Below are 562,006 nucleotides of genomic sequence, written 5' to 3'. Positions count from 1 at the left end.
GTTTGAAAATATATTCTATTAGATTGAAGCAGAGTTTGAAGAGCAAAGCGTGCACGAATACAATTTTGGTGCAAAGTTCTTAATTAGGAGATAGGATTTAAATGGCCCTGAAGGATTTTGACAGAGAGAATAAATTCATGCCCTTATTGGAATGGAAATTCTACTCAAATTTAATTAAAACACGTCCCCGTCAGTTTTTTTCCTATCCGAGGGGAAATGTCCCATTTCTATCTCATCCTTCAGTGGGAAGCCAAGGACCTGAGCAGAGTGGCCCTCGGCCAGAGGAGGGATCAAGGTGGCTCCTGAAGGATTCTCAGATGATTCATACCAAGGATGCCAAGTTTAGGGCAGGAGCGGGAATCGGCAACCTGTCCCTGCTCTTTCCAAATTCTCACTCTATCTTCTAATAGCTGGATGTCTGAGCAAGTTACCTAACTTCCCTGGACTTCTGTTTCTGCGTCTGTAAAAATTAGTTCAAACCTCTCAGGACTGCAGTGGACACTCCTCGAAGGATAAAGTTTATTATGTAACACATCTTTGTTGTTCTTATTTTATAATATTTGAGAAATTAAAAATAAAGTCATTTCTGAGGATATGCATCCCTACTCATCTTATTCTCCATGTAATTGCCTCGTCGATGATGCCTTCTATGTTTCTACTACCAATTTCATTTCTCATCGTTTCAGAGAAATGAACTTCCTAATCAATGCTAGACTTCTATTTTGAAAACCTCACATTTTTGGATGGAGTTTCCGAGTGTGAAAAAGTCAAATTACATCTGTAGTCCTGACTTTTCTCTGAATTTCCATGTTTCTTGCAATGAGAAGAATAATAGTGCCTGAATTCCTTGTCATCAATGCAAACTAAGTAGACAACTGCATCATCTCTAGCTTTGCTATTTTCCGTCCGCCTTCTGCCTTTAGACAATTTGAACGAGCTGTGAGTTCTTTGGGAACAGGGACTGCTGCTTGCATCTCTGTTCGTACAACCTGAGCAGAGTGGTAGGTGGTCAATAAATCGTTGTCAAGTAAGGGAGTGAATGAACAATTGAAGAATGAAGAGCTTTTCTAGTTGAAAAGGATAAGGACCACGGAAACAGACGGGAAACAAAACTAATAATAAAACGTATTACCAATCGTTCCCTCTTTAGCTAAAAATATTGTTTGGGGCTGGGGAACTGTGATGGAGAATGCCAAGTTTTCAATTCTGTTAATAATTAACTTACCTCTAGTACCCATTTCTCAATCTGTGAAATAGTTATTCTTCAAATATTTTATATCATCACAAGGGCTTCTTGAGATAACCTCAAGAAGTAGAAATAAAGGGTTTACCTATTTCAAAAATTTCAGACTCAAATAAGCTAGCAAAACAGTATGCAGAATAGAGCTTTGTATCTGTCTTATGGTGCCGTGGCCTCTTTTGTTCCTATTCACCTTCAAAATTGCCAGCTGAGACATTTGAATACTAAATACTATTTAAATACTGACGCAGTTCTAGAAGATAACATGCTTAGACAGTAAAAAGTCCTTGTTGAGTATATAGTGTTTGCTCCAGACCTAGAACTAAAACATGAAAGTCCCTGTCTAGATAGACCTTGTACCACCCACAGCCCACCACTGTATACCATGCTGAAGATGAATTTATGTATTTCTAATATTTATAGTTTAAAGCAATTATATAATATCTATATAGCACTGAATCATTTCCAACATACTTCAGTTCAGTTCAGTTCAGTCGCTCAGTTGTGTCTGACTCTTTGCGACCCCGTGAATTGCAGCACGCCAGGCCTCCCTGTCCATCACCAACTCCCAGAGTTCACTCAGACTCACGTCCATCGAGTCAGTGATGCCATCCAGCCATCTCATTCTCTGTCGTTCCCTTCTCCTCCTGCCCCCAACCCCTCCCAGCATCAGGGTCTTTTCCAATGAGTCAACTCTTCGCATGAGGTGGCCAAAGTACTGGAGTTTCAGCTTTAGCATCATTCCTTCCAAAGAACACCCAGAACTGATCTCCTTCAGAATGGACTGGTTGGATGTCCTTGCAGTCCAAGGGACTCTCAAGAGTCTTCTCCAACACCACAGTTCAAAAGCATCAATTCTTTGGCTGAAGATGAATTTATGTATTTCTAATATTTATAGTTTAAAGCAATTATATAATATCTATATAGCACTGAATCATTTCCAACATATTTAGACTTTAGTAATCTTTATTTTTTGAAAAAATACAACATTTAAATATTCTCACATCTTACGAACTTGCAATTCATTTTATAACCTTACAAATCACCATCATTAATTTCTACTCAAGAGATGATAAATTTCAAGTTCAGCAACACATAAAATGGAAACAATGCATGTGCCCACAACACAGCAAAGAGGCACAAAACCAAGATCAACAAGTACAATGACAGCTAAAAACGTTTCGAAAAGGGCAAGAGTATATGAAACCTACTCCATTTCAATTATGAAATTAAAAGCCCAGAGGACCATGATCAAACACAGTGATGATCATTAACACCAAGAGACAGGGGTCCAGAAGAATGCAGTGTATCTCCTGAGGATGTTTGTGTCTGGTCTATGTGAGTGACAGCCCCCTGGCTTGCAGGCACTCCACCCCAAGTGCTTCAATCACTCACATGCTGTAAAACTCATTCTTAAAAACTTCTTAAGAGGATCCATTTTCCCTGTATTATTGTCAAATCCACATTCAAAACAGAAAGCAGAAAAACTTTGAAATATGTAATGGCAATTGCATTCACATCTCAGGGGTGTTATTTCTTACAATGGGTAGTAATATGTTCTACCTTGCCATCTTCAAAGTCTTTAAAATGCCATCTCCTGTCATTCTGAAGGAGATATTCTAAAATAATCTAAAAAAGAAAGTCTATCCCCATAAGTTTTCTAAAATTCTGGGCACTTGCTATCAGAAAAAATTACTTTAAATGAGGTTGTTGTATTGATATTGCTCTTGGTTTTTAGGCACATTTAAGTCATTATTGTGTGTCAGTCACCATACTAGCCTTGGGGAAAAGTGGCCCCACTCCTATACACGAAGGAGAAGGACAATTAACCCCTCTGTTTAAGAGCTCTAGTAAAGGTGGCAATGGTGACCATAACAAGGATCCTTCTTAACTGGGGTTAAAGGAGATCCAGGAGGGCTTCCTGGATGAAGTGACATCTAGCTTAAGATCAGAAGGATGAGAAATCAACAAAATGAAGAGGAAAGAGAAGACCATTTCAAGCAGAGAAAACAACTTATGGTAGGACTTAGAGGTAAGAAAGATCATGGGACTGTTTGAGTGTTTTGTTTTGTTGTTTTATTGAGCCATGTGGCAGATAGGATCAGAATTTCCCAACTAGTGATGGAATCTGTACCCACTGCTGTGAAAGCTCAAAGTCTTAACCCCTCGACTGCCAGGGAAGTCTCTCTGGCCCAAGATCTGCTTCTGCTTCCTCCTCCCTGTTAGTATCTGTGATTTCACCTTTCAGGTTTGGGTGTTGTTAACACCTCAACTGCTGCTGGATTCCTTGTGCTGATGGGAACATCTGTGGTTCTGTAAACCCCGCTACACTCTGGTAATTATTTCCTTTGTAAATTAAAAGTTTCCTTAAAATATTCTAACCTGTGGGTGCCATCTCTTTCCCCTTAGGGTCGATCCTGACTGATCCAAATGTCGAACTTTTATATCCTAATGTTTAAAAAGGAACTTAGACTCACAGACATAGAAAAACAGACTTGTGGTTACTAAGGGGTAAGGCAAATATTTTTTTTTAACAAAAGGAGCTTAAAGCACAACATTCTCATTAAAGAGGTTAGCTTGTTATATTGTTTTGTGGAGTTTTTGCTTTGTATTTTTTTTTTCTATCTTGCCTAGAAAATCCCATGGACAGAGGATCCTGAAGGGCTACAGTCCATGGAGTCACAAAGAATGGATGTATGATCCCCTGGAGAAGGGAAAGGCTACCCAATCCAGTATTCTGGCCTGGAGAATTCCATGGACTGCATAGGTTATGGGGTCGCAAAGAGTTGGACGTGACTGAGCGACTTTCACTTTCACTTTGGTGACTAAAAAGGAAAAAAAAGCATTTTTACTTATTTTTAAAATTTATTTTATTCAAATATAGTTGATTTACAATGTTGTATTTATTTCTGCTTACAGCACAGTGACTCAGTTATACATTATATGTGTGTATATATATATAATGTTTATTTTTTTCATATTCTTTTCCATTATGGTTTATGTGTTGTTTTGTTTGTAAGGCAGTATTTGAGACAGCCAAATCCTTCAAAATGGCAGACCTAGACCCTGGTGGCTCAGATGGTAAAGAGTCAGGCTGCAGTGCGGGAGACCCGGGTTTGATCCCTGGTTCAGGGAGATCCCCTGGAGAAAGAATGCAACTCGCTACAGTGTTCTTGCCTGGAAAATCTCATGGATGGAGGAGCCTGGCAGGCTGCAGTCTATGGGGTTACAAACAGTTGGACACAACTGAGCAACTTCACTTTAGACAACTGGAAACTATACATTGTTTATCTGCCATTCTATTTGTCTGAATATCATCCATCCATCCCAAAGTTATGTTTGAGATTTCTAGGGCTCTTTGTAAAGTTAAGTGAATCAGATGTTTCACTCATAAAGTCAATGGAAAGGAAAACCATAGGGCAATTATCTTTCATTACTGTTGAAAACTAAGTAATGGCTGCACACTGATTTTAAATATCAATTCACCTTTTATTCTGAATAGCTTTTGTTACTTTTTTTTTTCCCCAAAGTACTTCCTGAGAAATTAATATGTATCTGTAAGGGCATTGTTCTACATCATTCATACCACCTAGCATGCTGCGAGGTAAAGAGCAAGTGATTAATAACTCCCGACTGATTAATCTGTTCACATAATTAATTGTTTGTGCAATTGACAGTTCTATAGTTATGTATGCAGGCAGGTCATCTTTACCTTTATTAACTCTGAAAAATGTGACCTTTTTGCATTGCCTCATTAGATAGATTAAAATAACACTCAGTGAGGGACTACGTGGTAAATACCACTTATAGGAAAGGTCTTTCTTCACCCTTTTCCCACCCCCATATTCAATTCATGCATTTAAATATCTGAAGACTTAGAAATGATTTTCTGAGACTTAATCCAAAAATATCAGTTTAGATAGGAATGAAAGGTTGCTGGTGCAAGCTATGTGCTATGCCGAGATTTGTGTCCTCTGGAGGAGAGGGATTCGATCTGGGGATCAGAGACGAGGCCTGACCACTTGGAGCTTTTGTGTAGCAAAGTTTTATTAAAGTATAATAGAGACAGTGGAAGCTTCTGACACAGACATCAGAAGGGGACAGAAAGAGTGCCTGCTTGCTAGTCTTTAGCAAGGCATTTTATGTCTGTTAGCAAGCTGCTACTCAGGTAAGAGAGCCACCTCAAGGCTAAGAAAGTTTCCCCAAGCCCCTCTCCCGAAGTCTGTATTTTTGAGACAGGATGGCACCAGGTGCGTCATCCCTTGGCCATAAAACAATTGACATGAACACTGGTTTGTTGAGCCGTTATCAGCCCAAGGTTTGAGCAAAGAAACAGAGTTAGTCTTAGGTAGAATCATTTTGAAGAAAGGCAGATTCCAAATCAAATACACTTTCATTAACATAGCTTAAGAAAACGTTTCCATAAGAAAAACGGTATTGGTTAGCTCAAGGCAGAAGCAGGTGTAGCCAACACAGAATTAAAAGAAGGGCCTTTTGATTTTGTGTAGAAAAGGAAAAAACATCTGCCACTTGCAGTTTTTTTCCGCCTGCCACCTGGGGACCTCTGGCCTTCCTACCTGTTACCCTCTCAGGAGATATGTTTCAAACTAAAAAGTCCTTATTAAGCTGACAAGAGTTTTTCTGAACATACAACTGTAAAGTTAATTTATGTGTTTCTAATATTCATTAAAAATCATTGTAATATCCATTCTTTTGTTGTTGTTGTTCAATCTGCTAATTTTGGGGAAAGTTTTTAATGCAACAAAACCTAAATGAGGTATTCCACCTCTAACTGGCATATAGGAACATGGGAAAGACCCTCACTCCTAAAAATACAACCACAAGTCACTAGGCAAACAATCTATACAGTAGAACCTTGTTGTGTAGCCATCCTGTACATAATAGTTCACATCTGCTAATCTCAAACTCCCAGTCCTCCCCGCCCCCAACCTCCTCCCTTTGGAAACCACAAATCTGTTCTCTCACTTTTGTAGATAGACTCATTTGTGCCATAGTTTAGATTGCACATATAGGTCATATCATTTGGTATTTGTCTTTCTGACTTACTTCACTTATGAAAATCCATGTTGTTGCAAATGACATTGTTTTGTTTTTAATTGTAATATCCATTCTTAACAGACTTATCTGTATTGTTAAGTTGAATACTTTGGAAAACTATTCTAATTTTTTAAATTATCATTTATGACCTGAGCCCATATGGCATTTAATAATCCTAAAAATTGTCATCAGCAATTAGGATTCAACAGATGATAAGCTTGACAGCTTTCGGAGTTGTTACAGAGCAACAAATGTAGTGGAAATAACATACATGCTCATGTAAAGTAACAGACATCCCCGCATACATGCGCCCACACACAAAAGGAACCTTAAAAATAATGCCATAGGGCGGAGCCCCTGAAGCTCCCTGGACCACTGCGCCTGGTGGTCCAGCCTCCTCGTCCTCACTCCCACCCTCTCTTCCTAGCAGTGGGAAGCCCACCAGAGATGCCAGAAATATGCTTACAAAAATGGCAGCATTCTTGGCTGCATTGTTTAACCTCCCTCTCTGGATCAGCAATCAGATTTGTGTGTGTGTGTGTGTTTTCTCAGTATTTAATATTTTGTTGGAAAAACAAGGTGACTGACATCCAGCCTAATATTCTGAATTCCCCTTCTCCAGGGGATCTTCCCAACCCAGGGAGTGAACCCAGGTCTTCCACACTGTAGGCAGATTCTTTACCATCTGAGACACCAGGGAAGCCCCAATATTCTGAATAATTATCTTCATTCTAGACATTCAGATAATACTGAGCAGAACTACCTAGAAGGGCAGATGAAGTCAAAACCAGGTGCTAGCCATCATAAATAACGAGACCACAAATGCTGTTGAAAACCTTTATAAGAAGGTGAAAATTCTTTACTGGGTTATGACAGGACCTTAAAATCTAGAGAAAAGGGCCAAATACATCAGAACAACATGAACTCAACCTTGTAATAAAGCGATGTTTATGAGCTCAGAAGAAAATAAAGACTTCCTTACTGTGGGATTAAACACCAAAGAAGGGAGAGACCAACTATACTGAAAACAGTTAAATCCTCTCAGGATGTTCATGACAATTATCTGGAGTGTGCAGGTCAGTTTATGAAAGCAGGTGATGACACATAAGTCACACTAGACAGCTTGAGATGGCTGCTTGTAAACTATGACCCTGAAGACCCCATTTACTTGGGAGAAGATTTAAGAATGATGTAAACCAGGGCTAGTGGGTAGAGGAACAGGGTGGTATTGAGCCAAGAAACTGTGAGGGTTTATTACTATTATTACTATTATTTTTCTTTATTTATTTACTTATTTTTATTCAAGGATAATTGCTTTACAATGCTGTGCTGGTCTCTGACATACAACAGTGCAAATCAGTCATAATTTCCAACAAAGTCCTTTCCTCTTGAGCCTCCCCACCTCCATCCCACCCCTGTAGGTCATCCCAGGGCTCCAAGCTGCCTTCCTTGTGCTATACAGCAGCTTCCCGCCAATTATCTATTTTACACATGGTAGTGTACAGATGTCAGTGCTACTTCCTCAGTTTGTCCCACCCTCTCCTTCTCCTGATGTGTCCATAAGCCCATTCTCTACATCTGTATCTCTGTTTTTTCCCTTTAAATAGGTTCATCAGTTCTATTTTTCTAGATTCCATATATATATATACATTAGCATATGATATCTGTTTTTTCTGGAGAAAAATGTAGGCACATACATATATATATATGACATTACTATATATATATAATCAAGAATACATTCTAATATTCTTCATGACTGCTGCCAAAGCCTCAGTTTACAGTCATCTCTATGAAAGAGATATATGATATCTGATATATGATATCTGTTTTCCTCTTTCTGACTTACTTCAGTCTGTATAACAGGCTCTAGGTTCATCCATGTCACTACAACTGACTCAAATTCACTCCTTTTTAATGGCTGAGTAATATTCCATTGTATATTTTTGTGTGTATATATACATATATGCCACATCTTCTTTATACATTCATCTGTCGATAGATATCTAGGTTGCGGAAGACTTCTGGTTTATGGATGCGTTTAAAATGTACACCTGTAGTCTTCTATGCCTGAAGTCTTAGTGCTGGGAGATGCCTGGAAACTCTAACTGAAGAAGAAAAAGATTCCAGACATGCCAACACAAAAGGGACTTTCAATCCCCTTCCTTCCGCAGCCTCCCCCTCCACCAAAAAAAAACACCACTTGATCTAAGATTCTCTACCCAGAATCCCTTGGAACTGAAAATGTATCTATTCCACCCCCCTGTGAAGGATTTGGGTTGCTGTTCTGATTTTGCAGTCTCCTTTCCCTATGCTAAAGCTACAACTTGTTTATCATCTCCATCCATATGGTTATGTACACAGATACCAACCTGATTGACCTGAGAATCTACTAAAGAAAACAAGCAAAGTGAACAAAAATAAAGATCCACAAACAAACTTAAAAAATCTGTGGACACCCATGAAAGAACAAGTATCTAACATGGCACTGAGAACGGATTGCTTCATCTCCAAAAAGAGCCCTGGGGTGGGTCCCAGTGACTGAGTCTTTCTAGGTGAACATTCCAAATTAGAAATCTTTCATAGAGGTGACTGTAAACTGAGGCTTTGGCAGGAGTCATGAAGAATGTTAGAATGCATTCTTGATATATTAATGTTAGATATATACAGTAATGTCATATATATATATAATGTCATATATATATATATATATATACACACACACATACATTTTTCTCCAGAAGAAAAAAATTTTTTTTCTGGAAAAAAAGGATTTTTAAACAGTGATCAGAGTGAGAAATATTGTTGTCTATTTCTGATCAGATACTCATGGTCCATCACTGGGAAGATAAAGCGGTTGAATTTACTAAAAGTTAAATTAAAAAGTTGCATTTTAAACAGATTGGCTTAATGAAAATTCTGGAGGAAATATTGATTGTCAGGTGTTTCAAGATGTGTATTTAAATTGTAATATGACATAAATAACCTGCATCGTCCCTGCATATACCATTTCTGTCTAATAATAATTCCACTTGATTATTTGTAATTACCAGTATTTCTTGTAGAAGAGGGTAGAATAAAAACACTGCTTGTCCTAATATTCACTAGTAAAATCACATTTTGAAAGTATCTTGACTCTTGACTATGTTATTTATATACATAGTTCTGATTAAAGATTGTTTTTTAACCAAAATGAGCAATTTTCACTTAGCCCTTGCTCTCTCTTTTCTAAATATATTTAACACTTCTTGAGGTCTATTCTTCACAATTAATATTTATTTACATGAGTATTAACAGTGTTCTATAAACATGCCTTTTAAAATGCTCTACAAATTTGCTCATTGTTAGGTATGACTATCCACTAAATAATACATTAATGATTATTAAATGATTCTTACATTAGTATCATTTTAATGCTTTTTTAAATTCATACCACCTAGTTTAGGGCCACTCTTAGAAATTTCTAAATGACATTTATACCTAATAAAACTCTTTCAACCACATAATTATAGTTCTTCTTATTCTCATCCTGTTGAGAGGTGAGAACTTTTTTGTGTGTTTCATGACTTGCATGAAGCAGTTTTAAAATCATTTCTTTTTAGCCTGATGTAGCCATGATTATACTGACAAAATAATTTGAATACAAGGTTTTGATAAAATTAATTGAACACATTAGAAAGTGTTGAATGCTTAATTAAACTTTCAAGTCAGAAATTAAAAGGCCAAATAATTTATGAATGAATGGTTTATGACTGAAGTGTGCTGCTTCTTACTATCTTTAATGTTAAATTTTGCTAGTGGATAATAACAAAATCATATACTCAACCAAAACTGTTTCCCAAAGCACATTCACAAATGTTTCATTCTAATTTTACTGACTCTCCCTTCTGTTTAAAGTTTCTGGAAAAAACAAATTTAATTTCATTTTTCACTTGATTTAGCGAGAATATCCAAGTACATCATAATCTATAGCCTTTCAATAAGCTTATTTTAAAGTTACAAATGATGAATCTCTCATGTTTATCTTGTTGCTAATTTTAATTTTAGCCCAGCTAAAATTAAGCTGGGCTCTCTGTGCACACATGGCAAGTCCTGGCAGACAATAAAGATGAGTGTCTCGTTTACCCATTTGCAGTGAAATAAATTCTTGAAGACTGTAGGTTTTAGGTTTTATATTCCAACAGAACCAGAATGTAAGACAGAAAGCAAAGTTTGAAACATGTAATAACAACTTCATTCACATCTATCTGACATATTTCTTAGTATTTGATGATAAAATCTAGCTAAAAAAATTTAGTGTGTGAAAAGTCATTATAATGCTATCTCATGTAATTCTGTAGGGAAAGCGGTTAAAACAATCTGCAAAGTCTGATAGCACATACCAGCTTCCTGAAATTCTAGGGAAAGAAAGCTGGATGCTCTAGACTTGTACAAATGTGAGAAGACAAAAACATTTACAAACGTGTTTATACGTTAGACATATTTTTAAGCCAATCACTGTGCCAGGTTTTGCGGAAAGCAGTTACGAGCAAGGTAGACCGAGCCCCAACCCCTCTACAGAAGGGGCAGGACAATTAAACATACCCTCTGATGAAGAGCTCCAGGGCAATGAATGCATACGTACAGGTGCAGAGTTATACTATGTTCCTCAGAAATCACCCTGGAAATGGACTTTAGTGCTCTGCTGTCGTTGTTCAGTCACTAAGTTGTGTCCAACTCTTTGAGACCCCATGGACTGTAGCCCACCAGGCTCCTTTGTCCATGGAATTCTCCAGGCAAGAATACTGGAGTGGGTAGCCATTCCCTTATCCAGGGAATCTTCCCAATCCAGGGATCAAACCCAGGTCTCCTGCATTGCAGCCAGATTCTTTACCGTGTGAGTCACACGTTAGAAACTAAGTACTTAGAACTAGCCATGAAGTAGAAAACACTGGGAGTATTTGCAACAGAGGAAATCCATCACATAGAAAGAGTTACATAAGGAATGACAGAATCTGGTAAACAAAATGAGAGGGAAGGAACCCAGACATTAGCTACCCAGAAAGAGCAGGAAGCCACTACCACCCTTGGGTGGGAGGGACTCAGTGCCAGGGTCCTGGGCCCCAGAGCAGGAACACTTGACCTAAACTGGGGGAAAGAGTGGGGATCTCAGGAGGGCTTCCTGAGGGAAGTGATATCTAGACTGAGACCTGAAGGATGAGTAGAAGTTAGCAATGTGAAGATGAGAGAGACTGTCTGAAGCAGAGGAAATAGCTTATGTGAAGATTCAGAGGTGAGAAAGAGCATGAGATCCTAAAGAAATAAAAGTTCAGCAGAGATGGAACCCAGACCCTTAGATTGTTGAGAGATGAGAAATGAACCTGAAAATGTAGATAGAAGGTAAGTGCAGACTCCATAATGTTAAAGAATATTTATATAAGGACAACAAAAAGCCTTTGAGAGATGTGTTTTACAGGGATTACCTTCTCAAGAATATGCTGGAGGGTTGCAGGAGCAGTAGAAAGATGGCTTAGCGAACCTGTGGCAGTGGAGGTGGGATCACGCAGAGGAGGTTAAAGTGCATTTAGACATAGAATTGTCGAGTCCTGATGGGAGACCTGGTGTAAATAGTGAACAGTAAGAGCGAGAGAGGGAATGAGGATTCCAGCTTTCTGATGAAGACATCTGGATGCATGGTGATGTCATTCACTGAGAAAGGAAACACCAAGGGAGAGCAGTTTGGGTATGGCTCATGATAAGTGCGGGGCATGTTGAGTTGGAAATACCTGTAAATTTTCCAAGGACAGAGATCCCATTAGACCTGGCTCCCTGGAGGTGGAGATCCAGGAATCATCAGATTACATCTTATCATTTTATACATATAAAATGGTTTGTTACATAACAGAAATTTTGACAGTAGATGATGTCTCCCTGGTAGAATGGAACTTGTGACAAGACAAAGGACCCAGCGGGAACCCTGGGGAGAAGAAAGATAGTCCCATGTCCTAGCCCAGGTCCCCAAGAAGCAGAGCCAAAGCCATTCCCCACTCTGTTGGAGGGTGTGGGGCACCATAGCAGGGCAGGAAGTATAAGAGAAAAGTAGGAGTAAAGTAGGAAAGGCAAGGGATGTTCCTGGTGGTCAAGTGTCTAAGACTTCGCCTTCCAGCGCAAGAGGTACAGTTTTGATCCCAGGTCGGGGAGCTAACATCCCACAAGCATCTCAGCCAAAAAGCCAAAACATAAAACAGAAGCAGTATGGTAACAAATTCAATACAGAGCTTTAAAATTTTTTGGAAAGGCAGGAAAGCAAACACAGTGGCGTATTACCTGGCTGGTCCCAGCCCCACAAGAAAATCCAGCCCAGTGCTGAGTCATGAGATTCCCACAGACGGCAGACCCCGCCTCTGAAAGCTTCTGTCTGTCAGGTTCATAATTTCATCAAATGTCTGAGCCCAGGTTAAAAGAGAGCTATTGAAGGGCCCTGTAACTACAGATCATGTATGCTTTGTTTATAGCGCTTATGATAAGTGACCTTTTATTATAATTAGTTGTAAGTGGGATTTTCCTGGGTATCCCATGGTTAGGACTGACTTCTTGCTTGCACTGCAGGGGGCTGGTGGGAGAACTAAGATCCCTCATGCCATGCAGCCAAAAAAAAAAAAGAAAGAAAGAAAATTTCTTGAACTGAACAAAAATGAAAATACAACATATCAACTTAAAAAATTATTAACAAATAACTAAATATAATGATTGGTTATAAGTATTTGTGTCTTTCTGTTTATCTGTCAGTCTTTCATTTAAAAAATAGTAAATTTTTTTAACTTGGAGGATGAATTAGTGGGCTTCAACTCACAAATAAGGCCAGAGGCAGTTAAACAGAGATTGGTTTCTCTAAATGCTGGCAAATGTCAGGTAGATGTTGAGTTCCAAATTAGCTGTCAGAAGTGTGGCTGGAGCCCTAATATTATTTTGCTTATTATTTTATTTCATGAACCTGGTCAAGAGGGAACAGTATCAGTCTTGATCTGAGATTTTTAATAAATGTAATATCTTTGTATTTAGATAATGAAAAATTAGCAAGCACATAAGTAACAGTGATGATTGTCTAAAAACAACATTCTCTTTAAATAAAAATTCCTTTTTGCCACGTCTTTCTGCTTTGTATGTTTGTGGGATCTTCACTGAGACCTTATACTCCTCTTTAAATTCACAGAATATCTATGGTAAACAAGGAGATATATATGCTTAAAATTAAAATTCATTTTAAAGTATTTTCTGATTTCCCATCTGTTTCAGCAAAAAATAAATTCTTTTCTGAAAGGAAAAGGGAATGTTTTTGCAAGGTTAATTTCCTCAGAGAAAAGTGGAGTTTTCAGAACAATTTTAATGTTTTTTATTTTTCTCTAATTTATAACTTACGATTGAATTTTATTCATATTTTATATTCATGTTTGCATGATAAAGAGATGCTCTGTCATTTTTAAACACCTCTTTATCACCTGAATTGTTGGAGGAAGAGCACCAGGGGAAAATGTAGAGTAAGGTTCGATGCAGGATACAGGAAGCTTGGGGCTGGTGCACTGAGATGACCCAGAGGGATGGTATGGGGAGGGAGGTGGGAGGGGGGTTCAGGATGGGGAACACATGTACACCTGTGGCGGATGCATGTTGATGTATGGCAAAACCAATACAATATTGTAAAGTAAAAAAAAATAAATAATAATAATAAAATAATAAAATCTCATATTGGATCAACTTCCCTAATTCTCCCATAGTGGAAGTGTTCATTGCTCAGTTGTGTCCAACTCTGCGACCCCATGGACTGTAGCCCTCAGGCTCCTCTATTCACAGACTTCCCCAGGCCAGAATACTGGAGTGGGTAGCCATTCCCTTCTCCAGGGCATATTCAGCACTTATTAGCAGTGGGAGACAACCATCTTCCTTGTGGAAGGTTTGGAATGAATACTTTATCACAATTTTCAGCTTTTCGTGGGACCTCAAGAATGTCATCTCATGCTTTTTTTTTTTAGTGGGATCACCTCTGTAATGAAAGTTTATGCCTTCAATGATAAGAAAAATCATGTGAATTTTCTCATAACAGAGTCAGCATTAGCTTGGCTGACAGGTGACCCAAACCCTGTCTTCTCACTTTGGATCCAGCAGCTTAGTCGAAAGCACTGTCAGGCATATGCTGAGTCACTGTCATTGCTTCATAAATGGTAGGACAAAACCACCTTTTTTTTTTTTCTTTTCAGTCTATCTATTTGCAAAATATTTCTGAGGATGTTTTAAAAATCCTCATTTGGATTTTCTTTTCAATTCCTTTTAGGTTTTTAAATTTACTTACGTCTGTGATCCATTTTTTAGTTAATCTTTTGTATATGGTGCAAAGTACAACCAGTTGTTTTGCTCTTTTGTTTTGTGCAGAGGTACACAAATTTTTTCTAGGCCACACAGCATGTGGGATCTTAGTTCCCCTCACCAGGAATCGAACCCACACCGCCTGCATTGGAAGGTGAAGTCTTAACTACTGGGCCACCTGGGAAATCCCTCTGAGGATGCTTTAAAGAGGGTCATTGCGTGGGGTAATGAGGAGTGGCTGGTAGCTGCCAATCCCCATTTCCCATTTCTAAAATTGCCGATAGAAGACAGGAAGTGTGGGGCATTACACTACCATTCTAGGGGCCAATTCCTACATACCAGACCCTTGTCAAGCACCACATACATGTTACCTTCCTATGTTATTCTACATAGCACATGGAGAAAGGTAGGATTATTATTGTACCATTTTCTCAAGAGAATGAAACTGAGTCACAGGTTCTTAAGAGAGTCAGGTCAAATCCAAAACATCAACATGTAGAATCTCTTTAGATTTCTCAACAGTGGAAGACAGAGGACAGTGAAGGGATGCCTTCAAAATTAAGCAGGAAAAATATTTCTAACTTAGATTATACACCAAGGCAAACTATGAATCAAGCAAGAGCAGAACAAAGACATTTTCAAGCAAAAATAGTCTCAAAGCAAAACACCATTTCTTAAGAAGTTGTGGCTAACAAAAGTGTAACGGTAAAATGGAAAAGAAAAGGGAAACTCACGGGCTATAGGAGATGAAAAATGACAGAGAAGTGCTTTCTCTACTCATCTTATATCTACACTGGACTGTAACTGACTTAGGACAATGGAACAGCAGCAAAAGTGACGCCAACAGAAACAAAAGAAAGTTCTTGTGTATTAGAGCCCCCTCGTTATGCTCCTGGCACCCTGTGCCATATCCTTGGTGAGAAAGTTTGAGCCTGCCTGACAAATGATGAAGAACACTTTCCAGTCAGGCCCCTAGTTCAGGTGCCCAGCTGGCTAACCCCAGAAGCAGAGGCCCCTAACTCAATGCCCTTCCGACCTTGGAGTGACCACCACTGAGACACGGGACGGAGCCCAGTCCAAACTGCTGACCCACAAAAATTAGAAGTCATATAAAAGGTAGTTGTTCTAAAAACAACTGAGTTTGGGGTGGTTTTTATGCTGTAAAACATACTGATGATGCAGTTGGAAGCTAGATGTGGGGTGTTGCCCAAAGAAACATAGAGAAAGGTAGGATTATTGTACCATTGTTTTAAGAGAATGAAACAGTCACGGATTCTTAAGAGAGTCAGGTCAAATTCAAAACATCGACATGTAACATCTCTTTAGATTTCTCAACAGTGAAAGACAATGGACAGTGGAGGGCTGCAGAAAGAAATGGTTAAAATATATGACCTTGGCTTTAAGACTAAGCAGAAGCTAGAAAAACAGTGAAGGAGCTGATGGCAAAACTGTAAAAGTGGCAACCTGAGTTAGAGATAGGACAGCAGTGGACAAAACTGACACCTGCAACAACTTGGAAAAGGGGAAATACGTGATGGGCTTTGGGATTTGCTGAGGAGACAATCTTCCAAGTGACATTTCATTCCTTTTTCATAGATGTGGGAGGAGGGAGATGAATTAAGGAAAAATTTAGTTTTTATTGTTGTTGTTATTGCAAAGTTTTTTTGATTTTTGTTTTTTATTGAAGGATAATTGCTTTACAGAATTTTGTTGTTTTCTATCAAACCTCATGATTGGATGGCATCACCGACTCAATGGACATGAGTTTGAGTAAACTCTGGGAGTTGGTGATGGACAGGAAGGCCTGGCGTGCTGCAGTCCATGGGATCGCAAAGAGTCAGACACGACTGAGGGACTGAACTGAACTGACTGATCAAACCTCAACATGAATCAGCCATAGGTATACATCCCTCCCTTTTGAACCTCCCTCCCATCTCCCTCCCCATCGCACCCCTCTAGGTTGATACAGAGACCCTGTTTGAGTTTCCTGAGCCATACAGCAAATTCCTGTTGGCTATATATTTTACATACGGTAATGTAAGTTTCCATGTTACTCTTTCCATACATCTCACCCTCTCCTCCCTTCTCTCCATGTCCGTAAGTCTATTCTCTATGTCTGTTTCTCCCTTGCTGCCCTGTAAATAAGTTCTTCAGTACCATTTTTCTATATTCTGTATATGTGCATTAGAATATGATATTTATCTTTCTCTTTCTGACTCACTTCACTCTGTATAATAGGTTCTAGATTCATCCACCTCATTAGAACTGACTCATTCATTTGTTTTTATGGCTGAGTAATATTCCACTGTGTATATGTACCACAACTTCTTTATCCATTCATCTGTTGATGGACATCTAGGTTGCTTCCATGTTCTAGCTGTCGTAAATAGTGCTGCAATGAACAATGGGATACATGTGTCTTCTTCAACACTGGTTTCCTCAGCGTATATGCCTAGGAATGGGATCACTGGGTCATATGGTGGTTTTATTCCTCGTTTTTTAAGGAAGGTACATACCATCTTCCATAGTGGCTGTATCAATTTATATTCCCACCAACAGTGCAAGAGCATTCCCTTTTCTCCACACTCTCTAGATTATTAACTGTTTGTAGATTTTTTGATGATGGCCCTTCTGCCCAGTGTGAGGTGATATCTCACTGTAGTTTTGATTTACATTTCTCTAATAATGAGTGACATTGAGCATCTTTTCATGTGTTTGTTAGCCATCTGAATGTCTTCTTTGGAGAAATGTCTGTTTAGGTCTTTTTCCCACTTTTTGATTGTATTGTTTGTTTTTCTAGCAAAGAGTTGTAGGAGCTTCTTGTATATTTTGGAAATTAACCCTTTGTCTGTTGTTTCATTTGCTATTATTTTCTTCCATTCTTAGGGTTGTCTCTTCACCTTGCTTATAGTTTCCTTTGCTATGCAAAAGCTTTTAAGCTTAATCAGGTACCACTTATTTACTTTTGTTTTTATTTCCCTTACTCTAGGAGGTGGGTCATAGAGGATCTTGCTTTGATTTATGTCAAGTGTTCTGCCTATGTTTCCCTCCAAGAGTTTTACAGTTTCTGGTCTTATATTTAGGTCTTTAATCCACTCTGAGTTTATCTTTATGTATGGTATTAGGAAGTGTTCTAATTTCGTTCTTTTACATGTAGCTGTCCAGTTTTCCCAGCACCATGTATTAGAGAGGCTGTCTTGCCCCATTGTATACTGTTGCTTCCTTTGTCAAAAATAAGGTACCCATGGGTGCATGGGTTTATTTCTGGGCTTTCTATCTTGTTCCATTGGTCTATATTTCTGTTTTTGTGCCAGTACCATATTGTCTTGATGACTGTACCTTTGTAGTCTAATCTGAAGTCAGGAAGCTTGATTCCTCCAGTTCCATTCTTCTTTCTCAAGACTGCTTTGGCTATTCAGGGTCTTTTGTGTTTTGATATGAATTGTGAAATTTTCTGTTCTAGTTCTATGGAAAATGCCATTGGTAATTTGATAGGGAATGCATTGAATCTGTAGATTGCATTTGGTAGTATAGTCATTTTCACAATATTGATTCTTCCTACCCAAGAATATGGAATATCTCTCCATCTGTTTACGTCATCCTTGATTTCTTTCATCAGTATCCTATAATTTTCTGAGTACAGTTCTTTTGTCTCCATGCTGCTGCTGCTGCTAAGTTGCATCAGTCATGTCTGACTCTGTGCAACCCCATAGACGGCAGCCCACCAGGCTCCCCCGTCCCTGGGATTCTCCAGGCAAGAACACTGGAGTGGATTGCCATTTCCTTCTCCAATGCATGAAAGTGAAAAGTGAAAGTGAAGTCGCTCAGTCGTATCTGACTCTTCGCAACCCCATGGACTGCAGCCCACCAGGCTCCTCCATCCATTGGATTTTCCAAGCAAGAGTACTGGAGTGGGGTGCCATTGCCTTCCCCATTTGTCTCCTTAGGTAAGTTTATTCCTAGATATTTGATTCTTTTTGTTGCAATGGTGAATGGGATTGATTCCTTCCTTTCTCTTTCTGATTTTTCATTGTTAGTATATAGAAATACAAGTGATTTATGTGTATTGATTTTGTATCCTGCAACCTTGCTAAATTCACCGATTAGCTCTAATAATTTTCTGATACTGTCTTTAGGGTTTTCTATGTACAGTATCATGTCATCTGCAAACAGTAAGAGTTTACTTCTTCTTTTCTGATCTGGATTCCTTTTATTTCTTTTTCTTCTCTGACTGTTGTAGCTAGGACTTCCAGAACTATGTTGAATAACAGTGGTGAAAGTGGACACCCTTGTCTTCTTCCTGATCTTAGGGGGAATGCTTTCAACTTTTCACTATTGAGAAAAATGTTTGCTTAGGCTTATCATATTTGGCCTTTACTATGTTGAGGTAGGTTCCTTCTATGCCCATTTTTTGAAGAGTTTTAACCATAAAAGGGTGCTGAATTTTGTCAAAGGCTTTTTCTGCATCTATTGAGATTATCATATGATTTTTATCTTTCAATTTGTTAATATGGTGCATCACATTGATTTGTGTATATTGAAGAATCCTTGCATTCATGGAATAAACTCAAGTTGATCATAGTGTATGAGCTTTATGATGTGTTGCTGAATTCTGTTTGCTAAAATTTTGTTGAGGATTTTTGCATCTATATTCATCAGTGATATTGGCCAGTAGTTTCCTGTTTTTGTGTTGTCTTTGTCTGGTTTGGTATCAGGGTGATGGTGGCCTCGTAGAATGAGTTTGGAAGTGTTCCTTCCTCTGCAATTTTTTGAAAGAGTTTAGAAGGGTAGGCCAGAGAAGGCGATGGCACCCCACTCCAGTACTCTTGCCTGGAAAATCCCATGGATGGAGGAGCCTGGTGGGCTGCAGTCCATGGGGTCGCTAGGAGTCGGGCACTACTGAGCGACTTCACTTTCACTTTTCACTTACATGCATCGGAGAAGGAAATGGCAACCCACTCCAGTGTTCTTGCCTGGAGAATCCCAGGGATGGGGGAGCCTGGTGGGCTGCAGTCTACGGAGTCACACAGAGTCGGACACGACTGAAGGGACTTAGCAGCAGCAGCAGCAGCAACAGAAGGGTAGGCATTAGCTCTTCTCTAAATGTCTGATAGAATTCTCCTGTGAAGCCATCTGATCCTGGGTTTTGTTCTTTGGGAGATTTTTATCACAGCTTCAATTTCAGTGCTTGTAATTGGGTTGTTCATAATTTCTGTTTCTTCCCAGTTCAGTCTTGGAAGATTGAACATTTCTAAGAATCTGTCCATTTCTTCCAGGTTATCCATTTTCTTGCCATAGAGTTGCTCATAATAGTCTCTTATAATCCTTTGTATTCTGCATTGTCTGTTGTAAGCTCTCCTTTTTCATTTCTAATTTTGTTGATTTGATTCTTCTCTCTTTTTTTCTTGATGATTCTGGCTAAAGGCTTGTCAATTTTATTTATCTTCTTAAAGAACCAGCTTTTAGTTTTATTAATCTTTACTATTGTTTCTTTCATTTCTTTTTCAATTATTTCTGCTGGGATCATTATGATTTCTTTCCTTCTACTAATCTTGGGGTTTTTGTTGTTGTTGTTGTTCTTCTTTTTCCAGTTGTTTTAGGTGTAAAGTTATGTTGTCTATTCAATGTTTTTCTTGTTTCTTGAGGTAGGATTGTTTTGCTATAAACTTCCCTCTTAGAACTGCTTTTGCTGCATCCCATAGGTTTTGAACTGTGGTGTTGAAGAAGACTCTTGAGAGTCCCTTGGACTGCAAGGAGATCCAGCCAGTCCATTCTAAAGGAGATCAGTCCTGGGTGTTCATTGGAAGGACTGATGCTAAAGCTGAAGCTCCAATATTTTGGCCACCTCATGCAAAGAGTTGACTCATTGGAAAAGACCCTGATGCTGGGAGGGATTGAGGGCAGGAGGAGAAGGTGACGACAGAGGATGAGATGGCTGGATGGAATCACCGACTCGATGGACACAAGTGTGAGTGAACTCCGGGAGTTGGTGATGGACAGGGAGGCCTGGCGTGCTGCAATTCATGGGGTTGCAAAGAGTCAGACACGACTGAGTGACTGAACTGAAACTGAACTGAACTGATAGGTTTTGAGTTGTCATGTTTTCACTGTCATTTGTTTCTAGAAGTTTTTTGATTTCCCTTTTGATTTCTTTAGTAACCTGTTGGTTATTTAGAAACATGCTGTTTAATCTCCATGTGTTTTGTTTCTTACAGTTTTTTTCTTGTAATTGATATCTAGTCTCATAGCATTGTGGTCAGAGAAGATACTTGATATGATTTCAATTTTTTTAAATTTACTTAATTTTTTTTGTGACCCAAGGTGTGGTCTATCCTGGACAATGTTTCATGTGCACTTGAGAAGGTGTATTCTTCTGCATTTGATGGAATGTCCTGAAGATATCAACGAGATCCATCTCATCCAATGTATCATTTAAGAATTGTGTTTCCTTATTAATTTTCTGTTTTGGTGATCTGTCCATTGGTGTGGGTGGAGTGTTAAAGTCTCCTACTATTATTGTGTTACTGTCAATTTCTCCTTTTATGTCAGTTAGTGTTTGTCCTGTGTATTTCGGTGCTCCTATGTTGGCTGCATAGATATTTACAATTGCTATATCTTCCTCTTGGATTGATCCCTTGATCATTATATAGTGTCCTTCCTTATTTCTTGTAGTCTTCTTTATTTTAAGGTCTATTCTATCTGATATGAGGATTGCTACTCCAGCTTTCTTTTGCTTCTCATTTTCATGGGATATATTTTTTAATCCTCTCACTTTCATTCTATATGCAACTTGATCTGAAGTGGGTTTCTCGTAGACAGCATATATATGGGTCTTGGAGAAGACTTTTGAGAGTCCCTTGGACTGCAAGAAGATCCAACCAGTCCATCCTAATGGAGATCAGTCCTGGGTGTTCATTGGAAGGACTGATGTTGAAGCTGAAACTCCAATACTTTGGCCACCTCACAAGAAGAGTTGACTCATTGGAAAAGACCCTAACACTGGAAAGGATTGGGGGCAGGAGGAGAAGGGGACAACAGAGGATGAGATGGCTGAATGGCATGACCGACTCAGTGGACATGGGTTTGGGTAGACTCCTGGAGTTGGTGATGGATAGGGAGGCCTGGCGTGCTGCAATTCATGGGGTCACAGAGAGTTGGACACGACTGAGTGACTGAACTTATGCTTTTGTATCCATTCAGCCAGTCTGTGTCTTTTGGTTGGAGCATGTAACCCATTTACATTTAAAGTAATTATTGATATATTTGTTCCTATTGCCATTTTCTTAATTGTGTGGGGTTGATTTTGTAGATTTTTTTTCTTCTCTTGTATTTCTTGACTATATAAGTCTTTTTAACATTTGTTGTAAAGCTGGTCTGATGGTACTGAATTCTCTTAACTTTTGCTTGTCTGAAAAGCTTTTGATTTCTCCACCAATTATGAATGAGATCCTTGTCGGGTACAGTAACTTTGGTTGTAGATTTTTCCCTTTCAGTACTTGAAATATATCCTGCCATTCCCTTCTGGCCTGCAGAGTTTCTGCTGAAACATCATCTGTTAAGCAATGGGGTTTCCCTTGTATGTTAGTTGTTGCTTCTCCCTTGCTGCTTTTAATGTTCTTTCTTTGTGTTTAGTCTTTGTTAGTTTGGTTAATATGTATCTTGGCATCTTTCTCCTCGGGTTTATCCTGTATGGGACTCTGTGCCTCTTGGACTTGATTGACTATTTCCTTTTCTATGTTGGGAAAATTTTCAACTATGGTCTCTTCAAAAATTTTCTCTTACCCTTTGTTTTTCTTTTCTTCTTCTTCTTCTGCTGCTGCTGCTAAGCTGCTTCAGTCGTGTCTGACTCTGTGCGACCCCACAGACAGCAGCCCACCAGACTCCGCCGTCCCTGGGATTCTCCAGGCAAGAACACTGGAGTGGGTTGCCATTTCCTTCTCCAATGCAGGAAAGTAAAAAGTGAAAGTGAAGTCGCTCAGTCGTGTCCAACTCTTCAAGGCCCCATGGACTGCAGCCTACCAGGCTCCTCCGTCCATGGGATTTTCCAGGCAAGAGTACTGGAGTGGTGCTTCTTCTTCTGGGACCTCTATAATTCGAATGTTGGTGCATTTGATATTGTCCCAGAGGTCTCTGAGACTATCCTCAGTTCTTTTCTTTCTTTCTTTTTTTACTTTATTCTGCTCTTCAGAAGTTATTTCTACCATTCTATCTTCCAGCTCACTGATTCATTCTTCTGCTTCAGATATTCTGCTATTAATTTCATTAATTGTGTTGTATGTATGTTTATTCTTTTTTTTTTTTTTCTCTAATTTTATTTTATTTTTTAAACTTTACATAATTGTATTAGTTTTGCCAAATATCAAAATGATTCATTTTGATATTTGTATGTTTATTCTTTAATTCTTCTAGGTCTTTGTTAATCGATTCTTGCATTTTCTCCATTTTGCTTTCAAGGTTTTTGATCATCTTTACTATCATTATTTTGAATTTTTGGGGGGTAGTTTGTCTATTTCCTCTTCATTTATTTGGACTTCTGTGTTTACAGTTTGCTCCTTCATTTGTGTAGCACTTCTCTGCTTTTTCATTATTTATTTTTTAACTTATTGTTTGAGGTCTCCTATTCCCAGGCTCCAAAAAGAAGAATTCTTTCTTCCTTTTGATTTCTGCCCACCTAAGGTTGGTCCAGTGGTTTGTGTAAGCTTCTTATAGGGTGAGATTTGTGCTGAGTTTTTGTTTGTTTGTTTGTTTTTCCTCTGGTGAGCCAGGCTGAGTGAGGTGGTAATCCTGTCTGCTGATGATTGGGTTTGTATTTTTGTTTTGTTTGTTGTTTAGATGAGGTGCCCTGCACAGGGTGCTACTGGTGGCTGGGTGATGCTGGGTCCTGTATGCCAGTGGTTTCATTTGTGTGAGTTCTCACTATTTGATACTCCCTAGGGTAAGCTTTCTGGTAGTCTAGGGTCTTGGAGTCAGTGCTCCCACTCCAAAGGCTCAGGGCTTGATCTCTGGTCAGGAACGAAGATTCCAGTTATTGTGGCATTAAGTGAGATTTGAAAAAGGAAAGCTCCACAGAACTGCAAAGGCCCAGCATAGAAGGAGAGGTTTATAACAACAATAAAATGTGTGACTGAATATACACATATACAGTTCAGTTCAATTCAGTTCAGTCGCTCAGTTGTGTCCGACTCTTTGTGACCCCATGAGTCGCAGCAGACCAGGCCTCCCTGTCCATCACCAACTCCCAGAGTCCACCCAGACCCACGTCCATTGAGTCAGTGATGCCACCCAACCATCTCATCCTCTGTTGTCCCCTTCTCCTTCTGCCCCCAATCTTTCCCAGAATCAGGGTCTTTTCAAATGAGTCAGCACTTCCCATCAGGTGGCCAAAGTATTGGAGTTTCAGCTTCAACATCAGTCCTTCCAATGAACATCCAGGACTGATCTCCTTCAGAATAGACTGGTTGGATCTCCTTGCAGTCTAAGGGACTCTCAAGAGTCTTCTCCAACACCACATTTCAAAAGCACCAATTCTTCGGTGCTCAGCTTTCTTTATAGTCCAACTCTCACATCCATACATGACCACTGGAAAAATCATAGCCTTGACTAGACGGACCTTTGTTGACAAAGTAACGTCTCTGCTTTTTAATATGCTGTCTAGGTTGGTCATAACTTTCCTTCCAAGGAGTAAGCATCTTTTAATTTCATGGCTGTAATCACCATCTATAGTGATTTTGGAGCCCAGAAAAATAAATTCAGCCACGGTTTCCACTCTTTCCCCATCTATTTGCCATAAAATAATGGGACCAGATTTCATGATCTTAGTTTTCTGAATGTTGAGCTTTAAGACAACTTTTTCACTCTCCTCCTACACTTTAATCAAGAGGCTCTTTAATTCTTCTTCGCTTTCTGCCATAAGGGTGGTATCATATGCATATCTGAGGTTATTGATATTTCACCCAGCAATCTTGATTCCAGCTTGTGCTTCCTCCAGCCCAGCATTTCTCATGATGTACTCTGCATATAAGTTAAATAAGCAGGGTGACAATATACAGCCTTGACATACTCCTTTTCCTATTTGGAACCAGTCTGTTGTTCCATGTCCAGTTCTAACTGTTGCTTCCTGACCTGCATACAGATTTCTCAAGAGGCAGGTCAGGTGGTCTGGTATTCCCATCTCTTTCAGAATTTTCCACAGTTTATTGTGATCCACACAGTCATAGGCATTGGCACAGTCAATAAAGCAGAAATAGATATTTTTCCGGATCTCTCTTGCTTTTTCAATGATCCAGCGGATGTTGACAATCTGATCTCTGGTTCCTCTGCCTTTCCTAAAACCAGCTTTAACATCTGGAAGCTCACAGTTCACGTATTGCTGAAGCCTGGCTTGGAGAATTTTGAGCATTACTTTACTAGCATGTGAAATGAATTCAATTGTGTGGTAGTTTGAGCATTCTTTGGCATCGCCTTTCTTTGGGATTGGAATGAAAACTGACCTTTTCTAGTCCTGTGGCCACTGCTGAGTTTTCCAAATTTGCTGGCATAGTGAGTGCAGCACTTTCACAGCATCATCTTCCAGGATTTGAAATAGCCCAACTGGAATTCCATCTCCTCCACAAGCTTTGTTCATAGTGATGCTTCCTAAGGCCCACTTTACTTCACATTCCAGGATATCTGGCTCTAGGTGAGTGATCACACTATCATTATACACCCATAAGCAAAATAAAAGCATTCCAACAAAAATAAAGTACAATATATTGACCTGGTGAACAAAGGGAACCAAAAATTATGTCTATCAGAACAAAACTAACTATAGCACAAACTGGAAAGCAAAACTAATGCAAGATGCCAATTGAGGAATAAAGCAACGACAAGAAAACTAACAAATATGTTGAGGCTAAAGGAAAGAAAGAGATGAAAGAAAGAATAGATATACAAAGTTAAAGAGAGGTATATAAAGAAGATTTTTATATATCAAAGATTAACTGCAAGGGTAAAAGAACAGTAGGAAAAGCAAAGGAATAAATGTAGAAAAAATAATAATAGGTTTGAAAAATTAAAATTAAAAAAGAGAAAATAAAAAATAAAAAAACTCCCCAGAACTGCAAAAGCCCAACATAGAGGCAGAAGTTTATAATAACAATAAAAAATGTGACTGAGAAAAAAAAGAAAAAAAAACTCAAAAGCTTAATTAGATTTCATAGTGCCAATAAAATCGATAACTACAATGGGGCGGGGGGAGGAAAACAAACAAACAAACAAAAAGCAAAAGAATCTACAGAACAAGTCAAAACATAAGAATAATGAATGTTTTTCTTGTGTCACTGCTATCAGAGTCCTTTCCCTCGCTGGGAGTCACAGTCCACCTCACCTTCCTAGGATGCCCTCCAACACTGTGCTGACCTGGGGGCAGCTCAGATTCTTTTTTTCTTTTTTTCAAAGGCAATTAATTTAATGGAGAAACAATAGTCTTTTCAACAATGTCCAAATACTAAAAGATGATCCTATTTTTTTAATATAAATTTATGTATTTTAGTTGGAGGCTAATTACTTTACAATATTGTATTGGTTTTGCCATACATCCACATGAATCTGCCACGGGTGTACACGTGTTCCCCATCCTGAACCCCCCTCCCACCTCCCTCCCCATACCATCCCTCTGGGTCATCCCAGTGCACCAGCCCCGAGCATCCTGTATCATGCATCGAACCTGGACTGGTGATTCATTTCACATATGATATTATACATGTTTCAATGCCATTCTCCCAAATCATCCCACCCTCGCCCTCTCCCTCAGAGTCCAAAAGACTGTTCTATATATCTGTGTCTCTTTTGCTGTCTCGCATACAGGATTATCAATACCATCTTGCTTATATATACCAATTCCATATATATGCATTAGTATACTATATTGGTGTTTTTCTTTCTGGCTTACTTCACTCTGTATAATAGGCTCCAGTTTCATCCACCTCATTAGAACTGATTCAAATATATTCTTTTTAATGGCTGAATAATACTCTATTGTGTATATGTACCACAGCTTTCTTATCCATTTGTGTGCTGATGGACATCTAGGTTGCTTCCATGTCCTGGCTATTATAAACAGTGGGCAGCTCAGATTCTAATCTGTTCTTACTCCTCTGTTCTTGCCTCCAATGTCCACAGCTATCAGAACTAGTACATTTTCTTTTGTGGGAGCTCTCAGTGACCTTATCTGTTCCACAGACACAGAGTCTGCCTAGTTGATCATGTGGATTTAATCTGCAGCTTGTACAGCTAGTGGGAGGGTTTTGGGTTTTCTTCCTTAGTCACACTGCCCCTGGATTTCAATTGCAGTTTTATTTCCATCTCTGCATGTGGGTTGTCCACTGGGGTTTGCTCCTGAGGTTGCCCTGGAGGACTGGGTTTGCCTCTGTGAGGGCCAGGTGTGGAGGTGGTACAGATGCTTGGGTCGCAGGGGTTCTGGCAGCACCAGGTACTCAGGGGAGTTGGTGGCTAGGGCAGCAGGAAACATAGTGTTCTAGAAGGATATGGCAACTAGTATTGACCCATACGCTCCAGTATTCTTGCCTGGAGAACCCCCCTCCCTGACAGAGAAGCCTGGCAGGCCACAGTCCACAGGGTCACAAAGAGTCGGACACTACCAAGCAACCCTGAGCTTGCCCATAGGCACAAGACTTTTTTTGCCTGTGGCAGCTCTGCCCCAGTGAGAGTTGAGCGTGAAGGTGGCGCAGCTGCTTGGCTTGTGGGGACCCTGGCCGTATGCAGGGACACGGACTGCCTCTGCTGCAGGAGTTATGGCCCTATCAGAGTCTTTTTTCGAGCCTCTTGTAGCTGGCAATCAGAAGGCCTCTTTGGCCAGTCTTTCTCCATAGCTCCCCCCATTCAGTCACTTAGAGGGCTTCCTGGCCTGGCGTCCTTCTCTGTTGTTCAGCACATCAGGCACATAGAGGGCCCCTGCAGCTCCCCCCCGGGGTCCTACTCTGTAGATCGGCATGTCAAGCAGTTAAAGGGGCACCCTGGGTGGGTGAACTACTCTGTAGTTCAGTGCATCAGGTGTTTAATGGTCCAGCCTCTCTATTGTTCAGTTGCCCATGCTGGAGTGTGGAGAGAGAGAGAGGCTATGGTGATGGCTCCACTCCCTTTGCATGACTCATTAGTATCACGTTGCTTCCATGGCTGCTGGGTTTTCCACCACAGGCATTTCCCACCACGATCTCCTTCCTCACATCCCCTTGATCCTTCTCTCTGCAGTCAACAGCAGCCCTCACCAGGGATTGCTCCACAATCCCTAAACTTCAGCTCCCAGCCACTGTGCAGTTAGGGTATGTATGGCTGCAGCTTGGACCATCTGATTCTCATTCCATTTAGGCTGCCACAGATCTGCTGTTTCACTCTCAGCCTTAAATGTTTCTCCTCTGACTCAGACAATGGCCCCGACATGGGAATCAGACCCCTGCTTCAGTTCCCTCACCCACCGAGGGCAGGTCTAGTCTACTAACATTCCTGTTTTTCTCCTTAGTTTCTTCATCCTACCGAGTTTTGCATGGGTCTGTATATTCCTTTCTGCTGGTCAGGTACTCCTGTCTGCTCTCAGCTGGTGTTCTTCATGCACTTCTGTGTCTGAAGGTATGTTCCTGATGTATCTGTGGAAAGAGATGTACTCCACGTTCACCTACTCCTCTGCCATCTTGTTCTCTATTCAAGATTTAGTTTTAAAGCAGAATTTAGAGGGAATTTAAAAGCCTCAGTACCAACTGAGAAAATAAAACTTTCTCACATCCCACTTCACCATGCAGTAAAATTCTTAATGGTGATGACCAAATCAAAAACATGGCTATAAAAAAAATTAAGATCTACAAACGATTTAGAGTAGTGTCGAGAAATGCCTTTCGACTAGGTAAAAGGGCTTCTAAGAAATTTAAGTAAATGTTTTACCCAAGCATAAAAGCCACCAGCTTCCATTTAGAGGCACTAACATTGTTCAGATTGCATGAGGACATTTAGACTCTCAAAATTTCACTAGCAGAAAGCAAATTGAGATAGCCACTCACCTACAACAATGGCCTTTTTTTTTTCTTTTCTGAAGTGAGGGGCATTTCAGAGAAGGAATCAAAAGCCCAAGAAATAGAACCAATAGCTCTAAAGAGCAATGGATCAGGAAGCCTGTGATTCACTGGGAGTAGCTACTATGGTGTGATGTATCTATATATAGCACGGTACAGTGCAGTACGGTACTATGTAATCTATTTAGCGATGCTGCTGTCTGGCCTGAGGGTGAGGACAGAGTGGCCCCTATGGTGGGCTACATGCTCTCTGTCTGGCCGAGTACCTCAGGGGAGGTCCGCCTGCTTCAGCTGAACTGGCACCACCACAGGGTCTGCGGACAACACGGTTTCCTGATAGAGCACAGAAGCAGGGATCACGTGACCTGGCCTTTAGGTAAGGTTTCAGTGCTAATTGGGTGATTGACCTTGGACAAACCACTTTCCTTCTCTTCTTTCTATTAAAGCAAAAGAATTGATCTTCTGGCCAAACTTCACAAAGATGTAGTGAAATTTAATGGAGACTATCTGGAGCAATTTCAGAGGGAAACACCATAGAGATTATAGTTAGTTTTACAATCTATAATTAAGTCTATAAATAGTGAGGAGGTATCCACACCTGAATTACACATTTTAAAATGGTGCTTCACTTAAAAAAAAAAAAAAATCTCTCTAAAGAAAAAGAAGACCAATTACTGGGTCATATTTGTAGAGATGATAAGCTGGAAAATACAAAGGTCATGGCCTTGGATGCAGCATTAACCTTGGGTTCTCCAGTGAGATAACAAAGCTGCTGGTGAAGGATAATCTACATAGAAGATGCTCTGGACTAAAGGCAAAAGAGACTTAAACTGTAACTTACAAAGAAAAGGTATGAAGGGTATTTCCAGACTAAAGGATTTGGGGCTTAATACAATTCTGGATAGGGGGATTTCATGAGAAAATATTAAATGATGAGAGCCCTTGAGAAATTTTGGGGAACCCCTTTCCTTGAACATCCTCTTACATTTTTCCAGTCCATGTTCCTCAATCTAGGCAGAATAAGATGGTTGGGAGCACAGCTAGGGCAGAAGTTCAGTTCAGTCACTCAGTCGTGTCCGACTCTTTGAGACCCCATGAATTGCAGCACGCCAGGCCTCCCTGTCCATCACCAACTCCCGCAGTTCACTCAGACTCACGTCCATCAAGTCAGTGATGCCATCCAGCCATCTCATCCTCTGTCATCCCCTTCTCCTCCTGCCCCTAATCCCTCCCAGCATCAGAGTCTTTTCCAATGAGTCAACTCTTCGCATGAGGGGGCCAAAGTACTGGAGTTTCAGCTTCAGCATCATTCCCTCCAAAGAAATCCCAGGGCTGATCTCCTTCAGAATGGACTGGTTGGATCTCCTTGCAGTTCAAGGGACTCTCAAAAGTCTTCTCCAACACCACAGTTCAAAAGCATCAATTCTTCGGCACTCAGCCTTCTTCACAGTCCAACTCTCACATCCATACATGACCACAGGAAAAACCATAGCCTTGACTAGATGGACCTTTGTTGGCAAAGTAATGTCTCTGTTTTTGAATATGCTATCTAGGTTGGTCATAACTTTCCTTCCAAGGAGTAAGCGTCTCTTAATTTCATGGCTGCAGTCACCATCTGCAGTGATTTTGGAGCCCAAAAAAATAAAGTCTGACACTGTTTCCACTGTTTCCCCATCTATTTACCATGAAGTGATGGGACCGGATGCCATGATCTTCGTTTTCTGAATGTTGAGCTTTAGGCCAACTTTTTCACTCTCCTCTTTCACCTTCATCAAGAGGCTTTTTAGTTCCTCTTTACTTTCTGCCATCAGGGTGGTATCATCTGCATATTTGAGGTTATTGATATTTCTCCCGGCAATCTTGATTCCAGCTTGTGTTTCTTCCAGCCTAGCGTTTCTCATGATGTACTCTGCATATAAGTTAAATAAGCAGGGTGACAATATACAGCCTTGACATACTCCTTTTCCTATTTGGAACCAGTCTGTTGTTCCATGTCCAGTTCTAACTGTTGCTTCCTGACCTGCATACAGATTTCTCAAGAGGCAGGTCAGGTGGTCTGGTATTCCCATCTCTTTCAGAATTTTCCACAGTTTATTGTGATCCACACAGTCAAAGGCTTTGGCATAGTCAATAAAGCAGAAATAGATGTTTTTCTGGAACTCTCTTGCTTTTTCAATGATCCAGCGGATGTTGGCAATTTGATCTCTGGTTCCTCTGCCTTTTCTAAAACCAGCTTGAACATCAGGAAGTTCACGGTTCATGTATTGCTGAAGCCTGGCTTGGAGAATTTTGAGCATTACTTTACTAGCATGTGAGATGAGTGCAGTTGTGCTGTAGTTTGAGCATTCTTTGGCATTGCCTTTCTTTGGGATTGGAATGAAAAATAGACCATTCAGGTATGACCTAAATCAAATCCCTTATGATTATACAGTGGAAGTGAGAAATAGATTTAAGGGCCTAGATCTGACAGATAGAGTGCCTGATGAACTATGGAATGAGGTTTGTGACATTATACAGGAGACAGGGATCAAGACCATCCCCATGGAAAAGAAATGCAAAATAGCAAAATGGCTGTCTGGGGAGGCCTTACAAATAGCTGTGAAAAGAAGAGAAGCAAAATGCAAAGGAGAAAAGGAAAGATATAAGCATCTGAATGCAGAGTTCCAAAGAATAGCAAGAAGAGATAAGAAAGCCTTCCTTGGTGATCAATGCAAAGAAATGGAGGAAAACAACAGAATGGGAAAGACTAGAGATCTCTTCAAGAAAATTAGAGATACCAAGGGAACATTTCATGCAAAGATGGGCTCAATAAAGGACAGAAATGGTATGGACCTAACAGAAGCAGAAGATATTAAGAAGAGGTGGCAAGAATACACAGAATTGTACAAAAAAGATCTTCATGACCCAGATAATCACGATGGTGTGATCACTGACCTAGAGCCAGACATTCTGGAATGTGAAGTCAAGTGGGCCTTAGAAAGCATCACTACAAACAAAGCTAATGGAGGTGATGGAATTCCAGTTGAGCTATTTCAAATCCTGAAAGATGATACTGTAAAAGTGCTGCAGTCAATATGCCAGCAAATTTGGAAAGGGCAGAAGAGGGTGGAACAAATTGGGAGAGTAGTATTGACATATACTGGCTCAGTAAAGAATCCGCCTGCAACACAGGAGACATGGGTTAGATCCCTGGATCATGAAGATCCTCTGGAGAAGGGAATGGCAACCTACTCCAGTCTTCTTGCCCGGAGAATCGCATAAACAGAAGTACAGTCCAAGGGGTCACAAAGCATTGGACACGACTGAGTTACTAACACTTTCACGTGTAAAATGCATAGCTAATTGGGAAGCTGCTGTATGACACAGGGAGCTCAGCTCCTGTGAGCTGCATAACAGCTCACAGTTATACAGCTGCAACAGCTGTATAACAGCTGTATAGTGTAACTGTGTGACAGTTATACAGCTCCTCACAGCTGTATAACACAGGTCATCTCAGCTAGCTGTGATGACCTAGAGGGGTGGGATGGAAGGGGATATGTGTATACATATAGATGATTCACGTTGTAGCACAGCAGAAATCAACACAACATTGTAAAGCAATTATCTTCTAATTCAAAACCAACAGAAAAAAAAAAATAAAAGATGCTGTGAAACTGTGGGATTAACGAGGGCATCCGCACAGCAGTCCAGAGCCTATTCAGTCATTGCCTTCTCAAGACACTTTCACACTGTAATCCTCTGAGCCTTGGAATTTTTCTTTTTTGGTCTTTCCCATTCAGTTCCTCCAATCGAACTCTACTGAGAACAGTAGAGTGGAGCACATTTGAGTGTCAAATGTGTGTTTAATGTTACTAGCTTTTTAGGGACTTCCAAATCCTCAATAGAGGCAATTTAGATAAGACAGAGCTCCATAGATTAGAGTAATTGCAGAACACACTTATATTACCCAGCAAGTTGACAGCAGATTAGAAGCACGGGTACCATCTTCTGGGTCGGTCAGCTTCCCTCTCTGGTCAGGGGCTCCTGCTGTGAGCTGGGCCTTCCCCTGTTTCCCTCCTCTACCCCTGCCCAGTCAGGCTTCACCACCTTGAGCTGTTATGACTACTGAGGATAGTTGTGCTCTTTTCTGTCTGAGTCTCAGGCTACCACTTGGTTTCTGTCTAAAGCTGCTCTTCTCATGGCCCCAGGACCTCAAAGAGGATAGTTTGCAGTGTTAACATACCGGGTTCATAAAAACAAATGAATGACACCTTTTATTTTCTCTTGTCATCTGCTCCTCACCAGCCTCCACTTCCCTGGGCAAGGCCGAGGAGGTGGGGCAGAGGCAAACTTGGTGGCCACTCAGTGTATTGCAGTCCAGGTCATCACTGTGGGTACATGCCCACTGGTGCTGCTTCACCCTACAGACCTGTTCCTCCCCACCCACTGCCGCTCCTCCCCCAGGTGGCTGCTGTCTGAAGGAGCAGTGGCCAGTCCTCCTGATGTGCAGATGGTAGGGGAGGGCCCCTGGCCTGGCCCAAGGTGCTGGCTGGTCCCCTGCACTGGCCCCCAGTCCTGACTGTCCTCTGGCTGGTCTCTACTGAGATGGGTGCATCTGTCTTAACCAGAGAGTCCTGCCTGTGTTCCTGCTCAGGTCCTGCTGGTGTAACTCCCTGTGTGTTTGCTCAGCCAGGCCCAGCACCTGGGAGCCCAGCACCCGCCACTGCTGAGCAGGCCCCTCTCCAGCTCTGACTAGTGCAATTCAAGGTCAAGGTCATTTGTGTGAATCCTGAGGGGCCTGTCCATCAGCCCTTGGATTCAGGGTCACTTAGCTCATGCTAAAATGAGCCCACCTGAGGCTCCCAGCTCACCCAGCTCCCCTCCCCCTATAGGAAACTGAAATTTCTGGTGTCTTCTGTGCTACACAGGAGCCCAGGCTGGCTGAGGAGCATTAAGTCAGCCCCTCCCTGTCCACACACTCTGAGCTGCCATTTCCTTGAAATAAGTATTTTTTCTAGTGTGTGCTGCTGCTGCTACTGCTGCTAAGTCACTTCAGTCATGTCCAACTCTGTGTGACCCCATAGACAGCAGCCCACCAGGCTCCCCCACTCCTGGGATTCTCCAGGCAAGAACACTGGAGTGGGTGCCGTCGCCTTCTCCAACTGTGTGCTAAGTTGCTTCAATTATGTCCAACTCTGTGCGACCCTATGGACTGTAGCCCACCAGTCTCCTCCATCCATGGGATTTTCCAGGCAAGAATACTGGAGTGGGTTGCCATGCCCTTCTCCAGAGAATCTTCCCCACATCTCCTGCATCTCTTGCATTGGCAGCAAGGTTCTTTACCACTAGCACCACCTGGGAAGCCATATCAGTAATTCCTAAAGTAGTTGTAACTGAGTCCATGTTCCTATCTTTATATTCCCTTTCTTTTTGTAAAAGTTAAAAAATAGAAACCTTAATTAAAATAGGAATGGTTCCAAATTGGGAAAGGAGTAGGTCAAGGCTGTATATTGTCACCTTGCTTATTTAACTTATATGCAGAGTACTTCATGTGCAATGCTGGGTTGGATGAAGCACAAGCTGGAATCAAGATTGCAGGGAGAAATATCAATACCCTCAGATATGCAGATGACACTACCCTTACCACCCTTATGGCAGAAAGTGAGAGAAACTAAAAAGCCTCTTCATGAAAATGAAAAAGGAGAATGAAAAAGCTGACTTAAAACTCAACTTAGAAAGCTAAGATCATGGCATCCAGTCCCATCACTTCATGGCAAATAGATGGGGAAACAGTGGAAACAGTGACAGACTTTATTTTCTTGAGCTCCAAAATCACTGCAGATGGTGACTGCAGCCATGAAATTAAAAGATGCTTACTCCTTGGAAGAAAAGCTATGACAAACCTAAACAGCATATTGAAAAGCAGAAACATTACTTTGCCAACAAAGGTTCGTCTAGTCAAAGCTATGGTTTTTCCAGTAGTCATGTAAGCATGTGAGAGTTGGACCATAAAGAAAGCTGAGCACTGAAGAACTGATACTTTTGAACTGTGGTGTTGGAGAAGACTCTTGAGAGCCCCTTGGACTGCAAGGAGATCAAACGAGTCAATCCTGAAGGAAATCAGTCCTGAAGATTCATTGGAAGGACTAATGCTGAAGCTGAAACTCCAATACTTTGGCCACCTGATGTGAAGAACTCACTCATTGGAAAAGACCCTGATGCTGGAAAAGACTGAGGGCAGGAGGAGAAGTGGATGACAGAGGATGAGATGGTTGGATGGCATCACCCCAACTCAATGGACATGAGTTTAAGCAAGCTCTGGGAGTTGGTGATGGACAAGGAAGCCTGGTGTGCTGCAGTCCATTGGGTCGCAAAGAGTAGGACACGACTAAGTGACTGAACTGAACTGAACTGAATCAAATAGAGTCAGGAGGCCAAAAGAGGGTGCTATCGTTACACATGACCAAGGCAGGGTCCAACAGGGAGTAGAAGGACTTTCTCATCTCACCTGGAAAGACTTCAACCAATGGGGGCTGCCACAACTCAGCCAATGAAAACCCACTCTGCTTTCAGCTCTCATTTCCTCCAGTGGTCTCTTTGTTTACCACGGCCTTCCCAGATTCCCTTTGCTCTGTGCCTTGTTTTGCAGGAACTTGTATGTTGTTCCCTGTAATTGCAGACTCTGAATCACAACTCTTTGCTGATCCCAAATAAACCCATTTTGCTAGAGAAATAATTGGCAGTCTATTTGTATAAGGTCAACACCTTAACAATGCTCTTGCTTTATCACTTCCATCACAGGAGTCATCTCTTCCTCCTACCTTCAGAGGGACTGAATTTGCTACACAATAATCCTCTACACATATCCAGGCTTTAGATTCAACCATAACATTAGCACATAACTAATATTTAATGAATTGGGCTGTCTTCTTCATGTTGGGAATAGAGCAGTTCATAAAACAGTCAAAGTTCCTGCCCTCATAGGGTGTAACTTCAGTAATGACCAAGCATTCTTTGCTTTATTTTTATTAATTAAATAATAAACTCAATGTTCCTGCATTTATGCAAAATTCATTGGGTTCTTATAACATGCAAAGCAGGTTGAAAGATATTGTATATACGAGTGTTTTTGAAGGAATGCTCATTAACAAATAATCAAAAAATTAGACTTCTTACTAAGTCAACACCTGATCATACTAAATATTGATATATACACAGTGCAAATTATTTCAAAATGAATATAAGGAAAGAAAGGGAGAGAATGGGGACTTTCAGTTTATTTTTTATTTTTAAATTTTATATATATAATTGAATATATTTTTTTGAATTGAATATAAGGTGAATATATCCATAGTATTGATACCTGCTTTGCATTGGATCTATAAATATTTTCCTTAGTGTGTATATAAATGTCTACATTTTTAAAATTAATTTTTATTGGAGTATGGTTTAGTTGCTTTACAATGTTGTATTTGTAGTCTTCATTTTTGTGGAACTATTGCATAAAAGAAAAATATTAGAGAAGATGCTGTAACTGAATCTTACTTTTATACTCTACCTGCCTACAAATTTTGTACTGTGCTTCTCGATAGCAATAAAGAAAAAGACAAAGTGAAAAGGTGATACTTCTTTTTTAACCTTAATTTCTAACTAACCCTGCCTAGGTCATAACAGAATCTAAATCAATTTTACTATAACTAGAGTCTTTTCTTGGAGAAGCCAATGGCACCCCACTCCAGTACTCTTGCCTGGAAAATCCCGTGGATGGAGGAGCCTGGTGGGCTACAGACCATGGGGTCACGAAGAGTCGGACACGACTGAGCGACTTCACTTTCACTTTTCCCTTTCATGCATTGGAGAAGGAAATGGCAACCCACTCCAGTGTTGTCGCCTGGAGAATCCCAGGGACGGGGGAGCCTGGTGGGCCGCCGTCTATGGGGTTGCACAGAGTCAGACACGACTGAAGCGACTTAGCAGCAGCAGAGTCTTTTCTAGATATGGACTTTTTTCTATTTTAGAGAAATGAGTTTTGTTGTATAAATGCATGTGAAGTGTGCAATTGTGCTGGGTGGTGCACACATGCAACAAAAGATAGAGGGAAAAGACACATTTTGCAAAGCTATATCCAAGTGGCACATCATATATATAGTTTTTTCCCTGGGTTCTTCTATTTGGCTAGTTGAATGTCATTTTGCCTCTATTCCTCTGAGGCAGCGACATGGTGAGGGTGCATTGTAATGGATAGGACTGTCAAACCCTCTGAGTATTTAGATATGGCACCAGTGAATTACACTGACAAAGGGCTGCTTATAGGAAAGTGTGATTGCTTTTTTCTATTACTATTCTTTTGAGTGTAAAGGAAATGGGTTGGTAGTTAAAGAACAATGATGCGTTTTTCCCCTTCCTCCCTGCAACCATCTCTTCTTGTGTGTTGCTTAGCTACAATTGACACAGACCTCAAGGCTTTTGTTCACAGGCTTTCAGTCTAAGGATGAACTCTCTTCTTCAGTTAGCTTTAAATAATCCAATATGGCAAAGATAAGGTGCTTGGAAAATAGGCTCATCATGCAGATTCTATAGATGAGAATAACCACATTTGCTTACTAGAAACCTAGAGGACAAAGACTTGAAATAAAAATGTTACCTTGTTGTCTTGCTCAGTGTGATATTTCCAATAAAAGCATTTTTCACGAATTTACTGACTTACTTGCTATCTTCTCCTTAAAGGTGAATTTGAGAAGTCAGCCCTTCTCCCTTAGGAAGCCTGCTTTTTTTATTTGCAAGGGATCTGGGCTTCCCTGGTAGCTCAGATGGTAAAGAATCTGTCTGCAATGCAGGTGACCTGGGTTCAATCCCTGGGTCAGGAAGGTCCAGCATTCTTGCTTGGGAAACCCCACGGACAGAGAGAGCCTTGTGGGCTACAGTCCATGGGGTTGCAAAGAGTCAGCCACAGCTGAGCAACTAACACTCATTTCTTTCATTGTAAGGGAGCCAGTCTCTTTAAGCAACAGAAAATAGCTTGCAGGCTTACAGTCTCGAACTTTTTCCTCTTACAATGTTTCGGAGTCACACAGCATCATCACAAATATCATCTCCAAGTAGTTCCCACTCCAAACTTGCCCTACCACGTGATAGCACGTTACCTTTGAGATGTATATTTCTAGAACCTTTTCAATTTTCTGAGCAGCTTAAAACAGCAAAACAAAATGACGGTAATCATGCTGTTTACTCCTTTAGTATCCTGGCTTTCTGAGGAGTTAACAGTCACTTTGGATTCCTGTTCTCTAGGTACTGCAGTTGCCAGATTCAACCATTTTGTCTGGATAGAACCCATAATAGTACTCAGATTTATTTGGGGAGAGTAAATCCAAGTGTCCGCTTCTCCTTGCAGAAATACCAGTCAAAGAGACTTTCTTTCCCTGCATCTGACCACATGATGAATATCTCCTGGGAATCTGCATCTCGACTAAATGATGGAGAGGGAATGATGGAGGTATGTCATTTCTCGTGTAGTAGGTGGAGATCTCCTCCCAGGCTGTGTCCTGTTGTATATAGGTATGTGTTTGGTTTATTTCTCCCTTGGTTTCTTCCTGTTTCCAAGCCTACTATGCTACCTTGTATCAATTCTATGAGGCTCTACTCATAGGGCTCCACACACACCCTAAGATCCATCCTCACACACAAATGCCTTTTGTTCAAGTTAGAATTAATTTCTGTTCATGACAGAGAACTCTGAGTCTGAATTTTCTAGAAAAGGAAATAACCAAAATCCTAGGGGGCGGTGTGCTTGACCCAGTCGTCAAAATTTGAACATTCACAGTTAAGCTAATGAATAATTCAAGTGTGGTATGACCAATGATGTAGAGTGAAAAAAGTTCACACAGTGTCTTCAGTTCAGTTCAGTTCAGTTCAGTCGCTCGTAGTTATGTTTTCATGGACACTTTTACCTTCACGTAAAATTGTTCATGTGCTGCCTTCATTCTCAGGAAATTTGAAATGTTAAATCTATGTGGGACTGGTAGAAAGAGCTCAACCAAATTTGCATAATGCCAAATGCCCTTGGGCTTCCTGGCATCCTACTTCACCTGGTGAACAGGAGTTTTTTATTTTGGTTTTTCTTTCTTTCTTTTTTTCTTTCTTTCTTTTTCTTTTTTCTTTTTTGGAGAGCTTATCTGGCAGCTAGGTACTCTTAAGAAATCTTTCTATGCCCAACAGTATTCCATTCTTTCCTTCAGCTGTTCTTCACGGTGGTTTAACATTGCTGTTGTTCAGTCACTCAGTCCTGTCTGACTCTTTGTGATCCCAGGGACTCCTGCACGCCAGGCTTCCCTGTCCTTCACTATCTCCTGGAGCTTGCTCAAACCCATGTCCACTGAGTCAGTGATGCCATCCAACCATCTCTTCCTCTGTCATCCCCTTTTCCTGCCTTCAAACTTTCCCAGCATCGGGGTCTTTTCCAATGAGTTGGTTCTTTGCATCAGGTGGCCAAAATATTAACATTAAATTGCGTAAAACTATGTAAAATGGAAGTTTTAGCACCAAGATTATATTGATTTGATAGTACAGATAAATAAGATTGTGATACTAGAAGCCTGTTTAGAATCTTTTCTAAAAATATTGCTTACAGTGACATTGTAACACTAAATATGAATATGAGCTTGGAAATTTCTACTCATTTCTGAATGAGTTTATTAAAAAGGATTTTTAAAAAATAGGTATCTACTCAAATAAAACACCAGGAAGTACAGGATATAGCATGTTTCTGCATTGTTGCTGCTGCTGCTAAGTCGCTTCAGTCATGTCCAACTCTGTGCGACCCCATAGATGGCAGCCCACCAGGCTCGCCCGTCCCTGGGATTCTCAAGACAAGAACACTGGAGTGGGTTGCCATTTCCTTCTCCAATGCATGAAAGTGAAAAGTGAAAGTGAAGTCACTCAGTTATGTCAGACTCCTAGCAACCCCATGGACTGTAGCCCACTAGGCTCCTCCATTCATGGGATTTTCCAAGCAGTTTCTGCATTACCATATTGAAAAAAAAAAAAAAAAACTCTTCTGACCTAAGCAGTAAATAAGAATATATTTGCTTATATAACTGAGATGTGCATATATGGATCCATCATTAGACACCTACAGCTTGATCCCTAGGGTTATGATGTCATTGGGGATTTCTCTCTGTCTTTCTAATTCTCTTGTGCTTCCTTTCTTTCTGCTGGTATTACTAGAAGTCCAATGTGCTATACATGTTGCAACATGGTGCAGGATATTAAATTAAAAAAATAAAGTCATAGGACTTCCCTGGTGGCTCAGTGGTAGAGAATCTGCCTGCCAATGCAGGAGATGCCAGTTCGATCCCTGATCCAGGAGACCCCACATGCCGAGGAGCAACTAAGCCCATGGGCCACAACTACTGAGCCTGTGCGCTAAAGCCCTGCTCCACAAAAGAAGCCACCGCAATGAGAAGCTGGCACTCTGAAACTAGAGAATAGCCCATACTCGCTGCAGCAAGAGAAAAGCCCTCACAGCTGCAAGAGCACAGCACAACCCCTCCAAAAAGTTATATTAATCAATTAAAAAATAAATAAGGTCATAAAACTCAGAGCTTCGTGTAAAGGTGCTTTCGGCCTGTCAGGTGGTGGTCACTTACAACACTACAAGTAGGATACACAACAGGGAGTGAGCCATGCTGTAAACAGATGGCGTGGAGAAGAAAGCCTGGTGTTCATCTCTTCTCTGGGCCTTTTTGAGTAAATGTCACAGCCACCGTCCTTCTCCCAGGGGCTGGGAAAATTCGAGTGTTGAGACGAGTTCACAACATGGATGCAGGTAATTAGGCTCTCACTGTAGTCCATTTGGTATTGGATGACTCTGTTCGCGATGCCTCCGAGGGCTGTGAGCCTCAACACGCACTAATGTGAAAAAGCCTCCTGCCATCTGAAGAAAAGTGCTCAAATGAGCCCATTTTGTGGTAATGCATTTCCCGTGTCTCCCAGGTCCCCAGTGCAGCCTCGGTGATGCTAATGGTAGCTTTTATCCCCTTTTCCACATACACGCATTTCCTTGACAGGTGGTAACGACGACCACATTTTGTTTTCCCTGTAGTTACATTCAGATGTACATCTGGGCCTTGTTATTTTGGATTTGTTTTTAAATTAGAGAGGAGACAATTTGTTTGAATTTTTTCCTCTTGCTTTCAATAATAGCTTTAGTTGCTTTAAAGCACCCACACAGAAAAAAGTACTTTTTCCTGCTGCTCAGTGGAAATTATACTCTGAAAAAGAGTCCCAGGAAACCGAGGAGTTTCTCAGGTATCCACATGGGGACAGAAGCAGGAGTGCACATTTATTAATTGCCTCTTTCATGCCAGCCTCAGTACAGTAAGTCCTCTACACTGTTGTTCAGTCGCTATATCCAACTCTTTGTGATCCCATGGACTGCACCGCACCAGGCTTTCTTGCCCTTCACCACCTTCCAAAGTTTGCTCAAACTCATGTCCATTGAGTCGGTAATGCCATCCAACCATCTCGCTCCTTCTCTGTTGCCCCCTTCTCCTCTTGCCCTCAATCTTTCCCAGCATCAGGGTCTTTTCAGTCTTTGCATCAGGTGGCCAAAGTATTGGAGCTTCACCTTCAGCATCAGTCCTTCCAGTGAATATTCAGGACTGATTTCCTTTAGGCTTGACTGGTTTGATCTCCTTGCTGTCCAAGGAACTCTCAAGAGTCTTCTCCAGTACCACAGTTCAAAAGCATCAATTCATTGAGTCCTCTACATATGAACCTTCAAGTTTAGAACTTTCAAAGATGCGCACGTGTGTTCCTTCAAGGCCAGGCGTGAGTGACATTGCAGCTTGCCTTCCATCTCCTACTGCTGGCGATTCTTCAGCTCTGTCTTCTCCACCTTCCCTCCCTCCTCCAGTCCTTCTTGCCTGCTCACTCAGTGCCTGCTCCTGTGTGCCAGCTGTTGTATTGTACTACTGTACTTCACAAGGTACTGAACTGTAAGATTTAAAATGCTTTCTTTATTTTTTGCATTTAATTTTTAGATATTACTTGTGCAAAAAGTATAAACCACTATAGTACAGTACTATATAGCTGGTTATTGGAGAAGGAAATGGCAACCCACTCCAGTGATCTTGCCTAGAGAATCCCAGGGACGGCGGAGCCTGGTGGGCTGCCATCTACGGAGTCGCACAGAGTTGGACACGATTGAAGCGACTTAGCAGCAGCAGCAGCATATAGCTGGTTGTGTTAATTGGATAGCCAGTCTAACTTGCACTTATGAACAAATTGGACTTAGGAACACACTCTCAGAATGCAAGGCATTCGTATGTAGGGGACTTAGTGTACTAATGGCCCTGGTCCTTTCGTTCTTAATCTTCTGCCTACCAGTCTTCTGGACTGGGGTCCTAAAACCTGCTGAACAGATTCTCCCCAACTGAATGGCCCACAGTGCTTGCCTGAGTCTCCCTGAAAGCTGCACTGGGTCTTCCATTTCCCTGACTCTCTCTATGCCAGTCTCCACCTGTCCCATCACATTCTTGGCCACCGTCCCTCAAAAGCTAACCTGATCTAGCCAAGCTACACATTTGCAAATAAAGCTGCACAATCTCATGCCCTTAAGCTGACTTTTATCAGCAAGACTGCAACCAAAAGTGGAGTCTGGTTGCTCTCCTCTCAAAAGCCAATAGAAAGGTAAGGTTGATGGAAAGGAAAGTTTGCTTTATTTTGGATGCTGGAGGGAAGGTGATCACTTGTCCAAAGTCCAACTGCCACCCCCACCCCACCCCCTGTGATGATCAGGGGGCAAGAGCTCTTACAGACAGTGAGGGGGCTACATGCAGAAACAGCACAGTCAGCTCTGACAGTCATCTTCAAGTTGCTGATTGGTGGTCTGACCAACATCAACTTGACTGTTTTAGGTACAGTCAGTCTTCAGTTCCAGAGTCGGTTTGTTCCCATTTCCTCGAGGCTGATTACCAGAATTGTGGCAGGTTAAGTCATGATTACAGTCTGGTCATCATATAATTACTTCTTCCACCGGATGGGGGTTTCAGTATCTTTGAGACAGCTCAGATTATCTACAGCCCTTGAGGAGAAACTGAAGTCCTCAGTTTGCTTCATGACTAAACTACTAGTCTTGTTGGACTGTTCTGCTTTGCTTTTGCATTTTCTCACTTTTCTTATTTAACTTACTCTTTGGCTGAATTTTTTTTCACAGGCAAAAGGCAAGCTGAAGGTATTAGAGGGGGAAAGACCATAGGGTCCTGCTCCATCTCAATACCACTAGTGATTCCGTGAACGTGAGATTGATATTTCAAGTAGAAAAAAATATGAAAGAGTCAAATATTTGTTAGTGTCATAGGTCACGTCCCATAGAAACAAGACACTGAGGTAGAGATTTGCTGCCTGAAGTTGATTGGGAAATGTTTTCAGAATCAACATGCCTGAGGGATGAAGGAAGCAAAATTGATCAGACAGAATGTGTTGGATTTTTATTGCTGCCATGACAAACTGCCTTTAAAATAAATATATTCTTGCTTTTAAAATATAATATGTAAGATATAAGTTATCTACCTGGGACCTCGGAAATAATTGTTGTTGGATAAATTACAGCTATTATAAGACATACTGTGGTATAATCCCAATTGTTCACTTGGCTCTTCTGCTAAATGACTGTAAATTAAGAACAGGATACTGTCTCATGGGCTTCCTTGGTGGCTCAAATTGTTAAAAAAAACAAAAACAAAAAACAATCTGCCTGCAGTTCAGGAGACCCGGGTTCAATCCCTGGAGCAGGAAGATCCTCTGGAGGAGGGAAGGCCAACCCACTCCGGTATTCTTGCTTGGAGAATCCTATGGACAGAGCAGCCTGGTGGGCTACAGTCCATGGAGTTGCAAAGAGTTGTATTCGACTGAGCAACTAACACTTTCATTTTTTTTCACACTGTCTCATCCATCATTTCATATTTAGCTCTCAGAACAGTACCTGGCATGAAAGAGTCTGTTTAAGGTTTGTTGATTGGGTAGTTGGTTGATCAAGTGGCTCTGAATACATGAATGAATGATGTCATTTCCATTCTTAAATCCTTACTGAAGTTGCCTCTTTTATATATATATATATATAATTTTATTTATTTATTTATTTTTGGTTATGCTGGGTCTTCGTCGCTACTCGAGCTTTTCTCTACTTGAGGTGAGTGACGGCTACTCTCCAGTTACTGTGTGTGGTTGGAGTACTCTCTAGTTGGGGTACTCTCTTTGCAGTGACTTCCCTTGTTGCAGAGCAAGGGCTCTAGGCACACGGGCTTTGGTAGTTGCAGCTCGCAGGCTCTGGAGCACAGGCTCAGCAGTTACAGTGCATGAGCTTACCTGCTCCAAGGATGTGGACTCTTCCCTGAACAGGGATCAAACCTATGTCTCCTGCAATGGCAGGCAGATTCTTTACCACTGAGCCATTAGGGAAGACCATAAGTCTCCTCTTACAAATCTTCTATGATATCTTCTCAACAGGACTCTCAAAACTTACCTGCCCAGTACAAGTTCCCCATTTCAACTAGACTGATCTCCTTATTTCCTCCAATCTAAAAATACTGAATACTATAATTTAATCTCACCCCACACCTCGTTTTATGCCTTCCCTCCCCATCCAAATCCAGCCCAGAAATCAAGAGCCAGGTTGAGTCCCACCCGCCCATGAAGACTTCCCACCTCATTCCTCTGCCAGATGTTTGTCAATTTTGAATTCTCATTTTGCTGCACATCTGTAACACTTATTCTGCACTCTGATTTAATAACTTCTGCTGTTGTTTGTGTTTTATCTTGTTAATCATAATGAGATCAGATGTTTCTAAGCTCTTTAAAGGTAGAAAGTACATGTCATATCCTCTTTCATCTTTTCTGAGTTTTTCCCCTCATTTCAACAACTCTGCAATCAGAATGCATTTTACAATAAATGGAGGTTCAATCATCTTAGGATTGAGTGGCAGTGTGTTCTTGTAGAGAGTGTTTGAGTCTGCTTCTGTCAGATATTACCAATCTGGAACTACTTTGTGTGTGTTTGTGTGTTAGTCTTGTCTAACTCTTTACGACCCCATGGACTGGAGCCCTCCAGGCTCTTCTGTCCATGGGATTTCCCAGTCAAGAATGCTGGAGTGGGTAGCAATTTCCTCCTCGAGGGGAACTTCCTGACCCAGGGATTGAACCCAGGTCTCCTGCATTTCAGGCAGATTCTTTACAACCTGAGTCACCAGGGAAGCCCCAAAATACTTTAGATTAAACCTATAGTGTATATTCAAACCACATAGATGAGTGAAGACCAAGCTTACCTTTTCAAGTGAGATTTATTTTCTTCCCTTGCCCAGTGGTAAGATTGAGACATGTAACTTCCCCTGTGCTTTTCTGTCAGGCTTATTTCTTCTTTACTCTTATACCAAGTTTATAACATTCGTCTCAACTTTAAGCAGGGTCTCCCACTACTCTCAGCACTCTTTTCCTTAATTGAAAATAAACTAATACACATCACAAATGGTGGCATGTTAGAGTCAATTAAATATCATATTACTTTCTATGCCCCAAGTGCTTGACATAGTATTATTAGATTAATGTGTACATGCTGAATTGAATTACAGTCACTGAATGCTCTTTTTCTTTTTATTCCACAATCTACCTCTGTCAAATCCACTTCCTTTTGTTTATTTAACACTTCCCTTTGCTTACTATCTGGATTTTAGGTAATAAGCTTGAGTTAGTGTAGACTAGCACAGGTTGCTTTCCTTTTTTTAAAGTTTATTTATTTATTTATTTGGCAGCCTCAGGTCTTAGTTGCTGCACATGGGGTCTTTGTTGCATCTTGCAGGATTTTTCACTGGGGCACAGACCCTCTAGTTGCGGGGCTCCGGCTCAACAGTTTCCGAGTTCAGACTTAGTTGCTCCATGGCATGTGGGATCTTAGTTCCCTGACCAGGGATAGAACCCGTGACCCCTGCACTGCCAGGCAGATTCTTAACCACTGGACCACCAGGGACGTCCCTAGCACAGGTTACCTCTGCATCTTGGGTTTTCATCTTGGCCCTTCTTTTGCTTTCTACCTCTCATACCTCAGATGTGTAACTTAACCTCTTTAAACTTCAGTTTGCTCATTTGCAAAATGCAGGTGACTGTGGTACTGCCAAAGAATGATGTGAGAATTAATTTAGAAACTCACATAAAGTCTTCAACCTAGTTTCAGATTCAGTGTAACGCTGGTTGATCCTTAGTATGTTTTTAGTCAAGTAATACATAAAAGTCCTCCATGCATACCAACAAAAATAATAATGCATATGAGGTTCTCATTATGTCTCAGTCAGTCATCTTGCCTCGGTTTCTGCTTCTGAGAGTAGGGGTGACAGTAGTTCTGATTTTCTAGGCTGTTGTGAGGATGAAGTGGGATAATACATTGAAAACGCTTAACCGTCCTGTGAGGCATGAGTTGCTGGTACCTCCATCATGATCTCACTTCTTCTCCATCACAGCTCTTCAATATTGGTGCTACGGTTGCCTACATTTATAGACCAGAGTTGGCAGATGTTGTTCCAGTGCACTCAGGGCTGTCTGGGCCAGGATTCCAGCCCAGGCCTGGCTGGCATTAGAGTCTGAAACTCCACCACTTCCAGCTACCAGTGGACTGTAACTGTCAAGTGCGTCCTTCAAGCCATTCCGGCTCGGCACAGACCAAACTCTTGATCAAATATGAACATAAAAAGAGGCATCGAAAGGGATGTGGAGTCATGTCTATAACTTGGAAACAGGCGAGGTTAAAAGTATGGTTGTAGTTTAAGCTGAGAACGAATGGATATGATATAAATGTGAATTTAGCAAGTTGAAGAAAATAAGCATGCAATAAAGGGAAATTTTTAAGTAGGAACTTCTGTATTTCCACACTTTTATATAATAAGTGGCCAGAAATCTCTTTACTTTGTCATCTCTAAAGACATGTCAATTGTGCTGGATGTCAGTTGTTTGCCTTTCTCTATTTAAAGTGTCTTTTTATATTTTGAGAGTCTTGATAAAAGTCTCTAGCAGCCCTTTTTCAGTAAATGGGTACTTTTCTTGCATGATTAAATGGTTCCTTTATCTGCCTAGTACCTTCTAACCAAACCAGAGAAGAATAATTGCCTGGAAATTTCTTGTCCATCATGTCTTATCCTTAAGTATATTAGAGCATATTGTTAATTACTCTGTTAGAATTTATCAGGCACTAGGAAGCATTAGTAGATAATTATCAAGTTCTTTAATCTCCTGAGCTTAAGCATCAGTACAAAGCCTTTTAAAATGCCCTTATTTTATAATTATTAATCTTGAAGAATGCTATCTCTTTTTATAGAAATTTGATATTTATATTTGAAGAATTAGTGACTTTGAATTTGCATAATATCCCCCACATAATTGGGCTTCCCAGTGGTGTGAGTGGTAAAAAAAAAATCCACCTGCCAATGCAGGAGACTTAAGGGCTACAGGTTCAATCTCTGGGTCAGGAAGATCCCCTGGAGGAGAAAATGGCATACCATCCCAGTATTCTTGCCTGGAAAATTCCATAGGCAGAGGAGTCTGGTGGGCTACCATACATGGAGCCGCAAAGAGTCAGACACGACCAAGCACCCCATATAATTATTTAGGAACTTCTAAGAAGACCAGCTCACAGATAATTTGGGACTCTCATTTATCAAAGTTATTAGTAAACATCAGACAAAGTTGTTTTAGTGTAGGAAGGCACTAGCCATTATGTCCTGAAAATACAGGTTTAGGATTTCTTTCATTCACTCAATTATTGACTCACTTAACATATTTTGTTTGAGCACTTAGGAAGTGCTAGGCAGTGGGACATAGCAGAGAAAAAGACAGATAAAATTACTACTCAAATGATGTCTATATTCTACATTTTCTCATCAGCTACCTTATTTTACTAGGGTACCAATGATTTTCTAGCCAAAATATCATTTTCTGATATATATGATGAAACTACTTTTAATGTTCAGTTGCCACACTGAAACATTTCCCCATAAATCCACATTTAAGATCTTGTTTTTGAGGAAGTGGCATTTTGACAGTGGATGAGAAATCTCTGGAATAAAGAGACCAGGTCCTCAGTTCCTTAGAGATGAATGTCAGCATGTTCGAATAGTTCAAAACCAAATGTTGCTTCATTTTTAATTTGATAATTAATACTAAGAAATTATTTCAGCAGGTAGAATATCAAAGAAAACTGGAAAGGGTATTTTATCTTGACATAAAGTTGGCTTTGAACTCTCAAGAAGCAGATTGTACAGAGTTTATTCACACTGATGTTCAGCAGGGAGCCTGGAGGAAAAGCTCCCGTAGGGTGGCTTCTGGGGTAACCAACACGATGCTTGCCTGTGTCTTGAAGGACTTTCAGCTCCAAATAAATAAAACACTTGAGTTGAAGGGACATTATATGCCAACTACTCTAATCTCCATAGCTGATATTCAGAAGAACTGGTCCAAAGGGCAAGTACTCCTATACCATGCATTATGAACTATATTTCTTATAATCCCAATTTAAATTATTTTTTATCATGCTCTAAGTTGATTCAGTCCACGTAAAGGTTTGGCCATGAAGAAATATATATTAATTTGTCATTTAATAAAGAAATTAGTAAACCTCCCCTCATGGAAATCAGTCTGAAGAAATTCAATGGATCTACATATTTTCAATATTATTTAAATAAAAGCAGGGGAGATATGTAAAGGTGTAAACAATAGACCATAAGTGAAAGTGTTAATTGCTCAGTTGTGTCCAACTCTTTGTAACCCTATGGACTGTAGCCCTCAAGACTCCTGTCCATGGGATTCTCCAGGCAAGAATATTGGAGTGGGTTGCCATTTCATTCTCCAGGGGATCTTCCTGACCCAGGGTCCAAATCCAGGTCTCCCACATTTCAGGCAGATTCTTTACCATTTGAGCCACCTGAGAAGCCCCAATTGACCATAAGAAATTAATTAAATAAATAATGATGCATCTCCCTGAAGGATTATTGTCTTCTATAACTTCACTTTTAAAAAGATGATTATTTTTAAATATTGTAAAATGCAGAGAATACTAATGACATCGTGGGAAGTTAGAAAAGCAGAATGCAACACTTCCATATTGGGAGTCAATATTGCGTTGGTCAGAAGGGGTTATCATATAGTGGGCAGCAACAACCTAACATCTCAATGGTTTAGGACAATAAAAGTTTGTTACTCTTCACAACTGGTCTATTGCATGTTCTGTGGCCACTGCTCCATGGGCTGTCCATGATCCTTTTTGTTGTTCAGTCTCTAAGCCATGTCCAACTCTTTGTGACCCTATGGACTGCAGCATGCCAGGCCTCCCTGTCCCTCACTATCTTCCAGAGTTTGACCAGGTTCATGGCCATTGAGTCAATGATGCTTTCCACTCATCTCATCCTCTGCTGCCCTCTTGTCCTTCCGCCCTCAATCTTTCCCAGCATCAGGGTCTTTTCCAATGAGTCAGTTCTTCCAAATAGGTGGACAATATACTGGAGCTTCAGCATCAGTACTTCCATTGAATATTCAGAGTTGACTTACTTTAGGATTGATTGGTTTGATCTCCTTGCTGTCCAAGGATTCTCAAGAGTCTTTTCTAGCACAATTTGAAAGCAATTTTTCGGTGGTCAGCCTTCTCTATGGTCCACCTCTCACATCCATACGTGAGTACCAGAAGACCATCAGATCAGATCAGATCAGTCGCTCAGTCGTGTCCGACTCTTTGTGACCCCATGAATCGCAGCACGCCAGGCCTCCCTGTCCATCACCAACTCCCACAGTTCACTGAGACTCACATCCATCGAGTCAGTGATGCCATCCAGCCATCTCATCCTCTGTCGTCACCTTCTCCTCTTGCCCCCAGTCCCTCCCAGCATCAGAATCTTTTCCAATGAGTCAACTCTTTGCATGAGGTGGCCAAAGTACTGGAGTTTCAACTTTAGCATCATTCCTTCCAAAGAAATCCCAGGGCTGATCTCCTTCAGAATGGACTGGTTGGATCTCCTTACAGTCCAAGGGACTCTCAAGAGTCTTCTCCAACACCACAGTTCAAAAGCATCAATTCTTCAGCGCTCAGCCTTCTTCACAGTCCAACTCTCATATCCATACATGACCACAGGAAAAACCATAGCCTTGACTAAACGAACCTTTGTTGGCAAAGTATAGACCACCATCCTTTATCCCATCTTATTCTCCACCTTTGATGGAGTAGAAATGAATGACATCGTTCCCTGAACCACCAGGCAATTCAGTCTAGTTTCTGCCTGTTCTGTAAACATTTGACTATCCACTATCAGAAATCATCAGATGTGTCAAGGTCAAATATCAGGCAAACTAGCATCTAGAGAATAAGCAGACAAAAGAAGGTCTTGCTCTGGAAATGACTTACAGGAGTACGTGGGTGGGGGAGCTTGGCTGAGCCTGGGTATGTCTGCTGGGACTCAGAGTACTTGCTAAGATGAGCTTAAAATTGCTGTCTGTTTGCCTGACCCATCACCCTGCCAGTGTGTCTGACTCCAGGTCATAGTTTATATTGTATTGTCAGTTTCAGTCCTATTGCTAATATTACTTATGCAAGTCCAAGAGGGTTGCATCTCAGATCATGTGATGTAAATTGTCCAGCTTACTGCCGCATAGACACTTTATGGAGTTGGGGGCACTTGACTGAAAATCTCTTGCTCCGGCCCAGAAAAGTAATATTTTCAGTTTGTTTCACATAGACAGCACTTCTTCAGATCCTATGTGGATGTCTGTTTTGTTAGAAAAAGTAATTTATTCCAGTTACTTAGGATTGAAACTCAAAATCTATGCACCACTGGTAATTTAACATGATATAACAAAACTTTTCTGAGAATCTTATGGATTATTAAACACAGGGCTTCTGAAGACAATCGTAGGATCTCTCCATGCCAAGTTCTTTGGTTCTCTGTGGAGTCAGGGGAACTGAATATAGTTGCTTCTCAAGGTGCTTCCCAGGCCTGTGATTTTAAGATAGGAACCATAAATCAATATGCTAAGTTGAGGAAAATGACATCATATCAGTTGTGAAGAAAAGTCTACAGTGTTCTAGATCAGCATTTATCATGCACTGAGCAAATGTGCTTCCTTAGCAAAGACCCAGGTTCTTTGATTATAAAGATTGCAAAAATGCAGCACACTTGAAAAAAAAGTTTAAGTACATGGAGCATTTAGTACATTAAATGTGGCAAAGATGGGGAAAGTCTTTCCTTAAAGGAAATCATTGCAAATTCGAAGTGTAATTCTAATTAAATCCTTGTTTAACTGCAAAATTATAGTTTAAAAAATCATTCAAAGGGTTAGAGCAAAAAAAAAAAAAAAAAAAACTATGATGAAGTATAGCTGAGCACTGAAGAATTAATGCTTTCAAATTGTGGTGCTAGGGAAGACTCTTCAGAGTCCCTTGGACAGCAAGGAAATCAAACCAGTCCTAAAGGAAAACAACCCTGAAATATTCATTGGAAGGACCAATGCTGAAGCTGAAGCTCCAGTACTTTGGCCACCTGATACGAAGGGCTGACTCACTGGAAAAGACCCTGATGCTGGGAAAGATTGAGGGCAGAAGGAGAAGGGGGAGACAGAGGATGAGATGGTTGGATGACATCACAGGCTCAATGGACATGAATTTGAGCAAGCTCTGGGAGATGGTGAAAGACAGGGAATCCTTGCGTGCTACAGTCCACAGGGTCACAAAGAGTCAGACACAACTTAGTGACTGAACAACAATTCCTGAGTGTACAGTTAGCCTTCCTTGCCTACTTTTGGGCACACTGACAAAGAAAAGACTTCTCATATTCACCCATCGTCTTTTAAATCTTTTAAAGAATTTCTATTGATGATGCAACTCTGTCCATCTTGAAAACGTTGCTTTTTTAATAAAATGCTCATTGAGTAAGTTTTGTCCTGTGTCTGAAATCATGTGGAATTTACCTATTATAAGAGTTTAAAAGGTAAATATCTTTACTGTGTTGCCATTGACATCAAGAGCATTATTTTTTTTAATTCTCCACTCATTCCCAGACTTCAAGAACGAACTTATGGTTGCTGGAGGGAAGGATGGGGAGAACGGATAGTTAGGGAGTTTGGGATTGACATGTACACGTCGCTATATTTCAAATGGATAACAAACAAGGACATATTGTATAACACAGGGAACTCCACCCAGTGTTATGTGGCAGCCTGGATGGGAGGGGAGTTTGGGGGAAAATAGGAACATGTATATATATGACTGAGTCCTTTTGCTGCTCACCTGAATCTATCACAACACTGCTAATGGGCCATGTGGGTATGTGCTCAGTTAGGTCCAACTCTTTGCAACCCTATGGACTGTAACCCACCAGGTTCCTTTGTCCATAGGATTTTCCAGGCAAGAATACTGGTAATGGGTTGCCATTCCCTTCTTGAGGGGTTTTTCAGATGCAGAGATTGAACCTGGGTCTCCCACATTGCAGACATATTTTTTACCTACTGACCCACCAGGGAAGCCCATAATCGGCTATACTCCAGGAAAAAAAAATTTTAAATATTCTTCCAGTCTTTGAGTTGGCCTCAGTGGTTCACTTTGTGCTTTCCACTCTCTGCTCCGAGACACCGCCCTTTAGAACACTTCATCCCACTGCTGAAACAAGCATAGCTTGTTTGTGCTAAATGATAAAAAAGAACCCTGTGGGACCCATCTGCCATGTGTTCCCAGCTCCCTAAGCCAGTATTTCTGCTGTTACATTTCCCACTTAATGCTACATTTACAACTAAGCAAGAATAACTTTTGCTCTGGTCTAGTGGAGCTTTCTCACAATGATCAGGTCACTGTATTTTTCAAAACTGTGATATTCTCATCGATTTTAGTTAAATGAAGTCAAGTGACTTCATCTTTAAAAAAAATCATGTCTAAATATCCACAGCACACATGATTTGGCTGAGTTTAGAATCTTTACACCAGGAAGGTCAATGACAACTGAAGTTTGAACTCAGCTGGAAAAATACAGCTATTCTTTGTCTGACCCCTACTGTTTGCCACAAGTAAGTGTAAGCATTGAAAAAGACAAAAGAAAAAACTCGGCAGTTTCTTTTTCAAAATGGTGTTTTGTTTCATTCAAAACAAGAACAAAAAACATGTTCAAGAATAATAATTTGCCTTCATTAAACGATATATTAAGCACACAAACATACAAGGAACCTTATATATTTTCAAATTCAGCCTTTAAATCTGATGGAAGGGAAATTTAAGAAAGAATCTGCAGGGTCCACTTCTTTTTCCCTCACGCCAGTGGTCTCTAGTTTGTTCTACAGAAGCAGGAAGATAATCTGGATTTTCAGATCCGCCCACCATTACCCAGTCAGCACCCCGAAGAACATCACCGTCATCACCAGGACAAGCAATAGCATCCACCAGGACCACGTCCCTTCTTGAGAAACAGGTGCTGTCTCTTCCCTGAAGCCTTGAGGACAGAAGCTACTGAAGCGAAGTGAAAGACAGAGAGAGGCTCAGAATCCTGTTTTAGTCCAACCCCAGTGCACAATTTTTTGCTTTCCTTATGTCAAACTGAAGTTGCTGCTTGGTCATTGTCCATCCCAACCACAATTTATATGGCCCTCCTTTCTGAAGTAGTGGTTGTTGTTGTTTGAGATCCCATGGACTCTAGTCTACCAGACTCCTCTGTCCATGGGATTTTCCAGATGAGAATACTGGAGTGGGTTCCCATTTCCTTCTCCAGGGAATCTTCCCATCCCAGGGATCAAATCTCCATCTCCTGCACTGACAGGCAAATTCTTTACCACTGAGCCACCAGGAGCGTCTTACAATTCAAGCAGTTATGTTTTCTTTGCCATTATCTCTGCTTGGGGATAATCTCTTCTTGTAGTTGGAAGTTTTCTAATGATTTGCATGGAATGTTACACTGTGAAATTATCAACCAGTGGCTTATATTTTTCTCCATTGTCTTCAAAAACTAAAGGGAACAAACATTTCACTGCTTTTGCTGGTTTGTGGTTCACTGGATTTCTTTCCCATATGACATGCAGCATCCATTACTTTTGGTCTCTTTGACCCTTCACTCTTCATACTATGCCCAATTTAATTTTTCACATCTGCTTTCTTAAAACACTTTATTCAAATATGCTTCACACAAGGCTGAACTCAGCCAGTTCATAGATGTTTTCCCAAAGGTGTGTGTCTAGTTTTAGATCTCCAAATAACTCAATTTCATTTCCAAATTAATAAGAACATTTGTCCTAATTAATTTCTCTAATTCTAAACCAGGAAATCGCCTCTCAGGTGTTCTAAGATACTTTCAACAAGACATGACCTTTCAGATAGCTAGTTTAGCAGAAGTCTACAGAGCTGGTGGCCCAATTACACTCAGTTCTTTCACTGGGAATACTGCAAAGTGGCTCAAAGAAGGTCATGTGTGAAAGTAGAATAATTATTAATGTCTGTTCTCTTGTGTCTCTATCTACAAAATTGAATATTTGGAATAGAAAGACTTTTTAGAAATAATGGGAAGTATTTTTATTAAAATTCTTCAAATGCTTTGCAGGATATATATGCATTTAAAATTGTTTGCTGTGTTTTGAAGTCTGTCAGAATCAAAAGCAGTAAATAGATGCTAGTGTATATGTGCATGCTCAGTCATGTCCAACTCTTTTGAGGCCCATGGACTGTAGCCCACCAGGCTCCTCTGTGCATGGGATTTCCCAGGCGAGAATACTGGAGTGGGTTGCCATTTCCTTCTCCAGGGGATCTTCCAGACCCAGGGATCCAATCCGAGTCTCCTGCATTGGCAGGCAGATTCTTTAACACTGGTGCCACCTGGGAAGCCAAATAGATGCTGGAAGTAATCATACCTAATAATATTGGCAGACACATATAGCACATTTTATGCCAGGCACTGCTCAAAGTGCTTAACATACATTATTTTGCTTAGCCTTCTACCAACTCTATGAGGTCATCACTAGTATTTTACATTTTACAGATGAAGAAACTAAAATGAAGAAGTTGACAGAAATCAAACCAACATTGTAAAATAATAATCAATTAAAAATAAATAAATATAATTTTTAAAAAAAGAAGTTGAGTGACTTGCAATGTCACACAGGTACTTCATAGCCAAGCTAGGTTTTAAACCCAGGTAGTATGGCTTCCAAGTCTGTGCACCTAACCTCTGTGTTCACAGTCTCTCTGCTATTGAGAAATGTAATCTTCACCACAGGCTTTTCAGGCGGCTCAGAGGTAAAGAATTTTGCTGCCAAGCAGGAGATGGGGGTTTGATCCCTGGGCCGTTAAGATCCCCTGGAGAAAGAATCAGTAACCCACTACAGTGTTCTTGCCTGGAGAATTGCATGGACAGAGGAGCCTGGTGGGCTACAATCCATGGGGTCTCATGGAGTCTCAGATATGACTGAGAGACTAAACAACAACAGCTTTCACCAAAAAAATACATTGAATAAGGGGACTGGAAAAAGGGAAGTACATCAGTATTCACTCTAAGGCATTTTCCTACAAATTTGTCACATCATTTAATAAGTTATGGGATTGGAGAAATTAACTAACTTCTTTTTCTTGGCTAGAAAAATTTCTCAGTGGTATTTGCTAATCATGCTGGGATTATTAATGTCATCATAATCAACTGAAAAACTAAAGAAAAATAAACCACAAACCACTTGGTTTTTTAAATAAAGTTAAGCAACTATTTTTTTTTTCCTGCTTAAATAACCATCTAGTTTGAGTGTTATTAAGTTGTGGTCTACTTTGATAATGGCATAAAGCCTGATCCAAAAACAAATGTTAATATGTGACTGTTGGTTTCATGCTTTATTTCTGAGGAAGCAAGGTGCCAGTCCTATGACTGAACTTCTCTTGTTTTAGATCTCTCTGGATCCAAGCACTGTACAGCCTCTATAGATTTCATATAAACCACACTGTCCATTGGGGCTTCCCTGGTAGCTCAGATGGTAAAGAATCTGCCTGAATGCAAGAGATGCTGGTTCCATCCTTGGGTTGGGAAGATCCCTTGAAGAAGGAAATGGCAATCCAGTATTCTTGCCTGGAGAATCCCGTGGACAGAGGAGCCTGGCAGCCTACATAGGGTCACACAGAGTCGGACACAACTGAAGCAACTTAGCAGGAACACACTGCGTGATATAGAAGTTCTGTGAAATTTTAATTCTGGAAGACTTTAAATGAGTGGAGAATATTTACAGAATTCAGATTTATTTTCATGATATTTCCACTAAAACAGGGTTGAATATTTCTGCCACTGATTTAAATGAAATGTTTAGTTTCTCGGCATTATATATATTTGTGTGTTCATTTTCCATCAATTCAACAACTGGACTCAAAATTAACATTCAAATATATCAGCACCAAAGAAAGTACATTTTCTCATAGTTTTCCATAATGACGAAAATCTCTCATGCAAATATAAAGCTAGATTCTCCCTGAAGTTAAATTAGTCATTTGTTTAAAAAAAGTATAAAACCTTACTTACCACTTTTCTGAGGTTGATTCACAGGCTAATGTGTAAGTTCTTTTATGTCCTTCATGAATATAATAGAAATGCAAGTTTTGAATTAGAAAGTAAATACGGGGATTAAAAAAAGATTATCTGAAAAATCCATTCATTTCATTGGAAGAGCATCATTAAATGGCTTCCCAGGTGGCTCAGTGCTAAAGAATCCATCTGCCAATGCAAGAGATGCTACTTTGATCCCTGGGTTGGGGGATCCCTGAAGTAGAAAATGGCAACCAAACAGTATCCTTGCCTGCAAAATTCCATGGACAGAGGAGTCTGGTGGGCTACAGTCCATAGAGTTGCAAAGAGTCAGACACGACTGAGCACAGCACAGCACATAATAAATATATATTACTATTTTCCACACAAGGGTTTTTTCTGTTTGAATAATGACAAAGCATAAAGTACAAATTTCAAAACACTTTCAACTAAAAGCATGATGCATAGGCTTGGCAGAGGAACAAGAGAAATTTTGTACACTAGATTACTGACAGATTAGTTCCATAAACATGTTAATTCTCTGACAGTTGAAGAGTCCCAGTTTAGAGCTGAGATACTCAGAGCTGACCAGAAAACAATTTCTTCCAAAATACACAGAAATACCTTGTGAAAACGATGGATGGTAAAATGTAAGAACTGACATGGAATATGTCAGTAGCAGTTAGGAGCATCACATACACTATTGTATATTTTAGCTTTGATTTTTCAAATATAGGACTGACAAAAGCTGTTTTTCCCTCATTGCAGTTACCACCAATCATGAAAGGATGAAAATGTCTAGGCATTTCTTAAAGAAGCAATCATTCATCTGATCTCCTTAAAGAAATTTTCTGTCATCAAATTTGCCCCTGTGTATTTGTTGAGTGAACAGCTATTTGTCAGCCACTGTGCTAGCTGATTATAGACAGAATGGTAAATAAGATATGGTACCTGACCTTACAGACAAAAGCTAATATTTATAGGATGTAGTCGAAGGCAATGGCACCCGACTCCAGTACTCTTGCCTGGAAAATCCCATGGACAGCAGAGCCTGGTAGGCTGCAGTCCATGGGGTCGCTGAGGGTCAGACACGACTGAGCAACTTCACTTTTGCTTTTCACTTTCATGCACTGGAGAAGGAAATGGCAACCCACTCCAGTGTTCTTGCCAGGGACGGGGGAGCCTGGAGGGCTGCAGTCTATGGGGTCACACAGAGTCGGACACGACTGAAGCGACTTAGCTTAGTCATATATACATGCAAAGTATGATTAAATGTGTCTATAAAACAACCACACATTATTGGAATGACTTATGTCTGGGGAAAAAAATCCAAAAAATGTTATTTTACATTTTTTATTACAGAGAAATTATTTTAAAATCATGGCTTAAAAAGGTAAGATTGAAAAGAAGTGAGCCAAAAAACACTAAAAAATGTTTTGAGAATGAAATGTCTGCAGATTCTTTGAAAATTTCTGACATGGAAATCTAGAAAGCCATGGTTTAGTTGCTAAGTCGTGTCCAACTCTTGCAACCCTATGGACTAGGAACCTACCAGGCTCCTCTGTCCACAGGATTCTCCAGGCAAGAATATTGGATTGGGTAGCCATTTCCTTCTCCAGGGTGATCTTCTCAACTCAGGAATCAAACCCAGGCCTCTTGCATTGCAGGCAAATTCTTTACTGACTGAACTGCAAGGGAAGCCCAAGAAAGCCATGTGCATGTGTAAGTCTGTGAGCCCGTCAAGGAAAGACATGAGAAAGCTCTAGTATGGGCTTTGAAATTGTTTGAAAGCCAGAGCAAAAGCTAAGGCACAGTTGGAAACTGCCATTTAAAGCATGAAATCATGCCCTAACATACATGCAAAGCCCCTTAGCAAAGGACAGGAAATGTATTGGTTCAAAGAATTTAAGGAAGTTTTTGATCAGTCATTAGCTGACCACTAAGTTAAGCAATCCATCTAGTCAAAGCTATGGTTTTTCCAATGGTCATGCATGGATGTGAGACTTGAACCATAAAGAAAGCTGAACGCCGAAGAATTGATACTTTTAAACTATGGTGTTGGTGAAGACTCTTGAGAGTCCCTTGGACTGCAAGGAGATCAAACCAGTCAATCCTAAAGAAAATCAGTCCTGAATATTCATTGGAAGGACTGATGCTGAAGCTGAAACTCCAATACTTTGGCCATCTGATGCAAAGAACTGACTCATTGGAAAAGACCCTGATGCTGGGAAAGATTGAAGGCAGGAGGAGAAGGGGATGACAGCATGAGATGGTTGGATGGCATCACCAACTCAATGGACATGCATTTGAGCAAGCTCTGGGAGTTGGTGATAGACAGGAAAGCCTGGCATGCTGCAGTCCATGGGGTCACAAAGAGTCAGACACAACTAAGCGATTGAAATGAAGTTAACCGAGCAGAGATGTCAGTGGTTGCACATAACAAAGGTTATGTATTTTACAGAATTAGCTAATTAAGTCATTAAACAAAGACCAACAACAAAAACTGATGGTAAAGCAGGGGTATAATTTCCAGAAAATACAATGTATAGTGAATTTCAACAATATATCTATGTTAATGCCTTGGGGATGAAGAGGAAGTTTTTGAAATCCTGAAGTGTATACTTTTCTATCCCCCAGCACCATCAAGGAACTAAAGCCATTATGCCTGTTTTTCCTCCTTGCCAGTCATGACTGGAAGCCCACTCTTGCTCTCCCTCTCTTTTCTCCAAAATTTTCTGGCTTTGAAGACCATGTGATAAAAATGATACTGCTTGTAAATCCTCATTTTTTCTGTCCTCTGTGGATCCCAGATCATCATCCTACATTTCTCAATGACTTTAGCTCATGGATCAATATTCTCCCATAGGATTGAGATTTCCTTCTTAAAACAAAAAAACAAACAAACAAAAAAAACTTTATTTTGTATTGGAGTATAGCCTATTACCAATGTTCTGATAGTTTCAGATGGACAGCAAAGGGACTCAGCCATACATGTACATGCATCCATTCTCCCCCAAACCCCCCTCCCATCCAGACTGCCACATAACAATGAGCTGAGCTCCCTGTGCTATACAGTAGGGCTTTGTTGGTTATCCATTTTAAATATAGCAGAGTGTACATGTCCATCCCAAACTCCCTAATTATCCCATACCCTCATTCTTCCCCCATGGCAACCATAAGTTTGTTCTTTAAAGCTGTTTCTGTTTTCTAAGTTAATTTGTATCATTTCTTTTCAGATTCCACATATAAGGGATGTCTTATAAGATTTCTTCTTCTCTGTCTGACTTACTTCACTCAGTATGGCAGCAGTCCATGGGGCCGCAAAGAGTTGGACATGACTGAGCGACTTCACTTTCACTTTTCACGTTCATGCATTGGAGAAGGAAATGGCAACCCACTCCATTGTTCTTGCCTGGAGAATCCCAGGGACGGGGGAGCCTGGTGGGCTGCTGTCTATGGGGTTGCACAGAGTCGGACACGACTGAAGCGACTTAGCAGCAGCAGCAGGTCTATTCATGTTGCAGCAAATGGCATTATTTCCTTCTTTTTAAGGCTGAATAATATTCCATTGCATATATGTACCACATCTTCTTGATCCATTCCTCCATTGACAGACATTTAGGTTGCTTCCATGTTGTCCCTGGGCTTCCCCAGTGGCGTAAAGAATCTGCCTGCAATGCAGGAGACCAGGGTTCGATCCCTGGGTTAAGAAGATCCCCTGGAGGAGGGCATGGCAACCCACTCCAGCATTCTTGCCTGGAGAATCCCGTGGACAAAGGAGCCTGGCAGGCTACAGTCCATAGGGTCGCAAAGAGTCAGACACAACTGAAGCGACTGAGCACCCAGGCATGTGTGTTGTCATTATTGCAAACAGCACTGTAATGAACACTGGGGTGCATGCATTCTTTTGGGCCACCATTTTCTCTCTGCTCAGTGCTCAGCCTGCAGCCACGATCATCAACAAAAGCCCTGACTGTAATGCCTGGAAATAAACAGCCAGAGACTTGGAGACATTCATCTGACCAAAGCTGCTGCTTCTACTTGAAAAATGAAAGATGAAAGGTCTTTTTGTTCTATAATGGAGAGGCCCACTGAAGATGAGCATCAGTGCCTACTTGTATTATTTAGACCCTTGCTCTCTTAATAAACGAAATGCATTGACTATATGGTACCCACTCACATTCCCCACAATGTCTTGTAAATAAACCAACCAACCAACAAATATAAATAAGCCAAAGGAGTGGGAGGTCCCAGGGTAAACAAACAAAAAATTGCAGCTCCCCCAATAGAGTCAACTCTGGTCCATAGCAATTCAGATTTACTTTTTGTGAACTGTCTCCAGGAGATGGACTTCATGTGCTACCCTAAGGTAGCATTGTGTGATTTTTCTAGCTTAGTTTAATTTCAGTTCTGAATACAGGTCATTATCAAAATGCACAGGACTGAGTTTGCCCTAGCAGAAGAGCACTATTCACTAATTACAGGTTTAATGTTAAATTAGGTCCTGTTTCTCTGCAGCAGTGAAGTAATCAGAGGAGAGTCCCATGCCTCTATTAAACATTTACATTAGAGCTGCCTAATTACTCCAGGATTTGTTTGGGTAGCACTGGCAGATGTTATGAAAGGCTGTGGAAAAATGCAACTGCTGTTTAGTAAGAGATGGGCACCTTGATATCAGAGCGGGGGACACGAGTGCACATGTAGATCAAAAAACTCACCAGGTCTTTTTTAATATAATTCAGTAGAGTGGATCATCTGAGCACCTGTGATGAAGCTATTTGTCATTCATCTGCCTCAGGAAAATATTGTAAAGGTTCATGAAGGAAGTCCAGTAAACTTGAAAACTTCCACAATTGAATGTTATGGAAACAGAAGGTTATGTAAATTATCATCATCAGAGTTTTTAAATCTCATTTTTAAAAAGGAATGAACCCACTTGAATCTCCATCGTGCCAACTGACAGTACATTTCCCAGGCCTTCTTCATACAACATAAGGCATGAGATTTGAGAGACTATGAGACTGTGCTTGTTTTAAGCCCTGGTGGTTTGGAGTTGAGTGGGTGGCACCCTGCCAACTATGTCTACAGAACAAAGGAATGAACAGAGCCGGCTCTGTTTTCTGTTTTTCCTCCCACACTGGGGTACTTGGGGGGCAGGGTGGTAAACTATGGGCCAGACAAGTGACAGATGGTATGTTTACTCCAATGAGAATTGCCAGTCAGGAGGCTCTTCCCGCCCCTCATGCTCCGGAGCTGCCCTGGCTCCACATCCTCCCAACACTGCTCTAGGAAGGCTTGCCTGAATGGCCGACCTTGGCACTAACCCTGAATCTGGCAGATGGCCTTGCTTGACTTACTGTAGCTCTGGGTTAACATCGGATATTTCCTCTCTCTAGGAGGTATTCCAGGACATTAAAACTACTTCCCAGCAGTACTAAGTAGTTCTTAGACTCCCAGCACGGACCTTCCCTTTCTTTGAAGTCAGATTACTCCTGAAAAAAGACAAATTATGTTTACGGCTGGGAGAATAAAATTCTCCCTTATAGGCAATTTTGGGAAAAATCCAATGATGTGATTCCACTTCCCTTCCAGCCTACCTTCCCATGTTGCTGGCTTCCTACTGCTAACCTTCCTGCCATGCTCTTGTCATTATCCCCCTTCCTACCCCATTCAGAGCTTGTTCCTCTGATTTTATAGATACGAAAGAGAAAATTCCTTGAAGACAGTGGCTGATCTGTTCCCAGCCTCTAGCACTATGCCAGAATATAATAGGAATGTAATAAATGCTTATTGAATAAGTTTTGAAAGGGCTATATGAGATCGAGAAAATAAGGAGAAAGAATCAGGACTGTATGTGTAACATAGTGTATATTCCCAAAGGCAGCAACAGAGATGCAGACATAGAGAACAGAATTACAGACACGGGGGTTTGGGGAGTAGGAAGGAGAGGATGGGATGAATGGAGACAGTAGCATGGAAACATACACTACCATATGTAAAATAGATAGCCAGTGGAAATTTGCTGTATGCCTCGGGGAACTCAAACTGGGGCTCTGTGACAACCTAGAGGGGTGGGATGGGGTGGGAGGTGGGAAGGAGGCTCAAGAGGGAGGGGACATATGTATACCTATGACTGAGCCATGTTGGTACATGGCAGAAACCAACACAATATTGTAATTATCCTTCAATTAAAAATAAATAATTAAGAAAAAATACAACAACAAAAAAATACAAGAGCTCCAGATATTAAATGTCTACACTCCTCTTCAATGTGTTGCTGCTGTTTCCATCAAAAGGTAGAGCCTATCTCTTGATCCGCCTGGAATCTGGACTGACTCTGTAGGTGTCTTTGGCCCATTGAACTTAAGCTAAGGTACATCCTCTCCATTACAAAGCCTCGTCCTAAAAAGATTCTGCAGATTCAGCTCTTTCTCTCTTGAAAACCTGAAGCCAGTGCATTCTGAAAAAGCTAGGTATAGCTTCCTGATGGTGTTGGTTTAGTCACTAAGTCGTGTCCGACTCTTGCAACCCCATGGACTGTGGTCTGCCAGGCTCCTCTGTCCATGGGATTCTCCAGGCAAGAATCCTGAAGTGGGCTGCCATTTCCTTCTCCAAGGGATCTTCTCAACCCAGGGATCAAACCCAGGTCTACCTGCATTGCAGACAGATTCTTTACCATCTGAGCCACCCTTATTCCACAGACAATTTGAAGCTAAGATGAGTTGAACTACTGAATGCCACACAGCTAGACATTGGTAGAATCAGGATTCAAATCCAAGCAATTAACACATTTTATTCATGTTTTTCAAATTTTTTTTCAGCAATGAATGCCTTTTATAGAAACAATACCCAGATCCCTAATACATTAAATTGACAAACCCAACTACTGTGATTTGACTGGTGTGTGGATGCTGAGAAACCCCCACAGAGCCCTGGGATCTGGGGACTAAGCAAAGATTACTCACTCACTAAGATATCCTACGTGGTGTGCATGGAATGACTCAGCAGTATCAAGGGCACAGAGCTCTTAGGAAAAACATAAGTGACTGAAATGGAAGAGCTGCACAGCTGGGAGCCCCTAGAAGATTTTTCATTGTCAGTTCATCCAAAGCAAGCTCCTCCCACTTCCACTGAACCATTTATAATGCAAGCAGAAGGCCCCTTCCCCCAGCTTCCTAAGACAAAAGAAAGTGTTGGTCATCCACTCTCCAGCCAGGTTGGCTACTAGAGAAGACATGTGAGAAAGAGGATCAGCAGCAAGAAATTGCCCCAAAGAGATGTTTTGAAATAGGCTGTGTATATACATAGACACACACACACACACACACACAGGACTCCTCCAGGGGTTTGATCCGATAGCACCACCACCTTGGGGAATGAGGCTGTGTACCCAGCCCCTCACCTGGATGACTGAAGGTCTGAAGGTGTAGCACTACCTGGTTTGTTGTTCAGTTGCTCAGTTGTGTCCGACTCTGCAACCCCATGGAAGGCAGAACACCAGGCTTCCCTGTCCTCCACTATCTACCAGAACTTGTTAAAGTTCATGTCCATTGAGTCGGTGTTACCATCTAACCACCTTATCCTCTGCAACCCTCTTCTCCTTTTGCCTTCAATCTTTCCCAGCATCAAGCCTTTTTCCAATGAGTTGGCTCTCCACATCAGGTAGCCAAAGTATTGGAGCTTCAGCATCAGTCCTTCCAGTGAATATTCAGGGTTGATTTCCTTTAGGATTGACTGGTTGGATCTCCTTGCTGTCCAAGGGACTCTCCAAGAGTCTTCCCCAACACCACAGTTCAAAAGCATCAATTCTTCGGCTTTCAGCTTTCTTTATAGTCCAACTCTCACATTCATACATGACTACTGGAACACCCATAGCTTTGATTAGACAGACCTTTCTCAGCAAAGTAATGTCTCTGCTTTTTAATGTGCTGCTTAGGTTTGTCATAGCTTTTCTTCCAGCAGCACTAACCTTCAGTTCAGTTTAGTTGCTTAGTTGTGTCTGATTCTTTGCAACCCCATGAACCGCAGCACAGCAGCCTCCCTGTCCGTCACCAACTCCCGGAGTTTGCCCAAACTCATGTCCATTGAGTCGGTGATGCCATCAAATCATCTCCTCCTCTGTCGTCCCCTTCTCTTCCTGCCCTCAATCTTTCCCAGCATCAGGGTCTTTTCAAATGAGTCAGCTATCCGCAGAGGTGGCCAAAGTATTGGAGTTTCAGCTTCAACATCAGTCCTAACAATGAACACCCAGGACTGACCTCCTTTAGGATGGACTGGTTGGATCTCCTTGCAGTCCAAGGGACTCTTAAGAGTCTTCTCTAACACCACAGTTCAAAAGCATCAATTCTTTGGCACTCAGCTTTCTTTATAGTCTAGCTCTCACATCCATACATGACTACTGGAAAAACCATAGCCTTGACTAGAGGGACCTTTTTTGACAAGGTAATGTCTCTGCTTTTTAATATGCTGTCTAGGTTGGTCATAACTTTTCTTCCAAGGAGTAAGCATCTTTTAATTTCATAGCTGCAAACACCACCTGCAGTGATTTTGGAGCCCTAAAATATTAAGTCTCTCACTGTTTCCATTGATTCTCCATCTATTTGCCATGAAGTGATGGGACTGGATGCTATGGTCTTGGTTTTCTGAATGTTGAGTAATAAGCCAACTTTTTCACTCTCCTCTTCCACATTCATCAAGAAGCCTTTTAGTTCTTCCTCACTTTCTGCCATAAGGGTGGTGTCATCTGCATATCTGAGGTTATTGATATTTCTCCCGGCAATCTTGATTCCAGCGTTTCTCTTGATGTACTCTGCATATAAGTTAATTAAGCAGGGTGACAATATACAACCTTGAAGTACTCCTTCTCCTACTTGGAAACAGTCTATTGTTCAATGTCCAACTGTTGCTTCCTGACCTGCATACAAGTTTCTCAAGAGGCAGGTCAGATAGTTTGGTATTCCCATCTCTTTCAGAATTTTCCACAGTTTATTGTGATCCATATAGTCAAATGCTTTGGCATAGTCAACAAAGCAGTAGTAGACGTTTTTCTGAAACTCTCTTGCTTTTTCGATGATCCAATGCATGTTGGCAATTTGATCTCTGGTTCCTCTGCCTTTTCTAAATCCAGCTTGAACATCTGGAAGTTCACGGTTAGCGTACTGTTGAGTCTGGCTTGGAGAATTTTGAGCCTTATTTTGCTAGCGTGTGAGGTGAGTGCAATTGTGTGGTAGTTTGAGCATTCTTTGGCATTGCCTTTCCTAGGGATTGGAATGAAAACTGAGCTTTTCCAGTCCCATGGCCACGGCTGAGTTTTCCAAATTTGCTGGCATATTGAGTGCAGCACTTTCACAGCATCATCTTTTAGGATTTGAAATAGCTCAACTGGAATCCCATCACCTCCACTAGCTTTGTTCATAGTGATTCTTCCTAAGGCCCACTTGACTTCACATTCCAGGATGTCTGGCTCTAGGTGAGTGATCACACCATGTGATTATCTGAGTTCTGAAGATCTTTTTGTACAGTTCTTTTAATATCTTCTTAATGTCCTTGCCACCTCTTCTTAATATCTTCTGCTTCTGTTAGGTCCATACCACTTCTGTCCTTTATTGAGCCTATCTTTGTGTGAAATGTTCCCTTGGTATCTCTAATTCTCTTGAAGAGATCTCTAGTCTTTCCTATTCTATTGTTTTCCTCTATTTATTTGCACTGATCACTGAGGAAGGCTTTCTTATATCTCCTTGCTATTCTTTGGAACTCTGCATTCAAATAGGTATATCTTTCCTTTTCTCCTTTGCTTTTCACTTCTCTTCTTTTCACAGGTATTTGTAAGGCCTCCTCAGACAAACATTTTTCTTTTTTGCATTTCTTTTTCTTGGGGATGGTCTTGTTCCCTTCTCCTGTACAGTGTCACAAACCTCTGTCCATAGTTCATTAGGCACTCTGTCTATCAGATCTAGTCCCTTAAATGTATTTCTCACTTCCACTGTATAATCATAAGGGATTTGATTTAGGTCATACTTGAATGGTCTAGTGGTTTTCCCCACTTTCTTAAATTTAAGTCTGAATTTAGCAATAAGGAGTTCATGATCTGAGCCATAGTCAGCTCCCGGTCTTGTTTTTGCTGATTGTATAGAGCTTCTCCATCTTCAGCTGCAAAGAATATAATCAGTCTTACTTCGGTGTTGGCCATCTGGTGACATCCATGTGTAGAGTCTTCACCTGAAGACTCTTGTTGGAAGATCTTTTGTTGGAAGAGGGTGTTTGCTATGACCAGTGTGTTCTCTTGGCAAAACTCTATTGGCCTTTGCCCTGCCTCATTCAGTATTCCAAGACCAAATTTGCCTGTTACTCCAGGTGTTTCTTGACTTCCTACTTTTGCATTCCAGTCCACTATAATGAAAAAGACATCTTTTTTGGGTGTTAGTTCTAAAAGATCTTGTAAGTCTTCATAGAACTGTTTGACTTCAGCTTCTTCAGTGTTACTGGTCAGGGTATAGACTTGGATTACCATGATATTGAATGGTTTTCCCTGGAAATGAACAGAGATCATTCTGTTGTTTTGGAAGATAACCTTACACTGCCTTTATTCAGGGCATCCTACTTGGGTGTTGCAAACTTTTTACTTGACATTGCTATTATCTTTGGGTCTCAGTGGTCTATGTCAACCTCTGTTTCCATTTTCATTGCCTTTCTCAACTTCAGCCATTCTGATGTTCAATGATGGAAATGGTCATTTTCTTGGAAACTGGAATTTTCAGATTACATTTGAGAGCTGTCATTTTACTGAAAGAGGCTTTGCCGCTCAATGAGGGCTCAGAGAATTTAGCTGGGTTTCTTTGATGCACGTATGAAAATGGTCATCCCTTTGGCCGTAATTAGATGTTTTTGGTGATTACTTTCTAGATCGGTGTTGGTGCTCATAGTTCTCAGGAAGGGAAGCTGCTGACCCTCCATCCTGTACTCTGAATGACAGAGTTTGGCAAGTAGTGCTTCTCAGGTGGCTCAGTGGTTAAGAATCCGCCTGCCAATGCAGGAGATGCGGGTTCAATCCCTGGGTCAGGGAGATGCCCTGTAGAAGCGGGTGGCAACCCACACCAGTATTCTTGCCTAGAAAATCCCATAGACAGAGCAGCCTGGCAGGCTACAGTCCAGGGGGTCACAAAGAGTCAGACATGACTGAGAGACTGAGCACATACAGTGCAAGACCCAGTAGTCCATATGCACAATTTTTATATTTTTTTCTGTAATCATTTACTAAGGTGAGCCCCACAAATCAGAGGTAAAGATATACAATTTTGTTGAGAAAGAAATGTAAAATGAGTTCATAATATGAGATATGCATTGTAACTTCCTTTTTGAGATTCAGTTTCCAAACATTCCTGAAACCAGTAACAGTCAATATTCCAGATTTATTAAAGCTGGGAGATGTAGAGGGGAAACATGTGCATACATGAAGTGCACAAATTTTTAAATTCTACTTCTTCATCAATGTATACACTTCTAAAATAGGCCATATAACATATATTTGATCCATTACTAAAGTGCTTTACTTCACTTTGAAGCAACATCTCTTGGGAAATGTCACAGCTTCTTTAAAAATATTTTTCATGTACCGTAGCTGGGAATCCTTCCAAACTGCTCTGCTCACCTATAATCCACACCTGTTCTGTAAACAACTATGACAGTTTGCTTGGAACATAAGCATCAACTTGAATTCTAAAGTGACCTCAGGTGATTTCTTCATCAGAAAGGGAAAATATCAAACCTATTACAATAGTAATAGAACTTATACAAAGTTATTTTACTTATGGAAGAGAAAAACACTGCCTTAGATTAAAAAATTTCTTTTAGTGGCAAATAAATTTAGTTTAAGACTTTTTAATAGAATCCTAAAGTAAGAATTCAGAGTTAATTATTCCTATCACTGTGCAGTTCACTGAAGATTCTTGCCATAATTTAATAGGTGCAGCTCCTATCAAACTTAAAATATTACTTAAGATATAAAACTGAAGATAAGATAGAATTCCATCTACATGAACTCTAGAAAGAATAAATATGAATAAATCTGATCTATGGTGAAGCACTGTCAAGCACATCAGTGGTTGTCTGGCTTTGAGAATAGATGTATAGGGAATAATTGCTTGAATCTATTCGCCACTTCCACTGTATAATCATAAGGGATTTGACTTAGGTCATACCTGAGTGGTCTAATGGCTTTCCCTACTTTCTTCAATTTAAGTCTGAATAAGGCATTCATAAGCTGAGCCACAGTCAGCTCCCAGTCTTATTTTTGCTGACTAAATAGAGTGTCTCCATCTTTGGCTGCAAAGAATATAATCAATCTGATTTCAGTATTGACCATCTGGTGATGTCCATGTGTAGAGTCTTCTTCTGTGTTGTTGGAAGAGGGTGTTTGCTATGAGCAGTTGCATTCTCTTGGCAGAACTCTATTAGCCTTTGTCCTGCTTCATTCTGTACTCCAAGGCCAAATTTGCCTGTTACTCAGGTATTTCTTGACTTCCTACTGTTGCATTCCAGTCCCCTATAATGAAACGGACATCTTTTTTGGGTGTTAGTTCTAGAAGGTCTTCATAGAACCATTCAGCTTCAGCTTCTTCAGCATTAGTGGTCAGGGCATAGACTTGGATTACTGTGATATTGAATGGTTTGCCTTGGAGATGAACAGAGATCATTCTGTTGCTTTTGAGATTTGCATCCAAGTACTGCATTTCGGACTCTTTTGTTGACTATGATGGCTACTCCATTTCTTCTAAGGGATTCTTGCCCACGGTAGTAGATATAATGGTCATCTGAGTTAAATTCACCCATTTTAGTGCATTTTAGTTTGCTGATTCCTAAAATGTCAATGTTCATTCTTGACATCTCCTGTCTGTTCACATCCAATTTGCCTTCATTCATGGATCTTGATTCATGCCTGGGATCTTTTGAGGGAGGTCACCATTATCTTCATTACTCCACCATAGTTTGGCCCCAGGTAAATAGCAGGGAGGGAACACATCCCAACCCATCAACAGAAAATTGATTTAAAGATTTACAGAGCATGGCCCTGCCCATCAGAACAAGACCCAGTATCCCTTTCAGTCAGTCTATCCCATCAGGAAGCTTTCATAAGCCTCTTATCCTTCTCCATCAGAGGGCAGACGGACTGAAAACCACAATCACAGAAAACTAACCAATCTGATCACATGGACCACAGCCTTGTCTAACTCAAAGAAACTATATGACATGCTGCATAGGGCCACCCAAGACGGACAGGTCATGGTGGAGACTTCTAACAAAATGTGGTCCACTGGAGAAGAGAATGGCAAACCACTTCGGTAATCCTGCCTTGAGAACCCCATAAACAGTATGAAAAGGCAAAAAGATAAGACACTTAAAGAAGAACTCCCCAGGTTGGTAGGTGCCTAATATTCTACTGGAGATCAGAGGAGAAATAACTCCAGAAAGAATTAAGAGATGGAGCCAAAGCAAAAACAACACCCAGTTGTGGATGTGACTGGTGATGGAAGTAAGGTCTGATGCTGTAAAGAGCAATATTGCATAGGAACCTGGAATGTTAGGTCCATGAGTCAAGGGAAATTGGAAGTGATCAAACAGGAGATGGCAAGAGTGAACATTGACATTTTAGGAATCAGTGAACTAAAATGCACTAAAATGGGTGAATTTAACTCAGATGACCATTATATCTACTACTGTGGGCAAGAATCCCTTAGAAGAAATGGAGTAGCCATCATAGTCAACAAAAGAGTCCGAAATGCAGTACTTGGATGCAATCTCAAAAGCAACAGAATGATCTCTGTTCATCTCCAAGGCAAGCCATTCAATATCACAGTAATCCAAGTCTATGCCCTGACCACTAATGCTGAAGCTGAAGTTGAACGGTTCTATGAAGACCTTCTAGAACCAACACCCAAAAAAGATGTCCGTTTCATTATAGGGGACTGGAATGCAACAGTAGAAAGTCAAGAAATACCTGAGTAACAGGCAAATTTGGCCTTGGAGTACAGAATGAAGCAGGACAAAGGCTAATAGAGTTCTGCCAAGAGAATGCAACTGCTCATAGCAAACACCCTCTTCCAACAACACAGAAGAAGACTCTACACATGGACAGCACCAGATGTCAATACTGAAATCAGATTGATTATATTCTTTGCAGCCAAAGATGGAGAAGCTCTATATAGTCAGCAAAAACAAGACTGGGAGCTGACTGTGGCTCAGATCATGAATGCCTTATTGCCAAATTCAGACTTAAATTGAAGAAAGTAGGGAAAACCACTAGACCGGTCATTCAGGTATGACTTAAATCAAATCCCTAACAATTATACAGTGGAAGTGAGAAATATATTTAAGGGACTAGATCTGATAGACAGAGTGCCTGATGAACTATGGATGGAGGTTTGCGACACTGCACAGGAGAAGGGAGCAAGACATTTCCCAAGAAAAAGAAGTGCAAAAAAGAAAAATGTTTGTCTGAGGAGGCCTTACAAATACCTGTGAAAAGAAGAGAAGTGAAAAGCAAAGGAGAAAAGGAAAGATATAAGCATCTGAATGCACAGTTCCAAAGAATAGCAAGAAGATATAAGAAAGCCTTCCTCAGTGATCAGTGCAAAGAAATAGAGGAAAACAATAGAATAGGAAAGACTAGAGATCTCTTCAAGAAAATTAGAGATACCAAGAGAACATTTCATGCAAAGATAGGCTCAATAAAGGACAGAAGTGGTATGGACCTAACAGAAGCAGAAGATATTAAGAAGAGGTGGCAAGAATACACAGAAGAACTGTACAGAAAAGATCTTCATGACCCAGATAATCACGATGGTGTGATCACTGACCTAGAGCCAGACATCCTGGAATGTGAAGTCAAGTGGGCCTTAGGAAGAATCACTATGAACAAAGTTAGTGGAGGTGATGGGATTCCAGTTGAGCTATTTCAAATCCTAAAAGATGATGCTGTGAAAGTGCTGCACTCAATATGCCAGCAAATTTGGAAAACTCAGCCGTGGCCATGGGACTGGAAAAGCTCAGTTTTCATTCCAATCCCTAGGAACGGCAATGCCAAAGAATGCTCAAACTACCGCACAATTGCACTCACCTCACACGCTAGCAAAATAAGGCTCAAAATTCTCCAAGCCAGACTCAACAGTACGCTAACCGTGAACTTCCAGATGTTCAAGCTGGATTTAGAAAAGGCAGAGGAACCAGAGATCAAATTGCCAACATGCACTGTATCATCGAAAAAACAAGAGAGTTTCAGAAAAACATCTGCTGCTCCTGCTAAGTCACTTCAGTCGTGTCCAACTCTGTCTACTTCTGCTTTATTGACTATGCCAAAGCCTTTGACTATATGGATCACAGCAAACTGTGGAAAATTCTTAAAGAGATGGGAATACCAGACCACTTGACTTGCCTCCTGAGAAATCTGCATGTAGGACAAGAAGCAACAGTTAGAACTGGACATGGAACAACAGACTGATTCCAAATTGGAAAGGGACTATGTATATTGTCACCCTGCTTATTTAACTTATATGCAGAATACATCATAAGAAATACTGGGCTGGATGAAGAACATGCTGTGATCAATTTTGTTAGGAGAAATATCAATAACCTCAGATATGCAAATGACACCACCCTTATGGCAGAAAGCAAAGAGGAACTAAAGCCTCTTGATGAAAGTGAAAAAGGAGAGTGAAGAAGTTGGCTTAAAACTTAACATTCAGAAAACGAAGATCATGGCATCTTGTTCCATTGCTTTGTGGCAAATAGATGGGGAAACAGTGAGAGACTTTATTTTTTAGGGCTCCAAAATCACTGCAGACGATGACTGCAGCCATGAAATTAAAAGACGCTTACTCCTTGGAAGAAAAGTTATGACCAACCTAGACAGAGCATATTTAAAAGCAGAGGCATTACTTTGCTAACAAATTTCCATCTAGACAAAGCTTTGGTTTTTCCAGTAGTCATGTATGGATGTGAGAGCTGGATTATTAAGAAAGCTGAGCATCGAAGAATTGATGCTTTTGAACTGTGGTGTTAAGAAGACTCTTGAGAGTCCCTTGGCCTGCAAGGAGATTCAACCAGTCCATCCTAAAGAAAATCAGTCCTGAATATTCATTGGAAGGACTGATGCTGAAGCTGAAGCTCCAGTACTTTGGCCACCTGATGTGAAGAACTAACTCATTGGAAAAGATCCTGATGCTGGGAAAGATTGAGGGCAGGAGGAGAAGGGGACAACAGAGGATGAGATGGTTGGATGGCATCACCAACTCAATGTACATGAGCTTGAATAAGCTCTGGGAGTTGGTGATGGACAAGGAAACCTGGCATGCTGCAGTCCATGGGGTCACAAAGAGTCAGACACAACTGAGCAACTAAACTGAACTGAACTGTAAGAAATAATGGGGAGGGGCCCAAGTGAACTGTTGGGGGTGATAAAAAGAAGTGTTCTGTATCTTCACTGCAGTGACAGTTCCATAAGTGCATACATTTGTCAAAATCCACTGAATATTAGAAGGGGTACATTTTATTAAATCTGAATTAGGCTTCATAAAAATAACCGTCCCTCCAAAGAACAAAACAAAGATATACACAATATTAAACCAAGATATATCTCTGACTTAATTTTGAGAATCATACATGAAATCTTTAATATCTCCCCAAATTCTCCATATTTATTATTTTTATTTCTCTTTTCTGCCATGCTCCATTACTGACCTCTACTGAGCATTAAGTAGATTTTACAAAAAAATTTAGAAGTCTTTTCTTAATAGATTTCCTTCCTACTAATTAGCCATTCCCTTTCCTGGTGATCTTCTCTACCCAGGGATCAAACCCAGGTCTCCTGCATTGCAGGCAGATTCTTTACTTGTCTGAGTAATCAGGGAAGCCCCTACTCATTACTATTTCTTCACAAATATATGTGCTTATTAAAACTATTTTATCTAACTAATATGGTTCTATTAGAATCTCTAGTAGAGCAACTTGCAAGGTCAGGGTAACCATGTGTCCACTGGAAGTACCTAGTGGATTTCAAACTTATTTGCCTTGGGGTGGAGTCTATCCAAATCATTCTCATCTCTTCCCAAAGAGCTTTACTTTTTTATTATATTTTTAAAATATATTTCCTGTCTTCAAAAACACTAGATCTGTATTAGTTTCCAAGTATGGTTTTAGCAAGTTACCACAAAGTCAATGGGTCAACACAAGACAAATTTATAACTTTACAGTCCTGGAGGTCAGAGGTCAGAAAGGAATTTTGCTGTGTTAAAGTCCACATGTTAGCAGGGCCATATTTATTCATGGCAGCTCTAGGGCAGAATCTGGATTTTTGCCTTCTCTGGTTTCTAGAGTCCCCCTGGCTTGTGGCCCCTTCTTGCATATTCAAAGAGTATTACTCTAAGGAATTCCCTGATGGTCCAGTGTTTAGGACTCTGCACTTATACTGCTGAGGGCCTGGGTTCAATCCCTAGTTGGGGAAGTAAGACCCTGCAAGTCACACAGTGTAGCAAAAAAAAAAAAAAAGTCATCAGTCCAACCTTCACTTCCATCATAACATGTCCTTCTCCTGCTCCAATCTCTGTGATTACTCTGGTACCCTCCAAATGACGCAGGATATTCATCCTATCTCGACATCCTTTACTTACTCACATCTGCAAAGTGCCTTCCTTTGTATAAGGTATCATACTCGTAGGTTTGGAGGGTTAGGGCATGAACAACTTTGGGAGACGATTTCACTTCCCACAGTATCCAGAAGCAATTGGTTATAAATTGCCCTCTTAAAAACCAAAAGAACTCAAAAACAAACAGCCCAACCTAGTCTGCAGTGGAGGAACTCAGGCATGAACTTTGGCTCTGGTCCTGTTAGTGGAAGACCAGCTGGCCTTATTATAACCACTTCCTTACTTGCTCAGGTGTGTGAAGAGCATGTACGGTAAAAAAAATTTCTATTTTCTCAAAATTAGATTTTAAAAATAGACTTAGTTCAAATAGTGTTTTTTTTTTTTAACCAAAGCCTGAAGAATCTCCCATAATTTTTTAACTTGATGCCAAGATCAACAAGGCATCTCTTTGTAGCAATCACTGCTATCCTTTCATATTTTGTAAGGCTTTCTACTGGAATGTTAGTATACCTTTCCTCTCTGATGATCAAATGAATAAAAGCTGTTTTGTAGCAAAAAAGAAAAAAAAAAATTTAATAGTGGGTCAAAAGTTTGACTAGACATGTCTCCATGTAAGATATGCAACTGACCAACAAGCTTATGAAAAGATGCTCATCATCATTCAGTTCAGTTCTGTTCAGTCGCTCAGTCGTGTCCTACTCTTTTCAACCCATGGACTGCAGCACGCCAGGCTTCCCTGTCCATCACCAACTCCAAGAGCTTGCTCACACTCATATCCATCGAGTTGGTGATGACATCCAACCATCTCATCCTCTATCACCCCCTTCTCCTCCCGCCTTCAATCTTTCCCAGCCTCAGTGTCTTTTCCAATGAGTCAGTTCTTTGCATCAGGTGGCCAAAGTATTGGAGCTTCAGCTTCAGCATCAGTCCTTCCAGTGAATGTTCATGACTGATTTCATCATCATTAGCTATAGGGAAACACAAATCAAATCCACAACAAGACCATTTCACACCTACTACCAGGACTTCTGTTTTCCCATTTTTTGGCCAGGGCTTGTGGCATATGGAATCTAAGTTCCCCAACCAGGAATCAAAGCCACATTCCCTGCATTGGCAGGGAGGAGTCCTAACCACTGGACTATCAGAGAAGTCAATGGGAATATCAATGGTTGTTTGAAGAAATGGAAAATAATAAGTATCACCAATAATGTGGAGAAATTGTAACCCTCATGCTTTGCTGAAGGGAATGTAAAATGATGCAGCCTCTGTGAAAAGCAGATTGATGATTCTTCAACAAGTTAAATACAGAATTACCCAATGACTTAGCAATTCTACTCCTACATATAAAGCCAGGAAAACTGAAAATAGTTGTTCAAACAAAACTTGCATATTATTCACAGCAGCACTATTCACAATAGCCAGAAGATTGAAGAAATCAAAATGTTCATTAATGGATGAATGGATAAAAAAATATATCCTTAAAATAGAATACTGTTGAGTCGTAAAATGGAGTGAAATATTGATACATGTTACAAGGTGAATGGATGAAACTTGAAAACATGCTAAGTGAAAGAAGCTGGACACAAAATGCCACATATGACTGCACATAATTACATGTCTTCAAAATACTCAGAATAAGCAAATCCAAGAAAATAGAAAGAAGCTCAGGGGTTGTCAGGGGCCTGAGGGAGTCAGGATGGAGAGTGACTAATAAATGGGTAAGTGATTTCTGTTTGAGGTGACAAAAAACTCTGAAGCTGGACAGTGGTGATGGTTGTACAACACTGAGAAGGTACTTGATGCCACTGAACTATACATGTTAAAATGATAAATTTTAGCGTGTGCTAAGTCACTTCAGTCTTGTCAGACTCTTTGCAACCCTATAGACTGTAGTTCACTGGGCTCCTCTGTCCATGGGATTCTCCAGGCAAGAATATTGCAGTGGGTTGCCATGCCCTCCTCCAGGGGATCTTCCAGACCCAGGAATCAAACCCACGTCTATTACATCTAACCAGGAGTGGTAGAAGGGTTCTTTACCACTAATGCCACCTGGGAAGCCCTCCAATGCAGGGGACACAGGTTCAATCCCTAGTCGGGCAACGAAGCCCACGTACCACAGACTTGAGAGAAGCCCATGTGCAACAACTAGAGAAAGTCCACACGCCGCATCTAAGCCAAATTACAGCCAAATTAATTAATTAATTAAAAGAATAAGATAAAGGAGTCCCTAAATGTCTAAATGTTTCAAAGGTCCTGTGTCCTTGGAAAAAAAAAGAGAGATGGTATAAGAGACAGGAAGTTGCAGAGACCCCGCTATGGAGGGGGAAGACTAGGACAGGAAGTGTTAGTCCCTCAGTCATGTCTGACTCTTTTGTGATCCTATGGACTGTAGCCCAGCAGGCTCCTCTGTCCATGGGATTTCCCAGGCAAGAATACTGGAAATGGTTGCCATTTCCTTCTCCAGGGTATCTTCCACACCCAGGGATTGAATCTGTATCTCCTGCAATTGCAGGTGGACTCTTTACCATCTGAGCCACCAGGAAAGGACAGGAAGGAATTAGTAAAAAAGTAAAGCTGTGTGTGTGTGTGTGTGTGTTTGGCTTCAATAGCCACACCAGGGATGGTTTGAGGAGGAAGAGCTGACCCAAGGGGGAAGCAGCACCTGGGCTGAGACTGCCGTGGTTGAAAGAGAAAGGACATCACAGCCCCTTTCAGGAGGGAAGGCGGATGAATCTGGCCATGCTGTCACCATAATCTGTGTTCCCCAGGTATGATCAAAAAGACCACTGTACGCACTGGAGGGAGTTTAGCTAGTCCTGAAAGAATGTCTTTTTCACTGTAATGACTGTATAGATTTCTTGCATTTGCATTTCCTTGTGTTCTAAATATATACATAGTGTCAAACACTCAGTATCACAACTTTGTTGCGACAAGGAGGAGGACAGAATAAGCTACATTGTTACCACCAGACTCACACTGCATGGACCATAGGCATGCCCTGGAGCTACTACATGGATCTGTGTGAGCTGGTGAAGACTTTAGGTGAATGTTGGAGATTAGAGAAATACTGTTTATGATGGTTCTGCAAGAAATTGGCCTTGGCTTTTCTCAAACTTTGCAGGACCTTGTGATACAAATTCTTACAACATTACAAAACCTAACTTTGGGGGCAAGGAACTTGTCTGCTGGTACATCTAGCGAGGAGAGCATGCATGCGTGCTCAATCATGTCCGACTCTTTGAGATTCCGTGGACTGTAGCCCACCAGGCTCTTCTGTCTATGGAATTTCCGAGGCAAGAGGACTGGAGTGGGTTGCCATTTCCTCCTCCAGAATCTTCCTGACTTAGGGATCGAACTGGCATCTCCTGTATCTCCTACATTGGCAAGTGGATTCTTTACCACTGTACCACCTGGGAAGCCTCCAGATAGAAGAGCAGTTTCTTCAAAAAATGTGAAGGGAGAAAGGTTAACATTTCATGCCCAGACAAGCACAGGCTAGAGCTCCCCAGATGCAAGAGGAAAGAAGAGTCCATAGGATTATGTAGTAGAAGTATCAGGCTTCTGTATATTATGAATACCTAGCGTGGCACAGGTCTAATACAAAACTTTCTTTAATCATAGATTGTATCCTTTTAGGCCCGGGCTTTCCTTTTACGACAAGAAAAAAAGAGTTTGCTTTTGATAGAGTAAGTTTATCCTTCTAAAGGAAGAATAATACCATATGTAAAGTAGATAACCAGTGCAAGTTCAATGCATGAAGCAGGGCACTCAGAGTCCATGCTCTGGGACAACCCAGAGGGATAGGGTGGGGAGGGAAGTGTGGTTCAGGCTGGCGGGGACACATGTACATCCATGGCTGATTCATGTCAATGTATGGCAAAAACCACCACAATATTGTAAAGCAATTATCCTTCAATTAAAATAAATTAATTAATTTAAAAAATAAAGGAAGAATAATATCTTTATCATTTTCTTCCCTAAAGTATGTGTTTCAGAAAAAATTTTAAAAGAGTAATATTTTCTATTATTATTTTCCCACACTGAGTTTCAGCAATTTTCAAAGTATTTCCTGTTTTTAGTCTTGTAATCCACTTACACCCTCCTCAGGGAAAAAGATGATCAAGAGATATTTCTTGGCAAATGCTCTGAATTTATTCCAGGTTTGTTTTGTAAAAAAAAAAAAAAAAAAGGCATTCTGGAACATATTCGTTGGTAGAAATGAAGCAGAGATGGTAGAAACAAGCTTTTTTAACGAGACCCAATTCCACAAGTAGACCATATTGAAATGCTACTAAGACAGGAAATCAAAACAGAACTGAGTGTTAAGAATTATTAAGAACACTGTGTGTGTACGTGTGTGTGTGTAGAAAAAGAGAGCTATCCTTACTCAATTTTTTTTAATGTACATTTTCTTTTGGAACTGGAAAGCAGTATTGATTTGTTCGATCCCTGGGTTGGGAATATTCCCTAGAGGAGGGCATGACAACCCACTCCAGTATTCTTGCCTGGAGAATCCCATGGACAGAGGAGCCTGGTGGTCTATAGTCCATAGGGTCACGAAGAGTCAGACACAACCGAATCGACTGAGCACCCACACACATTTTTATTTACCCCGGAATTGTTTTCCCCAAGGAGCAGGAAACAATGCAATAGAAGATTTGTTGATATTAATCACTCTTGAATTAATAAACTACTTATAAACTCATGTAGCTATGGATACAAGTGTGATAAATACTTATTTTTATTTATTTGTGTATTTGTCTGTGCCAGGTCTTAGTTGCAGCATGAGCGATCTTTAGTTGCAGCTTGTGGACTCTTAGTTGTGGCATGTGGGATCTAGTTCCCCAACCAGGGATAGAATCTGGGCCCACTGCATTGGGAGCACCGAGTCTTAGCCACTGGACCACCAGGGAAGTCCCAAGTGTGGTTTATTAAACATAAAGATATCCTAACAGTGTCCCCAACTTCAAATCCAAATGCTGGTGAAAACTAAAAGCAACAGCTATCCGTAATGTTTAGTCTAACTTCAGAATTCATTCAAGAATTGGGCGCAAGCATAAATGAAAGTCATGAAACGTGATTGGACATCATTGCCAGTACAAGGCATGTAAAGGAGACATCAGACCACAGGGTTAAACATTGTTGCTTCTAAAATGGGATCATAAATGAAGGGGGCTAGGAGGTGAGAAGACAAAGATCACTGGGCCAAAGGGCCATTGAGAAGGCTTCATGGAGTGGCAGTTGATGCTGACCCTGAGAAGTAAATATTTAGAGATAAGTAGGAATGAAAGAGGGCTTCCCTGGTGGCTCAGACTGCAAAGAATCTGCCTGCAATGTCGGAGATCTGGGTGGGATCCATGGGTTGGGTAGATCCCCTAGAGGAGGGCATGGCAACCCACTCCAGTATTCTCACCTGGAGAATCCCTGTGGACAAAGGAGCTTGGTGAGCTACAATTCACGGGGTCACAAAGAGTTGGATATGACTGAGCAACTAAGTACAGCTCAGGAATGAGAGAAAGAAATTCTAGACAGAGGAAGCAGAATATACAAAGGGACAAAGAGAGAAAAACATGGAATGTGCAGCCTTTGGGAAAAAGGTACCAGTTTGGAAAAAGCCAGTGTTATGTGAAGGAAATTACTCATAGCAGGTAAAATATGGCTGAAACTGTTTCATTTTATATATAGTATGTCATTTAATCCTCACCACAATCGTCTGAAGTGGTTACTATTTTATCATGATACTGAAATGAGGAAATTAGAGCACAGGGGATTAAAGATTTTGTTTGACCATCTGTTTGTAGTTAAACATGTATGCAGAGTGAGTGTAGACCCTACTAACTTACAGTATTGGAGTTGTTCAGTGATTAGTCAGCAATTTAAGTACTTGCAGTGAGATGTTTTTTGATCAATTCATTCCTTATTTTCACTTAAAATGTTTATTATTAATGAAGGCGTTGCACAGCTTGATTTAAAAAAAATAATAAATTTGAGGTTCTCCAGGTGGGAGGGTATAAAGCTGACATTCAAACACAGGAAGTACAATTCAGCACCTATATGCTTGGTAGCAGCATCATATTTTACCTCAAGCTGAACTCGGCACCTTCTGCCTTAAGGTGTGCTTCTCCTTCTTCGATCTCAGTTTTTTAAGCTGCATCCATCCACCCAGGCTCTTTCCTGGTGACATAGTGGTAAAGAACCTGCCTGCCAATGCAGGAGAGTTGGGTTCCATCCCTGGGTCAGAAAGATCCCCTGGAGAAAGAAATGGAAACCCACTTCAGTATTCTTGCCCGGAGAATCCCATGGACAGAGGAGCCTGGCGGACTATAGTCCGTGGGGTTGCAAAGAATTGAACATGACTGAGTGACTCAACAACAACAATCCAAAGAGGGGTTGACACCAGAAATTAGGCACCATCTTGGCTCCTTCCTCCCATTATTTCCACATCCCATCAATGGCTTAATCTGGGCTTGTCCAGCTCTGCACAGCTCTCAAGACCTTGCACTTCTCTCCATCACTGCACTCTCCTATAGTCCAGGTCACTCATCACAGCTTACCTTATAGATAGCCTCCAGCCTCCAGTCTTGCTTCCCTCTGAGCAGTGGTTCTCAAATGTGGAGCTTAAACATCTCCTGGGAGCTTGTCAAAAATGTAGATTCTTAGGCTCTTCCCAGATCTACTTGGAGGTGTGATTCAGCAAAGGGTGTTCTAACAAGCTCTCCAAAAGATGCTAGTACACACTAAACCTTGAGGACCACTCTCTCAAGTCATCTTTCTACACTGCAACCTGTGCACACCTTCCAACTGCAAATTAGATCAAGCTCTTTTCATTTTTTTTAATTTTTTATTTAAATTTATTTATTTTAATTGGAGGCTAATTACTTTACAATATTGTATTGGTTTTGCCATACATCCACATGAATCTGCCACAGGTATACACGTGTTCCCCATCCTGAACCCCGCTCCCACCTCCCTCCCCGTACCATCCCTCTGGGTCATCCCAGTGCACCAGCTCCAAGCATCCTGTATCCTGCATCAAACCTGGACTGGCGATTCATTTCTTATATGATATTATACATGTTTCAGTGCCATTCTCCCTCTCCCTCCCTCCCACCCTTTCCCTCTCCCACAGGGTCCAAAAGACTGTTCTATACATCTGTGTCTCTTTTGCTGTCTCGCATACAGGGTTATCATTACTATCTTTCTAAATTCCATATATATGCATAGTTTACTGTATTGGTGTTTTTCTTTCTGGCTTACTTCACTCTGTATAATAGGCTCCAATTTCATCCACCTCATTAGAACTGATTCAAATGTATTCTTTTTAATGGCTGAGTAATACTCCATTGTGTATATGTACCACTGCTTTCTTATCCATTCATCTGATGATGGACATCTAGGTTGCTTCCATGTCCTGGCTATTATAAACAGTGCTGCAATGAACATTGGGCTACACGTGTCTCTTTCAATTCTGGTTTCCTCAGTGTGTATGCCCAGCAGTGGGATTGCTGGGTCAAAAGGCAGTTCTATGTTCAGTTTTTTAAGGAATCTCCACACAGTTCTCCATAGTGGCTATACTAGTTTGCATTCCCACCAACAGTGTAAGAGGGTCCCCTTTTCTCCACACCCTCTCCAGCATTTATTGCTTGTAGAGTTTTGGATTGCAGCCATTCTGACTGGCGTGAGATGGTACCTCATTGTGAATTTGACTTGCAATTTTCTGATAATGAGTGATGTTGAGCATCTTTTCATGTGTTTGTTAGCCATCTGTATGTCTTCTTTGGAGAAATGTCTATTTAGTTCTTTGGCCCAATTTTTTTTTTTTTTTTTTTTGACCTGGGGAAATGAAATCCAACAATTTTTATTTTAATGAGCTGTATTTTCTAAATTTTGTGTATACAGGGTTATCGTTACCATCTTTCTAAATTCCATATATACGCGTTAGTATACTGTATTGGTGTTTTTCCTTCTGGCTTATTTCACTCTGTCATTTATTTTTCTGGAATTGAGCTGCAGGATTTGCTTGTATATTTTTGAGATTAGTTGTTTGTCAGTTGCTTCATTTGCTATTATTTTCTCCCATTCTGAAGGCTGTCTTTTCACCTTGCTTATAGTTTCCTTTGTTGTGCAGAAGCTTTTAATTTTAATTAGGTCCCATTTGTTTATTTTTGCTTTTATTTCCAATATTCTGGGCGGTGGGTCATAGAGGATCCTGCTGTGGTTTATGTCGGAGAGTGTTTTGCCTATGTTTTCCTCTAGGAGTTCTATAGTTTCTGGCCTTATGTTTAGATCTTTAATCCATTTTGAGTTTATTTTTGTGTATGGTGTGAGAAAGTGTTCTAGTTTCATTCTTTTACAAGTGGTTGACCAGTCTTCCCAGCACCACTTGTTGAAGAGATTGTCTTTTCTCCATTGTATATTCTTGCCTCCTTTGTCAAAGATAAGGTGTCCATAGGTGTGTGGATTTATCTCTGGGCTTTCTATTTTGTTCCATTGATCTATATTTCTGTCTTTGTGCCAGTACCATACTGTCTTGATGACTGTGGCTTTGTAGTAGAGCCTGAAGCCAGGCAGCTTGATTCCTCCAGTTCCATTCTTCTTTCTCAAGATTGCTTTGGCTATTTGAGGTTTTTTGTATTTCCATACAAATTGTGAAATTATTTGTTCTAGCTTTGTGAAAAATACCATTGGTAGCTTGATAGGGATTGCATTGAATCTATACATTGCTTTGGGTAGTATACTCATTTTCACTACACTGATTCTTGCAATCCATGAACATGGTATATTTCTCCATCTATTAGTGTCCTCTTTGATTTCTTTCACCAGTGTTTTATAGTTTTCTATATATAGGTCTTTAGTTTCTTTAGGTAGATATATTCCTAAGCATTTTATTCTTTTCGTTGCAATGGTGAATGGAATTGTTTCCTTAATTTCTCTTTCTATTCTCTCATTATTAGTGTATAGGAATGCAAGGGGTTTCTGTGTGTTGATTTTACATCCTGAAACTTTACTATATTCATTGATTAGTTCTAGTAATTTTCTGGTGGAGTCTTTAGGGTTTTCTATGTAGAGGATCATGTCATCTGCAAAAAGTGAGAGTTTTACTTCTTCTTTTCCAATTTGGATTCCTTTTATTTCTTTTTCTGCTGTGATTGCTGTGGCCAAAACTTCCAAAACTATGTTGAATAGTAGTGGTGAAAGTGGGCACCCTTGTCTTGTTCCTGACTTTAGGGGAAATGCTTTCAATTTTTCAGCATTGAGGATAATGTTTGCTGTGGGTTTGTCATATATAGCTTTTATTATTTTGAGGTATGTTCCTTCTATTCCTGCTTTCTGGAGAGTTTTTTTTTTTTTTTTTTATCATAAATGGATGTTGAATTTTGTCAAAGGCTTTCTCTGCATCTATTGAGATAATCATATGGCTTTTATTTTTCAATTTGTTAATGTGGTGTATTACATTGATTGATTTGTGGATATTGAAGCTCTTTCTTGTGCTGATTAATTTTTAAACATTTCAACTTCAGTGTTGTTTCTTCACCCTACTCAGTAAGAGATCCTTGTGCATTCACTTTCCACCCCCACACTTCCCTATCAGAGGACTGATCACATTTGACGGGATTGCTTATCTATCTGTCTTTTAGCTGCACGCTCTAGAAAAGCAGGTGTGGAGTTTGTCCCGCACATCACATATCCCTAGCACCTCATCACTCATGAAGGATAAGGAGAAAGAAAAGAATGGATGACATGACAGCTAGGGTTGTATCTTAGAAAATGTGAATGTCAGATTAGAAAGTTAGAAGTTCAGTAGAATGGGGAGTCATTGGACAGTATCTGTGCTGGCAGCCAGGAGGGGAGTAGTGGTCAAAAAGCTCAAACCACCAGCAGAGGATGACTCGTGAGCTGTGGTATGGAGGTCAGATTGGGCAGAATGAGGGAGGCAGAGAACAGAGAATGCTCAAAATGGAAAGCAAGTGAAGACCTGAAATACAGAACGAGTTTGATGGAAAAAGGGACAGAATTGGTCCAGCATTACTTGACTTTGGATTATCTGACCAGAGCAACCCAGAGGTGATACAACCTGAAAGATACTGCTGATTCAAATCCAAGTGAATCAAAAGATGGTGATGCTATAAGCAAAATAATAATAATAAGTGTTGAGGTAAACTAAGTTCTGACAGAAGGATTTATAAGCTTAGATGTGTTGCATTCAAGGTAACCATTAGTTACCTAGATAGAAGGTTCAGTATAGGGATTTCCCTGGTGGTTCAATGGTTAACACTCCAGGCTCCCAATGCAGTGGGGCCGGGGTTCGATCCTTGGTCAGGGAACTGGATCCCACATGCCGCAACTAAGACCTGCATAGCCAAAAAAACAAAAAGTGGGCTTCTTGGACCTAACCTTAAAAAAAACTTTCAGTGTAAAGGTTCAGTGAGGGGAGGTGTCTCAGGAGAAAGAGTGGGCAAAAGAAGCAGGCTTGGAAGGCATCTGTGGAGAGTTCAGGGGTGAAGCCACAGGGAGTCTGGCGTTGGTTGATAGCTAGTGATAGAAGGAACGTGAAGGAAAGACCAGCTACTTTTTTAAGAATGAAGAGGGACAGACTTAAGAATCATAATTAGCACACATAAAAGTAAAAAAATAAAAATTGTAAACCCAGCAATTGAAACATTAAGAGTAAGCAATGTTTCTTAATTTCGTCCCATTCCACAAAGAAAATAACACCAAAATGCTTACCAGGCACCCCACCACCAGACTTTCCCTTTGCTTATTCATACAGAGTCAAAGGCTCCCCTAGGGGTCCACTCCCATCTCAGAAATCCACACCCTTCCAATTCATTCTCTAGGCACATTTAAAACATACTAGAGGGAAAATGGATTTCTGATCTCAGAAGCATACAAACCCACAATTATAATTGTATAGAGGGAAACATAAAACATTCATGCACTGAATTTACAGGGCTAAAGTACCTTATTAAAATGCAGCATTTTTAATCCATACACTCAAATATTCAAATGTCAGTTTTTAATGGAGGAATATAATTATAAGCATTATATTAATTAAGCTTTCACAGACTTCAGATTGTTGATTTGATATGCAATTTGGGTTACTTTACTTTCCTATAAATATTAAGAACAAAAAATAATTGTACTGAGGAGTCTATAAAAGCTTTTATGAACTTAGCCTGTCCAGTGGTAGGAGAGTTGTAAGTATCCAGTAAGGACACTTGGATCATTAGAGAAGACCCCACTCTAACAATTGGGAGAATTGCCTGATAAATCAGCTCTTTGAACCATATACAGAAAGGAGATAAAAAACTTTTTTGACTCATTCTGATTGAGTCTCTGAATCTTTGTAGTCACCATATTGTATCCACTGAAATGTGTGTGTGTATATGCTCAGTCGCTCAGTTGTGCCCAACTCTTTGCGACCCCATGGACTTTAGCCCTCCAGGCTCCTTTGTCCATGGAATTCTCCAGGCAAGAATCCTGAAGTGGGTTGCCATGACCTCCTCCAGGGGATCTTCCCGACCCAGAGATCAACCCTGTGTCTCTTATGTCTCCTGCATTGGCATGCAAGTTCTTTTCCACTAGTGCCACCTGGGGAGCCCCTTTGTAGGGCAGCTTCCCCAAAATCATTTTCAAAACTGTAAGGTCAGACACTTCACATTTTTTAAGCATCTGGCCAAGGATCTCATTTATTTTTCCACTTTACCATGAGCAGACTATCTCAGTTATGAAGATATTTAAAATACTAAAATTTTCCTTACAGAGAGCAAAAGGTGGGTTAAATTTCATATTTACCATATCTACTTTAGGAAGATAAGAATGTTCCTATGTTGATTATACTGAAACTAGCTTGGTGAAAACTTTCCTAAATAATCTGAGCTACTTTTATATAAATGCTATTTTAAAAGTATATGACCATTTACAAAGCACTCTTAAATATATTTTCTGAACAATCATGGGAGAAAATAGGAAATCCCATTTAACAGATTAGAAAATTGAGGCTCAGAAGAATTTAATAACATATTTAAAGTTACAGAACTTGAAGAAGAGCAACAGATATATGAATTTTGATACATCTGCTTCTTTCAGAGGAAAAAAATTAATTTTTGATTGTTAGTATTTAATTCATTAGCCAAGGCAAGCATCTTGCCATTAGCTCTCATCTTCCTATCTCTCACTAGATTATTATACAAAACACTAGCTCTGTAGAACTGGATTGAATTCTCACAGGAGAGATTCATGGATGTGGTTAAAAACTACACAAACCATCAACACTTCTGCTTCAGTCACCTACGCATATAAGTCTTTTCTGTGTGTTTTAGAATGCACAGTTGTCAAACTGCTCCATTCACTTTATTTGTCTGGAAATTAATATTTGTGTATCTTTCCATCGCTAATGCATCCCCGTGATCGTCTACACTGAAGCTGCCTTTAGAGGAGACAAACTATAAATGTAAGTCATAGTATTCAAAGGCAAGAAAAGGCCATAAGCCATCATTTGAGAACACACAATAAAAAGTAGCAGTTGATGATTCTTAGAAAGCTAACATTTTTCAAACCTGAGGAGTTTTTTTTTTTTTTAATGATCAAGAGTGTGGCAACAAGTTCAGAGTATTTGAATACTTTGAGTAAAAAGAGTCTGTGTTATCTGGGCAAAAAATGGTTTTGATTTTAGTTGCTAAATCGTGTCCCAATCTTTATGACCCCATAGACTGCAGCTCACCAGGCTCCTCCGTCCATGGGATTTTCCAGGCAAGAGTACTGGAGTGGGGTCCCATTGCAGTGAGTCATAATTCTTTTTTCTTTCCCTCTCCACTCACTTATGGTCACTTCCCTTTCCTCCTCCTTACTTCCCCACGCTTGTCAAAGTCAAACCAAACTTAGCTGAAATGGCTTTTTATTCTGAATCATCTGCGCTGGATCAATAGCATTCAAAGGAACAAAAATGTTTTCTTCCTCCTCAAAACCTCATTCTGCTTTTATTCCTATACTCATTGCTTTGCTAAGAAAACAATCTCATTTTAAGATTAAATTTACTTGCAGATATTCAAAACAGCCAAGTGTGATTAGTTCTCAAAACCAACACCAATTCGGCATTTCCAGGAATGAACGAAAGCAATATTACCAATTCTGTAGCAGCTAATGCATGCGTGCTCAGTCGTGTCCAACTCTTTGCGACCCCATGGACTGTAGCCCTCCAGGCTCCTCTGTCCGTGGATTCTCCAGGAAAGAATACTGGAGCAGGTTGCCATTCCCTCCTTCAGAGGATCTTCCTGAACCCACATCTCCTGAGTGTCCTATTTTGGCAGGTGGATTCTTCACCACTGCGCCTCCTGGGCAGCTAATAGTCTTTAACTTTAAAAAAAAGTAAAATAAAATACAGACATTATATACAATATAGAACTGTCAAAAGTTCAGGTTTGAACCCTGACCTGCCACCATTAGCTCTTTAACATTGAGCAAATCACTTAACCTCTCTGAGTGTCAGTTATCCTAGCTATAAAATGAGGATAATAATGGGTTTCCTTATAGCTATTGTGAAGATTAAATGAAATTAATTACCTTGAAATACTTACCTCAGAGGCTGGTCTTATGAAACACTAACCAATAATTTTAAGTCAAACGCTTTTTACTTTAAACTGTCACTTCCAAACACTTTGAACTTTGGAAAGTACCAAAGCTTTTCCAAAGATCAATTCCATAGCTGTGTGTATAAGTATACAACATAGTTAGTTTGTTCTAAACTATTTCACATGAAACAGTCTCTCTTGTTTGTGTATATGACTCAGTTAATCTGGAAGCTGGTGTGTCCATGAACTAGGACGAGGGTTTTGAGCCCTATTATCATGCATGACCAAAAAGAGATCAAAGCAGCCTTTATTTTCCTCTCTGAAATGTAATACAAACCGACGGACCATAAGCAGCCATTTCTGCCTTCTGTGCCAGTTCCAAGGAACACACCACGCCTCCTGGCCTTCCCCTGACCCCAGTTCTCAGATGGTCCCTCTAGGCAATGATGGAAATTTACTCCCCAGCTCACAATGCTTCGGTCTCTTCGATTTTCCTCCAAGATCTGCTAAGTGAGAAGTGTCAAACTTCCAGGTTCCTTTCAAAACGTTGAACACTACTTGTTTAAAAAAGAAAACAGAAAGCTACCTCAGATTCCTGCCTCTGAGAATCAGCTGTTAGGCCCACCACACAGTGTCGAATGGGGTACACCTCTCAGGGAAAGGGACAGCTGAAGATGACTCCAGATTTGGTTGGGGTGAGTGGACCCCTAAGACATATCTGATTTTTTTCAGTGTCAGGCGGCTTCTGAGCTCATCATGGCGAGGAGTTACTTTCAATTCAGTCTTGGATAAGCTTTTTGGAAATTACATTGTCTTGGGCAAATTGTATATGATAGGCAGTAGTGGGGAGAGGACCTGCTCTCATCTAATAATAATGTTTGTAAAAAATCCTTTGGGGACTTAACAAAAAGATTTCTTATTTTTTTCAAAATTCAGAATAGTAAAGACAGTGAGATCAAACGATGAATGTTCAGTATCTCCTGATTTGCTCTAAGAGTTGCCTCTTTGGTGTTAAATTCATGGATGAATCTAGCATTTCCACTGTAACTCTGAATTCAGTCTGGAGTTAAGCATCACTGATGTTTTGTGTGTGCAGAAGCTGAGCAACTTACCCGAAAATTTCTAAAAGCCAGTTATTCTTTTATTATTATTATTATTTGAAGAATAATTCGAGTAGGGTTGCCAGACTTAGCAAATAAAAACACAGAACTCCTGTATTCTGCAGTTCAAATTTAATCAAGTGTCCTATATTTTATATGTAAGCCTAAGTTAGAAAAAAAATTTTAAATGAAACAAAAAACTAAGAATCGTAATGATCACTTAAACCTAGGCTGGGCAGGGGCTGGTGTCAGATTCATTGACATTAAGAGATTTTTCAATAAGGCAGGCACAGAGGTACTGGATCCTAATTCTGCAGATAAAAGATACCCAAATAGAACCAAAGAAACTCATTTTAATACAGGCACCTATCTATAATGAACATGAAGTGCTTAAAATTTTACAAGAAAATACCAGTATTTTCTTGTAATAATACATAATAATAATTATGTATTAGAGACATAATAATATTAGGTATTAGAAAACCTGAAAAGTGTTATGAAACCAAGTTAACCAAGTCCAAATGGCTAAGAAACGTGAAATAAATAGGAAAATGCAAAAAAGTAACTGATATATTGTTATTTCCCTCAAGATGACACGGCAAGTGCCCAACTGGAAAAGTGATGGCATTTTACTCCATTTAAAATGGCTTTCAATGGGGTCATGGGGATCTAGACACAGCCTAAGAATGTGTTGAAGGTTATTTGAGAACAGGATCTTCCTGACATATTTTTAACATCCTTTACCTTCAACCTTTGTATCCAATATGCTTAGGCGTGTCTTCTGTAAAACAGCACCTGTCAATATTTGTTTTTAATTGGCATGTTTAGTTTATTTGCTTTATGTAATTACTGACACATATTTCTTTCTACTACCTGTATCTATTTCTGCAGTTTGTCCCTTACTTTTTTGGTGTTTCATCTTAATCAGCTTCCAAACAAGAATTTTAGGGTCATAGCAATCTGTAAAGATGACCAACAGCATCAAATCATTTGATCATCTTTTCTTTAGTGTATCTCTTGCAACACTGTCTCCTGGGTTTATTTTTAAATGCTCCATGCAAAATTCTTCTCAGTGAGGAGTTTTGCATGGCAAAAAAAGATCAAAGCCTTACATGCCTGAGAATATTTATTTCATGTCTTGAGATTTAAATTACAGTTGCTTCAATATAAAATTCATATGTTTTCTAAGATTTTTTTTCTTCAGTGCTTTTGAGACACTTCTCCACTCTCCATAAAAATCTGGTTTTTGTTCTTCTGTATCCGTCTCTCTCTATGTGTAGGTTTTAGAATTTCCTTTGTCTTGTAGTGACTATAAGATGTGGATGTGTTTTCTTATCTCTTCCCTTTGGTACTCTATATGTCTTTACAATCTAAGGCTTATTTGGTTTCTTTAAAAAATTAATTCTGCAAATTTTATTTTTTTATAATTTATAAATATAGGGACAAAATGAGAAATGAAAATGTATTTACTTGTATTTCTTCTTTAAATATTTCCTCCTCTCCATTTTTAATTTCTATCTCTTTCTGGGACAACATTTTAATGAGATATTCTTCTATCCTCCATAAGAATTTTTAAAAATAATTTTTATTTCTTTGCCCTTTCTTCCCTTTTGGGAGATTTTTCCAAGTCTCGTGTTCCAATTGACTAATTCATTCCTTGGCCATGTCCATTCCATTACTCTTCACACTAATGTATGCTTTATTAAAAGTACATTTAGGGAGATAGCTTGTTTCTCATTGTCCTTTTCTTATTGCTAATAAGTTTCCTGAGCTTATTTTTCATGCTTATGAGGCTATGTTTAAATTATTGGTCCATCCATTCTGGGAGTTCTGCCTCTTATAGAAACTGTAACAGTTTTTCTTTGAAATATTCCTCCATAGTCTTATTACATTGTTGGCTGAGCTCCTGTTGGCCTTGACCCTATAGGGCAGTGTGTCAGACAAGACCCCAGAGAACAGTGACCTCGGTGAGCTCAGAGGAGTGGAGGGGCCCTGGGTGGAGCACCCCAACCACTAACCCACATCCGTCAACCAGCCCTCCTGCCTCAAAACAGCCCCTCAGCTCAGCTTCTTCATTCTCACAGCCCCGCCCACTCCATCCACCCCACCCCAGCCATCCCACCCACTCTGCCCACTCCCAGCGGTGGGGCCTGGGAAGGAAGGTCTCTAAAAGATCCTTCTCCACCAGGTGGTTTGGAGGGACAGAGGCAGGGAAAGAGAGCACTGACCATAGTCAGTCCCTACTTGTTTTTCTCAATTCTTTTTTTAAAAAATTCATTTATTTATTCATTTATTTTTGGCTGTGCTGGGTCTTGGTTGCCTCTCCAAGTTTCTCTAGTTGCAGTGAACAGGAGCTTCTCACTGTGGTGGCTTCTCTCATGCAGTGTACGGGCTCTAGGGCATGCTTCCGTAGTTGCCAACTCCCTGATCCTAGAGCACAAGCTCAGTAGTTGTGGCGCGCGGGCTCAGTTGCCGCCCTGCAAATTAGAACTTTGTAGAAACTGGAAACTATTCACTCTAGTTACTTAATACATTCAAATGAATGTGTACACATACTTTTGTACACAAGCACAGTGTAACATCCTCCCCTGAGTTGTCTAGGGCCAGCAGAAGAAGGCAGGACAGATTGGGGAGAGAACACCCCCCACCCCCATCCCCACCCCCCAGTCATTCTCAGCCCAGGATTCAGCATGGGAGGGCAATGATACTCTTTCGTTATGAGATTATGAACTTCAAGGAGCTGTTTGAGGTGGAGTGCTGAGAACATGCATTTGAAAATAATGTTTGCCCAGCAACATTTTAGGCACCTGGCATTTTGTTGAGATTTACTGGGTGCACTTCCTTATTTTAGGAGGATATAGAAAAAAACAAAGCAGATTTTTTTCTTTTTAAGTGATTCAGGTGTTCAGAAGGCTTCCCAGGTGGCGCTAGTAGTAAAGAATCTGCTTGCCAAATGCAGGACATATAAGATACACAGGTTCGATCCCTGGGTTGGGAAGATCCCCCGGAGTAGGAAATGCCAAGCCACTGCAGTATTCTTGCCTGGAGAATCCCATGAACAGAGGAGCCTGGTGGATAACAGTCCATGGGAACCCAAAGAGTCGGAACATGACTTGAGCGCACACAGCAGTAGCAGCTGGTGTTCAGAAGGCATTTGGTTCCATGGATCTGCAGCTTTGGGGGTGTTTGGGCCACACTTCAGTTTACCAAGGACAGTGGGAGCCATGGCAACAGACGGAATTCTTGAGAGAAGACACCAGAGTAAGAGGAAGAGAAGATGGAGGCTAGAACAGTGGAGGGGCCCACCATCAAAAAGCAGATGGGGAGGTACATGCTACATGCTAAGTCACTCAGTCGTGCCCAACTCTTTGTGGTCCCATGGACTCTAGCCTGCCAGGCTCCTCTGTCCATGGGTTTCTGGACAAGGCAAGAATACTGAGTGGGTTGCCATTTCCTTCTCTGGGGGATCTTCCCGACCCAGAGATCGAACCCACATAATTGGAGAGCAGCAAGAGGGAACAGGAAACCATGAGCCAGGGGCTTTGTGGAGCCAGGGAAATGAAGGGGTTTACAAAGAACAGCCACAAGCATCTAATACCCTGGTCAGGTCAAGTACAACCAGGGATGAAGTGTCCTTGATTTTTATGAACAAGGAGGTTATGGAATTCAAAATGTTAGAAGCAGAAAGCAAATTTCTGCCGGGAGCCGGTGAGGCATTCCACTCGTGACAAAGGTCATGAGGAAGGAGGCTCGGCATACACAAAGGCGGGATCAAGCCTCAGGAGTCCCCCCGGATATTCTCGAGCATCTACCCCCAAAAAACCAGAGTCTGCCTACTTTACTGCTTTGTGCTCTCACCTCTGACTTTACTGGGGGCTGTCCCCCACCATCATCTCACTCTCTCTGTCAAAGAGTTAACTTACAGCTCCAATTAATAAAGTTCTTGGGCAACTAGGAGTGTTTAAATCCAAACCCCTCAGATGGCTCTCTAACTCGCCTGACAAGTTTACCCGGACTCCTACAGCTATGCATACGATTGTTTACTGTCTCCCAGAGACTAAAAGTTTAGAGCCTCTCAGAGAGTTAGAAACTGTCAGAATAAAACTAGTAAAAGATTTCATTGATGAGCCAATGCTTGTTGCCAAGTTTTCACATCCCCTGAATTGTATCCTTGAATGTGTATTAATTAATATAGTTGGTATGTAGAAAAAATAAGTAGTGGCCTTGGTGTTAGTAACTTTAGACCCTTAAGGTAATAAATTCTTTCCTTTGTTGTAAACCCATTACACATCCGCCCTATAGGAATACAATTTTATCTTCAGAAGATGGCGCCAAACCTTAAGATAATTACTCTTAGAGAAAATAAGTCTTACGGTTGATAAGTCTTTGTCAAGAGTCATAAAATGTTAATAAGCCTTCTGGCCAGAAAATGATGTAGATCACCTAAACCATTTGTATACGATAAATTTGCAGGAAAGAAACCCTGGTTTTTGATAAGGATCAAAAACTGCTGACTTTGCATCCCCTATTATCCTCTATGTGTAACTTAGGGTATAAAAACCCCTGTTGAAAATAAAGCTACGGGCCTTGCTCACCAACGCTTGGTCTCCCCATGTCATTCTTCCCCTTAACTTCCAGCCGAGTCTCCATCTGGAGCGCGGATATCCTCTGCGACCATTTATTTGCCTGGGCTTCTAAGACCCACTCAAGAAGGTGTCCAAGGTGGGGCACCTTCCGCTATTCGAGAGGGCGCCTGCGGCCTCTGTGGTCAGAGCTAACCTGGTGTCACGGGTTATATTGATTTTCCGCGTAAACCAAGCTACTCAGCTTCTTTTCTCCACTGAATTTTCCTACTGAGCTATCCTCATTCTATTACTCTTTATATCTTTGATAAATAAATAAATAAATAATCGCCGAAGCCGTCTCTCCTTTGAATACCCTGGATCAGCCGGGGCTGGACCCCGGCAAATTTCAACTAGGGGTAACCTGACAGTAAAGGAGACAGCAAGTATGAACAACCGTTCCAAGATATTTGGCTGTAAAGTGGAGGAGATAGAAAGGAAATGAAGGGGTTTTGTACATTAAAGAACTGAGATTGTTCAAATGACTCAGGCAGCAGATCTCAAACATAGCCACCTGGGAAGCTTTAAAACAGACCTGTGAACAGGACATGCTCACAGATATGGTGGCTCAGGTGTTAGTACATTTTTGAAAGCTCCCTTAGGCAAGTCTAATGCAGCCTGATTTGGAGTTCCTGGTCTGAGGGAAGGACCCAGGTGAGAAGGAAAGAGAGAAAATATGAGAGAAAAAAGATAGAATCCCCTGTCGGTCCAGTGGTTAGAACTTGGTGCTTTAACTTTGAGGGCCCAGGTTTAATCCCTGGTTACCTACTCAGTGGGAGAAGGCAATGGCACCCCACTCCAGTACTGTTGCCCGGAAAATCCCATGAATGGAGGAGCCTGGTAGGCTGCAGTCCATGGGGTCACTAAGAGTCAGACACGAGTAAGCAACTTCACTTTCACTTTCCACTTTCATGCAATGGAGAAGGAAATGGCAACCCACTCCAGTGTTCTTGCCTGGAGAATGCCGTGGACGGAGAAGCCTGGTGGGCTGCAGTCCCTGGGGTCGCACAGAGTTGGACACGACTGAAGTGATTTAGGTAGTACCTACTCGGTGGGTAAAGAATGGGCCTGCAAAGAAGGAGACACAAGAGACACAGGTTCTTTCCCTGGTATGGGAAGATTCCTTAGAGAAGGAAATGGCAACCCACTCCAGTATTCTTGCCTGGAGAATTCCATAGACAGAAGGATCCTGGCAGGCTATAGTCCACAGGGTCGCAAAGAGTTGGACACAACTGTAGAGACTGAGCACAGCACAGTACACCCTTATATAATATATAAATATACTTATGTACTATAACTATAGCTTGCTTGTACAACATACATTTGAAAACATAAAAGGGAGGAAAAAAGGGGGAAAATGTATGTACAGTTTAAAAGGACTAAATGAAAATAAATAAAAATGTTAACAGTGAGATGGTGGTTCATTTTTTCCTTTTATTTTATCAAAAAGTCAAATATTTCTGTAATTATAAAAGGCAGTGAAAGTAAAAGTGAAAGTGAAGTTGCTCAGTCGTGTCCGACTCTTTGCGACCCCGTGGACTGTAGCCCACCAGGCTGTTCCGTCCATGGGATTGTCCAGGCAAGAACACTGGAGTGGGTTGCCATTTCCTTCTCCAATTTAAAAGAAAATAGTTTCCTCTAAATGAACTTTGCGCCTTCAAGATGGATTAGTCTAGAAGGGAAGTAATATTCTGAACTACAGAACATATTGGCCATGTATCAGTACAAGGCACATAATGCAAACAGCAACTCCAATGAGTCACTTTCTTTCTGGCTTGTTTTAAACTGTGAGATAGCTATCAGGCCTAATTATGTGAATTTATAAATATTTACTCTCAAGACAAGTTCCTTATGTTGATAATGTTGACTCTGTAAATGCAAGTTGACATTGATATATTACAAGACTTCCTTTTTGAAAGGGTTAGGTATCATATTGAAAGAGCTTCATGCAAAAGAGCAATAAGAAAGCAAGCAAGAAGAGCTTCTCTGACTACCCAGGTTTAACTTACAACGTCTCCACACACACACATTTTCTGTCTCCCCTTCCACCTTATTTCCCTCTATAGCACTTGTTGACATAGTATCTGTACCACTGGAATGTGTGAAACCCGATACACACACATATACACAGGTATTCATGTGTCTTTGGTATAGATTAATTCAGAAATTCTGATTTACCTGGTCTGTGGTAGGATGTGGGTGTTGCTATTTTTTGAAGCTCCCAAAATGACTCTTACCAACAGCCAGGATTCCACATCATCAACTCAGTTAAGCCCAAATGGAATTTTGGGAGCCTTGCCCCTCGTTCCATGAATATTAAGACATTCTCTGGCTGTTGACATTCCTGCCACTGCTGGCCCCAGCCATCCTGAATACCTGATTGTTTAATTTCCTGACACGTCTGTTTTCAGCGTCTGCCTTTTTGTGTCCCTTTGGGGAAATTTAACTGTACTAGCCAAGTGAAATGGAGAAGGCAATGGCACCCCACTCCAGAACTCTTGTCTGGAAAATCCCATGGACAGAGGAGCCTGGTAGGCTGCAGTCCATGGGGTCGCTAAGAGTTGGACACAACTGAGCGGCTTCACTTTCCCTTTTTACTTTCATGCATTGGAGAAGGGAATGGCAACCCACTCCAGTGTTCTTGCCTGGAGAATCCCAGGGACGGCGGAGCCTGGTAGGCTGCTGTCTATGGGGTCACACAGAGTCAGACACGACTGAAGTGACTTAGCAGCAGCAGCAGCAGCCAAGTGAAAATGAAAAAAATAGGTGCCTATGGTCCTTTGAAAAATAATAAAGGTCAAATCACCTCTCTTAGGTACTTCAAAAAGGGAAAATTAAGGAAAATACCTTTGGTGGAAAAGTTACACCTGTAAGAATTTGTCAAGGGCTGCTTGAAAATATTGAATGGTGAGTCCAGGGGTGCAGTTGGCAAGAGCACCATAATGAGGCTGACCAGAAACCCAGGAGCTGCAGCTGGCCGAGTTCATGCAGGGCTGCTGTGGGATTGTTCCTCAGGGATTATGAAGCAGCAGGTAGCAGGGCTACAGGTGAAATAAACCCAGATGACATAAACTTTACACAAAAAATCACTTTCTCAACCAGCATCATTTTTTGTCAAGTTTTGTTTTTGAAATAATTATGGACTTAAAGGAAACTGCAGAGATAATAGAGAGGGCCCACATATCTTTTATTCGGTTGCCATGGGTGATTGCATCTTGTCTAACTTCAGTCTAATATCAAACCCAGTAAACCCACTGGTACAGTGTGGGCGTCCAGTTCTATGCTGTTTTTTTGTCACCTGTGTAGACTCATGTACCATCACTGCAACTGAGGTGTAGAAATACCCCATCGTTTTCATTTCTCTGGGATAAATGCCCAGGAGTATGATTGCTAGGTGTTCCTGATGGATTGACCTTTCTATCCTTATGGTCCTCTCTGTACCTGGTAATTCTCTTTGCTCTCAAGTAAGCTTTATTGATTTTTTTGGACTAATGTTTGCATGCTATATCTTTTTCTACTCTTTTACTTGTTATGGTTGAACTAAATGTATTATAGACAGGATATAATTCTCCCATCTTTTGAAACAAAGAAAAATTAATAGATTTATATTTTTAGAGGTTTTATTTTAATAGGAAAATCTTGCAGTGAGTAGAGAATTCCCATATACCCTCTCTCTTCGCATTCTCCCCCTCCCCTGCCCCAATTCTCCTATTATTAACATTTTGCTCTAGTTTGGAACACTTGTTACAATTGATAAACCAATACTGATACATTATTATTAACAAAATTTCATCCCTTACATGAAGGTTCTCTTATGTGTTATACATTCTATGGTTTTGACAAATGCATCATGTTATGTCCCTGCCATTCCAGTGTCATGAAAAATAGTTTCACTGCCTGAAAAATATCCTTTGCTCCACTTCTCATTCCTACCCCACCCCATGCTCATTGATCACTGATCATTTTATTGTCTCTATAGCTGTGTCTTTTTCAGGATGTCCTGTAGTTGGAATCATACAGTATGTAGCCTTTTCAGATTGGCTGTCTCTAATTAACAATATGCATTTACTATTCCTATGTGACTTTTTATGGCTTTGGTAGTTTGTTATTTTAAACATTGAAGAGTTACAATTCCATCATATGGATGTATCACAGTTTGTTTATTCATTCATGTTAAAGGACATCTTGGTTGCTTCCAAGTTTTGGTAATTATGAACAAAACTTCTATACATGTTTGTATGTAGTTTTTCATGTATACATATGTTTTCAACTCATTTAGGTTAATACCAAGGAAAATTACATCTAGTCCATCCTCCAGGAAGGAGAAATCTGCTGGTCAGCCCTATCTGAGAGGAGGAAGTCAATGTATTGCTAATCTGTAGCTACTGATTTTTTTTTTTTTTACCATGATCATAATTTCTTTCAAGCTACTAAAGTGGGCTTCCCTGGTAGCTCAGTTGGTAAAGAATCTGCCTGCAATGCGGGAGATTCGATCCCTGGGTTGGGAGGATCCCCTGGAGAAGGAAATGGCAACCCACTCCAGTATTCTTGCCTGGAGAATCTCACGGACGGAGGATCCTGGCAGGTTACAGTCCATAGGATGGCAAAGAGTCGGACATGACTGAGTGACTAACACTTAATTTCTTTTAATTATCATATGAATGCATCAACTGTGTTTTCTTTAGCCAAACAATGAAGATGGGGTTAGCCTGGAAAGACAGAGTATCTTTTTCATATTATCAGTCATCTAACATTAACTGAACTATTATAGGATCAAGAGTGATAAACTAAATTTAGTTTTAAAGCTAAAGATAATCTCTGTACAAGAGATTTAAAACAAGTAAGTAGATCCTATCACTCAACACACATTTCTCCATCACATTGCCACATAACTGCCCTCATATTTTGGTGATAGGAATGAAGAGACTTTTTAAAGTATAACTCGACTCTCTTAAAGAATCATAAACTGTATAACTGTAAAAGAAAATTGAGAAAATTAAATGAAATTAACAGAAAAATGGGCTTCCCAGGTGGCACAGTGGTAAAGAATCTGCCTGCCAATGCAGGAGATGCAAGAGATGCAGGTTAGATTTCTGAGTCAGGAAGATCCCCTGAAGGAGGAAATGGCAAAATTCCGTAGACAGAGATACCTGGTGGCTGCAGTCCATAGTGACTGAGCACATAGACACACAGCTGAAAAATAGCTTTCAAATGAGATCAAATTTCAATAAGTAACATAAATATAGCAAATTATTAGTTCTGATTAGATTTTTAAAGTGTAACTCTATTTTAAACTCTTGCATTTGATATAAGCAGTTTGGCCTAAGGTTAGTATTTTTCTTTAGCTGTCAGTAGTCAGTTTGTTAAATTACAGATAGGCAATAGAAATTCCAAATATGAAGACAGAGTATATTCATTGGTTTCTAAGTTGTTAATGTTTATACTAGCTTTATCTCAGGAAAAGGTGACTTTGTTACCTCTTGCATAATTTAAGTCTGTGCCATTTTCGGCGTATTTTGTACAACTGAAAGTAAAATATGTTTTTCATTGCTTAGAGTAAACAATGGCAATATAAATATTGTAGATTCATCATGAAAGTGATCTAAACTTTAATAGAAAGGAAAGTCTTCAGGAATACTAAAAAGTGCTGACTTGTATTAATATAACACAATGCAAAAGTCATTCGGGGAAATATGCAAATTTCACCCATCAGTCTCAACAATCCCAGCCTTTTACGTTATTAATAGCATTTGAAGTCTGCTCTGAATCTGCTTTGTGAAAGTGAAGTCAACGTGTTAGTTTTCTCAGTCTTGTGTGAGTCATTTCGAGCCCATGGATGGTAGCCCACTAGGCTCCTCTGTCCATGGAATTCTCCAGGCAAGAATACTGCAGTGGGTTGCCATTCCCTTCTCCAGGGGAATCTCCTGACCCAGGAATCAAATCCGGGTCTCCTGCATTGCAGGTGGATTCTTTACAGTCTGAGCCACCAGGGAACCTGCTTCGTACCCCATTTCAATTCTCCCCACACCTTCCCCTTCTCAGCCATTCACATGAACTGCCCCATCAGGATTAACCCCATGTCCTAGAGGCTAATGCCCTGCATGTCATGTCTTGTACTTCCAAGGGGCAGGACAGCCTCCGGTTGACCCAGTACAAGAAATGGGACTGGCATCTCTAGCCGAGCTCACCAGGGTCTTCCACTGATGCTTCCTCCTTTCCAGTGCCTGCTTATTCTAAATAACCAAGAAAGACAGAAAACACATTCCCTAGAGGATCATTTATTTATTCCATAAACATTTGAGTACCTACTATGTGAGGCAAGTAGAGGAACTTCAAGAATCCCCCAAATTTTTAAATACCACCCTAACCTATGGTTTTTCCCTTAAAACACAGTATAGTGGCCTTTTCCTTTTTCTCCCTTGAAGATCTCTCTAAAGTCCTAAGAAAAATTTCGAAGAAAATAAATATTTCTAAGACTGTATTTTTAATGGAAATTTGTGAGATGCACCCCAGTAAAATTACCTTTCCAAATTTTGAAAATAATAAAGTTGATAGTTAGATATTAAAACAATTCTTATGTTAATTGTAGCTATTTGTCCACTGCCTAAGATAAATTAGTCAAAGTTTAAATGAAATCATTTGTTACATAATCATCAAAAACAGATTGAAAACAGTTATGGCTGAGGTCAGAGAAATCTCTTGAAATGACATCATAAATGTCCTTTTCTTGTTGCTCCATTAGACGACAGAATGTTCCCATCCAGGACGTGAATGTTCTACACAAAAATTTCACCTTGCACTCTAGTTTATACAGAACTTTCCATTTTTAGCTAAGGGTTTTTTTTTTTTTTTCTTTTTAGGCATTTCACTTCCATCATCAGCATTAGCAGTAATTTTCTTTCTTGGCTACTTTTCAAAATGAAATAGAATTGATTTTGCCTCATGAGTGTTTCTGAATATGGGACAATGACTCAGCGTAAGAAGCTAAGTCATGACAAGATTGCTAAATGAGCTAGGAGCATCGTTCAGGAGCTGAGTAGCTCATTCAGGAATATCAGCCTGCCTGTACCTAAAATATTCAACTGTATGCGTCAGTCAAATCTGAAATTCTTTCAAGTTATAGACCAGGGAGCCTTCAGTTCAGTTCAGTTCAGTCTCAGTCATGTCCAACTCTTTGCAACCCCATGGACGGCAGTAGGCCAGGCTTCCCTGTCCATCACCAACTCCCAGAGTTTACTCAAACTCGTGTCCATTGACTTGGTGATGCCATCCAACCATCTCATCCCCTGCCATCCCCTTTTCCTCCCGCCTTCAATCATTCCCAGCATCAGGTCTTTTCAAATGAGTCAGTTCTTCGCATCAGGTGGCCAGAGTATTGGAGTTTCAGCTTCAGCATCAGTTCCTCCAATGAATATTCAGGACTTATTTCCTTCAGGATTCACTGGTTTGATCTCCTTGCTGACCAGGGGACTCTCAAGAGTCTTCTCCAACACCACAGTTCAAAAGCATCAATTCTTTGGTGCTCAGCTTTCTTCATAGTCCAACTCTCACACCCATACATGACTACTGGAAAAACCATAGCTTTGACTAGGTGGACCTTTGTTGGCAAAGTAATGTCTCTGCTTTTAAATATGCTGTCTAGGTTGGTCACCACTTTTTTTCCAAGGAGAAAGCGTCTTTTAATTTCATGGCTGCAGTCACCATCTGCAGTGATTTTGGAGTCCAAGAAAATAAAGTCTCAGGGAGCCTTATGAATGGTTAAAACCATGAATTTTAAATCCAAGAATGTATACATTGATCATATCCAATTTCTGCTAATTTGATTTACATCCTTTATGCTCTCCATGAAGTTGTATGATCTAAGACTCCTCCCCTTATGCCCTAGGGTAATACAAAGCTTCCCCTACCTACTTTTGTTTTTAAAGTATTCATTTATTTATGTATTAATTTGGCTGCACTGGTTCTTCGTTGCAGCACTCAGGCTCAGTAGTTGCGGTGCACAGGCTTATTTGCTCCATGTCATGTCATGTCCCCTGCATTGCAAGGTGGATTCTTAACCACTGGTACCACCGGGAAAGGCCCCCTGCCTACTTTTAAGAATTTGTAGATAAAAAAAAAAAAAAAAGAATTTGTAGGACCTCAGTAAAGTTTTAGATGTCTCAAAGAGGACATGTTTGAATAAAAACAGAAAGAACTGGGTTCAAGTCTTGGCCATTTACAATCTGTGTGACTTCTGGAAAGTTGCTTAGCTTCTCTGAGCATGTATCCCCCTTTCAGTGGGGATGAGGGCACTTCCTTTGTGAGATGTTTGAAAATGACCCAGAGTAAGTGCCTGTGGAGATGGTCATGGAGATGCCCCACACAGACTGCCCTTCAAGAGATGCTGCTAGGAGGAGCTCAGTGTACCAACCACTCTGATGGCCACATATTTGGCTTTGCTGTGGCGTTTACATGAAGGTCATTCCTTCCAGCCCAAGACAGAACAAGGCAGGGGTGTTAGAGCTGGGCCGTTTGATGTCTAAAGGTCAAACTCCGCTGGATTTTCATTGGCCTGGCTGAGATTTTTCTCAGAGCTGCTTTAAACAACCTGTGACTATTTCTACCCAATCATCTTTCCTTTTCTCTCTCTATGCACAGCAGTCAGACCTCATCACAGCCTGAAGGGGCTCCCTTCTCCTCAGCTATCTAACCCTTCATCCTGCACACGTGTTTCCCTCAATATACCTCCCACATGTCTGACTGTGGCTTCACATCTGCCTCTCACAGGACTCTGACATGCTGCCTTTAATGAAGACGAATAGGACCTTATACAAGAGTCCTGAGTGGCCTAGTATTTCTTGTCACTAGGACATAGACCACATGGCAGCTTCTCCCTAACTTTACTTGTGAGTAGCTGGTTCAACATAAGCCATGCTTGAAAATTTCTGGTCCATAGCTGCTCTTAGCTTTTGACCTCCAAAGCACATATACAAACTGCCCAGCATGGTTTTGTCTGTCCTCGTCAACATTCTTCACTCCACACTTGTGTCAGGTTCTTTATGACCCTACCACACCCCACCCCATCACTATTTCAGCTCCCGAAACTTTCCAGGCTCCTGGAAATACATGTACAGATGACCTCAGGAACTATAATCTCCCTACACTAGCACTACCAAGGAAACAAGAACTCAGCTGTGCAACTGCCCGGACTGCCTCCAAGTTTGTGTCACAATCACCAGCATAGTGTGGAGGGAAACGCTTGTACTCTAGACTCAGACTGCCAGGTTCAGACCGTGAACCTGCCACTTATGAGACATGTGGTCTTGACTATGAGAGTGTGACTTGGAGTCGCTGGTACCTCAATTCCTTTGTTTTGTAAAAATAAGACAACAGACACTTGGTGTTCATTGCTCATTAATGTTTACTATGATAAGTATAACCATAAAATATTTTTCCAATAAACTAGGATGCTTTTATGAATTTTTGTTTTTAAATATGGATGTGGTTTTACAGAATAAAGTTAAGGGAGTGTGTTTCCTACATCTGTTCATTTACATAAGTTTCACAGTATTAGTAAAGCCATATCAGAGGGTATACTGTCTGAATATAAGTAATTCAGTAGCAACATATTAACCAACTCATAACAGTTAGATGGAAAAAAAATAAAGAGTTAAAGAAAAAATAGAGAAGAAATGGGAAGAAAGAAAATTAGACAAAATAATATTCAGGACAAGGATAAAGATAAGGTGTTAATATAGAAGGATGTTTATTACTGAATTTGTTATGTAATATAGCAGAAAAAAAACAGTAATCTGGCTATAAGGAAGTGCTTCTCAACATTTTTAAAACAGGTTTATTGAAGTATAACTGACATGTTAAAACCTGTATTTATTTAATATATACAATTTGATGAGTTTGGATTCATATTCATGAAACCACCACAGTGAAGTCAACTTGTTAAAACAATGATGGTCCCCTACTCTGTGAGAAGCCTTTTTAGATATTTCTTTTTCTGTACTCATCCGCCCATCCCATGAAAATGTAATACAACAGATATGTATTTAAGCAGTTTGGCCATTTGGAGATGACTGTTGTGTAGCCATTTGATGTGAAGAGCTGACTCATTGGAAAAGACTCTGATGCTGGGAAAGACTGAAGGCAAAAGAAGAGTGTGGCAGAGGATGAGATGGTTGGATGGATCATCAATTTAATGGACTTGAGTTTGAGCAAACTCTGGGAGACAGTGAAGGACAGGGAAGCTTTGCATGCTGTAGTCCACAGTCACAAAGAGTCAGACAGGACTTAGTGACTGAACAGTAACAACAAATTGTAAGATCTAAATTTTTTTACCCCCCAAAACCAATTTCCTTTCATTGGAGGCAACCTTGCCCTTGCTGAGAAGGCATCTGGTAAGGCACCTTGAGTTCTAGTACTGGGTTAACTGATTAATCAACCTTTGCAAGTCACTCTCGCTCTCTGAGATTTCTCATTTATAAAATGAAGAGGTTGAACAACACACTCTAGAAGACATCAGCAGTTCTGGATTCCTGACTTGTCTGTGGTTCACAAGAACCCCCAGAGACTGACTCATCCTGACCTCCCCACTTTCTCATCCACCCACCTTTGCAGGCTGAAGAAGAAGGCAACACACTCTGTTACCATTGTTAGTATGGGTGTCAGTCTCCCTCCAAAATGACATGAGCTCCTGGAAGACCAAGTTCACTGCATTTGGTAGAGTAGCTGCCAGGAAAGGGCACTTGGTTGATTCTGTAGAATGGACTACACAGTGCATGTACAGGTGGAAGCAGATGAAGTTGCCGACATTAGCCCTTTTTGACATCAAAATACAGGCTAACTCAGGCACTATGGAATTAAATGACACCTGCCTTGTACTGCAGCTCATGGGCTAGTATCCGGCATTTCAAGAGATCAAGTAACATATAAAGAACGAAGAAAAGTTGACAATAAGAGAGGGGGAAATAAAGATGTCATTCTGTTACCAGTTTTATATTTCTTCAACAGAGCTTAGAGTAGATTGATCTCCCCTAAATCCAGCAAGTTAGTTAATGAGCTTGGCTCAGATTGGGCATATAGGAATATTGCCATTGAAAAATCTTATGCTCTTTATAGTATAAATCTGTCATTAACAAATAAAAAGGAAACAGTTGCTCACATTTGAAGAGCACTTCCTAATTTCCAAGGGACTTTCTCCTTGAGTATTCCATCGCAGGCTCCAGCAAATTTTCATCTAGTGTCAAAGGCAGTCAAACTAAATCAACTGAAGCAGTAATAGCATCATTCCATTGTCAACCACATTTTTATCTTGTGTAGATATCTTAAGTTTTATCCTCACAGACTAGTTGAGAGTATTCAAAGTTGCCATGGATATAAGATAGCCATAGAACCCATTTGTCATTTCTCATCTTCAGCCACTAACCCTGTGAATAGACTAAGAAAATGTAAGAAACCGGTGCCACTAGCAATGCCCAAGGCTTAATGCAAGAAGTAGAGGGAACTGGATCTCCCTGTGCAGACGTTCTTAACCGTAGGTATGCGAACACCTAAAATTGACTAAAAAACTATGGCTATGATAATGTTTCTCATGCCATTCCGTAGCTTTCATCAGATGATGAAGGCAGACAGGCTTCATGATTATAGCCCACCATTTACATATAGATAATGGAGTCTGGAGAGGCCAAGGGAACGTCTTGGGGTTCCACAGTACTAGTAAAGGCAGAATTGGACTTGTGGCACTTCTAGTTAAATATTCTTTTCCCTTGTCACTCAAATGTCTTCAGGAGGGACTTCTCTGGTGGCTAGGCACTCCCAATGCAGGAGGCCCGGGTTCTATCCCTGGTCAGGGAACTAGATCACACGTGACAGAACTGAATTTGCCTGCTTCCAGGAAAATCCTGCATGCCACGACCAGGACTTGGTGCAGCTAAATAAATAAATACATGTATTTTTTAAAAAAGCCTTCAGGAGCCATACATTTTTTAACTTCAATCAGGGAATAGTCATATCTGTGTGTTTCTGAATTAGAATATGAAAGACTCTTGCATATGCCTGTCTCATATATCCTAAGGTTCTAGTGTTTCATTGCAATGAGTTAGCATTATCTTAATTATACAATCTCAGCAGTGAAGTGCACAGAAAATGAGTCATTTCAGCAGGAGAAAATCTGGTGGGTGCACATTAAAATTTTGAAAAGAATTGTTAATGCTCCATGATTACAGATTAGTATGTACATTCGGTTTCCTAGGAAATGGTTAGGGCAGATGCCATTATTGAAGAATTAAGAAACCGGGAACAAACCTCATTTGTAACCTGAAGAGCCTTAATGCATACAGAAAGCAGCAATGAAGATGCTGGAAAAGCTTATTCAGGTAAATGTCAAGGACAAAATTTTAAAAGGCCAGAATCCCAGAGTTACAAGTAAGAAATAGGAAATGTTAGTAGAATTTGGGAAATAAGATTCCCCTTAGTTTTTGTATGTGGGAATTTGCTCAAATGATCTGAAAAGTACTTTTAAAATAATATATAGTTATCAATATCTTTAAAAGTACTTAATTAGTACCTAAAAATATAGTTATAAAAGACATAGTTATCTTATCAAAACACAAGCAATTAATTGATTGTCTAACTTACATAAGACTAGGGAAACTGGTTTAAAAAAATAGCATTTTACACCTTATCTGTTTTTAACCCTTCATCTTGGTTCCTTCCTCACACAAATCTTCAGATGCCATATCTTTTTCTCACATCAAAATTAGCTTTCAAGAAAAAGGTCACAATACTAAAAGACAAAGCCTTGACAATTTTGTCATGTTTTCATGGCAAACTGCTAAAATCTCAAAGATTACAGGGAAATAAAACCCCTAAAACATAGGTTGTTGTTTAATCACTAAGTCATGCCTGACTCTTTGCAACCCCATGGACTGTAGCCCTCCAGGCTCCTTTGTCCATGGGATTCTCCAGGCAAAAATACTGGAATGGATTTCCATTTCCTTCTCCAGGGGATCTTCCTGACCCAGGGATCGAACCTATGTCTCCTGCGTGGCGGGGAGATTCTTTACCTCTGAGCCACCTGGGAAGGCCCAAAGCACAGGTTACCCTATTAGCCAATGTCCAAAACAAGTAGGATGTGGATTCAAAGAAAAGGAAGCACCAGCTTCAAAACGGAGGACACAATGAGTGCATTTTCTGGTTACCAGGCAGCTAAGTTTCTCCACGTGTTGTAGGAGGCCCTGCTCCCCAATCTTCCAAAGCCTTCCTGGTCACCCTGGAGGGGACCACACAGAGAGGAAGGCCTTGGATGACAAGATTGCCCATCTTAGAGAGGGCACTGGCAGATGCTGAGGTTGAGCATGAGCACTGGCCCTTGGACTCCGGTGGCTTGCTCCCTAGAAGAAAAGAAAAGGCCTGATCATGGCTGTGGCCGGAAATCCACAGATGGGAAGACATGGACCTCTGGAAACCTTTTTTGAAAAAACTTTTTGGCCACGCCAGAGGCATGTGGGAATCTTAGTTCCCTGAAGAGGGACTGAACCCGTACCCCCTGCATTTAAAGTGTGAAGTGTTAACCACTGGACCACCAGGGAAGGCTCTGGAAGGAAGCCTTCCTTACAGCTCTTTTAACTCTACTGGGACACTGTGAGTGGGACGAATTGGAGATGAGGAAGTAAGTAGATGGGGGGAGGAAAGGTCAGACACCACATGGGGAAATCATCCCTTAGTCATCATCCCTGGATCAATTCCGCAAAAGTGGGGGAGACACCACTTCCTGCTCTAGGTTCTGACTCCAGCTCTTGGCCGTCTAGGACACAACTGAAGCAAAACAACTGCAGAATTATGGCCTTGGGTACCGGGGAGCCTTTTGGATCTTGGAATCTTAGAGAAGGTATCACAAAATGTTCTATTGGCCACCATTGACCTGCCCCGCCCGGCCAGCCTACCTTGTGTAGGCTGTGGTTGTGTTGAGATGGAAACAGATCTAATTACAACCTGCTTATAGTTAGGACTGAAAGAAACCCCCTCTAGCAGTTATCCTGCTAGAATAACTGAGAAGAGGGGCACACCAACTGGAGGGAGGGCTTTCTGAATGAGGAGAGTAGTGGGCCCCAGAGGTGGATAGCATCAGTCATGCTTCCCTGGCTCTGTGGAGGGTTGGTAGGACCTTCCCTCCCCCAACTCCCAATAGAACATTTTTGGCCAGTCTCTCTGGCAAGGGGCCTTATTTATTTGCAGAGTTGTTATTCTGCAAGATCTGAGCCAGAAGCAGGCCAGGATTTTTTTTTGCCAGTCATGCTGAATCTGCCTTTCTTCCACCCTTCCACCTTGTATTTTTACTGTGAGTCCCCAAGTGTGGGGCTAGGATGAAGCGGGGCTTTCTATTACTCCATGGAGATTCTTCCTAATAACTCCAGGCCTTTTCACCTCCTTTCTAAGCCTCAGCCATGGAAGGCATTTTATCTCTGTGTTCCATGGAAGGCATTTTATCTCTGAGTTCACAGCATCTCACAGGTTGAAAATCTCTCAGCTGGTTGTATTAATGGGCCGGGGAGAAAAGGCCAAGGGATAAGGGACCAGTAGGCACCCACACTCTGCACACTCGCCTTTTCCTGTGTGCCAACAGGGGCACCTAGATGGAACAGGGTTACTATCACACCATCATGGACAGCTTTGAAGGGGGAAGGTCACTGGAGATTAACAGAAGGAGTGGGGCATCTTTCTTCGATGCCTTGAGGCAAAGGCTGGTAAGAGACTGGGGAGCCTATGACAGTGCTTGGTGATGGTCACCCCCCTCTACAACTGCCTGCATGCACAGCAGAAATTAGACTGGAAAAAGCATAATTCAGTCTGAGTTGCTGCTTATACGGATCTGCTGCTTCTGAGAATCTGAATTTGAGTCTAATGAGTCCTGTGATAGATCTTTAATACTGGAAGTTGCTCCTTCTCACTTGAAACTTGACTTTCTTTTCTTTTTTTTTTTTTAATTAATTTTTTTGGAGTACAGTTACTTTATGAAGTTGTATTAGTTTCTGCTGTACAGCTAAGTGACTCAGCTGTATGTTTACCACATATCCCTTCTTTTTTAGATTTCCTTCCCATTTAGGTCACCACAGAGCACTGAGGGTAGGGTTCCCTGTGCTCTAACATTAGGTTCTAATTAGTCATCTATTTTATTCATAGTTTCAATAGTATATGGGCTTCCCAGGTGACACAAGTGTTAAAGAAACCACCTGCCAATGAGGGAGACATAAGAGACACAAGTTTGATCCCTGGGTGGGGAAGATCCCCTGGACGAGGGCATGGCAACCAACTCCAGTATTCTTGCCTGGAGAATCCCATGGACAGAGGAGCCTGGCGGGCTACAGTCCATGGGGTCGCAAAAAGTCGGACACGACTAAAGCAACTTAGCACTCATACACACGTGTATACTATCAAGCTTTTGACATTTGATTTCAGTTTTCTCAAGTTTAAGAAAATAAAAAAACACTCTTTTGGTCAAAATATCTACACTTAGTCTTTTACACAATTGCTTCTAGGATAACTTTTGATAGCTTCACTCCTAGATTCTTTTGCACTGGAGCTAAAAAATTACATGCAAAGAGGATACCATCGGGGGCTTCCCTGGTGGCTCAGACAGTAAAGAATCTGCCTGCAATGTGGGAGACCCAGTTTCGATCCCTGGGTTGGGAAGATCCCCTGGAGATGGGAATGACAACATACTCCTACTAGTACTCTCGCCTGGAGAATACGATAGACAGAGGAGCCTGGAGAATTAACTACAGTCCATGGGGCCGCAAAGCGTCAGACACAGCTGAGCGGCTGACACACACACAAGGATGCCATCAACAAGCAAAGAAAATAGAATCCCGTAATTTGACACAGCTTCTTGGAAAGGATTTCACTGTTTTACTAGATATATGTGCTTTCTGGTACTGGGAGGAGTAGCTGTAGTGAACATCTAGAATATTGGTGTCTCTGTCTCTAACTCAAAGGGATTTGCCAAGAGAAATGAATTCATCAAGTGATGAAGTCAGCGCTGAAGCTGTTCCATGAAGAATTAAGAGAATCCTCAGCTCTACTAGTGTACAGTCATCATATAATGATAAACAATCACTTTTAAAAGCAATGGATATCATACTTCTTAAAATAAATACTGTAGAATTTCAAATATATTACAGTGGCCTTTAGGTGAATAAAATCTTGTTGCATTGGTACAAAGAGACACTCCCTGTTTTCCATGCTAGCACGTTTTTGGCAAAGTCTCTTAGGGTTTAATTTTTGGTACAGGCTCAGTAATGTTTATCATGTGCTTATGAAATTGCAGGATAGGTTCAAGTCAGAATGATGACAGTATAAAGAGGGCTGGGCCAATAACAATTTTATGTAAAATATGCATGATTTTCCATCAGGTGTCAAGAATTCAGGGCTTCCCTGGTGGCTCAGTGGTAAAGACTCTCCCTGTCAACTCAGGAGATGCAGGTTCGACCTCTGGGTTGAGAGGATCCCCAGAAAGAAAGGGCTACCTACTCCAGTATTCTTGCCTTGGAAATCCCATGGACAGAACAGCCTGGCAGGCTACAGTCCATAGGGTCGCAAAGTCATACACGACTCAGTGACTAAACAACAGCATCAAGAATTTAAGTTGGCTAATTGATTCCAGTTGCATGTCGTAATAACACTATTTATTGTAAGGCAAATACATCTGCTTTATGTATCCAGACTTGATGAAATTGGAGGATCCCAGAAACTAGCTTCAGGATACTTTTCTTTGGATAAGGAACCCATTTCTACGTCCTTATGGCCACTATAGTTTAAGTAAAATTATCTTGAAAATAAACTGAATCTTTGGAACCCTTCCACTCCCTTTTTCTTTTTCTTGATTTCTCTAATACTTTCTAAAGACTCCTAAATCACACAAATATTTCTTTTTATATACCATACAATCACCAGGCCTATAATCAGTAGGTATTCTCTAATTATTTGACTTCTCTCCATGTTTAAGTTCCTTTCTGGTCTTAATTTTTAGATGTAAGTAGAATCAATTAATTCTATTACTTCCTTAGACTAGGAGACTTAAGACCTAGATGATAGATTACTTATAGATGATAGATTACTTATAGAGAATAGATGCTATTTTTTTTATTTTTTAGGAAGAGAATTTGGCACGAAACACCACAAATTCTGAAGGAAAATGTAAAGAATTGAAATGAAAAATAAACTATAGGTTTCTTAGCTAGTATGTTTTCAGATTATTTTTCCATATCACAACGCAGTATTTCCAATTCTGATCTATTTTTGACTAGATTTAAAATGCCTTCTTATAGAAATACATTCCATGTATTTATAAGATAGACACTAGCCAGGTTCATTTTTCTATAGTAATAAAAAGACAAGTTGTTTGATGAAAATGACAGTACATTTACTTTTTGAGATATAACTCATATGGGAATAATTGCTTTGAGAACACTTTGAGTACAGAATGCCTTAAAAGTGTTCTTGTATTTACAGACATGTCCTTCATTGCAACACATTCTACTAATGCAAAATGAAAACACACAACTGAATCATCATGATACGTTGACATTCATTTTTTTTCACTTGAGCAGAATTTACTATGATAAATAATGATAGAGAAATACTTATTTTTAGTTTGCAATAATAGAATTTTATATTAGCAAGACTGCATGTAAATCAGAGCCACTTTCTAGTAAGCAGGTAAAATGCAACTTTAAAACACTAGGTTTTCATAAGTCCAGAAATATTTAATTTGGAAAGCATTTAACTAGAGACTGTGAAGGGTCAACATGAGGGAAAAACAACTAGGACAAATCTTGCCCTCAAGTTCTCACTTGCAAATCCCAGTGGTGAAACCAATGGGAAGTTTATGAAAATACCTGAAAGGCACATTTGGCCTAGTTCAAAAGCTCTATTAAGTTAGTATTTTAATACATTGTCCTAGTTAAGTCTTGTCTTTATGGTCCTTTTAACATTGCTTCATCCAGGGTTCATTCATAGCTGACTCAGAAATCACAGAAAGGAGAATAGGCTCCTGTTAAGGAGAGCTGCAACCCTTAGTTTCAAAGGTACCTTGACTTCCTAACCTTCTTCACCTCGATGCTGAGAAAAGGATTTCTGTAAAGAAATTCATGGGTCCAAGGTAAGCTTTGTGTTTTTTAATACTCATAATAGGTAAGTATATACAGCTGTAAATATATATAACTGACATTATTTGTATGTGTTTGTGTGTGTTGTTGCTCAGTCATGTCCAATTTTTTGTAGCCTGCCAGACTTTTCTGTCCATGGGATCTCCCAGGCAAGAATATTGGAGTGGGTTGCCGTTTCTTTCCCCAGGGGATTTTCCCAACCCAGGGATCAAACCCACATCTCCTGGGTCTCCTGCATTGCAGGTGAATTCTTCACCTACTGCACCATCAGGGAATGCCATGAATATTATTATAAGTTTTATTTTATAATAGTGAGCATATAAATATCATTGTAGCTGCTTCTTACATTACATGAAGGAAGTCAGGAAATCTCTAACTTCCCCTGATCTCTGTTTACAAAGCCTCTATTTTGGTCTGGTACTGGCTAAGATAACCAGCTATGTATCTTATCAGTGGTACCAGGTTTCTGGAAATACAGGAAAATGGTTTCACTGTATTCTGAAATATAATGATGGTTTCTGGAAAACATCATTCCATGACATCTTGGAGTCTGTTATCAGAGAACGTTGATTTCTTCAAAGAAGTGGACCTTGCTAAGTAACCACCATCAAGTTTTTTCAGACCTATCTTTGCAGTTGGGCCAAGGAGGCTTTCAGGAGACATCTGCTAAGAGAAGAAGGAGCCAGTGAGACATTCTCTGCTCAAAACTGAACCTTGTCCTTGGAAGGAGAATTCTGACCATAGACTCTGGAGCCAGATGGAACCATATCGCATCCCTGCTCCATCACTTACTAGCTCTGTTACCTACTTAATTTAACCTCTCTGGGCCTGATTTAACTCACACTCAAGAAACAGACACCACAAGGATTTTTGTCAGAATTTAAGAGTTCAAGTATCTTCAGCATTGTCTGCTCAGCTCATTTCTCATAATAATTTTATATTAAGCTCTTTCACTTAGATTTGTCTCTTAGTCCAGCTCTCCACCCTCCTCCACCCAATGAAATAACGATTAAGGGATTTGGATGAGAAAGGGATTAAGGGATTTGGTTAACAGATTTGGATGAGAAAAAGGGAGGGTGAAGGCAGAAGGAGATGCCATGAGATAAAAACTGAACAAGCTGCTTCAGTACAAACCCTGTGAGCTCTGCTGCCCTGCTCTGTCTTGATAACTATCTAACATAATTTCACAAAAAGGAGAGAGAAGCCGTCTCATTATGCAGTGCGACCCTCCCCTGGGCTTCTGTGAATCCAGAAGAGGCCGGTGAGGCCAAGGACCTGACAGTGCACAGTGGCAGAACTGGAGAAGAAGGATAAAAGCAGGTGCCACTCTGCAACCTTGGCTCTGGTTCCTTGGCGCTCTTAAGACACTCCCAGGCGGTGCTCTGAAACACGGTCAAGAATTGGGGGAGAGTGTTAAGTTATCAGAAATGTATCAAATCACTGAACAGGTCTGGCTTGTCTGTTGCATCAGGCATTGTGTTGGCGACTGGCGACACAAAGATGATGACAGACGATGTGACTGATCTCAAGCTCCTATCTGGCTCGTCTAGGGATCCAGATATTATTAAGACCACGTGTGGTCAGAAGCAGCTGAAGGCCTAGGCTACTTGCCCCTGCACGGGGTGGGTGGGTGGGTGGGGGGACCCACGGTGGGGACATCAAGGGAGAGGAATGAAGACGTCAGCGCTGCAGAGAGAGATTGCAGATAGAGGCTGCGGAGCAGGGCAAGGAAACGAACTTTTTGCTTTACATTTGCACCTCTTAACTAAGATCTGAAAACGCTGATGGCACAAAAGAAGTAACGTCCTGCTTTAAAACCAACTGCGTATGGCTTAAGCATTTAGTTAGTTCTAACATTACCATTTCAGAAATGTCGTAATATTAATACTGACAAATACAGTTTTTTCGCAAGAAGGGACGTTGCCTCACTTGGCTTTCTGTGTGCACAGGAAGTGGGACACGAACAAAATTCCCGGTGAAAAGCCAGGAGAGGGTGAGCTCTAATCCAGACGCTGCACACGTGTCGCCCGCCCCGCCCCATCCCCATTGTACAGGGTCCGCCAAAGCTCGCGAGAGTTCTCTTGCCTTCCACGTCTGCCACGTTCCAAAGGACCAGGACAGACTGGAAAGTCGAAAGCTGCTGGCTCTCACAGGCCGCAGCGTCGCGCCAGAGCAGCCCTAAGCCTGCAGCGGGGCGGGGAAACGCGGCACGAATCCGCCCCCTCATAGAGGCCCTTGTGACTGGCTGTATATCCCGTCACTCAGCCTTCTGTGGGCGGGGAGGGGTGGGGCTCGCCGGACGGGGGCGTGGCCTCAGGGCGGGTGAGCGGCGCGCTCTCGCGCCGGGAGGGCAGTCACCAGCCCCGAGCAGGCGAGGATCGAGCGCGCGCCGGAGGCACGCGGGCGACAAGTCCTCGGAGGCGCTGCGGGCGGTGCCGAGACACCCGTGCAGCTTCAGGAGCTGCGGCCCTCACCCGCTGCAGCGCCCGCGCACCCCACGCCCGGAGGGAGCCCCCGACCCTTGCCTGCTCCAGCGGTGCGCGCGATGGCCCCGCGCAAGAATGCCAAGGGCGGCGGCGGCAACAGCAGCAGCAGCAGCTCTGGCAGTCCGACCGGCTGCACCAGCGGCGGCAGCAGCAGCCCCGGGGCCCGGAGAGGTCAGACGCGCTCCAGAGCCGGGGTCCGGGTGGCCCGGAGGATGGGACTCCGTTGGGGGTGGGGGGCGTGGGCGCTGCGAGTCCACCTCCCCAGATGCCGCCGAGCGCCTCCTCCATCCTCCTCCGGGCACGGGGCGGAGGCCGTGCTCGGTGGGCCTGGCGGGTGGGCTGGAGGGGCCGGGCAGAGCAGGGAGCCCCTTCCCGGCCGCTCCCTCACCTGCAGTGCGCAGCCGAGATGGAGGTGGTGTCGATCCACTCCTTCTTGGCTCGCTGTGGAATTGATGATAGGCGTAAGAGAAACAGTTTACCTTGGCCGTGCGTATTTTGGAGAGTTTGGAAATGAGCCAAAGTCAGAAAATAAGTTCTTGCCAAACCAGCAGCTTTTAAGTGCAGCCCAAAGGAGAATAAGGCTGCTGGGATGTGTGTGTGGGGCGGGGGAGAGGGGAGTGATTTGAATATTCTTGAAGATTATTTTAAATATTTTTGCCTTTATGTAGCTTTCTTATCTTGCGTTGTAGTTGCCTTTAAATATAACAGAATACCATAAGTACTGGGCAAGCTTCTCTATTTTTTTCCCTTTGTCTTCTCTCTAAAAAAAAAAAGATATTCACCTTTCTCCTTCTGTGCTTATCCAGCAAAGAGAGAGAGAACAGATGTTGTAAATCTGTTTCATCTCATATTTCAGTGGTTCTCGTTTCTTTTATACCTCCTTTGACTCATATTTAGAATATTAAAACTGCAATCCACATGTGTATTGAATCTGAGCTATAAACTTTCCCTTTTAAAATGATTCTAGATTCTTTGTTTCCTGAGGTCTGCAAGGAATGTTATTTACTTGTATCAAAAAAGTAAATCAGAACACTATAGTCATCCTTTAAAGAGCTGTTGTTTAAATAGCACTTACCACTCTCTGAGATTATTTGTTTTCATGTGTATTGCCTTCATGTCTCACACATTCCCTCTGGTTGATTCCTTTTCCCAACTCTTTGAGTCTGGCCATTAATAGATGCTCAATAAAAAATTATTTGATGAGTGAATGAATCTGGCCATTAATAGATGCTCAATAAAAAATTATTTGATGAGTGAATGAATTTAAATAGTTAAATTTAAATGATGAAAATAGTGCAGTTGAGATCATTGAATAAATTTACACTCTGAGAACTAATATTTTGTATTGTAGAGAAAAAAGATAGTTTGAATTCCACAGAAAACATATTAATTCACCTTTGACATAAGTAAACTTTGTATTCCTTTGTCACTTGACCTTAATGCCAGTCAGTTGACTTAAACAGGCAGAAGGGTAGATGAAGGGCGGGCTCTGGCTACACTTTTTAAAATATCTAAATGAGAAGAACTCATGCAACTTCAGCTCCAAGTAGAGAAAGCTGATGAATGACACTTTAATGTTGTTTTCAAAAGTTTTTGTAGCCATTTACAAGCAAAGCACATCATCTTTGTTCCACTTTGCCTTTTGCAATTCTGGGTAGAGAGGTTTGACTATATCTGAAGCAGTTGTTTTATTAAATGCCCTGTTGTTGGTGAGAATTAGCATCGACTTTGCCTTTTGCAATTCTGGGTAGAGAGGTTTGACTATATCTGAAGCAGTTGTTTTATTAAATGCCCTGTTGTTGGTGAGAATTAGCATCGACAGTGTGTATTGATTGTATCCCCATCCCCAGTGGTTCAAGATCTGAATCAGTTTTAACAGGTAGGTGATACATTTAGGAAATGTTAGGACCAAAATGAACACATTCGAACTTTGATATTCCAGCATTTTAGAGCAAGTTCTATCCTATTTGAGGATCTACAGCCTTTTAAGCATTTTACACATTGATCCTGTAATTGTTGTGAAACAGACATAGTATATAAAAGAGAATGTGGAAATGAGAGAGGTACCTGTGTTACCAGCAAAATATCCACAGACAGTTGACATTGGAGTCTCGCTTGTTACATAACGAGCATTCTTTTTCCGCAGCTATTTTTTTTTTTTTCAGTCAGTGATGAGTTCTGACTGTGTGCCACGTGGAAGGCACAGGAGATGAAAGGAGGTTTCTTTCTGTTGTAAGCAGTTGCATTGCAGTGGAACGTGTGATCCGATACCGGAAAGATGGAGCCACTTCTATTTGTTTGCTGTATCTGTCTGTCATTGATGTGTACACATTGATGCCCAAGTCAATACCACATGCTGGGGAAATCACAGAAACTGGAATCTTGGCTGCGGCCTTACCACGAAGCCTGGAAAGATTGTCTGAATCCTTAAAGGTTATATACTTCTTAGAAACCCAACTGATTATTGGATGATCCAAGACTAAAACCAGGTTTTCTCTTATTCATTTGACCATTGTACTGGATTTTTGTTGTGCTGTGGCTAAGTTGTGTCTGACTCTTTGCGACCCCATGGACTGCAGCACACCAGGCCTTGCTGCCCCTCACCATCTCCTGGATTTTAGGTTCTCTAATTTGTAAGATTTTATGGGAATCTTGGAGTCAAAGTTGATTATCTTTTCTTTCTAGCTCTCTATGGCATATTACACCTGTTTGTTTTTTTTTAAAGAAAAATATGCTTCCTATGGTATCACCAGTTAACTTTTGACTACAGTTGTATTTGAAACAGCATGTTTGAAAATCTTAGTTTGAGAAGAAGTACATGGGCTCAGCTAATGTTTTTTGAGTTGTTTTACATTGAGATTCTGAAGGACATGATGACACTAGTCACATTAAACGTTATTATTTCTAACATTTGTATGTGAAAGTAGAGTGGAAGAGGACCCAGTCCTTTGAAACATTCATTTTAGGGAAAATATGATTATCTGGACTTTTGTTGATCTTGGTGGTCATTTTTTTCAAACGTGGTGTTTTGAAACTGAAACTTGGAGGTTTATGTAAAAGTTAGATTTTTAAAGCAGGTGTCTGCTTTTTATTTAAGCCTTCAGCTTAAATTGAAAACTGATAAAATGCTTAGCTTTTTGCAGAGCTCAAGTTTGCCTTTTCCAGTTTTATTCTTTAAAATATGAAAGAAACGAGTAAATTGAACATATTACCTTTGTGTGTGTTTGTGCTCAGTCATGTCTGACTCTTTGCGGCCCTGTAGATGGTGGCCTGGCAGGTTCCTCTGTCCATGGAATTTTCCAGGCAAGAATACTGGAGTGGGTTGCCATTTCCTACTCCAGGGATCTTCCCGAACAAGGGATCAAACCCATGATTCCCCTGAGCCTCCTGCATTGCAGGCAGATTATTTACCACTGCACCTCCTGGGAAGTATTTACCTTTACTGCTAAGTCGCTTCAGTCGTGTCCGACTCTGTGCGACCCCATAGATGGCAGCCCACCAGGCTCCCCCGTCCCTGGAATTCTCCAGGCAAGAACACTGGAGTGGGTTGCCATTTCCTTCTCCAGTGCATGAAAGTGAAAAGTGAAAGTGAAGTCGCTCAGTTGTGTCCGACTCTCAGCGACCCCATGGACTGCAGCCTACCAGGCTCCTCCGTCCATGGGATCTTCCAGGCAAGAGTACTGGAGTGGGGTGCCATTGCCTTCTCCATTTACCTTTAACTCACACATAAGAAAAACTGACTTGCTTGACCAACTGAGGCCAAGGGAAACCTCTTTTAGATTTATTGATTTGAAGATCTTTGATCAACAGGGATCATGATGTGCTTTTATACTTATTTTGTAGTTACAGACCCTGGTATATATAATGCTTTTGTTTAGAGTTTCCCTTTGCAATGTCATTCAGTCTTTCCCTGTAGCTTCTAACTTGCTAGGGGATGTAAACATCTATTTCCTTTGTCTAATAGTGTTGTGCCACCACATCACACTTCACCAGTAGGTGTCACTGTAGAACACTTTTTCCACTTTCAAGTTTCAGATGTATCATCTACTTGTTTTTTAAATTTAAGAGCCCTGTACATACTCAGAGGGCTTCCCTGGTGGTTCAGAGGGTAAAGCGTCTGCCTGCAATGCGGGAGACAGGGGTTCGATCCCTGGGTCGGGAAGATCCCCTGGAGAAGGAAATGAACCATTGATGGACAACTAATTTAAAATGCTCAGCCACTGCTATTTAATTCTGTCACAGTCTCTAACAGCAGGTTTTGAAATTTAGTAGTAATAGTCAGGCCCTAGCAGTCTTATTTCAGAGAAGGCAATGGCACCCCACTCCAGTACTCTTGCCTGGAAAATCCCATGGACAGCAGAGCCTGGTAGGCTGCAGTCCATGGGGTCTCTAAGAGTCGGACACAACTGAGCGACTTCCCTTTCACTTTTCACTTTCACGCATTGGAGAAGGAAATGGCAGCCCACTCCAGTGTTCTTGCCTGGAGAATCCCAGGGACGGGGGAGTCTGGTGGGTTTCCGTCTATGGGGTCACACAGAGTCAGACATGACTGGAGTGACTTAGCAGCAGCGGCAGCAGTCTTATTTATTTAGGCTGATTGTATTTAGAATTAAATGCATTGATGAAGTATCTGTAAAATTATACATTTGAAGATGTTTGATTTTGATGCATGTTAATCATTTAGAATTTTTTTCTTCCTTATTGCTTTCAATATATCTTAGACTGCTTAGTAATTAACAGACACAATACATTTCTGTTTGCCCTCTGACTCCATTGAACGAGGAGGCCTTGGTGAAATTCCTTTCCTTTAATCATTTTGTGCCAGTTAATCGTTTGTGAGTCAGTCTAGAATGAAAAGATAGGAAGGCCATAATTCTTCCACCAGAGGAACTGTGTGCTGTTTTGTGTTCATTTGAACAGCAGTTTCAACTGGCCAGATTGTATGAAAAATGAGTGTTAGTCGCTCAGTTGTGTCCGACTCTGAGGCCCCATGGTGGGTCTCCTCTGTCCCTGGAATTCTCCAGGCAAGAACACTGGCGTGGGTAGTCATTCCCTTGTCCAGGGGATCTTCCCAACCCAGGGATCGAACTCTCGGCTCCTATGTTGGCAGGTGGATTCTTTACTGTCTAAGCCACAGGGCAGCTCAGATTGTATGGAACCAAGTGCTAAAAAGTATTGGGAGGGAATTCTTGAACACATAATTATTATTTTTTAACATAGTTACCTTTTTTAAAAAGTCTTTATTGAATTTGTTATAGTATTGTTTCTTTTCTTTCTTGTCTTTTTAAAAAATGTTTTAGTTTTTTGGCCACAAGGCACGTGGGATGTTATCTCCCCGACAAGGGATCAAACCTGCAACCCCTCTACTGGAACGTGAAGTCTTAACCACTGGACCGCTAGGGAAGTCCTTTGCACACAATTTTAAAATGACCAAACATTAACCTGGGTTCGGAAGTAAAAGGAGAGATCTATACTTTAGCTTTACTTTAAAATCATGTGTCTCAGAGAGATTACTAGACAATGAGAGATTCTCATTTTCAGCTGATTGGCAACAGAGTAGCTTGGATTAAGAATCATGTGAGCTTTCCACTCTATTTTTAGTTACTATTGAAAATTTAACCTCTGAGTTCTTTGGTCCCAGTAGAATATCTGCCCCGCCCCCCACCCCACCCCTCACCCCCCGCCCATTTTTTTTTATTCTCCAGAAGGACATTGTAGTTTGGGAAAATCTGATGACCTGGATTCATAGCCATTTAAGAACTGTGTAGCAAGTCACTCAAAATTTTTAAACCTGGTCTCAAATGGAAAGAATTATTCAGGGTTGTGACAGCCCTAAAATCAATTCTATATGCCTTTCTGTTGCTCAGGTTTTTCATCAAAGTACCCGTAATGGTAAAGGTGCCTATGAAACTTTGGAGAATATATAAGGCTGTAGAACTAAGCAGGCTATTGCATGCTTGAAACATTTTTTATGATTTAGGAAATGAATTTTTGTCATACAGGGTAGCATCTGTTTGAGTCAAGTGGATGTCCTAGAAGTCATGTTCATAGCGGGTTCTGAGTACCCTTTGACACATTTCTGGCTGCCTCTGGGGTGCACGTCAGCTTTCAAGTTTAGGATTTACCCTCAGATCCCTTCTGGAGCTGCACTGTTTTCTCTTACTAGAGCTCAGATCTATTTCAGTCTTTTGATGTTACTCCAGCATACTGCTTTAATATTCTGAAAATACACAAGTTAGTTCGTGTCTGGGGGTATTTCTGCATCTCCTGTGTGGTTTCATTTCATTCTGTCCTAAGATAAACAGAACATTTTAAAATTAGCTTCCCTTTAATAAATTCTGTATGTACAGAGAACCCATCTACGGTTTACCCAGATCCCTGGGAAAGCCTCAGCCATCTGTTGGGAGAGGTGGGGGTGCTCAGGCTCCTCCTGTGCTCCAGTATCCACTGCTCAAGCATCTGTGCAGCTCTGAATATAAATCTTGGTGGATACGTGTCTGGTGTTTAGTCCTGCAGATCTGGCCATTTCTACTAGAGGACCAGAGATTAGGATGTTCATTTCTTCCTTCTCTTCATCTCTACGTGCCACTGTAGGGGCCTTGTTCTGAAGTCCATTGCTTTAGCGGTTTCTTCTGCTAGTGCTAGGAGCCAAGGTAGTATTTCCTCATTAGTCATTATTGTTTTTTAATGAGAGTGCTTCAGGCATTTGCTCTGCATTTAACATTTGCTTTTCAAGGGTGTGTCTTGGTTACCTTTGGCTGATGTGGATATCTTTTAAGGGCAGATCACTGAGTCTAACTTAGTTCTGATCAGGTTGATGACGCCTGAGGACAAATTTGCTGTAGATAACCTATTAGAATCAAACGAAATTTGTTTTAAAAAATAATTTTTTAAAATTTTGTGTTGGGGTATAGTCAATTGGGGCTTCCCAGGTGGCGATAGTGGTTAAGAACCTGCCTGGCAATGCAGGTAGACTAAGAGATGCGAGTTTGATCCCTGGGTCAGGAAGATCCCCTGGAGGAGGGCCTGGTGACCCACTCCAGTATTCTTGCCTGGAGAACCCCACAGACACTGGAGCCTGGTGGGCCGCAGTTCATAGAGTTGCATAGAGTTGGACACAACTGAAGTGACTTAGCACGCACACATAGCTGATTAACAAACAATATTGTGGTAGTTTTCAGGTGAACAGGAAAGGATTCAGCCCTGCATACGCAGCTATCTTTTCTCCCTCATGCTCCCCTTCCCTCCAGGCCACCACATAACACTGGGCAGAGTTCCCTGTGCTATACAGGAGGTCCTTGTTGGTTATCCATTTTAAATACAGCAGTGTGCACATGTCCATCCCAAACTCCCTAACTATCCCTTCCCCCCATCCTTTCCCCTGGGAACCATAAGTTCCTTTAGACTCAGAGGAAATGTTGAGGCTACTTGGTGAGTAAGTCTTTAGAAAATATACTTACACAAGATCTTCTGAAGGCTTGGGGCTGGTCTCTGGCCCCCTTGGAAATCCAGGTGTCTCGCCTGGTCGATCTGGCTGTAGCGTGGCCTTCCTCATCTGCCATGGATGCTCTCCATGCTCTTAACGCGGACTGGGCCTGGGGGTGGTGGTGGGGGGTGTTTAGTTAGTGCAGAGTGGAAACGACTGTTGCTGTGCTTGGAAAGACGCCAGCCTTTCTTTCCTGCATGTGTTCCTACAGATTTAACCCCGTGACTCATTCTGCATGGGAGCCAGCAAGCATCAGTCTTAATTTTGAGTGAGAAAATATGACTGGAGAAAATAATGTTGTTCCGTCACCAGTACTATATAACTGTTATTTCTCATAGCTTGTCTAGGTTTGACAGCCTTTGCTGTCATGACCTAGTGCAGACTCAGGGCTGTTTTGTTCTCTCCTGTCTCTCACTTTGATTCTTGTTTATTATATTGCTATTGTACAGTTTCTCACAGTCTTTCACACTCTGTTTTTAATTCAGTTTTCCTGAATTGGTCTACTGGAAAGTCTGTTTGGTCTAGATTCACAGGTAAATTTTATTTAGAAGTTAATTTTTTTCCCCTTACATGAAAATAAAAATCTGTGTTGTGTTTATTGAAAGAATACCTGCATTTAACTTTTCCATTTTTTGAGTTAAATCAATTTGAATAAGATGCTTGTCAGTTACTGAATTTTATATTTACAAATTATTTCACGCATTTTGCCTTTTGATGGAGAGCCATCTCTCTTTTAGAATGTAAATATTTCTATGTGTTTCTCTTTAAAACTATCTATTTGTAATATTATATATTAAGATGTTTACATAGATATAAATAATGCAGTGACTTACATGTAGCCACCATACAGATGAGAAAGTAAAATATTACCAAATTCTTGGTTTCTCCTCTCCTGTGTTATCCCTTTACAATTTTAAACATTTTGTGATAATCATTGTCATACATCGCTTTATAATATATATTATATAATATATAGCTTCCCTCGTGGCTCAGTCAGTGAAGAATCTGCCTGCAATGCAGGAGACCCAGGTTCAGTCCCTGGGTTGGAAAGATTCCCTGGAGAAGGAAATGGCAACCCACTCCAGTATCCTTGCCTGGAAAATCCCATGGACAGAGGAGCCTGGTGGGTTACAGTCCTTGGGGTTGCAGAGTCAGGCAAGACTGAGTGACTACCATATAATATAGATAGTAATATATTAGATAACATAATGTTATGCTGCAAATATGATATATATAGTGTAATAGTCATATATAACTTAATATAATATTCTGTTGCATATTGTATACTATATATCCATTTGTATAAAATATATTATTAAATTTTCTATTTATGAAAATTGCTCAGGAAATATATCTATATCCCTATGTATAGAAATATGTGTGTATGTATAGATACATATACATTTGTTTGTTGTTGGTGTTGTTTAGTTACTAAATTTAGTTACTAAATTTACGATTTACTAAATTTACTAAAAACTAACGATTTAGTTACTAAATCGTTTCCAACTGTTTTGTGACCCCATGGACTATAGCCCACCAGGCTTCTCTGTCCATGGGATTTTCCAGACAAGAATATGGATCAGATCAGATCAGATCAGTCGCTCAGTCGTGTCCGACTCTTTGAGACCCCATGAACCGCAGCACGCCAGGCCTCCCTGTCCATCACCAACTCCCGGAGTTCACTCAGACTCAACGTCCATCGAGTCAATGTTGCCATCCAGCCATCTCATCCTCTGTCATCCCCTTCTCCTCCTGCCCCCAATCCCTCCCAGCATCAGTCTTTTCCAATGAGTCAACTCTTCGCATGAGGTGGCCAAAGGACTGGAGTTTCAGCTTTAGCATCATTCCTTCCAAAGAAATCCCAGGGCTGATCTCCTTCAGAACGGACTGGTTGGATCTCCTTGCAGTCCAAGGGACTCTCAAGAGTCTTCTCCAACACCACAGTTCAAAAGCATCAATTCTTCGGCACTCAGTCTTCTTCACAGTCCAACTCTCACATCCGTACATGGCCACAGGAAAAACCATAGCCTTGACTAGACGAACCTTTGTTGGCAAAGTAACGTCTCTGCTTTTGAATATGCTATCTAGGTTGGTCATAACTTTCCTTCCAAGGAGTAAGCGTCTTTTAATTTCATGGCTGCAGTCACCATCTGTAGTGATTTTGGAGCCCAGAAAAATAAAGTCTGGCACTGTTTCCACTGTTTCCCCATCTATTTCCCATGAAGTGATGGGACAGGATGCCATGATCTTTGTTTTTTGAATGTTGAGCTTTAAGCCAACTTTTTCACTCTCCACTTTCACTTTCATCAAGAGGCTTTTGAGTTCCTCTTCACTTTCTGCCATAAGGGTAGTGTCATCTGCATAACTGAGGTTATTGATATTTCTCCCGGTAATCTTGATTCCAGCTTGTGTTAGAATATGGAAGTGGGTTGCAATTTGCTCCTCCAGGGGATCTTCCCAACCCAGGGATCGACCCCACATCTTCTGCATTGCAGGTGGATTCTTTTACCACTGAGCCACCAGGGAAGCCCATACGTTTGTTTAGTGCATGTCAAAAGTTTTATAAATAGGCTCATACTTGTCAACTATTGGACACTATTTGCTTAAGACTCTACCAAACTGGCTCTATGTTTTCATATATATAGCTCTTCATTATATGAATGTGCTTTTTCTTTAGCCATCCTGGAGTCCAGGACGACTTTGTTTGTTTTCATTGCTTTCTTTCAAACACTGCTCCCTGAACCCTCTTGGAGTTGTCTATTACCTTGTATAAATGTCTAAGTCCTTTCCTAGAGCATAATTTAGGATTGGAATTGTTGGGTCATAGCAAATACACATATTAAACTTCATCAAGTATCACCTTTTTTTCCCCAACCTCGAAGTGCTTGTATCACTTTACACTCCCACCCACCATGAAAACAGCTACCTGTGTGCAGCAACCACATTACCAACACTTGGTAACCTTTAATATTGCAAGTTTAGTAAGTTTAGTGCATGTGAAGTAGTGTTTGTGTTTTAAACTTGCATTTTTCTCATCACCAATGAGGTTACTAGTGAGAATAGCTATTCGAGTTTCCTTTCCTGTGAATTTTTTTTAATATATATACATATATATATATATAACCTATTTGTCTAGGTTTTTAAATTCTGTATAATTTACATTTTTGATTTGTTGAATTTCTTTATCTTGAACCTTTTGATTGTGTGATAAAGGGCTTCTCCCAGTCTATGATTATTCATGTTGTCATTTTCTGTAGTATAATTTGTTGAATAGAATTTTTAGATTTTTGATCCATTGATAATAGCATTTTTCTATTTTCTTCTTTATGGTTTGTGCTTTATTTAGGACATCTTTTCTAACAGAGATCATAAAACATTTTCTTTTTTTCTATAAACTACTGAATTTTGCCTTTTACATTTAGATGTCTAAACGATGGGGTGTGCTTTTTATTGTATATATTGTTGGGTAGGGATCTGATATTTTTAAAGATGAATAATGAAAATGTCCTGCACCATTAGTTGAAGTGTCTTCTTTCTACACTAATCTGCTGTATCACCTATTGTGTCTAGATACCTGTGACTGTTTTATTCCTGGTATGTGGAATTAGGCAGGTCCTTCTATCCTGTCTTTTTCATCATTGTCCTCACTGTTTGGGGACCTTTCTTTGCCTGTGTCTTTTTAGAATCTGCACATCAAGTTAAGTTTCATGAAGAATATTTCAGGATTTTGACTGGGATTGTATTTAATTTATAGAACAGTTTGGGACAAATATGTGTGTGTGTGTTTAGTCACTAAGTCATGTCTGACTCTTTGCAACCCCATGGACTGCTGCATGCCAGGCTTCTCTGTCTTTCACTATCTCCTGGAGTTTGCACAAAATGGGACAAGAGCACACATATAATAATGAGTATTTCTGTACATAAACATGGTGCAACTTCCTATATATTTGTCTTACAGTGACTTTTTATAATTTTATCCCAAAGTGGTATGCCTCTTTGATTAGATTTAGCCTAAGTGCTTTACTGTTGTTGTTGTTCAGTTGCTCAGTCACACCCAACTCTTTGTGACTCCATAGCCTGTAGCCCGCCAGGCTCCTCTGCTTATGGGATTTTCCAGGCAAGAATACTGGACTTGTTTGCCATGTCCTCCTCCAGGGGATCTTCCTAACCCAGGGATCAAACCCGTGTCTCCTGCACTGCAGGTGATCTCTTGCATCACAGGCATATCTATACTTCTGAGCCACTAGGGGAGCCCTTAGATGACTCATCAGTCAGTTCAGTTCAGTTCAGTCGCTCAGTCGTGTCCTACTCTTTGCGACCCCATGAATTGCAGCACGCCAGGCTTCCCTGTCCATCACCAACTCTCGGAGTTCACTCAAACTCACGTCCATCCAGTCAGTGATGCCATCCAGCCATCTCATCCTCTGTCGTCCCCTTCTCCTGCTCCCAACCCCTCACAGCATCAGAGTCTTTTCCAATGAGTCAACTCTTCGCATGAGGTGGCCAAAGTACTGGAGTTTCAGCTTTAACATCATTCCTTCCAAAGAAATCCCAGGGCTGATCTCCTTCAGAACGGACTGGTTGGATCTCCTTGCAGTCCAAGGGACTCTCAAGAGTCTTCTCCAACACCACAGTTCAAAAGCATCAATTCTTCGGCGCTCAGCTTTCTTCACAGTCCAACTCTCACATCCATACATGACCACTGGAAAAACCATAGCCTTGACTAGATGGACCTTTGTTGGCAAAGTAATGTCTCTGCTTTTGAATATGCTGTCTAGGTTGGTCATAACTTTCCTTCCAAGGAGTAATGAGTTAGATGACTCATAACTGGTCCTATTTCATCCTTCAGGCATTGTCATCTTCATAAAGTGTAAGTTCGATCATGTCGCTTATTTGAAAACCTTGCCTAGTCTTCCTGGTCCTCAAGGTGTAGTTTAGATTCCTTAGCACCATCTAGCAGGTTCCTCATGATCTTGCCCCTCTTACGATCTCTACTGCTGCTGCTAAGTCACTTCAGTCATGTCCGACTCTGTGCGACCCCATAGACGGCAGCCCACCAAGCCCCACCGTCCCTGGGATTCTCCAGCCAAGAACACTGGAGTGGGTTGCCATTTCCTTTTCAAATGCAGGAAAGGGAAAAGTGAAAGTGAAGTTGCTCCATCATGTCCGACTCTTCAAGACCGCATGGACTGCAGCCCACCAGGCTCCTCCATCCATGGGATTTTCCAGGCAAGAGTACAGGAGTGGGGTGCCATTGCCTTCTCCGCTTACCCTCTCTGGCCAATCTTAAACTGCTCTCTTTATATTAATTCACCCACGTCAGGTCACTCTCTGAGGTCTCTGCATTTGTCCTTGCTGTTTCTTCTGTGACAGCCCCACACTTGCTCTTTCCCTGTGTGGCTCCTGTGTGTCTGTTAAGATGCAGGTACCCCATCAGTTCTACCTTCCTGTTGATCATCTTTCCGGTGGGTTTTGCAACCCTCCTCCCCCCACCCCCAGCATGAGCGTCTGTAGCGCCCTCTGCAGGTACTGTCTTAGCATCCTCATTGATCCACGGGTTCCTCTATGCTGTGCAATGCTAAGTCACTTCAGTTGTGTCTGACTCTGTGCGACCCCATAGAGGGCAGCCCACCAGGCTCCCCCGTCCCTGGGATTCTCCAGGCAAAAACACTGGATCGGGTTGCCATTTCCTTCTCCAATGCATGAAAGTGAAAAGTGAAAGTGAAGTCGCTCAGTTGTGTCCGACTCTTAGCGACCCCATGGATTGCAGCTTAACAGGCTCCTCCATCCATGGGATTTTCCAAGCAAGAGTCCTGGAGTGGGGTGCCATTGCCTTCTAGCAGATGAGAAAAGTGTGACAACACAGTATTAGACTGCACTGGACCCGAGGACTAGCTCTGCCACTCGTTTTTGACCTTTTAGTAAGTCAACAAACCTCTCTCAGCATCTTGAAATATTTCTTCATCTCTCAAATGGAGATAACTCACACTTATGCAAACTGATGCATAGTAAGCGTTTCTTAACAACTGCAGTTGTGGTACATGGTGATGGTGATACCCCCTTGAACAGAACAGATGTTTAGTTTTGTACTGTGATCATCTGCTGTCTTTCGTTCTTGCTTGATCATAAAGGCAAAAACTTTATGATCTGTGTTAGGAACAGACACCAGACGCAGACCCCCGTAAACAGTTAGGAATTGATTTCATTAAGAAAGATGTGGTGTGCTCGTACCAGCTGTGGTAGGATCAGTGGTTCAGGAAGTCCTCAGAGCACATGACTTCTCGGTGTCGGTGTCTGTCATCCTGAGGTTGGCTCCTCTGGGACTCAAGATGGCAGCTGGCAGCCTTGGGGTTTCTTGCTTCCCTGTTCACACTCGGCTGGAGAAGGAGGCTTTTTCTCTTTTGCATAGAACAGGGCTCCTTGGCTCCACACTGCCTGTCTCACCACCGGTGGTTGGTAATGGGTTACCCGGATTGTTCTGATCAGAGGTCGGCATGGTGATCACATGATCTCCCTGGAAACAACTATCATTTTCTTTTTTTTTCCCTAATTTTTTAAATTGGAGGATAACTACTTTATAGTGTCATGTTGGTTTCTGCTGTACAACAGTGTGAGTCAGTCGCTAACATTTTTTTTTATGTTACTACATTTTTCTCTTGATTTCTTTTCAACTGATTTAAAAAGCCAAAACCATTCTTAGGCCCTGGTTCATACAAAAACGGGAGGTGGGTCGAAGCTCACTCACCCTGGTCAAGAGTACTTGCTAGAGCTGGGAGAATTACTCCTAGGGTTTGGTGTAGGTAAACACCATGTTCCATTTTCTTTTCATCTCCAGTACTTAAATGATGGTCTGTGCATAGTAGGCACTCAGTAAATATGGTGTGAACAAATTTACAGGGAAAAGTCTTACTTCCCTCTCACAGATCAAAAGGGTGCTGATGGTGTAAGCTGTGTTTTTTGTGTTTCTTCCACACTGCCTTGAATGTAAAAGGTGCTCCAGAATTATGTGTTACATGCATGGATTTTTTTTTTTTTAACATTTATGTTATGGGCCATAAGACAGACTGAAAAATCCTCTTGATGTTTATAAATGTTGGAGTTAAAGAAATAAAAATTATTAAGATGTGGAGAATTATTTAAAATGAGCAAGTCCTTTCTGGTAGTTTCGACATACAAGTACTTAGGCCAGTAGGAAGCATTCGTATTTCATTCATTCTGATTAGGAGGAACGTTTGGGCAGAAGCAGGCATTTATTTGTTCTGCAGCATTTTGATTTTCCCTCACTTTAGCCTTAAATGTGACTCATTGATAGGCTAAAATTATGTGAATACTGAAATACTGCTAAATTTTTGTTCCCTTTAGTTTTTGGTTTTGGCTTTTAAAATTCATTTGTAAGAGTTATGGAGATTTCCTTCTTAAGACTAAAGTTTGACAATCCTGATTAAAAAATATAGAAACCTATAAGTGAAAGTGAAAGTTGCTCAGTCGAGTCTGGCTCTTGGCGACCCCATGGACTATACAGTCCATGGAATTCTCCAGGCCAGAATACAGGAGTGGATAGCCTTTTCCTTCTCCAGGGAATCTTCCCAACCTAGGGATTGAACCTAGGTCTCCCACATTGTAGGCGGATTCTTTACTAGCTGAGCCACAAGGGAATCCCAATGCTATTAATAACATTTATAAAGAGGATTGTACTTCAAAGTGCTGTATCTTTAAAGTTCAAGAGAATGGTTCTTCCCAAGTGATTGTCTTATATCCACATTGTCCCGTATACTCCTTTAGCCTAATGTTGTTTAGTCACTGAGTTATATCCGACTCTTTGTGTTCCCAATGGACTAGAGCCCACCCATCTTCTCTGTCCATAGAATTTCCCAGGCAAGAATACTGGAGTGGGTAGCCATTTCCTCCTCTAGGGGATCTTCTCGACCCTAGGTTTGAACCTGCATCTCCTGCATTGATCATCCATCCTAAATACCCTAATATTAGTACTCACCAAAATGAACTTTTATTTTATTTCTGTTTTACTCCTCCACTGGACTGTAAGCAAAGTGGCTTCTCTGTTCATTGTACAGCAGGGATTTCAAGAGTTATTAGTCAAAGGAATGAATATTCAGGTGCATGGAGAAAATGGTGAAAACCTTTTAAAAAGTTACCATCCTGTGATTCTGATAACTTTGTGTCTTAAAATCTTTATTAGATTATAGAGCTGAAAGCACCTTGTTCTGCTGATCTGAATTATTTGTTGAGCTGAATTTGTTTAATCTGAGTTATTTATTTGAAATGTTCTATTTAGGGCAAGACTTTTATCCAAGATGGTATTACAGACATTTAGCCAGTCCTGGGAAGATACTGTACCCTGTCAGGACAGCACCTGTTAAATATACCTGTGCTTTCTGCCCAAACATTAGCTTCTCAGTAACTGGCATAAAGCTTTGCAACTTCAGCCTTTTCAGCTGGTCAGATTTTGTTGGGTCATACTCCTAGGAACCTTTGGCAGCAGACTAGCTGGCTTTTTCTGGAACACAGCCAAGAGACCAGTGCTTGCGACAGTTTATGCAGTGGAACCTGAGTGCAGGCTGGTGAGCCGGGTGCCTGGTGAATTTTATTCCAGGTGACCTCAGCCGGGTGCGTGGGGGCCAGTCTGTTTGGTGAAGGTGGAGCTGAGGGAGGTGTTGGATATGGAAGTTAGGGCAAAATGAGTCAGTGAGAGTTGAGTTAGGGGACACCTGAGCATGTGGTGACATTGACTGTCACTTTGGCTTTTGAACTGGGGCAGGATAGGGAGGAAAGGGACAGACTTGGAGTATGAGGTTGAGGCAGCTGAGTGGATGAAGCCCGTGGGGTCCTGGCTGGACCTGTCCTGGTCATTCCTGTCCCTCACCCAGAAGCAGCCTGTGGTCTGGTTTTGTTTTCAGAATGCCGCTGCTACTGCTGCTAAGTCGCTTCAGTCATGCCGGACTCTTTGCTACCCAGTAGACTCCAACCTGCCAGACCTCTCTGTCCATGGGATTCTCCAGGCAAGAATACTGGAGTGGGTTCCTCCTTCGGGGAATCTTCCTGACCCAGGGATTGAACCTGCATTTCATGAATCCTGCATTGGCAGACAGGTTCTTTCCACTAGTGCCACCTGGGAGTGTGTTAGATTTGTTTTACCATCTGTTGTTGTTCACTCGCTCAGTCATGTCTGACTCTGTGGTCCCATGGATTACAGCACACTATGCTCCCCAGTCCTTCACCGTCTCCTGGAGCTTGCCTAAACTTGTGTCCATTGAGTCAGTGATGCCATCCAACCTGCCTTCTCATCCTCTATCATCCCCTTCTCCTCCTGCCCTTAATCTTTCCCAGCTCAGGGTCTTTTCCAATGAGTCGGCTCTTCATATCAGGTGGCCAAAGTATTGGAGCTTCAGCATCAGTCCTTACAGTAAATATTCAGGGTTGATTTCTTTAAGGATTGACTGGTTTGATCTCCTTGCTGTCCAAGGGACTCTTTAAGAGTCTGTTCCAGCACCACAGTTTGAAAGCATCAGTTCAATTTTTACCATCTAGATGGCATGAAAACATTTATATTTACATTGTTGTGTGTGTGTGTGTGAATCATCCAGTGAAGTTCATGGGGTTTACTCTGTCCAGGTGCTGTGCTCTGCAAGGAGCAGATTTAACATCAGCCCCTGGCAAGGTCACTGTCCTTTGGGCCACAGAGCAGTAAATACTTGTTGGATGGATGAAGTGTGCGTGTGGTCAGAGAGTAGGGAAAGGAAGACTAAAATACGAACTAGCTGAGGCTTTTCAGGACTCTCAAAACCGCAGTCCCAGCTAACATTTTCTGGGCAGTTATACTCTGGGGAGTCCTGCAAATTAGAAGAGGTGACAGGGAAACTCAAGGGACCAATGGCCTGTTTTTATTAAAGGAAAGAAAAGTAGATTCAGGCCAGCTCTAAACTGATGTCTCATGACAATCCCAGGCAAATTCTAGAATTAAAAATCATTTTTCAGTGGATAGAGAAGAAAGCCGTGGACAGTGGGAGACACTGCAGGTATACAGGTTCAACGTCTCATTGTGCATTTTGATGAGTTTTGTAGACAAGTGGTCAGGATACAATCTCGTTATTTTTCCTGACTCCACCAAGGGTTTAACACCATCTCTGAGAATCACCGTGTGTCTCAGATGGCAAAGCATCGCTCCTGTGATAGAGTGTGGGTCACAACTGGCGACTGCACTGCGTTTGTTTGCACATTACCGATTTCATGGGTCGATGTCAATTTCAAGAGCACAGAGGGGAGGGCAGTTAGTCCTGGAAGGGAAAGGGACATTATAGGGACAGCCTGGCTTGGAGGGTGGACAGAGTTGCACACTTTTGCAGAGTCGGCTCATTGTTGAGGATAAGCTGGGACAGGCTTGAAGCAGTAGGTGTATTTTCGAGAAGGCCTAATGTTTTGTTTTGTTTGGGTTGGGTTTTTTTAATTGCTTGTGGTCTCAGAGGGTGCTGCCTGCTTGATGGGTCTGATTAGGAATCTCCTTGTGTGTTAGTGTAATTGGGGACCAGAGTGAGGGAGGGGACCGTCCCACTCTGCATAGGTTGGGTTGCATCCAGAATTTGAGGGAGTACCTATTCAGTGGGGGAGTGGTGGAGATGACTGGTGGGAGGAAGTGCCTTTCGGGTGAGATCTTGGGGTGAGTGTGGGGTAGGAGCAAGAACCCAGGGGATGCTGGCTCAGATGGAGCCGCCCCCCCCCCCTACTCCCCATCCAGGAGGTGGCAGAGTAGTTAGGCTTATAATCCCAGATGAATCAGAGGTGAAACCCAGGGCATCCAGTGGAAATGGCCAGTGAGCAGGTGGAGATCTGTTGGTAGAACCTGCATGAAGGAGACGTGGAGTGGGGAGCATTCTCCCTTTGGTTTCTCCTAAATCGGAGGCCAGACATGGAATTGGTGTTCTTTCCATTACTGTTGGGTTTAGGACTTGATCCTTGACTTCACTTATTCTTTCATTCATTCCTTCCTTCCGTTTATTTTTAAATCAATTCAATTTTGTTTTTATTTTTATATTTATCTAACCTTTTGTTTTGAAACTTTCAAACCTATTTGACAGCAAAAAGTTCAGACCATTGAAAGGCTTGTATGCTCTTCACCTGGACTTGCCAACTGTTGGCGGTTGGCCACGTTTGCTCTCTTTGTGTATTGATCTTCCTTCCCTTCTCATCTCTCTGTCTGTCTGTCTGTCTCTGGGACCTCTTTGAAGGTAACATCATGACAGTTTAATTGGCTTAACTGCTTCCTACCCTGAGCCCTCCTAAGGACATGGTGAAAGTGAAAGTGTTAGTGACTCAGCGGAGTGACCCCATGGACGGTAGCCCACAGACTCCTCTGTCCATGGGATTCTCCAGGCAAGAATACTGGAGTGGGTAGCCATTCCCTTCTCCAGGAGATCTTCCTGACCCAGGGATCAAACCTGTGTCTCCTGCATTACAGGCAGATTGGCAGGTTCTTTACCGTCTGAGTCATCAGAAAGGCAGCACTGATGCAGTATTACCTAAATGCACTTTCTAATCAGATTTCTTTGAGGGTCTCCAGAAGCATCCTTAAAACTTGAAGTTTTAAAATTTTTCAATTTTTTTTACTTATCCAGAACCCAATCATGAATTAGCCTGGGAGGAGACTTTTCACATTCTTAACCCTTATCTGGAATACCTTATCTGGAATATCTGATTCTTCAGGAGTAGAAATGGGCCTGGAAATCTGGATTTTCCCAACTTTTTAGTGTGAAAAAATTCAGACCTTCAAGATAGTTAATAAGAAAAGTTTGTTTAGGTTCACTAGTTGTTTTGATGGCTTTGCATTTTCTATAGGTCACTCTAGATACATACACACCATTTTTGCCTTTGAACTGTTTAATTAAATCATGATACGTTATTCCTGAATTTTTCAGCACGTTTCCTCTAAAAACAAGGATATGTGCCTACGTAATCACAATATAATTATCACACTCAGAAAGTTTAACACTACTTACAGCACTGTTAACTGATTTAAGTCTATATTCAAACCTTCCTAGTTTATTGCAATAAGTATCCTTCAAACAGCCCACTCCACCTTTGAATTGTTGATGTCTTTTTTATTTAAAAGATTAAGATAGATTTTATTCCACAAAGTCTCATGGGTAAACTACATGCCTTTCCCCTAAAATATGTTGCTTTTTGTGATATTCTGTAGCACTTAGGAGGTGGATAAGGTGAAAAATCACAGTAAAGAGAAGCTGATTTCTTCCTTCACAACAGATGGGTAATTTAAATGTGGAGTCATGAGCAGTTTGGGGAAAACACGTAGATAAAAACACAAGTACACTAGTTTTTGAAAGAAGAGGTCAGTCTTGGCAGGGCTGTTGGGTGGTAGAGGAATTAGATTTAATCCATCCCGTCAAATTTAAGGGAAAAACAACTAGCTTGGAAACTTTCTGTGACTCATTGGAGCTAATGAAAATATTCCTTAAAATGATCAAAGTGCTCTTGCTTTACCTCTGTGATGTCGGTGGCTAGCAGACATTTAATTGACATTCCCGGACTTTGATTTCTGGACTGTCCTTCTCACGGGCACGGACTTTGAGCCGGTAACGTGGCTTCTGTGAATGTTTGTGTTACACACACAGTGCTTGTGTAAAAGTGCTGAAATCAGTCACATTTCAGAACGTAAGGCATGGAAACCCTGTCAAGGTTTAAGTAACATTTTCCGATTTCGTAATATATTTAAAATACATAGAAAATTAATTCATTAACTTTATTAATGTATTAACGAGTTAAGACATCAGAATGGGAAACTTTTACCCATTAAAAGATGCTTTAAGATAAGGAATAGGTCAATCACAGCCTGGGAGAAAATTTTGTAACACATGTTGTCTGTTAAAGGGCCATTATCCAGGCAATACAAAGATGTCCTACAGTTCAACTTAGGAAAACATTTTAAAAAATAGGCAAATGTTCAGAAGATTTGAGTAGACAGTTCACAGAAAAGAAATAAATAGCTAGTGAGCCCAGGAGAAAAGTGCTGGAACATTGGCCCTCGGGGGAATGCAAATTAAACCAACAGATACCACTGCATACTCATCAGAGTGGCTAAAATTAAAAAGACTGACCACAGCAAATGTTGACAACATCTTAGAACAAAAGAACTGTTACACATTTTTCGTGTGTATATAACATGGTGGAACCACTGGAGTAAAAGATCTGGCAGTTTCTTGCCGTAGTGAGTGTGCCTGAGCCCTGTGACCCAGCAGTTCCACTCCTAGGTATTTATTTCCCAGGAGAAGCGCAAGCTTTTATTTCTAATATGGAGGCAATGTTCTTGCACAAGAATATTCCCAGCAGCTCTATTTGTAACACTCAAGGCCTGCCAACAGTTCAGACTTCTACCAGTAGGAGAATACTCTGGTATACTCAGGTGAATTTGTCCAGCGGAATACTTCCCAGCAACAGGGAGCCATGCAGTACCCCTGCCTATAACAGACATGGCCCCTCAGAATGTAAAGCTCAGGGAGACAGGCCTCACAGCAGCAAGCATATACCAGGTACGCCATTTTTAATGACATTTCAAGAACAGGCAACACTAACCTCCAGTGGAAAAAAAAAGCGAAACAATGGGGCTGTCCCTGGGCTTGGGGTTGCTGTGGAATTTGGCTGGTAAGGGTGTCCGTGTTCTGTGTCTTGATAAGAGATTTGGGTTACATGGTGTATATTTTTGTGAAAACTCAGGGAGTGTACGCTTTAAATTAGGGCATTTCATTTTATGTAAATTGTATGTGAAATGATAAATATTGGACTGTGGTTTATGATGTAGAAGCTGAAATACTTGGGGCAGTGTGCTCGTGTCTACAGGTTTAATTTGAAATGTGTTAGACATGTAAAATGGATTCATGAATGAATATTGAGGAATGAATAGACATAACGTAAGCAAGATAATAAAATGTTAATCATCGCAACTGAGTGATATGCATATGAATATTCTACGTAAAATTCTTTCAGCTTCGTTGTGTGTTGGGAAATTTTTGTAATAAAATACTTTTCAAATATTCATGTATTGTTTGTTCGAATCCTATGAAATAGCCATTTTTGTGGGCCCCAAATAGTCAAATCCTGGCAGCTTTTTGTGTGTCGGCCTAACATGCAGCCACGTTTATAGCTGCTCTCTTTAGTAGGCTTTGTCTGGCCGGGTGTTACCATGAAGCTTCATTTTCCTCCAGTCACTGTGGTTAGTTGGACTAGATTAATCTCTGGGTAGCAGAGGCTCTTGACCATCTCTGGGGTGGATTCCTTAGCACCCCAGTCACTCTGCATTTCTGGAAGTCTGTCTGCTTTAAGTATGACCTCATTTTCAGTGCAGAATTTCTCCTCTCCTGTTGGCAGGAAGGCAGAAGGGCCTGCAGTGGGAGAAGTGATGTTTGCATTCTCTCCGTGTGGTCTGCTTTGGGGCAGTGTCCTTGTCTCTTCCAGGCTCTAGTTTGTTGGGAGTGAAAGGAGTGCTGGGGATGGGAGACGGAGAGAGGGGAAGAGAGGGAAAGCCGTCTTCTATCGTCTCATTGGTCCCTGTCAGTCTCTTGCTGGTTGATAAGACCAACTGTCCATGGTTGACAGTAGGTGGAGGTGAAAGTGGCTCAGTCCTGTTTTGACTCGTTGAGACCCCATGGACTATACAGTGACAGGCAGCCAAACACTTCCCCTGTGAGTTCTTTGGAAGGTCTGGTGGGACCTTCCAGCCCTCTGGGACATCCACTCCTGGCAGAGCCCCCTACCCTCTCTTGCTCCTTCGAATCCCTTGCTTGGCAGTCAGCCTTTTTGAGTGAGATGCTGGCATGATGGTATATACCCTGGTTCTCTCTTCCTGCCCTCCTCAGGCGAAGGAAGCTAGGACACCTTGCAGGAAGCGGAAGGAGGCGGGGGTGGTGTGTGGGGTAGGGGAGTGCACACTGCTTGGTAATTGCTGCCTTTTCTCTGTAGCTGCCCTTCCTGCTTTTCTGTGTTTCTGCTCAGGTTGGCTGAGGGTGGGCCAGTCCCCAGGACTGCTGTTACTTCAGACCAGCTGGCCACTAGAAGGCCAGCCTAGGAGGTCCCCACAGCCACTCTCAGGCTTGATAGTTTGTGGGAATAACTCAGAACTGGGTAACTTTCCTCTTTTGTGCTCTGTTCACCATTGCAATTGAATGGCAGTGGAAGGCTGCAGATTAGAACTAGCCAAAGGACGAGACTCAAGGCAAAGTGGGGAAGGTTCTGAACACAAAGCTCCCATTTTCCTCAAGGACATCAGTTTCCAGTATATGTAGAGTATTGCCAATGAGAGGAGCTCATCCGAGCCTTTGGTACCCAGAGTTTTTACTGGGCCTTCATCACTTACTGGGCTTCCCTGGTACTCAGGGGTAAAGAATCTGCCTGCCAACATAGGAGACGTGGGTTCGATCCCTGGGTCAGCAAGATCCCCTGGAGAAGGAAATGGCAACCCATTCCAGTATTCTTGCCTGGAAGATCCCATGGACGGAAGAGCCTGGCAGGCTACAGTTTATAGGATTGCAAAAGTGTTGGACATGGCTGCCCTTAACTGATATATATAGTCATACAGTCTGCAAATCACACTGTTAGACTGTCCACTGGCCAGAGCACCCAAGGAAACCAATCAGTCCTATTGGGTAGGACATGTCAGGGACCTCCAAATAGACAAGGGCAAAAGCCAGACCTCTGTTTGGGTAAAGTTAACTCTTTACTATGCAATTTACAATTACAGGCTTTCTTGCCTTAGTTTATTATGTTTTATCAGCTTCATTATTATTAACTTATTTAGTAAAAGGTTGAAGCTTGTCCCCAGAATATATTGTGATACATAATTGCATCAACTGCTTTTTTTCTTGTAATTTTTAAAATGCATATGTTTTGTAATTTATCACGTGAGTTTTCTATATGTGAAGGTGTTAGTCGCTCAGTCATGTCCAGCTCTTTGCAACCTCATGGACTGTAGCCTGCCAGGCTCCTCTGTCCATGGAATTCTCCAAGTAAGAATACTGGCGTGGGTCACCATTCCCTCCTCCAGGGGATCTTCCTGACCCAGGTGATCGAACCCAGATCTCCTGTATCACGGGCAGATTCTTGACCTTCTCAGCCACCAGGGAAGCCTGAGCTTTCCTTATAGTTTTTGCTAATGCTTTTCTTTACTTCCTTCTTGCATCTCTTGGGCACTTTATTGTAAATGCTGAATTCTTTCACCCTAGAAAGTGTGGGCTCTTGGGAAGGATGGCTGCAGATCTTTTGCTGTCTAAATGGATTAAGGTCAAAAAGTCCTCAGGGACACAGCTGTAAATCGGTGGTGGTCACGCATGATGGCTTTGTGACCTAGTCTCATTGCCTCGGATTTAGAGCTACATAAGTAAGTAGGGTTATGCTTTTCTGTCGTTTTTAGTTTTGAAAAACAACAACAACAACAACTTTTTTTTGTTATTTTTTTGAAACAACTTCCATCATCTCAGAGTTTCTGAATGGACACCACCACTTTTTTAAAAGTACCTTTTACCACTCTAGATTCAGCAGGAGACCGAATTTCAGTACCATACTAATAGCTGTTACCTACACAAGATAAATGATTGACAAGCTGGGGGTGTTTTTTGTTTCTAAGTCTTCTCTCTTTATTAAATTCTCTGTAGAAAGAACTAATGACACTTTAGGAACTTGCTCATTAGGCCTGGCATGAGCATTTGGGGCTTAGCTCCCATTTGTGTTGTATTTTTAGCTTCTTACTAGTGGAGTTCTGGTCTACCACAGAGTCATTAGGTGGGGTTGATGGGCCTGTGCTCTGATACAGTTGTTCTCTCTGCAGTGAATCAGCAGTAATCCAGACAGAAGTATACGTTGGGGCAGTGGTTCCCAACTTGGGGTCCAAAGATTAATAAAGTTTCCAAAAATTGTTTGGGAGCTGATTTAGATAGTTATTGCTAATTGTTTCTCTTTTCCTCATTTATCCTGATGCAAATGGAAATGGCTTTCTTCATTTTGTTTTACTGAATTCTAAAACCCATGGCAGCCCCTTGTCACTCCTCCAGTCTTTTATGCCTTTTCCCAGGGTCAGTGGGGAGAGGTGTCGGGGGTGCCTTAGGTGTTAGGTGCTTCAGGCGTCTGGCCAGTGGGCTGACGAATGGACTGCACAGGTCCTTCATGCTCAGGTCTTCTTGTGCTCAAGCTGGGTGTCACGAAGCCAGGATTGATCAGTGAGGACTTTGTCTGACATAGAGCAATGAGCTCGTGGTCCTAGACCATTTGGGGTTCCTCACCATTGTTTGGGAACTACTGGACTTTTTCCCTGATTTCTCTCTTTCTTAATAATTTATAGATCTTTTCCACTTATGAATGAATTTTAGGATCATTAAATTCCTGGAGATGAGGAAGCTTGAAGTGACCTGACATTTATCGGAATATTTATTGGGTCCCTTTTCTCCCTTATTTCTGAAGTGTTAGCAGGAAGAAGTTTGATTACTCTGTAACAGCAAGGATTCGAGAAAGAATTTACCTACTTATTTAACAAATAGGTGCAAGGCAGATGTACATTAATGAACAAGACAGATTCAGTTCCTTGTTCCAGACCCGAGCACTAGGGATGCAGTGATTCTCTTTTTCTGTGGTCCCTGGACCACCATCAGATCACCTTGTTATCAATAGAAATGCATAATCTTGGGCTCCACTCCAGACCTACAGAACCGAAACTGTGAGGTGGGCCCAGCAATCTGTGTTGATGGGTCCTCCAGGTGACTCTGGTTTGAGCAGCACCACTGTAAGTGATAGCTGATTGGGTAAGCCATCAGGAGGATGGCTTGGAGGAAGTCATCACTCTTGCCCTGTGAGAATCCTGATGGGTTTTCACCTGGTCAGTTTTAGAAGAGGAAGAGCACTGGACTCCATGGACATAGGTCTTGGCTCTTGTGGTCTCCAGTGATGTCAGGCTGACAGTAATAATCTCAGAGCACACTGTAGAAGTTTAATCTTTGCTTGAACCTAGGAGTTTGCTATTAGTTCCAGCAGCTGTTACAAGGAATAGTTAATATTACTTCATTTCTCTTTGCTAGGGTCATAAAGATATGATTTGCTATATGCAAATTTTATTGATTTAAAAGACTTTATAAATTGAATTATTATTGTAAGAGGTCAAACCAGTCATCCTAAAGAAAACCAACTCCAAATATTCACTGGAAGAACTGATGCCAAAGCTCCAATACTTTGGCCACCTGATGCAAAGAGCCGACTCATTGGAAAAGACCCTGATGCTGGGAAAGATTGAAGACAAAAGGAGAAGGGCAGTAGAGGATGAAATGGTTAGATAGTACCATTGACTCAACGGACATGAATTTGAGCGTACTCTAGGAGATAGTGAAGGACAGAGGAGCCTGGTGTGCTACAGTCTATGGGTTTGCAGAGTTGGCCACAACTTAGCAATCAAGCAACAATTATAAGAGATAGTTACTTGGAATTCAGGTTTTCTTTTTCCTTAAGCAATGTTATTTTAGAGAGATTTCATCCTAATGGCCCTATCTAGAGTAACAGGTCTGCCATTATTGTGAAACTGAGGAGGTAAGATATTTTACTGCAATACCTGTAAAATTGTTGCAAGAAACAAGGAGAAGGTTAACTCTAGGGTGTGTAAATATATGTGATAAAGATTTGTGGAGAAGAATTATTTGGAGCTGTATGGAAGGATCCTCGGGGTGAGGTGTACCCATACTCAGTAGCTGTGATTCTTGTCTCGGTTTGACGTTTGGCCCCACACCTGGAATTAGGGCCTTGCTCAGGCCCATAAAGGGAGAGAGGAAGCCCTCGTGGCCTCTGCAGGCTTGTTGGCAGGCCAGGGCCATGAAAAGAGCTGTAAATTGGGGCTGAGCAGACCTGTGCATGAGTCCAGATGGCTCCAATCACAATGTGCCGTATGCATGACTTCAGCAAATATTTGCAGGCCTCCTTCGTGCCAAGACACTTTTCTTCCCCCTAAACTTTAAACTTTTTATTCTGTATTGGGGGATCACCAGTTAACAATGTTGTGGCAGTTTCAGGTGAACAACTCAGGGACTCAGCAATGCATATGCATGTATCCATTCTCCCCCAAACCCTGCTCCCATCCAGGCTGCCACATGACATTAAGCAGAGTTCCCTGTGCTATACAGTAGGTCCTTGTTGGTTATCCATTTTAAATACAGCAGTGTGTACATGTCCATTCCAAAGTCTATAACTATCCCTTCTCCCGGCCTCATTAAGTTCATTTATTTGCATCTTCATAGATGGACCTAGAGAGTGTCATACTGAGTGAAGTAAATCAGACTGAGGAGGAGAAATATCATATGACATCTGTTATATGTGGAATCTAGAAAAAGATGATACTAGTGAACTTACAAAACAGAAATTCTCCAAGACACTTTTTATGGGCAAGGAAACGGAGGCCCAGATGTTTGATGACTACCCTCAAATCAAAGGTTTTGAAACTTGAATTGAGGTCTCTTGAGTCTGAAATGGGCTACGCACTTGTAAGTATGATGGCTTGGTTTCCAGTGTTCCCAAGAAGGGCCTCCAGTCACTCTCACTTCCTCTCTGAAAACAACAAAAGAAGCTTCTGAAATATTTGTCTAGGAAATCTGTATGATGGTTGGTGATCTATCTTAAACCCCTATCAACAGATGATTCTTTATCATTCAACATTTTAGTCAGTACTGACTTCAGCAGGACAGATCCTTGAAGGGAGGAATGACTCTTGGTCAGGGCACCTAAGACCCTGGTCAGTTTTGCTTAGGTGTCCCTGCTGCTCTGTTCACTCTGTCCAGGCTCTGGGCCATTGAATATTGGCATCATAGGTGCTGACTCCTTTTCAGGACATTTATCTGTTTCATTTGTGTGTGAAGTATTCAGTTTGACTGAAAAAATTCAAGACTCATAAACAACTTTTAAAGGTTGCTGCCTCGCTCTAGATACAGTGTGTGCTAAATTAATTTAGTGTATTGATCAGAGCTCTGATGAAGTCTGTGAGCTGCTAAACTGGGAAAGATTGAAAGCAGTATGACAAGGGGGTGGCAGAGGATGAGGTGGTTAGATAGCATCACAGACTCAGTGGACATGTGCGTGCTAAGTTGCTTCAGTCGTGTCCAACTCTGAGACCCTGTGGACCATAGTCCACCTGGCTCCTCTGTCCATGGGGTTCTCCAGGCAAGAATACTGGAGTGGATTGCCATGCCCTCCTCCTGGGGATCTTCCTGACCCAGGAATCAAACCTGCGTCTCTTACATCTCCTGCACTGGCAGATGGGTTCTTTACCACTAGCGCATGGATTTGAGCAAACTCCAGGAGACAGTGGAGAACAGAGAAGGCTGGTGTACTGCAGTCCATGGGGTCACAGAGTCAGACATGACTTAGCAACTGAAAAACAACAACAAATCTTAAATCAGTGAATAAACTGGGCTGGTTTTATTTCCCAGAAGAGAATATTTGGAGAGGGGGGTAGGGAGAAGATGAAAACAAATCAGAATACAGTTATGCAATCTCTTTCCAGTTTCCTGAGATGATTTATCTAGTGTTTCCTAGATGATTTTCTTACTGGTGAAGAGTTCCTTCTTTCCCTGTCTACTCCCGTGCCCACCATGTCTTCCTCCCCAGCTCTCTCTCCCTCCTTCTCTAGGAAACAATTTTTTATTGTCACTTTACTTTTGCTGTTGAGGGAATTAGTCTTGGGAAGGTATTGTCTGTGATTCAGAATTCTAGAGCATTGATTCATTTCTTACTTTTTAGGGCTCTGTTTCATTAGGACAAACTAAATAATGGACTTTTCACATAGGCATTGGATTAGATTCCCAAGGGTCAATTCAAGCTGTTGCTGGGCATGGGGCTACATTTTATAGCAAGACTTATTTCAGTTTTGAATGATTTGGTATTTGGCTAAAAGCACTGAAGACTGATTTCAGAAAACCCGAACTGGCAGCACGTTTTTTCCTCTTTTTTATTTTTTAAGCATGCTTGATTTTTTTTTTTTTTAGATTTTGGAGTTGGGGAATAGGATCAACTCAGAAAGGGATCCCAGAAGTGGGAGAAAGGCTGTCATACTCTTAGCAGAGCATTTCAGCCCAAGTGATTAGCAGTATTTGGCCCTGAGGAAGAGGCCTCTAAAAATAACTGGTGAGCAGAGTTTGCAATCAGGTCCAATTTCAGCTCTAGAGGCCTTGCCCAAGGAACTGCTGGCCTGTCCACAGCGCCAGTAGGTAGCAAAGGGCCTGTGTCGTGCCTGATACCTGCTCACAGGGCTTTGGTTTTTTTTTCCTTCCATATATATTATTCATGGATTGAAGAAATCAAAATGGCAGAAGGTAAAGTTATATTTTTGTTCTTTGGGTTAAAAGTGGTTTGGAAACAAGACGGCAGTTTTTACCTTGATTTTCAGTTGTGCGCTGTTCAGATATTTTTGGCTAAGTGCTTTGACTGCATCTTCTATGTTTTCCATTTCAAACTCCTGGAGATCTCAGTGTTTCAAGTAGTTTAATTTTTCATGGACCAATCTGTCTTTAATATTAATGTTAAGTTTTAGAGTCTTAACCTAGAATATCTTTTATTGTATTGTAATATCAGGGACAACATTTTACAAACTTCAGATAAATGAACAAGTGGTTTGTCTTGGTCTTAGAATTTAATTACAGTGATTTTAAAGAATTGTGTGCATTTAGATTTCATATAAAATTTTAGGAAATTTAAGGGCTTTATGATTCCTGTCTGGTATTAATGAACATACTTAGTTGGCTGAAGCAGAGCCTTATATGTGGAAATGGACCTAATTTTTGTGAAGCAGACGACAAATGCAAAGAAAGGACTTAGGGATTTTATTTTGTTTTTTCAAATTGAATCATTAACCTTCAACTGTTCTTTAATGGTGTGTTGATTTACATTTTTGTATGTGTTTGTTTTTGCTTTTCTTTGTGAATTAAGATAGTCTTTTTAATGGAAGGCAAGTTGTATTGGCTCATTATGTCAAAAATGTGTTTAAGAAACATAAAATAGACATGTTGGAACTGCTTCCAGTTCTCAGCTACCTAAGCAGTCACTGGAAGGATTCTATTATTAGTGTGGAGAATATGAGTCTCTCTGCTTTGAACACTGTTTTAAATAAATGGTGAAAATGGATCACTTGACCATCCTAATAAAGAAGAATATGAGATCTGTTTCTGATTTTTAGTTCTTTTTTAAGGCACTTCTCCCCTTCTCCATGGATTGCTTAATCTACAGAGTGAAGCAAAGTCAGCTGTTACTTCTGACCCACTTTTATAACAGTTCTTGGCTCCAAGGGTGTGATATTCTGTAATGCAAAAAAGTAATCAGTTTGATGAATTGCTTTTATGGTTTTTTAAAACTTTAAATGTATATACAGTCTTGGAGTATAAATATGACATCCCTAAAATAATGCTTACCAAAGCTCATTAAATGGTTGATTTGTAATTCACTTATAGTTCGAGTTATGTAATTGATCAGATGCTGGAGTACATCTTCTATTTTGCCTTTCCTTCATCACATAAAATTCTGCTTGTCCCTAGCCCCATCTTCATCTTATCTTAGAAAAGAAGGACAAACTACTAGATGTTTTTCCAGAATATGTTTGGAGCAGAGTACTAGTTTCACATATGCTTGGGAAGTTTTAAACTCTCTAGAAGGGTTTATCTTACTATGGTCTGTTTAGTTTGGTTGGACAGAAACCGATCTGCCCTTTGGGACTAAGCACACCATATTTACAAAGTGACGTATGAAGAATGTGTTATTTGGTGTCGGTTTAAAAGTTCCACTAAAAAGATGGTTCAGAAAAGACACCTTTCTGTAATTTACTGTTTTGTTCCTTCATGAATTAGTAAATAATAACAGTAAAAAGATTGATGCTACTGGAGTAATACCTAATTTATTTGACATTATGAAGGGATGGATAAAATAATGCTAATCATTTCATGTTCTAGCTAAGTAACATTTACCCTTTCTTTGACATTTACCTTTTAAGCAATAAATCCATTTAATAAAAAAAAATTTGAATAAAAATCTTTCCAAAATTTTTTATACATTTTTTGCACTGTTAAACAGTTTGAAACAATGGATTAATGGCAGAATTAACTTGAATGTCATTATTACTTTGTACTAAAAGATTATTTTAATAGTTAAGGACTATAAGTTTTATAGTTAAGGTCTGGTCACCAATAAGCATCAATCATAAATGGCTTCCTGCCATTCTTTTCAAGTTCTTGTGTCTACTTTTGCTAGATTCAAATATTTTCTAGGCACTTTCTTCCATCAGCACGTTACTGCTTTAACTCCTTTGGGTTAGGCTGTCTTTAATGTCTATTTAATTTTGTTCAATGAGTTAGGAAACTTTTTTTTTTTTTTAATTTTATTGGAGTCTAGTTGATTTGCAATGTTGTGTTGGTTTCAGGTATACAGCATAGTGCAATTATGCATATACATATATTCATTCTTTTTTAGGTTCTTTTCTCGTACAGTTTATCACAGAATATTGAGTAGAGTCCCCTGTGCTATACAGTAGGTCCTTATTGGTTGTCTATCTTATATATAGTAGTATGTGTGTGTTCATCTCAAGCTCCTGTTTTATCCCCCGCCCTCCAACCCTGTAAGTTAGGAAACTTGATTGAAGTTGTTAGAATCCTCTAAAATGAATATTGGTGAAGGAAATGGCAACCAACTCCAGTATTCTTGCCAGGGAAGTGCCATGGACAGAGGGGCCTGGTGGGCTAGAGTTCATGGGGTTGCAAAGAGTTGGACGGAACTTAGGGACTGAACAACAACATAAAATATATTAAATGTATCAAATGTGATACCTGACTGTTCTGGTGAGCAGGACCTTACAAAGGTGTTTCTGCATCGAGACTGATTTGAAAACCTTCCCCTGTGTCTGTGGGTCCCAGTGGATCCTCTGTAGAAGGAGCACTGAACTGCACTGCTTGGCTTCTCTTCTTCCCTGACCTCTATTTCCTATAAATAGTTTCCTTCCTTCTGTGCTCTCTGCCTAAGAATATGGAGCATTTTGAGGAAAGCTTTTTTCTATGGCAGTTAGAGTATTCCAGATTCTACAGAAACTAAATGGAGCAGGAAAAAAGGGTTTGGCTACCTCTGTGGTCTTATTAAGCTGTTGATAGACTCTGAACTTTGAAGGAGGTTCTATTTAGGTTGTTTGGATACAGAACTTGGAACACACATAGCAATTTTTATTTTAAAAATAGTCATTAGTAGTTTATTTCTTTCATTACTTCAACATTAGGGTCTTAGGTATGTGGTTTTGTGTCAAACCATAAGTCTTTTTCATTTTCAGAATCTTTGTGTAACATGATTTAAGAATTTAAACGACAACTAACTTTGAAGTGATTTAGCATTGTAAGCACTATCAAATTCCTGGAGAAATATTTCAGTGAAAAGAGGTTCAATAAAACTTTTTCTTCTTATATAATGACATTTTCCCTCTTTTATTTTTTAACAGAGACGAAACAGGGAGGACTCAAGAATGGGAGGAAAGGAGGACTTTCTGGAAGTTCATTTTTCACATGGTTTATGGTCATTGCACTGCTCGGAGTCTGGACATCAGTAGCTGTGGTCTGGTTTGATCTTGTTGATTATGAAGAAGTGTTAGGTAAGGGTCTTCATGTTGTTTCTTTTTAGTACTGTTAATTTCTGTAGCCTTCCAGTGGTTCTCAGAAGGGAAGGAAGAAAAGGGGACGTTAGCAGGGTTAGCTTGGAGTGATGGCTTCAACTTCTTTCAACTTCTTTGAACATGATCTGTTGAAGTAAAAATAGACTTACACTGTTTGCACAGAAAAATTGTATCAAACAGTATACACTCCCATGACATGGAATAGTCTATCATTTCTATTCCATTTTGTTATATTATGAATTTTTAAAATAGGTCATAAGCCACTGAATTTATTCAAGGACCTGTGAATGGATCATAAACACAACTGGCAAGACCCTGACTTAAAGAAAGCATTTCAAAGCATACCTTCTGTGTCCTCATTGAAATTGTGGGAGGACACGTCTGTGTGTGAGTTCATGTGTAGGTGTGCCCTGTACGCTGTTTGGAGGAGGTTGTCGTGTGACTTCTGAGAGTTGTCTTCCTTCCTTCTCTTTTCCCCTTTCTCTCCCCATAATCACTGCAGTTTTTCATGATTTTTTTTACTTTGATGATTCTTTGGTTTCACTTGATCAAGTCTTTTTTTTTTTGTAATTGAGGTAAAATTCACCTGACATAAAATTCAACATTGTAAATATGTAAAAACATAGAGGTCACTGTTTTTTAACTTTTTGTGCTGTCATCATTATTAATTTCAGAATATTTAAACGCAAGTAACAATTTTGTGTTTTTACATGCATGCAGCCAAAGCAAAGGACTTCCGTTATAACTTGTCAGAGGTACTTCAAGGTAGGCTCTTGGAGTTGAATTTTAAGTCTACTTGTGTTAGTCTCTAAAACTGCACCCTTAGGCTACTATTTTAGTTATCACTTGCATTAAAGAATGTAAGTGATAGGACCAATTTTCCTTTTTAAATTTCTCAGAAAGTATAGTTTCTGGTTTCTTTTTAATGTTATTTGAACTGTACTATATGTAGCCTAAACTGCAGACCAGTGCTTTTCATTTATATTTTCTTAGATATAGAAATGATAACTTCCTTATCTCTCTCACTATTATCATTTTCAATATATGTGTGCTTTGTAAACCAGACTTCTACATAGCAAGTTAAATATTTTCCTAAGTAGGACATAGCAAGTTAAATGTTTTCTTAAGGGCCCTGGGAGGGTCCAGGTTGGTCATACCTATTCTACTCCCAAAGTTCTTCATGCTGTTATGCAATGTGTTAATTTACTTTTTAATAAGAAATGGCAGCAGTGTTGCCAACTAGTGTTTTAGTACTGATACTGTATTTGTGAATGTGGTTTAAAATATTGTTTAAAAATGTGAAATTAATAAACCTCTTCACATCCGTTGTCCAGTGATGAATTATAAATCATGTCGATTTTTGGATGTTTTTAGGAAATTGAATGTATTTGACTCACATTTGAAATGCTGAACATAACAGTGCTGAGATGATAAAACTTTATTATGCCTTAAAATTCATACTTACTGTTTTTGAAGGAGGAACTCTCTGCTTGTATTGGCTTTTCAGCTTGTCTGTTTTAAGTCTTTTTGTTTTTCCTTAGTAGTAGGTGACTGGTGCTAATTATGTTTTTAAGTAAGATAACTGTAAGTGTTCTTTGTAATTTCAAAAGGCCAGTTTTACATACTTTATTTCCAGAACAGTCTTTTTTTAAAGGTTGATTCATGATGCTTGTCATAGTCCTTATTATTAAAGATAATCTATCCTTTTATTTTTAGTACTTGTACTTGATGTGAATTACATATAGTCTTTGAGACTCTGTGGGTATTTAGTTTTGAATATTGATAATATGAGGACCTTCTATACTATAGAAACATTAAATTTCATGTAACTATTAGAAGTGGATCCATATTGTTCCTTATATATGTTGAAAATTTTATCTAAAATATTTTTAGCAATAAAATTTAAAAATATTATTCTGAAATGATTAAATATCAGGGTATTGTTAAGCCCTGAAAGAAAATATTATCTCAGTTATTTCTTATATTTGTTAGGTGAATGTTTCCTTAATCTCTAAGTGAACTGTCTTCATTTTTAAGTGAGATTATCATTTAGCACAACTTTTCTTAATGAAAGGAGCAAAGAGTTGCCTTGCTTGGTAGCATTAATAACTAATATGCAGGACTGTAAGGAGTAGTAACACCTTATTAAATTTGGCTTCCCTTTTGTTCCCATATCCTTCTCTGCTTCTCCTCTTGTAGGAAAACTTGGAATCTATGATGCTGATGGTGATGGAGATTTTGATGTGGATGATGCCAAAGTTTTATTAGGCAAGTACACATTTTTTTTAAAGTTAGTGGTGCTGAAATATTGGAAGCAAAATAATATTTAAGTTTTAATAATGTCTGTGTTAATCATTAACATTTTATGGAAGATGTTTTCCCATACTATATATTCTTGTTAGGATGAAATGAATAGCATAATTATTTTTCCATAAACTCTCACATTTCAAGTTACTTTTGCAAATAAATAAGTATACAGCTCCTGCACAGATGTTCTTAATTGGTAATATCATTTCATGTGTGTTTTTAGATTTAAAGCACTTTATATTTTGAACGTAGCATTTGAAAATTTAATGTCCTAGTCTGTTTTCAGATATGGTAATTACAGCCATTCTTTAGCATCATTTGACATATTTCATGTCCATTTGAAAGCATGAATTTCTAAAAGCTTACATAAATTCATTTTGAAATAAAGTAGTGGTAGTAAACATCTCAAAATGTCCTATGAATGTTTGGAAGGTAACATTAAAATATAAACTAGTAATCTTTGGCCAGATTTCTTGATTTTTTTTTTTAAGTCTTGACCTTCTTTTTTATCACCAGAAATGCCTGTCTTAATCATTGAGATGTTGTTTTGTGATAAAGAGGTGATATTTTTTTCATTTATTTTAACATGCTGTTATGCTATAAAAGATGGTGCTGATTTTAATATACAAATTTTATATAATCTGGCCTGATGAGATATGTATTTCTGCTTGTTAAACAGCTTCTTTTCCTTTGTTAGTATATAGCATAGTGTGTATCAAAATACTTTACACTGAAGTCTTTAGAAAAATAGCAAATATGGTAAGGTATTACATACTAAGCTTAATAGGATAATAGCACAAAGAAATTCTTGCACAATTTTGTATATATTTTATGGATATGAAAAAATGGGAGATACTACATCTGTAACTAATGAAATATAATAAAAGTTTTTAATTTTGACTTTACTGTATGTCATCTTGTTACTGCTCAGTGAGAATTATATTTGCTACTTAACAGTGAAAGCTTTCAGTACCCATGGAATTTCTTTTCCTGTCTTAACCATAATAGAATTTTCTATATAATTTTGTCATTACATATCTAAATTTGGGTTTCTATAAATACAGTAAGTCCTCAGAAGACTATAATCTTGGCATGTGAAAGAAAGAAAATCATATAAAACTTAGAACAGTGCTGATTTGCTTGCCTTTAAGTGGTTAATTACTCTATTTTATTACTTTTCTGTAAATGACAAATTCTGAATAGCAGGGCTTTTTATTTTAAAAATAGCTTCATATGGGCCAAGTTTCCTTGTTTTAGAAATAATATTACCTACTACATTTGGTTGTTTTTTTGTTTTTATTTTTTTTTAAGATGCTTAAAATCAGCTATCGTCTATTAGGAAACACCAACTATTAAAAATTAAAATGATATATCTTCTATAGCACATATTATTTCTACTGCAAATTCACATTAATAAGTTGATTTTTAGAATTTTAGATTTCAAAAATTTTTTCCCCTTAGTATTTTTAAGCAGCCATTAAGAGTTTAACTGTAATTTAGAACAGTCTCATTTGCGGGTAGCCACGTATGTGGAATGGGCAAATGGTAACCTGATCTTTTTATAAGAACCATATACTGGGAGTAGAACCCCGTTGGTTAACATGAAGGTTCATTTGGTAATTTGACGATTACATGCAAAAAGGCTATGACACACTATTTTACTGTATTATGTGTACTAATTCACAGTTGGATTGTGGCTTTGGTAAAGATGAAGGACACGAATATGAACTGTTTGTCCTCTAACCTTATTCTATAGCATTTGAATTCTCTGCGTGAAATACGACCTTGATGGGAATTGAATTTTATGACTAAAGTTCTTTTCTACGTTGTGAGGTTGTTGTCGCTGAGTTGTGCCTCTGTTACTGGAGGGTGATTGCAAGAACCAGGTGAATTTTGGGGGTCTCAGGCGCTGCTGGGCTCTGTATGCTCAGGGAGAGATTATGGGGGAGCAGATTGTGTACCCCAAAAAGAGCTAGACCTTAGGATATGCTCTGCTTGGAGAAGCTGAAGTTCTAGTGTAAAAGCTTTGGATTAAGGCAGAGGGAATGCCCAAGAGGGATGAGAGGAGGAAGTCAGAGCTTAGGTGAGAGCTTGGCAGGGCAGGTGTGATAATATTCCTAGTTATGCTGAACTTCCATAGGTTTGGCATTTATTTCATTAGTATTTCTTCCTGGAGTCTTAAATTTGCATGTATTTAAATTTGACCCATTTCAGGAAATGTATACATTCATATTTAGATTTCTTTCGCATTTCAAAGTTTGGCTTTTCTTTTAAAATATAAAGAGAAAATGAAATACATGAGTATATCAAGATCAGTAGCTGTCATTCATTTTATTATTTATTTCTGGCCATGGCCCTTATGGTATACTTTGAAAATGTTCTAAACCTGGTCTTGTTTATATGGCTTCCTAGTTTTGTGGCCACATTATCTAAAATAAATGTCTTTGATTTAGGTTTGGATGATTGAAAGTTATACTGTCCCAAAATGTATTCTTTGAAAATATGTTTCCCAAATGAAATCAATAGGAAAGAGGAATAAATACTGAGTAACATTTTCTTAGAGTAACATTGCTTCAGGAGTAACATTGTCTTAGAGTAACATGACACATGGTTATCCTTTTGTCCTGCGACTGGTACTCAGCTGGCATCAGGTATGGCTAGAGAACAAAAGGAAAGGTAACTCTTAGAGCCTTGACAAATATTTGTAGATTGACAGGTGCATGAGTGTGCAGAAGGGAAGGCTGGCTGTTGCCCAGTCAGAGGCACTCACACCCTGCTCCTTGGTTCAGGCCTTCTCTTCGAGAGCAAGAATTGTGTACCCAGAACATGTTTTCTTTTTCTCTTAGGACTAGTTCTTTTGTCTTAAGAACCACAGAAAGGTTGCATAGTTGAGTAATTAGTTTTTTTCAAATGTTTCTGCCCATTTGTCACATACTTCAGCCTGTCATACTGGGGGGTAGTAAAGTTTTATATTTTATATTCAATACTTGAAATTACTTATACTGGAAAATGGAGAACAAGAAATATATTTATTCTAAATATGTGATAGTCACTCAGTTGTGTCTAACTCTTTGTAACCCCATGGACTGTAACCTGCCAGGCTCCTCCGTCCATGGGATTTTCCAGACAAGAATATTAGAGTGGGTTGCCATTTCCTTGCCCAGGGATTGAACCCAGGTCTCCCGCATTGCAGGCAGACTCTTTCCACTTGAGCCACAGGGGATGCACATTTATTCTAAATACACAGCTTCTATGTGTAGCTTCTTTTTGAACAAGAAGAAACAATGTTATTTCCATAGAGTCTTGACTGGGAAGACAGATCTCTGTTCAAAGCTTTTGTTAACTCTTCAATTCAGTGAAGAGACATTCTGGGTTGATCAAAAAGTTATTTAAATATCAACTATAGTTTGTGCCCCCCACCCCACCCCAAATACATGAAGAATGGCACAGTGTAGTTCTTCTGTGGACTAATACAGAGAAACTATAACCTTTAATATTAGACTAGTTGTCTTATTATTATCCCTTACCTGCCAATCTCGATTGCCAGTAGTTATGCTTTGTGGACAGATTTTGTATTGCCAAAGCCAGGAATACCGAATTAGGTGGTTCTAACCTGGAAAGCTCTACAGTCATGGATGTTCACATTTCTTACAGCCAGAACCCTCCAGCCTGATTTTTTTTTTTTTTTCCACCCTGTCAAAATTATAGAGATTGACAGTGTTTGTGGACTTTGAGACCTGCTGGAGGCAAGAGACTAGTCATACTCAAAGCCAATTCTTCACAGGAAGACAGCAAATGATAAAAACAATATATATGTTGCTTTCTTTCCATCATGGGGGTCTGATGGGGGCCAAGACTTAAAAATAGCAGGCATCAGGGGTCTTTGCAGTAGAAGCTAACTTCAGGAGCTGATAAGTGGAGAACTCTGGAATGTTCCCCGTGCAGGTGACTGATCACGTTTCATATTGGTAGGCTGAACGAATCATTATTAATTCTGGCTGACTCTTATTATTTGTCAGAATTATAGGACCATGAGTCAAGTAATCACAGCATAATAAAGCTGACATCTTACAGTGTTAAAATTTAAGTTGATTATCTGGTAGAATTGGAGCGCACTGATACCCATTTATTGAAGCTGAACAGTAAGCCTGCTAATCATGTTAATTCCAGAGTTTCCTAAATTAACTCCAGCTCCTAAAGGGAAAAAAATTGATGAAACAAATGTTTCTATTTTCAGTGAATATTTATTGGTGTATGTAAATATTTGTATAATCAACTCTCGATATTATCTGGGTGCTAAATGAGGCGAGGTGGGGCTTGTCAGAAGTGTCTTTTTATCCTCATATTATTTTTACTCACTTTTCCCGTTGAAGTGGGTGAGTCAGTTTTGGCTGATGCAATTTTGTGATTTTCGGGTTCTCGATTCTCTGATGAGAAACCCGGTGAGGGACTGGTAGGAAGGCTGAAGATTGATCCCACCGCCTCTCCTTTAGTCCTTATGATTGAGAGTTGATTGTAAGATGTGCATCTTTACCCATTTCTTTATTTTCCAAAATGTCTTTTCTGTAAATGTCTTTGACCATGATGCACATCCTTTGTTGAGATCACTCTTCCAACGCTTCTTTTTTCCACTTAACTGCTCTCATTTTCTCTTTCTCTCTTCCTTTATCCTTATGTAGGCCTGACCAAAGATGGCAGTAATGAAAATATTGATTCTCTTGAGGAAGTCCTTAATATTTTAGCAGAGGAAAGTTCAGATTGGTTTTATGGTTTCCTCTCATTTCTCTATGATATAATGACTCCTTTTGAAATGCTAGAAGAAGAAGAAGAAGAAAGTGAGACCGCAGATGGCGTTGATGGAACGTCACAGAATGAAGGGGTTCAGGGCAAGACTTGCGTCATCTTGGATTTACATAACCAATAACTTTGATGCAGGGGCTGAAGTCACTGGCTTATGAACCCCCGAAGCAGTCTCCTTTTTCTTTCTTTCCTTCGCTCACCCAGGGCTTAACATGCAGTGGGGCAGCGTGATGGGACAATACAAGGCAACCATGTGGTCTTCCCCCAGTACAGCGCCTAACTAGTCCCTTGCTTGACTTTCCCACTTGAGGAAAGCAGCATTCTCCTCCTAGTGGTTCACAAAGTGCATTGAGAATGATGTTCTTGGTAGTATAATTGGTTTCTGTATCATTTTGTTTCAACTCATGTGCTCACTGAACTAAATTCAGAAACTTAATAGATTGTTTTGTGATTAACCCTTGCTGCCTGTCCTTCTAACATGCTGTTCATTAAGATGATTACAGTGGGATTGATTATAAAAATACTGCTAGCATGATTCATGCTTTCAATGCTTCTCTGTTGATCCTTAACATGATTGATGTGTAAAATGATGGCTCTTTAAAAAGCTATTTTTTATTGTAATTTGTTTAGGTTGATTTGTCAGATGGATTAATAACAGATTTCAGTGTCACATTCTGTATTCATGGTGCTTTGAAAATAACCCCATGTTGTTGCCTTAGGGTAGTTCAATTGCTGTATTCAGATAGTAGTGTGTCTGAATCTTTCTCTCTATGAAAGCAAAATTTATTTTTAATTTCATTTCCAAATATACATCCAGAGAAAGTAATTTGTATTTTTCTTAAAGGAGGCTTATTACACAGGAAGGAAAATGTGAATATGTATCTTAAATAATGTTGTACATATTAAAATTATTCATCCTAAATTACGGTCTTTTTCCATTTTTTCCTATACTACCTTATTAATTGGCCATCAACTTTGGCTTAGGTATAATATGGTTTTTAAAATTAAATTCATTGAAGTGGTAATTCTTTTTTTGAAAATCTATTTTTGTGATTAGAAAACCTTAAAAACACCTTTGAATTAATTCATTTAAAATGAGTTTGCTTCAGTGATAGCAAGAGCAATGGTATTATTAGACATAGGTAACATGCATTTCTTAAAATTAGATTTCATTCATTCCCCACCTCAAATAAAGCTCTTACAGCCTAAGAGCGATAAGACCCAAGACTCCTATTTCTTTTTCCCTTTTTGAGAGTGGTGGTTCATGTTTTTACATCTTTTTGAGCCTCTGTGAAACTTAGCTTAGCTTTGGTTCTTTATAGAGCTTAACATTGGAAAATATTTGTGTTTTTTAACATTTTATTTAACTGTAACTTCTACTTTTCAAATATTTATTCTTATTTTTTCCCTTTTAATCAAGTTGCTTTCAGAAAGTGGATTATTCACCATTTTTTTCAGAAGGGAATATGACCAATTTAGTTTCTTTTTTAGAAGTCTCTCTTGCAGGCTGTCAAAACAAGAGCCTTCAAGTAAAAGTTTCAAATCAGAACCCTAGAACCTATCAACTTCCCCTTGACTTAATATTTACATGTGTTGGGGAAAACTGTCTAGTTTGCTAATCTTACTTTTAAAAGCATTATTCATAACTCCTTTTGGAAACAGATACATGTGTTATACATTGGGGCCTTCCCAGGTGGCGCTAGTAGTAAGTAACCCACCTGCCAATTCAGGAGACATAAGAGATGTTTGTTTGATCCCTGAGTTGGAAAGATCCTCTGGAGAAGGAAATGGCAACCCTCTCCAATATTCTTGCCTGGAGAATCCCATGGACAGAGGAACCTGGTAGGCTACAGTCTGTGGGGTTGAAAAGAGTCAGACAGGACTGTGAGACTTACCACACACGTACATTATACATTGGACAATGATCTCCTAACGCTTAAATGATTATTATAACCCTAGTTTGTCTTTTCCTAATTATTCAAGGAATATGCTTCATTCTGTTAATGTTTCTGACAATCAAAAGCTTCTAATTTTGGAATGTTAATATTTTGAAGCAAACGAGTAGGATTTAATAATGTTCTTTCTGAAAGTTTATTCTGTCTTTGTCCATATTTATAATGTTTTTTCACTTTGAATTTGAGTTCTGTGACAGATCAGAGTTTGTTAGGTTTAAGTTCAAAGGGAGTCTTAAGCCTCAGAGAAATTCCTTTAGTCCAGTGTCTGAGATGTATTTTTTAAGGCAGTCTTGTTTCTTAATGCTTCATTGCTACTAACTCTAGAAGATGTTTGATCAGTTTATGAGAAATAATGAAATTTGTGTGTTAAAAATGTTCAGAATCATTAATTTTTCATCAGACTGCTTTTTTGTCACAATACTAATGTACACTTTATGTACAGAAATTAATTATGCTGTATTTTTGTAAATGAAAAATAAGGATGTAGGATCCTTTGCCATTTTTTTGGTACCCCTGCTGATCAGCCCTTTGAAAAGCCTCTGATGATGATAAAATCCAGGTAACTGGTGAACCCCTGACTTCTGTGACAGCCTTCAACTTCTTCCCACAGCTTGCTTTGGTGAGAAAATAAAGGTATTTGCCAAACTGGTATAAAGTACTTTGAAGCTGATCAAAGTGGTCTCGTTTACATTTTATTTACTATATATGTTATAGTTCTTAATCTTCTAAGGATTTATTGTGTCATTTTCTGTTTGAGCATAGAAATACTTTACTAGCTTGTGTCTTTTAAGCTTAGGAACAAAAAAAAAATGTAATTGTTAGTTTGAGTATTTATAGTTCTTAAGGAATTTTACATTGTTCTATATTTTTGGTAAAGAACCTGCCTGCCTATGCAGGTGACATAAGAGATGCTGGTTTGATCCCTGGGTTGGGAAGATCCGCTAGAGAAGGGAATGGCAACCCATTCCAGTATTATTACCTGGGGAATCCCATGGACAGAGGATCCTGGCAGGCTAAGGTCCATAGGGTTGCAAAGAGTCATTTGCAACTGAAGCAACCTAGCACTCACATACTTAACTCTGTGTTTCCAGTTTGGAACAACCGAAAGCACTTCTGAGTTCACATGGCCTTGTCTGTTCCGAGCTGCCCTTCCTCAGATGGAACTGCTGTTTGTCCAATTGAAAAGGCACTGAGTTCTCTGGAATTTGGTGCAAAAGCAAGGAGGTGGCACTCAGAGGACTTCATTTTTGCACTTCAGTTTCTTTCAGCCCTTATTTCCCCTGGGATGTGAGGGGTGCGATGTAAGTCAGTTGGAGAGGCATCTCCTGGGTACTGATGCTTGATGTCCAGCTGCCAGATTGCTGTATGTTGCAGATGACTTGGACATGATGGAATGCTGGGTGATTCCTGCTGTTTCGGGCTTCCCAGGTGCCTCAGGCCATTGCCGGAGACATGGGTTTGATCCCTGGGTTGGGAAGATCCCCTGGAGAAGGAAATGGCAATCCACTCTAGTATTCTTGCCTGGGAAATCCTGCTGGGCTACAGTCCATGGGATTGCAAAAGAGTCAGATACAACTAAGCAACTGAACATCAACAATCCTGCTTTTTCATCTTGCACTTGATTCTTTATTCTAGAAATTACCGCCCTGTTGTATAGAGCTGAATGCAAACATGTAAGAAAAATTGTTTTCTCTGCTTGAATTCTGGTTATTCTCATTTAGCAGCAGATGGAACAAAATGTTTCCTTGTCTGTCCTGATGTTTGTAATTTTGGAGAATTAGCAAAAGCAGATAGAAGTAGAGACAGATATGAATTTGAACACCCACAGTTACACCTTTTGGGGACTGACACTCAGTTCAGTTCAGTTCGGTCGCTTAGTCGTGTCCGACTCTTTGCTACACCATGAATCGCAGCACGCCAGGCCTCCCTGTCCATCACCATCTCTCGGAGTTCACTCAGACTCACATCCATCCAGTCGGTGATGCCATCCAGCCATCTCATCCTCTGTCGTCCCCTTGTCCTCCTGCCCCCAATCCCTCCCAGCGTCAGAGTCTTTTCCTTTGAGTCAACTCTTCACATGAGGTGGCCAAAGTACTGGAGTTTCAGCTTTAGCATCATTCCTTCCAAAGAACACCCAGGGCTGATCTCCTTTAGAATGGACTGTTTGGATCTCCTTGCAGTCCAAGGGACTCTCAAGAGTCTTCTCCAACACCACCGTTCAAAAGCATCAATTCTTCGGCGCTCAGCTTTCTTCACAGTCCAACTCTCACATCCATACATGACCACTGGAAAAACCATAGACCCATCTTAAATCAGATCCTGCTCTATGAAACAAGTCATTTTCTGCATTTTGGGGCTTTGGAAATTTCTCTGATCACCATGGATGTGCACACTTTTTATAAAATTCAATGATGCAGACTTTATTATCACAAGCTGATTGATTGATGAAACAGTATACTGAGTTCTCTGCCTTGGTTATTTGTTGAGATGACCATGTGACACACAGGAGTAGATATGAACTAAATTTTGAACTCCTTAAAGTTGGGAGCGAGGTTAGCCTGGTTTTGACTCCTCTTCAAAGCTGAGCCCAACACGGTATTTATTAAATATTTGCTGGGGTTGGTCCTGGTGATGAGAACTTTAGGAATTACTCATTGTATAATAAAACACTGATTTAAAAAAAAAAAAGCTTAAATTAGTGAAAACATTATTGGGTATATATTTTTTTTTCAAGAGAAGTGATTGACACTTTGAAGTTTAAATACAGTGACCTGACCTATGCTAGTAAAGGTCTTCAGGTGATTTTTCTGCTATGTCATTTGTATTTGAGTCTGCATTTTATCTTTGTTCATGCTCTCACTCTCTGGATGTAATTCCTTTGTAGATTTTTAGTCTTTCAATTCTCCGATGTTCTGATCTTCCCTTATCCTTGAGGGGTGTAAGGTTTGTAGCTTCCTTTTTTCGAAAATGTCCATGATAATATTGTTATGCCATCTATTTAAAAATAAAAAGAGAATTGGTGTAGTGTTTTTTGGTTTGTTTTAAACTTTACTGCCATAGTATTATTTATACATTTAAAAATGTATTTCTTTAGTTATGCCTCATTTTTTGTGTGTTTTGCAACTAGATCTTTTATTTTTTTTAATTGGCGTATGGTTGCTTTACAATATTGTGTTAGTTTCTGCCGTTCAGCGATGTGAGTCAGCCTCCCATTGAGGTCACCGCAGAGCACTGAGTGAGTTCCCGGTACTGTAGGCTCTCATCAGGTTTCTGTTTTGGTGTATAAAGTCCTCGCTTGTATTTTACAAAGACTAGACTCACGTTCTAGAGTGACAGGCTAACTCACAGGATCTTCTCTTAGGCATCTGGAGCTCATCGGTAATCGGCGTTGAAATATATCATGATGCTTTGATAGGCAGGAGGAAGATACAAAACAGGCTCGGGGTGACTCACTGGTCTCACCAGGGACAGTGGGAGTGACTGGGATGACCTAAATATGACATGATACCCAGCCAACCGATTCTGTGACCAACTCCCTGAAAGCCTACTTGGGTTTCTGTAATGGAGCCAGTCTTCTAAAATTGTGGTGGAACCGCAGGTCCAACCATTGGCTTCATGATTCAGCATTTTAATTTCTTCCGTAGCATTTCACTTGGAAAATGTATCTGATGTAGTGTCTCTGAGGCAGTTGCCACAGTAACATTAATTACTTTTAGGCAACTGTCTCAGGTTCTAAGAGAAAAATATAAGACCTGCTTTAAAAAAAATTTTTTTCCCCTAATTTTCAGTATAAGAATTCCCAAAGCATCAACTGAGCTATTAATAATAATCATTTTAAAACCATCAAAGTAAACTTACAGGGCAAAAAAGAAGCAAACATGATGATGCTTTTTTTTCCTTTTTTTTTTTTTTTTTGCCATTCTTTTTGCCCATAGCCACAAGGTAATGCTTGTCTGGTCATTGCCTTCAATTAGAACATATTCTATCAATAAAAACAACTTTCATCCAAATAAAAGAGTACCAAGATGCTTCTGTTTTAAACTCCAATTGATACATCTTTCTCCATAGTATTTAGAAATTATTTTTAAGGAATTATTGTATTATCATGAATTATATTGTTTGATGGAATTGTTATTTTTTTTTTTTTTTGCCCTCCTGCACATTGGCTATAGTCATAAAGAGAGAAAAGAAGAAAAAGAGGGTACGTTGTTGATTTTGCACAGTATTACAGGGAGAGTCCACACTAGCCATTGATATGAATGATAATTTAATTCTGTCTAATTAGGAATATATAAAAGCAAAGTTTTAAATCACATATTTTCTTTTCTAATCAACTAATCTGATGTCGATTTAATATATTGGCTTATTTATGACAAAAATTAACTCTAGCCTTTTCACCAGTTTTGAGTACATCATAATATTGAAGGGGATAGTCGGATTCCCACCACTCTGCTTTGTAAGGGAGTATCTAGGCCTGCCAGTCAAGAATGTGTAGAGATGAATGCAGGGGTGGGGGCCAGTAGCATCGTTAAAAGTGTTTTTTCATGCTTTATATTAATTTTTTTGGCACATTGGGTAGTACTCATGAATTTTAAAGTTGTCATTAAAATAATGAGTTTTATATTTTATCTAAACAAACTTTATTGGGGAGTGGTCCAAGATAGCATTCAGTATTACCAGGTGGTGTGCTGTTCTTGATAGAATTTAGGAAACAGTTGGGCTTTGTCTGTGAAAGATAGTAGTCAGACATACACACTGGTTTTGGTTATGTATGTATATCAAATAACCAGACAGATAGAGATAGCCACATGGAACAGTTAATTCACATTTCTGTTTTTAATGTAGTCAGTGGTAAGATATAGTATTACTTTATTTTCTCCAGAATGACAGTGGTGATATCTCAACCAAAATAAATGACCATTCTCATATGAACTATCACATTTGATGGAAACAAATTTCCATGAAGAGAAAGGGGAAGGGATTTAGGAATGGAGGAGGACTCAGAGTATAACAGGAGTAAAAATATCTCATATTTGAAGTGGGAGTGTGGTCATAGTTTTGAGAAACGTAGAGGGGGGTTCCATGGTTTCCAGCAGGAGTGCAGTAAGTCTTCTACATACAGACGTTCAAGTTGAGAACTTTCAAAGATGTAAACATGTGCTCCATCAGTGTCAGGCGTGAGTGACATTGCAGCTTCCATCTCCTATTGCTGACTGTCATTCAGCTCTACAATCTCCCACCTCCTCTCCCTCTTCCAGTCCTTCTTGCCTGTTCACTTAATGCCAGCCCTTGTATATACCAGCTGTTGTACTGTACTACTGTAATTTTCAAGGTACTGTAAGGTTAAAAATGTTTTATCTTTGTGTGTTTGTCTTTTTATGTGTTATTTGTGTGAAAACTATTATAAACCTATTACAGTGCAGTACTATATACCTGATTGTGTTAGTTTGGTACCTAGGCTAACTTTGTTGGACTAATGAACAAATTAGACTTACGAATGCTCTCTCAGAACGGAACTTGTTCATATGTAGAGGACTTACTGTATGTGTAAAAGGGTGTAGGGGTTTTCTTGGGACAACACTCGAGACCTTCACTATAGAGGACAGGTTGTACATGGTGCTGCGTCCACAAGGGATGAGCAGGAGTCACTAGATTTCCCATCCTGGTGTACCCAGGAAATGGATTGGCAACCTGGAATGCCACTTTGGAAAGTTTGCTGATGCATGAGTGTAAGAAAACATTTATGTGAACAGAAGATAGAACTGGGAGCATCAGCTGGCTGGGAATGAAATTGTAGGGAGGTGGCGTTGACGTTTGTTGTTTTTATTGTTTGGTCGCTAAGTCTTGTTCGAACTCTTTGTGACTCCATCGACTATAACCCGCCAGGCTCCTCATCCTCCACTGTCTCCCGGAGTTTGCTCAGATTCATGTCCACTGAGCTGGGGATGCTGTCTAACCATTTCAGATCTTCTGCTGCCCCCTTTTCCTTTTGCCCTCAATCTTTCCCAGCATCAGGGTCCTTTCCAATGAGTTGGCTCTTTGCATCAGGTGGCCAAAGTGTTGGAGCTTCAGTTTCAGCATCAGTCCTTCCAATGAATATTCAGGGTTGATTTCCTTTAGGATTGACTGGTTTGATTTCCTTGCAGTCTACGGGACCCTTAAGAGTCTTTAGCATTAGTAGCAGCACCACAACTCAAAAGCATCAGTTCTTTGGCACTCAGCTTTCATTATGGTCCAACTCACTGACATTTGTTAGAAGGTTAAAAAATAAATGCATTATCAGAACTTTCATTTGCCTAGAGAGGAAATAGAAAGCCTTTGCAAAGTTTTTAGATGAGTCAGTATATCCCTCTATAACTATATAATTCTTACTTATGTAGTTTTTTATAGAAAAAATTTGAAGCTCTGGGGGTAAAGCCGTGATAATTTAGACAATAAAAAGTAAAATTCTATATAAATGTGCTGTCCTGTTTTTGAGAGGCAGTGATGACTGAGTGGGGTCCCCAGGTCCTTTCAACTCTGGTGCCTGTAATTAATCATCCGTGTCTAAGCAGAAGTCCACTGGCGTCCGGGAACCAGTGAGAGGGAAATGTCATTCCCAGTAGTAATTAGACATTTCTAAAGCCAACAGTTCTTTCAGATCTAAAGCAGGTTGTGAAGTTAATTAAATCAAAAATAATTTTTTTTGAAAAAAAAAAACAAAAAACGTAGTTTTTGGTTATAGATAGAGTAAGGTTCTAAAATGACATACAAATGATAGATATTTTTGTATGTTGGAGGAGTGTATTTTTTAAATGGTGAATTAAATCTGTTAGTCAATGCATCTGTTTAACTATTTTATAGACAGTTTTTTAATTATCTATTTTCTGTTTATAACCTATTTTCATCTTGTAAACACCAACAGAAGGACCTGGTGGGTTAGCCAAGAGAAAAACCAAGGCTAAAGGTATTTTCTGTTTTTCAAATTAGCCTTGAGTGAATCAAGTTTAATGCTTGAATATGCATGAAAGTTTATAGATGTGTTTTGTAGACGCAGCTACTAATGCTAAATGTTACCGCTTTTTGGTTTTGGGTGCACCTTTGGTCATAAGTAGTTTTCTCAAGATTTCATTAAAGAAATTTCTGCCTCAGGCTTTTAAGTAATTTCCTTTTCAAATTATCAAAACCTTGTAATAGTCTTTAAATTACACAGACTAAGTTTGCAGTATACACGTCCTACTTTTCTTCTAAAACATTTCTTAGTCTAAATTTTTTAGTTAAGTTGGAAATAGAGATGAATTCATCAGTGATTGATTTCCTTTCTCCAAAAGCTGTTGATGCTGCCTTAGAGCACAATTAAAGCTAGTGTGATCAAACTTGTAATTTTCAGTAAAGTGAAAACTTACAATCTGGAGCACTGCATTATGCCAGCATATAATTTGCTGTATTTGATATTTTAATTCACTGAAAATCATTACACTTGTTAAGCATTCTATATGGTCTAACACTTATTATTGCAGGCTTATTTTATATCCCCATGGTTTTTCTTGTTCACTTGAAACACTTGTAAATATTTCTGTCCTTTAGGGAGAGGGGCATGGGGAAAGTGCATGCTTTTTATACATATATATAAACTTATAGTATTTTTTTGTGTTCAGTGCTTGGCACATTGTAGTTTGATTTTGGTGAAACATTAACAGGTCAGACTTTTACTGTGTGGTTTATAGGGTTTGTGATTTGTGCTTTAATTTTAAGATGAAGAACTTTTAATGTTTTAACTTTAGTATCCCACCTGAATAATTCCTGGGAAGAAAACAGAATTTTTACCATTTTATTCTTATGTAAATAACTATGAAATAAATGGCCAATAAAGTATAATTTTGCCCCTTGATCTAGAGAGGCAAATTCAACATTAAAGATTTAATATTTTAAAACTGTGTGCAGAGTAAGACCTGCCAGCTTTGTACTTGCATTCTGCCTTTGCCAGCGACCTTTTCTGTGTTACTCTGGATGGTGCTGAAGGAAAATGAGGACTCTGAGGATGGTTGGTGATTTATGAATTCTATTGTGTATCTTTAGGAGGTTTTAATAAAATTGGGAGGAAGAATTGAGTAACATTTTGTACTGCATAAGTTTTACATGATTCTGATGTGCAGAAACATCCTCCATATTTTATTAAAGAAATCTCTTTTTTGTTTCTGCTTACATGCTACACTATACAGTGAACACCTGGCTTCTCTTATGATTTCTTAATGAGAGAAGCAAGAAGCTGAAAATTCAAAGGTTTTGCAGTCAGGACTGTTAAACTTTATTTAAAGCAAGTTGAAAGCAGCACCTGTTGCGAGATTTGGAATCACCAGTAGATTCCATTCAATTGTTGTCTCTCCTGTGAGCATGGACAGCACAGGTGTTAGCTTGGAGTGGCGCTACATAAAATAGCAGAAAATATACTTAAAGGAATACTGATTCCATGATGTTGAATAAGAATAGAAAAGAAGTTCTCTTTGTCATTTTAGATACTATAGATAACAACCTTAAAATTTCACATTCATGGAAATTGTATTTTTCTAAACTCAGAAAATTAAATGGTATTTAACTTTTCATTGGTGCAATATATTTGTTTCCAAGGAATGCAAATGCAAATACTTTAAGGACATAATTTTTTGTTAGAGCTAAAGATTTTAAAATTATCTTTGTGCAAATACTTGCAAGTTATGGAAAATTTGTTCTTACATTGCCAGTGTTCCTTTAATTATGTTGTTAATAGCTGTGAAATGTGAGTTGTTAACACTTTGAGTAAAGTGCTGCCTTTGTGGATGGGCTCATTTTATTAATCTTGCATGTTAACCTTGTTTTGAGACAAACACACAATATTGCAAGCTAGAAAAATATGAGTCTAGCATTTCTTTTATAGCTGATACCTCATAGAGGTTTGCATCTGTTGTTGTTAGCCAATTTAAAACTAGTGGATGAAAGTCACTTTTTGAATGATCATCTCGCGTATGGGGAGTTAGAAAAAAAGGTAATTCTTTTGCACTAAGTTGCTGTCTATGAATTGAGATGCCTTCAATAAACATTCTTTCCTTTAATTGGAAAACCTGGAAGTTAAAGAACTCACTAAAGAAGAGCTCAAGAAGGAAAAAGACAAGCTGGAGTCAAAGAAAGAAAGCAAGCATGAAGAGAGAAAAAGGGGGAAGAGAGAAAAAGAGGATGACCGGAAGGATAAGAAGATTGCAGATTCAGATGCTTCCAAGAAAGAGGCTCCTAGGGGTAAAAAAGACAGAGAAAAGGAGAAAGTGGGACTGGAGAAAGGTACTAAAGCCAAGGAAAACAGGAGGAAATCCACGAATATCAAGGATGTTCCTGGTAAAGTGGCACCCAGAGACAAAGATGAGCGAAGGGAAGAGAGAAGCTCTGCCAAACACGCACACTTAGCCAAGGGAAATAACCAGAAAAGGAAGAGCTAAAGCTGGAGCAGCAGCATCTCAGGAAATGGTAATAATCTTCATCGTGATTTGCTGCTAAAGGGCATAGAAAGCTTAGTATTGCTCTAGTTGGGGAAGATGTGTCATGTAGCCAATGAATATATTTATTGGTGCTCAGCAAATAAATTCTTTGAAATTGAGGTACCTGTCTCATGCTCCTACGTTTAAAAGATGAAGTTTTTAAAAAATACGTAATACAAATGTGATGTAATAAGGTCTGTTTTTATTAATTTATTGATCATATATCCAGATAAATGTATATGTAATCTGAATTGTAATGAATTTATTAAAATAGAATATCTTCATTGGAGTGAAGTAAGAATTTTAAACTTTTAAATAGTATTTATACGCAGAGTGATTTGTAAGTTTTAGGAATGAGAAATAGGGAGTTAGGAAGTTACCTTCTTTTTCTGTTGGCTGTTTTTCTTCCCTCCTCCTCTTTCCTGCGTTCCCTTTCTTCTTCACCTACTCTTTTCTTTCTCCACTCCCTTTCTCGTTCCCCTTTTCCTTCCTGTCTTTCTCTTCCTGCACCGCCCCCCTACCCCCAAGCTCTTCTGAGGGCATCTCCTCAGGATGTCACCTGCATGTCTCACTCCCATGGCCCAGCCAGCTCCCCCAATTCTCTGGGACTGCCCCTTCCTGAGGCTCTTCCCCACTCAGCTCCACCTTCTACATCTCCTTTCATTCTCTCCTGCCTGGCCTTGTACAGTCTGCTTTGCCTCCCTTTTCACCCCTCCTTGCCGCCTCACTCCTCACCCCTCCTCAGTATCTCTCCCTTTCCAACCATCTGTCTCCCACCTTCTCCTGTCCCCCAGTAAACACTGGGTATTCACTGTGTTTTGAGAATTCTAGAACCAGCCTTGGATAAAAGAGAATTTTATGTAGAAGAACAATGTTAGAACACTTGTTTATGATATCTTTACAGACTCAGAATCATTATAGAAGGTTTTAATTATTTCAAATTATAATGTACTTTCATTTTGTATCACGATTTTTCAGTTCTGTTGTTGGAATGGTACGTATTTTTCATATTTGATTGTATCATAGTTGTTTACCATTTCTAAGGAGTTGCCAATCTGAGATCTAACTAGAGATCAAAATTGAATTCAGAAAACATTTAATAAAATGAAATTTCAGTAAGAAGTACTTTCTGACAAATAGTCTGTGCTGTTCTGCATGAAGTCTTAAGTCTTTAATGGTGACTGCTGGCAAAATTCAGTTACTGAATTTGAGGGGAGCACCCTGGTTTGTTGTAACAAAATTGTAAGTGCTACCACAAAAATTTTATTTTTTTAAAAAAATAATTCTTCAGCTTTTTCTATGAAGAGCTTTTAAAAGCAGAGATTTTGGCCCAATTAAAGATATTTCAAGTCAGAAATGAGAAAGCATTAAGTGTAAAATTTTCTAGAAGTCTTGTGCATGTTTTATAATATTGTGGCAGCTTTTCCTGCTTAAAACCAAGCACATGCATTCATTTAGTTGACAGGAATTCCAACTGATATAATAAAATTACACAGCATGGGGGCCTAGAGAATATCCGGTCTAATATCTGTAACCCAGTCCTATGACTTTATTGTTTAAAAACTGAGGCCCAAAGAAATTGTCACATGTGTTAATTTGGGGTTTTATGTGCTGATCAGTCTGAATTATGTTGTTCTTATAGATCAATTCTAGGAGCACAGTAAACCACAGAGAATTTTATGGCTCATTTGATTGGTAAATGTAGGGCTTGAAGTGAGTATCAATAGATCTCAAGTACACACCTGTAATCAGAGCTGATTCTTCCTTGCTCTGTCCTCAAATCTTAGTTCTATTGATCTATATTTTACTTTATTCTCCATGGAGGTTCTACCACTTGATGAGGGTGGTAGCCTTCCACAGGTCCTGGAAACAATCTTTCTAGTTTAGCCATCCTTGTGCAAAGATGCAGTTTTCTGGGCTGGCTCTGGGAAAGAAGTCGTAGGAGTCCAGCTGTCCTGGTTGGGTCTGGAAGCATCTGTGGCCAATTCTATAGTTGGGGTTGGGTCCGTCTTCCCAGGCAGGCTCCTATACATAAATCTTTGGGGGTGGAGGGTGGTGTCCCTTTCAAACCATGTGACATTTCCTGCAGAACAGAGTTTCTGGGAAAAGAAGAGGGAGGCTCTGATAACTGAACAGAATGAAAAGCAGAACTATATCCAGCAACCATATAAAATTATAACCTTTAAAAAACATATCCTGACGTTTGATCTTGCCAAGATAAATGGATTGAGTTTTTAAATTTATGTACCAAATTTTCGTGTTAATTTCTGTACAGATGATTTTTTTTCCCCTCCCTTGCAGAGGAGGGCAGAGAATTATAATTACCTTTAGTGAGTGCATTCTGGTAATTTTTACCCTGGTTTTTGAAGGACGGTTAATCCTACAGGGCATAATGTACATAAATGCTAAACTTTAAGAAATTGGTGATAAAAATTTAGAAAAATTAATCAGTGTAAGCAAATAAACATGTTTTGTTGTTGTTATTGTTCTGTTGTTTAGTCACCTAGTCATATCTGACTCTAGGACCTCACGAACTAGCCCACCAGGCTCCTCTCTCCATGGGATTTCCCAGGCAAGAATACTGGAGTGTTGCTATTTAGCAAAGCACTTGAAAATATTTTTGTTCTATCATTGAATTTTCCTTTGAATCATAGCTCAAGAATCAAATTGAATTCAAACTTCTCTATTAAACATCAGAAACATTTCAAGAGCTCTTATGAACTGGGAATTGGCTTATATTCTTTCCTTCTATTTTCTTCAGTAAATAAAGCTGTCAACTGAATTTTATTGAAGTTGACATAACACTTTACCCAGCTGCATTGACACTATTCACCTGAAAAACTTAGGGCAAGATACGCTTTTGGTCATGATAAATGGGTTAAGATTATGCTTGCTTCCTTAGTTTTACTTGCTTTTTTACTACATACATAATTATTTCTGTATTCTGCTGCTTCATACTGGTTAGTTTAGACTAACTAAAAACCAAAAGGTTACCCTTTGGAAACGTCAACTAAAAATAGGGACAAAATTTCATAATTTACAGTAGTTGGGAGTTAGAATAAGTCCTGAAAAGTGAAAGTTAAGTACTAAGAGTATAAAGTATAAGTATATATCTTATATCACTAACAGACTTCTCAAGTTGCACTAAGAGATGATGCATAGAATTCTAAAAAGTGATATTGTTGGCATAATTTTCCTTAAACTTTGTATGACAATACTTTCCATATGAGAAGTAGTCATAGTATAGATGGTCAGATTTTCAAAAATATTTGAGAGCCTATCAGTGTTTCCAGGAATCTTTTATCTTTTAGTGTTCAAAATACTTTCTTTGGAAGCACTTTATCATCATTGATTTTTTCCCCCTTCAGTTGTGATGTGTAACTTCTGTGTTTCATTGGTTAATAGCTTGATGTGTTATTTCTACCATTGCTTGTAATCATTTAAAATCTTATTTTTTTAACAAAATTTTTGGTTTCACTTTATGGATTTGCATTGTGTACAGAGTCCTGCAACATTTCAAAATGAGGGAGAAGCTAGTAAAGAAATTGACGTATATCCATCAGCGTGAAAGTTTGAGTGAATCCCAGGGAATTAATTCTACAAACAGTTGGCTTATAGAGTATTTTGTAGTGTTATGGCCATACAACTTTGTAACTTCAGAGGTCTCATAATGATTAGTTGGGTGATAAGGACTTCCTGTGTATACTTCTATTATAAAACAAAGAAAGGTAATAAACAAGTATGATTTTAAATGTTAATGTTCTAAGTTAATGGTAAATGTCATTTTCCATGAAATGAGTCTGATGATTTAAACTGTGTCCTCTGACTTTAATTCCTTTCTCGTGTATCCACCACTGTTTCTTCTGTTAATGTCCATTGATAACAGTTCTCCAAATTGATTACTCAGTTAATTCACTATAAAATGTATCTTGGAAATGCTGGTTTTTCCTCTCCTTTCCCTCAAGGTGGTTGTGGGAACAGCTGGCATTACCTGTGTGTGAGTGGCTGGTATGTTGTCAACACTCACGTTTCCCTTTTTTGGGCAGAATAGTGGTAATTATTCTACCAAGTTGTTTCAGTTAGTCATTAAAAATTTGGAAGCATTGGGGCTACGATTCCCTCTCCCCCTTTTTATCAACAGATGGTAGGACACATGCTTAAGTCCTTTATCCTTTGCAACTAATGTATTTTTGTGAAATGGGTGTACTGGGTCCTACTTTACTGAGATCTTTGAGGGGGACATATAAAAGTAATTCTTTTATATTGTTACATGTGTATAAATCCACAAGAATGCCTAGTTAAAAGATACTGCTTAAACAGAAGATGTGAAATGTCAAGCCTAGAAAAAAGTAATGAAGAAATAAAATGTAGTCTTAAGTATATGGTATAATTGAGAAATTTCATACCTAATCTAATCATGAAAAACTTACTTATAAGTTTGCTTTGTACTCAGAACACATTTTTCCATAGAAGCAATTTTATGGTCTTCAGAGATTTTGTACGCCAGTCCACAAAAACCTATTCAATTCTTAGTTTCCAGTTTTGCAAGTCTCATTGTAACTGCGTTTCTATGGAAAAGGCATTTGTCATTCTTCCTCAGAATATTAGGAACACATTTGGTTTTACTTCTAAGTATATTCCAGAATTCTTTTGATTGCATGTGGGAATCTATTCAAATTGGCTTATGTGGACAAAAAAGCATTGATGCACTCACTTAACTGTAAAGTCCAAGGGTATTTTTAGGTTTTGGCCTATGGTTATGCTAGGTCTGGGGGCTTGGAGAGTGGTCTGGATCTCTCTCTCCGTCTTTGGACTCTCTCAGGAGGTGGTCTTCCTTCTCAGGTAACCTGGAGTCCCCTGTGGCTCATTTTTACTCCTTATCCATACAGAGTGGGGGATGGGATCGCAAAACTATGACTACAAGACCATGGGCCTGTGAGTACCACCCTTAAAACTGTGGGGTGATGGGAAGACCAGTCCCTCAATGCAAATTAGTGTGCTTTTACCAGAAGAATTAGAACTCAGTGCAGGGTAGGCCACACCGTGAATATTTGTACCCTGTACTTCATCTGAACCAAAGGCAGCAGTTCATGGAACTGTTTCCCCCTCTTTCCTCTTCTCTCTGTGCCTCCTGCTGCTGCTGCTGAGTCACGTCAGTCGTGTCTGACTCTCTGCGACCCCATAGACGGCAGCCCACCAGGCTCCCCCGTCCCTGGGATTCTCCAGGCAGGAACGCTGGAGTGGGTTGCCATTTTCTTCTCCAATGCATGAAAGTGAAAAGTGAAAGTGAAGTCGCTCAGTCGTGTCCGACTCTTTGTGACCCCATGGACTGCAGCCTACCAGGCTCCTCCATCCATGGGATTTTCCAGGCAAGAGTACTGGAGTGGGGTGCCATCGCCCTCTCCGTGCCTCCTGCTGCTTTTGCCCAAATAGGAAGGGTTGAATGGGATGAGCCCGAATGGGTATCTCAGAGTTAGAATGGTAGGAATAGAGAGAACTTATCCCAGTTGTTGGTGAGCAGTACCTTTAGGTGATTAGAGGAATGTAAGAGAACTTTGTTATTTGATAAATACTGGTGAATTGGGTTTATTTTGTTGTTAAGCTCTTTACATTTTACCCTGGTTCTATCTAGAGAGAAAGTTTTTGTTCTTAGGGTGAGTATTATGTAGCAGACCAAGACAGCTTATTCTCATGAAAATATTATTTGGAGTACTTGGAAAAAATCCTTAGTAACAATCTTCCATGTCATACCCTGCCTCCTCTACTTGCTTGAGTATAAAAACACATAAATTAGATGTTTATTACCAATTTTGGTTGTCATTTTTACGTAGAAATCAATTCCTGTAAAAACTTCCATTTGTAAGCCCTGCAGAGCAGAAAATCATCTATTTTTCTTTGTTTTCATTTGATTTCACTTTGTATATGTGTTTATTACTCTTTGTTACCATCTATACATCATAGAAGGCTGTCTGTCACTTCTTCCTTGCCTCAGTCATTACTTCTCTTGTATCCTAAGAGGTTAGCAGAAGGTATCTACTTAAAGTTTCTGTGTTGCTTTTGATAATGAATTAAAACCCCACATGCTGTGTCATCTCTCTTTCCCATGTATTGATTCACGGGAGATATAGTCAGTCTCTGCAATGTACTAGGAGCTGTTCTAGGCCCTGGTGAGAATAGTCCCTGCCATGAAATGCTCTGATATAAACGGGATGGAGAGAAAAGTAAACTGGACTGCTGCTTGCAGTGCCCACCTCCCCCTACCTCCAGTGTGCTCCCACACTTAAATCCACTTGCAGGATCCAGCTGAGTCATGTCTGTACTCCCTTTCTCTGATCCTCCCGGGTGGTCGGACTGTGTACCTTTCAATTATCGTGCTCATCATTTTGCTTCATTCCTGAACTTTGTTATTAGACTATGATTTAAGTCCCATGCCTAAGTAAAGTTACATATCGTAGTAACTGACAGTAACAGGGATGCAGTGTATGTGTATTGAAAGGAGAACCCGGGTCTCCTGCATTGCAGGCAGACTCTACCATCTGAGCCGCTGGTGAAGCCCATTGAAAGGTAAACATACAAAATAGATAATTAAAATATATTTTAGGTCTGTATACACTGTTAATAATATTAGAAAGCTGAAAAAAAATTAAAGAAAAACCCAGAAGCTTCAATAATTGTTTTTTACCACCTTGTCAAAAGGAGGAGGGTCAGGGGTTAAGTTTGTTTCTTTAGAAGAAATGAAAACAGTAACTGATGGGAAAAAGTGTATATTTGCTGGATTTAAATTATTTCATGTAATTCTTAAAAGCCTTGTAAGGAGGTACTATTTTACCTGCTTTCTGTATTTGTGGAGACCAAAGTTGTAGCAGTGGTTATGCGTCCAAGATGGGATTCAAATGGAATTCAGATGGAATTCTTGGTTCATATTCCTGAGCGCCTACACATGACCTCATGTTGTGAGATGTTAAACTGAGTCTACTCCATTCCAGTCTTTGTGGAATCCTTTCATTGGTCCTGAAACCAGGCTCTTAAGTGATCTTTGGAGCAGTGTTTAATTCTTCTGACTTGTCATCCTCTTCCTGGAATCTGTCTGTCCATCTTGGGTTGTGTGAAGTTGATTTGAGTCTGGAATGGCTCTTACTGTATGTCAAGGGAAGCTCTTAGAGTTCGAGGCAATAGGACCGTTTTTGGGGTGCCTGCCAAGATTGTATCTGCTGAGTATATAAGCCAGGAACAACAGCGAGGATTAGCATGGCCAATTAGTATGAGTGCCTTTCTGCTGTATCGATTTCCCAGAATGTTTCTCAAATTTCGTGTACCTGTTAGAATTGTTCTTGGGCTGTATTGATTTACGCTGTTAGACTGCTCACATGTGAAGCAGTAGCAGTCCTGAGTACTTCCCACATGAACCACAGCAGCCGGAGTAACCTGGATGGATAAGATCAGTTTTTTTTAATCTGTACACCATTGAATTAGTGAAGATTCATATAAAAGATTGAGGAACTACATTTTTAAAATATCTTTGCTTTTATGTGCTAAGTGTGTGATATCCTATGAAGCATCATATTATGTATAATCCTTATTTTCCCAGATTTTGGTGAGGAAGCAGTTTGTGTGTAATTCTTGTAAAAAGTCGATCCTTCACTCTTAGAGTAAGAGCCGGGTTTTAGGGAGCTTTCTGATGCTCAGGGCTAGGCCTGTGCTGTTCGCCTGTGTTGCCACCTGGTCCTTCCTCACTCCCAGCACCTTCCCTGCTGAAGAATTTTGTACTTGCTGCTCCAAAGCTTTACCTGGAGACTCTTGTCTAGTATAACTCATAAGGCCAGGTCCCTGATGTCCTCCTGTAATCTGTTTCAGTCTTAATCAGTAAGTCCTTTCCTCATCTGTTTGTTGTGAATAGTCCCACCCTCTTTCCGAAAGGGTCTCGTATACTCTAAAGAGTTCATGTTTCTTATCTTTTTACTGTTCCCTTCCTGTGGGTCATAGGGGTTTTGTGTGTTGGTTTTCTATAGAACAGCACTTTGAGTTGAGCTTGTCTTGTTTAGTTGCTAAGTTGTGTCTGACTCTTTTTGTGACGCCATGGACTGTAGACCACCAGGCTCCTCTGTGCACTTGATTTTCCAGACAATAATACTGGGGTGGGTTGCCATTTCCATCTCCAGGAGATCTTCCCAACCCAGGGATCGAACCTGTATCTCCTTTATTGACAGGTGGATTCTTTACTTCTGAACCACTAGAAAAGCCCACCTTGAGTTAGTAGGTGCTGAATATTTGTTGTATGAATGAATGCAATATGCAATTTAGTAACTTTTAAAATGTTCTGTATTTCTGGAAGGAAAATCCATTTATTCTTTCCCATGGTAGTCTGGTATAGTTGGGTAGTATTGAATAAAGTAAGTTGATACTGGACTAGGATAATTGTGTCAGGTAATTAAACTTGCTGTGAACAGTTGATTTAAAGTACTCATTTCATTACTTTTTATAACTTCTTCCATTTTGAATTAAATTGGAGGCAAAATTACACAGTTATTAAATATAAACTTTTTAAAAATTTATTTATTTATTTTAATTGGAGGCTAATTCCTTTACAGTATTGTGGTGGTTTTTGCCATACAGCGACATGACTCAGCCGTGGGTGTACACGTGTTCCCCCGCATCCTGAATCCCCCCTCCCACCTCCGTCCTCATCCCATCCCTCGGGGTTGTCCCGGAGCACCAGCTTTAGGTGCCCTACCTCATGCATCGAACTTGCCCTGGTCATCTATTTTACACATGGTAATATACATGTTTCAGTGCTATTCTCTCATATTGTCCCAGCCTCGCCTTCAGTTTTTTTTTTTCCTGATTTATCTTATGCACACAAAGACCTAAACACAAGGTATGTTTTTAAGAGAATTCGATGATCTTCCAAATCATACAGGAGCTGTTGTGGTTGGCTTGCAACGATCACTCAACCCTAGGTAATCACCATCAGGCAGTTGTGGTCACTCTGCTGCTCTTACCAGTGGAGGAATGGAAGTGGGTTCTGGTTTTGACTATTAAAATGGGAAGAATGGTGAGAACTTGCAGGAAAAATTTCTTCAAGCCTAAGAAAGAAGTGGAAGAAGAGGTGGTTCTTTGCTTCCGGACGAAGTCTTGTCTCAAAGAGGACCTTGCTGCCCGGGAGACCTGATTACCACCCTGAGGATGAAGCCAGTGCTGAGAGCCAGCCAACCTGCTGTTAAATAATAAATTTCCTTCTTGTTCAAGCCAGTGTGAGTTGGTGTCTTGTTATTTGCAGCCCCAGCAACGTCAAAAGCAATACATTCATTTCATAACCTGACTAAATATTTATTTCAATGCTACATCCTTGCCATGTGTACCTCACAATAAATCCAGTTTGAAAACCTTTCCTTTGCCTTACACGTGTTTATTTTTCTTGTTTAGTTTTTGATTACTTTTTGCCTAAACTCTTGTACAAGACATGGATTTACCACTGTTTTCTGGGGAACACTTATTCATGGATTCATGGGCTAAAATGGACTTGGGTAAGAAAAAAAAAAAATGGAAACGCCAGAGTAAAAGCTTTCATATGGGTTATCAAATCAATAAGAATTATTCTAGAATGCGTTTTCATTAAATGTTAGCACCTTTATCAGAGTCTAGGGAAGGAAAGATGTTAATAAGAACTTCAGCTTCTTTGAAGTTTACAAAATAGTTTATTTTTGCCCTGATTTCACCTCTGGAAAATCACCATGACTAGGTGTCAGTAAATTTACAATTCACCTGCCACTTTGGACAGAAAAGAAAACGGCTCAGTATTTTCTCTCGTTATGGGCTTCCTCCTGTTGTGTTTCATGTTTTACAATTTCAACTTTAGAGACAACTCCCAGCTGGTTATTAGAGTCAGTGTGGGTCTGGATATTGATGTGTAGTAGTAGTTTTCAGGCACTTTTGCCTCAGATTTTTTTTCAAATGAAAGTTTTCTCTAAATCCAATATGAATGGGATTTTCAGGCAGCTTAAATCTTTCTTGTTTGATGGGGACATATTTTACTGCTTATTGAACCCATGGAGCACAGTTTGAAAGCCTGCTACAGACAGGCTTAGTAGAATGACCTTGTAATTTTTCATCCAACCTGAGATACTTTTGAGAGTGAAATAATTATACCAGGACAACAGACAAACTGGAAGTGTTTGGGCAAATTAGGCTTGTGGTACTGAAATGGTGGATGATGCTAGAACTCAGATGGGCATCTCTTTGGTAAATAGTAGCAGGGAAATTGATGAGTCCCCGTTCCCTCCTCTACAGCCCTAAGCCACTCTGGTACAGCTAGAGCCGGGACCCTGTAAAGTCTGCAGCCATTTAAAAAGCAAAGCAGCCCTTCGCTGGGTGCACCCCGTCCTTGGGCACCTGCTATGTACCAGGTGCTTTCTGCAGTGCTGAAAGTGCAAAGATGAATCTCTTGATTCAGAAGATGAAAAGTTTACCCTATTAATTCAGCAAAACTTGGCCATGGAGAGGTCCATACCTGTCCCAGTAACAGTTGAGAGCTCGTAAGCATAGGTTATTTAAGCGGAAAAGTGCATGGGGGAGTTTTCAGCCTTGAATTTGGATCTTGAAATGTGATGTGTTTTACTAAAGGCTTTCATCTCTTACCCCCACCCCCTGAAAGTAAACTATAATTAGGATCTGTGCCTATTTGTGTATGCCCTCTCTGGAATCTATAGTTAGGAGCAGGACACGATTGTATGCGTTGGTGTTTGTTTTCTAATGTTAGATTTTTGCGTAAGTAGTGTCAGAAATGAGTTCCTAGAGGAAATATCAGTGATGAGGTGGGGTCCTGTGAACTCTGTTTCAGTCTTTTTTAGGATTTGGGAGATGGGGTAGGAGTATGTTTTTGTTAATGAAAGAAAAATAAAGTGCTATAAAAGAGGGAATAGTCAGGAAAAACACAAAGAACCAGAGCAGGAGAGTAAATGAGGATCTCCCAGATTACAGCAGTATACCTACATTGAGTTAAAGGTGCTTAAAATTAGAAAAGGCCTCTCTGCTCTGTCCTGACCTTTTCACTCCAGCTGTTGACATGCAGGCACATGCCCTTTAATATCTGCTCCTGGTACAAGACTCTCAGTGGGGTAACAGAGAGCCCAGGGTTTGGTAAATGGAATTGTCAGGCTCATGACAGTCTAATTTAGTTTTCAAAATTGTTGTATTTAGGATGCATTTTAATGTGCTACATACAAAATCTCAAAGAATTAGCAATATATAAGATTTTAGAGCAGCATTGACTTTAAAATCATCTTTTGTGTTAATATATCCTGATGTCTTATTTTCCTTAAGATAAGAAAAGCAAAAGAACTTTTTTTTCCATATTTTTTATGGAATTTTTAATGGAATTGCATGTGTTAACTTTAGAAGGGTGTACATAGTGAGTTATGTTTTTTTTCCTTATATTTAACTATAGTTTTCAAGAAGAGTAATTAATTATATATAAATCAAAGAAAGGCATGCAGGCAATAAGAGTAGAAAGTTCCAGTACCATCTTAGTTGTCTTATTGCTGAATTTGGAGTTCAAAACTTAGAAGTTCCTTATTCACTTATGAACACGAGAGGAGATTGAACCCATACTGAACTTCTTTTGCCAAGTTCAGGCATGACTTGTTATATTTTATTTTACTTATTTTTTTGTGACTTGATCTTTTAGAGATTTGTGAATATTCAAATAATGATTTATTATTTTTTAAATGAAAGGTTAATTTAGGTAAAGAGTTGTTAAAGGCCCGGTGAATTCAAAGAAGGAACTATTTTCCAACTTTATTTTTTTATAAGTATATCAATATTCTCATGTAATAGAAACTGGAAATCTTTGAATAACTGACAATATTGATGAAGTGTTGGGAAATATTATTTTACTTGGTTTAATGTGTCAAAAAATTTTTAAAAAGGAAAAAAAAAAAAAAAACTTTAAGTTAATTTTGTGAATAAAAATGCAGGCCTTAAAGAAAAACCTGCTCCAAAGCCAACAGTGCCACCAGAAGAGGCAGACATGTACCCTTGGCTGGAAGATCAGGTTCTGGAGAGCCCAGGTAAGCTTTCCTCTGATTCTGACCAAACATACCTAGTTGCATCCCAGGTACCCAAAGGTAGCAGCTTCCAGAGTCCTGTCTTATCCATGATTTTGTTTTGCAGTGATCGCAGAATAATGAAATAACTGGGTTAGCCAAAAAACTTGTTCCATTTTCCCATTAGATGTTACAGAAAAACCTGAACAGACTTTCAGGGGTTTGGTGGGCCAACCCAAACCTTTTTCTTCTTGTCTTCTGAAATTTTATAGTAAACTCTCTTTCTCTCTTTCTTTTTTTTTCTCCTAGAAAAAATCCACACGGGATCATTTTAATTTTTGAGATTAAGAGTCCAGACACAGAAGGCTTCTCCTTGTCTGAGACCATATTTGAAACATCATGAACTAAGTGCTGTGTTTCTTGATTCCAAGTCCAGGATATCTGTGCCATATTATATTGAAAGTAAAATTAGACAGGTCTTGGACATTTAGTTTTGCCCTCTTCTGTCATATTATTTAATGAAGTAGGTCTATTGGGCTCCCAGTCTTTTTAAAATGAGTTTCCTGTCTACAATGAAATTCTTCCCAGGACTCCTTGGGATCATCTGTGAAGCCTGTTTATATCTACATAAATTCACACATGAATTCAAGTATTTCCTCAGTCACTCAAGGACCAGTGACCCATATGATAAAAACTCCTGAAATCTCTTAATAAATTGGTAAATGAAGTCTGATTCCATTACTCTCATTTCCTATTGATGCTTTGGTTTTTATTACGAAGTACTATTTCTGCACATTTTCTTTTACTCTAGTTCTCAAAAGATTTGGTTTCATTTTGCCACCTATTGGAAATGTTAGGTATGACACTGCATTTTTACCAGTGATTTAGCCACTGAATCCAGATGGTAGTTGTGTGGATTTTATCACTATATATTGGTAGTTTGGTTTGGTTTACCTTTCTTCCTTTTAGTAAAGATCAAAATGTTGCTGTCAGTTTTTGTTGTTCAAATAATCCCAGGAGAAGTTCCTGTCTCTCACATTCCTGTACAATTGCCGTAATCATGCCTTGACTTCGCAGCAAGAGTGATTATTTTTTTCCTTTTTTTTTTTTTCAGAATTTAAATGCGTATTTGAATTTAGCACCTTAAATTTTACTTTGTACTAATTTAATTTTTAAAAACCTTGTTTTTCAAAGCTGGTACTTACTTTGAAATGTACCATTTGCTTTCCCTCTTCCTTTTTTTATTCTTTGTTAATATTACTCTTTGCATATTACTGATAACCTGTCCCAAACTTCCAAACCCTTCAGTTTGTTATCAGCTCATATCCTTTTCAACTTCTTGGTGATATTTAATTTGGTTTAAATGTTACCTTCCCAACTTTCCTCTTATTTGAGTCTCTACCTTCTGTCTTCTCTAACTACCTAGTCTATAACAGAGGTACATACCTCTCATTAAAAACACAATAAAATAGCTGCCCTCCTTGACCCCTACTCATCAATCGAGGAACCTGGTGGGCTGCAGTTCATGGGGTCGCAAAGGGTTGGACACAACTGAGTGACCAACACTTAACTTAGTTATGTTTTAATTATTTTAGGACGTCAGGATATTGAAGATGAAGTATATGAACAAGTTCAGTCACTTGATGAAACAGTATACTCAGAACCTGGTATGAATTAAAATATGTTTCATGTATTACTAAAATGATGGTTAACTGCATAAAACGACTTGGATATTATTTTAAAATTTAAGTATTAATTGAGTGGGCTTTTAAAAGTTATTAGAGGACAAGTGTTTTTAAAATAACACAGCACTAGTTTTATTTTGCCCCATTTTATTGTTAAGAGAATAAACAAATGGAGACCAATGATAGCGTGACCAATGATACATCAAGAACAAATAACATTAGCAACAGGAGGAGGGAAATAGAAGAGAACCAGGTAAACTATAACAAGCTCTCTGGGAACTGTTTTCAACCCTCAAATTATATTGACTGCTTGTGTGGCCACCAGAGCAAAAAGAAACTTTTAATTACGTAGAGCAGACTCAAACATGCAGTTTACTTAGAGAATGTAAAGCATTTCCCTAGCTCTTACATCTAAAAAGTTTAAGTTCTGTATGGAGAATATTAAATGGTACTCTAGAAACCAATGTTTTCAGATTTGCTAAGACTGTTTCTTGACTCATCCATTGATAAAAACACAGAACTCCCCAAAGGGTTTCCCAGGTGGCTCTAATGGTAAAGACCCCACCTGCCAATGCAGGAGACTTAAGAGCTGCAGGTTTCATCCCTGGGTAGGGAAGACCCCTGGAGGAGTGCATGGCAACCCACTCCAGTATTCTTGCCTGGAGAATCCCACAGACAGAGGAGCCTGGGGGCTACAGTCCATGGGGTCTCAAAGAGTCAGACACGACTGAAGCGACTTTGCACACATGCACCACACCAAAATGTAACAGGAGGGTTTTGAAGAGAGCAGAACACGTGGTGTCCTGATACTTTTAGTGTGTTGGCGTGAGCTGAAGGTGGCCCTACAGTAAAAAAATTATGTTTCTTAAAAACAAACAATTTCCCATCATTTAAATTGGGCTTTTGAAGGCCGGCTAAAGTATCTTAGTCCATCTTGGGTATTTTGAGGTTAAGTATAAAAGCATCCATCAGGCTCCATCTGTGCTCCACTGGGGAGACCAGCTCTGTCTGAGTTTGAGGGTTTTGCCCTTGGCTAGTAGGGGTCTAGGAGCCTGTGTCCTTTTAGTACCATTTCTTCTCAGCTAGAGAAGCTACTTCACCTGCCCATGTGATCAAACACAGGCTTTCCTTTCCTACATCTTTTTTTTTTTAATTTCAACTTTAACCTAAGCCAAGGATGATACAATCTCAGCACATGGTTGATTTCAATATGATGAGGTAAGTGCTGTGATGGTGAAATACATGATGCTGTGTGGGACTTACTCAGACTTTGGGGTCACCAGGGGCTTCCTGGAGGAAATGACATTTTGATTTAGGAGCTGGAGGATGGTACAATGCTTTGCCAGTCAAAGGTTGTCAGCAAAGTTTTAAGTAGAGGGCATGGCATGTCTGAAAGTCCAGGGACCAAAAAGGTCTGAACGCAGGTGGAGAGATAGGGGAAGGAATGTTTTTACTTGATCCTAAGAGAAGTTGGAAACATTGGAGGGTGTGAAGGAGTGTTGTGTATTCTGTCTGCAGTGGAAAATGAGGTGGAGGAATTGTCAGTAGGAAGATGGGACACGGAGATTGTACTGGGGATCTGAGTGAGTCGAGATGGTTGATCAAAGTAAGTTTCAGCCAAGGTTGGAGGAGAAGGAAGTCGTGGGCATGGTGGACCTCTGGACATGCAGGAAGCCAGACACTGGAGGAAGGAAGCCAGGCTAGCACCTGGATTCCCTGAATCTGTTCTTTGTCAAGACTTTCTCCTCAGGAAACCACAGACCGTGGCTTTAAATACTACTGAATATATATCTGCAGCCCTGATCTCTCATCTAAGCTCCTGGACTTACCTAATTGAATAACTGACTAACTAGAGATAACTATTCTTATCTCTATATGCATGTTTTATGGATATCTTAGACTCAAAGTGTTCCTAAAACTGAATTCTTGATTCCTCTCCATCTCACAGCTCCACCGAAAAAAAAATGTTTTATTCCAGTTTTATATTTTACATAAATGTTTTACATTCTAGTTAGTGGTCTCTTTATCCATTCAGTTGCCGAAGCTAAAATTCTGGGGGTTTTCCTTGATTTCTTTCTCCTCTTCCCCTCACATGCATCATCCATCAGCAAATCCCTTCAGCTTTGCCTCCAAAATGTATTCTGACTTCTGCAGTGTCAGTACCACCATCCCCTCTTCCATCCCCTTGGGTCTTTGCTTCAATCTTTGCTCCTCTGCACCCAATGTTTGATGTGGCCAGGCCTACTGTGGGCTGATCTCTCTCCCCTTGATCACTTTTCTCGAGCCTAGTTGGCCTCTCTTTTCTCTGTAATCGCCAGGCCTGTCTCTGCCCTAAGACCTTTGACTTGTTCTGTCTTCTGTTAGTATGTTTGTGTGTGTGTTCCAGTCTTCACATCTTATCAGGTCACGCTTGCCTCCTTGACGCTGTCTCTAACGTAGACTCTCTGTCCCCATCCTTCTGTGTTTCACCGTCGCATTCTGGTCCTGCAGTTACTTTTATTAGCTGTGTGGCTTTAACACAGTTCCTCAAGCCCTTCACCCTTCAAAGTTGGATAATTGCTCCCTCATAGTGTTGGGGCGGCAGTTGCAGAGGGCACTGGCCATGCCTCTGATGAGGTCTCGTGAGCTCTCAGGAGACAGTTTTCCTCATGGCGGGCTGTCCCTGGGTCATGGAGACACTCAGACGGTGTGTGGTGCTTCTGCTGAAAACAGGCGCTTCTGTTGAATAGATGGGTGAGAGAGCTCAGCTCTGCCCACGTAAACCCTGTGAAATTACACTGAATAAATAAATAAGGAACATGACTAGAAGAAAAAAAGAGTCGTACAGTTAGTGACAGGAAAAATTGATCGGTGTGCTGAGAAGCAGAAGATCTGAAGTGAGAAACAAGATGGGAGGCTGTGATGAGAAGACCGAAAACAAGCAGTGTCAACGTAAAAGGGACTAATGGCTCTCTCGCAGCACTGGGCCGCACCAGGTGCCTAAAGTGACTAGGAACTCATCGAGTAAAGTGACCAAGAACACCGTGCTGCACTTCGGGAGGAAAGTTCAGTAGCAGTGGAATTGTATCATTGTTACCACTGTGGTGACGATGATGGTAAATATTAACAGCAGCCGCACAGCAACAATAAAATGTACTTATTATAGTGAAAGTGAAAGTTGTTCAGTCGTGTCAGACTCTTTTTATGTAGTCCATGGAATTCTCCAGGCCAGAATACTGGAGAGAGTAGCCTTTCCCTTCTCCAGGGGATCTTCCCAACCCAGGGATTGAACCCAGGTCTCCTGCATTGCAGGCAGGTCTTTACCAGCCAAGCCACCAAGGAAGCCCAAGAATACTGGAGTGGGTAGCCTATCCCTTCTCCAGTGGATCTTCCCAACCCAGGAATTGAACTGGGGTCTCTTGGTTTGTAGGCAGATTCTTTACCAACTGAGCTACCAGGGAAGCCCTTATTTATTATGGGCCAGGCATTTTTCTCAGAGAAGGCAACGGCACCCCACTCCAGTACTTTTGCCTAGAAAATCCCATGGACGGAGGAGCCTGGTAGGCTGCAGTCCATGGGGTTGCGAAGAGTCGGACACGACTGAGCAACTTCACTTTCACTTTTCACTTTCATGCATTGGAGAAGGAAATGGCAACCCACTCCAGTGTTCTTGCCTAGAGAATCCCAGGGGCGGGGAAGCCTGATGGGCTGCCGTCTATGGGGTCGCACAGAGTCGGACACGACTGAAGCGACTTAGCAGTAGCAGCAGGCATTTTTCTAAGCCCTTCAGTCCTCATAACAATGCTATGAGTAGGTACTCTTATTCCTTTTTTTCAGAAGAGAAATCTTAGGCCCAAAGCAGTTAAGTAACTGGCCCAGGGTCACGCACAGCCGGTACAGGTGGACCTAGATGGTCTGATTCCTAGAGTGGTACTGCACTGCACACCGTCGTCGGGCTCACTTAAGTTCTCTGGTTAGAATGATATATGTGGGAAATCCTCTGCATGAGGCCATGTCAAGTTACTACTGGGAGGATGTCTCAGACCACAGTGACCAGCGAACCCACGCTGCAGTGGAGTCACACAGCATGTCCAACATCTACACAAGGCAAGAGAAATGGTTACGTATATCATGCCAGTCTCACAACAGAAAATGAGCATCTTGACATAACTTAAAGGCTAAACACAGAAACCTTTGGAAGCAAAGAGTAATGCATCTGACCTAATGCTGATGACCTCACATGTGGTTTAGCTGGCGGTCGGCTGTTCTTTGCAGTAGAACATTTACATAGAGTTGTCTAAAACTGTTACGTGGAATTTTATGTCAGTTCTCAGTGGAAGATCACAAGGTGATCTTTGATCTACTGATCATTGAAGAGGCAAATGTAGTAAGAATTCTGAATGTATTTATTCACTTATGAAATATGGATTGAGAACTTCTCATGGCTAATCATAGCCCCAGGTGCTGGGCAGACAGAGCCACTAAAATAAGTGAGGTCCCATCCTTGGTGTTGTAGTGAAAGAAGACCTGTTGCCCCCTCAGGTGAACTAGTCTTTGGCCAGAGAGAGGACAGAGCTTTGGCGTGTGCAGTGGCCCGGAGGAGGGGCAGGGTGTGCCCAGCAGCTGCAGCGGGTACGTGCAGCCTTGCAGACGGGCCGTTGGTGTTTGTGCTGGCTGCTGCCAGGGGCCCTTGGCGTAGACCTGTGTCACTTTGTTCATTACTGTTGTTCAAGGAGAGAACCTGCCCCAAGAACCAGAAGGACCAGCAGAAGAGCTGCAGCCCGACGACCATGTCTTTGTAGGAAGTGATGCAGATGACAGATACGAACCCATGGGAACTGGAGCCGTTCATGAAGGTAGAACACTTTTGTTTTTGGTTTCTGAATAAAGCACAATGAGTCATTGGTAATTAGGATTGTTGAAGTTTTTTAAAACCAATATTTAACTTTTATCTAAAGTTTTTTTTCTTTCACTTGAAGCTAAAAACCAATAAAATGAGTCTTTTCCCTAAAATAAATAGATGTCCCAGTTTTTAAATTCAAAGCACAGTAGGAATTCTGAGAATTTATGCATTTTTTATAGGATATAAATGAAATCCTTCAGTACAATTACTGGACTCTCCATCCTGGAATACCCTTTGTTATAAGATACTCAAGCAACTGATGAAATACTGACCTTAATAATCTACCAAAGGTCTTGATCTAAAATGAACTCTGTGACTACAGTGGGTAGAATACAATTTGTAACCTAGGCATTGGCAAACCTTTCTTTTTCGTAAATGGCCAGCTGGTCATTATTTTAGGCTTTGCAGACCGTAAAACCTCTATCGCAACTTCTCAGTTCTGTTGCCATGGGGCAGAAGCAGCCCTGGACAATGCCCAGTTGAGTAAGTGTGTCTGTGTTCCAGTAAAATTTTATTTGGAAAATCAGGAGGCAGGCCCCATGTAGTCTACATATGGACCAAACTTCGTGTTGATTGGTTTGCATGTATCAATATTTTAAATTAAATGCTAGCTATTTAAGTGTCATTTGAGTCATTTACTTTGTACTGTTTGCATTAGGCCAGTTAGAATGGTAGCTATTCACTACTGACGTATGGAAAACTTTTCATTCATATACTTATTGCTCTGTTCTGTTTTAATATGAGGCTGCCATGGTCATTTAGAACCCTGCTAAATTAAGTCCACATGCTTTGTTCTTTTGGAGTCTGTTCTCTGTACTCTTCTTAAAGTAGTCCTTTGAGACATTAATGAATTCTTAAATGATTTTAAGCCACATGTTTGTACTCTGGTTTTTGTTATTTGAAAATATTCAAATTGTATATCATATTATACTTAAAATGAGTATGAAGCAAACATTGTTTTTTAAGAGAGATGTTTCATCTCTAAAGAGTGATGCAAGAGGGACTTCCTGGTGGTTCAGTGGTTAAGAATACACCTGCCAATGTTGGAGACACAGGTTCAGTCCCTGGATTGGGAAGATCCCACATGCTCCAGAGCAACTAAGTTCATGGGCCACAATTACTGAAGCCTGCGCTCTGGAGCCCGAGAGCTGCAACTGCAGAAGCCCATGTGCCCTGGAGCCTGTGCTCTGCAACCGGAGAAGCCACCGCAATGGGAAGCCCGTGCGGCACAGCTAGAGAGTAGAGCTCATGGGACTTGTCCAGGCCATACAAGAACTGAGTGAATAGGTAGCCTCCAGACAATGCTGTTGGTAAATGGTTGCAGGGACTATTTTAAAGCATAAACCTTACGAGGAATTAAATAGATCTACTTCTCACAATGTTTAACATATTGGGGAACTTACTTGAGAAGCAAACAGCTCCTAATTTATGAATAAATGTATTTCCAAAAGCTTGTGTTCATGCCTGTTGTTGAGCAGATAATACACTTTTCCACAGAAATAACACCGTAAGTGATGATTTGGTTTCCATACCAACCTACAGAATTGTATCAGATGCATAATTTGGGAGGAAAATTTAAGTTCAAAATGCTTTTCAACATGTGTATGATCTCACTTGTGTTGTGCATTGAAAATACACATTTACAGACTAGCTTTTGAGCTTCAGACCTTCTGATATCATAAATATCATGATTTCTATGGGAAAACATTTCTGAGTAGGAATGCTGATGAAATGATTTCATCATTTCCCAGGAATGTCTTGCTCCTTCCCATCTTTGGCCAGAATAACTAAGTAAGATTGACAGTTGATATTCTAGATGATGCTTATACAACAAGTTTGAATCAAGACACTCAAATAATCAGAAACATAAGGAATTTGATATTTTTGAGGTTAGGAGGTATAGATCAAGAGTGGGCAGAAACACTTGTAAAAAATTTATAAATTGAAGAAACTTTATTTTCTGACCTAATTTTTAATTGGGACATAGATTCAGTTTGAACGTAAAAGTTGCTTGTTATGAGTCTTCAGAAATTAAAAATACTTATGTCCATATAGCTGTTAAATTAACAGAGGTCATGTGAGTGGCAGCACTTGGCCATCAGAGGTATGTAGATGAAAGTATCAACACATTGACCTTTCAGCTCCCCAAACATCTATAGTCCCTTGGTTCTGCCTTTGTGTTTCCATATAGAGACTGTACTTTTGCTTCTGAAAATGGCAGGACATGTCTAGAAAATAGATTGGCCAAGGGGCTTGAGATGTGGACACAGCCTTTGTCACTGTGTTGTGAGAACAGTCGTGTCCAACTCTTTATGGCCCCATGGACTATAGTCCACCAGGCTCCTCTGTCCATGGAATTTTCCAGGCAAGAATACTGGAGTGGATTGCCATTTCCTATTTCAGAGGATCTTCCTGATCCAGAGATTGAACTCTCCATCTCTTGCATCTCCTGCATTGGCAGGCAGATTCTTTACCATGGTCACCACGTGGGAAGCCCGTCTTTACTCTGACTAAATCACCCTCCCTTTTTAGCTCAAGTTACGGTGTTTGTCATCTTTGTGGGGTTGTTAAGTGGATCCTCTAAGAAAAATATGTGAGGCATTTCTAAATGTAGTTCTGGTGAAAGATATTTAGCAGATGTTTATTGATATTTTCATGGTTTGTTTTAGTACCTATTTGCTTTCAAAATAAAATCAATGATAAACATTCATCCAGAATATACATATAAAATACATAAATGTACTATTTATTAAGGTAGTAATCTTTATTTAATGTTATTATTTTCAGAAACTGAAGATAGCTACCATATAGAAGAGACAGGTAAGATTTTAATTTGGTACTATTCTGTTTTAATTAATGTTTTCCTATAAAAGAAAGAGATAAAATGATTATTATGTATTAACTATCATACTTTATATCAAATATCACATAATACATAATAAATTATTATTATATAATACGTTATACCACAATTATATATATTTGTATGTACACATATATATAGATATATGTATATATCTACATATAGATACATGTATATATGAATATAATTTTGTGCTTTTGAAGTCTACTTCCTGAAGATAAATTCCCAGGAGTGGAATTATTAAGTCAAAAGGTACTGTGGGAGTTTGGGATTAGCAGATATGAGCTGCTGTGTATAGAATGGATGAACAACAGGTCCTGCTGTATAGCTCAGGGGACTATATTTAATACCCTGTGATAAACCATAGTGGGAAATATATAAACAAGAATATATATTTATATATATATGCATACTGAATCACTTTGCTGTATAGCAGAAATTAACACAACATTATAAACCTACTATACCTCAATAAAAATAAATAGAAAAAAAAATTTTTAAGAAGATAATTGGAAAAAAAGATGCTGTAGAATTACATGTTTTGTAGTCCTAAATTCCTGAGTCAGAACAGTCAGAGTTTTGTCTTGTCTCATATCATGTGTCCCCAGAAAGTATGGCCACACTGGAGATGAACGTACCGTCTTCCAGTAAGCCTGTGTCGGCCAGTTTTTCTCCCAGGGTTGGAATAGACCCCTCTTTCTGTGGGACTACGTCATATTGTTGGCTGGCATTTAGGACGTATGTCGTTTCAACAATAGGTGTCTATAAACATGAGAATTGTGGTGTAGTCGGGGGGTGCTCAGGTGCTGAGTCCAAGTGAGGGGCTAGGAATGTGGGTCCTCACTCAGGCTCTCTTGTGCGGGTGCCTGCTGTGTGCCTGGGAGGAGGGTTCACCTGCACTCCTCTGTGTCTCTGCCTCATTTTTTGTTCTGTGAATGTCATTGAATTTTCATTAAATGAGAATATAGCTCCATGATTTTGTGGTTCAGTTACATTGATGATGGAAACTTTCTTATTCATCTTTGTATTTGGCATTTAGCACAAGTTAGTACCTGTTTGTTTCATGAATGAATGTAAGTTTGAGCATCATTTCGATTTGATTTCTGTCTCCACTAGAAATTGTGCTTTTCCTGTTTTAAATATCAAGCATAATCCTTTTCTGAGACATATTTGTCATTTCCTAATTGTTTCCTGATTTATAGCTTCACCAGCCTACAGTCAAGATATGGAAGACATGATGTATGAGCAGGAAAATCCAGGTCTGTAATGTATGTTTCTGTTTCAGGCAGTGACCAAGGTTGTTTCCACCCAGGGTTAATGATTCACTCTGATTCAAATAGAGATCTCTTTATAATACTTGAGTCATTTTTGGCTGCCCAGGTATTATACAAATATCTGAATATAGTTTAATATTACATGGAGAAATGGGGAAAAAGGAGATTTTTTCAGATCACTGTTGGGATTTTGTAAATATTAATAGAATACTGGCAAGAATGTTTGGGAATGAATGAGGCAATGTGATATAGTGGAGCCAGATTTGGTGAAAATTCTATTCTGCTCCTTCCTATCCTTGTGACTTGAGAGGAAATTATGGCCTATTATTCAGCTTAAATTTTATTAAATAATGATAATAATATCTATCTTACACAATTGTTAGAATTAGAGTTAATTTGTAAATAGTTTAGAGTAGTGTCTAGCAATGTGCATGTTTTTTCATGTTTGGCAAAGGTGTATGTTTTTTCTTTCTAGATTCCAGTGAACCAGTAGTAGTAGATGATGCTGAAAGAACATACCAAGAAACAGGTACCTGATGAATGTTTTCATTAGATTTTAAACCTTACTTCCGGCTCTATGGTTGCAATGCTCTGTTAACATGATGATTTTTCTTTTCATGGGTCAAAGATAATTTTAACGCCTAATACAGGATTTTTTGCATAGATTGTTCAAAAAGACTTTCAGGCTTTCATATTTCATCTCATCTACCCCCACCTCATAATAAAACAAGATATTAATTCCTAATGTTTCTTCTGCATGTCTTGCTTTATGCCAATTTGAGAAATTTTTATGAAAATAATTTATCTGTCCTTTCCTATCATTGTTTTTGGGCAGAGGCCTTTCTCACTGATTGTACGGTCATTAAATGTTTAAAGGAACAGAAATCTGTATTGGAGATTTAGTTGTGCTTTTTCACTAAAATGACTAAAAAGTAATGACTCAAGTAATACTTATTTTGGTTTTATTCTCTTTTTTGCAGATGATGTCACCTACCGAGACTATGATGAACAAGGTTTGAAAATGCTTTTTAACATTAAGCTACCTACTTGTTTTTAAAATCTACTCAGAGTTAGACTGTAAAGTATGGAGAGTGATACTTTTAGCTACAAATACCATAACTTAAAGGAGCCAATCAATGGGTAGTTTTCAGAGTTTACTTCGGGAGATGGTTTATCCATTCCAGTGATTCTGCCATTGCTTTAGGAAGCAGTTACAAATTTTTCAGGAAAATTTAATCTCATTGCTTTATAGTTGTGGCTGTTTTTAAATTAAATATAAGTCCTGTGCTTGAAGACTACTTTGAAGTGAAGTGAAAGTTGCTCAGTCGCGTCCAACTCTTTGCAACCACATGGACTGTACCCATGAATTCTTTACATAAGAATACTGGAGTGGGTAGCCTTTCCCTTCTCCAGGGGATCTTCCCAGCCCAGGGATCGAACCCAAGTCTCCTGCATTGCAGATGGTTCTTTACCAGCTGAGCCCAAGAATACTGGAGTGGGTAGCCTATCCCTTCTCCAGAGGATCTTTCTGACCCAGGAATTGAACCAGAGTCTCCTGCATTGCAGGAGGATTGTTTACTAACTGAGCTCTCAGAGAAGTGAAGACTACTTTAGTCAGAGTTTAACTACTCTAGTTGCTTCTGCAAATTAATTTCATTAAATAAAGATGACTGCTGTCCATGGAGAAAGGTATGGAAGAACTCCATTCTGGACTTAAAGCGGCATAGAGAAAATAGTTCTGGCATCAGATTCTGATTTAGGCAATTGCAGCTGCTCTTGTTGCCCCAGCACTTCCCATGCTGTTTTCATTAAACTTCCTGAAGTAGGTTATGTTTTCACTACTCCCCAGATGAAAGAAGTAAGGTTCAGAGAATGTAAGTAATTTTGCATATGTTCATTTGACTAAGAAATGATAGAGCCAACAGTGGATCCTTCTTATTTCAATATCCTCAAAGATGACTCCATAGAAGGAAAGAAGCCATTTGAGAATAACTTTCTGTGAAACAAGAAGGATGAAGAGATGTGTAGGTCTTGAGTCGGACGTGGAGGACTTCCCGTGTGCTGGATGATTTTAGGGCTTGACACTCAAATATGAATAATATGAAGTCTCTACTTTCAAAAAAAACTTGTGGTCTTATGTTAGCTGGTGAATTTCAAGTGAAGAAAATTGGAAGAGCTATGTGTAGATCTAGTATGCTAATTTATTAAACATGTGATTTTAAGATTTGAGCCTACCAAGATCACCATCCACAGGTCCTAATGGGATGTGAAGGATGCCATCAGAAGAATCCTACTAGGGACTAATATTTTTTTTTAATAAATTAAATAACTTGGCCACTATGAATGCATTTAGGTTTTCTTTTTGATTTTGAATTTAAAGGAGAAAAGAGGAATTTGGAATTTAAAAATTGCACGCAGAGGTAGGATTTGAGATAGTGTTCTAATTTCTGCCAGTCATTATTGTGTTTTTCCAAATATGCTCGTAAGAACATGTTCCAAATGCAAGTTGCAGACTAGATATAGAGAACTCTAAAATCAAATTTAAAAGAAGTATAAAACTAGATAAATGTTAAGTTAGATGTTGTGAAAGTAAAGATATATTCATAGGCAGAATATTGTAATAAATATAATTTAAAATGTTAACAAGGTATAAATATGACCACTTTTGTGCTCATGTGCCTGGTGGATGGAGTGCTTTTTTGTAAGACAGATGGACTGGAAAACGGGCTTGGGGCCAAAAGGTCATGAGCAGTCTGCCCATGCGGGTAGTGCCTACTGAGCCATCCAAGGGGAGATATCAGATTAGCCGATGGATGGTATTTGGATCATAGAAGAGAAGTCTATTCCCGACTGAGTCTGAGAATTTTCGGAATATGCATCATGATTGAATCCAAAGACTGAAGTAGTTTAAGAGAGGGGAGAGAGCTAGATGAGAGGAGTTGCTGTGTCTGCACTCTGATGAAAGGCAACCTTTAATGCCTGCTAAGAAAAAGGTGAAATGATGAAGATCGATGAGAAAGGAGAGAATCAAAGGAGAGGATGGTTGCCCTGGAGTCCAAGGATGAGAGCATTTGTTAGGGAAGGAGCTGCCAGGAGATCTGATTCAATAAAGGCAGGAAGTGTCCACTGGGTTAAATGAGGGCTCGTGGGTAGTCTTAGAGGAGTCTTTTCAGGGATGTGGTCAGCACTGGAAGACAGACTGGAGTGGGTTGAGGAGAGGAAGTGAGAAGACAGCATGTGCAAATGACTCTGAAGAAATTAGATTGTGAAATGGAGGAGAGAGAGGACAAGGACAATCTTAATGGAAGAGAATAAAAAATATATATATATATATATATGTAAAATATATATACACTCACAAACACACATATATATGTATAACTGAATGACTTTGCTATCCAACTGAGCCATTGTAAATCAACTATACTTCAATAAAAAAGAAAAACATACAAAATGAACAAACTAATAAAATAAAAATGACACCAGCAACAAAAAGAAAAGGCTTGTTTGTTTTTCAGTTGATAGAAGAGCATATTAAAATGGGACACAGTTCAGGGTGACAGAGGGAGCAAGTATTCACTGTGTCTTTGTCTTCCACCAGCAGGATAGAAAAGCATTTATTAAAAACTGTCCCTCACTCTACCCAGGCACTGGGAATAATATCTAAAAGATAGTAAATGCTTGATATTTTTCTTTATTAAATGATCAAGGGGAATACATTTGTAACTGTGCTAGGACTATAACACAGTTTGCTCTTAGGGTACGAGGACATTTGAGGCATTTTGGAAGATGGGAAAAGCAGGAATCAGGCTGACTAGGGAAGCTATGGACTAGCCGGACACGAGGGGAGATGGTGGCAGAGACAAGAGCCTAAGCAGTGGAGCAGAGAGAGGTGAGCCCTGGGCTGTGGTTAAGGTAGTGGATTAAGACCTGCCCGCTGAACCCTCATCTCGGGTTGGAGGCAGGGCCGTTTGCCCCAGGTGGAACATCTGAGCATCGCTTACTCTGCGAAGTAGAGAATCTGCCAGGTCTGGGATCCAGAGTGTAGAGCAGACAGAGCTGTGGGTAACTCAGAACCTCCACTACAGTCACAAAGGATAAAAGAGAAATTCAGCACCACCCAGGGGTAAACAAAGTATGGGACCCTGTTAACAAGTGATTGGGGAGGAACTTTAATTTTCCCCATTTGGCAAGAAGGAAGCATATATAATTGTTCCTCTGGCTAGAAGAGGCTACTCTGCAATTTGAATCTAGGCCTGTTTCGCCCCAGAACCAAACTCTTCCCCACTGTACTCTGTAAACTGCCATTTACTAGTAATGAAGTCACAGGGGTTCAAGAATAAACTAGACTTTGAACTGTATGGCTGCTCTTGTGTTCTAATGAGATACTGGGCTACAGGAGTATTTTTTCTGTGTATTTTGTAGTGTACGAGCCATTGCAAAATGAAGGGACAGAAAGTTCAGGTAAGGTATTGAGCTTCCTGCAAGTCAGCTCCCCTTGAATTTGTGAAAACGAGTATAACTTGTGGAACAAAGATGTAGTCAGAAATACAAGACATTCTTAAGTCACTAAGGAATTGGATCATGTTGATATATTTATCCTGTTTATGGTGCAAGGTTTATGTCCGCAGAGATAATGCCAACCTATTTTTAAAATCAATTGACTTTTACATATTTATTTATGTTTTGACTGCACCAGGTCTTAGTTGCAGCGTGTGGGATCTAGTTCCCTGACCAGGGATTGAACCCTGGGCCCCCCTGTGTTGGGAGCGCAGAGCCTTAGACACTGGACCACTAAAGACATCCCAGCCTATTGATGTATTCTTTGACTATAATTTAGAAATTAAAGTTGATATTCTAATGAATCTCTCTATAAGAAACCCCAATCTAAAAAGAGTCAAATTTAGGTCTCCAAATGAATATATTAAAGAACTTGTGAAAGTATGTAAGATGTGCTTAATGTAAGATGTGCTTTAATTTTTTTTTTTTTTTAGATCATGCTGTAGATAATTCAAACACAATTTTAGAAGGTAAGTTAATTTAATAGAAATCTGTTTACTTTTTATAAAAAGTTATATTCATTTCTTCAACAAGCATTTATCACACACTTACTATTTGCTGTCTTGACATTGCTCAGGGGCTCGGAGGATGAGAGTGAATAAGAGAGTAGAATTCTGTTTTCACTGGGGGCTGGCACTCTAGTGACCAATGAGATGATAAAGTAAAGATTATGAGAAAGGCAGTGATGGAGATGAAATCAGGATTGTATAGTACAAAGTATCATATTAGGGTGAGGAGGGCTGCTCTAAGTAGGAGGAGGTGGTGTCATGAGAACGAGTTATCCATGGGCTGAAGTGGATTGAAAGTTATGTCCTTTCAGTTGGAGAAAATATGTATGAGGCTTCTTTTTCCTTTTATCTAAAATATTTCCAACTGTTTTGAGCATTCTCACAAGTAGAAGCAAATTAATGCAAGAAGAAAAATGATTAAAATAGCTGCGTAAATATTTTGAGTTTTAGAAAACGCTAATAAAATATTCTCTTTTCGACCAAAGCCTGTTACACAAAATCTTGAACAAAAGGAAAGATAACAATTTTATTTCTTGATAGTGTCTCAGTTAAGGTACTTCCTGCCCACCCACTGTGTTGTTAGGGATGAAGATACTAACATGTGATGTAATTTTATAGAGCCAATCAGATAAATATATCATTATACCATTGGGTCGTGAGGCTTACAGTTTCTTTAGTTGTAAGTGGGTTGATGTCTACAAAAAAAGGCTGGATGTTATAATTCATATCCATATTCTTGGCTAGTTTTAGAATAAGTTACCTTGAGTATTATTTTTCAAAAACAAGCTTATTAAGGATAGTGATACATTTTAAAGATTCTATTTGAATTTAATTTTTTGTATTGTTAACAAGAAACAAGATGCTTTAAATATCTTTCAACAGCTTTCCTATCAAGTCTGGTGCAAAATTGTGGTGAAAACTTGGGCTTTGGTTCATATCTCCTTTGCCAGACAGTAAGTTTTGAGGTTAGTCAGTTAGGCAGATAATGTTCTAAAGCCTGTGGTTCAGGAAAGTTGAGAAATATACAAACTTTTACAAAGTTGTAGCTCATTTTTCTTTATTGTGTTGGTGCAAAAACCTAATGCTTTATGATAAATTGCAATCAAACCCCCAAACAGTCTGTAAAAATAATCATGCCAACTGAAAGATCTGTAGTCTTGAAACGCTGGACAGCAATCTGTAATGGAGTGTTTTTTTATTTATTTTATTATTTATTTATAATTTCAGAACCGCACATGCCCCCTGCAGAGGAACAGCAAGAAGTACCACCAGGTATGGCATTTCGTTACAAGTATTTCCTTTTTCTTTTTTGTTTAATGTAAAAGATGCTGTATGAAGAAAATTCTATGGAGAGTAGAATTCGTGAGAGAAGAGGATTAATTATACCTATCCTAAATTTAAAAGGAAAATTTTGTGTGTTTAGGTCAGTTGAGCCAAAGTAACGGGGAATACGCATCAGACAGAGTCTAGTACTTATTGGTTGAGCTAGAATTTGAGGAGTGTTCATGATCAAAACACTGTATGATTTTTGCTATCATAGATGGTGATAGTAGTAGAAGTTAGGTTGTGGGGTTTTTCCCTTGTTTTGATTGACAGGCTATCTGATGGAGGATGTGGAGTCAGACTTGCCTTCAGATGAAAATTGAACAGTACATATATTAGTGACATTGGTCCTCCCCACTGACCCGCACTGCCCATCTTCCCTAAAAGCATCCTTGCACCCCACATGGTCCAGGCTATCTGGGACTTGTGAGTGAGTGCCCTGGAGTCCTTCCTACCAGCCCACTGTGTTACATCCATCACTCTGCTTTTCCCTCCCTTCCCCAACACATCCCTCTCATCATCATCGAGTTTAAAGAATAGGGACAGCATTTCAATCAAAGCCTATGCTTTCAAATGCCTTTTAGAGAAGACATTAACTATTCCTGTAATCAGAAATTAACATATAAACCTCTTATTCTCTAAGTGGGAAAAAATATTTTATTAAGTGAGGATTCGTCAACATCTCTTTCTCAAATGTATTTCCTCTTGTTTCTGTGTTTTATTTCCTTTTTTTTTTTGTTTCCGTTTTATGTATTGGTTCAATTTTTACTCATATTTTTCATTTTATGCTTCATGTGAATTTTGTAGCGATGATGTGCACTAGGAGTATTGATTTTGGTAGAAATAATTGTGCCTGCCAAAATTGGTCGAAATACTCAATTTCAAGGGGAAAAAGCCTTTTCTAATCAAGGACTATTTTTAGTTATACCACCGCTCATATTTACTTATTTAATGGTTGGGTAGTTCTAAGTTTTGATAGTTGTTGTACGTTGTACATTTATAGTATGTATGACTCCTGAAGGAACTGCGTTGTTGGCATCATAACGTGAATGAGAAACAAAATCCATGGAGAAACTGACTTTTGACATGATAACTTCTGGGCATATGCGTATATTTTGTGTTTAGGAAAGATGCGGAGTCAGGACAGTTGGTGTCTCTGTCCTGCGTTTGTAGCTTCCTTTGTATTGCCGAGCAGTAGCTTCCTCTGTATTGCCGAGCAGTAGCTTCCTCTGTATTGCCGAGCAGTAGCTTCCTCTGTATTGCTGAGCAGTACATCAGTGTGCCTTGTTTCTCACCTGAGAATGCAGAGCAGGTTACTGAATTTGCATTTTGCTTACTCTGCATTCCTTTAAAGAAAGTTGTTTTATAAGTTTTCCTAAAAATAACGAGTGTCTACAGCACTTCTTCCTAGTTATGGTTGATATTTTTTTAATATCGACCTGACTTTAATGAAGGTATGAAATATAATATTATTTTCTGACCTAAAAGCTCTGTGCTTCTGTTTTGGTGTTTTATAAATGAGCCCCCAAATTTCCTTGGAACATAATTATAAAATACTAAGGAGTGGTTGTAGGGGTGAAGGGACTGGGGGCTGGAATAAGGTGCTGTTTTTTTTGATGAGATATTTAACAGCTGAAGCAAATGAAAATGAAGATTTGATTCATATGCATCCTTTCTGAGGATAGAATGAGATCCCAGTGAATGGTGGCTGTGGCTGTTACTATTTACTAATTAATTAGGTTGATATTGGGGCTTCCCTGGTGGCTTAGCCGGTAAAAAAATCTGCCTGCAATGCAGGAGACCTGGGTTCAATCCCTGGGTTGGAAAGGTCCCCTTGAGAAAGGGAAAGGCTACCCACTCCAGTATTCTAGCCTGGAGAATTCCATGGACTGAATAGCCCATGGGGTCGCAAAGAGTCGGACACAACTGAGCGACTTTCACTTTCACTTTCTTTCACTTTAGGTTGATATTTGAGGTGCATCAAGAGAAGCTGAATTCTGACAGACCTGCTCCAGAAGTTGTCACTTGTCATTTGGTGTCATAAAAATTTGAGTGATGCACTGCACGCTATAAGTTTGTCCTTTACCAAGGAGGATGTGAGGCGGAGAGTTAGCAGTAGTTACTTGTAATGATTGTACTGGGTTTGCTTATTTCCTGATATTTTCTTAGTCTTACTTTATGTTGCATCATTTAATTATTCAATCTTATGAAGGAATAATATTCATGAATTAGTTGCTGTTTTGTACAGTAAGGTGACTGCTTTTGCAGTAGTGTTGAATGACATATGTGATGCAGAAACTGTGGCAACAATTGTTGTGGGGCCTGTTACCTTACTACCTTTTAATCTTTAAAATTCTTTAATCCGTGGAAAACTCAGATTGAGGCTCTCTGCACAATGCTGGATATCAGTTCACTTTTTCCTGGCCCTCAGAATCCAATTGATGATTACTATGCTTTCTCTGATCTTTCTAAGACTAGGTTACGCAGTCCTAGAATAGCAAATTAAATTTCAAAACAATATTGATGGGACATAATAATCCCATGGGGCAGGAATTGTCTTGATTTACTATTGTATCCGGCTTCCCCCCAGGGGATAGAGAGTGCTGACTTTGGTTAAGCATCATGTGTGTCATGCACTTCTTGACACACACATGAATTAACTCCCTTAGTATTGTCAGTGGCCCCAGAGGTGAAATGCTCATATCTGCATTTTACAGATGAGAAAACTGAGGCATAGCAAGGCAGAGGAACCTGCCTGAAATCACAGAGCTGATAAATGCTAGAACTGAGTTTGATTCTTGTGTTCTGGCTCCAAGAGTTCACACTCTCAGCTTCTGTGCTCTAGAGGATTTCATAGAAATGAAGACCCAAGAACAGATGAGTTATGAGAGCTGGTTTGATGTGATAGAGATAGTGTATCCTTAGGCATCTTTCAGAGAAGGCACTGGCACCCCACTCCAGTACTCTTGCCTGGAAAATCCCATGGATGGAGGAGCCTGGTAGGCTGCAGTCCATGGGGTTGCAAAGAGTCAGACACGACTGAGCGGCTTCACTTTCACTTTTCACTTTCATGCATTGGAGAAAGAAATGGCAACCCACTCCAGTGTTCTTGCCTGGAAAATCCAATCCCAGGGATGGGGGAGCCTGGTGGGCTGCCATCTGTGGGGTTACACAGAGTCGGACACGACTGACGCGACTTAGCAGTAGGCATGTTTGTCTTAGTATGCATTAGCCTTTCACTTAAGACTCAGAAATGTTGAAGATTAATTATGATTCATTGTGGAAAAGTAAGCTGTCCAATAGCTTAAATTTTTCCATCTTTTGTTTATATTGATAAATCCATAAGTGCTTTGCTGGCATCCTTTTGGAAAGGAAGTAAAAAGTCAATCTGAAAAATTGATCATGCTCATGTTAGAAGTCAGTCATTTTTAATATCACATTAAAAAAAATTGATTTTGGAACCTGTGCTCCCTTAGTGGGTTTTCACCTTGTCCTCAAAGTCATATTTTTACTTGATGTCACACAGCCTATTTCTAGCAATCTGATAGCATAACTATACATAGCGTGGGGACTTCCATGGTGGTCCAGTGCTTAAGACTTCACCTTCCAATGCAGAGGGTGTGGGTTTGTTACCTGGTTGGGGAGCTAAGATCTCACATACATCAGAGCCAAAAAACAAGAATATAAAACAAAAACAATATTGTAACAGAATTCAATAAAGACTTTTAAAATGATCCACATAAAGAAAAAAATAAAAAAAAAAACTATACATAGCACAAATTGAATGACTTAAGAACAAATCAGTTAGGAAGTTCACCAGCATAATACTCCCTGCCTTACAATACTTTAAGACCATTTGACTAATTTGTTCCTTTAACAATTTTTCTGTCATGCCATGGAAAAGACCATGATGCTGGAAAAGCTGGAGGGCAGAAGGTGAAGGGGGCAACAGGATGAGATGGTTGGTTGGCATCACTGACTCAATGGACATGAGTTTGAGCAAATTCTGGGAGATGGTGAAGGACAGGGAAGCCTGGCGTGCTGCAGTCCATGGGGCCACAATGAGTCAGACACAGCTGCATAACTGAACAACAATGCCGGGAAAAATGTTTATCTTACGTTTTGTGATGATAATTGTGCTATCTGAAATGAAGATGTGTGAACATCAATGTTTCTGGCTGAATCTGCTGCTCTTTTCTCTCTGAAGATGGAGATGACATTTGTAACTCATCCACATTTGAATATTCTCTCAGGGGGGCTGATTTCACTGTTGCCTCTGTCCAGAGCTGTTACTCATGCCCACCTTGTCATCAAGCATTTTCTAATTGGATCAATAAGACCCACAACCAGCTTTAGGCTGGCAGCTCTAAAGGTCTTAGCTTATGGTAATAAGAACCTAATATGCATATTATTGTTAGTGATTTGATCTTTCATTTATTCAAGAAATATATATTAAATAGCTCCTATGGTACAGGCTCAGGCCTTCCAGGTGACTCAGTGGGTAAAGAATCCATCTGCCTGAGACACAGAAGACTTAGGTTCAATCTCCTGGTTGGGAAGATCCCCTGGAGGAGGGCACAGCAACCCACTCCAGTATTCTTGCCTGGAGAATCCCCATGGACAGCGGAGTCTGGCAGGCTACAGTCCATAGGGTCACAAAAGAGTCGGACATGACTGAAGCACACACACCTGCATGCATGCTACAGCTCTGCCCCAGACACACAGTGAAGAATGCAATCTCTGTCTGGTATCGATTCACAGACCTGTGGATGTGCCGCTGAGGACAGCAGCCAATATAGCATTAACCTCTCAGAGTGATACCCAGGCCAGCACCCAGAGGAGGGGGAACCAACCCAACTGTGGGGGCCAGGGGAGCAGAGCAGGAGGTCATGCTGGAGCTGAGCCTGGAGGAGCTGCTCAAAGTGAAGGAGCCAGCATGTGGAGGGGAGAGGGCACAAGTGCTTGAGACACAAGGACCAAGTCGGTGTGCCATGTACCGGCTAAGAAGACACAGTGGACAGGCAGGCAGCATTTCTCAGAGTGTCCCATAAATGATGTTTAAGAATTTGAATGTGGGCTTAGGGCTTCCCTGGTGGCTCAGACAGTAAAGAATCTGCCTGCAATACAGGAGGCCCGAGTTCAATCCCTGGGTGGGGAAGATCCCCTGGAGAAGGGAATGACTACCCACTCCAGTATTCTTGCCTGGAGAAGTCCATGGATAGAGGAGCCTGGCGGGCTACAGTCCGTGGGGTTGCAAAGAGTCGGACATGACTGAGCAACTTTCACTAAAAATGCAAGAAAGTTGCTGAAAAACTTCAAGCTTAGGCGTTGCATGATCCGATCCATATTTGAACAGAGCAGTCCCACAGGGAGGTGGAGACCAGTCAGGGGACAGATATGTTCATCTAAGCACAAGTGGTGGGATCTGGGAATCGTGGCAGAGGTGCAGAGCAGGATGGATTCAAGGACCTTGGGGGTGCAGGTGATTGGTGGGAGACGGGCTGGTTAACGGGAAAAGTCTAGCTTGATTCCTTTGCTTCTGGCTTGAATGGATGAATGATGGAACTTTAGTGGAGATAAGGAAGGTGGGAGGAATGGAGAGGTGCAGAGATGACTGGCCTCTGGAGGTGCTGGGTTTGCAACTTGGGCAACTACTACTTCTGGGGGGAAACCTGATTCAGATACTTCGGGGCATAGATTTGAGTCTTTCAAAATCGTGATTAAGCTTTTAGTTTATTTGCCTTTTTATCAGTGCTCATGTACTTTAAACAAGTTCCCATAGTCTCCAGGATTTTTGATTGCACAGGTTATAGAAATGCATATTCCTAACAGTCCAGCTAATGTTTAAACTCTAAGAGAACTCTTTTTTAAACTCTTTCTGGTGCGGTGTAATTTATACACAGGGAAGTACTCACCTGTTGATGATATAGTTTGATGAACTTGTACATGTCATATATTCTTACACCCATAACACAGAGTTCTTCCAGCCCCTGGAAAATCTTTCCCTCTTCTGCCCTCAGTAATGACCCCACCAAAGATGACTACTGTTCTGATTTTGTCATCATAGATGGATTTGTCTGCCTTTGAATTTGATTAAACAGAACCACAAGTCAACACATGCAAATATATATACACTTTTTTGGTGACTGCTTTCCATTGCTCACCATCATGGCTGTTTCATCCACATTGCTATGAAGAGTCATTGGTCTTATTATTATTATTGACTGTAAATGTATTCCATTTAAAAATTCTATCCTACATTGATGGCTGTAGTGAATGTTTCTAGTTTTGGTCTATTATGAAGAAATTTGCCATGAACATTCTTACACATTATACATGTCTTTTGGTGGAAAGATTCATTTCTTTTGGATATATAAAAGTATACCTATAATTTCCGGTTGCTTCTCATTAGCACCAAATAATTCTGCTTATGTAAAATTTTCTGGTTATACATACATGCACATATGTAGATAAATAGATAGGGAAGGAAGGAGGGAGAGAAGGAAGGCCTATAATACAGTTTTAGAAATCACATCAAAATTTGGTTGGGTCTTCATGTGCACAATCTCCTTTCTAACTTTAATTGTAACATAGATCATAACATAACATAGCTATAATAGTAAAATAAATTTGATACTAAAGTTTGGAATAAGAAAATGTTTGTTGAAAGTAGGAATGAATTTTACTTCTTTTAAAATAGTATATACATTTTTATCAACCATTTATATCATCCATAACATGAAAAATTGATATAAGATTATAAGTAATGCATTTTAACTACAGCTTACAGTATCTTGTTGCTCCTTGAAAAATCCTCCCTATATTCGTGTTTCAAATACAATACTAGATTTTTCCCCCTCTGTTGCATTTCTTTTTAATACAGTGAAAACATTAATGGGAGAAAGAAATTGAATGTATTTCTCAAAAGACTGACATTCTTAAATTCAACTGTAATTCTCAGATGCTTGAAAGAACCTCAGGTTTTTATCAGCTTTGCAAGTAACCCTCCCAAGAACTACTCTAAGTAGTGAGTCATTCTTACCCAGTTGCCATTAAAAACAACAATACAAACGAAAATAGAACATTTACTTTCCATTGGTGGTTTTTTATAAGTAGAGTAAAAATGAAGCAGTTTCGCAATCTGTGTCTAGTTGGTCCTTTAATTTAGATTTCCCCTTATTTTTGCAGATACTTAAAGCTTCAGAAAGACTGCCCCTACTACCTACCACAAGAGGACCAGCTTAACCATACGCTCCAAAAGATGGCTGGGATAGATCTTGTGAAGTAATTTCTGAGCAGACCAAGATCTTTGGGAATGAACACTAAAGATGTTTTGAATGAACCATAGTCCACTGGCATTTTAGTGTTTTTCTTTTTTTTTTTTTAAGAAACAAAAATCACACGTATTGTTACATTCCTGCATGTCCTTTTCTGATAGCCTTAGTGGGTCCACTGGATTTTTCTTTTCCCTTTTGTGATGCAGCTTTTAGTCTTACCTGCATATATGTGTTTTTCAGACAGTAATTAATAACCATTGATGAGATAGCAGCACTTGTCATGGCGGGATTTTAATATATCTTATCAGTAATTAACACTATGTCAGCTGACTTGTGTACACTGCATGAAACATGAATTAAAGCCACTAAGAGTGCCTTGTCTTAGGGCTCTGAAAAACACTGATGGGATCATCATTAGCTGTGAAGATTTGAGTTGTATATATCTGCACTGATACCTTTATTAAAAAAATTGCTATATTCGAGTATTCAGGGTAAAACTCAGCATTTGAGATTCCTGCAGCTTTTAGCTTGTTAATTAGAAAAAATTTAATATTTCAAAAAAAGTTTAAATTATCGTGGGTAATTTATTTTTCAGAAAAAAAGGGGGGACATTAAAATACTTGTTAGAATGTAGAGGAAAGGAACAGCCTGTTATATCATGCAAAAACGCTTTTCAGCACATTGGGGTGATTGTAGAATAGCTATAATCCTCTTGGTATTTGTTTAAATCTTAGAAAATAACAGTTAGTGGTGCCTCATGTAAAAGTTGTTCTTCCTTTGGCTGGTAAAGTAACATGTACAACACTGATTCCTGCTCTGTGTATCAAGGAGACATTGCCTCTGGCTGAATGAAGCAGGGTTTGTGAAAAGTGCTCAGAAACCAGAAGTTCCCTGTGCTTTCACAGCTTTTGAGGCTTTTCCTTTTCACACTGGAGACTTTCTTCTGTTTTTAATGTGGCTAGTGTGTGGCTCAGAAATGGCTGCTGTGATGAAAATGCTCATTTGTTAGGAAAAAGAGGTAGCTACATTCTCATTTTGAAAGGACCATGAGCTATTTAAAAAAAAAACCTAAGATGTGGTTTTATTTACATGTCAGGGGAGCTCTTGATCATGTTCACATTGTTTTAAGATAAAGCGATTTTTTTTTTCCTGCTTTTAGGGTTAAAATCAAAGAAATTTTATATTTTTATCATTAGAGGTCACTATAGTGTAGTAAGGTATGCTGAACCGTAGTGTTAGTGAAGCCCAAAGTAATACATAGTAAAAGAGCAATAATTTTCTGAAGCTGTGATCTGGGTAATACAGAGTTGCTACTCAAAAATCTAATAAAGCTCTTACTTCGTATTGTAAATTATAGAACACTACTTTTTAATAAAGCCATATTTTTTTAGAGAAACAGGAGTGACATAGAATTGATAAATGCATAAGATAAATTTCGCTGGATTTTTGTATATAATCATCTCTAGAACTCTGAACACTGAGAATTCATTATGCTGTGGTCATATTCAGATACTTTCTAATTCCAAATATCTTGATGGATGAGCCTTGTCTTTACAAATATATGCCAAGCTGGGAAACATCAATGGATTTTCTAGAAATAATGTAAACATCTTCTGTTTAATGTTATTTGAGTGCAATAAAATACAGAAGAATTCTTCTCTGTATTGTCATTATTTTAGAGTATATATTTTTTTGTTTTGTTCCATAACAACATCAGTTCATTTTATACTTTCTAATATTTCAGGGTATTCTAGCACTTTTGGTGACTAAAATCATGAAGGAGTACATTCAACCTCTTTCTTTACTTATTTCTAGTAGGTAGTGTTTATTTCGTTTAATATTCACTACGATGCTACAATCTGAGGGGCAGAATTCGGATGAAATAGTCCCTGCATCATGCTGTGTTGGTTTTTGTCCTGCACCTAGAAGTTCTGATAAGTCCCTGGCGAGGTCACTCATTCACCTGCACACTCTGGTCCTCTGTGACTATCACTTGGTGAGGATTAGCCTTCAGCCTGTTTGAGAGAACCTAGGAGTTTGAGTGACTGGAAGGGTAGCAAAAGGTACCGAAGATTCTCTTCTGATCTTCATTCTCTGGGCAGTCAAGGAGAATGAGACACAAAGGGACGAAGCTTCTGGGATTCTAGAAAGTGTTGTTTTTTCCTCCAAGGCCCTCAGAAGAAACAGAAAAATCCTTTATGGTTAAGCAGGCCCGTTTTGCTGCACTGGCGATGCTAAGTGCTGAGTTAGGGAGTCGGGGCTCCAGGCACCTGGGTGTTATTACTGTGCTTACAGATGAAGAGACTGAGGGTCAGAGAGGCTGCAAGGCCTGCCAGTCAAGGTCATTCACAGCCTAGAGTCCAGAGTCTACAGGTGGGCACCTAGTGGAAGGTGGAAACAATTAGGAGGCGACCAAGAGCAAGCAGAGAGAGGGCAGTCAGGTAATGGAGGAGTAAGAATCCAGGTGATGTCGTGATAGGATCTGACTGGGGAAGTGCTAGTGGAGAGAGGACAGGGGCCTTGTGACTTAGGACCTGGTCAGGGAGAGGCAGAGCCCCATGGCTGGGTCTTGGAGCAGGGAGAATAGATGCCAGTGTGACTAGGAGCTCAGGACACACAGACCTGGGTGGAGACTAGCTGTGCCCACAAGAATTGGCCGGTAGGCAAATTAGCACAGTAGCTGGAATGATAGGGTTCAAAATAACTGAATATACAAAAATGATTTTTTCTTAATGGTTGTATGACAGTTTTTAAAAGATGAAGATCCTGTTCTCTTTAGTAAGGTTTTCTTTAATAAAATAATGTTGAAAGAGTTAGCACCATTAGAAAACGTGTAGTTTATGTTTCTTTGGGGCTGTGTATTAAGACTTAAATCTGAGTTACTGGTAAGCTTGTACTTCTGTCATTTTCTGGGTTGGACTAAGCGTAGAGTATGGACCACCCACTATTGGAATATGCAAAGTGTGCTATTGTAGAGTGTGGCCTTCTGAATAGTTCTTAACTGTTCTGCAACTCTTGGCAATATTCCGTAGCCTCTCTAAGCCATTTTTCTTATCTATGGAATTAAAACTACTTTTCAGAGTTAAATGGGATAATCTTCATTAAGTGTTGAGAGCAATGCCTGGCATCTAGTTAAGTGTTATCAATCATTTTCCTTTTTGGCACGCTGAGGGCCATTTGAATTTTCCCTGGGAAGCCCCAGGTACAGAATGTTGCTGCTGCTACTGCTAAGTCACTTCAGTCGTGTCCGACTCTGTGACCCCATAGACAGCAGCCCACCAGGCTCCCCCGTCCCTGGGATTCTCCAGGCAAGAACACTGGAGTGGGTTGCCATTTCCTTCTCCAATGCATGAAAGTGAAAAGTGAAAGTGAAGTCGCTCGGTCGTGTCCGACCCTCAGCGACCCCATGGACTGCAGCCCACCAGGCTCCTCCATCCATGGGATTTTCCAGGCAAGAGTACTGGAGTGGGTTGCCATTGCCTTCTCCAATGCATGAAAGTGAAAAGTGAAAGTGAAGTCGCTCGGTCGTGTCCGACCCTCAGCGACCCCATGGACTGCAGCCCACCAGGCTCCTCCATCCATGGGATTTTCCAGGCAAGAGTACTGGAGTGGGGTGCCATTGCCTTCTCCGGTACAAAGACTAAAGAATAGCAAAGTCATACTGTATTATATTGTGCAGAATGCTAGTGAGGTAAGCTGAAGCTCTTTGAGAACTTTACCTAAGTTAAATTTAAGCACTGAAAACCCCAGAGGTGAAAATCCCCTACTCTGTGTATTTTCCACACCCAAGCTCCTGGCTCAGATCTCAACTTGCTGAAGCAGTGGTATTAGAAGGGGACAGAACCTAGGGCTTTTGCCCTGGGATTGGAACATCTGGGCTAGGCCTTCTTAGTTCACCTCTTGTCATCCTAGGTAACTGCAGACAGGAGGAAAAAAGATGATGACCCTGGTTCCAGGGCGCACACCTGGCCAGGGGCCTCCCACACCTTTTTAAATGGTGATCAGTTCTGAACTTCCCCAGTGGTCCAGTGGTTAAGACTTTGCCTTCCAATGAAGGGGTATTTGTTCAATATCTGGTCAGGGCGCTGAGGTCCCACATGCTTCTTAGCCAAAAAGCCAAATAAAACAAAAGCAATATTGTAACAATTTCAATAAAGACTTTAAAAATGGTCCATGTCAAAAAACAAACAAACAAACCTAAAAAAAGATGACCAATTCAATCCACTCTTCCTTCCTTGGTTTCCCTGGGGGCGGGAAGATTTGTGGACAGCTCTAAAATCTTCATGACCAGCACCCACTAGTTTTCTGTAGTCAACTGAGAAACTTGCATTTTATGCTTGATTTGTCTAAATTACACTAGCCATATGCCAGGTAACAGATTATTGGAGGGGTGGACACTCCCAGCCTTCCTGCACACATTGCTGGTGCCACAGAAAGAGATATCCTTGGAAATTGAGATTTTTTGATACTTCTCTTCTATCTTGTATCCCTGATACCTACAAGAGTTGTTCAGTCACATCTGACTCTGCAACCCCATGGACTGTAGCCTGTCAAGCTTCCCTGTCCTTCACTATCTCCCGGAGTTTACTCAAACTCAAGAGTACATCCTACTAAATGATGCACTGCCTAACCTTATGATGGTGGTGATTTTGTCACTAAGTCGTGTCTGACTCTTTCAACCCTATGGGCTGTAGCCCACCAGGCTCCTCTGTCCATGGGATTTCCTGGGCAAGAATACTGGAGTGGGTTGCCATTTCCTTCCCCAGGGGATCTTCCAGACCCTGGTTCTTCCAGACCCCTGATCTTCCAGACCAGGGGATCTGGGCAAGAATACTGGAGTGGGTTGCCCTTTCCTTCCCCAGGGGATCTTCCAGACCCAGGGATCAAACCCCGGTCTCCTGCATTGAAGGCAGATTCTTTACTGAGCCACCAGGGAAGCCCTTTATGACAAGGGTACAGTTAATAAGGTCAGAAATTCTAGAATGTTCAACAGAGATTAGCACTGACCAGGAAATGTGTGGCAGCCAACATTTTTTTTTAAGATATTTTTGATGTGGACCATTTTTTAAAAGCCTTTATTGAATTTGTTGCAGTATTGATTCTGTTTAGTGTATTTTATGGTTTTTTGGCTGTGAGGCATGTGGGATCTTAGCCTGCCCACCAAGGATCAAACCCGCACTTCCTACACTGGTAGGTGAAGCCTTGACCACTGGATCACTAGCCAACTTTTTAAAACCCTCCCTTTGCAAAGTCAAGACCTGTACTTCTTTTTCCCTTTCAACAAAATTAGAGACTGGCATGGGGAAAAGAATGTCTATTTTGGAGTCAAATACACCACTGACCTTGATTACTTAGACCCCTACCTTGTCAAGCTTCAGCCTCCTCCTCTGCATGAAGAAGGAGCTCAGAACTACTGCAGAGGGTTGTTTAGTTGCTCAGTCCTATCTGACACTTTTGTGACCCCACAGACTGTAGCCCGCCAGGCTCCTCTGTCCATGGGATTTCCTGGGCAAGAATACTGGAGTGGGTTGCCATTTCTTTGCCCATCTGCAGAGGATGTTAGGAGGCAAAAGATATGTCTTGTGCTTGGCACCAAGCCTGGCACACTTTGGGTCGGTTTGCTTCCTCTCCTCTGGGGGTCTCAAAGGAGAAACACGTGATTGATACAAAGTCCTCTCCTTGCATCAGGAGCCTTGGATTTACCTCTTGCCTCCAAAAATTGAAATGTTTTCTATGAATGAATATGGGAAACTAGGGATCAAGAAATTGAATGATGTTGCCTGCACCCCTGAACCCAACCTGCACAGTACCCACACTCTCTCACGTCTACTTTGGGGAAAGAATGGAATCTAATTTTTTTCATCAGACTACTAAACTCTGCCCCATCCCCACTGCAACTCAACCGTACACATGTGTACCTAGAAATTCTCAAAGACTAGGTAAATACCTACGGGGACTGAAATTGACTGGTCTACCTCTAACTGTGCTGTGTCACACCTGGGCTCAGTGTGGGCACCCCTGTGGGTCACCTGTGGATATAGGAAGTCCTTGAGGAGTCAGGTTAGTGTTCTCAGTAGGATGGCATGCTACAGTTCTTTAAAGCACACAGTCCCTGTTATAAAGCAGTGTAGGCTTTAAGAGACAATAAAGCTATTGAATCAGCTTTGAGTGAGTCTTCTCTGTACTCAGTTTGTACCCACAGAGGCACTTATTATTGGTGGAGATGGCCCCCATCACCCCTTATGTAGACCAGGAACACAGCCTGGCACCCAAAACCTGCTTACTGCTTGGTGATTTTTATAAGTAATTCAAATTCTTAATATTTTATAATAAATTACATACGTAAAGAATTTAAGATTTAGGAAAATTGAATTGTTAGCCCAGAATTTTTTAAATTGAAGTATAATTAATTTATAATATTGCGTTAGTTTCAGTGATGTATCTCTTATCAGTGACTCTATCACTTATCACAAAGTGATAGAGTCATATGTATATACTCAGTCATATATATATAATTCTTTTCTATTGTACATTATTACAAGATACTGAATATAGTTCCCTGTGCTATACAGTAGGTCCTTATTGTTTGTCTATTTTATATATAATAGTGTGTATCTCTTAATCCCAGAAATATTATGAATTGAACTCATTTGAAGATAGTCCTATAATTTGAGACTTTGAATTGTGACTCTCACAATATTTATTTTGTTTTGTCTTTACCTTTCAGAAACAAATAAGAAAGCAGATGAGCCAGGAAAAAAAGGAAAAGGTGAGATTGTTAAAATCAACAGCCTTTCAAATACACATAAGGAGAAGTTATACTATCCGTGAATAATGTGATCTTATTTTCTACACTAGTCAAAATAAATTGCCAGTGTGTTTATTATTTCAGTGGTTTTATCAACAGACATTAACGTTCTACATAAACATTAAGAGCTAAAGCTCTGGAAAGACATTAGCATCTAATGCTAGTTTTGCTGTTCATTCTATATACATCTTGAGAATTACCCAACCTCTGTGCTTCAGTTTCTTCTTCTGTAATATAGGAATCATAAGAACAGTACCAACTTCCAGAAACCATGAGACTGTTGTTCCCACAATAGTAATTAAGTGAAAATATATGTAAAGTGCTTAAAGCAGAGTCTAGCACAGGGAAAGCACAAAGGAAATGTTAATTATTACTGTCACCTTTGTTGACAGCTGTTCTAAGTACAAAGATTATTCGAATATATTCTTTTTTCACGGGACTTTGAACTGTTTGAAAGAAAGTCATGCAAATGTTTACATCTGTAAAGAAAATATCATCTCTGCCTTCCAAGAGCTTATTATAGAGGCACTCTAATAAATTTAAGGAACCAGTAGAATTTTAATTCAAAGTTCACAAAGGTTGCTAAACATAGAGTGAGGAGCTATTTTTTAAAGTTAAATTTATAAACATTATATGGATGGTCACAGAGTAGCAGTTATATTTTTAGTATCATTTGGTAAAATCATCAATGATTAAACATTATTGGAGTTTCAGAAATGGCTTTAACTCTTAGTGATAAAAGCAGTGTTTACATTTAAAAGATACAGTTCACGTAAGAGCCAAGATCTTACTTACTCAGTAGGTAAACAGTACTTGACTGTATGAAGTTGCTGGCTTTTGGCCATTATTTCATAGCCCTTAGGCATTTATTTTGCCTGGATAATCCCAGGGATGGGGGAGCCTGGTGGACTGCTGTCTGTGGAATCGCACAGAGTCGGACATGACTGAAGCGACTTAGCAGCAGCAGCAGGCATTTATTTAGCTCGTGCATTTTTTTCTGACTGTTTTTAATTTTTTATTAAAGTAATATACAGATCTAAATTTTAAATTAAAATATAGTTTATTTACAATGTGTTCATTTCTGCTGCACAGCAAAGTAATTCAATTATACATACATATACATTGCTTTTTTAAAAAATATTTTTTTCCATTATGGTGTATCATAGGTTATTGAATATAGTTCTTTGTGCTACACAGTTAGTACCTTATTGTTTATCCATTCTATTTATAAAAACTTACATCTACTAACCACAGCGTCTCACTCCATCCCTTCCCCACCCCACGTCCCCTTGGCAACCGCAAGTCTGTTCTCTGTGGCCGTGAGTCTGTTTCTGTTCCATAGATAGTTTCGTTTGTGTCATATTTTAAATTCCACATATGAGTGATATCAAATGTTATTTGATAACAACATTTTCAACAATAAATTTAAGAAGCCAGTAGCATTTTAATTCAGCGTTCACAAAGGTTGCTAAACGTAGAGTGGGGAGTACAAAGATTATTCAAACATGTTCTTTTTTCACTTTTACATTTCTTTACAGATGTAAATATTTGCATGTCTTTCTTTCTAACAATCCAGAGTCCTGTGAAAAAGGCTGGATAGTACTCAATTGTATACATGCACCACATCTTCTTTATCCATTTATCTGTCAATGGACATTTCCCCCTACGCGTTTCTAAATAATGTCTGAATTCTGCAGTTTTCTCCTCTATGTTGGAAACTGTTGGCTGCCTTTTCTATGTAGATGACTGGGCTTCTATTCACACAAGCTCTCCACACTGCCTTACCTCCCAATCTTGTACTATGTCCATGACTTACTTACTCTGTCTACTGTTTGCTGTTGCCCAGCCTCCTTAGGTAGTTGCCCCTGTTTCCCTGACCATCCTGCATTGAAGGTCCTAAAATCAGTCCTCAGAGCATTTCTCCATCTACACACACTCCCTTGATGATTCCACCGGATCTCGCGGCTTTAAATGTCTTTATGCCAAAGGCAACTGCTTTAACTGTAGCCCAGGTCCCTACCTTAACTCTCAACAAGTATGTCCACCTGTCTACCTGATGGAGACCTGATGGCTACCTGATGCCGTTGGTGGATATCTAATAATCGCATCAAACTTAGTAAGTGTAAAATGGAACTCCTGACCTTCCCCTGAAAACACACTGCTCCTACAAATCTCTCTTTCCTGCCTCCCTGTCATTCCATCAGCAAACCCTATCCATTCTGTCTTCTGAGCTTCTTCCTGCCACCTTCTCTCTCTACCATCTCTTGCCTGATGACTCCACTTACCTCCTAACTGATCTTCCTTTGTCTCTATCCTCTTTCTCAATTCAGTAGCCACGGTGACCCTTTTAAACATTCTTTGCATGCTAAGTCGCTTCAGTCGTGTCCAACTCTTTGCGACCTTATAGACTGTAGCCCACCAGGTTCCCCTGTCCATGGGATTCTTCAGTCAAGAATACTGGAGTGAGTTGCCATTCCCTTCTCCCGGGGATCTTCCCAACCCAGGCATGGAAGCCACATCTCTTAAGTCTCCTGCATTGGGTAGAGGGTTCTTTACCACTAGCGCCACCTGGGAAGCCCTTAAACTTTCTTTCAGAATTTTATTTATCTTTTGTTTATTTATTTTTGCATGCACTGGGTCTTTGTTGCTGTCTTGGGCTTTCTCTAGTTGCAATGAGCAGGGGCTACTCTCCAGTTGTGGTATGTGGGCTTCTCACTGCAGTGGCTTTTCTTGTTCAGAACATAGGCTCTGGGGCTGGGTTCAGTAGTTGCGGCGTGTAGGCTTAGTTGCTCTGAGACATGTGGAATCTTCCCAGAGCAGGGATTGAACCCCTGTGCCTGCATTGGCAGGTGGATTCTTAACCACTGGACACGAAGGAAGTCCACGGTGACCCTTTTAAAACCTAAGTGGTACCCTGTTGCTCAGATGCCTCCACCATCTTCACATCTTGCTCAGAGTAAAAACAAAGTCATCTGTGATGGTTTACAGGCCTCGCATATCGGGGTCTCACTCTCAGAAGGTCTCTGGGGTTAGTGACGTGCTCAAGGCAACTGTGGCTAAGTGCGCTCTGAATAGCAAACAGTCTGCAAAGGTCCTGAGGCAGCAGGGAAGGACCTGAGAAACCAGAGCCCACGAACAAAGCCAGAGCGTGTGCTGTGCAGTTGGAGGGGAAGTCAGGGGCCAGACCATGGCGGAGTCAAGCTGCCTTTGTTCATGCAGTGGGCCTCCACACCCAGCCCATGCAGGTGTCTGTGCAGGTCAGAGACTTTCCAGTTCACACACCGACTGGTTTGCTTCCAGGAAGTACACCCTGGCACTTTCTGACAAAGGTAGAGACGGGAGGGTGAGTGCTGGGTGTGGCTTACTGCAGATATAAACAGGTGCAAGCCCTGCTCCAGATGCTATGCTTAGCATTTCTCACTCTCCAGGGCTGCATTTCCTTCCTTCTGCACTGTACTTCCCTCTAGTACCCTCTGCACCGCTTTCTCCTCCCGGGATTCTGAGCCCTTAGGCAGCTTTCCAGTGGCGTGGGAGGTGGGCTCCCTGGCTATTTCTTCATAGAACTTGTGGAGAGAATCTGCAACAACTTCACCTGATTGGCTCTTCTACTCTCCATCATGTAGAGCTGGCCTTATATCCACACCAACTGAAGGAGGTTGGCAATTGAAGTCTTTTATTGATTGTGACATACAGGGAGAATCTTAGGATTAAGAGATGTAATGAGTCAGTGTTGCCCCAAATTCACTAAAAATCCTGTTTGAGCAAATTGTCAGGTTTGGAAATTCCATCTTTTTTTTTTTTTTTAACCCACATTCATGAGAAAAAGCAGAAGTATTAGCCGCTCAGTTGTGCCCAGCTATTTGTGATGCCACGGACTATAGCCCACCAGGCTACCCTCTGTGAAATTCTCCAGGCAAGAATACTGGAGTGGGTTGCCATTCCCTTCTCCAGGGGATCTTCCCAACTCAGGGATCGAACCTTGGTCTCCTGTGTCTCCTGTATTACAGGCAAATTCTTTACCATCTGACCCACCAGGGAAACCCATAGGATGCTGTTAACTGGTATGGCAGAGGGAGAGGGAAATATTCCATTTCTGGGATACACAGTGAAAAAATGGAATGTTTTAATAGCCAGCTTTTAATTTCACAATAATAGAAATGGAGATTTTTAAAAAACAGTAATTGTAAATTTGTCTCAGGATGAATTATTAGGCTAAGTTTCTATTGAGTTATCACTCTCAAATTCTTTATCAGAGATCTACAGATGAGAGGGGGAAGATGTTATTTTTCCTTACAATTAATAGTCACATAATTCTTTTCTTTTAGAGAAGCATGTTTAGTTTATTTTGATAGAGTCATAAATTTGGACTAGGGCTAATTCTAAAACAGGCCCTCTTTGGAGATACCAGCTTCTTATATTGAATATTATTTATATCTGTTTAACCTAAAATTGCTGTATCAGTTTTTCCCCACTGGATGTCATCTTTTCCCACACATTCTATATTCCACACCCACAGAATAGAACTGTGAGCTGAAATGTAATGCAGTGCAAAAATGCCTGATGAAATGTCCAATTCAAACAATTATTTTTATTCATTCATTTATTCAGTACATATTGAGTACCTACTATGTGCTAGGCCCTGTTTTAGGCACTGGGGCTAAAACATTCAATAAAAACAAAGTCCCAGTTCTCATAGTACTTACAGCATATTTTAGTGTATGTGTGTTGTGGGGAGAGATTTGTCATTTTCAAAAAAATAAAATAAATATGAAAAAGAATATAAAACAGGAAAAAGATATAGAGAATGACAGTGGTCGGGAGTGTTGCTCTGTTGATGGGCCTCTTGGACAGTGATGCTTGGAGATGTAAGATGCAAGGGCATGAGCTATGCAGCCATATGGGAGAAGTGAGTTCCAGGGGTGGAAAAGTATATTCATAGTTCCTCAGGGAGGTGTGATTAGGATGTGGGTAGACATGGTGAGTAGTGCTTAGATTCTGCCTATATTTTATGTAAGGTCTGTAGGATATGCTGATGGTTAGGATACGAGGCATGAGAGAAAGAGAGGAGTCAAAAATAATTCAAAGCTTCTTAAAAAACTGTGTTAACAAATTCATTGAATGAAAAAGTCTGCATCATGTTACTGATTTAGTACATATCAAGTGTCAGTTACTAGTTGAGGATTTGTGTGCCTTTAAAGAAATTTGAGGAACAACAGAACACTCATGCCTGCAAAAGGGGAATGTTTGTTTGCTTGTGTATGTATGTATGTGTGTGTGTGTGTGTGTTAGGTAAAACTGCATTTGGATCAGGGTCTTTTCCTGAAATTCTCCTTTGATTTAAACCAACATTTAATACCCAATTATATTATTCATTACAATCAAGGATGTGCTTAACCTGTATTTTGTGAACATCTTTAAGAATGCATTTAAGGATTTCCTGGGTACTATTTGTATTGTTTTAAAGAATAATAGTCAGTGCCCCAGCAAAACACTAGATGGCAGTAGAAAACAAGTCACATTTACACTAACAAATGACATTTTTTTTATGTAACTTAGAGAAAAGCCTGGGATGGCTATATTATTGCTGATAAATCAACTTGATGCAACCAGTACTTCATATCTATACTTCTGAGTTTTCTATGATCATAAAGAAAGTAGAGAACCGACAAGGGCAATAAACAAGTCTAATTAAGACGTTTTCTTGTTTTAAAATACATTTATCTCTACAAAGTTTTTCCTGGGGTTCTTACAACTGTATGTAACATATTTGAGCAAAAATGGAGAGTATCACCCAGGGATTAAACACTAGAGTCCTCAGGACAGCACATAAAGCATCTCGAGATCCAGCTCCTGTTCATGGCTTTCCTCTGTTCCAAATGCTCTTCCTTGCCTCCCTGCTTCACAACTACAAACTCATGTTCCTCAGAACTGAGCTTAGAGATGAGCTCTGCCAGAGCCTTCCCTGATTACACCCACATCACCTACCCCGGACCAGAAGATGTACTTCTCCTCTCTTTTCCCAAGAAAACCTGTGTTTCAGATTTTTAGCACATATTTTGAGTTTCCCTCTGAATTTTTAGACAAAACAACTTAAGAGTGGGAACCATGACCTCCCCCACCCTAGTGTTAGTCCAGTTCTTCAGAGAAAGAGAACCAATAGTGTGTGTGTGTGTGTGTGTGTGTGTGTGTAGAGGGAGAAACAGCCACAGAGATGTATTTTAAGGAATTGGCTCATGACATTATAGAGGCACCAGATCTGAAATCTGCAGGGAAGGCAGGCAAGCTAGAGACTCAGAAGAGAGATGCTGTTGCAACTTAACATCAAAGACATTCTAGAGGCAAAGTTCTTGTTGGAGGGGCTGGGGTCTTTTTCTTTAGGCCTTCAACTGATTGGATGAGATCCACCTACATTATGGAGAATAATCTTCTTTACTCAAAGTCTACTTATTGAAATGTTAGTCTCATCTGAAAAAAATACCTTCTCACCTGAAAAAATACCTTCACAGCAAGATCCAGACATATTTGACCAAATATCAGGGTACCATGCATGTGTTCATGCTAAGTCGCTTCAATTGTGTCCAACTCTGTGCAACCCTATGGACTGTAGCCCACCAGGCTGCTCTGTCCATGGGATTCTCCAAGCAAGAACACTAGAGTGGGATGCCATTTCCTCCTCCAGGAGATCTTCCCAACCCTGGGATTGAACCCATCTCTCTTAAGTCCTGCATTGGCAGGCGGGTTCTTTACCACTGGCACCACCTGGGAAACTCTCTAGGTATCATAGCCTGGTATATTTTATACCTAAAATTAACTATCACATCCCTCCAGTGGCAGTTAGCCATTACAAAGTAGGAACTGAAAAAATAATTGTAGTATGAAAAAATGTGGTTAATTCCATTTACTTTAAGTGCCTCTTCATCTGATAGTGATAATATGAGATGCAGATAGCCTAAATGGTGGGCAGGGGGGTTATAAATGGAAAATCCAAGTATGAGTGAACTTTAAATGTCTACAGTGTACTACATTTCAAGTTACTTTCACACAGGTTCTCATTTTAATCCTTATTAAAAAAAATCTTGTGAATTAAGTGTTTTATAGCCATTATTTCAAATAATTTTTTCTTCTTTCTCTCTCCACTACTTCTGGTATTCCAATTAATTGCATGTTGGACTGCATGATACATTCTTACAGGTTTTGAAAGTTTTTTGGGTCATTTTTTTTTTTTACAGGTTTTGGGTCATTTTTTTTTTTCATTTGGATTGTGTAATTTCTGTTGCTCTACTTTCAAGTTCAGTGATTCTTTTGCCATTTCAAATCTACTGTTGAGTCCACCTAGTAAAAATTTCATTCCAGCTACTATTTTTTTCAGTTTTAAATTTCCAATTGCTTCTTTTTTTTTTTTTTAAGTTTCCATTTCACTGTCAAGGTTTCATATCTGTTCAGTCATTAACACCTTGTTTTTCTGTAATTTTTTGTCATTTATAACCACTGGTTTGAAATGTTTTCTGATAAACCTGATGATCTGGGCACACACCAAGACAGTTGCTATTGACTACTTTTTTTTAAATCCTGATTACAAGTCAGGAGAGTCCTTATTCTTTGCTTGTCTAGTAATTTTTGGTCAAAAGCTGGATTGTGTATGTTGCTGTTGTTCAGTCGCTAAGTTGTGTTTGACTTTTTGACCCCATGGACTGCAGCCTGCTAGGCTTCCCTGTCCTTCACTATTTGCCAGAGTTTGCTAAAACTCATGTCCATTGAGTCGGTGATGCCATCCAACCATCTCAGCCTCTGTCACCCACTTCTCCTGCCTTCTCTCTTTCCCAGCATCAAGGTTTTTCCAGTGAGTCAGCTTTTTGCATCAGATGGCCAAAGTATTGGAGCTTCAGCTTCAGCATCAGTTCTTCCAATGAATATTCAAGATTGATTTCCTTTAGGATTGACTGATTGGATCTCCTTGCAGTTCAAGGGACTTTTAAGAGTCTTCTCCAACACCACAATTCAAAAGCATCAGGCAGACTGTGTATCAGTCAGTCAGTTCAGTCGCTCAGTCGTGTCTGACTCTTTGCGACCCCATGAATCGCAGCACGCCAGGCCTCACTGTCCATCACCAACTCCCGGAGTTTACCCAAACTCATGTCCATTAAGTATATGGTATAACTGAGAAATTTCATACCCAGTCTAATCATGAAAAACTTACTTATAAGTTTGCTTTGTACTCAGAACACATTTTTCCATAGAAGAAATTTTATGGTCTTCAGAGGTTTTGTACGCCAGTCCATAAAAACCTATTCAATTCCTAGTTTCCAGTTTTGCAAGTCTCATTGTAACTGTGTTTCTCTGGAAAAGGCATTTGTCATTCTTCCTCAAAATATTAGGAACACATTTGGTTTTACTTGTAAGTATTTTCCAGAACTCTTTTGATTACATGTGGGAATCTATACAAATTGGCTTAGACTGTGTATATATTATAGCAATTCTGGAATTGTTTTGCTTTTTCTGAAATTGTTGGTGTCTAATACACAGTACTAGTAAAAAGCCTCTTGATGAAAGTGAAAGAGAAGAGTGAAAAAGCTGGCTTAAAGCTCAACATCCAGAAAATTAAGATCATGGCATCTGGTCCCATCACTTCATGGGAAATATATGGGGAAACAGTGGAAACAGTGTCAGACTTTATTTTTCGGGGCTCCTAAATCACTGCAGATGTTGACTGCAGCCATGAAATTAAAAGACACTTACTCCCGGAAAGGAATGTTATGACCAACCTAGATAGCATATTGAAAAGCAGAGACATTACTTTGCCAACAAAGGTCCATCTAGTCAAGGCTATGGTTTTTCCAGTGGTCATGTATGGATGTGAGAGTTGAACTGTGAAGAAAGCTGAGCACCGAAGAATTGAAGCTTTTGAACTGTGGTGTTGGAGAAGACTCTTGAGAGTCCCTTGGACTGCAAGGAGATCCAACCAGTCCATTCTAAAGGAGATCAGTCCTGGGTATTCATTGGAAGGACTGATGCTAAAGCTGAAACCCCAGTACTTTGGCCACCTCATGCGAACAGTTGACTCATTGGAAAAGACTCTAATACTGGGAGGGATTGGGGGCCGAAGGAGAAGGGGACAACAGAGGATGAGATGGCTGGATGGCATCACCGACTTGATGGGCATGAGTTTGGGTGAACTCCGGGAATTGGTGATGGACAGGGAGGCCTGGAGTGCTGCGATTCATGGGGTCGAAAAGAATCAGACATGACTGAGTGACTGAACTGAACTGAGTACACAGTTAATTTTCCTGGGCTCAACCTGAAAAAAAATCTGCCTCCCTTGCAGCGAGAAGCCATTAGTGCCTCTGCTCAGGCTTTTTGGTTTCTAACTGCTGTTTTTCAGTCTAGCTCTCTGTTGGGTGGGGATAGAGGTACCCTGTGTGTGCATAATTTACTGATCTGCTGAAAATTTGGACAGAATTCATACTCAAATTTTGGGGCTTGCTTCTGGGATTTCACTTTGCATCTGGGATTCCCCATTGACGTCTCTGGTTGCTTTGGTAGCTCCATTTTCTCAAGTTATACCTCAAGCCAGTAGGGCATCTATTTTCTGCTACTCAAACTGTGTGTGTATTGAGAAATGCATTCAGGCAAAACACGACAAACTTATAGATTTCACCAGAAGCAGTTCCTTTTTTCTGAAGATTGATTTCTGCAGTCATTGTATGTAGGTCTTCTGCCTTTAGCTATTAGAGATGCTTTGGTTCAGTTCCTAAAGCCCTGTCTATTTTTCATTATTAATATCAACAGCATGAGGTGGTTAGAGAGCATCACAAACCCAATGGACATGAGTCTGAGCCAACTCCAGGCGACAGTGAAGGACGGGGAAACCTGGCGTTCTGCAGTCCGTGGGGTCACAAAGAGTCAGACACAACTTAGCGACTGAACAACAGCAACAACAAATCAACAGCATACTCAGAGATAGCATAGACTGGGGTTCGGTTCAGGCCGCATCTCTATGGCTTCGTAACTTTCCCTTAATGGAGAAGAGCAGAGTAGCAATCTTAAACCAACTCAGAGCAGAGCTTTGAAAAAGCAATCTCCCTCCCACCCTTGTTGCTGGGAAAAGAGGTTATGAGATAACTGCTGTTAAAGATTTATTATAGTTATTACATTCAACAGCTACAGTAGTTTTAGTGGTTCCTAAAATACACCAGCAGTTATTGTCTGATTACTTCTCCAGATAAGTTAATTATGGGAGATTTCTGACTCTTATACAAGTCTGATTTAGGGAGAAGTTTAATTACAGCAATTTCAGTGATTTCAATAAGCTCAGCATATATTACCAGTCTCAGCAAATGGAGTAAAGGTTTTTAGCTGTGTTGAAATACACATTTGCTTTGTTTTTATTTTTCATTTCATGATTTTTAACTATTGTAGTCGGGGTGATAATTGAGGCACCTGTTTCCATCAGACTGGCTCTTCAGTCAGATACACCACAGGACAATAATAGCCAATTCTATGTTATCATTGAAATTCCATTCTAATGTTTCCCATTGAGCACTCAATGTTTTACAATACTCATTTCTGTAATGATTATGACAACATGATCAGGGGAGGAAAATAAGTTTCTTAAGGAAATAACTCAGATATTGGTGTATTTTAAAATCATTAGGATCTAAATTTTGTTGTCATTGATGGGAAATGAGAGTCAGTCTTCAAATCAGAATAATCCACTTTTTTTTGTATTAACACATTGTCTATTTGTATACCAAAGCAAATTAAAGAGTGACATATAAGCCACATATGCCAAAGCTAGCTTTCAAAAAATGTGCTGTGAAAAGGTAGTGCTATTGTAGTTGAATACATTCATTTATTTAAACAACACTTCAAATTGGCAGGGTACATTCATTTGAAAAATGCATTACTGAAAATTATCTCAGTCTGATTACAGAGCTCTTCCCTATAGCATTTTTCATTCTCCTGATAGAATGGTAGATTGTCCTGACATTTACAGCAGTAATTCTGCCATATGTTTATGTTTTTCATTAAAAAATTGAATATGTGTTGACAATAGAGAATATTAGTAATAGTGAAAATAAATCTTGTTTCAGTTTGGGTGATTTGATTACATTCTGCTTGGGAAGCCAGTCTGTTTATCCCTAACACAATGTCAGTCATGTTTTTCTAGAATGTTGTTTCTACTTTCCCTCTGTCTACTTAGATCCTACAGTCTTTTGCCGTTATTGAGGCTGCACAGCAGTGGCTTAGAGCAGCATGGGAGTGGCTGGAGTCTAAGGTCAGGCAGACACTCAGGAAAATTAGGCACAAGCAGCAAGTTGTGACTAGGAGGCCAGATAGTAGGCAACAGGCAAATGTATCTTTGGAGGAGGAAATGGCAACCCACTCCACTGTTCTTGCCTGGGAAATCCCATGAACAGAGGAGCCTGGTGGCCTACAGTCCATAGGGTCTCAAAGAGTCTCACACGACTTAGCAACCGAATGACAACAACTGTTTTGTTTTTAGATTCAAGTAAGTGTCTGAATGTGGTTTTTGGAGGTTGAAGCCCATCGCGACATTACAGGAAATTGGCAGCTATGAGTATTTTTCAGCCTGCTTTGTTGTCCAGTCGCTAAGTCATGTCCAGCTCTTTTGCAACCGCATATACTGTAGCCCTCCAGGCTTCTCTATCCATGGGCTTTTCCAGGCAAGAATAATGGAGTGGGCTGCCATTTCCTTCTCCAGGGGGTCTTTCTGACTCAGGGGTCGAGCCTGCATCTCCTGCATTAGCAGGCGGATTCTTTACCTGGGAAGCCCAGTTCAGTCTGCATCTGCCTTTAAAGGAGTTACCATTTTGTTTCTTTCTTACCATGAACATTTCCCTTCTGTGTATTTAAATTTCTCTTACTAGTGTGAAGTCACTTCATCAGAACTAGAAAATTGTTGCACTTCAGCGAAAGGGGTCCTTTTCCAGAAGTTTTAGTCTCAGCTCTATCCATTCTTGTTGGCGTTAGATCATGAGCTTCTTATTTGTTCTTTGATCTTGAACAAGTCTCCTAGCTGCTTGGAGCTTTTCTTCCTCCGCATATAAAATACAGAGATAATCCTGCCTGCCCTCCTGCAGTTTGGGATAGGTCAGGTGACCATATTGCTTTGTCTCTGGTCTTGCTGCAGAGACAGGAGCAAGCACTGTCGTTACTTTCCCTCCTATTACTGTTTTGGCTTCCTTAGTGGCTCAGGTGGTAAAAAAATGTGCCTGCAATGCAGGAGACCTGGGTTCAATCCCTGGGTTGGGAAGATTCCTGGAGGAGGGTGTGGCAACCCAATCCGGTATTCTTGCCTGGAGCATCCCACGGACAGAGGGCCTGGTGGGCTGGAATCCATGGGGTCACAAAGAGTCAGACACGACTGAGTGACTAACACTTTCACTATTTTTTTTTTTAAAGGTATGCTAGGGACTTCCCTGGCAGTTCAGTGGTCAAGACTTCACCTTCCAATGCAGGAGGTGTCGGTTTGATCCCTGGGCAGTGAGCTAAGATCCCACATGCCTGGCAGTCAAAAAGCCAAAACATAAAAATAAAAACAATATTGTAACCAATTCAGCAAAGATCTTTTAAAAAATGGTACACATAAACCTATTTATAAAACAGAGTTACAGATGTAGAAAACAAACTTACGGTTACCAAGGTGGATTGGAGATAGGGGACTGATAAATTGGGAGATTGGAATTGATGTATACACACTATAATATATAAACAAATAACTAATAAGAAGCTACTGTATAGAACAGGGATCTCTACTTAATGCTCTGTAATAACCTATGTGGAAATAGAATTTTAGAAAGAGTGGATATGTGTGTATGCATTGTTGATTAACTATCGTATAGCAGAAATTAACACAATATTGTAAAGCAACTATACTCCAATTAGCTTTGCAATAATTGTTCATGAAAGTAAAAATGCTACCCTTCTTTGCATAGGCATTTATATTTTCAAATTCAATAAATTTACACATGTTGAAGTAAAAAAAAATAAATAAAAATGGTCTGTATAATAAAATATCTTTTAAATATAAATAAATAAATAAATTATTTGGGACCTGCAAATCCAGATGCTATTTGGTGTTGTTTAGTTGCTAAGTCTGGCTTCCCAGATGGCGCTAGTGATAAAGAACCCACCTGCCTGTGCAAGTAGATGTTAAGAGACACAGGTTCAATCCCTGGGTCAGGAAGATCCCCTGGAGGAGGGTCCGGCAATCCACTCCAGTATTCTTGCCTGGAGAATCCCATGGACCGAGGAGCCTGGCGGGCTACAATCCCTAGAGTTGCAAAGAGTCGGACATGACTGAAGCAACTTAGCATGCACACACGGAATTGCTAAGTCACATCCTTCTCATTTGTGACCCCACGGACTGTAGCCTACCAGGCTCCTCTGTCCATGGGTTTTCCCAGACAAGAATACTAGAGTGGGTTTCCATTTCCTGCTCCAGGGGGAATCTTCCTGACCCAGGGATCAAACCCACATCTCCTTCATTGGCAGGTGGATTCTTTGCCACTGAGCCACCTGGGAAGCCCCAAATGCTATTTAATACTGTTTATTTGTATATGTTCCTTTTCTAAGAGGCTCTTGATCAATCGGATAAACTTAATCCTCTCCACCTCCCAGTGTATTTAATGTCTTAAGTGCAATAGGAGAATACTGATTCTTCTGGGATGTTCCTCTAAAAAGCATTTATATGTAGAAAATGAACGTCTCCACACTGATTCAGGTGTGAGAATATTGAAGAGCTAGTTGAAGATTGCTACAGTGGCATCTCATTAAAAAGTAAGCTATGCTTTCCTTCTGCCTCGGGCCTTAAAGCTTTATTAACACTGCTTTGGAAAACAGCTAACTAAAAAAGCTAAATGCTTAGGGGATTTATTATAAACCTCCATCGTGCCATTAATTTCCATGTGTGCTTGAAATTGCTGGGGTAAAATAATGTATTCAGCAAGGCAGCAAATTCCTGCTTCTCCCATGTGTCCGCTTGATTGTGCTATTGGTAGCTCATTCTTTAATTAAACATGTCCAAAGATAGGATCAGCTAAAGTGTGTACTGTATAAATAGCTTGCATTCCCAGTGTGCAAGTTTAAAACCCTGGTAAAAAGAGTGCCATCTGTTAAAGCCCAAAACAGGGGGCTGTGCCATTGCATGAAAATAAACTTCACGTTATTCATAAAAAGAATCACAACATAGATCCTGTTTTTCATACTGACAGTGATCTGTGATATTTTAGAATGTCACCAGCCTCCTAAGTGACAGCGTGCTGAGTAGTGCATTCTGTTAAAAAGCACAACCATCTAGAAACAGTGAAATTAATAGATGCATTTTTATTCAAGTGAAGATAAATTTATCTGAATGTAAGTTTTACTGGTGAGAAGTTGCAGCTTTTTCTTTGATATTTGCAAATGTAATTATTTCTAAGAGTTTTATTTTCAAATCTTCTTTCCTCCTGAAATGTAACCACTTCATTTAGCCAAGAATTTAACTTTCTCCCTTAGTCCTATGACAGCTTCTACTCTGACTTTTACTATCACTTTCATTTCTCTCTTTTTTAAATCGAAGTATAGTTGATTTACAGTGCTGTTTTAGTTTCAAGATACTCCTATTAGAAGTAAAGCCATGCTACTTTTTGTTCCCAAAGTATTTTATAATCCTTGCTGCTGCTGCTGCTAAGTCGCTTCAGTCATGTCCAACTCTGTGCGACCCCATAAGCCGCAGCCCACCAGGCTCCCCCGTCCCTGGGATTCTCCAGGCAAGAACACTGGAGTGGGTTGCCATTTCCTTCTCCAATGCATGAAAGTGAAAAGTGAAAGTGAAGTTGCTCAGTAGTGTCTGACTCTTAGCGACCCCATGGACTGCAGCCTACCAGGCTCCTCTGTCCATGGGATTTTCCAGGCAAGAGTACTGGAGTGGGGTGCCATTGCCTTCTCCATTGCCTAATAATTTTCAACATTCTGTTCTAGTCATTAATTTACTATCCTTTGTTTTTATTTTCTGATGTCCATTATTTGAGGATAGATATTTGTCTTAGTCTTTTCAAGCCGCTGTAACAAAAATACCGTAAACCAGGTGAAAGTGTCTGACTCTTTGTGACCCCATGGACTATACAGTACATGGAATTCTGTACAGGCCAGAATACTAGAGTGGGTAGCCTCTCCTTTCTCCAGTGGATCTTCCCAACCTAGAAATCTAACCAGGGTCTCCTGCATTGCAGGCAGATTCTTTACCAGTAAGCTAAAACCAGGTAGTTTAACAGAAACTTATTTCTCATGGAGGCTGGGGAGTCTAAAATCAAAGCAGCTACAGATTTAGTATCTGGTAAGAAGTCTGGTTTGTAGATGGCACCTTCTTGCTGTGTCCTTACTAGATAGGGAAAAAACCCTGGAGTCTTTTACGAAGCTCTAACCCTACTCATGAATGGAGCTTTCACAACCCAGTTAGGAGGCCCCACCTCCTAACAGGATTACCTGGGCAATTAGGATTCCAACATATGAGTTTTAGGGGGACAAAAACTTTCAATCTATAGCAGGATTATACCCGGTTCATTTTTGTGTCCACTACATTAGCCAGCATAATACCTTGTGAGGTACTTCATAAATGTTTGTCAAATGGTTTGAAAATTGATGTACCCATTCCTCTAAAGAAACCAAAATAATCAAATAAATGCAGTCCCTGGTGATACAATGGTTAAGACTTTGCCTTTCAATGTAAGGGGTGCATATTCAATCCCTGGTCACAGAACTAAGATCCTACATATTTATGCAACCAAAAAGCCAAAACCGAAAATAGAGAAGCAATATTGTAACAAATTTAACAAAGACGTAAAAAGAATAATAAAATCAAAATTGAAATAGTTCATAGTTCAGTCGCTCAGTCGTGTCCGACTCTTGGTGACCCCATGAATTGCAGCACTCCAGGCCTCCCTGTCCATCACCAACTCCTGGAGTTCACTCAGACTCAACGTTCATCGAGTCAGTGATGCCATCCAGCCATCTCACCCTCTGTCGTCCCCTTCTCCTCCTGCCCCCAATCCCTCCCAGCATCAGTCTTTTCCAATGAGTCAACTCTTCGCATGAGGTGGCCAAAGTACTGGAGTTAAGAATGCTTAAAATACAGAGGAGAAATTTAGATCAGAGCAGATTTTCAGGTTCAATTACTCCATTAGAATTTGCTGAAAAGATTTTTTTTCAACTGAATTGCCTTTGCACTTCCACTGAAAATGTCCTGATATTTATTGTTCTGTATCTGAACTCTTAGTCTCATTGATCTGTTTATCTGTCTCTATACCACTGTCTTGATTAATCTAGCTTTATAGAAAGTCTTGAAATCATAGAATTTCAAACTTCTTTTTCACAATTGTTTTGATTATAGCAGAAGTTGTTTGTATTTTCATATGAATTTTAAAATTAGTTTGTCAGTCTCTACCAAATAAAAAAGCCTGCTGGAGTTGACATCTCTGATGCCTCAGACAGTAAAGAATCTGCCTGCAATGCAGGAGACCTGGTTTGATCCCTGGGTTGGGAAGATCCCCTGGAGAAAGGAATGGTTACCCACTCCAGTGCTCTTGCCTGGAGAATTCCATGGACACAGGAACCTGGTGGGCTATAGTCCATGGGGTCGCAAAGAATCAGACAAGACTGAGCGACTAACACTTTCACTTTGACATCTTTACTGTGTTGAGTCTTCTGGCCTCTGAATTTGGTATCTCTTTCTATTTAAGATCTTTTAACATTTCTCTCAGCATTGTTTTTATAAGTTTTCTTGTATAGATCTTTGACAACTCTTGTCAGATTTATTCCTAAGAATATTATATTTTTGAATGCAGTTGTAAGTAGTATTAATTTATAATTTGTTTTCTCTTGTTCGTTACTGGTATAAAGGAAGAAAATTGATTTTTTTTTTTTTTTTTAATAATGAATTTGTATCCGGGAACCTTGTTAGACTGACCTCTATATTCCAGTAGTTTTTTTTTTTTTTTTCCCTAGTACTTGTCAGATTTCTAGAAAGATCTTTATGTACCTCTAAATAAGGATGGTTTTACTTCTTTGTTTTCAATGAGGATGCCTTTTCTTTCTTTATCTTGCCTGATTCAGTGACTAGAACCTCTAGCAGAATTTCAAACTGAAGTTATGAGAGTAGACATCTTTGTCTTGTTCTTGATCTTAGGGGGGAAAAAAATCAGCCTTTCACCATTAACTATGATGTTAGCTGGAAATTTTCCACTGATGCTCTTTATCAGCTTGAGAGAGTTCCCTCTGTTTCTACATTACTGAGAGCTTTGATTTGGACTGGGTTTTAGATTCAAAGACTGTTTCTGTGCCTAAAAAGACAATCATATGGTTTTTAATTTTTAGTGTATTAATATTATAAATTACATTGATTGATTTTCAAATATTAAACCAACTGTGTACACTTCCAAGATAAATCTCATAGTGCACTATCCTTTGTCTATGTTATTGGATTTACTTTGCTAAAAGTTTTAGAAATATTTTACATCTATGTAAAGAAGCAAATTAGTTCATAGTTTTTTCCTCATGTGATGTCTTTCCTGGTTTGGGTTTCATAGTAAGGTTGACCTTGCAGAATGAGTTGGGTAACAATCCCTCTTCTCTGAGAATTAAGGTATTATGATGTATTAATTCTTCCTTAAATGTTTGATGGAATTCACCTGTGAAATAACTGGGCCTAGAGTTTTCTTTGTGGCAAGGTTTTTAGTTACAAATCCAATCTCTTTAACTGATGTAAGTTATTCAAGTTATTTATTTCTTGAGTTACCCTTAGTAGCTTGTGTCTTTCAAGACTTGTTTCTTTTAATTATTTTTAGTTGAAGGATAATTGTTTTAAGGAGTTGGTTTTATTTCACCTAATTTGTTGAATTCATTGGTGTAACATTATTTGTAATACTCTCTTATTATCCTTTTAATAACTGTAGAATCTGTAGTGATACCACCAGACTGATTCCTGATTTTGGTTATTTCTTCTCTCTTTCCTGATCAGTCTGGCTGGGGTTTTTTATCAGTTTACTTATCTTCTGTCAAAACCAACTTTAATTTTATCGATCTTATTATTTTTATTTTTTGCCTTCTGAACTGTTGATTTTATTGTTTATTGTTTCCTTTCTTCTACTGCTTTAGGTTTAATTTGTTCTATTTTTTAATTTAAGGTAGACGCTTGGAAAATATTCTGTGTGCACTTGCAAAGATATGTATTTTGCTGTTGTTGGGGAAAATGTTGTAGAAATATCAGTTAGGTCAACTTGGTTTATACTGTTTTTCAGATCTTCTTTATTCTTGCTGATGTTCTCTCTACTTTTTTAGTCAATTGTTGAATGAGCAGTATCAAGATGTGTGATGGATTTGGAGACTTTTCTTTTTATAGCTCTGTCAGTTTTTTTAACTTTTTATTTTATTTTATATTTCTTTATTTCTTTATTTATTTTTGCAGCACATGGACTTTTTCTAGTTGCTCTGAGCAGGGGCTGCTTTTGTGTGTGTGTGTGTGTGGTGCACAGGCTTCTCATTGTGGTGGCTTCTCTTGTTGCAGAACAGGGGCTCCAGAGCACAGGCTCAGTAGTTGTGGCTCACAGGCATAGTTACTCCGTGGCATGTGGAATCTTCCTAGACCAGGGATCGAACCCACGTCCTTGCGTTGGCAGGCAGATTTTTATCCACTATACCACCGAGAAAGTCCTAACTTTTTTTTTTATATTTTATTGTAGTATAGCTGATTAACAACGTTGTGGTCATTTCAGGTGGACACAAAGGTACCCAGCCACACTGTACATGTATCCATTTTCCACAAGCTCCCCTCCCATCTTAATGTCTGAAGCAGCTGTTGGTAAGCCCATGGACCACTTTGACACCGAAAGAATCTCTGATAAGTATAGAACACACATCATTTAGCATCTCTGAAATCTCTAACATATGGGGTCACATCTGTTAAAGGATGATTACTCTAGAAGGGGAGGGATGTATAACTTATTAAAATAACCCTATGGGGAGACAACAGACTCTATTTAATAAGCCAGAATACTTTCTGGAGCCATTGACTGCTCCCAGCTGAATCCCACATTATTTCAATACAAGAGGCAGACTGAAAACAACTGCCCTTTATGTGTTTATGTGTTGTATTAGTGTCTGTCAGCTGAAAAACATTTATGTTAACTGTTTGGTTTGAGCTTTGAATATTGAACTCCTGCTGGCATGTAGTTGATGTTTAATTCTTAGGAGAACAGAAGCCTATTATTTCTTAATCTTGGGCTTCCCTGGTGGTTCAGACAGTAGAGGATCTGCCTGCAATCCGGGAGACCTGGGTTTGATCCCTGGATTGGGAAGATCCTCTGGAGGAGGGCATGACAACTCACTCCAGTATTCTTGCCTGGGAAATCCCATGGATAGAGGAGCCTGGTGGGCTATAGTCCATGGGATAGCAGAGTCGGGACATGACTGAACGACGAAGCACAGCACATAGGAGGCAAAGGAAGGGTCCACCTTCCTTCTAGGCTAGCAGGTAAGACCCTTTGCCCTGAGCTGCCAAGATTTACATCTTCTCCCTGTACTATGCACCTACAAGGTAGATAGAGCACATTAGAGGAAGTGCGCTCAGATAAGGTTCTTTTTGGATCAAACACAGTAATTTTCCTTTTTCACAGCGATGATACAAAGACTCCCTTCAGAAACACTTCCACGGCTGTCTGCTGATTGAGTTTCTCAACAGCAAGTAACATGACCCCCTCTTGATATGAAAGCAGATTTATTTCAGACCCCAGTGTGAAGCCTAGCAATAGAATACCTCGCACAATTCCCATTTTTAAGTGAAAGAGAAAAAAACTGAGGGTCCCACCTTCATCCCCTGCAGGTGTCTGGGAGGGACACTGGTAGATATGGGCTTGCGTTCCCTGTACCCAGCAGGAGGAATTTCATCAAAATTCCTCGATTTTTGAATTCTTGATGCTTTGCTGAATTCTTGAGTTCTTGAATGCTTTGCTCTATTGTCTTCTTTTGTGTCATGTGCCTTAATTTATAGATTTCCTCACTGCCAGACAAATTTAGACTAGAGGTTTCTCTTTTTATATGGAAATCCATCATCGACTTTTGAGAGAAAAGCAAAATTAACTCCCAATTATAACATAAGAAGATTAAAATGTACTATGGAGTCTGTCTTGGTTTAACTAATTAACATGAATAATACTGCAATAAAGCATTACATGATTATTTCAGCTTCGAGCTGCATCTCAGATAAAGAACACATTCTTCTTCAATGTCTTATTTTGAGTTTAGTTCTCCTTCCCGTAAATCATTTTGCATTTTAGATTATTTTTCATTCAATTCTACCTTTGGATACCTATATATTTTATGTAGTCCTACTTGAAAACACATCGTAGACTTTAGGAAGCAAGGCAAGTATTTGTTGTTGTTTAGTCGCTGAGTCATGTCCAACTCTTTGTGGACTGTAGCCCGCCAGGCACCTCTGTCCATTGATTTTCCCAGGCAAGAATACTGGAGTGGGTTGCCATTTCCTCCCCCAGGGAATCTTCCCAACCCAGGGATTGAAGCTGCATCTCCTGCATTGGCAGGTGGATTCTTTACCACAGGGCCACCTGGGAAGCCAAAGAAAGTATAGTTGAGCTGTAATTACTTTGTCCTTTGTTGACCCAGGAAATACACACTTAATTTTTTCAGGCAAAATTATTACTTGCCCAAAATCTCTGACAAGGAAATGTTTGACTGTAGAGCAAATCTTGTATCTTAAAAAAATTAATTCCTCAAACATGTTTCTAATAAGGTAGGTCCTACAAATCTCCCATTTAATTAAAGAGCAGTATTTTAGAGGAAATGAAAAAGGGTATTGTAGATGGGAGCCATGAGGAACATTTATGATATTTTATGTTCCTTTATGGTTGGTACTTTGGCCACCTCATGCGAAGAGTTGACTCATTGGAAAAGACTCTGATGCTGGGAGGGATTGGGGGCAGGAGGAGAAGGGGACAACAGAGGATAAGATGGCTGGATGGCATCACTGACTCGATGGACGTGAGTCTGAGTGAACTCCGGGAGTTGGTGATGGACAGGGAGGCCTGGTGTGCTGCGATTCATGGGGTCACAAAGAGTCGGACATGACTGAGCGACTGAACTGAACTGAACTGAACTGAACTGATGGTTGGTAGGTAGGGGAGTCAGATGTTATTCCCATTTCAGGAAATTGAGACCAAGCAAGCTGTCTAAAAAAGGCAGAACTGAGGCTCACACCCTGGCCTCCAGACTCCATTCCCCATGCCCTTCCTGCTTGGCCAGGTGTTCTCTGAGTAATGTGAACATGCTCGGTCTTTGAGACACAAGATGAAGGAAAATCACTGTGATTATTTCACGGCCTTTATCCTCTGAGACAAATAGTACAAAATTCAGCTACTTCCTTACACAACATAATAACTTACACTAGTACTTGATTCCACTCTGTCATCACTCTCCAAGCATGCTGAACACCCTGGTTTCTTAACTTTGGGGTTAGATGCCAGGTTGACAACAAAAGAGTCAAAAGCATAGACAAGTGGAATCAAGACAACCCCAGACTCCAGTCTTGGCTCCTACTGTTGACAGTTCGTACAGCCTGGGTTAGTTGCCCGTGTCTAGCAGAGTAAGTGATCCATGAATCTCAACTACCATTATTAGCAAGTAATTTGACAAGGCATTAAGCAGTGACTCAGAACATAAAAGCAGGCTGCTTAGTGAAGTTTGTATGTTCTACTAAAATCAGCTGAACTTTTCAGTCCAAGAGCTTACTAGTTAGTTGTGTCTAGTACTCTGCCATTATTTTCTAAATTCTAAATATATGGAAAAACTAAAATAAATATTGGTATTCTCTATAAAATCTGCAGTGGGGTTTGTCTTGCACATACATTGTGTCTGTCTCATACCTTCCTTCTGCGTCCCCTCTTTAGCTATTTTTTGACACTTTTTGAACTCTTTATAAAGCCAGGTACTTTTATTCTGAATTTATTCTCCATCTTGTGTGTTCTAAGTTGCTTCAGTTGTATCCGACTCTTTGTGACGCTATGGACTGGAGCCTGCCAGGCTCCTCTGTCCATGGGATTCTTCAGGCAAGAATACTGGAGTGGGTTGCCATGCCCTCCTCCAGGGCATCTTCCCAACCCAGGGATCTAACCTGCAGCTCCTGCATTGCAGGCAGATTCTTTACCACTGAGCCACCAGGGAAGCCCATTCTCCATGTTGGGTGCTTGGAATTTTCTGATTGGCTTTTAAAAAGCCAATATGAGGCTTCCCCAGTGGCTCAGTGGTAAAGTATCCACCTGCAATGCAGGAAATAGCCAATATGCCCAAGTTACAAATTGACATTATCCTATCCACTTCTGGAATATCCTTTTTTATTGAGCTATATAGTTAACATATAAATTGCATTCAGGTGTGCACCATAGTAATTTGGTATTTTTTATACATGATGAAATGATCACCAAGTCTAGTTACCACCTGTCATCGTACCAAGTTGTTATAATATTATTGATTGTATTCCCTATGTAATATGCCATACCAAGTTGTTACAATACTATTGATGAATACCCTATGTGACATGCCATCCGTGTTACTAATTTATTTCAGAGATGGAAGTTTGGTGTCTTACTCTTCTCTCCCTTTTTCACCCATCTTCCCAACCTTTGCCCCTCTGTCAACCACCAGTTTGTTCTCTGTATCTATGACTCTGTTTCTGTCTTATTTTGTTTGTTCATTTGTTTCATTTTTTAGATTCCACCTATAAGGGAAATCATACAGTATTTATCCTTCTGTGTCTGACTTATTTCACTTAAGGTTATATCCTGTAGGTCCATCTATATTGTCACCAATGGCAAGATTTCATGGACTATCTTGATTTATTCATACGTGTGTGTATTTATATCTGTTCAGAAACGTTTGTTGAAGACTTTTTGTGGGACTGGCCATGTGCTGTGCTGGAAATAAATTATGAGGAAGACACAGTTCTTTCCTTACAGAAATAAACAATCCAGCTGGGTGGGGGTGGTGTGGGGAAGTGAGTGTACATTATACATAACCATATGGCCAACTTAAACACAGCCTGAAACTTTACTATTTACAGAAACAAAGTGTTATATGAGCACAGAAGAGAAAGGGTGTATATGTGTGTGTGTTTTATGAAGATATTTTTAGATGACTTGATAGAGGAAATAGCATTTAAACCGGGTCCCCAAAGTTGAAGCAGAGTATTCTTTGGGAGTAGAAGGAAGGGTTTTCCAGCTCAAACCATCAAAAAACCATGAGAAAAATCTTGGAAGTATCAGAAGTTTATGTGAAATTTGATAGTCTGTGTAAAAGGAATATAATCTGCTTTCCAGGTAGAGAAAGAGGAGGTGAAAACAGAGTGACTAGGAGTCAATGTGTGGCTTCCCTGCTGGCTCAGTGGTAAAGAATCTGCCTGCCAATGCAGGAGACTCAAGTTTGATCCCTGGGTCGGGAAGATCCCCTGGAGAAGGGAATGGCAGTTCACTCCAGTATTCTTGCCTGGAGAATCCCATGGACAAAGGAGCCTTGAGGGCTACAGTCCATTGAGTTGAACAAGACTTAGCAACTAAACCACCACCAGGAGTCAATTTGTGAAAGGCAGTAAAGGTTCTAGGAAACAACGATTATAGAGTTATTTCAGGATGGATGTGTTTTTCTTGACCAAATGCAGCATTTCAGATGGGTCTTGAGTTGGTGGGAGAAGCTCTTACCCTCTCTCTTTTTCAGAGTGACATTAAATCAAGGGCCTTAATCAGCAGGACAATACTGTATCAAAAGCAGATGGCAGCTCCCGGCCGAGCAGACACTTTGGCCATCAGCGTGGGAACCAACCCACATCCCCAATCTGGGTGGAGTGGGGCTACAGCTGTCCGCGTTTTGCCTCACCTGGTTTCCAAAGGCTCATTCTAGCTGTGCACCTCTTAGAGATGGGATGGAATTTTCTCTCTTCAAAACTGAAACACCCCAAACATGCATTTCAGGGCTCTTCTTGCTCTGAAAGCAGGCTCTGTGTCACTAAGGCTACATTTCTGGATTTGGGGGGAAGGCAAGTCCATGTCTGGGGTCCCTGAGGATGATCTCTACTGTCAGGAAATTCTGGAAAAGCCCAGGTTCCCATTATAAGAACATTCATGTATATTGCTGTGTCTCTACTCTACCCCAGTAGAATATTGGGCACCTACTGATCCAGGGGTTCATCTTTCAGTGTCATATCTTTTTGCCTTTTCATACTGTTCATGGGATTCTCAAGGCAAGAAATACTGAAGTGGTTTGCCATTCCCTTCTCCAGTGGACCACGTTTTGTTCAAAGAGTCAGACTTAACTTAGCAACGGAACAACAACATGGATATTGCACCAAACCCTAGCATGCAAGGAGGAGATTTGTAGCCTTTGACTTACAAGAAAAAGAACTAATGGTGAAATACAACTTCCCAAACTTGTGATTGGTTTACAAAATAAATACTCTGTCCTCTGCCCTGAATGCTATGTCTACTTGCATATGTACTTTAATTCTCCATTTCTCCAGGAAGCTTTCTGTGCTGGCTCACGGAAAAGTTAGCACCACTCCTAGCTCACCCTTACAAATATCCTCATTCCTCTAAGCATTCATTATCTGTTTACATCTTTCTCCCCAGTAAGACTGTGGTCTCCTCACATACCATAGTAGGCAAACACCAAGTGGAATGGAAAGGGAGTCTGCATTTAATTTTAATCTACATGTGTACTGTTAGTCTTTTTTTGTGCCTTTAATTATATTTTCAATGTTTCTTCTTTTTCATTTCATTTGCTCTTAATGTTTCAACCACAGTAAGGGAAGTCAAGATTTGAAATGCAACTGGTCATTTGTTTTTTCTTCTTTATGGTTTTAGAAAAGGATAAAAGACTTGTAATGGCAGTGACCTCCCCTGCCCCTTATCCCAAGAAAAAGTATGAAGTTTAATAAAACTATAGACAGCTGCTTCCTAAATCATTTTGTGCTGTGCTTAGTCGCTCAGTCATCTCCAGCTCTTTGCAACCCATGGACTGGTGCCCACCAGGCTCCTCTATCCATGGGATTCTCCAGGCAAGAATACTGGAGTGGGTTGCCATTTCCTCCTCCAGGGGATCTTCCCAACCCAGGGATCAAACCCAGGTCTCCCGCATTGCAGACAGACTATACCATCTGAGCTACCAGGAAAGTCACAAACCATTTAAAAATCCAAATTTAGCAAAATGAACAACCCGGCTCAATACTTCTAGGCCTGCTTTGAAAGATAATTGACATGGTTTAAAATCAACTGGAAATTAGAAGTGCAAGATTTGTTCAAAGAGACCTTAAGGACCCAGCCCAAGCCACTCACTTGTCAACAAGAACACCAAGACCCAAAAAGCCTGGGAGAGTCTGCCCTGTCCCATCACAAACCCTGAGAATCCACTGCTGTTTCTGTAGTGAGACCAACGTGCTTCCCAGAACAAGAAGGAACAGATCTGTCTGTGGTTGTTTTGTTTTACAATTGGGAAGATTGTGCGCTTTTTAGGTTTTTTTATGCTTACACATATTCATGATAGAAATAAACTCGAATTTCAGAGGGAGGAGCAATATTAGCAGCTACTCAAGAGGAAGATATAGGAAAAGATGGGTCAAAGTGATTTCTCTTGGTAACAAGTGCTTTGAGATTTTTAATGTTCTATTTTTTTGTGATATATTGAAATATTTTGACACAGTATAGTATGGTTATTTAACAAACATTTTAAATTAATTTTTAAATTTATTTATTTTTAATTGAAGGAAAATTGCTTTATAATTTGGTTTGCTTTCTGACATACATCAACATGAATTAGACATAGGTGTACATATGTCCTCTCCCCCTTGAACCTCCCTCCCACCTCCCACCCTTTTCTACCCCTTTAGGTTGTTACAGAGCCCCAGTTTGAGTTCCCCGAGTCACACAGCAAATTTCCATTGGCTATCTATTTTATATACGGTAGCATGTATGCATATTTTACTGTTAACTATTTTGGCTGTCTTAAGCTGCCAATAGTTTTTCCCCCCCCATAATGAGTAAGCTTCGTGTTAACTTTAACTGTACAACACGGGCGACGTACGTGGAAAAAGTGCTGATGCCTGCAGTTAAACCCTCTGCACACCAGGCTTTCCTGGTCCTGCTGTCATACTGCTGCCAACACTTCTACAAAACCAAAGTGAGCAATTGAGAGACATGGATCACTGGTGGGTGATATGACAATACTCCCACCACTTATAAATCCCCGTCTCAGTCAAGTGTCAGCTCATTTCCCATGTCCTCAACATGAATGCTCACATAGCATGATATGCCATTGAAAGTTCCCATTGGCCACTATTTTACAGTCTCGGCCTTAGACATATTTTTCCACAACAGGGGACCTTGGGGTTTGGGGAGAGGAGAAGAGAAAGGTAGAATAAACAAATTAAAAAGGATAGCAACTTTAAAAAATATAGAAGGAATGATACATGTACCAAATCTTCTATATCCATTCCTCTGTTGATAGACATTAGGGTTGCTTCCATATTTTGACTATTGTAAATTGTGCTGGAATGAACATCAGGGTGCCTGTATCTTTTTGAACTCTGGTTTTCTTTGGGTATATGCCTAGGAGTTATATATAATGGAATATTAAAGTCATGAAAAAGAACAAAATAATGCCATTTGAAACATAGATAGACCTAGAGATTGTCATACTAAGTGAAGCAAGTCAGACAGACACAGAAAGACAAATATCTGATATTGCTTATATGTGGAATCTAAAAAAATAGGTACAGGTGAACTTATTTACAAAATAGAAGCAGAGTCACAGATGTAGAAAACAAACTTATGGTTACCAAGAGGAAAAGGGGAGGGATAAACTGGGATACTGGGATTGACATGTGTGCACTAGGTCAATTATTTCTTATTAGTTGTATATAGATAAAATAAATAACTAGTGAGAGCCTACTGTGTAGCACAGGGAACTCTACTCAGTACTCTGCAATGGCTTGTATGGGAAAAGCATCTTAAAAATAGTGGATATATGTATGCGTGTAACTGATTCACTTTGCGGTACACCTGAAACTAATACAACATTGTAAGTCAACTATACTCCAATAGAAATTTAAAATATATATTACAAGGAATGAAGGAATAAGTGATCAAAGTGTCAGCCCTTTATTGACGAGAGCCAAATTGAAGAATGGACTTAAATGAGCAGGAATAACAGGTGTAATCTTGAACCCGAGAACTGGATATATCCACTCACTCCAGGCATTGTGCAGCAGCCCTAGTTCTGCCACGTGTGTCCCCTCCCTGGATCACATGCTACCAGCCCAGCACAATAGAGGTACATGTGCTAGAGGAAGGGAAGGGGTGGGGCTGAGCTACACAAGCTTATCGCTTCCCCCAAGCTCAGTAATCAGATAAGTCACACCACTTTCCCTGTGGGGAGAGGCAGGAGGCTAAGGTTTTTAGGAAACTTCCCTCCTTTTGGAAATCATTCGACTGGGACACACAGATGAGAGAGGGGAGATGTTGGAGAATAGATGGAACAAAAAGTGCCCACTGAACTGAGAAGGCATTTCGAGACCAAAAAATGATGCAGGAGTCTCTGTGTAATCAATGGATCCATTTATTACAGGGTAACTTACTGACAGGGTGGGACTGGGAAGAAAATGATCTGGAAGCATTTGCAGTGGCTATGGCCACTGGGACAATTTGATGGTTAACCTGGAGTGTGGGGTGCTTGGAAATACAGTCCATATTCCCAAGTCAAGATTTATGAGTGAGTAATAGCTTCCAGGGAGAAGGCAATGGCACCCCACTCCAGTACTCTTGCCTGGAAAATCCCATGGATGGAGGAGCCTGGTAGGCTGCAGTCCATGGGGTTGTGAAGAGTTGGACACGACTGAGCAACTTCACTTTCACTTTACACTTTCATGCATTGGAGAGGGAAATGGCAACCCACTCCAGTGTTCTTGCCTGGAGAAGCCCAGGGATGGCGAAGCCTGGTGGGCTGCCATCTATGGGGTCGCACAGAGTGGGAGAGGACTGAAACAACTTAGCAGCAGCAGCAGCAGCAGCAGCAGCAATAGCTTCCAGATGTTCAAGCTGGTTTTAGAAAAGGCAGAGGAACCAGAGATCAAATTGCCAACATCCACTGGATCATGGAAAAAGCAAGAGAGTTCCAGAAAAACATCTATTTCTGCCTTATTGACTATGCCAAAGCCTTGGACTGTGGGGATCACAATAAACTGTGGAAAATTCTGAAAGAGATGGGAATATCAGACCACCTGACCTGCCTCTTGAGAAACCTCTATGCAGGTCAGGAAGCAACAGTTAGAACTCGACATGGAACAACAGACTGGTTCCAATAAGAAAAGGAGTACATCAAGGCTGTATATTGTCACCCTGCTTATTTAACATATGCAGAGTACATCATGAGAAACGCTGGGCTGGAAGAAGCACAAGCTGGAATCAAGACTGCCGGGAGAAATATCAATAACCTCAGATATGCAGATGACACCACCCTTATGGCAGAAAGTGAAGAGGAACTAAAAAGCCTCTTGATGAAAGTGAAAGAGGAGAGTGAAAAAGTTGGCTTAAAGCTCGACATTTAGAAAACGAAGATCATGGCATCTGGTCCCATTACTTCATGGGAAATAGATGGAGAAACAGTGGAAACAGTGTCAGACTTTATTTCTGGGGGCTCCAAAATCACTGCAGATGGTGATTGCAGCCATGAAATTAAAAGACGCTTACTCCTTGGAAGAAAAGTTATGACCAACCTAGATAGCATATTGAAAAGCAGAGACATTACTTTGCCAACAAAGGTCCGTCTAGTCAAGGCTATGGTTTTTCCAGTGGTCATGTATGGATGTGAGAGTTGGACTGTGAAGAAAGCTGAGCACCAAAGAACTGATGCTTTTGAACTGTGATGTTGGAGAAGACTCTTGAGAGTCCCTTGGACTGCAAGGAGATCCAACCAGTCTATTCTAAAGGATATCAGTCCTGAGTGTTCATTGGAGGGACTGATGCTGAAGCTGAAACTCCAATACTTTGGCCACCTCATGCGAAGAGTTGACTCATTGGAAAAGACCCTGATGCTGGGAGGGATTGGGGGCAGGAGGAGAAGGGGACGACAGAGGATGAGATGACTGGATGGCATCACTGACTCAATGGACATGAGTTTGAGTGAATTCCAGGAGTTGGTGATGAACAGGGAGGCCTGGTGTGCTGCGATTCATGGTGTAGCAAAGAGTCGGACACGACTGAGTGACTGAACTAAACTAAATAGCTTCCCAGGTGGTGCAGTGGTAAAGAATCTACCTGCCAATGCAAGAGATGTGGGTTTGATCCTTGGGTTGAGAAGATCCCCTGGAGGAGGAAATAGCAGCCCACTCCAGTATTCTTGCCTGGAAAATCTCTTGGACAGAGCATCCTGGCAAGCTACAGTTTTATGGTTTAGAAAGAGACCAAGATGTTATTATAATAAAAGCCCCATATAATATGGGGAAGAACCACAAAAAAAAGATGTATGCATTGTGCTGCGGACTTCAGTCATGTAATAGAAAGAGAGAGAGAAAAAAGAATAGAGTGCTTGCATGGGTGATATGTGGAATGAATGTGGTTTTGAGCTGATTATTAAAGGAGGGGTATATTTTTCTTTTTCTTTATTAAAAAAAATTTATTATTGGCATATAATTACTTTACAATGTTATGTTAGTTTCTACCATACAACAAAGTGAACCAGCTATACATATATACATATATCCTGTCCCTGTACAGCCTCCCTCCCTCACCCCACCCCTCTAGGCCATCACAGAGCACCAGGCTAAGCTCCCTGAACTTTATAGCCGCTTCCCACTAGCTGTCTGTTTTACATGGTAGTGTCTATATGTCAATGCTGTTCTCCCAATTTGTCCCACCCTCCCCTTCCTTTTCAAAGGAAAAGGAATAAGTCGTTTTACTTGGAGAAATTAGCCTCAGAAGTGACACAAAGCTATTCCGTGGGGTGGTCCCTTCTGGCTAAAGTATGGAATATGCTGGAATTTAGGTCCTGGATGCAACAGAAAGGTCTTGAGTCCTCAACTAAGAAATCCTGCTCAAGTCCTTTTGAGAGGCGTTTCCTACTTTTACCTGATTGGAAACACTATAGATGTTCAAAGATCTTGTAAGTGGTCTTTGGGACTTACCCAAGGAGTTGATTAAAAGAGTTCAGTAATCATACCTACTGTTTCATTCTGGAAACATTCTCCTGAGAGTTTCAGGATATCAGTATTCACCCAGAATCCCAAGAACACCATGGAGCACATGGGTTAAAGGGCCCAGGCTGTGTCCCTGAGCATGGCATTTACTGGCTGGGTCAACCCGGGGGTGGGGAGAGCCTTGTGGGAAGTTGAATTAGGAACCGCTCCTCCAGTTCCAATTGGCTTGTGACCAATGCTGGATTTCTTACTACTTTTATAAATCACTATTTGCTGTAACTATTTCTAAACAAAAAATATAAAAATTATAAACCTCTTTTTTCTTTCAGTGAAGAAAAAGAAGCCTAAACTATTAAATAAATTTGATAAGACTATTAAAGCTGAGCTTGATGCTGCAGAAAAACTCCGTAAAAGGGTAGGTCGATGGTCTATTTTTCATAGAAACGTGCTATGGTTTCGTTGTTAAATAAACACAGGCATTACCCTTGGTTTGTTTTTGAAAAACACTGTAAGAGAAACAACCTTTGAATAGAGTGGATTTTTCCCCAGGCACATCAGCGTTCCATGTGGAGTGAATCAAATGAAAAGAAAAACTGTAGCTGTAATGGCCAGATAGAAACAGAACTTCATCTTCAGGCTAGCCAGTTGGGGAGTCAGCCCCTTCCATCACCGTTTAGTTGTGTGGCTTTGGGGAAATCACTCGGTCATTCTGAGTCTCCGTTTCCTTGTGTTAAAAAATGAGAATAATATGTACTTACTTCTTGATTTTTTTATAAAGATCCAATGAGAAAAAAAGTGGAAGCAGTGACATTTTATTTTCTTGGGCTCCAAAATCATTGTGGATGATGCCTATAGCCACAAAATTAAAAGACACTTTCTCTTTGGAAGAAAAGCTATGACAAACCTAGACAGCATATTACAATGCAGAGACATCACTTTGCTGACAAAAGTCCATCTAGTCAAACCTGTGGTTTTTCCAGTAGTCATATATAGATGTGAGAGTTGGACCATAAGAAGGCTGAGGGCCAAAGAATTGATGCTTTTGAATTGTGGTGCTGGAGAAGACTCTTGAGAGTTCCTTGGACTGCAAGATCAAACCAGTCAATCCTAAAGGAAATTAACCATGACTATTCATTGGAAGGACTGATGCTTTAGCTCCAATACTTTGGCCACCTGATGGGAAGAACTGACTCATTGGGAAAGATCCCAAAGCTGAGAAAGACTGAGGGCAGGAGAAGGGGGTGACAATGGATGAGATGGTTGAGTGGCATCACTGATTCAATGGACATGAGTTTGAGGAAGCTCTGGGAGATGGTGATGGACAGTGAAACCTGGTGTGCTATAGTCCATAGGGGTCACAAAAAAATTGGACACAACTTAGTGACTTAGATACAACTTAGATACAACTTCGATACAATGAACAATGAGATAAGAGATTTTTTTTTAAAGCATCAGTACTGCCAAGCAGCATACAAGTCAGGGTTTTCATTTTAAAGCACCCTGATGCAAAAAGAAAAAATAAGTTAGTCTAATACTTAGGGTAGTTACTATTAGGTGAAACGATTTTAGATTTAAGATTCTTCTCACTTTGGGTTAAACTCACATAGCTCTAGTTCCCAGGGTGACTGTTTTATGTTTTGCTTTGTCATCAGTTAATTCAAAACCTTATTTGCATTTGTTCCTGGATATTATGTTTTTGAAAACAGGGAATTAACACAAGACTGAAGTTATCTGTTCTCCTAACTCAGTCATATTCATCTAATTGCCATGCCCAATATCTATTATACTGTATTTAATGGCATCTTCACTTAATCATCTATAGACATACCTTGTTTTATTGTGCTTCACTTTATTGTTCTTCGTGGATATTGCATTCTTTTTTTCAAATTAAAGGTTTTTGGCAACCCTGTGCCAAACAGGCCTATCAGTGCCATTTTTCCAACCTCATTTGCTCACTTCGTGTCTCTCTGTCACATTTTGGTAATTCTCAAAATAATTTCAAACTCTGCACCAGCCAAAAGATTATGACTCACTGAAGGCTCAGATGATGATCAACATTTTTTAGGAATAAAGTATTTTTAATTAAGGTATGTGCATTGTTTTTTAGACATTAATACTATTGCATACTTAATAGACCATGGTATGATGTAAAGTACAAGTCACTCAGTCATGTCCAGCTCTTTGTGACCCCATGGACTATAGCCTGCCAGGCTCCTCTGTCCATGGAATTCTGCAGGCCAGAATACTGAAGTAGGTAGCCATTCCCTTCTCCAGGAGATCTTCCCAACCCAGGAATTGAACCCAGGTCTCCCATATTGCAGGCAGATTCTTTACCATCTGAGCCACTAGGGAAGCCTGGTGTGATATAAACATAACCTTTAAATGTAATGGAAAGCAAGATATTCTTGGGGACTTGGCTTTGTTGCAGTATTTGCTTTATTGTGGTTATCTGGGACCAAACCCGCAAGATCTCCAAGGTTTGCCTCTACTTGTCTCTTGTGAAAATTTCTGTCTTGGTTCTGTACTTAAATTTATACCTTGTGTAATACCATTGGTTTTCCTGTAATGTGGTTTCTAATCAGTAGACATTGAGACATTGACTGCAAAAAATAAAAAAAGTAATAGGGGATTGTCATAGTTAAAAAACAACAATAAAAACATCCACATTAGGCATTGAAGTGGGACAAAAATGTGCTTCCCACACATCTTTTGGAAAAGTCCCAAACAAGCATGAAGATGTCTGTAACTAGCAAATGGCAAGGTCCCCAAACCGAAGCCTGGCTTACCCTCATCAGCAGCCGATACAAATGCAGTAATTCCAGAGAATATTACAGCCCAAGTCTTTGTTCACTAAATTAACGTTGGATGATTTCTGTGTCTATCTCATTTAGCTTTGTAAAATGAGGCCCGCTATTCTTTGTTGAAATTTTGCATTTCTTACTAGGAATGAGGCGGGAATCTTCTTTTCCTATCACCCCGTTCGGCATTCTCCACTTTCTCTGTGCTGTATGTCCTTAGTGAAAAACGAGGGGGGGCTACCTATTTCAGGGGTGATTTTAGGGGTAAAGAATAAACTAACAGCTTTAGAGAAGGATTTTTTTGTAATGATAATGAATGGTAGAGAAGGGCTCAGTTATCAAGGGGCAGGTAAGTCAGTGAAACATAAAAGTGCTGGAACAATTCATGGGATGTTCTCCTCTGGCCCTTGCTTATTTGCAGAAATTATGCTGCTATCCTCAAGAAGCACCATGGATCTGTAACAGGGTAAATAAAAGAGGAAGAAGTGGCTACAGAGGCAATTCTTGCTTCTGAGACAATAGGGAGCCATATTATGAACTGAATCATCAGTGGGATTAAGTTTTGTAGGGTTGTTTTTATAGCTGGTGTTTTCAAATAATGCAAGAGACTCCCCTGGGATCACTGTGGCCCTGAGGCATACTCTGGTCAGAGGAGGCCCAGTCTCAGGTCACACCCTTGTTTCAGATACTATGTGACATGAACATGTGAGGTCACTTTCTATTTCCTCCAAAAATGCATGAATCATATTTCAATCATTGATTTTTAAAAATAACATGTATTGTTTAAAACTCCTCCTTATGCCCCAGAAAAAGGATTGGAAATGATAGACTGAAATATTCATTTGCTGGAATCATAAAAATTAAAAGAAGGGAAAGCTTAATAAAGCTAAAAGTTCAACACATGAAAAGTTCACACTGCAGGCTCTAAACGGGGCTAGGAATGATGTCGCCTATGGGCTGAGTAAGGCAGGGGCATGGATCACACCGTCAGAGGAATAGTGGTCCTCAGAAGAGCTGCTCTGTGTCAAGTCCAGAGAGAATGTCCTGCTGTAGATATGCATCAAGGACCCAGTGATGGATAGCTCAGCCTCCTACCTAATGTTGCACCCACGGATGTTTTTTGGTATTTAATTTATTTATTTTGATTGAAGTATAGTTGATTTATAATAGTTTTGGTTTTGTGTATACAGCAAAGTGTTTTAGTTACGCATGTGTGCTCAGTCATGTCCCACTCTCTGCAGCCCCATGGACTGCAGCCCGCTAGGCTCCTCTGTCCATGGGATTCTCCAGACAAGAATACTGGGGTGGGTTGCCATTTCCTCCTCCAGGGGATCTTCCCAACCCAGGTATCAAAGCTGTGTCTCCTGCGCCTCCTGCATTAGCAGGCGTATTCTTTACCACTGTGCCATTTGGGAAGCCCGTTTCAGTTGTAAATACTTACATATCTATTTTTTCAGATTCTTTTCCCTTATAATTATTGTAAAATATTGAGCATAGTTCCCTGTGCTGTACAGTAGGGCCTCATCAACTCTTTTCTTTTAGAAGATGCCAGTGAGTCAATGGAGAAGTAAATAAGAGAAATAGAAAATCTCAATGAATCCACCCCAGGGATGAATTCTAAACTTAATGAACAGAATTTAGGGAGAAACAGGATTTTTGTATATCTTCAACATGTATCTTCCAAAATAGTCATTAATTACAAAACAAAAACTAGTAAATTTATAGTACACCCATGGTTCCTAAGTGACCTCTATGGGCTATGTCTTAATATCCTGCAAGGCAGCCCACCGGCCTTATGCCAAAACAGAGGCTGGGGGTGGGGTGACAGGGGCAAGTACCTGTCTCTTCAGTGAATGGTCTTAGTCCTAGGATCATATATAAGCTGTGTTGAAGAACAGGTGATTTTTAAGCAAGTCTTCATGAGCATTCTGTCATGTAGTTGAGTTTATTAAGAATTGTGTAATGGTGTCAGGAGCTTTATTCCCCAGTAAGAACCTGGGGAAGGGAAATTTTTTTCAGACTAACAACAAACATATTTACTTTTCCCAAGAGCTGAGGGGAAGGCAGGGCTGATGGTCCCTTAGGAAAGGCAAGGAGCATCTGTGTGAAGGGATCCAGAGATGCCTAGAACAGAGCCAGTGTGTTCCATTATTTATATAACCTTGATAGCCAGCTGATGTTCAAGCTGGTTTTAGAAAAGGCAGAGGAACCAGAAATCAAATTGCCAACATCCACTGGATCATAGAAAAAGCAAGAGAGTTCCAGAAAAACATCTATTTCTTCTTTATTGACTATGCCAAAGCCTTTGACTGTGTGGATCACAATAAACTGTGGAAAATTCTGAAAGAGATGGGAATACCAGACCACCTGATCTGCCTCTTGAGAAATTTGTATGCAGGTCAGGAAGCAACAGTTAGAACTGGACATGGAACAACAGACTGGTTCCAAATAGGAAAAGGAGTACATCAAGGCTGTATATTGTCACCCTGTTTATTTAACTTATATGCAGAGTACATCATGAGAAATGCTGGACTGGAAGAAACACAAACTGGAATCAAGATTGCCGGGAGAAATATCAATAACCTCAGATATGCAGATGACACCACCTTTATGGCAAAAAGTGAAGAGGAACTCAAAAGCCTCTTGATGAAAGTGAAAGAGGAGAGTGGAAAAATTGGCTTAAAGCTCAACATTCAGAAAACGAACATCATGGCATCCGGTCCCACCACTTCACGGGAAATAGATGGGGAAACAGTGGAAACAGTGTCAGACTTTATTTTTCTGGGCTCCAAAATCACTACAGATGGTGACTGCAGTCATGAAATTAAAAGACGCTTACTCCTTGGAAGGAAAGTTATGACCAACCTAGATAGCATATTCAAAAGCAGAGACATTACTTTGCCAGCAAAGGTCCATCTAGTCAAGGCTATGGTTTTTCCAGTGGTCATGTATGGATGTGAGAGTTGGACTGTGAAGAAGGCTGAGCGCTGAAGAATTGATGCTTTTGAACTGTGGTGTTGGAGAAGACTCTTGAGAGTCCCTTGGACTGCAAGGAGATCCAACCAGTCCATTCTGAAGGAGATCAGCCCTGGGATTTCTTTGGAAGGAATGATGCTGAAGCTGAAACTCCAGTACTTTGGCCACTTCATGCGAAGAGTTGACTCATTGGAAAAGACTCTGATGCTGGGAGGGATAGGGGACAGGAGGAGAAGGGGACGACAGAGGATGAGATGGCTGGATGGCATCACTGACTCGATGGACGTGAGTCTGAATGAACTCCGGGAGTTGGTGATGGACAGGGAGGCTTGGCGTGCTGCGATTCATGGGGTCACAAAGAGTCGGACACGACTGAGTGACTGATCTGATCTTATCTGATAGCCAGCTAAGAGAGTGTTAGCTGGAAAAATACTTAAGCAAACTTGTTATGAATATTGTTAATCCTATGCTTTAAATTTGGAGATGGTGCATTTAGCATGATTTTCACAAAAATAGCTCCCAAATTTGCAATTTAAATTGTGTAGGGCATGTGATAGGCTGAAAATTGTCGCCCCACCCAAAGATATCCATGTCCTAATCCCTTGAACCTGTAAATGTTACTGTGTTTGGAGAAAGCTAAGACAGGGGACTATCCTGGGTTATTTAGTTGGACCCTAAATTCACTCCCATGTTTCCATTAAGAGAGAGGCAGAGGGAAACCTGATATAGACAGAAGGGAAGACAGAGAGAAGACAAAGTGGAGATGGGAGTGGTGTGTCCACCAGTGAAGAAATGCTGTCCCTGATGGCCCAGCAACCAAAGACTCCACACTTGCAATGCAGGGGGCCCGAGTTCCGTCTCTGGTCAGGTCCCACACGCTGCAGCTAAAAATCCCGCATGCCACAGTGAAGATCAAAGAAACCACGTGCACAGCTAAATAGAGAAATACGTATTTTAAAAGAAAGAAAAGAAATGCTGTCAGGAGGCAGGAACAGATCCCCCCCTACAGCCTCTGGACGAAGAATGGCCCTGCCCACATCTGGATGCCAGTCCATTCTCCAGATGGTGAAAGAATGAATTTCTGTTGTTTTAAGCTACCGAGTTTGTGGCCATTTGTTACAGCGGCCACAGAAAACTCATACAAGGTAGTTAGAAGACAGTTACTCAGAAAAAGATATTTATTTTGAATTCTGCATCCCTTAAAATCATTCATGGAAGAAATAAAGTAGTGGTTTTAGAAGTTGTTATCCAAAACACACAGAGCATTCTTAAAATTCAATGATAAACACTAAACAACACGATTTTTAAAACGGGACAAAGACCTTCCAAGACAGTTCACCCAAGAAGATATTCAGATGGCAGATGAGCATATGAGAAGATGCTTCACCTCACATGTTATGCAATGCAATCTAAAACAAGACCATACTACTAGTACACCTTTAGAAAGGCCACTTTCACTGGATCACTGACAACACCACGTGCTGACCCTGTGGAGCCCTGGAAACCCTCGTTCGTTGCTGGTGGGAATGTGAAATAGTACAGCCACCTCGGAAGACAGTTTGATGGTTTTGTACAAAAGTAAGCATACTCTTGGCATACAATCTAGAAATCTCATTCCTTGGTATTTATCCAAAGGAGTTGAAAATTTATGTTCTCCTAAAAACATTCTGAAAGAGATGGGAATACCAGACCACCTGACCTGCCTCATGAGAAGCCTCTATGCAGGTCAGGAAGCAACAGTCAGAACTGGACATGGAACAACAGACTGGTTCCAATAGGAAAAGGAGTACATCAAGGCTGTATATTGTCACCCTGCTTATTTAACTTATATGCAGAGTACATCATGAGAAACACTGGGGAAGAAGCATAAGCTGGAATCAAGATTGCCAGGAGAAATATCAATAACCTCAGATGTGCAGATGACACCACCCTTATGGCAGAAAGTGAAGAGGAACTAAAAAGCCTCTTAATGAAAGTGAAAGAGGAGAGTGAAAAAGTTGGCTTAAAGCTAAACGTTCAGAAAACGAAGATCATGGCATCTGGTCCCATCACTTCATGGGAAATAGATGGGGAAACAGTGTCAGACTTTATTTTTGGGGGCTCCAAAATCACTGCAGATGGTGATTGCAGCCATGAAATTAAAAGACGCTTACTCTTTGGAAGGAAAGTTATGACCAACCTAGATAGCATATTGAAAAGCAGAGACATTACTTGGCCAACAAAGGTTCGTCTAGTCAAGGCTATGGTTTTTCCAGTGGTCGTGTATGGATGTGAGAGTTGGACTGTGAAGAAAGCTGAGTGCCGAAGAATTGATGCTTTTGAACTGTGTTGTTGGAGAAGACTCTTGAGAGTCCCTTGGACTGCAAGGAGATCCAACCAGTCCATTCTAAAGGAGATTAGTCCTGGGATTTCTTTGGAAGGACTGATGCTAAAGCTGGAACTCTAGTACTTTGGCCACCTCATGCGAAGAGTTGACTCATTGGAAAAGACTCTGATGCTGGGAGGGATTGGGGGCAAGAGGAGAAGGGGACGACAGAGGATGAGATGGCTGGATGGCATCACTGACTCGATGGACGTGAGTCTGAGTGAACTCCGGGAGTTGGTGATGGACAGGGAGGCCTGGCGTGCTGCGATTCATGGGGTCGCAAAGAGTCGGACACGACTGAGCAACTGAACTGAACTGAACTGAAAAACCTGCATGTGGATGTTTATAGCAACCTTCAATAATTGCCAAAACTTTAAAGCAACCGAGATGTCCTTCGGTAAGTGATCAGATAGATAACTGTGATACACCTAGACAATGAAATCTGATTCAGCACTAAAAAGAAATATCTCTCAAGCCACGGAAAGATAATTGTTGTTGTTCAGTTGCTCAGTTGGGTCTGACTCTTTGCGACCCCATGGACTGCAGCATGCCAGGCTTCGCTCTCCATCACCATCTCCCAGAGCTTCCTCAAACTCATGTCCATCAAGTCAGTGATGCCATCCAACCATCTCATCCTCTGTCATCCCCTTCTCATCCTGCCTTCAATCTTTTCCAGCATCAGGGTCTTTTCCAATGATTCGGCTCTTCGCATCAGATGGCCGAAGTATTGGAGCTTCAGCTTGAGCATGAGTCCTTCCAATGAATATTCAGGACTGATTTCCTTTAGGATTGACTAATTTGATCTCCTTGAAAAGATAGGGATGAAAAGATAAGAAGGAAGCTTAAACACATATTACTAAGTGAAAGAAGCTAATCTGAATAGGCTACATACTATTTGATTCAAACTATAGACCTTCTGAAAATGCAAAACTATGGAGATAGTAAAAATGCTGGATACCTGTCATTATACATTTGTCCAAACCCGTAGAATGTACAACACTAAGAGTGAACCCAAATGTAAATTATGGACTTTGGGTGATTTTCATGTGTCATTGAAGGCTCATCAATTGCAACAAATGTCCCTCTGTGCTGAATCAGGATGTGGATTATGGGGGAGTCAGGGCATGAGTAGGTGTAGCGAGTACATGGGAGATCTCTATACTTTCCTCTCAATTTTGCTGCAAACCTAAAACTGTTCTAAAAAATAAAGCTTTTTAAAAAGTCAATATTGTGAGATGTGTGGCATATTTTAGATAGCCATACAATTGTTTCTGACAATTAACTTAGAGAATAAGTTACTGGCTTGATTCATCTCAGCCTTCAAATCCTCATTGTCTTTGCATTAACCTGTCCGTCTGGTGAGAGACTTACCTGGGACACATTTTATTCTATGCTGGCTCTCATATCCTCCCATACCACAATAGTAGTAGTAATAATAGCTAACAAATTTTCAATAGTTTCCATGGTCTCTGCAGCAGCTCTAAGTACTTTGTGGATGTTGTCAGATTTGACCTTCGCAGCAACCCCCAAGATAGTCAAGTACGTTCATTGTACCCATTTCACAGATGAGGTGTATTAAGGCAAAGTCATAAGTAATTTGCCAGAAGTCCCACGTCTCCTAAGTGGTGGAGCCCAGATTCTAGCTAGACCCTCAGCATCACTGATGGGCATGTGACAGGAAATTTAAAAAAAAAAAAACCCTCCTTCTTCCACAGTTTTAAGGGACTTTAATATAGATGTTGCCTGGTTCTATTCAGCCAAGTTATTGAGAAGTAGGTATCAGTAACAATCTAGCAGTACTGTATGGTTTGCTGAGCCCAACCACATTTATTGTTGTTATGAAAACTCGCTCAGTGAAGGTAATGACATACAAAGCACAGTGAGCTCCCATTTATACAAGGAAAGGATGGATTTATGGATAGATGGCTGAAGGGTCTGGTAAACTTCAACTCAGAAACTCTGTCTCCATCTCATGGTTCCAACATCCTGATGTGCTGCCTTCCAGTAGAACATCAGGAGATGTGTATTTCTCACTGTGGATGGACTGAGGCAGCTGAGACCCTCGGCAAGCTTACCTGTTGCACATCCTTCGTGTCTGTTTCCACAGTGGTGGTCAGAGACCTAACACAGGTGCTCCAACTGGCTTCTTAAGGACGCACGTGGGCTTTGGGAGGGGTCATATGACCTGGGGGCAGTGAGGCACTTACAGCACCAGCTGAGCATAGTCAGTCCTGATGCTCAGTGGGTGACAGTTTCCAAGGCCAGGTGGCCCCTCTCATCTCATACGCTTATTCCCCACTGAGACTGCCCTTCTCATTGCAGACATTCTAACTGCCAGGAATATTCCTCCCCCAGCTTAAGTCCTAAATATCTTTTAAAGATTGCATGTAGGAACTATACATGCAAAGAGAAAATGCCATTTCTTTAACAAAGACTCATAGTACATCATCAGTCAGGTCAGTTCAGTTCAGTTCAGTTCAGTCGCTCAGTCGTGTCCGACTCTTCGAAACCCCATGAATCGCAGCATGTCAGGCCTCCCTGTCCATCACCAACTCCCGGAGTTCACTCAGACTCACGTCCATCGAGTCAGTGATGCCATCCAGCCATCTCATCCTCTGTCGTCCCCTTCTCCTCCTGCCCCCAATCCCTCCCAGCATCAGTCTTTTCCAGTGAGTCAACTCTTCGCATGAAGTGGCCAAAGTACTGGAGTTTCAGCTTTAGCATCATTCCCTCCAAAGAAATCCCAGGGCTGATCTCCTTCAGAATGGACTGGTTGGATCTCCTTGCATCCAAGAGACTCTCAAGAGTCTTCTCCAACACCACAGTTCAAAAGCATCAAGTCTTCGGCGCTCAGCCTTCTTCACAGTCCAACTCTCACATCCATACATGACCACAGGAAAAACCATAGCCTTGACTAAACGGACCTTTGTTGGCAAAGTAATGTCTCTGCTTTTGAATATGCTATCTAGGTTCTGCCTTTTAAAAAATAAAGTCTATTTATGTTCATTTTTAGCTTTATGTTTTCCATCATGCAGTTAATTTATTTAAAATCTTAAGACAGAAGATTGTTAACTGTAAACTCAGAAGGGAGTCTGGAAAATTTTAACAAAATTTACTTGGTGACTATTAAATAACTATATTATTCATTTGAATTTATTCTATGTATGTAATTGCCTCTTCCTAACAGGGAAAAATTGAGGAAGCAGTGAATGCATTTGAAGAACTGGTTCGCAAGTACCCTCAGAGTCCAGGAGCTCGGTATGGGAAAGCACAGGTATGCTGAAGCCCTGATACTTAGGACACTGCTTTGATGTACTTATGTTCTGTATCATTGGATTTTTTACCACCTGGTATTTGCATTTGGGGCTTCCTTGATGGCTCAGTGGTAAAGAGTCTGCCTACTAATGCAGGAGACACAGTTTCCATCCCTGGGTCGGGAGGATCCCCTGGAGAAGGAAATGGCAACCCACTCTAGTATTCTTGCCTGGAGAGCTCAGTGGACAGAGGGGTCTGGCAGGCTACAGTCCATGGGGCTGCAAAGAGTCGGACACAACTGAGCGACCAACACTACGCTATTTGCATTTCATTTTCCCTTCTGACTTGTATACAGAATCAGCTTCTCATGCATATGCATACATTCAAGCAAGAAACACTGTTTTAAATAAGGCAATTAATTATTCCTATTTTGTACTGGTGAATTTCGTAACGTATTTTTGTTCCCCCTCCATCTAGTTTCTCTCTGATTTTGAAAAGAAAATAAACAGTAACACTTTCATCCCTGATTTCCCATCCCCTTCACATTCATTCCATTTGACCCACCACCTAGTTAAATAGAAAGTGGAATGGACTTGGTTCTCTCTGTAGTGTCTGTCAGTGACTCATTTCTTCCTTCCCAGCTCCACCCTCACCTCCCTTTCTCATCAGACTTTCTCCATCTTTCAACTCTTCAATTCATGAAGCTTTTCCATGTCTTGCTGTAGCTGCAGAAACCCTCCATGGGCCACATACTGTTTTAGGCCCTGGGATTATCTCAAAGAACACTCTAGAGGTCTCTGTCCTGTGGAGCTTATATTCCAATGGAAGATATTTTAAGTTTCTTACTCAGAATTTTTGTAGTGAAAGCCCACTCTATGGCAGGCCCTGTTCTAGGCACTGCAGATGCAGCCATCAACAAAACACAGGGCCTTTTCACTGTAATGGAGAAGACAATGCAAGACACAGAGAAGAGAATTTCTTGCTTGCTACTGGATACACTGTCAGGAGACAAAAATAAAGCAGAGCACAGCTATAGGACATGTGAGGGGGGTTAAAATGTTGGATAGGGTGGCCGGAAGATAGCTCATCAAGGCGGTGACATTTGAGCAAAACCCTAAAGGTCTTTATAGATAAATCTATATTTAAAGAATATTAGAAGTGTTAAAAATAAATATATTAGGACATCTTACCTGATACTATATACCATAAAGAAAAGAAGGTCATAGAGTAAAGAACATGTTATTATGATGTTTTGTTCGTAGGTGGTAGGAGGAAAGTGGCACAGCGATACTTAAGATAATCAGGTGATCAGAAAAGGCCTTCCTAGGTGGTGACAAGTGGCTGAAATGTGACAAGGTTTAGGAAGGAGCTGTCCAGGCAGAGGGAACAGGGAATCAGCCTTGACTTTATCCCTGGTGGACTGGAGGAGGGGCGTACTGGGGGAGGTGACGTGGGGTAGGTGAAGCCAGGGGCTCATGGGCTGTATTCTTTGTGCACTGGAAGCACTTGGAGGGTTTGTGCATGGATGTGCCCCTCTGGTTGTTTTTGTTTTCTTTTTTTAAATAAAGATGACTTTGGTTGCTGGGTACAGAAGGATTATGGTAGCACAGGTTGGAGCCAGGAAAACAGGAGACATTGCCGGTGTCCTCAAGATGCGCTGGCTTGGACTGGTCCCGGCCGCAGAGGTGGGGCAGTGGACAAGGGCAGGACTGAATCAGACAGTAAAGAATCTGCCTGCAGTGCAGAAGTCCCAGGTTCAATCCCTGGGTCGGGAAGATCCCCTGGAGCAGGGGTAGGCTACCCGCTCCAGTATTCTCGCCTGGGAAACCCCATGGACAGAGGAGCCTAGCAAGCTACACTCCATGGGGCTGCAAAGAGTCAGACACAGCTGAGCAACTTTCAGTTTTAGAGATGAATTTGGTGGTTTTGGTTTGGCAGTCTAAGGAGAGGATGGTGCCAGGTACTGACCAGGAAGACTGGAACAGGTTTGGAGAGGTGCAAAATCAAAGATCCACTTCCGGTTCCTGTGAAGTTTGTGATGCCTGTAATACATTCAAATGCACATGTCAAGTAGACCATAGGCGTTATTCAGTTTGGAACCCTGGGTAAAATCCAGGGCTGGTGTACAGATGTCAGGCAGTAAACCTCCTCCTGCCTGGGGAGGATGAGACTGTCAGCCCTGCTGGGAAATGGCAGATTCTGAGCTGCAGAAATTTTCCAGATTCAGGAGAATCTGACAACACTTGTTCAGAGGGGGCAGTGCCGTCACTTGTGGGTGACACTCTCATGAAAACTAACACATCTAGAGATAAAACAAGTACATCTGGCTCTTAACTAAAGGTGGCAACCACTCGAAATCTAGATGCTTAAATCCTTCCTGGGAGTGTGTACATGCTCAATTATTTCAGTCATGCTTGACTTTTTTTTGACCCTTTGGACTGTAGCCCATCAGGTTCCTCTGTCCATGGGATTTCCCAGGCGAGAATACTGGAGTGGGTTGCCATTTCCTCCTCCAGGGAATCTTTCTGACCCAGGTATCAAACTTACATCTCCTGCATTGGTAGGCGGATTCTTTACCACTGAGCCAACTGGGAAGTCTCAAATTCTCCTTATCTCCTCCTTAAAAACTTATTAAATTTGTATTAATTCAGTTTTAATAAATTAAATTTGTGAAAATTTAATGCAGAGAAGTTCCTCTTATCCATGATGCAGTATGCAATAGCAACTATATCATTTCTATAAATTAATTGGATCAGCAATTCTCCAAAACTGCTAAATTGTATTGTCGTTAAGCAAGAGAGAATGTGTTTGTTACCTGAAGATGGTGCCTATTTAAATAAGTGATGTGCTTTGCCACTAGTTCTGGCACTTGTTTGATTAAGGAAAGCCCGTTAACTCGAGAGAATAATGGGTCAAGTGCTAATTATGGCAAAAATGTTTCATGCTTTAGATTTTTCTTTATATGTGATATTAATTGCAAGTACCAAATGCAGTAGTTTTGCACATGACACTCACTATATATATATATATATATATATATATATATATCTCCTTATTTAACAGTAGGAATTTGAGATTTATGCCTCAGCAATATATTTTATCTATAAACTATTATACTACAATGTGTTGCCAATATTAACATTAATGTGAAATTTAAGCATGGTAAATTAATTAAATACATAGGAATTAGTTGTTTGTTTTTTGTTTTTGTGGGGTTTTTTGATGTGGATCATTTTTAAAGTCTTCATGAATTTGTTACAATATTACTTCTGTTTTATGTTGTGGTTTTTTGGCCATGAGGCATGTGGAGTCTTAGATCCCTGACCAAGGATCAAACCCACACCTCCTGTGTTGGAAGATGAAGTCTTAACCACTGGACTGTGAGGGAAGTCCCATAGGAGTTAAAAAAAAAAAATTCAACAGAAGATAGATTTTGTAAGGAGGAATACCTCATGACTTTTCATGCTTTGTTAGCAGATTAAACAATTCCTTTGGAATATCCCAACCAATTTTATAAATTCAGTGACATTAAGTAACATGGAAGCTACAGTATCTATCATTTCTACAGTGAAGTCAAGTTGCTCTGTCGTGTCAGACTCTTTGCGACCCCATGGACTGTGGCCTACTAGGCTCCTCCGTCCATGGGATTCTCCAGGCAAGAATACTGGAGTGGATTGCCATTTAATGTCTTATTTTTTGGATCTCTGTGAAAATCAATTCTGATCAAGTTCCTTGAACATCTGACACAAAATTATGAGCTCGTTTCACTTTATTGTCTTCCACAAACCTTTAGTGCCTCTCAGGCAGAAAATGCCATATGTCCTAGGAGGTTGGATTGGGCGGTTAGTTTGAATCAACAAAACGCTTTGTGATGTTAATGTCCTGTAGCAAATGTTCAGTTTCAGGGCAAATCCTTGTCTACAGATGTTAAACTGATCAATATCAATCAATGTTGATACTCAAAGCAAAGCCTATCAGTTTTATTTAAGAGACTTTAAAGAATTACATCACATTTTAATTCTGACATTAAAATTCCAATGCTGTAAGTTCTGAAATGTTGATACTTCATTAAAATGAAGGACTTTGAAGGATGGAGGAGAGAAAGGAACAAGGCGTGTAGTTGTATCATCTTTCTCTCATTTCAGATTGAGGTTAGTGAAGATATTTATCCCTCTCTAGATAGAGAACAATGTCTTGATAGGAATTTGTCCTTGAACTAACCGTGAAGAAACCCTCCAGTTCTGGGATCTGTTTGGTAGCTTGAAGAGGTTGGCAAATGAAGAAGGTGAACAAGATGTTCTCAGTAGGACTCTCTCAGCTCTAGGACTCTGGCATTCTGTGACGTCACTTAGGAAGGATCATGTTTTGAGGCATTAACTCACTAGGGCCAAACCCACAAGAAACTTAGGCCTAAACAGAAAAGCCAGCATATGAATATCCAGAAGGTTACTCAGGCAGGATGACTGATATGAGTCATTGACATTGGACTTTCTTTTGTGGTAGATAGGTCTGTTCTAAAGGCCATTTGCAGTTATGAACAGATCATTCTATATTTTGAAGCTTTTTTTCCTGTCAAGCCAAGGTGAATTGCCCTTTTCTAAAGGGTTAATATGTTTTGTTTGTTTGCATCTGTCTTGGCTGCCGTCTATGGGGTCGCACAGAGTCAGACATGACTGAAGTGACTTACATAGCATAGCATAGACAGAGTACAGTTGTTGAATGAATGAATGAGCACAGGAGTAAGCTAGTGGAAGTACAGGAACTGTGGACTGGAATTCTGACTATTAATGTTGATATATAGCAGGGTACACGTTCCACCAGCCAAACATATATTCGTCCTGCTTTTACGATAGTCTTTCTCATGTGTAGCTTAGTAGTTAACTTTTCTTCATATTATTAAAATAACATGTTGTGTTGCCTTCCTTTATTTTTTTATCCTTGATGAAGAGAAAATTTTAATTTGTCTTGAATTACTTTTAAAGCAAGTCCCAACATCAACTTTTCATAAATATTTTGGGCAAGTACACATGCAGCTTGTCCTGGGACGTTTCTCTCTTCCTCCAGTGTGAAGATGATTTGGCTGAGAAGAGAAGGAGCAATGAGATCCTGCGCAGGGCCATCGAGACCTACCAGGAGGCGGCCAGTCTGCCTGATGCCCCCACAGACTTGGTGAAGCTGAGCCTGAAGCGGAGGTCAGACAGACAGCAGTTTCTAGGTGAGATGGAAGAAGAGTCAGTTCAGTAGCAAGCGGTGTGCTTTTATCTGAAAAAGCCTGAAGTTTGTATGTACTCTTAGAAGAGTTTAATTACAGGAAGGAAACCTGAGTTTTCTACCTAATTTCAGGCAATTTCTCTGATTGGGTCAGCCTGAAAGAGGAATCCTTCATAATTACAAAGATACAGACAGTATTTTTGCTGCCTACCTGCTCCCTACTCATTTTAAAGATGAGACAAATGGAATTCTGAGAGGTTGGGTGAATTGCCTAAGGAATCATAACTAATAAATGAATAGTTAAGTGTTAGTCACTTCAGTAGCGTATGACTCTTTGTGACCCAATGGACTGGAGCCCGTCAGGCTCCTCTGTCCATGGGATTTCCCAGGCAAGAACGCTGGAATGGGTTGCCGTTTCCTTCTCCAAGGGATCTTCCCAACCCAGGGATTGAACCCAGCTCTCCTATATTGCAGGCAGATTCTTTACCTTCTGAGCCACCAGGGAAGCCCGATAAACAAATAGGTCTAGAGTCAAAAACTTCTTGTTATGCCAAATTCTTCTTTTCTCTCTTAACTGTAACTATCTGATCCATAATAGCTGAAATCATCAGTGGAACAGTTTTATAGATATAAGAAATGTCAGGAATTATAAGCACTCTAAAAATTTCACCTGCACATTTTGTCTTTTTTAAAGAAACTTATAGAAAAACAATTTTTTTAATCACTGAGTAAATTTTAAACTGCTTTGAAAAAGCACTGTGGATTTTTTACATTTGTTTGACTTTTAAAAAGAGTGCATAAAATATCATGCATCTTGATGACTGAATTTTTGGTGGCCTCTTAAACTTTGAACCAAGTGTGTCACTTGCTGTACCCTAACTTCATTGTAATCAGGCCAGTAATGGGTTCTCTCTCACCTAAAATGCCATCAGGGGACTTCCCTGGTGGTCCAGTGGTTAAGACCCTGCCTTTCTATGCAGGGAGTGTGGTTCAGTCTCTGGTGGAGAAACTAAGATCCCATTTGCAATGGGACAACTAAGCCCTGTCACAGCCAAATAAATAAATAAAAATAACATTTTTAAAAAATAAGTTAAAATGTCATTGATAAGCCAGGAGCAAAAAATCTAAGCCATGTGTAGCTGCCAAGGTGGGTTCTCTACTGGCTGGATAAGTTACATAGATGTATTATCTTGTTGTCATTAGAGGAGGCTCCTAAACATTCAAAAGTGAACCTTGTATCAGTTTTCCAAGGGTTAGAATTAAGGGTGGTTGTGTCGCTTTGGTAGATGACCAAAATCTGTGACAGGAGTAGAAGCCAAGCGATGACTGGGAACTAGAAGAAATGGTCCCTTAGACGTCTATTCATAAGGGCCAGTCCCAGAGAGGGAAAATTTACAGCAGCACAAACAGGGTGGGAAAGGCAAGGCTGGAACTTCATGCAAGCGAAAACCAGTATCACTGAGTTGTCTCTCCTCTGGCTCTGAAGTGGACTCACTTAGCCGGTGGATTTTTAATATTAATTTTTATTTTTAAAAAGATGCATCAGATATCATGTGTCTGGGTGGGACTGAATTTTTGGCACCCTCTTAAACTTTGCACCGAGCACCTCGCTTACTTCACCCTCTTCCCAGCCCCAGGGGAAGGACGACCCAGGTAGATCTAACTTTCTTCCGAAGTAAGCCTTCAGTGTTTGAATATAGTCTCTCTTCCAAATTCCCTGGTGGCTCCAACGGTAAAGAATCTGCCTGCAGTACTGGAAACCCAGGTTCAATCCCCTGGGTCAGAAAGTTCCCCTGGGTCAGAAAGTTCCCCTGGGTCAACCTACTCTAGTATTCTTGCCTGGAGAATCCTGTGGACAGAGGAGCCCACTGGGCTACAGTTCATGGGGTCGCAAAGAGGGGGACACAACTGAGCAACTAACACTTCCACTTTCTTTCTCCTCCAGATGAGAATGAGGTGAGTTCACTAGGGGAGGCGCTGAGGGATTCATAGGTCCCTGGAGATGCAGAGTAGGAGGGGCAAGAAGGACATAGGACGGACTCTCACCTGGGCCTTTGTTGTGGCTCCATAGGGCAAGTGTAGAATCAAAAGAAAACTGTAATCCCAAGCGGGGCAGGTGGCAGAGAAAGAGTACAGAAAGGTGGAGTCAGATTTATCAGTGAAGGAATGGATAGTTGAGCAAACCACCCCAGACTGGCAAGTAGTGAATGGGGAGAGGCTGGTGGAGTCAGTGAGTGGTGGTCTATGCCTAACATTTAGTAGAGCATCCAGCTACATTAGCTTTTGGATAGTCCTGGCGTATCTTGGCTGATTTTCAGTTTCTGGTCAACAAAGCTGTTTAGGTAATTAATTTTGTCATGTGGACTCTCATTTTGCACATTTTCCCTTATACAGTTTGTCTTTTTTTTCTTCTTAAGATTCATTATTTACTTTGGCTGCTCTGGGTCTTTGTTGCTGCACACGGGCTTTCTCTAGTTGCGGCAAGTGGGGGCTTCTCACTGCGGGGGCTTCTCTTGTTGCCGAGCATGGGCTCTAGGTGCATGGGCTTCTGTAATTGCAGCACGTGGACTCAGTAGTTGTGGCACATGGGCTTAGTTGCTCTAATTGCTCTACGACATGTGGGATCTTCCTGGACCAGGGAAGGAACTGGTGTCCCCTGCATTGCAAGGTGGATTTGTAAGCACTGGACCAGCAGAGGAAACCCCTACAATTTGTCTTTCCAACTGGGGTGAAGAGTGATGACAGTTGACCCCTCTAAATCTTAAACATCCATTGGACAGCCTTTAAAATGAGTTGAAGCTGGGTTTTCATGGTTCGTGTAGTCAGAGCACCCTATTGTCCACCAGAGGGTCCCCTAATACCAGATGATGTCTCCTTGGCTCCAGGACTAGGTCATTACGAAGACCTAGAGAGACGAAGAAAGCAGAGTACCTCAGTGCCTCTTCATGTCTCATCCAGGGTGCTAGACCCTGAAATCTATTAGACTTCTTATTTGCCTGTTCTGTATTCATAATTTTAAAGTTAATGATAATGTCAAAAATACCCCAGTAAAACATTTTTTGAATGAGGATTGGGTAACTAAAACTTTCATAAGAGACAATTTGACATTAAGGGTAAATGTTGATGAATTTAGAAAATAAGAATGTCTTTAACATATTTGTAGTCAGTACTAAATTCAGTACCTACTTATGGGAACCATGTGTGTGTGTATGTGTGTGTGTGTGTGTGTTCAGTCATGTCTGACTCTTTTTGCGAACCCCTCTGTCCATGGGATTTTCCAAGCAAGAGTACTAGAGTGGGTTGCCATTTCCTTCTCCAGGGGGTCTTCTCAACCCAGGGATTGAACCGGCATCCCTTGTGTCCCCTGCATTGGCAGGCGAATTCTTTACCACTAGCGCCACCTGAAAAACCCACTTATGGGAGTTACTGATGCCCTTAGAGCTGCAGGATAAAATCCTAAGAGGGACTTAGCCATCATTATACAGAGTCAGAGTTAAGCTGGTCTCAGGCTTTGTTGAATAGTCTCTTATGATCTGTAGTGCCAAGAAAAGGGTGGACAGAAGCTATTTTTATTTCTGTTGTTTTCTTTCCACCAAATCAGGTCACATGAGAGGATCCTTGCTTACTCTTCAGAAATTAGTTCAACTATTTCCTGATGATACTGCCTTAAAGAATGACCTTGGAGTTGGATACCTCTTGATAGGTGACAATGACAGTGCCAAGAAGGTCTATGAAGAGGTGAGTAGGCAGCAATTTGCTATCAACAATTAATCAAAGTCTTCTGAACGTGGAGTTCTAATGTTATTTCTAAATTGCCTTTAATACTCCTGATCATTCACTCTCTTTATTTTAAATTAAGTCAAATTCAAGTCTTATTATAGTTAACGTATCCTAAATTTTGTTTCATCACCCTTTTTCTGCTTCATCAGAAGATTTTAAATATTAGCTAGCATTTGGTAGGTGCAGTCCATGGGGTCACTAGGAGTTGGACACGACTGAGCAACTTCACTTTCACTTTTATGCACTGGAGAAGGAAATGGCAACCCACTCCAGTGTTCTTGCCTGGAGAATCCCAGGGACGGGGGAGCCTGGTGGGCTGCCGTCTATGGGGTCGCACAGAGTCGGACACGACTGAAGCGACTTAGCAGTAGCAGCAACATTTGGTACATCAAAGCCTTCAACCTATAATTGTGATACTTTCTTAACTCATATATATATTTCAGTCCACAAACAACCTTTCTAAAGTGTTCTTTATGACAGGAAGAGGAACTCAAAAACTCAAGAACTTAAAAACACATTATCTTGTACTTTTTTCAGTTAAAGTCCAAACTGGAGAGAAACTAGAGAATACAAGCTTTTCGGGTATATGGCATAAATTACTCTCCTTTCAGAGGCACTGGCTGTCTGATCCTTGGGGGGTTTTTTTGGCTGTGTAGAGTGGCACGTGGGATTTTAGTTCCTGGATCAGATATTGAACACTTGCTCCCTGCAATGGAAGCACAGATTCTTAACCACTGAACCACCAAGGAGGTCCCAGCAAAGACTGACTTTAAGGTGGTTGCAGAGACCTTGCTACATCCTTGGCTTTGGAGACTTTACCTCACTTTCCTCCTTGTTAGTAACACCAGCAATTACCTGAGGCACCCTTGGTTCAGCATCTTCCTGCCCCTGGCCTCCCTTCACTCCTCATGCTTATCCATTCATTTAGCACTTATTTATTGAAACCCACAGGCACTGGCTCAGGAAATGGTGGTTAAGGAAACAACACAGATTATGCCATCAAGGGGTTACAATATGGTACCAAGTAACTAATCTCTGTTACTTTTAACATCCTCTGCTGCTGCTAAGTCACTTCAGTCGTGTCTGACTGTGCAACCCCATAATCAACAGCCCACCAGGCTCCTCCGTCCCTGGGATTCTTCAGGCAAGAATACTGGAGTGTGTTGCCATTTCCTTCTTCAATGCATGAAAGTGAAAAGTGAAAGTGAAGTCACTCAGTCATGTCTGACTCTTTGCGACTCCATGGACTGTAGCCTACTAGGCTCCTCCGTCCATGGGATTTTCCAGGCAAGAGTACTGGAGTGGGTTGCCATTTCCTTCTCCCTTTATCATCTCCAGTATCTTTCAAATCCTCTTATTTATCTCAGGCCCCACTGTCTCTAGTGTAAAATAGGATAGATCCACCCCGCCCAACCTTGTTTTCTTATGATCTTCATCAATACAAAATGCCAATCTGACCCTCATCCTTGGCTTTAGCTCTTCAGTGGTTCCCACTGCCCATAGCAGTAGTCTTCAGACATGTTTGAGTGTATCCTCTTTCAGTAAAAAATGTTCAAGCAAAAACCTGTGAATTGTTTTATGTATACCTGTACTAACCTATGGTAGACATTCTAGAAGGTCCACATTCTAAAATAGGTTTTAAGATGAAATATTTCAGATATTTTCAAAATTTCATTTAAGTGTCAATAAAATTTTCACTCTCACTGAAAAATTGATATTTTAATAATGTCCACGTGAAACATTATTTATAAGGATATTTTTAGTCCTGTTAGTGTATCCTGCCGAATTTGTGCAGAACTAGAAATGTCAACCAGTTTGTTGTTGTCTATGCTTTATGTGTGTGTGTATGTGTATGTAAAGAGAGAGAGAATCTCGGTAACATTTTTAGTATTAATCTCAATTTGACTTTTTTAGAAATCTTATAAAGCCATTTGTCATTTTCTGAGAGTTTGCTAATTACAACAGGATAATACAACTTGTGCATCTGTTATGCACTGCATGTAAACTGCAGTAAGTGCAGTAGGTGATCATAAAGAATCGAGCTGGGCGGGCAGCCCTGTGGGTTCCTCTGAGTCCTGGTCACCCACCCCACCCCTGTCATAGTAGCAGGTATGTGAGTGGGATGTGGACCTCATGAAGATGAGAGGAGAGTCCTGGAGCAGCTGTACGCAAAAGTGAAAGTGTTAGTCACTTTCACTTACTCACTTTCGTGTCTGACTCTTTTTGTGACCCCCATGGATGGTAGTCCAATAGGTAGGTTCCTCTGTCCATGTAATTCTCCAGGCAAGATTACTAGAGTGGGTTGCTGTGCCCTCCTCCAGAGGATTTTCCCAACCCAGGGATCGTACCCAGGTCTCCTGCATTGCAAGCGGATTCTTTACCATCTGACCCACCAAAGAAGCCCATAAAACATATATGTAAAGAAATATATGATAACCATTCAGAGTTGACTTTAAATAGAACTAATTTAAAGCAGTCTTTCCCTGATCATTAAAAAAATATTGAAGTCATAAAATTGATAGAGATTTTACTGGTATTGTTAGAGCAATGCTTTAATGGTCATTGCCTTTTCATTCATTTCTTCATTCTTGGAGAACATTTTGCATTGAACATTTTGAGTTGAGGGGAAATGGGGCCATTTAAGCCTAATGTATTGCAATGAGAAAAAAACACTATTGCATTTTAAGCTATAGCATCATAATCCAGTCCAAGCACAGCAAAGTTAATTAAAACATTTGTAGAATTCACAGTCCATCGCAATAGGTTTTTTTTTTTTTTTTTTTTTTGAGTTTAGGTTCTGAGCGTGACACCCAATGATGGTTTTGCTAAAGTGCATTATGGCTTTATCCTGAAGGCACAGAACAAGATTGCTGAGAGCATCCCCTATCTGAAGGTAACTCCCTCCCTTCCTCTCTTTCCCTCTTCTGATCCCTTTGAGTCATTTGGACACCCTTGATTATGTATTGTAGATTGACTGGCATGCACTACTGACCCTTTTCAACACCAAAATATACACCTTCAGTCGATGACATTCACAGGCAGCGTGGACCTTCAGCTTAATCGAGGGTGTCAGATTTGAAGTGTTATGAGCAGAAATTATTTGGAAAAGATTTTGAAGAACTTCCTAAAACTGCAGTAGTTATTAATTGATAAAATATTTTAAAATATGGACAATGCATTAACACATTATCAACCAGAAACATATGAATACATCTTTTGTTACCCAAACATTATTGACTGGAGATGTTTCAGTTTTCACTTATATAGCAAATTGCCAGCCAAAGGCATTAGTTTCAGCAAAAAATCCCCAGTCAATAATGAATTAACTGTTCCTTTTGCAATTTAATTATACATTGAAACTACTTTGAACAGGTTTCATGGAAACCTATACAAAATGAGGTAACAAATGCAGACTGAGTAAATCCAATCTCCAAAAGCCTGATAGCCTGAAAGATTCAGAATAAAATGTGTTGTCATTTTTTGTTCACATAAAAACAGAATCCTTGTCAGTTCACCAGGATCACATGTGGTCTGGCTCAGGGCTGACCAACAGAACTTTCTGCCATAAAGGTCTTTATTTGTATTTTCTCATGTGGTAGCCACTAACCACTTGTGACTGTTGAGCATCTAAAATGTGGCTAATATCACTGAGGAACTGAATTTTTTATTTGTAATTTAAATAGTAACACCAGCTGAAAAAGTGAAAGTGAAGGTGTTAGTCGCTCAGTTGTGTCCAACTCTTTGCCACCCCATGGACTATAGCCTGCCAGGCTCTTCTGTCCTGGAGACCAGGAAAGAATACTGGAATGAATAGCCATTTGCTTCTCCCGGAGATCTTCCTGACACCGGGATTGAACCTGGGTCTCCCACATTGCAGGCAGATTCTTCACCATCTGAACCACCGGGGAAGCCTGTAACACTAGCTAGTGCTACCATATCAGCCAGGTAGCTGATTCAATTCAGTTCAGTTCAGTCGCTCAGTCATGTCCGACTCTTTGTGACCCCATGAATCGCAGCACGCCAGGCCTCCCTGTCCATCACCAACTCCCGGAGTTCACTCAGACTCATGTCCATCGAGTCAGTGATGCCATCCAGCCATCTCATCCTCTGTCGTCCCCTTCTCCTCCTGCCTCCAGTCCCTCCCAGCATCAGAGTCTTTTCCAATGAGTCAACTCTTCGCATGACAGTGGCCAAAGTACTGGAGTTTCAGCTTCAGCATCATTCCCTCCAAAGAAATCCCAGGGCTGGTCTCCTTCAGAATGGACTGGTTGGATCTCCTTGCAGTCCAAGGGACTCTCAAGAGTCTTCTCCAACACCACAGTTCAAAAGCATCAATTCTTCGGCGCTCAGCTTTCTTCACAGTCCAACTCTCACATCCATACATGACTACTGGAAAACCCATAGCCTTGACTAGACAGACCTTTGTTGGCAAAGTAATGTCTCTGCTTTTGAATATGCTATCTAGGTTGGTCATAACTTTCCTTCCAAGGAGTAAGCGTCTTTTAATTTCATGGCTGCAATCACCATCTGCAGTGATTTTGGAGCCCAAAAAAATGAAGTCTGACACTGTTTCCACTGTTTCCCCATATATTTCCCATGAAGTGATGGGACCAGATGCCATGATCTTCATTTTCTGAATGTTGAGCTTTAACCAACTTTTTCACTCTCCACTTTCACTTCCATCAAGAGGCTTTTTAGTTCCACTTCACTTTCTGCCATAAGGGTGGTGTCATCTGCATATCTGAAGTTATTGATATTTCTCCCGGCAATCTTGATTCCAGCTTGTGTTTCTTCCAGTCCAGTGTTTCTCATGATGTACTCTGCATATAAGTTAAATAAGCAGGGTGACAATATACAGCCTTGACGTACTCCTTTTCCTATTTGGAACCAGTCTGTTGTTCCATGTCCAATTCTAATTGTTACTTCCTGACCTGCATACAGATTTCTCAAGAGGCAGGTCATGTGGTCTGGTATTCCCATCTCTTTCAGAATTTTCCACAGTTGATTGTGATCCACACAGTCAAAGGCTTTGGCATAGTCAATAAAGCAGAAATAGATGTTTTTCTGGAACTCTCTTGCTTTTTCCATGATCCAGTGGATGTTGGCAGGTTATATACCTATAAACTTAAAGTAACACCTTTATGATCCACTTTTGTGATCTATTTCCTTCATGTGACTTTGGTCAGAGATCCCAAATAGTGACCCACTGATTACAAGTAGCTTGCATGTTCTATTTGGCCAATATAATTCTCTTAAAAAAATTTTTAACTGCTTGCCTTAGTTGAAAATCTGAAGGATTTTATATAATCAAGCAAATTTCTGATTTCTCTGGAAAGGTCACATGTGACCCACATCTCAGCACAGGAGCTGAGCAGTGGTGCCCCCTTGAGGTGGGCATACACCCCACCCCCCAGCCTGTCTTGACTGTCATGGGACTTCAGCAAGCTGCCCATTCCCTGCCATGATCCTGTGGGCACGTAGTCTTCTCTGATATAAAATATTCCTCTTAAATTTCCTTTGACATCATAACGACCTAACAGTACTCTCCTGGCACAGAGAGGAGGAAGTAGAGGTCAGGGTTGGTTAGTTAACGAACAATGATGTTTACCTGAACATCCGTCAGTCAAGAACCCTGGATCACAACTCTCCCCACCTGAGTGATGCTTCTGTTCTGTGCTGCTATTCTCCACCCTTATGTGCATACAACTTCACCCGAGTAAAAGATAATGGGCTTCTTATGAAGAAGCCTCAAAGATGCAGACTTTTAGACATTGAAATACGTTTTATCTTTGAGCTTCTTTTACTTTTCTAAATTCATTCTCTTGCTTTAATATTCTTTTTTGTTTTTACATAAATTTAAATTTCAGTTCTTTTGTGGACAGTGGGGATAGAAATCAGCTGAGTGTTTTAGGATGAGAATTGTTTAATAAAATTATATTTTCAAAGATTCCAACTGGCTTTAATCCTATCGTGTTCTGTAAATGATTTCATTGAAAAGTGAGGACATGTTTGCCTTGAGTGGAAAAAAATATTGTTTGCATTTGGGTCCCTATCATTTCAAACATCTATGAGCAACTAAACATTTTGGTTCAGGGGAAAAAAAGTCTCTAGATGACATGTGGTCAGATCTGGAGAACAAAATAAATGTGATAGAAACTCAGTCAGAGAAATTCTTTGGGATATTGAAATACAATTGTTCCCGCAGAGACACTTCACAAAGCATCCTGGTAACTTAATGCGCTATTCCACTGTTAATTGATGATGAATGCATTGTTACATTGAACTTTATCACCTCCTTTTGCTTCTGCATTGTAAATACTGACCAGTAACCTAACTGCCAAATTGATGCCTTCGAACTGTGTTGCTGGAGAAGACTCCTGAAAGTGTCTTGGACAGCAAGGAGGTCAAACCAGTCAATTTTAAGGGAGGTCAACCTTGAATATTCACTGGAAGGACTGATGCTGAAGCTGAGGCTCTAATACTTTGACCACCTAATGCAAACAGACGACTCATTGGAAAAAGTCCCTGATGCTGGGAAAGAATGAGAGCAGCAGAAGAAGAGGGTGTCAGAGGATGAGATGGCTGGATGGCATCACCAATGCAAAGGACATGAACTTAGGCAAACTCTGGGAGATGATGAGGGACAGGGAGGCCTGAGGTGCTGCAGTCCATGGGGTTGCAAAGAGTCAGACACAACCGGGAGACTGAACAACAACAATATTGAGATGATTTTCTGGATCTTAGAAAAGATTTAGTAGGTCAATGGATTAATAAGTCTAATATCTAATCCTTTCACAAATACTAACACTGTCCTTTCTACAGGAAGGAATAGAATCTGGGGATCCTGGTACTGATGATGGGAGATTTTATTTTCACCTGGGGGACGCCATGCAGAGAGTTGGAAACAAAGAGGTAATAGTGCATTCATGAGCTTTTTGTTCTCTTTAACAGAAGATAAGGAGAGGAGGGCAATGATTTCTGTGAGACAGTTACAACTGAAAAAATGTTTTGAGCATAAACTTTTGAACATGGTTTAAACTTTTTGCAACAGCCTAACATTTCCTACTATGAAGAAATTTGGGGGTTTGACTTTTATAATTTCTTTCAATAAGGTATCTGAATAATCTCTAAATTAGTGTGCGTGTGTGTGTGTCTGCATGTATATGTGTGCCTGTTTGTACATCTGTGTGTGTATCTATAGAGATGGATATTGCCTTGAAAAAATATTTTTAAATTTATGAAATGAAGAGATGTCCTTGAAATTGTTTAAGTATCTTTTAAGATATTTTTTTTGCCTGTGCTGTGCTTAGCTGCTCAATCGTGTCCTACTCTGTGACCCCATGGACTGCTAGGCTCCTTTGTCCATGGGAATCTCCAGGCAAGAATACTGTAGTGAGTTGCCATTTCCTTCTCCAGGGGATCTTCCTAACCTGGGGATTGAACCCAGGTCTCCCAGATTGCAGGTGAAATTTTTACCATCTGAGCCACCAGGGGAAAATACTGGAATGAGTAGCCTATCCCTTCTCCAGGGTATCTTCCCGACCCAGGAATCAAACCAGGATCTCCTGTATTGCAGGATGATTCTTTACCAGCTGAGCTACCAAGGAAGCCTAGATTCATGTTATTTTGGAATTTTAAAAGTAGTTATTTTTAGAATGAAGTCTTTATCCAACTGCTTCTTAAGCAGACTGAACCTGGTAGTTAATTGTGTAATTACTTTCTGAAATATTTAATACCAAGTTTAAGATGAACATCTATAGCTATAATAATGACCAGTACTGACACAGAAAATATAGCACCTAAAATAAATCACACGTTTTCTTTTATCATAATTCCTTTTTTCTGAGTTCAGTGTTGGCTTCTTTAGTATAACATTTGGTCATTAATGACGGCATCATACGATGTAAATCCCCAAACTCTCACCATCTGCTGTGGTTCACACAACATTGCTAGGCTATCCTGCACCATGCCATGGCCCTATGCTGGGCTCTCATTAGAGTCAGGGACCCTGGATTTTTGTAACCATGCATTTCACATATATATCAATAATAAGGTGACATCTGAGGGTAACGTAACTTCTGGTTTCTAAAGCTAATAAGAACTTGGTACTATTTGGACAATTGAGGGTTCGTTGGAGCAAAGGGTTTTGTAATGGGGTAATTGCCAGCTAAAGAGACGACCCAATTTGGGGTAACAGAAATTTGGATGACTAACACTGTTTTCTTTATCTATTTCTGTGTATCTGTACCTTGTCCCTCTGACCTACCAATCAATCAACTGGAATAAAGTGAGAAATGAAAGAAGAAGAGAAAGAAGGGGGAAGAAATTGCTGATTAGTAGTCATTTTTGTGTTCCTTCATTCTCTTAAGATGTAAATTCCTGGTACTTCCTTTGAATGAGAAGGATACAAAAGACTTTGCAACAGTATCTAACACAGGATAAATGTTCATATCTGATTACTATAAATGTAATCATCACTAATTAATTTACCTTTGAACATCTTATGGTCCAAGGCAAAGATAGATAAAACAAGTCTGTGATTTAGTCTCACATCTTAGAGCCTTCACTTCAAGGGCAAACAATTCACTACTACACATTGTTAGGAGCTTGCAATTTGAACCTATGGGATTGTGCTTTCAGCTTAATTATCGTTAAAATGCAAGGAATGGCACAGTTCTTGAATTTAAAAAGCCCACAGAGAAGCAAATAGCATATGAAAGTAAGGCGAAAGTGTTCCTTGCTCAGTCGTGTCTGACTCTTTTTGACCACATAGACTGTGGCCCACCAGGCTCCTCTGTCCATGGAATTCTCCAGGTAAGAATACTGGACTGGGTTGCCATGCCCTCCTCCAGGGGATCTTCCCAACCCAGGGACTGAACCTGAGTCTCTTCATTGGCAGGCGGATTCTTTACCACTGAGCTACCAGGGAACCCTCACTAATGCATATATAAATATGGAATCTAGAAAAATGGTACTGATGAACCTATTTGCAGGACAGGAATAGAGACACAGAGAACTGACTTGTGAATACAGCGGGGGAAAGGAGAAGGCGGGATGAACTGAAAGAGTACCGTTGATATATATACACCACCATGTATAAAATAGTTGGCTAGTGGGAAGCAGCTGAGGGGGAGCCCAGCTCGGTGCTCTGTGATGACCTAGATGGGTGAATTGGGGTGAGCGCTGGGAGGGAGGCTCAAGAAGGGGATGTCTGTATATGTATAGCTGATTCACATTGTTGTATAGCAGAAACCAACACCACATTGTAAAGCAACTACACTCTAATTAAAAATGAAAAAATTTAAAATCTAGCTAAATTCACTATGTCCCCTATATAATTGGAGATAATTTTTTTTAATGACTAATATATCATTTCCTAGTTTTGTTTCTCTAAGAGTTAAATGGTGGGGGGTGAGAGAGAGGGCTTCCTTGGTGGTCCAGTGGTTAAGACTCCGCACTTCCACTTCAGGGGGCATTGGTTCAATCCCTGGTTGGGGAACTAAGATCCTCCAAGCTGAGCAGCTAAAAAAAAATTAAATGGCAGAGGGATATAAGGTCAAGGGCCATGTTTGATGCACTAGTACCAACTTTGAGTGTCAGAAAAGCTCTTACAGATACTTGAACATGCCCTATAAATACAATGTCTTGCCCAGGCACCCAGCATGCTGAGTGTTTAGTCAGGACTGAAATCTAAGACTTCTAACTCCACTAATTTCTTTCTCACTATTCTAACACTATGTCCTTAAAATGAATTTCTGATGATTAAAAAAATTAATAAGAATTTCCAAAAATCATCTGTCGTAATTAATATGGTTGTTCACTTTAACACTGAAAAATTAACTAAATTTAAATTGGACAAAAATAACTAAAATAGTCAATTTAATTTCAAAGGTAAAATGCTACACATGTATACTAATTAAATAATTTTCTATTAAAGAAAAAAGTATATTATCATACAAATGAAAAATAAAAAAATAAAAAAAATAAAATCAGACTACTGTGAGCCATGTTTAAAGAAATTACTTTATGGTTACCACTTACATCTCTTTCAAGGAAAACATATGAGTGATTAGTACATATATTCTTAGTTTGAGATAATATTGAGAAAGATAATTACACAAGAAGATCACTTGTGACAGTTTCTTTTTAGATGACAGAGAGACAGAGAGAGAGTGGAATAAGTTGCCAGATGCCCTAGGCGATTGTTCTTCATGTTTAGTCTTTTTCAATCTCAGTTTGAGCATTTGTAAAATGGAACTATTGGGAGTTACAGAAAAGATCAAATGAAAGTACTTGTGCAAAAGCTAGTCATGAGCTGAAAAGTGTTACTGAAAATAGAGATGGTTCTTGATTTTTCTAACCAATGAAATTTTGGCCTATGAATTTTTACTTTTTTAAGAGTTATTATTTCTTACATCTAAAGTAAGATGGAGTTTGATGAAAATATTCTTGTCTTCTTAATCTGCTTGATATTAACTGCCTGTTTTCATTGATCAAGATGTATATTTGAAATCACTCTTTGAAAGCAATCATTAGATCAGAATTCAGATAATAGAGGGGGGCGACCATTAAGCACAATCCTAGAACTGTCTTCCAGTCTAAAGACAGTGGGGTGTGCTGGGCGCAGGGCTGTGTGGGGAGGCCCCAGGAAAGCATATGGTTCAGGCATCATTTGAAGGGGATGCATGGAACAGCAGACTGCAGCCAGCCATCCCTGTAAAGACTAGTTTGTCTTCTTGGAGTCAAGTTGTATTGTGTTACAGCCTACAGCCGCAAATGTTATCCCTGATGGCAGGGATAAAAATTACTCGGAACAAAATTCCCCTTCTTAAAAAATCTAATGTGGACTATCACTCTATTTATTGCCAACGCAGAATATTATTTTCTTTTGTCTGCTTCTTTAATGGAGGGTTTATACTCCATTTCCTTGGGGCAGTCTTCTTCTTCATGTGAACAGAGAACACTTCATGTGAAAGAAGATGCTGTCCGGGGCTTGCCTAGCAGTCCAGCAGTTAGGACACCATGCTTCCACTGCAGGGGACACACAGCCTCAGTCCCTGGTCTGGGAACTAAGATCCTGCATGCCATCAGGCGTGGTAGGGGGAAAAAATGCTGTCCTTTTTAGCATCCCAAATCAGTAAAAGCAGGTATCTGTAAAAAAAAAAAAAAAATGGTGAAAATATACTCCTTTCCTTTCAAAGGAAACATAGAAATAGAATTTAAGAAATGAAAACTAAAATATAAACACAGTCCCCTTTTGTATCTTCAATGATTTATCCACTGAACAAAATCCTAGACTCTGCTGGACACTCTGAGGAGATCAGACTGAGTGCAGTATGAGTCCTGTGTTCAGAGAGCTTATGGCCTAGGAGTGAAAATAAAATACACACATTTATTTAAAATAATAGGTCCTAATCAAAAACCCAATCAAATAACACTATTTTTGCCAGTGTTTAACAGATTGGGGCACTTGACTAGCAAGCTCTTTATGTATTATCACAAAGTCATACCGTGTTTTAGTGACTTTAGGTTATTTATAGTAAGACTGCCCCGCTCCAGTGCTCTTGCCTGAAGAATCCCATGGACGGAGGAGCCTGGTAGACCGCAGTCCATGGGGTCGCTAAGAGTAGGACACAACTGAGTGACTTCACTTTCACTTTTCACTTTCATGCGTTGGAGAAGGAAATGGCAACCCTCTCCAGTGTTCTTGCCTGGAGAATCCCAGGGAAGGTGCAGCCTGGTGGGCTGCTGTCTATGGGGTCGCACAGAGTTGGACACGACTGAAGCGACTTAGCAGCAGCAGCAGCCTCATTTGGAGTTCAATCTTTCCGATTTTCCAGGCATATCGGTGGTACGAGCTGGGGCACCAGAGGGGCCACTTTGCCTCCGTGTGGCAGCGCTCACTGTACAACGTGCAGGGACTGAAAGCCCAGCCGTGGTGGACCCCCAAGGAGACCGGCTACACCGAGTTAGTGAAGGTGAGTGCTAACTTTGCCAAGTCCTTGTCTGTTTCCTCCTCAAAATTCAGAGATGGAATCTCAAGCAAAGGAATGTCCGTCCAGGTGGAGATAGATTTTCTTTCCAGGGGCATATGCAGAAAACAGCGCAAAGCAAATCTTTTCATCCCAGCAGACAAGAGTTCAGGTTAGATGGTGAAGAGAGACATTTGTGGAAGAACAGTTTTCAGAATTTTCAATTTAGGACCCTTTACGCTCTTAAAACTTACGGAGCACCCCAAAGAGTTTTGTGTTGGGTGGCTCACAGAACTCAGGACATTTACTTGTGCTTGAAAGTTTATGATAAAGGATATTATCAAGGAAACAGATGAACAGCAGATGAAGAGATACACAAGGTGAGGTGTGGAAGGGGAAGGATCCAAGTGCAGGAACTTCTGTCCTCGTGGAACTGGGGTACGCCCCCTCCTGGCCTGTGGACAGGCACACCCACCCACAAGTACATCAGATCTTGTGGTTCACCAGTGTTTATGGAGCTTAATCAGCAGCACCCATGTCCCTCCCAGTGATGGGTAGAGCTGAAAGTTCCAACCTAGTCACGTCATCTTTCTGGTGACCAGCCCCTTCCTGTGGCCATCTGGTGCCCCACACTAAGTCACCTCATTAGCATAAATTCAAGTGTGCTCTTTTGAGGCTCTTTATGAATGACAGAGTGAGAGAGTGTTAGTCTCTCAGTCATGTCCAACTCTTTGCAATTCCACGGACTGAAGCCCACCAGCCTCCTCTGTCCATGGAATGCTCCAGGCAAAAATACTGGAGTGGGTTGTCATTTCCTTCTCTAGGGGATCTTCCCGACCCAGGGATCAAACTCAGGTCTCCTCATTGCAGGCAGATTCTTTACCATCTGAGCCACCAGGAAATGACAAAGGTCATTCCACTTATTCAAGAAATTTCATGGATTTTGGAAGGTTTTGCCAAGAACTGGAAACAAAGACTAGATAAAGTTCTTATAATATTATCTGAAGCCACCCCCTGAATTTTGACCACAGACTGATCCCTTCTAACAAAAGGGTCTTAACATTTAACAGACACAGCAATTCACTAGACCTCATTGTCACTAATAATAAAGAGTCCAATCCATTATCACATCATATGAAAGTGCCTCCCAGGGTGAGACCAACCACAAAGGTTGGCCAACCCCATGAGATCTCACAGGTTCCAAATGTAGGAGTGATCTGAGCAACAAATGGCTTCACCCTTTCAGACATCTGATGTAACTGAGCTGAGATAATATCTTGCCCCCATGCCCTTGCTGATGGGAATGCAAAGGGGTGCAGCCATTTTGACAATGGTTGGCAGATCCTCAAAACATTAAACACAGAGTTACAGCCCAGCAATTCTACTCCTAGGTGTATGCCCAAGAGAAATGCAAACATATATTCATATGGAAACATGCACCTAAGTGTTCAGAGGAGCATTATTTAGAGTATAAAAAGTAGAAATAACCCAAAGGTCCATCTAAAGGATGAATGAAAGAATAAACAAAGTATGATATATTACACCATGGCAATAAAAAAGGAAGAAGTACCAAGATTCGTGGTACAACATAAATGAACTGTGTATGACATGATGCTACCTATTTGAACTGTGTGTGTGTATGTGTGACTCAGTCATGTCTGACTGTTTGCAACCACACAGATTATAGCCCACCAGGCTCCTCTGTCCATGGGATTTTTCAGGCAAGAATACTGGAGTGGGTTGCCATTTCCTTCTCCAGGGGATCTTCCCAACCCAGTCATTGAACCCATGTTTCCTGTGTCTCCTGCATTGCAGGCATATTTTTACCTGCTGAGCCATCAGGGAAACCCCCATGTGAACTGTCCAGACAGACAAATCAATAAAGGAAGTAGATTGGTGATAGCCAGGAAGAGGGCCTGAGGGTGAGTGATTGCTCATGCGTAAGGAGTTTTGGAAATGGTCTAAAATTAGACCTTGTTTATGGCTCATGACTCTGAGAATATACTGGGTTGTAAAAAGTTAGTTGAGCGAATTTTCTGGTATGTGAGTTATGTCTCAATAAATATGTTAAGAAATGAGAAGCTGTGATATATACATTGTAGTTCAAATATGTTAAAAAAGTAAATAGGTTTCCGGGGGTTGATGAATACCTAATAACTTAATTAACCTACATTAAGGTCAAACAGTGAGGTTAGAGTATCCACGCCATAGGCATACTGCCTGGTTTTGTTTGTTTTGTTTTCCATTGAAGTATATTTACAATATTATGTTAGCTTCACGTATACAATATAGTGATTCAATATGTTTGCTGTACTCCATTAAGATATTACCAGATAACGGCTATAATTCCTTATGCTATACAGTACATCCTTGTTGCCTATTTTATACATAGTGGTTTGTATCTCTTGGTGCCATATTCCTATCTTGCCCCTCGTGCTCCCCTCTCCCCATTAGTTTGTTTTCTGCATCTGTGAGTCTGTTTCTGTTATATTCATTTCTTTATGTTCCACACATACATGATAACACAGTGTTTCTCTTTCTCTGTCTGATTTATTTCACTATGTATGATAGTTTCTAGGTCCATACATGTCACTGCAAATGTCAGAATTTTTATTCTTTTCTGTGGCTGAGTAGTATTCCATTTTTACATAGAATAGAATATTATATATATCTAGTCCTGTGTGGATGGCAATACAGTGAAGCGGTTTAGAGCATCTCCTCCATAGCCACACTCCCTGCTTTTGAATTTTTGATCTCATTCCCTACTAGCTCTGTGACAGTGAACAACACTTCTTCATGCTTCACTTCATTGTGCAAAGTGCCTGTGGAAATAGTGCTTGTTGCATGGCTGTTCATTTAACAAGTAGGAAGTGCTCTATAAACATCAGTTATTGTGATGATTTATAATTTTAATTTATGTATTAACTTGTTTTCGTAGGGAAATATTTTCTAGTTTCTAAGAAATATCAGAGAGCCAATTTTGAAATTTTATATACTATTGAAATAACAACATAACAGCTAACCTATGTGAAATCTTACCTGTAATCCATGTGCTGAGCACTTTTGTATATAATATTTCTAACCTTTACTCTTTAAGATGGGTATTATTGTACCCACTTATATTTGAGTAAATAAGGACTAGAGAAGTTAAGAAATTTGCCCAAGGTCTTATATTTAATAAGTCAGGGCTAGGGGACTTCGTTGGAGGTCCAGTGGCTAAGACTCTGCTCCCAGTGCAGGGGGCATAAGTTTGATCCCTGGTCAGGGAAGTAGATCCCACATGCTACAACTAAGAGCTTGCATGGCACACGGCGCAGCCAAAAAAATAAGTCAGAGCTGGGACTAGGACTGAGGTCTCCTTTTCCTCGGGTCCCTGCCACTATACCCTCTAAGTCACTGAGGTCTGCTCTTGTGTCTCATGTTCTTCTTTTAGCCAATTAAGTCTTTATTTCAAAATTCCATTTCTCTGGGTTTGATTTCAGCCCTGCCTGTTTCAAGCTCTGCTTCACTAAGAGGAAAAGAAAAGCCAGTCCTGGGCATTAATCACAGGGTCCGCAGCGGCATAGAATCTCAGTCAGCCTGTGCTTTGTGATTGTAAAGTTAGCTTGACTTTGCAAACTACATTTATTTGCAGAAATGTTAATATTGTACATGTTGCGACTTTAAAAAAAAGAAATAGTTTCAAGTGACCATTTGCCAGTGATGACTATGACAAGGCAGAACCTTCTATGTGAGGGAACCCAGGGGCCAAGACCACTTAGTTGACAAACACTTGCTCATCAAGATTTTCTTCCATTTTCAAATCACAGACGTGACTATTATGGATCATGAATCATCACCCAGGCATTCATACTGTAAACTGGAAACCTTTTAGATGGGATAGCTGCCGTGTTTGGCCGAGATCCTTTTGGAATAATTACCCAAATTCTCACTCTTAGGTAACAGTTAACTACCACTCAGTGCACATTTTCATTTAAATTATTCTCATTGTATGTTCCAGTGAGCTGTAGAGTGCAATTTTGTTGAAGGCACAGGACAATGTTCAGCAAAATGTATCATCTGTGTTTTTCCATTGTGTTGAATTGTCATTGTTCGCTTTATTGTGTAGCTGGCAATTTGGCAATTCTGTGCACCAGGGGTGTTAAGAGGCTGTGTAGCTCCATGAAAAAAATTGAGAGAAAAAGAGCCCAGTAGAGTTTTTTCTTTTAGGTATATGTTCATTAAAACTTAGTAATTTTTTGCCCAAATAACAAATACAAAAACCCTAAGTGGCTTGGAGGTATTTAACATAGAAATTGAAACAAAAATGGATGAATGTGTTTCTAGATTATAAATAGAAAAGGGAAAAGAAATCTCTTCCAGTAAGACAAAAGCCACCCTACTTAAGACTTTTGCTCCTTTTTTTTTTTAAGATTAACTTTTTGATCCGATTTATTTAATGGAAACATACATGCATTGAAATCACTGTCATAACATGGAGAAAGCAATGAGAGCCAATAGCGACTGAAAACCATAGTTCAGAATAACCCTTTTCTATTTTATTCCCTGCTACCTAACTGTGCGTTCATCACTGGAAAAGGGGAGATTCTTACATCCTTTTTCTGAGATTTTCAAAGCGCCTGCTCTGATGTAAATCCATAGCGTCACAGACAAGTTTCCCTTCTTCACACTGTGGTTTTCTTACAGTTGGAGACGCGCCCATAAAACCTGCCAGTGCTGTGACACTGCCTAAGAACGACTGATTAAAATGGTACTCTTCCTGGCATTCCCTCAGACTATGGCTTTTATTAATTAAGAAGTCCATTGTGTATGAATAATGCCACCTGGACAAAATTAAAAACTAATACGGGAGTACATTAGTGGTTCAACATTTGTATCTGTGTGATTCAATATTTGAAATATTTTCACTGAACTGCTTTTGAAATAAATTGGATTGAGACAGAAGCAAAAGTGTCAGATTTACAGTGAAATTAAGCTGTAAAGTAAGAGGATTATCAATTTTATAGGAGAGTAAGTATCATAGTAGTAAGAAGTTCTGAAAGCAGTCCCTAAAGATTAATATAATAGTTTAATCCTGTTTTTCTAAATCAGACTTTACACTTTTGAAATCCGAAGGTATTTTCACTGAAAATGACGACAAAATGACCAGGGAGTGCAGAGAATTTACAGAATTTGATGGCTGTGTGATTTAAAGGGAGACTTCAGAAACAGATTAGCTTTGCTCTCTGCTCTGACTCCTTGGAAAAGTTATTTTGCCCAGGTGAGACTCAGTTTCTTTCTCTCCAAATGTGAAATAATTGCCTCAGTTCCTCCTCTCCTACAAGGTGCAAAAGCAAAACACAACAAAACCCCACCATCAAGGATGTTTCCATGTGGGTTTAAACGTGAGCCCTTACTGAGAGCCGACACTCTGCTAAGGTTAGAGAAGGGCATGTGATGCCAGTTATGGCAACATACCAAAAAGATGACATGTTTGAAATTCTTTGAAGGACCTTTCTGGCTGTCCAGTGGTTAAGATTTCACCCTCCAGATGCAGGCTCCTCTGTCCATGGGATTCTCCAGGCAAGAATACTGGAGTGGGTTGCTGTGTCCTCCTCCAGGAGATCTTCCCAACCCAGGGATCACACCCACGTCTCCTACATTGCAGGTGGATTCTTTACCACTAAGCCACCGGGGAAGCCCCCTTTTCAGTTTTTTACAAATGCCTAAAAATTGGCTTTGTCTCTGATCCTCCTTCCAGTACAGTGTTTGACTTACAGTCCAGGACACTCCATTGCAAGCCACATCTGGAGGTTAGTACAACATTTGCAGTTTCAAAATTTTTGATCAAGTACGTCATGATCCATATCTTAACATACATACATACTGATTGATGTGTTAAAGATACATGTGCATGTATACATAATAGATTATGTGCTTATCCATTTATCAGTGGTTTGTTTTATATAAACAGAACGTCTCTCTGTCTGATTTGCAGCCCCTTGAGATTAGGGACTTTGGGGTTTTTACTCCCTCAGGACACAGCGGGGTGCACTGTTCCTTGTAGGTAGAGCAGAGATGGGACAACAGAACGTTATTTCCCCTCTTACCTTCTCCTGACTGCGGACGTTGGCTGGTGTCCCTGCCAGCCTGGACTAGAGCAGAGGGCTCTCTGAGTCCTTGAAGACCTCAGGCTGGCTGTCTCTCCTGGCAACCTGGACAACCTTTTCTCCTTGCTTCGAGGAGAAGAAATTCTTTTCCTCCCACTCTTCAGAAAGAGTGAAGTTCAGTCCTCCAAGACTCTTCTCTTACCCTGTACTCGACACTTTATGTCATCCTTTTCCTTTGGTAAAGATAATGAGAGACTGAATATACAGAAGGCAATGGCCAAGCCATTTATAGAAATGGAATCAACCCCCCATCTGTAGCAAACTGCCAGGGAAACCAACCCCTTTTCTATAATAAATAGCCCAGGAGGCCAGCCTACTGTGAACCAGATGGCAGCAAGCCAGATTATTATCTCCAGTGACAATCCTGGAAGCCGAACAGTAACTTCTGTTATCATTCTGCCCAAATATCCAGGACTTGATTAATAACTGGCAGCTCTCCTAATTTTTGTCCCCATTTCCAACCTGGCACCAACCAGAGAAAGTCAAATATGCTCCCCTAATCAATCACTTGTGTCTCAGACGGTAAAGAATCTACCTGCAATGCAGGAGACCCAGGTTTGATCCTTGGGTTGGGAAGATCCCCTGGAGAAGGGAATGGCAACCCACCCAGTGTTCTTGCCTGAGAAATTCTATGGACAGAGGAGCTGTGGGGTTGCAAAGAGTCGGACACAACTGAGTGACTAAGACGCACACCAATCACTAGGGCTTCCCTGGTGGCTCAGTGGTTAGGAATCCACCTGCCAGGTTTGATCCTGGGTTGGGAAGATTCCCTGAAGAAGGAAATGGCAACCCACTCCAGTGTTCTTGCCTGAGAAATTCTATGGACAGAGGAGCCTAGAGAGCAAAGAATCAGACACGACTTAGAGAATGAACAACAACCAATCACTAGAACAGGCTCAGATGGTAAAGCCTCTGTCTACAATGCGGGAGACCCGGGTTTGATCCTTGGGTCAGGAAGATCCCCTGGAGAAGGAAATGGCAACCCATTCCAGTACTATTGCCTGGAAAATCCCATGGATGGAAGAGCCTGGTAGGCTACAGTCTATGGGGTCGCAAAGAGTCGGACACGACTGAGTGACTTAACTTCTGTTAAGCCTGCCTACAGCTTCCCCAGGCCAACAGCCTCCGATCAGGGCTTCCCTCCATGAAACCTTCCCTTTTTCACTAGAAAGTTTTCCCATGCCCAGACACAGGTGATGGTGGCAGACTCCCTTGCTCCAGCAAGCTCTGAATACACAGACTTTGCTTTTCTCATTTGATTGGTGTTTGTTTATTTCCCAATAGGAAATGTCAGATGTTTTCCTTTATTTTTATATTCGAACTTGAAAAACTGGAGATCTGATTAAAATGCATTAGGAACCAGCACGAGATTGCTTCATCAATGCTACTAATTTCCCAAGATTTTATTAAAATCAGTTTGCTGTGGGAGCATTGCACTTCCTATGGTGTTTTCTTGGATTTCATAACTTCAGCTCAGCACTCAGGGGGCTGCCCCTCTACCCTTCTATATTCTCTCAAAGGCAGAGGACACTGCTACCCATGTCCTTTCATCACGGTATAAAGTATAGGCATGTTTTAGCCAAGATTTAAGTAAGCTGACTTTATCTCTAAAAAATCAGATCTGGAATTCCTAAAATAGTTAACTAACAAACATGTCTTAGACAATTAGGTAAAAAGGGTATACATTTTACTAATGAACCACTGTTATCAATTCATTCTAACTCTGGTTTAATGTGGAAACTTGGCCTGGAATAGTCTTGGATCACTTGCCTTCTCTCAGTTTGGAGTCAGGACTTTTCAAGGTACAAACAACTCTGGGACTTCTGCCAGTGTCTGCGTTTGCCCGTAGTTACTTATCTAACCTTGCTTAGGCTTATCTTGTATTGTGTTTTGTCCACATGTTAAACATGTATCTCTTTCTGATTTTTTCCATGACTGTGTTTTGTTTTGCTGCAATAGATTTACTGGCGTACTGATCCCCTCCCATCTGCTGTTGGCTTTCTCAGCTGGGTCCAGTTTTAACCTGAATCTGCATTAATGTTACACGTTGAACTGTGTCCCCTCAAACTTATATATTGAATTCCTATTCCCACAAATATGACTGTACTAGGAAATAGGACCTTTAAGGAGATAAAGTTAAAATGAGGCCATTAGGGTGAGCCCTAATCTGATATGACTAGTATCTTTATTAGAAAAGGAAATTTGGACACACAGGAATGTCTGAGCACACAGAAGAAAGACCATATAAGAACACAGAAAGTATCCGTCCACAAGCTGGGGAGAGAGGATTCAAAAGAAACCAAACCTGTTGTTGTTCAGTCGCTAAGTTGTAGCCGACTCCTTGTGAGCCTATGGACTGCAGTAGGCCAGGCTTCCCTGTCCTTCACTATCTCCTGGAGTTTGCTCAGATTCATGTCCATTGAGTCCGTGATGCCATCCAATCATCTCATCCTTTGTCACCCCCTTCTCCTGCCCTCAATCTTTTCCAGCATCAGGATATTTTCCAACAAGTCAGCTTTTCACATCAGGTGGCCAAAGTATTGGAGCTTCAGCTTCAGCATCAGTCCTTCCAATGAATGTTCAAAAGCTTATTTCCTTTAGGATTGACTGGTTTGAACTCTTTGCTGTCCAAAAGCTTACCTAGAAATTATTCACTGGCTAGAATCCTGTACATAGTCAAGCCTTCAATCAAGGGTAAGAACAACTTCAGTTCAGTTCAGTTCAGTCACTCAGTCGTGTCCGACTCTGCGACCCCATGAATCGCAGCACGCCAGGCCTCCCTGTCTATCACCAATACCTGGAGTTCACTCAGACTCACATCCATCGAGTCAGTGATGCCATCCAGTCATCTCATCCTCTGTCGTCCCCTTCTCCTCCTGCCCCCAATCCCTCCCAGCATCAGAGTCTTTTCCAGTGAGTCAACTCTTCGCATGAGGTGGCCAAAGTACTGGAGTTTCAGCTTCAGCATCACTCCTTCCAAAGAAATCCCAGGGCTGATCTCCTTCAGAATGGACTGGTTGGATCTCCTTGCAGTCCAAGGGACTCTCAAGAGTCTTCTCCAACACCACAGTTCAAAAGCATCAATTCTTCGGCACTCAGCTTTCTTCACAGTCCAACTCTCACATCCATACATGACTACTGGAAAAACCATAGCCTTGACTAGACAGACCTTTGTTAGCAAAGTAATGTCTCTGCTTTTGAATATGCTATCTAGGTTGGTCATAACTTTCCTTCCAAGGAGTAAGCGTCTTTTAATTTCATGGCTGCAATCACCATCTGCAGTGATTTTGGAGCCCCCCAAAATAAAGTCTGACACTGTTTCCACTGTTTCCCCATCTATTTCCCATGAAGTGGTGGGACCAGATGCCATGATCTTCATTTTCTGAATGTTGAGCTTTAACCAACTTTTTCACTCTCCACTTTCACTTCCATCAAGAGGCTTTTTAGTTCCTCTTCACTTTCTGCCATAAGGGTGGTGTCATCTGCATATCTGAGGTTATTGATATTTCTCCCGGCAGTCTTGATTCCAGCTTGTGCTTCTTCCGATTAGTTAAAAAGAGAATGACCAATACCATATGATATCACTTATCTGTGGAATCTAAAAAAATGACACAAATATATCTATGAAACAGAAACAGACACGGACATAGAGAACAAATTTGTGGTTGTTCATGGGGAGGGGGTTTAGGGGAGGGGAAGATTGGGTTGTTGGGATTAGCAGATGAAAACTATTATATATAGGATGGACGAACAGCAAGATCCTACTGTATAACACGGACAACTACATTCAATATCTTGTGATAAACCATAATGGAAAAGAACATATATATATGTAAACTGAATCACTTTGTTATACAGAAGAAATTAATGCAACATTATAAATCAACTGTACTTTCAATGAAATTAAAAAAAAAAGAATAACCAGATATTTATAGAAATTCAGTTTTACCTGCAGTGTGTGTCCTTTCTCAGGAACACACATAATCCTTTATTCAGATTAGAATTGAGTAATTAGGGAGCCTCATACTGGGCAGAAGTCAAGAGAAGTTCTTGATGACAGTGGTCCAGCAAGCCCAGACACCACCCAGTTCAGAGCAGAGCAAAGCAGATGGCTGCTGTAGGGTATCTTCAGAGAAAGAGCTTATATGATGTTTTGGCAAAAGGTAGCATAGTATCAAGAGATTTTACAGCACACTTTCAGGGCCATAAAGAAGAAGCAGTGTTAAGGGCGTTAGAAAATCAAGCCAAAGGAAAGGAGGCAGAATTTATATATGCTGCATGTGAAACGAAGTATATTTGTTACAACTCAATAAAACTCAAATGGGAGTTTACTCAAATGTGTGAAAGGTTTGTGAAATGACCTGAATTGCTAGATGGAGAAGAAGAAAAAGAAGACATCAGATTTGTTCCCTTCCCTGGTAGAAAATGAGTGATAAAGTCTAGAATTAATAAATCAAGAGATAGCAGTATAAATACATTATTTACATGGAAGCAGGTAAAACTGAGAAAAAATATTTAAAGCACTTAGCTGGGGACTGGACTCGAAGAGTGGAGAAAACTTGAGTAAGAGACTGCTGCTTTCATGATAAAACTTGTAGTAATATTTCACTGTTTAAAAATGTGTATTTCTTGGGACTTCCCTGGTGGTCCAGTGGCTAAGACTCTGAGCTCCCAGTGCAGGGGGCCCAGGTTCGATCCCTGGTCAGGGAGCTAGATCCCACATGCTACAACTAAGACCCAGAGCAGCCAAATAAATAAATAGATTAAAAAAAAAAAAAAAATACTTATATAAAAAAAAAAAAAAATGTGTATTTCTTGATAGAATGAACATAGCAAGTGAAATAGCAAATGAAGCAACTGACAAACAACTCATCTCAAAAATATACAAGCAACTCCTACAGCTCAACTCCAGAAAAATAAATGACCCAATCAAAAAATGGGCCAAAGAACTAAATAGACATTTCTCCAAAGAAGACGTACAGATGGCTAACAAACACATGAAAAGATGCTCAACATCACTCATTATCAGAGAAATGCAAATCAAAACCACTATGAGGTACCATTTCACGCCAGTCAGAATGGCTGCGATCCACAAGTCTACAGGCAATAAATGCTGGAGAGGGTGTGGAGAAAAGGGAACTCTCTTACACTGTTGGTGGGAATGCAAACTAGTACAGCCACTATGGAGAACTGTGTGGAGATTCCTTAAAAAACTGGAAATAGAACTGCCTTATGATCCAGCAATCCCACTGCTGGGCATACACACTGAGGAAACCAGAAGGGAAAGAGACACGTGTACCCCAATGTTCATCACAGCACTGTTTATAATAGCCAGGACATGGAAGCAACCTAGATGCCCATCAGCAGATGAATGGATAAGAAAGCTGTGGTACATATACACAATGGAGTATTACTCAGCCATTAAAAAGAATACATTTGAATCAGTTCTAATGAGATGGATGAAACTGGAACCTATTATACAGAGTGAAGTAAGCCAGAAAGAAAAACACCGATACAGTATAATAACGCATATATATGGGATTTAGAAAGACGGTAACAATAACCCTGTGTACGAGACAGCAAACGAGACACTGATGTATAGATCAGTCTTATGGACTCTGTGGGAGAGGGAGAGGGTGGGGAGATTTGGGAGAATGGCATTGAAACATGTATAATATCATGTATGAAACGAGTTGCCAGTCCAGGTTCGATGCACGATACTGGATGCTTGGGGCTGGTGCACTGGGACGACCCAGAGGGAGGATACGGGGAGGGAGGAGGGAGGAGGGAGGAGGGTTCAGGATAGGGGGAACACATGTATACCTGTGGCGGATTCATTTCGATATTTGGCAAAACTAATACAATATTGTAAAGTTTAAAAATAAAATTAAAAAAAAATATATTGGAATGAAAAGAAAAAAAAAAAAAAAAGGAATTAGTTTGGCTTTAGTTTGCACCTCTAAAGCTTTCTGCAAGAAATCAGTGTTAGGAGAAGCCTTTAAAAATAGAACTTCGTCTAATTTGATGTTGAAGAAAAAAGTATGCCATCTAAGTGGAGTGAGCAGAATAACTGCAGAAAGAGGAAACCAGCATGCACAACCATCATGCACTGGAAGGAGGGGGAGGATTAAGGAGAGCTGGCTGCACAGGGTGGGATTAATGAGGCTTGAAACTGGGAAGTCCATTTATAGTTGAGTGGAGTGCCCAATATAGCTGAGGTTTAACTGAAAGGCAAGTGCTGATGATGGGTTTATGAGGCCACGAAGCATTGTGAAAACAAACAGATCTCTGTTTGCTAAAGTCTGTGTAGTCAGAGGAAAAAAATGTGAATCAGAAGCTGCTGTCTTCTGGGCAACCAACCCAAATACCAACACTATGAATCTCTCTTTTCAGTTTTACAAAATGAATGAATGTAGGGTCAAGAAAGTAATATTTCAGAGGAGAATGTAGGCATGGCCTGCTCTGTGCAAGCCTTCAGGTTCCTGTTGGAATTTCCTAAAAAATTGAGTTATATGCCAAGTCAGAAGACTAATGATACTATTACAGAAAAGATACATTTCTCCTCTTTTCTCCCCCTTCCTTCTCCTTTTCCTTGTCCTTCCTCCCTCCCCTGCCTCACTCCCCACCTCTTCCTTTGTTCTCTCTCTCTCTATGTCGCTCGTGCATGCACACAAGAAAAAATTTTATTTGGCCTTTAATTCCTGTAACCATTAAATTTTTACAGTGTGGTACCTTGGTTTGTGCTTGAAAATGCCATTCCCAGGACCCATTCCAGGTTCCCTCCCCCCATGCTCAAAAAAAAGACTCTTTTTGGTGTCTTTCCAAAACCAAAAAACATTCCCAAGTGCATTCATTAAGCATGCTTGCTTAATTGCTCAGTTGTGTCCAACTCTGTGCAACCCCATGGACTGTAGCCCTCCAGGCTCCTCTTGTCCATGGGATTCGCCAGGCAAGAACACTGGAGTGGCTTGCCATTTCCTACTCCAGGGGATCTTCCTGAACCAGGGATCAAACCCGCGTCTCTTGTGTCTCCTGCCTTGGCAGGTGGATTCTTTACCACTGAGCCACCTTCAAGCACAATAATTACTTTGCTAGAAAAAGTGGCTCTGTTGAACACGGAGGGGGTCGTGATGGTTCTGTTCTCTGTGTGTTTCATCAAGTCACCGTGTAGAACTGTGTAGTCTCTGGTTAGCCCAGTTTTCCCCAGCCATCAGATGTGCGCTCCCGTTGAGGTGTGCCCAGTACCCAGTCAGGGAACACCTTGTTCCACCAGTACCTTGCCCAGTGTCTGTCAACATCACAGTGGGGACCCATGGCCACCCTGCTGCCTCAGAGCAGGGCAGGGCCCCGAGCCCTCTGCAGTCTGACCACCTCCTTCCACAGATGCCCCAGAGGTGATGGGCGGGGGGACCACAGTGCCAGTTTCTGGCGCTAGACTGTGAGTCCCTGGACTCAGTCACTGTGCAAGTCCCCTGTCATCCCTCAGGACAGCAGTCTCCACAACACCCACAGTGCACATCCTTCCAGTTGTCAGATTCTGCCTCCAAGTACTGAGCTCTAGAGAGAACATGCCAGTGGCTGTTTCATGATAAATAAATAAAGGGAAAAAGTCAACGTCTGTGCAGCATTTGCTCAGCAGATTGAGGAGTCAGTGGTGCCGCCACTGGAGTGTTTCCAGTTGGGGACCAGCTGGGAGACCATGCACCCCTTTGCTCCTTTCAGCCTTGAGTCTGTCATCCAGCGCCTCTGTGCAAACAAGAAAAAATTTAAGTCACTACTGCTCATGGAAAAGTCTCTCAGCCTAGGGGGACCCTGGGGAGAGGAGGCAGGAGGGGGTGGAATGACACTTCACATGTAAAAGACAGCGTGCTCTTAAGGAAATTTTAAAAATTTGTATTTAGTGATGTAATCACTTTAACATTTTCCCTAGGGCTTCATGCCCTATTTTAGGAACAAAAGATCAGCTCTTTCCAAAGATGCCCCTAAAATCAGCTTTCAAAAGAAATGAAAGAAGATTCTAAAATACCAAGAGGGCAGAGAGGAGAGCCTGACGTATGAGGCACCCACCAATGGACTCATTTGAAAAGTAATTCCATGTGTTAGAGCAGCAATTCTCCCGTCAGTGTGGCAGTTTAACAAGAATCGACAGATTCATCTCATAGCTTGAACAAGTTACAATAGCTGCAGGGAGTGTTGGCGATTTAGGTGCATTCAGGATGGGATGAGTGTCTTGGATGGGCTTCCCAGGTGATGCTACTGGTAACGAACCTGCCTGCGAATGCAGGTAGACTTAAGAGACATGGGTTCAACCCCTGAGTTGGGAAGATACCCCTGGAGGAGGGCATGGCGACTCACTCCAGTATTCTTACCTGGAGAATCCCACGGACAGAGGAGCCTGGCGGGCTACAGTCCATGGAGTCACAAAGAGTCAGACACAACTTAGCCACTAAACAACAAATCTAGACGAGAGGGAAATTTTCATTACTTATTAATCAGACAAACGAACAAAAAGCTGAATGTCACTTTAAGGTGTATTATCAGGCATATTTTCAGTCCAGAATCTTCTCTCTAGTCCTTAGAAAGAAACTGGAAGTTAATCAGAGATGAAGGCCTTGCAGCGATGGATAGAACCCATGGCCTCTTCCTGCCTGAAGATGAGAACCTGAGGGAAAAGGGTGACTGGAGTCAGTTTACGCTGTGGCAGCAAGGTGAGCGCCTGACTTCCTGATGATTCTCTGTGACCTGATGGGAAAGGGTGGGGCGGGGCCCTTCTGGGAATACTTCACAGAGCCTGGGAAACCCAGATTATCAAAATCTGTTCATTGCGTCTTAAAATGTATGAACACTCATTTATGTGTGTGTGTGTGCATGCAAATTCATAGTTTTATATATGCATATGTTGTATTTGGATATATAACGTGTTTGGGTTTTCCTGGTCTTTCCTGTTTAATGATATGTTACAAAGAGTAGTCCTACTGTATAGATGTAACTGAAAAGCCCACCATGGGTACCTTACAAAAGGGCTTCCCTGGGCCTCCTTTGCATCTGTCCCATGGAAACGCATCCCAACATGAGAGCTGTTAGGGGTGATGAACACCAGAGGGACAACTCAGTAAAAGCTAGTGTCTGAGCTCCTCAAGAATAGGAACAAGGGACTTCCCTGGTTGCCCAGTGGTTGAGAATCCACCTGCCAATGCAGGGGAGATGGGTTCGATGATCTCTGGTCCAAGAAGATCTCACATGTTGCAGAGCAAGTAAGTCCCTTTGCTGCAACTACTGAAGCCCGCTCTCAAGCTTGGGCTCCGCAGCAAGACAAGCCACCGCAACGAGAAGCACGCGCACCGCAACTGGAGAGTAGCCCTCACTCACCACAGCTAGAGAAAAGCCAAGCAGAGCAGTGAAGACACAGTGCAGCCAAAAGGAAATTAAAACAAAAAGAACAGGAAGGGGTTCACAGTCAATGTACCATTCCCTGAGCTGAACCCAGGCCCAGGTACACACCCCACTCTGTGTGTGTCCAATGAGTTAATATCAATCTGTCCTCAAAATGAGAAGCATTGAATTTTATCTTTAAAGCACTCTCCAACTCTCTTGAAAATTCAAATTAACCTGGGTTAACAATAGCTGTACAAAAGTAAATCCATTCTGAAGACTACCCAGCACGTGTCTCACACCTTTAGCTGCAGAAAATAAAGTAGAGGATGGTTTATACTGTGGGACAAATAAGCACCATCCTTTGTGTTAGTATGCTTTCAGCATAATGAAGGTTTACATGTCAGAGAAAGAAGAACAACTTCAATAATATTTTCAGGGAAAAGTCCATAAGAAGAGAGATCACAGGATTTCAAGTGACTCTGTCAGCTTTTTTCCAACAAGACTTTTTTAAGCAGAGCCATAGTAAGGTCAATATGTGAACAGCATGCTAATTTTTGTCTATCGGCATCTCACTAAATGAATCAATTCTGTTGGCTGTAAGCGTTCACCAGTTCATCCGATGCCTCCATTCCATTCACATCTCATGCTTCATAGTACCTACAGAGTTTCCTAGAATAAGGCTTCAGAATCGTGCGCATCCTGGAGGTAATTTTTGGGAACCATACTCTCTGCTAAAGCCATGTGCTTTAATAAATTGAAATACGCAAAGCATTGTAGGGCATATAAGAACATTAAACAAAAGGAAATAAATAATGGAGACAGTTTGGTTGGTGGCAACCAAATTATTTGGTTTGACTTTTAATGTTTGGGTGTATTTTTTTAAAAATTTCAACTGTAGCAAAATACACATAACTTAAAAATTTAGCACCTCATCTGTTTTTAAGTGTACATTCAGTACAGTCAAGTATATTCATGTTTTTGGGCAACCAATCTCTGGAACTATTTTACCTTGCAAAACTCAGCCCTTGGCAACCACCTGTGCACTTTCTGTGTCTATGAATTTGACTACTTTACACAAAAAAATTCATATAAGTGGAACCATACAATATCTATTAACTTACACATTTTCATATATTTTTATTATACCTAATTTTCCATGAATTAGAGTAATTTCTTAAAGTACTCTTTACTTCCTTGTTATCTTTGTTAAATCCTTCTTCCCACTGAATGGAATTTGCATATTCCTTCTTTTTTCTTAAGTTTGACAGAGTAATTATTATTTCTTTTAAAAAAAATTCAAATTACATCTCACCTTATTTTAATTATTTTCTAATTTCTGATTTTATATTTTTATTCTTCCTCTTGTTCTTTTGTTATTTATTTTATTGGTTTTTTGGTAACTTTTCAATTGGAACTTCTTAGAAAATTTATTTTCGTTCTTCTTCATTAATAAAATCATTTAAGACTATGGACTGAAAAAAAAAAAAAAAGACTATGGACTGATCTCTGGCTTTGATTCAAAGCTTATTCAAAGTTTTGACTATTTTCCTTAAGCTATAATGTGTATTTTCACTTGTATTATTCCCCCCAAAAGACTTCATTTTATCTTGATTTCCATTTTGATCCAAAATAATTTAGAAGTGTATGTGTGTTCTATACATATCCATTTTTCAATCAGTTGCAGTCAATTAATTAGAAATTAATTCTAGTTTTATTTTTTGATCATAAAATAGTTTCTCTTTTAGGAAGTTTTATTAAGGTTCTGTGTAGTCTTTCATTTGTGGTTCCAGTCTTCTGGGAGGAATCCAGTATTTTCTGGAAATAAATGCACAGTTTAAGGACTTTTGATGGCATCCAGTAACATAGCTTGCATAGAAGCAGGATGGTGTCCATGAAGGAAGATCCCCTGTCAGCCTGGAGACAGAGGGGTCAAGAAAATGTGGGGAGGGAGGCGGTAGGGCTGTTGCTTAGCAACACTGAGAGCTCAGGTCTGGATAAGAGGCCCATAGGATCTGACTTAGTAGAGATTTTGAGGTTGTCTAGTCTAGTTAGGAAAGGATGCTACTGGATATTTGAAGGCCTTGAAGCTGTGGCTTCAAGCTTGGTTTCCATCCATATGTAAGTGAGAATCACAAAAGGTCTCTAAGCAGCCCAGTCAGTTCTGAAGTATGTTGTTGTTTTTCACTCACTAAGTTGTGTCCTACTTTTTGCGACCCTGTGGACTGCAGCACACTAGGCTCCTCTGCCCTCCACTATCTCCTGGAGTTTGCTCAAATTCATGCCCATTGAGTTGATGATGCCATCCAACCATCTCATCCTCTGCCGCCTCCTTCTCGTTTTGCCTTCAGTCTTTAGCAGCACAAGGGGTTTTTCCAGTGAGTCAGCTCTTCGTTCACATCAGGTGGCCAGAGTATCAGAGCTTCAGTCTTCCCTTTTAAATGATCAGCTTTTTTGAGTTAGAGAAAAAAAGACAGAATCAACAAATATACATATGAATTTTCCCCCACGGATGCTTTCCAATTGCTATGTGGGTGTCACAGAACATCTGTTTTGTTCATTTATTGCTATGACGATGAACGGTAAACATACAGTTAGCAAATATGCCATGCATGCGCAGTCATTTTGTTTTCCAGAGCCCATGGAAGACAGTGCTACCTGATCCCAAGAGCCTTTCTGGGTGAACTCAAGGTGAACCTCTGAATTCTTCTCAACACACTGATCAGCTGACAGTGGCTACCTGGACAATTCTAGGTAGCCACTGTCAACTGATCAGAGTTGTCATGCAAGACGAACCTATTGTCATCCCAGCAGTAGAGCCTTGAAACTTCAGAGAGCTACAACCCAAGACCTTTAAAAACCTCGGCTGCATGAATTGTTGTTCAGTCTCTCAGTCATGTCTGACTCTTTGCAGATCCATGAACTGTAGCACGCCAGGCTTCCCTGTCCTTCACCATCTCCCCGAGCTTGCTCAAACTCATGTCCATTGAATCATTGATGCCATCCAACCATCTAGTCCTCTGTTATCCCCTTCTCCTCCTGCCTTCAATCTTTCCCAGCATCAGGTTCTTTTCTACTGAGTCAGCTCTTTGCATCAGATGTCCAAAGTATTGGAGTTTCAACTTCATCATCAGTCCTTCCAATGAATATTCAGGATTGATTTCCTTTAGGATTCACTGGTTTGATCTTGCTGTCCAAGGGAATCTCAAGAGTCTTCTCCAACACCACAGTTGAAAAGCATCAGTTCTTCAGTGCTCAGCCTTCTTTATGGTCCAACTCTCACATGTACATGACTACTGGAAAAACCATAGCTTTGACTATGTGGACCTTTGTTGGCAAAGTAAAGTCTCTGATTGGTTGATCATAGCTTTCCTTCCAAGGTGGCTCCATGAATATCCCTCTTAAAATGTATTCTTCACATGTAAATGAAATATTCAATTGAATTGGTTTTCTCAGATTTGCATTGGCATTTAGATCTCTTTCTAAGGCTATTTTTCCCCAAAGAAGCAGAGTTTATCACTTCTTAAAAGTTACTTTAAACTGTGTTGAAAGTTGAAAGTTAAGTCGCTCAGTCGTGTCCGACCCTTTGCAACCCTGTGGACTGTAGCCTACCAGGCTCCTCCGTCCATGGGATTCTCCAGGGAAGAATACTGGAGTGGGTTGCCATTTCCTTCTCCTTAAACTGTGTGGGAAATAATAAAATAACAAAACCACACTGTGTTTGGCTGCTGGGCATTTTCTCCTCAGCTGAATGGTTTGTTCTGCACAGCTGTGTTCACATCCAAGATGCAATGAAATGGTAAATCATGCTTTAAAGCATAGCCTCTGGAACCGGAGGATCCTGAGCTGGGGTCCTGGCTGTACCACTTGTTACTGTGTAATGTGGGCCTGTTCCTGAATCTCTGGGCCTCAGATTCCTCAGCTGAAAAATGATGATGAAAATAGTGCCTTAAGTATGGGGTTGTTACTAGGATCAGTGAGTGTTCAAAGGTCTGACAGATAAATGATCGCGATACTAGTTTTTTATTACATAATAATTATACATTATATAACAATAATAGGGGCAGTCTTAGGTCACAGTTAAGAACATGGACTCTGGGAGTTAAAATATCTCTTTCAAAAAAACATATCGTTTATACCCCTCCATGAGAGCAAATGGCACTGTACATTCCTGAGTACGTCATTCCTAAGAAATGATTTTGTAGATGGTGAAGAAAGTTACATAGTCCAAGGTGCTTCAGACTCTACCTACATCTGTGTTCTTGACAGTCACTCAGAGAAATCCCTGTCTCCTAGAAACGTCCTTCCCTCTTCTTTATCAGCACATAAAAAATGAGATGTACTTTGAAAAATACATTAAATTTCAATGAAAAATGTTTAGCTTATTAGCATATAATCCTGGAAAATGCACTAGTCTATTTTGCTTCCTTAGGGTGGGTGGATTGATTTCCTGTGGCCACCTTAACAGATTACCATAAATTTAGTGGCTTAAGATAACCCAGATGTATTATCTTTACAATGTAGAGGTCAGAAGTGGGTCTCACTGAGCTAAAATCAGAGTGTCATCAGGGTGGCTTCTGGTGGCTCTGGCATTGCTTCTGGTGGCTCTGGCATTGCTTCTGGTGGCTCTGGCATTGCTTCTGGTGGCTCTGGCTTCTGGAAGTTGCCCACATTCTTTAGCTTGTGGTCCCCTTCCGTCTTCAGAACCAGCAATAGGCGGTCACGTCTTTCTCATTCTGTGTCACTCTGGCCTTGACTCTCTGCTCCTTGTATATTGAGACCCTGTGATTACACTGGGCCCATCCAGTTCATCCACAATAATCTCCTTTTTTAAAGGTCAGCTGGTTCGTAATCTCATCGTCATATGCAACCTTAATTTCCCTTTGCCATGTTACCGAATATATTTACGAGTTACTGGGCTTAGGTTGTGATCCTTTTTGGGAGGGGCCGTTACCCTGCCTGCCACAGAGGGGAAATAGGCATGTAACAAGTGCCCTGTCCATTAGGCCAATGAGTAGAGTATTCTGCTCCTTACTCTGCCAGTCACTGTCTATTGCAACAGAACATTGTGTCTTCTTGTGTTTATTCAGCCTCTCATTTTTAAAAATTGATTCCTTTGGCTTTTCTTTAATATTAATTTATTTTTTTTGGCTGTGCTGAGTCTTAGTTGCAGCACATGAACTCTTAGTTGCGGCGTGTGGAATCTAGTTCCCTGACCAGGGATTGAACCTGGGGCCTCCTGTACTGGGAGCTCAAAGTCTTGCCACTGGACCACCAGGGAAGTCCTAGCCGTCTCATTCTCACAGTGAGGAGGACAATATACGTTGTGTATGGTCAAAATGGGATGAGTTAAAGCTTTACTGTGATTTGTTCCTGACAGTGGCTTTATCATTTATTGTTCTAGGAAGAAAAAATGAAAATGCCTGTAAAGGAGCTCCTAAGACCTGTTCTTTACTAGATAAATTCCCTGAGACAACAGGATGCCGAAGAGGACAGGTACCAAGAATGTTTTCAGTTCTGGGGAGGACACAGTCAGTTATCAGGAGAATAAATGGAAATGCTGATGTTTACGAAGAAATGGTCATTTTCTTTGACCCACTGAATGTCTCTTTTTTCACTCGCATTTTAATGAAATAATTTCATGGCCTTGACGGCAGCATTGAGAGTGGAAAATGTTCAGTGTTTATAGCTGTGTGGGAAATGGGAGTCCTTATTTTTAGTTCCTTTACAAAGAAAGATGAGAACATAAATTCTGAGTGCTGCGATGGCTCTAATCAAAATTGACAGTAATTTTGTACTGTTGCTTTAATTTAGTGGTTCTCCCACACCTTGATAAAGGGATGAACAGGGGTTACGCTTTCTGTGCAGATCAAATATTCCATCATGCACCCGGGAACCCACGTGTGGCCGCACACGGGACCCACGAACTGTAGGCTCCGAATGCACCTGGGCTTGGTGATTCCCAAGGAAGGCTGCAAGATCCGATGTGCCAACGAGACCAGGTATGCTCCCCCCATCATTTTCTGTCTGTTTCATCACCCCTGACAATGGATGCTCATTACAGCAAAGCTACGTTCAGCTGGATTATTTCCCTTCTTTTGTGACTGAAATAGCCTAGGGTGGGAGGTATTAATCCAACTTCATTAGACTGTGTCGCATCTCTGTGCTTTCTGTTGATCAGAAAGTGAAAGAAAAAAGTGAAAATGTTTGTCGCTCAGTCGTGTTTGACTCTTTGAGACCCTGTGGATCGTAGCCCACCAGGCTCCTCTGTCCATGGGATTCTCCAGGCAAGAATTCTGGAGTGGGTTGCCATGCCCTCCTTCAGGGGATCTTCCCAACCCAGGAATCCAACCCGGGTCTCCCGTATTACAGGCAGATTCTTTACCATCTGAGCCCCAAGGAAGCCCCTTATTGATCAGAGATACTCCCCAGTTCTAGGGCGGCCCTCCTTCATCATTTCTCCCCAGATCACACTCGTCTAGTTGATGAGCCATCTTGCTTCTTTTTCTAGGTGGACAAACCTACATTCAGAGTCAGCTAACTTGTCAGCTTGTCAGAGTCAGCTAAGCCCCACATGACACATTGTGTTCATGCTATACAGTTTAAACTGTTCATCAATACAAAGAGTCTCCTTCCTGAAGCAAACACCTGGTGATATTTGTGTCTTGCTGTAGAGGACACAGCATGGCACAATGGCTGCCTTTTCAAATCCCAGCTCTGCCAGCTAATCCTGTGTAACCTTGGCCAGTTACTTAATCCCCTGCAGCCTCAGGCTCCTTACTTATCAAATCGGCAGTGATGCTATCTACTCTGCAGGACTGTTGTCCAGATTAGACTAAATCATGCATACAAGGCACTTAGCCTGGGGACTGTCCTGAGTAGGGAAAGGGTGACTGTTCAGGCAGCTTCCTTTGATCCTATTACTCTGATCTCCTGGAATGCCCATCTTTTCACCCATCCAAAATAAACATACTACTAAGATCCGATTTCATTCCAGAAAAGGAACCTCTTCTTTGACTTCTTAGAGTAGGTACAGGGTATGTCGTCAGTGATCCTGTTCTTTGTCTCCCATTGCTGTGCTGTGCTTAGTCTCTCAGTCATGTCCCACTCTTTGCGACCCCATGGACTGTAGCCCGTCTGGCTCCTCTGTCCATGGGGATTCTCCAGGCAAGAATACTGGAGTGGATTGCCATGCCTTCCTCCAGGGAATCTTCCCAACCCAGGGATCGAACCCAGGTCTCCTGCATTCCAGGCAGATTCTTTACCATCTGAGCCACCAGGGAATTGCTTTTATTTATTAATTATTGATTGATTGTTAATTATTTATTTATTATAATAATAATTGCTTTTATTAATTAGTACATATTATTAGTCTAATCTCTGGGACTGAGCTGTAAGTGCCTAGAGGGCAGAAACCAAGTTATTATCTTCTTACCTCTTTCTCAGGACCCTTAGTGGAAGTCTGATGGAGAGGTGTTCGGGAGTGTGCAGGTCATTCCTTTGGTTGTTGGCACACACCCACCAGCCCAGACCTGGTGCAGGAGCACCCAGTGCTGAGGGGCATTCCAAGATGGCTCAAGTTGGGGTCTTACCCTACCAGGGTGTCCAGTCAGGGAGCTAACACAGCTCAAAAGTCAGGAGTCATAAGAGAGGCACAGATAAGAATGCTGCAGGTGGTCAGTGGACAGGCAGCTAGCTTTTTGCCACTGAGACTTGGGAACTTTGACAGAGAAAAGTGAAAGTGTTAGTCACTGAGTCGTGTCCAACTCTGCGACCCCATAGATGATAGCCCACCAGGCTCCTGTGTCCATGGGATTTCCTAAGCAGGTGGTATATTTTACAAATTCATAGTGATATTAAAAAGTGTTTGCTACCCGCTCCTCCCAGCAAACTCTCGTTGGATCTGGAGGCGAATTTTTGGAGGACGGACTGTTTCGTCTGTCTTGTCCCTGAGGAGTTTTGAAGCATCAGTGTCCTTCCTCCCTCTCATTGCCGTGGGTCAGCGTCCTTCTCTGTGTCCTTACTGTACTTGTTGTACGTTGCGTTACATTCTCCTCAGGTCAGGCTAAATATTTCATTACAAAAAGAGTGTTTTTTATGACCAAAATGGATCAATTGACATTAAAACACTGCGCAAGGCTGCTAGTGAAAATAGCTAGAGAGCTGAATAGCAGGGTCAGTTTATGAACTCTGAGGACAGAAAGAGTGTAATATGAAATCTGGAAGTTTCATGCTGTTATTGTGGTGGTAACATTGGCATGGAAACAGAAGCACACATACCGAGAAATCAGGCTTCCTTGTGCTCAGCAACAGGAAGCAATTTTCAGAGCTTCTCAACTTTTGAAAGAGTGGCAATTTGTGCGTCGCAGTTCTCAGGTATTAATAATCGCACTGCTGTTTCCTCAGTGTTTTGCAATTCCTTCTAGTGTGCATCTGTGTTTAAAGGTTCCCTCACTGCAGAACATAGCACTTTTTATCTGGACATAAGCTTGCAGGTATGCAACCTTCTATCATGACAAATAAAATTATCATTTAAAATGAATAATGCTTTCCAGTGGCAAAACTGGTGCATGCTATGTAATTTGGAAAACACAAAGAAACACAAAAAAGAAAAGAAATTATTTTTGATCTCAGTACTCAGAGATATTGCCCAGATGCCTCTCCATGTCTATGTATACGTATTCATATATACATAAGGAGGAAGTGCATAGCGATTATAGACATTGTGCTTTCTACGTGCCAGGCACTCTGCATACACTCACTCATTAACCTTCACAACAATGCTGCGTACCTGGGATGATTAACAACTCTATTTTTCAGCTAGGAGAAAGTGAAAGTGACGGTGTTAGTTGCTTGGTCGTGTCGAACTCTGCGGCCCCATGGACTGTAGCCCACCAGGCTCCTCTGCTCAGGCAAGAATACTGGAGTGGGTAGCCATTTCCTTTTCCAGGGGATCTTCCCCACCCAGGGATCGAACCCACATCTCTTGCATTGCAGGCAGTCTCGTTACTGACTGAGCCACCAGGAAAGCCCAAAGTCACATGACCGGGGTTCAAATCCTGGCGTTCCGTCTTATGAAGTGTAACTTTAGACAACTCACATGACCTCACTAAGCCTCACTTTCTTCCCGTAAAATGGGGAGAACAAAAGTATGTCTTGGTGTGGTTTTGAGTATTACAGTAATCCATATAAATGCATTCAGAGCTCTATTTACAGAGTGTGATGTGGTAAAATGCACTCAATGTGTTTTTGAGCTTCTATTGTGCCCATCTCCAATTGCTGCAGAAATGGGGACTTCTGCCCCTCACATTCCCAGGAGTGAGACCAAGTCTCCTGGAATCATCGGAGGTTGTCCTTATAACCTGCAGCATGCACTCTGATGGGGTGGGGGTGGGGGCCCCGAGGAGCTCGAAGGTGGGGAGGGAGATGAAAGTCAATGGAGGATATGGGGGCCAGGGCTGGTGAAGGGATGGTAAGAAACAGACAGGGTCTGCGGTTTGATAGGCCTGGGGCTGGGAGGGATGCTGGGGTGGGGGGTGCAGCCGGACACCGCAGGTAGCCACTCCCTCTTTTTCTCCTTTTGCTTCCCTGCCCCCTCACCTCCGATGTGGAAGAAAGGGCAGAGAGGCATCCCAGCTCTGTGGCCTCATGAAGTTTCTCTCCATCTTTCCTTTCTTTCTCCTCCCTTCTTGGCTTTCTTAGCCCTCTGCTACCTGGTGACCCAGGACCAAGAGGAGGAAGTCAGAGGCTATATAGAGAGGCTGCACAGGGGCTGATCAGCAGTGCAGAAGCCCCTGGCCACCTGGAGGGGCCCCTGTGGCAGCCTGGCCAAAACTGGGCTCCCCAGGAGGAGGTAGAGAGATACCCTGGGGGTGCGTATATATAGAACCTATTGGGAAAAAAACTTGTCAAGTTCGCCATCTTTTATTGAAATTAATGTTTTGACTTTAAACAAAACAGCAAACACCATACCCATCAGTGTTGTGAAATATATACTATAAAGTGTAATGTGAAGACTAAAGTCCTAGTCAACAGCTTGACTCAGAGAATTAAAAGAATTTCCATGCTGAAAGGAGACTTGAAGGCCATCTGGTCCACTCACATCATTGCACAGATGGGGAAACTGAGGCCCATGGATGACGTGCTTGTCACAGCCACATGGCTAGTTGGCAGGGCCAAAACAAGGACACAGATGTCCTAGCTTTCAGAAAAGTGCTGTCTCCTGTTAGATAGAGATGATCGATAGATTGATGGATGGATGGGTGGATGGGAGGATTGATGGAAAGATAGGTAGGTAGATAGATGACAGATAGTCAAACAAAGAAGGTATGTGTGTATATATTCTGTCTACATGTATCAGGAGGAGAGAAGCAGCCATAATGCAGTTTTACATTTCAATTCCATATGTGCCAAGATTTCCAGTGCAGTCAGAACCTGTGGGATTTCCGTGAATCAAGATTAATAAGAGCTGTGTTCAGTTCAGTCGCTCAGTTGTGTCTAACTCTTTGCGACCCCATGAATCGCAGCACGCCAGGCCTCCCTGTCCATCACCAACTCCCAGAGTTCACTCAGACTCATGTCCTTCGAGTCAGTGATGCCATCCAGCCATCTCATCCTCTGTTGTCCCCTGCTCCTCCTGCCCCCAGTCCCTCCCAGCATCAGTGTCTTTTCCAATGAGTCAACTCTTCGCATGAGGTGGCCAAAGTATTGGAGTTCCAGCTTCAGCATCATTCCTTCCAATGAACACCCAGGACTGATCTCCTTTAGGATGGACTGTTTGGATCTCCTTGAAGTCCAAGGGACTCTCAAGAGTCTTCTCCAACACCACAGTTCAAAAGCATCAATTCTTCGGCGCTCAGCTTTCTTCACAGTCCTCTCACATCCATACGTGACCACTGGAAAAACCATAGCCTTGACTAGACGGACTTTTGTTGGCAAAGTAATGTCTCTGCTTTTTAATATGAGCTGTGTTACAGCAGCCTTATTCCTGAGCTCTTGGACCCTTTTCTGTATTCCACTCAGCTTATTGAAATACCTTGCAGGGAACATTAGCGTAACAGCTGTAGGCACTGGGATGTTCCCTAGAACCATGATCTGGGGCTAGAGGTCTGGCTATAATGAAGCCAACCTAGTGCCTTTCTGCTGCCTCCACAACAGCACAGTGTCACTGCAGGCATCTGAACTGGCTTTCGTGTCAATAAACACTCTGCTGGAAAATTAGAACCGTGTCATGTGTGTATCTCAGAACCTTTTGGAAAGATCACTGAGATGTGATCTATACACTTTTTAGATGGAAGACTGTAAGCTCCTCATATCATTATTTAGCATTATTAATGTTGATGGTAATTCTATGACAAAATTATAGTTATTAGGCGTGTGCTGCCATGATTATACCATTATCATTAATTACAATAATTTAAGAAACTGAGGAATTACATAATGTTGGTTTATCTTGTGACCAGATATTTTTCTATCTTTTGACAAACCAGGGAGAGACAGTCTCCTCGTAATGATGAGTAATTCTAAAAGTAAGCCGAGGCAGGTGTCTGAAGAGTGGGTGCAGTCGCCCCACCTCCCTCCTGCCTTCCTAAAACCTCAGAGGAAGGCTAGATGAGTGCCTCCAAGAAGCCTTCTTCCCAAGGCTGCTTGGAAAATCTTTTCCCTAAAGGCCTCTTTCCATGTCACAAATTGAGCATAAATTGTATGTGGTGGCTCAAATGATAAAGAATCTGCCTGCAATGCAGGAGATGCAGGTTCAATCCCTGGGTCAGGAAAATCCCCTGGAGAAGGGCATGGCTATGCACTCAGTATTCTCACCTGGAGAATTCCCTGGACAGAGGAGCCTGGCAGGCTACAATCCGTAGGGTGGCAAAGAGACACGACTGCGTGACTAACATAAATTGTATGTGGTGGAGATTTGCTCTCAAAGCAAGTGGCCTGGAAAAACTCTTTTCTTTTCATTACAATGAGAGTCTTTGTTTTCCATTCAGAAGAGATCTAAAGACCTTTTGACATCTTGGTGTTCTGTTTCTTTTTGTTCTGGAAAACCCTCATCTGTTCCCAGATAGGTGACATACCTTTTGATGAACCTAAGTCACTTCAGTCTGCAGTCACTTGAATGGGATTTTATTGTCCTTTCCAATTAGGGCTGCACTTTTAGTCATTCTAGCTCTCATAAGTGATTGAATTTTTTTTAAACATATTCAGAAGGAATCTACATTTAAGAATCTACACTAAGTAACTGAGTATCTTTGTTGTTTTCTGGGAAAATATCTGAAAGAAAATGGCAAGGCAAATATAATAAATCTAATAGAATTTTATGACCTTAACCAACTCCAAACCTCTTGGAATACCTCCCAGATTTCTTGTTTAAAAAATTGTTTAATCAATGGTTTACTCTCATCCATATTTAGCCTAAAATATCTGCAAAACCACAAACCAGTGCTAACTTATGTTCCACATTTATAGGTACTGGTTCCATGAATGAACCAGCCAGCACATTCCAACACTAAAAAGCTTTTCCCAGTTTACAAGCAATTTAAGTTAATGAATGGAATGCTTGAAGATTTTTCTCACATTGAGCATGCCTAAGTCTTTGACTTTCTTATACCTATCATAATCTAGAGAAAGTGTCATTTTGTGCAAACTTAGAATGTTCTGTTTAGTTGATTTAATTACATGCAGTACTTTAAGTAGTACTTACCAAAGTAGTACTTAAAGTACTACTATGGCTACTGTGAGCAGCACCTCTGTGAACATGAATGTACTGTTTTTGGTTTTTGCACGCCCTTCCCCGTGTCTTTTGTTATACTTGGATGGGACTCCAGTGGAACTCTGAACCTATTTAAACTCTCTGCTGCTGCTGCTGCTAAGTCGTTTCAGTCGTGTCTGACTCTGTGCGACCCCATAGACGGCAGCCCACCAGGCTCCTGTCCCTGGGATTCTCCAGGCAAGAACACTGGAGTGGGTTGCCATTTCCTTCTCCAGTTCATGAAAGTGAAAAGTGAAAGTGAAGCTGCTCAGTCTTGTCCGACTCTTAGCAACCGCATGGACTGCAGCCGACCAGGCTCCTCAGTCCATGGGATTTTCCAGGCAAGAGTACTGGAGTGGGGTGCCATTGCCTTACCACTCAATAAATGTTGAGAATTGTCATCCCCACAGGAATTGTATCTCGCAGATTCTCTTAGAGCTTTTTATTATCACACCCCCTCTTAAGTTTTCAGTTTTCTCAAATACAGTTAAATTACTCATAGGGAGTGAAGCCAACATAATTCTGAATTTATATGAATTTGACTACTCTAGGTGCCACCTGTAAGCGGAATTATACAATATTTGTCCTTGTGTGAGTGGCTTATTTCACTTAGCATAACAGCCTAGAGGTTCATCCATGTTGTAGCATTGTCAGATTTCCCTTCTCTCTTAAGGCTGAGGAATATCCCATTGTATATAGATAAATGTTTATTTATCCATTCATCTGCCAGTGGTCATGGGGGTTGTTCCCGCCTTTTGGCTACTGTGAGCAGCACCTCTGTGAACATGAAGGTACTGTTTTTGTTTTTTTGCACACCCTTCCCCTGTGTCTTTTGTTATACTTGGATGGGACTCCAGTGAAACTCTTTGAACCTTTAGAGGAATTGAATCAAAGAGCTAAGCAACTCATTTGGTGAGTGCAAGATTTTAGGGTAGGTGTGTGAGACAGCACACGAGGTGTTCTGCACAAGAGGATACCATTGTTATCCAACCTAAAGGGACTTTTATCTTGCAAATAATTATTACTTTATTTTATATTTATAATTTTATTTATGTATTTATTTTCGGTTATGCTGGATCTTCATTGCTTTGCAAGCTTTTCTCTAGTTATGGCGAGTAGGCGCTACTCTCTGGTTACGCTGCATGGGCTGTTCATTGCAATGGCTTCTCTTGTTTCAGAGTGTGGGTTCTAGGGCACTCAGGCACATGGGCTCCGGGGCTTTAGAACTACATGCTCAGTAGTTGAGTCATGTGGGATCTTTCTGTTGCGATACACAGACTCTCTAGTTGTGTCGCGAGGGCTCAGTAGTCATGGCACTCGGATTTAGTTGCTCTGAGGCACATGGAATCTTCCTAGACCAGGGGTTGAACCCAGGTCCCTTGCATTGCAAGGTGGATTCTTTTTTTTTTAATATAAATTTATTTATTTTAATTGGAGGTTAATTACTTTATAATATTGTATTGGTTTTGTCATGCATCAACATGAATCCACCATGGGTATACACGTGCTCCCCATCCTGAACCCCCCCTCCCACCTCCCTCCCTGTACCATCACTCTGGGTCATCCCAGTGCACCAGCCCCAAACAAGGTAGATTCTTGCATGGAGGCATTGACCAAGAGGTCACCTCAGTAGTGAGCTGGTGGGGCACATGTTTGAGTGCTTGCCGAAATAAAGAAGCCTTGCCTAGGCTTGTACCAAGAATAAGTTTACTTTTAGCTCCAGTCCCTTGCCCTGTGTACACCTTCAGCGCTGAGCACTGAAACTTGATGTTCACGGGAAGAATCCTGAAGTTCTTTCTTAATCGCCAGTGAAAGAACACATCCTGTGTTCTACTTTTTGTTGTTGCTGTTCAGTCGCTAAGTCGTGTCCAGCTCTTTGTGACCCCATGGACTGCAGCACACCCACTATCCTCTGGAGTTTGCTCAAATCCATGTCCGTTGAGTTGGTGATGCTATCTAACCATCTCTTCCTCTGTCACCCCCTTCTCCTCCTGCCCTCAATCTTTCCCAGCATCAGGCATCTTTCCAGTGAGTTGACTGTTCGCATCAGGTGGCTAAAGTATTGGAGCTTCAGCATCAGTCCTTGATTTCCTTTAGGACTGACTGGTTTGATCTCCTCACAGCCCGTGTGTTCCACTTACCTGGTCCTATGGCAGAGGTTATCATGAGAGGCCCTTCCTAAACACAGCCATGGGTTGATCCTCAGGCAACTGAGTCACACACTGACGTGCTTTTCTGTTCCAGGATGTGGGAAGAAGGCAAGGTGCTCATCTTTGACGACTCCTTTGAACACGAGGTGTGGCAGGATGCCGCGTCTTTCCGGCTCATCTTCATTGTGGATGTGTGGCACCCTGAGCTGACACCCCATCAGAGACGCAGCCTTCCTGCAATTTAGCATTCTGTGCGGGCTCAGGACACGCTGGAGAGAGACCACCTTTTTGGTGCAGTCTCCTTGGATGTGGGCATAGACCTTCAAACACCACAGCCCTTAATTCTCTTGATTTGCAGCCTGAAAAATTCTAAACCTCCTCCCAGGGATGGAAAACACTAAAGGGAATATCTGCCTCACTGCAATTCTTATAGAAAATGCCTGCCGTATTTCATCCATGACAGCCCCCATCTGATGCCTGGATTCCAGGTGAACCCATGATAGCTTCTACCTTGCCGGCCAAAGATATTTTTTTCTCTTAGAATAGGGGGAATCAGTATTAATGAGAATACGTGTAGAAACTGTGAATGGATTGCTTTAGTCTGTAATTTTTCTATGCAACTCTATTTTCCTAAGGTAGCTAGATGGTTTATCATCATACACCACTACTTTTCTGTTGAGTTTAATGACAAGCTGCATAAATACTTCTGTTTAATGGTAACTTTCCTGGTGAACTCAGACGTCCCTATTTTAATTATTTTTAGTAAAGGCACTCATGAAAAAAAAATTATATTTTCCTAATACAAAGCCGAAAGACAATTATGCCAATGTCTTATGAACCATACTGCTCCCCACTTATTGAGTCTCTTTGCTTTTTTGTCTTCATTAAGAGCTGATGTCTTAATTTTTCTTCTCACTCTGTGAATGGCAGAAATACTGTCAAAAATGGTATTTCTTTCTAAGAGGAACTTTTTACACTGAAAAAGGATCTGGAGTCATTTTATATTTAGTTATAACAACGATGCATGTAAATTTTTTTAATGACAAATATCAGGCATTGTAGGGAAGAAAACAAAAATTTCTCCAAGTGAGAATTTTCTCTTGGGATCAGCTCAATGCGGGGCTGCTAGGATCTCTGACTTCTGGCCCCTTTGCATTTATGAAACAGGGCTGGAATCCAGAGGGTCTTCCACTGTGGATCCTTGTGAATGAGAAGGTCCTTGAAAGGATTCCTATCACAACTTTGCAAAATTAAGAAGGATGACAGAGTGGAAGGCCAAAAATGCCCGGATGTCTGTTCTGGGTATAAGATGTCAAAACTGTTTCCTCTTCACAGTTGTTCGAAAGACTCTGACATCTCCCTGGCTTGAGAAACTTCTGCCATTTAAACTTCACTTTGAGGTGTTAATTATTATTGATAGTTTGGTTTTAAAATTTGCCATTGCTTAGAAAGAACAGTTGCCTACTTGTTCCAAAGATGACCACATCATTAGTTTAGTGGAATATTAATGCATTAAAGTTTGTGTGTTTTAAACCAAAGCTAACTAGAAATGTTAGCTATAAGAATGTAATGATATTCATGCACTGAATTTTAAGCCAATATGAACAAAAACGCTAAAGAAATGACACACAGGTTACTACGCACAGGGAGAAAAATCACTTGTGTTTTCCATTGAAGGACGAAGAAGGTTGCTTTCTTTATATCATCAAAAGGAAAAAAAAACAGTTCTTTAAAATGCTATTGGACCACTTTTGCTTGTCTTTAAGGATATTAGCTTCCCTTTGAAGAGTCTGTAAAATATTTGTCTTGTTTCCTTCTGTTTTGCCAATGCTGAAAAATCTCTCTAAAACAGATGAAGAAGCATTTGAGGAAAAAACATCAGAGTGAACTACCGAAGTCCGGAAGGAAAAGCAAACGCTTGAAAAATGAAAAGGCATGTGTGTCCTTCAGTATTTATTGAACGGAAGAAAGGACTGACAGAGGACAATGCAATCTAGTGCTCGCGTGGCAACGTTCATGTCACTTACTGAATTTGGTTCTGTATGTATGTTGCATACACATAAGGAAATTCAAAGTAGCATTGTCACTGTTGAGCCATCATCTTACATTCATTTAATGAAATCATGGAAGAGAGTTAAAAACAAACTCTTAACTTAATAATTATAATATGGTATTTAAAATCAGGTCACTACAGTAGGGTTCTAAATATTGCCAATTGGAAAGCCAGAATTATTATTACTGTTGCAAAATGTTTGGCAATAATTGACTCCAGTAGCATTTTAAACACTTGGATCCCACAACTGTTTCATAAACTCAAGTAATAAAATGGGTTTTCTAATTTGCTTTAATTCTTTATCTTTCCTCCCTATGTTGTGGTATATAAGAAAAGTCATTGCATTGGTAGAATTATTTCAGTATTACTATCTTGTTATTTGAAGTGTCTACACAAAATGAATTGGTTTTATTTATACTGTGATGCAATTGATTGGGAAATATTTTAAATTCTATTTCAATTTTATTTCAAGAGTGGAATACAAAAATCTCTTCTGTTATCATTTTCTACCAGTAGAAAAAAATTAAAACACTAGATCTATTGAGAAAGAGACGTGATAAATTATTAAAATTAGTAATAATATCTACTGAGGATGATTATGGCCAGTTTGCCTTTGAATTTTTTTAGCCAACAAATTGACCCTCCCAAATACTTAAAGTGTAAAATCATGTTTTACTGCTCATTATCAACTATTAATTATTTTTTCTTTGACATTGAGCACCAACTGGTCATAGTAATGAAGGCCCATGTCATGCAAATGGCTGGGAGAATAAGAGATATAGCTAAAAACATACAACTGGTTTGGGGAGACATGGCACAAGTAAGGATATCATATGCTATGATATCTGTTTATTTTTATCTAGTTTCCTTTGAATGGATAGCTGGGGACTCCATTTCTAAGGAAAATAAACAAAGAAATAAAATGATCTTTGGCATTTCATCCTGCGTTCCAAGTCTTCTCTTACTTGCAGTTCTTGTGTATTAGCCGTCCTTAAAGATCTTCCTCCAAGTTTGATACCTACCCCCTTAACAACAGCCAGGTCCATCCTTCGCACCTTTAACTGATTGCAGGAGGGAGGTGGGGGGACGTAGTGCGTGTGTAATGCTTTTGTAGCACTTTTCTTGCCATAGTGACCTAAGTGGGACAACTTGAAAAGATTCATTAACCACTGACATGTATTTTCAACGTAACCCCCTACCCTCTAGAGACATACATTCCTTGTGGGAAGCCACATTACTAAGATGAAATAGTCATATTTCAATTTGTGTGTCTTTGTTTCAAATTAGCTCATGATAATCAGCCGGTGGCCTCATCAAAAATGTGACATCAAAATCATTTTTGCAGGATATCAAAATAAACAGACTCTGCAAATAGCCAGACCTACAAGAGCATGCTCTTAGGCTGAACAATTTGAGATTGGATGCTGGTGATGAGGTCAAAGAAAATAACTCAATGTAGGAATGAAGATTACCGGAGATACTATTGTCTTGGGGCTTTGCACTACATTAAACTTGAAAATTGTGTCTGCACAATTTAAATTCTTATGGATCTACTTGGAAATGCACTTAATTTTAAACTGCAAAAACTGGAGAGCATCTCTTCAAAGACTTAGAGAAATCTTTGTCCTAATGAGGTGTGTGCCTCAAATTTAGTTTTTCTCTTTTCAACTCATTTAATACCATAAATATGGGGTGGGGGGAGTCTTGTTTCCATGACTACCTTGCTTCATCCTCCAATTCCCTCATTTAAAAACAAAAATGCATCTCTCAAGTCTTTGTTCAACTTTGGCTGCTCAGACCAATGGCTGGTGACAGTCATTACTGGGTGGCAGGAGAGGAGGCCCTGTGTCGAGCCGAACGCATGTGTCGTGTGGTCAGTTTCACATGTGCTTCCTGGTGGCTGATACCACTGAGAGTTGGTGACGTCGGGAGCACGGGGTGGCTCGGGTTTCAGTCCAGAGCCAGGAGTGGCTGGGTATTCTCATTCTCTCCCTTGTCTTCATGTTTCAGGGTCCCAGCTTCTACCACAGACTGAGATCTAATAATAGGGGAAGGAAAAAGATGTGATTACAGACAATTCATGGTGTGAGCCATTTTGGAATCTTGGAGGGCCTTCAGACTTCATGGATCCCTGATTAAGCAAGACACTCAACTATACAACTTCTCCCCCTTGTGTATCTCTGTTTTCCTTGCTTTTGTGTCTTCTACATCACGTTTTTAGGGAACCAGGCATCTTGGAATTTTCTTTGTAGGGATCTCCTCTTGATAAAACAAACACATGTTCTAGCCACAATTCTGCCCCTTTGTCTAAGCATTCTATGGATCTTGAGATGTATAAAGTCTCATAAATTTGGTTGGATTTTTAATGTTTCAAAATACTTTTGAGAGCCTTTATTTCTCAAGGTCATAGGAAACTATCATATATGATGTTAACAGCACAAGATGTAGAATCAGGCTGTAAATGTATCCTTGACTCCTTAATAACTGAGGAGTCTTGGGGAAGTTCTTAGAACTCTGGACCTTGGTTTTCTCATCTGTAAAACAGAGCTATTACCTGTTACCTATAGGTAGCTATTACCTACCTCCCAGAGTTGTTAAGAAGGACTAAAACTAATATTATACATAAAGCATTCAGCATGTAATTGTAGTCAAAATTTATGGAGCACTCTATTATTACCAATATTGCAATAATGTCAGTGATCTTTAGTTTCTGATACTGGAGTAATAATTTCTTGTGTTTATAACCCAGATTGAAATTATTTTCCAACTTTATAGAGAAGATTATAAGAGCTATGCACACAGTAAACATTCAATCAACATTCATATACTAAAAAGAAAAAGCCACTCAAAACATTAAGAAAATGATTGAAGTGGGTTATTCAAATAAGCAAGGTTTACATGTAAGTGCAGTAAATGGGTAACTCAGTACACCTGAGTTTCCCAAACTCTCCACCTTCTGAGTCTTCAGGACCGTCCCTTGACTAACTAACCGCTAGAGTATCCTGCCTGATAAAGTGTCTTTGTATACTTGAGGCTTTGGGCCATGCTACATGGTTTATTTTAACAATGTGATTAATGATGAATGTCTATTTTTGTATGCCTGGACTTGGGGAGACATCCTTTCAATTTGACCTCCTGTTGGGGGAGGTAGAGGAGCTGAAGACCAAGTAGCTAAGGTCAGTCACACATGCTCTGCTTGCCTGTGTGACAGACAAACCAGGATACCAAGACATGGGTGAGTTTCTCTGGTTGACGACATGTTGCCTGTGTTGTCTGTCACATGTTGCTGAGAAAATTAAGCTCTGTCTGTGATTCCAGTGGGAGGAAAACTGGAAGCTTGCAACTGCTCCAGAGTACCTAGACTCCACCCAATGCACCTTTTCCCTTTGCTGACTTTGATCTGTATTCTTTTGCTGTAGTAAACCATAATTGTGAGTATAACCACATTTCTGTGAGTCCCTCAAGCAGATGATCACATCTGGGGGTGGTCTTGATGACCTCAAGCACGATATATAATGACATTAATGTTTGTCGTCTGTGCACCTCTTATAGTCGTAACCTCTTTACATGTATGAAGTTGCTTCATTTTCATACCCGTAAGGAATGCTGCTATTATTGCTTCCATTCTGGGGTGGGAAATAACTAAGGGATTAAAAAAAGAAAGTAACATAGGAAAGGCAACACAAATAGAGAATGGAGAACAAGACAGGTTTATCACCATCACAGTATTCCTTGGTCTACCTAACACTGCAGCGATATTTAGCCGCTCTAAATGTCAATCTAGTCCAACTTTAGGTGCCAAGCCTAACCTTTCAAAAGGAAGTGGATTTGATTGCTCCTGGCACAGGGCAGAGAAGCCCCAGGTAGTAGTATATTTCAGCTGTTTTATACACTGCCTACATATTTCTCTCTTTGCTTTAGTTAAAGGCTGTGTATGCAGTGTGTGCAGGCACACACACTCCCCCACAAGTGTAGCGGGGTGGGCAGTGGAGGTAATAGATTTATATAGATTTATATAAAAAGCAGAAAAGCTGAAAACCCAGAAGGTTCTCTGAGGGATGGGATGGGGCGGGGGAGTGGGAGGGAAGTTCAGGATGGGGAACACATGTACACCCACGGCTGATTCATGTGAATGTATGGCAAAAACCACCACGATGTTGTAAATTGTAAAAAGCCTCCAATTAAAATAAATAAATAAAAGTAAATAAAAACCTAAAACTGAAAAACAGGAATACAACTGCCCATACAGGCCACCTCCATCCAGCACCTTGGACAGCTGCCTAACCGCTTTGCCCTACAGGCCCTGGTGAAAGTGGAGGATGTTAATGGCCAGTCCACTTGAAAGACACTAAACTGCATTTCTCATTCATGCCACTTGGCTTTGTTTTACAACATGGCAAGAGAATCACAGCCACAGAATTAGAAAGGACCTTAGAGACCCACTAGATGAATCCACTAGGAAATATTAAGTAAGATGCCAAGCAGTTTCTTGTTAAATATATATGATTTAAGAAATCTATTCCTCCCTACTCTTGGAGGAGCAACTCTGCTAGAAAGCTTTTTCTTACAATGAACTAAAACCTGTCTTTTTGCAACTTTTATATACCATTCCTGGTTTTGTCTGCTGGAATCACCAGAATATGTATAATCCATTCGATCCACATAACAGCCCTTAAAATATTTGTCAAGTGCCCTCCAGCCCTCTCTCTGCTCCCACTAAAACTGACCAAATTCCTCTTGAGCCTTCAAGATTTCTAGAACTTAACTACTCTCCTGCATCTCTTCATCAACTGCTTGCCCACAGCATGTCACTTCAAAAAAGAATGAAATTATTGCTTCCCTCTTTTTCTTTTTTGTATGCTTCTCTTGAAGCATAGAAAATGCACCTAAAATTGCCTTAGCCTTTCTGGAACTCAATAAAGCCAAGGGAAATTTTAGCTATATTTACACATGCTGCTGTTAAGTCATTTCTCTCCCATCTTGAAAGTACATGGTTGAATATTTCATCTTTTTTAATTTGGCTCATATTACCACTGTATCTCTATTCTTTTGGATCTAGAAATGTGTTACCCATCCAAATTATTGTCTGTGATTTTCATGAGTAGTGGATTTGTTTTTAAACTTTCCCTTCCCCTGTTTTGGAAGCCACCATGGGGGAAAAAAAAATCAACAAATTCTCAAATATTGAACTTTCAAACAAAAATCACTTATTGCCACTAACTCGTGGTAATAAAGGCTTCCCTGGTGGCTCAGCAGTAAAGAATCCACCTGCAAATGCAGGAGACACAGAGACATGGGTTCAATTCCTGGTCCAGGAAGATCCCCTGAAGGAGGAAACAGCAACCCACTCAAGTATTCTTGCCTGGAAAATCCCATGAACAGAGAAGCCTGGCGGGCTACAGTCCATGGGGTCATAAAGAGTCAGACATGACTGAATGACTGAACAACAAAAATAACACTGCAAAGGAAACAAGGCATAAATGACACAGAGCGGTTATGTGCTCTTTGATATGAGAGTTTTCAGGCCCTTTAGACCAAATAATTAGCATGAAGTAAATAAAGTTACAGAGTTAAATGGCTAAGGATTGTTCAAGTATGATACATGTTTGTGAATGTCTCCTGCCATAGCCAAGGACTGTGAGAACATGTTCAGAAATACTCATTCTTTAGTGGAAATAATGCTTTAATTACCCCAGTCATATACGATAAGAAATGGAACTTGAAGTGGTCCATTTTCAGGACAAAGTGGCTGGCCTTGGGTGGAGAATTATTAACAAATGGTTTTCCACTCACAGCTAGCTAGTTTCGTCTTGGAAAATTACTGGCAAGCTAGTCTTGCCTAACAGCTTACCTATGGACCAGCCCTAAGCTAACAGGATATTTGGGAAGGGATAAACTAAAGTACTTTTGAGAAATATGGACTTAGGATGGGAAGGGAGAAGAAAGAATATGCTATGAGACTTAGGTGATGTCCTAGAAGATTGTAGCCCCATAGTATTAAGCCAGTGAGGGACCAGGGAGGGATCTGCTTGCCAGGGAATAAAAGTGCTTGCTGTAACTGTCCCGAGTGTGCCTGCCCACCAGACACCAGATCTTTAAGACTGTCCGTTAAACTATCCCTTTCACTGTGCTTTGTGTCTCTGAGTCCATCCCTTGGTTTTGGGAAGTGAATGCATTTCTCACATAGACCCATAGACAGGTATGGGGTCGCTGTGATCAGCACTCTGAGAACAGGGTATTGGGGTGGGAAGCAGGCATCATCTCTTTTTCATCTCTAAAGAAAAAGAAGAGAGGAAAAGCTATCATTCACAGAGTGACATCACTCACAGGCCTCATTCGGGTGCCCCTTCCCTTCACTTGGTGTCAGATTTGGATCTGTTGACTTAAAAAATATTCACAACTTAGAAGTTAAGAGTTATGTTTTATTCAGCCCGGGAGGCAGCATCTCAAGTAACTCTGAGAGAAGTGCTTCAAGGAGGTGGTGGGGGTGGGGGCTCAGCACGGAGCCAGGTTACATAGAATTTTTGCAACAAAGGGCAGGTAGTCTGAATGTTGAAAGATGATTGTTAACTAAAGAAAACCAGGTATCTCAAGTCAAGGAATTTAGCGCTTGTCTATGTGTGGGAAGATGCAAGAGTCTGGACTCACTGAAGTCATTCTTTTGATATGCACTTCAGATATCTCGGGCGGTTTCCTGGGTTTTCATATCCTGAGTTTCCTCAGGACTCATCATAGGAAGCGGCTGCAGTCTGATGTTTACTAGATGGCAGGTATTCATTCCTTCCTGAGTTCCTTCAGGGCTCACCAGCTCACTGATGATGACTACGATATCCTTTGTTTACTGATATGGCAGAAAACATTCCATTTCTCAGATCTATGTGGAATCTTTTTAATACTTATACTGGCAGTGGGGATTCAGGATGCTGGGTTTCTTATCTCAGCCAATAAACTGTCTTGGCTGAGTGGTGGGTAACAATTGAACAGCCCTGAGGCATTGAGCATGAGGAACTAAACACAGGTTTTGTTTTTTTTTTCTTGTTTGCATTTTCTCTGATTGAGAAGGGGGACCAGAGCATCTTTACTTTCAGTGTGACATAATTCCATTTACCTGGTCACAAAATGAGCCTTTGATATAAGGAACACATTCTATCATGAAATATTTGAAATTCATTGGAAAAACAGAAAGCGTATGTTGCCTTTTTCAAAATCTAGCATAAATAAAGCAAAGAGAGATACCCGTCTTAAACCTTGCCCTCTGTCCATTTAGCTGAGTCACAGTACTCTCTGGGAAGAATGTTCAACTGTTCACTGATAAAAACATCTCTGCCACTCATAAAAAGTGAGTTCAGGAACTGTGCATTAACCATGGAGGAACCACTTGCCTTGTGACTTTTTTGCCCAGATCACGTTAGTGGTAATCTCCCAACTTGTTGGCTTTGCCTTCACCCAGGAAGATGAACACTTCTGCTAAAATAAACATTTCAGTCTTTTCTCATGGGTCCTCTTTTCAACACTGAAAGCCAGCTTAACCTCAAGGGCAAGCCGGGGAGTTTACAGCCGTCATTATCTCAGTGGTGTAGCCACTACCCTAACAATGGCTTTGTTCCTGCCTTGATGGTTGCCACATTTTGTTTTCCTGCTATTATATCCCCCACCCCCAACCTCCATTCACTCTACCTTTCTTCTTTCTACTTTCCCCTTTTCCTCTCCAAAATTTGGAAGTTTCCCCACTGCATGTCATCAAATATCTATAGCCACGCTTTTAATTTTTGCTGCTTCCAAAGGCATTTACCTTTCACATGGGAAATAGATGGGGAAACAGTGGAAACAGTGTCAGACTTTATTTTTAGGGGCTCCAAAATCACAGCAGATGGTGACTGCAGCCATGAAATTAAAAGATGCTTACTCCTTGGAAGGAAAGTTATGACCAACCTAGATAGCATATTAAAAAGCAGAGACATTACTTTGCCAACAAAGGTCCATCTAGTCAAGGGTATGGTTTTTCCTGTGGTCATGTATGGATGCGAGAGTTGGACTGTGAAGAAGGCTGAACACCAAAGAACTGATGCTTTTGAACTGTGGTGTTGGAGAAGACTCTTGAGAGTCCCTTGCCCTGCAAGGAAATCCAACCAGTCCATCCTAAAGGAGATCAGTCCTGGGTGTTCATTGGAAGGACTGATGCTGAGGCTGAAACTCCAATACTTTGGCCACCTCATGCGAAGAGTTAACTCATTGGAAAAGACCCTGATGCTGGGAGGGATTGGGGGCAGGAGGAGAAGGGGATGACAGAGGATGAGATGGCTGGATGGCATCACTAACTCGATGGACATGAGTCTGAGTGAACTCCGGGAGTTGGTGATGGACAGGGAGGCCTGGTGTGCTGCGATTCATGGGGTTGCAAAGAGTCAGACACGACTGAGCGACTGAACTGAACTGAACTGAACTGAATGTTCTAGTACACCTGTATCAGCACTTCTAGCCAGAAAGAGTGAGGTTTTTTTAAAAGATATTTTTAAAGATGTCTCTCAGTAATTCTACTCAACCTCTATTTCTCCCTGTAAGTTCCTGCCTGGACTTGAATGATGGCTCCACCACTGGCTTTGTGGTCTTGGGCAAATTTGACCCCCTCATGTGTAAAATGAAAGTATGATAGTGCCCGCAACATGGGAGGTGGAGGTAAGGAGAACTAGATGAATTACAAATTGAAAGTGTCTAGCCCAGTGTCAGCCTGATACATGTGTACCTTCGTTTTTAGCTACTGCTATTCTTCCCCATTTGCAGATAAGAAAATTAAGGTCTGGACTATTTAGTTCATCTACACTTTGAGTTACAAAGCATGAATTCAACTCCAAGTTCCCAAAAGCCTCATTATTAAATTTACAAGAGAGAACTGTGTATCCTGATGTATCATGTGACCTGAGACTAAATGCAGACTAAGATTTGAGAATGGATAAAGACTAATATTTTAAAAATTCAAAATAAGTGATGAGACTGCTCCACATGAAAGCTAACTTTATTATTTTACCTTGTAACTTTTAGAAGTAACCCAGAAGTTTCCACCTGATGAACAATTATTTATGTAGCTTTCAGTGCATCTATTTGTAGTTGTTTTCCATGATGTGAAGCAATATGGAGTTTCTTCCTGCTATAATGCCTTCAGTAATATCCTTGATGTAGAGTCTTAAAGAATAATCGTAAGACTCATATTCTCTTCAGCTACCAAACTCTTCAATGTTAGAATGATACTTGTCGGCAATATGATACAATTAAAATTCATGGAACCAGATCAATAAATCATAAATCAACAAATCATTTTTTAACAGTTAGCCTAAGTATTTCTCATGTAAAGCAGCAAAGCCTTTCTCTATCAAAGTGAAGAAATAAGAAATAAACCTCCCTTGACTGTGACAATACAATTTGCCATAACTTACTGAAATATAAAGAAATCAATGGAAGAAAAATAAATATTCTGTTACTTTTTAAGTGAACTATTTTTGAGTGAGTCCAACAATTCAGCTTTTGCCTAAATGCATTGTAACTTGAATTCAAGTGTATAATGTATTTGTATTTAACCATGATAGGTACCAATCTTAGAGCAAGGAAGAAAGAGCCAAGAGAAAACACATGCGCCTTCAGAAAGGATGGAAATTGGGCTCACATGTCAATAGGTCTAAAGCAACACCGTCCAACACAGAGCCCTCAGGACATGTGCCCACTGAGGACTTGAAACTGGATCGGTCCTAGTTGAGATATTGAGATAGGCTGTAAAGACACTGTATGCATGGGATTTCAAAGACAGCATGAAAAAAAAGAATGTAAAATATCTAATACTTTTAAAATTATATTGAAATCATAATTTTGTATACATGGGGTTGGGTTTCCTTGGTGGCTCAGGGATAAATAATCTACCTGCCAATGCAGGAGACATGGGTTCAATCTCTGGTCCAAGAAGATCCCTTGGAGAAGGAAATGACTACCCACTCCAATATTTTTGCCTGGGAAATCCCATCGACAGAGGAGCCTGGCAGTATGTCAAAGAATCAGACACAGCTTCAGGACCAAGCAACAACAATTTCAGTTAAATAAAACTTATTATTGGAATTAATTTCACTTGTTTCTCTCTTTACTTGTAATGTGGCTACAAGATAACTTAAAATTCTATGTGTGGCTCACGTTGTTTTTATCGGACTACTCTAGTCTAAGGCTTCATTCCCTCCGTCAGGTTTGTGGCTGAACCAGAGTGATATACTCGTCCTCATTTAGAATTTCACAGTCATCCCAAACAACCACAGCAGCAACATTATGATCTGTCACCACCAGTATTCAGTGTGCTGAGTTATTTTTCACATGTTAACTCATTTAATCCTCACAATGATACACACAAAGCCCCGGGTGACATGAGAGCTGTTTTCTAAGTAACACTGTTGTTGCTTGAATGCTAACTAGAAAGAAACTTCATTGGTTTAGATTCCATTAATTAATTGTTTAGATGAGGGTGAACATATCCCATTATTTTATCTCTAAATGGATAAATAATATCAAAAGACTTCAGGAAGAAATTTAAACTACTTGAAAAGAAAGAAATAAGTTCTTTCTGAACACACAGCAAAATTATTACTAACAGATGGTTTTTGTTGTTTATTATAAAGATCCTTGGAGAAATGAGCTGATGGAAGAGAATTGTCACCATGTCACTAACTTGCTATGGGACTCTATGGAACATCTCACTTGGCTTCTATGATCCCACGTTTTTCAACTGTAAAATGATGATTGCTGGACAAAGTGCTGATTTTAGCCCCAAGAGTTCATGAAGTCTACCAGACTGGGATAAATCAACATTAGTTCTTGAAAATAATTAGACTTCATTTTTCAAAGTTCCACAATTCTGACTTTAAGCTAATTTGCTTGAATAGTCTAAGTACTTCTCTATCTCAGCATTTGTTTTTACCTCCTTCTAGAAATGCATAATACAGCAAATAACAAATTTTGACCAGACCTGAAAAGCCTCTTTGAAAATTTGTATGAGCCCAAACATTTAGATTTCATGAGTCCAAAAGATTTACCTTTTAAAAAAAATTTTAGGGACTTCCCTCATGGTTCAGTGGTCAAGAATCCACCTTAAAATGTAGGGAACTCGGGTTCAATCCCTGGTCGGGGAACTAAAATCACACGTGCCACAGGGCAGCTACGTTCAAGTGCCACTACTTAGAGGGTCCATGTGTCACAACAAAAGATCACAGGAGCTACGACTAAGACTCAATGCAGCCAAAGAAGTAAATAGATATTTTTAAAGATATTTTTATTTCCACAAGTTTCTAAATACTGAATTCAAAGCTGCCAGGTGCTATTTAATAACTATTTTCAAAGAACTAAAGAGCCTCTTGATAAAAGTGAAAGAGGAGAGTGAAAAAGTTGGCTTAAAACTCAGCATTCAGAAAACTAAGATCATGCATCTGGTCCCATTGCTTCATGGCAAATAGATGGGGAAACAGTGGAAACAGTGACAGACTTTATTTTTGGGGCTCCAGAATCACGGCAGATGGTGACTGCAGCCATGAAATTAAAAGATGCTTACTCCTTGGAAGAAAAGTTATGACCAACCTAGAAAGCTTATTAAAAAGCAGAGACATTACTTTGCCAACAAAAATCTGTCTAGTCAAAACTATGGTTTTTCCAGTATTCATGTATGGATGTGAGATTTGGACTATAAAGAAAGCTGCTGCTGCTGCTGCTAAGTTGCTTTAGTTGCATCCGACTCTGTGCAACCCCATAGGTGGCAGCCCACCAGGCTCCCCTATCCCTGGGATTCTCCAGGCAAGAACACTGGAGTGGGTTGCCATTTCCTTCTCCAATGCATGAAAGTGAAAAGTGAAAGTGAAATCGCTCAGTCATGTCCGACTCTTCGCAACCCCATGGATTACAGCCTACCAGGCTCCTCTGTCCGTGGGATTTTCCAGGCAAGAGTACTGGAGTGGGGTGCCATTGCCTTCTCCAATAAGGAAAGCTGAGTGCCGAAGTGGTGAAGAATTGATGCTTTTGAACTGTGGTGTTGGAGAAGACTCTTGAGAGTCCCTTGGACTTCAAGGTGATTTCCTAAAGGAAATCAGTCCTGACTATTCATTGGAAGGACTGATGCTGAAGCTGAAACTCCAATACTTCGGCCACCTGATGTGAAGATCTGACTGACTGCAAAAGACCCTGATGCTGGGAAAGATTGAAGGTGGGAGGAGAAGGAGACAACAGAGGATGAGATGGTTGGATGGCATCACCAGCTCAATAGACATGAGTTTGAGAAAGCTCCAGGAGTTGGTGATGGACAGGGAAGCCTGGTGTGCTGCAGTCCATGGGATCGTAAAGGGTTGGACATGACCGACCAACTAAACTGAACTCAACTGTGTCATCATGAAGTATTCTGGTTTATTTAAAGTAACTGATTGCCAATATGATTGTCCTCAGGCCACAGCTTCCTGCTGTGAGAGTAGCTCCCGAGAGTAGCTCCCTGAGGTGAGAGTAGCTGCCACCTCATCACGAGCAACCAAGGGTGTCCCAGTGTGCAGAAAAATTCCAGCTAGCCCTCAGCAAAGCTTGCTCGTCACATCCGAAATCAGTTTCAGAATGTTTTGGAAAAGAAGATTTCAACACACACTTTGATTGGATATTTTTAGAATTGTCACCTATGAGAGAGTTACCCAACCCCAAGGCTGGTTATTATATTTATTGTCATCATTTCATCATCACCACCAACAATAAAAGACACACCATTTATTGAGTACTGATTTCATGCCAGCTTCTGTGCTAATTCATTAGCCTGCATTATCTTTGTTTAAACCTCACAGTAATTTTCTGAAGTGATACTGGTATTTTTTGAAGTATAGTTGATTCATGACGTTGTCAGCTTTAAGTGTGTGGCACAGTGATTCAGTATATATGCTGTTGTTGCTGTTGTTTAGTCGCTAAGTTGTGTCTGACTCTTGTGACCTATGGACTGTAACCTGCCAGGCTCCTCTATCCATGGCATTACCCAGGCAAGAACACTGGAGTGGGTTGCCATTTCCTTCTCCAGGGGATCTTCCCAATCCAGGGATCAAACCCAGGTTTCTTGCATTGTAAGATGAATTATTTACTGCTGAACCACCAGGGAAGTTCTCAGTATATAAATATATATATATTCTTTTTTAGATTCTTTCTCCTTATAGGTTATTAAAAAGTATTGAACATATTTCTTTGTGCTATATAGTAGGTCCTTGGTTATTTTAAATCGGGTAGTGTGTATATGATAATCCCAGGACTCTAATTTATCCTAAGCTCCCATTATTTCCCCTTTGGTAGCCATAAATTTGTTTTCTAGGTCTGTGAGTCTGTTTCTGTTTTGAAAATAAATTCATTTTTATCATATTTTAGGTTCCACGTATAAGCGATATCGTATTATTTTATCTCTCTCTGTCTGACTTACTTCACTTAGTCCACTCTCTAGGTCCATATATGTTGTTTATCATTTTACCAACATTTCCCTGAATATGGTCTTCTGAATATGAACAGCTGACACTTGGCCTTTCTGATAAGAGAGGCAGCCCTTGTCTGACCACTTGAAGAAACCAAAGAAAAGACTGCCAACTTAGAAAATAGATATAGAGAATCAGATTATTTAGTTATAAAAACATTCTTAATTTTACCAAGCTATTTACCAAAGCGCTCTTTTAAGCAGAGTCACTTTAATGCACCTGAGGGATGAGAGTGCTCAAAGTCATAGCTAGATAGTTAGCATGTGTTGTACCCAAACTCCTTGGTAGTACCCTGGGCATCAGAGTGAGGTCTGCAGACATCTTAGGGCCCAGTCTGTAGGTGAACCAGAAAACAGTTCTTGCCATCAGCCCATGTTCACTGTGTGTATAGCTTTACAAAGTTTTGAGGAATGGCATGCACTTCAAGGCGGGAGGAGAAGGGGATGACAGAGGATGAGATGGTTGGGTGGCATCACCAACTCGATGGACATGAGTTTGAGTAAGCTCTGGGAGTTGGTGATGGACAGGGAAGCCTGGTGTGCTGCAGTGCATGGGGTTGCAAAGAGTCGGACACAACTGAGTGACTGAACTGAACTGAAGAACTTCAAGGTGGATTCAGGTGTCCTGAGACAGTCAGATGATCTTTCAAATAGTACAGTTTTAACATACAGATGCTTCTGGACAATGTTTTCTACTACCAATCGTATCTAAAAATAGCAGCACAGCAAACGGCTACAGGTTCTTGCACCACCTGCTTTGAATGGGCTCATCTTTCATTAGAATTAGAGTGGCACGAAGAGCTGCTAGTCACTTTCAGAGCATCCCCAATTTTTCCTAATTATTCTCCTCCCTGTGAAATGGATGGTGCACACCCTCTGTGAAGTCCCTTTGCTAGAACTGGAATGTGATGTTCTGAAGCAGGTAGAGAAAATGCCAGAAGCTGCCACCAGCTGAGACAATGAGGGTGACTCATTCTATCTGAGTTTGAAAAGGATGGCTAGTGTTCTCAATAAAAACTACCTCCTGTAAGTCTATTTTTGAGTCAGATGACTTAAAATGGCAAGATATTAATGCATCTCCTTTGATATTACTATATTAGCCTGATATAAATTTTCTTCCCAAGTAGCTGTAGCTTCTCCCCACAGAATGGGGTTTAGCACAGTACATCAAAGTGTAACAGAGGAAGTTGCTTTTCAATCTTGTCTTAGAGACAGGATACAATCAGAGCTGGTAGGAATGGGAGCAGACAGCTGCAGGACTTTGAGAAAAGGCAAATACCCCAAAAAAGGGCTCTATAAGTCCCTGTGGAATGAAGGAACAAATGAATGAATGAATGCACACAAGTGTGAGAACAGTTGTGGTAAAAGAGACAGAGCATTGGACTTAGAATGAAGAGAATTGAACTTACAATGTTTTGCTGCCTACCAGCCCTGCCATCTGGGCTAAATCATTTAACCTCAGGGCATTGGGCTTCCCTGGTGGCTTCCCTGGTAGCTCAGTGTTAAAGAATCCACCTGCAATGCAGGATACCCAGGTTCGATCCCTGGGCCAGGATCTTCCTGGGGAAGGAAATGGCTACTCACTCCAGTATTCTTGCCTGTAAAATCCCATGGACAGAGGAACCTGGCAGGCTATAGTCCATGGGGACACAAAGAGTCAGACACAACTTAGACACAGCTAAGCATGCCCACATGTGCTCCAGTAACTCTATCTATAACATGGGGATAATAATCTATTTTTATTCATTTAAATCTATTTTTAAAAATTCTCCATTTAAAAAATATCTATTTTTCTTTCAATTCTCAAAACCTAAAAGGCTCGATTTTTCAAGAACTTTCAGAATAAGTCCAAGAACATCTGTATCCTGTCTGGCACATGGGAAGAAGTGGAGACGTGAAGGCATTTCCCATGAGATGCTAAAAACTCGACAATGCTCGTGTATGGCCTTGACATGAAAGCTCAAACACTGTAGTCTGGATACTTTAAGCTCACATAAGATCTATAGCAAAGTTTGCTTAAAGGCCCTGAAATTCTCTACGTGAGCAGCACAGTTTTTATGAATGATACTTCAATGAGACTTTCATCACGTATCACATCAAATATTTGTTTTCATCCATACAATCACTAAAGCTTATATGAGAGCCCTACTGCTGGCGAGACGTTGGGTATACATGCCATCAGCTTTATCCACATCAGACAAAATGTTTGCTTACCAACAGCAATGTATTCACAAGAAATAAACCTTCTTTGCTTTTCTTGCCTAGACTACATCTTTCTTTCCAATTAACTGTGCCTGACCATGGGGCTTCAGCAAACAGGAGTCTCTTTCGGAACAGACACTGTGAGTTAGCAAACACTTAGCACTTGAAACTGCAATCAGTCACACCCACACCTGTTCATTTGCTTCTAATTCAACCCCACTTCTTGGCTTTTCCAGGCACTTAGAATTCTTTATCTCATAATTTGTCATGTTGCTCTTTAAAACAGAGGAGAACATGTGCCCACCTCCCACCCCCACACACATTTTATCTGTCCTTGATCATGTTCTTATGGGCTGAATTCATTGTAGATTTTCTTCATTCTAATATTACTTTGGCGAAGGGGAACAGCTACCCAGTCCAGTATTCTGGCCTGGAGAATGCCATGGACAGAGGAGCCTGGTAGGTTACAGTCCATGGGGTCACAAAGAGTTGGACACGACTGGGCGACTTTCACTTTTAATGTTACATGGCTTTATAGGATGTTTGTGTAAGGAGATGCCCTCCCCTCATTCCTGCCACAATAAAGAAAGCTGTATAAAAGCAGGGAATTAGTTTCAGTTGGATGCATGAGTATTGAAGAGGATAGGCAGCTATTTATCTTAATCTTTAGAAAATGTTAACAAATTCCTGTCAGCATCCATGCAACCCTCCGGTATCCAATAACTGACATAAAACACTGGGCTTGCATGGGGTACCCACAAGGTCTTTGCTTCTAGAAGTGATGACATCTCAGGCATTAGCTGCTTGGCATAGAGGGACACCAGAAAAGTGAGAAGTGTTTGAGCGATAAATCAGTCATAATGCAACTTAGAAGGCAGCAGGGACTGTGAAGCATTCATGAAGAAATGACGCCTCATGTCGTTTTACTGAATGGGACCTCCATATGGAACATCTGTTCCCGGGGCCACACAGTAAAATGAGCCTTTTCTTTTTTTGCCCCAACTGCTTAGAAGACAAGGGTCCTCCTGTTCCCACACTGACACCCCTCATTCTTTTCCTGCAGATTGTATTTCATAATGATATATTACTTCTGCCGGAAATGAGTAGTTATCCAGTAAACGCGTAATTCACTCCATAAAATGAGGACGACATGCTGAAAGACCACCAAGGTCAAGGGCAATTCTACTGACAGCTGAAAACAGTTAAACTGACTTTCTTCTTTTTACCACCCAGGCAGGACCCAAAGGGGAACAACATGGCCAAAAATTTCCTTCTGGCTCAGAAATCTGAGCTCCATCCAGGCATTCCCTCAGCTTCCTCCACTCCCTCCCATAAAAGTGGCTGGCTCACAGTGTCTTTTGATAGCGTCCCACTTCTTTCCCATGGGATCTAGGAAAGTTTAGGGAACATGTAGATGGAGGCGTCTGGTCAAAGGAATCAAAAGCAATCCTTCCACTATGTATTTGGACAAGACTCCAAAGTGCTTGGGCCCCTCCAAGTGCCCAATATATGGGATAGATGAGGTGGATCATTTCCTGGAAAGTTGGGGCCACTCTACTGGCCTGAGTGGAGGTGCAGCTTGGGTCTTTAAAGCCTCTTTCTCTTTCACAATTTATATGGAAATACAAAAAACCTCGAATAGCCAAAGCGATCTTGAGAAAGAAGAATGGAACTGGAGGAATCAACCTACCTGACTTCAGGCTCTACTACAAAGCCACAGTTATCAACACAGTATGGTACTGGCACAAAGACAGAAATATAGATCAATGGAATAAAATAGAAAGCCCAGAGATAAATCCACGCACATATGGACACCTTATCTTTGACAAAGGAGGCAAGAATATACAACGGATTAAAGACAATCTCTTTAACAAGTGGTGCTGGGAAATCTGGTCAACCACTTGTAAAAGAATGAAACTAGACCACTTTCTAACACCATACACAAAAATAAACTCAAAATGGATTAAAGATCTAAACGTAACACCAGAAACTATAAAACTCCTAGAGGAGAACATAGGCAAAACACTCTCTGACATACATCACAGCAGGATCCTCTATGACTCACCTCCCAGAATATTGGAAATAAAATCAAAAATAAACAAATGAGACCTAATTAACCTTAAAAGCTTCTGCACATCAAAGGAAACTATTAGCAAGGTGAAAAGACAGCCTTCAGAATGGGAGAAAATAATAGCAAATGAAGAAACTGACAAACAACTAATCTCAAAAATATACAAGCAACTCCTACAGCTCAACTCCAGAAAAATAAACGACCCAATCAAAAAATGGGCCAAAGAACTAAATAGACATTTCTCCAAAGAAGACATACAGATGGCTAACAAACACATGAAAAGATGCTCAATATCACTCATTATCAGAGAAATGCAAATCAAAACCACTATGAGGTACCATTTCACACCAGTCAGAATGGCTGCGATCCAAAAGTCTACAAATAATAAATGCTGGAGAGGGTGTGGAGAAAAGGGAACCCTCTTACACTGTTGGTGGGAATGCAAACTAGTAAAGCCACTATGGAGAACAGTGTGGAGATTCCTTAAAAAACTGGAAATAGAACTGCCTTATGATCCAGCAATCCCACTGCTGGGCATACACACCGAGGAAACCAGAAGGGAAAGAGACACGTGTACCCCAATGTTCATCGCAGCACTGTTTATAATAGCCAGGACATGGAAGCAACCTAGATGTCCATCAGAAGATGAATGGATAAGAAAGCCGTGGTACATATACACAATGGAGTACTACTCAGCCATTAAAAAGAATACATTTGAATCAGTTCTAATGAGGTGGATGAAACTGGAGCCTATTATACAGAGTGAAGTAAGCCAGAAGGAAAAACATAAATACAGTATACTAACGCATATATATGGAATTTAGAAAGATGGTAACAATAACCCGGTGTACGAGACAGCAAGAGACACTGATGTATAGAACAGTCTTATGGACTCTGTGGGAGAGGGAGAGGGTGGGAAGATTTGGGAGAATGACATTGAAACATGTAAAATATCATGTAAGAAACGAGTTGCCAGTCCAGGTTCGATGCACGATACTGGATGCTTGGGGCTAGTGCACTGGGACGACCCAGAGGGATGGTATGGGGAGGGAGGAGGGAGGAGGGTTCAGGATGGGGAACACATGTATACCTGTGGCGGATTCATTTTGATATTTGGCAAAACTAATACAATTATGTAAAGTTTAAAAATAAAATAAAATAAAAAAAATAAAGCCTCTTTCTCTGAAAATAATTCTCTCTTAAGTTTTAAAGGTTTAATAAATAAATGCAGGAGTTATTGCATATATTCACCCAAACTTTATTTATGCTCAGGCTGCACCAAACCCCCCCAAATTACTGGAAATGACACAAATTGACAGTTTGACACTATGAATGGTGCTGTGTACGTGTGTGCTCAGTGGTTCGGTCATTTCTGACTCTTTGCAGCCCCATGGACTGTAGCTTGCCAGGCTCCTCTGTCCATGGGATTTTCCAGGCTAGAATAATGGAGTGGGTTGCCATCTCCTCCTACATCCTCCTGGATCTTCCTGACCCAGGGATCGAACTTGTGCCTCTTGCGTCTCTTGCATTGGAAGGCAGATTCTTTACCACTGAGCTACCCAGGAAACCCTATGAATGGTGCTATCTATATCTAAAAAAAAGAGAAAATCCTGGGAACAAACATTTTTACATGTAAGTACACACCTAAGGCAGCAGAATTATTGCCATGTCTTGCCAAGTTAGAAAGTCAGTGTAGAATCAATAACCAAAATACTATGTATGGGCTCTTCTACATGGGTGGTACAATATTGTCACTTTTTGCACTGAGGTTCTTTGCGCAAGATAATGTGTTTCTCTGTATGTCTGTATGGGAGAGCCTTTTTAATGATATCTATACCCCTATGGGGCTTCCCTGGTGACTCAGTGGTAAAGAATCCGCCTGTCAAAGCAGGAGACACGGGTTTAATTCTTGGGTCAGGAAGATCCCCTGTAGGGTGGAACTGACAACCCACTCCAGTATCCTTGCCTGGGAAATTCCATGGACAGAGGAGTTTGGTGGGCTACAGTCCATGGGGTCACAAAAGAGTGGGAGACAACTTAGCGACTAACCAACAACATAGCCATTCTAATTACTTTACTAGAGATATAGGCTAGAAGAAGAAAGTAACTAATAAACCAATCCCAACAACTGAGAAAGATGTCACAAAATCAACGGACTGATTTAAAGACCATGTACTTGCTTCATGAAGCAGAAATTCCAGATCTGCCTTCCCAAGCCTGAAGCAGAGTTGCTGGTTTCCAGTCCAAGCCATCCCCTCCTCTTTCCCAGGCAGAAAAATCTCCTTTGGTTTGGATTCACCCTGTGTGAATCAGGGTGGATTCCTGCCTGAGAATTCTTCCCTTCTGCTGGATGCAGGGGTCAGAACCTGGCTTCCGGGGACAACTACTGACCACTGGAATAAACATTCCCACTAGGCCACTAGAATAAACATTCCTGTAGCCACCTTACTTTGTTATTTTATTATGTGAAATAATACATTTTCCTTATTGTTTAAAGCAATGTGGCTGGAGTTTTGTCATATTCACAAATCAACCCCGAGTATTCATTGGAAGAACCGATGCTGAAGCTGAAGCTCCAATACTTTGGCTACCTGATGCAAAGAGTCGATTCACTGGAAAAGATGTCAGAGGCCGGGAAAGATTGAGGGCAGGACGGAGCTACAGAGAATAAGATGGTTGGATGTCATCACCAACTCCATGCACATGAGTTTGAGCAAACTCCAGGAGATGGTGAAGGATAGGGGGATACCTGGCATGCTGCAGTCCATGGGGTCGCAAAGAGTTAGATACGACGTACCGGCTTACCAACATATTTGCAGCCAAATACTTATGTAGATCAGATCAGATCAGTCACTCAGTCGTGTCCGACTCCTTGCGACACCATGAATAGCAGCACGCCAGGCCTCCCTGTCCATCACCAACTCCCGCAGTTCACTCAGATTCATGTCCATCGAGTCAGTGATGCCATCCAGCCATCTCATCCTCTGTCGTCCCCTTCTCCTCCTGCCCCCAATCCCTCCCAGCATCAGAGTCTTTTCCAACGAGTCAACTCTTCGCAAGAAGTGGCCAAAGTACTGGAGTTTCAGCTTTAGCATCATTCCTTCCAAAGAAATCCCAGGGCTGATCTCCTTCAGAATGGACTGGTTGGATCTCCTTGTAGTCCAAGGGACTCTCAAGAGTCTTCTCCAACACCACAGTTCAAAAGCATCAATTCTTTGGCACTCAGCCTTCTTCACAGTCCAACTCTCACATCCATACATGACCACAGGAAAAACCATAGCCTTGACTAGACGAACCTTTGCTGGCAAAGTAATGTCTCTGCTTTTCAATATGCTATCTAGGTTGGTCATAACTTTCCTTCCAAGGAGTAAGCATCTTTTAATTTCATGGCTGCAGTCACCATCTACAGTGATTTTGGAGCCCAGAAAAATAAAGTCTGACACTGTTTCCACTGTTTCCCCATCTATTTCCCATGAAGTGGTGGGACCGGATGCCATGATCTTCGTTTTCTGAATGTTGAACTTAAGCCAACTTTTTCACTCTCCACTTTCACTATCATCAAGAGGCTTTTGAGTTCCTCTTCACTTTCTGCCATAAGGGTGATGTCATCTGCATATCTGAGGTTATTGATATTTCTCCCGGCAATCTTGATTCCAGTTTGTGTTTCTTCCAGTCCAGCGTTTCTCATGATGTACTCTGCATATAAGTTAAATAAACAGGGTGACAATATACAGCCTTGACGAACTCCTTTTCCTATTTGGAACCAGTCTATTGTTCCATGTCCAGTTCTAACTGTTGCTTCCTGACCTGCATACAAATTTCTCAAGAGGCAGATCAGGTGGTCTGGTATTCCCATCTCTTTCAGAATTTTCCACAGTTTATTGTGATCCACACAGTCAAAGGCTTTGGCATAGTCAATAAAGCAGAAATAGATGTTTTTCTGGAACTCTCTTGCTTTTCCTATGATCCAGCAGATGTTGGCAATTTGATCTCTGGTTCCTCTGCCTTTTCTAAAACCAGCTTGAACATCAGGAAGTTCACGGTTCACATATTGCTGAAGCCTGGCTTGGAGAATTTTGAGCATTACTTTACTAGCGTGTGAGATGAGTGCAATTGTGTGCTAGTTTGAGCATTCTTTGGCATTGCCTTTCTTTGGGATTGGAATGAAAACTGACCTTTTCTCGTCCTGGGGCCACTGCTGAGTTTTCCAAATTTGCTGGCATGTTGAGTGCAGCACTTTCACAGCATCATCTTTCAGGATTTGAAACAGCTCCACTGGAATTCCATCACCTCCACTAGCTTTGTTCATAGTGATGCTTTCTAAGGCCCACTTGACTTCACATTTCAGGATGTCTGGCTCTAGGTCAGTGATCACACCATCGTGATTATCTGGGTCATGAAGATCTTTTTTGTACAGTTCTTCTGTGTATTCTTGCCATCTCTTCTTAACATCTTCTGCTTTTGTTAGGTCCATACCATTTCTGTCCTTTATCAAGCCCATCTTTGCATGAAATGTTCCTTTGGTATCTCTGATTTTCTTGAAGAGATCCCTAGTCTTTCCAATTCTGTTGTTTTCCTCTATTTCTTTGCATTGATTGCTGAAGAAGGCTTTCTTATCTCTTCTTGCTATTCTTTGGAACTCTGCATTCAGATGTTTATATCTTTCCTTTTCTCCTTTGCTTTTCGCTTCTCTTCTTTTCACAGCTATTTGTAAGGCCTCCCCAGACAGCCGTTTTGCTTTTTTGCATTTCTTTTCTATGGGAATGGTCTTGATTCCTGTCTCCTGTACAATGTCATGAACCTCATTCCATAGCTCATCAGGCACTCTATCTATCAGATCTAGGCCCTTAAATCTATTTCTCACTTCCACTGTATAATCATAAGGGATTTGATTTAGGTCATACCTGAATGGTCTAGTGGTTTTCCCTACTTTCTTCAATTTAAGTCTGAATTTGGCAATAAGGAGTTCATGGTCTGAGCCACAGTCAGCTCCTGGTCTTGTTTTTGCTGACTGTATAGAGCTTCTCCATCTTTGGCTGCAAAGAATATAATCAATCTGATTTCGGTGTTGACCATCTGGTGATGTCCATGTATAGAGTCTTCTCTTGTTGTTGGAAGAGGGTGTTTGTTATGACCAGTGCATTTTCTTGGCAAAACTCTATTAGTCTTTGCCCTGCTTCATTCCGTATTCCAAGGCCAAATTTGCCTGTTACTCCAGGTGTTTCTTGACTTCCTACTTTTGCATTCCAGTCCCCTATAATGAAAAGGACATCTTTTTTGGGTGTTAGTTCTAAAAGGTCTTGTAGGTCTTCATAGAACCATTCAACTTCAGGTTCTTCAGCGTACTGGTTGGGGCATAGACTTGGATTACTGTGATATTGAATGGTTTGCCTTGGAAACGAACAATCATTCTGTCGTTTTTGAGATTGCATCAAGTACTGCATTTCGGACTCTTTTGTTGACCGTGATGGCCACTCCATTTCTTCTGAGGGATTCCTGCCCGCAGTAGTAGATATAATGGTCATCTGAGTTAAATTCACCCATTCCAGTCCATTTCAGTTTGTTGATTTCTAGAATGTTGACATTCACTCTTGCCATCTCTTGTTTGATCACTTCCAATTTGTCTTGATTCATGGACCTGACATTCCAGGTTCCTATGCAATATTGCTCTTTACAGCATTGGACCTTGCTTCTATCACCAGTCACATCCACAGCTGGGTATTGTTTTTGCTTTGGCTCCATCCCTTCATTCTTTCTGAAGTTATTTCTCCACTGATCTCCAGTAGCATATTGGGCACCTACTGACCTGTGGAGTTTCTCTTTCAGTATCCTATCATTTTGCCTTTTCATACTGTTCATGGGGTTCTCAAGGCAAGAATACTGAAGTGGTTTGCCATTCCCTTCTCCAGTGGACCACATTCTGTCAATACTTATTAGAGCTTAATACAAAGCCTACTCAGGGCTTAGTCACTGTTGTGTCTGATTCTTTGCGACCCCATGGACTGCAGCCCCCCAGGCTTCTCTGTCTGTGGGATTTCCCAGACAAGAATACTGGAGTGGGTTGCTATTTCCTTCTCAAAATACAAAATTGGACAGAAGTTAAAAATTTGGCTAAAAAAAAGTTTGGCTACCTACTTTCTGTATGTAAAACATATTCCAGTAATAAATAAATTAGGAGGAAATTAGGTGCTTCAGAGCCACACCATCCCAAAAGCAGAAAGTGACAGCCAATGACCTGAGAACAAGGAAATAGACTATAAAAAATAAAATGAAAAACAAGAAGTTAAAACTCAGCCCACAAAGTCATTATTGTATCAAAGAACAGATTGTTCTAGGAATAATTTATGTAGAGAAAATTTCATTTAAACTAATAATTTTTTTAAAGTTTTTTCTGCTTAAGTGTTGAGCCAAAATTATCTGGGGAAGAAGAGGTGTTAGGACCACTTATTCACTGAGAACCTCATACAAGCTTAAGTTTACACATGTGCCAGAATGCATTGTTCCCAGACGATTGGAGCTCAGTGGCCATTTGTGCTCCTAAAGCACATAATGAAAAGTGATCAGGCCCCAAGAACACTCACAAAAGCCCATTGGGTTCCCAAGGGGCCAGAAGACTGTTGGAACGCATGGCAGGGTTAGGATCATGGACGATGTCTACCCACTGGAAGTGACAGCACTGTTCCTGAGGTCAGACCCAGGTCACCGGGTCATCAGAATATAGAGACATTTCCTTAAGCCCTGGAGCAGGCACGTGCTGCCCCACAAGCTGCCTGCCCATCTCTGGACAGTGCAACTTGGGGCTGCCTGACAGACTGTGCTAGAGGACAGACCACCATATGGAGTGGGGAACTGGAAGAGAGGACCTGTAAAGTTTCCTCCAGTTGTTTCCAGTTTTCCTGTCTCCTCTGGGCTTCCCAGGTGGCTCAGTGGCAAAGAATCTGCCTGTCAGTGCAGGAGACACAGGAGACTCGGGTTTGATCCCTGGGTGGGGAAGATCCCCTTGAGCAGGGAATGGCAACCCACTCCAATATTCTTGCCTGAAAAATCCCATGGACAGGGGAGCCTGGTGGGCTACAGTGATAAAAGAGTTGAACATGACTGAGAGACTGAGCATGCACACGCAAACACTTGGTCCTTAGGGGTCAAAAGATGCTCTGAATGCTGGCTGTTCTGCCCCTGTAATCTTCTAAGCCATCACAGACCTCTGTCTGCAAGGCACCCGACAGCAGGCACAGTCTGACAGCAGGAGCAGCCCCTCTTGCTGGCATCACTAGCACCAGGCTCCTCTCTGTCCATCCTGCTGCTGCCCGAAATCCCCAAGCAAAGCCTCAAGGGTCCACCAAGAACAGTAGGACTGCAGGGGTGATGAGATGTGTATGCAATTGCCAGCTTCTCCAGCATGGTCTTGAATCTTAACTCTGATATATTCAGGCTTCCTTGGTGGCTCAAACGGTAAAGAATCTTCCCGCAATGCAGAAGACCTGGGTTTAATCCCTGCATCGGGAAGATCCCTTGGAGGAAGGTATGGCAACCCACTCCAGTATGCTTGCCTGGAGAATTCCAAGGATGGAAGAGCCTGGTATTTTACCATTCTCCAAAACCCGGGTCAGCTCTGCTTATCTCCCCAAAGACTTCCCCCAAGTCTTCCTGGTTGAAATTAATGACAGCTTCCTCAGAGCATTGCAGCAGATTCTTCCCCCTCCTTCATTGCACCTCTCTGCAGTGAAATATAGTTATTTGTGGGCACATCTTGTCTCCCCTAGAAGATCCCAGGAGGCAAGATCCAGGACAGTCTTGGTAAAGCAGGAGAATTACCTCTTTCCATCTGGGAGCTGACACTGGTTAAAGTGACTGGGCAAATGCACCAAGAATGGGTTTGGGAGATGGTAAATTTTACTCAACATTAATTCATCTATATGCACTGAGCAATACTTTGGCCACCTGATGTGAAGAGTTGACCCACTGGAAAAGACCCTGATGCTGCGGAAGACAAAAGGCAAAAGGAGAAGAGGGTGAGAGAGGATGAGATGGTTGGATAGCATCATGGACTCAGTGGACATGAATTTGAGCAAACTCTAGGAGATAGTGGAGGACAGAGGAGCCTGGCATGTTGCAGTCCATGGAGTCACATAGTCAGACATGACTTAGCAACTGAGCAACAGAGTGCAGTGGGCATGTAGAGCGTGACTGCTGTGCCTACTGTGTGCTGGATGTTGAGTTGGATTCTTGGGGAGGCAGTGAGATAAATTAAGAGTTAGTTAGACAAAGTCTTTACCCTCCAGAATTCACTGGCTAATAATGGAGGGTGTCATCCCCTCTGACTCTCAACATTAACTCAGAAATGGGACTTGGAGCCAGGACATGTCTGGTCAACCAAGAGATGTAACTCAGATCATCTGGGGAAAGAGTGGCAAATTCCAATTTCATGCCCTTCACCTTGGAAGTTTAGACCTATCTAGGGTGTGATGGTCTTAGGGTAGATCGGGTAGGGACAGGCCACATGAGATTCCTGTCCATGCAGAGATTGGAGAGAGAAGCCTAGCACAAGAGTTGAGGACAGAATGTATAAGGAAAAGCAGGCAGTGTGTCCTATCTTAGAGAGGGCACAAACCCAGAACAGGGAACCAGCGTGCCCAGGTCTGAAACCCAGCTTGGCCATTTATTCACAGTGTGATCTTGGGCATTCTTAACCACTCTATGTTTCAGTTTCCCCATTTGTAAAAATGAGATAAAGACAACATCTTTTTCTTACAGTTGTGGTAAGGACTTAAAGAATTTAATGAGCTAAGGGCTCGGAACAGTGTCAAAGTGTGAGTTGTCACTACAGCTGTCACTGTGTTGTAGTCCGGACTGAGGGGTGGTCAGGACTCGGGTGCTAAGCTTAGTCCCTTCCCTGTAGAGGCCACAAAATCAACAGTCTCTCAGCCACCATGACCACCACTTCCCAGTTAAGGTAGTAACCTGGGGAGTAAATGATCTCGTCCATCCAAGCAGGGAGGTGTTCCAGACATTTGAGTGTAATCATTATGACCGAGCAGGAAATATACAGCTTCTCCTCCTCCCAGACTTTGTTTACTGTTACCCACTGTTTACCGTTTACCAAAAGAAGACCTCCAACAGAGATGCTCTTCCTCAAACCCAGCAGGACCCCAGAGGACCTTCCCAGGACAGGCCCTCCCCCATATCCTCTGTTCTAGCTCTTCTCTGAAGCACCTAGGTAACAGTATTTGATGCACATTTCCTGAGCTGTTTTGCAGATGTGAAAAACCCTTCCCTCTTCAACAGACGGAAGATGTTAACTACTGAGCACGTAGCCCCAGACCTCCTGGAACCTAAGGACTGACAATGTGAACCCCTGTGACACCACCCTGTGACCTCACCATCAGTCAGTCAGAGAACTGTGCAGGAGCTGCCCAAGTACCCTGCGACACCACCCTTCTCCCCACCTGACTTTTTCTGTTTTAATTATTTTATCAATTTTAATTGGAGGACAATTACTTTAAAATATTGTGGTGGTTTTTGCCGTACATCAACATGAATCAGCCACAGGTGTACATGTGTCCCCCCATCCTGACCTCCCCTCCATCTCCCTCCCCATCCCTTCCCTCTGGGTTGTACCAGAGCACTGGTTTGGGGTGCCCTGTTTCATGCATCAAACTTGCACAGGTCATTTATTTTACATATGGTAATATACATGTTTCAATGCCCACCTGCCTTTTAAAAACGCTTTGCTGAAAGCCTCTGGGGAGCTCAGGGCCTTGTAGGCATCAGCCGCCGGTCTCCTTGCAGGACCCTGCAGTAACCCTTTCTCGGCTCCAAACTCCAAGGTTTCCGTTTGTTTGGCCTCACTGTATCAGGCGCACGAACTTGCGTTAGTACTCCTTCCCCAAACTTCTCCAGAATTTAGCTGTCCTTCTGCAGATTCAGCGTCAGTTCTGGCCTCATCTTCTCACCTGAGCCCCCATATCAGCCTGCTGATGGCTTTTAGTCCCTCTTCTCTGCTAATTCCATGATCCTTACAAAACTCAGATCATAACTGCGTTTAACTATGTCTGGTGGGAAAATACAAATGAAAACAAAAATAGCATATGGCTGTCCTACCATCAGGCTTATGATTAAAACCGCATCAAAGACAGACAACTCATGGTAAAGGAGATCAGATTTGTGGTCACCAGAGGCAGGGGGTAGGAGGAGGGAAAATTGGATGAAGGTGGTCAAGAGGTACAAACTCTCAGTTACAAGATAAGTAAGGGGACTTCCCTGGTGCCCTGGGGGCTGAGACTCCATGCTCCAGATGCAGGGGGCCTGAGTTCCATCCCTGGTCAGGGAACTAGATCGCACAGGCCACAACCAAGAGTTCTCACGCCACAGCTAAGACCTGGCGCAGGTGAAGAAATAAAATATTTTTTCAAAAAGATAAATTAAGTTCTAGGGATATAATGTACAAAATGATTGATAGAATTAAAACTGCTCATGTTATATGTGAAAGTTGTTAAGAGAGTATGTCTTCAGAGTTCTCATTACACAGAACCAAAGTTTTTCTATTTCTTTAATTTTGTATTTATATGAAATGAGGGATGTTCACTAAATGTATGTGATAATCATTTCATCCTTATGTAAGTCAAATCATTATATTGTACACCTTGTGTGTGCTCAGTCGCTCAGTCATGTCCGATTCTTTGTGACCTCATGGTCTGTAGCCTGCTAGGCTCCTCTTGCCTGGAACTCTCCAGGCAAGAATACTGGAGTGAGTTGCCATGCCCTCCTTCAAGGGATCTTCCCAACCCCGGGATCAAACCCACATCTCCTGCCCCTCCTGCACTGCAGGAGGATTCTTTCCCCACTGAGCCACCTCAGAAGCATTATGTCAATTATAACTCAAGAGAAAAAAAGTGAAGTCTGCTAATATCAAGCACTTTTAATGGGTCTGAGAGGGATATTCTCACACACCCAAAATGGGAGTGAGGTCATTTTGGAGGGTCTCTAGGCAGTGATTGAAACTTAAGTTGCACAGTCCTCTGACCCAGCAGCTACAGGGCCCCACATCTACCCAGAGGAAGGAGGCACATCAAAAAGATTCATTGAGCCCTTCTTAAAACAGAGAAAAAAAGCTCAGAAAAAAATCTAGCAGTCCATCAGAAGATAAATGGCTGCACTGTGATATATCCACTTTCTGGAACATGACACAGCACTGAAAACATGAGCTACACCTACATTACCAACATCAAAGGAGCTTACATAAAGACAGATTAACTATGTGTGTCCCCCTTCAAATTCATATGTTGACGTCCTAACCCCCAGTATCTCAGACTGTGACTATATTTGGAGATAGCATCTTTAAGGAGGTTATTAAGATATTGACCAAACAGTCAGTCAGTTAAGTTCAGTCGCTCAGTCGTGTCCGACTCTTTGCGACCCCATGAATCGCAGCACGCCAGGCCTCCCTGTCCATCACCAACTCCCGCAGTTCACTCAGACTCACGTCCATCGAGTCAGTGATGCCATCCAGCCATCTCATCCTCTGTCGTCCCCTTCTCCTCCTGCCCCCAATCCCTCCTAGCATCAGAGTCTTTTCCAGTGAGTCAACTCTTCGCATGAGGTGGCCAAAGTACTGGAGTTTCAGCTTTAGCATCATTCCTTCCAAAGAAATGCCAGGGCTGATCTCCTTCAGAATGGACTGGTTGGATCTCCTTGCAGTCCAAGGGACTCTCAAGAGTCTTCTCCAACACCACAGTTCAAAAGCATCAATTCTTCGACACTCAGCCTTCTTCACAGTCCAACTCTCACATTCATACATGACCACTGGAAAAACCATAGCCTTGACTAGACGAACCTTTGTTGGCAAAGTAATGTCTCTGCTTTTCAATATGCTATCTAGGTTTGTTCTAACTTTCCTTCATGGCTGCAGTCACCATCTGCAGTGATTTTGGAGCCCAGAAAAAGGTGGGCCCTAAGCCAATATGACTAGTGTCCTTATAAGAAGAGGAAATTAGGATACAGATAAAGATGCATGAAGGGAAACCCAGTGAAGACACAGAGAGAGGATAGCCATCTACAAGCCGAGGAGAGAGGCCTCAGAGGGCACCAACCTGCAGACACCTTAACCGTGGACTTGTAGCCTCCATACTGTGAGAGAATAACTTTCTATTGTTTAAGGCAGTGGTCCCCAACCTTTTTGGCACCAGGGACCGGTTTCATGGAAGACAGTTTTTCTATGGAACAGGGTGGCAGGAGGAGATGGTTTCAGAATGATTCCAGCACATTACATTTATTTTGCATTTTATTTCTATTATTACATTGTGATATATAGGGTCTTCCCAGGTGTCACTAGTGGTGAAGAACCCACCTGCCTGTGCAAGTAGATGTAAGAGACACAGGTTCAATCCCTGGGTCAGGAAGATGCCCTGGAGGAGGGTCCAGCAACCCACCCCAGTATTCTTGCCTGGAGAATCCCATGGACAAAAGAGCCTGGTGGACTACAGTCGATGAGGCCGCAGAGAGATGGACACAACAGAGCAAGTGAACACGCTACCTTATAATATATATGATGAAATAATTATATAATTCACCATAATACAAAACCAGAGGGAACTCTGAGCTTGTTTTCCTGCAGTTAGATGTTACCATCCGGGGATGATGGAAGAGCAATAGGGAGAAGCTGTAAATGCAGATGAAATTTCACTCTCTTGCCTGGTGCTCACCTCCTGCTGTGTGGCCCGGTTCCCAATAGGCCATGGACCAGTATTTTGGCCTTGGACCAGTACTGGACCAATACTGGGTCAGGGACCCCTGATTTAAGGCACCTGGTCCATTCTAGACTGCAGTACTTTGTCACAGCAGCCCTATCGAACTAGACCACACAATACACAATATTAGATATTGTCTCTGGGTGCGTATAGCTATGTGTAATGTATGGAAAGCCTCTTGATGAAAGTGAAAGAGGAGAGTGAAAAAGTTGGCTTAAAGCTCAACATTCAGAAAACGAAGATCATGGCATCTGGTCCCATCACATCATGGAAAATAGATGGGGAAACAGTGTCAGACTTTATTTTGGGAGGCTCCAAAATCACTGCAGATGGTGACTGCAGCCATGAAATTAAAAGACACTTACTCCTTGGAAGAAAAGTTAGGACAAACCTAGATAGCATGTTGAAAAGCAGAGACATCACTTTGCCAACAAAGGTCCATCTATTCAAGGCTATGGTTTTTCCAGTGGTCAGGTATGGATGTGAGAGTTGGACTGTGAAGAAAGCTGAGTGTCGAAGAATTGATGCTCTTGAACTGTGGTGTTGGAGAAGACTTTTGAGAGTCCCTTGGACTGCAAGGAGATCCAATCAGTCCATTCTGAAGGAGATCAGCCCTGGGATTTCTTTGGAAGGAATGATGCTAAAGCTGAAACTCCAGTACTTTGGCCACCTCATGGGAAGAGTTGACTCATTGGAAAAGACTCTGATGCTGGGAGGGATTGGGGGCAGGACAAGAAGGGGACGACAGGATGAGATGGCTGGATGGCATCACTGACTCGATGGACATGAGTCTGAGTGAACTGCGGGAGTTGGTGATGGACAGGGAGGCCTGGTGTGCTCCGATTCATGGGGTCGCAAAGAGTCGGACACGACTGAGCAACTGAACTGAACTGAACTGAATGTACAGAAAAGAGAATAGAAAGGCACACCCCAGTCCAACCCCTCCTGTAGGGAGGCATAGAGATTGAGATTGGGGACTTGAGGTTGAAAAGGTAAAATAAGGCTTTACTGATTATAATAACAAAGTACTTGCACATTATTTGTATATCCATTTAAAAAGCCCTCACTCGTGGTCTTCTATTGACAGCATACACTGTACTTCCCCACCTGCAACCAGCCATCTGTAGAACTTCATTCCCACTCTCACCCCGGAACCTTTCACACCAATTTGCCACACCAGAATATCCCACCCCTCCACAGCCTCCACACCTCTGTCTGTCTTGTTTTTCCCCCTCTGTAAGCCTGGGCTGCTGATTCTCATCCTTCGGAGCCCAGCTCAGCTGTCACTCACAGTAGAAACAGGTTGCTAGAAGTCTTACTTGGCAGATTTTCCCAAGGCCCTGTTCTCTGTCTTTTTCCTTTTATGTCTTTATTTATTTTCATACTCCCAGTGCCCAATCAGTGCCTGTGGCCAAGTAAATGCTCAATAAATGGTTCCAAATGCATCGATGATAGCAACATTTTCTAGCAGGTTGCTTTTTCCTCCAATGTGTCTCAAAGGTCCCACATTCATTCTGTGTGAATTAACAGACTCCCTCAAGACCAGAACTGTAATCACGACATGACCAAGGGCCAAGCCTTCTACTGCTTCTTTCATACAATGGGGATAACAGTATTTCTGAGCTAGCCAAGCCGCATTTACTTTCAATTTTGGTGAAATCAGCTGAGAATGTATTACAATTTATTTTATTCAAGTTCTGTGCCTATAAAGGTCTTCAATTACTTAACTCACAATGCATGCATGCTCAATCGTGTCTGACTCTTTGCGAGCCCATGGACTGTAGCCCGCCAGGCTCCTCTGTCCATGGGATTTTCCAGGCAAAACACTGGGGTGGGTTGACATTCCCTTCTCCTGGGGTTCTTCCTGACCCAAGGATCGAAACTGAGTCTCCTGCACTGCAGGCAGATTCTTTACCATCTGAGCTACCAGGGTTACCCAAAATAGCCCCCATATCAAAAATGCCTCTTGAGCTCTAACTGGAAGGCTCTGCTAACCCAGACCTTACCTCTTCATTGGCTTGGGTGAGCATTCTCTCTCCAGATTGGAGGATGTGTGTTTCACGTGCATTGCATTATAGGAAGTGTGAGTGTAGTCATTTTCGTCGCTGTAGTCAGGACCGAGCAACGTCCGGGCCCACGTCCCCATGTCATAAGGAGGAAGAGTGCCTCCAAATTCAGATGGCAAAAATTCAGGGTGTATTAGCTGGTGGAGGCTGTTTAAGTTGTTTCCGTGCAGGAAAATCTGGAAAGAAAAAATAATAAGCGAGAAAAAATATCCAAAACGTATGATCGAGCACTTAGTCTAATACACAGTCTAGCAGTGACAAAGTAGATGTGTTGTTGGTGATCATGAAGTTTAAAGAGGCATTCAATTTTGTGTCTGTGACTTAGTCTTCATAAAATGTTAATTTATTGCTCAGAAAAGGGGCTGAATTAATAGTCCTTAAAAATGAAGTTCGTGAATAAATTGGGTATTTTTTGGCCATGGTCCAAATTTATACATATAGTCATCTCTTAATTATCCCTGCAGATGAAAAGAGTAGGAATGTAGACCCTCCAAATCCCTAATCATGCTTCATGCACACCACATTGCACTGTTCTTTTCCTTAAGCTTCCTCTAGACCCTCCTCAATGTTCTCCATCCTTCCCAGGCCTACATCTAGTGGCAAAGGCTTCTTCAATCTGCCCCAGTGACACCTGCCCACTTGACTCTCCCTGATTCTCCAAATTAACTGTTCATTGTGAGATGACTTCTAAGTTTTTCTGATTTGTTCATTGATGTCTTTCTCCCCCATAGGAGAGGGCTTCTCTGTTGGCTCAATCATGAAGAATCTGCTTGCCAATGCAGGAAACACCGGTTCCATTCCTGGGTCTGGAAGATCCCCTGGAGAAGGAAATGGCAGCTCACTCCAGTAGTCTTGCTGGGGTGATCCCATGGATAGAGGAACCTGGTGGGCTACAGTCTATAGGATGGCAAAATAGCTGGACATGACTAAGCAACTCAATAATGAAACAACCCCCTTAGGAACAGCAGGATGCTCAGGAAAGGGACCTTTTTTTTTTTTTTTTTTTAACCCTTTTAATACTCTCCTAGCTCCCAGGGTGGTGTGGGCACAAGGAAAAATCTCAGTCACTTATCTCAGTCACTTCTTAAGCAATGGACTTGGAAACTGACCTGGGAATTTATTGTGAGATGTTTTTGCAACAGTTTTCTATTTCTGTCTGGATTTGCCAATACCCTCAACAAACAAGTTTGCATCTTCGAAGCATATAATGGATGGTAATATAATTAGTCATAGGGGAGAAAACACCCCCAAATAACATTTTGAAACAAATCCATAAAGTGGATAAGCCACAAGTTGATAATTACCATTGCCTGTAATTTAGGAATTGACTCCTGAAAGTTTATTCAAAGTGCATCTGTATAATGACATCGATTCCCACACTTCTTCATGTTGCAGGCTCAATGCACATTAATTGTTCCTGAGTACAGGGTCATAAATTATACACACACATGCACATACTTAACCATGAAGAAATGTATGAATAAATGTGATTTTTAAAATATGTACATATAGTATAATAATATATCATGTAAGTGTTACATTACACTGTTACTACAGGCATCCCTTGCCTATTGTGCTTTGCTGCACTTAACAGATATTACACTTTTTGTAAGCCAAAAGTTTGTGGCAACCTTATATCAAACAAGTCTATTGGTGCCCTTTTTCTAAAGTGTTAGCAAACCTCGTGTCTCTATGTCACATTTTGATAATTCTCTTAATATTTCAAACTCATTCATTATTATTATATTAGTCATGGTGATCTGTGATCAGTGATCTTTGATATAACTATGATAATTTTTGTTGTTGTTTTGTACTTTTAATTAAAGTATGAACATTCTTTAGACATACTATTGCACACTTAATAGACTACAGTATAGTGTAAATGTAACTTTTTTATACACTGGGAAACAGAAAAAAAAACATACATGTGATTTGCTTTTTCATGATGCTTGCTTTTTTCCTGTGGTCTGGAACGTAACTCACAACATGTCTTAAGGGTGTATATTATTAGTATAATGTACTATATAAGTATATAATAAATATTTGCTTTTTATAAAATAAAATTTAGGCTACACTCTGCAGCATATGAGACCTTAGTTCCCTGATCAGGGATCAAACCTGCAGCCCCTGCATTGGAAGGCAGAGCCTTACTCCCTACCTTGCCCTGTTGTACTGAATTTTAACTTGTGATGTAATGACATCATTTACTATGGTTTTTCCTGTGGTCATGTATGGATGTGAGAGTTGGACTGTGAAGGCTGAGTGCCGAGGAATTGATGCTTTTGAATTGTGGTGTTGGAGAAGACTCTTGAGAGTCCCTTGGACTGCAAGGAGATCCAACCAGTCCATTCTGAAGGAGATCAGCCCTGGGATTTCTTTGGAAGGAATGATGCTAAAGCTGAAACTCCAGTACTTTGGCCACCTCATGTGAAGAGTTGACTCATTGGAAAAGACTCTGATGCTGGGAGGGATTGGGAGCAGGAGGAGAAGGGGACGACAGAGGATGAGATGGCTGGATGGCATCACTGACTCGATGGACGTGAGTCTGAGTGAACTGCGGGAGTTGGTGATGGACAGGGAGGCCTGGCGTGCTGCGATTCATGGGGTCACAAATAGTTGGACACGACTGAGTGACTGAACCGAACCGAACCAAATTGAAAGAGGAAGGAGACAAGAAGCTAAGCACTAAAATTCTTCACAAGAATACTGTAGCACTTCAGGAAACAATGTACATTTTCTGACACTGGATGGTTGAGTATGACTGAATTTTAAAAAGAATTTTTTTTTAAGAGATTCACATATTCTGGCTTTTGCAGAATGTCTCAGTAGAGGAATTATAGTATTTGAAATGTGGAAAAGCTGTAGCTAAACACTGGTCCTGGTAGCCACGTACCCACCCAAAACTTCCAGTTCTCAGAGGAAAAGGCACGTTGTTGAAACTGGCCCTCTCTCTGGGGGTCATGTGAGGTGGACGAACTCATCAGGTAGGAAGCGGAATCCCCATTTGTCAGATTCTGTTCTGCACCCAGAGAACCAGGAAGCCCCTTCCTTCAGTGGCAGAGCACACATGCTGGTTGCCTTGTGGGAGGAAATGCCGTGGCTCCTTCCTGAGTAGAAGATGAGGCCACTGGGAAGCACAATGCCATGTTGGGAACCGTATAAGGCACTTCTCGGCTCTTATCACCATCCTGAGCCCCAGACAGATCTCAGAATGTCCTAGAATGCCTCTGCCTCCTGAGGCTGGCCAATTCTAGTCCCGGGTTCCACACTCATTTGCGGACAGGAGAATTACCCTGCATCCTATACCCTATGGCAATGTTTCCTAATGATCTGGAAACAGCTGAGCTTTAGGAGTTGGGAACCCTGCAGAGTGTGTATATGTGGCAGGGATCCCCCACGTTATCATTCCCCTCTGAGTACTCTGAGCTCTTCCCAGCATAGAGTTCCTGGGACATAGAGGCTTATATCCGAGCTAAGCTGCTTTACTTGTGTCTGAATCTTTGAGACCCTTTGGACCGTAGCCTGCCAGGTTCCTTTGTCCACGGGATTCTCCACTCAAGAATACTGGAGTGAGTTGCCATGCCCTCTCTCAGGGGATCATCCTAACCCAGGGATTGAACCCATGTCTCTTGCGTCGCCTGCACTGGCAGACAGATTCTTCATCACTAGCGCCACCTGGGAAGCCCAGCAGCCTATATAAGGTGCTGTAAGACTGACTCTTGTTCCCTTAAGAGGTGGTGCCCCTGAGCTAGGTGATAGCTGAAATCAGAACTCTTATAAGAAAAGAGAGCTAAATAGGAAAGATAAATGAGTGTTCCGGAGTCTCTCCTACAAGAATGACTTTATGCTGTGTGTCCCATAAAATTACCCCAGCCACTCTGTGATGTGGGTGTTAGTTTTTCCATTTTATAAATGAGGAAACAGAGATTCAGAGAGGTTAAAGAATGCTGGGTTTCTCAGCTAATCAGAATGCCAGGGGGGAAAAAATCTGCTGGAGGATGCTGGCTTCCCAAATGTCATCAGCTGATGCAATCAAGATTTTAAAAGCCTTTTTCCTGTGAGCATTATTATTTCTAAAGAAGAATGCATTCCCGGCCTCAAGGGTGATGGAGCTGGCAGCTATGACCCAAGAGTCATGAGGGAAAAGGCAAACCATCAACATTCTTCATAGAGATAACACATTCGCAGGACAAAATGTAAGTTCTTAAAATATTCGGTGAACAGGAAGCTGTTTGACCTGGCATCTCCGACAAGCATTTACTGTAAAAGGGGCATCTGGCATTTGCATGCCTTCAACGCTTCCTTTGGTTTGTCACCGGGACTCTAAACTAACCCAGTGCCACTAAATTATTGATTAAATCCAGGCCATTTGCAAAACTCCAGCTGAGGCTCAAAAGCTCAGGGACTGCAGAAAAGCCAAAAACAAAAACAAAAAACAAAAACAACCATAGTGAAAAATAAAGACAGAGGGAGACTGAGTGGAGGGGCTCTGCAGTTGTCCCTCTGAACCTCCCCTTGTTGGGTTTTGCTTTCATTACCCGTTTCCTGGTCTTGTCTTTAAGGAATGGCTTGATGAGCGTGTACAGGGCATGAATGTACCAGGGCTGGTTGACAAAATGGACTCCTCCAAAGCGGGCAGGAAAGCTGTCCTGGGTGGAAAGAGAGAAACACACAGTGATCAGCACGCATCACAGGTTAGATGGGCCTAGCAGGACCGCCTCCTAGAGGGCCTGCTGCTTCTCAGGAATTGAAACATCAGCGAATGGTGGAAGAGAGGGGAAACACACCTACCTCCCGTTTGTTAAGGTTCCCTCTGTTCCATCGTGTCTCTGTTCCCCTGCAGCTCCACAACTCTCATGCATCAGGCCTGACATTTCTGAGTCACAATCATGTGACCACTGACACTGCACTGGGACATTTGCACTGGATGGTGAAGGGGCTGGGATTCTCCGTGACATCAGAGAACCCAGGCTTCAGTTCTCACGAGCCCTACAAGATGGCTCTGTTTACCCTCAATCTCGGCTTTCCAGCTCCAGCCCTCCCCGGTGAGGGATCATGACCATAACTAAACCTTCTGGGTGATGGAGGCTGTGTAGGAAGCAGGTGGAAAAGGATTTCAAAGGCTGTTCAGAGTTGGGGCTCCCTGAAGTCCTTCATGGTCTGACAATGTTCAATATTTGCGGCTTCTTTTTCACCGATTTCAGAACTAGCTCCTTATTTCATCCCGGGACTCACCCTCCCCCAGTAGGTTCCAGGGACAGACACACGCTCACTGATGGGCTAGCAGACTCCTCTAACTGAGGTCCTCTTTTTTTGCAGATGAACACGTGAAGGGTGTATATTGTTAGTATAACATACTATGTAAGTATATAATAAATATTTGCTTTTTATAAAATAAAATTTAGTTTTTTTAATATAGGAAATATAAATACTTTTTAAAATGTTTCTAATTTTAGAATCCAGCTCAGGGCATAAGCTTAGAAACTGAGAAGTTGCTCTGGGTGCTAATTAGACCCACAGAACAAAGGACCTTGACCATGAACCCTGAGCTAGTCCCATAGCACCAGGTTCTCTGCTCCTGAGGGAGGGCTTCTGAAGATTGCATTCTCTGTTGTTAATGGAATTAAAAAGAAGAAACATCTAACGTGATTTGAATTGCCAAACATTATGGCTGTCAATTTTACAGCAACAAACATCTTTGTAGAATGTTAGCGAGATGGAGTGAAAGCAGAAGTCTCCTTTCTGAGCTAACAGTTCAGGCCACTGGCTGCTCCTTGCAGTGTATGAAATGCCCTGTGTGGATCTTTTTTAGTAACAAGGGAAGAGAGTTATTAACTTTTTTCAGAACCCTTTGAGTCTATAGGCTCCCTGGGCATTTTCTACACTGAGACCTAGTTTCCAATGTAACTACATGGAACTGTGCTTAAAGGTTGACCTTTAAAAAAACTTAACAATAATTTTGCCTCTATCTAGACAAACAATAATTTTGCCTCTATTTCTAGACATTTTACGGGCTTCCCAGGTGGCACAAGTGGTAAAGGACCCGCCTGCCAGTGCAGGAGACACAAGAGACGTGGGTTTGATCCCTGGGTCAGGAAGATCCCCTGCAGGAGGGCACGGCAAACACACTCCAGTGTTCTTGCCTGGAGAATCTCAAGGACAGAGGAGCCTGGCAGGCTGCAGTCCATTGGGGCGCAAAGATTTAGACATGACTGAAGCAACTTAGCTCGCACATAAGCCTCCAGAGTTGACACGACTGAAGGGACTTAGCATACACTCAGACATTTTACAGAGTACAAAGTAGTATTTTGAAGCTTAAACTAGACAATTTCAATTAAAGGTCTTCGTTCTGCGGGTCTTTGTGTATTTTTTGTTTCATTTATTCTATCTTTTGAAAACTTAATGAAACCACCAAGTAAGGGTGGAAAGATGTTTATACCCATTTTACATTTGTCAAGAGTTCACACTATTTCAAGTGCAAATTCAGAAAGGTGAAAGTTATTAATAAGATTTTCTTTTCTCTTTTAGGTGCAGCTTGGGATCTAAAAATTCACTGGTTTCTTAAAAAGAAAGACCTTTCCCAGAAGTTTTTTCTTTGCAATGAGTGCTAAGCAATAACCTCAGTCTTTTGGGGCCTCTTGAGCTTGTTAATTCAGAACTAAAAATAACTGTAATTCATTGTCTTACATGCTACATGTGGGTTCTGGGGCTGTAGAAGCAGAATGAAAGCAAAGGGTTTATCTGTAAGCCAGGGTTTTAGAATCTTTTCCAGTTGTGAAAGGAAGCAGAATCCTATGGTCCTTGCCCCACCCACCAGGTCCTCTGTCTGCCTTTTGTTTGTGGAAAACTTCAGTAAAAAAATACGTTTAATCAGAGAAGTGAGAAATGTGGAAACAAAGGAAAACAGTGCAAGGAGACTAAGTAACAATAATATGGTCATGAAACATAGTCAAGGACCTTTAGTTCTTTCTCCAGGGCTGTAGATAATATTCTGGGCCACATCCTGTGAGCTGTCTTGTAGATACTCAAACATCAGATGGAGAAGTTAACTACATGATGACCAGACTGTACCCAGGACATGAGCTGCCACCATTCCGAGAACTGGCCACAAAGAAATGGAACAAATGGACCCTGGAACTGAAGATTAACTCTACCTAAAACAACCAAGATGATGCTGGTCAGACCACCCATGACCAATTGGAAGACGACTGTCAGAGCTGACTGCTATTTCTGCATGTAGCCCCCCTCCTCCTGTCGATAAAAGCTCTTGCCCCACTGGGTGCCACTGGTGGGAGTGGGAGGAGTAGGCTTTTGGACGAATGTCCGTTACCCTCCCCTCCAGTTGTCAGCATCTGAAATAAAGCAAACTTTCCTTTCTACCAACCTGGCCTGTTTATTGGCTTTTGAGCAGTGAGCAGCCAAACTACACACATTCCTTCGGTAAGAATACGGCCAGTAAGAAGGTTTTTATTTCTCTTGAGAATCTATTTATTAAATTTCTAGTTTGGTAAAATGGAAGAAAACCCCTATAAATAATACTGCACAGGCACTAGGTAAAATCTCAAAGAAAATATTAACCTTTAAAAAAAATCTAGAGAGTCTTAATTTTAGTCTATGGAAACTCAGTTCTCAAAGACAGCAACACTGTCTTCAGAAGAGACTGAAAGATAAAACAGAGCTGAGACCTGCCAGTTGTCTGTCTGTGATTCATCCTGGTTTTGAGTCTACTGTCTTAAAGGTGTAGGATTTTATTGAGGTTGGCTTCTCATTCAGATTGGCAAAGAAATATGTTCAGTAATGCATGTAAAATCCTATGCTTTGATTTTGAGATTTTGACACAGGCTTATTTTTCTTCAGGTCCCTTCTATAAAATTCAAATGAAGGCCCTTCTGTACAATAAGTGTGCTCAGTCACTCAGTCGTGTCCGACTCTTTGCGACCCCATGGACTGTCACCCACCAGGCTCCTCTGTTCGTGGGATTGTCCAGGCAAGAATACTGGAGTGGGTTGCCATTTCCTCCTCCAGGGGAGTCTTCCTGACTCAGGGATCAAACCTATTTCTCTTGTGTCTCCTGCATTGGCAGGAGTTCTTTACCTGGAGTGGGTTCTTTGCCACTAGAGCCACCTGGAAAGCCCATTTGTGTAATAAGGTCAATGTGCAAATGTCCCTAGTATCCTTGAGTGAGCCTGACTGCATTATTCATAATGGGGTGAGTGAGTGTGTGTGTGTGTGTGTGTGTGTGTGTGTATTATGCACAGGGAAAGGTGAGGGAAGAAAAAAATTAACAAACACAACCATCTTTTATGCAATGCCCATCATTGTTACTCATTTTGCCTAATCTCACCAGCAAACCACAGATAAAGGAGAAATAGTCTGTCCCACAAATGTCTCCCAGGACCCCAGGGGATCCACCATCCTCACAGAGGTGCATTTCGTAGGGGCTGGAGCAGATTTATCTCAAGACAGTAAACTTTGATACTATGACCGTATAACATTTTGTTTTTTGAGTTCTTGGCAACTAAACTCTATGCTCCAAAAACATACTCCAGGTTCAAGAAAATGGTGTCAACCATTAGATTCTTGGGAAAAAGGAGCAGTTTTGGCCCCTTGCTGTTAGGGAACTCATGATTTGTGAATTTTAAAATTTCTTTTGCAGGTGTGCTTGTCGTCATCCACATAGCATGATTTCCTCTATCTCTGGTTACGCATTTTAAGTATCTTGTAACACCATGAGATTCCTGGTCTCAAACACTTCTCAATCTGTGCCTGTGTGTTAGGATAACCCAACTGGCACAACAACAACAAAAGAAAATGGCATTAATTTTTGTGCATTTATCGTAAAAATATAATATTTCAAATTATAAATATATTCAAATCATAAAACTTATCTTTCCCTCGGTTTATTTTAAATTAATTCATTTCCTTATTACAAAAAATTTACCCATTCTAGAAAAGTATGAAATAGATTTAAAAAGCATTATTGGAAAAATTAGAAAATACAAAAAGAAAGAAGAAATGAAGAAACACCTACCATCCCACTGCAAAAGTCATACTGTTACTGTTTTCTAACATTCAGGACAGCCTATGTTATGTTTTAGTAACACACATCCCCTGCTCTTTATCACTGAAAACTGTGAAGCTGTATTTGTCCCTCACAGGAAATGTCCCTGCGGGGTCGGCAGGAGCTGGCTTGATTTGCTCAGCCCAGGACGCAGCCTCCCTGGGTGCGGTAGCACTGCTCACCACACTGCGGGAAACCACGTGGGGATCACACCTTTGCTCTTAAGGCTGGTGGCCAGAAGTGACATGCTTCAGCTGTCACAGGCCAAAAACGTGCCTGCGTCCTAGGGAATCAATAAGTAGAATTCTACCTCTGGCTGGTAAAGACCACAAGCATTGATGAACAGCACTAATGATTACTCAAGCTCTCCTTTCCCTCCCTTCACTTCCTTCATTATTTATTTATTTATTACTTATTTGGCTGCACTGGGTCTCAGTGGCAGCATGTGGGATCTTCAATCTTCATCTACATGCAGAATCTTTAGTTGTGATAAGTGACATCAAGTTCCCTGACCAGGGATCAAACTCGGGCCCCCTGAATTGGGAGTGTGGAATCTTAGCCCCTGGGCCACCAGGGAAGTCCCCTTCTTTCTTTCTAAATGGGATAATATTTTTTTACATTGGACTTAATTGATGGCCTACTTGATGCTTGTGAAATAATAACAGATAATCAGTATCAAATAATAAAAATTAGAGTTTACAGAATAGAGGGGAAAACATAAAATTGCCTTTCTTTAGTGTCTTTAATTTTTCACTCAAAATCAGTTTAGACCTTGCACCTCTTCAATTTAGCACATACATATGATTGTATGCCTATAGGACAAACACTGGATTGTATTCCTTAAAGCACTTGGTGGAAATCATCATTGTCGTGGCTTTCTAGGATTTTGACTCCTTTTCCCACTTTCTCTGGCTAAGCTCTAGTTACACCCTAAGTTGCTGAGGTCAGGTTTGTGTTCCTTGATGTCCTTTTTTAATATTTATAGTCATGCCTCTCTAGCATTTTTCTTCAGAATTGTAGTGACACAAGAGGTAGCTTGGCGTGCTAACATCACTATAATCAATCCTTCCTCTAGCCTTTAAGTCACACAAATACATGTTCACCCTGGACAAAGTAGCAAGCATTTCTTTCAAACCAGTCGCCAAGGCATTCTAACTTCACATTCAAAGAGTGCTACCTCGAAATCCCTCTTAAATGGAACACTGATTCGATGAATGACGTGAAAATCTGGGGTCAGGATTCCCTCTTGGCTTTTTGAAAACTCAGAGAAGGCTAGTCTCATCCATCTACCTTATTTCCCTTTATCAGATAAATAGCATCACCTCTGAGTGTTATTAAAATAAGTATCTGATACCAGAAAGAGTAGAAAGTAGAGTAACACTGACTTGAAGGAAGCAGGTGCCAGTGACCAAAAAAGTGATGGAGTAATAAGAAATAGGTTTGAACATGTAGGAAAAAAAGTTTTTAAGAATTTGGGAAAGTTAGTCGAGTGGGATAAATTCAACTAGGAAAGAGGAGACAGAGGAGGGTCTACTGTACATTCTATTGTGGATTAAGTATTAGAGATGGGTTTGTTTTTATTGTGGAAAATAAGAGGGTGAATCAGAGTCACAGCAACATGGGCGAGGCATGACTCTTTCAATGAAGTGCCAGGTATGTGGGCCAAGGGAAGATAAGGTAAGTAAGTGTTAGTCACTGAGTCCTGTCTGACTCTTTGTGACACTACTGACTGTAGCCTGCCAGGCTCCTCTCTCCATGGAATTCTCCAAGCAAGATTACTGGAGTGGGTTGCTGTGCCCTCCTCCAGGGGATCTTCCTGATCCAGAATGAGGGCCAGGGGAATGACCAGTGAACTCAGGACTGAGGTTAACTAAAGAATCAAGGTCAACTCCCTGGAAGGAATTCCCAGGGAGACAATAACTGATAATGCCCTGTTTGATGGATTAAAGGGTAACAAGAGAGATCCTTGTGGTGATGAAAATGTTCTATCACTGCACTGTGTCCTTGTCAGTATACTGGTTGCTCTATAGCTCTGTCGTTCTGCAAGATGTTGCCAGTGGGGAAAACTAAATAAAGGTTATATGGGATGTCTCTGTATTATCTCTTAGAACTGCATGTAGGTCTACAATTACTTCAAAACAAAAATTTTAAATGTGATTACTGTGAATATTTCAAACTCCCCCAAATAGTAGTCACCATTTTCTTAAGCATAGTAGAAACATTGCTAAGGCTGATCTTTTCTGCCTTATGGGAAATGTTAAACAAAAAATGTGAGAGTTGGACCATAAAGAAGGAGGAGTGCTGAAGAACTGATGCTTTTGAATTGTGGTGTTGGAGAAGGCTCTTGAGAGTCCCTTGAATTGTAAAGAGATCAGACCAGTCAGTCCTAAAGGAAATCTCAACCTTGACTATTCATTGGAAGGACTGATGCTGAAGCTGAAGCTCCAATACTGTGGTCTCTGATGAGAAGAATAGACTCATCAGGTCTTGAAAAGACCCTGATGCTGGGAAAGATTGAAGGGAAAAAGAGAAGGAGGATGAGATGGTTAGATAGCATCACTGACTCAATGGACACGAGTGAGCAAATTCCAGGAAAGAGTGAAGGACAGAGGAGCCTGACATGCTGCAGTTGATTGGGTTGCAAAGAATCAGACACGACTGAGCGACTGAGAAAGAACAATACAGAAGCACATTCTGAGAGGCTCTTCTTAATTTTCTTTGGGAGTCTGGGACAGCATTAAGTGATTCTTGCAATCCATCAGAAATACCCTTCATGTTTAAATGGGCACTTTATTTTCACACTGGCACTCTTTAAGCATCACTCAGATGCCTTTTCTCATGTTTGATCAGGATTGAGGAGCAATATCGTAGAGGCAAACTGTTTCCTCTCTATTTCTTTGACGTTCAGATACAGATGTTACAGGTGGTAGTTGGCCGAGTTTCCTGCTGGATAATGAAGTACTTGCTCCTGTGACTGGCTAAAATTTGAAATGCCTGCAGGCTAACATACTTTCAACAGGGTTTAAGACATGTGTGACCTCAACATCATGGTGCCCTGAGAGGCTTGGGGAGCTCTGCTCACTCTGTCTGCCCTCTCTCCATTCCTCCTCCTCCTACTGCTCTTACGTGGAAATTGGAATAGGACCACTCAAATTCACAAATACCCTCCCAACATCTATTAAAATTCCTCTGAAACCCAAAGGCAAAGAAGAAAAGAGAGATGATGAGCATGTTAGTTGTCTTTTAGAGTGTCTGCCTCTTCCCCTTTGGTAGCTCTGAGCATCTCCTTTCATTCATAAAACTGCACGTATGTGGGTCTGCGAGCACCACAAAGAAACGAGCGTGTAGTTAGGATTTATCTCTTCAGTACGTGCATGTCCTACTAATGATGCCCATTTCCCACATCAAAGCAGACAGATAAAAACATTTTGAGCAGCATAAATGGGCTTCACTGATGCAAGAGAGCCTTCTAAAAATGCTATATTTCATGGCGATGGGTTTCTATTACACCACGTGGTACTCATTAGTGTGAAAGTCACATATCCACCTATTTGCAAGGAAATGGAGAACTTATGCCATAGCAGCTACACACCAAATGCTTTACCTACATCAGTTGCAAGTAGGAGAGAGAACAGAGCATACTTATTGAGGAAACCACTGAGCAATAGCTCCCACTGACTATGAACAATGAATTTTCTTTGAATATATGTTTCTGGAGATGGAAATGGCAATGCACTCCAGTATTCTTGCCTGGAAAATTCCATGGACAGTCCATGGGGATTGCAAAAGAGTCGGACATGACTTAGCGACTAGACAACAGAAACCAAAAATGTTCCTGGAAGGCGTCATTGATTTCTGAGAAGCTGTACCAACTCAGTGTTCTCTTGGCGGTAGGAAGGGCTTGGGCTCTTTATGCAGGTTCAGAGCAGGACATGTGAGAGATTGAAATTCTTTCTCTGCAGATCCTAGAACCATTATAATCTTGTGGCAATTATTCTAAACAGACTAGGCAAAATTGGCCTCTGTCACACCAGCCCAGAGCAGCAGATCAAGCTCAGAAACTTCCCTGGCTACAACCGATGCCATGTTCCTTGCTGTTCTTTTCAATTCAATTCGATCCTGCTCAACAGTTCACCGGCAGATACTGAGCTCCTCTTATGAGTGAAATGCAAGGGTACAGGAGTACAGACCTACTCCTGTCTCTAATTCATCTATCGTCCAGTGGGAGAGACAGGGAAATAGAGACACTTCGTGTGAGAGAAAGACACAGAACTCAGAGGTTAGCTGCTGTGGTTTATGGTAGTTTCCTGTGTCTGTGTGCTCAATCACTCGGTTGTGTCCAGCTCTCCATGGCCTTATGGACTGTGCCCACCAGGCTCCTCTGTCCATGGGATTGGCCAGGCAAGAATACTGGAGTGGGTTGCCGTTTCCTGCCTCAGGGGATCTTCCTAACCCAGGGATTGAACCTGGGTCTGCTGCATTGGCAGGTAGATTCTTTACCACTAGTGCCACCTGGGAAGCCCTATTGTAGTTTCCTGGAACAGAGCTAATAAACAGCATAGAAAGCCAGAGGCGGAGATCAAATAAAGCTTTCTATAAAGAGCTAACCAAAGATTTGGTGATTAATAAATGTATGTGACTATGTTTGAGAGTCTTCAAGGGTTTATCTGCCACCAGGAATCCCTACGTTTTTCCTAGCCCCACTGTTTCCTATGAATGAGCTTGAATAGATAATCTCTATTTCAAGAATTAAAAAAATAATAATAATTTAAAGGAAGGAAAGGAGGGAGGAAGGAAGGAAGGAAATTAGATTAAAAATTATCTATCTTGTGGTATGTGCCTATCAAATTTTTGCCAAGACAACAGAAAATGTGACTAAAATTTAAAGAGTATTCCAAGACAACAAAAATGTGACTAAAATGTAAACAGTGTTCAAGAGGGAGGGGATATATATGTGTCATTGTGGCTGATTCATGTTCTTGTATGGCAGAGCCAACATAATATTGTAAAGCAATCTTCTTCCAATTAAAAAATAAATTAAAAAAATAACGAGTATGATATGAGATAAGATATATAAAAATTTCCTGATAGATACTAAGTGCTCAATTTTTAGCTCAAGGCTATGGTTTTTCCTGTGGTCATGTATGGATGTGAGAGTTGGACTGTGAAGAAAGCTGAGCGCCCAAGAATTGATGCTTTTGAACTGTGGTGTTGGAGAAGACTCTTGAGAGTCCCTTGGACTGCAAGGAGATCCAACCAGTCCATTCTGAAGGAGATCAGCCCTGGGATTTCTTTGGAAGGAATGATGCTAAAGCTGAAACTCCAGCACTTTGGCCACCTCATGCGAAGAGTTGACTCATTGGAAAAGACTCTGATGCTGGGAGGGATTGGGGGCAGGAGGAGAAGGGGACGACAGAGGATGAGATGGCTGGATGGCATCACTGACTCGATAGACGTAAGTCTGAGTGAACTCCGGGAGTTGGTGATGGACAGGGAGGCCTGGCGTGTTGCGATTCATGGGGTTGCAAAGAGTCGGACACGACTGAGCGACTGATCTGATCTGATCTGATCTGAAAGTACCTTTATTGATGTTAATGTTTTCTCTTAAATTACAATATATCTATTAAGACTTTAATATCTTAGTGCACTTACTTATTACAAAAGTAGTTACAGACCAAAGATATTTGTGTCATCAAAAGTAGAACATCTGCCAAAAGGTTACCCTAATTTCTACCTCACAGGTGGTAGACAAGTTTTTAGAAAATCAACTATATATTTTTTTACTTCGTATTTAATAGAGCTCCAAATAAGAGGACTGCATTCTTCCTGGGTTCTGGCAATCTCATTGCTGGCCAGGCAAGGTGTCCAAGGAGGCGACTGTCCTCAAGGAGGTGACCGTTGGGAGAAGAGAAGGGGCAGACAGCACACCCATCCAGCCTGGCCAGTCTGCATCAGCAGAGCTGAGCTCAACCAAGTTAGCCAGTCAGTTCAGTCACTCAGTCGTGTCCGACTCTTTGGGACCCTATGGATTGCAGCATGCCAGGCTTGCCTGTCCATCACCAACTCCCAGAACTCACTCAAACTCATGTCCATTGAGTCGGTGATGCCATCCAACCATATCATCCTCTGTCATCCCCTTCTCCTCCCGACTTCAATCTTTCCCAGCATCAGGGTCTTTTCCAATCAGTCAGTTCATCACATCAGGTGGCCAAAGTATTGGAGCTTCAACATCAGCATCAGTGTTTCCAGTGAATATTCAGGACTGATTTCCTTTAGGATTGACTCACTGGATCTTCTTGCAGTCCAAGGGACTCTCAAGAGTCTTCTCCAACACAGTTCAAAACATCAATTCTTTGGTGCTCAGCTTTCTTTATAGTCCAACTCTGACATCCATACATGACTACTGGAAAAACTATAGCTTTGACTGAATGGACCTTTGTCAGTAAAGTCAAGTCTCTGCTCTTTAATATGCTGTTTAGGCTGGCCATAGCTTTTCTTCCAAGTAGTAAGCATCTTTTAATTTCATGGCTGCAGTTACCATCTGCAGTGATTTTGGAACCCCCCAAAATAAAGTCTGTCACTGACTCCATTGTTTCCCCATCTATTTCCCATGAAGTGATGGGACCAGATTCCATGATCTTGTTTTTTGAATACTGAGTTTTAAGCCAACTTTTTCACTTTCTTCTTTCACTTTCATCAAGAGGCTGTTTAGTTCTTCTTCCCTTTCTGCTATAAGGGTGGTGTCATTTCTCCCATCAGGAAGCTTCCATAAGCCTCTCATCCTTCTCCATCAGAGGGCAGACAGAATGAAAACCACAATCACAGAAAACTAACCAAACTGATCACATGAATCACAGCCTTGTCCAACTCAATGAAACTGAGCCATGTTGGGTAGGGCCACCCAAGACAAAGAGGTCTTGGTGGAGAGTTCTGACAAAGCGTGGTCCCCTGGAGAGGGGAATGGCAAACCACTTCAGTATTCTTGCCTTGAGAACCCCATGGACAGTAGGAAAAGGGAAAAAGATATGATACTGAAAGATGAACTCCCCAGGTCAGTAGGTGCCCAGTATGCTACTGGAGAAGAGTAGAGAAATAGCTCCAGAAAGAATGAAGAGAGCTCAACCAAAGGAAACTTAATTTGCCATAAAAATCACTACTGCTCCTCTAACCACAGTGACCTTTAAAAGGGCTTATATTTGACTATTAAACAGCAAATACATTGTGATAAGAACCCAATACTTCATCTTCATGTTTCCCTTGGGGCCCTTATGTGGTAAATAGATGATACTGACTCATTATTTTAAAGCCAATTCATGAAGAAATCTAGATTGCTTGAATGACTGATTTGTCCAAGAAATCAATGCCAGAGGGTATGATTTTCTTCACCCTTTAGTCCTGAGACTCACAAAACTATGATGTCTCTTAAAGAAAGCAGCATGGTGGAAGGAACACAGAGGTCATTCAAAGCAAATCTTTTGGCAAATTTTCAACTTTTAACCACACAAATAAATTTGGTCTGTAACCAAGCTTGTAATATGTGTAACAAGATATAAAAGTCTTAGTAGATAAATTCTAATTTAAGGGAAAACATTAAAATCAACAAAGATAATGATAGCTAAAAATTGAGCACTTAGTATCTGCCAGGAAATTTTATACATGTTATCTCATATTATACTCTTTACAATCTTATGTAAGTATAATATTAATATATGTATCTATATTATCCCAATTTTACAGATGAGGAAGCATAGTCTTATTAGAGTAGTTAAAAACTTGCCCAAGTTGACGCATCAAGTAAGAGACTGAATGAATATGAATCCAGGACTGTCAGTTCCTATAGTTGAAGCTTGTATCTCCTACCGTATTTTCACATAAACTATATGTCAGCAAAATTTGGACTGGCGTTAATCTTCATAGGGGTTTTAAAGCTGCATAAGCTTACTAATTGAGATAAAACAAACATTTCAAAGTATAAACTTCAAATCCTAATTAAAATTCCTTAATCTTGCATTAGCTGTGAGCACTTCACATGGTCTTTACAAGAGGACGGTTCTCATGGTCTGAAAGCTTTGTCATGTAAAGAGTTACAGTTGTCATTAGAACAAAATGAACAAGCATTTCTAATGAACACTCTGGAAGTTTTAAAGCTAAACCAGACTGGTTCTGCCTTATTAGGGAGCATTGTACTAGCACAGTTATAATTTTAACACAGTCTCATTCTGTAGGAGATGTGAGTCAGCTGGAAATTTTCTTGTGTTTGAACACACTTTATTTTCTAATCACTAAATACACAGCACTTTTCCATATCAAAAACTACCAATAACTCATCTCAGAAATAAACAGTAGGAAGGATTCTATTAAGACAAAACCACAACATTTGTTTGTGGTATACTCCTTCCTCCTTGTGATGGAGTTGGTGGAGCTCATCAGCACCCTGATCTCCTCCTGGGAGCTTGGCTAAACTACATTTCCCAGCCCTACCTGTTACAAGATGAAGCATATGACTACGTTCTGGAGACTGGAATGTAGGTGGACGTAAGATTCACCACTTTCAGACTCAAATTATATGTGACTCTTCCATGTTCTTTTTCTCTCTTGCATGTGACTGGAAATGAAGGACTCTGACACCCTGGAAGACTGGGGAGCCCCGGAATGCACAAAGCCCCAACCCATGAGCTCCTTGTGCAAGGAGAATCCATGCTCAGGAAAGCTGCCTAACCAGGAACAGCAGGTAAAAACTAAACTTTCATTCCCTTAGTAAAACCAAGTGCACCTATGTTTGTCTGAGGTTAGGAGAGACCAGAATCTTTTCTTTAAATGGGACCATGTTAAGCCCTGATTTGGTGTCGTCTTAAGAGCAGGGCGCCAGTGATGTCAGAACCCATGGAGATAACTAGTAGATCACTGTGGACTGAATGAGTCAGGTGGCACCTGAACAAAGCCCAGGTCTCATTTCACACACTCAGAGAGGACTGCTTTTTACTGCCTTTATATGAGGGCCACTTTGCTCAGTAAACAAACAAAAAACAAACCTTGAACGTGGAGGGTAAATCATTGATCTGGGGGAATTTTCTTTTCTTTGAAAAACTAGCTCATACACTTCTTTTTTAAGCTCATCTGTCTGCCACGCAGAATGGGCCCTATTTCACCTTGTAGTCACTTACTCCACTATCTGAAGGAAATTCTTGCTAAATCCTACCACAGCTGCAACTACCCAAATGGTGCCGTGAAATTCAGCATTCGATTTAAGCATCTCTAGAGATCATGTATTCACATTTTTATGATTCATAAAGACATCCACAAAAGAGTTTTGGCAGTTATACAGACTTTACAAGAGTTTTATACACTTGTTTATATGTTGCATTAGCCTGAATGCCATTTTAAGAGCACAACTTAAAAATCACAATCAGCTTTCTAGTAAATGTAACCATTATAAAAAATTGAGTGATTTTTACCATGGAGGAAGCAGCTTACAGAGACAGGTTTTTTTTTTTTTTTTTGTCTTAATTGAATTTGTTACAACATTGTATCTGTTCTATGTTTTGGTTTTTTGGCCCTGACCCCAAGGCATGTGGGATCTTAATTCCGTGATCAAGGATTGAACCTTCATCTCCTGCATTGGAAGGCAAAGTCTTAACCACTGGACCACCAGGGAAGTCCCAGGGATAGTTAAAAAAAAAAAATGATCCCAGAGAAAATAACATCTCACTAATAGGACCTGTTAGATTTAAAATTCTACAGCTCGTGCTTTTAACTCAACTGTGAGAATCTTCAGGAATTTAAGGGCCAAGTGAGAGAGGATTATTACTGATAAAATTAGATATTTCCTACCTCCATCATTATAAAATACCTTGGGGGAAATGGCTTTCCTGTTTTTTTATTAGTAACACAAATTCTTACAAGGATTTTATAGTTTATACCAGCAAAACCCACTATATTTATTGAAAATTACACCAATAAGATATTCTATTTCATATTAGAGGCTTCCAGAGGCTCCTATTATCTTCAAGAAAATTCTTTTAATGATATCATACACACATACATACATACACAGCTGCAGGATGATGTCATCAGGGATCATCTGACCTTTATGGAGCGTCTCAGTCAGCCCCAAAGGGATTAAATAGTTGTGCTTTTTGGTTTGTTTTGACCATGCTCCATGGCACTGTGGGATTTTAGCCCCCTGACCAGGGATCAGACCTGCACCCCCTGTATTGGAAGCACAGAGTCTTAACCACGGACTGTCAGGGAAGTCCTGGAATGTGTCTTTTTGTATCAGCACAATTCAAATTTGCTGTCCTCATCACAGGCCCTCCTTGGAGCTCTGACTTAAGAAATGGGAATCCTCTATTTGAGGAAAAAGACTCCAGGGATCTTATTCAGTATGTTATAATGATATCCTTCTTTGTACTTAATTTTATGTTAACATTTTATCCATTAATTCTAGTTCTGTAATTGAATATTAAATCGGGATAAAAGTTCTTATTTTGTTCTCTCTCAACCCTTACACACGCACACACAGGCCACAGACCCCAGTGGGTAATTGATACTCATCTATCTTTTAGCTTTTCTTTTTCTTGCTTATTATTGAGGCCTCCCAAATTTAGGATTAAATGAATTCAAATTCACACCAAAAAAAATCCGAAGTCAGCCTTCTCAGCAAGTGAGTCTGCTGTCACTTATGCGGGTGTTAACTCAGCAGTGAGAGTTAATCCCCACTACCTTCTGCGACCGGCAGATCCATCATTAAAGAATCATTCCTCTCCCACAGCGCTGATCTCCTGCTGAAATGGAGACGCCACCATCAGGGTAACACTCCAGTTATTTCTTTCCCGTTATTTCCCTGGAGCAGATCTGGAGCTGTTAGAGATGCACATTTCTGCTGGGGCTACAGGTGGAGGTGGGAGTGGGGCTGAGGAGGAGGGAATGAGAGTGTCATTGACAGAGGATAACGGTAGGGCTGAGAAGCCAGTCTGCCCAGGAGGTGAAGAGCATCAGCTTTCCCAGCATCAGCACCAGCTCCAATCCTCTGATGGGGTTGCCGAAAGGGACGTGTTTCTGTACACCTTTGAGAACACAGCACTTCAAACGCAGCATGGTGGATGGAAACGGGGTGGTCAGGGAGCTCTAGTTCTAAAGCTACACAGGGTGTAATTTTGGGCAAGGTACTTAACCTCTCTGGGCCCAGTTGGCTGCTGGTGAAATTCTGCAGGGCTTGTGAGGCTTCACTGGATTCAAGCAGTTCATCCATTGTGTCTGGCACCCGGAATAAGCCCTGAGTGTCCTGGCGGGCTACAATCCATGGTGTCACAAAGAGTGGACATGACTGAAGCCACCTAGCATGCACGCACACCCCTCTTTCGAGTCTTCACTTCTGAGTTCCCCTCTGGTGGCAGAAGGTGGGGGCATGCCCAGGCAGTCAGGCTGCTTCTGTAGCCAGGTTTGTCTTTCCTTCACATCCTGCTTTTCCTAGCTTATTCCGTGATACCTCACGTGTGGATTGTGTGTGTCCTGCTCTGTTTATCTCAGGGTAGATCCATCACCCCGCCCCCATCTCCAGGTAGAGTGCACCAGGGAGATTTGTTTTCAGCCAACAGGAGCTCTGAGGTGGGAGGTGGGGTGGGGGGCCGCTGGAGAGAAATCAGGGCTTTCCCTTCTCATGGTTCTACCTTGGTGACCACTCCTCCACATTCCCGTTCCCTTAGGACAGGCCTCTGTGGGTTCCATCCCTGGGCCCCAGGATCCCTCTGTCTCTTAGCCTCAGGTAGGTCTCTGCTTCCCCCTCTTGCTAATCTGTAGCTTTCCCCAACATCCATGTTTGGCTGCTCAGATTTTCTACCACCTGTATGGTATCACTATTTCCCTGTGTTAAATTGTTACCTCTGTTCTAAATATTTATTGTGGTTTCTGTTTTCCTGGTTGGATCCTGACTGATACATGGATATTATGTTATGATTTTACTGAATTTTTGCCTCTGAGTTGGAAACTCACACTATATAATTTCAAAGCAGTGGGTCCTTGGATTCCTCAGGTAAATGGGCTTAAAACCAAAAGAGGCCAAGTTAACCTAAGCAGCCTGGAGAATAGCTCTACCCATCAGCACAGAAGACGTGTGTATGGTCTGTCCAGGTAGGACCTTTGCTTACCTTGGCCACAGACTGAGTGGAAATTGGAAGCCGAAACTCCTGTTGGAAGAACCAGAGGGAATGTCGATGACCAGAGAACCCTTTCCTAAAATGAATGATTTACAGCCTCTGCTGGGTGAGGGGGACAGAATGTCCCATCAGGTTTAGGTTAAGTGGTCATAAACAACTTCTGTGTGCTTGCTGCAATTTACATCATAACATCAAGTGGCTAGTCCCCAAATAAAGAGAACAGTTCTTCACCAGTGCTGTAGATTCCCTCCATTTAATAATCTTATCATAACAGGGACAGAATTATTGTTGGAGTATTCACTGTCTTCACCCACATAAATCCTCTTTCCTGCTTCCTCTAACCCCACCCACTTCTAGAAAGGAAGGAGGCTCTTGCTCAGTGGGTTGGCTCCAGCCTCTTTATTGCAGTGCAGACTTGGGGTGATGAGTCCAAGAGAGAAAGTCAAGGGAGTCAGAAAGGCTGAGTGAGTCTGCCACTGAAAAAAGGCAAGGAGCAGATACGTACAAAGTAGGGGCCTATCGGGTGAGGGGAGAGACTTGGGCATTGAGGGGACAGGCTGCAGAGGAGTAAAGAGTACAAGACGATGGGAAGGCAAAGAAAAGTGATTTTGTGAAGTGCTGCTGTTGAACATAAGTTACATTTCTTTTCAAGCTCTTTAAAGGATGCAGATAAAAATCTGATATAAAAGCACTGATGAAAACACGTCTTACTTAGACTATACGGGTACCCACAATTTATTTTGTTCACACGTTGTCCACTGTGCATAATTAACACTTTCAGTGATGTTGTCCTGCTCTCTCATTGTTTCAGAGGTATGTTGTATTTTCGGCTAGGCAAATAGCTGCTAACAACTGTGTTTTCATTTATTTATTCACATAACAAATATTTGTTTGAGAGCCTGCTCTGTGCCAGGCTCTGGGTAAAACTCCACTCTGCCTGTGAAGAGCTCACAGTCCAGGGAAGGAGACAGAAAACATAAGCACATATTACATTCTTGGGTAAATGCAATGACGGAAAGGAGGATACAGGGGAACACAGACAGAGGTGGTGTTTTAAACACCTGACACAGAGCCAGGCACACAGCAGGTGCTCAAACACGAGGCACATCCATTAAAGAGGGTGCCGGGCTGCAGGCCAAAGGCAGGGACACGGCCAAACCAGCTGTCAGGGGCCCAACTCTCCATTAAGCTATTGTTTACTATAAAATGGGAGCCAGCAGAAAAAGTGGCTCAACCCACAGCTTTCTACCTGACAGCTAAACCAGTTCCATCATTTGTCCCGTGTTAATGGCACCAGGACACAGCGGTGGTGTGGGGCAGGGACACACTGATCTCTACTCTAAAGGCAACCTCCTTCTCTTGAGGGAGATAAGACAAATACAGAATATAATTAGCAAATATACAGGTGAGCCTTAAAATCATGAGCTAGCAGTGGCTCTGTATTGTGGGAATTGACTGTCAGGTAAGACTTTGCTACATCAAAGAATTCATGCAACAAAAATTAACACCCAGAAGAGTGTTTTGAGGACTTCCAGAGATATATCATTTAGCCGGCAGAGGTCTGCATTGTCAAAGCTATGGTGTTCCCAGTAGTCACATATGAGAGAGTTGGACCATAAAGAAGGCTGAGTGCCAAAGAATTGATGCGTTCTAACCATGGTGCTGGAGAAGACTCTTGAGAGTCCCTTGGACAGCAAGGAGATCAAACCAGTCAATCCTAAAGGAAATCAACCCTGAATATTCACTGGAAGGACTGATGCTGAAGATGAAGCTCCAATACTTTGACCATTTGATGCAAAGAGCCGACTCATTGGAAAAGACACTGATGCTGGGAAAGATTGAGGGCAGGAGAAGAAGGTGGTGACAGAGGATGATATGATTGGATGACATCACTGACTCAATGGAGCAAACTCTGCGGGATGGTGAAGGACAGAGAAGCCAGGTGTGCTGCAGTCCATGGGGTTGCTAAGAGTCAGATATGACTTAGGACTGAACTACAACAACTGGTGGTCCAGTGGTTAAGAATATGCCTACCAATGCTAGGGACACAGGTTCAATCCCTGGTCTGGGAAGACCCCACATGCCACAGGGCAACTGGGTCTGTGCACCAAACTACTGAGGCCCATGCTCCCTGGGGCCCATGCTCTGCAACAAGAGAAGCTACTGTAATGAGAAGCCCATGAACCACAATTTGAGAGTAACCCCCACTCACCATAACTAGAAAAAGCCTGTCTGCAGCAACAAAGACCCAGTTTAACCAGTAAATAAATAAATGTTTTGAATATGTAAAGGTGACATATGGACCACCAGGAGGAAGGAATGTGTGTCTGGATGATGTGTGTCTAGGAAATGATGGGTTGGTATTCATGGGCTATACCCTGGTTGGGTTTCCACTCAAACAGAGTAGAATTGAGGCAAAGTGTAAGATGGAAGAAAGCAAAAATTCTTGCCTTATATAGTGCAGTCTCCTGTTTGAAGTTAGATTCTAAGTCTAAGTAAACTTGTGAAAAAATGTATTCACATGTGATAGGACCAGAGATATCAAATGATGGTATTTTAGCAGCTTAGACTCCAACTTCATGCAAAATAGAGTTGTATCAGATCTTTCAGCAGTCAAGCACAGAAAAGAGAGCTAGTCTGTGTACTCTGAGCTTATCTCAAAAAGGAACAGCATAAAACACACAGCACTGTCTGCTCTCTTCCATCTTTATACCCCAGAGAGTACTGAGTAAATATTTGTAGAACAAATGAGTAAGAGAATAGCATGGGAGTAGAAACCACTGCACCGAAAAAGTCCACTGTCCCTCCTAATCACAAAAATATTCAATTCGGCCTTTAAGATGATCTTTTCCAATTGAAATGAAGCTACATGAGATATAGGGGCAGGGTGCTGAAGAGTGAGTTCTGTTGGGTACAGAGTGTCTAAGAGGAGTGAGTGCTATTGGGTACAGAGTTTCTATGCAGGTGATGAAAATGTTCTGACATTCAACAGTGGTGATGGTTGGACAGCTCTGTGAATATGCTACAACTCACTGAATTGGGCACTTGCTGCTGCTGCTGCTGCTAAGTCATTTCAGTCGTGTCTGACTCTGTGCTACCCCATAGATGGCAGCCCACCAGGCTCCCCCATCCCTAGGATTCTCCAGGCAAGAACACTGGAGTGGGTTGCCATTTCCTTCTCCAAGGCATGAAAGTGAAAAGTGAAAGTGAAGTCGCTCAGTCGTGTCCGACTCTTCATGACCCCATGGACTGCAGCCTACCAGGGTCCTCCATCCATGGGATTTTCCAGGCAAGAGTACTGGAGTGGGTTGCCATTGGGCACTTAACAGGGGTTAATTTTTTGGTATGTGAATTATATTTCAATGAAGTTGGTCTTTTTAATCATAGTTGAGATCCAGTCTTGATGAAATACATTATAACTCGAGAATCCAAATACAGCTCATTGTGCATAGTGTAATAAATTAGTTTTATCCCTGCAAATAAGGAAATTTATGTTATAATCCAATGAAAATTATGACCTTACAATAGAGAAAAAATTATTCTGATGAAATATGAGAGCACTTTAAACAGAAGACCAGCATGCAAATGAGTAGGAGCTCATTAGCTGAGAGCTACAAATATTTTGTGTATCAGAAACTTGGTAGCTGGGTTATTGGTTCATTCAGTCTTTCATCCAATGAGCATTTATTAAGAAATCTGAGCAGCAGTATTTTTCTAGAATCCTGAGGAGCTGTCTCATCCCTGGCTGAATCATTGAGCACTAAAGAGGCTTGAAATTCTCTAAGACAACATGAATATACTATCAGTACATGACAGGCTGTATAATTCCATCTTCTACTCTGGGGCTCTCTCAGATGAAAATCGGGAGTTACATGGCTCTTAACACAATTGAGTTCATCTTGACCACAAACTCCGATGCTTCCACAAGCATCAGAAATGGAAGCTCTTTCCTAGATGTAGTGACTTTCCTCTAACATGTGTGGTCCAGAGCTACAACTGGTTCTCTATCTACCTGCCATCCTCTGTAGCCTTCAACAAACCATAGCTGAAGGGCAGTCAATACTTAGAACCCTGAACTATCTAGTATGGGTTCTTTAAGCACACGTGGTTATTGAACAGTTGAAATATGTCTTACCCAAACTGGGATGTGCTGTCAGGACAAAATACCCACCAGATTAGACTTAGTAAAATCAAAACCATCCCTTTAATATTTAAAAATGTATTCAGTTCAGTCCAGTCACTCAGTCGTGTCTGACTCTTTGCGACCCCATCAATCGCAACACGCCAGGCCTCCCTGACCATCACCAACTCCCGGAGTGCACTCAGACTCACGTCCATCGAGTCAGTGATGCCATCCAGCCATCTCATCCTTTGTCATCCCCTTCTCCTCCTGCCCCCAATCCCTCCAAGCATCAGAGTCTTTTCCAATGAGTCAACTCTTCACATGAGGTGGCCAAAGTACTGGAGTTTCAGCTTTAGCATCATTCCTTCCAAAGAAATCCCAGGGCTGATCTCCTTCAGAATGGACTGGTTGGATCTCCTTGCAGTCCAAGGGACTCTCAAGAGTCTTCTCCAACACCACAGTTCAAAAGCATCAATTCTTCGGTGCTCAGCCTTCTTCACAGTCCAACTCATACATCCATACATGACCACAGGAAAAACCTTGACCAGACGGACCTTTGTTGGCAAAGTGATGTCTCTGCTTTTGAATATGCTATCTAGGTTGGTCATAACTTTCCTTCCAAGGAGTAAGCATCTTTTAATTTCATGGCTGCAGTCACCATCTGCAGTGATTTTGGAGCCCCCAAAAATAAAGTCTGACACTGTTTCCACTGTTTCCCCATCTATTTCCCATGAAGTGATGGGACCGGATGCCATGATCTTTGTTTTCTGAATGTTGAGCTTTAAGCCAACTTTTTCACTTATCACACCTCTTTAGATATATTGTGGTGTGTGCATGTTCAGTCATGTCTGACTCCTTATAACCACATGGACTGTGGCCCAGCAGGCTCCTCTGTCCATAGAATTCTCCAGGCAAGAAATACTGGGGTGCATTGTAATTTCCCTCTCAAGGGGATTTCCCTCTCTGGGTCAATTCCTGACCCAGGGATCAAACACACTTCTCTCATGTCTCAGAATTGGCAGGCCAGATTATTTACTGGAAAGCCACCTGGAAAACCCTTAGATATATTTGGTGAAATAAAAATATATTATCCTCTACCAATGTAGCTATCTCTTCCCTGAGGATGAATAGCAAATAACTCAGTTAAAGAAAGGTCAGGCAACAAAGAATATATTGAAGAGAGGTGAAGAGCAAGGCATGGCCAGCCTTTGCTTACTAACTTGTTATAACTGCTGTCATAATTGGGGGAAATTATGAGAACAAGGTCTGAGATGTTAATCTAAACCTGATTTAACTCTTCAGTCCTTCTGAAATGTTAACAGCATTCTATAACCAAGAACTTCTTTCTGGAAGGGGAATCCCACTGATCACAGGCAGACTGTGTAGCTGGATCTTAGGTGCATGCTCAGTCATAGCCAACTCTTTGCAACCCCATGGACTGTAGCACACCATGCTCCTCCATCCATGGGATTTTCCAGGCAAGAATACTGGAGTGGGTTGCCATTTCCTTCTCCAGAGGATCTTTCTGACTCATAGATCAAGGCTAATGTAACTGCTGCCACTATGTACAGGCTCAATTGGATATTTGAGGAGTTGAATCAGCTCCATAGGGAGGATCAGCAACTACTGGAGCCCTTTGCCCAGATATAAGTAGTCAGTTTTAAACTATATTCTTAATATCCAGGAAGATAAAGAACTCATAGCAACTGTGTTTGCACTGCATAAAATGAAGGGACATAATCTTTAGGATACATCCCATGTGCATTTCCTTTATATGAACAGTTCCACTGAAACACATACACACACACAAATCTTCCAGAGTAACTCATATGTGCTTCCAGCTCTTCGTCATCAATTGTCTAACAAGACCCACTGTGTATGTGTGGAGGAATTAGAGATACAGTGATGAAATGATTGAGTAGCCTCCTTTGAGAAAGACACAGTTCCATGGGGAAAAGATCCAAGAAAACAAATAAGCAATTTTAGGGCTTTCCCTGGTGGCTCAGTTGGTAAACAATCAGCCTGAAATGCAGGAAATTTGGGTTTGATCCCTGGGTCAGGAAGATCTTCTGGAGAAGGAAATGGGCAACCCACTCCAGTCTTCTTGCCTAAAGAATCTCATGGACTGAGGGGCCTGGTGGGCTACAGTCCATAAAGTTGCAAAGAGTCGGACACGACTGAAGCAACTGAGCACGCACATGCACAAAGCAATTTTATACATATTGTAGAATAATTGTGAGATTTGACCATTAGCAGATGTAGGAGAACAAGGGCCTTTTCTTAAGTAAAGCCAAGACTCATACTACTTACTGCTTGATTAAGAAGCCTATGCACCACAACTAGAGTAGCCACCACTCACTGCAACTAAAGAAAGCCCATGGGCAGCAATGAAGAACAAGTACAGCCCAAAATAATTAAGTTTTTTAAAAATTAAAAGTAGAAAGTTTCTACTGCTGCATGAGAACAAATGAATTATGTGCTAATGATGTTACTTTAGCAGTTAGTCCAAGCCACTTTGGTGTCTTTGTGTTTGTGTCTTGCTTATTTGATGCTGGTGATGTAGAACAGACAAATGAGAAGTGAGTCTTTTAGGAGGTTCACTATGCCCAAAGCAGTCACTGCTCAGGGAACTCTCTATGCTTTGCCCACAACCCTTGGTGCCCTGGAGTCTTGGCTCTGCAGTAAAAGTAAAACCTTTGTGAGGTCCCAGTGTTCACTGAGAGGCAGTGGTGTGGATAATAATGGCAGATGATTTGGGAAAACGAATTATTACAGCTGACGACTTTGGGGGAAACACAGGAGTTCATTAATGAATTTGCTAATTCGTCCTCTCCATTGCAATAGAGAATTCAACCGTATGTCTCTGTATAATGCAGAATGATTTTATATGGTGAGTGTGTGTGTGTGTATCTATGTGTCTAAGTGTAGACAGAGATGGGCTGTGATCTGGAGTCTCATGTAATAATCTTATAAATCGTTGATGAATGTTCCCAAGTCTCTGCAGATTACTCTTGATTTATAAATGAGACTCCTTTGCTACATATGGAAAATAAGTGCTGTCATGTTTGGAAATTAACTATTCTAATTCTTTGATATTGCTCAAATTACATTTCCATCTTAGTTCAATCTGCTCTCCTGAGAGAGTCTTGGGTCAAACATGGTTTGCTGTTGGATGGTGGAAAGGGGACACTCCTGGTGATATTTGGAACACGTAGCTCTACAGTTAGCACATGTGCTTGGATGCCTCTATTCAGTTCAGTTCAGTTGCTCAGTCGTGTCCGGCTCTTTGCAACCCCATGGACTGCAGCATGCCAGGCCTCCCTGTCTATCACCAGCTCCTGGAGTTTACTCAAACTCATGTCCATTGAGTCGGTGATGCCATCCAACCACCTCATCCTCTGTCATCCCCTTCTCCTCCCACCTTCAATAGTTCCCAGCATCAGGGTCTTTTCAAATGAGTCAGTTCTTCACATCAGGTGGCCAAAGTATTGGAGTTTCAGCTTCAACATCCGTCATTCCAATGAACACTCAGAACTGATCCACTTTAGGATGGACTGGTTGGATCTCCTTGCAGTCCAAGGGACTCTCAAGAGTCTTCTCCAATACCACAGTTCAAAAGCATCAATTCTTCAGCGCTCAGCTTTCTTTATGGTCCAACTCTCACATCTATACATGACCACTGGAAAAACCATAGCCTTGACTAGACGGACCTTTGTTAGCAAAGTAATGTCTCTGCTTTTGAATATGCTATCTAGGTTGGTCATAACTTTTCTTCCAAGGAGTAAGCATCTTTTAATTTCATGGGTGCAGTCACCATCTGCCATGATTTTGGAGCCCCCCAAAATAAAGTCACTTTCCATTGTTTCCCCATCTATTTGCCATGAAGTGATGGGACCAGATGCCATGATCTTAGTTTTCTGAATGCCTCTATTAGTTGTTAGCTAATAATTCTATCAAGAGGCAAGAAGACAAGAGGGCACAGATGAAATTTTCCCAAATAGCATTTTCAGGGAACCCAGATAAGACAAATCGCTCTTTAAAAAAAAAGAAAAAGAAAAAAATTCCATTAACTGAATTAGGCAAAGAAAATGACTGTTACCCATTGTATCATTAATATTAGGTTTTGCTTGTATGTATATGTTTGGTGGCAAATAAACAGAATTATGGAACACTAAAAAATCTTTATAAAATCCACGGGGACAGTATACACTATGCCCATCTTATTGGATTTGGAGCACAGATATGTTGTCAGTATTTCCCACACAGGTTTGCGTGGTGCGTGTGCTCAGTTGTGTCCACCTCTTTGTGGAATCACACCATGGGAGCTACATCCATGGGGTGTAGCCAGCCAGGCTTCTCTGTCCATAGAATTTAGGCAAGAATACTGGAGTGGGTTGCCATTTCCTACTCCAGGGGTTTTCCTGACCCCTGGATCGGGAAATCAAACCCATCATCTCCAGTGTCTCCAGCATTGGCAGGAGGATTCTTTACCAATAGTGATACCTGGGAAGCTCATACAGGTTTATTATTGTACATTTATTTTTGGACATATCTTTGGTCAGATTTTGGGCTTTCCTGGTGGCTCAGACAGTAGAGAATCTGCCTGCAATTCAGGAGACCGGGGTTCAATCCCTAGGTAGGAAAGATCCACTGCAGAAGGAAATGGCAGCCCACTCCTGCATTCTTGCCTGGAAAATCCCATGGACAGAGGGGCCTGGTGGGCTGCAGTCCATGGGGTCGCAGAGTTGGACACAACTGAGCACATGCACATGGTCAGGTTTAGGGCACATTCCCCTTATTGAAAAACATTTTCAAGCAGAATTATATAACAGCACACAGACCGAATTTTGGAAGATATTTATAATTATGTAAGGTTGGAAAGCCCCTGTTCCTTGCAGGAGAAATCCCTACAGAATATTTTCTGTGCTTGTCCTGCCCTAGAAAAGATGTATAAGTCATGATGAGTTTGACTAAGCTAATGAGTATAGTTTAATGTGTTCTGTGAATTAGACAAATGTTTAAATGGCCTGACTTCAAGAATGTTTTAATTTTTAGTATTACTACATACTAGAGCTCTGTAACTGTGCTGAAATTATGGCGGGTATGACACTCATATGTGTTTTGGGGTGGCACAAGTTAAATGAGTTTTACTCAGCCATAACAATAAACAATGGAAACAGTGGTGGACTTTATTTTTCTGGGCTCCAAAATCACGGCAGATGGTGACTGCAGCCAGGAAATTAAAAGACACTTACTCCTTGGAAGAAAAGTTATGACCAGCCTAGACAGAGACATTACTGAGACAGAGATTAAAAAGCAGAGACATTACTTTGCCAACAAAGGTCTGTCTAGTCAAGGCTATGGTTTTTCCAGTAGTCATGTATGGATGTGAGAGTTGGACCATAAAGAAAGCTGAGCACCGAAGAATTGTTGCTTTTGAACTGTGGTGTTGGAGAAGACTCTTGAGAGACCCTTGGACAGCAAGGAGATCCAACCAGTTCATCCTAAAGGAGATCAGTCCTGGGTGCTCATTGGAAGGACTGATATTGAAGCTGAAACTCCAGTACTTTGGCCACCTGATGCAAAGAACTGACTCATTTGAAAAGACCCTGATGCTGGGAACTATTGAAGGTGGGAGGAGAAGGGGATGACAGAGGATGAGGTGGTTGGATGGCATTACTGACTCAATGGACATGAGTTTGGGTAAACTCTGGGAGTTGGTGATGGACAGGGAGGCCTGGTGTGCTGTAGTCCATGGGGTTGCAAAGAGTTGGACATGATGGAGAGACTGAACTGAACTGAAAAAGAAACAAAATTGGGTCATTTTTATAGACACGGATGGACCTAGAGTGTTATACAGAGTGAAGTAAGTCAGAAGGAGAAAAACAAATGAGTATAATAATGCACATACGTGGAATCTGAAAAAATTGGTATAGATGATCTTACTTACAAAGCAGAAATAGAGAAACAGAAGTAGAGAATAAACCTGTATCCCAACCAAAACACCCGCCACCTCAAACCAACAAGCAACAACAACCTTTCATGTGATGCTAGGTTTAATTTCTCTTTTCCTCAACTCACAGATATTGAGGTGCATATGTTTTGAAGTATGAAATTAAAATAAATTAATGATTAGTAAAAATATTTCTAAAATAATACCAATAATTTTTTAAGCTTTTCTTTAAACCTGTGTGTGTTTCTTTAAACCTGTGTCTGCCATGTGCCAGACCTTCCTTTTTTTCATATTTATGTCTTTTTGTAATTGGAGGATAATTGCTTGACAATGTTGTGTTGATTTCTGCCATACAACAACTTCACTCAGCCATATGTATGTGTATATACATATCTCCACTTTCTTGGGGCTTCCCAAGTGGCACTAGTGGTAAGGAACCCACCGGCCAATGAAGGAAAAGCAGGAGATCAGGATTCGAGCCATGCATCAGTAAGATCCCCTGAAAAAGGAAACAGCAACCCTCTCCAGTATTCTTACCTGGATAATCCATTGGACAGAGGCGTCTGCTGGGTTACAGCCCATGGGGTCACAAAGAGTTGGACACAACTGAGTGATTAAGCACACAGCACACAAGGTAAACAGTGGCTTCCAGGGCGGCTCAGACAGTAAAGAATCTTCCTGCAAAATGCAGGAGACCTGGGTTCAATCTCTGGGTCAGGAAGATCCTCTGGAGAAGCCAATGGGAACCCCCACTTGAGTATTCTTGCCTAGCAGGCTCTAGTCCATGGGGTCGCAAAAGAGTCGGTCATGACTGAGCAACTAACACTTTCATTTTCACTTCTCACGGTAAACAGCAAAGATCAGGGACTAAGGGAGTTATTCTTAGAAACTCTAGAAGTTTGTCTTGGGCTCCTTGGACATTACATCATTAACTGGTGGTTTGCAGATCTGCAGTTAAGATCAACAGGCAAGTCTAGAACATCTAGAATCAGGAAGGTATGCAGAAAAAAACCTATAGAGATGCATAGAATGATAAAGAGGATAACTAAAGCATCAAGCTCTGGGACTCAGCTGCTCCAGGCACACAATTCCCTGTGGAAGTTCCAGAGAATTATGTTGAACTATATTAATATAAGAAGGTAAAAGAAGCCTGCTTTTCAGTTCAGCCTTGGAGTTCCCTTGGCTGCTGAAACAATTACAGGTCCCCGGAGCCCAGCAGTCTTCAGCATGTCAGCAAATTTCTTTTTCCCATTGCTTATTCAGAGGCATACTCAAATCTCTTAGAGAAAATTCCTTCTTTTCCCTCATTATTTTCACCAAAACACTTCTTAAACGGTCCTCATTTGTAGTCTTGTTCGTACCTTCATTTCTTCCTTTTTAAATTCACTGATCTATTCATTAGTTCTTCCTACCTTCTCGTCCTATTGGTCAGTCACCCTGTAGTGTGCCTGATTCTGGGGACAAGGATGTTCAAGGTGCCCCTTGTGCTCCACTTCCCAGCCCTGGGCCCTCATCTTGTTCCCACTGAGGCTGAACAGATAGGATAACGGTGGATTCTATGCATCAAAGTTACCAACTTCACTTGTATTTAGTTGTTGGTTTTGTTCAGTCACTAAGTCGTGTCCAGCTCTTCGCAACACCATGGACTGCAGCACGCCAAGCTTCCCTGTCCTGTATCATCTCCCAGGGTTTGCTCAAACTTATATCCATTGGGTCGGTGATGCCATCCAACCATCTCATCCTCTGTCATCCCCTTCTCCTCCTGCCCTCAATCTTTCCCAGGATCAGGGTCTTTTTTAATGAGTTGGCTCTTCGCATCAGGTGACCAAAGTCTCCTGCATTGCAGGCAGATTCTTTATCGCCTGAGTCACATGGGAAGCCTTACTTATGCATAAACCGAATGTGTGGATAAAAGCAGTGAAAATAGAAAATAGAAACTTTTCTTCCTATACATCAATGGCTCATCTCATGCACCATCCTAAGGCTGGATCTGTCCCCTTCTTAAGGATAACGTGTGTCCCTCATCACATTGACAATGAAGATAGGTGGCCACTTGCTGGAAATGCTTTGCATTTCTGAAGAGCAAGCAGCATGGACCACATATTGGCAGCCATGGAAGGCGCAGTGAGAGCTGATGCTCCTCTGGTCCCTAGAATTCTATAGTTCTGCTTGTAATCCAGTAGCTCTACCTTTCTGTGCACAAGGGTCCAGGCATTCTTGATGAACAGCTGATTATTTTGATGACTCTGAATAAAGGTCTACACCATGGAAGGGCTTAGCCATCACCATGTGAAAGCCAAAAAAGTATCTCCTAGCATCGATTTTTTTCTTGTTATAGATTTTACCCTTTTTCACTAGATAATGTTTCAGCACAAATTTGTGACTATGGAGTAGATTGTCAGACTGAGAGCATGTAGTCCTATACCTAGAGCTTCCAGGGCAGATGCCCCCGCTTCTGGTAGGAGGTCGCACTTGGTGACCACCTGGCCACCGATGGAGAGGCCACCTTTTTTGCTCCTTCCCTTAGGAAAATGTCAAAGGCAAAAATGAATAATGTCACAAATGGGCCTGATGTGAAATGACAAAGCCTGGGAGAGCAGAGAAATGCAGAGGGAAGTGGTTTGAGGAAAAAGGCCTTAGAATATAGATGAAGCAAGAGCCAGTGAGGATAATGAAGCCAAAAGCCTTGTGCCTCAGTCCAGGGAAGCATTTCAACCTCCCGTTTTCTTGGGGGTGAAACCTGGTTAACTATTTCTATTTCCCAACCTCCAAATGACACCTAACTTCTGCTACCTTCTGTGGGGTGTAGAGAATAAGTTAAACTTCATGAATTATAAAATATGTTAATAAACTGCCAGATAAGGAGGCGGTCGTCCCTGGCTGGGGGACCTGAAGTACCGACAGGTTCTGAGAGGACTAGCAATAGCTGACACCTCATCAGATTGGCCTGGGGGAAGCTGCATGCCTCAGAAGGTCAGCCAGGGGTTTTTCCTATACAGACAGGCTCAGTTGGATCATATCAACTCTCGGCATCTTAATGATGGTGTTTCTCTTTCTTTTCCTCTGCAGTACCTTTCCCCACAACTTTTCTCAGTTGATTGCAGGTTGGTAACAGTGACAGTAAAGGTAGGAACTGCTTCCTTGCATCAGTCTGGAAGCTTCTGACCCCATTCACTGCCTCCACCCAAGGAGGAGGCCATGGCTGTATGTCTTGAAAAACAATTCTGAGACCCTGAGGTTCACAGTAGCATCTTTGTGTGTTAAAGATGTTTCATTCTTGAATCTAACACAACACTATAAATCAATAATACTTCAAAAAAAAGGTCTCATTCTATTCTCCATATTGTGTCATAAAAGTATCCCAGCCCCAAAATAAGTAGAGAAAAAAATAATGGAAAATATGAAAAATAAGTTTTTTAATCAATTCCAAATGAAGCTTGAGTGCTCTGTTTTTCTCCATCGTCTTTTATAACAACTCTGTGTGTCTGTTCTTAGTCATGTCTGACTCTTTTCAACCCCATCAACTGTAGCCCTCCAGGCTCCTCTGTCCATGGAATTTCCCAGGCAAGAATACTGGAGTGGGGTTGCCATTTCCTTCCCCAGGGGATCTTTCTGACTTGGTTGGAACCCAAGTCTCTTAGGTCTCCTCCATTGCAGGCAGATTCTTTACCACTGAGCCACCAGGAAAGTCCCTTTATAACTATTTTTTGTTTAAAGTCCCCTGCAGATCCCACTTCAGTCATGGGGTCTTTTTTGCCTAATTGCATGAACTCCCAGGTTACTCCCTTTCTTTGTAAGAGCTCTGTAGCATCTTGGGCACATATTCATTTTCATACTTCTCACTTTTCTCTGTATTAGTTTATATATCTATCTTTGTTACATGACAGTGAGCCACTTTGGGACGGGAACACAGATTTATTACTTTTTCTTCCCCACACTCTCGAATTTTATGTTATGCTGCATTATTATTGTTTTCCAGAGGCCTGGCACAGAATGCTCAGTTTTGTTGATTGACTAGATCCCTTCCACCCCAAAGGTTAAGTTACTCATCAGTTATTCAAATAGAAATGAAGTTTCTGGTAAGTTCTATGTTCAGAATGGCAGTTATATTCCTGGAATCATCAATAATTCCTTCCAAGTAAGTATTTGTGATCAAGGAGACATGTATTGGCTATGAGCAGCCAAAAGCAATTCTGTTGCAATATTAATGGGAGTACAGTTTACCCTTGAACAACGCGAGGGTGAGGTGCCTTCACACAGTAGAAAATCTGGTGTAATGTATAGTTCGCCCTCTGTATCCATGGTTCCTCTAGACGGCAGGTCTACATTTGGGAATTCAACCCACCTCCAGTGCTGTTTGTTTTGTTGTTGTTTAGTCACTAAGTAACCCATCGCTTCATGGGAAATAGATGGGGAATCAGTGGAAACAGTATCAGACTTTATTTTGGGGGGGCTCCAAAATCACTGCAGATGGTGATTGCAGCCATGAAATTAAAAGATGCTTACTCCTTGGAAGGAAAGTTATGACCAACCTAGATAGCATATTCAAAAGCAGAGACATTACTTTGCCAACAAAGGTCTAGTCAAGGCTATGGTTTTTCCAGTGGTCATGTATGGATGTGAGAGTTGGACTGTGAAGAAAGCTGAGCACTGAAAAATTGATGCTTTTGAACTGTGGTGTTGGAGAAGACCCTTGAGAGTCCCTTGGACTGCAAGGAGATCCAACCAGTCCATTCTAAAGGAGATCAGTCCTGGGTGTTCTTTTGGAAGGACTGATGCTAAAGCTGAAACTCCAATACTTTGGCCACCTCACAAGAAGAGTTGGCTCATTGGAAAAGACTCAGATGCTGCGAGGGATTCGGGGCAGGAGGAGAAGGGGACAACAGAGGATGAGATGGCTGGATGGCATCACCAACTTGATGGACATGAGTTTGAGTGAACTCCAGGAGATGGTGATGGACAGGGAGGCCTGGCATGCTGCAATTCATAGGGTTGCAAAGAGTCGGACACAACTGAGCGACTGAACTGAACTGGCTGTCCGACTCTTTCATGACTCCATGGACTGTAACCTTCCAGGCTTCTCTGTCCATGACATTCGCCAGGCAAGAATACTGGAATGGGTTCCCATTTCCTTCTCCAGGGAATCTTCCCCACCCAGGAATGGAACCGTGTCTTCTGCATTGGCAGGCTGATTGCTTATCACTGAACCACCAGGGGAAAAAAGCTGAGAATAAGTGGTAATTGTAATTCAAACCTGTGCTGTTCAAGGGTTAACTGCAAATCCTTTGCATTTTGTGAATGTTGTTGTAGCATATAATTTGCCTCATAAATAAATCTTTGACCAGGAATTTCAAACAGAACTCAAAAGTATTGAGATGTGGAGCCTGGACTGACCCAGCCTGTTCACGGATTAATAGTGCGAGGGGGCGTCCCAGTGGGGCAGAGTGCCTGGAGGGAGGGAGAGCCTGGGGAGGACCATGGGGCACCGCCCTCCCACCCCTACTGCGCCTGTGCCCGCCCTCTTGGCTGCCCGCTTAGCCCCGGGACGTGGGGACGTGGGGGCTGCTCCCTCGTGGCTCCCAGAGAAGGGCTGTACCCGAGGCCCTGGAGCTGCACCACCAGTGAGAACCTCTCTATCTCTGGGGTTCAGGAAGGGCAGAAAGGCTCTGCAAGTCTCAGAGCCCGACCTGAAGGTCACTGGATGGCGCTCAGGGGGCAGGCGGGGCTGCTTTGAGATTCCCAGGACTTCAATAAGCTCTGGGGCCCCGGAATCACTTTGCCCCCCTAATTAATTTTCTTTTCTTTTCTTTCTTTCACCCTCCCATCCCCTCTCTCTTCCTCTCTTTTCCTTTCTGCCTGACCCCTTTTATGCATGTCTATTTCTCCTAAGTATATTCTTGGAAGCCTGCGTTTCTTTCCAGCGCTTAGTCACTCAGTGTGTTGACTCATTGCAACCCCATGGACTGTAGCCCACCAGGCTTCTCTGCCCATGGGATTCTCCAGGCAAGAATACGGCGGTGTGTTGCCATGCCATCTTTCAGAGCATCGTCCCCAGCCAGGGAGCGAACCGCCGTCTCCTGTGTCTCCTGCACTGGCAGGTGGGCTTTTACCGGCTGAGCCAACCTTTAATCCATCTATAAAAAGTTATCTATTATCTACTCCTCAGAGAAACTTTCAGGGTCTGGATCCGACAGACTGGAGCCCAGTTCTAAATCCAAACCCACCTGAAAGCTTTAAAAAGCACTACATTTGCCACCTTACAAGTAAAAGCTCAGAGAATGGAGGAGAAAACAGTCCTTCATGCCCGCAGATAGTGACTCTAACTTAAATCTGATGGGGGTGAGGTGGGGCAGGTGTGCAGAGTATAGCAGAGTGAAAGAGTTGGTTCTAATGGAGGCCATCTGACTTCTGAACCAGGAAATGATATGGTTGGCTTGGGAGAACCAGCTTTATTTGTTTTGACAGGTGATGCATTTATATTGAGTAGAATTTCTCAAACGAACTAAGTCCACTAGATATTAAAACTTATTTTTAAGTCTCAATAGTTAAAGCAATATGGTATCTGTGCATGAAGAGACCCCAATAATATGGCATATAGTGAAGATGGCAAATATAATTAGAAGAGTAGAAATAAATGTGTTCATAAATTGTGTTGGAACCAGGCAGCCTTCTAGGAGAACAACAGAAACCCACACTGTGCAATAGGATAAGCTATAAAAATCTAAATGCAAAATGAAAAGACGTTGTAAAATTTTAGGAGAAAATCCAGAAATCATACAAAATTGATAGACACTACAATTTTTAAAATTCCTCTTATCTAGCAAAAACAAAACATAGACAAAAATCCTGCAAGTAACATCAAAAGAGAACTGACAGAAACCTAGGAGAAATTGTTGCAATTGAAATGACAAAGAGCTTACCTCCCTAAAGTAAACTGATAAAACCAACAACATAATAGAGAAAACAGTGAAAGGATATGAGCAGAAAATTAACAGAAAAGGAAAGACAAATTCTGGTTAAACGTTTGAAAAGATGCCCCACCTCAGTTACAGAGAAATGCAAATTAATATTTCACTGAGACAACATTTTTCATTCCATGAAAAATGAATGAAATTCATTTTGTCTGTCAGAAATCCAAAAGATTGAAAATGCATTCTGGCCCTAGCAAGGCCTTTGATAAGAGGTGTTCTCATAATGATTGATGGTAGTGGATACTGTCGTGCATTCCCCGTGGAGGGATATTTCTGCATATTTACAAATTACAAGTGGATAGTTTTTAATTTATACAAAAATCCTACTCCTGAGAATTTATCTTGCAGATGTAATTGCACATGTGCAAAGTATTGCATGTACAAACTTGTTCCCTGCTGCATTGGTGGTCATTACAGCAAGAGATTGGAATCGGACCAAGTATTCATTTATAAAAGACAATGTTTAGCAGGACTTCCCTGGTGGCTCAGATGGTAAAGCATCTGTCTACAATGCAGGGGACCTGGGTTTGATCCTTGGGTTGGGAAGATCCCCTGGAGAAGGAAATGGCAATCCACTCCAGGACTATTGCCTGGAAAATCCCAAGGACAGAGGAGACTGGTAGGCTACAGTCCATGGGGTCGCAAAGAGTCGGACACAACTGAGTGACTTCACTATATACTATATATGTTTAGCAAACTGTGGTACATCCACAAAATAGAATACCCTGCGCGTGTAAAAAAAGAGAGAGAGAGAAAATCTTCTTCATGTTGTTATAGAAAGATGTGCTTTCTATGAAATTATATGCTGAAATCCTCAAGACATATTGTCTTAATAATAAAACAAGATGGGAAATACTGTATAGAATATATAATATTTGAATAAAAGGGGAAAATATGAATATATATTCCTATTTCTGTTACACATACACAAGAAACTAAGAAAAGAAGTTACCCTTGTGGAAGTGAAGAATAGGAATAAGGCCAAACATTTGATAAATACCCTTTTATATTGTTTGATTTACATGCAATGTGAAGAGATTGCCTATTCAAAACATATATATTACATGTCAGTCATATTGAAATATGTCTTATTTTAGTAGTATCATTGAGAAAGTCCTCTTAATGAAACCCAAAACCAAACTCAAAACTGCTTCTTACAGATTAGTGTTTCCTTTTTTGTTTTCTGTTCCCGTTAGGGCTTTTAAGTTTGATGTATTTCTTCCTTTGACTTGGAGAAAAAGATTAATAACTGTGCTGATGAGTGGCCTGAGGATTGGGGGTGTTCTGTCAACAGTACGGAGACCACCGTTTCCCATTAACTCTGGATATCTGTCTCCAAGACGTCAGGTTTTCTTAACACACTGCATGTTTTCCTCTATGGATCACTGTTTTCAACCTGCTCGCGATACCCAAGTAGATCAACAAAGGTGAAGGCAGTCTCTCACTGAGATGAATAGCACCAGGATCTCAGGTATTTGTACTTGTATGCTCAAGCTTAGTTTTCGTGGTTATAAACAGTGGTTTATATATGGTTTGATTCTAGAATCATTCCATGCAAACTATAAAAATTTCTCAGTACATCTGTATATATGAAATGACATCAAGTCTGTGGCTTACTGCAGGTGATGAAACCCTGACAGAGCCCTGGCCTGGTGGGTCAGTTTCTAGGTCTAGAGATGAGACATGGGTCAGATTCTACCCTCTCATGGAGCACACCTAGAGGAGGTGGATTGCAGGGTGGGAGGAAGAGGAAGCTTCCACTTGTCTTTCCAAGCTGATTTTTAAAAACTCTCCTAAAGGCCTTTGCACTTGCTGTTTCCTCTGCCTAGAATTCCCTGTTCCAGATCTTTGAATGTCTAGCTTCTGAGTGTCATTTAGATGTAAGCTCAACTTTTATCTCTTGAGATGCACTTCTGTTTCTCCCCGCTCCCCTGATTATTCTATCACGGCCTCTAGTTTAACCTTCTTTACTGCACTTATCACTGTCTGAAATGGCCTTGTTTGCATGTATGTGTGCTAAGTCACTTCAGTCGTGTCCTGACTCTTTGCAACCCCATGGACTGTAGCCCGCCAGCCTCCTCTGTCCATGGGATTTCCCAGGCAAGAATACTGGAGTGGGTTGCCGTGCCCTCCTCCAGGGGATCTTCCTAATCCAGGGATTGTACCTGTGTCTCATGTCTCCTGCATTGGCAGGCGGGTTCCTTACACTAGCACCACCTGGGAAGCTGCCCTGTTTACTTGTTTATCATTTATTATCCCTCTTCTCCCCACCACCCTAGACTGTAGGTAGCAGAAGAGCAGGAACCTGGTCTGTCTTGTCCTCCCACGTATTCTCAGTGCCTGGAACAGGGTCTGACCTGTAATAATACTCAATAAATATTTGATGAATGAATAAATGAAGGATTAGAGTCCATGTCTAATTGGGTTTTGTGTACCTAAAACCTAGTAAATGGAAAGCATTTAACAAATACTCATTCAGTGAATGAATAAATTCAAGTAACTCTTCTTAGACATGGGCAGTGCCTTTTAAAAACACTCACTTTGGCAAAGAAAAGCCTCTAGGTTGACCCTTACTTGTTCAGTCATCAGTCTTTCTATCATTTTGCTGTTGTTTAGTTGCTAAGTCCTGTCTGACTCTTTTGCGACCCCATGGACTATAACCCACCAGGCTCCTGTGTCCATGGGATTTTCCAGGCAAGAGTACTGGAATGGGTTGCCATTTCCTCCTCCAGGAGATCTTCCTCATACTTAGGCCTATTATTGATATATTAGAAATTTTGAATTTAAAAAACAGCTTTCTTTCACCATTTTACTGTTGGTTAAGAAGGCCCAAAATACACTAAAAAGCTCATTTAACTGAAAAGACTTATTTGACTATCACAAGAGTTATTTATTATACATGTAATTTTCTCTTGAGAATCAATGGAACTTGTGCTAAACTAAATTTATTTTTCCTCCAATAACTGATTTAAAAATCAATTGCATAGAATTCTTTGTCATCAGCAGTTCAGTATTTCTTTAGATGCTTTATTCCAATTTCAAATGCCATTTTTATCAGTGTGAAAATAGACTTTTAAATTGTATAAACAACTTGTGCTGGCTTCAGCAGCACATATACTAAATTGTATAAACAACCAGAGTATTGATGTGTTGGTTTACTAAATCCTAACCAGAAAGCTACATTGACAATATTAATAGTCCTAAAGACAATAACTAATTACTTTAAAAAATACAAATAATATCTGTGCTTTATTTTTCTTTTTAATTTTTTTTATTGAAGGATAATTGCTTTCTAGAATTTTGTTGTTTTCTGTCAAATCTCAACATGAATCAGCCATAGGTATACATATATCCCCTCCCTTTTGAACTTCCCTCCCATCTCCCTCCCCATCCCACCCCTCTAGGTTGATACAGAGCCCCTGTTTGAGTTTCCTGAGCCATTCAGCAAATTTCTGTTGGCTGTCTATTTTACATACGGTAATGTAAGTTTCCATGTTACTCTTTTCATATGGATCACCCTTTCCTCCCCTCTCCCCATGTCCATAAGTCTATTCTCTATGTCTGTTTCTCCATTGCTGCCCTGTAAATAAGTTCTTCAGTACCATTCTTCTAGATTTCATATATTTGCATTAGAATACTATTTTTATCTTTCTCTTTCTGACTCACTTCACTGTGAGAACTGATGATGAGGTGGATGAACCTCATCATCAAATGTGTTCCTTTTTATGGATGAGTATTGTGTATATGTACCACAACTTCTTTATCCATTCATCTGTTGATGGACATCTAGGTTGCTTCCATGTTCTAGCTATTGTAACTTGTGCTGCAATAAACAATGGGATCAGTTCAGTTCAGTTGCTCAGTTGTGTCTGACTCTTTGCAACCCCATGGACTGTAGCACACCAGGCCTCCCTGTGCATCACCAACTCCCAGAGTTTACTCAGACTTGTGTCCATCGAGTTGGCAATTCCATCCAACCATCTCATCCTCTGTCATCCCATTCTCCTCCCGCCTTCAATCTTTCCCAGCACCAGAGTCTTTTCAAATGAGACAGTTCTTTGCATCAGGTGGCCAAAGTATTGGAGTTTCAGCTTCAACATCAGTCCTTCCAATGAATATTCAGGACTAATTTCCTTTAGGATGGAGTGGTTGGATCTCCTTGCAGTCCAAGGGACTCTCAAGAGTCTTCTCCAACACCACAGTTCAAAAGCATCAATTCTTCGGTGCTCGGCTTTCTTTATAGTCCAACTCTCACATCCATACATGACTATTGGAAAAACCATAGCTTTGACTAGATGGACTTTTGTTGGCAAAGTAATGTCTCTGCTTTTGAATATGCTGTCTAGGTTGGTCATAGCTTTTCTTCCAAGGAGTAAGCGTCTTTTAATTTCATGGCTGCAATCACCATCTGCAGTGATTTTGGAGGCCCCCAAAATAAAGTCTCTGTTTCCATTGTTTCCCCATCTATTTACCATGAAGTGATGGGAACAGATGCCATGATCTTCGTTTTCTGACTGTTGAACTTTAAGCCAATTTTTTCACTCTCCTCTTTCAACAAGAGGCTCTTTAGTTATTCTTCGCTTTCTGCCATAAGGTGGTGTCATCTGCATATCTGAGGTTATTGATATTTCTCCCAGAAATCTTGATTCCAGCTTGTGCTTCATCCAGCCCAGCATTTCTCATGAGCTACTCTGCATATAAGTTAAATAAGCAGGGTGACAATATACAGCCTTGACGTACTCCTTTCCCGATTTGGAACCAGTCTGTTGTTCCATGTCCAGTTCTAATTGTTGCTTCCTGACCTGGATACAGATTTCTCAAGAGGCGGGTCAGGTGGTCTGGTATTCCCATCTCTTTCAGAATTTGCCACAGTTTGTTGTGGTCCATATAGTCAAAGGCTTTGGCATAGTCAATAAAGCAGAAATAGATGTTTTTCTGAAGCTCTTATGCTTTTTTTGATGATCCAATGGATGTTGGTAATTTGATCTTTGGTTTTTCTGCCTTTTCTAAATCCAGCTTGAACATCTGGAATTTCATGGTTCATGTACTGTTGAAGCCTTGCTTGGAGAATTTTGAGCATTACTTTGCTAGTGTGTGAGATGAGTACAATTGTGCAATAGTTTGAGCATTCCTTTGCATTGCCTTTCTTTGGGATTGGAATGAAAACTAATCTTTTCCAGTCCTGTGGCCACTGCTGAGTTTTCCAAATTTGCTGGCATATTGAGCGCAGCACTTTCACAGCATTATCTTTTAGGATTTGAAATAGCTCAACTGGAATTCCATCATCTCCACTAGCTTTGTTCGTAGTGATGTATCCTAAGGCCCATCATGGGAAGAAACTCACGATGTGCCATCAAGGAGAATTTGTACATCCAAAGAGCTGTCTGGATTGGAGAATAGAGTTGTTCCCTGTGCTCAGAGCTTCTTTGAAAATCTCTTCAGTGACAATCTGATATGTTCTACATTCCTGCATCCTGACTGCAAAGGGTCTGATTTGAGTCAATGAAAATGCTTCTTCTCCCATTGCTCCATGCTACATCTCTTTAGACATCTGTTCCATGAGTTCATCTCCCAATCCAGCCCCATCCACATCTTTCTTGGATTTTTCCTTGCTTTCTGTGAGACGGCTTTCATATTTTACTCCAGAAGGTCCCAAGGTTATGAACCGACACCAGCAGTTCCACTCTTGGGAATGTGGGAGAATTTCAATCTAAAATGAACCCACTTCTGTGTCCTGAGAACCCAGAATGGTGTTTGGCATTCCACAAATGTCTGATTCTTTTCAAGCAACTTGGAGTCAGCAGCATCCAGTTCATATCTGTGCTTTTTAATCAAACCCAGGTCTTCTGCACTGCAGGCAAATTCTTTACCGTCTGAGCCACCAGGGAGGTGCATACCTTACAGGGGAAAATGCAAATTGATGGATCACGTCTAAAGGGCAATTTCTAATATGTATCAGGTACCTTAAAGTATTTAGAACCTTTGACCCAAGAATGTCAAGACACACAAAAGAATTTGTAGACAGCAGTAGTTCTTAACTGTGACCTGTTATCCTGCAGGGATCTTTGAGGCCACAAGGTCAAAATTATTTTTTAGATTATTTGCCTCTTTCACTGTGTTGCTGCTCACACCAGTGGTGCAACAGGAATCAAGGCAGTGGCACCAGACTGTACTCTTTGTCTTCCACAATGGCAGCCCCAGGAGAGAAACCTACGTCAGTTCTACATAAGGGTGTCCTGGGTAAAGTAGAAAAAACCAGAAACTCTATTAAGTCTCGACCCTTGAACACACATCATTTTAATATTGTGTGAGAAATGGGTGGTACAAGTGAAGCATGTGTGCTGGGCACTGAGACACGATGGTCATTTTGAGAAATGCCCTGGTTCCTTGTTTGACTAGGGAGCTGAACTAGCTGCTTTTTACATGCAACACCCTCCTTTTTTTTGTGAAAGAACAACTGAAAGGCAAACCATGGATATTCAGATTTGGGGCTTTCTCAGATGCTGTCTCCAGAATGAACAAAGCAATCCTGTCATTTCACGGAAGATGCATGAGAATATTTTTAAGTCAGAAGAGGCAGGGCTAGAGGCAGGGCCAGGACACTAATTAACACAGACGTGTTTTAAGATGAATTAGTGCATATGCTCCCTGCCGCTGGAGAGTCCTTTGTGACATTCCCGCATATCCAGTTGGCGGCTTAAGTGGCAGCCATCTCCCCTCAGCACATGCTGAGCAGAGCTGCCGTTTGGTCCTGGTGGCCACCCCTGCATCACGGTAACTGGTTGGTTGAAGCCACCTGGGGTAGTCCATCCCACTCATTTTGTCAAGCTGAGGCTTCAACTTGACACTGAATCTTCCCTACAAAGGACAGCTGACATCTCAGGTCTCTTGTGGACAGGCTGAGCCCAGGGCTCTTCTGACCAGGTCTCTGAAGAGAGAAGCATCAGATGCTTAAGTTCTTATTAGCTAAGGTATAGTTAGCACATTAGTTGTTTCATCCTAATAAGGTATGCAAGCAACCTAGACAAATGCCCTTAGCAAATCCACCATTTCCCTCTCTTTAATTAATTCATATCAACCTGACCTGTGCTCTCTGCTTTCACATTTCCAAAGTTGCCTTCTCAACAGCATGAGGCGCACTGAGCTCTTTTGTCACTTGATAGTTGCTGTTTTGAAAAATCCTGTTCTCTGCGATCTTTCTAGTGGGTTACTTGTTACAAGGTAGGCTAATTGTAATGGATCTTTCACCTATTCAGTAAAGACAAGTATTTCTCTTTTAATTAAAATCGGCCAAAGGCATTGAAATGAAAATATGATAAGGAGGTGTGTATGTCAAATGATCAAGACCATTCCCATAGAAAAGAAATGCAAAAAAGAAAAATGGCTGTCTGGGGAGGCCTTACAAATAGCTGTGAAAAGAAGAGAAGTGAAAAGCAAAGGAGAAAAGGAGATATAAACATCTGAATTCAGAGTTCCAAAGAATAGCAAGAAGAGATAAGAAAGCCTTCTTCAGCAATCAATGCAAAAAAATAGAGGAAAACAACAGAATGGGAAAGACTAGGGATCTCTTCAAGAAAATCAGAGATACCAAAGGAACATTTCATGCAAAGATGAGCTCGATAAAGGACAGAAATGGTATGGACCTAACAGAAGCAGAAGATATTAAGAAGAGACGGCAAGAATACACAGAAGAACTGTACAAAAAAGATCTTCACGACCCAGATAATCACGATGGTGTGATCACTGACCTAGAGCCAGACATCCTGGAATGGGAAGTCAAGTGGGCCTTAGAAAGCATCACTACGAACAAAGCTAGTGGAGGTGATGGAATTCCAGTTGAGCTATTTCAAATCCTGAAAGATGATGCTGTGAAAGTGCTGCACTCAATATGCCAGCAAATTTGGAAAACAGCAGTGGCCACAGGACTGGAAAAGGTCAGTTTTCATTCCAATCCCAAAGAAAGGCAATGCCAAAAAATGCTCAAACTACCGCACAATTGCACTCATCTCACACGCTAGTAAAGTAATGCTCAAAATTCTCTAAGCCAGGCTTCAGCAATATGTGAACCGTGAACTTCCTGATGTTCAAGCTGGTTTTAGAAAAGGCAGAGGAACCAGAGATCAAATTGCCAACATCTGCTGGATCATAGAAAAAGCAAGAGAGTTCCAGAAAAACATCTATTTCTGCTTTATTGACTATGCCAAAGCCTTTGACTGTGTGGATCACAATAAACTGTGGAAAATTCTGAAAGAGATGGGAATACCAGACCACCTGACCTGCCTCTTGAGAAATTTGTATGCAGGTCAGGAAGCAACAGTTAGAACTGGACATGGAACAACAGACTGGTTCCAGATAGGAAAAGGAGTACGTCAAGGCTGTATATTGTCACCCTGTTTATTTAACTTATATGCAGAGTACATCATGAGAAATGCTGGACTGGAAGAAACACAAACTGGAATCAAGATTGCCGGGAGAAATATCAATAACCTCAGATATACAGATGACACCACTCTTATGGCAGAAAGTGAAGAGGAACTAAAAAGCCTCTTGATGAAAGTGAAAGAGGAGAGTGAAAAAGTTGGCTTAAAGCTCAACATTCGGAAAACGAAGATCATGGCATCTGGTCCCATCACTTCATGGGATATAGATGGGGAAACAGTGGAAACAGTGTCAGACTTTATTTTTTGGGCTCCAAAATCACTGTAGATGGTGACTGCAGCCATGAAATTAAAAGATGCTTACTCCTTGGAAGGAAAGTTATGACCAACCTAGATAGCATATTCAAAAGCAGAGACATTACTTTGCCAACAAAGGTCCGTCTAGTCAAGGCTATGGTTTTTCCTGTGGTCATGTATGGATGTGAGAGTTGGACTGTCAAGAAGGCTGAGCACCGAAGAATTGATGCTTTTGAACTGTGGTGTTGGAGAAGACTCTTGAGAGTCCCTTGGACTGCAAGGAGATCCAACCAGTCCATTCTGAAGGAGATCAGCCCTGGGACTTCTTTGGAAGGAATGATGCTAAAGCTGAAACTCCAGTACTTTGGCCACCTCATGTGAAGAGTTGACTCATTGGAAAAGACTGATGCTGGGAGGGATTGGGGGCAGGAGGAGAAGGGGACGACAGGGGATGAGATGGCTGGATGGCATCACTGACTCGATGGATGTGAGTCTGAGTGAACTCTGGGAGTTGGTGATGGACAGGGAGGCCTGGCATGCTGCGATTCATGGGGTCGCAGAGTCGGACACAGCTGAGCGACTGATCTGATCTGATCTGATGTCAAATACGATTTACTCTATGAAAAAACATTGTTAAAAATTCCACCAGTGAATCATTGTGATAGATAAAAATCAACATATAAGGTCTTTGCTTTCAAGAAATTTGCAATCTAGGGAGATGGAGAGAAAAGGAAACAGACTCTTAGGATAAAATGCTGGGATGGAAACGTGAATGCTGACTGGGGAGGGACCCAGGGTTTGATCAGTGGACTCATCTTGATTTTCTAGATGAGGAATCTAGCCGTCAAGGTATCCTAAATTCTTGCCCCAAGTCACTTAATCATTTTTATGCTCCAGTGTTTCCAGTAAGAATGCCTTACCTCAGTAGGACTCAGCTTACTCTCACAAACTCACCATGCTTGTTCCTATTCTAAGGATCTTGCTTAGATGTTTCCTATGTCTTTCTTTTCTCTCTTTAGCCAAATTTTGCCTGTTCAATGCCCACTTCACTTCCAGAAGCCTTCTTAATCACAACAGCCTCCTTTCGAGAGGCAGTGTTTATCATTTACCCAGGAAGTCTCGTATGGGTGCCCTTCCTACATGTTCCCATAGCATCCTCTGCTCAGCTCTGCCTTGCTGCTTACATGTCCAGCTGCTGGCGTGAATCTCCACTTAGGAGAGTTCAAACTTCCAGTGTGCACAACTGAGCTCCTGAGCTCCTGACCCTGTCCCAGTCAGATTCACCTGCAGTCTATGCCTGCCTCTCCATCCTTCCCCATCTCCTAGGTTTTAGCCCTCACGAAAACCCTGAATTCATCTTTGAATCATACATGTTGAATCATACATCTTGAAACATACATATGTTTCGAGAGTCATACATCCAGTTCTGGTGGCTCTAACTTAAAATGTACCTACTCCCTCACTGTTTTCACTCATCGCAGTTACTAGAATAACCTCAAGCCTCAGTTGTGCCAGGCATCTCCCAGCCTGCTGCCCTGCACAAGCTCTTGTGCCTCCAGTCTGTTCTTCATAGGCAGCCAGAGTTGTGTGTTTAAACTATCAATTTGATTGCATCACTCTTCTGTTCAAAGACCTCCCAATTGTTCCCCATTTTTCTGAGACGAGTCCTTCCAAGGCCCACAGGGCACCCTACCCTGTCTGACCGCATCTCCTACCACTTGACCTCAGAACTAGAGCTTTTTTTTGTTTTTTGTATTCTCACCTCAGGGCTCTGGCTTACCTGCCACCTCCACCTAAAGCATCCTTCCCTCTATGGCTGTACAGCTAACAACCTTCCCTCCTTTCAGGTCTTAGCCTCAATGCCACCATCTCAATGAGGCCAATCACAGTGACTCTCCTTCAGATTCCACCCCCTTCACATCTATGCCCCAGCAGTCTCAATTACCTTAACCTGTTTTTTCTTTTCTATAGTATTTTTTTAAAATCATACTACATAATTTATCTATCTGCTTAGTGTCTTCCTCTCTCAACTAGAATGTGTGCTCTGTCTGGACAGAGATTTTGGTCTTTTTAATTCATTGCTATATTATGAGCATCCCTAGGATGGTATCTGTGATAGTATTTGCTGAATGAATAGCTATAACCTATATGTTAACTTGCTTTACTCCCTCACTAGATAAATTCCTTGAACACAAATTGTGAATCATTCCACATTATATATTCAACATTCAACCCAGTAACTAGCATATTGCTAACACCAATCGATAATTGTGAATGAGTCTCTCTCCACTGAATGGCTGTTGTCTGTCCTACCCATTTTAACATTTGGTATTGACTGTTTCAATGTCTCACTGAATCTTTTGTGTGAGCATTTCAACCATGTGGTGAAACTGGCTTTTACTGCAGTTAAAGGCTGCAACTCTTACTTCTTTTGAACATGAACATGTTTGATTACCTAATAATATATATTCTACCATATTTTTCAGTTGAATGGAATGTGTAATAATAACTGGTGGTGGGTATTGTTGGTGAGGGTATAGGAAGAGTAAAGGATAAAAGTCCCCAGGAAAGTGTTTCCTAGAAACCATTGTTCCTAGTAATTGAGAGAAAATCTGTAAAATGAACACTTTTTATATTTGCTTGACATGTCTTTTTATTTGCCATCCATACTTTCCTACATTTATATTCCATTGACCCTGGAACAACTCCATTTTCCTTGAGGGTCTCTTACTTTTTATGGCTGCTAAGAACTTTAGGATTGTGTGAGTCTTTGTATTCATTTATATATGCTCCATATTAAAAAGTTACATAAGCCTCAACATCCATCTATCCATCTGTCCATCAAATTACTGAGTGAGTTCCAGGCACTGAGGATGAAAGATGGTTAAGATATATCCCCTGCCTATAAGAAATTTATCCTGCTTGGAGAGGCAGAAACCTAAATTGATAATGCAGAACACTGTGTTAAACTCTAGCATAGTGATATGTGCGGTGTGTTATAAGAATATAGATGGAGGGCACTCAAACCAGATCTAGGTAATTGATATCTTTTTGAAATTAGTAGTCTTGAGCTGTCTTGAAGTATAGTCAGGACGTAAAGAGTAGGGATAAAGCAGGAGATAAAAACAGAGACATGGGAGAGGAAGAGCTAAGATGGCAGAGGAATAGGACGGGGAGAACACTTTCTCCCCCACAAAGTCATCAAAAAACATTTAAATGCCAAGTAAATTCCACAAAACAACTTCTGAATGCTGGCAGAGGACATCAGGCACCCAGAAAAGCAACCCATTGTCTTCGAAAGGAGGTAGGAAAAAATATAAAAGACAAAAAAAGAGACAAAAGAGGGAGGGACGGAGCTCCGTCCCGGGAAGGGAGCCTTAAAAAGAGAAAAGTTTCCAAACACCAGGAAACATTCTCACTGCCAAGTCTGTGCCGAGCCTTAGAAGCACAGAGGGCAACATAACAGGGAGGAAAAATAAATAAACAATTAAAACCCACAGATTACTAGCCCTACGGTAACTCCCCCAGCGGAGAAGCAGCGAAGACGCCTGCATCCGCCACTAGCAAGCGGGGGCTGGGCAGGGAGGCACAGCACGGGCTGCATCGCTTAGAGTAAGGATCTGGCCTGAATACCCCAAGCGCTATCTGAGCGAAATAATTTGGGTTAGCAAACCAGACTGTGGGATATCTACCATGCGAAAAGCCAGCCCTAACCTAAGACACCGCCAGGCCCATGCATGGAACAAAGGACTGAACAGGGATAGCCGGCTGCAGACCATCCCCCTCTGGTGACAGGCAGCCAGAGCCAGAAGGGGGCAATCGCAGCCGCAGAGAGACATTATCTACAAAACTGTAAGCAGGCTTCTTTGCTAACTAAAACTTCTTGGGGTTCTGGACAGTCAACATCCGCCTGAGAAGATGCCCCTGTTGTACACCCAGATAACCGAGCAGCGGGGAGGCAATAAGTCGCAGCAACTGCGCTCACCAAACACCTCATCACCTGAGCTGCTCGGACCTGGGAAGGGCACAAAACGCAGGCCCAACCGAGTCTGCGCCTCTGAGGACTACCTGAGTGCCGGAACCTGAGCGTCTTAGGCCTGGGAGGTGCAAGCAGCCCAGGGCCGGCCACGGATAGTTCCCAGCGGAGCAACCTAGAGCCTGAGCAGTGTGGGCAGGGAGGCTACACACGCTGTGAGCTGGGGCAGGCCCAGTGTGGCTGAGGCACTGCGAGCACAGCCAGTGTTATTTGTTTGCAGCCTCCCTCCCTCCCCACAGCTCGACTGAACAAGTGAGCCTAAAAAAAAAAAGTGTCCACCACCGCCCCCTTTGTATCAGGGCGGAAATCAGACACTGAAGAGATCAGCAAACAGAAGAGGCTATAAGAGAGGGAACTGCCTTGGAAGCGACAGTCAATAGATTAAAACCCCGTGGTTAGTACCGACTACATAGGAAGGGGCCTATAGATCTTGAGAAATATAAGCTGGAATAAGGAACTAGCCAAAAATGAACTGACCCCACAATAACACCAGAGAAAGTCCTAGATATATTTTTACTATTTTTATGATCATTCTCTCTTTGTTTCTTTTTTTTTTTCAATTTTTAAAAAAATTTTAAGTCCTCTATTACTCCTTTAATTTTCACTTTTGTAACCTACATGCAGAAAACAAAGCTCATGGCACCTGGTCCCACCACTTCATGGGAAATAGATGGGGAAACAGTGGAAACAGTGTCAGACTTTATTTTTCTGGGCTCCAAAATCACTACAGATGGTGACTGCAGCCATGAAATTAAAAGATGCTTACTCCTTGGAGGGAAAGTTATGACCAACCTAGACAGCATATTCAAAAGCAGAGACATTACTTTGCCAACAAAGGTTCGTCTAGTCAAGGCTAAGGTTTTTCCTGTGGTCATGTATGGATGTGAGAGTTGGACTGTGAAGAAGGCTGAGCACCGAAGAATTGATGCTTTTGAACTGTGGTGTTGGAGAAGACTCTTGAGAGTCCCTTGGACTGCAAGGAGATCCAACCAGTCCATTCTGAAGGAGATCAGCCCTGGGATTTCTTTGAAAGGAATGATGCTAAAGCTGAAACTCCAGTACTTTGGCCACCTCATGCAAAGAGTTGACTCATTGGAAAAGACTCTGATGCTGGGAGGGATTGGGAGCAGGAGAAGAAGGGGACGACAGGGGATGAGATGGCTGGATGGCATCACTGACTCGATGGACGTGAGTCTGAGTGAACTCTGGGAGTTGGTGATGGAGAGGGAGGCCTGGTGTGCTGCGATTCATGGGGTCGCAAAGAGTCGGGCATGACTGAGTGACTGATCTGATCTGATCTGATTACTTTGCAAAAAAAAAAAAGGACGCTTTTTTTTAAAAAAAAGCAAACTTCATATATATATTTTTTATAATTTTTGTGACTTTTTTTTCTCTTTCCTTTTTTTTTTTTTTTCTTCTTCTTTTCTTTAACATTGTATTTTTGAAATTCTAAGCTCTGCTCTAGATTTTTAATTTTAGCTTTTTGGTATATGTTATCAATTTTGTACCTATATTTTCTTTATAATTTTTGTGACTTTGTTTTGTTTCTTCTTTTTCTCTCTTTCTTTTCCTTCTTCTTTTCTTTAACATTGTATTTTTGAAATTCCAAACTCTACTCTAGATTTTTAATTTTTGCTTTTAGGTATTTGTTACCAATTTTGTACCTTTAAGAACCCAATCTTCAGTACCCATTTTTTACTAGGGAGTGAGATTACTGGCTTGACTGATCTCTCCTCCTTTGGACTCTCCTTTTTCTCCACCAGGTCGCCTGTGTCTCCTCCCTAACCCCTATCTACTGTACCCAACTCTGTGAATATCTGTGTGTTCCAGACAGTGGAGAACACTTAGGGAACTGATTACTGGCTGGATCTATCTCTTTCCTTTTCATTCCCCCCTTTTATCCTTCTGGCCACCTCTGTCTCCTTCCTCCCTCTTCTCTTCTCTGTATAACTCCGTGAACATCTCTGAGCAGTCCAGTTGTGTAGTACACATAAGGAAATGATTACTGGTTAGCCCGCTCTCTCCTCTATTGATTCCACCTCATCTCTTTCGGGTCATCTCTAACTCCCTCCTCCCTCTTCTCTTCTCCATGTAACACTGTGAACCTCTCTGGGTGACCCTCACGGTGGAGAAACTTTTCATCTTTAACCTAGATGTTTTATCAATGGTGCTGTATAGAAGGAGAAGTTTTGACCGATAACTGAAAGCAGAAGGATTAAGTCCAAACCCTGACTCCAGGGAACTCCTGACTCCAGGGAACATTAATTGACAGGAGCTCATCAAATGCCTCCATACCTACACTGAAACCAAGCACCACACAAGGGCCAACAAGTTCCAGGGCAAGACATACCAAGCAAATTCTCCAGCAACACAGGAACACAGCCCTGAGCTCCAATATACAGGCTGCCCAAAGTCACCCCAAAACCATAGATATCTGATAACTCATTACTGGACACTTCATTGCACTCCAGAGAGAAAAAATCCAGCTCGACCCACCAGAACACCAACACAAGCTTCCCTAACCAAGAAACCTTGACAAGCCACCTGTACAAACCCACACAGAGCGAGGAAACGCCACAATAAAGAGAACTCCACAAACTGCCAGAATACAGAAAGGACACCCCAAACTCAGCAATTTAAACAAGATGAAGAGACAGAGGAATACCCAGCAGGTAAAGGAACAGGATAAATGCCCACCAAACCAAACAAAAGAGGAAGAGATAGGGAATCTACCTGATAAAGAATTCTGAATAATGATAGTGAAATTGATCCAAAATCTTGAAATCAAAATGGAATCACAGATAAATAGCCTGGAGACAAGGATTGAGAAGATGCAAGAAAGATTTAACAAGGACCTAGAAGAAATAAAAAAGAGTCAACATATAATGAATAATGCAATAAATGATATCAAAAACACTCTGGAGGCAACAAATAGTAGAATAACAGAGGCAGAAGATAGGATTAGTGAATTAGAAGATAGAATGGTAGAAATAAATGAATCAGAGAGAAAAAAAGAAAAATGAATTAAAAGAAATGAGGACAATCTCAGAGACCTCCAGGACAATATTAAATGCTACAACATTCAAATCATAGGAGTCCCAGAAGAAGAAGACAAAAAGAAAGACCATGAGAAAATACTTGAGGAGATAATAGTTGAAAACTTCCCTAAAATGGGGAAGGAAATAATCACTCAAGTCCAAGAAACACAGAGAGTCCCAAACAGGATAAACCCAAGGTGAAACACCCCAAGACACATATTAATCAAATTAACAAAGATCAAACACAAAGAACAAATATTAAAAGCGGCAAGGGAAAAACAACAAATAACACACAAGGGAATTCCCATAAGGATAACAGCTTATCTTTCAATAGAAACACTTCAAGCCAGGAGGGAATGGCAAGACATAGTTAAAGTGATGAAAGAAAATAACCTACAGCCCAGATTATTGTACCCAGCAAGGATCTCATTCAAATACGAAGGAGAAATCAAAAGCTTTTCAGACAAGCAAAAGCTGAGAGAATTCAGCACCATCAAACCAGCTCTCCAACAAATACTAAAGGATATTCTCTAGACAGGAAACACAAAAAGGGTGTATAAATTCGAACCCAAAACAATAAAGTAAATGGCAACAGGATCATACATATCAATAATTACCTTAAATGTAAATGGGTTGAATGCCCCAACCAAAAGACAAAGACTGGCTGAATGGATAGAAAAACAAGACCCCTACATATGTTGTCTACAAGAGACCCACCTCAAAACAGGGGACACATACAGACTGAAAGTGAAGGGCTGGAAAAAGATTTTCCATGCAAATAGGGACCAAAAGAAAGCAGGAGTAGCAATACTCATATCAGATAAAATAGACTTTAAAACAAAGTCTGTGAAAAGAGACAAAGAAGGTCACTACATAATGATCAAAGGATCAATCCAAGAAGAAGATATAACAATTATAAATATATATGCACCCAACATAGGAACACTGCAATATGTAAGACAAATGCTAACAAGCATGAAAGGAGAAATTAACAATAACACAATAATAGTGGGAGACTTTAATACCCCACTCACACCTATGGATAGATCAACTAAACAGAACATTAACAAGGAAACACAAACTTTAAATGATACAATAGACCAGTTAGACCTAATTGATATCTATAGGACATTTCATCCCAAAACAATGAATTTCACCTTTTTCTCAAGTGCACACGGAACCTTCTCCAGGATAGATCACATCCTGAGCCATAAATCTAGCCTTGGTAAATTCAAAAAAATTGAAATCATTCCAAGCATCTTTTCTGACCACAATACAGTAAGATTAGATCTCAATTACAGGAGAAAAGCTATTAAAAATTCCAACATATGGAGGCTGAACAACACGCTGTTGAATAACCAACAAATCACAGAAGAAATAAAAAAGAAATAAAAATTTGCATAGAAACAAATGAAAATGAAAACACAACAACCCAAAACCTGTGGGAGACTGTAAAAGCAGTCCTAAGGGGAAAGTTCATAGCAATACAGGCATACCTCAAGAAACAAGAAAAAAGTCAAATAAATAATCTAACTCTACACCTAAAGCAACTAGAAAAGGAAGAAATGAAGAACCCCAGGGTTAGCAGAAGGAAAGAAATCTTAAAAATTAGGGCAGAAATAAATGCAAAAGAAACAAGAGACCATAGCAAAAATCAACAAAGCCAAAAGCTGGTTCTTTGAAAGGATAAATGAAATTGACAAACCATTAGCCAGACTCATCAAGAAACAAAGGGAGAAAAATCAAATCAATAAAATTAGAAATGAAAATGGAGAGATCACAACAGACAACACAGAAATACAAAGGATCATAAGAGACTAGTATCAGCAATTATATGCCAATAAAATGGACAACGTGGAAGAAATGCACAAATTCTTAGAAAAGTACAACTTTCCAAAACTGGACCAGGAAGAAACAGAAAATCTTAACAGACCCATCACAAGCACGGAAATTGAAACTGTAATCAGAAATCTTCCAGCAAACAAAAGCACAGGTCCAGATGGCTTCACAGCTGAATACTACCAAAAATTTAGAGAAGAGCTAACACCTATCCTACTCAAACTCTTCCAGAAAATTGCAGAGGAAGGTAAACTTCCAAACTCATTCTATGAGGCCACCATCACCCTAATACCAAAACCTGACAAAGATGCCACAAAAAAAGAAAACTACAGGCCGATATCACTGATGAACATAGATGCAAAAATCCTTAACAAAATTCTAGCAATCAGAATCCAACAACACATTAAAAAGATCATACACCATGGCCAAGTGGGCTTTATCCCAGGGATGCAAGGATTCTTCAATATCCGCAAATCAATCAATGTAATACACCACATTAACAAGTTGAAAAATAAAAACCATATGATTATCTCAATAGATGCAGAGAAAGCCTTTGACAAAATTCAACATCCATTTATGATTAAAAAAAAAAAAAAACTCTCCAGAAAGCAGGAATAGAAGGAACATACCTCAACATAATAAAAGCCATATATGACAAACCCACAGCAAACATTATCCTCAATGGTGAAAAATTTAAAGCATTTCCTTTAAAGTCAGGAACAAGACAAGGGTGCCCGCTTTCACCATTACTATTCAACACAGTTTTGGAAGTTTGGGCCACAGCAATCAGAGCAGAAAAAGAAATAAAAGGAATCCAAATTGGAAAAGAAGAAGTAAAACTCTCACTGTTTGCAGATGACATGATCCTCTACATATAAAACCCTAAAGACTCCACCAGAAATATACTAGAACTAATCAATGAATATAGTAAAGTTGCAGGATATAAAATCAACACACAGAAATCCCTTGCATTCCTAAACACTAATAATGAGAAAATAGAAAGAGAAATTAAGGAAACAATTCCATTCACCATTGCAACGAAAAGAATAAAATACTTAGGAATATATCTACCTAAAGAAACTAAAGACTTATATATAGAAAACTATAAAACACTGGTGAAAGGAATCAAAGAGGACACTAATAGATGGAGAAATATACCATGTTCATGGATTGGAAGAATCAATATAGTGAAAACGAGTATACTACCCAAAGCAATTTATAGATTCAATGCAATCCCTATCAAGCTACCAACGGTATTCTTCACAGAGCTAGAACAAATAATCTCACAATTTGTATGGAAATACAAAAAACCTCGAATAGCCAAAGCGATCTTGAGAAAGAAGAATGGAACTGGAGGAATCAACCTGCCTGACTTCAGGCTCTACTACAAAGCCAGTCATCAAGACAGTATGGTACTGGCACAAAGACAGAAATATAGATCAATGGAACAAAATAGAAAGCCCAGAGATAAATCCACACACATATAGACACCTTATCTTTGACAAAGGAGGCAAGAATATACAATGGATTAAAGACAATCTCTTTAACAAGCGGTGCTGGGGAAACTGGTCAACCACTTGTAAAAGAATGAAACTAGAGCACTTTCTCACACCATACACAAAAATAAACTCAAAATGGATTAAAGATCTAAACATAAGATCAGAAACTATAAAACTCCTAGAGGAGAACATAGGCAAAACACTCTCTGACATACATCACAGCAGGATCCTCTATGACCCACCTCCCAGAATATTGGAAATAAAAGTAGAAATAAACAAATGGGACCTAATTAAACTTAAAAGCTTCTGCACAACAAAGGAAACTATAAGCAAGGTGAAAAGACAGCCTTCAGAATGGGAGAAAATAATAGCAAATGAAGCAACTGACAAACAACTAATCTCAAAAATATACGAGCAACTCCTACAGCTCAATTCCAGAAAAATAAATGACCCAATCAAAAAATGGGTCAAAGAACTAAATAGACATTTCTCCAAAGAAGACATACAGATGGCTAACAAACACATGAAAAGATGCTCAACATCACTCATTATCAGAGAAATGCAAATCAAAACCACTATGAGGTACCATTTCATGCCAGTCAGAACGGCTGCAATCCAAAACTCTACAAGCAATAAATGCTGGAGAGGGTGTGGAGAAAAGGGAACCCTCTTACACTGTTGGTGGGAATGCAAACTAGTACAGCCACTATGGAGAACTGTGTGGAGATTCCTTAAAAAACTGGAAATAGAACTGCCTTATGATCCAGCAATCCCACTGCTGGGAATACACACTGAGGAAACCAGAATTGAAAGAGACACATGTACCCCAATGTTCATCGCAGCACTGTTTATAATAGCCAGGACATGGAAGCAACCTAGATGTCCATCAGCAGATGAATGGATAAGAAAGCTGTGGTACATATACACAATGGAGTATTACTCAGCCATTAAAAAGAATACATTTGAATCAGTTCTAATGAGGTGGATGAAACTGGAGCCTATTATACAGAGTGAAATAAGCCAGAAAGAAAAACACCAATACAGTATACTAACGCATATATATGGAATTTAGAAAGATGGTAACAATAACCCTGTATCAGATCAGATCATATCAGTCACTCAGTCGTGTCCGACTCTGCGACCCCATGAATCGCAGCACGCCAGGCCTCCCTGTCCATCACCAACTCCCGGAGTTCACTCAGACTCACGTCCATCGAGTCAGTGATGCCATCCAGCCATCTCATCCTCTGTCGTCCCCTTCTCCTCCTGCCCTCAATCCCTCCCAGCATCAGAGTCTTTTCCAATGAGTCAACTCTTCACATGAGGTGGCCAAAGTACTGGAGTTTCAGCTTTAGCATCATTCCTTCCAAAGAAATCCCAGGGCTGATCTCCTTCAGAATGGACTGATTGGATCTCCTTGCAGTCTAAGGGACTCTCAAGAGTCTTCTCCAACACCACAGTTCAAAAGCATCAATTCTTCGGTGCTCAGCCTTCTTCACAGTCCAACTCTCACATCCATACATGACCACAGGAAAAACCATAGCCTTGACTAGACGGACCTTTGTTGGCAAAGTGATGTCTCTGCTTTTGAATATGCTATCTAGGTTGGTCATAACTTTCCTTCCAAGGAGTAAGCGTCTTTTAATTTCATGGCTACAGTCACCATCTGCAGTGATTTTGGAGCCCAGAAAAATAAAGTCTGACACAGTTTCCCCATCTATTTCCCATGAAGTGGTGGGACCGGATGCCATGATCTTCGTTTTCCGAATGTTGAGCTTTAAGCCAACTTTTTCACTCTCCACTTTCACTTTCATCAAGAGGCTTTTGAGTTCCTCTTCACTTTCTGCCATAAGGGTGGTGTCATCTGCGTATCTGAGGTTATTGATATTTCTCCCGGCAATCTTGATTCCAGTTTGTGTTTCTTCCAGTCCAGCATTTCTCATGATGTACTCTGCATATAAGTTAAATAAACAGGGTGACAATATACAGCCTTGACGTACTCCTTTTCCTATCTGGAACCAGTCTGTTGTTCCATGTCCAGTTCTAACTGTTGCTTCCTGACCTGCATACAAATTTCTCAAGAGGCAGGTCAGGTGGTCTGGTATTCCCATCTCTTTCAGAATTTTCCACAGTTTATTGTGATCCACACAGTCAAAGGCTTTGGCATAGTCAATAAAGCAGAAATAGATGTTTTTCTGGAACTCTCTTGCTTTTTCTATGATCCAGCGGATGTTGGCAATTTGATCTCTGGTTCCTCTGCCTTTTTAAAACCAGCTTGAACATCAGGAAGTTCATGGTTCACATATTGCTGAAGCCTAGCTTGGAGAATTTTGAGCATTACTTTACTAGCGTGTGAGATGAGTGCAATTGTGCGGTAGTTTGAGCATTTTTTGGCATTGCCTTTCTTTGGGATTGGAATAAAAACTGACCTTTTCCAGTCCTGTGGCCACTGCTGAGTTTTCCAAATTTGCTGGCATATTGAGTGCAGCACTTTCACAGCATCATCTTTCAGGATTTGAAATAGCTCAACTGGAATTCCATCACCTCCACTAGCTTTGTTCGTAGTGATGTTTTCTAAGGCCCACTTGACTTCCCATTCCAGGATGTCTGGCTCTAGGTCAGTGATCACACCATCGTGATTATCTGGGTCGTGAAGATCTTTTTTGTACAGTTCTTCTGTGTATTCTTGCCACCTCTTCTTAATATCTTCTGCTTCTGTTAGGTCCATACCATTTCTGTCCTTTATCGAGCTCATCTTTGCATGAAATGTTCCTTTGGTATCTCTGATTTTCTTGAAGAGATCCCTAGTCTTTCCAATTCTGTTATTTTCCTCTATTTCTTTGCACTGATAGCTGAAGAAGGCTTTCTTATCTCTCCTTGCTATTCTTTGGAACTCTGCATTCAGATGTTTATATCTTTCCTTTTCTCCTTTGCTTTTCGCTTCTCTTCTTTTCACAGCTATTTGTAAGGCCTCCCCAGACAGCCATTTTTCTTTTTTGCATTTCTTTTCCATGGGAATGGTCTTGATTCCTGTCTCCTGTACAATGTCACGAACCTCATTCCATAGTTCATCAGGCACTCTATCTATCAAATCTAGGCCCTTAAATCTATTTCTCACTTCCACTGTATAATCATAAGGGATTTGATTTAGGTCATACCTGAATGGTCTAGTGGTTTTCCCTACTTTCTTCAATTTAAGTCTGAATTTGGCAATAAGGAGTTCATGGTCTGAGCCACAGTCAGCTCCTGGTCTTGTTTTTGCTGACTGTATAGAGCTTCTCCATCTTTGGCTGCAAAGAATATAATCAAAACAGCAAAAGAGACACTGATGTACAGAACAGTCTTTTGGACTCTGTGGGAGAGGGAGAGGGTGGGATGATTTGGGAGAATGGCATTGAAATATGTATAATATCATATATGAAATGAGTCACCAGTCCAGGTTCGATGCACAATACTGGATGCTTGGGGCTGGTGCATGGGACGACCCAGAGGGATGGTACAGGGAGGGAGGAGGGAGGAGGGTTCAGGATGGGGAACACATGTATACCTGTGGCAGATTCATTTTGATATATGGCAAAGTCAATACACTGTTGGTGTAAAGTTAAATAAAATTAAATTAAAAAAAAAAAAAAAAAAAAACAGAGACATCAAGAACATGGAATGTTAGGACCTGCATGCAGTGTGCAATAGGTAGAGCTCAACATTTTGGAGATGAGGTTGGAAAAGGAGGTGCAGAGGGAGTGTCCAGAGATGAGGCTGGAGAAGTAAGCAGGGAAGTTCTAGGAGGGGCTTCAGTCCTAGGCCATGGAGCCTGAACTTGGTCTGATAAGAAATAGGGATGTACTGAAGGATTTTTAAAGGAGATGGTGACTGACCAAGCTAGGAATAGGAATTTCCTCAACTTGATATAATGCAAAAGTGTTAGTCGTTCAGTCATGTCTGACTCTTTACAATCCTGTGGACTATAGCCCACCAGACTCCTCTATCCATGGAATCCTCCAGGAAAGAATACTAGAGTGGGTAGCCATTCTCTTCTCCAGGGGATCTTCCCAACCCAGGGATTGAACCTGGGTCTCCTACACTGCGGGCAGATTCTTTACTGTCTGAGCCACCAGGGAAGCCCCAACCTGATGTAGGGCATTTACAAAATGTACAACTAGCCTCATACCGAGTGGTGAAAGACTGAATGCTTTGCCCTAAGACCAGGAGCAAGACAAGAATGTCTATTCTTGCCACCTCTATTCAGTATTGTACTAGAGGTTCTAGCCAAGGCTATTAAGCAAAGAAAAAAATGCATTCAGATGGCAAGAACAGTAAAACTATCTGTTTTCAGTTGACATGGTCTAGTGTGTGTAAAATCCTAAGCAGTCCAGTTTTTAGAACTAATAAATGAGTTCTTCAAGGTTGTTAAGATATAAGATTAATATGAAAAATTAATTATATTTCAGTACACTAGCAATGAAAACTAGTTTGATTTAAAATATTATCAAAAAAATAAAACACCTAGAGATAAGTTTAACAAAAGAAGTACAAGGCTTATACAACAAAAAGTATAAAATATTTTTGCAAGTACATAAATGTCTAAATCAATGGGAAGACATCTCATGTTAATGTATTGGAAGACAATATTATTATGATGGCAGAACTCCCCAAACAGGTCTAGAGATTCAGTGCAGTCCTTATCAAAATCCAAGTCCACTTTTTTTTTTTCAAAAATTGACAAGCAGATCCTGAAATTCATGTGAAAATGAATGGGACCTAGGATAGCCAAAACAATCTAGAAAAAGAAGAATAAAGTTGGACCACTCACATTTCACAATTTAAAACTTATTTCAAAGCTACAATAGTCAAGACAATATTATACTAACATAGTGTAGACATATGGATCAATGGAGTAAAATTGAGGACCCAGGAAGAAATTCATACGTTAATGATCAATTGATTTCAAACAAGGGAAGCAATACCATATAATGGTGAAAGGATAGTATTTTCAATAAATGATGCCTGAACAAGTGAATATCTTATGCAAAAGATTGAAGTTGGAACCCTACTGTATGCTATACACAAAAATTAACTCAAAATGAATCGTAGACCTAAATGTGAAACTCTTAGAAAAAATTATAGAAGTGAACTTTCACGACCTTGGGTTACACATTTGTGTGTGTGTGTGTGTGTGTGATACCAAAGTACACACAAGAAAAGAGAAATGTTGATAAATTAGACTTCATCAAAATTAAAAACTTTCATGCTTCAAAGGATTCTGTCAATAAATTGAAAACCCAGCTTACTGAATAGGAGAAATATTTGCAAATGATATATCAGATAAGGGAATTGTATTCAGAATATATATGTGTATTACAGGTCAATAATAAAAAGACAAATAACTCAAAATTAGAAAAGGATTTGAATATACAATTCTCCAAAAAGGGGTGTAAGTGGCCACTAAGCACAGGAAAAGATCCTTAGTATCCGGTAGTCATTAGGGAAACGCAAAGCAAAACCTCAATGAGATACTACATCACACCAACAAATATGGATATAACTAAAAAAAAAAAAGAGAGAGAGACAACAGCTAGGGTTAACAAGGATGTGGAGAAATTGAGACCTCATACATTCCTGGGAGGAATATAAAATGGTGCAGCCACTTTGGAAAAAAATGTGTACATAAATGTTCATAGCAAGATCCTTCATAATTGTCAAAAATAGGAAGAACTCAATTGGCCAGCAACTAAAATGAAAAAAAATTGGGGTAGTCATGCAATGGAATATTATTCAGCCATTAAAAAGGAATGAAGTCGTGATAGCTATGACAGCATGGATAAGCCTTGAAAACATTATGCTAAGTGAAAGAAACCAATAACAAAGGATCACATATTGTTTAATTCCATTCATATAAAACATCCAGAATTGGAAAATCTATTTTGAGCTGTGGTGTTGGAGAAGACTCTTGAGAGTCCCTTGGACTGCAAGGAGATCCAACCAGTCCATTCTGAAGGAGATCAGCCCTGGGATTTCTTTGGAGGGAATGACGCTAAAGCTGAAACTCCAGTACTTTGGCCACCTCGTGCGAAGAGTTGACTCATTGGAAAAGACTCTGATGCTGGAAGGGATTGGGGGCAAGAGGAGAAGGGGACGACAGAGGATGAGATGGCTGGATGGCATCACTGACTCGATGGACGTGAGTCTGAGTGAACTCCGGGAGTTGGTGATGGACAGGGAGGCCTGGCGTGCTGCAATTCACGGGGCCGCAAAGAGTTGGACACGACTGAGTGACTGATCTGATCTGATCTAATCCAAACAGAATGTGGATGAGCAGTTTCTTGTGGCTCTGAAAGGAGTGGAGAAGTGATGAATGAGGAGTGACTGGCAGTGGGTATGGGATTGGGGGGCAGGCATGATAAAAATGTTCTAAAATTAGACTGTGGTGATGATTACACAGCTCTGTAAATATGCTAAAAACCATTAAATGTACACATTAAATGAGTGAATTATATGGTATGTGAGTTATATTTTGATAAAAGGTGAAAAGGAGAAACAACAAAATATGAATTATGGGCCTGTCTGGACGGAGGAATTAAGGTTAATTTTTATTTTCTTCTTCATTTTTTGAAATTCTCCAATAAGCTCAAGTTTATTTTTTCAGTTTATCATGAAAAAATATTTATTCAACTTAAAAGGAAATGGTGTATATTACAAGATAAATTTTATTTTTAAGAAGATAGTATGGAATCTTTAAAAGAATTTAGAACAAGGCAGAAAGAACAATTTAAAAAACTGTTCTGTCTTTTGAAAAAGAACTGATGAGGTCCCAAACTGAAGTGGCAACTCTGGGGATGAAGAGAAAAAAATGGAAATGTGAAAAATACAGAGATAAAATCATTTAGAATTAATAATCAATTATATAGATACAGATATACACTGTATCTGTATATGTCAATTGTATCAGTGATCAGTGAAAGTCGCTCAGTCGTGTCAACTCTTTGTGATGCAGGCCAGAATCTCCAGGCTAGAATACTCGAGTGGGTAGCCTTTCCCTTCTCCAGGGGATCTTCCTAACCCAAGGATCAAACTCAGGTCTCCTGCATTGCAGGCAGATTCTTTACCAGCTGAGCCACAAGGGAAGCCTGTATCAATTGTATGTACATATCAATTGTATATACATATATAAAAACAAAATTATTAAATGTGGCCAACTTTCTTTTGGATGGTGTTGTAATTAAGACACTCAGTTTTTTGCAAAGTTACAGAAATATATTATAGGAAAAGGAAAACACAAGAACAATCAAGAAATTGAACTTTTTACCAAAGTACTCAACAATACCATGCTCTGACCAGAGAGAAATATTTCAGAATGTGCTCAGGCTTTCTTTTTTTTAACAGAAAATATTAACATCTCTCAAGATGTCTTTTTCGTAGCTTCTAAATGAGGTCCTCTCTTCTCTACATCTCTTTCAGGACTGAATTCCCCCTTCCAAAGTCTGAAAATCCTCTTAAAAGTTGCCCTGTCCTTTTGCTTTCCTAAGAATATCTTAATTAAAACCTCATTCAGTTAATGGAACAAGTTATTCATAATTTCTTCCAAATCCTTAATAAGTCTCTGGATTAAGGCATCAAGGATTACTCCTCCCAATTAATGACATTTCAGTTGGCATTAGCTTAATCTTTCAAGTTTTTTCATGATGTTAATAATCTCCATTAAATATCTTTAAATTCCTAAATCTAATGTTATCAAAACAGGAGAAATCATCTTTATGACTGTATTGTTAGAATCCGTTAGCAGTGGGAGGTATTTTCCAAAATATTCCATCCAACTTTTGTGCTCAACAAGAATTGCCCTGAGCCTGGCTAGCACTTCACTTTTCCTTTTCTCCCACATGGCACTGAAGAAACACCAGGCTAATGTTTGTCCCGTCCTGGGGACATGACCAGCTGTCCCCTCACCTATGCCTGCTTGGAACCCTGGCAAATGAAAAGTTGAATAAATAGTCATTGAAGTGAGACTTCTTTCTCATCCTTTGAAAATTCATATTACTCATACTTATCAAAAATTATCTCAGATTTTAAATAGTATTAAATGAATACTTTGGCCACTTAATGTGAAGAGCCGACTCATTGGAAAAGACCCTAATGCTGCGAAAGACTGAGGGCAGGAGAAGAAGCAGGGAGGCAGAGGGTTAGATGGTTGGATGGCATCACTGACTCAATGGACATGAGTTTGAGCAAACTCCAGGAGATAGAGGAGGACAGGGAAGCCTGGTGTGCTGCAGTCCATGGGATTGCAAAGTGACTGAATGACTGAACTGAACTGAATTACTTTCCAATATCACCAGTATTTTTAAAATATTTTTTTATACTGAACATGTATAATGAACCCCCAGTAGTGGGGTTTGGGAGTGGAAATCAAGTTGAGAAATCTTAACAGATTTCAAATGCTGAAAGTACCGAAAGCATCTGTTGTTCTCCTATTTAAGAAATATAAACCTTTAAAGAGCTTTGTCTTGGTAATGTTGAAGCTATTTTCACTATAAAAAAAATCTTTAAAACTCAAAAAATTAATAATTTCTAGGATTCCTAAATTATACTAGTGACTAAGTGTCTCTTAAACTGTAAGATTTTCTATATCACATTATAACTACTATAGAGGAAGATCTCTCTCTACTATTTACACATTTCCATGGTGTCTTCAATATCACTTGTTTAAGTGATTGAAACTCTTCTGATAGCTCAGGATCACAACTGTGCACCATGATCTGGCTCCACAGTATACGATACTCTTAGCTCTATGTGGCATGGCCACAAGCATGGTGCTTTCTAGTTTTGGTAGTAAAATTTTTAATCTTCTTTGTGTTTCTTCCCTGGCTGACAGCTGTTATTTCTTGATATAGTCTATATGTCAATATGAATTAGCCCCTCCACCAAATTCTTGTTACAGACTTCTAACACATGGTGAGTCTGGAAACCACATGACCAAATTAAGAAAATAAATGGGGTCCAAAGGAAAGTTTGAGAGATTCTTTTAAGAGTAAAATGTATACATTTAATGCAGGTATTTTGTAACACTTACTTGATGCTGCGAATTTTGTATTCAAGACCATCCCCGAGAAAAAGAAATGCAAAAAGGCAAAATGGTTGTCTGAGGAGGCCTTAGAAAGATCTGAGAAAAGAAGAGAAGCTAAAGGCAAAGGAGAAAGGGAAAGATACACCCATTTGAGTGCAGAGTTCCAAAGAATAGCAAGGAGAGATAAGAAAGCCTTCCTACGTGATTAATGCAAAGAAATAGAGGAAAACAATAGAATGGGAAAGACTAGAGATCTCTTCAAGAAAATTGGAGATACCAAGGGAACATTTCTTGCAAAGATGAGCACAATAAAGGACAGAAATGGTATGGACCTAACAGAAGCAGAAGATATTAAGAAGAGGTGGCAAGAATACACAGAACTATACAGAAAAGTTCTTCATGACCCAGATAACCACAATGGTGTGATCACTCATCTAGAGCCAGACATCCTGGAATGTCAAGTGCGCCTTAGGAAGCATCACTACAAACAAAGCTAGTGGAGATCTTAGATACCTTTGGGAGTCAGCTACTGAGTCAGAGGAAGGAGGGACCTCTGAGTAACTGGCAGTATTCTTTTTCTTAATCTGTTTTTGATTACTTAAATGTTTTCATTTTCTTAAAATTCACTTTGCTGCATGCTTACAATTTGGGTAGTTCTCTGGATGTATATTAACACATCAATAAAGAGTTTATTGCGTAAAAATTAGGCCCTTCTAAGTATAAAAACAAAATACTGCACTTTGAAAAATTATCTTTGGGCTAAAATGAGTTAATGATTCTTATTGGTTTCTTAACAACAAATACTTTCCTTTGATGTAAATGGAGACTGCACTTTATCAGCTATTCATTCTCACAAGTTCCACCTTCTCTTATGAGATGCAACAAAAAGTCTGGGGTCTTTAGTTGGTCTCCAAGGCAACTAAAATCTTATTCAGAACTGATGTTTCACTGATTAATCCAGTCAATCTTTTGTGGGGTTTTGTGTTGTTTTTTTTAAGTGATGATATGTTATTCTCCTGCTCTGCTTCTTACCAAGGGCTGTACATGCTAAGTTGCTTTCAGTTGTGTCCAACTTTCTGTGACCCCTGGACTGCAGCCCCTCAGGCTCCTCTGTCCATGGGATTCTCCAGGCAAGAATACTGGAGTGGGTTGCCATGCCGTCCTCCAGTGGATATTCTCGACCCAGGGCTCGAACCCTCATCTCTTACATCTCCTGCTCTGGCCGGCGGGTTCTTTACCGCTAGTGCCACTTGGGAAAACCAAGGGCTGTTGAGAGGATCAAATTAGGCACTGGGTGACGGTGGTTTAAGTGCCAGACTAACAGTAAGTATCATCATCACCACCACCATCATCATCACCAGGTTTGATTGTGTTTAACCTAGAGCAGAGATAATGAGCTTCTTCAAGATGCTGTCTCACCCTATGGTTATTCTCCTTATTTCTTGTACCATGAACACTAGACTGTCCCCCAATTTAGCTAGAATACCCAGGTCAGGGAGTGTGTGTGTGTACTCAGTCATGTCTGACTCTTTGATACCCCCTGGACTGTAACCCTCCAGGCTTCCTATCCATGGGCTTTCCCAGGCAAGAATGCTGGAGTGGGTTGCCATTTCCTCCTCCAGGGAATCTTCCTGATTCAGGGATTGAAACCATGTCTCCTGTGTCTCCTGCATTGGCAGGCATGTTCTTTACCACTGAGCCACTTGGGAAGCCCAGGATGTGTGGCAGACTTGCTGTTTATGATCTACAGTGAAAGGAACCATCATCAATCAGTGCCAGCATTCTTTTTTTCCTGAGCTGTATTTCAGTTGTTTAGATTTAGTATATGAGGGAAAGCCTGTTTATCCATCCCTGACATAAGCACTAAGGCTATTTCGATGAAGGTAAAGTTATAGATTTGCAGCACTGGGTGATAAAAAAAAGTGTTGTAAGAATGGTGTAGACCAGTGTTGTCAAGGGCTTATTCTCTCCCACACCTGCCTGCTTCTGTCTTCACCATCTTATTGGTTGGCACCATCCCTACCCTTCACCCAGGCTGCACACCCAAGCTTTATCATGGACTCTTCCATCTTCACTTTCCATTCTCAAGCATCCAACAACCAATCACTGCCTTACTTGACTTCCTATGTAGTTGTCAAAATCTTTTGGTCACTCCTACTTTAACCTCTTACTTCTTACTTGAATGATCGCAGTTGTCTTTTATTTGGTTCCCCACCTTTGACTCTTCCCTGCTCATACCTGCCAAATTGATCCCATGGGAAGCATCAGTCTGTGTTGTCATCCTGCTTCAAGATGGCCCTCAACACCTGCAGAAAGAGACCAAGCTCCTTAGCATGGCACAGGGGCACACAGGCTCCTTGCCTGGTCCTGGTGCATGCCAGGATTAGGAACTTGATTCTGTTTCTTTCTCTCTTATTGACTGAGGTCTTGCCTCTGTGATCTTGCCTCTGGTTGGCTCGGTGGTAAAGAATCCATCTGCCAATGCCGGAGACACAGGTTTGATACCTCAGTTGGGAAGATCCCCTGGAGGAGGGCATGGCAACCCACTCCAGTATTCTTGCATGGGAAATCCCATGGACAGAGGAGCCTGGAGGGCTACAGTCTATGGGGTCGTAAAGAGTTGGACATGACTTAATGACTAAACAACAAAAACAACTTGCCCCTGTATTTTTGCCCATAATACCTTCTTTGCCTGAAATTTCTCCCAGCCTGCTTTCACTTGGCTCTTCCGCACTCACCTGTTAAGAATCAGTCAAGATGCAGCTTTACCCAAGAGGCCATTCCTAACTCCCCCTGCCTGAACTGGGATTGTATTAACCTGGTGTGTGTATCTCCCTTCTTGCACATGCAACATCGTTTTCATCATTTGTTTATAGAGCTGCCTCTCCTCTGAATGATGGCTTGCTGAGAGTAGGGACAGCATCTGTTTATTTGTGACTGACTCAAAGTCAAGTCTTAGTAACGGTTTCTTGAATGGATGAATCCAGGCATTGGCCAGGTCTATAATGCATGGGAGTCCAGAAAAACCATTTATCAACAACATGCCAGGGATAGACCTGTTTAATTGGAACTGTTTTAAATGGGCCATCCTATCTGCCATCAGCATCACCGGAGTGTCATTACCTCTAATCATCTTCCTGAGTTTAATGGATACTTAACAAGGTAGCACATTACAGGGGACATTTTATTCCTCTAATATTTCTGTAATAACATATTCTACTATTGCAAACTCAGGATTGTAGCTTTGTGGCCTGGGAAGGTAAAGGGTAGTTTGTTTAGAGGAAATTGTTCGTCAGGCATCCCTGGAGTGTTCAGAATGAATTAAGAACCTTCTTGGCAAAATATATACAAAATACCTTCCTTCTTCCATTTATTAATATTCTTTAATATGTGGAAAGTGTAAGAATCAATCAAAGACTGTAAATGTTACTGATAAAAGAGTCCTGATGAAAAGACGTGAAGTTCAACCTCATTAATCACTCAACTATAGAGGCTTTGGGAGCAGACTCTGGTAATGATTCAAGAGATCGCAACATGTAAACAGAAAGAAAAGGCACCTCATGTGCCACTGTCTGAACAGGTGACACCAAACTGGACCCAAGTCATTGACTGAGGTGAGAAGGGAGCACCCTTGTTTGGGTCCAGTGAACAGCTGCTGCTGCTGCCGCTGCTGTTGCTGCTGCTGTTGCTGCTAAGTCGCTTCAGTCGTGTCCGACTCTGTGCAACCCCATACACGGCAGCCCACCAGGCTCCCTGTCCCTGGGATTCTCCAGGCAAGAACACTGGAGTGGGTTGCCATTTCCTTAGTGAAAAGTGAAAGTGAAGTCGCTCAGTCGTGTCTGACCCTCAGTGACCCCATGGACTGCAGCCTTCCAAGCTCCTCCATCCATGGGATTTTCCAGGCAAGAGTACTGGAGTGGAGTTCCATTGCCTTCTCCACCAGTGAACAGCTGGTGAGATCTAATTTCAAACTTTCAAAAGTTGAGGCAACAGAGAAAGAATTTGCCTGCCAATGCATGAGACACAGGAGATTTGGGTTCAATCCCTGGGTTAGGAAGATCCCCTGGAGAAGGAAATGGCAACCCTCTCCAGTATTCTTGCCTGGGAAATCCCATGGACAGAGAAGCCTGGCAGGCTACAATCTGTGGCCCAGGCACTTTTCATGCACTATTTAATTTCTACCATAAACCAGTGAGGTAGTTCTGTTTTACCACCACATCTTTACAGACAACAAAAACTAGAGCTGATAGAGATAAACCCTAAGGCCTGAGGTCTTTGGGTAGCAGAGCCAGGACTAAAGTCCAAATAGTTGGACTCTACTCTCACCTGCGTTGTCTGGTTGTACCACCAGCAGCAGCACCTGGGAACGTGTTTGAAGTGTAAGCTTATGGACTGTGCTCCAGACCTATGGAATCAGAGACTGGGAATAGGAACAAGGGATGTGGGTTGTAACAGACCCTCCAGGGGAGTCTGCATTTATGGGTGAGATCCATCGCGTTACACTGCCATACCGGCTAGTAGAGCAGTGCTTCTCCAACGTTCATTTGTATGCAGAACTTGAAATGCAGACTGATTTAGTAAGTTTGGGGGTAGTGCCTGAGGCTCCACATTTCTGACTAGCTCCTGGTGATGCTGAGACTGGTGGTTTGCAAACTTTGCATGATAGAATGTAAGCTTCAGGAAGCCAGGTTGCTTTGTTCTCCACTATCAACCAGTTTAGGAGAATACCTGACCCACATTTTCTGTTGAACGAATACACCATGAATCAGTGGGCCTGCATGTCTGAGTCATAGATGGTTGATTGGGTGTGAATCTACTACTAACTTGAAATGCATCTTCCCAACCAGCCTTTCCAAAAATACGATCACCTCCTGCCGTTCATTTACCCTCAGGAACTGTCATGTTTTCCAGTGACTTTATGAATGTTTTACTGTTCTAGTCTTCCAAGTGAATAGGGCACTTTAGATTCCCCAAAGACAAGTGAATGCATTGTGTGTTTTGGAAAAGGGATGGAAAAGTAGGATATGAGAGGAGCAGGATGTGGGAAGGAGGCAAGAGAGGATGGATGAAGGTTGGAAACAGTTTCATGAAAAGGGCTTCCAAGGAGATGAATGGTTCGCAGCTGAGCCTCTGAGCATTGCTCCCAATCCCTTCCCACCTTTGGGTTAAGAGTTGGAAAAGCAACGGACTTCCTTTTCCACTCCTTTCCCGGAGTTTGTTCAAACTCATGTCCATTGAGTTGATGATGCCATCCAACCGTCTCATCCTCTGTCATCCCCTTCTCCTCTTGCCCTCAGTCTTTCCTAGCATCAAGGTCTTTTCCATTGAGTTGGCTTTTCCCACCAGGTGGCCAAAGTATTGGAGCTTCAGTTTCAGCATCAGTCCTTCCAATGAATATTCACAACTGATTTCCTTTAGAATTGACTGGCTTGATCTCCTTGCTGTCCAAGGGACTCTGAAGAGTCTTCTCCAGCACCACAATTTGAAAGTGAAGCATCAGTTCTTTGGCCCTCAGCCTTCTTTATGGTTCAACTCTCACATGGGAGAGTTTAAATAAAAGTTGATGTAAATATTATAAAGCCATTTTTAACAAAACAACAACAAAAGTCATACCACAAACCTTGAACTGGAATGAAGAGTTAATGAGTTGATAAAGTGCTCGATTGGGCAGACAAAAATAACATAAGCACAGAAATGAGAGGAAAAAAAAAAAAAAAGACTGCTTTCTAAATCTCTGGTGAGTCAGAAGTAAGCTTCTGTAAATCTTTAACAACATCTGGGTCCTTAGGGAACCAAATATTTTGTAAATAGCCTATAACTCTTGCTTAGTAAAACACTTCGGCACAGTCAATTCTTTAAGTATCTGGGTTGGCTGAACATTGATATATGCTGTCTGTTGATTGTAATGGTTGGGCAGCAGTGATTTATAAGAAATGATTCCAAAAATTGATTTTGGAAACATTGCAAAACTCAAGAACAGGACTTCAGCTTGTTGCTCTTTCTGCCAGAATTTCCCTGCAGAATTGAGAATAATGCTCTGCTATATTAAAATGGTGGCACAAATATTACTTTGTTTGGTTAAAATTTAAACAGGTTGTAATGAATAGATACGATGGCTCTTTTAGACATTACTTACCACATTTAAGAGATGAAACAGCAGAATAAGAGAAAATGACTTCCAGGCATTCTCAAAATTAGTATTTTAACTAAAGTTATTTTGAACTAATATTCACAGACTATGTAGCTGGGACAACTTAATATTCTAAACAATGACATATCCCATTGTTCTAAAAGAAGGAACATATACAATATATATTATTAGAATTTCATGACTGGCTGATCCAGGGTTAATTTGATGTAGAAAATCTGATGATCCCTTAAAGAGTAGTCTTCTACATGAATATTATTATAACTCATTAATTTGGCCTATAAAATGCATAACCAAAGTTCTATGCACATGCCTTTTTCTTTGAATGATTGAGTGTAATTGCACTTTTATTCACTAAAACTTTATTTTCTAGAGCAGTTTTACATTCACAGCAAAATTGACTGGAAAGGACAGAGATTTCCCATATCCTCTGCTCCCACACATGCGTAGCCTCCCTCATTATCGTCAGTCCCCGTCAGAGTTGTACGTTCATTACAACTGATGAACCTACGTTGACACATCATAATCACACAAAGCCTATCATTTACATTGTGTCTCACTTTTGGTGGACACTCTGCACATTTGGACAAGTGTGTAATCATAAGTATCGATCATTATGGTATCATACATCCTTGTGTTGTGCCTGTTCTTCCCTCCCCACCCCTGCCCACAATCATGTGATTTTATCCTTCATTTTGTTAATGTGGAGTATCACATTGATTAACTTGTGGATATTGAACTATCCTTGCTTCCCTGGAATACATCCCGATGACCATGATGAATTATCATTTAATGTATTGTTGAATTCAATTTGCGAATACTTTTTTGAGGATTTTTGCATCTACATTTATCAGGGATATTGACCTCTAATTTTCTTTCTCTCTTTTTCTTTTAATAATGTCTTTGGTTTTGGTAATGCTGGCCTTGTAGAATGAGTTTGGAGGTGTTCTCTCTTCAGTTTTTTGGAATAGTTTGAGAAGGATAGGTATTAACTCTTCTTTAAATGTTTGGTAGAATTCCTCTGCCTGTCTACAAGACACACAAACCTCTTTGGGCCTTTCTGAAGGTGTAGCAGTAAAAGGAACAACAGCAACCTCTCATCTCTCACTGACTTTTTCTTTCTCCAGTAAAGTTGATGCCTTCACCCATCCCAGAAGTGGTGTGGAATTTATCTTGAATTTTCATGGTTGGCATATGGAGGCCCGTATGGGCTCTTCCTTGTACAATAGCATGACCACAAAGGCATGAATTCTGCTTCCTACCAGTTCGGACATTTTGAAATGCCCAAAGGAATTATTGGTTGCAGTGTGCATGGAAACAACTGCTGCAGAGAAAAAAGTTCCCTGGGAGAGCTGGAAGAGAGGTGACCATGGCATCTGAATGTCCACAGAGCCTGAGAGAGGATGGCCTGGAGTAAGAAGTTGCCAGTGGCTGACCAGAGATGGCCACCAAGTGTGGGGCAGGAACCCAGCCAACACTGTTAGGACAGGAAGCCCATATCCTGGACAGAGCCACGCCCAAGCTCAGCTTCTTCAGGGACCACTGACTTTCTTCTCTTGGAAAAATTGCACCTATCTCAGGTATTTAGGGTCTGGGAAGGCAGAATTTGCAGAAAAAGCTGCATCCCAATCCAGAGCCTGATTGGCATGATGCTGTCCCCCAGTCAAGGGAGTTTACGTTGCTCAGTGACAGAAGGGTCCAGGTCTTTGCTCTGAGAGATGATGGGAGGAAGTACCGGTTCTCCACTCTGACCCTGTCCTTGTGCGTCTCCCCTTCTCCCAGCAGAGGCTCTTCTTTAGCCAGAGCTATGGAACATTGTGGAATGCATCCCTGGTACATGACAAGAGAAGGCCCAGGTAGACTTGCCTTGCCCCACAAAAGGTCATCTAGTATTTCTTGTAAAATACCTTACAAATGTAGGTACAGCTCTATGTTTTAAAACACACTTACATGCATTAACTCAGTAAGACCCACATCAGCCTAGAGAAGTTGGCAGGGGACATGTTATATAATCCACACCATTTCCAGAAAGAAAAATTGGAACACAGGGTTGGAAAAAGTACATTTTCTTCCTGATTTATGAAAAAAATATTATAATTACATAGAACTTGAATCACAGCTATTTACACATGTAATGAATTGTCTCTTTTTAGAAAGATAAAAATGCATGAAGCTTGTACTACCACAGAAAATCCCGAAGATATGGCCAGTGTAATTATAGGGTATGAAATAAACCTTGCAGCTTACTTTAAAACTCCCTTTGATAAAAAGCTTTAGAGAGAGAGAGAGATCAGATGTTCAGAGGCTTAGAAGAGAGGACGGTGGAGAAAAAGGGAGCTAGGAGAAAATGATTGGCAGTAAAGGACAGAAAAGTCTGTGATTGAGATTTTTAGGGCAAGGCAGGATACACTGTAATCTAGAAATGCAAAAACAACTTTAAAAATGTGCCGCCAACACACTGCATGATGTAGCTGCCCAGGACCACTTGGCATTCTTGGAACAGTGTGTACTTGCCCCTGTTCTGAAACAGGAAACCCTTTCAACAAAATAAGATCAATTCAATAAACATAAATTCATCAGAAGCCTAACAAGTGCTACGTATTTGCCAGAAGCCTAATGTAAATCAGCCACAGTTTAAAAAGCAGGTGCATCAATTACTCATTACACTGGAGTAGGATAGGGGATTGAAATGGATTTCCTAGTCTTGTATTTTGAAGAGCTCGAGTACTGGCTGCCTGATCTGAGAATTAACAGGTATTTTTGCTGTCTACATAGCTGCATGTAACTGCAGTCTATTGGGAGGGGAGTCACTCCATTGAGTCAATCTTCCTACAGAATGAAGAATGGGTATGAGTTTCTTCTGTGCTGGTTCTGAATCTCCCTGTATGCCTTTTCTTTTGTATTGTAATGTGTTACCACAAAGTTAAGCAGCATTGCCCCTCTGACTTAGTTTTCACACAATCATTGGTCCTTCAAGCAGAAAGGACCCCAGGGATGGACTCCCCTAACCTCTACCCAGTACAAAAGCCCCTTTCCCAAAGTCCTAATGACTGGTCATACAAACAGAAGTAGAGTTCTGCCTGCTTCCTTTATCTGCCCAGGAGTGATAGCCTTTAGTATACACACCTCGGCATATAGCACTTGGGGAAGTAAGGACCCACCAGGCACATTTTCCTGTGCAAAGATGCTCCCAGAAACCCTGAAAAGCTTCCATGCCACCGCACTGTAAGAGCACTCTCATAAAGCAGATGTTTTTTAGCTTTAATTTTTGTGAACTCTCAGATGAATTTGGCTAAACATCCCCAAGCTTTCTTCATAATTGCTACGGTAGGTAATTTGTACCCGTGGAAACCGTAATTTAGAGCTGTTAATGAAAATGGAGTCTAATTTAAAAACAACAACAACATCTAAACTGAGGCTGGGATAAAAATAGAGTTCTCACAGGTGGATTTTTATCAAAGTTTTCTTTTACCTTTCTCAAAGACAAATATCACTTTAGTTGCAATAAGAAAAGAGCACATGGTCACATACAGTCTTGGAAGGTATTAGTACATTCAGTGAACTTACCTGCAACCCTTCGATGGCTAGTTTGAGGATTGAAGGTGTCAGCTTGGAGGCTTGTTTGAAGGAGAAATTACTCCAGTCTATAATTAAAATGAAACCATTTATCTGAAGCTCCGGATCTTCAATAAGGACTTCCAGTGACAGCAGGATGGCCCGGAGGATGTCTGTGAAGGAGTTTCTGCAGCCAAAGCAGAAAGAGGCAGAGCGTGAATATCAGCAGATGATAGAACTCGGCCTGTGGAGCCCTGGCCAGCTCACTCTGCTCCTTGAGCCCGGGCTGCAGGGCAACACCGGTGTCCTCTACCCAAAGTGACTGGGAATACAGTGACCAAACATACATACAATGGAATACACTCGGCCGTGAAAAGGAAATTGGGTCATTTGTCGTGATGTGGATGGACCTAGAGCCTGTCATACACAGTGAAGTAAGTCAGAAAAAGAAAAACAAATACCGTATATTAATGCATGAAAATGGTGCATGAAACTGATGAACCTATTTGCAGGGCAGGAATAGACGCAGCCACAGAGAATGGACTGTGGACACGGCTCAGGAAGGGGAGGGTGGGATGAACTGAGAGAGTAGCACTGACATATGTACACTGCTGCTGCTAAGTCACTTCAGTCGTGTCCGACTCTGTGTGACCCCATAGACGGGAGCCCACGAGGCTCCCCTGTCCCTAGGATTCTCCAGGCAAGAACATATGTACACTACCACGTGTAAAACGGATAGCTAGTGGGAAGCTGCTGTACAGCACAGGAGCTCAGCTCAGTGCTCTGTGATGACTCAGAGGGGCGAGGCTCCAGAGGGCAGGGATATATGTATGCATATAGTTGATTCACTTTGTTGTACAGCAGAAACTAATGCAACATTGTAAAGCAATTATTCTCCAATAATAAAATTTAAAAAAGAAGAAAGTCTATTCACCACCACCATCCCCCCAGATAAATAAACTTCATAGGAACAATACACTGAGAATCACAGGATGGAACCTCCCTTTGATCTGACTGCACCTGTAGTCCAAACTTTATGAGGTGTCTCTCTTTTGTGTTTCCACGAATCTCTGTTTTCTGCTTCCAGTGCAATGCTGATTGCATTTCATTGAAATGCGTCTCTTACTTTTCTCTCCATCCTGGGCCATGATTGTAGTTGTGTCCCCAAAACCTACTTACTTAATGAATATTGCTGAGCAAATGAGGTAAGACCTTCGTCAGAGGCACTTGTTTTGATTAAACCTCTTATTCCTTTTGTACGTTGAATATCTTGCTCAAAATGTAAAAAAAAAAAAAAACCCATGTGATCCATGCTATTTTGTAGGCTCAATTCATGGATAGAGAAAAATAAAGCTTGAAGAGTCATTTATTTTCATTGAAGGTTTGCAGTGTGATTCAGGAAGGAGTCTGCTTGGAGTACATTGGTAACTATGACAACAGGGAGACCTGACTACAGACTGGAGTTACAGTTCTCTAGCACTGCGTGTGTTCTTCCACATCATATATTCTCAGTCACCAGTTGATTTTTGTTTTAAATAATTTCCAGATACAAAGAAATGATGGCAGATTTTGCTAATTCTCCAAACAAATTATTTGTGCTAAAAATTCAAGACCATAAAGGATCTCTAAATTCAGTGGGTTTTAATTTTTTTGAAAAATATAAGACTGGATGTTAAGTGATGGCAAAATCTATTCCTTCAGTCTATCATTAAAATCAGAAACTGTGGGGCTTTGCACAAAAGTGGTAAAGAATCTACCTGCCAATGCAGGAGACACAGGAGACATGGATTCAGTCCCTGGGTTGAGAAGATCCTCTAGAATAGGAAACAGCACCCACTCTAGGATTCTTGCTTGGAAATTTCCACAGGCAGAGGCACCTAGTGGCTGCAGTCCACAGGGCTGCAAAGAGTCTGACTCAACTGAGCGACTGAGCACATCCACTGTGAAACCAAGTGAAATGATCAGATTCCTGAACATTTCAATCTGATTCAAATTCTAATCAAATCTAATGATTGCAGATTATTAAATTATTATATTGCAGATTATTAAATCAGAAAATATGTAATCAAATATGGAGTTCAGTTCAGTTCAGTTCAGTCGCTCAGTCGTGTCCGACTATTTGTGACCCCATGAATCGCAGCACGCCAGGCCTCCCTATCCATCACCAGCTCCCAGAGTTCACTCAAACTCACATCCATCGAGTCAGTGATGCCATCCAGCCATCTCATCCTCTGTCGTCCCCTTCTCCTCCTGCCCCCAATCCCTCCCAGCATCAGAGTCTTTTCCAATGAGTCAATTCTTTGCATGAGGTGGCCAAAGTACTGGAGTTTCAGCTTTAGCATCATTCCTTCCAAAGAAATCCCAGGGCTGATCTCCTTCAGAACGGACTGGTTGGATCTCCTTGCAGTCCAAGGGACTCTCAAGAGTCTTCTCCAACACCACAGTTCAAAAGCATCAATTCTTCGGTGCTCAGCCTTCTTCACAGTCCAACTCTCACATCCATACATGACCACAGGAAAAACCATAGCCTTGACTAGATGGACCTTTGTTGGCAAAATAATATATCTGCTTTTGAATATGCTATCTAGGTGGGTCATAACTTTCCTTCAAAGGAGTAAACATCTTTTAATTTCATGGCTGCAGTCACCATCTGCAGTGATTTTGGAGCCCAAAAAATAAAGTCTGACACTGTTTCCACTGTTTCCCCATCTATTTCCCATGAAGCGATGGGACCAGATGCCATGATCTTCGTTTTCTGAATGTTGAGCTTTAAGCCAACTTTTTCACTCTCCTCTTTCACTTTCATCAAGAGGCTTTTGAGTTCCTCTTCATTTTCTGCCATAAAGGTTGTGTTATCTGCATATCTGAGGTTATTGATATTTCTCCCAGCAATCTTGATTCCAGCTTGTGCTTCTTCCATCCCAGCATTTCTCATGATGTACTCTGCATAGAAGTTAAATAAGCAGGGTGACAATATACAGCCTTGATGTACTCCTTTTCCTATTTGGAACCAATCTGTTGTTCCATGTCCAGTTCTAACTGTTGCTTCCTGACCTGCATACAAATTTCTCAAGAGGCAGGTCAGATGGTCTGGTATTCCCATCTCTTTCAGAATTTTCCACAGTTTATTGTGATCCACACAGTCAAAGGCTTTGGCATAGTCAATAAAGCAGAAATAGATGTTTTTCTGGAACTCTTTTGCTTTTTCGATGATCCATGGAATTAATAGATACAGACTACTATACATAAAATAGATTCACATCAAGGATCTTACTGTATAGCACAAAGAATTATACCCATTATCTTGTCATAATCTATAATGGAATATAATCTGCAAAAAAATCCCCAAACCATGTCACTATGCTGTACAACTGAAATTAACATAATATTGTAAATCATCTATACGTAAATAAAACAAAAACAAACAAAAAACTAGCAAACCAGCAAAAATTTGCTGAATGGCTATTATAAGCTGAGAGCTCTGCTTAATACTTGAAGTTAAGAAATAGTATGTCATATTTCTACTTTCAAAGATCCCTTAATTTAATTGTGGTCGGGTAAGAGATTAGAAACATGAGTTGAAAGAGATCAATAAAATTTGAGTAATCCGGAATTTATAGAGGAATGAAAGCTTGGGATAATCCCTGAAGGGTAAATTGGATTTTGGATAAGAGGGAAAAGGAACAAGCATTTCAGGAAATAAGAGTGACATGTGAAAAATACAGGTAGCAGCCCATTTTGTGTCTGTACAGTTCTTACTAAAAATGTCTTCCTTATATCAAGCAAAACTTTTCCTCCCCCAAATCTGACCACTGAGTGTTCCGCTACCAAAAACAACCCCTCAGGTCCTTCTGTTGTTGTTGTTTAGTCATTAAGTCATTTCCAACTCTTTGTGACCCCATGGACTGTAGCCCACCAGTCCACCTATGTCCAGCCCACCTCTGTCCAAGAGATTTCCCAGGCAAGAATACCAGAGTGGGTTGCCATTTCCTCCTCTAGAGGATCTGCCAGACCCAGGGCTTGAACCCGAGTCTCCTGCATTGGCAGGCAGATTCTTTACCACTGAGCTACCTGGGAAGCCCCAGGTCCTCCTCTACCACACACTAAATTATCTAAACGTGGTGGTTGTAATGTGCCATATAATCTCTGGATTGAAAAAAATTAATAACTTTAACCATTTCTCATAGGAATTGGTGTTTGATACTGTTCTCATCATTATCGTCTTCTTTTAGATATAGTCTCTTCTAAATTTTAGAGATGTCAAATTCCTATTAATGTAGGGTAAGTTTTCATTGGCTTTGATTTTTTTTTTTTTTTTGCATTCGTATCATATATGATCTAAAGACCCAAGTCTTTAGAGATACTGCCTTGTATTGGAAAGAAACATTGATTTAAGTGGAGCATAGACCAAAGGTTGTGACAGGCAGTTCCACAGGAAAATGTGGAGATGCCCAGTGGTAAACTGCAGATGACCATTAGGGAATTCGAGAGTCTGATCCTGGATTAGCTTTTTTAGAAAGAGTGCATGCATGGAGAGAATGAGGAAATTTAGGAAAGCTAAGCCTTTTTGTGAAGCTTACATGCAGTACTGAGGTTGAAGAAAAAGGGTTAAGGGGAAAAAAAATGTGAGTGGATCACAATACTAATGTGTTTTTTAAAAGGGGGAGAGGATAGTGTTTCAGGAAGTAAGGATATAATAGGTTGCATTACTGATTCCAATTCTTCACTTATCTGAGCATCCACCCACTAGCTTGTGGTTGACCTCATTGATAATAAAGTGTATTTCTTGCCCTTTGGCCATGTGACTTGCTTTAACTGATTGTATGTGACAGAAATGACTGTGTACCACTTCCAGGCCTAGCTCTTAAAGACCTCAGATGTTATTTGTTCTCTTACTTTTTGCCATTGCCATGGAAAAAAAGATGCCACAGCTAGATTCCTAGACTGACAAGAAGGATGACTCCCTAGCCCCCTAGCACATCTTCAAAAGAAGCAGAGCCACCCAGCTGACCTCAGCCTAGATAAACTTTAGCTGCCCCACAGAAGTGTGAGCAGCAATAAACGATTGCTTTTTTAAGCCGCTAAGTTTGAGAATGGTTTGTTACAAATTAACAGCTACTCAATATCAGACAGTAGGTAGTTAACCAAGTCAAATGCAGCAGAAATATGAAGGAGAATTATTATATTTGACAGGAAGTAGATCTTTGGAGAGTTTTTTAAGACAGCCCTTCTCATTGAATAGTGAAAATAAATATTATTGATTATGAAGATTTTTAGCCAATCACTTAAGTGCTATCTCATTTTCAGTTCAGTTCGGTTCAGTCACTCAGTCATGTCTGACTCTTTGTGATCCCATGGACTACAGCATGCCAGGCCTCCCTGTCAATCACCAACTCCATGAGTTTACTCATACTCGTGTCCATTGAGTTGGTGATGCCATCCAATCATCTCATCCTATGTCATCCCCTTCTCCTCCTCCCTTAAATTTTTCCTAGCATTGGGGTCTTTTCAAATGAGTCAGTTCTTCATACCAGGTGGACAAAGTATTGGAGTTTCAGCTTCAGCATCAGTCCTTCCAATGAATATTCAAGACTGATTTCCTTTAGGATTGACTGGTTGGATCTCCTTGCAGTCCAAGGGACTCTCAAGAGTCTTCTCCAACACCACAGTTCAAAAGCATCAATTCTTTGGTGCTCAGCTTTCTTCACAGTCCAACTCTCACATCCATACATGACCACTGGAAAAACCATAGCCTTGACTAGACGGACCTTTGTTGGCAAAGTAATGTCTCTACTTTTAAATATGCTACCTAGGTTGGTCATAACTTTCCTTCCAAGGAGTAAACATCTTTTAATTTCATGGCTGCAGTCACCGTCTGCAGTGATTTTGGAGCCCAGAAAAATAAAGTCTGACACTGTTTCCACTGTTTCATCATCTATTTGCCGTGAAGTGATGGGACCAGATGCCATGATCTTAGTTTTCTCATTTTACTCCTCTGTAAATGAGAGCTAGCACCACTTCCATTACATATCCACTTGTATTCATTCCCAAGAAAACACTGAATCATGGAAATCTGAAAACTATTTTATACATTTTCAAGACCAGAACATTTATAATAATGAATGCAGAATTATTATACTTACAGGGTGATCCCAGGAGAGAAGCAAAATAATTTTGGAATTCACTGTACTTTCCAAATGTTTGAATACTTCATTTTTCTAGAGGAACTGGGTGGGCAGCAAAAAGTTGAATAGAATGTGTCTCAGGTCATGAGGCTTTATCCCCGTTGAGGGGTGTGACTCCCCATATCTTCATTGATTATTAGCTTGAATTCCTTACTTCTTTGCTTCTTCATATGGATTTCCTCATCTTTTCCCTGTTTCTTATTCATCTTATTCTCTTTGAGTTGTGAAATCCTCTCAGCTTTTTGTAATTTCAAATGTACTTCATATAGTTACTCCACCCCCAAGGGGGTGGAACATAGCGCCTCATTCCTGAAGTGTGGGCTGAGCACAGTGACTTTTATTTCAAAGAGTACAGTGTGGAATGGGAGAAAGAGTGACTTTACAGGAGAACCCAAACACACACTTCCTAAGCCAGGTGGCTGGTATCAACAACAACAGAGATAAATCATATTGATTACCCTTGATATGGTGATGAAAACCACATTCTACCTCTGTGATCTTACTCCCCTGCCCCAGATTAATTAAGAAGAATGTGCATGCTCAGTTGGGCAGTCATGTCTGACTCTTTGTGACCCTGTGGACTGTAGTCCGCCAGGCTGCTCTGTCCATGGGATTTTTCAGGCAAGAAGACTGGAGTGGGTTGTCATTTCCTCATCCTAAGGATCTTCCTGACCCTGGGACTGAACCCATGTCTCCTGTGTCTCCTACATTGCAGTTGGATTCTGTACCTGCTGAACCATCAGTAAAGCCCAAGTTAAGCATGAAGATGAGAGATTGTTTCTTTAGACCAGTCTTAACAGGCTTATCCATCTCAGGATATAGACACAAGAATGCAAAATGTTCAAATCCATTATTAAAAATGAAACTGAATCTAAAGTTCTTGAATTCCAATGTGCCAGGGTTCTTTCTTATTAGTGTTTCTGTGGTGAGCAAGTGTATAAATGTTCTATGTGTGTGTATGCATATGTGTGTGTGTGTGTGTGTGTGTGTGTGTCTGGGTGTACACACAATGAATTCATCTTTAGAGTTGCCTCCATTGAAGATTTTTGTTTTAAATGAAAAGATGGTTTGAATAAATAAAACCAGTATTTTATTACATTTGGTCCAAGTGCTTCTAAATCCTCCCCAAGAACTGAAGAGAATGAAATTAACATCAGATGCATCTATCTGCTCACTTAAACAGCTAATGAAATTTCGTATCACTCAGTGTTTTATTTTAAAAGTTTTGAAGTACCTAGAACTGGATAAGGAGCCAGGAAGGCATTTATTCAAAGGTATGACAAAATTTCACTTTATGGCAGATGTAAAAGATAAAAGGATATTATTTTTATATTTCAGATAGAAATGGAAACTAAAAGAAGACATTAAAAAAATACGTATATGGGAAGCAATGAAGCATAGTCATTAGAAGCATAGGGTTTGGAGTTAGCAGACTTTGATTCAAATCTTGGCTATTCTGTATAAACTTAACAAGTGATTTTGTCTCTCTGAGTTTAGTTTTCTCATCTCTAAAAAGAGCTTGATAGCACCTCCCTCCCTGGTAATGATAACTTGAGATAATGTACACAAAGCCATGGCAGAGCAACTGACTCATTCTAGTCCATAGAATGAGCTGATGATGGGCATGTTGGCATTCATTATTATGTAAATGAATATGATATCAAGTGGAAAGTAATAGGAATTTCAGAGTGCTTCAGCTTTATAAGAAGAGATCACCTGTGGCTGGGACGTTTGGGAACATTTTCCATTGGGCTATAATGGAAGGAAAGTTTGGACTCTGGACATAGAAGGAAAAGGGCAGAAGGGGCCACGTGAATAGTAAGTTCTGGGAGCATAGAGCCTATTGTCTTGGGGGCAACAGCAAGTTTGCCTGTGCCTTTGGGACAAGTGAAAAGGAATGTAGAAATATGGTTAGAGTTGTGATCCATCTTCATTCTGCTTGCTGGGAGAGCTACTGGCTGTTTATGCATAGGTTGTAAGTTTGTGCTTTAGGAAGATTTGAACTGGTGACAGGGATTATGTGGTTTGGAGCTAGGAGACTAGAGACACAGAGTCCGATTAAAGGGAGCCATGTGCAGCATAGTAAGTGAGAGTGGAATGGAAATGATAGAGAAATGAGAAGAGCCATGAAATTAAAACATGCTTGCTCCTTGGAAAAAAAGCTATGACCAACCTAGACAATGTATTAAAAAAGCAAGACATTACTTGCCAACAAAGGTCTGTCTAGTCAAAGCTATGGTTTTTCCAGTAGTTATATATGGATGTGGGAGAAGGCAATGGCACCCCACTCCAGTACTCTTGCCTAGAAAATCCCATGGACGGAGGAGCCTGGTGGGCTGCAGTCCATGGGGTCGCTACAAGTCAGATATGACTGAGCGACTTCACTTTCGTTCTTCACTTTCATACAATGGAGAGGGAAATGGCAACCCACTCCAGAATTCTTGCCTGGAGAATCCCAGGGACAGGGGAGCCTGGTGGGCTGCCGTCTATGGGGTCGCACAGAGCCGGACACGACTGAAGTGACTTAGCAGCAACATACATGGATGTGAGAGTTGGACCATAAAGAAAGCTGAGTGCCGAAGAAATGATGTTTTCAAACCTTTTGGTGTTGGAGAAGACTCTTGAGAGTCCCACGGACAGCAAGGAGATCCAACCAGTCCATCCTAAAGGAAATCAGTCCTGAATATTCATTGAAAGGACTGATGCTGAAGCTGAAGCTCCAACACTTTGGCCACCTGATGCAAAGAACTGACCATTGGAAAAGACCCTGATGGTGGGAAAGATTGAAGGCAGGAGGAGAGGGGGATGACAGAGGATGAGACGGTTGGATGGCATCACTGACTTGATGGACATGAGTTTGAGCAAGCTCCGGGAATTGGTGATGGACAGGGAAGCCTAGCGTGCTGCAGTCAGTGGGGTTGCAAAGAGTCAGATGCAACTGAGCAACAGAACTGAGCTGAACTGATGAGGGACAGTACCCAGAATTTAGTTACAGATTAGATATAGAGGTAAAGAGAGGAAAGGCAGTTATACCAGTACAGGCAAAAGGAGCTCTACTGGGTAGGAAGTGAGTCAGAGCTGCTGTAGCTGTTTCTAGTTCTTACATAGTAAGAACCAGCACCCAAGAAAGCAACACACAGTATTATCATTAGTATTAATATGACTTGACCTTGGGGCTGTCAAGGGGGTGCCTAGAAGTGCATGGTTGTATGGGGTCTGAATTCCTGCCACATGAGTGATGAAATATCACCCGAAGTAGAATCATGTCTGCAAGAAAGAACATTTCCTGTTCTCTTCAAAAGAGGACAGCCTGTGAGCTCCAGCAGGGCTGGAAGTGTGCATTATTTGTTTTTGAACCCCTGTAAATCACTGGTACCTACACATAGTAGATGTTCAGTAATGATTCTTAGTAAAAGAATGAAGGCAAATGTTAAACCAACCCATTCTCTTTCTCTGTCTCTGCTCAGTCACATCCGACTCTTTGAGACCCCACAGACTGTAGCCTGCTGGGCTCCTCTGTCCATGGGATTTTCCAGAGAAGAATACTGGGTTGGGTTGTCATTTCCTTCTCTAGAGGATCTTCTTGACCTAGGGATCGAATGCAGGTTTCCTATGTCTCCTGCATTGCAGGAGGATTCTTTACCTGCTGAGCCATTGGGGAAGCCCTCAATCAAGCCACTGGAAACTGCAACATGCTGAAAATAGTCAAAACCCGCTCTGGAAGCACCAGTGGGTAAATTTTCTTCCTCTGCAATGCCTCTCATGCTCATTGTTAGGAGCAGTGATGTCACATGTATGTCCTTAAGTCCTTTTTCCATCATGGCTCATATTTTATAAAATAATATGCTACTAAGTACTGTGGGGTACAAGAATGGGAGGGGCTTCCCGGGTGGTCCATTGGTTAAGAATCCACCTCGCAGTGCAGGGGACACCAGTTCAGTCCCTGGTCTGGGAAGATTCCACATGCCATGGGACAGCTAAGCCTGAGCACCACAACTGCTGAAGCCCGTGTGCCCTAGAGCCTCTACTATACAACAAGAGAAACCACTGCAATGGGAAGCTCTCATACCGCTACTAGAGAGTATCCTCTGCTGACTGCAACCACAGAAAACCCTCATGTGGCAGCAAAGATCCAGCGCAGCCAAAAAGAAATAATTAAAATTATTTTTTAAAAAGAATGGAAAAGAAAACTAAGCCTTAAGATTAATTTTGGTTTAAGAGAGGGCCATGACTGCATTCACCTAGTGTGGGCAATAAGTGAATTACAGTCTTGAACAGTTAATAATAAATGCTAGATGGATGCTTACAGATAGGAAGTCTGGTATACCACAAGATTCTTAGTCCATTGGGAAAGAATTGATCCCAAAATACCACTTTCAGACAGCCTGAAATGCAAGCATGGAAGAGGTTTATTTCATTAGCTCTCTAGATGGGGATTGGGCCGGCATCCATAGGGAGCAGCAGCCACAGAAGGAAGAAACCACTCTGATGGAAGTGAGCTATGAGCATTCCATCTATTACTAAATGACTATGAAAAATTAATTTCATGCTTGTCTATTCTGGTAACTCCTTTGGCTGAGGAGCTTCAGAAAAGTAAAAGCTAGGAAGAGTCTCCAAAATGCAAAAGAGCACTTAATACTAGACATGGAGCTTTGTCTGTATCAGCTTAAATGCAAGGTCTCCTCTGATGTGGGTGGATGGCTGTGAATGGATACATTTCTCTTACTTACAATGGAATTCAGTTGACATTTATAGATCTCGCATGGAGTTCATGGTAATATACTAGCCACTGCTTGAAATGGAATATTCTTTCCTCTGTCTGGCTCTTAGAGCCATAACATCACTTTCAAGATAAGACATTGGACAATAAGGTGAGGAGGCATTTTAGGAAAATATGCATCCCGTGGTACTACATGGCCTTGAATGATTTTGCCCTCCTGAGGTCCTTCCTTCTGGGTGATATGCTGCAATCACTCTTGCAATCAGGAGATTCCTTTTTGAAATCATAAACTCTGATAATAGTGTGTAAGACAGTTCGAATTAAATAGTGCATTACCAAAACAACTCTATAGATGTTACGTTTCATGGAAGATATACCTGTGACTTGAGTTGAAAGTATACAGCATCTCATAATTTTAATTAATTCATAAAATTGCCCATCTCTAACAAAAACTCCAAACCTCTGTACTTAATAAAGAGATCAATATATCCTGGCAGGAAAGCAAGAGAAGTCCCAAGGCTTAAAACCAAGAGAAGTCCAAAGACTCTAAAATTAGTTGTCTATAACTGGGAGTCTCAGCCCTGAAAAACATGGGTACTTTACATCAGAAGCTTTATTAGAGACTGATTGAATTTAGAGAGGCTGCAATTGCATTGAAGTTTTCAAAGTTGGTTTTTTCCCTTTTGAAAATTCTAGCCTTCTTAATCATACGCTTTTGAAACAACAAGCAATCAAGTGCATGAAAGATTAAAAGGATAGAGCTACAGGAAATCATTATATAATGGAAAGGAAAGGCTTATTTTCATAGATGTTATATTCGGGATAGCTTTATAATCAACTCTGACAGAAATACCACTTGTTGGCTGATTTCCAGATAGATATCTCTCTATCTGGCTATCACACTTCCACTTTTCAACCTTCTCAAGACACCTCAAGGGCATTGGATTCTCAGAGAGAGATAAGGTTCCCATGACCATCACAGCTCTCAGCCTCAGGAAGACCCTTTACCACTATTAACACCATCTCTGAGTTTTGGCTCCAATAAGGTAAATTTCCTAGGAAGAATTTTTGATCTTGATCAACTCCTATAATGTGATGGCTCACAAATTGCAGTAACAATAAGCAGTTTGGTCATCCTTCTGAAGCTGGAATAAACATATTTTGTGTCCAGAGGGGACAAGCCTTTTGCAGACCCCACCTGCTAGTCTTCCAGAACTGAACACGTGCTTCACTTCAGCAGAAAAATCCCATTTTGAAAAGGTTTCAGAAGATAGATGGGACCTGAGTGATTTACCTATGATATTTACTTGACAGGACCAGACATATCAGAATAGAGTTGTGGGGATTCCTAGAGTTCTCCCAGAGAGGGCCCCCCTGCACATTCCCTGGGCCCCAGCCCAGTCCAATTGACGTGGGTCATGGAGCCACCATAGGAGTTTCCCTGGTTCAAATGGTAAAGAAGCTGCTCAAATGGCAAAGAAGCTGCCTGTAATGCAGGAGATGTGGGGTTCGATCCCTGGGTTGGGAAGATTGTCTGGAGAAGGAAATGGCAACCCACTCCAGTATTCTTGCCTGGGAAATCCAATGGACAGAGGAGCTCGCAGGCTGCAGTTCATGGGGTCACAAAGAGTCAGACATGACTTGGTGACTAAACACACACACACTGGAGGCGAAAGAGTGGCAAACCCTCTCCCTGAACTCTCTTCACAAACCAGTGGCTCCTCACTAAGCCTGGTGAAAACGCAGGCTCGTATTTTCATCCTGCTGATTTCTGGGAATCAGAAGCAAAACAAAAGGTAAGTTTTGAAATGTTCAGAGGCTCCACATATTAATAGTTCATTGAACAGCATTAAAACCAACACAAGGCCTGGCTGACTTTTCCTGGCTGAGGGACAGTGTGCTTGGAGGGTTAATTTTACTCTGTAAGGGAACCTTACTCATGGAAGCTCTGACACTTCTCTAGGGAATTATTTTATGGAGGTGGTTAAAGACAACATTGGTTTCTTTTACTTAATTACATCACAGATTATCACTTGGCAATTCTCTAAGCAATTAGAGCCGGTGGTTATTATTTATTGCTGCCACTTAACAGTGGCTACACTGCAGGAGATACTGTAAAACATCAACATACATTTATCTTCAATGTAAGTCCAAAATATCCTGCTCTGAATAGCAGAAGAAAATTTGGAAAATGCAATGCATATGTATGTAGACACATAATTTATGTATTTAAAATACTCACACAAAGAGAAAGTACATTTTAGGACTTGGGATTTTGCTGTAGGAGGATTTCATTGACTATCTTTATCTTAACAAAATATCAGAGATTATAAGGGACTGCTTAGAAATATCAGCAGTTTAATTTCCAGAGTAAAGCATTTAAATGCCCAGGCTCTGGAAAGTTTTATCTCAACATTTCCCTCTTGCTTTGATCCTTGTCTGCTACAAATTAATGAGTTATTACCCATTCCTCTTCTATTAGTCAAGGCACAAGGAGGATATTTCTAGTTCTGGCTCATAAGAACATTCCCAGAGGAAAGAGCTGGAAGTTTCTATCTCCTTTAATCACATGCAGCAGTATGGGGTGGTATTTGCCCACCAGGGCTTCCTTGGTGGCTTCTGCAGGAGACTCAGGTTCGATCCCTGGGTGGGGAAGATCCCCTGAAAGAGTATGGCAACCCACTCCAATATTATTGCCTGGGAAATTCCATGGACAGAGGAGGGTGGTGGGCAAAGATCCATGGGGTACAAAGAGTCGGACATGACTGAAGTGACTTAGCACGTCACAGCATACTTTACAGTAGTGTATAGAGGACAGTAGTCCAGTATCTTTATTTCAAGCCCAGGATGTCCAGAAGCAAGCCTAAAAGCAGCAGTGACGTAGCTGGTACTACTGTTCTTCTCAAGGCACTGCCATGTGTAAGACTGAAAATATTTTCTTTACTTTTTCTTTGTTTTTTGCAGATCATTTGTGTGAAAAGTGTTATAAACCAATTGCAGTACAGTACTATATAGCTGGTTGTGTTAGTTCAGGACTTAGGCTAACTTTGTTGGACTTACAAACAAATTGGACTTAAATGCACTCTCAGAACAGAACTCGTTTATAGTTAGAGGACTTACTGTATTGATGAAACCCCCACCTTGACCAAACTGCTTCTTTCTGGAACAGATGAGGGCATGCATTCATTCCCTACCAACCCCTTCATGCAGCCTAAACTTTTCTAGAAATTTCCATCTGCCCACTGTGGCAGCCCACCAGGCAAGCAGTGCTCCATTTCCATTTGGCTGCACAGGCAGACAGACGGGAGAAAGCCTTCACAAAAAATTACAGATGCCCCGTAGCTTTGCTACCGTCACTGCCACGTGGACCAGGAATCTCTCAGCTTCGTTTCCCCTACTCAGCACGGTGATGGCTTTGTTCACTTTTGCTTTACCTTCGATATCAATGCATATAAATAAAAACAATAAGAGGAGGGTAAAGAAGAATATGCATTTTCTAAGCTGTCTGAGGACTGACAATTGTTTGTATGTGTGTGTACTTCTAACAAGACGGCTGATTACACCATTAGCTTATCTTCAGAGCAATAAAAACTACCATTCAGGAACCAAAAGTGTGCTAACGGCTTATTGAAGTCGTTCACTCCCGCAATGCATTAGCATCGTACTTTACCATAAGGAGAAAAGCGTGTTCCGATACAACATCAGACACTGCCACATACACAGGCTTGCAGGAGACATAGCTCACTTGGGAAATAGAAGAAGTAAAGAAAACGTATCAAGTGAGGGATGCTAAATGAAGCGTGGCCTCCTGATTTCTCTTCCATGGCCAGAAACCCTATGGAGAAGGATTAGGGGAAGCCACAGTTTAATGCGATTTTTGTTCATTTACTACCGCACAGACATATTAGTCTATACAGCAGATAAAGTTAAACCTTTCTTAAAACATTTCTTGCCTGGCAAAAAGACCAGGTGCCTCAATGATGCAGTTCAGAGATTATCTCCATGCGGCTTAAAAGACACAGGCAGTGTCATACACACCTGTGTTGTGTTTCGAACTTGCTAAAAGGCCAGAAGTGTTTCATTTAACCTCACCAACTGGTGATTCATCCATTGTGAAAGTTTAACTTATGGAGGCTAATTCTTTGTTTTTTTTAAAGAAATATTATAGAAAAGCCTGTATTTTTCACTTGTGTTCTAGGGGAAAATATTTTGCATATATCTGAGGTCTATCTTCACTTTCACTTTTCACTTTCATGCACTGGAGAAGGAAATGGCAACCCACTCCAGTTTTCTTGCCTGGAGAATGCCAGGGACGGCAGAGCCTGGTGGGCTGCCATCTATGGGGTCGCACAGAGTCGGACACGACTGAAGTGACTTAGCAGCAGCAGCAGAGGTCTATCTTAATATTTTTACACCTATGTGGTTTTTTTTTAAGAATTTTTTTTTAAGTCTTTATTGAATTTGCTACAATATTGCTTCTGTTTTATGTTTTGGTTTTTTTTGGCCTTGAGGCATGTGGGATCTCAGCTCATCCACCAGGGATCGAACCTGCACCCCCAGCATTGGAAGGCCAAGTGTTACCACTGGATTGCCGGGGAAGTCCCAGCTCTTGCTTTTAGAAGTGCATGTCCCCCACATGCTCTGTGATCTTTCTGAGTGAGCTTCGGTCTGTCAGAGCATCTAGTGTGGGGCAGGCAGTCATGTGAAGTGTCTTAAGCAGTGCAATGTAAGCCTAGTTTTTGCTTTGAGGATAAAAATTAAAATGCAAGTGCAATTTTATCATAATTTTCATAAGGGTTATTGTCAGTAATGGAAAAAATACAATTACAAGAATTATAATAAAAAATGTGGTTGATAAGTGTATGGGGCACATGCATGCATTCTAAGTTCCTTCAGTCATGTCCGACTCTTTGTGACCCCATGGACTGTAGCCCGCCAGGCTCCTCTTTCCAGAGAATTCTCCAAGCAAGAATACTGGAGTGGGTTGCCATGCCCTCCTTCAGAGGAATCTCCCTGACCCAGGGATTGAGCCCGTGTCTCTCATGTCTCCTGCATTGGCAGTCTTTACCACTAGCACCACTTAGGAAGCCGGTGGCGCACATAGTCTTGAAAAACAAAGTGGATCTTGCTTCATCCTGGCTCTGGTATGTGACTGTCAGGCGCATTGCTCTTCTGTAGCAATGCACTCTTTAATATAGGTTAATAAAAGGATTTGTTTTTATTCAAAAACCTTCAATATGATCGGTTAGAAAATTACAACTAAAGAGACACTGCACAGGAGCAGATGAGCAATTCTAAGCCAACAAAATACACACCTGCCTTTTGATAACAGTGGGTCACACAGACGCAGATGTAATTTTCCATATTATCCATTTCATATGGTACTCTTTCATTCTTTCTAGGATAGCACTTTTTCTTAAGTAGTTCAGACCCCAAATGATATGCCTTTTGCAAAACTTCAATTTAAGCAGGAGAAAAAAAGATGAGTGCTTATGAAAATATGTCTTGTGGATAAAAAGTCAAGGCAAATATTGGAACCAAGGAACATATTAAAGCTGGTTGTTCAACAAAGGAAGAAGCATCTCAGATCCTATTGGATATTCATTTATTCATTCATTTATGGAGAACCCCCGTGTATGACCTGATGCTTGACTCTAGAACAGCTGAGATAGAAGGCCAGCTGCACATTCTATGGTCTGTACTGCAAGATGCCAGAATTGGGGGGAAGAGAGGAGATTGCTGTGGGGTCGAAGAGGAGGCAGAGGTTTACCAGCAGAGCTAGTTTGCTCCGTTTCCTGGAATCAGAGTCTAACCCCACTAGCATATGCTGAGCTCTATGCTCCACCTGGTCCTACTGAATTAAAGAGATTAATCTTTCGCTGTGCCCTGGATGGTCCTTGGGACGTGTGGCCGTAGCGGTTTATGTTGGAAGCTCTGGAGCCCGACAGCAGGGTTGAATGTTGTATCTGAATTTATCATCTTGACTTGGCCAAGCTTGTTGTTTTTTCATTTCTCTGTGACTCGAGTTCCTTATCTGTATCATCAGAAGGAGAATGCCAAATTCCTAGGATTTAGGTGAGAGAATTAGCTTTGAAAAGATGCACTAAATATTACCCATTTTTTCAGCAAAGGGTAACTGAATTCTGTGTGCTGTGCATTATACCTGATGCAGGTACAATAGAATTGAAGGTAGTACATCTTTGGCTTGCAAGTTGACCATTCAGGGGACCGAGAAGAAAACCAAACAGTAGGTCTCTCATAGTAAGTGCAGTGGTGAACAGGATGCCAAGCAAGGCGGGCAGGTAGTCCAGGGAGCTTGGTGTAGTGCAGGTGTTGGCAGTACATGCTGACACCAGACTTCAATGGCCAAGTCACAGAGGAGCTAAGACCTCCCCATGTTGAGTCTGAGGCAGAGTCCTCTCCTCTTAGCAGGACTCTGGTCTGCTCTCTTCACTCTCCTCCCACCAGGCCAGTGATGCTATCAGAAGAGCCCTGAGCTCCCTTCTGGTTGGGGAGGAGAGTTCTTTCCCCTCTACAAGGGGCAGAATGGAGTCAGGGTGAGACCTGGGCATGAGGAAGAGGGTGCTAATAAGTGGAGCCCACTGGACATGCCAAGGAGGAAAGACAAGTGCAGTCCAGTTCACCACTGAAGCTAACAGAGTTAATGACCACCTGACACTTTCATTAAAAATACCCCTTAAGAATCTGGGGTTTGGGGAGGTGGGTAACTGAAGGTTGGGGACTTCCCTGGTGGCTCAGAGGTAAAGAATCCAGCTGCAACGTAGGAGCCATAGGAGATGCAAGTTTGATCCCTGGGTTGGGACGATCCCCTGGAAATGGGCATGGCAACCCACTCCAGTATCCTTGCCTGGAGAATTCTATGGACAGAGGAGACTGGTGGGCTACAGTCCATGGGGTCACAAAGAGTCTGACATGACTAAAGTGACTTAGCATGCGTGCAACTGAAAGTTAGAAATTCTGTCACTTTCCACTGGAAAGCCAAGTAACACATTTTCATGACTCTTTCAATCTGCCTTTCTTAAGATGCACAGTATTAAAAGCCCTCTGGGATATACAGCACTGAACTCAGCCCCCATTCAAAGAGAGGAAACAGCAGCTGTTTTCACTAAGGGGCCTTCACACTCAAGTCTTCTTAAAATTCCCTTCAAAGCCATCAATTTGATTCTGGTAGCTTTATCAAAACCTGCTGGTACAACCTTGGCTTTGGCCTCCAACCTTAAAAGGTGGAAAATACTGCCAGACTGTCTCCTGTGTATACTATTTTATCTGAAACAAAATTCTAAACCCTAGGGAAAAGTCAGTCTTAGTGACACTTAAATCCGCCTGGATTGTAATTCACAGAGGCGTGCGGTGCTTGGGGAGCTGGCCACCCCGACAATACCAGATGGCGGGTGCAGAGTTGATGAGGGACCCTCCTGAGAGATGCTGGAGGAAATGAGCACGGATGTGGGTTCCCAGCTTGGGAGCCAGGCCTGCGATTTGGCACATGCATATTCACAAAGGCCCCAAAAGAGAACTGCCAGCCAGCTGTGAACACATTGTATGTGTGGAAAACGGCCCATGGAGGACAATGAGCACAGGGCCTCGGACAGAGGACCTTCCACTCACTCACGGGTTTAACACAGGTCTATTATCTTTAACAGCTTCGCGCCTCTGTCCAGTTTTAATCCTGGCAGTCTTTACACCTGGTTCCCTCTAAACAGATAGATGGGCTTAGCAACGAGTGGAATAGAAATCATCGTGATGTGGGCTAGAATGACAAACGCCAAGACCATCAACAAGCCGAAGAGGAAATGTTTTCTATTGTTTACCTTCTGGCCATAACTTATTCTTCTAAGTGCATTTTAAAGGCATGTGTTTGTACCAACAATACTTTTAAGAGAAGGCCATTGTCTTCAGTGCCTGCATCCTGCCTGTGATGTTTGCTCTGAGCTGACAGAATGGACACCTGGTTAAAACAGAACAAAGCAAAACCCAGGAAATACAAAGTGTCTTCCCAGCCCCCAAATTGCCAACCTGAAAATATTCTGCCTCAGAGTTTAACAAGTATTGAAACAGTTAAAAAAGAGATTATTCAGAAACAAAATTTCCGTTTACTTTCAACAATAGGATATTGAAATTCATCCAGATTGAAAATGTACACATCCCTGCTAGAAAAGTAGCCGAGATCCTTTTCTTTCTTCTTCCCTCTTTTCCTCTCCCCGTCCCTCCCTTCCTTGTCTCCTTCATTATTTATTTATCTCTCTTCCTTCTCCCTTTCTTTCTCTTTCTTTCTTCTAATACTTCATCAGCTTGTCTGTGGTATGCGCTCCTGAACTGCTGTTGCTGATGAGACCCAGGCTAAATATTTGAGTTCTGGGCTCCTTCAGTCAGTGTCCTCTGAGGGACATGTGACCCAGTGACCTTCCTTAGACACAGGTCACAGGTCACAGGTCACAGGTCACAGGTCTGGCTCTGGATGGACTGCTTGAGTGCCTCACCGGGGACTGATAACACCCCACAGGTGATCAGGCACACACCTATTCCTAGTTGCTCCAATGTAAAGACCTCTTGCATCCTTAACAGAGGTCCTAGTACCTTCGAGCTGATGCCTGGATCCTCTGCCTTTCTGCTCCGTCCACCTGACTGACGGTTCACAGGGCTCAGGTTGCTGTGGGGTGAGAGGTGTCACCTTTCCCTGGGTCACCACCATCCCCTTGTGTCCACTAACAGAGGGTAAGGAGAGGGTAGAGGCGCCCCGTGACAGCAACTCCTGCTGACCCCTCGAGGGGTGCCCCACTCTCCACCATTCTCTCGTCCCCCATCTCTAAAGCAGCATGATGTGCTTAGTTGCTCAGTCATGTCCGATTCTTTGTGACCCCATGGACTGTGGCCCTCCAGGCTCCTCTGTCCATGGGGACTCTCCAGGCAAGAATACTGGAATGGGTTGCTATGCCCTCCTCCAGGGGATCTTCCCAACCCAGGGATTGAACCCACGTCTCTTAGTTCTCCTGCATTCGCAGGCGGGTTCTTTACCACTAGCACCACCTGAGTCAGCCCTTAAAGCAGCCTGCTGCTGCTGCTGCTAAGTCGCTTCAGTCGTGTCCGACTCCATACGACCCCATAGATGGCAGCCCACCAGGCTCCCCTGTCCCTGGGATTCTCCAGGCAAGAACACTGGAGTGGGTTTCCATTTCCTTCTCCAATGCATGAAAGTGAAAAGTGAAAGACTAAGCCCCTCAAAATAAACACACGCACACATACACACACACACACACACACACACACACACAACACCCCCTGCCACACACACACACACAGAGCATTTCCTTTTGTCACCAAACCCTGTGACCCAGGAGGGAGAGCAAGGAAGGGTAAGCTGGCTGTGATGAGACCCTAACTGGATCTAAGTGTTGAGTGTTTCCCACTCTGGATCTCAGCTCAAGAGAATAGCATGTGGCTCCTTCAGCAGGAAGGAAGGCTGCTCCTTGGGAAAACCTGCTGATTATGGTACAGTAGGATATTTGAAAGAGCAAAGATACAGGTTGGGAACCAGAAAGTTCTGTGCTAGGATCCTGTGTCCTTATTTAATTGGGTAATCTTAGGAACTGACCCAACATATCTGAATCACACGTTCCTCTTCTATAAAGTGAAGAGGATCATAGCATCTTCTGGGTTCATTGAGAGGATTAAGATAAATATCAGCCAATATTAGAGGTCCTCAAAGTATGGGGATTTCCTAGAAATGCAAGTTGTGGGACTTCCCTGGTTGTCTGCTGGTCAAGATTTCGCCTTTCAGTGCAGGGGTTGTGGGTTCAATCTCTGGTGGAGAGCTAAGGTCCTACATGTCTCATGGCCAAAAAAAAACCCAAAGTATAATACAGAAGCAATAGTGTAACACATTCAACAAAGAGTTTAAAAATTATCCATATCCCCCCCCCCAAAAAAGAGTGCAAGTTTTCAGACACCAGTCTAAGCCTACTGAGCTTGAACCTCTGGGAGGGAGGCCCATCAGGGTTTGATTTTCACAGCCCATTACAGGAGATTCAGGTGTATCTTCAAGTTTGAGAACCACTAGTCAATTTAAAGGTGCCTATTACAGTGTCTGGGATGGTAGATGCTTGGCAAATTATAGTCTTTTTCCTCCCTATTTCCCCATTCAGAAATAAAGAAGTATAGAGCCTTAAAATTTTTCCCTAACCCAAAACAATTCAATCCATTGAGATATTTGCAGAAATAGAGGCTCCGTGCCCAGCATTATCAGGATAAAAAGTGAGGTGAGAAAAGATGGGTTGTACTGGGCTTCATGGGTCATGGACTTCTTCCTGAGGAAATGCAGAGATGCTGAAAATGGACGAAATTGCTCCATTTTACAGTGTCAAATCTCAAGGTTCCTGCAGCCGGTTACTTGTCTGGGAGGGAGATCTTTTTAAAATCAGTTCTACCACTGACTACTCGTATGAGCTCAGGAAAATCCATTTTTGCAATCTTTTCTTTCTTTATCATCATTTTTAAAATAGAGTAAATATTAAAATAGAGTAAATAGAGTAAAAACCCTAGAGTAAATATTCTCTAGTAGTCTGTGTGAGGTGGTAGAACAAGTAAGCTCTAAATGTCACACAAACCAGAATATAGAGTCTAGCTTGGCTTCTTGCTTACCTGTATGACCTGGGGTGGGTTATTTAATGATTCTGGCCTTTAGTTCTCTCATGTTGAAAATAAAGACCACAATGGCACACTCTGCACATCTCTTTTGCAGACTAAATGGCTATATGTGAAGACACTTAAGCCAGCTCACATCACAGATAATCTGACCCCATCGGGTCAGATGGGGGCTGATCTGAAAGGCAGGACACAGCAGCAGAAGTCTCTGAAGAACGCCAGGTGCTGTGGTGTCTGGATGTGCAGGGAGCATGGAGGGGGAAGGGCATTTGAAGCAGCCTGTGTGAGTCAGAGGGAGGGGAATGGGAGAGCGCCAACTGGAAATGGGCACCACATGCAGAAGGCAATCGTAGGGTGAACAGGAACCAGAAGGATACGGCAAACCCAGTGGGTACCAGACAGGAGCTCATCACAAGAGGAAATTATTGCCTAGCTCACTCCTTGTGGCACAGCATTCTGAAACAAACGTGCCTGGAATGCTCCAGGACAGAAGCAGGGCCCAACCTACTGCTTCAAAGCGTTCATGACTTTGAGACAGGAAAGGTTGGGATAGACAAGGATTGAGCCACCAGTCCTGATCTTGCAGTCAACTTGATCTTGCAGTCAACATGAGATGTCTGGGTGAGGGGATGGCCTTTGTTAGCCACTATAGTCAAAAATCCAATTCTGAATTACTGACCTTTCTATTTGAGAAACAGAAGCTGAGAAAGATGTAATTCTTATTCTGGAACCTTGATTTATCCACAAAGGCTCATATGGAATTCATTTTACATTTTCCAAATTACTCTTTTGCCGTACTCTATTCAACTCTATGTTTTTGGATGCAGGAGATTTGTTTGGTTTTAATTTATTTTTTCCTTTTTGTTACTGTAGAGTATATTCATTCTTTTACTATTCCTGGTTGTTGTTGTTCAGTTGTGTCTGACTGTTTGTGACCCCATGGACTGCAGCACGCCAGGCTTCCCTGTCCTTCACTGTCTCCTGGAGTTTGCTCAAACTCATGTCCATTGAGTCGGGTGATGCCATCCAACCATCTTGTCCTCTGTTACCTCCTTCTCCTCCTGCCTTCAATCTTTCCCAGCATCAGTATCTTCTCCAGTGAGTCGGCTCTTCGCCTCAGGTGGTCAGAGTATTGAGGCTTCAGCTTCAGCATCAGTCCTTCTAATGAATATTCAGGGTTGATTTCCTTTAGGATTAACTGGTTTGATCTCCTTGTAGTCCAAGGGACTCTCAAGAGTCTTCTCCAGCACCGAGTTCCTTAGATGGCTTGTATTTGGCACTAACAACAATGGCACCCCACTCCAGTACTCTTGCCTGGAAAATCCCATGGACGAAAGAGCCTGGTAGGCTGCAGTCCATGGGGTCGCTCGGAGTCGGACACGACTGAGAGACTCCACTTTCACTTTTCACTTGCATGCATTGGAGAAGGAAATGGCAGCCCACTCCAGTGTTCTTGCCTGGAGAGTCCCAGGGACGGGGAGCCTGGTGGGCTGCCGTCTCAGGGTCGCACAGAGCCGGACACGACTGGAGCGACTTAGCAGCAGCACCACCTTTGTCAACTTGACAAACCTCCAGATTCATGAGCTTTTTCCCCCCGCCTGGTTATCTCCCACCTTTTTTTTTTTCTAGGCCAGCAGTCCCCAGTCTTTTTGGCACCAGTGATTGGTTTCCTAGAAGACAATTTTTCCACTGACTGGGGAGGTAGGCGATGGTTTCAGGATGATTCAAGTACGTTGCATTTATTGTGCACTTATTTTTTTTGTTACATCAGCTCCACCTCAGACCATCAGGCATTGATCCCAGAGTTGGAAGACCCCTGTTCCAGGCTACTCTTGATTTTTAAGGACTTGGGTTTCTGTTCTTTATCATTCTGTCAGGTTATTGTTATCACTACATTATTAACTTTTAACTTCCCCCAGTCTCCTCTTTCCACCTTTTCCCCTCCTCCCCTCACACATGTTATCCCACAGAGATCTGGGTGACAGGACAGCGGGAGCTATGCTCACTTCTACTCCTCAGTCAGGAGTGGTAAGGATTCCTCTTGCAAGAAAAGGCATGATGCCAAAAAAAAAAAAAAAAACACAAGGAAACGCTTTAAGACTGGCTCCTGCTTCTAAATTTAGGACATGCTATGTTTTACTACCCTCTTATTCCCTGGTGGTTCAGTAGTAAAGAATCCTCCTGCCAGTCCAGGAGATGTGGGTTCGATCCTTGGACTGGGCAGATCCCCTGGAGAAGGAAATGGCAGCCTACTCCAGTATTCTTGCCTGGGAAATCCCATGAACAAAGGAGACTTGGCAGGCTACAATCCATGGGGTCACAAAGAGTCAGACGCGACTTAGCAACTAAACAACATTTTGAAAAAGCATATTTGTTTCCCTGTTATTACAAGTAGGAAATGCTACAGCATTTTAGAAGTTACAGTGAAAGCTACAAAGATCAAATAATAACAAAACAGAGCCCTATTACTCACAGAGGGAATTATGAGTCTCAAATTGGGTTAAAGCCTGGAATTTCTCCAGGATGAGTGGATGGTGAGGCTTTACACTCTTGCAGGGAAGCTTGAGTGATGTCATAGCAACTGCTGGGAGCACTGCTGGGTCTGCCTATGGGTCCCCACCCCAGGCTGACAGCTCAGAGTGGCAAAGAAGGTCCAGCAAGCATGGAGAAGCCCTGCCCCGCATTGTTTTCCTCAGTGATCCTACTCCAAGGGGCTGTGCCTCTCCTCTCAGACAGCGTCCATCTGTGCCCTGACCCTGGCCTCTGACCCCTTACCCGCACCGCACCCCCCGCCCCGCACCGCCCCTGCAAAGGGTCCCTTTATCCACCACACTTGGTATGCCTGCTGCTTGAGTTCTGACACAGATTTTCCTTCAGGGAAGGGCATGCCACCCCAGGATGCTTGGATATCTGATCTCCTAAAAACTCTGCTCTGTGTTTGAAGCAAAAGAGAAGAAATCTGCTCTTGTTGCAGCCTGATTCTCACAAGGAGTAAAGCAGAAGTTTGTTACTTTTTAGAATATGAAGTTTGATACTGGGAAACAAAGCCTTAAGCTGTAAAGTAAACTATATATAAATACAAATGTGTTACCTAGGCTTTCACTACACATTTACGAATAGACTCCTACTCTGAAGAAAACTTACTAACTCAGGGATCGAGCCTGCGTCTCTTGCATTGGTAGGCAGATTATTTACCACTGAGCAACCTGGGAAGCCTGGATTGAGGCCCCACAGGCAGACCCAGAGCTGCTCCCAGCAGTTGCTATGACATCACTCAAGCTTCCCCTCGGAGTATAAAGTCTCATCATACCTTTATCCTGGAGCATTTCCAGGCTTTATCCCAATTAGAGACTCACATTTCCCTCTATGAGTGATAAAGTTCTGTTTTGTTATTATCTGATCTCCTAAGGAGGGAAAAAATCTCTCGTCAGCCAGAAAAGACTATTTTCCCTAGCCCACTTGGATATAAGCTTTGCTGCATAAAGTTCACACAGCACATTTGCCTTTGTGATCTTCGCTGATACTTGCTGATTTAGAGCTGGTACCCTTTTCTCCACCTGATAGGTCCTGGTCATCCATTAAGACCCTGTGTAGCCATTGCTGCCTGCCCCAACCCCCCCCACGTGAGGTGCCTCGCCTCTGCATTGCCATGGCAACCAGCATATTTATTTCTCACAGACAGCACTTGCTACACTTTATGGAATTACTTTACTCTGTTATCACCCTCATTAGCCACTTAATTTTTCAGGGGTAGCCATCTTGCTTATTTATGTGGACAGTGTTGAAATTGATCCAGTTTCTGTGATCCTGGAAAACAGCAAAGGTTAAGCAATCTCCCCCTCCTTTGTGTTCCAGCAAAGCAGACTGGTGGCAAAAAAAAAAAACCCTGCCCACATGACGTAGATCAGACACACAGCTGCCCCCTCCCTGGTTGACCTGTGACACAGAGTCTTCAGCTCCCCATTCTTTGCCTCGTAAATGATCAGCTGACCTGCGGGTCCCCACTGATCAAAGGAACAAAATGCTTGTTAACTGAATTAGGTTAAGGTTCTCTCCTTCCCCTGGGCCCTGAAGGTTGGTTCAGTCTCACTTGGTCTTAGGGTAAAACATTCTCTGATCTACTCTCTATCTGGCCATCCTTTCATCTCACCTCCCACGTCCAGATCTTTCTAGCCTTGTTTGCTTCTCCCTAGGAATGAAAACTCTTTCTGCTTAAGCCATGAGACCCTCACAGATCTTATGTTCCGAATGCCCTCCTTACTGGAATCGTCCCCTTCCCCTGCTGTACCAGGGGGACCCAAGGGACCTCGGGATGTTTCCAGGCTGCACGTCATCTGTGAGCTGAAGCTCCTTCTGCAGATTCCTGTTCCCCATCCCAGCTCCTCTCACCACTGTCTCCCACGGCTTCCTGCATACCAGACAGGGTGGCTGCGCTGTGTAGATTGTGATTCTTTTTTTTTGTTTGTTTAAACAAATTTGTGTTTTAGAAAAAATAAAAAGCCACTCATTGTGTTCCCTTGCAGTGGGTTGTATTTAAATCTTTTTGGTTTACCTTTAGCATTGTGCAGCTTAAAATAAGTGATTTAAATAACTTAAATATTTAAATCCTGAATTGTAAAAAAAAAGAAAAATACTTCCTCCTCTTATTTCCTCCTCTTACAATAATCTTCTTGGATAAAGCCCTTCCTTATTAAGTCCAAATTGGTTTTGTTTTTTGTTTTTTCATTTCTTTTTTGTTTATTTATTCATTTGGCTGTATCAGGTCTTAGTTGCATCACTCAGGATCTTTCTTTGCCAAATACAGACTTTAGCTATGGCTCTCAGGCTTATTTGTTCCAAGGCATGAGATCTTAAAGGACATCAACCTTGAATATCCATTGGAAGGACTAATGCTGAAGCTGAAGCGCCAATACTTTGGCCACTTGATGTGAAGAGCCTACTCACTGGAAAACACTCTGATGCTGGGAAAGACTGAGGGCAAGAGGAGAAGGGGGCCACAGAGGATGAGATGGTTGGATGACACCACTGACTCAGTGGATATGAATTTGAGCAAGCTCCAGGAGATAGTGAAGGACAGGGAAGCCTGGCGTGCTGCAGTCCATGGGGTCGAAAAGAGTCAGACTTAGCAACTGAACAACAGCAAGGGATCAAATCCAAGCACCCTGCATTGCAAGGCGGATTCTTAACCACCGGACCACCAGAGAAGTCCCCAGATTGTTTTTCTATTTGACAATATATTTATTCTCACACAGTAAGCACTTGGTAAACATTTTAAACTGTCATTGCTTTTACTAGTTTTGAAACTTAAGGTTTTTGATTGATAATTAATCCCAAAGTTTCCTTTCTATTTTATTTTTCTTGCAAGCTCCAGTTAGTCATACACTGTTAAGTCAGTACCTTCTCTTACCTTTGAGATCTTTACAGGACTCTGTCAAGTGTCACACCTAGATGATTGGGCTTTAATTTCTAAAGGTGTTTTCTGATTATAATTACTTCCTGCTATGATGTTTACCTACTTGTCACTGGATATATACCTTATTAAATGTTCAGATTTTGTCATATCTGTATTCTTGCCCTAATTCAAAGTATATTTCAAATCTTTTTTGCTTTCTAAGCAGTATAGTAAAAAACACAATCAGTAAATGCATATAAAAATGAATGGACTAAGAAAACTCATAGATATTTTAAGTGCCTACATTGTCAATAATATCCTCACGGGAAAGTACAAACAAAATATGTGAACAAAATGAAAGAAATCTTCAAGAGCCTCCAGTTAAACGTGGCTGATTGAGCATGTTTTACTTCTTCTTCACTTAAGACCTTATTTACATAAGAGTAAAGAAATTTTTTAAAAATGAATAAACCTTGGGAACAAGGAAGACATATGGAGAGATGATGGCAGATGAGAGATATTATCAAATTTTGGAGGTTGGAAAGCAGATGGACCAGTGACTACTGAAGTAACAGACCAGAAAAAGGAAGCCAGAAAGAAGCAACTCCATTTTGTACCACGAACTCCTTGAAATGCTCAGAACATAGTCTCCTCTGAAGGCTGGGGCAGGTGACTCAAACCAGGGGAGTCATGGATATGTTTAAAGCATTTAGATACTACATTCCTACTCAGAAGGACAGTTTGTTCTTGGAAAGTTGTAACAGAGAGGCCCCAGGACAGTACACTCATCTGAGACCGGGCCGCAGGTCAAGCAGGGGTTCAGTGAAAGGCTGTTTCTGAAACTGTAAAACCAGCTGCCTGTCTTCTCCATACTCAGCTCCCAGAGGACTGGCACCACCCTCACCCCTGGTCAGAAGATCGGGAAGACTTCTCTTTGGGGACGCTGCACTGAGCAAGAAAAAAGACCTGCAGATACTGACAGTTGAGAGTCCTTCATGGAAAAAGACAGCTGGCCACCTTGTCACACCACCATGGAGCTCACAGGTCCCTCCCATGCAGGCTGAACTTTCACATAGGCATTTGGAACTGTTGAGGACTTAAGAAGGACTTAGCCAAGAATCAAGGACACGTGAGGAAAAAAATTAGCTTAGAAAAGATGAAGAAAATGTGAGAAGTATTAAAACTAATATTACTGGAGAGATAAAATACTGTCACCCTGCTTATTTAACTTATATGCAGAGTACATCGTGAGAAACGCTGGGCTGGATGAAACACAAGCTGGATTCAAGATTGCCGGGAGAAATATCAATAACCTCAGATATGCAGATGACACCATCCTTATGGCAGAAAGTGAAGAAGAACTAAAGAGCCTCTTGATGAAAGTGAAAGAGTTGGCTTAAAGCTCAACATTCAGAAAACGAAGATCATGGCATCCAGTCCCATCACTTCATGGGCAAATAGATGGGGAAACAGTGGAAACAGTGACAGACTTTATTTTGGGGGGCTCCAAAATCACTGCAGATGGTAACTGCAGCTGTGACATTAAAAGATGATTGCTCCTTGAAAGAAAAGCTATGACCAACCTAGACAGCATATTAAAAAGCAGAGACGTTATTTTGCCAACAGAGGTCCTTTTAGTCAAGGCTATGGTTTTTCCAGTAGTCATGTATGGATGTGAGGGTTGGACTGTGAAGAAAGCTGAGCACCGAAGAATTGATGCTTTTGAACTGTGGTGTTGGAGAAGACTCTTGAGAGTCCCTTGGACAGCAAGGAGATCCAACCAGTCCATCCTAAAGGAAATCAGTCTTGAATATTCATTGGAAGGACTGATGTTGAAGCTGAAACTCCAATACTTTGTTCACCTGATGTGAAGAACTGACTCATTTGAAAAGACCCTGATGCTGGGAAAGATTGAAGGTGGGAGGAGAAGGGGATGACAGAGGATGAGATGGTTGGATGGCATCACTGACTCAATGGACATGAGTTTGAGTAAACTCCGGGAGTTGGTGATGGACTGGGAGGTCTGGCATGCTGTAGTCCGTGATGTCGCAAAGAGTCGGACACAACAGAGCAATGGAACTGAACTGATTGAACTGATGGGAAAAAAGAGTAAGCTGTTATTAACACAACACAAGAGCACTCTTAGAAAGGAAATATGTGATATCATGGGTGAAAGATGCAGAGAAGTTTGAGGTCATAACAAGAAAATCTTAAAAACAAAAACAAAAAAGAAACCACAAAAAACAAATTTAGAGAGTGGAAGAAAAGAGTAAAAAAGAAATTAAATCTTGTAACTCAAACATTCAAATGATAGGAGTTACATAAACAATAATTAGAGAAAATGGAGGAGGCGATTTAACAAGAAACAGTAATAATGAAGTAAGAACGTTTCCCTGGACTTAAGCATCTGAATTTACAGATTGAATGGGCTCATGGAATGTTCAGCTGAGTAAATGAAAAGACCCAGACCAAGGCCATCAATGTGAAATGACAGAACACCAAGAATGGCTCCTGAGAGAGGCTCCTGAGAGAAGAAATAAACTCCATGTGCAGCACTAAGGATTCAAGTATCACTGGATTTCACAGCAATATTGGAAGCTTAAAGACAACAAAGCAAAATCTCCAAAATTCTACAGATTTGATACCAAACTTATTGTGAGGATGAAATAAAACCTTTTTCAACTTCCAGTGTATCTCCCATGAACCCTCTCAAAACAAACAAACAAAAAAAACAATGAAATAAACTGAGAAAGAAGACCACATGGGATCCAGAAGAGAGCAGAGACAAACACAAGGGAGAAATGAAAGAGGTTCTGACCGGTGGGAGAGGAGAGGTGATGGTGGCGCAACACGGCAGGGCTGGCAGGGTGGACGACCGTGAAAGGAAGGGCTCCCCCACCAAGCAAAGCAGAGGCATTCGCAGCTGTGCTTGAAGCAGTGGAGAGGAGATTTAGTCCAGTCATCTCTTGGGGCTACATTGCTGCCAGGCACTCACAGAGGCCAGGGATGGACGCCTTCAGTCCCCAGCCCACCCCAGCTCCTCCCTCTACCATTAGGTGTGTTTGTGTGTATGTGCCTGTGTGTGTGAGTCACTCAGTCATGTCTGTTTGTGATCCCATGGACTATGGCCCGCCAGGCTCCTCTGTCCATGAAATTCTCCAGGCAAGAATACTGGCCTGGTGTGCCATTCCCTTCTTCAGGGAGTCTTCCCCACCCAGGAGTCAAAGCCGGGCCTGCTGCACTGCAGCCTGATTCTTTACCTGCTTTCAGTCCCCAGCCCACCCCTAGCCCCACCCTTTACCACAAGGGGTCTTGCATAAGCCTGTGGATGCTATACACCTGATCCTTCATCTGTCCTTGGCCTTGGAGTGTGCACACAGTAAGACCATCAGGACCTGAAAGTGCCTGGGACCATCTGGGCAGGAAATTCTGGAGTCCAGGGTTCAGAAGCCAGGTCTAGGAGGGCAGGGAAGCACAGCATCCTGGTGGGCATGTCCCTGTCCCCTTGGCTCCCTTGGCCAAGGGATCACATGACATAGAGGGGCAAGGATGGAGGAAAGCTAGGGTCTAAGGCTCATTGCCGGGGCAAAGGGCCATGTTAGATACATAGAATATCAAGTAATCTCTTACAAAAGTTATTAGCGCCTTAGCCAATAGCAGAATGTTGTATAAGGAAGGAAATGTCATCACAGTTTTTTACTGTTAAAAAACATTTTAATTATAATTATTTTTTAATGTGGCTTAGCTATGAATACTATTTAAATAGTTTTGAATCTATTTACATAACTATATAATACTATTTATATATTAATAGCTAGGAATATTATTTATATAGTTATGAATACTGGAGGCTTCCCTGATAGCTCTATTGGCAAAGAATCCACCTGCAATGCAGGAGAGCCTGGTTGGGAAGATTCCCCTAGAGAAGGGAAAGGCTACCCACTCCAGTAATCTGGCCTAGAGAAAATTAATAGCTAGGATTATTATTTATATAGTTATGAATGCTACTTACTTAGCTCAGTCGTGTCCAACTCTTTGTGAGTCGGACTCACTGTAGCCCTCCAGGCCCCTCTCTCTGGGATACAGGAGTGGGTTGCCATTTCCTCCTGGGAGATCTTCCTGACCCTGGGGTTGAACCCAAGTCTCCTGTGTCTCCTGCACTGTAGATGATTTTTTACCCACTAAGCTGTCAGGGAAGCCCATTTATACAGTTACAATAATATAAACACTAGGTATTCATTTAGTCCCTCATTGTGTTTTTTAACTATTTTAAGAGATTGGGAAACAAGAGAAAGAATGTGCAGATTAGGTTAAACTTTCTCAGTAGAATAACAAAGTAGTAACTTACACTAAAATAATAAACAAATAGCAGTGTATGCATGTCAGTTAAAAATATGCAAGTATATACTGGAAGATAGGTTAAAATGATTGAAAACCTTTGCTTCTGTACAAGGGAATTAGATAAGAAGAAGTAGGGAGATGCTGCCTACTGTTCAAGGCTAATTAAAATTTGGCATTTGAAACTGTTTACAGTATTACTTTGATAAAATAAAATAAAGAAGATCATTAGAAGGAAATACTGGGGGAATATGAATGAGGAAAAATGGAGAGAAAATCTAGAAACATCAAAAGGGAGAGAAACTCAACATTTAGAATAAAGTAAAAGAATGCACAGGTTTGACTTGCAGGCATAATAATGAAAATGCCATTTTAGACACATTGCACCATTTTGCAAAACCTTCATGGATCATCTTTCATTTATTTTATTGCCTTAATTTATTCCTTATAACATGCCTCTGAGTTAGTGAATGTTTAGGGAGTGAGGGTGAGGAGAGAGGGGAGTTAATAATCAAAGACAAATCTTTGTTTCCTGGAGACTTATTTCCTGCTGAGAGACAACCAACAGAAGTGGGAAAACATGAAAACACAAGTGAGAGACACTGAGCAATTCATCCAAGGCAGATTCAGAGGATTCAGCCCCTCCAGTGTTCTTGTCTGGACAATCCCATGAATAAGGAGCCTGGCGGGGTACAGACCATGGGGTCACAGAGAGTCAGACATGACTGAGAAACTTAATACACATGCGCACACACAAGCACACGCACACACACACACACACACACACACGATCCTGCAATCCCACTCCTGGGCATACATGCAGAGAAAAACATGGTTCGAAAGGAGACATGCACCCCAATGTTCCTTGCAGTGCTGTTTACAATGGCCAAGACATGGAAGCAACCTGAATGTCCATCCACAGATGAATGGATAAAGAAGATGTGGTACACATATACAGTGGACTATTAGTCATTAAAAATAGAATGAAATAATAGCCATTTGCAGCAATATGGATGGACCTAGAGATTCTCATATTAAGTGAAATAAGTCAGACAGAGAAAGACAAATATATGGTATCACTTATATGTGGGATCTTAAAAAATGATACAAATGAACTTATTTACAAAACACAGTTTCACAGACTTAAAGAACAAACCTATGGTTACCAGGAGGGAAGAGTAGGAGGGTAGGGGTAGAGATAGCTTGGGAGTTTGGGATTGACATGCATACACCGCTGTATCTAAAACAGATAACCAGCAAGGACCTACTGTATAGCACAGGGAACTCTGCTCAGTATTCGGTGATAACCCAAATAGGAAAAAAAAAATCTTTGAAAAAGAGTAGATACATGTATAACTGAATCACTGCTTACCTGAAACTCGCACAACATTGTTAATCAACTATGCTCCGATATTAAGCATTTTTTTAAAATAAGGGAGTGAAAAATATCTTCAGAAGTATCTGAAAAACATTTCTTTCCCGTGTGCACATAGAAATAAAATCATACAGAAAAGTCGAAACGTTTAAGTCATTGTTGGCATGGGAATTACAATTTCATTGTGATGTAATTTAGCTTAAATATTGAGGAACAAATAAATGCAGTGCTCTGAGAAAGTGGATAATACATAGTTTTAATTTTAAAGAGATAAAATATTTATATTACAAATAATTCTAAAGGTGATCGGAAATTTTCCATTCACTGTTCTTCCAATAGGCAGAAATGTAAAATAGAGGCTCAGATTTTAAACAGTAAAGCATTATCATGACAACAGAAACACTAACTGTGCTGTTAGGACATATTTATGCTCAACTTTTACCATATTTTAAATTGCTGGAATTTAAGCTCATTTTGATTGTTTCAAGGTGAAATTTACTGCAATATATAGAAACGATGCTTCTTCGTCTCCCTGTCCCCTGCTTTTTTTTTTTAACTAAAGAGAAAAAAATTGGCTTTCTTCCTTAAAAGGTTTTCTTTGGATTTCCTCATGGTCTCTACATCTAATGTTTTCATCCACACAGATGTATATAGTGGGATATATTCATGTGTGTGAATTGTTGCCTCCAGTACAGAAAGATCTCCTTCAGCTCACTTTTTAATGATAGCCTGAATATTGTATTCATGAGAGTTGTCAAATCGAAAATCCTTTAACTGAACTGAACATGTCTTAGGGGTTTCAAGTATTAAAAGATAAAATCAGCATTTTTTCTGGCCACATTTATTATGGGGTGTGAAATACACCTAAATTGTAAGGGAAAAATGCCTTTGAAAGTATCTGAATGCCAAGTCTATTTTAAAAAGAACATCAGATTTGGAATTACTAACCTCAATTATTTTTCCTCCTCCACTTGGACAACTGTCTATCATAGCACTTATTCAGGATAAATGATCAGTTTGGTGCTGCAAGGAATAAAAAGTTAACAGAACCTGGCTTCTGTGGTACATTATTCAGTGGTCACAAAGTCCTCCCATCTCAGGAGACAGCTCCATTCATAATGTGACTGGGCTGCACCCTTTATCCAGAAATGAGAGTCTCTTTCTGTGTGTGCTAAGTCACTTCAGTCATGTCCAAGTCTTTGTGACCCCAAGGACTGTAACCCACCAGGCTCCTCTGTCCATGGGGTTCTCCAGGCAAGAAAGCTGGAGTGGGTTGCCAGGCCCTCCTCCAAGGGATCTTCCTGACCCAGGAACTGAACCCTCATCTCTTGTGTCTCCTGCATTGGCAGTGGGGTTCTTTACCACTCTATAACCTAGGATGCCTACTTAGACCACTGAAGAAAACAAGGACAAAGGCATCTCCCAGGTGTCTTCCTGGCTCAGGTGTCTACGATCTCATGATCCTTGCCAGTGCTCGTGCTCCTGTTGCCATCCCTGGGTGTCTGGGTACCAAAGGGACCAAAGAAATCGAAACTTAAATCCATAAATATAAAAATTATATTTTGGTCATTGTGGTGGAGCCAGGGTCATATGACATGCGAGAAAGGGGTGGAGCTCAGGTGAGGGGACCACTGGGAAACAGATTCAGTGACATGGTTCCTTGGATCCCTATTGCCTCAGAGTAGGTGTTCAGGAAAGACCTGGGATATAGTAAAAGATAAATAGAAAGCTAAGCTGCTCTAACTGTCCCAGGATATTCTGGATGAGAAACAAAATCTTGCATTTAATAGCTTGGAAAATCTAAACATAAAAATATAAAGGATAGTCACCACTTTGGTAAAAAAAGGTTTTCATCCAAGTGTAAATGAAAACATAGGTCCCTTTCTGTTAGACTGGGGCAAGTATTATAGAGAAGAAGGACACATAAATCAGAGGAGATGAAGTATATGAATCCAAGGTTGGAGAAACCTTGGAAGAAAACTTCCCAGGTTTTTCCATTTTGCACAGTTCTAAACAGAATCTGCAGCGGAAGGTGCTCATGCCTGCCTGCTGGTTCATCAGGCAGAACTGTATTTCTGAGCACACAGATGAGATGCTATAAAATTCATGCACTGCTACAGCTCATTTACTTTATTTCTCGGGATTCCCCACAGATCTTCTACCGAGAGCATATAATTCAACCAGCTCCGTTTTCTGGCTTCCTAATCCCCGGGAAATTAGGAGAAAGAGTTTTGCAGCAAGCCCACTAACAGCAGTCAATTAATAGCTAAGAGGAGAAAGAGGTACTAGAAGCAAAACAAACAAAAAAAGCTTAGAAAGTGCACATAGCATGGCACTATGGGCCATGTAGCATGGGAACAAAGACCGTATCCTCCACAAATCCTCAACATAACAGTTATTTCACAGCCCAGGGCACAATAGCTTATGTTCTTTGTAGTCTATATTTGTCATTTAAAAAACTAATACATTATAGTTGACAAGGGTAAGGAGTACATAGGGCTTCCCCACTGGCTCAGTGGTAAAGAATCCACCTGCAGTGCAGGAGCCACAGGAGACACGGGTTCGATCCCTGGGTCGGGAATGTATGCTGGAGCAGGGTATGGCAACCCACTCCAGTATTCTTGCCTGGAGAATCCTGTGGACAAGAGGAGCCTGGAGGGCTGTAGTCAATGGGGTTGCAAAGAGTTGGACACGATTGAAGCAACTGAGCACGAACGCGCACAGGGAGTTCATAATGCCTTATAAGATTGTTTTATTTTTTGTTAACAACTGAATAAGATAAAATTTTAAAGTTGGCTTTAAAAAAGCAACCTTCAACTATCTGAAGATTTAACTTCTCTGGGATGGGACCCTCTTCCTTTAAAGTAAATGAGGCATTGCGTTGATACTCTGGGGCAGCGAGTGGTTCACAGATCAGATATCACACTGAAATACTCTAGCTGTGGTGGTGTGATAGAATAATCAATATGCGTGTTATAAAATTACATGATGGATTAACTCATCAGAAACTCATGAGGAAATGTGTGATCAACATAATCCACGGAATCTGTCAGGATGAAAAGGACCTGGAGTTGAAATAAGAAGCCATTTACCAAGAACAAGGCCAGAATTGGATTTCTGTTCCATAAGCCCTGCAGGGCAGAAAGCAACCTGAACAGTGAAGGTTTCTGTAACTTGAAACCTTTCCTCAACTTGGTTTTAGGCACAATGACACACATAGAATACAGAATTTAGAATGGGGAGAAAACAATGGAAACCGTCTTCTCCTACATCATTATTTGCTGTTGTCATTCACTCAGTCATGTCTGACTCTTTGTGACCCCATGGACTACAGCATGCCCCACTTCCCTATCCTTCAATATCTCCCAAAGTTTGCTTACACTTATGTCTATTGAGTAGATGTTGCCATCTAATCATCTGTCAACCCTTCTCCTCCTGCCCTCAATCTTTCCCAGCACTGTGGTCTTTTCCAATAAGTTGGCTGTGTGTTTGCCTCAGGTGGCCAAAGTATTGGAGCTTCAGCTTAAGCATCAGTCCTTCCAGTGAATATTCAGGATTGATTTCCTTTAGAATTGACTGGTTTGATCATTGTTAGATGAGGAAACTGGCACCTCAGCTCATCACACAGTGGATGGAGCCCCCAGACCCCAGCATAAGTGACTCCCATTAAGTGCCCTGTTTGTCCTGCTGCTTCTAGGACATTCTCTGCCACTGTTACTGAGAATTACCTGGTAATACTGAGAATTACCAGACAAACTGTAGACAGAGCATCCTTGACTCTTCCTCCTTCATTGTCAAGTTCAACTGCACACAACTCTGGCCCCCTTAACAGGAATATTATCATTAAGGAGAGTCTACAAAGAGCTTCTCCCCTTTGGACTTTCCACTGTTTGAAACTTCTCCCCACCAGTTAGCCAAGAGGATGCTGTTGAGCCCTACTCTGTACCCGTGGATACCAAAGAGAATAACACCCAGCGTCCTGCCTGCAGGAGCTTCCTGGAACATGACAAAGCATTCGGTAGAGACGATTAGTGTGACAGGCATCCAGGGAAGAAAAGGAAGACATCAGAGCTGCCCCAGCTAGGGGCAAAGCTTCTTAGTGTGGAGTTGTTGTTGTTCAGCTGCTCAGTCATATTCAACTCTTTGTGACCCCATGGATTGCAGCATGCCAGACTTTCCTGTCCTTCACCGTCTCCCGGAATTTGCTCACTCAGGTCCATTGATTCAGTGATGCCATCCAACCATCTCATCCTCTGTCTTCCCCTTCTCCTCCTGCCCTCAATCTTTCCTAGCATCAGGGTCTTTTCCAGTGAGTGGGCTTTTCACATCAGATGGCCAAACTATTGGAGCTTCAGCTTAAGCATCAGTCCTTCCAATGAATATGCAGGCTTGATTTACTTTAGAATTGACTGGTGTGATCTCCATGCTGTCCAAGGGACTCTCAAGAGTCTTCTCTAGCACCACAGTTCTTAGCATGGAGAGGAGCTTTGAAATGGGTGTAGGGTTTGATCTGCTCTCAAGCATGAAGCCCCGATTCCTTGTGGCAGCAAGGCCTTTCACTCCTGGCCTCTGTCTACCTCCCCAGCCTCCTCTATCTCTGTGTGAGCTCTTACATTCTGTGCTTACCGCAACCGACAGAGGTTCTTCCAACATGGCTAGCTCTCTCTTCCCCAGATCCCTGCCCAGGTGCTTTCTTTTTTTCTCAGCCTCCCTCATATTCTTCCCCTCTACCTGCTCAATCTTACTTCTCCTTCAAGTCAGGTAATGCCTCCAGGAAAATTTTTCTGAGGCCCCAGCTTCCAAGTTGGCTTAGATACCTTTTGTCAGTACTCATGAAGGGCCCACACTCACCTCACTGTGGTAATGAAAACTGAATAGTAGAAACCAGGTAACTAGAGGTGGGAAAGAGGTTTGATGAGTGGGGAGAGGGAAAGACAGAGAGAAGTCTGGCTCTGATGGAAGAGGTCCTTTGAGTAAGGAAAGTCATGCCAAATTCTTAAGGTTTTCTGTGGCAAAATGTGTGGCAAAGAGACTGACATAGGGGCTTCCCTGGTGGTTCAGTGGTAGAGAATCCACCTGCCCTTGCAAGGAGACATGGGTTCAATCTGTAATCTGGGAAGATCCCAAACGCCTCAGAGCAACTAAACTCGTGGGCCACAACTATTGAGCCTGTGCTCTGGAGCCCAGGAGCTGCAACTACTGAGCCCCTTGCCCTAGAGCCCATGCTTTTCAACAAGAGAAACCACAGCAGTGAGAAGCCTGTGCACCACAGCTAGAGAGCAGCCCCTGCTCTCTGCAACTAGAGAAAGCCCATGCAGGGACGAAGACCCAGCACAGCCAAAAATAAATAAACAATTTTTTTTTAAGAGAGACTGACACAGCTTTCTAAGGATCCCTTAAGGATTCCTGAGCAGGGAATTTGTGTGCGATCAGAGATTAGGTGACAACAATCCCCAATAGCAGACTCTAGACATAGCCAGGTATTGTAAAGAAGGAGAAAGAGAGATACTCACCAACCAGCCTTGTGATTTCGCCTCGATTAAAAACCCTCTATTTAAAGTGAAGATAATAATTCTCTGCCATAAACTGTTGTGAGGATTAAATTCACAGTGGCACAGGACATGCCCGATGCCTGGAAGCATCACTAATACCAACACACTCTCAACCAGGAAGACACTGGCTGTTGTTTGCAGGAGTGCCATATTTGAAATTAGATTCAGAGACACCCTGCAGAAGTATTAGAGCCAGGGAAGAAATAGAGGCAAAGAGAAGAGAAACAGAGAATGTGCAAAGAAAAAAAAAATCACTTTAAAACCCTCACAACAAAATGTACCCTCTCTTTATTTTCCTGTCTGATGCTATATTTTGCAGTATAGTAGCAATAACTTCTACTGCTTATGGTACACTCACAATAAATGGCTTGGGAGCTTGATTTACAGCCTTAGCGAAGTGCAGGCATTTAATCATCTCCAGCAGCTGCTTAAGGTTCGAATATCACCCTTCAGGAGTGATTACCCAGGAACCATATTTAAAGGGCAGGAGAGCTGGGGGCTGACCCTCTGGTTGAGGTTCAGGGCTCAGGGACTGAGGGGGCTTCTTTCGAAGCTCTACAGTGTACTCTTTGTAAAGTGATCAAAAGATGCTTCGTGGCTGACTGGGAACTGGGGAAAGTAGCTAACAGCCCAGAAGAGCTTCACATCATATAACAGAAGCCGCATAGGTTCTTAGGCACTCATTCAGAAAGTCAGCTACACCCATGAGAAAATCTCACAGTGCAGGCAGCACCGTGATTAAAAACGCCCTCTCCCCATCCCCTCTTGTACTGACTCTGGCCTTCTGAAGAGCAGGACACATGGCCACTGGAGCAAGATTTCAAGTTAAATAATTGAGAGAATCTCTCTCTGGGCTGGCTGCTTCATCCAGGCCATGCTCCGGGAAGGACGAATTTATTCTTAGACCCTTGAATTTCTAGCCATTAGAGAAGACTCTTTTATCTACAAGGTAATGAGTGTCATGTCTTTTGAACTCCTGGGCTTATAAGTGACAATTCAGGAGGAGCAGGTGGCCTGGAAAGATACACTGTCAATAAAAGCTTGCTCTCCCGCTTCTGATGGTCCCTTCCTGCCGCAAATGTGCCTGGCCTGCATCACAAGGTTGCAGGAGCCATGTGACATCTGACATCTACTGGAGGAGCCGCCACCTAGTTAGGCAGGGACACGCACTGCCGTGTTAATTCAGAGCAGGGACCCCACTGCTCTGCTGTCCATCTGATCCATACAGGAGATGCTTCTAACACGCACGCTTTCAAGGGCCTGAGTGCGATCGAAGGGGATGTTGACAGTGGGCAGAAGGCAGCTGAGCCCTGAACTGAGAGGAATTACAGAGTGAGTGCTAAAGCATGTCTGATAAGGAGTTCTTGTGGAAGGAGAGGATTTAAAGGAAATATTTGAAGAACTATTTGACTAACCCATGTGGCGAGCCACACACGCATCCAACAAGTTGAGGAAGACATGTAAACTCTTCTAACTTCATTTCCACATCCATCAGAAGCTTCTTAAAAGCACATAAGAGAGATGTAGTCCATTTTATAAAGACCTTAAACTGAATGAGAAATTGTTATCTTGGGCATTTCACACTCTGCATCAGGTACAAGTGGGAAAACCCCCTGAATTAAGGAAAAAAAGAAAGGGTTCTCTGTGTGTCAGACCCCTTCCTGCCTGGCACCTCCTTTAACTCACACAGCTCTATCAAAGACACACAATTATTACCAGACAGGAAACCAAGGGTCGGAGGAGGTACGTATCTCATCAGGGTCACACCACTGGAACTGCAGAGCTGGGGTTCTTCTCACCAGCTGAACACTGACACATGAACACTCATCTTAGTGGAAGGAACAAGCAGCAAAGATGAACCTTCATCACTCTCTTAAATCAGACTCATATTAGGACCACTTTTCTATGACATGTTCCAAGCAATATCCAGATTCCTCTGTTGGGCTTTGATTTTTTTTTTAAGTTGTTTTTGTTGTCACCGTTACTATGGTTAAATAATTACATTAGAGGTTGGACAGGATCTTCAACATTTGATTGGCCAGATTTTGGTGAGACTGGAGTACAACCTGTTGATTGATGAGGTCCTTTCCAAGTCTTTGGGGCCTGAGTGACTCTGGCAGAGGCTTGCATACTGGTACCTCAATGAGAGCCCCCCAGAATGACTGAATGACCCCCACGTTTGGCAAATGGGGCCTAGTGGTGAGCTGTGCAGAATGGTGTTAGGTCTGAGATCCAGCTTGTTGTAGCCATTTATCAGCTGTGTGGTCTTGGATGGGTTACTTAGCCTCTCTGAGTCTCAGTCACGTCACCTGCAAATTAAGGATGTAAATAGTGACCACCTAAGAGCATCACTTGGAGAAGGCAATAGCATCCCACTCCAGTACTCTTGCCTGGAGAGTCCCATGGACAGAGGAGCCTGGTGGGCTGCAGTCCATGGGGTCGCTAAGAGTTGGACACGACTGAGCGACTTCACTTTCACTTTTCACTTTCATGCATTGGAGAAGGACATGGCAACCCACTCCAGTGTTCTTGCCTGGAGAATCCCAGGGACGGGGGAACCTGGTGGGCTGCTGTCTATGGGATTGCACAGAGTCGGACACGACTGAAGCGACTTAGCAGCAGCAGCAGCAGCAAGAGCATCACTGCCTGCCACATGGTGGGCCTCAACACGTTTGTTTTTGTGGTTGTCATAACTCTCCTTCTCTTCAGTTCATTTTTGCTCACTCCCAAGGTCACAACAACTGGGAAACCTGTCACCCCCAGAGGGATGCTGGGAATGTTTCCATAGGAAGAGCAGACTGCGAGACATTTTCTGGAACCTCTCTCGACAGGCCTTGAGATTGGAGAGGAGGGCTCTCTCATGGCCCTGATAACAAGCGCCTGGCTCCGCTACACTCCTCCCTTCCCCAGCATTCAGCACTGACATGTTAGAAATCTGGCCCCTTTTGTTCACAAGTTCTTATACTCAGGATGGCGAAGCCCAATGGGGTGCCGACCACCTGCTGCTTGCAAAAAGCTCTCAGATGCTCTTGCAAAAGCTAAAGGCGAACCTCCATCAAGTGGCTTATTTATAGTCTGAAGACTTGTATCCCACCTACTGCCTCGGGGTTTTACTCAGAAGAGAAAACCCCCTTAATGCTCATCTCCCACCACAGCGCTGTCTGGACACGTGCCATGCCAGCCCTTCTGAAGTCACCACAGGTCAGCAGTAACCCGTGACGTTTGAAGGAGCCCAATCACCAGCGTATCCATCAAATCAATTACTGCCTGGTGTGAGGGGACAAGGAGCCGCTGAACACCTCCAGAAAACAGCAGTGAGTGGAAAAGCGCCTGCGCCCTGAGAGCAGATGGACTCCTGGTTGTCTGCTTCATTATAAAGTCAACATGTTAGTGTCCTTGTTTCCAGAACCGTGACAGTAGGAAGGTCAAGTCCCCTAGTAAGATCTATCTTCCCTTCGTTTCGTGCCTGGAGGGACTGGCTGGTGTGAGATGCCGTTCTGGAAACGGCGGCTCCTTAGGACCTTTGGGAATTTGCCCAGAGCCGGACTACTGTAGCCATTCAGCATGTCACTGGAGTGCATGGGAGAGCCAGTGAAGCCTGGATCCATCCCACTAAACCATAGCAAGTCATACAGTAAATAGATGGGCTTCCCAGGTGGCTCAGGGGTTAAGAATCCACCTGCAATGCAGGAGATGCAGGTTCAATATCTGGGTCAGGAAGAACCCCTGGAAAATGAAACAACAACACACTCCAGTATTCTTGCCTGGAGAATCCCTTGGATAGAGGAGCCTGGTGGGCTACAGTCCATGGGGTCACAAAGAGTCAGAGGTGACTGAAGCAACTGAGCAGGCACACATGCATACTAAGTAGCTAATTACAGTAGAAAGTGGTACCAATAACTGTCTCCATATATTGGATGCTAATGATGTGTCAAGGACTGTGCCCAGTGCTTTACCTGTATTATCACTAATTCCCACAGCAACCACGGGGGACGGGTAGGGTTATTGCTAGTTCCCATTTGAGAAAGCTGAAGTCTTAAAGGGGCTTCCCTGGTGGCTCAGATGGTAAAGAATTGGCCTGCAATGCCAGAGACCTGTGTTTGATCCCTGGGATCGGAAGATCCCCTGGAGCAGGGAATGGCAATCCATTCCAGTATTCTTGCCTGGAGAACTCCATGGGCACGGAGCCTGGCGGGCTAGAGATATAGTATTATGCACTGTAATGTAATTGACTAGGAGCCAACTTAAGGCTCTTCCTGTGAGAAGTCAGACTGACCTGGGCAAAGCCATACGGAGCCAGGCTAGAACCCAAGGGATGGGAAAAATCAATAATTCCTATCCTGCCTACTTTAAAGTTTTGACATATTGTTCATGAAGAATTTTTGTTTGCATGAATTTTGATCCTAAAATATATATTTTTAAATATTATTTACTCTGATTAATGAGTGCTTTGGTGCCCCTTCAATTTTGTGCTCAGGCAAATACCCTAGCCCCTCACCCTGATCCAAGCCCTGGGGCTGAGGTCTTGGCTCAGGCTCCCAGGTCTTCAAGCCAGATGGTTGTGCTTCATCGCAGATGTTTTGTCCCTGGTTCTGTATGTTGGGGAAGGAGAGCCCACAGGATTCACTGCCTACTTATAATAACTCTCTATACTTGAAAGTAGTAATCAAGCTGTTCATCAGCTGCCTTTTCTCTCTACTAAATTACCCTAACGTGGCTCTTCCTTACAATGTGTCAGCCTCCTTAAAGAACCAAATTTTCAACTCATTTTTCAACCTGGCCACTGATTTTTGAGCTTTTAGTTGTAAATAATACAAGGACAAAGAATGCCCAGTGTAATTTTATGTGTTTGGACTTGCAATGCATTTCTGATTGTTTTTCCTCCCCCCACTAAACTACTTGGGGGCCAGCTTGTCTACAGAGCACTAATGGGTGCTACCGTAATCTATGAAAATGAAAGTGTTAGTCACTCAGTTGTGTCCAATTCTTTGCAACCCCATGGACTGTAGACTGCTAGGCTCCTCTGTCCATGTATTTTTCTAGGCACACAGGGATCAAACCCTGGGTCTTCTGCATTGCAGGCAGACTCTTTACCATCTGAGCCACCAGTGTAGCCAACTGTAGTCTGTGGCAAGGCTTTTATTACCTGAACCACCCTGTTCCCAGTGCTTTTCTGATATCCTGAGACTATAATAATCATAAAAAGCATAATGGACTATAATAAGCATAATAAAAGGACAGGTGACTTCTCAGAGCCTCCCAGCCACAATTGAGCTACTGTGTAGGACTCTGGAGCAGGGTGTCTTGGAGTCTCAGCCTATTGTCTGTACTTTTCAGGTGGAGGGAAGTTAGTCATGGCATCAAATTCTGCCACCCTTAGAACATTCTGTGGGCAGTATCCTACATCTCTACCTGATTTGGGGTTCTTTCTTAAGAAACAACTGCCATTTATTGACTGTGCTTGTGTGCGTACTAAGTCACTTCAGTTATGTCCAACTCTGTATGACCCTATGAACTGTAGCCCACCAGGCTCCATCCATTGGAACTCTCTAGGGAAGAATACTGGAGTGGGTTGCCATGCCCTCCTCCAGGGGATCTTCCCCACCCAAAGATCAAATCCACATCTCCTATGTCTCCTGCATTGGCAGACAGGTTCTTTAGCACCAGACCTGGGGACTCCCACATTGCAGGCAGATTCTTTGCCATCAGAGACACCAGGGAAGCCTATTTATTGACTACCAACTAATGTTAGTCTATGATCATGGTCATCTCAGGTGAGAAACTGAGGTTAATAAGAGTTTAATCAACTTGCTCAGGATCATAGGGCTGGTTGGAAGGGGGCTGGGATTTGAAGCTGGCCATCTGGCTTCCAAGTCTGTGCATTTAATCATTATCTTATTCTGCCTCTTGGACCCTATCAACGGCAGCAATTGGGGTTAATCCTTGCAACAGCTCCTCATGCCAGATAGTATACCCAATTCTGCTTTTTGGGACTCCATGGACTGTAGCCTACCAGGCTCCTCTGGCCATGGGATTCTCCAGGCAAGAATACTGGAGTGGATAGCCATTTCCTTCTCCAGAGGATCTTCTTGACCCAGGGATGGAACCCAGGTCTCTTGCATTGCAGGTGGATTCTTTATCATCTGAACCACCAGGGAAGCCCCAAAATAGCTCAGCCAAATTTAACTCTTTTTATTTTTAACTGAGCAAAATCCAAAAAAAAAACCAGACATGGTTCCTCAGTGCTCACATCTTCCCCTCCATGGGAATGGCATTCCTGGGCACATCAGAGTGTGTGGCCCCCATGTAAGTATGCAACTCAGAGAGAAACAAGATGGAGATTTCTTTTTTATCAGCCCTTAAGGGAAAAGCTGTGAATTCTTGCCGATACTGATGGGAGTTTGGGTGAGAAAGATCAAAAGGCTCATTGAGCAAGAGTGGCCCCTGAGACTTCTGTTACACACTGGGCCAGTGAGCTGAAATGTACACTCTGCTGACCGCAGAGGTGCCGGGTTCCTTCCATGAATTAGTAGGCAGTGCAACCTAGTGCGTCATGTCCAACTCTTCGTAACCCCATGGTCTGTAGCCCGCCAGGCTCCTCTGTCCATGGGATTCTCCAGGCAAGAATACTGGAGTGGGTTGCCATTTCCTTCTCCAGGGGATCTTTCTGACCCAGGGATGGAACCCACAACTCTTGTGTCTTTTGGATAGGCAGGCGAAATCTTTACCACTACTCCACCTGGAAGCCCAAATGAATAGGTGGGTGCTGATTTAATATGGCTCATTTCCGTTCAGCCTGGCTGCCTCAGAAAAGACCGAAGTCTAGAAGCTCCTGCCAAGACCCCGTTTCTGGAGGAGGCTGGTGGATGCGCTGGGAGCCCAGAGACTCCTGGGCCTCTGTGTGCATACTCGGCTCTGCACATGCCCCTGGTGGACAGCACTCCCCGTCACTCACCAGTCTGTGTTCTCGCTCAGGCTGTCCAGGGTCTAGATGAATGAGATTTACATAGTTTTAATAAATATTAATAACAGTTTTAATCTCAGTAAACCTTTCATATGAAACATTCAAATAGCTTTCCAGTTGTCTCAGGCTCCCCGAGAGAGTCAAGCAATCATTTTGAAAAGCTACACCAACTCTTCAGGCCTCCAGGGCTCTGTTAGGCTACGTCTGTGTGATGGGGAACATGTCTGGGGAGAAAGCTGACAAGTGCTGAAGACAGCAAGGGGCAGACAGATTCATCAGCCCACTTCCATCTTCAAATATCATACTCTTGTCTCTGGTTTCAATTTATTTACCATCTGTGCTATATTATTTTTATTTGATGCTGTTGTTTAGTTGCCAAGTCATGTCCAACTCTTTGCAACCCCATGGACTGCAGCTTCTCTGTCCATGGGATTTCCCAGGCAAGCATACTGGAGTGGGTTTCCATTTCCTCCTCCAGCGGATCTTCCTGACCCAGGGATTGAACCTGAGTCTCTTGCATTGGTAGGTGGATTCTTTACCACTGAATACTATAAGCCTATTACAGTATTCATGTTAATACTTTTAGTATCACTGAGTGCTTACCATGTACCATGCAATGAGCTATGTACCTTAAATGCATTATTTCATTCAGTCTTCTCAGCTACATTATTAAATAACCTTGCTTATCATCCCCACCTTCCAGGTGAGAAAACAGAGTCAGAAAACAGAGAGGTTACTTGTCCCGCCCAGGTCATATGACCAGTAAATCGCATGACAGTATCCTTGTTCAGACTGAGGTTTGTTTGCTTCTGATCATCTGTGGCTGTCAGTGGGATAGCCTTAACCTTTCACCTTCTTGTAAAAGCCAAAATGGTTTGGAACAAACAGTATTCTACAATTAAATTAAAAAAAAAAAAACTGCCTCTAGCCTGGATAGGAGGGGAGTGATAATGGATACATGCATATATATGGCTGAGTCCCTTTGCTGTACGCCTGAAACTATCACAACATTGTTAATCAGCTATACTCCAGTATGAAATAAAAAGTTAAAAATAAAGCTGCTTCAGGTAGACCCAGCCTTTGGTGGAGGAAGAGAGGAGGGGTGGAAGTAAGAGTGAGTATGTGTGTACATGTATGTGAGAGAGAGAGAGATTACTTCAAAGAACCTCGTGAATCAGAAACCTATAAAGTGAATTTTAAAATCCCTCTCCATCCATAGGATCAGGCTGAATGAGCTTCACATTCATGAACCATTAGAGATGGAAGGTGTTTCAGAGATTACCTAGTTTACGCTCTTCATCTTACACCTGAGGAAACTGAGGAGAAGAGACATGAAGTACCTCGTTCAAGGTCATCAAATCATAAAGATGAGAATGACTCCCTTGGAGACTTGTTTCTTCTTGCTTCTTAACACCACATTTGGAGATACGTATGGACCAAAGACTAACAGAAAACAAGATACTCTATGGTGATGGTCTCTTCATGTGTAAATCATCGCTTACTGGTGTTCTGTGTGTCACGTGTCTTAGCAGACGGAAGTTCTCGAACACGTATGACAACTACGCACCGATGAAGTCAGCACGATCATTCTCCAGAGTCATCAGATTTTACTGTTTCAAAATCCAAAATGTTCGTGTGTCCTTTCCGAGAGGACAGCTGTTCCTGCTAGTAAAACTAGGGCTCCCGTCCTCTGTGGATGGCTTATGTCTCAGAGGGAATTCTCCTGTGGTAGGGGTCAGCCATCCCTATGTTTGCATCATTACCGGACAGTGGGTGCCCAAAGGACTGTTTGCTGGGAGGGACCTTGCCTTTTCGTCATGTCCTCCATGACTTAACCCACACTCCGGCACCAAGTCTACACTCATCAAATGTTTGTCGAGTGAATGATGTCTGAGTGATGGGAAGACCTGGAAATCTTTAACCGGAAGATAATTGCTTTACAACGTTGTGTCGGTTTCTGACACATGACAACACGGATCAGCCATGAGTGTACATATGTCTGCTCCCTGTTAAGCCTCCCTCCCACCCCCACCTGCCTGCCGCCCCACTGGGTTGTGGCGGACATCCGGCTGGGCTCCCTGTGCTCCACAGCGGCTTCCCGCTAGCTATCATTCCACATGGTGGTGTATACAGGTCAATCCCAACTTCCCAATCTGTCCCATCCTCTCCTTCCTCTGCTGTGCCCCCAAGTCCATTCTCTACATCTTCATTTCTATTCCTGCCCTGCAAATAGGTTCATCAATTTAAAAGAAAAAAGAAAATGGACCAAATTCATTAACAGATCCTTCACAATAAAATATATACAGATGGCAAGTTAGCATATGGGGAAAAAAAAGACCTGGAAATCTTTCTCATCGGTACAGCACTATAAGGAGAGGCTCATCCTTAACACTTACGGGATAACAGAGCAGAGACATAGCAGGGCCTCCTGGGCTGAGGTGCAGATCTGAACAGTCTGTATATAGACTGATAGTATTAAAACATTCCAGTACCTTTTCAGGGTTCGTTGTTGTTTAGTCACTCAGTCGTGTCTGACTCTGCAACCCCATGGACTGCAGAATGCCAGGTTTCCCTGTCCTTCACCATCTAGCTTGCCCTATTCCAATTTTTCAACCAGAAAACAGTCAGTGGGCTTGCTAAGGTGTCCTACGCTAATCATTATCTTTAGGGTGAGGCCTAGTCATATGAGGCACTAAACAGCACCCTAGAAATTTCTTTTAATTACATTTGGATGAGGAACTCTTTGGTATATTTTGAAAGTTAAACCTGTGTTTCCCCAAGTACCATAATTTCAGTATGATACCCCTGTGAGAGCTCAAGTCACAGGAGAAGTTTTGGAGATTAATCCATACATTCTTTCTAATTCAACATTTATTGCCTATTGGACTATGCACCCAAGAGATAAACAGGAAAAAGGTGCAGTCTGCTGCCCTCAAGGAAACTGCAGTTGAGGAGTAAGAAAGAACACACACGTAGGCCTGCGATTATAATAAAGCCAAGATAAGAGAACTCGCTCTCAAGTCAACCCCCATTCTGTATCTCACTAGTGTGTGACACGGAATGAGTTGCTTAACTTTGCAAAACCCTGCATCATCAAATGTAAAATTGGGATCATAGGAATACCATCATGAAAAGTTCTTGGGTGGATTAAATGAGATTATATGTGTTCAAAAATATCAGCTATAATAACAGTGGTTCTTAAACTGCTGTTGTAAATACTTGAGTGGAAATACGTGAGCAGAAGAAGACACCTCACTGAAATAGGGTTGGGCTGGACGTTGATGAAGACTACCTTCCAGAAGAACACTAGAGATAGGTATGAGACAGTGGGCAGGTTATGTCCAAGTTGATTGGACTTGGCATACGAAATGTTGATCCCTCCTTTAAGTCCCTGGTGGAGTGAGTCCAGAGGCGGTGACTAATACTAATAATACAATTATTAGTATATAAGGCAAGCTTATACTTTCAACCAGCTGGACCAGAGACCATGAAAAAGAGCAGAGGGTGAAGCAGAGCAGGAGGTGAAGAAGATGAATTGTAAAGGGCTTTATTTTACCTTGAAGACTTGCAGGTCATTGAAGAATTTTAATGAGAGGAGTGACATAGTAGAATTTTGGGAGGGTTAATCTGATGATTATAAAGACTAAAATGGCTCAGAAGAGACTGGACCAGAGGCACGGAGCCTGTCAGAAGGCTGTCTGAATGATGCACGTGAGAAACGAGAACTTACACTAGGGCAGTAGCCATGGGAGCCAAGAGAAACAAGAGCCGGTTTTAAAAAGAAAGGAGAAGGACTCAGCAATTAACGAAATGTGAGGAGCAATGGCAGGGAGCCGTCCAGGGAGACACTCAGATTTCTGGCTCAAGAGACTGGATGGATGGATTGGAGAGCGGGAAAGATGATGCACTCAGTTTGGGACGTGTTGAGTTTGTAGTTCTTTATGGGACTTTTAGGAGAAATGCTCAGAGGCATTTGGGTAGAAAGGTCTGGCAGGCAGAAAAAATGTCAGATATTAAACTCATAGACAGGGTCCAAGGAATTATTTCATGTGTTGAAAATACTTGATTTAAAGCCATCTACTGAATCCACTTCTGTTGTTGTTACAGATGAGAACATGAAAGACAGACTATATGGATCTTCTAAAAGACCAGATTCCAGTTTTATGAAAATATATGGCCCCCTTTGATGAATAGAATAACTTCTGAGGTCTCTACAATTCTAACTTGTGTTCCTAAACATTGCTGTGGAACTGGAATCACCTTCTGATGTCAGTGAAAGACCCGTGGCCTTGAAATTTTCTTTGTGGATGAAGATAAAGACTGCATGCGTGCTTGCTAAGTAGCTTCAGTCATGCCTGACTCTGTGCGACTCTATGGACTGTAGCCTGACAGGCTCTGCTGTCTGTGGGATTCTCCAGGCAAGAATACTGGAATGGGTTGCCATGCCCTCTTCCAAGGGATCTTTCTGACCCATGGATTGAACCCACATATGTTAATGTTTCCTGTATCAGCAGTCAGGTTCTTTACCACTGGCACCATCTAAGAAGCTGGATGTAGAGAATATATATGTTTAAATAAAAGCCCATTATCCATAAAGGCTTGTAGCCCCAAACATGCAGTGACAATGCTTATGAAACAGAGGAACCAAATAAAGACACTATCTACATTTACCTACTCTGATCCCAATTGGCTGCGAACAGCAAAAGAATCTTCCTGCCGTAGTGATCACGGTTTTCCAACACTCCAGGGAACCCATCGATGAGAGCCCTCTTAATGCCAGGATCATCGGCCTTGAAGTTTTTGAACATGTCCAGATTTAGCTGGCGGTACTGGAAGTACTGGGCCAGGAGTCTGAAGGCATCTGCTTGGTGAAACTTCCTGGCTCGGAGAAACCTCAGGATGAAGGCATCATCTGTGCGTAAGAATCCAATGTCAGGCCTGGTGATGATCATGTCTCTGACTTGCTGGATATCCTGGTGTAAAACGTCTGGGTTTTCATTCAGTTCCAGGCGTGCTTTCTCTATAGTCTCTGGGCTGAGTCCAGCCTGTAAATGGGTCATCTTGGCCGAATCTCCTTTCAAAGTGCTTAATTTCTGATGTTTGGGAAGAAAAGAGACTGGTCCCATTCACGTGATGGTCTGCTGAAATCGTGGCCCATTCAACAGTCTTTTTACCACCAAGCTGCCACTGAAATAGACAAGCAGAGGCTCTTCTTTCTGTTCCTGGAAAATGGTTGGACATTCAGATTCTATGTGGTGGTGGCCAGACAGAAGAGAAGCCAAACCAAGGCCATTGCTTACTGCAAAACAAATACACACAAGAGAGATAAATAGATGATAGAAAGAAGGTCTGGGCAAATGACCTGGAACTCAGAAAAGCAGTATATTATGCTGTAGAGCTGATTAGAAGAATAAAGGGTATATATTATTTAAAATAGGGTCTTTGGTATAATTTCGTTATTCGCACCTTCAGTATGTAATGGGCTTCCCTGATAGTTCAGTTGGTAAAGAATCTGCCTGCAGTGCAAGAGATCCTGGTTTGATTCCTGGGTCAGGAAGATCTGCAGGAGAAGGAATAGGCTACCCACACCAAGTATTCTTGGGCTTCCCTTATGGCTTAGCTGGTAAAGAACCCTCCTGCAATGTGGGAGACCTGGGTTTAATGCCTGTGTTGGGAGAAGGGAAAGGGTACCACTCCAGTATTCTGGCCTGGAGAATTCCATGGACTGTATAAACCATGGGTTGCAGAGTCAGACACGACTGAGTGACTTTCGCCTTCACTTTTCAGTGTGTAATATGCAAGTCTTTGCAATACTTTTAGGAAGTTTTTAATGATACTGACTAATTAACAGTCTAAAGTCAGACAGCTTGCTTTTTTAATGAGTTACCCAAGAAAAGAGAAAAATCCTCCTCTGTTGCAGCCTGTTTTATGGGGCCGTTCACAGGCATTCAATCAGAGACATTAGGGCCTCCATTAGCTTCTTTTCTCAGTTTCTTTCACAGAAATACCCCCTTTTTTAAAGGCAGCCATTTGAAGCTTAACAGTGAAAAGCGGCTTTTAAAAGTCACCCTATTGTAACCCCATGGTACCTAATTACTCAAACTGAACTAAATGAACTGGAGCAGGGAGGGAAGGACAGGCTTATGGCTGGAAGCTTGACCTTCGATAATCCAATTCAACAGCAATGAGAGAGAGGCTCATGTGAGGACATTTCCCAGCAGTTTCACTCTTCTGCTGAGGACAAAAGGTCTTGGAACTCTTAGTTGTCTCCTTTCCTTGCCCAATATCCATACGGACTTCAAGGTCATTTTTTGGTATAACTTTTCTATTATCCTAAGATATTACTTTACTTATGATAATGATTAAGTTCTTTGTTTCATTTTTCCCTTGGTGAAATGTCTTTATTTTTAATTTATTTTTTATTGAAGAATAGTTGAATTGCAATGCTTTGTTAATTACTGTTATACAGCAAAGTGACTCAGTTATTCTTTTTCATATTCTTTTCCATTATGGTTTATCACAGGATATTGAATATAGTTTCCTGTGCTATGCAGTAGGACCTTGCTTTTTTTATTTTTTCCATTCTATATATGCCAGTTTGCATCTGCTAATCCCAAACTCCCAATCCAGCCCTCTCCCACCCTCCTCTCCCTTGGCAACCACCAGTCTGCTCTCTATATGTGATTCTATTTCTGTCTCACAGATAGGTTCATTTGTGTTATATTTTAGATTCCACATCTAAGAGATATCATATGGTATTTGTCTTTCCCTTTCTGACCTGCAATCCCAATCCTAGGCATATAACCAGACAAAACTATAATTCAAAACGATACATGTTCACAGCAGCACTTTTCACAGTAGCCACGACATGGAAACAATCTAAATGCCCATTGACAAATGAATGAATAAAGAAGACGTGGTACCTATACACCATTGACAAATGAATGGAAAAAAGATGTGGTACATACACAAAACTGAGTACTACTCAGTCATAAAAAAGAACCGTGAACTTCCAGATGTTCAAGCTGGATTTCAAAAAGTCAGAAGAACCAGAGATCAATTTGCCAACATCTGCTGGATCATTGAAAAAGCAAGAGAGTTCCAGAAAAACATCTACTTTTGCTTTATTGACTACACCAAAGCCTTTGACTGCCGGGAGCCGGCTTGAGGACCTCCACCCGTGGCAAAGGTCATGAGGAAGGAGGCTCGACATATGCAAAGGCAGGATTGAGCCTCAGGAGTCCCCCTGGAAATTCTTGAGCATCTACCCCCATAACCAGAGCCTGCCTACTTTACTACTTTGTGCTCACCTACACCTCTGACTTTACTGGGGGCTGTCCCCCACCACCTCTTTCAGAGAAGGAGTTAACTTAGAGCTCCAGTTAATAATAATTCCTGGGCGTGATAGGAGTGTTTCAACCTACAAACTCCTCTGAAGGTTCTCTAGCCTGCCTGACAGGCTTGTCTGGCCACATGTGATTGCTCATGGCCTCCCAACCATGAGTGGCACAAGATGCTTTAAACCTTCTAAAAACAGGTTCTTTAGAGAAGTTAGAAAACTATTAGTATAAGTATAGTGGGCTGATTAGAAATTGTATTGGTGAAGGGTTTTTCATTTGTTGAGCCAATGTTTCCTGTGAAGTCTCCACATCCCCTGCCCTTATACACATTAATGAATATATAGAAGAAATAAGTATTAACCTTTGATATTAATCACATTAGACCTTAGGCTAAGCAAATTCTTTCCTTAATTAAAACCCACTACACCCTCACCCTATAGGAATGTAACTTTATCTGGTACCTTCGGAAGGTGGCGTCTGTTTTAAGAATAATCACCTCTGGAGAAATAAGTGTTCTGGTTGACTGACCGCTGTCACAAGGAGAGGGTCATAAATTGTCAGCAGGCCCCCTGGCCAGAAGATGATGTAACACCCCTAAGACCTCTGTATACATTTGTGTGAAGCACCTGACTTTAATAAAAGTCAGGACTGCTGACCCCGCGTGACTTTGGTATAACATCTCAGTGTATAAAAACAAACCCTGGAAAATAAAGAATGGGGATCAGTTCCTCGAAAGACTGGTCTCCCCATGTCGTTCTGTCTCTCAAACTCTGGCTGAGTTTCCATCTGGAGCGCGGAGCCCGCCAAGCTTACTAATTTTGCCTGGGTTTCTAAGATCCGACAAGGGAGGCCTCAGTGTCTCCTCTCCTTCGGGAGAATGGAAGGACGCCTGCAGCCTACGTAAGTGGTGCAAACTTCTTGTCTTGAAGTTTTATTGGTTTCCTACGTAAACCAAGCTACTCAGCCTCTTTTCTCCACTGAATTTTCCTGCTGAGCAATCCTCATTCTATTACTCTTTATATCTCTAATTAATATCTAATTAAAGCCAGTGTATTTGCCAATGCCGTCTCTCCTTTGAATTTCCCTGGATCCACTGGGGCTGGACCCCGGCAAGTGGCGCCTGATTTGACTGTGTGGATCACAACTAACTGTGGAAAATTCTTAAAGAGAAGGGATACCAGACCACCTGACCTGCCTGTTAAGAAATCTGTATGCAGGTCAAGAAGCAAGAGTTAGAACTGGACATGGAACAGCAAACTGGTTCCAAATTGGGAAAGGAGTACGTCAAGGCTATATATTGTCACCCTGCTTATTTAATTTATATGCAGAGTACATCATGTGAAATGCCAGGTTGGATGAAGCACAAGCTGGAATCAATATTGCTGGGAGAAATGTCAATAACCTCAGATATGCAGATGACACCACCCTTATGGCAGAAAGTGAAGAGGAACTAAAGAGCCTCTTGATGAAAGTGAAAGAGGAGAGTGAAAAAGTTGGCTTAAAACTCAACATTTAGAAAACTAAGATCATGGCATCCAATCCCATTACTTCATGAGAAATAGATGGGAAAACAATGGAAACAGTGAGAGACCTTATTTTTTGGGGCTCCAAAATCACTGCAGATGGTGACTGCAGCCGTGAAATTAAAAGAAGCTTGCTCTTTGGAAGATAAGCTATGACCAACCTAGATACCACATTAAAAAGCAGAGACATTACTTTGGCAACAAAAGTCCATCTAGTCAAAGCTATGGTTTTTCCAGTAGTCATATATAGATGTGAGAGTTGGACTATAAAGAAAGCTGAGTGCCAAAGAATTGATGCTTTTGAACTGTGGTGTTGGAGAAGACTCTTGAGAGTCCCTTGGACAGCAAGAAGATCCAACCAGTCAATCCTAAAGGAAATCAGTCCTGAATATTCATTGGAAGGACTGATGCTAAAGCTGAAACTCCAATACTTTGGCCGCCTGATGCGAAGAACTAACTCATTTGAAAAGACCCCGATGCTGGGAAAGATTGAAGGTGGGAGGATAAGGGATGACAGAGGATGAGATGGTTGGATGGCATCACCGATGCAATAGATATGAGTTTGATTAGGCTCCGGGAGTTGGTGATGGACAGGGAGGCCTGGCGTGCTGCAATCCATGGGGTCGCAAAGAGTCAGACATGACTGAGCAACTGAACTGAACTGATAAGAAAGAATGAAATTAATGCTGTTGGTAGCAACATGGATGCAACTAGAGATTAGCATACTTAATGATTGTTTTAAGCCCCTCGGGCTTTTGTATCTAAATGGTATACAGACAAATGCTCACATTATTTGCATCTTTCTCATTTTAAATGTTTAAGCTCTCTCAGACATCAGTTTGGTCTAACCTAGAAGTACCAAAAATCAGAAGACATTAGGTTTAAAAAAACTTGGAGGCGTGTATTTTTTTCCCCTAGCTTTCCTAGATCAAACAGTATTTGCAATAATAGGCAGAACATTTACTTACAACATAATTATTAACACTTTATCATACAAAATAATTTTAAAGATAAAATGATTCTTTCAACTTAATTTAGGACTAGCTGTAATTTCTATAGGGAGATAATCACTTCACACATTTCTGCTTTATATTGCCTTTGTGATAGATGAAAATGGGTTCAGGTAATTAGTATTCATTTTCAAGAATGAATGTAGAATAGTAAAAGTTTTATTTATAAAACGTTGGCTTTGGAAAGTAATTTGTTAAAAGTAACATTTAGCTATGAAAGTGAGAAAATAAGTGTAACAACGTCTTTATTCTCACTGATTCCAAAACTGAAGATAGTAAAGGAATATAGTGCTCTATGAACTAGTCCCAGGATTGGAAGAATGTTTAAAATCCATCTAGTTCAATGTCCATCTGATGTTAAAATTCCCTCTTTAACAACCTCACCACACTCTTTCGAAAAGTTCCCTTTGTCTGATGTCTCCCTCTTCAAATTCTTCCCTGGACTTCCCTGGTGGCTTAGACGGTAAAATATCTGCCTACAATGCGGGAGACCCAGGTTCAGTCCCTGGGTCAGGAAGATCTCCTGGAGAAGGAAATGGCAACCCACTCCAATATTCTTGCCTGGAAAATCCCATGGATGGAGGAGCCTGGTAGGCTACAGTCTACGGGGTCACAAAGAGTTGGACACAACTGAGCAATTTCACTTCTTCAAAATCACCTCGATACCCACTGTGTGCTTCCTTGGTGGCTCAGACGGTAAAGAATCCACCTGCAATGCGGGAGACCTGGGTTTGATTCCTGGTTTGGGAAGATCCCCTGGAGGAGGAAATGGCAACCCACTACAGTATTCTTTCCTGGAAAATCCCCATGGACAGAGATCCTGGCAGGCTACAGTCCATGGAGTTGCACAGAGTTGGACATGACCGAGAGACTAAGCACACAGCATACCCATGGCAATCTATCTTGACTCTCACCAACCAGTGGCTGAGATGATCATATAGTTTATTTCCAAATTTAGACACCAAGAGGCACTAATAACAATAATACTGGGACAACAAGCAGAACTGGGGACAGTGCCGAGCAAACCCAGATGATCCCTCTACTAGTGCACGGCCTTTCTGTCGCTCCTGCCAGTGGACAGATTTCAGCACCCACTTATGTATGGGTGACCCCATTAGCATTTGATGTTGATGACTTCTTAAAACTATTTTCCCACTCTTTTCTGTAATTCCATGCACCCTATTTTTCTCCCAACCTCTGTTCATTCCTGCTCCATCTTCTTATGTGCTCATCACTTCTATGTATTGTTTTCCAGGGTCCAACCATGATTTAACCACCTACATGTGGGTGACTTCAGTCCATAGCTCTCTCCTGATGCTCAGGTGTACTCATATATCCAGCTGCTTACTGAACACCCCCACCTAGATGTCCCCTAGGCCCCACACACTCAATATGTTCAAAACTGAATTCATCATAGTTCCTTATCCTGAATCTGCTTTCCACCTCCCCCTCTTACTGACTGACATCATCTGTGTCATTTCCCACGCTGGAAGCCTGGGCGTCAACTATTATTCCATCCCCTCCCTTACTGCCCACATTCAGGCAATCACTTCCATAATATTTCTCAGATCTTCCCAATTCTTTCCATCCATTTTCACGGTCTTTGTTTAGACCACGTCACCACTCATCTGTTTAGTCCTGCAATATCCTCTCGATGGTATCCTTGCTGCCAACCTTGACTTTCCCTTGTCCATTCTTTGTATTAAAATTGAAATCTTCTCATGTGACTCCTTTTTTAAAACTAATTTTTACTGAAGTATAGCTGCTTTACAAAGTTGTGTTACTTTTCTACTGTATAGCAAAGTCCATCCGTTCTATGTATTCATATATCCCCCCTTTTTTGGATTTCCTTCTCATTTAGGTCACTCCAGAGCACTGAGTAGGGTTCCCTGAGCTGTATAGTAGGTTCTCATGAGTTATCTATTTTATACATAGCATCAATAGTGTACATATGTCAATCTCAATCTCCCAATTCATCCCAGCCCCCCACGTCACTCCTTGATCAGCATCAGTCAATAGCTTCCAGTTGTTCTAGGATGAAATATAAAACCCTGTGACATGGACCTGGTTTCCGAAACTCTGGTCCCCATCTGTGTCCCCAGACTCACCATCCATCCGTGCTGCCACACCAAGACACTTGTGGTCTCTTCCCTAGCCCTTGGGCCTTGGACAAAGATGCTCCCTCTGTCTAGAACAACCACTGACTGACTCCTCTTACCCTTAAGGCGTCATCACTGAAGGAGTCACCACCCAGGAACTCTCTCTCCCCTTCAGAGGTCATGTGTAGTCCCCTCACCCTTACCAAAATGACACTTATCACCAGTTTCCCTTTCCCTCCTTACTCCAAACTCCTCACTCAGAATCTCCCTAATTACCTGATCTTAATCATTTGTGTTTCCCCAGCACAGTCTCTGACACACAGAGGGTTTGTGCCATGCGCAGAGACTCTACATTGTGTTTACTGCCTAGCCTCAGTGTCTGGGACAGTGCCTGCACTAAGTAGGCGCCGTATGTATACATCCATATAGAACAAATGCATAAAGTAGTCACAATGTTGGTTCACTGAGTGAGTAAGTGGTTTCCCCTTCTGTTTCTGTACCTCAAGGAATGTTTTCCTAAAAGGTGTTGCAGCTGCCTTCATTTCCCTCCTTATATACAAAGTAATTTGTTCCTAGAAGAAGTTAGCCTAGGCACATTGTACTTCAGATCTTTGCCTCTTTGAAGCATTCTGGGTGAGGTTCAGGGTTCCAACCTTGGCACAATGTGCTCAGAGTACAAAGCACAGCAAAGGCTGGTCCCTGACAGAATATTTAAAGCTGCTGGGAGCAACTTCCTTACCTTACAGTTCAGAGAACTCAACAACGTTTCCAAGATAAATTACAATGGGTTCAGGGGGAGAGTTGAAGCTGCATTTTTCATGGCCCACATCTACACATAGTTATGCCTCCAATCTATAATCTCTGAAATAAATTTGCTCCGCTCTATATCTTTATTCTGTGCTCAGCATACAGTGAGAGTTGCTGGAGAGAGTGCCCAAGCCAGGGTCACCAGTTTTCATGCTTAGGATGAAATAGACATTTTCCATTAAAGTCAAATCCTTCAGTTCAGAAATCTGAATAGACTTCTACTTAAATAATAACTTCCATCAATAATATTTAAGGTACTAAAAATACTGTGCTATATAAGAATGTTCTTCAGATATAGCATTTTTAATTGTGATATTTTTTGTTCACACAAAGGATTTGGTTCTCATTCAATGTTTCTGAATTGGTCAAACAACTATAAAGAATACATTGGACTTGATATCACCTGAAGAAGTCAGAGTGGTTTTTGTCCTGGTGGTATAATAAGAATTGCTTTAATTTGGTATTTATTATCACTGTGTTTGTTATGTCCCAGACACTTGCGTACTCTAATTTTTTACATGGTATATTATTTAATTCTTGTGCTGTGTGCTAAGTCGTTTCTGTTGTGTCCAACTCTTTGCCACCCCATGGACTGTAGCCCATCAGGCTCCTCTGTCCATGCAATTCTCCAGGCAAGAATACTGGGGTGGGTTGTGTTTCCTCCTCCTGTTTGGGGATCATCCCAACACAAGGATCCACGGAACCCACGTCTCATGTCTCCTGCATTGGCAGGTATGTTCTTTACCACTTGTGCCACCTGGGAATTTACTAGCTCAATTTTATGAGATGAGTATATTATTGTCCCCATTTTTCAGATGAGGAGATAGGCACAGAAGATGGTAAATGACTTTCCCAGAGTTACACAGTTACCAAGAAGCAGAACTGGGTTTAAGCTTATATTTCTAAAGTCCCATATTCCTTACTATGGTGCTCTTCTATCCTTATATATAGCAGAGAGGTTCTAATATTTACTACTTAAGACCTCTGTCACCTTCAGCTAGTTACCGTCACTCTCAGAACCTTGCTCTCCTTTCCTGAAATCCCTTCCGGCCTTACTCTTATATAAGCTTAAATATGCCTATGGGGTTAATAGACAGTTTTAGGTAGCCTAGCATCTGACTGTACAAATGTGCGGTTACCATCTTGTCCTCATTTTTCATTGGCAGATGGACTATTTAAAATCTAGCTATCTGTGACTTTTCAAGCCATCATTGATTTTTGCTTTCTTTATGTATGTTCCTAGGGCTTGACACTGGGAATGACAAGTCAGAAGCCTTGACACTCTGTTTGAAGGACTGATACTTTGGCATTCCTAGTAGAGTCCCAAGCGTGGCCCAGGTATTGAAATGTGTTTGATAACATCAAAGGGACACTTTTGGTGGGTTCCTATGAGCCTCAGAAACTCCTCTTCCACTTCCGATTGGGTCCTAAATGATTCTTTTGTTTAGAGATTGTTCCAGATACATGAAGAGTAGCTCAGTACAGTCTCTGAGGAGCCCATGGTAGGAGTTTACTTCTGTCTCTAATCCATGCTTTTTCTAACAAGCTAGAAATTCAGATAGTGGTATTTTTGTATGAGGAGGAGAAAAGAAGAGTCTTCATATGATGATATTTTAAATCATGGCATCCGCAGATTCCAGATTTATACTGCATCTCAAATTTCCATTAGAAAAAAATATATATCTGTATATTTCCTCATATAGAATTCAGTTTAAGAAAGTGTATTTGCCCATAAACACACTTATAAACACATACCGTAGTCTTTATGCACCAAGGAATCTAGGTGGAAAATCATTTCAGAAAGTATAATTCAAATAAAATCTATTTCAGTTACTTTATAATCTATTATTCTCACTTATTTCATTATCTTTAGAAACATACATTAAATATAGTGGAAACAATCAGAATAATAATAACCATGTCTTATTTACAAATATGTACATATGCATAAGTATTATTTCAAAGCATTTTACATCACTTATCTTTTTTCATCATTACAATGATCCCACAATAGGTGGAATAAAGATAATTCCTTAGGAGATTCTGAGAACCATGTGAAATGATGTAGGTAAAAGTGCTTTGAAAATGAAAAGCTCTGGTTTACATTTACTGTAATATTCTTGTTGAAACCACACTTTTAGCGTGTCCAAGAAAATAAAAAGATACTGAGCTTAGAACACCTAACACCAGGTATTAAGTCAGATAATGAGCTAGTGTTAAAACTGAGGGAAAAAACAAACATGTGTTGACTATTTGTTACATACCTTGGACTTTGATATTATGTGGTCTAATCTCCACACAACCTTTAAACCTGGATTATTACTCATCAGATAAAATGATAAATATGAGATTTAGGTAGAGTAAGTATAGATGGAAGAACAAAGACTCACCCAAGTCTTCCTGACTTGAAGATCATGTTCTGTTCACTGTCCAACCCTGACTCAGAAAAGGTGCTTTTTCTATACCAGCCTGGGTACTAATGCTCTCGGGTTCATTCTCACAATAGGCACAGACCTACACCCCATCAATCCTCAGGAAGAGTGATTAAGGGGTGTGGCCAAATTGGGAAGAATTTGGGAATTTGACCACAATTGGCCAAATTTGGGAAGAAACAGTATGTTGTTGTCATGACCAGAAAGATGAAATCTATAAATTCTAAATATTATTTGAAATATGAGAACATCAATAACAATGAACAAAACATCAAATATCTATTGCTTCGGGATGTTCTAGGTAATACAAAGAACAATTTTAAGTACACATAGCTTTATATTAATACAAATGTAAGATTAGAAACTATACCTATATTTGTTTTGTGAGTTTCTCTTCTAAGAAAAAAATGAAGAATGAACCTCAGTGATAAAACTTTTCATTTGAGAGTCTAATTAACTACCTCAGCCATCAATAAATGTGAAAGATATGTTTCAGAATTTTTAGTGTGTATTGAATTAGGTGAACACTTATGGATCTTCACCTTTCTAAATTCTCACTTCTACTTTTTTCATGGAATATGCATTTCCCCCTAGAAATGCTGAAAGGAATTTTTACACTGAATAACATAAAAATAGATCTGGCTGATAGATCAAAACCAAAATCAAAAGTCACAATGAGCAAAAATCTTTTTTTCAAGTACAATTCTATTTGAAATCTTTCCTGAAAGATAACATGCTTCCTTACTGCCAATGGAGCCTATATTTAAATCTCAGAGGTTGGTTGATTACAACATTCGATGGTGCTGACCAAGAAGGAGTCTGATTTCCAAATGATGAATTTCAGATTGACCATTAGGTTTCCCTGGTGGCTCAGATGGTAAAGAATCTGCCTGCAATGCAGGAGACCTCGGTTCTATCCCTGAATTGGGAAGATCCCCTGGAGAAGGGAATGGCAACCCACTCCAGTATTCTTGCTTGGAGAATTCCACGGACAGAGGAGCCTGGCAGACTACAGTCCGCAGGGTCACAAAGAGTTGAACATGACTGAGAGACTAACACACACATTAGTGCTTGTAGGACTTGTCTGCATAAGTAATGGCAAAGGAACACAAGCCCTGTGAGTAATAAATTGGACACCAGTCCATTGACTCTCTATCTAACATTCACCAACTTGCAGAAAAGAGCTATCTGTACCGGGGGCAGGCAAGTCATCTGGAAGGACAAAGGGGAGACCTTTAATCATCTGAAAGTGTAGTATGGCTAGAATTTAGCCTCTGGCTTATGGTCAACGTTCTATCACCTTTAGCTCAGTCCTACCCCAGGGCTTACCCTTGCCACATAAATATTCCTTATATAGAATCCCTTGGCTCCCTTTAGAATAGCAACTAAGCACACAGTCATCTGTCCCATTTGGTCTTGCTCTTAAGAAAGAATAAAAGTCAATTGGAATGAGTTCTATCAGAGTAGAGATGCTGAAAAGTGAAAGTGAAAGTTGCTCAGTCGGGTTCGACTCTTTGCGTCCCGAACTTCTACCCACAATAGATGCCGGAGCAGAAATAGAACAGACTGGGACTCAGATGAAGTGAACATGCTTGACAAAAGATGGTGTCCTGTTCTAGGACAATCTATAAAATTGTTATCCTTTTAGTTTGCCTTGGAACAAGTAATACAAGGAGTTAAAGGGAAAGACAATATGTAAGGAAGGAATGAGGTTTTTCAGCCTCTTTATTGTGTTAGATAGAAAAGTTTTTAACTGAAGTAGTGGCAGTTTGTGGTGTGTGCACGTGCTCAGTCATGTCCAACTGTTTGCAACCCCATGGACTATAGTCCACCAGGTGCCTCTATCCATGGGATTTCCCAGGCAAGAACACTGGAATGAGTTGCCATTTCCTTCTCCAGGGGATCTTCCCGACCCAGGGATTGAACTCGTCTCATGCTTTGCAGGTAGATTCTTTACTGCTGAGCTGCCTGGAAAGCCCACACATTAGACAAAATGCCTTTTAATTACAGAGCCTGGGATTGGCATTCCCAACTGCCACAAATTCTCTCTTATTTCCTCCAGAGCTACAAAATAGTGAACACTGTATACACTATGGACTTGACACATACACAGGTATGGAACTTTATATAAGATGTTTGAGCAATAACACAGACTGAATTGACATGATATAATTTTTAGGGAGGGGCTTCCCTGGTGGCTCAGACTGTAAAGAATCCACCTGCAATGTGGGAGACCTGGGTTTGATCCCTGGGTTGGAAGATCCCCTGGAGGAGGGCATGGCAACTCACTCCAGTGTTCTTGCCTGGAGAATCCTCATGGACAGAGGAGCCTGGCAGGCTGCGTTCCATGGGGTTGCAAAGAGTCGGACATGACTGAGCAACTGAGCACAGCACACAGCACAATCTTAGGGAGAAGAGATGGAGAAAGTTGTATGCACAGTATCTGCAAAGTGGGTATTTAGTTAAAAGAGTCCAGAAGACAAATGTGGATCATCTCAAACACATATGGGGAAATTCCTACTGGTTCAGAAGTCAGGAAGAAGAAAAGCTCATAGAAAACTAGCCTCCCACACAGACATTTTCACATGATAATGGGTCTATAAAGGGGGAGAATAGGGTTACCTGGCCAGAGACAACATAATAAAAGGGCTGTGGAAGTCAGCAGATGTAGTTAAAAATAATAAACTTATTAGCTGAACAAATGAAAGCCTTTTTGTGGAGAGGAGAGTGACCAGTTGATTCCCATATCCATGAAGTTTCAAGCCAGAGAAGATAAACTTCCATTAAGCTAAGAAAAACTTGGATTGAAAATTAAGCAGTTTTCTCTAGAGAAATGTAACACTTGGGGCTGACGTTATAGGCTACAGTTTTAGAGTCATTCATACTGTGGATCTTCTGAAGCTTATTCTTGTAAAACCTGGATAAAATGAATAATAATGGAAAGAATCCAAAATTGGAAGAAAATGTAATGGGGGAGAAAATCTCTATTGGCTTGAGGGGTATTTCTGAGCTGACTGCACGTGACCAGATTTCATACTTTGTAAACACACTCATCTATGTTACCTCGTTTGGGTCATTGTGTAACAGGAAAGCAGAGAATATCCAAGTGAGCATGGATCCATTTACTAAGGATGGCTCTGCTGGAGAAACATGTAAAATCATTAGTAGACTCCTCAAGGCTACAAAGGTGTCCCTTTGTAAAGCCTGCAGAAATGAGCAGACACCACCCATTCTGAAGAGTTCTAGATCCCCCCTTTTGGAACCGAAGCCCCTTCCAGCTTTATATTCCATGACTCTAATAGGATACACCTCTCTGTGAACATGTCTGCAAATGTATGATGCCACTTTGCTGGAAAATATGTTTTCTGTTCACCTTTAAATCCATCATATAAATGAGAAAGTTGTATTTGTAATTATGAAAAAAAGCAAGGTAGCACTTAATAGAAAAGAAGGGAGAAGCCAGGATAGTGGCACTCCATAAAAATTAGTAAACTCGGTATAATATTTAGTCAAAGAAAGGCATCACTTCTGAGACAGATGCCTGTAAATCTCACTGAAGCAGCATTGTTTTGCAATTTCCCCAGCCCCAGGAAATTGTATTAGGTACAGGAAGAAGTAGCATTGAAGACAGTCGATTCCTGGCCTGAGTTTCTGGTTCAAAGCAGCTAGAACTGGCTATATGTACACTTTTTAAAATTGCCTGAGTGGAACCATTCTTTGCAGAAATATAAGGGAAGGGAAGGAGTTTTAAGAATCTGGTTGCTTGGGGCCCTGAGGGGTCCAGTTTACAGTGGATATTACCAATCTAAGGACAATACATGGATGACCAGATTTTCTTCTTCCCTAAAATCCATTTCACCAGGTATTTTTGCTAGTTTTATTGATTTGAGTTCAAAAGTGAGCCAATTTTAGGTGCAGATAGAATTAATTAACAGCAGTAGACAGCTTTTGACAAAATACTACTATTCCTCATTTAAGAAGAGTATTTGGTATGATTTTTTCCTCAAAACTTCTTCCAGCAGATAGATACTTGTTTCTGAGGATTTTTTTGTTTGTTTGCTTGTTTTACAATGCCTCTGATGATGAGCAAGCTGATTTAGACACGACTTGCTGCTTTTTCTCTTTAAAGAGACAGAATAAATGTATAGGGGCAATTTTTAATCAACATTTACTGTGCTCTGCTTTAAACTTGGTTGTTACTTGTGACTGACATTATTGCCATATGCAAATATGATCCATCTCTTTTTTAATAAAGATGTTGATTTTATGAAAAACAATTTGCTTTAAAAACCCAACATTTTACTGTTCAGTAATAACTAATTAAATGAGTACCCACCAAAAGATTCTTATTTATGACAGGCTCAGGCACTTATTTTCTGAGATATGTTGGCTCTTATAAAACAGATGAACCCGGTTAAATCAAAGAGGTGCTAGGACTTGGGTTTGGACCTTCAAGATATCCGAAGACCCCAGCTTCCTTTCAGCTGAGAGAGAAAATCTTAGTACTCTAAAAGCAGAACCTGGTAGAACACAGTTAACATAAAATGCCTTTTCAATTTTTTTCAGTCTATTTATTACCCTTTACTATTATACGAAAATTGTGTTATCACCTAATTACTGAGAAAGCACACAAAAATCTCGCCTTCCAAATCTGACTCGGTCCTTGACTAGGATGAACAAAGCCAGACCATCTGCTCTGAATATCATTACCACTTTGGCCATTTGGGCAAAGGATCTATCTTCTCTGCTTCAAAAAGAGGTTTAAGATCAGAAAATTGAAATTAAATAAGTAGACAGGAAGAGATATTTGGACAAATAACACTTTCCAACAAAAGCCCTATTTGTTAGGTTATTATCATCATCATCATCATCATCATTTTAATTTTCATTCTAGCCACAGAGTTAACCTTTGGGGTCTCCATTTTACAAGACATTTTAGTAAAAAAAAAAAAAAAAACTTAATTCTGGAGTTTCTGCCATAAACGCTTAGGAAGAAAACTGGCATGTGGGTGAATGTGAGTCATCAGTCACCCCCACCCTGCTTCCTGGTGATTCTCCATTGGAAAACCAGAAACTCGGATTGAGTGTATACATCTATTTCACCAGAATAATACTATACCCCAGGCCATGTTAATTTCCTGAACTAAACAGTCCCTAATCTGCTGAAAGGCAGCTGGCTAACTGCTGGTGTCTGGCAAGTACCCCATCTGTCCCCCTGCCTGGGGGCTCTCTCTCCTGTCTTCACTTTCCCTTTCTCTCAAGCAGGCGTCTCTCTTTGTTTTCAGGGCTGTAGTCTACCTGAACTTTGCTTTCCATGCCTGAAAACTTGGGCTCTTTTCCTCTATCCTGCGGACCTCCGGCTTTGTCTAAGTGACAAGACACAGTTGTGTTGACGGTAGTTACGGCGCTGGTGATGATGGAGATCATGACGGTGATGGTGGAGATGGGGGTGCTGATGGTGTAAGGAGCGCAGGCTGAGCGGGCGCCGGGAGGAGGATGGACCACGGAGGCGGTGAGAGTGGGGTGCGAGAGGGATGGTGTGCGGAGGGATTGCAGGTGGGAGCTGTCCACGCACCGAAGTGCTGAAACGCCGCAGCCATGGCATCGCAGGAGCGGGGAAAGGCGGGGAAGCGGTGCAAATACAGAAGGGAGAAAAAAGGCAACAAATACCTTCACACGGCCGCCCAGCCTTGCTTTGGTAATGTGTTTCTGCAGGTGTCCTCGGTGCTGAGCTGAGTGGGTGAGATCCCCTATTCTGGCAGGTTCGGGCTCAGATTTCTCTAGAAAGCTGTGAATGAGAGCCCCGGCTCCAAGGGGCTGTGATTTTTGGTAGGAGGCGTGTGCGCCCGAGACTCTGTCCTTCTATACGGAGCTTGGCTTTCCCCTGGGTCCTAAATGCCTCCACACCCTTGCTCTCCCCCGAGGTTCCGTCAAGACAATACGGAGAATTATTGCAATTTTACAACATGTGGGACAAAAAGTACTTACCATTAATCACCCCCTCCCGCTTCCACACACAAAACCTTAAAAACAGAACCTTTTAAACAAATTAACGCAAACGCTGAAAGAGAATCTGTGTGTGTGTGTGTGTGTGTGTGTGTGTGTGTGTATAAATGTAACAGATGAAAAAGTACCACAAACCTATGGGGAAAAGGATGGATTATTTCATTAAGAAATTGTGGTAAGAAAATGAACGATTTGGAAAAGATTCAAATTAAAGTCCCATCGTACCAAATTAATTCCACCTGGATTAAAGAGCGAAATAAAGTAAAATTTAATAATAATAAAAAAAAAAGCTGGAAGAACATGAGAAATATATTTACTGATTTCAGGATAAGGAAGGCTTTCTAAGCACCAGAGGAACAGAAGGAATCATAAAGAAAAAAGGGCAATAAGTTTGAGTGCATAAGAATACTTTTGAATGTTAAAAATATCATAACAAAGTAAATATAAATGACCACTTGGAAAAAATTGCAACAAATATGTTTCATCCATAAAATAACTCACATATCAAAAGAAATATACTATCAGTCTAAGATTAAAAAGGAGAACAAACATACAACAAGGAATTCACTAAAGAAAGGTAAATGCATTGTAAACCTATTTTTTTAATCAACCTCTCTTATAAACACAGATATGTAATTTAAAATAGTGTAATTTTGATTGAGGGTTTAAGTCTACTCAATATCTCATATTGTTGAGATAATGATGAGGAAGTGCCACCTTTCTATAAATCTATTTCCAAACATACCTTGTGTCATAAAATATATATACATTTAGACCCAATGATTCTACTTTATGCACCTTATCCTGGGGATATAATCAGATATGCATATAAGGATTTATGTACATACATTTATTTTATGACCATAGAAATTGTCAAAAATAATAAAAGCATCACATTTTTGTATATAGCCTATTATGTTTGAAGCTATTAAAAAGGTATTTTGAACACTATTATAGACAAAGAAACATGCTTGCAAAATGGTAAGTTAAAAAGAAGCAATACCAAATACAGTTACCCCATTAAACAGTTTTCATATTTACTAAAAAAAAAAGAAAAGAAACATTAAATATCTTAATGCAGTCTTTTTAATCATATATTTCATAGAGATTTAAAATAGTCATAATTCTTCCAACTCTGGGTATAGCATTTATTTACTTCTCTGTTTAATATCTCTCTTTCCAATAGAATATAAGCACCATGTGGTAGAAAATTTGTCTGTCTTGTTCACCAATGCTTCCCAACCACCTAGAAGCATGCCAGAATGTCACATAAGTTCAATAAATATTTGAGGAATAGAAGAATGAATGAATGACATAACCCCTACATACAGATATGCTTTTAAAGTTTATAGAGCTATGAATTTCATGTAGAAAGTTATCTAGAAAGGTATAGTACAGCAAAATGATCTGAGGTTGTTGCTGAGTTTTGATCACGTATTAGCTCAATCAAAGGGAGATCTTCAAAGGTATAGTTAATCATGGACATGACATGCAAACTAGCACCAAATGGAAACTTTTTAGGAGAAAAAGGTTTTCTCTAATTAATTTGCAGTCAAATACTGTTCACTTCTTCTTGATCATGATCTCTTTAAAAGCTTTTTGGACTTTCCTTTCTTCTGTAATGCTAATGTTAACTATCCTTCTTCTCATCTGTTTTATAACCAGTGATGGGAATATAAGCCAAGACCTAAGTATTTAGTTAGCCTATGACATAAGACTTTTTCAAAGTTCCAGATGATTTTGTCTACCTTTGCTCATATGGTGTTCTCTTTCAGGTTTTTTATTTTTTTCCCACTATCAATTGTGACTTTTGAATGATATTGGTAATAACCTCGCCAAGTTTTATTTGTATTTGTAGAAACAAAATCATATATGTGAGTTTGTGTGTACTTCCCTTCCTGAGAAATCTTTAGAAGAAAATTCTCCCCACTTATAAGAGGCTGAATCATAAACCCAGAGTACACCTGTTTGATCGAGTAATAGGGCCCACAGAGATGAGGCAAAGTAACCACAAAACCTTATAGTCTTTTATTCTGAAATTTTTTAAAACAGTTTTAAATTTTCCTTGCACTGATCAGAGTGGAAAAAATGTGTGTGTGTTTTTTTAACTGTTTGTAATTGTTGCTGTTTAGTCACTAAGTCATGTCTGACTCTTTTGTGATCGCATGGACTATAGCCCGCCAGGCTCCTCTGTCCATGGGATTTCCCAGGCAAGAACACTGGAGTGTTGCCGTTTCCTTCTCCAGAGGATCTTTCCTGCCCAGAGGTTGAACCTGCGTTTCCTGCATGGGAGGTGGTCTCCTGCTTTGCAAACAAATTCTTTACTAATGAGCCACCAGGGAAGCCCTTATTTATGATTAGAATAGATAAATTCACTATATTACTAGATTAACTTCTTCCCAAAGTGCCACTGAAAGGGTACCATTTTACTTTATACTTAAGGGTATTATCCTTGTGTTTATGATATGCTTATGATAATACCATTCTACACTTAAAATTTCTTTATAAGAACAACTGCCCTTTCCTAAGTAGATATGTCTTCATTGTGTTGGATCTTTTTGTTTCCAGGATCCAAATTATCTTTTCTCAGAGCTTTCTCTTGATAACTGCTAACCAGAGGCATCTGTGATGGGTTTGTTTTCTTTAGTCACACTTATTGAAATTGTCCTGATACACTGCATGTTCTGCTCATCCTCTCTTTCAGCTTCTCAGATTTCTCAGCTGCCTAAATATTTGTTTGCAGGGTACCTCCCTGCCCCCTTGGGTTCAAGTCTAGTTTGCTTATCTGCTCATAAGCATCCCTCATGGTCCTTGACCTCATACCTGACATTGCCAAATCAGTTACTCATTTATGCACTGCCTTAAAGTGAAGTGAAAGTTACTCAGTCATGTCTGACTTCTTGCGACCCCATGAACTGTAGCCTGCCAGGCTTCTCTGTCCATGGAATTCTCCAGGCCAGAATACTGGAGTGGGTAGCCGTTTCCTTCTCCAGGGGCTCTTCCCAACCAGGGATTGAACCCAGGTAGCCGGCATTGCAGGCGGATTCTTTACCATCTGAGCCACCAGCACGGTCTTAAAGGACCCTGTTAATGTTGGATTTGCTGTGGTCTAGGTTTGGTTAAGGGGAAGAGGCTTGCTGTTGGTTGGCTAGTGACAGACGAAAGCTGTATCCATGTGAGAGTGCACTGAAGTCTGAGAGTCCAGGCAGGTGGGATAATACTCAGAGAAACATCAGTATGTATAAGAGTGATGTTAAGATGATATTACAATGGTAAAATAGCACATTTCTAGGCAATTAGATGTTTAAGGACTGGGTAATGTATACAGATTAAGATCAAATTGCAAAAGTAAAAATATTTTCCTTAGCCATGAGAATAATTTATTCTCCTTATGTGCTCTCCTTATGTATGCTTTGTGCTGTACATCTTAATATATTATCATAAGAGATTGTCACTGTTATTTTTACTATCTAATATGCAGGCCAGTTTTGAAGTTTTTGAGTTTGTCTTAGTCAGGATAGGCTAGGTAATGCAAATTAACTCCGCACTGCCAGTGGCTTCCATGACAGTGTCTCCTTTGTTAACATGGGTTTGGGGGTCAGGGAAGAATGGAGCTCTGTTCTGTGTAGTCACCTAAGGGCCAGGTGAGGAATTGGCACAGCTGGAAAGAACAAGGAGCACACTTCTTTTCTGCTCACAGCCCACTGGCCAGAACAAGTCACCTGTGTCAAAGGGAGCTGGATAATGTGTGTGAGCACAGTGGTATTTGGCGAGCAGTCAATGTTTATGCAACAGTCTACCCTTGTGGTTCCTGAAAGTATCTCAGTTCCCTTCTTACACACAGAATGTACTTAGCCCATCCCCAAAGATTCATTTATTCACTACACCCAGGTCCAAGTTCAGATCTCCAGGTTTTATGGAGTTGTCTGATCCAGAGGTGATCCTCTTGTCTTAAAGATGAATAAAAATGCAAATTATTTGCAACCCCTTCTGCCAACATACCCAGCATATAACAGTAGGAGAGGAACAGGGTAACCACACAAATACTCCCAGTTAGAAAGGGAAGGATCCTGGCAGTCACTGAGCCCAGTAATTCTGAAATCACACTAAGCAGATGTGGCTAAGACCTCCTCCACTGGGAGTTAGAGGGTTTGTTTTTTTTGTTTGTTTGTTTTTATTAGAGCCTTACTCTGATCTCTGGGGAAACCTTCTTATTCCTTTGTTCTCTGTGACCCCTGGCACCATCTCTGAAAGGTCCCTGTTTTTTCCATTATACATCTCAGCCACAGCCAAAATGGGAATTACAGAATACGCCCTTAGTTGAAATTGAGTTTCCAACTTTAGTTTCAATTTCTATTTCACTTGGGTCATAGCAAACATCCAGTTCTTTAAGGAACAGTATGCACTTGAGAAACCACACAACCACATAGTTAAACATTTATAAATTCCAGCATTAGTTTCCTCAAAAGTCTAAATGAGTAAGCCAGCTAAAAAGGTATACATGGTATACAAACTGTATCTCTGAGTTGATCAGTCCTTCTCTGCCTTGACCACCACCAGATGTGTTCCTCTTCTTGTTGTCATTTTGAGGATTCTTGGAGAGAGTCAGGGAACCAAGGTCACAGGTTGCAGCATCACTGCTGTGGCTGACTGGGTGTATCTCCCATTTAGGACCTGGATGATATCAATATACCTCATATTCCACTAATTCGAGGTGACAGCATTCAGAGTTGCATCATTAAGCTGGAGTGTTTATAGATCTGTCCTGGGCAAGGTGACCACATGCCCATCAGGGGATCCCATTTCCTTTGAAGTGACATGGAAAAACTTCAGTTCAGTTCAGTCACTGTCATGCCTGACTCTTTGCAACTCCATGGACTGCAGCATGCCAGGCTTCCCTGTCCTCCATCAACTCCTGGAGCTTACCCAAACTCAGGTCCACTGGTTTGGTGATGCCATCCAACCATCTCATCCTCTGTCATCCCTTTTTTCTCCCATCTTCAATCTTTCCCAGCATCGGGGTGTTTTTCAATAAGTCAGCTCTTTGCATCAGGTGGCCAAAGTATTGGAGTTTCAGCTTCAACATCAGTCCTTCCAATGAATATTCAGGACTGATTTCCTTTAGGATGGACTGGTTGGATCTCCTTGCAGTCCAAGGGACTCTCAAGAGTCTTCTCCAACACCAAAAAGTTCAAAAGCATCAACTCTTCAGTGCTTAGCTTTCTTTATAGTCCAACTCTCACATCCATACATGACTACTGGAAAAACCACAGTTTTGACTAGACAGACTTTTGTTGGCAAAATAATGTCTCTGCTTTTTAATATGCTGCCTAGGTTGGCCATAACTTTCCTTCCAAGGAGCAAGCATCTTTTAATTTCATGGGTGCAGTTACCATTTGCAGTGATTTTTGAGCCCCCCACCCCCCCCCCCCCCCAGCAAATAAAGTCTCTCAGCCCCTTGAGAAATTTGTATGCAGGTCAGGAAGCAACAGTTAGAACTGGACATGGAACAACACACTGGTTCCAAATAGGAAAAGGAGTTCGTCAAGGCTGTATATTGTCACCCTGTTTATTTAACTTATATGCAGAGTACATCATGAGAAACGCTGGACTGGAAGAAACACAAGCTGGAATCAAGATTGCTGGGAGAAATATCAATAACCTCAGATATGCAGATGACACCACCTTTATGGCAGAAAGTGAAGAGGAACTCAAAAGCCTCTTGATGAAAGTTAAAGTGGAGAGTGAAAAAGTTGGCTTAAAGCTCAACATTCAGAAAACGAAGATCATGGCATCTGGTCCCACCACTTCATGGGAAATAGATGGGGAAACAGTGGAAACAGTGTGAGACTTTATTTTTCTGGGCTCCAAAATCACTGCAGATGGTGACTGCAGCCATGAAATTAAAAGACACTAACTCCTTGGAAGGAAAGTTATGACCAACCTAGATAGCATATTCAAAAGCAGAGACATCACTTTGCCAGCAAAGGTTCATCTAGTCAAGGCTATGGTTTTTCCTGTGGTCATGTATGGATGTGAGAGTTGGACTGTGAAGAAGGCTGAGCACCGAAGAATTGATGCTTTTGAACTGTGGTGTTGGAGAAGACTCTTGAGAGTCCCTTGGACTGCAAGGAGATCCAACCAGTCCATTCTGAAGGAGATCAGCCCTGGGATTTCTTGGAAGGAATGATGCTAAAGCTGAAACTCCAGTACTTTGGCCACCTCATGCGAAGAGTTGACTCACTGGAAAAGACTCTGATGCTGGGAGGGATTGGGAGCAGGAGGAGAAGGGGACAACAGAGGATGAGATGGCTGGATGGCATCACTGACTCGATGGATGTGAGTCTGAGTGAACTCCGGGAGTTGGTGATGGACAGAGAGGCCTGGCGTGCTACGATTCATGGGGTCGCAAAGAGTCAGGCACGACTGAGTGACTGATCTGATCTGATTGTTTCCATTGTTTCCCCCCAATTTGCCCTGAAGTGATGGGACCAGATGCCATGATCTTTGTTTTCTGAATGTTGAGTTTTAAGCCAACTTTTTCACTCTCCTCTTTCACTTTCATTAAGAGGCCCTTTAGTTCCTCTTCACTTTCTGCCATGAGGGTGGTGTTACCTGCACATCTGAGGTTATTGGTATTTCTCCCAGCAATCTTGATTCCAGCTTGTGCTTCATCCAGCCCAGCCTTTCTCATGATGTACTCTGCATAGAAGTTAAATAAGCAGGGTGACAATATACAGCCTTGACGCACTCCTTTCTTGATTTGGAACCCTGTTGTTCCATGTCCAGTTCTAACTGTTGCTTCTTGACCTGCATACAGATTTTTCAGGAGGGAGGTCAGGTGGCCTGGTATTCCCATCTCTTTAAGAATTTTCCTCAGTTTGTTGTGATCCACACAGTCAAAGGCTTTGGCATAGTTAATAAAGTAGAAGTAGACATTTTTCTGGAACTCTCATATTTTTTGATGATCCAATGGATGTTGGCAATTTGATCTCTGGAAAAGCTTTAAGTCCAATTAAGTTCACATTTCGAATATAAAACAGATATAAGCAAGTGGTTACAAACAAGATGAAGCACCCAGTACAATAACTGAAAGATATAAACTTCAACTTCTTTTAGAAGTACAATTTTTTATCCCACTACTTTTGCAACTGAATGGGGGTGGGGCGGCACAGTTTTTTCAGTTCTCTAAGACTGAGTGACTAAACTGAACTGAACTGAACTGAAGGCTCGTGGATTTTTTACTCCAGATCATAGTTTTTTTGAAAGTATCATTCTCTGAATACTTTAGAGGTACATTGTCTGGCTCAATCAGTTTCATATTCTAGCATGCACAGAATTGATGTTATTGAACTGTGGTGCTTGAAAAGACTCTGAAGAGTCCCTTGGACTGCAAAGAGATCAAATCAGTCAATCCTAAAGGAAATCAAGCCTGAATATTCATTGGAAGGACTGATGCTGAAGCTGAAGCTTCAACACTTTGGCCACCTGATGTGAATAGCCAACTCATTGGAAAAGACCCTGATGCTGGGAAAGATTGAGGGTGGGAGGAGAAGGGGGTGACAGAGAATGAGATGGTTGGATGATAACACTGACTCAATGGACATGAGTTAGAGCAAACTCCAGGAGATAGTGAAGGACAGGGAAGCCTGGCATGCTGCAGTCCATGGGGTCGCAGAGAGTCAGATATGACTGAGCGACTGAACAACAACAAGATAGTAAATAGCTAAAGACAGGAAAGACTGATTTTATGTTGTTCTTGTAAAAAACAATATAAAAGGTAAAATATATATATATCGAGGAGGTAAAAGAACAAATAAATACACCAGATCTGGTCTATGTCTCCAAAGAACTTTTAGAATATGAAACTGATTAAGCCAGACAGACTACGTACCTTTAAAGTATTTAGAGAAGATATTTAGGGAAAAAAAAACATTATGATCTGGAATAAAAAGAAATCCATGAGACTTAGAGAACTGAAATAACTGTCTGCCCCCCATTTCCTTATGAAAGTTTGTTGCTGTTCATTTGCTAAGTCATGTTCAACTCTCTGTGACCCAACAGACTGCAGCATGCCAGGCTTCCTTGTCTTTTACCATCTCCCAGAGCTTGCTCAAACTCATGTCTATTTATTCAGTGGTGCAATCCAACCATCTCATCCTCTGTCATCCCCTTTCCCTCCTGCCTTCAGTCTTTCCAAGCATCAGGGTCTTTTCCAGTGGGTCAGCTTTTCTCATCAGGTGGCCAACGTATTGGAGCTTCAGCTTCAGCAGCAGTCCTTCCAATGAACATTCAAGGTTATTTCCTTTAGGATTGACTGGTTTGGTCTCCTTGCAGTCCAAGGGACTCTCAAGAGTCTTCTCCAGCACCACAGTTTGAAAGCATCAATTCTTCGGTGCTCAGCCTTCTTTATAGTCCAACTCTCACATCCATGCATGACTACTGGAAAAACCATAGCTTTGACTATACGGACCTTTGTTGGCAAAGTGATGCCTCTGCTTTTTAATACGCTAATACACTGTCTATGTTTGTCATAGCTTTACTGTCTTGTAAAATGCAACAAATAACCAAGACACACCACCACTAACACTTTGTCTTTTACTCACTTTCCCCTAGAAATTTTATTTGAATTATTTGAGCATAGAATCTTACTCCTAAGTTATTGCAGGTGGCAGTTTTGCTAAATGTTTCATATTCTAATATGCATGGATTATCTTTCTTACTTTTGATATCAGCCCTCTAATCACATATTGCCAACTATTAGATCAACACTACACCATTTATCTTTTAATATAAACTTTACTTCCAGGAGATGATAGAAATTACTTCAAAACCTCTATTTTTTGAGCTGTTATATTTCAAAAAAAGGAGCTGTGTTACCACCAATGAAGGTCCAGAGAATTTCATCCCTAATGTCCTTAAGAAATACTTTTTAAAGTATTTTTGCTTTAAAATAATGTGATATTTGTTAATGCAGATAGTTAATGATCTTTCTATGTCCATTTAGTTTTGTTTCTATTTCAATATAAAACAACATTTTAATATGAAACATGATAAAATAACTCTTCAACATCTAATGTCAACAGTATGATTTTTAAAATTGGATTCTGCAGAAATTGTACATCATTTTGAATTCCAAAAGAAAAATTCTAATACAGGGCTAGACTTCAGTGTGTATTTAATTAGGTTCGTTATTTATTTAGCATATCTAAACTATCCATTTAATTTAAAAATTAATCCTTATGCCCCTATGCTTTGAATACTGTGATTAATAATGTGTACAGAAAATATTTAAGTAAGCTGACTTCTTATCCTATTTAAAATAAGATATTTAAAATTCACTTTGTCTTCTGCTCATATAATTTTATGCCTTCATACCAAATACTATCATGCTCGATGAGGCCTCATTTCTTCTAATAAAAACTAACCAACTTCAAAGTTACTAGTATTATTTCTGAACTATACAGTAATCTTACCACAAATTTTACTGAGACTGTGAACCTGGGTTAAATGTCTACTGGATTCTAAACTCATTATGTTTTACATATATAGTCATAATATTCATAAATAAATAAATAATCAACCAACCAAACATCCAACTTATATGTCCAATTTATCTTATTGAACTGGTATTTCAAATTTGTATCCTTGTGATACACTTAAAGTTTATATCCTTCCAGTCCCCCAAGGCTTTAAAGGATATCTTAATAGGAGATCAGAGGAGAATGATGGTTTGGGGAATTAGTGCTACAAATCGACTTTAAATGGATTCCAGCCACTGTGAGTTCCCATTTCTGCACAATTGGAATACATGTGGAATTATTTCTGCAGATCTTTTTAGCAACCACAAGGGTTTGGCTTCTAAATCTGCAATTTGCAAGTCATTCCTTGGGAAGACCTTAAGAAAGAAGAGAACTAGTCCTTGAGAACAGGAAAGAGGTAGAGAAAAGGTAGAGAGGAGAAGAGGTTTTGTATGAAATCTGGGGAGAATTGCATGACGTAAGGCACCTCTGGGCCGAGCGTGGCCTTTCTCCCCTACCCCGCGGAAGCTGGATGCTAAAGAGAAGCTGACTTGGAACAAGAAGTGTTGTGGGCAGAGCTGTGCTGTAAGAAGGAAGGAGACTGAAGTGAGCGAACACAATTCAGGTTTTTTAAGCCCCAATTTTTTTTCATCCCAAATGTAACCTCTATGACCTGCATCTTAAATTCTAAATGTAATAGGGGACTTCCCTGGTGGTCCAGTGACTAAGAATCTGCCTTGCAATGCAGGATGCCAGTTCGATCCCTGGTCCGGAAAAGGCCCACATGCCGCCGGGCACCTGAGCCCGCGTACCACCACTGCTGAGCGTGCACTCTAGAGTCCGAGAGCTGCAGCCACTGAAGCCTGCTTGCCCTAGAGCCCATGCTTCACAGCAAAAGAAGCCATCACATTGAGAAGCCCTCACACCACAAGAGACTAGTCCCTGCTTGCAGCAACTAGAGAAAGCCTGAACCCAACCAAGACCCAACACAGCCCAAAAGTGAAATAAATAATAAATTTTAAAAATAAAATAAAAGTAATAAGGTCGCCAGTCTCCTATGTTGCTTAAATATCTCTCCCCAAGCCTTATCAACAGAAGTCCCCACTTCCCCTGCGTTCTCTAAGGACCGCCCACTCCGCTGGCCTCGCCCCCACCCCTACCCCAAGCTAAGGTGCACTTTGATTGGTCCACCCCACCAAAGCCAGTGTTTCTCAGAACCAGTTCCTACACAAAGGGTGCGAGTCCTGTCGGGGAGGATGCCTGACCCATCACAGGGGCCTCTGTCCCAAGCAGCGCTATCAGTGCCCCAGTGTCCAGCACCAGCCAGGCCCAGAGGCCCAGGGATTTTGGGATTAGGCAGAAGACATGCACCCTTGTAGTCCAGGGGAAAGACACCCATAGTGATTCCAAGACAATTTCCTTTTCTGAAGGAGACCCTCTAAGTCAGGGGTCCCCAGCCTTGGGGATCTAATGCCTGATGATCTGAGGTGGTATTAGTTGCTCAGTCGTATCCAACTCTTTGCTGATGTAATAATAATAGAAAGAATGTGCACAATAAATGCATTTGAACCTTCCCCAAACCACCCCCTCTCCAAACCACCCCCACCCCACTCCCGCCGCAAAGAAGCAACATATGTAAAGCGTGTAGCAGGCTCTAACAATAATGGGAACTGAAAGTGGGAATCAATACAAGGAGAGGCTTCCCCGACCTATAGATCACCCACTTTTACATCTGCCCTCAGCTGGTGCTTAGAACACGCTTGCCTGCGTGCTAAGTCGTTTCTGTCATGTTTCCAACTCTGCAACCCCATGGACTGTAGCTTGCCAGGCTCCTCTGTCATGGGATTCTCCTGGCAAAAATACTGGAGGGGGTTGCCATTTCCTCCTCCAAGGGATCTTCCCAACCCAGGGATGGAATCGGAGTCTCTTACATCTTCTGCATTGGCAGGTAGGTTCTTTACCATTAGCACCACCTGGGAAGCTCCTTAGAACACACTTGGTATGTAGTAAATGCTCTATCAACGGGGAGAAGGAGGGAACTAGTTAACAAGAGAAAGAGAAATAGAAAGGCAGAGAGACAAAGAGACTCATGAGCCAGCAAGATCAGACTCCAATGAGATTGGAAAGACTGACAGAAAGTAAAAAGTCTGGGTAAAGAGGACTGTAGTCTGTTAACGTGGGATTTAAAAAGGATTGGCTCAGATGGTAAAGAATCTGCCTGCAATGCAGGAAACCCAAGTTTGATCCTGGTAGGGAAGATCCCCTGGAGAAGGAAATGGCAACCCACTCCAGTATTCTTGCCTGGAGGATCCCATGGACAGAGGAGCCTGGAGGGCTACTGTCCATGGGGGTCACAAAAAGAGTTGGACATGACTGAGTAACGAACACTTTCACTTTTTCTCTTTCAAGACACAGGATTCAGTATGGCTCCAGGTCACTCAAGCATCAGAGAGGTGGCAAGGGTAAGGAGCAAGACACCAGGGGAAGGAGAGAATGTGATGGGGATAGAAAAAAAATCAGAAGTCAGTGGGAACCACTCTGCCTGTGGTCTGTGTGGGTCATTGCACTGAAGCCAGCATCCCTTTCCTTGATGGCACCATTGCCTACATAAATTGTCCTCCCCAGTTCTTCCAGCTCAACCATTGTCTCTTTACTATGCTTTTATATATTAACTAAAAACCTGGATTTTTAACAAAGCAGGTCCCTTCAGAGATAGCTATTATCTTGTGTGGTTTTAGTCATTCCTTTCTTTTCTCCCAATAATATCACATTTACTATGTTAAATGCCAGGAATACAAAACTGATTAAGACATAATCCTTTGTCCTTGAGCTGCACAGAGTCAAATGAGGGAGCTAAATGTGAAAGTAAACAATTATAATGCATCTGATTAAGAATTGGATACAAATGTGAAAAAATGCTGCAGAGCACAGGGGTTGTTTAGAAACAGAGTCTAGTTTAATTAAAATCTAAAGCCAAAGAGAATATTGCCAGGAAGACAACTTTTCTGGCGCATAAATGCAAGAGCTTTTCAAGCAATCTTTCTAACTCATATGGATCTCCTGTTGGGACTATTTAGGTTACCCCACAGAAGAGCTGGACCATAAAGAAGGCTAAGTGTTGAAGAATTTATGCTTTCGAGCTGCGGTGCTGGAGAAGACTCTTGAGAGTCCCTTGGACAGCAAGGAGCAAACCAGTCAATCTTAAAGGAAATCAATCCTGAATATTCACTGGAAGAACTAATGCTGAAGCTGAAGCTCCAATACTTTGGCCACCTGATGTGAAGAACCATCTCACTGGAAAAGACCCTGATGCTGGGAAAGATTGAGGACAGGAGGAGAAGGGGGTGGCTTTTGCTAAACATGTTAATAGCAACTTAAGAAGCACAGCTCCCTCTTTCGCCAGCCCCAATGATCTTTTTGAAATGGAGTCATCTTGACATAAGGAAATCTTGCATGACTAAGAGAAAATAATTTCTGAGCATGCCATAAGATTTTACTTTTCATGTTAACTTAGTGGGTTGTTCTTTTGAAGAATCAATGGCATTTTAAAGGCAAGCACCTTCTACAAATTTGGAAATTTTGACTTTATGCTTACAGAAAGAAATGCCATAATTTAATCACCTTTTACAGGTTGTTCCCTTCATTTTGCAAAATAAGCAATAAACTCTGTGTGTGTATGTGCGTGTGTGTGTGTGTGTAGAGGAGAGCGTTGAGTAGAAGACACAAAACCCAGCTTTTTCCTTCAACTTGGTTAAATTACTCAACATCCTGAACTAAGCTTTCTTTTCATACTGCTTCTTCTAAAATACTTTTGTGATTTCATTCAGAGATTTGTATTTGGTTCTGACTTTAATGTCTCAGACAAATGTAACCAAGGATGAACACAAAGGACTCTAGAAGGACAGTCCAGATGTAGGTGGGGTCACTGACATATAAAAGACATTGCTCATCAGTTACCTTGAACAAATCACTTACCTCCATCGTTCTCTCATGTTTTTACTGTGAAAACTGGATCACAAACTGAAATGCCTTGAGGTGCAAGGCAGGTAACAAAATGCATGAATGGGTTCAGAGGTCGTCACTGTTGATGGCGGAAAGCGTGGTGGACAAATCACCACCTGAAAGCATTCAAAACCAAAGTTAAAGGGGAAAAAAAAATGGCTAGACAAAGTCGGAGGAGTTCTCCTGTTTGCAATCTCTGAGTTAGATCATCATTCTTTTCCTCTCCAGTTTTCATAATTCCATAGTCTTTGTTGTTTCTTTGGCTTGAAGTCAAGATCTCTCAGCATCTGAGCTCTCCTGGGTTGCACACTGGGCACTTGGGAACTTCATTTATTCTTTGCACCACCCTAGAGCCCTTCCATAAATTGCTTATTACGTGGCACTCTTTATGTATTACTCAATGATCGCAGTCTTAAAGCTGTCTGACAGCCTTATTTGTACTTGGAGAAATGAACTGTCTATAATATGAATTATGAAGATACAAGCCACTACAAGCATTAATCAATCGAAGAAAGTAGCACCAAATTTTAAGCAACTTTATCTGGAGAGAAAGGATGTATTTCAGGCTAGTTCTGAGTCACCCAAACTTAAAAATAATCAATGATTGTGTTCTCCTTTGCCATGATGTATCTTTAAAATGGAGATAAATTCTTGGACCCTGAAAATCAATAACAGCACATTGAAAGAAGGAGGTAGCAATTTCTCTGCTTTGATGAAAACATTTCGGATTTGCTACATGTTAAAAACACCCAGGAACAAACCATAATGAGCTCACTAATCAGAATTTGGTTAAGATGAAGGAGGAAAAGAAAGCAGAAAGAGAAAATGTAAAGGAATGTCCTTGGTTAAGTGATTCATTGGGGTAGAGAAATGGCATTATCAATAACTGTCAAAAAGATTTAAACTCAGGGAAATAGAGCTAATTTCAGCTGGAGTAAAGGAGTACATCCATAATACAAGGAAATTAATTTCAGAGAATGTTTAATCCAAGCAAATGGCAACAAAATAAAATAGATTCTTTAAAACAGCATTGAAAGAATAGCTCTTCTGCCATTTTTTAAATCACCCATTGGTTCTTTGTGCAACACCAAGCACAATGAAGTTACTCAATAAACTACCTGATTGCCTGCCATGTGAAACATTTAAAATAAACTGAGTGTTGTTTTTAAATTTTTTTATCCATTATAATTAGCCATTTCTAATTCTTATAAGTTCAGAATGACTGTCCTATCACCAAACATCTGGCATCAGGACTTTTTTATTGTTCTGAGTAACCAGCAAACCTCATCAATGGCACTCTCTTTGCATGATCAATCCGTCATTAAAGAGTTAATTAATGGCCTTTTTCATGCCCAGTCCTGAGATTAAGATTCCTTAATAGCACTGGGCAGAATTTTCTTAAATATATTAACTCAAAATGACAATACAGTTATGTTAAAGCAAAGCATATTTTATGGATCTTGAGACATAATTATACTGACTTGGAAAGCTCATATTTGTTGTTCATGTAAAAAGGCAATAAACCCAAATTAGCTATGTACCTCAGTCATGATTATCATTTAATATATTTGCAATTAAGAAGGATGCTTAGATTCGTCATGAGAAGAGGAAAAACTAAACTGCTGTGGAAAGTTTGTTTTTTTAATCACAGCTGTTTAAACAGTATTTGGGAAATATAGGAGTTGCTCTGGCTTCCCAGGTGGCTCAATGGTAAAGAATCTGCCTGCCAATGCAAGAGACCCAGGTTCGATCCCTGAGTCAGGAAGATTCCCTGGAGGAAGAAATAGCAACCCACTCCAGTATTCTTGTCTGGGAAATCCCATGGACAGAGGAGCCTGGTGGGCTACAGTCCATGCGGTCGCAAAGAGTCAGACACAATTTAGAAACTAAACAGCCATCTGTGTCTTCCAAGGCTGAAGATAATCTTTCCAGTAAAATTATAGTCAGCTATATTATTTGTACCAAAGAGTGAGACTAAGCATGGATGATCTGAAGTACAGAAAACTTTAAAAATAATGGAAGATTGTGTATGTGAGTGTATTGGGAGAGCAGTATTTACAACTTAGTATTTTATTTTTATTTTATTTTATTTCAGTTTTGTTTCTGCTGGTTTTAATTTTTAAATGCAATCAAGAACACAACATGAATTTGATACAAAGTTTATAAGATAATAAATAGGAAAAGTAGGAAGTTTTATTTTTAATACTATCCCTGAATTACATGGATATTTAGGCTCCTGCAGATGCAGATGAATCCCGCAGTTCTCTTATCTTTAGTCAGCATCCCACCCCAGCTGTCCACAATGAAGGTCACGGTGAGGAACGAGGGAGCGGAACTCTTCGGAGGACCAGATCATACGTTTTTTCTGTGAGTGAATAAGAATGAAATGAGTTGATGGGTAAATGGCAATGCCATCTCTACCATCAGCCACCCACACTTGGCCTGCATGCCTTGTCTGTGTGCTTCATAGCGGTGGTGAGTAGGGGGTTAAGCAATGAGCGCTGGATTTGTTGCAGGAAGGGAGACTCCTTCCAGGGCCCGAGAGTGGGCTTTTGTCTAACATTCAGAAATTAATTGTCCAAGGAGATACACATACTGACAAAGCAAAGACTTTATTGGAAAGGGGAGCCCAGGCGCAGATCAATAGGCTATGGCAACTCGGGAGAACTGCTCTGCAACGTGGCTTGAAGTCTCAGGTTTTATGGAGACAGGGTTAGTTTCTGGGTTGTCTCTGGCCAATACTTGCTTGTTGCCCAAATTTGGTCTGACTTAGGGTCCTTCCTGGTGGTGTGGGCATCCCTCAGCCAAGATGGGTTTCAGTGTGAAGGATTCTGGGAGGTTGCTAGGATATATTATGGGTTGGCATCTCCTCCTTCCTTTCAGTTCAGTTCAGTCGCTCAGTCGTGTCCGACTCTTTGCAACCCCATGAATTGCAGCACACCAGACCTCCCTGTCCATTACCAACTCTCAGAGTTCCCCTAAACTCATGTGCATCGAGTCGGTGATGCCATCCAGCCATCCTCTGTTGTCCCCTTCTCCTCCTGCCCCCAATCCCTCCCAGCATCAGGGTCTTTTCCAATGAGTCAACTCTTCTCATGAGGTGGCCAAAGTATTGGAGTTTCAGCCTCAGCATGAGTCCTTCCAATGAACACCCAGGACTGATCTCCTTTAGGATGGACTGGTTGGATCTCCTTGCAGTCCAAAGGACTCACAAGAGTCTTCTCCAGCAGTCCTCCCAAATCCTCCCTGTTTTTAGTGGCAGCACCGTGTTCCTTATCAGGACCTCCTCTTGTGATAACTCAGACAAGTGGCCATCATCATGGCCAAGGTGGGTGGTTTAGGTCAACAGTTTCTTAACAGATTTACCATGCATAGAGCTGCCATACAAAAGCTACAGTATTTTAACTAAGATCCCAAGTAACACTCTCTTTCATTCCATAATAAATATCCATTAGGCACTTGTCATGGGCCAGACACCTTTTAGACACTGGGAGCTGTCCAATAAAAAAAAATCCAGGTCTATTAAAGAGGGACTTTATTCAGATGGATTATTGCGAAGGAGAAAAGGAATATTTGCAGTCGAGAAGAGGAATATCACAACAGGCATACAGCTGTGGCCACGAGACCTGTGAGCTCAAGGGCTAAATAACAGGGGTTTTTCTTTCATAGGAAGGAGTGAAAAGGCTGGAAAGAATCTGGGTGGGAACATGGGGTGAAGGAGTGGTCTGATCAGGCAGTAGATCAATGAATAGTTTATCCTGTGGCCAATGTGTTAATATTTTCACCTATCTGCTGGCTCAGGCTGAGATTGGGCCAAAGTTCAGTGGCCTGGGGAAAGGAGAAAATATTAACCAAAGTTTGCTTAACAAATATTTTGTTCCAATTACTTCGTAGACACAAGCAGTTCTGTTAATCATACATGAGGCAAAGAATAGAAATTTGGAAGGTCTGTGTCTAGCTTTGTTTTAGGTAAAAAAGAGACATCCATAAACCTTATTTAAGTCATTTTGGGGAAAGATGTTCTCTGCAAGCAAACCATTTATCAAATACAAAGGATGGGGAGAGAGTGGATATCTTAGCCTTTTGTGTTTTCCAGGATCACAAGCATCAGATAAAGTTCAACATTGTCAGGACATGGCAACAAAATAGACAAAGTGAGTCCCCACAGTCAAGGTGCTGAGATTCTACAGGAAGAGGTGAACAGCGACCTCTAGGCCTGTCCATTAATAAGGTCACTTCAGATTTTGTTAAGTCTGTGAAGGAGACAGGAGGATATGACAGCAGTGCGCAGTGACCAGTAGAGGAGGCTTCTGATGGTGGAGACAGCAAGAAGGGCTCCTAGAGGAGGTAACTTTTGGACTGAGAAATAAATGATGCCAATGAGACAGCGTGGCAGGTAGACCATCCTCAGTGAGGTAAGGAGCGGCAATGAGACTGGAAAGGAGAGCAGGACCCGAGCAGGTGGGACTCACAGGTAAGGAGCCTGGACTTCAGCTTCTCTGAAGAGGATGGACAATAGCAGAGGCAAAGCTCGGACAGGGAGGCAAGTAGGAAGAGCCCAGGGGTTCAGCAGAGCTAGAATGATGGACTGGACTGGGGCTGTGGTGTTGGAATGGTGAAAAATGATCAAAGTGTCAAAAAAATATTCACAACCTAAAAGTTGAGAGTTATGTTTTATTTGCTGGGAAATTTTAGGACTTCAAGCCCAGGAGGCAGCATCTCAAGTAACCCTGAGAGAACTGCTGTGAGGAGGTGAGGGAAGGATCCAGGTTATGTAGAACTTTTGCAATGAAGGGCAGGTAGTCTGAACGTCAAAAGATGATTACTAATTAAAGAAAACCAGATACCCCAAGTTAAGGAATTTAGGTCTTTTCTACATGTGGGAAGATGCGAGAGTCTGGGCTCACTGAAGTCATTCCTTTGATATGCACCTCAGTTATCTGGGGCCAGTTTTCTGTGTTTTCACATCCTGAGTATTCTCTGGGCTCTTCGTGGGGAGTGGTTGCAGCCAGATGGCTGTTAGATGGCACATATTCTGTCCTTCCTGAGTTCCCTCAGGGCTCAGGGCTCACCATTGGTGGTAGGTGCAACTGCTGATGACTGAGACACCCTGTTTAGTGATATGGCAGGAAGTATTCCATTTGTCAAAGGTAGGCTTTGGAAGCTTAGCTGAGGCATAAGGAAATGATAACTAAGCAAACCCTTACATAGAACCTAGGTGCTGTTCTGAGCACTTTACGTATGTGTACTAACACACATTTTGTCTTTACCAGAAAATACAAAAGGTAGGCACTGTGTTGTTCCCATTTTGGATAAGGAACCTGAATTGCAGAAAGATTAAGTGATTTACCCAAAGTCACAGAGCTAATAAGTGGCAGAGCTGAGATTTAAACCCTGGTGGGCTCAGAGTCACACATGACTGAAGTCACTTAGCCCACACGCACATACTGTTAAGGGGCAGAACTGAGACTCAAACCCACACCTTGTGCTACCAGCCCTTTCCCTTTCAAAAGCACGAAGTCTGCTCAGCACACCCAGCGTGCTCTAACATTTGCAGCTCCCATTCATTTTGTCAAAAGACAAAGGTAGACATGCAAACACTTAACTTTATCTCTCCTACTAGCCGAAATGTCTAAAGGCTGATAATACTGAATCCAAGGACATCATGGATTATAGATAAGAGCCCATCAAAGGAGTCAGGAGTTGGGCAGCCTTCCAACATTTGTAGAGGGAGACCTGCCCAGCGGGGCTTCATTACTTTATTAAGCATGAATTTTCCAAGCATGAAGCACACCCATATTCATCTGTAAATACAAAATTCCATGTAAAAGTCAACTAAAAATAATCTGTGAAATTTTTTTTTACCACAATCATGTGTTTGCAATATTACGAATGATTGAGAGTGGATATTCAAAAAAAAAAAAAAGCATGCAGGTGAAAATAACAATGTGTAAAACTCAACTCCTATCCTCTGTGTGCTGGTAAAAGTGGGCAGGAAGTTTTAGCAGAAATCTTGAGTGAAATATAGCAAATACGAGTTGGTTTTTAAACTTGTGCCAGAGATGCTGACTACTTAACACAAGGCTCTTCTGGGTCTTTTTTCAGCTGTCAGGATTCCCAGGGAGGTGTGTCTCTCTCGCTCCTCCTCTTTCAAATGCCAGCTGATTCAGTCACTAGAATGTGCATTTATCTTCCTGCCTTGAGACAGTACAGCACGGCAGGTTTAACTAAATTGTCAATAAGATCATTTTAAATTACTGGCACACACCACCCCTCCCCATCCCTTTTATCGCCTCCAGCGGGAGCAGACGTGTGATAGGCTCTCAGAGCAACAAGTGCTCTTTGCTACTGTGGCTCCGAACCCTGTGACAGACACCAGTCAGGAAAAGGGACAAGTCAAGGACAAGGAACCAGAAAGACGAGAGCATCCTGAACACAGGCTCTGGTGGGCAGAGGAAGGCGGCCTGATCTTTGTCTCTCCAGAGGCTGATGTCAAAGTCAAGTTCAGCAGATATGCTTTCATTAAAGTAATGCTGTTGTCTGATCTCAGAACAATCCCTCTGAATTCTCCCCAGATAGGCCTGTGAACTGTACATCTGATGGGTGGGTACTATCTTTCCGGACAGTCAAGCCACACATCCTCTGAGATGCTTTAAAAACACAGGACAGTGAGAACTGCTGCCACAAGGTGGAAGAAAGAGAGGAAGCAGCGATTCAGCACCAGGGGAGAGCATTCTTTGCCTGAAACAGTGAGCTGTGGGGCCTTCCCTCTCACCCGGCTTTCTGTGTCTCTGGATCTGTGCAATAGATGATGATGTTGTGTGGAGGGGTGCCCAGCACCCATCCTGGTGCCCCAGACTATATCCTTTCTTCTTTTATTTTCTTTATAATCCTCTGAAATGAAGTTTATTATTCAAGGGATAACTAGCCTGTGTGGGGTTCTGAAATAGTATGGCTCAGCCCATGCTTCATAACCTCTTTCTCATTAGCACATTCAGGACAAATGATAATATTTGGAAAGACAGAAAGGGAAATGGAAGAGGCTGGTCAAACGTCATTTCTTGGGATTTCCCTGATGGCACAAGAATGGGAATCCGCCTGCCAAGGCAGGGGACACGGGTTCCATCCCTGGGCTGGGAAGATACCACGTGCCAAAGAGCAACTGAGCCCGCGGGCCACAACTTGTGAGCCTGTGTGCTGCAACTACTGAAGCCTGTGTACCTGGAGCCTGCGCTCTGCAACAGGAGGGGCCACCGAGCCCTGGCACCACAAGGAAGAATAGCCCCCGCTTGCCACAACTAGAGGAAGCCCCACAAAACAATCAAGACCCAATGCAGCCAAAAATAAATAAATAAAGTAAAAAAATGTTTTAAAGTGTCATCCCTCTGGACAGAGCCACAGGCCATCCCCTGGGAAACAGCCTCTGAGTATGTGTCACGTGGAAGTGCTGTCTTAGACCAGGGAGCCCCAGCCATGGTGACTTGATTCTTTCAGGACAGGAAAACATGCTAGACCAGCTTTTACGATATTATCAGGATGCCAGAATGTAGATTCTGGAGACCAGCACTTCCATCCCAGAGCTTCTGAATCCACAGGCAAGTAGTTAGGGAGGCCTGGGGACCAAAATTTACAGAAATTCCTTGTGTCGTCATCATGCATGCTAAGCAAACCTCTGGGTTTGGCGTCTCCTTCTCATCATCCTTACTCCTTCCCCGGCATCCCTTACTTGGCTCTTTTATTTGGATGAGGAGCTAAAGGGGCATCCCTTACTTGGCTCTTTTATTCGATGGGGAGCTAAAGGGGAGCTGGCATCAGTGCACGAAGATTTGTGGTTCAGTCGCTAAGTCGTGTCTGCACTAGGATAGTAGAAGACAGAAGAAAGAAAAAAGACTCAACAGGTTTAAACATGGGACTTGGATGCTCAGAGGCTGTGGGTACATTTTAGCTGGACAAGGAGGGACCATTCCTCGCTTTATGCACAAGACCCAAGAGCCCTGAAGATCAGACGCCTCCACCCTTCCCCTAGCCCCTGTTAACCGACAGCCTCACCAGAGGAGTAAAGAAAGAAATGACACATCCCTGGCACAGGGAGTTGGGAAGGAGAGGGAGGGATAAAAATACTTCTTCCCACTCAGCTGGTGTGCGGGAAGAGGAAGAGGACAGGAGAACAGCTGTTTGCTGGCATCTAGAGGAAAAGGCTAAAAGGGCTGGGTTCCTTCTTTTGGGCTGTGCATTGGCTTTATCACCTAATAGAATTGTTTATAGGCAAATGGGCATCCAGATGTCCCTGCCCTTTAGATGTTATAGACACAGCCAAGGATGCCACTGTTAACCTAACGGGGAATCCCAAACACTTCCCTAACTCTCTGGCCATTCATGTCCTTATTTATAAAAAGGAAGGATTAGACATGCAAATAAGTAAAATCTAGCATGTGGGCTTTCCTGGTGGCTCAGTGGTAAAGAATTCTCCTGCCAATGCCGGAGACCCAGATTTGATCTCTGGGTCAGGAAGATCCCCTGGAGAAGAGAATGGCAACCCACTCCAGTACTCTTGCCTGGACAGTTCCACGGACAGAGGAGCCTGGTGGGCTACTTCCATGGGGTCGCAAAGAGGCAGACATGACTTAGCGAGTAAACACACAACATAGCACACAAGTGGTATGGTGGAAACCAAGAAGGGACTGGAACAGAGAATTATGAAAACAAGGATCTGCCACCCTAGTTTCGCTGCACAAGGGGCAGGGGAAAGGCACCGTTCACAGTGGGAGCAGGAGGAGGAGGAGAAATCAGAACGCGCGTGTGTAGGGGTGCTGCTTGATCGTGCGTTCTTCTCGGAGACCATATTCCTCAAAGGCGGGGGGAGGGGGCTGGCTAGAGTTGCTGCAGCAGCTGTGACTTGGCCACCAGCGAAGACGGAAACACAGGATGGTGCTGCAGCTGGACCAAAGCGCCCATGCACGCAGTGCTGTGCAAACAGCTGCAGCCCGGATGCCCAGGATACCAGCACCACCCTGCTCAGCGTGTGTGGCTCACAGTCAACATCTGGGCAGCTGTCCAGCCTGCCCAGTGCTCTTGGAAGCTCCGTGAAGTGTCTGTTCCCAAAGTCTAAGCTAGGAGATGGAGGGGATGCATGCATACGTGGGGCTGATTCCTTGTATTGTATGGTAGAAACTAACACAGCGTTGTGAAGCAACTATATTCCAATAAGAATTAATTTTTTAAAAATGATAAGCTAGAAGGTGACTTCGGAGGCACAGGTGATGCCTCGGGAGCCAGGCTATTGCCATCTCTCTCCCTGGGATGGATAGGACCACAGGCTGCCTGCAACATCCTCCTCTTCTGTTGTCACATCTCTGGTTTTGCCCTCAACACCTTGGCAGCAGTTACCGTCGGGTTTAACCCCACCCAGGACTGCACATGATAACTGCCTTCTACCAATTTTCCCAGCAAGGAAGCTAGCAAGAGAGCAGTTCCTACCTGTAGAGAATTATCATGGCATTGAAGGGTTTACTGATCTGCTGTGTTTGGGGGACTTTCAAAACGCCAAGGTCAAGAGCTCCTCTGATGTTGGGATTTGTATACCAGCAAATGTACTTGGGCTTCCCAGGTGGTGTTAGTGGTAAAGTATCTACCTGCTAACGCCGGAGACATAAGAGACTCAGGTTTGATCCCTGGGTAGGAAAGATCCCCTAGAGGAAGGCATGGCAACCCACTCCAGTATTCTTGCCTGGAGAATCCCCATGAACAGAGGAGCCTCACGGGCTACAGTCCATAGGGTCACAAAGAGTTGGACACAAATGAAGCTACTTAGCATCCACAAATGTATGATTGCCATAAAATAATCACTGTGTGTTACGGTTGTGGGTGGTAAGGGGGAAGGATGGGGAAAGGGAGAGTTAAGGAGTTGAGGATGAACACTTACACACTGCAGTCTTCAAAAAAGATAACCAACAAGGACCTACTGTACAGCACAAGGAACTCTGCTCAGTGTTATGTGGCAGCCTGGATGGGAGGGGGCTTGGGGGAGAATGGATGCGTGTAGCTGAGTTACTCTGCTCTGCACCTTAAACTGTCACTACCTTGTTAATTGATTCTACCCCAAAACGAAATAGTTTTAAAAAACCATCCCTCTGTGGATGATGCTCCCTCACATGTGAGCCCTCACCCAAATGGAAAACCTACCTAGGAAAGACAGTTCGACTTTCCAGGTATTTAAGCAATGGTTATTGCATTTTATTTTTAAAATCGAAAATGAAGTTTTCATCTTCAATGCACTTCAAAGTTACTTGATAATAATATATTGCAGTTTTCAAGCAGAGATGATGGATTAAATCACTGTAACAGTGATTTTTTTAAACAAAGATTCTGACTAAAGTGCTGTAAATAGTTTGGCTGTAGAATTCTTGCCTACATCTGGCTCAGGATACTTTACTATGGAATTTTTCAGACATTGTGTGTGAGTGTGTGTGTGTGTGTACTGTGCTCAGTCATTTCTGATTCTTTGCAACCCTATGGACTGTAACCTGCCAGGCTCCTCTGTCCATGGGATTCTCCAGGCAAGAATACTGGAATGGGTTGTCATTTCCTTCTCCGGGGATCTTCCCAACCCAGGGTTCAAACTTGTGTCTCCTGATTGGCAGGCAGATTCTTTACCATTGAGCCACCTGGGAAGCCCTCTTCAGACATTGAAAGTTTTTAAATGTTTAAAAACTTAAAAACATAAAAAGTTTAAAGTTTTTGTACCTACTGGGCCCCAGAGTTAGGAATTCTGCATCGCCCTCCTACTCTGGGTTTATGCTATACCTTGGGCACGTGTCAAATGAAAAAAAAAAAAAAGTTAGGCATTGCTTTTCCTCAAAATGCAACATGTTGTGCAGAATAAGCTCTTATGGGAACAAGAATATTAATTATGTAATAATTTCACTAGGCAAGTAAATAGAAGTTCTAATCTAAGCAATGTCTCCCCTTATACCTCCTTACTGTGACATAAACTCAGTGGGAATTTTAGCTGCACTTACCAAGGATGTTCTCTGTGGTCTAGGCAGAAGCCATTAGCCTATTCGGGCAAGGAGAACAGTGAGTAACAGCTGTATCTGTGGTGGTGTCCTGGGTTTAATGTCTGGGTCACAGGGGTGAGAATTGATTCTGCTGGCCTTGTGCCTCAGGGGTGCTTCAGTCTTCTGGTCCGCAGTCCTCCCCTGGACTGCCTTTAGTAAGTATTTGACTCAAGCCTGATTCAAAGAGGCCCTCCTGGTGTGTAGGCACTTTCTCAGTAATAGGAGACAACATTTTCTTCTCCTCTTCTTGCCAAGTGCATGACACTGCTTTGTACTTTCCAGGATGTAGGAGAAAACAATCTTGCAAAATATAAAATGGGCTTCCTAGGTGGTACTAGTGGTAAAGAACCTGCCTGCCAATGCAAGAGACACAAGAGATGTGGGTTCGATCCCTGGGTGGGGAAGATCCCCTGAAGGAGGGCATGGCAACTCAGTCCAGTATTCTTGCCTGGAGAATCCCATGGACAGAGGAGCCTGGTGGGTTACAGTCCATGGGGTCACAAAGAGTCAAACACTACTGAGCGGCTGAGCACACACACACAAAATACAAAATAATCAATTCTTTGGGAAACTGAGCTGGACTGCTTTCTTCTTAATGTTATTATCTTGACTACTTATATATCAAGAATTTATTTTTTGCACTTGGTTGATTAAAAGTCAGCAAATTTACTTTTCTTTTTCGTAGCTTTACTGGAGTATAATTGACGTATAAAATTGTTAAAGAGTACCAAAGCAATAATTTGATATGCACACACGTTGTGAAAAGATTCCCCCCATTAACGTGCACAGCCATCGCCTCATACGTTTACCATCCCCCTCCTTTTGGGGGGAGAACGTCTAAGTTCTGCTCTCTCGGCACATTTCAATCACAGTGTCATCAGCTGTGGTCACTACATCATACCCTACATCCTCAGACTGTATTCATCTTATAACTGCAAGATTTACCCTTTCATACCTCTTCCTGTTTCCCCAACCTAAGCCCCTAGCATCCACTTTTCGACTCCTTGTTTCTATAAGTTTGACTCTTTCTTTTTTCGATTTCACATATACCACACAGTATTTGTCTTTCTCTGCCTGGCTTATTTCACTCAGCATAATGCCCTCCATTTTCATCTATGTTTTTGCAAATGACAGGATTTCCTTCCTTTTTAAAAGGCTGAATAATCTGCCATTGTATACATATACAACATTTGCTTGATCCATTAATCGGTTGACAGACACAGGTTGTTCTACATCTTGGCTATTGTGAATAACTCTGCAATGTGCAGGGGAGTGCAGCTGTCCCTTCAAGATGATGGTTTCATTTCCTTCAGATCTATATCCAGAAGTGGGACCACTGAAGCATATGGTAGATCTGTTTTTAATTTTTTTGAGGAACCTCTATATTGTTTTCCTTAGTGGCTACACCAGTTTATGTTCCTACCAACACTATTTAAGGGTTCCCTTTCCTCCACAGCCTTACCAGCATATCTACTTCTCATTCATTGTTAAAGTCATTGTAAATGAAGACTTTTGCAATTGAAATGACATTTTGTTTCCATTAAAAAAAAAAAGTCCATAGTGTTTACGAAACTGAAATGCGAAACTGAAATGCGGCCAGTGGAAGCAGAGCAGAGGAGCAAGATTGGCTGGGCCCCCTTTAGCTGATTCTGCCCCCTGCTTTTCTTAGTGCTTTTGTTTCTTCCCATCTTCCCTTGCCATCCCTGGTAGCTCAGACAGTAAAGAATCTGCCTGAAATGCAGGAGACCTGAGTTTGATCCCTGGATTGGAAGGAGCCCCTGGAGAAGGGAATGGCTACCCACTCCAGGATTCTTGCCTGGGAAATCCCAAGGGCAGAGGAGCCTGGTAAGCCACAGTCCATGCGGTCACAGAGAGTTGGACACGACTGAGTGACTAACACTTTCCCTTTGCCTTGTCTCCTGTCCGTGGCTTTCTCAGTAAAAGTCATCATCATCACCATCATCATCACCATTAACAACCATAAGTATACATTTAATAAAATAGCAATGCAAAGCGGGTCTCCTCCAATAGAGACACAGGACCCCTGAACAAAATATACACAGTAATTCAGGTTAGTATGAGCCAATAAGGGCTTCCCAGGTGATGCTAGTGGTAAAGAACTCACCTGCCAATGCAGGAGATGCAAGAGATGCAGGTTCGATCCTTCAGTTGAGAAGATCCCCTGGAGGGGGAAATGGCAACCCACTCCAGTATTCTTGCCTGGAGAATCCCATGGACAGAGGAGCCTGACAAGGCTATGGTCCAAGGGGTTGCAAAGAGTCAGACATGGCTGAAGCGATTTAGAGCATATGCAGGAGCCAAGAAGTGGCACACAGGCATGTTTATTTTCCAAACTCCAGTCTCCCAGCCCTTTATGTTGCTGAAAAATACTCAGTAATCACTCTTGGAACAAGGGTACAAACATTACTAGCTTGGTAGCCTGTGAGTTGCACTGGTGCATACAAATCCACTTGCTTCAACTTTGTGAGCAGACGGGAGCCTTTCCAAAGTTAATTTAATTAGAAGACAGAGAACTGAAAGCATCCAAAACGATTTACCCATCCTCTTCAAGTTGGCTTGACTCATACATAATTTAAGCGTTTCTGGTCTGGAGTTAAAACATATTTAAGACACACAATCTTAAAAGTCAAGATTTAAAATGTGTGGCTTTGCTAAACACAGATCAAATTTATAGGCATGGAAGGCCTGCCTGTCATCAATTTAATGGGTGACAAAACAGCTAAAGATGTTTTATCAATATCTGTTTGCTGTGAAGGGAAAATCTGTCTACTCAATTAGCACAGAGAAAGAAAATGAAAGTGATGCTGTTAATGCATTTGTTGGAGTGATCCCCACAATCTGGGTTTTGTTTAAATCAAATGGTACAGCTGGAATCGATTTAGTCCGTTTTAAAATGCATATATTAGGATCAATCAAAACCATTTTTAGTGTTATTTCACGAAAGAAAATAATTTTGAACATCAGAGAAGCTTTTTTTATTTGCACTAGAAGCATCATCTCAAGCCCATACAATGTAAGACTGAAAGCTCTTATAAACTTGTATCATCTTCTGGGAGTTCTCTGTGGCCTAGTGGTTAAGATTCTGGGCTTTCACTGCTGTGGCCCAGGTTTAATACCTGGTTGGGGAATCTTGCAAGTCATAAGACCAAAAGAAAAAAAAGCTTCTATTGCCAATTAGGAAATCAAAAATAACAACATAACCACCAGCTTCCCTGGTGGTTCAGTGGTAAAGAATCTGCCTGACAATGCAGCAGTCACAGGTTCAATCCCTGATCCAGGAAGATCCCACAGGCCGTAGAGTAACCGAGCCCATGCACCACAACTATTGAGTCTGTGCTCTAGAGCCTGGCATCCACAACTCTCGAGCCCTTGTGCTGCAGCTACTGAAGCCTGCACGCCCTAGAGCCTGTGCTTCACAAGAGAAGCCACTGCAGTGAGAAGCCTCTGCACCACAACTAGAGAAAAGCCCACACAGCAGTAAAGACCCAGAACAACCAAAAATAAATACAATTGTCTTAAGAAAAACAGTGACATTTAAGTAATTAAGTATCTCTTGGTTATGAAACTTGCCTTTTTAAATTCACTTAGAAGCCCTGTATATCATGAGAATGCTAGTGATTTATTTGGTCAAAATGATCTGAAATCGCCTCCTTCTCTAACACCACCTCACAGATTTAACTAGAAAAATGCCTAAAAATCACAATCAATAACAATGGTCAGAATAGAGTTATTTGTGCTGGTAATTTACTGTTGGATTCCTCTGTTGGGTAGGTCAGGGCTTTTAAAATAATATTTAAAATAGTATATGATTCCACTGACATGAGGTAGTAAACAATTTCGTAGAGACAGAAAGCAGGATGGTGGTTACCGAGGGCTGGGGGCAGGGTAAGTGGAAACGTATTGCTTTATAAGTATAGCTAGCCTGAAGAATCCCAGGGACGGGAGAGCCTGGTGGGCTGCCGTCTATGGGGTCACACAGAGTCAGACATGACTGAAGTGATTTAGCAGCAGCAGCAGCATTTCATTTGGGGATGGTAAACAGTTCTGGAAATAGATGGTGGTGATAGTTGTATGTGTGCTCAGTATCTGACTCTTTGTGACCCTGTGGACTGGAGCCGGCCAGGCTCCTCTGACCATGGGCTTCTCTGGGCAAGAATACTGGAGTGGGTCGCCACTTCCTCCTCCAGGGAGTCTTCCCAACCCAGAGATGAAACCCCTGACTCCTATATCTCCTACATTGGCAGGCAGATTCTTTACCACTGCACCACCTCGGAAGCTAGTTGTATAGCCACATGAATGTATTTAACACTATAGAGCTGTAAGCTTAAAAATGGTTAAAATCATAAATTTTGTTATGTATGTTTTACCACAGTAAGAAATAAGACTAAAAAATATAACATTTGAGCTACCTTATTCTCAAAGCAATAATAAAAAATTGGTGTGAGAGGAAATTGATGATGTATTCTGTAAGTCAAAGATGTTATTAACACTTAGATTTTCAAAGTATGTATTTCTCTTCTGGTCAATAGGGTCTGTTTTTTATAGCAAGGTCAACTTCCAGAGTTTTTAAAAATGATGACTGTTTCAGTGGCAAGTCTTTCTGTTATTTTGGACAGACAGTCCACAAGGTGCTTCCCTGGAGATGCATTTGACCTCTACTCCTGCTCTGTTGACTTGCTTGAAAAGGTGTGTCTGAAACCAAACATCGTAGCATCCCATGCCTGAGAGAGACAAGTGGAGATCTATCTGCAGGATGGAAATGGTTATCAAGAGAAGCTTATAAGGGAGCTGGAATAACACTGATCAAAACCTGAAATCATACCATATTAATGTGCTTAGTCGCCTCAGTCATCTCCAACTCTTTGCCATGCTATGGACTCTAACCTGCCAGCCTCCTCTGTCCACGGGGATACTCCAGGCAAGAATACTGGAGTAGGCTGTCATGCCCTCCTCTAGGGGATCTTGCCAACCCAGGGATCAAACCCAGGTCTCCCACATTGCAGGCAGATTCTTTGCCAGCTGAGCCACCAGGGAAGCCCATTTGTATTAATGCCTGTGTTTGTTTTCTATCACCTTCACTCCTGCACACACACACAGAGAATTTGACTTCAGTAAGTACTGAGGCGTTCTCTGTAGTCTTCCCTACTCTCAGCACCTTATGTGGTTCCTGGCACAAATTAACTGATTAATAAATATTTGCCGAAAGAATAAATACATGGAGAAACTTGATGAGAAGTCTGGTGATTCGAAGGTACCAGGATTCTGTCAAAAGATCAGATTTCTAGTATTTGCTTTGGCACGTAGTAGTCTCAGGCATGTCCACCAGCTCTCTTAGAGTCTGTATCTTTGCTTATGGAAGGAAATCCAAGTTTCTTCCAGCTGTATTACTCTGTGATCTCATCCTGTGTTCCCTAAGGTCCTAGAAAGGCCAGCATTATATCATTGAAGTGAATTCCCAGAATGGTACAATCCCGCCATTTAAAAAAAAAAAATCTACAAAAACCGCCCACAAAAACTAGTAGCAAATATTTGGGCTCCCAAATCACTGCAGACAGTGCTGCAGCTATGAAATTAAAGGATGTTTGTTCCTTGGAAGAAAAGCTATGACAAACCTAGACAATGTATTAAAAAGCAGAGACATCACTTTGCCAACAAAGGCTCATATAGTCAAAGCTATGGTTTTTCCGGTAGTCATGTATGGATGTGAGAGTTGGACCATAAAGAAGACTCAGTGCCAAAGAACTGATGCTTTCAAACTGTGGTGCTGGAGAAGCCTCTTGAGAGTCCCTTGGACTGCAAGCAAATCAAACTAGTCAATCCCAAAAGAAAACAACCCTGAATATTCATTGGAAGGACTGCTGCTGAAACTGAAGCTCCAATACTTTGGCCACCTAATGCAAAGAATTGACACTGGAAAAGACCCTGATGCTGGGAAAGGTTGAAGGCAGGAGGAGAAGGGGACAACAGAGGATGAGACAGTTGGATGGCATCACCGATGGACATGAGTTTGAGCAAACTCCAGGAGATAGTGAAGGACAGGGAAGCCTGGCGTGTTGCAGTCCATGGGGTCACAAAGAGTCAGACAGGACTTACCAATTGAACAGCAACAAATATATTAGGTAGTGTAAAATTCAAGATAAAAGTCTGATCAAAATACCAGTCCTATAAAAGTTAACCGATCATTTCACCACTGTCAGATGCTTACCACAGGAGCATCAGGATGGATGACAGAACCTGAGAACCAAAGAAGATCTGCTGTGAATCCCCTGGACCTCACCAGTCTCCGAGTCCATCAGCCTTTGGAGAGGGAAGGACGTGGTTCTGCCGTTTGTTCCAAGTGGGGACGTCTCTAAGTGTTGAGCTCTTAGGTGTGACTGCAGGTCCTGCTCCCCTGTGGGCCCTCTGGCAGCTTCTCAGTTTTCTGCAGGGTCCAATCAAACCACTTCCCCCGGAAGGGCTGCCCCACGTGGTCTGTCTGAAGGCCCTAGAGTTTTGTCAAAGCTGGAGAGATGAGTTACCTTATCTCTCTAGACCTCAGCACCCTCAGCTCTTAAATTACTAAGTGAACAAGTTTGAAAAAGTGACCCGAGTCCATTTTTGTGTCCAGCTCTGTGACATCAAGATTTTTAGAACAGAGGAGAACTTCTTTTTCCATGGACCACCTTGATCTTTCATTTCCCCCGTACAGGCATTCCCAAACAACTTCCTAAGAACGGACTTTATCGCTCTGGCCTGGGGATTCCTGCCTAGGTAAGCTCTGCTTCAAACAGGCGTCATTCTCTGATTTGACTTTAATTTGATTGAATTCTCTTAGGTTTGGCACAGAGCCTAGGCTAATTAAAAAATATTCTCTTTTGCCTCACTGATCATTGTCCCATGGATTTATTTCTCTTAGGGACTTCATATAAAGAATTCATTGATCGAAGGCAGGATTTAAGGGTTTCTAGGTCCTCTGGCCACCTTAATAACACTTTCTTATATTGTGTTCATTAATTAATGGTCTTCCAGGCCATCGCCCAGCAGCGCTGGAGAGGCCAGAGTGTGGAGGACGCAAGCGGTGGCTCCACTGACCTCTCCCAGGATGAGTGAGGGCTCATCCATTTGAACCATTCCCCAGCACGAGCTGTGTAACCTTGGGGAAGTAACTCAGCCTCTCTTGGCCACCATTTCCTCATTTGTAAAGTGAGGTCAGTGAACTGGATGATCTCTGCCGTCGTTGCTGTTTAGAAACCTGTAATCCTTCTTGTTTTTGTAAGTGCAGCCCAGCTGGATCTGGGCCCCAGGGAGCTATTAAAGAACAGAGCAGGTGCTGAGCCCCAGGAGGAGAGATGGGATTTCACAAAAAGAAAAGGCCGTCCGCCAAGGACCAATGCCCGGGCTGCATTTGTGAAATTTTACTCTCGGCTCCAGAGCTCTGTGCTGGGTCAGATTTCTGGGTCCCCGGGACAGGGGGATGTCTGAGCAAGTGGCAGACTAGGAGGGGACGTTTCGCCCTCCACCAGCTGCATCTCAGAAGGACTACTGCTGGAAACGAACCTACCTGCTCTCCATCCAGACCCGTAGTGCTCGGTCGGAACACATCCATGCCGAATTGCTTGCTGTCACCGCATCACTGCCTGCTGCTGTGTAAACAGTCCCCACACAGCCCTCCTGGTTCTCTCACCGTTTCTCCAGTTTGAGGACTGTCCTGCCCCCTTCCCATGCCCTTGGCTGACATGCTGTTCTTTCCTTGCCCTTGGCCCGGGCAGCACATGGCCTCATGTCAGCATCAGGGTCAGCAGAGCTGAGATGAATGGAAGGGAGGTTGGCTCAGGTGCCGGGGGATTTATGGCACAGCCAACTCATTACCCACTGCTCTTGCTTCCTCACCAACCATGGAAAGCGGTCCAGCAGCCTCACAAAAGATCCTGACATCGACAGCACAGCTCAGCAGATTGGACCCCAGCCTCTGACTTCATCCCTCAGAAAGCTGACTGCTGGGGGTGCCGGCCCAGCTGGCCACATGCCAGCACATTGCTTTGTAGATGGGGCTGCTGGCTTGGAGGTGGGACTGTAAACAAAGAAGGAAAGTCACAAGGATCTTGGCCTTGACAGTCTTTATTCCCAGCAACAAGAAGTGGCTCGGACATTCCGTTTCAGCTTCAGGACTCAGAATGTGCCAGGAAACAGGGCATCCATATATTAACCTTCAAGTCAGTTCATCTGATATTTGATATTTGTGGTTTCCAATGTCTTTACAAATGCAGGCTGTCTCTGAACACTCTGAATATCAGCCTCAGTAGAGGAACTGTGGTAAAGAATCCAACTGCCAGGGCAGGAGACACAGGAGACTTGGGTTCGATCCCTGGGTGGGGAAGATCCCCTGGAGAAGGAAATGGCAACTCACTCCAATATTCTTGCCTGGAGAATCCCATGGACAGAGGAGCCTGTTGGGCTACAGTCCATAGGGTCTCAAAGAATCGCACACGACTAAGAGACTGAGCACACACATAGACACACAGAAAACTCTCCTTTCCCCCACCTGCCTCCTCTCTACTCTCTAGAAAATCTTGCCCTCAAGATATATAATAGCTTCTTTTCACTGAAAGACATGTTCAGAAGCTTTGAGAGAATAAAGTGATAAGTTGGGCTAAATTTGAGTAAAACAAAACAAAAACTACAACATGTATCCACTCAAGCTCCATTTTCTTGAGCTTTAATCATAGTTACTGATAATGATCCAGAACTAGGTAAATGCAATTGTAATCTGAAATTCTTGCCTCCTGAAAACATTAAAAAACAAGGGCAGAGGGCATTTCAATGCAGCACCCCGGCCTTGCATTGGAATCTTCTGCTGGTCTGCAGCAGTGGGTCATTTCTCTGTTCATGTCGGGGATACTCACAGATCCACTGGCAACCAGAGCAATTTTTGTGTTCTGCTCACATGCTTGCATTTCGACCTTTGAAACCTTTACTCTACAATCTAAACAGTAATTGCTTGGAGAACAGCCAAGCCACTGAAATGCTCTTTCCACGATTTCTTTCCATACCCCTCTCTAGTCGGCTTCCTAGACTTTCTATTTAACTGGTCACCAGGTCCACCTAAGAGCTGCAATTAGCCTGGTCGTTTTAAAGACAGCATTCACTTTGCTCCATTTAGAGCGACAGTGATCATTCTGAAGTGACCTAGAATTGTGCGTCCCATGCAGAGAAGACAGCCGGCTCCTTAGAGATCTAGGGTGGAAGTGAGCTACAGCAGCTGTTCAGCCAGCTCTGATTTTTTTTTTTTTTAAAGATCTAACTATAAAAACTAGCAAAAACTGCACCATTTATGCTGAGGTCTGGGAGCTCCAGGCACCCCTATTTGCCTGCTGAGACCCATGCCTGCCCAGCTGGTAAAGGCTCTGCCAGTGTCACAAGGGTTAATGGTTTATATTCAGTGTCAGAGAGCAGGCTTGTCCTTGTCTACCTGTGCAATTTGGGGCAAGTTATATATACCTCTGGGCCTCCCAGGTGGCGCTAATGGTAAAGACCCTGCCTGCCAATGAAGGAGACAAAAGAGACACTAGTTACATCTGTGGGTCAGGAAGATCCCCCGAAGAAAAAAATGACAACCCACTCCAGTATTCTTACCTGGGACATCCCATGGACAGAGGAGCCTGGTGCACTACAGTTCATGGGGTCACAAAACAGCTGGACATGACTGAGCGGCTGAACACACGCGTGCACACACACACCCCCTAACTCCGATCTGATGTGGTGCTGCTGGGGAGGCAGGCCTTCCCTCCTGCCGAGCAGCTGAATGAGAGCAGACCTCGGATGTGCCTCAGGCCCCTGCCTGTCTGGACGCGGATAAAAGGCCTGAACACGCTCTATCGATGCAGATGGGCCCAGCAGGGATAATTCACCTCTTCCTTTGGACTAATTATCTGCAGTTACTTCTGCACAGATGCAGGGATTCTGAGCCAAGCTGACTCTCCAGCAGGAAGGACAGGACAAAGGATGCTGGCGCTCGACAGACGAGGCCCTGTCCCTCCAGCCAGGATGCCCACACTGGCCTGCCAACCAGAGACAGGGTCCAGCCACCGTCGTTCCCCACTCTCTGGATTGGGCAAGACTTCGGCACGGGGTCGGTGATGCCCAGAGACGTGAGATCCTGGACTGCGGCCACCAGGGGGAGCTAGTGCGGCTCAACTAGGGCTGAGTGGGCTTTTCCTTGTTGCCCCTGATGAACGTCTGAAAGCAAAGTGGCGTGGCCCCCCATTTCAAGCAAGTTATACATAATTACTCACCAGGCATCCCTCTCTGGCTTACTTAAGAAGCAACCCACCAGCTGTGCTCTTCATCCAACTGCTGCCCCAGCCCCTCTTCTCAAGGCTTCCCAAGTTGGGTATGGAGGGAAGAAAAGAATATCTCTTACCCACCAGGGGCAAACCGCACCCTTCCAATCATTCGTTTCTCTCTGGGGTCCTTGTTGTTTAGTTGTTAAGTCGTGTCTGACTCTTTGTGACCCCATGGACTGTAGCCCACCAGGCTCCTCTGTCCATGGAATTCTCCAGGCAAGAATACTGGGGTGGGTCGCCATGCCCCACTCCAGGGGATCTTCCCGACCCAGGGATCAAACCTGCCGCTCCTGCCTTGGCAGGCGTGGATTCACTACCGCTGCGCTAACCGTGAAGCCGCTGTCTTTAGGGGCATCTTCTCAGCAAGAAAGGATGAGAAAGTCTCCAAGAAAACCAAACCATGTGCTGGATATGCAGAAACGGGGACAGGCATCTCATTCTGGGGGTGGATGTTGCCACGTGTAGCCCTGGGCAGCTCCCCCACCCCGGCAAATCACAAGAGTGAGGGCCGGCCCAGGATGGAGGGGGGTTGGGCATATTATGTTCCTGAGGTCGAATTGATGCTGTGGATGAAGTCGGCCCGTTTTCAGCCAAGGCGAAGGGCTGCCAGGTGAGGAGACCCCGGTTTTGAGAGACTAGGGATCCTTAGGTGGGTGACAGAGTGCTGCAGGCAGGCTTGGACTAGGTCTGTTTCTGGGGCAAGAGAAGGAGGTCGGAATTAACTCAGAAACCAGTGGGAAGTTTTAGACTAGACTATACCAACCTAGATGTTTAAAATAACTGAAAGTTGTTATAGAAAAAAAGCAGTGGGGGGGGGGGGTGGTTACTTCCTGAAACTTCATGAAGGAATGAGAAATGGTTGGTGGAGAATGGCCAACAGCAATAATGAATAAAAATAATAAGTCCATTACATGTTTGTGCCCCACAAAATTTCATACATATAAATGACAGAGATCTAGGAAAGATTGAGGGTAGGAGGAGAAGCGGGTGACAGAGGATGAGATGGTTGGATAACATTACCGACTCAATGGACATGAGTTTGAGCAAACTCCGGGAGATAGTGAAGGACAGGGCAGCCTGGCGTGCTAGGGTTCATGGGGTCAAAAAGAGTCGGACACAATTGAGACACTAAACAACAAAACCATCCTGAGTACTTCATGATCCAAATCAATTCAGAATATGCAGAATATGTTGACACTGTAAATTCTCGTTTAGCCTTTAGAAATATAAAATGACCAACTAGCATAATTTATCTGGTAGATACACTAATGTCACCTATTTCCTAGGTTTTTTTCACTTAGTACAAAGAGAGAATATGCACAGTTCCCCCTTAAGTGATTCCCTTACAAAGGTTCAAACATTTAAATGTTCAAATGCCTGCTAAAGAGCTACTTGATTCATTAATATTATTTGATTAATAAGTGGTGGTTTGAGGGAAGATATTAGAATAATTACTGTCTTCTTCAGACATGCTAGAAAATAACCATGGTATTTTACCCTCTGTTAAAGTTTTATGTGGTTATATAATTTTTATTATGCTATTTTACCTTACAAAGATTCTAGGAAAACCAAAAATGAAAAAAAACAATCCCAACCATTAAACAAAGAGCTAAAGAGATGATCAAATGTGGTTTATTATGAATAATGTAATTAATGCTGTCATGCTTTGCTCAAGAGGCCCCACTTATCATAGGGGGGATATAAAAATATTGCCAGATAGTTGCCATAGTAACGGCTATGTTTTTAATGTTGGGTCAGAAAGTCCAGGGCTAAGGATAATTGAAGATTGATTGACTTTGGGGAGGTTCTCACTAAGAAAGGTTCTAGATCTGGGGATATGTCCTCAGTCACTTAGTCATGTCCAACTTTTTGCAACCCTGTAGACTGTAATCCTCTGGGCTTCCCTGTCCTTCACCATCTCCTGGAGTTTGCTCAAACTCATGTCTGTTGAGTCAGTGATGCCATCCAACAATCTCATCCTCTGTCATCCCCTTCTCCTCCTGCCCTCAATCTTTTCCAGCATCAGGGTCTTTTCCAATGAGTCGGGTCTTCCCATCAGGTGGCCAAAGTACTGGAACTTCAGCTTCTGCATCAGTCCTTCCATGAATATCTAGGGTTGATTCCCTTTAGGATTGACTGATTTGATCTTCTTGAGTCCAAGAGACTCTCAAGAGTCTTCTCCAGCATCACAGTTCAAAAGCATCAATTCTTCAGCACTCAGCCTTCTTTAGGTCCGTACATGACTACTGGAAAAACAATAGCTTTGATTATATGGACCTTTGTTGGCAAAGTGATGTCTCTGCTTTTTAAAATGCTGTCTAGATTTGTCATAGCTTTTTTCCCAAAAATTTCTCCTAATAACCTCTAAGGAGGACACTGTCTTCCTTGTGATCATTTTCTAGATGAGATTATTGAAGTTCAGAGAGGTTAGTCACAGGTCCAAGGCCACACAGGCAGGGGGTGGAGACTTGGGATCTAGACCTAATTGGCTTTGTGATCAGCCACTGTGCTCCATGCTGCCCTTCTGCTAATATTGACATTTGGAATACTTAACATTTTCACTCTAAAAAGCAAAGCAGGCTATGTGGTAGTCTCTGTCTGGGGTTAGTAAAAAGTCTTTGAGAACTGACACAACCCCCTAGTTTATTCCTACTAACTGATTTTATAATTGATTGATGCTTTCAAATCAAGGTGCTGGAGAAGACTTTGAGAGTCTCTTGAACTGCAAGATCAAACCAGTCAATCCTAAAGGAAATCAACCCTGAATATTCACTGGAAGGACTGATGCTGCAACTGAAGTTCTAATACTTTGGCCACCTGATGAGATAAGCCAGCTCATTGGAAAAGACCCTGATGCTGGGAAAGATTGAAGGCAGGAGGATAAGGGGGCAGCAGAGGATGAGATGCTTAGACAGCATCACCAACTCAATGAACATGAATCTGAGCAAACTCTGGGAGACAGTTAAGGATGGGGAGCCTGACGTGCTGGGGTGCATGGGGTCACAAATAGTCAGACATGCCTTAGCGACTGAACATCAACAACAAACCAGATCTTAGAGAAGAATGCCCTTTTCAGATGGCTCAGCACTTCCTCCTTGCTGATGTCAACATTAGGTAGGAGGACCTATGTGAAGGCTGTTAGAAATGTGCCTGACACCACTGGAATGCTTCATCACTTAACTGTCCATTAAATCCAGGATTTTGCTTCAAGGAACAGAATTCTGCCACCCACTGGTAGAGCATGGCATCACGGGGGTTTTAATTTCAGACTCCATCGGCTTAAATCCCAAATTTCTGCCTTTCTTTCTTTCCTTTGTCTCTGAGCCTCTGTTTCTCTACCTAGAAAGTGAACTCACAATGGGATACAGTAATGAGAGTTATTACAGGGAATAAACGAGAACACATGGGTGCTCAGCATGAGGAGAGGGCCAGTCTCAGCAGTTGAGTGTAAACCTCACCAGAGAAGGAAGGCCATTCCTTCTCTGATATACAGTTGACCTTGAACAACACAGGCTTGAACCATGCAGGTCATCTTATGTGCAGGGTTTTTTCAATAGTAAATACTATACTATACCATCCTGTTGTTCAGTTGCTAACTCATGTCTGACTCTTTGTGATCCCATGGACTGCAACACTCTAGGCTTCCCTGTCCTTCACTGTCTCCCAGAGTTAGCTCAAACTCATGTCCATTGAGTCGGTGATGTTATCTAACCATCTCATCCTCTGCCGCCCCCTTCTCCTTTTGCCTTCAATCTTTCCCAGCATCAGGATTTTTTCCAATGTGTTGGCTCTTCACACCATCCTAGGTCAGTGGATTTTGAGGATGCAGATCGGTGGTTGCAGGGACTGACTCTGGGACTTAAGCATCCACAGATTTTGGTGTCCATGTGGGTCCTAGAACCAATCCCCTGCAGATACCAAGGGACAACTGTTTTCCTATTGACAATGTCTTGCCTAGGAAAAAAATAATAAATAATTTTGAATAAATTAGTGAGTGAGTAAATGAAACAAACCACTAACTGTTGGCTTTATCTCACTCACTGAAATTGAGGGAACCTGGAAACAGATGTTTCTCAGAAAAGTCACTTCCATTTGGAACTAAACACAGAATTCCACAGACCTTGATTTGTCAGGATCACAGTTTTTTTTTTATCTTCCCACCACTTCTGGTATTGTATGTCTATGTGTTTTCTTTCCAAACAGAAAACACCTCTTCTTCAAAGAGGATTTCCCTGTCTTTATCCTTGCTGCCTCCTTCGTCTAGTCACTGTCTTAGCACAGGTTAGACAAGAGTCTTGGTTGGCCCAGTGGTTCACAATTTTAGGACTGATAATCCTGCATTCAGGATAAACTTCTCTTACCCTCCTTGGCACCCAGACATTTGTGAACTGTGAAAGCTTAACATTTGTGTACCATTCACTGCAATAGAAAATATCTCAAAATAATTTACTCCTTTGCACCTGACCTTTGTCAAAGAACAACATACACCTTCTCTTTCAGCGTCTTGTTTTGGATACAGACACAATGGCAAAAAGGTAAACATGGGAATGAATGTATCACATTTGTGGAAAATAAATACTAATTTTTTTGTAACAGCCAAAACAAATATAAAAAGAATGACTCACATCCCCTCAAGATATTTTTCTTTAAGTTGGATTATTTAAACAGAAGGAAATGTGACAAAATGCTTATAAATGAAGCAAAGAGCAGCAAGTTCTCATGAAAATGTAATGGTGTGGTTTCAGCTCAGGGTACATCAAAGGTTTGCTGGAAATGTGATTACAGAGTTTGCCAGAATCAGATATTACAGCTGTGGGCCTGATCAGAAAGATTATAAAATTACTTACATAAAAAGGGAATTGCATTTCTCTTTGAATCCTTGAAGGGCTAGTTACTCTCGTCCAAGTGGACTTCACTGGGGGTTTTTGTTTTGTTTTTTAGCTGCGCCACATGACGTATAGAATCTTAGTTCCCAGACCAGGGATGGAACCCAGATTCCCTGCAGTGGAAGGTCGGGCAGTCACTGGACCACCAAGGAGGTCCTGGACTTCATTGTTAATGAGAATTCACTCAACGTGGCACTGGTTGTCTATGATAGAGTCTTATTTTGTGAGGCAGTCTGCCTCGGTGTCTGTTCATTAGTGCTCATCTGTCCAGGACAGATGGACATTGTGGGCCTATTGGTGCATGCACGTGTGCATGCTCAGTCTCTTCAGCTGTTTCTGACCCTTTGCAGCCCTATGGACTGTAGCCCTCCAGGCTCCTCTGTCCATGGGATTCTCCAGACAAGAATACTGGAGTGGGTTGCCATGCCCTCCTCCAGGGAATCTTTCTGACCCAGGGATAGAACCCTTGTGTCCTACATCTCCTATATTGCAGGCAGATTCATTACCACTGAGCCACCCTGGACCTATTGGTAACATTTCGTTTTGTAATGTCCTTTCAACTATTATCACAACTTACCTGTTTGAACGAGGTGTTGATTGAATACTGAACTGCTTCTGAAAAGCTAAATTTAACATGGAAGCTGAGCAAGGAAAAACAGGTTTTCCCATTATGACAAGTGTTCTTCATATACAGTAGTCCCCAGTTACCCACAGGCAGTATGTTCCAAGACCCTCAGAAGGATGCCTGAAACAATGTATGGTACCAAACCCTGAACATACTATGTTTTTCCCTATAGATAATACCTATGATACAGTTTAGTTTAAAAATTGGGCCAAGTAATAGAATATCTGAATTGCCAGCATCACTACTTGTGCACTATAGGGCTAATATTAAGTAAAATAAGGTTTATAAGAACATAAACACTACCATGTGGTATCATTCAATTCTACCGACTACTAAGTGACTAAGGGGCAGGATACGCTGGACAAAGGGATGATTCATGTCCTGAGTGGAAATGAGTAAGATTTCATCACACTACTAAAACGGTGCACAATTTAAAACTTACAAATTATTTATTTCTGGAATTTTTCATGCAATATTTTTAGGCCATGGAGGACCTAAAGTGACTGAAACTGAAAAGCAAAACCACAGATAAGGCGGGGGACTCAGTTCAGTTCAGTCACTCAGTCCTGTCCAACTCTTTGAGACCCCATGAACTGCAGCACACCATGCTTCACTGTCCATCACCAACTGCTGGAGCTTGCTCAAACTCATGTTCATCAAGTCGGTGATGCCATCCAACCATCTCATCCTCTGTCGTCCCCTTCTCCTCCTGCCCTCAATCTTTCCCAGCATCAGGGTCTTTTCCAGTGAGTCAATTCTTTGCATCTGGTGGCCAAAGTTATTGGAGTTTCAGCTTCAGCATCAGTCCTTCCAATGAATATTCAGGGCTGATTTCTTTCAGGATTGACTCATTGGATCTCTTTGCAGTCCAAGAGATTCTCAAGAGTCTTCTCCAACACCACGGTTCAAAAGCATAAATTCTTTGGCATTCAGCTTTCTTTATAGTCCAACTCTCACATCCATACATGACTACTGGAAAAACCATAGCATTGATTAGATGAACCTTTGTCGGCAAAGTAATGTCTCTGCTTTTTAATATGCTGTCTAAGTTGGTCATAGCTTTTCTTCCAAGGAGCAATGTCTTTTAATTTCATGGCTGAAGTCACCATCTGAGTGATTTTGGAGCCCAAGAAAATAAAGCCTCTCACTGTTTCCATTGTTTCCCCATCTATTTCCCATGAAGTGATGGGAACAGATGCCATGATCTTAGTTTTCTGAATGTTGAACTTTAAGCCAACTTTTTCACTCTCCTCTTTCACTTTCATCAAGCAGCTCTTTAGTTCTTCTTCATTTTCTGCTGTAAGGGTGGTATCATCTGCATATCTGAGGTTACTGATATTTCTCCCAGCGATCTTGATTCCAGCTTGTGCTTCATCCAGCCCAGTGTTTCTCATGATGTACTCTGTATATAAGTTAAATAAGCAGGGTGACAATATACAGCCTTGACGTACTCCTTTCCTGATTTGGAACCAGTCTGTCGTTCCGTGTCCAGTCCTAACTGTTGCTTCTTGACCTGCACACAGATTTCTCAGGAGGCAGGTCAGGTGGTCTGGTATTCCCATCTCTTTAAGAATTGTCCTCAGTTTGTTGTGATCCACACAGTCAAAGGCTTTGGCATAGTCAATAAAGCAGAAATAGATGTTTTTCTGGAACTCTCATGCTTTTTCAGTGTTCCATCAGTTCAGTTCAGTCTCTCAGTCATGTCCAACTCTTTGCGACCCCATGAACCGCAGCATACCAGGCCTCCCTGTCCATCACCAACTCCCAGAGTTTACTCAAACTCATGTCCATTGAGTCGGTGATGTCATCCAACCATCTCATCCTCTGTGGTCCCCTTCTCCTCCTGCCCTCAACCTTTCCCAGCATTAGGGTCTTTTCAAATGAGTCAGCTCTTCACATCAGGTGGCCAAAGTACTGGAGTTTCAGCTTCAGCTTCATTCCCTCCAAAGAAGCCCCAGGGCTGACCTCCTTCAGAATGAACTGGTTGGATCTCCTTGCAGTCCAAGGGACTCTCAAGAGTCTTCTCCAACACCACAGTTCAAAAGCATCAATTCTTCGGTGCTCAGCTTTCTTTACAGTCCAACTCTCACATCCATACATGACCACTGGAAAAACCATAGCCTTGACTAGACAGACCTTTGTTGACAAAGTAATGTCTCTGCTTTTCAATATGCTGTCCAGGTTGGTCATAACTTTCCTTCCAAGGAGTATGCGCCTTTTAATTTCATGGCTGCAATCACCATCTGCAGTGATTTTAGAGCCCAGAAAAATAAAGTCCAAGGTAAGAGAAACCCAAGTCCAAGGTAAGAGAAACCACAATCACAGACAACTAGCCAATCTGATCACATGGACCACAGCCTTGTCTAACTCAATGAAACTAAGCCATGCTGTGTGGGGTCACCCAAGACAGACGGGTCATGGTGGAGAGGTCTGACAGAATGTGGTCCACTGGAGAAGGGAAAGGCAAACCACTTCAGTATTCTTGCCTTGAGAACTCCATGAACAATATAAAAAGACAAAAAGATAGGACACTGAAAGATGAACTCCATCAGATGTTGGCAATTTGCTCTCTGGAAAAGCTTGAAGTCAAATTAAATTCACATCTAGCCAATTTCGAATATAAGGCAGGTATAAGCAAGTGGTTACAAACAAGATGAAGCACCCTTTACATTTGAAATATAAATTTCAACTTCTTTTGGGAGTACAATTTTTAATCCCACTACTTCTGTAGGTGAATGGGGGTGGGGGTCGGGGAGGGGGGCACACAGTTTTTTCATTTCTCTAAGGCTCATGGATTTTTTACTCCAGATCATAGTTTTGTTTTGAAAGTATCATTCTCTGAATACTTTTAGAGGTACATTGTCTGGCTCAATCAGTTTCATATTCTAGCATGTACAGAATTGATGTCTTTGAACTGTGGTGCTGGAGAAGACTCTAAAGAGTCTTCTGAAGATAAGGAGAGAACTACTGTAACTCTAAAAATCCAGATCATTAGGAAGGACTCTTTCTATGGAGAACAGTGTGAAGTTTCCTTAAGAAACTAAAAGTAGAACTACCATTTTCCCCAGCAATCCCAAGCCTAAGCATATACCTAGAGAAAAGCCATAGTTTGAAAGGACACAGGCACCTCAGTGTTCACTGCAGCACCATTTACGATAGCCAGGACATGGAAGCAATCTAAATGTCTGTTAACAGAGAAATAGTGAAAGAAGATCTGGTATATATACACAATGGAATATTACTCAGCCATAAAAGGTAATGAAATAATGTGATTTGCATTATTCCACATGGGTGGACCTAGAGACTGTTATAGAGAGTGAAGTAAGTCAGAAAGAGAAAAACACATATCATATAATAGGGTTTATATGTGAAATCTAGAAAAATGCTACAGATGCACTTATTTGCAGAACAGAAATAGAGTCGCAGGTATAAGCGTCAACATTGTAAATCAACTATACTCCAGTAAAATGGGAAGGAAATCTAAACGAGAGAGGATGTATGTATAACTCACTCGCTTATGCTGTACAGCAGAAACTAACTCAACATTGTAAAGCAACCATACTCCACTAAAAATTAATAAAAAGAAGAAAGTAACTCACATTCATTCTAATTATTTTCCAAAGGGAAACTCATTGCCTGGATGTCCTCCCTGGATGAACATGAATTCTCATTTGCTGACACCAGACTAACTGTCGCAAATAGAACCAGTTACCTGCCCCACACCCATCCAAGATGAGCCTCCTCCTTCCCCAGGCCCAGCATTTATGTATTTATGTATCTTTGGCTGTACTGGGTCTTTGCTATTGCACATGGATTTTCTCTAGTTGCAGCGAGCAGGGGCTGCTCTCCAGTTGCAGGGCATGGGCTTCTCACTGTGGTGGCTCCTCTTGTGGTGCACAGGCTCTAGGCATGAGGGCTTCAGTAATTGCAGCATGCCTGCTCAGTAGTTGTGGCAGGTGCCTGGGTTTAGTTGCTCCTCAGCTGGTTGGATCTTCCCAGACCAGGGATGGAACCCGTGTCCCCTGCAATGGCAAGCAGATTCTTATTTACTGCACCACTAGGGAAGTCCCCAGGCCCAGTATTTAAATGAAATGTTGACACCACAGGATGGTCTGCATGGTTGCCAGTGAACAGGTACTGGTTTTGATTCAGAAAGTCCACCTTTAGAATAACCCAAGATTATGCTTCACTCTTAAACTTTATTGATTTTTAAGGACAAATAGAGTTCTGCCTCAAATCCTCTTTCAAGAAGACATCAAGATGCGAAAGTGGAGAATTTGATATTTCTTCACCCATTTACTCTGATCAGGTTAAAGCAACACCAATATGTACAAAAATACAGAGCTGTACGTGAAAAATATCTTCCAGTTTTAAGGGCCAAGGCTCAATTTGAAAAACTTCAATGATCTTAAAGTTCTGGATATTTTGCTTGAATTTTAAAAATAAATCATTTAGAGTGTCTCAGGTGCTCCAAGCTAAGAATGCAGTCACTCCTCAGAAACACAACTTCTACAAATGCTACTGAACAATAAACTGTGGGATGATTTTCTTTTTAAAAGTAACACCTATTCTTTATAATTGATTTAACTATCTTCAAAAGAATCAGTAGGTTTTTTAAAAAGTGACTTGACTAGCTTTTTCTTTTTCATTTCTGGGATGTATCTTACTTCAGTAAGCATCTCTGCTCCACTGCAACACTACTAAAGCCAGAACAAAAGCCTAGAGATTATGTTCGCGTAGACAAAGTTAGTAGTTATCACCCATGTATTTCAAATTGGAAATTCAGACTCTTTTTTCCTCCTTATTCAAAAGCTTACAGGAAATGTCTTGAGAACTAAGTAAAGATGGATTTTTAGGGCTAATATTAGAAACCCAATAGTTACACCATCCCTCAGGGTATAATTGGAGATAGTGGACATGACTTTTTCCTGTGCATCACATTTAGTGATTCCTATCCAGTGGGAAGCACCACCAGGACAGATGAATGCATCCTGGGATTAATGATAGGCCAGGGGTTACCAAGGCACTGAGTGGATGACAGAATCCCATTAATTCCAACCAATCATTTTGCCTTAGGATGTGCTACCCAGCTAAGTGGCTCCAACTATTGTAGCTCGTGCAAATAGCCTGAAATATACACACTGACTCACAAAATACATTCTCTCCAGCCGAAGTAGGATTTTTTTTTTTTTTTTTTTTTTTTGCTGCTGGTTTAGGCTTCACCAGGGTTTATTCCCTGTAAAACCAAAAAGGGAACTGTGATATGAATTTAGAAGTATCGCTTCAGAGTTGAAACTGCCTTACCAGGATTTGAGAATCCAGTGGAAAAATCTCTTTCAAATCCCAACATGTTTGGAGAATTGAGACAAGATGGCCAAAGATTTCACTTAACAATAACAATAGGTGATTTCTTTTTAAACTAGCTCCTCAGGATTTGATAAGTATAAATCATTGTCGATCACAGTTAATAACCACTAGGCATGAAGATTTTATGTTCTTTTTTTTTAAAGCTTCTGTTTTCAAAACTATAAAATTACTCTGGTAAAACATAAACATGTTATGCATTTCTATTGTTCCCAAAGTTATAGCTGAGAATTCATGGTGTGTTTACATAGGATTAGAAAGCAGTGTCCTGCAGATGGGAGCTAAGGACCACCTCCTTAGTTTTGGGCTGTGTGTTCAAATCCTTGTTATGTCTATAATATTTGTCTAAGTTCTTTGGGAAAAAATATTATTTCTAAACCTCCATCTTATAATCTTGCTTTGAGGGATGATAAAATCAATCTGGTTTTCCCCATGTTCATCCCCACAAATCAGACTCTCTTCTGTATTTAAGTACATTAATGTTAGCATGTCTGTGGTCCACCTCCCAGGGTAGCATCTCTGTCTTTGTGGAGAAGCTATAAGATGGATGCTACTAAGTCTGCTAAACCCCTTCCTCCAAATGGACCAGAGGGTAGAGGGGCCAAGCAGATATGTTTAGAGAACAGATGATGGCTTCCAGAGCATGTTTTGGCCAGCAAGACAAAAGGTCTTTGGGGGCAGCTCCCAAGCTAGTCTTGAGGATTCCAGAAGCTCAGTCATATTCCCTCAACACACGGTTTTTGCCATGTGACAGTGAGATCCTAATGGGTTTGAAGAGTAGGGAGCCTGTGCTAACATTTAATCTACTGCCCTGTGAGACAAGCCAGTATACCTTCCGGTATATATTGAGAAAAAGAAAGTATTAGTTGCTCAGTTGTGTCCAACTGTTTGCAATCCCATGGACTGTAACCCACCAAGCTCCTCTGTCCATGGAATTCTCCAAGTAAGAATATTGGAGTAGGTTGCCATCCTCTTCTCCAGGGGATCTTCTTGACCCAGAAATCAAAGCCAGATCTCCCACATTGTGGTCAAATTCTTTACCTTCTGAGCCACCAGGGAAGCTGCCCATTAGCAGGACTAAATTCAAGTTGATGGTAAAGGCATGTCAAGTCCCAGGGCAGACCTACAGAAGAAAAGACAAAGGCCAAGAGGTGATTTTTGTGTCTCCCAAATCCTCCTGTGTTGGAGGACTGACTCACAAATGAGAACTGAGCATCCACTGCCCAGTTTCCGTGTCTGCACACCTGGGGAAGGACTCAAGTGGAGTGAACAAGGGATGGAGTGGCTCAGGAGCAGGAGGAGAGAGGGATCTGTTGACCACCAGGTCAGACGAATCGGTACCCACGTTCGTCTCCCCATTGACACAGCCATAGAAGCCAGTTCCTTCCCCAGGTCAGCCTTGCTCTCCCTTGATAAAGTCATAACTGTCATTCTAAACGCATGCATGATTTTAAAAATTAGGAGGACACCTGAGCTCTCCATGGTCAGTTAAATTTCTTCTCTCTTAACAGTGACTCAGAGTATGTGAGTATGTCAGTAGGAAGGCACTCAGAAACACACATACACACTTACACTTTCCATTTCAGGGCTGTGTGTTCAACATCCTTGACACGAAGGGGGAGAAAGATGGTGTTTTAATACCTCTTCTGGCTAGGAGGATCCTGTTTGTAGGTAAATGAAAAGTCAGATGATTTTTCTTCATAATTAAAAAAATAAAGACCTTGGCTAAACTTTACCTTTGATCATTGGAAACAAGCTAGATCATGAGGCTGGCCCCTTAGAATGAGTTTTAATTCATAGGCTGTCAATTTCAGGTACACAGTGTGACTCTGGTACAATTATCCACCTCTTCAGCTGTTTTTAATGTCTGTTCTCACTGATTTGTGTGCCAGATAGCCTTGCCAAGGCAAAAATTTTGATGCTACTATTTTTATACAGTCGATTTAAAGTGACTGATAAGATATTTCAGTTCAGTTCAGTTCAGTTCAGTAGCTCAGTCGTTTCTGACTTTTTGCAGCCCCATGAATCGCAGCACGCCAGGCCTCCCTGTCCATCACCAACTCCTGGAGTTTACCCAAACTCATGTCCATTGAGTCGGTGATGCCATCCAGCCATCTCATCCTCTGTCGTCCCCTTCTCCTCCTGCCCCCAATCCCTCCCAGCATCAGAGTCTTTTCCAAGGAGTCAACTCTTCCCATGAGGTGGCCAAAGTATTGAAGTTTCAGCTTCAGCATCAGTCCTTCCAATGAACACCCAGGACTGATCTTTAGGATGGACTGGTTGGATCTCCTTGCAGTCCAAGGGACTCTCAAGAGTCTTCTCCAACACCACAAGTCAAAAGCATCAATTCTTTGGTGCTCAGCCTTCTTCACAGTCCAACACTCACATCCACACATGACCACTGGAAAAACCACAGTTTTGACTAGATGGACCTCTGTTGGCAAAGTAATGTCTCTGCTTTTGAATATACTATCTAGGTTGGTCATAACTTTCCTTCCAAGGACTAAGGGTCTTTTAATTTCATGGCTGCAGTCACTATCTGCAGTGATTTTAGAGCCCCCCAAAATAAAGTCTGACACTGTTTCCCCATCTATTTGCCATGAAGTGATGGGACCAGATGCCATGATCTTAGTTTTCTGAATGTTGAGCTTTAAGCCAACTTTTTCACTCTCCACTTTCACTTTCATCAAGAGGCTTTTTAGTTCCTCTTCACTTTCTGCCATAAGGGTGGTGTCATCTGCTTATCTGAGGTTATTGATATTTCTCCAGGCAATCTTGATTCCAGCTTGTGCTTCTTCCAGCCCAGCATTTCTCATGATGTACTCTGCATATAAGTTAAATAAGCAGGGTGACAATACACAGCCTTGACGAACTCCTTTTCCTATTTGGAACCAGTCTGTTGTTCCATGTCTAGTTCTAACTGTTGCTTCCTGACCTGCATATAGGTTTCTCAAGAGGCAGGTCAGGTGGTCTGGCATTCCCATCTCTTTCAGAATTTTCCACAGTTTATTGTGACCCACACAGTCAAAGGCTTTGGCATAGTCAATAAAGCAGAAATAGATGCTTTTCTGGAATTCTCTTGCTTTTTTGATGATCCAGCAGATGTTGGCAATTTGATCTCTGGTTCCTCTGCCTGTTCTAAAACCAGCTTGAACATCTGGAAGTTCACAGTTCATGTATTGCTGAAGCCTGGCTTGGAGAATTTTGAGATTATTTTACTAGTGTGTGAGATGAGTGCAATTGTGTGGTAGTTTGAGCATTCTTTGGCATTGCCTTTCTTTGGGATTGGAATGAAAACTGATCTTTTCCAGTCCTGTGGCCACTGCTGAGTTTTCCAAATTTGCTGGCATATTGAGTGCAGCACTTTTACAGCATCATCTTTCAGGATTTGAAATAGCTCAACTGGAATTCCATCACCTCCACTAGCTTTGTTCATAGTGATGCTTTCTAAGACCCACTTGACTTCACATTCCAGGATGTCTGGCTCTAGGTCAGTGATCACACCATTGTTATTATCTGGATCATGAAAATTTTTTTGTACAGTTCTTCTGTGTATTCTTGCCACCTCTTCTTAATATCTTCTGCTTCTGTTAGGTCCATACCATTTCTGTCCTTTATCGAGCCCATCTTTGCATGAAATGTTCCCTTGGTATCTCTAATTTTCTTGAAGAGATCTCTAGTTTTTCCCATTCTGTTGTTTTCCTCTATTTCATTGCATTGATTGCTGAGGGAGGCTTTCTTATCTCTCCTTGCTATTCTTTGGAACTCTGCATTCAGATGCTTATATCTTTCCTTTTCTCCTTTGCTTTTTGCTTGTCTTTTCACAGCTATTTGTAAGGCCTCCTCAGATAGCCATTTTGCTTTTTTGCATTTCTTTTCCATTGGAATGGTCTTGATCCCTGTCTCCTGTACAGTGTCGCAAACCTCTGTCCATGGCTCATCAGGCACTCTGTCTATCAGATCTAGTCCCTTAAATTTATTTCTCACTTCCACTGTATAATCATAAGGGATTTGATTTAGGTCATACCTGAATGGTCTAGTGGTTTTCCCTACTTTCTTCAATTTAAGTCTGAATTTGGCAATAAGGAGGATATTTAATGCAGTCTAAAAACAAACCACTAAAGATTATTTTTAAACTATGTCCTTTGAATACCTGACCTTCTGTACCCAAATCTTATCCAGTTTCTTCATCTCAGCTTGGACCACAAAGGAGGTAAAGAATAGGGTCATCTGTGATGCACATATCTTAGGGGGAAAAGCTTGTAATATTTACTTAAGGTCACACAGCAGGAAACATGACCCAAACATTTCTAGTGTGAAAATGGCTCTGTGAGCTCAGCAACTCAATTTTACAGCATACATGCATATGTGCTCAGTTGCTTCAGTCATGTCTAACTCTTTGAAACCCCATGGGCTGTAGACTGCCAGGCTACTCTGTCCATGGGATTCTCCAGGCAAGAATACTGGAGTGGGTTCCCATACCCTCCTCTAGGGGCTCTTCCTGACACTGGGATCAAACCCACATTTCCTGCATCTCTTGCATTGCAGGTAGATTCTTTACTGCTGAGCCACCAGGGAAGCCCCATTGATTCTACAGCATTCACAAGTAAAAGAAGTCAGTTCCAAGACTGACCCATCATAAACATGCTGGTCAGACTGCTACATTAACCAGTGCATGCAGAAAGCCAGTCACCTAATTCACAGTGGGAAATAAAGCTAATAAGTGGGCCAGAATCCTCATGAGCTCTGGCTAGTGAATTCCTTCCACATAGTAATAGCTGCATGGGAGGTCAGGTTATAACCAGAAAGTTACCCCAGGAATGGGAAATTGGGGTGCAAAGAGCTGGATGGACATATTGGTTTTCTGACTCTCCTAAACACAGTGCCAGAGACTAACTGGCTTCAATAACGGGAATTTATTTTCTCATGGTTCTGGAAGCCAGAAGTCCAAGATCAAGCTGTCAGCTGAGTGTTTTCTCCTGAGGTATCTCTCCTTAGGCTGTGGACGGTCGTCTTCTCCCTGTGTCCCCACATGGTCTTCCCTCTCTATGTCTGTGTCCAATCTCCTCTTTTTACAAGGACACGAGTTAGACTGGAGTAGGGTCCACCCCTATGACCTCACTGTACCTTAACTGCTCTTAGAAGACCCTGTCTCCAAACCCAGTTTAATTCTGAGGTCCTGGGAGTGAGGGCTTCACCATGTGAATTCTGGAGAGACACAATTCAGCCCCTAACATGGATGAACTGTAAAGCTAGTTCACCAACAGTTTTATAACTTGGTGGCCCATCCGCATTGCAAGCTGAGCCCACCAAGCTGATGTGCAGCTGTGCGGCCCCTTCAGGGCCGTCTGCCCCACAGCGCTGGAAACACCAGTTCTTAGTCCATGGAATCCCCACTCAAGTTCAGTAATGACAGTCCCACCAGTGTTGCAATTTTCCTTCAGCATATCCTTCAAGAGATTAGATCTAAGCTTCCTGGGTTGTACTTTTATTTCAACCTTGCCTCTCTCAGCTGGCATCTTCCTTGGATTTGGGGTGTCACCTGACTTCTGAGTCCCACATTTCCTCCCTCCCTTATTCTCTTCCACAAACGGCCAAGCCCATCTACACAGTGGGTTTCAATATTTACAGAAGGCAACCACACCTCAAAATTCTTCATTATGTGTTTTGGTTGCCACTAAACCATTGATTCGGAGAAGGCAATGGCACCCCACCCAGTACTCTTGCCTCAAAAATCCCATGGATGGAGGAGCCTGGTAGGCTGCAGTCCATGGGGTCGCAAAGAGTCAGACACGACTGAGTGAGTTCACTTTCACTTTTCACTTTCATGCATTGGAGAAGGAAATGGCAACCCACTCCAGTGTTCTTGCCTGGAGAATCCCAGGGACAGGGGAGCCTGGTGGGCTGCCATCTATGGGGTCGCACTGAGTCGGATATGACTGCAGTGACTTAGCAGCAGCAAACCATTGACTAAAGAAACAGGAAATAGAATATAGCCATAAACCCTTCTCATAAAGGTGTTGCTGATTTAACACTGTAAGCTTCCTTCTGTTTTAAACACATCAGTGATCTCACACATACACACACACACACACACACACACACACGCACACCTAATTTGAATAACTTCAGTGCACTTTAAAACAAAAGGAACAATACATAGACCAGAAATGGGCACAGCTATAAATGAGACTAAAATCACACACTCTGGGTCAAAGTGCCCTGAAGACTCCCTTATCCTTCACTATCTCTCAGAGTTTCCTCAGATTCATGTTCATTGAGTCGCTGATGTCATCCAACCATCTCATCCTCTGTAGCCCCCTTCTCCTCCTTCCCTCAGTCTTTCCCAGCATCAGGGTCTTTTCCAATGAATCAGCTCTTCACATTAGGTGGCCAAAGTATTGGAGCTTCAGTTCCAGCATCAGTCCTTCCAGTGAATATTCAGGTTTTATTTCCTTTAGGATTGACTGGTTTGATCTCCTTGCAATTCAAGAGACTCTCAGGAGTCTTCTCCAGCACCCCAATAACGATAAAAACTTCCAAAGTTATGAGAGAAAAAAAAACGAATCCCACAAAGAGACAATCAACAATGGTGGACATCTCCTTGGGGCCAGATGTGCAGGGAGGGTAGGGTGAGATATTTAAATAGGACCATTTACCACCCACAAACTACTCTTTAAAATCTTCAGAGGTTTTGGAATCACCAGAGAGTTTGATGTAACCTAATCATGGAAGTGATAGCCCATTTATTACCTTGGTCACAGAAGCAAGTTATAGGTCACCCCATACACACACATTCCAAAGAAGAAGGTTATTCAAGGTTGTGAGTCATCAAGAGTCCTCTTGGAATTCTGTCCACCACTCTCACCTTCAAATTATCTATCCAGTTGTCTGCTAGATGTCTGTATCTGCAACATCACAAATTATGTCCAAAAGTAAATTGATCATCTCTGCCTCAACTCCTGCCCTTCCTCCTCTTTGACAAAGTTCATTTAATGTTTACCCAGTCATTCAAGTCCAAAAGCATAGCAGTCATCTTTCACTCATTCTTTCTCACCACTCCCACCCAGACAACAGAAATTGAATTAATCCCCTTCTTCCATCTCCACTGCCCCTGCCTTAGGCAGTTGTCCTATTGTGCTTGAAGCCAGTCTTTAAACCTTTAAGAAAGAAAGTGAAGTCACTAAGTCGTGTCCGACTCTTTGCAACCCTGTGGACTGTAGCCCGCCAAGGTCCTCTGTCCATGGGATTCTCCAGGCAAGAGTACTGTAGTGGGTTGCCATTTCCTTCTCCAGGGGATCTTCCCAACCCAGGGACAGAACCCGGTATCCCGCATTGCAGGCACCCGGGTGCCTGTGAGCCACCAGGGAAGCTAAACCTTTAAGCAGGTCCTCATACTTACAGGATTGCCCACATAGTCACACAATGTTCTATCATAGTTGAATCTCTCTTGCAGCTTTTTTGAAGACCTATAGAAATGTGATAGTAAGCATTTTCTATGAAGATTGGGTAAAACTTTCTAAACTTGATGAGTTAGGCTGGGCAGTCAAGAGAGCAACCTCCACACCCTGAGAACAAGCTGAACCTCACAGCTGGATGATGGACTCAGAGGTCAGCCCTGGATAAGGACTGGCCCTTCCAGGCTGATCTCGAAGAAGGCAATGGCAACCCACTCCAGTATTCTTGTCTATGGGGTCGCACAGAGTCAGACACAACTGAAGCAAGCAACTTAGCGACTTCCAGGCTGATCTACACACCTGCCGTTCATTCTACTCATTTGCGTACCTCCCTTAAAATCACTAGGTTGAAAATATATCAGTGTCTGTAGAAATGGATGCTATTTTTTTAGCAGTGGAGTTTATTAAACTAACCTCCACCTTTACAAGAATTAACCTAAGTTCTTGCACAACCATACCAGCTGGGTAATCTTGCAAGAATCACTCTGCCTTGTCCACCCTGTTTTCAATGGGAGTGACCACACACCCGCCCTTAGTTGTTGCTTAGAAATGGAAGAGGATTTGTGAGAAAATTTCTCCAATCCTTTTAGAAAAAGAGCGTGCAGTCAGTTCACTAAATTAGTTTTCATATCTGGCAGATATGTTCTGATGACTTTTACATTTTGTTGATTTTCCTGTTCAAGCACTACTAAAATACTTCAGTCATTGAAGTGCAAAATTCACCCCAGCTTTGCAATTTCCGTGGGCTAATTTCTGAAACTACTGCAGCTCTTGCCAAGAAAGAGTAAGAATGTAATATTGTTCTGATTTATCTCATATTTTTTCAGAACCCTTTCTTCAGAATTAATGATCTGGATACCTTGCTCCAAAGTATATGAAAGATAGGCTCTTTACAGAATTCTGCCATACAGTTGAAATGAAATCAGCATGTGTATCTGGAAAAAAATCCATTATTTTATAAAGCTAGTAAATATCCTTTCTTAGCAAATGTCCTGGTGATGGATCACAGAGAGAAGTTACTTGATCTATCTACATGCAATAAAGAAAGTCCAACTCTTTGCGAGCCCATGAACTGTAGCCCACCAGGCTCCTCGGTCCATGGGATTCTCCAGGCAAGATTACTGGAATAGATTGCCATTTCCTCCTCCAAGGGATCTTCCTGACCCAGGGATCGAACCCGGGTCTCCTGCACTGCAGGCAGATTCTTTACCATCTGAACCAGCAGAGAAGCTGAAAATATTTTAAGGCATTGCTAACTTCTGGTTTCTCATTTTTAGGTTTGTTGAAGGATCAAGAACCCAGGTGAATGGTTACAGGGATGGAGTTGAGTTTCTTGAAGACCTGAGCCCACTGCTCTCCTCTGGCTTCCTTCTACCTGCAATAAGCAGGGGGCATCTGCCCAGCCTACCTGTACTCCCCTAGCTCCCTGAGCAATCTATCAGCCAGCATCTTTCCAAGGACCCCCAGGGGCAGAAAGCTGGAACTTCAAGACCAGGGTGACAGGCTGCCTAGACAGCCACGGGGTTGAGTGATTTCTCAGTCTAGGGCACTACCTGCCTTCTCAGTGAACAAACTGAGTTAGAGCTGAGAAACATAAGCCACCTTTTCTGTCACACATTCTACATGGATAAAAATGGTGTCAAATTATGAGCCAAATACTCGTCCTCCTCACCAAAATCCAACGTACAGATGGGAAGCTGAGGCTGAGAGCCAGCAGGTGAATCACCAGAAGTCACACATCTGGCCAGTGACAGAGCCCGGCTGTGACTCAGGTCTCTCTGTCCTTGTCAGATCAGATCAGATCAGTCACTCAGTCGTGTCCGACTCTTTGCAACCCCATGAATCGCAGCACGCCAGGCCTCCTTGTCCATCACCAACTCCCAGAGTTCACCCAGACTCACGTCCATCGAGTCAGTGATGCCATCCAGCCATCTCATCCTCTGTCATCCCCTTCTCCTCTTGCCCCCAATCCCTCCCAGCATCAGAGTGTTTCCAATGAGTCATCTCTTTGCATGAGGTGGCCAAAGTACTGGAGTTTCAGCTTTAGCATCATTCCTTCCAAAGAAATCCCAGGGCTGATCTCCTTCAGAATGGACTGGTTGGATCTCCTTGCAGTCCAAAGGACTCTCAAGAGTTTTCTCCAACACCACAGTTCAAAAGCATCAATTCTTCGGTGCTCAGCCTTCTTCACAGTCCAACTCTCACATCCGTACATGACCACAGGAAAAACCATAGCCTTGACTAGATGAACCTTTGTTGGCAAAGTAATGTCTCTGCTTTTGAATATGCTATCTAGGTTGGTCATAACTTTCCTTCCAAGGAATAAGCGTCTTTTAATTTCATGACTGCAGTCACCATCTGTAGTGATTTTGGAGCCCAGAAAAATAAAGTCTGACACTGTTTCCACTGTTTCCCCATCTATTTCCCATGAAGTGATGGGACCAGATGCCATGATCTTAGTTTTCTGAATGTTGAGCTTTAAGCCAACTTTTTCACTCTCCACTTTCACTTTCATCAAGAGGCTTTTTAGTTCCTCTTCACTTTCTGCCATAAGGGTGGTGTCGTCTGCATACCTGAGGTTATTGATATTTCTCCCAGCAATCTTGATTCCAGCTTGTGTTTCTTCCAGTCCAGCATTTCTCATGATGTACTTTGCATATAAGTTAAATAAACAGGGTGACAATACACAGCCTTGACGAACTCCTTTTCCTATTTAGAACCAGTCTGTTGTTCCATGTCCAGTTCTAACTGTTGCTTCCTGACCTGCATACAAATTTCTCAAGAGGCAGATCAGATGGTCTGGTATTCCCATCTCTTTCAGAATTTTCCACAGTTTATTGTGATCCACACAGTCAAAGGCTTTGGCATAGTCAATAAAGCAGAAATAGATGCTTTTCTGGAACTCTCTTGCTTTTTCGATGATCCAGCAGATGTTGGCAATTTGATCTCTGGTTCCTCTGCCTTTTCTAAAACCAGCTTGAACATCAGGAAGTTCACGGTTCACATATTGCTGAAGCCTGGCTTGGAGAATTTTGAGCATTACTTTACTAGCGTGTGAGACGAGTGCAAGTGCGTGGTAGTTAGAGCATTCTTTGGCATTGCCTTTCTTTGGGATTGGAATGAAAACTGACCTTTTCCAGTCCTGGGGCCACTGCTGAGTTTTCCAAATTTGCTGGCATATTGAGTGCAGCACTTTTACAGCATCATCTTTCAGGATTTGGAATAGCTCAACTGGAATTCCATCACCTCCACTAGCTTTGTTCGTAGTGATGCTTTCTAAGGCCCACTTGACTTCACATTCCAGGATGTCTGGCTCTAGGTCAGTGATCACACCATCGTGGTTACCTGGGTCGTGAACATCTTTTTTGTATAGTTCTTCTGTGTATTCTTGCCATCTCTTCTTAATATCTTCTGCTTCTGTTAGGTACATACCATTTCTGTCCTTTATCGAGCTCATCTTTGCATGAAATGTTTCTTTGGTATCTCTGATTTTCTTGAAGAGATCCCTAGTCTTTCCCATTCTGTTGTTTTCCTCTATTTCTTTGCATTGATCACTGAGGAAGGCTTTCTTATCTCTTCTTGCTATTCTTTGGAACTCTGCATTCAGATATATATATCTTTCCTTTTCTCCTTTGCTTTTCGCTTCTCTTCTTTTCACAGCTATTTGTAAGGCCTCCCCAGACAGCCATTTTGCTTTTTTGCATTTCTTTTCCATGGGGATGGTCTTGATCCCTCTCTCCTGTACAATATCACGAACCTCAGTCCATAGTTCATCAGGCATTCTATCTATCAGATCTAGGCCCTTAAATCTATTTCTCACTTCTACTGTATAATCATAAGGGATTTGATTTAGGTCATACCTGAATGGTCTAGTGGTTTTCCCTACTTTCTTCAATTTAAGTCTGAATTTGGCAATAAGGAGTTCATGGTCTGAGCCACAGTCAGCTCCTGGTCTTGTTTTTGTTGACTGTATAGAGCTTCTCCATCTTTGGCTGCAAAGAATATAATCAATCTGATTTCGGTGTTGACCATCTGGTGATGTCCATGTATAGAGTCTTCTCTTGTGTTGTTGGAAGAGGGTGTCTGTTATGACCAGTGCATTTTCTTGGCAAAACTCTATTAGTCTTTGCCCTGCTTCATTCCGTATTCCAAGGCTAAATTTGCCGTCAGTAGCTTTCAAAGCTGAGTGTACATGAGAATCCCTGAGGGATATTTGGAGCCTGGTCCCAGAGCCCTGGCAGCCCCATGATATGTTTTAATTCTCTCTCCTGGCAATTGTGATGTGCACACAGCTTGGGGAGGCCAGCTCTGCATCACACCACCTCCCTAGATTATTCAGGAGAGCAAAGCTGGACTCCTCCACCTGCGCTGCCAGCGGTTCTTGGGATTGAGCCTAAGACAGCATGGGTCTCAGAACTCTTAGAAGTTGCTCAACAAATAATATATGAGATATATACATATAACCAAATCACTTTGCTGCACACCTGAAACTAACACAACATTGTAAGTCAACTATACTTCAATTAAAAAACTGAGAGGTAGCTAGAATAACCAAATTCATAGAGGCAGAAAGTAGAATAAAGGTTATGATTATGTACAATGGAATATTACTCAGCCATAAAAAGGAATGAAATTATGTTATGTGCAGCAACATAGATGGACCTAAAGATTGTCACACTGAGTGAAGTTAGTCAGACAGAGAAAAAACCATCATATGATATCATTTATATATGAATCTAAAGAAAGGTACAAGTAGGCCTATTTACAGAGCAAAGGGGGCTTCCCTTGTGGCTCAGCTGGTAAAGAATCTGCCTGCAGTGTGGGAGACCTAGGTTTGATCCCTGGGTTGGGAAGATCCCCTGGAGAAGGGAAAGGCTGCCCACTCCAGTCCATGGGGTTGTAAAGACTCACTTTCACTATTTTTTTTTCCCCCCCACAAAACAGAAGAGTCATAGTTGTAAGAAACAAATAGTTAGCAAGGGGGAAAAGGAGGAGAGATTAATTGGGAAATTTAGACTGACTGTATAACGCAAGAAACTCTACTCATTACTCTGTGATGACCTACATGGGAATAGAATCTTAGAAAGAGTGGATATATGTGTTTGTGTGACTGATTCACTTTGCTGTACAGCAGAAGCTAGCACAGAATTGTAAATAAACTCTACTCCAGTAAAAATTATTTTAAAAAATGAACGTTTTGATAACCAGAGGCTGGGAGAGAGGAGAATGCAGAATTATGGCTTAATGAGTAGAGAGTTCCAGTTGGGAATGATGAATTTGGGTAGCGATGACAGTTGCACAATAATGTGTACGTACTTAATGCCACAGAACTGAACACTTAAAAAGAGTTCAAAATGGCAAATTTTATGTTATGTATATTTAATCACAATTTCTAAAGGTTGAAAATTTTTTAAAGCACTATCCTCTAGCTGGTGGGAATTTGCTTTATGAGGCAGGGAACCCAAAGCTGGCGCTCTTTGACGACCTACAGGTGTGGGATGGGAGGGAAGTTTAGGAGAGGGGAGGATGTACATATACCTATGGCTGATTCATGTTGATAAATGGTAGAAACCATAACAATATTGTAATTATTCTCTGATCAAAATAAAAATTTAAAAACATAAAAAGCAGTATCCTCACTGGTGGTTTAGTTGCTAAGTCATGTCCAACTCTTGCAACCCTAGTATCCTCATTAAACTTAAGCAGTTTCCTTGTGATGTATGAATTCATGAAACGTGGCAGATTTCCTAGTTTTTTTCGGCCAAATAAATCTACCCATCTCCAAAATTTCTTTCCTCACTAGTTATTCTTTATGGATTTCCTCTGGCTTGGCGGATTCTGAAAGAGATACATCTTTAAATTTTAGCTTACAAACTTGACATCCATAAGCCACTCCCTTTTTGCTTTTGTTTGGTTTGGTTTTGGGTGTTTTAATGGTGAAGAATTCAAAAAAAAAAAAAAATAGAATAAGTCCTGTAGGTCATCCAATCATGAAATAACTTGGCCTCAAGGAAGTTTAACGAAGCTGGAGTCCCACGCACAGTGGACATTGCTTTAATAGACAAGCAGCTAAACAAAGTGATACACGGGACTTCCCATTTGTTTTGTTATATAAAATTAATCCTTTCCTTTTTTAATGAAGCGATAATGCACCTAATGTCATCCACAGAATGTTTAGGGAGCCTCATTATATTCTTCCCACATTTAATATTTTCCTGTAGAAACAATCCACTTCTGTAGACAGGCTAAGAAGTCCTCGATGCATTAAGAACTACATTTTTTGTGCTGATAGCCCCTGAAAATTCCACGTGGATGTTTTGCCAGCAAAAGATAATCAAAAATCCATTAGTTTTCTTCCTGAAAACCCATCAATTTTGGCTTCGGTGGAAAGGCAACATCTCTATACTTTCATAGTTTGCTTTTTAAAATCAGTCCTTGCCCAAGAACATAGGCACCATGGGTTTTGGTTAGCAAGACCTGTCAAAATAATGATGCCTTTCTTTTCTCAGGGCCCCTCAATAAGCTTGTCAGCGATGATAGTTCTCTGTGAGAAGCTCTTCCACCCACACCCAGGTTGTGTTGATCAAACCTGGAAGGAGTGTGTCTGTGTAAAAAGCATGAGCTTTGAAGCTGGGAAGCAGGAATTCAAATACAAACCCAACTCACAGAGGAATCCTGAGAAATTATTTAACTCTTCTTGGCTTCAGTTTTCTCCTCAAAAAAAAGGGGGGGGGAAAGAAAGAAAGAAACCTCTATCTCCTACCCGGCAAGATGATTTTAAGAATTAAATAAGACAGCTTATGTAGAAATACCTAGATAGTAGCAGTTGCTTAATAAATATTAGTTGAAGCTTCTGTAAAGCTGTCTTAAGGCATCCTTGTTGTTTGGTGGCTAAACCCTGTCCGACTCTTTTGTGACCCCATGGTCTGTTTCCTGCCAGGCTCCTCTGTTCATAAAATTTCCCATGCAAGAATACTGAAATGGGTTGCCATCTCCTTCTCCAAGGAATCTCCCTGACCCAGGGATCGAACCCACAACTCCTATATTGCAGGCAGATTGTTTAACATTGAGCCACCGGGGAAGCCCCATTTAACCCTTAGATCAACCAATTTGCATAAATGATAAACTCTATTATGTGAATGGTTTTGTACTGAGATTAAACTTTTAATCTAGTGAAGCTAACACCTTATTATAATAGGTAAATAAGAATAATATCCACAGATGCTAAGAAAGAAAGAGAAGATGCAAGGTGATCAATGCTGTGTTGGGTGGGACAGGCTCTGAAGGCTGAAGCAGTTTTTCTCTGCTCTTGCCTGCCTGGGAGGCTTCTTGGAGAAAGAGGTGGCAGCAGCCTTCCAGGATGACAAGAATCTAGATTGTTAGAGAAAGAAATATAGGGCACTAAATGTAGCAGCCAAAGCACCGAACCCTTAAAAACAATCTCTGTCCCACCACAGCAATGCCATAAACATAACTTTTCTCATTATGACCAAGTCAGCCTTTTATATTGTATGCTTTTGCTTTGGGGGTGGGAGGGTTGGTTTGGGGGTTTTGCTGGTTTCTTGGGGGTTTTGTTTGCTTTTTTGGCAGCGCCACGTGGCCTGTGGGACCTTAGTTCCTTGACCATGGATTGAACCTGGGTCCCTGCAGTGGGAGTGCAGAATCCTAACCACTGGAGGGCCGGGGCATTTCCCAGCCTTTTATTTTTTGCTAGAAAGAAAGATTTAAGCACTTCCTGCCACCTCTATCAAGCATAGCCATCCTACAAGAGAGATAGTCATTCCCACACTCTCCTCTTTGCTTTTTAGATTTTCTTTTCTTTTGTTTTTGCCTTTGTTTTTTATGGTGAGGGCACTGGATTTGTAGTCAGATCTGAATTTGAGTCCCGACACTGCTGTTCCTCTGGGGCTGTGGGAAGTATATCTACCCTCCTCACACTAACTTTCCTTACTTGCCACTGCACAGGTCCTGGTGGGAGCCTGCCCAGTCGTTTCAGTCCTGTCTGACCCTGTGACCCCATGGACTGGAGCCCACCAGACTCTTCTGTCCATGAGATTCTCCAGGCAAGAATACTGGAATGAGTTGTCCTGGAGCTACTATTTGGGGCTGATCTGTTTGGGGCTCCTGAGCCCCCCATTCTGCAGGCGAGCTACCTCATTCCCTAATGACAATAGGCCCCCTTATCTTTGGGGCCAATATTTTGAGAAAATATGGCCTCATTACAAACCCAAAGGAGGAGGTTTGATTTATCAAAATCAAAATTTAATTTATCAAAATTTCATTCTGCTGGTGTATTTTTTTTTTTCTTTGTGAGGTACAGAGGCAAATAATTGAAAACGAAGTCAAGGAAAAATTGCAATCTAGTACATTTCACCATGATTGGTTGTGGCTAATACTTTCTCAAAAACATTTCCAGATTCCAAAACCTTATTGTGCACTGCCAAATGCTAAATTACAATTCTGCCCCAATAAAAGATAAATATATAATTCCCAAAATCAGACCTACAGTGGTCAATAATGATAAAAAAAAAATCAACCTCACTAATGATTAAATAAATGAAACAATAAGTTTGCCCACTGAATTGACAAAAAGAATGACAGTAACTAGTATAGACACAGTTACAGGGTCAGTAATATCTTATACATTATTAATGAAAGACCAATCATCAAACCCTTCCTAAAGGGCATTAAGGCAACATTTTCATTAATTGTATACCTTTGGACTCAGCAGTATTATTTCATGGAACTTGTTCTAAATAAATAATTTGAAAAGTAATCAAAGACATATGTGCAGGGATGTTTATAGTAAAGCTTTTCCCATTAATGAAAAATGGTGAAACAAATTAAATATTCAAAAATAGGAAATAGAATACATATATGGATAACATCTATACATGGAGTGTTGCACCATCTCGCCATTTAAAATGACAATCTGAGGGCTTCCCTGGTGGAGAGTGGTGGAGAGTCCGCCTGCCAATGCAGGAGACAGGAGTTTGATTCCTGGTGGATTCCACATGTCTCGGAGCAGCTAAGCATGTGCGCCGTAACTACTGAGCCTGTGCTCTAGAGCCCAGGAACTGCAACTCCTGAGCCCACACACCGCAGCTACTGAAACCTTCACACCCTAGAGCCCGCACTCTGCAACAAGAGAAGCCATCAAAATGAGAAGCACAGGCACTGCAACTAGAGAGTAACCCCCAGTCCCTGCAGTAGAGAAGAGCCCGCACAGCAACGAAGCCCCAAGCACAGCCTAAATAAAGAAATAAAATTATTTTTAAAGTGACTCTATGAGTGTGCATTTATTATTTGTCTTGGAAAACTTCCACATTAATGCTGCAGTGATAATTTTATTAACTCCCAAACACTCACATTTTCTCCTTTATGATCTGTCATCCCCACTCACTAAAGAAAAGGTTGATCTTGCTGGCTCAGCTCCTCCCTCCTTCAGCAGACTTTCTCAGCAAGGAAGGTCCCTTACCTTTGCTAATGCAGACTCTGGAGAGCGGAAAATTGACAAGGGGACCAGACTGCTGGGACAGAGCATGAGGGGCAGGCTGGACTGAACTGAGAAAACAAGTTGCTCCACATAAGAAGGTGCAAAGAGGTAGGGAGCATTGTTCTGGGAATGGAAGAGACCTGGAGGTGTCTGGCATGGAAGATGCCTTAAGTAGCACTGGGTGCAAAGAAAATAAACCAAAATAACTTGAGGAAAAGAGGAATCGGCTTCCAAGAGTACAACTGTGGGTTGTGTGTTAGAGCTCCCTTAATATCTGCAAGAAACACAAGGACAGGATGCGACTGCACTTGGGGTTCAAGATTCTGCGTCTTTGTTGTTATTCAGTCACTAAGTCATGTCCGATTCTTTGTGATCCCATGAACTGCAGCACGCCAGGCTTCCCTGTCCTTCACTAACTCTCTGAGTTTGCTCACACCCATATCCATTGAGTCATTGATGCCATCCAACCATCTCATCCTCTGTTGCCCCTTTCTCCTCTTGCCCTCAGTCTTTTCCAGCTTCAGGGTCTTTTCCAAAGAGTTGGCTCCTCATGTCAGGTGGCCAAAGTTGAGGCACCTCTAAACAGGCAGCAAGGAACTCTTGAATATACTAGAATACCTTAGAGTTAAGGGCTTCCCAGGTGGTGCTAGTGGTAAAGAATCAGCCTGCCATACAAGAGACTCAGGTTCGACCCCTGCCTATGCTGGGAAGATTCCCTGGAGAAGGAAATGACAACCTGCTCCAGTATCTTGCTTGAAAAATGTCATGGAGAGTGGAGCCTGGTGGGCTGCAGACTCCTTTGTCCATGGAGATTCTCCAGGCAAGAATAATGGAGTGGGTTGCCATGCCCTCTTCCAGGGGATCTTCCCAACCCAGAGATTGAACCCAGATCTCCTTCATTGCAGGCAGATTCTTTACCATCTGAGCAACCAGAGAAGCAGTTACATTATTTGAGAGGGAGTCCAGAAAGCAGGTTCAAAACAGTACATTATTTTTATACATTCCTTTGTTTGTGTTTGCATTAAGTACATTTCTAAAAGACCATCAAGTTAAAATTTTATACAGTGGTCATTTTTTTTCTGTTGTTTAAGTTTTCTCTTTTTTTCTATAATGAACACTTTTTTAATGAAACAGAAAGGAAGAGGAAAATAAAAGACAATTCAGCCTGGAAGCTCAGGCACAAACACTCTGTGCTATACTGTACTTGGATTTTATTCCAATCTCTCCCTAAAAACAGTTGCTTAAAGAAAATTTTTGCTTCCCCTAGCCCACATGTGTGTCCCAAGCCATTGTTTGCTTCTCTTGTGTGAGGCTGCCAGCTCCCCTCATGCACTTGGAATTCAAGGCAGCTCCATGTCTGGTGTCTCTGGGCAGACTCCACCTTCTGCATAAAAACTAGACTGAGTTACAGACTTCCCACAGCACAGGTGCTGGAGCCACCAGCATGAGTCTCCAGAGGAGCACGGAACTCGAGCATGAGATCAATGAGGCGCAGCAAGAAAACCACTGAACCAAATGTATTGTTCACCATGCGAAGAGCTATTCAAGACACAGTAATTTACATCAGAGTTAAGGGAGAGGAAAACCTAAGACACTCAAAAATCACATCAGAATCTTTAACTCAAACTATAGGAAAAAAATTGAGAAAAACAGTGTCATATTACAGCTGTGTTGCGCGTGTGTGCTCAGTCATGTGATCCCATGGACTGTAATCTGCCAGGCTCCTCTGGCCATGGGATTCTCCAGACAAGAATACTGGAGTGGGTTGCAATTTCCTTATCCAGAGAATCTTCCCAGGGATCGAACATTTGTCTCCTGCATTGCAGGCAGATTCTTTACCACTAGCAATATTACATATATAATGTATCTATCTATATATGAGTTCATTTTTATACATGCAAACTGCCATCTAAGGGGAGATGAAGAAAATTAGAATTCATATCTTTGCATGCTGCTGCTGCTGCTGCTGCTAAGTTGCTTCAGTCATGTCCGACTCTGTGCGACCCCATAGATGGCAGCCCACCAGGCTCCCCCATCCCTGGTATTCTCCAGGCAAGAAACTGGAGTGGGTTGCCATTTCCTTCTCCAATCTTTGCATGAGTTCATCTGGAATGTATCAGTTCAGTTCAGTTCAGTTCAGTCGCTCAGTCGTCTCCAACTGCAACCTCATGGACTTCAGCACGCCAGACCTCCCTGTCCATCATCAATTCCCGAAGTTTACTCAAACTCTTGTCCATGGAGTCAGTGATGCTCTCCAGCCATCTCATCCTCTGTCATCCCCCTTTCCTCCCACCTTCTATCTTTCCCAGCATCAGGGTCTTTTCAAATGAGTCAGTTCTTTGCATCAGGTGGCCAAAGTATTGGAGTTTCAGCTTCAGCACCAGTCCTTCCAAAGAATATTCAGGACTGATTTCCTTTAGGATGGACTATTTGTATCTCCTTGCAGTCCAAAGGACTCTCAAGAGTATTCTCCAACACAACAGTTCAAAAACATCAATTCTTCTGCGCTTAGCTTTCTTTATAGTCCAACTCTCACATCCATATATGACTACCGGAAAAACCATAGCTTTGACTAGACGAACATTTGTTGGTAAAGTAATGTTTTTGCTTTTTAATATGCTGTCTAGGTTGGTCATAACTTTCCTTCCAAGAAGTAAGTCTCTTTTAATTTTATGGCTGCATTCACCATCTGCAGTGATTTTGGAGCCCAAAAAAATAGTCTGCCACTGTTTCCCCCATCTATTTGCCATGAAGTGATGGAACCAGATGCCATGGTCTTAATTTTCTGAATGTTGAGCTTTAAGCCAACTTTTTTACTTTCATCAAGAGGCTTTTGAGTTCCTCTTCACTTTCTGCCATAAGGGTGGTGTCATCTGCATATCTGAGGTTATTGGTATTTCTCCCAGTAATCTTCCTTCCAACTTGTGCTTCATCCAGCCCAGCATTTCTTATAATGTAATCTGCATATAAGTTAAATAAGCAGGGTGACAATATACAGCCTTGACGTACTCCTTTCCCAATTTGGAACAAGTCTGTTGTTTCATGTCCAGTTCTAACTGTTGCTTCCTGATTTGCATACAGGTTTCTCAAGAGGCAGGTCAGGTGGTCTGGCATTCCCATCTCTTTCAGAATTTTCCAAAGTTTGTTATCATCCACACAGTCAAAGGCTTTGGCATAGTCAATAAAGCAGAAATAGATGTTTTTCTGGAACTCTGTTGCTTTTTTGATAATCCAACGGATGTTGGCAATTTGATCTCTGGTTCCTCTGCCTTTTCTAAAACCAGCTTGAACATCTGAAAGTTCACGGTTCATGTACTGTTGAAGCCTGGCTTGGAGAATTTTGAGCATTGTTTTACTAGCGTGTGAGATGAGTGCAATTGTGTGGTAGTTTGAGCATTCTTTGGCATTGCCTTTCTTTGGGATTGGAATGAAAACTGACCTTTTCCAGTTCTGTGGCCACTGCTGGGTTTTCCAAATTTGCTGGCATATTGAGTGCAGCACTTTCACAGCATCATCTTTTAGGATTTGAAATGTATCAGATCAGATCAGATCAGTCGCTCAGTCGTGTCCGACTCTTTGCAACCCCATGAATCACAGCACGCCAGGCCTCCCTGTCCATCACCAACTCCCGGAGTTCACTCAGACTCATGTGCATCGAGTCAGTGATGCCATCCAGCCATCTCATCCTCTGTTGTCCCCTTCTCCTCTTGCCCCCAATCCCTCCGAGCATCAGAGTCTTTTCTAATGAGTAAACTCTTCGCATGAGGTGGCCAAAGTACTGGAGTTTCAGCTTTAGTATCATTCCTTCCAAAGAAATCCCAGGGCTGATCTCATTTAGAATGGACTGGTTGGATCTCATTGCAGTCCAAGGGACTCTCAAGAGTCTTCTCCAACACCACAGTTCAAAAGCATCAATTCTTCAGTGCTCAGCCTTCCTCACAGTCCAACTCTCACATCCATACATGACCATAGGAAAAACCATAGCCTTGACTAGATGAACCTTTGTTGGCAAAGTAATGTCTCTGCTTTTGAATATGCTATCTAGGTTGGTCATAACTTTCCTTCCAAGGAGTAAGGGTCTTTTAATTTCATGGCTGCAGTAACCATCGGCAGTGATTTTGGAGCCCAGAAAAATAAAGTCTGACACTGTTTCCACTGTTTCCCCATCTATTTCCCATGAAGTGATGGGACCGGATGCCATGATCTTCGTTTTCTGAATGTTGAGCTTTAAGCCAACTTTTTCACTCTCCACTTTCACTTTCATCAAGAGGCTTTTTAGTTCCTCTTCACTTTCTGCCATAAGGGTGGTGTCATCTGCATATCTGAGGTTATTGATATTTCTCCCAGCAATCTTGATTCCAGCTTGTGCTTCTTCCAGTCCAGCATTTCTCATGATGTACTTTGCATATAAGTTAAATAAACAGGGTGACAATATACAGCCTTGATGTACTCCTTTTCCTATTTGGAACCAGTCTGTTGTTCCATGTCCAGTTCTAACTGTTGCTTCCTGACCTGCATACAAATTTCTCAAGAGGCAGATCAGGTGGTCTGGTATTCCCATCTCTTTCAGAATTTTCCACAGTTTATTGTGATCCACACAGTCAAAGGCTTTGGCATAGTCAATAAAGCAGAGGTAGATGTTTTTCTGGAACTCTCTTGCTTTTTCCATGATCCAGCGGATGTTGGCAATTTGATCTCTGGTTACACAATCATATTATCTTCATTGACTAAAAAGGAATGTTTATATTTAATGAAAAATTCATGATCAATTGAAAAAAGAATCTAATATGCTCCATGACTCCTGACCTGTAAAGATAATGCTCAGGGAAAATATGATGACTGTTATTCCAATTATAGAATTTTGAAATTGGCAAAACTAGCATTTTTAGCTCTGCAACCTGGTGAATGCTTGTAGCAAGTATTATTTTGCCTGTGAAGCATCACACTCCAGTTTATCTGTGAGCACCAGACTGCTGCACTCCCAGTCAATGTTTCTCACCAAGAGCTCATCTCAGCCCTAGTTCCAGAGTTTAGCATTTATTAGCTAAGCCTCTGAAATGATGAAGCCCAAGCATGCTATAGTCAGGTGACAAAGCCTAGAACTGGCAGGAGATCCCAGACAGACAGGCTCTCTGATCCACAAGCTGATCCAAGCACTCAGATTGTTGTCACTTTGCTCAATCCTTACAGCCTTTCTCAATTCTCCCCAGTACGATATACAATGAGTACCTTTCCAGATGTTCAGGAGAGACCTCAACACATCGTATACAATATACACACTCGGGTTACGATGTCTTCAAAGGAGCGGTCCATTTCTGATTCACCATTACACTAAGAGTACAGTCCTGTGAAGTCCCAGCTGTTTGGGAAGGGTCTCCTATTAGACTTCATACTTACACAGATTTGATTTAACTCTCTGTCCCCATGCCTCATAAAGCCATCAAAACACAAGTCAAGATTTGTCCCTCTCAGCAAATTATCTCAGGACAAAATGACTTCCCTCATGATTATGCTGTTTTCCTTTTATTTGGTGTTCTCTTGCAATGTTGTTGTATTTTCTTAGCAATCCAATATGTTTTAAAAGATATATTTTTATTAATACATAATATATATACTACATATAAAAGCATATTATATATTATACTATATAATGGTATTATATATTATCCTATATAGTAATATATTATATATAACTATTATATTAACTATATAGTATATATATAACTATATACTACAATTATAATATATATTACATAAAAATATATCTCTCTTCAAAAAAGTATTGAATTGCTAAGAAAATAGACCAATATTGAAAGAGAACACCAAAATTATAGAGTTTCCCCAATGGCTCAGTGGGTAAAGAATCTGCCTGCAATGCAGGAGACTCAGATTCATTCCCTGGGTCAGGAAGATCCTCTGGAGAAGAAAATGGCACTCCACTCCAGTACTCCTGCCTGGGAAATCCCATGGACAGAGGAGCCTGGTGGGCTACAGTGCAAAGAGTTGGACACGATTGAGTACATGCACACACACACACGCACAGAATATATATATTACATGCACTAATTTTAGCTGTTTTCCATAAGATGGTTGGTCCAACCAGCCTAGGCTGATGTTAGTGAAAATAGAACATATCCAGAAAAGTGTAAAGGAAGAGGCAGGAGCCAGATTCAAAATCCTGGCTCTTTGGTAAAAATATCAAACCTGTCTGAGCTTCAGTGGCTAAATAAGTTTGCTGTGAAGATTGAATAAGTTGGGTACCATATATTGATGCATTACCATTCCTAGCACAAAAGAGTTGCCTTTCTCCTTTTATTATTACATGACATGATTCAATGTGAAGGCTTTTTCACAAGGGAAGTCGAGCATACGTTGGGTGATGGCAAATGTTGGAGGGAAGAAAGGTAGTCTCAAGTAGGGGCTATGTAATAAACAAAGCAGTGAGAAAATGAGGTTTCTGGGACTTCGGTGGTGGTCCAGTGATCAAGACTCTGAGCTTCCACTTAGGGATACAGGGGGTGTGGGTTTAATCCCTGGTTGGGGAACTAAGATACCATGAGGCATGAAGCCAAATAAATAAATAGAAAAAAGACACTTAAAAATTAGTAACGTTTTTAAATGAAGTTTCTGAGAACAGATCTTCTGTTACTCTGAGCTGGAATGAAGATGGCATTATATGAATTGTTTATATAAATGGTCATTTTGCTCTCTTTTGTCTGCCTGTATAATTAATTTCTATCTTTTATGACCCATTTCAAATGTCACCTCAGAGTTAAACTCTTTAATGAATGAATGAATGGAACTGGTTATCAGTCAGATTTCCATGGGAAAACAATTTTAATGCCTTGGGGAATGTTAGGAAACATCACAATGCAGTTATTCTCAGTTTTATACTCTAGGCCTTTCATTTCAAACTGCCCATTACATAGGAAAGTGGTTCAGCTGTGTATCCCAGAATGGTGGGATCTGAATAAACCCACCATGATGCTCAACTTGACACATCCATTCTCAGCATTCTAGCGAACTCTATCTTTAAAGATCTCAGAGAAGATGCTACAATTTTTCTCAGCTCAACAGCCCTTTCTGTCCAAACTCCTTCCTCACACCTCAGTTAAATCCCTTCTGAAACTACAGAGCTAGTTGAAACATGTTTGGGATTTTACATTTTGTAAAGTCCAATTGCCAGCATCGCACACTTCTTTTGGGCTTCCCTGATAACTCAGTTGGTAAGGAATCTGCCTGCAGTACAGGAGACCCTGGTTCAGTTCCTGGGTCAGGAAGATGCCCTGGAGAAGGGATAGGCTACCCACTCCAGTATTCTTGGGCTTCCCTTGTGGCTCAGCTGGTAAAGAATCCACCTGCAATGTGGGAGACCTGGGTTCAATCCCTGGGTTGGGAAGATTCCCTGGAGAAGGAAAAGGCTCCCCACTCCAGTATTCTGGCCTGGAAAATTCCATGGACTGTATCATCCATGGGGTAGCAAAGAGTCGGACACGACTGAGCAACTTGCACTTCACTTCACTTCACCTTCTTTGAAGGCATCTGTTGTAACCGCCTTCAGTGACTCCCTCCTTCTCCTCCCTCCCTTCCTCCTTTCCCTCTTCCTCCCTCCCTCTCTTCCTCCCTTCCCCCTGCCTGTCTTTCTCTCTTTCCACGGTTGTTGTTCCCGTCCTCCAGTGCTCTGGTGAATACTCCCCACCCAGCAAAGCCCCAAGGGCGGCACATCTGACTAACACTGCTTGGACTGACCAACTTCATGAAGGCGATCTGTCTCCTTCCCTTCCCGATCCCTCCAGCTCTGCCTGTCCCCCCAGCGCAGCCTCAGATGCTGGTCCTCATTGCCTTCCTCTCAGTGTTTACAGCTCTTCAACTATGCCGAGAAGGAACAGACACTGCATCTTGGGGGAGTTTGTGTTTGCATCTCATTTTCATTTCATTATGTGTCCTGCAGATCTACAGAGATGGGATATCAATTCATGCAGCTGAATGTTTTAGTCTTACAGAAGGTCAATGACAGCTGCAGACTTGCCTGCCTACAATTCACCCCTACTTGGTTCTCTTGTCCAAGTCCAAGCACATTTACGGTGATGAGGTAGCCTGGCCCTGCACTTCTCTGTGACCCTTTTCCTCCCAGGCCGTGCAGTGTTGGCGTGAGATGTCAGAGAGGCATATATGCCCATTAGGGAGATTTCAGCGAAAGGCACAGCGACTCTTCCCCCATTCCATCAGCTCTGCACAACAGCTTCACTCACACAGTCCTTAGCCGTAGGGCTGACCCCACACGGGAACAGGTCATGGCCATGATATTTCAGGTGACAACCAGGGAGAAGATAAGACTTGGAATCACGGCTGTCATACTAACAACTACCATCTGTACAGCTTCCAAACCTTGCCAAGGGCTTCCATATTAGCTTCTGTGTGTGCTAAGTTGCTTCAGTCATGTCTGACCCTTTGCAACACCATGCACTGTGTAGCCCGCCAGGCTTCTCTGTCCATGGGATTCTCCAGGCATGAATACTGGAGTGGGTTGCCATTTCCTTCTCCAGTGGATCTTCCCCACCCAGGGATCAAACCCACATCTCTTATGTCTCCTGCATTGGCAAGCCGTGTTCTTGTACCAATAGCAGCACCTGGGAAAGCCCAATTAGCTTCCATATCAGCCACTAAATCATCACAGCCTTTCTCAAAGCTATATGTTTACATTAATATTCCCATTCTACTAATAAAGAACTTGAGCCCTGGAAAGACAATGTAAATAGTCTAAGATTACACTGCCACTCAGTTACTGAATCTAGTAGCCCAATCCAGGGCTTCTGATTCCAGAACCCACATTCTCAGTATTTACCTAACCAAACCACTGAAGAATTGACAGTCATGGTTTCAATTATTGTCAAGCAACCCTGAAAATCCATGTTACACAGTAATTATAATGGTCAGGAAATCATTTTGAATCCCAGCAAGAAGCCTGGTTATGGAATGAATCACTCAGCTACAGTCCTCCCAGCTCATCATACAGTGTATTTTTCACTTCACACATTACAGTTTGATCCTAGACATAGAGTTTGGGTCTTTTTTTGGTTTTCATGTCTCTCTAAATAAATTTCAACATATAGAATATAGTTAAAGCTGTTTTAGGCTAATTCTAACATCTAACATTCTAACGTTTAGATCATTTTTTAATGACTTGACCTTATTACAGCTTGTATTTTCCTGTTTTTGTGTATGCCTGGGAATTTTGTTTTCACTGGATGCTAGACATTGTGAATTTTGTCTTGCTTCATGCTAGAAATTTTTGTTTTCCACTAAACATTTCTGAACTTTGTTCTGAGATGGAATTAAGTTCTTGAAAGCCATTCCATAGTTTTAGATCTTGTTTTTAATGTTTGTCAGACAGGACTAGAGCTGAGGCGTCTGAACAGAAGTGGTCCGTGTCTCTTTCAGGCCTGCTGCAGATAAATATCTCATGGAGAATTCTCCATGCTCTTTATTCTTCTGTCAGCTGATGTAGACAAGCATGGACTCCTTAGAAGACACACACTGAAGGTGGTGGAAGCACAAGATGAAAGGTGCCAGGGCCCCTGAATCACCCATGGAGGAAATGCCCACTAATTTGGAGCACTGTTCTGTACTTTATATGAGCAGGGAACAAATTTTTACTGTGTTTGAGCTGATGGAGAGGAAATACTTTTATCCTTCTTGGTTCTTTGGCTGGTCTAATAATCAAATTAACATGGGATAGGTTAACAGGAGAAAAACAAATTTAATTATGTAAGTACAGGCATCCCCTAAGAAAATGAGACCCAAGGGCAAGTCAGGAAGTTGAGGCCTATCTGCCATCCTGGGCTAAGAAATGGGATGAGGTCAGGACTTCAAGGGGGAGGAGGGTAATTCAATAAGAAGAGCAGATGTTTGTTGCAATAATGAGATGCTTGCCCTGCTATACAGATAGGTCATTCAGATAGAGGTTCTTTCTGATAATAGCTCTCTCTTGGATCCAGGCCCCCTATCTAAATTCTTTTAGATAGAGAAAGTGAGTTTTTCTTCAATCTGCTGGGTCTTGCTTGCCTTCAGCTCATAATAGTCCACATGTCAAAGCAGCATATTTCAAAGTCATGTATTCTCCTCCCTTTTGGAACCATTACACTTTTTGCAGACTTTTGTTGCAGGAGTTGAAGACATCTTCTGTAATGAAGTCTCAGAATGTGGTGCTTTGCTGTTTACATTTCTATAAACTAATTAGATCAAGGTAAAATATAATCTCACAATGAATATTACTAATTTTTAAAACTCTTTAATTTTTCATGTTTTATTATCTTATGGCTTTTTCCACTTTTAAAGCAATGCCTGCTCATTATGTATTTTGTAAAAATTTGCTGCTCTTGCCAATAGAGAGAAATATGAAAAAGAGATAATAGCTGTCCTCTGTAATAAAACACCTAAAGATAACTCCAGTTAACTCTACCCACTGTCTCAAAGCCAATTCAAACTCAGTTTACTCAGCACTGAACTCAGGATCTTCCACCCAAGTAATGTCTTCTTCCAATGTTCCCTCCTTCACTGAAGAGCAACACCAGACCTCCAAATGCATGAGCCAAAAACCAGAGTCATTCTTAACACCCACCTCTTTATATGCCCTTTCTGACACCTGCAAGATACAGCTAATATAGACAAAAGACACAACGACTGATGAAACCTAAGACCAGACTGATATGTTAGAGTGATGGATGAAATGTGTTAATCCTATTCCGAGACAGCTGTGGGTTGGGAGGCGTTGTGGTACAGGTTGACTGGGCAGAGAAAACGATGGATCAGCGTGACTTTGAATGTGAAGGGGGCTTTCCATCCTCTTACTATTTGGATCCCATTTTTCCTGTTGAAATACGACCCTCGATCCAGCTTGAAATCTACCTCTTGCATACAGCTTTTCTTGACTCCCACCCCATCATAACCCAGCTCGAGCTCAGAGTGCTTTCTTCCTTACAGAAGGTTTCATATCCATTCCGTTTATCCAGTGCAGTATATGTGTGTTCAGTTGTGTCCAGCTCTTTGCGACCCCATGGACTGTGGCCTGCCAGGCTCCTCTGTCTGTGGAATTTTCCAGGCAAGAAATACTGGAGTGGATTGCCATTTCTTCCTCCAGGGAATCTTTCTGACCCAGGGATCAAACCTGTGTCTCCTGCATCTCCTGCACTGGCAGGGGGATTCTTTACCATCTGCGCCACCTGGGAAGGCATTCCATTCTTATGGTGCTTATTTTTGGCCATACACTATTATTTATTTTTTAGAGTGGGTAAACTTAGTTATTCCAGCTAAAATTAAAATCATAGATCTTGATGGATAAGGACTGTGGCTTTATTCCTTTGTACATTCAGACTCTAGTATGCTGCCTGCTCCCCTAACATGCTTATTTTAAAAAGAATAATGAACAAGTGCCTGCTGACTTATTTCAGTCTCATGTTACCCTGGGCTTGAGTGTCAACGAGCCACATGAGGAGCAAGGGGTGAATGAAGCTTAGCTTTGTGAGCCATCCCATCTCTGTACTGAACAGAAGGCAAAGGACCAATTTTCAGAAGCAAGCAACTTGCACCCTGACCTCTGCCTGAAGCACATCTAGAAGACTGAGATTTCTGAGATGAGGTTTCAGTAACATCAAAAAAGAGATGAATGGCCCTGGCTTAGATTATTCTCATTTGCTAATATTAAAAAAATCCATTTAAATTGGCCCTCCTCCACCACACTTTTTATACTGATTAATTTCTCTCCTGTCTTGACCTGCTGATCTCTTCAACATTCAAACTCACTATTTATTTCAATAATAATTGATTAACTTGATTTTTGTATTGACCACAAGACCCAGAAAATGTTTTTCAAATTCCTTACTGATGTGTTCAACGATGATTGTTTTTATGTGCTGAAATGGAGCCCTGGCATTTAAACCCAGTGAAATGGGGGCTAATAGGAGCTTGTGAAACTCACTCTTGGCCTGACAGCCAGGTAGTTAGATGGAGATGTCTTTTTTCATTTTTTTTAAACTATTGTCTAAGATAGTCATATCTTTTGCTCAAGAGGCTTTTAGTAAAAGTAAACTTATAAAGAAGGAAATTAAGCAGATGTTGACCATTTCTGATTTTTTCTAGCCTTTTTTGACAACATTGTATTTCTGGTGTTCCATGAAGTACTCAGTGAATTTTGGAAAATTGACATGTGCTCTTTTATGTAATCTATCTCCCTGTGTATAAACTGTAGTTTTTTTTTTTTTAATTGGAGGATAATTGCTTTACAAAGCTGTCTTGTCTTCTGCTGTACACCAGTGTGAATCAGCCATAAGTATGCGTACGCCCCCTTCCTCTTCAGCCTCCCTCCTACCACTCCCGTCATCCCACCCCTCTAGGTCATCACAGAGCACCGAGCTGAGTTCCCTGTGCTATGCAGCAGCTTCCCACTAGCCATCTATTTTACATGGCAGTGCATATATGTCAGTGCTATTGTCTCTATGCATCCAGCCTCTCTTTCCCCCACTGTGTCCACAAGTCTTCTCTGTGTCTGCATATCTATTCCTGCCCTCCAAACGGGCCCATTTGTACCAGTTTTCTAGATTCCATATATATGCATTAAAAACAATTGTAGTCTTAAAAGAGAAAAATCATTGCTTAAAATTTGAGGATATGTGCCTTTTTACCAACTTGTTAGGATGCTTTTCATCATCACAGTGACCTCTGGGGAGAATTTGCTGTTATTAAGCTCTGTGCTACGCAATTCTGCCATGAGATTTTCACACCACCTCTGAGACGGGCATCACGATTCTCCTTTTGCCTTTGGTAGGCTGGGGCTCAACAAGGTTGCTAAAATCATCCAGGACAGCTCAGTAATGTGGAGGCTGGAGTCCAAAGCCAGGTCAACCTGATTGCAAAGCCGAGAGCTTAAGAGTCACGTTGCCTGAAATATGGCACCATATTTAAAGAGCTTGTTGGAATGACTTGTCATCGGTGTTAGTTGTCATTGTCATTGCTGCTTACCACTGCTGTTGGTTTAGCATGACACTGTTGAGCCTCTAAATATAGAGCTATTAACAAATAGTGGGTGATCAGTAATACCTGAGAGAGACAGACAGACAGAAAGACAGAGACAGAAAGAGAGAGAAACAGAGGGCTGGGGAGAAGGGAAGAGAGACATGTGCTAGTGTTGTGGGAAGAGTCATGGTTCTGAAATCCTGCAGACAAGGCCTCTGTCTCCCCACCCAGCTGCTGTGCAACCTTATACAAATGAAATCAATTGTCTCATCTGTAAAATGGGGTGAATGATAAGAGCTCCTTTGGGGGGAATGGTGTTCTCATTACCTTGATTGTGGGAATGACTTCACAGGTGTATACATAAGTCAACATTTACAAACTGTACACTTATATGTGTGTGGTTTATTGTATGTTAAATTAAACCTCAATAAAGCTATTAAAACAATAATAATAATAGCTCCTGTATGGGCTTCCCAGGCAGCTCAAATGGTAAAGAATCTGCCTGCAAAGCAGGAAACCTAGGTTAGATCCCTGTGTCAGGAAGATCCCCTGGAGAAGGCAATGGCAACCCACTCCAGCATTCTTGCCTGGAGAATCCCATGGACAGAGGACCCTGGCGGGCTACAGAGTCCATGGGGTCACAAAGAGTCGGACATGACTGAGCAACTAAAACTTTGCCTTTTTCAGTCAAAGCCAGCTGCTACAGCAACATACTTCTCTATAATTCCCACCCTCATCTTCCAGCATTTCAGAACCCATTTCAGACAGGCAAATGAGGCCTTTCTCTTGATCTTCTTTCTTTCCTATCCTTGCCCACCCTCTGATCTCAACTCACATTGCTGCTGCCCCTTTAGGTTAATCTAGTGAAGGGGACTCTGTCCTGTAGCTCAAGTCATCCAGCCCCTCATTACATGCTGTTCGGTCCTCTGCAGGGAGCACTTGCCAGACAAAGAAAGCTCTCTTTTGCAACCCGTGATCCATTGGCTGTGGCTTTAATTTTTTTAGTTCTATTGAAATAAAGTTGACAGACATCACGTATAGATTTAAGGCATACAGTGTAACGGTTTGACTTACATATATTGCAAAACGTTTAGCACAAGAAATTTAGTTTGCCTCTATCATCTCATAGAGATACAATGAAAAGAAAAAGAAAAACAAGAAAAAAAAGTCTTTCTTCATTGTGATGAGAACTCATAGGATCTAGTCTTTTATCGACTTTCCTATGTTATCACCCAGCAGAGTTAACTGACAGCCATCACGTCGTACAGTACGTCCCTCGTGCTTATGTATCTTCTTACTGAATGTTTGGGCCTTTGGACCACCTTGCCCTGATAACTTCTGTTTTTAAACTGAGGGTTAATCCATGCACAGTGAAATGGCCAGATTTTGAGTTTATTGTCACTCGGTCTTAATGAACATGCATCAAAACACAAAACAATAATGCTACTGCTGCTAAGCCGCTTCAGTCGTGTCCAACTCTGTGCAACCCCACAGATGGCAGCCCGCCAGGCTCTGCCATCCGTGGGATTCTCCAGGCAAGAACACTGGAGCGGGTTACCATTTCCTTCTCCAATGCATGAAAGTGAAAGGTGAAAGTGAAGTCGCTCAGTCGTGTCCGACTCTTAGCGACCCAATGGACTGCAGCTTTCCAGGCTCCTCCGCCCATGGGATTTTCCAGGCAAGAGTACTGGAGTGGGGTGCCATTGCCTTCTCCACAGAACAATAATAATACCCCAAAAAAACCTGCCTTCCCCTCCCCAGTCAATTCTTGCTCCCCAAGAGTAATCACTGATCAGATTTCTGTCACCACAACAGTTTGCTTTACCCAGAATGTTATATAAGTAGGAACATGCAAGGCAGGTTTTGGCTTATGGAGAGATCTGGCTTCTTTCACTAGCAAAGTGTTTTTGAGATGCACCTATCTTGCTGCATATATTATTAGTTTGTTCCTTTTGCATTGCTGAGTAATATTTCACTGTAGAGACGTATCACACAGTCTGCTGATCCCCTCTGTTGAGGAGCATGCAGGATGCTTCCAGTTGCGGGGTATTATACAGAAAGCTACTCTAAACATGCTTGCTCATGTTGTTTCCATTGCTCTTAGATAAATACTTAAGTCATAGGGTAGGTGTAAGTTTAATTTTAAAAACACTACCACACAGGATGTGCCACTTTACGTTCCTGCTAGCAATGTATGAGAGTTCCAATCACCCCACATTATTGATCATTTTTTCTGTTATAGTGGGTGTGCAGCAGTAGCTCATTTTAATTTTCATTTGCATTTCCTAAAGGACGCTGTGTGCTTTTTCATGTGCTCGCTGCCGTTTCATTATTATCTTTTGTTTAGTGCTTAAGTCTTTTGTCCATTTTTTATTTGGTTGTCTCTTTTATTATTGAGTTGCTGGAGTTCTTGATATACTAGATACAAGTCATTTGTCATATGTATGTGTTGTGAATTATTTTTCCCAGTCTGCAAATGCCCTATCAATTTTCTTGATGGTGTTTTCTTTAATACACAGGAGTTTTTAATTTTGATAGTCTAATTTATTAATGTTTATTCTTTTATGGTCTGTGGTTTTTATGCCCTCTCTAGGATATATATACCCCCCTCATGGTTGTAAAGATATCTCTATGTTTTATGCCAGAAGTTTTATCATTTTTGCTTTCTTGCTTAGGTCTGTGATCCATCTTCAGCTGATTTGTGTGTGTGTGTGTGTGTGTTGTGAGATAGAACACGATTCTTTATTTTTCCAAACAGAGATACTATTATCCCAGCACTGCCAGCTGAATAGATTTCTTTTTCCTCCATTAAATGACTTTGGTGCCCAGGCTAAAATTTTGAATGCTGATGTGGGGACTTAACATGAATTTGATATGTTTACATGAAAAAGAGCCTCTTCCCACCAGGAGGAAAGGAAAGAGAAATCAATTCTCATACATACGAGGACTGCACTGGGGCTGCTGTGTGTCCAGAGAAGCAGCAACTGACCTGCCCTCAAGCAGAAGAAACCAGGGACCTCCTTGGTGGTCCAGCAGTTGCAACTCCGAGCTTCCATTGCAAGGGGTACAGGTTCGATCCCTGATAGGGGACCTAAGATCCCACATGCTGCATGGCAGAGCAAGGAAAAAAGAAAGAAAGAAATCAACAGCGAAAGAAGCCCAAGAGCATTCAAGCTTGGGAGCTGAGCGGCATAAACCAGGGGGCGTTTCTCACTTTAGTTTCTCACCAGGTCTAATTCTCACTTTAGTTTCTCAAGCTCTCTGGTAAGAGAAAGGAAGTTAAAGTGAGTAAGTTTTAAAAGCTGCTGGCATTTTCGAAGTACATAGTCCTAGTCTGTTGTCGTCCATCCCCACTGAAAGAAAAATAGTCCCGGGCTCTTCCTGAAACCCTGAGGCCACTTGATCCAGAACACAGGCCTTTATTCTCATTTCTAGAGGACTGCATAGACGCCTCTTCAGTGCTAGGGCACTGAGCAGGTATATTTTGAGTTTTATGGCTGCTCTAAATCAGAATTAAGGAGTAAGTAGCCTGACCGATTTTCAATTTCCTATTTCTCCTTCATAAATTCTAAAGTGATTTTTATCATAGGGAAGCTGACATTTTAAGAATAGTTTTTTTTTTTTTTTTTAATCCGTGGCAGATAGGTCTCTGAAGTCTTGGTGGAAAATCTTCCTTGCAGTTATCATTGTCAAAATCATCATGTAGGGGCCTTATGAATATATTGAGTGCTTGGAAAACCACAGAGAGGGAATTTGCTGGGCCTTAACTCTGTGCTAAGACCCTCACGGTCAGCATCCCTTTGAATGTTCACAACCGCAGTATGAGAGAGGTTTCATCTTTATTATCTTCTAGATTAAAGAAGCAGAGACCCAGATAGATTCAACCAGATGCTCATGGACACAGAGCTAACTAATCCTGAATTTGAACAGAGGGCTATCTGCAGGCTTCTTGCCCTGTTCCTAACCATGATATAGCCTAGATTCCTCGGTATTACTTTGGGTTTATTTGTTTGGTTTTTTTTTTTTTTTTTTGCAAGATCAAACCATGTGTTAAAACAATCCCCTCTCTCCTGTCAAAGGATATAGCACCTCATACACTTAGGCAGCTTTAGTTTTTAAGGCTGGAATGATGACACAGTTGTTTCTGATTTTTGAGTTGGAATGCTTGGCAGAAAAAAGACACTTCTTGCATTGAATTTGATGGTGCTATTGAATACAGCCTCTTTCATTTCAGCTTCATTCAGAGTAAACAGAAATCAATTTCTGCTTACCTAAAAAATAAAGTAACACGCTCCACCAGGGGAAAAAAAAAAAAGATCTCAGGTTCCTTGTTAATATTGTGAATAATGGTAAACACTCAAGGGGAAGAAAGACCAGACACTGAAAAAGAAGCAATAAAGGCAGGGATGGTACTGAGACTCTTGTTATTGCTCTTTGAGCTTTCCCTTTTGGCTTTCTTTTCTTTGTGGAGAAGGAAAATATTCATTTCTGATTTGTAGATTGCTTTTTCCAGTTCCCCAGATAGTCATTCTTAAAAATCTTGGGATCTAGCTTAAAATGGCTTATAAAGCATCTTGAAAGGACTAGTTGCTTTTTGTGTGTATTTTGTTTCTGTACGTTTGAACTCCATCTAACTCCATCTGTGCAGTTTTACCTGGAAATTCCATCAGGACTCTAGGTTCAGAAGCCCACCAGGTAGCAGAAATTCATCCTTTCCCTCAGAATCCTGGAGACAACTGGAAACCCAGGACAAGCACTGACCCCCAGTGATGCAGGACAGCTGCATGCAGACATGAGGCAGCGGTCTCACTGGCAGCCCTAGCCCCTTCCCTCAACCCCGAGACCACCACCTTCCTCCTGGGGAGACTCGGAGCCTGAATCAGGGACCAGTTCGGGTCCCTGCCGCTCCTCCCCCTCCCCCAGGCTCCCCATCAGAGGCACCAGCCGACTCTCCTGTTTCTTTATTCTCACTACTGGAGGACTCTATTTTTCTGTCTGCCTTGACAGCTGCCGAAAGCAAACCACAACAGCACTTCCAATGGTCTCCTCACCTTCTGCCGCTGGAGCAACCCCCTCCTGCAGCTGCCAGCTGGGAGCGCCCGCCTTTCATCCACATGTAAACGTTTCCAACAGCTTCGGAAGCAGCCACTTGGCTCGGCCTTGCAACTGCTTTCCGCCAACACTGCGATTTTGGATTTTAATTACATCCCCTTGATTAGGCCTCAAAAATCCATATGTGAGCATTTGAGATGGCATTTCTAAAAGGCAAATCTGCCCATTTCAAGTGCTTCCTCGGGGTGGTCCGAGTACTGATTACACTTTTGCTGATTTGGAAAACACTCTGGTGGGTAGCACTAGTTACTCTTTGCTTTAGTAGTCACCTTTTCCAGAGATCTACAGAGAATCTCAGCCCTGTACTAACCAAGAAGAAAAAATAGGAAAAAAAAAAAAACAAAAGACAGTGTTTAGTTCAGTTCAGTCGCTCAATCGTGTTCGACCCTTTGTGACCCCATGAATCGCAGCACGCCAGGCCTCTCTGTCCATCATCAACTCCCGGAGTTCACTCAGACTCACGTCCATCGAGTCAGTGATGCCATCCAGCCATCTCATCCTCTGTTGTCCCCTTCTCCTCCTGCGCCTAATCCCTCCCAGCATCAGAGTCTTTTCCAATGACTCAACTCTTCGCATGAGGTGGCCAAAGTACTGGAATTTCAGCTTAGGGGGCAGTATTTTCCTCCCCCCACCATATGGGCCCGCAAGGCAGAGTGAGGGGCAGAAGGTGGGCATCTGAAACCTCCCCCTCCTCTGCAAGCACCTGCCCTCATCCCTCCAACCTGAATAAATCGGGACTTTAAGGATTTCAGATCTGAAAACGTACAAGGAAAGAGTCAAGTGGATCCCCTTCCTGAGGGGAAAAGCACCAGAATTGGGAGCTCCTCCTTCCAGGAGATACTTGTGAACCACTTGCTACATGCCCGGCCCTGTGACAGGTCATGTGACAGGACCCCCTTATGCTGCTCCCCGCCACCCACCCTTCACACTTTCCATAGGAACCACAGCTCTCCTTGAGGTCGAAATCTCTCACTTTAAGAAGCCCTCTGAGTCCTTGAAAGGGCAACAACTTCAAAATCAGGCTGATCTCCACTGCAGTAAAAGTTCTGCCTCCATAGCTGCGGATACTTAAGAGAGTCACAACTCCACTAAACCTCACTTTTCTCATCAGTAAAATGGGGAGCATATCTACTTCATAGGGCTTCCCTGGTGGCTCAGTGGTAAAGAATCCACCTGTCAATGCTGGAGACACAGGTTTGATCCCTGAGTCGGGAAGATCCCCTGGAGAAGGAAACGGCAACTCACTCCAGTATTCTTGCCTGGAGAATCCCATGGATAGAGGGGCCTGGCAGGCTACAGTCCATAGGGGTGGCAAAGAATCACATACAACTGAGTGAGCACACATTCACACATACACATCTACTTCATAAGATTGTCCTGAGGATTAACAAGATAATATAGTAAAGAATATAGGCTAGGGTTCAAAGCCAGTAAATGTTCAAGAAATATTAGTTTCATCATTCTGGCCTCTTTCCCTGTTCTGGTTTATTCCAGCATCCTCTGACCAGCACCAGACTTGAGAACTGGCCCTCCCCATTCACCTGGATTGCAGCACTAACAAGTCAGAACACCAGCAGTTGCTTCTCTCCACCTTGACATTGACTTCCCATTACGTGCACATAAGTACAACAGTCTGTGATCCTCTAACCCTGGAAGCCAGTGCAGTAGTCTGGACTTTATTCATTGCAAGAAACAGAAATCTGATTTGCTCAAACATGGTCTGGAATTGCATGGATTCCCACCACCCAGAAGTTACTTCCTGGTGTATCCAGGGCTCTGTAACATCACCCAGCTCTCTCTCTGGCTCCACTTCACATTCTGCTGTCCTTGGTGGGTCAGCCCTTTCTCCAGCTGCAGGAGGCTTGTCACTCATGGCCGGGAAAGATGACTTTCAGCTGCCCCAGAATTTCACCCTCCCAGTGTGCTGTGCTAAGTAACCTCAGTAACCGACTCTTGTGTGACCCCATGCCAACCTCCTCTGTCCATGGGATTCTCCAGGCAAGAATACTGAAATGGATTGCCATGCCCTAACCCAGAGGTCTTTCTAACCCAGGGATCGAATCTACTTCTCCTATGTGTCCTGCAGTGGCAGGCGAATTCTTTACCACTAGCACCACCTGGGAAGCTCCTAAAGTATCGATCTCCATAAAAAGAGGAAGCATCACTCTCGGCGTCTACACGGCAGCTCCAGGGTCTGGCCCCAGCTGGCCCTGGGAGAGCCACATCTCTGTAGGACTGAGGGGACAGGCAGATCACAGTGGTTGGGGATTCTGGTGGGACCTCAGGGCAAGAAAGGGTGATCATGACATCCCAGAGGGCAGAAACTGCATAACCCAGCACAGCACATGTCCCCTCCAGCCAGGGGTCCTGGCCCAGCCACCTAGGACCTCATCACTGCAGCATTAGAGGAAGCCCCTCAACAGGGGTCTGTAATGGGAGGGAGGGCAGGCTCCCTGGCTGATTCTTCCTGGGGGCTGGAATAGAATCCTAACTGGGCTTCCCAGTAACCCAGAGAAGTTTGAGAATCACAGAATAGGAAAAGGCAGGTTTCCCCAGCATCTGGCCTCAGAAGACCAAGCTTAGAAAAGTGTGGAAAGGAACAGCAGGAAGCACCATGACCTTGACCCTGTATACCACTCAGGTCTTGCTGGACCAGAAATAAATAAGAGTGAAACTGGAGCGTGGCAGCTAAGCCAAGTCTTTCAGGGGATCCCATCACAATGATAAAGCTCTTCTGGCCTTCCCCTCATCTGTTCCAAGGACACACACACACACACACACACACACGGTCAGGTGCTGCAGTGAGGATGGTCACAGGGAAGTGTCTGCAGAGAGAACAAGAAGGTTGTTTAGGCTTTACTCAGTGTCTTTTATCTGGGGATCACAGGAATACTTTTGAAATATTTAATTAGACCACAACATGTCCGTAAAGAAGGTATCATTATTCACCTTCCTCAACTGAAACAAAAGTTAAGAGTGACTTTCCTCGGGCTCCTAGGGATGGGGATTTCGAGCAGTGTGACGGTCACAGATTCTGAGCGCGGCCACAGTCTCACCTCTTTGCTTCTCCTGTGGCAGCCAGAGGTTTAAATCCACGTGGTTTAAGCTGATAAGTCTGGTCAGCGTCACAGAATGCTGGGTTCCTAAAGAGGAAGAGAAATTTTAAATAGAAAAAGTATTTTTTGCTTAATCTCAAGGTCAGAATAAATTGTAGAAGTCATTGAATCCATT

At 41.4% G+C, this 562,006-nt stretch overlaps 2 protein-coding genes and 1 non-coding gene across 14 annotated transcripts; 2 read left to right on the top strand and 1 right to left on the bottom strand.

Annotated features, from left to right (window-relative positions):
- Positions 1-73,646: 73,646 nt before the first annotated feature.
- On the top strand, positions 73,647-73,719 carry TRNAI-UAU. The gene has a single exon. It is a non-coding gene; the product is annotated as a tRNA-Ile (tRNA).
- A 60,865-nt stretch (positions 73,720-134,584) lies between these two features.
- ASPH (aspartate beta-hydroxylase) lies at positions 134,585-303,739 on the top strand. Of its 12 annotated transcripts, none has more exons than XM_027561046.1 (27): positions 134,585-134,837; positions 145,787-145,936; positions 146,678-146,722; positions 148,157-148,225; positions 176,477-176,569; positions 178,141-178,212; positions 182,752-182,841; positions 182,943-183,065; positions 185,900-185,932; positions 187,178-187,234; positions 187,725-187,778; positions 188,230-188,262; positions 191,675-191,713; positions 192,244-192,279; positions 193,546-193,590; positions 207,646-207,687; positions 238,297-238,382; positions 249,294-249,380; positions 254,426-254,576; positions 258,174-258,310; positions 261,147-261,245; positions 265,175-265,264; positions 270,193-270,330; positions 285,046-285,181; positions 291,250-291,341; positions 291,714-291,847; positions 300,841-303,739. In XM_027561046.1, the coding sequence occupies exons 1-27, from the start codon at positions 134,600-134,602 to the stop codon at positions 300,989-300,991; spliced, it is 2,520 nt and encodes an 839-aa protein (XP_027416847.1). In that variant the 5' UTR covers positions 134,585-134,599; the 3' UTR covers positions 300,992-303,739. The 12 variants fall into 12 exon arrangements, with proteins under 12 accessions (XP_027416847.1, XP_027416848.1, XP_027416849.1 ...); XM_027561052.1 differs by lacking the exon at positions 134,585-134,837 and adding an exon at positions 142,496-142,634; XM_027561047.1 differs by lacking the exon at positions 146,678-146,722.
- On the bottom strand, positions 302,668-477,754 carry CLVS1 (clavesin 1). The gene is made up of 6 exons (XM_027561058.1): positions 477,566-477,754; positions 461,356-461,983; positions 411,509-411,683; positions 339,924-340,034; positions 335,326-335,561; positions 302,668-304,837 (listed from the first exon to the last, which is right to left on the bottom strand). The coding sequence occupies exons 2-6, from the start codon at positions 461,808-461,810 to the stop codon at positions 304,750-304,752; spliced, it is 1,065 nt and encodes a 354-aa protein (XP_027416859.1). The 5' UTR covers positions 461,811-461,983; positions 477,566-477,754; the 3' UTR covers positions 302,668-304,749.
- Positions 477,755-562,006: the final 84,252 nt, after the last annotated feature.

The sequence above is a fragment of the Bos indicus x Bos taurus genome, chromosome 14 (genome assembly GCF_003369695.1).
Source record: "Bos indicus x Bos taurus breed Angus x Brahman F1 hybrid chromosome 14, Bos_hybrid_MaternalHap_v2.0, whole genome shotgun sequence".
Classification (NCBI taxonomy): Eukaryota; Metazoa; Chordata; class Mammalia; order Artiodactyla; family Bovidae; genus Bos; species Bos indicus x Bos taurus.
Note: the sequence above shows the minus strand (reverse complement) of the source record. Positions and strands in the feature narration are given on the sequence as shown.

Bases quoted from the DNA above. Each gene is read 5' to 3' on its own strand.
- CLVS1 (XM_027561058.1), bottom strand. From the start codon at position 461,810: ATGGGACCAGTCTCTTTTCTTCCCAAACATCAGAAATTAAGCACTTTG. The intron at 335,562-339,923 runs GTAATGAAAGCA...TTTTCTTTCCAG, and splicing joins AAGACAAGACCAGGAAACGG to ATTTTCCTGCACGGAAACAA. The intron at 304,838-335,325 runs GTAAGGTCTGGG...CCCTATTATTAG, and splicing joins TCACCCAAGCCAATGAAGAG to ATCTCAGTCTGTGGTAGAAG.
- ASPH (XM_027561046.1), top strand. From the start codon at position 134,600: ATGGAGGCAATGTTCTTGCACAAGAATATTCCCAGCAGCTCTATTTGT. The intron at 183,066-185,899 runs GTAGAACACTTT...TATTATTTTCAG, and splicing joins AACTGGAGCCGTTCATGAAG to AAACTGAAGATAGCTACCAT. The intron at 187,235-187,724 runs GTCTGTAATGTA...TTTTCTTTCTAG, and splicing joins GTATGAGCAGGAAAATCCAG to ATTCCAGTGAACCAGTAGTA.